The following is a 576,716-nucleotide window of genomic DNA, read 5'->3' as shown; positions in this document are numbered from 1 at the left end:
GGGGAGGGCAGGATGGGGTTCTGGATCAGGGGAGAGCAGGATCAGGTCTGGATCAGGGGAGGGCAGGATGGGGTCTGGATCAGGGGAGAGCAGGATCAGGTCTGGATCTGGGGAGGGCAGGATCAGGTCTGGATCTGGGGAGCGTAGGATCAGGTCTGGATCCGGGGAGGGCAGGATCAGGTCTGGGTCAGCGGGGTCCACTGAATTTTTCTTGCTGTCCCGCCAGCCCAGTCCAACCCTGGTAAAGCGTAGGCAAGCTATATTGCATGCATAGTGCTTGTAATAATGCTGGGGTTCTGAGAAAATCTCTGTAATTTTCGGTGATCACACTTGTGTTTGCAAATAAGCCCTTAAATCCCATATTGTTTCCCGTCTGCTAAGATGTAATGCACATATGTCTCACAGTAAGTAATAAATGTCAACTCTATCTGTTTTTAAGATGAAAATTGAATAATAGTGGATTATGACTGACATTAATGCTTAAATAATGTATCATTTTGATAATATTTTTTCTTGATTTCCTCTTCAGCAGGAGGACCCAACATTCCTTTCCAAAGAAGTAAAGAAAAATAAGAAAGAGACAGAAGTGAAAGTCATCATAACTATTATGTATCATATCTACTCCCACTACAATAAAGTCCCTATAGCAGCACCGGATTCAGGACTTCCAAGTTCAAATCTTTGCACTGAGCATGATAAAGACAACCCTGACTATAGCTAAAATACAAGTTATTGTTTGTGGACATTTGTAACATTCACAGAGCTTTATATTGAAGTTTCCTACCCCAGCCAGACCTGCAGATATATGCGCTGCACTGTAATCCATAGGGAAGTCACTTTTGCTCTGCGTTCCAGACTTGAGGCTTTGACAGTACAAGGAGTGATATTACAAGGTTATTGTGCAGACAGTAGGAATCCGCAGAGAGATAATATACAGGAGGAAACTCATTGCAGTCATCTTGCCAACAAACATTTTACTCTATTTATCATTTATTCTTTATGTATGGAGGACAACAGTATTAGATGTAACACAAAGTATGACTAAGCGTGGTTAGAAACTCCATAATCTTACCATGCAAATCTTTGCCATTTCAGAAGTGGGGTATATTTCTCCAAAAGATATTATTGGGAAGGAGAAAGCATCTGATGTCCTGTAACTCTTTCCACACTCAAGGTTTTATTGTACAAAACCACCATGAGCTTACTGAAAAAGCACCAGAATAGGTGCTACATATTTTTTTTAATTTCCTAATATTTGCAATGAATTTTAAGATCCTTTCCAAAGACTATGGGGCTAATTCACTAAGCGCCGAAGCGCCTAACGCTAGCTTCAATTCACTAGCGTTGGGCATTTTCGTTACTTCGCAAATTCACTAACAAAAACTGGCGTAAATTCGCTAGTGATACTTCGCACCCTTACGCCTGGCGAATTTGCGCAGCGGACGTAACTACGCAAATTCACTAACGCGCGCATTGTACTGAATGCTACCTTTTACGTTAGACTTCCTTCGCCACCTCAGACCAGGCGAAGCGCAATAGAGTAGATAGGGATTGCTTCAAAAAAAAGTTCAAATTTTTTCTAAGTCCCAAAAAACACTGGCGTTTTTTCTATATTATGGGTGATAGGCTGAAAAAGATCGAAATTTTTTTTGGGGCTCCCCTCCTTCCCCCCTACATTTCCTAACTTATGGCAACTTAACTATACAGTGGGCACATGTGTAGGGCAAAATAAAAATTTTATCTGATGTTTTGAAGGTTTCCCAGGCATTTGTAGTGCTGCTACATATTCCTCCATTGAAATTTGAATTTGGCGCCGTATGCAAATTAACCATCGCTAGCATAACTTTGCTTCGCTTAGCGAATCAACGCTAGCGCAACTTCGCAACCTTACGCTACCCCTGAGCGCAACTTTGGATTTTAGTGAATTTGCAGAGCGCTGGCGAAACTACGCCTGGCGAAGCGCGGCGAAGTGCAGTGAACTTGCGCCTGGCGCAACTACGAATCTTAGTGAATTTGCCCCAATAAGTCAACCTTGTTGCTAACTTCTTTTAAACCAAAAAAAAGTGTGGAAAAATACCTCCTTCTATTTTACCTGCTGACTTTGGCCTTCCTGACATTTTACTGGATCTTTTGAGGGTTCGAACCCAGGGAAAACAATGCATGTTTATATAATATAATAAATAAATATAATATAAATGCAATATTTTCATTACACAGGAGACAAGAATAAAGAAGGTGAAGTGGTCCTTTTAAAATCAAATCATTGAATTAGTTCTCCTAAAGAAAGTATTTACCAGCAGAGAAACGAGAGGAGATATCAGGGAGCCTTCAGGGAATCACAAGCAATCAATATCTACAGGTTAAATCCCAGGGCGTCGAGTTAGCAGGATGTTCATTCTGACCTAATTATCTGTTAGTCTTCAGTAACGTGTCCACTTATGCTTCAATTCATTTATGTATGTACACTTCCCACTAATGGCCTTCCTGCTGCTGTGTAAATGTGAGTGCAATGGGGTTATTCAAGGCATGAACATTTTTTTTGGAAATTTATGAAATATATACACTTTCCTGCCTGTAAAATGAATGAACAGTGCATCAGTTATACACATATAAGCCATAAAGCAGGTGAGGACTGTTGCTTTCAATGTAGAATGTCCCATTGTGCCTGTAGCGACCTTGTTGTCAGGAAACTTGTGATTGTACCTTGCGGACACCCGACACCCTTTTGGGGCCCTGGGCTTTCTGCTGCGGAATCCAACAAGGAAAAATTGTAAGCTAGGTAACGGCAGGGTTGAAGAGAAGACAAAAAGGTTCAAGGCAGGCGGCAAAATCGTAGTCGAGAGTCAGGCAAAAGAGTCAAAAACATGTAATTTAAAATTAGTAACAAAGCTTAGGCAGGATCAGTAAACTGGAACAAGCATCACTGCGCGAACGTCATGACACTCGGCGTCACACAGGAAGCGAAACCCGGAAGTGCGCACCTGAGCACCAAAAGGCGAGGAGAGAATCGCCAGGAGGTAAGAGACTTCGCCAATTTCCCGGCGCGTCTCACAGTGCCACTTGGACAGAATACTCTGTTTAACCGGGAGCCAATAACATTGCTTTTATGTTTTCCGAGGGTGGGAAAAAACGATGGGGCAGATTTACCAAAGGGCGAAGTGGCTAACGCTAGCGACTTTTCGTCAGAAATCACATCCGCAGTAACATTGCCAATTCACTAACAGGCGCAGGTGACAATTTGCTAGCGAAAGAGACCGTTGCCAGCATTCGCACTAGCACTAGCGTTCGCACTATCGCCAGGCAACTTTTCGTTTAGGCGAATGGTCGTTGCTCTGCAAATTCACTTAAGTGCGGATTTTACTGAACGTTACCTTTTTCGCCACAGTTGACCTCAGACCAGACGAACTGCTGAAGTGAAGATTTTCCTCAATATTATGTCACTTACATCATATCCTGTCTGCCGAAAAGTTGGAAAAAACGCTGGCAACTTTTCCTTTTTTTTTTTTTTTTATAACTCTTTATTTGTGACATTTATATTATACACTATATATACAATATTAAAAAGAAAAAAGAATGGCATCTGTGCAAAGCCTGAACACATTGATATCAAGGACACAAGTCTGAACACAGTCATATCAAGGACATTAGTATAATTATGTCTGTTCAGAAAGAAACTTCTCCCAAAGTGACCACATGGATGTATGAAGATCAAGTTTATCTTCCATGAGAGCTGATAAATAATGAATAGATTGGATGAATTTAAGTCTATTAACAACAAGTGATATAGAGAGGGAAGGAGCCAACCAGTAGAGGGCTATAACCCAACGTTTATCGGCTAGTATCTGAGAAGCCAATTTACGCAAATGTGGAGCTAACTTAGGATGGGGCAGTGATAAAAGTGCTGTTTCCATAGATGGTTCAATGGTTACCCCTATTATCTTGGAAGCCATATGATATACCTCAGTCCATAACTTTGACACAATGGGGCAATGCCACCATGCATGGAGATAATCTCCTTCAGTCGTACATCCCCTAAAACATGTAGGAGGAAAGGTTGGATTAATAGCGTGCTTACGTTTAGGTGTAAAATACCAAGGAAATAACACTTTGTAAGCAGTTTCTTTAACTCCCACGTTAGGGGAATGTCTTCTAATAGAGTTCCATATTTTAGACCAAGTCTCCAATGAAATTGAGGATCCCAAATCAGTTTCCCAGGCTGTCATGTACTTATGTGAAACTGGAGAAGGAGCCTCTATAAACTGGGAATAGAGTATTGAAATTACAGTCTTTGTTCCGAGTGGATTGCTACAGCAATATTCATACATTTGAGCTAAATTGGAAGATTCAAAGGGAGCCTGGGAATCATGAAAGTGGGAGAGTTGATTGTATCGAAACTGTTCCGTATCAGGAAGAGCATATAGATCACGTAACTGGGGGAAGGAATTAAGGCCTCCGTTTTTTTGGCGAAAATGCGGTGGCGTCCATTTTTTTGACGCCGGTGAATTTTTGCGGCCGTTTCGCGAATCGCGGGAATTTGCCACGAATTCGCGCCAGGGGAATAAATTCGCCCATCACTATCCACTAGCAGTCAATCAGTGGAAGGATGTATGAGAACGTCCAGGAGGAAAGTCTGGGTTCCCCACTAATGATTGCATATAACTACGACGGTTATGAGGGATAAATGTTGGCTTCAGAGTTTTCCATAACTGTAAGTGAAATTTAATTATGGGGTTTGCAATTTTAACTTTTCCTTTTTTTAAGCAGGATTGCCTGCAAAGGTCCTAATTTAAACTTTTTTGGGTTAACATTTTTCCCCAGACATCTGAGGGCCATAGAACATTCATTTTACAGTGGGCTCATGTCTAGGGCATTATATTATCTCTTTTGTCTTTATTAAGGTTCCCTGGACATGTGTAATAAGAAGTGGCCACTTCAAGCATTTGTACAAACATCTCTAATAAAGACGTCCATACAACTTTAATGTATCCGCCCTATTTAAATTGACCTAAGCGTAATATCACTAGCGACTTTTCGCTAGGCATAAACAAACGCTAGCGAATCTTCGCTATGAAATGCTCGCACTGAAGAAGTATTGCTAGCGAAAAGTCGCCAGCATTCGGCGTCCAGGATGCAACTTCGCATTTTAGTGAATTAGTGTAGTGGTAACAAATTTGCACCTGACGAAGTGGTGCGAAACGGTCACTGGTGAAAATTCGCCCTTTAGTAAATCTGCCCCTAAGACTAGCACAGGAGAACATACTACTTGCAGATAGTACCCTGGCTTTAATCAAACCCAGAAATCCAGCATTGCAGTAATTCTAACCACTGTCCTGCCCATAAAAAACTCCTTTTCTCATTTGGCATCTACTAGACATATCCAACTCTCAGGCTCCATATCACTCCCACTTTGCCTTCACTTATGGACATTTCTCACTTCTATCATCTTCTATACCCACTAGCCCTGGCCAACGTTTTATTCAAAGACAACTCTATTCTCTCTAAAGGCAGAATGCACAGAGGTGCCACCGTTCATAGAGATGATATCTAAGCTTTGGCGAGAGCTATTTGTAGCCCCTCCACAACAGGATAAACCTTAAGGTGGCAAAAAGTTTGAAAAATGTAAAACCTTCTATTTTTGTATTTTTTTTTTACTTTTTTTGTGACGAAATGTCAGAGACCGTAAATATTTCACAGCTCTCTCAAACGAGAGCAGGTTATATCTTATTAAAGTGTATTAGATTTATCACAGCGTTAGTAAAGGAAACAAGCTGGCAGATTGATAGGAAAAATACCTACCTACAACACCTAACTATAGAAATACAGCACTCTTATAGAGGCTTATAGATTATAGAAGTGGCTTGACTGCAACTTGGTCTGATATTGGCATGTCTAATAAGCATTTACATGGTGGGCCAGGGGGTTTGTTTTTACCTCTTAAAATCATCTGATCGAACTGACTACTGTAAAATGAGATTGTAAACTCTGTAAGGGATGGGACTGATGTGAATAGTTAGAAAATCTCAGCAAAGTGCTGTAGGACATGGTTATATAACAAAAATCTAAATCAATATTGCCCATATGTACAAGTGGTGAGGGCTGAGGGATCTCATGTATATACTAGATGGCCAGAAGGATCTACTGTATTTTAGCCATAGCCATCATTGATGTGGTTAATACATCATATTATGATATTCTTTATGGTTCTGCATTTCCTACTTTGTTGCAATAGTTTGGGGAACGTCTTTACTGGTTTCGGCAGCATAACCACCCAGTGTCCAAAGTTGAGTCCATACAGAAGAGTTTACCTGCACATAGTCCTGACCTCAATCAAACTAAAAGCATATGGAATGAATTTAAACCCAACTTTGAGCCAGGCTTGATCCCAAGCATCAGTGTCCAGTGTCACTAATTCAATTGTTTCTGAAAAGAGGCAAATATCCCCCCCCCCCAGTGTTCCAACATCTAATGCCAAACTTCCAATAAAAGAATAACTTCATACCATACTTCAATCCTTAGGAATGATGAGATTTTGGAGTGGCAGGTGTCAAGATACTTTTGGCTCTATAATGTAGTTTCATATATACAGTATAAAGGGACACTACATCATATCATGATATTCTTGATGTCTCTGCAATTCCTAGAGTTTTGGGAAGGTCCTTTCTGATTTCAGAAGCATAAAAACCAAGGGGCAAAAGTAAAGTCTATACAGAAGAGGTTTGCTAGAATGAAAGGAGAAGTAGTTGACCGGGGGTGCACAAATCCCTCATCTCAACCGAACTGAACCCAACTTGTGGGATGAGTGGAAACGATGATTTGAGCCATTCCTGATGCCCAACATCAGTGCCTTACCACTTACATATAAATGAAAGCAAATCCCACCAACAATGATCCAACATGTACTTAGAATCCTTCCCAGAAAGCTGTAAGTTAAAGGTATCTTACCAGTAAAGAGAGGATATAATGCCATTCATTCTGGAATGAGATGTTGGACAGACAGGTATCCACATACATTTGGCCATATGATATGTTTTTCATTGCCTCTTCATCTTTTAAAGGTCCAGATTAAAAAGTAAAGATTATTTTAATCTTCTCCATGAAATGTTTTTTTTTTTCAATTTAAAAAAAAAAGTTATTTTTTTTTTACAATTATTTATGTTTATATGTATGTGTAGTTTGTAGATGCCTAAGAGTGTAGTCTTATTTTTGGGACTGTTTTTCAGATCAGTGATTATGGTAAGCAGGTTGGAGAAACCTAGGGGCTGATTCACTAAGCGTCGAATATCGAGGGTTAATTAACCCTCGATATTCGACTGGGAATTGGATTTAGCGCAAATAGTGCGATCGTACGATCGAAGGATTGTTCCTTTGATCGAACAATAAAATCCTTCGAATCGAACGATTCGAAGGATTTAAATCCAACGATCGAAGGAACATCCTTCGATCAAAAAAAGTTAGCCAAGCCTATGGGGACCTTCCCCTAGGCTAACATTGACTTCGGTAGCTTTTAGATGGCGAACTAGGGGGTCGAAGTTTTTTTTAAAGAGACAGTACTTCGACTATCGAATGGTCGAATAGTCGAACGATTTGAAGTCGTAGTCGAAGGTCGAAGTAGCCCATTCGATGGTCGAAGTAGCCCAAAAAAAACTTCGAAATTCGAAGTTTTTTACCTTCGAATCCTTCACTCGAAGTTAGTGAATCGGCCCCTTAATGTATTTTCTAATGCCTGTAACTTTATTGTACATTTTGGCACAGTATCAATTGAGTGTTGACCCTTGGATAAGGTAAGAAATGTCATCATTTGTATCCAAACAGATCAGATTCTGTCTTCTTATTGGCACTTATGTACCAAAAAGGCGACTATGGTAAACAAGTGACTATGGTAAGCAGGTGAGACATTGGAGAAAAACGTTAAGTTTGCAAACGTCTGTAACTATTGGCTTCTTTTCAGCACTGATGTATGAATGGGTTGATCCTGGTAGGTGACAAAACAATGAATGTCCAATAATGCTACAGTGGAGTTCTTCATAGGTTCAGGCAACAACTGGGTAGTATATAGAATATATTTTATATATGCCACCATTGTATCAGATTCTGTTTATTTTCAGCATTGCTGAAGCAGAAGGTTTGGACCTAGGAGGTGAGACACTAAAGAAAAACATCTAGAAAGTCTTCAGAAGTCCAGGCAACAGGATATAGGGAAACATTTTCTAGAATATTTAATAATTTCTCTCCAAAAACAGTCCTCATTTGCACAGCTCTAGAATGCTTAAAGTATTAAAGAGAGCTGGGAAAGAAGAGGCATGGGTATTATAAGCACTGAGAGATACCCAGTCTAAAATCCAACTCTCCATGGTGGCTGAGAAAGAAAATCTATAGGATTGGGACCTTACCTGGCTTTGTTCTTCCTCTGCTTTCATGGCATTGATCTTCCACCTTTCTAATATTCATAAGGTGAACTTATTCCAATGACTTTAAAGTATCAGCAAAAAATAAAATCTCAGGACACTCTTCGCCTCCTGCATAAGATTAGATGGAGCCTGCTCTTGCATAACTACTTAACACAATAAATCCAACCCAACGAGATTACAATGCCACTTTGCCTTATGCTTTAAATGTTTTATATCCCCTGCTGGCTTTATGTAACTATTGACCAGGGCAGCACAAGTTCATCTATTTTCCAGACCTACATTAATCTTACTAAACCAGAGCAACACAGGAATATTTTAACTGCTGTGAACAAAACACCAGTCAGCAATCATGGAGAGGAATTGGCCCATCTCAGCACATCACCCTGTGTCTTCTCACTTTCTTATCAGCATTTTTTTGTATGATGGGACAGGCGAGTGGTTATGGAAGTTGTCTTGTCAGCTTTACCTTTAATCCAAGTGTTTAAATCCCTAAAAAAATCAATGAAGCCAAGCAATCTTTATCAATGCAATGTAATAAATACACTGACGGGTACCTTTTCTCTGTGATCATCTTTTTTTCTTGTTATCACTTGTGGATATTTGTGTCTAACAAAAATCATCCTTCTCCAGGCAACCTGTAGCTCAGTTTTCTTCTATAAAGTTATTGTACCCCTTGCCATTTGTGCTTTAATTTTCTTAAAATAGACAGAGGAATACGAAAGCAAAGGTTTTTATTTGTCTTTATTCATTTGAATGTTTCCATTGGATGGTAAAGTAAAGAGAGTGTAGCCTATTGTGTGCCCAGAACATTCCTTCTCTGTATATTTGTATTTATTCATATGGGAGGAGTTGCCATATTGATTCCCTTAGACAGTACAGTATGAGGGTATAGCTTATTGTATGCCCAGAACATTCCTTCTCTGTAAATTTGTATTTATACATATGGGAGGAGGGAGGTGCCGTATTGATTCCCTTAGACAGTACAGTATGAGGGTATAGCTTATTGTGTGCCCAGAACATTCCTTCTCTGTATATTTGTATTTATACATATGGGAGGAGGAGGTGCCATATTGATTCCCTTAGACAGTACAGTATGAGGGTATAGCTTATTGTGTGCCCAGAACATTCCTTCTCTGTATATTTGTATTTATACATATGGGAGGAGGGAGGCGTCATATTGATTCCCTTAGACAGTACAGTATGAGGGTATAGCTTATTGTGTGCCCAGAGCATTCCTTCTCTGTATATTTGTATTTATACATATGGGAGGAGGGAGGTGCCATATTGATTCCCTTAAACAGTACAGTATGAGGGTATAGCTTATTGTGTGCCCAGAGCATTCCTTCTCTGTATATTTGTATTTATACATATGGGAGGAGGAGGTGCCATATTGATTCCCTTAGAAAGTACAGTATGAGGGTATAGCTTATTGTGTGCCCAGAACATTCCTTCTCTGTATATTTGTATTTATACATATGGGAGGAGGGAGGTGTCATATTGATTCCCTTAGACAGTACAGTATGAGGGTATAGCTTATAGTGTGCCCAGAACATTCCTTCTCTGTATATTTGTATTTATACATATGGGAGGAGGGAGGTGTCATATTGATTCCCTTAGACAGTACAGTATGAGGGTATAGCTTATTGTGTGCCCAGAGCATTCCTTCTCTGTATATTTGTATTTATACATATGGGAGGAGGAGGTGCCATATTGATTCCCTTAGACAGTACAGTATGAGGGTATAGCTTATTGTGTGCCCAGAGAATTCCTTCTCTGTATATTTGTATTTATACATATGGGAGGAGGGAGGTGTCATATTGATTCCCTTAGACAGTACAGTATGAGGGTATAGCTTATTGTGTGCCCAGAACATTCCTTCTCTGTATATTTGTATTTATACATATGGGAGGAGGGAGGTGCCATATTGATTCCCTTAGACAGTACAGTATGAGGGTATAGCTTATTGTATGCCCAGAACATTACTTCTCTGCATATTTATATTTATACATATGGGTAGGAGCTACTCATATACAGTAGAAAACAAGCTTATAGTGCAAGTTTAAAGAAGCACAAAACCATTAGTAATAACCGGGCCCCCTCCAGATCCCTTGTTCCTCCTCTCCCAAACCACAACAATTCTGGATCCCTAAACAGGACGGATTCTTATTCCTTGTTCTGTAAAGCACTAGTGCACTGGGATCAGCAAGAACCATCTTTTGCTGCTTCAGTTCCTCTTCATAGAAGACCTGAAGAGTTGCAAGGTGTTGCCCACCAAGCCTACAGCACTACTCAACTTTACAGAAAAACGGCATGTTGAGGGTGTCTTAAGTAAAGCAGCATGGGAGGGCAGCCCAAACATTACTAAGAGGATTGTTCTCTTTAATTTCAAATTATTTTCCAAACCCTGCGGCTGCCCCTTTTTACTTGAAACAAAAGTTGGTAGGGCTCAGCCTAAAAGCAAGTAGTTTAGGATTTGGATGGAATAAACTTTTTTCATGTATTTTCTCTATAGCTGAAAGATCCACTTCTGTACAGTGTGTAAACTATAAATATCACTGTACAGAGAATTCCTGCCTTATCCAGCTATTATTGTATGTTTATGAGCTGACAGTTGGCCTAGACCAAAGTTTGGACATCCAAATGGGCCTGCAACTAATAACATCCTGCAAATGCAACCACTGCTTTAGAATGGTACAATATATGTTTACAACTTATGAGTGAATGAGGAGCACCGTGTTCTCTACAGATTTGCATTTACACTTAACGGATGAGCCTTCTTTATTGTGAGATGACCTCCACCACCAGCTTATAGGTGAAAAGGGACAACAATATCTTGAGGGAAGTTGCACAACCTCAGTATTTAATTATTTGGCATAGATTCACTCTGCACATTCATTTCCATTTCCCCACTCCGCCAGATATTATGAGATATATTTTATTTGATGAAGATGTCATGACAGCTGCCATGCGTGCGCCGTCGTACCAAAGCACAACCACGTGAGCTGCATTGTGGGTAATTCTCATGTTAACCGTGCCAGAATCACATTATTAATATCAGCTCAACGCCACCTTTATAAATTTTCTTGGATTCCTTCTGTGGGAATTGGATTTTTGGAAGCTGCTGTTTAAAGGAAGAATTGATCTCCAAGCGAGATGTACAAGGCAGAGAGGCTGAAGGAAATATGATTGAATGTGCTGTAGTCAGTGTGCACAGCTCAGCAGAAAAACAGAGAGTTATGAACATATTAGCATGTCTCAAGTGAATCCTGCAGCATAATATAATCCCACTACCATCACAGATTCCTTTTTAGCCATTGCTTTCAACTTGACTCGGGCAAACACAACTATTAATGTGCTGTGACTTAAAGGAACAGTAATACTTAATACTCACATGCCTTCAGGGGCATAACTACAGAGGAAGCAGACCCTGTGGCTGCAGGAGGTATAAGGGCCCCTAAATAATGAGCAATTTCAACATATACTGGTAAAAAAGGTCAAACTCTTTGGTTGTGTTAGGGGCCCTAAAATGAATTTTCTGTGGGACCCATTACCACTGCGTGGCCTTTATCTGAAATGCCCTGATGTGACCTTGACAATTGCGCCGTGCAGTTAAAAAACACAGGGGAACAGAAGATATGTGACCATCTTACTAGGTTCATCCATGCTATTGTGTCACTAATATTCTTAAATATAAATTTGGAATGGACTTGAGAATGCAGCATTTATTATGGATACAACGGCTGCAGAGGGTGCAGCACAAGACACAAGATTGGAGCTTGGGGTAAAGCACAGTACTAGTCAGAGCCCAAAGAAGCTTGAAGGAACTGCTTATCAAGACCTTCAACTATTTGCCGATACCAAGATGTAAAAGTTATAAAGGACGCTGGAGATACTGTAGACCAGTGATCCTCCAGCAATGGCTTGCAAGAAACATGTTGCCCACCAAGCCCTTGGATGTTGTTCCCAGTGGTCTCAAAGCAGGTGCGTATTTTTGAATTTCAGGCTTGGAGACAAGTTTTGGTTGCATAAAAACCAGGTGAACTGCCAAACAGAGTCTCCTGTAGGCTAACAGTCAACATAAGGGGTATCAAATAGCCACTCACAGCCTTTCTTTGGCACCTCTGGAACTTTTTTCATGCTTGTGTTGCTCCCCAACTCTTTTTACATTTGAATGTGGCTCATGAGTTAAAAGGTTGGGGACCCCTGCTGTAGACACTGTAGTGCCATAGATATCTCAGACACCTTAAATTTTGTGGGAAGTGAATCTAAATAACAATGTTATGGCTTTGTAGATGCCCTCCCAAGTGAACCTTCTAGATAGAGATGTTTCCTAAGGATGATAACTAAGCACTCTGGTGTCCCAATAGACTTAAAAGTCTGGGTATAAGTATTAGCAGACTTGGAGCCTGGGAGTGTCAATCATTGAGTGGACACTCAGCTAGACTAACTGCAGAACTGTAGTGTGACTAAGTATTGTAATGTAGACCTGGAGATTTGTGAAAATTATGCTGCAGTGTTTGAGCTGTATGAGGATGTGTTGCTATGGCTTAGTAGACCTTGTCTTAGACTTTTGGTTTCATTAGACCAACCATGCAGTTCTCTACAGCATTCATGTTGCTCATCTGTTTGTGCTGCAGATCAACATAACTCACAGACACAATGAGCAAGGAGTTTGCACATTTGCCACAGTCAGTAATGAACTGGGGTGTCTGGGGCTTCCACCTGGAGACCCTCCACTCCAGTCGTTAGCATCAACCGCTCCAAGCTGTGCACTGCAAACCTTGCTTACCTCTTACAGGCGCAATCGCAGGGGGAGCACCAGTGCCAGCACCAGCAGTGGAAGTTGACCTAGGTCTTCACTCCTGTTTTTTTCCTGGTGTCCCACCAGCTCAGGCTGACCCTGATCATAATTGCCCCCAACTGTATTCCAGCATCTCCATAGCCAAACATGCCAATGAATCAAAAGCAAATTGGAAAGGCTTAAATATTATAGCTCCTGCCCCACAACCCTACAGGTCTCTTTCTCTAGTTATGTTAAAGGGCAAGTCAACCCCAAAATATCATTCTAAGCAACTTTAAAATTCGTCATTACAAATTATCTATGGTTTTTAATGGAGAAGAAAATCTACTGAAGCAGTTTATTGCCAATAGATTAGCCACAATACTGCAAACAATAACACTATATTTATTCTGCAGAATGTTTACTATACCTGAGTAAACAACTCTAGAAACTATCTCTGTTTGTTTAGGATAGCAGCTGCCATATTAGCTTTGTGTAACATCACTTCCTGCTTGAGTCTCTCCCTGCTCACTCATGGCTCTGGGCTCAGATTACAGCAGGGAGGGAAGGAGGGAGAGAGAGAGGAGCAAACTGGGCATGCTCAAGCCCAAGCCCTGGAGGTTTAAGCTGAAAACAGGAAGTCTGATACAGAAGCCCATGAGTACACAATAGAAGGAAAGAAATGTGGTGTTTCTTTTGACAGCATTACTTTGAGGGTTTACTGGTGTATTTATATAGACCTTTCTGATAAAGCTTACTTAGTTTTGGCCTTTCCTTGTCCTTTAAGTTATTTGTATATGTATTTATATTAAAAGCAGCATTTGCCTGAACCCTTTCTAGTCTCTGCACTGGTGGCTCTGACTGTTGACACAATGTAAGACAAGACAGCTGATTAACAGGTCAGTCTTTGCTGGGGATCCCAGATTTTTGCAACATTGTTAAAACAGCAAAAAACAGGTTTTAAGCAAATGCTGCTTTCAATTGCAACTGTTTTTACAAACAACGTCAAAATCGTTGACAATTTTTAATGCATGTCTATTAGAAAGTTGCTTAGAATTATGTTTTCTTTTATTAGGAAATCTTTATTTGGTTGTTGATTTGCCCTTTAAGCACACATGAGGCGGTTGAGTCCATTCAGTATTTTTTATTTATCATTCTCAAAATTATAATTTCTTGACTGGTTCATTTACTCTGGTGCCACACTTGTCTAAAAAGATTTGATTTCACTTTAATACCCACGTCTCCTTTCATTTGTTAGTTACCTCTGTGGTTTGAGCTCAGACTTCAGGGGCTAATTAGCCTGTATGTTTTTTGTTTTTTTGGAGTGTGGGAGGAAACCAGAAAACCCGGAGAAAACCCACGCAGACATGAGAAGAACATGCACACCCCCAGGTTTGAATAGAACAATGTTAACCACTGTGCTACCCTACTGCCCAACGCTCATTATCTTGAGCTTATTATAAACCACATTTATCTATTTAATGTCTTATTGGAAACCCAGAGAGTGTTTTTTGCTGCATTCATTAGGTCAAATAAAAGGAAGACAGAATTTTAAAATATCTTAAAATAAATATTTTCTGTAAAATAAATATAAATGTTTTGTTTTTTTTCACGTTCAGCCGTTTCGTTTTTTAATGACTGCTCCTTTTAAAACCGTAGCCTCGGGGCCAGACTGCGAGCTAATCTATTCCATCCCGTTTATGAATCTTGACATGTATAAATGAGATGTTAGCTCACAATTATTAAACCATTAGCTACAGCACCTTAACTATGTGGTATAATGATTCAGCAATTTGCAGGCACAGCAGGGGCTATTGCTGAGTTTGTTTTATTTGATTCGCGCTGCTTTCTCAGCGGAGTACTCCAGCCTTTTAGCAATGGTTGAGAATTCTGCTCTGGGCTTTCGTGGGCTGAAAGGCTTTTTTGAAGATCTTGATTAAAGTTTATAAAGCATTTCATGTTTTACAAAGTAAACATGTAATTGTAGCATTAGCACTATCTGCTGTCTATCTGAGGCTTGGTGGCTGCACAGCGAAAACAAATAAGCAGACAAACACCAATAGGGGGTACCACCATGGCCTAAGCTAACAGGAACGATTCAGTTGCTCCCATTCTTTATTTTAATTGTGATTGATTAGTAAATGTTAAGCATCAGTTCATCAGATAATACTTCAGCGAAAGCCTCAAGGCTACCAACAAACCCAACACCAGCCTAAACTACTGGAAAATTGTAGGGCCTTGCCCAAAATACTGTATCTGGCACTGCTCGGAAGGACATTTTTTCAGAAAAGATCAATGACTTAAATGAAAAGATACAGTTAGAATATTAAGGCAAAATATTCAGGTCCTATAACAACTCACCGTGGTGGTCTAGTGGGGGGACGGCAGGGACCTCTCTTTATAAGACCTGGTGGCATCCAATTAGCCGAGGGCTCCTCTCGAGGTGAAAGGCGGCTGTTAAAGCAAGAGCTGAGAACAGGGTGCTTAGCATTGGTTCTGAATTTAGGTTGCCAACCATGACAGGTCCTTTGTGAATCTCAAGATTCGAACTCAAACTCAAACTAGAGCTTCCACCAAGTCTCAGCCAATTTCATTGGTTATTATGAAGTCCAATAAACAAACCCAGTTGAGTAGCATATTCCCTTTGAATTCACTTCTCTTCAAATGGCTGTATTTTCTTTGTTTTCCAAGGAAGAAAGGGTGAGGTCTTCAAATTTTAACTGTACGCCTCAAATGTCATGAGTGTAGCATTGTTCTTCCTAAAAATATTTTATAACACTTGTTTAAGTGGAATCTGAAGGGGGTGTAAGTTTTGGGAAGAAGCCCCAATCATGGCAAATGGTTTAGAAACATGGGGTTGGTATGTACAGCCCAGTTTGTACCCCTATTGCACTGTAGCAGCATCGCTGAAGGAGGTGGTTCACAAATTATTATTCTGTATCATTTAATCTACAATCCCCTTAGTTTAGTTCCAATAAATGATTATACATTTGGTAAGGTTGATGGAAGACTTGTGTAAATAAAGGTCAACTTCAAGGAATGTGTTGAGTATCCCTCAAAACTTAAGGACCTGGTCCAATTCATACCGTGGGTAGTTATTCTAGACTTGTTCTAGTCTTACTACAGTCTAACCTCTTCATCGCACTATAGAATAGACATCTTCTGGCAGCAGGAAAATTCTGTAGAGTAGTTGTTTTTCAGTGCATTTTAGTGGACTCCTAACCCTATCTAAAAAAAACAGAAGCACTCAAGGAAAATACAGTGGCATTGGGAACCACCCTACTGGAAATCTACCTATGCACTCATTGTAATATGCACTGGTCACACTGTACGCAGTGCCTGTTTATAGTGATAACCGGATTTGCGCCATTCTGCTTAACCAAAGAATTTGCGAAATTTGTGAAACTGTGAAAAATTCATGAAACGGTACTGGCATCTCGTTTTATATGCCGGCGTCCATTTTTTTTTGGCGAAAATGCGCCAGCGTCCAAAAAAACGGGCGCTGGCGTGCATTTTTTTTTTTTACACCGGAGAAATTTTGTCACCGAATTTTCGCAACCGTTTCGCAAATTTATTCGCTGGCAGCGAATCGTACAAATTTGCGCCTGGCAAATAAATTCGCCCATCACTACTTGTTTATTCACAAACAGGTTTTGGGTGGATTTCCCCTTTAAATCCATTCATTTAATGTACAAGTATTACCTCACCGTTCAGCTGCCAAGAATCTACAAATCATGTAATACATTTTTAATTAAGAAAATAAAAAATACTGACTGACGACAGTTTATACTCACACAACTAAACCTTGCCATATTTTATGAAGCACAAAGAATATGCTATTTATAAAGCGTGCTGGCTTTTCCATCTGTTTTCTCAGTTTAAAGTCTTTTTTTTTCTCTTTTCTTTTTTTAATAAACTGTGCAAATGTTCAGGAAAGTTAGTAACGGAATGAAAAATGCTTCTTTTGCAACCTGGCGCTGACTTATTTGAAGAGTCAAAGTAAATACTGTCACTCTCTATTTGAGGACTTGGACAAGATGGAGCAGCGATGATGATGATGGTGCTGTTTTTCCACCATAGATAGTTGAAGTTTTCAGACACAACAGAATTTAGAAGTACAGTATATGCGCAGTAAAATAATTTTCTTTAGTGATACTAAAAAATGGCATACATTATACAATGACCTCCATATGCTGAGCCAAGAGATATGACTTCAACATTCTAAAGAGCCTGCAGCTTAAAAATAGAGTAAAGTTGGCTGCTTTCCTCTCTTAACTCACCGGCGCTGCCTCCTAACCAGAAGTGTACATAATAATTCAAGGAAGAGAAATTTAAATCTGAATTTGAATAGACAAGGCATCCTAGCCTGACCTAGAATTTAAGGTAGAACCAAGTTGACACATTTGTAGCTAAGAGGCAAAATCAGTTCCGTTGTTATATAATAGAAATATTTTTCATGTAATGCCTCAAATCACACAAAAAATGTCTTACGGCATTAAAAGGGATATTTCTACCTTTTTTGGCTACTGTTTGGAATGTTGAATCGGGTCCTAAACTTTATATTGGCGGTTTGTTTTTTGCTGTATGAAGGTTTGCTGTAGTCAAACTGCAATTTAATTGTTTCATTTTATTAAAGAGAGGGTTAAATTGCATAAAACTTTACATTTTAAGAACTAGATTTCCCATATTGTGGTATGTCTCTCCCGAAATTGTGTTCACTAAGGATGAAAAGTTAGTACATGTATAAGAACTAATTAACAAAATAGAATAAATCTCCCATAAAAAAAAGTCCATCCACTCAATGTGATGGAGGAAAGTCAGAACCGTTCATCAAAAACGTTGCAAAATCCTAGGTAGCTGATCAAGCGAGATGGAGGAGAACAAAGAGCAAAGGTTGCGAGTAAGCGGAGAAGTCAGAGAAGAGTTGCAACAAAATTCAACAAAAAGTTAATTTCCCTGAAGAGCAGTCAATTAAAGCATTATGTTGGCGAAGCCATGGAATTCCTAGAATAACTGGGAACTATAAGATGTGCAGGCGCGCACTTCCGGGTTCTGGGCTTTGTGACGCTGGCGTTTGACCCAGAGCGTCGTGACGTCACCAATGGGCGCCAGATTCTAATTCTTGGCACCAAATCATCCTTAAAAGCCCAGTCCACCATTTTGAGAGTGCCCAAGCTGGCTTCAGTTTTCTGATCCTGCCGAAGCGTTATATTCGTGTTTGTATTCCTGGTTTGTCTCCTGCCTGACTTCTTGACTACGATTCCTGCCACCTGACTTGATCCCTTTGCCTGAACTTCAACTACGCTTTTGCCTAATCCTTGCCGGTACCCTGCTCTGGACTTGTTTCTATTTTGCACAACCTCTTGTTCAGTTCCGCAGCAGAAAGCACGGGGCCCCAAAAGGGCATCGGTGAACACCGGAACCTCAGGGCTGCTCTGTGCATCGGTGTGTAGGGATGTCGCGGACTGTTCGCCCGCGAACTAATTCGCGCGAACATCGACTGTTCGCGTCCGCCGCATGTTCGCAAACGTCGCGCGACGTTCGCCAATTTGGGTTCGCCATAGCTGGCGCTTATTTTTGACCTCTCACCCCAGACCAGCAGATACATGCCAGCCAATCAGGAAGCTCTCCCTCCTGGACCACCCCCACACCCCCTGGACCACTCCCCTTCCATATATAAACTGAAGCCCTGCAGCGTTTTTTCATTCTGCCTGTGTGTGCTTGGAAGAGCTAGTGTAGGGAGAGAGCTGCTAGTGATTTCACTGATTTGAGGGACAGTTGATAGTAAGTTTGCTGGCTAGTAATCTACTTGATACTGCTCTGTATTGTAGGGACAGAACTCTGCAGGGATTTGAGGGACAGTGAGTTTAGGTTAGGTAGCTTTGCTGACTAGTAATCTACCTTCTACTGCAGTGCTCTGTGTGTAGCTGCTGTGGGCACTGCTTCTGATCTCATCTGCTGACTGCTGTAATAACCCAATAGTCCTTGTAAGGACTGCTTTTATTTTCTTTTTTCTTTTTTTACTTTGCTACTATAAGAGCCCAGTGCTATTAGTCTAGCTGTGTTGGGGAGTGGGACTGGTGTGCTGCTCCTAGTAGTTCAGCACCAACCAGAGTATTTTTTTTTTAATATATATATATATATATATTTTATTTTACTTATCTTACTGTTCTTTAACAAGTCCAGTGCTGTTTGCTGTTCTTCATAGTAGTGCACCAATAGTAGTGCACTTGCAGGCATTGTTTGCCCAGTGTGTTCAAACAACTGCCACCTAGCTGTGTGAGCTTGTTCACATTCTGTCTAAATATCAATAATAATACCGTCTCCAGAAAAACCACCTGAGTGACGTTTTCCAAGCAGCAATAATATATTTCGTATCCACTGCTGTAGTGTATACGTTGACCTTGCAGACATTGTTTGCCCAGTGTGTTCTTCAAACAACTGCCGCCTAGCTGTGTGAGCTTTTTCACATTCTGTCTAAATATCAATAATAATACCGTCTCCAGAAACACCACCTGAGTGACGTTTTCCAAGCAGCAATAATATATTCCGTATCCACTGCTGTAGTGTATACGTTGACCTTGCAGGCATTGTTTGCCCAGTGTGTTCTTCAAACAACTGCCACCTAGCTGTGTGAGCTTTTTCACATTCTGTCTAAATATCAATAATAATACCGTCTCCAGAAACATCACCTGAGTTGTTGTTGTTGTTTTAAAAAAAATGCCAGGCAAAGGCAGGCCGCCACGCAGAGGCACTAGGGGCCGTGCTGCTATGCTATCCTGTGGCCCTAGGAAATTGCCCAGTTTTACAAAGGCAATTACCCTGAACTCCCAAAATGCTGAAGAGGTAGTTGACTGGCTTACACAGCACACCCCATCCTCTACCGTTTCTAACTTTGCCACAACATCCTCATCCTCCTCTGCTATGGGCACCCGACGTAACACTTCCTCCACCACCGGCGCCCCTTCTTCACTGGAGTCAGAGGAGTTATTTACACATGAGTTTCTTGAGTGATGCGCAACCATTATTGGCAGAAGAAGATGAAGGAGATGAGGACGTTACACCAGATATAATTCTGGCAGACAACACAACAGAGATGGACATAATGAGTGATGAGGAGGTCCCCGCTGCTGCTTCCTTCTGTGAGCTGTTAGAAGAAATTGATGCATCTGAGGAGAATGATGATGAGGAGATTGATGTTTTGTGGGTGCCCAGTAGAAGAGAGCAAGAGGAGGATAGTTCAGATGGAGAGACGGAGAGTCAGAGAGGCAGGAGGAGAATAAGACTTAGAAGAAGCAGGGAGGACAGCTCGCAGGGAACAGTAGGGCAACAACATGTATCGGCACCTGTGGTCAGCCGGCCAACGCACCCGCCATTGCCGCCAACTTATACTGTTACCGCCAGATTGCCAGCTTCAAAAAGCTCAGCAGTGTGGGATTTTTTTCATGTGTGTGCCTCTGACAAAAGCGTTGTAATTTGCAATGAGTGCAGTCAGAAACTGAGTCTTGGGAAGCCCAACACCCACATAGGTACAACTTCTATGCGAAGGCACATGAACGGCAAGCACAAAGCACTAAGGGAGCAACACCTCAAAGGCAGCAGACAAACTAAAAGCCACCCTCCTTCTGGTCCAGCATCTTACTGCTCTACTTCTGCTGTCCTTGACCCGTCTGAACCACCCTCCACTCCGCCTTCCACCTTGACCACCAGTTCCCAGTCATCTGCCCCCAGCCAAGTTTCTGTGAGGGCCATGTTTGAGCGTAAGAAGCTAATGTCTGCGAGTCACCCCCTTGCCCGGCGTCTGACAGCTGGCTTGTCTGCACTCTTAGCCCGCCAGCTTTTACCATACCAGCTGGTGGACTCTGAGGCCTTCCGCAAATTTGTAGCAATTGGGACACCGCAGTGGAAGGTACCCAGCCGCAATTTTTTCTCCAAGAAGGGAATACCACACCTGTACCACCATGTGCAGAGCCAAGTCACCGCATCTCTGTCACTCAGTGTTGGGGCAAAGGTCCATATCCATATGTCACCTACACTGCCCACTGGGTGAACTTGCTTATGGCTGGGAAGCAGGGAATGCGTGGCTCAACAACAACAGTGGAGTTGGTGTCACCGCCACGGATTGCACGCGGTTCTGCCACCACCTCTACTCCTCCTTCGCTCTCTACCTCGTCTTCTTCCTCTGCTTCCTCCTCCTCTGCTGCTGGGTCCTCCTCCTCCACACCTGTGCACCCCCAGCTCCCCCTAGGCTATGCGACGTGCCAGGTACGCGTTGTCATGCTGTCTTGGGGATGAAGTGCCTGGAAAGCAGAAACCATACCGGATCTGTACTCCTGTCATCTCTGCAGTCACAGGCCGATCGGTGGCTGACCCCACACCAACTGAAGATCGGAAAAGTGGTGTGTGACAACGGAAGCAATCTGTTGGCAGCACTGAGACTGGGCAATTTAACACATCTGCCCTGCATGGCACATGTTCTGAATTTAATAGTCCAACGTTTTATCTCGAAGTACCCAGGATTCCAGGACGTTCTCAGGCAGTCCAGGAAGGTGTCGGCCCATTTCAGACGTTCCTACACAGCCATGGCACGCCTTGCTGACTTTCAGCAGCGGTACAACATGCCAGTCAGGCGTTTGATTTGCGACAGCCAGACTCGCTGGAATTCAACGCTTCTCATGTTTCAACGTCTGCTGCAACAACAAAGAGCCGTCAATGAATACCTGTTTGAACTGGGTGGTAGGACTGGATCTGCAGAGCTGGGGATTTTTTTCCCCCGTTACTGGGTGCTTATGCGCGATGCCTGCAGGCTCATGCGACCTTTTGAAGAGGTGACAAATATGGTCAGTCGCACCGAAGGCACCATCAGCGACCTAATACCCTTTGCTTTCTTCCTGGAGCGTGCCGTGCGACGAGTGACAGATGAGGCTGTAGACCAGCGTGACGAGGAGCAGGAAGCGCACGATTTCTGGTCGGAATCACCAGAACGAGCCCAGGCACCTGCTGCAACGCAGGGAGAGGTGTCAGAAGTGGAGTCAGAGGAGGAAGGTGGCTTTGTGGAGGAGGAGGACCATAAGGAGCAGGCTTCCCAGGGGGCTTGTGGTGACCGTTTGGGGACCCCTGGTCTTGTACGTGGCTGGGGGGAGGAGACCGTGGATGATATAGTCCTTGATAACAAGGAAGCGGAGATGGATACCTCTGCATCCAACCTTGTGAGAATGGGGTCTTTCATGCTGTCATGCCTGTTGAAGGACCCCCGTATCAAGAGGCTTAAGGAGAAGGACCTGTACTGGGTCGCAACGCTACTAGACCCTCGGTACAAGCATAAAGTGGCAGAAATGTTACCAACGTACCACAAGTCCGAAAGGATGGTGCATTTACAAACCAGCCTGCAAAACATGTTGTACAATGCTTTTAAGGGTGATGTCACTTCAGGAACTCATCAACATTCCAGGGGCAGAGGTGCCAGTAATCCTGCCACGAGCACACCTGCAAGGACAAAGCACTTTGGCCACTCTGTAACGTCAGACATGCAAAGGTTTTTCAGTTCAAGGCAGCGGCAGAACCCTTCGGGATCCACCCTCAAAGAACGCCTCGACCGGCAGGTAGCGGACTACCTGGCATTAACTGCAGATATCGACACTCTGAGGAGCGATGAACCCCTGGACTACTGGGTGCGCAGGCTTGATCTGTGGCCAGAGCTGTCACAATTTGCCATGAACCTCTTGTCTTGCCCCGCCTCAAGTGTCCTCTCAGAAAGGACCTTCAGTGCAGCAGGAGGGATTGTAACTGACAAGAGAACTCGCCTAGGTCACAAAAGTGTGGATTACCTGACCTTTATTAAAATGAACGAGGCATGGATCTCGGAGGGTTACTGCACGCCGGAAGACTTGTTCTGAGTTTCTGATTCTGACTCCCCATGCAGCTGTCCTTCTCTGCACGCCTCATGACTCCACATACAGCTGTCCTTTAGCGTCCTCCTCCCTCCGCCACCGTTACAAACTAGGGTGCAAACCCTACTGGTTTGGTTTCATTTTAATCAAAACTTTTTGGACAGGTAAATCCTGAGTTTTTCTGGCCTCTGTGCTTCAGTGGCTGCAACCAAAAAAAATCATATTTTCAGCATTTATATGGCATATTTTTTCTGGCCTCTGTGCTTCAGTGGCTGCGACAATTTTTTTTTATATTTTTAGCATTTATATGGCATATTTTTTCTGGCCTCTGTGCTTCAGTGGCTGCAACAAAAAAAAATTAATATTTTCAGCATTCATATGGCATATTTTTTTCTGGCCTCTGTGCTTCAGTGGCTGCGACAAAAAAAACATAATTTTTCAGGAAAGTACACATGCCTAATTTTTCAGGGTTCTGCAACAGTGGCAAAATCGCATCTTTTATGGTCACCGCAGGTGATCAATAAAGTAGACCAAAACTGGGCCCACGCTGCAGAATCAGTGTTTTTTGGTTCACTTCACTGTACATTGAATTACCTCTGCCTGACCGTGCACCTGCGCACAAGCACGGTGACTGCTAAACACACCACTACAGAAATATTGCCACCAACAGGACGAACATCCTGGAGGTGACAAGCAACTAGTAATTAACAACTATTATTTGCTCACTTGACGGTATCATTCATTAAAGCTCTTTGCGTTTTTTTGTGTTGCAGTAAGCGCCGCGTTTTTTCTTTGCGTGTGAACAGGCTGTATCCTTTACACGACTTGATTGGCATGTAGACGCCGGACGTTTTAAAGCAGTTTATTACACAAGTTTAGAAATGTAGTGTGATTTCTGCCCTTTACAGAACTCTGCAAGGATTTGAGGGACATTTTAGGTTAGGTAGCTTTGCTGGCTAGTAATCTACCTTCTACTGCAGTGCTCTGTATGTAGCTGCTGTGGGCTGCTGACTGCTGCCTGTAACCCAATAGTCCTTGTAAGGACTGCTTTTATTTTCTTTTTTGTTTTTTTACTTTTCTACTGTAAGAGCCTAGTGCTATTAGTCTAGCTGTGTTGGGGAGTGGGACTGGTGTGCTGCTCCTCCTAGTAGTTCACCACTACCAGCACCAACCAGAGTCAAAATTGTTACAAAGTATCTTATTTGCACCTTTTAGCTGTTCTGAGCTCTCTGCCAAAAGCTAATTAAGTTAGAAACTGTTTTTTTTCTGGCTGTTCAGTTCAGAGAAAAGAGGGACTGGTGTGCTGCTCCTCCTAGTAGTTCACCACTACCAGCACCAACCAGAGTCAAAATTATTACAAAGTATCTTATTTGCACCTGTTAGCTGTTCTGAGCTCTCTGCCAAAAGCTAATTAAGTTAGAAACTGTTTTTTTTCTGGCTGTTCAGTTCAGAGAAAAGAGGGACTGGTGTGCTGCTCCTCCTAGTAGTTCACCACTACCAGCACCAACCAGAGTCAAAATTGTTACAAAGTATCTTATTTGCACCTGTTAGCTGTTCTGAGCTCTCTGCCAAAAGCCAATTAAGTTAGAAACTGTTTTTTTTCTGGCTGTTCAGTGCAGATAAAAGAGGGACTTTCCAGTACAAAAGAGGGACAGGTGGTTGAGTGGTCAAAAGAGGGACAGTTGGGAGGTATGCAAGTGCCACCTAGCTGTGTGAGCTTTTTCACATTCTGTCTAAATAACAATAATAATTCCGTGTCCGTAAACATCACCTGAGTGATGTTTTTACAGCAGCAATAATATATTCCGTATCCACTACTGTATACGTTGCCCTTGCAGGCATTGTTTGACCAGTCTTTAACCAAGTGCCACCTAGCTGTGTGAGCTTTTTCACATTTCGTGTCCAGAAACATCACCTGAGTGACGTAGTGTGATTTCTGCCCTTTACAGCACAAAACGCAGCGATGTGTCAACAATGTATTTTTCAGAAACATTTTTGCCTTTGATCCCCCTCTGGCATGCCACTGTCCAGGTCGTTGCACCCTTTAAACAACTTTAAAATCATTTTTCTGGCCAGAAATGTCTTTTCTAGCTTTTAAAATTCGCCTTCCCATTGAAGTCTATGGGGTTTGCGACGTTCGCGAACCGTTCGCATTTTTGGACGCAAGTTCGCGAATATGTTCGCGAACATTTTTTCCGCCGTTCGCTACATCCCTATCGGTGTGTACCCGCAATCACCTAAGGTTCCAACTAACTAGTACATTACAGGAACATAGGAGAAGCAACCAGATCAAATTTCAATTGTTCTTGGTGGACTTTATTAAGGCAGGAACAAAGAGGTATAATTTCTGTGGTTACTAGCCCAGAACAGATTGAGGAACCATCGACCACTCTAATAAAGATAGGTACTTCCTTCTGCAGGAGAGGAATCTGATTCAGCGATGCGACATGGACATTGATGAAGCAGCCACTGGCCCTGGAGTCAAGGAGAGCTGGCAGGAACACTTGCTTGTCTTTCCACTGTAAGGAAAGGGAGATAGTCAATAGAGTGGAACACACTCTTCCACTATCGTAAGTAGGATAAGGAGTAACTTTACTTGATGGCTGAACCGGACAACATGGAGGACATGGCCCGCAGTATAAACACAAATTCAGTTGGCGACACTGCAATCTCTCCTCAACAGAAAGGGCAGGTCTGATAGTCCCGATTTGCATCCGCTCTGGAACAGATGTCTCTGGAATGTTGCAAACAAGTGGTGGAGCTAGAGGGCTGACCCAGAAGGAAGATGGCTCAGTAACTCTCTCAAAGTGCCTTTCATGGAGTTTCCTTTAAAACTGAACTGAAAGCAGAATTAAATCCTCAAGGGAGTCAGGGACTCGGGCAAGTTCATCTTTCAACCCCACCTATAAGCATAAATGTAATTGGTGTTTAATGGCCGCTTGATTACATTCAGTGTCAGCAGCATATTGCCAAAATGTTATGACATAGTCTTCCAACAGACCTTGAGTTAGAGAACGTAAGGCAGCTTCCACAACAGAGATACAATGAGGGTCATCATATATAGTAGGATGTCCATAGCTCCAAAAAAGAATTCCTGGATTTTCCTTTCCAGATAGATGGAACACCCAGGACTGAGGTTCTTCTTGAAGAAGTGAAATTATTACCCCCACGTTTACTTGTTCAAAGCATGTGTGAGGTTTTTGATCCCTGCAAAACTTATCAGGCAGTGGAACGTTGGGTTCACAGGTGGATGGAGACATGGAGGGCCCAGGAAGCTGAATTGCAGGAGCTTGAGGAGGTAAAAGTGCTGCAGGTTGATAATAATAAAGTTGGATTTGATTATAGTCTCCCTACAATTCTTGTACTGCTTGTGTAAGAGCTGCTAGTTGTTGTTTCAGCTGTAGCATGGGGGAGAAACCCACAACTTTATCCAAGACTAGGTTATACTGTGAGGTTTTACCTGAATCAAGGGGAGAGAGAGCTCACAAGCAGCTCACACATGCTCGGAAAAGTACCTGGGTATGCAACAGGACTTGTCATGCTGTGAAAAGAGGCAGGAGAGTCTGAATGAAGTACCAGGAATCAGGTAGGTCATGGCCAAACAATTCTGGGTCAGGGCTGGCAGCACAGGTTCAGATGTGAAGTTCAGGCTGAAGTCAGGACAGGCGGAGTTCACTCAGAGTCAGGGACAAACTATTTCAGAACAGGTAATAGGAAGCAGGAACAAACAACGCTGGGTAACTTGGATGGTGCCACGATAACCTAGCAATGTCTTTCAGACTTCAGTGTCCATTTAAAGGCCAAGTGTCAAGATTGACACGCATTCACGCTTGGTCCATCATTTGTACTGATACACACACCTATATCGACACACGCGCATCAAAGTGTGACCAAGGCAGTACCATCCCAGATGTCCACACATGAGAATGTGGGAGCGCAGGCAGACGTCTCCTAGGACGGACACCCCAGTAAGTGGCCTTACAAGTTGTATACATACAGACCCCATGGTATTCCGCCTTATGCATTTCATACTTTCTGGTATTTTAGGCAGTAACAACCCTATACTGCCACATTGGATTTAGACCCTAGTAAGTGTCTCCAAGCTCAACCTATTTTCTAATTGAAGAACAAAGTTAATACAGTACATATACATTTCTGGAGTTCCATCATGTATAACTTTGTTCTTCAGTACTTCAGGAAATAGATTGATCTAGAACCATTCGAGATACAGTAATTGGTTATATACCTGTACTGTATACAGTGATCTTCATATCATCAGGATCTATTTCTAATTTGGGAACCATATTAAAGACAAGGTTTGCATTAGAAAGCAAACCCTGAGAGATCCGCCCTTTTTTAATTCTTCAAGAAGAATTGCATTTTGCATTTTAATTGAAGAAGTCTAATATCATATAACTATGCCACAAGTATCTCACTGTTCAGTTCCCAACTTTCTCCAGATCAATATCACCACTATCCATATGGAGCAAGGGGTTTTAAGAGTGTCTAGAAGCAAAAAAATCTAATATCACCATGTGCATTTCCAAGCATTGGTGTAAAAGTCACTGTCATTGTTCTCTAGACCAGTGAAAATGTTCTCTGGAGTGATATAGGGCAGTCTGATGGAAAAGTCTGGGTCTGGCAGATGCTAGGAGAACCATACCTGCCTAATTGCATAATTTAACTGATAAAGTTTGGTGGAGGAGGAATAATAGCCTGCCACTGTTTCCATGATTTGTGCTAGGGCTCCTGGTTTCAGCTTGGGGAAGGCCCGTTCTAGTTTCAGCACAATAATGCCCCATGACAAAGCTTCATCCATGCTGAGATGAGTGGAAGAACTTGACTGGCCTGCTTTGACTTCAACAAAACTGAACACCTGAACAATTTACTGTGATCCAGGCCTGATCCCTAATGTCAGTCTCCAACCTAACTAATGCTTTTGTAGCTGAATAGAGCAACTTCAACCAACAATGTTCCAACATCCAGTGGAAACCTAACCGGATAAAGGCTGTTATATCAGCAAAGGCGAGGAGTATCTCAATAATAGATCTTGCCCTAATATTTAGATTGCAGGAACCTCAATCCTGATGTCAGCAGTTGCCATGGGGACTGTGTGGTCTGTGAATGATGTTCCAGAGTTGCACAAATGATCAAGCTCAATGGTCCATGGAAATTGATTGACCATTTTCACTAAAAAATATGCCATAATCTCTTATGAGTAAAATATTCTTTGAACTGTACATTCCAACTGTAAGTTGGGGATGGTCTAATCCATGAATCTTTTCTGGATATTATACTGAGATTTATGCAAATGAAAATGTGTTGAATTAAAAATGATAACTCTTTGGAGCAGGCACTCAAATAAAGGCAATCTTCCACCAGGCAGTTGAATCAAAGTGAAACAGTTTATTGTGTCCTCAGCCTTACGCATTTCATGTTACAATCACTTAGTCATAGACTATGACTAAGGGTGGTGCACCTGAACCTCTTCCCTTATGTGGTGAGTATTCATCTTACTACTTGGAGACCCTTCTTCAATATGAATTAAAAATGACAATACCCCAGCTGAGACCTGCTGAGATGCCATCGAAGTCAATGAAAAGCCATCGCCATTCAAGCAAAATGATAATCGTGTGTTTTTCCGAGACTTTGCATCATTTGCAATTTGTCAACTTGATTGAAAATAAATTTAAAAAAAAGTAGATTCACTGCCTAGGCTGAGTCTCAATGTGGTTTTTAATAAATCTATACAAAATTGTGGGAACGTTTTGATGATAATTTATTCACAGTTAATGCCCCATAGCACTTGTTCCACTGCCTAGTATCCAATAGGCCTTGGCATTTCAAGTTCAAAGAGGCCCAAGCAACCCCTCACAATACACAGAGAAGGAATAGTGATGGGCGAATTTATTCGCCAGGCGCGAATTCGCGGCGAATTTGCGCGATTCGCGTCCAGCGAATATATTCGCGAAACGCCCGCGAAAATTCGCCGAAAAAATTCGCCGGCGTCAAAAAAATTTTTTTCCGAAAAACGGACGCCGGCGTCAAAAACGGGCGCCGGCGTCGGAAAAACGGGCGCCGGCGTCAAAAAAACTGGCGCCGGCGTCAAAAACGAGACGCCGGCGTCGTTTCGCGAATTTTTCGCCGTTTCGCGAATTTCGCGCGAAATTCGCAAATTTTTCGGCGAAGCGAAACGGCGCAAATTCGCCCATCACTAAGAAAGAATGTTCTGGGCACACAATAAGCTATACCCTCATACTGAACTGTCTAAGGGAATCAATAAGGCACCTCCCTCCTCCCATATGTATAAATACAAATATACAGAGAAGGAATGTTCTGGGCACACAATAAGCTATACCCTCATACTGTACTGTCTAAGGGAATCAATATGGCACCTCCTCCTCCCATATGTATAAATACAAATATACAGAGAAGGAATGTTCTGGGTACACAATAAGCTATACCCTCATACTGTACTGTCTAAGGGAATCAATATGGCACCTCCCTCCTCTCATATGTATAAATAGAAATATACAGAGAAGCAATGTTCTGGGCACACAATAAGCTATACCCTCATACTGTACTGTCTAAGGGAATCAATATGGCACCTCCTCCCATATGTATAAATACAAATATACAGAGAAGGAATGTTCTGGGTACACAATAAGCTATACCCTTATACTGCACTGTCTAAGGGAATCAATATGGCACCTCCTCCCATATGTATAAATACAAATATACAGAGAAGGAATGTTCTGGGCACACAATAAGCTATACCCTCATATTGTACTGTCTAAGGGAATCAATATGGCACCTCCTCCTCCCATATGTATAAATACAAATATACAGAGAAGGAAAGTTCTGGGCACACAATAAGCTATACCCTCATACTGTACTGTCTAAGGGAATCAATATGGCACCTCCTCCTCCCATATGTATAAATACAAATATACAGAGAAGGAATGTTCTGGGCACACAATAAGCTATACCCTCATACTGTACTGTCTAATGGAATAAATATGGCACCTCCTCCTCCCATATGTATAAATACAAATATACAGAGAAGGAATGTCCTGGGCACACAATAAGCTATACCCTCATACTGTACTGTCTAAGGGAATCAATATGGCACCTCCTCCTCCCATATGTATAAATACAAATATACAGAGAAGGAATGTTCTGGGTACACAATAAGCTATACTCTCATACTGTACTGTCTAAGGGAATCAATATGGCACCTCCCTCATCTCAATGTATAAATAGAAATATACAGAGAAGGAATGTTCTGGGCACACAATAAGCTATACCCTCATACTGTACTGTCTAAGGGAATCAATATGGCACCTCCTCCTCCCATATGTATAAATAGAAATATACAGAGAAGGAATGTTCTGGGCACACAATAAGCTATACCCTCATACTGTACTGTCTAAGGGAATCAATATGGCACCTCATCCTCCCATATGTATAAATACAAATATACAGAGAAGGAATGTTCTGGGTACACAATAAGCTATACCCTCATACTGTACTGTCTAAGGGAATCAATATGGCACCTCCCTCTTCCCATATGTGTAAATACAAATATACAGAGAAAGAATATTCTGATCCCATAAACAACAAAAAATCGGGAACGATCCATTGCGGTGCGCCCAGGGCTGTTCATTGATGGCATCACACAGACGCAGGTTCAATGCCCAATAGGTTGCACTTTTTGTCATTCCCGGGTGCTATTTAATTCTTTATTAACTGTTTCCTGGACTTTTAACTCTCTGCATTGTTCTTCACCACAACTGATTGTCGCTTGCCTATGAAACCTTTGCCTGGATCACAGCTACTATCCTTCTTTACCCCTTTGTAACCACGTAATGGACTTTATACCTAGTGCTTCCTCCTTGGTTCGTACTTCTCCACTAATCGGGCCTTGAAGCCCTGACAAAACCTCATACTGTTGTGTCTTTTTTGTTGCAGACAAATAAATGCATATTGACACAGCTAATCCTGTCAATACAGTGTGGGGTTTATTTACTCTTTAAGCAAGGAAACCAATTAGAATGGACAGATGAAAATGTTCTGTATTTGACATTCAGAAAACAATGGAGCTGTCTGCCAGTACAACATAAACAATTCCATTTCCCAGCAAAATGTCTGACCAGCTAATCGCTTCCCAAAATACATTCTCCAAAAAAAAAAAAACTAGCTATTTTACAGCCTCTTCTCTGTTACTTGAAGTTTCAATTAAATTGATTGCCATCGATATATATATATCCACTATCTGGCTTCCATTCACGGCAGGATCGGGACGCAGTTTTACAGTGACAGATGAATGCAGGGGCTAAGAAAACTCGTTGCGCTTGTCAGCGCTCACCACTCCACAGGCCGAGATAGTATTGTGATGACTCTGCTCGAGATTAAGTGGGTCAAGCAAACGCTCGCTTTAAAAAGTGGATGTTGACACTTCTTCCTGGTTCAGTAATTTGATTCAATACCATGGGGTGCAAAAGCTATCTGCTATTTCTGGGCCACCAACATGCAGAACCGGATTATCTGAATAATCGCCAAAAGGAAAATTGCCAACTGTACTCACCTTTTAAGTCCCTGTTGATTCTATCTTTTCAGGGGGGGATAAATTGTCTTCTTTGCTTCTTGCTGTCATGGTTGGCACCCTAATTAGTGATGGGCGAATTTATTTGCCAGGTGCGAATTTGCGGGGAATTTGCTTGATTCACCACCGGCGAATAAATTTGCGAAACGGCCGCGAAAATTCGCTGGTAAAAATTCACTGGCGTCAAAAAAAAAGTCGCCGCGTCCAAAAAACGGATGCTGGCATAAAAAAAATGTCCGCTGGCATAAAAAACGGACGCCGGCGTCAAATACGAGACATTCGCTGTTTCGCGAAAACGGCGCAAATTCACCCATCACTAACCCTAATTCAGAACCGATGCTAAGCACCCTGTTCTCAGCTCTTCCTTTTGCCTTTAACAGCCGCCTTTCACCTCGGGAGGAGCCCTCGGCTAATCGGATGCTGCCAGGTCTTATTAAGAGAGGTGCCAAGCGAGGGGTTCTGAACAAGCACAGGGGCACAACTGTAAATGCAAAGTCTTTGGGCAGAAGGTCGCAGTACAAGGCGTTAGGCAAAAGAGTAGTCAGATCAGGCCGGGTCGGGGCAGGCAGAGTACAAACAAAGTCAGGCAGGCAAGGGTCAACCAGGAGATCAATCAGAAGGATATAGAAGAATAGAAGTCGGATATCAGGCAAGGGTCAGGATACAGAAGTCAGAATCGTCAAAAGACAGGCAGGGGTCACAACAGGAATCAGAATCAGGATCAGGAATACAGATAGCTCAATGCTCAGAAGCACCAAGAACGAATCCTATAACGGGCAAAGACTTGTAGCCCTAATGAGCTTTATATACATTTCAAATTTCGTGCCATTGCATGCTGGCGTCATCACACCAGCGCTCCTGCGCCTTTAAATTACGCAGAGGTGTGCCGGGCGTGCCCTAAGGAACCGGCGCCTGAAGAGGAACAACAGATCAGTGTGGCGGGCGTCCCCGCCGATGGTGCGTTGGGCGTCCCTGCTGCACCGCTAGACCACCAGGGAGGTAAGTCGCTACACTTGCATTCTTCTTTATTTTTTCACATTTTTCAAAAATGAATGAAAACAAATGCAATTCAAAGTCATGACTTCAGTTCCCCCAATGCCACACGGGATTTTACTTAACTATTGTGAAAACCAGTATCCTGGCAAAACTGACAGCAAGAACTGTCAACGTCAACATCATTTCAATGGTAGAGGTAGTCAAGACAAGCAGGTACTAAAGTTTTCATCAATATTTAATAAATCAGGTAAATAAAAAGTGGTTGTTATCCTACTCATTAAGCTCTAACAATAAATACAGGTATGGGACCTGTTTTCCAGAATGTTGGGGACCTGAGGTTTTCCAGATAAGGGATATTTTCGTAACTTGGATCTCCATACCTTAAGTCTGCTAGAAAATCATGTATACATTAAATAAACCCAACAGGCTGGTTTTGCTTCCAATAAGGATTAATTATATCTTAGTTGGGATCAAGTACAAGTTACTGTTTTATTATTACACAGAAAAAGGAATTCTTTTTTAACAATTTGAATTATTTGATTATATGGGAGATGGCCTTTCGGTAATTCAGAGCTTTCTGGATAATGGGTTTCCGGATAACGGATCGCACACCTGTACTAATAACAATGAATTCATTAAAAACAAAAAACATAGCCCATTGTCATCAATAAAAATTTAAAAGATTAACAAAATTCGCAAAAACTTTGAAAAAACGCACGAAACGGCAAAAAATTCTCAAAGCTCATTGAAATCAATAGGCTTTTTTTTTTACATGCGGCTATTTCTTCTCACTCCAAATGCATTAAAGTCAACAGGCATTTTTCCTGTGGAGACTTTTTGTCTCTGCAACAATTTTGCGTTGGCAATTTTTTTGTAAAACAAAAAACTTTTTGCAGAAATTTGCTTAAGATTCAACAAATTAGTTGGTGGTGAAGTGTGGAATTTTGCGGCAAATCCATGCCTGGTGAAAAAATTCACTCATCACAAATATTCACCAATCAAACATTCAATTTCCTAAAAAGTTCATAAAGTAGTTCCTTTAAGCGGCATACGATGCAGAATTATTTCTAGAAACAGTTCAGTTCAAGCAGAGAATATACTGAGACACTATATTATAAATATGTAGTGAGGAGGGAAATTGTTTGGCAGTCAAGGATTCACAACAAAATTACACATTTCGCCATGGGCAAATATTCTTGCGAAATCGATGCAAGATTTCACCAAAAAATAAGCAAAGCAAAAATGCCCATAGATGTCCGTTAGGGAAACAAAGTGCTGGAAAAAACACCCTTTGAACCCAATGTATTTCATGCAAAAAAAGTTGTCTCGTAAAAAACTTCAATGAATTTTGTAAATTTTCCAGCAAGGACAGACTAGAAATATGTGCGGTGTTTTCTCTAAATCTCAATAAACCCTTTGCTTGAAATAGACTTTTTTATGAAAATAATTCTTCCCCAAACTGTCACAAAGGAAACATAGAAAAGTCAAGCCTGTTATTGCATACTGTAACCTTACATTTTGCTTATACCAGGGGCCCCACACAATAAATCCTCTACCTCTCTCCCCCCTGAATCCATGCCTAGAGGAACACAATTTACCCATCACTATTATCCACCATATGAAGCACTTAGAGAACCCCTTTGCACCTCTCCAGATACCATGTCATAGACTTAGACTGACCTTGTTTGATTAACAAGGGTAACTTGCCCACATGATTGTGTCTTTACTGGATTACACCGGCCGTATTCAGGTTAAAATCTAATTCAAATAGCAAATACCAGGTTGTGGTCCCAAAGAACTTGCAATCAACACTGAGCCCTTTACAAGCTATTCAATCATATGTATATATAAATGCTTCCATACTCCTTTACTTTACACCTTGAACAAATCTACACCTTGATGTACTAGATTTCATTTCCAGAACTGGCTTGAAAATATGACCAATAACACGTCACTATAAAAATGCATTGATAGTTGCTAGGGACAGAAAAAGGGGCAAGCAAAATAGGCATGTACCTAGTACTCGACCTAATCTGTTGTCTACTGCAAGTCCAGGTCCTTGCTTTTACTGTTCTTTTACTGTTGTCCCCAATTTTTAGTGCGGCGTCATGTACATGCCCATTTGCGTGTGCACATCTGTTCTCGAGGATAGGGGGTAGCAAAGTATCTGTTCCTAGGGCAACCGGTCAGCTTGGCCCACCCCTAAAAGTTTCCATTAAAAAAGTCATCGATTTAAACTGTCCCTTTAAAACTGGGGTCAGAGGGATTCTGTCATCGAAAAACGTGTTGTTTTTTTTTTGTTTGTTTTTAAATGCATCAGTTAATAGCACTGTTCAAGCTGAATTCTGAAGTGAAATCAGTTTTTCAAAAGAGCAAAGAGGTTTTTTCATATTTAATTTTGAAATCTGACATGGGGCTAGACATATTATCAGTTTCCCAGCTGCCCCCAGTCATGTGTCTTGTGCTCTGATAATCTTCAGTCACTCTTTACTGCTGTACTGCAAGTTGGAGTGATATCAACCCCCTCCCTTTCCCTTCAGCAACCTAACAACAGAACAATGGGAAGGTAACCAGATGAAAGCTCCCTGACACAAGACCTTGTAGAAAATCCATGTCCACAATAGCCTGCTTAAAAAAGCAGTTCCATAGTGCAGCAATGGTTCTTTCTGAAAGAACTTGACCTGGCAAAATGACATGAGGTGACGCCTACACAATATTACAAGAAAAAATATATACTTGTTGATTCAGGAATAGCATTTTACATGGTAGAGTGAATTATTTGCAGTGTAAACAGTGTAATTTATAAATTAAACCCCTTTAAAATAACATTTCACACCACATAGTCAATCATAGTCTTAAAATGTTCACAGTTTAAATATTAATCTTCTGATTCCAGTAGGAAATGCAACATGAGGTTTGGGAGAACTTCGCACATCCGAATTGCTACGTCTGCCTTCCTCCAACCCTGAGCATTTCTTCTACCTAAAGTAACACACCACATAGCTATGTAATTATATTGACAGCATTCTATTGCGCTCAACAATGAACTCACTTAAAATGAGCCCCGCTGATTCTAAACCTGAAAAGTGGGAAAGAAAAAATAGAATTGCGCGTGAGATGGATTTTGTAGACGCCCACGTATGTGCATATCAGAAACAATAATTTTTGAGATGCAGGAAAAACCCTTCGAATGTTAGAGAAAGTCTATGCAAAATGTTTGTTCTCTACACAATGTCTATTTATGGAACTTTACAATTACTCCAATATACAGCTGATTGCAGATGTGTAATCATTCTAAAAGCAGATTAAATACTATTACTATGACTGTGAAATGAATGGGGTTTGTGTTCTCCGTGCCTTTTAATGTATGAAGATGAAAGCCATTGTTTGATCTGGGTAAAAATAGTTTTTTTTGCCTATTTTTGATTTTCTGCTCTGTATTATACATTTTGTCATATTAGTTCTCCGCACACTTGAAACTTAGAGCAAAACACATTAGTTCAGCGCACATACATTAAATTGCTATTTGTTCCTGGCCCATACAAAAAATAGAATAGAATAAAAAGAACCTTTGTGCTTGAAGTAGCAAAACTTTCATTTATTTCTACCCACCACTGGTTTCTCTGCAAGGCCCCACTGTATGCAGAGAGTAGGGCAGCCACTATAGGCAAATCTTCAGCTGTATCTGCTCCAGTTTAGGTGACATCAAGTGGATACAATTTGGCTGCCCCAATTCCCCTCCTTCAAGGATGGGCTTAAAATTTTCAGTTTTTTTGTAACTTAAATTTTTATTTTCAAAAAGTAAAATAAAAGATGCATGTACAGGCAAGATGAAGTACAAAGGTTACATCAAAAGCAGCATTAAAGGTCCACAGTCAAACATCTCACCGACATATCTCACATAATGCCTTAACATAACGTATTTCGCAATTACATACATCAATAAATGCATAGACACGAATGGAGACAGTTGCGGAAATCCCAAAGAAACAATAATAAAAACAAAAATCAGAGAAACTGAGGTTAGACTCTGTAAGGTGACATGTATCGCTGGATAGCAAAATAGAATATAAAGTGTAAGTAGTAAAACTGTTACCGATAGCCCACGCTACACCCGCAGCGCCAGCCATAGCCCCATTGTCTGAAGTTAAAGCAGACGAAGATCCCAAGGCGCCCATATCTTTAGAAACTGAGGAATTTTATTTTGCACTAGTGCAATATTGTATTCAAACTTTCTGTTACTAGCAATCCTTTTGTCTATTTCTAACCAGTTTGGAAGAATAGGAGATTTCCACTTAGAAGCTATTGCGGTTGTGAGTACATGATTGAGTAACTTTTGAGTTGGCCTACACAGCGTCTCGAAGGGTTTCCCCAATAAGAAAGTTGTAACATCCAAAGGTATATCTTTACGTGTCAAACAGTCCAACAGTTTCTTAACCTCCCTCCAGAACAGTTGAATAGAAGGGCAATCCCAAAAAATGTGATAAAGTGTGCCGGTGTGCTGACAACCTCTCCAGCATAATGGTGAAACCACTGGGAAAATTTTGTGTAATCTAGAGGGAGTAAGGTACCAGCACATCAATATTTTATAAATACTTTCCTTTTGCTTGACACAAGTAACACAACCCTTAGCATTACTCCAAATTGCAGACCAATCGTCCGGAGAGATGTCATACCCCAGCATAGCCTCCCATTGTCTCATATAGTTATGTTTAAAGTCCTGTACAATCGCGGGGTCATTTATCAATCTGTAAATCTTAGATATCAAGCCTTTACGAGGCAGGCCTCGCAAAGCCACCAATTCGAACTGAGTGGGGGCCCGTTCCCGAAATGATCTAAGAAACGGATCTAAGTAGTGCCTAGCCTGGAAATACAGGTAAAATTTTCAGTTTTAAGTTTTAAAACTTTCAAAATTGTCAGCACCATCTGTTCAACATGGTTAGGAAAATGCAAAAGTTCCAGGTTCTGAAAGACTGTTCACCCCTTACTTATTTTTTTCCCCCCTCTTTCCTTCTTTTTCTTTTTCTTTTCTTCACCTCTTGCTATTTGAGCTTGTGTTACATATATATAGTGAATAAAGTAGCCCCTTTTGTAAAATATAAGGATATTATAATTACCGAGGAGTTTCATGACCATATAAAAGTACGAGGCCAAAGGCCGAGTGTTTTTATACAGGTCATGGAACTCCGAGGTAACTTCTAATATCCTCATATTTTACAACTGGAGGTACTTTATTTATTATAATACACAAGTTTCAGTGAGTCATGTGACAGAAATGACATCAGAACTCACTGTTTATAACTGATGACATCAGAACTCACCGTTTATAAGGATATAATTTACAAGATATTCATGGCTTTTGTGTATTATATAAGCTTATGTTTCTTCTTATAAACTTGTTCATTGAAACAGATTAACGACTACCTTGATTTACGTGTGTAACAGGTACAAAGTGTTAATAAGAATTTATTCTGTTGGAATGGTCGGAATAAAAAGAAGTTTAAAAAAAGACTGTTCACCAACGCATATGATAGGGGGGAGAGGAGCATTTTATATTCCCTATGCAGATGAACCAGACAGACTAAAGTAAAGGGAACCCTAGTGAGGACTTTGGTCTCCAGTAATCAAGTCTAAAGAATGTTAAAGGCTATGAAAAGTCTCAGCTGAGACTGAGGAAACATTGAAGAAAGACTGGCCAAGTTGGGGTTGTTTATGCTGTAAAAGAGGAGCTTAAAAGAGAACTAAACCCCCAAGGTGATAAGTCCCTACTGGGCCCCCTCACTGCCTCCCCTTGCACAGTCTTAACCCCCAAATTCTTCTCCCTCTAGAAATAGTGACAGCACATGCAGAGTGAGCTCAGCTTTTTCTCTTCGGTAATCTTTGTGTCTTCTTCCTCCCCTTTGGTAATTTCCATCTCTTTCGGCGTATGCACAGTTGTTATAAACTGGAAGATTGATCCAACTGTGCATGCGCCAAAAGGCTGCTCACTTAACGAAGATAACCGAAGAGAAGAATATGGCGTCCGTGAGCTCCGCTGCTCTCACTCAGCATGTGCGGTCGCTATTTCTGGAGGGGACAGAATTTAGGGGGGAGACAGGGAGGGGGTCCAGCGGATGGGGGCCAGTGGGGACTTATCACCATGGGGGGTGTAGTTCTCCTTTAAGGGGTGATATGATAACTATGTATAAATATCTAAGGGGATCATATAAAAATCTCTCTCATACTTTCTTTCCCAGTAGGTCCTTCCAGCAGACACAAGAGCATCCATTTGGATTAAAAGAAAATAGGGGCTGGACTAAAACTGAACTAAGCTCTCTTAGAACCCGGGGGTGTATGCCATCAGGCCCTGGAGCCTTGTTTACATTAATTTTTATTAAAGCTTAATGAATCATATCCTGAGTCAGCCATTGACTGAATTGAGCTGAGCCATTAGTGCAGCTATAAAGTGAGCCTGGGAACTCAGACTCCTCTATTGTATACACTGAAGAAAAGAACTGATTTAACACATTTGCCTTTTCTGTATCTGTTACAACCATACTGGTACCATTATTTAATGGAGCAACACTCTCAACCAGCAACTTAATTGTTTAACTATGTGTAGGGAAGTAGTGCAGAATTCTTGCACTTACCCCACTTCTGCAGTAGTTCCCTGCAATGGAGCAGGCACAGAGCCTGTGTGTGTGCTGTAAGCCATTGCCTAGCAACCAGCTGCACAGTGATCTCAGGGCAGCAGGAAGTTGCACAGCAGCCTGGGAGTTTCCGGCAGGAAGAGGAAGCAGAAGAGCCTGTCAGAGAGAGCCACATGGTGGACAGAGAGAGAGAAAGTGGGCCAAGAAATCTGGAAGGCCCCACCAAAAACAGTCATTTGGATCTGGCTGGGAAAGTGAAGCCAGATACTGTGCCTGGAGAGACAGAGAGAGAGAGAGGAGTCTGGATTGGAGGAATCAGCATCTGCAGGGGATTCTCATCTTAGTATCCAAAGGGGCTCGAATTCCTGAAATACAAGTACCACATGGTGGGAAACCGCCTGCCTGTCCAGCTACAGGTTGAACCTAGAGTGAAGGGAGGGGCAGGAGCCCTTGTCCCTGTGCAGTGTGTCTGGCAGATACCGGAAGGTGTCGCTGCTGCGCAACTAGTTTGATATAGGCAGAGCCATGTGCTCACAGCCATTGCTGCTTTCTATCTCACTGAGGAAAGTATGATTAGAATTACTGCTGGATGTACTCCAAAGCCTGGTAAGCTCAACCATGCAGGTTTAGAGATTGGATGGACTTTTTATGTGCTTGCACTATGGAGAGTGCTGGGAGCTGTAGTTCAGCAGAGGTGTACATTGTGTGCTCGCATTATGGAGAGTAATTTGTAGTGCCCTTTCACTTAGCAAAGGGGACTCAGGACCTGGTACATGGTAAGGATATATAACCTTGGCACAAGGGGGGTGGCCAAGAGAGTGTTACATTTCTGTTTTCCTAGTAGGGTCAACCGTAGGTGCATTCCAGGATCCCACTAAGTGGAGGCACTGTGCTAGTAAGTACCAGGTAACCAGTTCTCCCAATACCACTGCCGAGTGGTTCTGGTTTGTCCCGTGCCATTGTCCCATGAGCAGGCAGTATCATCCCCTCAAGAACTTTATAGATTCTATGAGCGGGTTGAAAAGTATCCAGACAATTTAAATTGGAGTTGTTCTCATATAATTCCAGTAATTCTATTGTGAACTCCTGCACCTGCTAATAAAACCAGTTATCAGCCAACATATACAACCGGGATTTAAGCCTGTTCCTATGTGTTTTTCACAGTTGTGAGAGATTATAGCTGAATAGAAATGCTCATTTCAATGCTTGTTTGACAAAGAACTGTGCACAGACAATGTAGTGAGTGGCCTCTGGAAAACCGCAGGTTTTGTTTTGTACCATTATATCATAATTCTTTTGCCAGATAATTATATATCTTTCCCTTTGCTGGCTGTTTTATTAGTATCTTGGCCAGTGATTGTTTGAATGATGTGTACTGTATAATATTAAAACTTTGATTTTAAGGTATCAATAAACATTATTGACTATATGGACACTCAGAACATATTTATTAATAATATGGAATTAAGAGAAAAATTGTCTCTAGGTATGGAATCCAGAAAGCTCCAAATTATGGGAAGGCCCATAGACTCCATTTTATCCAAATAATCCAAACTTTAAAATGTTTTTCCCTTTTCTGGGAAAAAACAGTAGCTTGTACTTCATCCAAACTAAGATATAACTAATCCTTATTGGAAGCAGAACCAGTCCATTGGGTTAATTTAAGGTTTAAATGATTTTTTAGCAGGCTTAAATCTGTCGTGATTTTTATGGTGCAGTTTTTATTTCTAAATTACACTGTTTACACTGCAAATCATTCACTGCACCATGGAAAATTTCATTCCGACCCAACAAAGGTATTTGTTTTAGTTTTAATATTGTTGTGTAGGTTGATCTCAGGTCATTTTGCCTGGTCATGTGCTTTCAGAAAGAGCCAGTGCTGCACTGTGGAACTGCTTTCTGACAGCCTATTGTTTTTCCTAATCAATGTAACTGAAGGAGTTGCAGTGGGACCTGGATTTTTACTATTGGGTTCTGTTCCTAGATCTACCAGGGAGCTGTTATCTGGTTACCTCCCCATTGTTCTGCTGATGGCCTTCTTGGGGGATAGGGGGGGTTACATTGATCCAACTTGCAGTACAGCAGTAAAGAGTGACTGAAGTTTATCAGTGTACAAGTCACATGACTGGGGGCACCTGGGAAACCGACAATATGTCCATGTCAGATTTCAAAATTATCTATAAAAAAATCTTTTGAAAAACCGATTTCAGTGCAGAAGTCTCCTGGAGCAGCACTATTAACTGATGCATTTTGAAATAAACATGTTTTCTCATGACAGTATGAAGATGCAGATCTGTTATTCAAAAAACCCTGGATAAAAAGTCCCACACCTGTACCACAAATTGAAGGGAAATTAATTAGACGAGTTTGCCAATAGTATCCTAATTGTATGTGAAGCACTTCCATGTATTGATACTATTTAATGTCTGGTGTTCCTTATGTTGGAAGTTTTCTCTAATTTTTGCTTTGTGTTAAGCTTTTGTTTCTTTCTTCTGTATATAAACCAGATAAAGAACACGTACACTGCTTTACTTTTATCTCTTTATTTTTGTATCTGTTTCACTCATTTGTTGTACTTTTTAGGATAAAACCAGGGTTTTATACTTACAATCCTTTAAGGTTTATTACATACATGTTCGGTAATTTCACAGCATTTTAGTGTCAACACTTTGGGGCAGATTTATCAAAGGTCGAGGTGAATTTTTGAATAAAAACAAAATCAAATTTCGAGTTATTTTTTGTGTACTTCAACTAGGGAAAAATTCAATATCGAAATTTATCATGTACTGTCACTTTAAAAATTCGTTTGCCATCTAAAACCTGCCGAATTGCTGTTTTAGCCTATGGGGGACCTCCTAGAACCAATTTGGAGTCAATTGGTGGACTTTAATCAAAGGTTTCTTTGGAGAAAACTTTGAATTCAAATTCAATGTAATGCGCTATTCCTTAGATCGAAAACGGACCTATTTGATGAAAAAAACCTTCGACTTAATTTCGGTTGGTCTTTTTGAATTCGAATTTAAAAGTATTTTCAAATTGAAATTTGACCCTTGATTAATATGCCCCTTTGTGACATCCCTGTGGACATAGTGTACCACACTGATAGATGCACCCTCAGGATCTCTGGACCTGGATCTCCATGACCTAGATCCCCACACATTGAATCAGATAATCTAAATCCATTTTAGGCTGCAATTCTACACTACAAGCCAATATTGTTACACTCTTGCTGCCCCTCCTAGTTGGCGCACAGGCTGCTCCTGCTCACTAGTTCTATCTGCCTCACTTTCCTAGAGAGTGCTCTACAGAGAAGTACCCTGTCCTTACTACTCCTCATTCACAGGGTCCCTGTAACCCTGACTTCACCAAGGGCCTCACCACCCTTGCGACCTTCCCTTTATTGGGGCAAAGTCCCAGGTTCCCAGCAGCATCTACTCCTGAAATGGAAGGCAAAAGAGAAAGATCCACCCTCTGCCCAACACTATACTGAAGTGTGACAGGAAGTAGTCATTTGGGCCAATGATACACTGTACACATTATGCTAACACCAAAAATAGATACATGGCCTTTTGCAAACCAACCAGAGAACAAGGAAGTGTTGGCATTTACAGTCATAGGGGAGCGTTAAAACGTAGGGGTACCTACAAGAGATTGCATAAAAAAGTTAAACTGATGCTTTGGTGCTGCAGCCTAGCAAGGACACCCCGTTATATACATTGGAGGAAAGACGCTCAAAGATAATAGGGCTCATTTATGAACATAAGCGCAACATTTGACGTTCTAAAACAGACATGATCACCTTGTTGTTTACCCAAAATTCAGCATAAATGCAGACTGAGCCAACACTTTAACACTCACACCATGATGTTAAGGAAAATGCACAGGCACTAGTATGCTTGTTAATAATGATTAATAGTGATGGGCGAATTTGGGGCGTTTCACTTTGCCGAAAAATTCTTGAATTTCCTGCAAAATGGTGAAAAAATCACGAAACGGCGCCAGCGTCTCGTTTTTGACACCGCGTCTGTTTTTTGGACACTGGTGCACATTCACCGGTGAAAATGCATCCAAAAAACCGGACGCCGGCATCCATTTTTCGCTGGCAAATTTCCATGGCGGTTTCGTGAATTTATTCACCTGTGGCAAATCGTGGGAATTCACCGCAAATTCGCGCCAGGCGAATAAATTCGCCAATCACTAGTGATTAAAGGTGCGCATATTTAGCAGCCATTTTCAAGGTGAGATCTACCACCCAACAGATCAGAATCTTCCTGTGTCACGGTCGGCACCCAACACCAGAACAAACACCAGGCACCCTGGTCTCGGCTCGTGCTTCACCAGTAGTGTGACCGCCTTTGGGCCTCGGGAGGAGCCCTCGGCTTACTTGGATGCCACCTGGACTTAAACGAGAGGTGCAAGATGAGGGTTCTGGATAGGCAGAGGGGCACGACAGTAAAGCAAAGTCTTTTGGACAGAAGATCGTAGTACAAGGCGTTTAGGCAAAAGAGTAGTCAGAACAGGCCGGGTCGAGGCAGGCAGAGAATAAACGTTAATAGGCAGGCAAGGGTCAAACCAGGAAGTCAATCAGAGGGTTAATCAGAAGAGGTAGTCGGTAATCAGGCAGGGGTCAGAATCCAGAAGTCAGAATAGTCAAAACAGCCAGGCAGGGGTCAAAAACAGGGATCAAACAGGTTCAGAATATAGCACAAGGCTAAAAAGCACCAGGAAACAAAATCCTATCACGGGCAATGTGAAAAATCTAAACTGTGCTTTTAATACTTTTAAATTTCGCGCCACTGCGCGCTGACATCACACGCCAGCGCGCATGCGCACATAAATCAGGAAGAAACGCACCGCGCGCGCCCTAACCATTCCCCATTGGCTGACTTATCAAACATTGAACTGAGGAATCCTAAATGATCTTCAGAAGTACAGTATTTGGCTTCGTAAAAGTATCCCAATGGTGTAAATAACTATTTTTCTTTATCACTATAAAGGGTAACACCATACATTCCAATTACAATACAGATTCCCTTTAATTGACTGCTTGTCTGCTCTGTAACTCCACACTCTCAAGTCTAGACCGCATTGCAGAATTGTAATCACGGTGAGCAATCAAAGACAAATTCATCGGCATCCAGCTCTAAACTGTACTAGAATGTTGAAGATTGAAACATCGGAACTGCTTTCAAATCAAGAGTTTTCTTTGATCTGCACTTTTAATAAAAATTCTCTTTTGAATTTCATCTAAGTGCTTGTGATGAGGCGCCATTTATCCCAAAGATGAAAGAATATGTAAAGCTGGGTATGAAGTAACCCTTCAAATGCTTACCTTTATAACACGTTCAGAAAACACGTGAATCATTACCTACAGAAAGTGCCATTATTCCAAAAAATTAATGAGAGCAAAACTGTCATCAAAATGAAAAGATTTGAGTGACGGTGAAACCAGTGCAACATCAACGATCATACTCAGAAGAATGAAACACTTCACTTTCAGGAGCTTGTTATTATGTGTATTAGAGATTTATAAATACAGTGATGTCACAGAGGGACACATTTCATTGATGATTTTATCTGCCTCCAGATCTCCAAATTTAAATCCTGCTGAAAAAGGGAGAATTATGATTGTAGTGTTGTATTATGATGGTGATGATGATCGTTATTATTATTCTTCATTTATTATAGTCTTATTTGATTATTTAGGTTTACTATTATTATTCATATTATTCGTAGATATTAAGGGGGTTATTTATCAAAGGGCATGTTTTGAAGTTATGTGAATTTTTTTAACTCTAATGAATTTGAATGTACACACAACTCAAATGGGAGGTTATTTATGAAAAAGCTCAAACGTATAATATTCAATTGAACAATAACGACGCAAAAATTCAAAACGAATTTGAATCGAGTTTTCCTCTGAAAAAAAAAAAAAAAGACTTGAATGCCGGGAAGGCAATTAATATCTTCAAAAGGTTCAACAGACCTCTGCCATTGATTTCTACATGAACTCAGCAGGTTTTGGGTGCGAATAGTCAAATTAGAAAGGTTTCCAGGACCAAGGTGTGATAAATCTCACATTCTAATTCGAGTTGGTGGTTTTAAATTAGAATTTGTGAGTTTTGATAAAAAAAAAGTTTGAAAATTTGAATTTGAATTCACCATTCTAACCTTAGTAAATCTGCCCCTTGGTGTTAGTATTAGTGTTATTAACAGGGGTATTAATACTGTATAAATCTATTTTAAGTGCATCCCTTCCATGTTAGTACAGATGGGCAGTATTGCCCCTCCCAGACAAGGAGGTAGATCTATAACGTAGCCAATCAAAATGAATCCTGACTTATAAAACCTTCTGTCACATTTGGTATCCCAAACCCAGAACAAAAGTTCTGGCCAAGGCTCATGTTCATGCCCATAACAGTCGCCTTTCACATCGGGAGGAGTCCTTCGCTACTCATATGCTGCCGGGAAGAAGTGGGAGAACCAAGACTAAAACAAGGGCAGGCAAGGGAATCCGAATGTGTGACTGGAGTAAAGAGCTAAGTGTATTCGAAGAAAGAGGCCGGGGTCAAAACCAATCAGTTTGCGAAGAACAGAGTCAAGATCTGGAAGAACATTCAGTAACAGGCGAAATTCGGTTCAGGCAGCGATACAGCAGTGGTCAAGGACAGGCAAAGGTCAAGGAAGAGAGAATCAGACCAGAAACTCACCCAGCAAACTATCTACAAAATAGACCTATGTTGGGCAGTGAGCAAAAGGACAGGGCACCTCTAAATATTTGAATTTCAATCCAAATGCAATGACGTCAGAGCACTGAATAAAAAGATGTGTGTGCCAGACCTAAAAGAACACACAAGAGTGCGCAACTCAGGAAGAAGTCTGGGGGCTTTCCTGAAAGAGCCCCTCCTCCCCACTAGACCACCAGGTATTGTTACAACTTCCTCCTTGTCACTGTTTTTGTTCTACTGGACAGGGAAGTACAAACGTCTTCATTGCTCTTTTTGTGAATTTTGATAGAATTGAAACACAGTCTTTTGTTTTTCTTTTTTTTTTTTTATTTCTGGATGGACATCGAGGGATGATTTCCAATTAATGAAGAAGAACGTATCTGATGCCGCAATATGCATTATATTCAAATATTCAAATTGCTGTTTTGATATCTAAACACAATGGGTATGAGTGCTCATTGTTACCCCAGTTGCTTCCAGAACTAGTTTGTGATGTTGTGGCAGTATTGTGCCACCTTTCTCTTTTATTATGATTCTGCACTTAACGGGCAAGTTTCCTATTTCTTTACATTTTATATATTTTTTTAATTTAAGATATATAGATATTCTCTTTCAATAAAATGAGTATTTCAGAGCAAAAAGTAATTTTCTGATTAAAGATGGGGCCAAAACATGCATCCAAATGTTCCCACAATGGCACACTATGGAATCTCTTATTTAGAATTGTTTGGGTTTGGGATTCATTTTCTGTAACGTGGAGCACCGTGCCTTAAAGCTGCCAAAATCCTTTGAACTTAAAAAAAATTAGATTGTTTTGCTGTCAAATTTGCTAAAATAACATTAAGGGGCTGATTCACTAAGGGTCGAATATCGAGGGTTAATTAACCCTCGATATTCGACTGGGAATTGAAATCCTTCAACTTCGAATATCGAAGTCGAAGGATTTAGCGCAAATAGTGCGATCATACGATCAAAGGATTATTCCTTCGATCGAAGGATTAAATCCTTCAAATCGAACGATTCGAAGGATTTAAATCCAACGATCGAAGGAATATCTTTCGATCAAAAAAAGTTAGCCAAGCCTATGGGGACCTTCCCCATAGACTAACATTGACTTCGGTAGCTTTTAGATGGCGAACTAGGGGGTCGAAGTTTTTGTTAAAGAAACAGTACTTCGACTATCGAAAGGTCAAATAGTCGAACGATTTTTAGTTCGAATCCTTCGATTCGTAGTCGAAGGTCGAAGTAGCCCATTCGATGGTCGAAGTAGCCCAAAAAAACCTTCGAAATTCGAAGTTTTTTTACTTCGAATCCTTTACTCGAAGTTAGTGAATCGACCCCTTAATACAAGTCAATGTCTTATGACTACAGACAAACTGCAGTCATTTAATAAAAACAATTGTTTGGCTAAAAAGACCCAGGTATCAACATTAATAAATGTGCAAATTAGTCATCGGCGAATCTGTCCCGTTTCGCTAAGAAATTTGCGAATTTCCAGAGAATGGGCAGAAAAACGCAGGCGTCATTTGATGCCCATTAAAGTCAATGGGTGTCTGTTAATTGTCGCCTGTGTCTAAACTGCCACGCAAATTTATTCGCCCGTGGCGAAACATGGAAGTTCACCACGAATTCACCCATCACTAGAGTAAATGTATTACAAATTCTCCTATAACAAACAAGGGAAAGTTGTGCTCACCACTATTTTTTAAAACCATTAGGCGGGGGTGCAATGAGGCTGTGACCACAAAATACATATAGTCAACTACAAGAGTCCTCTGCACTCAACCCATTATCAATATATTTAAGACAGAGACATTTTGTGCTACTGCTACTGAAAAATGCCTTACCCTTTAAACAACACAGGGATTGTTTGTCCATATATTGCAATATATTTAAGCTGAACAACTACGTCAAAGTCATCCCATATCTGGCCAGTCCTATGTTCAATTTTATCTGATTCATTAAGAATTCTGTTGCTTCATTATACATTTTACAAAGGGACTAAGTTTTACCTGCAACTTAACTTGCTGCTTTCAAAGTAAACCTCCATACTTGGCTGCCCTTTTATTGGCCACCAGTGGGATCACCTGACTATAGCTGGGAAGGGTGGGAGCTACAACATGGAGCTGGTCACTGCTCCTGTACAAATTCTCCTGACAGTCATGAGTAGGGATGTAGCGAACTGCCGTTTATGTGTTCGCGAACGCCGTTCGCGAACACCGGCAAAAATTCGAACAGTTCGCGAACAGTTCGCGAACTTCGAACATCCGCAAAATCGTTCGATTCGAACGATCGAAGGATTTTAATCGTTCGATCGAAGGATTTTCGTTCTAATCGAACGATCGAAACCATTCGATCGAATGATTTCATTCAATCGAATGGCTTTGATCGTTCGATTCGAACGAAAATCCTTCGATTTTAGCGGTCGAAGGAATCGAATGGTCGAATGGTCAAACGATTTTTGTTCGAATCGAACGCGAACACATATTGGCGAACGTCGCGCGACGTTCGCGAACATTCGGCGGACGCGAACAGTCGAAGTTCGCGCGAACTAGTTCGCCGGCGAACAGTTCGCTACATCCCTAGTCATGAGTGCTTTGATGAATTGTATAAAAAAAAGTTAAAAACTTCTGGGAATCCTTCTAGATTCCTCAGTTTGATCTTTAAAAGATGTGCCCCAGTGTAATCTCTCTAGAATATAGTCATGGGATTTCACTAGCATTGTACTATCTGTAATTTTCCCTTTTGATATTGCCAACATTTTGGGGCAGGTTTGTGAAAGATTTAACTAGGGAGTCGGAAGGATTCCCAGTTGTTGAATCTGTTTGAATTTATCAAAACTTTCCTAAATGTCAGGAAAGATTGGAACAAAATGGCACATTTTCATTTTGTCAGAATGTATATGACTGCTTGGAGTGTTTGTGCTCGGGCACAGCTCGGATTTCATGTGTGGAACCGGGATGTAGACAAGTATTGGAATAAACAGTTGAATCTAAAAACACCAGTAGTGTATAGTTACTGCTTGGTAAAAATTGCCAAGTAAAGATAAATCAGCCCCTCAGTTCTGATGTAACGGAAACACTTTTTGTGGCATTATCATTTTTTACTGACAAACCTAAGGGGCTTATTTATGAATCCTCGAGTTTTTTTGGTGGAGTCTCAAAGTGGGAAAAATCTGAATTTTTAGAGGAAAAACTAAAATTTTTCAAGATTCGGGGGCACATTTACTTAGGGTCGAATATTGAGGGTTAATTAACCCTCGATATTCGACCGTTGAAGTAAAATCCTTCTACTTCAAATATGGAAGTCGAAGGATTTACTGCATTTCCTACGATCGAAGGAAAAATCGAACGATTCGAAGGATTTTAATCCATCGATCGAACGATTTTCCTTCGATCAGAAAATTGTTAGGAAGCCTATGGGGACCTTCATAGGCTAACATTGCACCTCAGTAGGTTTTAGATGGCGAAGTAGGGGGTTGAAGTTTTTTTTAAAGAGACAGTACTTTGACTATCGAATGGTCGAATAGTCGAAAGGATTTTTAGTTTGAATCGTTCAATTCGAAGTAGAAATCGCAGTCAAAGGTCGAAGTAGCCAAAAAAAATCATTCGAAATTCGAAGTTTTTTTTATTCTATTCCTTCACTCGAGCTAAGTTTATGTGCTAACTTTGAAGCTCGGTAGGATTAAAGTGGCGAAGTATGCAGTTGAAGTTTTTTTTAAAGAGACAGTACTTCGACTATCGAATGGTTGAATAGACGGACAATTTTTAGTTTGAATCGTTCGTTTCGAAGTCGAAGTAGCCTATTCGAAAAACCTTCGAAATTCAAGGTTTTTTTACTTCGAATCCTTCACTCGAGTTTAGTAAATGTGCCCCCTAGTGATAACATTTACAAAAATTCCTTCTATTTTTTCAGATACTGTTGGCTCTTTAAAATCTTTCTGGTTTGTAGTGAAGCACAGAAACACCATAATTTTATACAGATTTATACTTTATTTTTGCCTTTAAAACCATATGGCTTGCAGCAAACTATAAATTTATGACTATCTTTGACTTTTTTTTAATGGTTGTGCGGTTTCACTGTAATTGAAATAAAATGTGAGTTTTTAATATAGTACTAATATGCCCATTATAAACTCATTACTCTCCTATCTATGTTTTTTTGCAGGAAACATCACTTTCCTTAACTTGTTTTAAAATCAAATGTTGCACCATAACATCTTCATTAAAGCCCGTGGGCAATACTAATAATCATCTCTTTATTATTTTTTAGCTTAGGTGAATGTAGAGAGGAAATATTGAAATACTATTCAGTGAGATATTACTTAACTGTTCATTAAGTTTTTCTATTCCTTTGTCTTATTCAATCTCTTGTCAATATCCTTCTACCTACAGGTATGGGATCTGCTATTTGAAGGACAGGAACTAGGGGTAAGTAGCAGTGATGGGCGAATAAATTCGCCAGACATGAATTCACGTGATTGAATATACGTGTTTCATGGCCTGGAAATGTTTTCCAAAATTCACTGGTGTAAAATCTATTCCATCAAAAAAAATTGTTGCGCGTCAAAATTGTCGCACGCATAAAAATTGGCATGTGTCAAAATTATTCGGACACCCCTTGACTTTAATGCATTTGGGCAAAAAAATCTTCGCTCTTCACTCGCATCAAAAATTGGCGTGAACCAAAATTATTTTGACGCCCATTGAATTCAATGTGTTTTGCGAATTTCCTCTGTTTCATAATTTTTTTTTGCCGTTTCGCAAATTATTGCGGCTTTGAGGTAATATTCCGCACTGCCGGGTTGTCTATGTATGTTTTGCATTCAGAGCCGGCCAGATCGGTTGCCTAGGGCCCCCCGGCCGGCCTGGTCTGCCTTCGATTATTTGTAAACCCATTATCCATAAAGCTTTGAAAAAGCCATTTCCATCAACCCATTGCATTCTGGGTAAACCCATGGCAAATTGCATCCAAAATTGTACTTGTGGTCAAAAATGACCTTTAGTACCTTGTACTGGGTAAGAAATAAACTTGAGAAATGTATGATGGTGGCAAAACAGCCCAGTTGGGTTTTTTATGGTACGGTGCTCCAAACTATGGAGAGGCCTCTTATCCTGAAAACCACAGGTCCCAAACATTTTAGATTATGAATCCCATCAATGTATATTAATGATTGCTGCACCCTGAATAGAATACTAAAAAAATTAGTTAAAGTGGTACCGTCATGGTAAAACATGTTTTTTGTTCAAAACACACCAGTTAATAGAGCTGCTCCAGCAGACTTCTGCACTGAAATCAGTTTTTCAAAAGAGCAAACAGATATTCTAATATTTCATTTTGAAATCTGACATGGGGCTAGACATATTATCAGTTTCCCAGGTGTCCCCAGTCATGTGACTTGTGCTCTGATAAACTTCAGTCACTTTTTACTGCTGTACTGCAAGTTGGAGTGATATCACCCCCCATCCTTCCCCCCCCAGCAGCCTAACAACAGAAAAATGGGAAGGTAACCAGATAACAGCTCCCTGGTAGATATAAGAACAGCACTCAATAGTAAAAATCCATGTCCCATTGCGACTCCTTCAGTTAAATTGAGTAGGAGAAACAACAGCCTGTCAGAAAGCAGTTCCATAGTACAGCACTGGCTTTTTTTTTTGAAAGCTCATGACCAGGCAAAATGACCTGAGATGGAGCCTACACACACAAAACAAAAATACGCTTGGGCTTGGAATGAAATTTTATATTGTAGAGTGAATTATCTCCTATATTTATATAGTCAGATTAATGAGAAATCAACTTTTATGGAATCACAGCTCCCCTCCCCCACTGAACTGTTGGGGGTGCTAGGAATCCCATCATAAGAACTAAGGGCTAACAGTCTGATGGTGCTAATTCATAGAAATACTGGGGATTATTATCTCAGTTCTTAAAATTATGGCAATCGTAGTAATGAAAAAACATTTTCGCCATGTTTGGTTACACGGAACTATGCCAAAAAATGTCACCCATGTGTTTCGCACATTTTTAAGCGAAATGAGACAGATTCACGCATGACTAAGCAACATTGATACAGGTATGAAACCTGTTATCCAAAATGCTTAGGACCTGGGGCTTTCCGGATAATGGATCTTACTGTAATTTTGATCTTCATACCTTAAGTCTACTAGAAAATCATGTAAACATTAAATAAACCCAATAGGCTGGTTTTGCCTCCAATAAGGATTAATTATATCTTAGTTGGGATCAAGTACAAGCGACTGTTTTATTATTACACAGAAAAAAGAAATCATTTAAAAAAATTGGATTTGGATAAAATGGAGTCTATGGGAGACGCCCATTACTTAATTCTGAGCTTTCTGGATAATGGGTTTCCGAATAACAGATCCTGTACCTGTACTACAGTATGTTAGGCTATGTTAGACATAGCATTACTTCTGCTGTCCTTCCTTACTGTACTTGCTGTTCTCCATTCTTCCTACTGACAAATGCTTCTCTGGGGGGCCCAGGGGAAGAACTTAAATGACAGCTCCACATCGCATTTCCATTCATATTTATAGTGAGATTTCCCCTAGAGAAGACAAGGGAATTCTGATCACTATATATAAAGGAAAGGAACAAAAAGAATGAATGAAGCCCAGGCACATAGAGAGTCAGCAGAAAGGAAATCTCCTTGCTTAGATCATGTTATCAGAACCCACTTTGCTTTCCCCAAGAAATTCATAGAAGGTGATTTAATTACCTTGAATAAATATATAAAGGGTGACTACAAGAAAGGAGGCAGATCCTTTCATTAACAGAGCTTCCCAAAGGACATAAGGACATCTTCTGTGGTTGAAAAAAAACGTCTTTCATCTTCCGCTTGGGAAAAGGGATTTATGATGGAAAGGCATATTTAAAGATGCTGATGGCCATATAAGCAAATGTAGGCTATTGAGTAGTAAAGGGGCGAATTTCTTCGGCAGGCGCAAATTCACGGCGAATAAATTTGCAAAACCGGTTTCACCAAAAACAGACGCCGGCGTCCAAAATAACAGATGTCGGAGTCAAAAATGGACGCTGGCATCAAAAACGCGACAACAGCGGGAAATTCGCAAGTTTTTCGCCGAAGCGAAACGCCCCAAATTCGCCCATAACTACTATAGAGGCTCAGTATAAATAAATTCAAAGGACTTTTTGCATTCTTTAGATTCTACAGTGTAACGCATATAATATGGGATTGGCATGTCTTTCATTAGTATTTCAGTAACACTAATTGTGATACTAAACTCTATAGTTAGTATAGATATGGGTATATAGAATTTATGTGACAGTAGGGAGGGGTGTGTGTATGGGGCTGGGTTTTCATTTGGAGGGGTTGAACTTGATGGACTTTGCCTTTTTTTAACCTGATTTTACTATGATTTAATGAAAGACATTACAATCCCAAGTTGATCCCCAACCAGTAGCCCATGAGTAACATGTTGCTCTCCAACCCCTTGGATGTTGCTCCCAGTGGCCTCAAACCAAGAGCTTATTTTTGAATTACTGACTTAGGGGCAAGTTTTTGCTGCATAAAAACCACATATTTTGCCTCAAGTAGGTTGACAGTCCACATAGGGGATACCAAATGGCCAATCACAGCCTTTATCTGCCTTTTACTGCTGTCACTTACTGAGCTTAGGGACCCACTCACAATATACTGTATATAGAGAATTTAACTGTCACAAGAGAAGGCTGATTAGTAATACATTCAGATTATCATTACATGGCAGTACAGAAACCAACGTATTCTGCATCAGTAGTATCAGCTTCTATAACAGATGAACCTTTTTGCTTGACGATTTTCCACGACCCCTAAACTTAACTTCTCAGCAGCAGCCCAGAGCCCACTGAGCATGTGCAGTGCCACTGACACATAGAGCATGGCCTAAATATATCCAAGATGGGGAGATGCTGAGGGTAAAAGTGAAAGCCTGGATCATTACTGTAATAGGGCTCATGTACCTCTGGGATGGTAAGTATATTCAGCATCAGCATATAAAATACAGAATGTCTAGCCAGATTCATGTTTATGTTTTCTCCTTTAAGGATCAATTAACAGACTTCCCTGCAAATGCTGTTGTTGGTATTAATAAAAAAATTGTCTGAGTGTAGCAAGACTATTTTTAAACTAAAGTTAATTCGGAAGTGCCATTCCATTTTTATGTATTATGACAGCGATCTTTTCTTCTTCTTTTTTGCGTTTCTGTATTTAAGTATTATTACCATTCGTTTACGGATGGCAGATTATTTTAGTATTATTGCTACTGTTATATGCAAGTTGGGAGCTGTGCTTGAGATTTATTTGGAGGAATCGAATATTCGTTTCTGTGCTCAGTAGCAGATACTCAGCCATTCTGTTTGTGATTCAAAGGGCAACTGCACCAACATATTTTTCCTTTTGTATTTTTTAATGGAGATGTTAGAAGGTGTGTGTGTCTTTAACTCTTGCTTTTCTTTGCCTGTTTCCTCTGAAGTTGTTCCTTTCTCTGCTTGAAGTTTTATTTTAGCCTCAGCTGTTTCAGAGCCTACTCTTGTATTATACTTTGCTTATATGAAGGCTCAATGGGGCATGGCAGTGTAGATAACTGGGAAAAAGTAAAAACATCATACCAGAAAACATAGTAACATAGTAAGACACATGTCCATCAAGTTCATTTTAACCTGCCTAACTGCCAGTTGATCCAGAGGAAGGCAAAAAACCCATCTGAAGCCTCTCCAATTTGCCTCAGAGGGGGAAAAATTCCTTCCTGACTCCAAAATGGCAATGGTTAGTTTGAATATATTTTATTTGTTATTACATAAACAAGAAAAATGAATTTGACAGCATAAATTAAGCAGACTTAGAGAATGTGCGGCAAAAAAGAAAGTACAATGGCATAACATTTTCAAAGATTAATAGCAATAATAGTAAAATATAGAAAAATAAAAATATTTAACTAAACCAGTGGATGTAAAGACAAATAAAAAGAAAAGATTAATTAGATTTGGAGAAACCTTAAGGGTAAGGAAAGACGAGGAGATTCGGGGAGATTTTGTCGCCTGGCGACTTATCGCCACGTCTTTTGCGCGACAATCTCCCCGAACTGCCTCAGCGTCTCTTCCCCATAGGCTACAGCACAAAATCGCCTGCGCTAATGCACACACGGCGATGCGTTTTCAATATTCGCCCAAAGTTGCTTCAAAATAAGGAGACCATATATATTTAAAGGATTCTTTAGAGCTTTTGCCATTTGATTTTGCTTTTAAAGCTTCTTGCCAGCTAAGTTGGTTCATGTAAGAGGTGGGATCTGACAAAGAGGGACACTCTTTATGTAACCAGAAATTTAATAAAGCTTTTTTGGCAGATTACAAAAATAAACTTGTCAGAGTCTTTTTTTTCATGGAATATAAGTTTTGGTTTGGAAGATAAGGAAAGACCATCACTCTCCAAATTTAATAGAGTAAAACACGGAGATAGTTGTATCTTAATTTTCAATCTATTGTTCATAAAATGAGTGATCTCCCTCCAGAATAATCGAACTTTAGGGCAGGACCACAAATTGTGGAAGAGAGAAACATTAGTCTCATTACATTTTGGACAATCCGGGACAGGATTGGTAAAAGTTAGCGATGGGCGAATTTATTCGCCAGGCGCGAATTCGTGGCGAATTTGCGCGATTCACCGCCAGCGAATAAATTCGTGAAACGCCTGTGAAAATTTGCGGCAAAAATTCGCCGGCGTCAAATTTTTTCGAAAAAAACGGACGTAAAAAATGAGACACCGGCGCCATTTTGCGAATTTTTCGCCGTTTCGTGAAATTCACAAATTTTTCGGCGAAGCGAAACGCCGCAAATTCGCCCATCACTAGTAAAAGTCTCTTTAGAAAAAATCTTCCCATAACCTAAGTGTACTAGTTTGAAATGTTGTAACCTCCAATGTTCTGCTAAAACTTAGTTTATTATAATTACTGAGAGACTTCACCAATCAGAAGGGCATATTCGGCATTGTAAATACTCAGACCATTTTAAAGAAACTTCTAGTAATGGATGTGGGCCTGACCCATAGTTATTCCAAAATTTTTGAGATACAGAATCGATTGAAATCAATGAACGAAGTTCAATAAATTCAGACAAATCCTCAGCAAGTTTGTGATCCAATAATACTAGATTATTCTTATTCTGTATCAAAGAGAGGCCACATTGACAGGCACGATAATAATATCTGTCAGACTCAAGGAGACTATATTCAAGGAGAAAAATTTAAATCTCAGGATTAGTAAATGTATTACCCTGGGAGATCCATTCAATGAGATATCTGGTGAGGGCTGATAAATTAAAAGCTCTAAAATTTGGTAGTTTTAAACCACCAAATTTAACTGGAGCTCTCAGCTTATGAAGGGCAATCTTTGCTTTTTTACCATTCCATAGAAAATTAATTAAAGCAGAATCGAGTTTTTTTAATATCAGAATGTTTAATAAGCAAAGGAAGGTTAATTAATGGATAAACCATCTTAGGGAATATCAAAGACTTAAAGAAAAGCACTCGTCCCTTAAGATTAAGAGGAGAATTAGCCCATTTTGTACAAATGGAAAAAACTTTCTGACATGCTGCAGTAATATTCAGTGCATATAAGTTATTAGGATCCAAAGGAATTATTAAACCTAAATACTAAAATGGCAATGGGACCAGTCCCTGGATCAACTTGTACTATGAGCTATCTCCCATATCCCTGTATTCCCTCACTTGCTAAACACCATCCAACCCCTTCTTATACCTATCTAATGTATCAGCCTGTACCACTGATTCACTCTCCCTGTAACACCCCTTTCCCTCCTCTAATCTCATTGGCTCCCTCCTGTCTGCTGGGAGGAGCTACTGGTGAATCAAGCATCCGACCCTTCCTTGTACCTATCTAATGTATCAGCCTGTACCACTGATTCACTTCCCACCTCTCCCTGTAACACCCCTTTCCCTCCTCTAATCTCATTGGCTCCCTCCTGTCTGCTGGGAGGAGCTACTGGTGAATAAAGCATCCGACCCTTCCTTGTACCTATCTAATGTATCAGCCTGTACCACTGATTCAGGGAGACAATTCCACATCTTCACAGCTCTCATTGTAACAAACCGCTTCCCAATATTTAGCTGGAACCTCTTTTCTTCTAATGGGAATGGGTGACCTTGTGTCTGCTGGAAAGACCTACTGGTAAATAAAGCATCAGAGAGATTATTATATGATCCCCTTATATATTTATACATTATTATTATTTATACAGTTATCATATCTCCCCTTAAGCGCCTCTTCTCCAGCGTGAACATCCCCAATTTGGCCAGTCTTTCCTCATAGCTAAGATTTTCCCTTTACCAGCTTAGTTGCCCTTCTCTGTACCCTCTCTAATACAATAATGTCCTGTTTGAGTGATGGAGACCAAAACTGTACGGCATATTCTAGATGGGGCCTTACCAGTGCTCTATACAGTGGAAGAATGACCCCTCCTGGCGTGACTCTATGTCCCTTTTAATACAGCTCAAGACCTTATTTGCCCTTGATGCTGCTGACTGGCATTGCTTGCTACAGACAAGTTTATCATCTACAAGGACTCCAAGCTCCGTCTCCATTATGGATTTGCCTAGTGCAGTCCCATTAAGGGTATAAGTGGATATTGTTACATCCCAGGTGCAGGACTTTACATTTATCAACATTGAATCTCATTTGCCACTTAGCTGCCCAGATTGCCAGTTAGTCAAGATCCTGTTGCAAGTGCCACATCCTGGATGGAATTAATTGGGCTGATAGTTTTGTGTCATCTGCAAACACTGATACATTACTCACAACACCCTCCCCTAAGTCATTAATGAACAAGTTAAATAAAAGTGGACCCAATACCGAGCCCTGAGGGACTCCACTAAGAACCTTCTCCAAGTAGAGAATGTCCCATTAACAACCACCCTCTGTACCTGATCCTGTAGCCAGTTTCCTATCCACTTGCAAATGACTTCATTAAGCCCAACAGACCTTAGTTTAGAAATCAGTCATTTGTGGGGCACAGTATCAAAATCCAAATAGATCACATCTACTGCCCCCACTGTCCAGTATCTTACTTACCACATCATAAAATGCAATCAAATTTGTCTGAAATGACCAATCTGTCATAAAGCCATTCTGATTGCTGCTCATAATGACATTCACTAGGACAAAATTTTGAATGTGATCCCTTTACAAGCCTTCAAATAATTTGCCCACCACAGATGTCAAGCTTACTGGCCTATAATTGCCAGGCTGAGATCGTAATCACTTTTTATACATTGGAATCACATAAGCTTTTCTCCAATCCATAGGCACCATACCAGATGAAAGTGAATCTGAAAAATTCAAAAATAGGGGCTGGTCTAAAACTGAACTAAGCTCTCTTAGAACCCGGGGGTGTATGCCATCAGGCCCTGGAGCCTTGTTTACATTAATTTTTATTAAAGCTTTATGAATCATATCCTGAGTCAGCCACTGACTAGATTGAGCTGAACCATTAGTGCAGCTATAAAGTGAGCCTGGGAACTCAGACTCCTCTATTGTATACACTGAAGAAAAGAACTGATTTAACACATTTGCCTTTTCTGTATCTGTTACAACCATACTGGTACCATTATTTAATGGAGCAACACTCTCAATCTGCGTCTTTTTACTATTAATATATTTAAAAAAACTTGCAGGGGTTAGTTTTCACCTCCACCACAATTAACTCTTCATTTCCTTTCTATGCCTTCCAGATTGCTGATTTACAACATTTATTATAGTGTTTATATTCATTAAATGCAGCTTCTGCCCCAACAGACTTGTAGTTTTTTAAATGCCTTTATCCTCTTTCCTATTAACTTTTTTAGTTCTATATTAAGCCACACCGGATGATTCTTAGAGCTTCTACATTTACTCCTTAAGGGAATAAATAGAGAACAGTAATGATTTAAGATCATTTTAAATGACAACCATTTCTGTTCTGTGTTTTTAGCTGAAAACTTAATGCCCCAATGCCCTTAATGCCCCTGTTCTGAAGGGCAGCCCTCAAGGCACTAAAATTTGCTTTTCTGAAATTCATGTTTTTTGTGGCCCTAGTATATATTTGTTTTTTGCATAACATTATGGTCACTATTACCCAGGGGTTCAATGACTTGCACATTTGCTATAAGTTCTGGCTCATTAGAGATCACTAGATCCAGTAGAGCATTTTTCCTGGTAGGCTCATCAACAACTTGTGCCATAAAATTGTCATGAAACAAGTTTATAAACTTGTTCCCATTAACTGATCTGGCAGTACTGTTGCTCCAGTCAATATCTGGGTAATTAAAACCCCCATTATCATTACTTTACCTAAACTAGCAGCCTTTTCTATTTGCATCAGGAGCTTCGCCTCCTCCTCGTCACTTACATTAGAGGGTCTATAGCGACTCCTACAATTAATTTGCTGGACTCTTTACAATTGGTGAAGAACTCCACCCATACGACTTCTGCCCCCTCATTTTCTAACATCATCTCCTCCTTTATATTAGATTTAAATTCTGCCTAACAAACAGACATACCCCTCCTCCTTTTCTATTGCCTCTATCCCTCCGAAACAAAGTATGGCCACTGATATTTACTGCCCAGTCATGCGACTCATTCAGCCATGTTTCGGCCACACCAATCACATCATATTTTCCCTCCAGTACCAGCACCTCCAGTTCTCCCATTTTACCAGTCAGACTTCTTGCATTTGTAAACATACATTTAATACTGGCACCATATTGAACATATGATATGTGGTCAGTGGCGTAACTAGTTGTTACTGGGCCCCATAGCAAATTCAATTTAGGGCCCCAAAATATTTATAAGTTGGCCTATTTTACCAAGATATATTAAAATTGCTAATTAATTAAGGTCTCACTGGGCCCCCTACACTCCTGGGCCCCCCTGCAACCGCAGGGTCTGCTTCCTCTATAGTTACGCCCCTGCATGTGGTCCTCCCTATCCTTAACTGTACCCCCACCCAAATCTCCTCCCCCATTTTCCCTTTCTTTGCCCACTCTCTCATCTAACCTGTCTTCCACTGAATCCTTTACTGAACCCTCCCCCCATGCCTTGTTTAAAATCTCCTCCAACCCTCTAGCCAACCTCTTCGGCATGAAGGGTCCTTACGACAGATTACCCTATCCACCTTTCTAATAATTGAATCCCCTATAACTAAAACCTGCCTTCCCTTCCTTGCACTCCCCCCACCACCTGTATTAGAGCCACTGCCTCCCAATGAGAGTCAGCCTGCTCCATACATGCCAGTTCAGAGCTTTCCTCCCCAGCATCTTCAGCCAAAATGCTGAAAAAGCTTCAGTAATTCCTGTATAGGTAATGTCAAAATAGCCAGAGATCCCATAAAACTATATCTGCATAGGTATTTCCTGAGCTAAGCACAATTCAACAGGAACAGCACCAAACAGAGAGATATCATAAAACTATGACAGCATAGGTATTCCCTGTACTAAGCACAATTCAGCAGGAACAGTCCCTAAATTTGCTCATAGTCTGTACAGAGAGATCCCATAAAACTATGGCAGCATAGGTATTCCCCTATACTAAGCACAATTAAGCAGGAACAGTCCCTAAGTTTGCTCATAGTCTGTACAGAGAGATCCCATAAAACTATGGCACTGTAGGTATTCCCCTGTACTAAGCACAATTCAGCAGAAAACTGTCAGTGTTTTGAAAAAATATTGGGTGCCCTTATTGCCTATATACAGTATGTGTGTGTGTATATATGTGTATATATATATATATTTCCTTGACTTAGACTGGGTTCCCATTATCATAACAATCACAGAGTTTTCAGCAAAGCCACATTATATTAGTTCTAATTATTATGGTAAATTTCCCTCCAGCAGATATACTTGGGGGGAGAGTTTGACTAATTGCTTATAATAATAGTAATAATCATTATTTTTTTGTACAGGCCAGGACAATAAATTAATGCAAATACAGTTCATGTTGTTTCATGAAATAAAGGCAGTACTATAAATGCATTAGCGCAGTCACCCAGCTGTTCCTGAAACACAATTGGGGAATATTGGCAGTCGTTCTTCATCATCAGCCGTCCGGCCGCACTTCTCATGTGTGAGATACAACTGATTGGAAAGATCTTCTTTTATATTGTATTTAAGCAGGTTTCCAAATACTTATCCAGAGGGCAGCTGGTGAATGGCTTGAGTGTATTTACCCCAAACAGCTCATAAAAGAAACATAACGATCTCGAGTTCCTCGTTATGAAGAACAAGCAGAGAACGCGGGAACTCTCCTACTTAATTAGCCCGTTCCATTATCATCCTCTCTTACCGTATAGTTGGCAAGTGTTTCCTCTTTCTCTGAAATACTAAAGCCTTTAAATCCATGGCTACAGGTAACTAATTAATTGTTGTATTATAGACACTCAGCTGAATGCTTCGCTAAATCAATCTGCATAATAATGTGTCTACCACATAAAGTACTCGTAGTTTCCTAATGAAATGTCGCCAGTGTATTGAATTCATATTATCACTCAACAATGAGTTTTGTTTAACTTTGCAATGCAAAAATCGCCCTTGATTTAGGCATTCATAATAGAGAAACGTATACTTGGTTGTTGCTGTAAAACCAAAAAAGCCCGTTGTGTGTGTCACATATTAAGAAATATGCACTTGGTTTAGCCTTTTATACCTCTCAAAAACTGCCTTGATTAGGTCTATTAGTCCAAATATTTACATAGACTACTTCACTATTAAGACTGCAAATCCATATATATACCCCTTATATAATACATGAATGGGATCCATAATATTGATGTATTCCTAATTTGTCTTAAAAAGTCAAATACCAACTAGTGAAGTAGAGCCTGAGCTACACTGGACCCTCTTCAATCAGGATGGACTTTCGCTATTTGGAACGAGCACGTAAGGGCCAGGGTCAGAACTAGGGGTAGGCAGAAGAGGCACGTGTCTAGGGCACAAAGGCAGAGGGGTGCCAGGCATGTACCATCTTCTGACACCTTCTTCTAGTTTGGACCCTTGTGCCCTTAAAGGACCAGTAACATCAAAAAAAAATTAAAAAAAATTTGTTAGTATACAACGAAAAATAAACACCAAGACAAATCAAACTTTTAGAATGCAAAGCCTTTATTAAGAAATAACTTACCGAAACTTCACTTCCTGTCCTCTTCAAAACAGGCGATACGGCGACCATCCATCCTGCAGTGCTCGATTTCTCCCCCTGGCTATTCTAGTGACAGCTGTGAAGGAGGCTGAGGCTCCGCTCTCGAGTGTTGGCTGGTGGAGCAGGGTTTGTAGTGGGGTCCATGGGCAAAGTTTTCCCGATGTGCCCCAAGCCTGCCAGTGCCTGAGTGCACCTCACCTTCATCGCTGCCTCCCACTCTGCTCTGCTGCTGCTGACGCTAATGTTGCGCGGCTGCAGGCCCTACATCTGCTCCCCACTCAGTGAGCTCAACCAAAGTATATTAGTGCCTTGGATAGGGAAAACTAAATGTTTACTTGCAGCATTGAGTTAATGATTGGACTCGGGGAATGTTGGGGGCAATGGGTTGTTAGAGCAATTACAGTGAATCGCTGTTGGGTTCTGTTGTTTTGCCCTGATGTACTGCGCTGGCTGTTACGTGTTACTGAAATCTCTGCAAGGAGGAGACAGAATACGGTTCCCTCACTCATACCCCCTAGCAGCTAGGCTGAACAATATAAAAAAAGAACTAGGGGAGGTCTTGATGTTATCCACGCTGAAGCCCTGTCTGTGGTGCTGCTGCTGGTGGTGAGACTGCAGTCTCCAGACTCATGGACCTGGTGACGGGTGATGTTACCTACCTCCTTGCAGATATTTCAGGTAAGAGAAGCAGACCGGGAGGTGTAGGTGCTTACTCTGCCTTGGGTAAATCATTTGTGGTTTTCCATCGACCTGCCAATAGAGATGCTCTGCATACATTGTACCATGCATAACAGCCAGCGCAGTACAGAAACAACAGAACCCAACAGCGACCCATTTTTTTCATTATATTTAATGAAGAATGCTCACTAAGGGGCAGATTTATAAAAGGTCGAATTTCTAGTTCATGGGAGTTTGTAAAATCAAAATTATTTAAAAAAAATTTTCAAATTCGGGTTGATGGGATCGACCTGCAAACTTGAATCAAAGTTTTAAGGTTTGAGGTGGCGAATAGTCGAATTTGAATTCTTTAAGGGCCAGTACATGATAAATTTCAAAATTCTAATTTTTTTAAAAACTCGAATCGAATTTTAACTATTCCCTAGTCGAATTACCCTACAATAAACTTGAAAATTCAATTTTTTAAATTCAAAATTTGAATTCGAAATTTGAATTTTCACTTCAACCCCTGATAAATCTGCCCTTTAATGTAAATTGTTGATGTATTATACTAATGTCAAAGAGAATTTGATTTTTGAAGTTTTCCATCTTCCATCCTGTCACCCAACTGCATTTTTATATTATCAGTTATATTCTATTTTTCTGGCATGAAGGAACAGGCATGTATGAATGGGCTATATATGAATCTGGCCTTGATTCTCTTTTCTTTTTTTTTTCCCCTTTATTCACTGGAATTGAAGTGCAATTCTGGGCAATTGAAGACTGAAGATCATTTGTAATGGAATCTGATGCTGATCCACGACGCGATGATGGAGGACACATTTTTAGAAATGATTATTTAATACTTCATGCATCCATTTTTAAATACATTATTCTAAATGATATAGTTAACGGTAGCCCAGAATGCTATTAGTCCTTCGGCAATTATGGTAACAAATGCTCGATGCCTTATACGGAGATCATTTGCAGGGAGTTTTTCTTTAGTTTTGTCTCAATGTTAATGAGCCGTTCCACAACAAATTCCTTTTGTTATCTTGTTAACTCAGACTGGATGACACAGGGCGGCTGGATCACTGAATGAAGCGACATTAGGGTAATTTGAATAGGACAGAGAATGGAGCTACTTATCAATATGAAAGAAAGATACACAATTTTAAAGGAACAGTTCAGTATAAAAATAAAACTGGGTAAATAGATAGGCTGTGCAAAATCAAATATGTTTCTAATATAAGTCATTAGAAAAAAATGTAATGTATAAAGGCTGGAGTGACTGGATGTGTAACATAATAGCCGGAACACTACTTCCTGCTTTTCAGTTCTCTAACTCTGAGTTAGTCAGGGACTATAAGGGGGGCCACATGGGACATAACTGTTCAGTGAGTTTGTAATTGATCCTCAGCATTCAGCTCAGATTCAAAAGCAACAGTTATGTCCCATGTGACCTCCCCTCAAGTCTCTGATTTTTTACTGCCTGGTAACCAATCAGTGGAAACCAAGAGAGCTGAAAAAAAAACTGTTTAAAAAAAATTGTAGTCAATAGAAGATGTATTTTTAAAATAGTATTTTAAGATAATTTGAAGACCTACTAAAACCAAAGGGTAGAATGTGAGTATAGTGTGATACAGTTTTTGGTGTGATTTTAAGCAATCGATACTTCAAGTTTTTACAGATTTCAATAAATCTGAACACTAGTGATGGGCGAATTTGTGCCATTTCACCGAAAAATTAGCAAATTTCACGCATAATTCATGAAACGGCAAAAAATTCGCGAAACATCGGTCCGTTTTTTGGCGAAAATGCGCCGGCGTCTGAAAAACGGCAAAAATTCACTGGTGAAAATTCGCTGGCGTCCAAAAAAATGTACGCCGGCGAATTTTCACCAGCGAATTTTTGCGGGCGTTTTGCGAATTTATTTGCCGGCAGCGAATCACGCAAATTTGCGCCTGGCGAATAAATTCGCCCATCACTACTGCACACAATAAACTTACATCTCGCTTTATAACCTTAGGAAAAAAGGTCTAGGGGTTTGCTGTGGATGTGGACTTTATTCTTTTCCAAATTAGCATGTTTGCACAATACACCTTCTCCATTCAAACACATTAGCCCCATTCACATCACATGGTATGTTTCCTACAGGCACAAAGAAAGCAAACAAGCCCAGACAAACAGCCTTAGACCTGTGAAAATCAACTGGAACACATAAAGGAAGGATAACAGGACAATGGAAACAAAAAATTAGAGAGCAGGACAGAAGCAGCTGAAACAGAAGAGAGACTTGAAGAAGAGAAGAAATTATGGGGAAAAAACAGTTGCTGATGCAAAGGGAAAGGAAAAGAAACAAATGATGAAAAACAAAGCAGGAGAACAAAAGGTGTGTTAGTCCAAAAGTCCAAGACACAAGTAGTGATGGGCAAATTTATTCGGCAGGCGAGAATTCGCGGCGAATTTGCGCGATTCGCTGTGCAAAAATTTTTTATGCAAGTCAGAATATTGTTAAACTGATAAATTGACCAGTGTTGTTAGTGGAGTACCGCAGGGCTCTGTACTTGGTCCCTTGCTTTTCAACTTGTTTATTAATGACCTGGAGGTGGCCATTGAAAGTACTGTTTCTATTTGTGCAGATGATACTAAATTGTGCAGAACTATAGGTTCCATGCAGGATGCTGCCACTTTGCACAGTGATTTGTCTAAACTGGAAAACTGGGCAGCAAACTGGAAAATGAGGTTCAATGTTGATAAATGCAGGTTATGCACTTTGGCAAAAATAATATAAATGCAAGTTATACACTAAATGGCAGTGTGTTGGGAGTTTCCTTAAATGAGAAGGATCTAGGGGTCTTTGTAGATAACAAGTTGTCTAATTCTGGGCAGTGTCATTCTGTGGCTACTAAAGCAAATAAAGTTCTGTCTTGTATAAAAAAGGGCATTAACTCAAGGGATGAAAACATAATTCTGCCTCTTTATAGGTCCCTGGTGAGGCCTCATCTGGAGTATGGGGGCAGTTTTGGACTCCAGTCCTTAAAGGACAAGGAAAGTGTAAAATAGAATAAGGCTAGAAATGCTGTATTTTGTATACTAAACATAAACATGAACTTACTGCACCACAAGCCTAATCAAACAAATGATTTATGCTTTCAAAGTTGGCCACAGGGGGCTCTCATCTTGTAACTTTGTTATACATCTTTGCCTGACCCTGACCCTGCACATGCTCAGTGTTGTCTGGGCTGCTTAGGGATCGTCCTAAACAAAGCTGCTTGAGTTCTGCATGGCTGATAAGTAAGGCGGGGGCTCTCCCTGCTGTTCATAAGTATGATTGTTTCCCTGCAGAGCAGTTAGGGACCGTCTGACAATTCCTATCAACAGCAGTAAATGAAGGGAGAATTTCACTGCATACAGTCAGGTTTCTTATAAAAACGGTACACATTTTTTTTATTGAAGTATATTAGAGATAGGTTTCTTTTTCATTAAAGAAAGTAAAAATGGGATTTTATTTTTTTGCCTTTCCTTGTCCTTTAAGAGGGATATAAATGAGCTGGAGAGAGTGCAGAGACTAAGTGCAACTAAACTGGTTAGAGGGAGGGAAGAGTTAAATTATGAGGGGAGACTGACAAGGTTGGGGTTGTTTTCTCTGGAAAAAAGGCGCTTGTGAGGGGACATGATTAGACTTTACAAGTACATTAGAGGACATTATAGACAAATAGCAGGGGACCTTTTTACCCATAAAGAGAATCACGTACCAGAGGCCTCCCCTTCAGACTAGAGGAAAAGAAGTTTCATTTAAAGGAACAGAGTAGGGGGTTCATCACAGTCAGGACAGTGAGGTTGGGGAATGCACTGCCGGGTGATGATTCAGTTAATGACTATAAGAGGGACTTGGATGATTTCTTGGACAGACATAATATCAAAGGCTATTGTGATACTAAACTCTATAGTTAGTGCATGAGTATATATAGTTCATGTGAGTGTTTGGAGGGGTCAGTGTTAGTGATGGGCGAATTTGTCCATTTCGCCGGAAATTTTGCGAATTTCCAGCAAAATTCAAGAAATGGCAAACAATTCACGAAACATGAATTTTGACCCCATGTCAATTTTGACACCCGTATTAAAGTCAATGGGCGTCGAAATCATTTTGACGCGCAACAGTTTTTATGCACGTGACTATTCTGACGCGCGTCCAAATTTTTTTTGATGCAGCAAGTTTTTACTGGCGAATTTATTCGCCAATCACTAGTCAGTGTGCTTGTATGGATGCTGGGTTTCATTTGGAGGGGGTTGAACTTGATGGACTGTGGGATTTTTTCAACCCAATCTAACTATGAAACAATGTAACTATGTAGTATATTTTTTTTACAAGCGTTAAGAGAAATAAGAAAAATCTGCCCTAATAAAAAATATAAATAAGGTTTAAAATTAAGAAAACAAAAAGTGAAAAATAGTAATGATGAATTGGCATTCTGGGGGGAAAAAACTTGTGTACTATAAAGCTATGCATCTTCCATCGTTTTCCGTATTTACTTTATGTTTATGTGAGCAGCACCCAAAATAATCAATTTGGCCAATCAGTAGTGATGGGCGAATTTGCAAAAACGGCAAAAAATTCACGAAACGGCGCTGTCGTCTCGTTTTTGGCGCCGGCGCCTGTTTTTGATGCCGACGTTCGTTTTTTTGACGCCGGTGCCCGTTTTTTCAGGTGAATTTCCGCGGGCGTTTCGCAAATTTATATATATATTATATATATATATATATATATATAATGCAGGAATAGCGACACTCCTGGGACTCTTCTGAAGCTTAACAAATGTGATACTTTAATTGGAGATTCCAATAAAGTATCACATTTGTTAAGCTTCAGAAGAGTCCCAGGAGTGTCGCTATTCCTGCATATACTGTATATCATTACACGTTTGCTGGCACCCGGGCATTTACACAGGAAACGGAGTGCAACTTAGGGACTTGTGTGTGTGTATATATATATATACTGTATATATATATATATATATATATATATATATATATATATATATATATATATATATATATATATATATACTGTATATATATATATATATATATATATATATATATATATATATATATATATATATATATATATATATATATATATAAAATCAAAGTTTGGAATAAAGCATTCCTGGGCCAGCACTTCCCTTAGTGAAACAAGTGTATTTTTATTTTACACACATCACAGTGCTGGAATTCGCCGCAAATTCACACCTGCCGAATAAATTCGCCCATCACTAGTTGACACCATAGTTTGTCTTTCATCACTGACTGATCTTGCTCACACGCCATGTATCCCATGTACTAGTGTTATAGTTGCAGTATTTACAGAACTTCACTTTTACGAAATGCATAAATTGCACAAACATTACTCTATAAGGTCCTACTGACACAATGGGGCAAATTCATCAAGGGTCAAATTTCGAGGGGTTAAATCCCTCGAAATTCGACTGGGGAATAGAATCGAATAGAATCAAATAGGCAATTCGGGCGAATTTACGCGCTGGCGAATAGTCGAATTGGCGAATATCGAATTTTTCGATCAAAAACTTGGAAAACAAGCCTATGGGACTTTCCCATCGGCCTTTAAAGCAATTTGGTAGGTTTTAGGTGGCGAAGTAGGCAGTCGAAGTATTTTTAAAAGAGACAGTACTTCCACTATCGAATAGTCGCAGCGTTTTTGCGCTCGATCTATTCAAATCATTCTACTCAGGTGAATTTACGCCAATTCGATAGTCGAGGAGCACAAAAAAACACTCGAAATTCGAAGTTTTTTTACTTCGAATCCTTCACTCGAGCTTGGTGAATTGGCCCCAATGTCTTCTGCTAATAGGATACACATATGTTTGAGAGCAGCTTTGGGACATAAAGCCATGGATTTGTTCATTTTGAAATTTAAGCATAATTTAATCCAGCAATGGGCAAAACTCGTCTGTGATGTTACAACTTTTTTACATCTTCCCACTGTCAAACCCTGAAGAAACCTTCCAAAACAACCCCTGTATCTAGAGCCATTGTCTTTAGAAGTAAATGTTTGTTTTGCACTTTATTAGAAAACTGTGTAGAAATACTCAACTGCATTCTGCTCCTCTCTAACACAACTCAACAAAAAAGAAGTTTCTCATAAAGGGGCAAATTCACTAAGCGCCGAAGAATTCGCCAGCGTTGGGTATTTTCGTTACTTCACCGATTCACGCTGGCGTAACTTCGCTAGTGTTACTTCGCACCCTTATGCCTTTTGCGCAACGGACGTAACTACGCAAATTCACTAACTCGCGCAGTGTACTGAACGCTACCTTTTACGCCAGACTTCCTTCGCCACCTCAGACCAGGCGAAGCGCAATAGAGTAGATAGGGATTGCTTCAAAAAAAGTTTACATTTTTTCTAAGTCCCAAAAAACGCTGGCGTTTTTTCTTTATTATGGGTGATAGGCTGAAAAAGATCGAAAAAATTTTTGGGGCTCCCCTCCTTCCCCCCTACATTTGGCAACTTAACTATACAGTGGGCACATGTGTAGGGCAAAATAAAAATTTTATTTGCTGTTTTGAAGGTTTCCCAGGCTTGTGTAGTGATGCTACATATTCCTCCATTGTAACTTGAATTTGGCGCCGTATGCCAATTAACCATCGCTAGCGTAACTTCGCTTTGCTTGGCGAATTAATGCTAGCGCAACTTTGCAACCTTACTCTACCCCTGAGCGCAACTTCGGATTTTAGTGAATTTGTGGAGCACTGGCGAAAATACGCCTGGCGAAGTGCAGCGAAGCGGACACCAGCGCAACTACGAATCTTGGTGAATGTCCCATAAAGTGTCTATAAAATCACATGCAGGGTTACACCTTTCATAAAGTCTTCTTCAGTGACAGAATAATAAAGATTTAACAATAGGTTGACTGCAAAGACTTCATTCTACGAATAAGATAATTGTGCCGCCCCATCCAACTCTTTTTAATATCTAGTTTTGAAATCTGATATGGGGCTAGACATATTTTCAGTTTCTAAGGTGCCTCCAGTCATGTGACTTGTGCTCTAATAAACTTCAGTCACTTTTTACTGCTGCACTGCAAGTTGGAGAGATATCCCTCCCTTCCCCCCAGCAGCCCATCAGTAGAATTATGGGAAGGTAACCAGATAACAGCTCCATGGTAGATTTAAGGAACAGCACTCAATAGTAAAAATCCATGTCCCACTTCGACTCCATGTCCCACTTCATTTACATTGAGTAGGGAAAACAATAGCCTATCATAAAGCAGTTCCATAGTGTAGTTACATAGTGTAACAAATAACAATATTCAGGTAATCTATTCTAAGTGTTGCATTATTTCTCAAAACACAATGGGTTTTAAAAACATGTATCTGAATCTATTCACTCTAGCTGTAGAACTCCTCTCCGCCTGCACTGCCCTAGGTCACTGCTATATATTATCCATGGACATTTAGCAGTTAAATAGATGTAGTGAGGCTGGATGAAACTATGATATTTTACAGTTTAAATCAGTTAATGAACCGTAACTGCCCTTGAGGATTGAGAGACAGGTTACTGTACTTATGTACTGGAGTGACCCTCGGCAAGTCATTTTATGAGACGACGCTTCAGATCCCATAAAATATGGAGTTTTTCCAGTGCCAGGTTCTATGTACCTATTTAAACCCATGTATTGTACCTTAGTTCAGCTCTTTTGCTCAGCAATGGCAAAAGATCAACACACTAAAATGGACAGTTAAAACCAAAACCGTATGATCCCCCTTTATCTGCCTTGCATAATCCAGTTTAACCAATGTCCCTTTTGCTTTTGTTGTAATATCAGTACTGCATCATATGTCAAATACTACTGGATGTTATGGTTATATCCTATATCATAGCAGCTTACCTTACTAACCCTAGCCAGTCTCTGTCAGTAGGTGTTTATATTTCTATAGAACAGATATCATTTTTATATATTATACCTGTTATCAACATTTCCAGTGCATTTCCAGAGACCATTATCCCACTGCTACTACATACACCATCTCTCGCTACTATACCTGCTATCCCACAGTCACACTCCCTTCCCAGAGACTATTATCCACTGTTACTATAGGCACCATCTCTCGCTACTATACCTGCTATCCCACAGTCACACTCCCTTCCCAGAGACTATTATCCACTGTTACTATAGGCACCATCTCTCGCTACTATACCTGCTATCCCACAGTCACACTCCCTTCCCAGAGACTATTATCCACTGTTACTATAGGCACCATCTCTCGCTACTATACCTGCTATCCCACAGTCACACTCCCTTCCCAGAGACTATTATCCACTGTTACTATAGGCACATCTCTCGCTACTATACCTGCTATCCCACAGTCACACTCCCTTCCCAGAGACTATTATCCCATGTTACTATAGCACCATCTCTCCTACTATACCTGCTATCCACAGTCACACTCCTTCCCAGAGACTATTATCCCACTGTTACTATAGCACCATCTCTCCCTACTATACCTGCTATCCCACAGTCACACTCCCTTCCCAGAGACTATTATCCACTGTTACTATAGCACCATCTCTCCCTACTATACCTGCTATCCCACAGTCACACTCCCTTCCCAGAGACTATTATCCACTGTTACTATAGGCACCATCTCTCGCTACTATACCTGCTATCCCACAGTCACACTCCCTTCCCAGAGACTATTATCCCACTGTTACTATAGACACCATCTCTCCCTACTATACCTGCTATCCCACAGTCACACTCCCTTCCCAGAGACTATTATCCACTGTTACTATAGGCACCATCTCTCGCTACTATACCTGCTATCCCACAGTCACACTCCCTTCCCAGAGACTATTATCCACTGTTACTATAGGCACCATCTCTCGCTACTATACCTGCTATCCCACAGTCACACTCCTTCCCAGAGACTATTATCCACTGTTACTATAGGCACCATCTCTCCCTACTATACCTGCTATCCCACAGTCACACTCCCTTCCCAGAGACTATTATCCACTGTTACTATAGGCACCATCTCTCGCTACTATACCTGCTATCCCACAGTCACACTCCCTTCCCAGAGACTATTATCCACTGTTACTATAGGCACCATCTCTCCCTACTATACCTGCTATCCCACAGTCATATTCCCTTTTTCAAGCCAAACAAGTGAATGAACAACCTCAAACTGTAATTATGTTCTTAAAATTAAACTTCAGCCTTTGACTTGGACTTGATTACACCTGTTTTTCACATCAATGAAATAGTTTGGGGAAAAAAAACTGTGTACAATTTGTTTTTGTCAGGAAGGAATTTTGGCAGCAAGTGCAGGACAATCTTGGCTTTTTTTTATTATTTGCACAAGTGATTTTTGCCTCATTCATTAATCATGTATCTTTAAACACATGTAAATAATTGTTTAGCCTGTTACAGTCCCTATAGGTATTTACAGCACACGCTGTAGGAGTAATGGGGGATGGTAACTGCTGAAAATATAAATCAGCTTTCTCAAATTATATTTCTGTTGTAATAGGTCTTCAGACAGTCAATGGCAGGTCTTAGCTGTTGTAAATAGTGATGGGCGAATTCACGCTCCCACTGCCTTTAAGGACCTCATCTATGTCATTTACATAATTAAGTTGGGTTGAAAAAAGACCAGTGTCTATCAAGTTCAATCCCTCCAACTGAACATAAGTGTAAACATATTTTTAGTATCACAATAGCCTTGGAAATCATCCAAGAAGAATGAAAGGTATTTTTAAATTAACATTGCAAACGGTTGGTTGCATGCCCCCCTCCTGAAACGCCATACTTTAATTACTCAATTCGCTATAGTTTACTTGCACCAGCACATTGAATTAAATCACCACAGTGGACTTTGCCGCCGCCATCTTGATGAAGTACACGTCATATTCTCTGTCTCCCCGTCCAAAAGCATCCATGCGCAGTTCTCCATCATGACCCCTTCCCATCACATGGAACAACAACATGTAACAGCAACCAGACACGGTCATTGCTGTTGGCACTTCACAATGAAGGGGAGGAGAAGGAGGTCAGTGATGACGTTCGCTTTTAACATGTGATCAGAACATCATCGCTGTCCTGCGGGAAGTAGAGGGATCATTTGCTCATGCGCAGGGCTTGGATGATTTATTCTGCGCATGTACAAGCTCTGATTGAGCAGTATTCTATAAGCAGAGGGATGTCATCAATATTTTATGCATTTTTAACACCAATCTCTACATACAGCTGAAAGGCAACTTATATAGAGGCAGCATTATTGTAAGTAGTTCTTCACTTAAGGGGCAATACTAGAACTTTATTTGTTTTTTAACTTTCCTTCTCCTTTAAAGGCATTAACAGAATCAGCATCACAACTTCACTGTGAAGAACCACCTACTCTACTTCAGATGAAAGTTCTTTTCCTCTAGTCTATAGAGGGGCCTCTGGTGCTGGCTGGGATATGATGGAATCAATATATCTTTATAGTTTGTACCTTCAGTATTAGTTACCTGTTAAGGATAAGAAATGTTAAACCTGTATCTTTAACCTGAGCTGTGTTCCCCTTCATTTATAATGAGTCTCTAGGCCCAGAAAGCCCCAGATGAGCCAAGTTCTAACAGCCAATACAAAGAATTATTGGTAGGCTTAGAACCTCATTGATACCCACCATCCTAGCAACTATGTAGATCTCCTGTAGAGCTAATTTGTTCGTGCACGTTACTCCAAACTATTTACAAAAAGGTTTATCAAACTTTTCAGCCATGAAAAATTTAATAAGTTGAGTGTTTTTTTTTTCCAATTTCGGAGCTTAAAGGGTTATGTTTTTTTTCTCAAAATGCATCAGTTAATAGGGCTGCTCCGACAAACCTCTGCACGGAAATCTGTTTTTCAAAAGACCAAACTGATTTTTTCAGATTTCATTTTGAAATCTGACATGGAGCTAGACATATTGTCAGTTTCCTAGGTGCCCTCAGTCCTGTGACTTACTTTACAGCTGCACTGCAAAATTGAGTGAAATCACCCCTCCCTCCCCCCAGCAGTCCATCAGCAGAACAATGGGAAGGTAACCAGATAACAGCTCCTTAACAAAAGATAACAGCTCCCTGGTAAATATAAGAACAGCACTCAATAGTAAAAATCCAAGTCCTGCTCCGACTCCTTCAGTAACAGAAACAGCAGCCTGTCAGAAAGCAGCTCCATAGTGCAGTGCTGGCTCTTTCTGAAAGGAAAAATGACATGAGATGCACCTACACACCAAAATTACAACTAAAAAATACACTGGTTGGCTTAGGAATTACATTTTACAAGGTAGAGTGAATTATTTGCAGTGTGAACATTGTAATTTAGAAATAAAAGCTACATCAGAATCCCTTGAATGCTTTTTAAATAGAAACAAAAAATAACTGGTAAAGACATATTTTAATAGCATTATATTATTCTGATGCATTTTCCATTGTTGTATCCTAAAATATTTTCCTTCCCAGCTGTATACAATAGAACATTTTCTGAGGCTTTATAAACAGGAAGTTCTGATTCCCCAAATATCATTTGTTGTGGTCAGTTGCTGGTGTTGCTCTTCATGTTTCTACCACCTGTATATATAAATATGATTATGTAGCTAATCAAAACACAAGAACAAAAAGGAATATGGTCCCCACCCTGAAGCTTTTTCCATCTGATTAGGGTAGGAACGATAAAAGCTTGGCCTCTGATAATCAGTTCCATGGCCAATAACATAGGTGCAACTGTGAAGGTCTAGCTGAAGAGCCTCATTTAGTACCGTATATACTCGAGTATAAGCCGAGTTTTTCAGCCCCCAAAATATGCTGAAAAACTCTACCTCGGCTTATACTCGGGTCGAGCACAAAAATGGTCGCCGGAGTCCAAGAATAGTCGTCGGCGTCCAAGAATAGTCGCCGGCATCCAAGAATAGTCTCCAAGAATATTCACCGGTGTCCAAGAATGTTCGTCGGCGTCCAAGAATAGTCGCCGGTGTCCAAAAACGAGACTCCGGCACCTCCAATGGGATCAGAAACCCTAAATTTTTTGATTGAAACTTACAAGAAGCTGCTGCATTTCTCACCCTAGGCTTATACTCGAGTCAATAAGCTTTCACAGTTTTTAGAGGTAAAATTAAGTACCTCGGCTTATACTCGGGACGGCTTATACTCGAGTATATACGGTACATGAGTTTTTTTAAAGAGGTTTGACCATGGATGTAGAAGTAAACTGGCTAGCGTTGAGTGTGTCGATGCATTCCAGAGAGGCAAGGCTTACAATCAGAAATGACATACTTTATTATTTGCTTTGACAAGTCAACATTTTCCAGGTTTACCCATAAGATTTTAGTATTTCAGTATTTCAGTATTTTCTCTCTTCTAAAGACTCACAGAATACATTACTGTATGTCATTGAGTTTGTTCCTGCTTTGTGACCCAAGAGCATTCTGCAGCTATTTTGTCTGTTGAAAAGAAGGAAACTGACCTAGAGTCTCTAAAGAGGAAAAAAATAGATTTTATTTTCACAGCCCGCCTTCAAAACCTATTGCTCGAATAAACTTGCCTGTGAATAAATATTTCCTCTTGTTCATTAGCTTGTGGACCCAAAGAAGCAATGTGTGTGATTAGTGGGTATTATTAAAACGTAGGCAAAATTCTCCATTATGAATAGCCCATGTATATCAGAATACACCTCATTTCTTGGTGCTGCAGGAAAAATGTGTACATATTCAAAGGAGAACTAAACCCTAAAAATGAATGTGGCTAAAAATGGCATATTTTATATAGTGAACTTATTGCACGAGGCTAAAGTTTGAGCTTGTCAATAGCAGCAATGATCCAGGACTTCAAACTTGTCACAGGGGGTCACCATCTTGGAAAGTGTCTGTGACACTCACATGCTCAGTGGGCTCTGATTGGCTGTTGAGAAGCTAAGCTTAGGGCTCGTCACTAATTATCCAGCAGAAAATGAGCTTCCCTGGCTGTAATATAAGCTGATGCTACAGGTTTGCTGATTATTCAATTCTGATGCTAATTGCACTGGTTTCTGTGCTGCCATGTAGTAATTATCTGTATTAATTACTAATCAGCCTTATATAGTGACATTTCTATTCTATGTGTACTGTATATTGTGAGTGGGTCCCTAAGCTCAGTAAGTGACAGCAGCACAGAGCATGTGCAGTGAATCAGCAGAAAAGAAGATGGGGAGCTACTGGGGCATCTTTGGAGACACAGATCTTTACTGCTAAAGGGCTTTGGTTGCCTTGGGCTGGTACAGAAGCACAAAACATCATGTAAAACATTTCTACCTACTTCTTTAGTTACGCTTTAATTATCCTTTAAATGTCAGACTTCTCTATAGTACACAGTACCTTATGAGTTTCAAATATTTTTGCCTTATATATGTTTGTGTTCATGAGGGGCAACCACATAGGTGGCCCACTTAAACCTTCTACGCATACCCTTACTTGACTGTCAGACTCATAATTTAGGGAGCAGTACAAAGGAGCCTTATGACAGATGGAAATAACCGAGACCTTATGCCCCATCAGTGTTGGACTCTGCACCTCACAAATGATATTTGCAATGTGAAGAGGACAGCAAAGACCAATACAGAAGAAGCATGAGCACCACTTTTATATTTGCCTCCAAGCATTCCAGAAATTTTTAAAATAGTGAATAAGCTTTCAATGTCTTATAGCATCCTAACTGGTCTGCAAGATTGGAAATCTTGGCCCCAGATCCACTGATTTGGTTCATCCCAGTAGGGCCTGCCAACTGCTATACCCCTGGATCATGTAACAAGCCTTTCATTTTTAGACTTGATTAATACTAAAGGGATGATTAGACCTACCTGTCTATCAAAATCTGACCTAGACCTCAGCATGAAGAGATCAGGAATAGTGATGAGAGAATCTGTCCCATTTCATTTCACCAACAATTTTGCAAAATGGCAAAAAATTTGTGAAAAGCATTGAAGTCAATGGGCATCAAAAAAAAAATTCCTCACTCCAAGGGGCAGATTTATCAAGGGTCGTAGTAGATCGTAGTAAATTTGAATTTCGAGTTTTAAAATTCACACGTTCAAATTTTAATCCGTCTATTGGAATGTAAATTCGAATGTGAGATTTATCACACCTCGACCATGAAAACCTGCTGTGTTCATGTACAATCTGTCCTGTTTTGCTTCATCAAAAAATTTGCCAAACGGCAAAAATTTTGTCAATAGGCATAAAAATTCTCACTCCAAGGGGCAGATTTATCAAGGGTCATAATAGAGTTTTACATTTTTTTTTGAGTTTTAAAATTTACGCATTCAAATTTTAATCCCCTATTCGAATGTAAATTTGAATGTGAGATTTATCACACATTGACCCTGGAAACAGTCCTAATTCTAATATTCGCCACCTAAAACAAGCGGTTTTCATGTACAAGTCAATGGCAGAGCCATTTTTGAGATGTTTATAACCTTCCTGACATTCAAGTTTTTTTTTTGGGAGAAAAACTCGATTTGTACAAATTGAATACAATTTAAATACTATACAAATACTATTCAAATTTCTGGGTCGGAACCATTCGATCAAATATTAGACATTCAAATTTTTTCTTAAATAACCTTCCAGTCGAGTGACTGTGAGTATTTTTGAATTAAAGAAAATTTACATGAATTCGAAATTCGACCTTTGATAAATGTGCCTCCAAATGCATTAACAATCCAAAGCACTCTGAAAAATATTGGGAACAGGTAGAGGACTCTAAAATTGTGTCCAAATGCATTAAAGTCAATGGACGTTTTTCTTATGGCAACTTTTTTGTCTTGGCAATAATTTTTGCAGAAAAAAACTTTGAGGATGACAAAGTACGAACTTTAACCCCAATTTCATGCCTGGCGGAAAAATCACTAATCATGAAGAGAGATAGGTTGTTGAGAGTGAGATGCTCAAAATTAACTTGATTATTTCTAAAACGGTACAGAATGTTTAATAAAATCGTCTGGCACGAATCTGCGTTTCGCTGCCGGCAAATAAATCTGTGAATCTCCCGCGAAAATTAGACGGCATCAATTTACGATTTTGCAGATTTTGTGGTGAAAAATCCTTTAGGAAGGATTCAATGGCTTTGGCATCCCTGTGCACTTTTCAGAACGTGGATGTGCACCTCGGGCTTAGGTTAAAACAATTCCGGCATTTGGTTTAGTGATTTATTTTTTTGTAAAGTGACTTGTGGTAAAGTTGCTTTCCAATCACCATGAGTAGTGCGCCCCAGCTGATGTATGTATGGACAATACGGGGCCGATTCACTAACTTCGAGTGAAGGATTCGAAGGTAAAAAAAGTTTTTTTTGGGCTACTTCGACCATCGAATGGGCTACTTCGACCTTCGACTACGACTTCGAATCGAAGGATTCGAAGTAAAAATCGTTCGACTATTCGACCATTCGATAGTCAAAGTACTCTCTTTAAAAAAAACTTCGACCCCCTAGTTCGCCATCTAAAACCTACCGAAGTCAATGTTAGCCTATGGGGAAGGTCCCCATAGGCTCGGCTAACTTTTTTTGATCAAAGGATATTCCTTCGATCGTTGGATTAAAATCCTTCGAATCATTAGATTTGAAGGATTTTATCGTTCGATCGAAGGAATTATCCTTCGATTGTTCGATCGAACTATCTGCGCTAAATCCTTCGACTTCGATATTCAAAGTCGAAGGATTTTAATTCCTAGTCGAATATCGACAGTTTAACCAGGAAATTTATTAAATTCTTTCTCAAAATCCGATTTTTTTCAGATTAAAAAGTCCGACCAAACTAGAACCCACAATGTGACCTTATTTATTAATAAAAAAGCATGATTTAATCGGATCGGGGACAAACTCAAGAAAATCTAGAAAAAAATTGAAATTGTATGATTTTTTTCAAAGTTTTTTCCTGAATCATACGATTTTTTTCAGGCTTTTTTCCTGAAAATGGCCAAATTTTTTGGATTATTGGCCAAAAAGACCAAAATCGGGCAAATTACAGCGCGGACCATAGGAACTTCCAAATAGGATAGGGACCTCTCCCATTGACTCATATCAACCTTGGCAGGTCTGAGATGCCAGATTTTCAGATTTTCCATCCTCGAGGTATAATAAATCTTGAAAAATGCAAGGTTTTTTTTCCACTAAGAAAAAAGTTTTTAGCATTTGGACTCCATTAATGCTTACATGATTTTCTAGTAGACTTTACATGTGAAGATCCAAATTAAGGAAAGGCCCAGGTCCAGAGCATTCTGTGTAACAGGTCCCATACCTGTATGAGGAAACAAGGAATAAAAAATATAATAAAAAAACAAAACTTCCCACTTTCCTTCACCACTTTTGGTCACTTTAGGCACCTCTTTGTTACAGATTTGCACATTTTCATATGGGCTCTGCTATAGACTGACAAACAGATTAGATTCACTTTGTCCATCCATCAAGCCCCTCTACCATTTGCATGCATATTGAGGTGCTTATTAACATGTGATTAGTTGTGATGTTTGATTCAGGAGAGGATACCTAGAATCTTATTCTTACTGGAAAACAGTCCATTTGTCAGGAGAGTGAGATTGTCGGCTATGGAATCTGACAGTTAAATTGTCTGCATGTCACAGGGAGCTCAGACTCAGCAGAGATTGTGTTGGAATAAAATTTATTCTAAAGCATCCATCTTAGATAATTGCATTCAAAAATGATTTCCCTGGCAGATCACACAGTGGTCTGATGCAGTGACTTTTTTGTGCTCCAGAATAAATGTGTCAATGACCCCTATAAGCATAAGTAACGATTAGAGCAAATATGGTAGAAAATAACCACAGGCATGGGGTTTGTAGAGGCATGGTCCTGAGAACTTGCACTAAGATGTACAGGCATGGGACCTGTTATTCAGAATGCTCGGGACCTGGGGTTTTCTGGATAACAGATCTTTCCATAATTTGGATTTTCATACTTTAACTCTACCAATAAAGGCCACGATCTTCTCAGAACGATCGTACGAATTGACCATCAACTAAAAAGGCCAATTTGCCAGGAAAACAAAGGGGAGCTGCCTGATTGGCCCTGCAAACATAGATAGATTGCACTGGGACCGACAAAGATTTTTTGACCTGGCCGATCAATTTCCTGACAGATGTCGGCTGAAAAATCGTAAGATGTACGATTGTTCGAATCCCACTAACCGCACTATAATTTCAAAGGATTGGTTGGACTTCGCTAAAATCGGTCGTTCGGCAAGAAGAATCGTCACGTCTATTGGGAGCTTTAATTATGTCTTATTATATCAAGTAAAAGCTACTGTTTCATTATTATTTGTTTGGATTAAATGGAGTCTATGGGAGATGGCCTTTCCATAATTCGGAGCTTTCAGTATAATTGGTTTCCGGATAATGGATTCTATACTTGAACTACAGATAAAGTCATCGGGATTTCCTATTTTGTCGCACCATGTCCAGACACCATTTTTTAGTGTTAATTCCTGCCTCTAGATGGTGCTAGAGTGCAAAGGCCTTAGTCCAGTGGAAACAATGTACTGAAAAACATTGCACTCTAGCACCATCTAGAGGCAGGAATTAGCACAAAAAATGGTGCCTGGACAAGGTGCAACAAAAGGTGAAAATAACTTCATCTGTATTTTATCACTTGTGCCCCTGCTCATTTTACATGCAATCTGCACTCAGTAGAGGAGTCCCTTGCTCCTGGCATCCTTCCTTGGCTTCTAAAAATGCCACCTGGAAATATCTTAGGGTTTAGGTGTAAAAGTCAAATAACGAGAATGCTTAGTGACAGTATTTTGCATGTTTCAGCATCAATAAGGCCAACAAAGTTTAGGTTTGTGACCCTGTTATATAGAAAAAGGTTTGAGTTTCATCTGGGTCAGTTAAATAGAACCCTGTGCAAAATACAGTGGCCACCCAGAAACAATTTGGAGAGCTGTGTACAAAGAACAGTAGCCTCTTTAGCGACCACCTGCTCAATAAAATAGCTCATCATTCTGGCTGACGTAATAGTTGATGTTAAAAATATACATATTAATGTAAATTCTAATGTTTCAAGGTTTTATACAGAAGGATAATGGTCAGCCTGTTTCCCCGTTCCTTTCACTATGCCCTGTGCCGTCTTGCAAGTGGTACATGCCAAAGGCTGGCAATAGTACTGTTTTATTAATAGAGAGAAAAATGAAATCCTTTAAAACAATGGAATTATCTGTTGACAATGGACTCCATTCAAGATAGCCTCTCCCTAATTTGGAGCTTGCTGGATTTTGGTATTGTGGAAATTCAGTTACCAGAGACCATTAAAGGTTTAAGACAAAGTTTATTTGACACGAGCTCCATGGATTTTGAGCCAGAACACAGAACAAAGAGATCAATGAATTTTTATAGACTTAAAAAGGGAGTTAACAGAGGGTGAGCATAGAGATATGGCTCTACAATACAGAAAAACAAGGAACTGCTCTTTCAGCCAAGCAGATGGCTCTGTCCTCAAGGCCAGTGTACTAATGACCAAGGCTAGCTTGAGAACAGAATCATACACAGAACTTTATTCACTCTCCTTGATTTTCTGGATAAAATATTCTGACATGTATTATGCCAACCACTGTAGCACGTACCACCCTGTTTAACAAGGTCAAGGGTCCCTTTTATCTTGTATCTTTGACTACTTACAACTGAACCTTGAATCTCATTATATGTATGTCCTTTTGTTGTATTGTTCTCCATCTGTTCTATTCGTTGCTTTAATGTACAGCTCTGCACATTCCAGTTGTTCTATATCAATAAAACTATACATATATACATAGATACATACATACATACATGCATACATACATACATACATACATCACATAAAAAGAGGCTGATCGGGCGCAAGGCTAAAGGAGCCCATGACTACCTGAAATGAAGACTTCATGGAATTGTGGGGGAAAAGGCATCTCTCTAAAATGAATGCCCGGTAAAGTGATTGATAGTTCTGCTTGGCACCAATAAGCCCATCTTGGCTCCTGCTCTGAACTGGACGCAATTGTCTCTATTGACACACGGGACCCCCCCCCATTCTGGGCTGTATTGTTTTAAATGAATTTATTTTCAGCTGATAAGTGTCTTTAAACATTGGGGTAACCAGTGTGATCACTATGTAACTAGTTTTCTTGATAAATGAATTTTGTTCTACTTTTAACTTTTTCAAATTAACTTAATGAATTTAATGAATTTGTTACTTGTATGGTGATACATATTTTTGCACCTTTATTAATTATTTAATTGTTTTTATGATATGTTAATTGGGGAGTGGTGATGTCACATACTGTGTGTCCTTATTTGCTATTTAATGGCGTCATGCATTTAAGCCTATGATTTAGGGGGCTATGTATTAAAGTCCGAATGCTAAAAACTTGAAATATTTGAGTTTTTTTTACTATAAAATCCAAATTTTTAGTGGAAATAAACCCTCAAATGTTTCAAGATTTATTATTCCCACGAGGATGCAAAAAGTCTGAATCCAAAAATTCACCATATTAGACCTGCCGAGGTTGTATCTAAGAGGGAGAGTTCTCTTTCCTATTTGGAAGTTTCTGTGGTCTGAGCTGGAATTAGTCCTAAAATCAGACAAAAAATCCAAAAAGTTCTGAACTTTTCAGGAAAAAGTCCCAAAAAATTGTATGAATCAGGAAAAAACTGTGAAAAAACCAAAAGATTCAGGGTTCGCTTGATTTTATTGAGTTTTATTGAGCAGCAATATAAGAAACAATCTTGAGTATTTTAACCCATGGGATTATGGGATTATAACCCATGCCATTATGGGAAAAAATGATGAATTACGGATAAAAAACATGGCGACTTTGCACACTGTATAAACGAGCCCTCATAGTCATCAACATTGTTGCTGAAACACTGCAGCAACTCTTTGTAGGAGAATAATCAGAAATTCCTATTCCCACCAAACCTATTGCTGGCGTGACACCAAAGGTTATTCAATTTGCTGTAAGGTTTCCCCGGAGTTAGCCTGTAACAAATAAACACGGTTGGATAAAACCAAATGGAGATTCAATCAAGACACATGTAAACTTTTGTCCAGAGAACAGCATTCTGCCACTCGCCATCTTCATTTACATGATGAAATGCTTTTCAAACACAAATGTATTTGCAGTACTTTATAGAAAATTGCATTTATGAGCAGAAGCAATACATGCTGTTCTCTGCCGTTCTGTCTACACGGTGAGCTCACTTTAAAATGCATTACACTCCAGTTCCAGTACCACATAACTCACTCACTATTGTGCTTCTCATTTTCATCAGTCTTTTTGGAATTGCTGCCGTGCTTTATTCTCCTGCAAGAAAAGAGAAATTAAAAAAAAAAAAAAAGATGAGTTTGCACCTTCACCTTTATCAAACACACTCCATGGTGATCGAAAGTGGTTATTTATGAAAGAGCCGTGACACTGAAATTTGAAAAAATACCATGAAAACATGAAAAAAAGAGCCATTTTTATTCATCAAATTCTAATGTATTGATTGTTATACAAAGTATTAATTTCCCTGGAGCTCTCAGTTCAACAAATTCTACCACCAGCTGATCACAGGGGCCTCGGCTGCCCAGTTACTCTTAAGACATTCCCTGGGAGCTCCATATGGGCCAGGGATGTCAGATGTTCTTAGTCTTTAAAAAGGGGCGGCACCATGAATTTTGTCTCTTTGGACCACTCTTGCTGGAGGAAAGGAATAGTCCTAAAGAGTCTGATGCAGGAGGAAAGGAAGGTAGGAGTAAGAGATGGGAGGTTGGAGCTATAGAATATAGGAGTGAGAGAAAGGCTGAGAAAAGTTAGAAGAGCAGCCAGAGGCACCACCGAGATGACTGGATTAGTTAGTACTCTTGGTATCACCTGTCAATGTAGAATTCAAGCAGATAGGCTCATGGATAGAGAGATCCCAAGAGGAGCCATGCATTTTTGGGACTGGACCACTGATAAAGAGTACCACTGCTGGCTGTAACTACCTTCCCTGTGCCAAGTAAAAAGGATGTAACTACTGAACATCTATTGTGTGCTGTCTATCATCTTGAAGTAACCCCTTAAAGGCTTTTGTGAGTTCCAGCAAATAATGAGTTAACTGTGTTTTTTTGTTAGTGCATGGGGTTGTCTCCCTCTACATTTTGCATAAAACAGCTCATATGTAAAACCCTGCTTCATGTAAATAAACCATTAGTGCCGTAGTATGTGGGTAATCATAAATATGAAACTTACATTTAAAAAAAAATAAGCCCCCCCCCCCCGGGAATCGTATAATTCAAGGTGCACACAAACATCCCAAAAAAAAAACATACGTTAGGTCACATGAGCCAATTAACAGACATAGTTCTGTCTTTTGCTTGCTTCAACACTTCTTCCTGTTACAGTTAGAGTTGCAGTATTTCTGGTCAGGTGATCTCTTCCTGTTACAGTTAGAGCTGCAGTATTTCTGGTCAGGTGATCTCTTCCTGTTACAGTTAGAGCTGCAGTATTTCTGGTCAGGTGATCTCTTCCTGTTACAGTTAGAGCTGCAGTATTTCTGGTCAGGTGATCTCTGAGGCAGCACACAGACCATCACAAAATGGTGACTCAAGGCAAGAGATGTAAAACTTAAATATATATTCCAGTTTGACAAGATTTTTTAATATGCCTCTTAATATGATATAACTTATCTGTTGTTTTGGGGGGTATAGTTTTACTTTAAGGAACACACCTATCTAGTAGGTCTTTTCAGTAGGTTACACTGAAGATGCTTTTCCCATGTTTCATGAGTTCTTCTTATTCTAGGGAGTTGTGATCAGTCTTGGCCTAGACTTGTAACCAATCAGATCTTGGATTTCATCAGTTTGTTTTAGGGCTTAACTCCTCGGTGCGGCTTGGTCCGATACGACGCGCTAATAGGAAGCGCATGTGGCGAGACGTATGCGTCGAATATAATGTAATTAATAGAAATGTTGGACCTTATAGCTGCGTGCATCCGACACAACATGACTGTCAGATGAAGACGAAACATGCAGCATTTGCATCTGACAGTTGTATCATGTCGAATGCACGCGGTTACAAGGTCCGACATTTATATTACTTACATTATATTCGACGCATACGTCTCGCCGCTTACTCTTCCTATCAGTGCGTCGGATCGGACCAAGTCGCACCGTGGAGTTCAGCCCCTAGACCATGATTTGCTGACTGGACACACCAGGGCCAGTTTCCATTGGACAAACAAGAGTTCTTTTCAGTCGATCATTTTTAGAAATAAAGAAGTTGGCCTTGATTCCATTTGCAGTTGCTTCATACCAATTCAATCCCAGTAGCTCAGTATAAATATCATGGATTGTCAACAAAATTACAAATCCAATATACAGTATTACATTTTCTTTCTATGGTCCAAGCCATATCAGTACATATGTTGTGTCTCGTATAACCACAGTTCTATAATCATCATTCTTGACCACACAGTAAAGAGCCACTGTCATTTTATTTTCTGTTACAGTCTGGAAACCCATTATCCAGAAAGCTCTGAATTACGTAAAGGCCATCTCCCATAGACTCCATTTTAAGCAAATAATCCAAATTTTTTAAAATGATTTCCATTTTCTCTGTAGTAATAAAACAGAACCTTGTACTTGATCCCAACTAAGATATAATTAATCCTTATTGGAAGCAAAACCAGCCTATTGGGTTTATTTTGATCAAGATCCGTTTTTTCAGATTTTTGGCCGAAACTCAGCGCAGACCATGGTATCTTCAAACTTGAAATGGGACCTTTAGCATTGACTTCTACAGGCCCCTGAAAGCTTGGAGATGGAGTATTTTCTGATTTGGACTTTTAGCAGCTTCGGGGTGTAAAAATCACAAAGAATTTTATGGTTTTTTTCCACTAAAAATTCAGATTTTACAGTAAAAAAAACTCACATTTTTAGAATTTTTGGCATTTGGACATTAAGGAGGTTATTTCTCAAGGTCCGAATTTATCTCAGTATTTCTAACATAAAAATCTGACCAACTCCGAATTCCTGAATGGACCTTATTTATCATTCCAAAAAATACGTTCAGGCAAACTTCGGACCAATGCCCGAAAAGTACGACTTTTTAGTACTTTTCTGCAAATACTACTAATTTATCATAGTTTTCTGACTTTTTGGGCCAAAATCCCTGAAATCATCGGATATCGGTACTGACAGCAGCGCAGACACAGGGACCTTCCCAATTGACTGATACAGGACCCCGAGAGCTTTGAGTTGCTGGGTTTTCGGATTTGGAGTTTTCAAATCATCGGACTTTAATAAATCTCAAATAATTCGTAGTATTTTTTTTTTCTGCTTCGAAAACCAAGTTCAGATATTCGGACCTTGATAAATAACCCCCTAATAAATTACCCCCTTAATGGTTACATAATTTTCTAGTAGACATAAAATCCAAATTACGGAAAGATCAGTTATACAGAAAACCCCAGGTCCCGAGCATTCTGGATAACAGGTTCCATACCTGTATAAGTTTTCATACCATACACATTATCCAAAACATCCATACAGCCTGCTGAAATGATTTGAAATATTTCTCCAAATGAGACCGTTTACACATAGACACATTGTTTTTAGCGCTTATCTTAAATTATGTTAATGTTAAAAAAAAAGCAATAGGAATCAAGTTCCCATAGTTATTTCTGTGGTTTAAAGAGACCTTTCTAAGCCTGGCCGTAATTAAATTACAATTTCCAATTATTTTACTCCGTTAACTTATTTAAATGTACCAGCGTGAAGGGGAAGTAATCTCTCCTTCTAAATTCCCATTCCCTTCCCGCGGTGCGTCTGTTTGTGTGATACATTCCTTGGCAAGGATTCCGCATTTATGCATTGTAATTTAGTAATCCACAAGCCCCAGGTATATTTTATAGGGAAGGGGGGAGGGGTTATATGTTCATCTCAACCCAAATGGCGATTTAAATAGATATTATAGGTTTCAGCCAGCCGCTGAATCGCTTGACAAGAGTTAAAAAGAATTCACCATGGGATGAATAATAAAGCAATATTAGCAGTTAACGCAGCTGCTGACAATTTGCCAGTTATTGCCTGATTCAGATGGTTTGCAAAGGAGAAAGGTTTATTAAAAAGAAAACACCCTTTGTCATCGGAGGGCTGCGCATACAATGGGCCCGCACAAAGGAAGACAAAAACGAATGTTCTGCTGCCATGTCAGCGCTGTATTGCCGCATTATTATTTTTTTATGAGTCTCTATTTGTGGAGTGCCATTATTGCCGCATTATGTATTTGAATGGAAAGCATTTTTGGCAGCTGTGAAATAAATATAGGGAGGAGATAAAATACTAAATAATAATAATAGTTAAGTGGAAGTTCAAACAAATAAAAAAATAACAGCCCATGAGAGGGTACAGTATAGAAAAGGGACGTCTAATGACGGTGATGCTGAGAGGTGAGATTTAACAGCAGCCCAGATATACAGCACTATATGGCCAAAAGTATTGGAGACACTTTATATGGCCAAACAAACCCGGACAACTCTTCTTCTCCCTTTTAATGTTCACTGCTGAGATCCAAACATCAGCAGAAGAAGTTTTTATGGGAAGGATGAATTTTTATATGGTTGAGCCCCAGCAAGCATGAACGGTGCCATATGTTGGTGGTAGTGGTATAAAGATATATAGCATTGGACACTGAAGAGCTAGAAATTGGTTTGATGAACTGATGCTTCATATTTGACAGTCTAACAAAACTCATGGTCTTTCCACCCAAACTTGGCCCATCTCCTTCATTTACTATTTACTGCTACTTCTACTACTACTACTACTACTACTACTACTACTACTACTACTACTACTACTAATGGAATGATCATTATTTGGTTATTAAACTGTCTGGGGTTATTTTTTACTAAAACCTATGCTTCCATAATCATGATAATGCCATTGCAAAGGCACAGCCCTTTCTTCTTTTACAAGTAACTGCTAAACACTAATTCATGCCCTTAGCCTATCCTAATGCAATCATTTAGTAACCAGTCTCCAGACTCCCACCTCTGTCCCTTGCAATCACTTTAAATTTTGCTGCTAAAATCCTCTCTGTTCTCTCCTAGGAGAAACCCTGCTCACCCTATTCTTACCATGGCTGTCTGTTAAGCAAAGGACAGAAAGCAAAACATTCAAAGTCCTTCACTCTTCTTCTCTTCGCTACATCTCTTCACTTGTCTCCTTCCATGTTCCTGGTTGTCCCCTTCACTTCTCTCAAAGCCAAAGTCTTTTGACACCATCCACACCCTCTGCCATCTCTTGTCTTGAACCTTTCCCTCTTGCTGCTTTTTACCTTTGGAATCCTATCCCTGATTTCCTTCATAGGAAACACTCTATGACCTCTATGATCTCTTCTAAAAGAAAGTCGGATCCTATATTTTGGAGAACTTGCTCATAGCGATGAGCAAATTTTTTCACCAGACATGGATTCGCATAGAAATTCTGCAAGTTACCATCTGCAAATGATTTTGTGAAACTGAAACAAAAATCCACCATGAAAAATTTCACTGCAATATAAAAGTCGCCAAGACAAAAGAACTTGCCATAAGAAGAAACACCCTTTGACTTTAATGCATTTGGCCAAAAACATTGCAGACCAAAAAGTGCCAAGATAAAAAAAGGTTCACAGACAAAAAAGATGACTATTCACCCTGGTGGTCTAGGGGTTCTTATGGGTCGGCCAGGACGCATGCCGCACCCTCAGCGGAGACGCCTGCCATGCTGACCTGTTCTGCTGCTAGTGCCAGTTTCCCATGGGCACGCGTGGCGCACATACTCTTCTTAAAGGTGCAGTGAAGCTGGCGCGTGTCGTCAGCGTGTATGGCGCCAAATTCAACCTGGATTTAAAGGGACTTCTGTATTGTGTTCATTGCCGTTATTTGGTTCGTCTTTGTGAGTTCCTGGGTGCGTTCCTGTTATTGTCTTGTATCTGATTTCTGTTTTGACCCCTGCCTGCCTGACTAATCTGACTTCTGTGATCCTGACCCTGCCTGGTAACCGACTATTCTGAAATCTGTATTCCGACCTGTGCCTGTCTGACTCTTCTTGATTGATCTCCTGGTTTTGACCCTTGCCTGTTTGACTCCGCTTGTATCCTGCCTGCCCCAACCCGGCCTGGTTTTGACTACGCTTTCTGTCTGCTCCCTGTACTGTGATCTTCTGCCCAAAAGACTTTGCTAATGATTGTGCCCCTCTGCTCGTCCAGAACCCTTAGCTTGGCTGCCTAGTCAGATTAGCGTTACACATACAATTATTTATTGCGTTTCTATTGGTTCCCCTCCCCCTCAATCGTGGCTGATTGGTTCATTGTCCTTTAACTAGCTCTCTTACCCACTCCTCCTTGCCCAAGCTGGCTTCTGTGTTATCAGTTTCTGCTTAAGCCTGTGGTCCGTTTGCTGTTCTGGTCTTTGACTTCTGAGTGTTTATTGACATTGATTCTTGCTGCCTGTCCTGACTTTTCACCTGGCCCTGAAGTGTTCACTTTCCCTGCTGACCCTGCCACAGAAAGTTTTAGGGCTCCAGTAGGGCATCGGTGAAGCCCTGGGTTGTCTGAGGTGGCCTAGGTCACAGAAGAGTAGGTTATACCAGGGCCCCCCCCTGTTACACAGACAAAGTGACTGTTATATTTCCAAAATTAAATCAGTACTGATCTTGGTCACTAATTATAAAGTAAATGTTTATTTTTCTCCTAACTTTAATTCAGGAGACCAAAACAGATGCTTCTTCGGGCAGAGACACACGGTCAGATTCGGGAAAATTATTTGCAAATCTCCTCTTCTTTGGGGCGACTAATATCCCCGAACTGCCTCCCCTGCCTTTCTGACGGCTAGAATGTAACACGCCAACGGGTTGGCACTCAGAAAGCTTTGTTTTTCCGAAAGTTGCCTCACGAAGATACCTAGGGCGACTTTGGAAAGCGAAGTGTTCCAAATGCCATCCCACCGGTGATTTACATTCTAGACGGTGGGAAGGCAGGTAAAGGCAGTTCGGGGAGATTAGTCGCCCCTAAGAAGAGGAGATTTGTTGCTGGGTGACTAATCTCCCCGAATCACAGCGAGTGTCTCTGCCCTTAAGGTGGAAATCGTTGCTGATCGAATGTTTATCCAATACTTTCAGGGCACATCTCATTTTGTAAGGGAGGGTGTCCCGAGCCATCACTTTCATTTTTTTTGGAAAGATTTCCAGTTTTAACATACAGACCTATCCATAAGTGATTTCCATTTTTCATTCTGCTTCTTTAATTTGTACCTATCAAAGCTCTGCAATTAGACTCTGTTAATGATATAACAATACCCCATAACTCATTCCATGAATACATTAGAGATATGGAAGCACAAAGCCATTCTATGCTCTGACACATGTTGTCAGAAGGTCATAGCGGAATCCAAGCACCTAATTACATTTTCTTTACTCTATCAATGCATAAAATATAGAGTAGCACATTGTATAGAGAGAAGAATGCTAATGGCATCTCCATTTCTCACAAACAAAGAAAGCTGCTAAAATAAACCGTGACATTTTTACAGGAAAACATAAACATCGTGTGTTCCATTGATTTTTTTTTTTACAAACACAGCAATAGCAGCTGAGACTGTGCACCAAACATTCCATCCTATGCACCTAGGGAACAATAACCAACAAACAAGTGCAACGAGAATAATACTTAGAGATATTAGAGATATTGGACAAATTCAAGAAAGGGCTGGATGCCTTTTAAGCAAGTGAGGAAATAACTTGTTGTATCAATGATGTTGATCCAACCAGCAATTATGCAACAGGTAACAAGTATGTCATCATCTAACATATTATGCAAAATCTAAGGTGCTTTTTTTAATAAAAGGCTTGTTCTGGTATCACCAATAATCTTGAGGTCAGTACTAGCTCTATCATTGCAAAGTCACAAAAACTGACTTGACTGGGCCAGCCATCTATAGTCATTAAAGGGAACTATTGCAGAAATGAAAATTTAATAGGAGCTTCATTATACTGAAATAAGAAACTTCTAAATATAATCAATTAAAAATTCTGTATTGTTTCTGAAATAATGAAGTTTATGTTCACTATTCCTTTCTCAGCATCTGTTTCTCTTCATTCTGACTTGAAGCAGTTGGGTGTCAGATGAATGGTCCAATATATCTTATAGGGGGGCAGATGTATTAGAGTTCACTCAAATAATTGATTCCAGTACAAACCAAAATAACTGTTTTCTGCACAAATTCAGCATGTACAGAGACATGATGTCTGGTGAGCTTGAATACATCTGCTAGGCAAAAGGAGCCCCCCTATAAGATATATTGGATCATTCATCTGACACCCAACTCCTGAATAAAGACAGAATGAGGAGAAACAGATGCTGAGAGAGGAATAGTGAAGAGAAACTTGATTTTTTTCAGAAACGGTACAGAATTTTTAATTGATTGTATTCAGAAAACTTCTTATTTCAGTATGCTGAGGTTTGTATTAAATTCTCATTTGTACAATAGTTCCCCCTTAGTTACTGATCACCCCTTAATTTAATGCTGTTCCAATCATTCATTCTGTATTCCCTTTTCACTTCACACATATGACAACATCTCACACCTACTCTAAAAACATCCTCACTTGATGCCTTGTCCCTTTCCTGCTGACTTCCTATCTTCCCCTATTCTTCACTATTCTTTTAAACTTTTAGAATGTGCTGTACATAACCACTTCATCTACTAATTGACTTACACTTGACCAAATTCAATCTGGATACTACCAGCTACATTCAACTTAATTGCACTAACCAAGATATCCAATGACCTTCTGTCTGCTAAAGCTAAAGGACAATTCTCTAAATGAATACACTTTGAACACTCTGCAGATTTTGACATGGTGGATCATCAGCTCCGATGTGACACCCTACTTTCCCATAGCATACAGTACTGGATCTAAATACTCCTTCTCTATATCTTTCCTGGATGAAATCCCCTAACTGCTTGAACTCTCTTTTGGGTCCATCAAACCTCTATGCTTGGACCACTACTCTTCTCATTATATACCACATTTCATCTGGTTGAGTCATCACTTCCTTTGGTTTCAAGGATCATCTTTATGCTGACGACTCTAAAACTTATGTCTCTTCTCCTGATCTTTCCTCCTCATATTTCAAGTATTGAATGGCTTCTCTGCTATATCTTCCTCAATGTCCTCACTTTCCAGAACTGATTATTTGACAAACACCTACCCTACCTATCTGTCACTGTAAAAAACACTATTATTTATTACAGTACATCCATTTGTCTTGGAGGTACAAACTTTGCTTGTTACTGATTCATATACAGGTATGGGGTCTGTTATCCAGACACCCATTATCCAGAAAGCTCTGAATTACGGAAGGGCCATCTCCAACAGACTTCATTTTATCCAAATAATCCATATTTTTAAAAATTATTTCCTTTTTCTCCGTACTTGATCCAAACTAGATATAATTAATCCTTATTGGAAGCAAAACCAACCTATTGGGTTTATTTAATGTTTACATGATTTTCTAATAGACTTAAGGTATGGAGATTTAGGACAACATGTCCCATACTTAGGTAGAAAGTCTTACATCGGGCCGGGAATTCCCGCAAAGTGGTCATGTTTTGGGCAAAAAGTCCCTGATTCCTTGGCTGTGCGGGCAGTCCGCGGGTAACCCAGCTGGGTACCCAACAAATGTGCGGGCTTGATACCTCCAAGTTGATACCTTTCAGTTTTTAATTTTTTTGGGGAAGATTTGGCACTGGAGTGGCGTCACTTCCAGGCAAATGTGACGTCACTCATGTGTCTCCCGGACCAGAAGGTTAGCTGGTCTATAGCGGGTCAGGTCCAGTAGCGGAAACATGCGGGTCAAATTGTGGGTGGAGTTTTCGTGTTTCGGGTACACTGGTTTCAAAAAATGGACCGGTGCAGGGTTCTACCAGGAACCAGTCTACCCTTACACCACATAGCCCTGTGTTGCAAGTAACATCAGATTTAAATACCCCCAGTTGAGTGTACTAACCATTGCCACAGATGTAAGTGTGCAAGTCTGTGCTTTGGCCCTAATAGGTGCAATTTTTTACCCATAAGTGTTCCATCATTATCACTTGTGGCAATGTTAAATGAGTCCTTTAATCTAGCTGCCCATTCCTACGGTTTATCTAAATCCTCTTGTGGAGCAGAGACATAATTGCATTGTTCTTAGTTTCATGTATGAATGTCTGTTATTTGCAGAGAAAATACATTTAATGGCAAATTCAAAGTCCAGAATAGTGATGGGCGAATTTATTCGCCAGGCAAATTTGCGCGATCTGCTGCCAGCGAATAAATTCGCGAAACGCCAGCGAAAATTTGCCCAATAAAATTTTCGCCAGCGTCTAAAAATACTGACGCCGGTGTCAAAAAAACGGGTGCCGGCGCCATTTCACGGATTTTCCGCCGTTTCGCGAATTTCACGCGAAATTCGCAAATTTTTCGATAAAACGTCGCAAATTCGCCCATCACTAGTCCTAAATAAACACATTGGAAAGAGAAATAAGAACAGAATTTTAAGGTGCTCCGGTTACAAAATGGATCCAGGTAGACTAGTAAATATAACCTTCTAAATTCCTCCCTGAAGTCTACTCTCCAGTCAGTGATCCTTGTATGTTGTGTTGCTGGACAAAGATGCAGTGTGAGCGAAAGTGTGATTACATGAATTATAAATACTTCACAAATGTTTCAAACTTAAGACTCATTGTTAGTTTACCATTAAAATATCTATGTTCCTTGTGTGTACCCAATGGCCATTTCCACAATCCTGAAGAGCCATCATATTCCCGTATGTCCACTAGAGAACACAAAGCTCAGTATAATTTCATAGCTGCAAGCAATACATGAATTAAAAATTTCTACTACTCATACTAAAATGCTTCACCCCGTCAAGGAACCTTCAGAAGAGGTCGCTGGGAAGAAAGCTTGAAGTTTCATTAATTAAGAAATATTATTGAATAGCGCATTTCTGCTGAGGTTCTCAGGTTCATTTTGGGTGTCCCTTGGCCTATTTCTCATCCCTCAAGTCTGTGTTTAACCAGAAAGATTCTTTATTGATGAAATATTTAAATTATGCTTCAGTTCTTGAACCTAAGGCATGAACTCTGCTGAGCATGACCCGTCTTCCGATGTAAGCAATAATTAGTTGCACACACTTGTGAGAATGCATGTCCAATAACAAGGGATTGAGGTCCAAAGGGCTTTTCTTAAATTTTGTGTTTCTTACAAGAAACTTGTAGGAAAGGTAATTATAAATTAATTGAGCTAAATTAGTTTTCTGGAAAGTAAAAGTACCATTTTACTATATAAGTAGTGAAAGTTTAAGCCTGCATTTAAAGGACAAGGAAAGCAAAAAACAATTTGTTAGCCACGCTCTATGATCATAGGGCTCATTCGCTTATTCTGATGCAGTGAGCAAAGTGTAGTTTCGGACAAAATGTTTTTTTCTCACAATGCAACTTTTTTCATCATCATCATCATCATCATTTATTTATATAGCGCTGTCAAGATACGCAGTGCTTTACTGCAATTATAGCAAACAGGGAATAAATGGTGGATAACAAACAAGGATTACAGAGTACAATAGGGTTAGAAGGACCTAGAGATTAGAGTTTACAAACTAAAAGGTTAGGGTACAATTGAGACATTAGGATTATATAAACATTTTGTCATTTTGATACAGCAATGATTAATTAAGGTACATCGAATAGGCCTCTTTAAACAGATGGGTCTTTAAGGAGAGCTTGAAAGTTTGGAAAGAAGGAGAAAGTCTGACAGCTTGTGGCAGAGAGTTCCAGAGAAAAGCAGAAGCCCGAGAGAAGTCTTGTAGATGAGAATGGGCAGAAGTGACCAGAGGAGAAGTGAGGCGAAGATCAGAAGCAGAGCGAAGGTTGCATGAAGGAGAGTATTTGGAGATTAGAGATGAAATATAGGGACGGGTTTCATTATTAAGGGCCTTGAATGTGAGTGTTAGTAATTTGAATTTGATTCTAGAAGAGATTGGGAGCCAGTGAATGGGACATACATATGGGAGCAGCTGATGTTGAGCGGTGAGTTAGATGAATGAGTCTAGCGGCCGCGTTTAGAACAGATTGGAGTTGTGAAAGGTTGATTTGTTGGAATACCTGTGAGGAGTAAGTTGCAGTAATCAAGGCGGGAGATGATGAGAGACTGAATCAGTGTTTTAGTTGATTCTGAACTGAGATAGGGTCGTATTCGAGCAATGTTGCGCAGTTGAATACGGCAAGATTTTGCAAGTGTTATGAATGTGTTGTGAAAAAGACAGATGTGAGTCTAAGATGACTCCTAGGCAGCCTGTGTGGTGGAATGAAAGGTGGTGTTGTTTACAGTGAGTGATATCTGAGGGACAGGGGAAGATCTTGGAGGAAATATAATGAGTTCTGTTTTAGAAAGGTTCAGTTTCAGGTGGCACTGAGACATCCAGGAGGAGACAGCAGAAAGACAGTCTGTAACTTGGGAAAGGACAGAATTAGAAAGATCAGGAGTAGACAAGTAGAGTTGGGTGTCATCAGCATAAAGGTGATACTGAAGTCCAAACGACTGAATATGTTTTCCTAGTGAAGTTGTATAGAGCGAGAACAGCAGGGGGCAAAGAACAGAGCCTTGAGGAACTCCAACAGAGAGTGGGAAAGTAGTAGAAGTAGAGTTAGAGAAGGAAACTTTAAAGGAACGGTCAGACAGATAAGAACCATGAAAGAGCAGTGTCCCGAATGCCAGCTGCACCCAACGCAGGCATTGAATCAGACACAATTGCTCACTGCTGTAAGGTATCATTCCTCTACTGGGTTTGAACCAGGTACCTCATATATTGCAGCCTGCTGCGGCTGAACTACATGATACGCCTTTTTCAGATCCAACCCACTGAGAGAAAGAGCATTCAACGTGACGAGTTAGCCGAATATATTGTAAGTAATAGAAATGTTGTGCCTACTGTACAAACTGCATGCATCCGACACAACATGACTGTCCGATGCGAATTTGGCATGTTGCGTCTTTATCTGACAGTTATGTCGGAAGCACGCAGTTTGTAGGTATAACATTTTTATTACTTAAATTATATTCTGCACACCCGACTCGTCGCATGCACTTCCTCTCAGAGCATTGGATCTGAAGAAGGAGCACCGTGTAGTTCAGCCCTTACTTCTCCTCAATTCAGGAAGGCTGGAGGTATAAGCTGACCCTGTTCTGTGGTTCCTATAGCTATCCCTATTGCTGTTAATTATACTCAGCTGCTCTGCATTAACTGTCAGGCACAGCCAATCCCTAGTGAGCTCCCAGCTCTAACCCTAACCCTGACCTGACTTTGCTCCTTGCCAGTTCATGGGTCTCCGTACCTGTAACACTGTATCCAAAAGGATGTGAGGATCTCCGAAAATAAAGAAACAAATGTAAAAAGTAGAAAAATTTATTAGGACATGAAGACCTAACGCGTTTCGTGCCTGTTGGGGCACTTACTCTCCGTACCTGTAGGTTACCTTACTGGGCTGGCGATCCAATCCATATTCCTGATATCAGAGCACCCTTTCCTTGTTCCTATTTGCCGGGTAGGCATCCTGACCCTGTACCTGGTTCTGATCCTGATTCCAGACCTGGTATCTTGTACTCTAGTAGTATTTGTGCCTGCCCCACGACATTTGCTATCATTGAACTATTCTCCTGAGCCAGCAAGTTGTTTGTTTTATTATCCTGCCTGTTCCTGTACAACAGTAGTTGTTCACTTTATGTTGGCTTAATAAACTATTTTGTATGCATGCGTCCTTCCAGTCTCCTTGCCAGTCTACTCCCTCCTAGTCTACTCTTTAAACTTTTGCGCTGTGGCCCTGGTGGTAATTCCTATGTGAGGTTTGGGCCACAGGTGGGACATTTGCATCTGGTCCAACTGTGTCTTATTCATCAAGATGCAACTGTGTGTGGGCTTTGCCATAAATGCTGTGCTGCCGAATATTTGTCATTTCCAGTGTTTGGTATGCACTTGATTATTTAAGTGCAACTGAGAGACAGCAATTGACCCTAGGCCGGTACATCTCTTGTTGAAATAATGTACTGGTCTGTGATACCATCATTCAGTGTCGGACTGGTCCACCGGGATACCAAGAAAACTCCTGGTGGGCCCAGGTGTCAGCGGGCTCTCCTGCTTCTAACCATTTGGCCTATTTCATAGTCATTCCTTTAATAATGGAAGAATAGAGTTAGAAGATATAAAAGACTAGGAGAATAAAGAGGTTGAGTGAGGGGAGGAGGAATAATTGTTTGGAAAATGGGCCCATGGTCTAAGGTTTTCAGTTGGGCCCCTGGCATCCCAGTCCGATGCTGCCATCATTCCTGTTTTTGCTGGTGTTATATGCAACATCTTTGGTTCTGTGACTGTGCAGAAATAATTAGTACAAAAAAGTGATAGGGTCCTATAAGGCTTTATGCGGATCAATTAGTAGAAGAGGGCTCACAAGCAGCTTCCACCAGCGACAGACTAACCTGAGGATGAAACAGGAAGAATGCGCTGTGAAAAGAGGCCGGAGAGTCCGGACCAAGTAACAGAAGTATGAAGGCTGAGGTCAAAACAGGTCCGGGTCAGAGGCAGGCAGCTCAGGTTCATAAACGGAGTCAGGCTGAGGTCAGATGCAGGCAGATGAGGTTCATAGTCAATATCAGGCCGAGGTCGGGTGCAGGCAGAGTTCAAGCGAGTCAGGAATAGCCGGGTCAACAACAGGAGATCAAATATATAACGCTGGGGTCTCTTGGAAATGAACTAAGATAACCTAGCAATTTGTTTGTATGTCAACTGAGTTGATATAGGCCTGGCGTGAACTCGCATGCGCAAAAACGCCGGGCAACGCAACGCACGCACGAACATACGCAGCGCACGCAAAGACGCGCACGCGACAATGCGCACGCGCATCAAAGTGCACGCTTGCGCACAGACGCACAGGGGCACTTCCGCCGGCGACTGCGACAAACTACTTGCCTGCAAGGGCAGCCCCAGACATCCCTTCCACACAACGGTGAGTAGACTTACAGGGTCCCTCAAAGGTTCACCAAAAAAGTGGAGCTGGCTCCATAGCAAATTGTCATCCAAGATATATTGTTAGAGTAAATGCACCTGCTGATAAAGACTCAACAAGTAGAAGGGCAAAAAATCTTAAAGATAGATTAACAAGAGCAGATGTAGGAAGTGACAAAACACATAAAACCCGTTTTTTCAATAAACCTAAATGTGGGACATTTCCATGCCTACATTGCACACAATGCAATTCGGTGATCAAAGGGGAATCTTTCCATCATCCACATTCTGGCAGGAGATACAATATAAGATAGTATTACACCTGTGACTCCACATTTGTTATTTACCTGCTCAAATGCCCATGTTGGCTGCTGTATATAGGGGAGACAACATAGAAAATAAAGGATAGGATCTCTAAAAATAAATCAACTATATGTAAGGATTGACATCTTTACCAGTACCAGTACATTTTCAGCAAGCAAAACATTCCGTCAGCCAGCTTAAAGGGATACTGTCATGGGGAAAAAAAAAATCCAAAATGAATCAGTTAATAGTGCTGCTCCAGCAGAATTCTGCACTGAAATCCATTTCTCAAAAGAGCAAACAGATTTTTTTATATTCAATTTTGAAATCTGACATGGGGCTAGACATATTGTCAATTTCCCAGCTGCCCCAAGTCATGTGACTTGTGCTCTGATAAACTTCAATCACTCTTTACTGCTGTACTGCAAGTTGGAGTGATATCACCCCCCTCCCTTTTTCCCCCCAGCAGCCAAACAAAAGAACAATGGGAAGGTAACCAGATAGCAGCTCCCTAACACAAGATAACAGCTGCCTGGTAGATCAAAGAACAACACTCAATAGTAAAAACCCATGTCTCACTGAGACACATTCAGTTACATTGAGAAGGAAAAACAGCAGCCTGCCAGAAAGCATTTCTCTCCTAAAGTGCAGGCACAAGTCACATGACCAGGGGCAGCTGGGAAATTGACAAAATGTCTAGCCCCATGTCAGATTTCAAAATTGAATATAAAAAAATCTGTTTGCTCTTTTGAGAAATGGATTTCATTTCGATGACAGGATCCCTTTAAATTCCAGGTAATTGACTCTGTTGAGCCACTTAGAAGAGGGGGAAACAGATTGATGCAACTACACAAATTAGAGATGCAGTGGATTCATAGATTGCACGCAATCTGGCCTAGGGGCTTGAACAAGGACTATACCCCGGCGATGTTTATTTACCAGTAGACGAGTAGAATTTTAGGAGATACATCTAATTGCGTATTCACTAGCTTTTACTTCATGTTTTTCTTTTAGGATATTGAAAACTGAATATGATAAGGGGATTTGGTTATTCAGAGGGCCGACAGTGTCATCTACACACAACTGAAAGCACAGAGCGAAAACATCGTCTGCAGGAAAGGTAACAATTAAGCATACAAATTCCTTTATGGTTGGTAGTCGCCTCACGAATATTTTTTATTATCTTTTTTTAGGATATTAATATTTATCACTCTGACACTTTATGGACAAATAGGCAATTTATTATGTCGCTTGGTCACATTATAGATACATAGGTGTTTTATAATGCAACAATTTAAAGTTGATATTTATCACACGATTGGTATTTAAATGGTTTTAAGTGTTTGTATAATACAATAACCCAAAGAGATCCAAAGATATCACTTTTTCTACATACGTTGTAAGAAAATCATGTTTTAAAGATACTTTTGTAGACACTAGTAAATGGATAACTTTTAATTTATTGACCAGCACAGTATTCTATTTCTGGACATTTTTGATTAACATAAAGGAAACTAAAATGGATGGATTAAAGTTTTATGTGAGACACAGTTACACCTTACCCCTAACACTATTTAAAGCAGTGTGGAGTGTGTCAGTACAGGCTTGAGAAAGGACCCTGTGAGGTCCGAAACGTTGCCCAGTCTACTTGCATGAGCTAATAAAGAGCACAATCAAAGATTTGATTCACCTTAACAATGTGCAGCAGTTTCTTGGACTATATGTGATTTACAAAGCCATGGCAGGGTGGGTAAAATACTGTCTGTCACCTGATCCTGAAAAGGAATTGTCACTGCCGGCACCCAATACCAGAACAAGTGCCAAGTACCCTGGTCTCGGCTCGGCTTCACCAGTAGTGTGACCACCCTTGGTCTTCGGGAGGAGCTCTCAGCTTACTTGGGTGCCACCTGGACTTAACGAGGGGTGCAAGGCGAGATGTTCTGGCTGGCGAAGGGGCACGGCAGGTAGCAGAGTCTTTTGGGCTGAAGGTCACGGTACAAGAGGATTAGGCAGAAGGATGGTCAGACAGGCTGGGTCGAGGCAGGCGGATATCAGAATCGTCAGGCAGGCAAAGGTCAAAACAGGGTAGTCAATCAAGGGGTTAAGCAGGAGAGTTGTCGTAGGCAGGCAAGGGTCAGGATACAGAATGCAGAATAGTCAGGAACAGGCAGATTCAAACACGGATAATCAGATCAGAATTTCAAAGACAGACGCACAAGGCTCAGGAAAACCACTAGAACAAGTTCTATCACGGGCACTGGCTGGGAGTCAGAATGGGCCTTATATACACACAAAGTTCGCACCAAAACGTGCCCAATGCGCGCTGGCGCAATCACGCCAGCGTGCCTGTACCTTTAAGAGGTGCGCAGGCGGGCCGCACATGCCCTAATAATCCAAAATGGCGCCAGCTCCGGCCTGAGAACCGCGCGGCGGGCGTCCCCGCCGCACAAGGAATTTTATTACAGGAATACAGGGGTAGAGCACTTCAACACTCACCAGGTAGAAGGATGACCCAGGTAATCCAGTCTCTCAGCTCAAGGGAGCGGATATAAATCTTGTAGCAACAAAAATAAAAGATGTAGGGCACACTGGAAACAACACCAGGTCAGACAAAAAGTTTAAAAAAAGGGAAAATACTTTATTGAACAATCATCTCAAGTCTTACGAGTTTCTTGTCCATCTGACACTTAATCATAGGCTCAGACAGCAAATTGCCACCCCTGGTTCCTATGACTTCAGTTGCCCTTTAAGCAAAGTTAAAACTTCTATAACTTATATGTTAAAATGGCAGCATCAAAATTGGAAGGTTTCTCCAGTATCTACTATTGTATGTATTCATTTTTCAAGAGCTTCATTCATCCAGGTCATGATATATAGTATCTAGTATCTAGTTAGAGGTCTATAAGAATGTTTTTGCTGATTCTTAACTTCTTATTGCCACATTCATCAACCTCTGATTATTCTTTGACTTTCATAGCAAGCAACCTTTCCCTACACCATGGGGATATTTTGTATGTATCCTGAAACAACCCAACCTTTAATTTTTAACACTGGGTTTCAGCTTGACTACCACCTACCTCACGTCAGACAAGTCCATTTATTTGATTACATACAGTATAGTTTCTGTTTCCTAAAGTGTTTTGGGGATGTGCCAGTCTGTAACAGAAGACTATTCTGCATTCAGTCAAGGGCTTAATTCTTAATGATGGGGTTACAGTCTGAGGTTGTTGAAATATGATTGACAAATCTGAGGAAATTATAAGGCTCTACAAGAAATGGGAATATCAAGAATTCTAAGAAAGGTTATTAGGTAGCACTGGGTTGGATGAAGATTAGCTTCTCATACAGGTCAAACTAGCTCTATGGGTGGGAAAAGAGTAGCAGCAGAAAGGTTGGCGTACAAGAAATTAATGACAGTGATGCTAAGTCAAGAAGAAAAATCCAATAAAGGTATCTGCAAGTCAAGCTGAGGTCAGAGAAGGCTGCAGAAAGTGAAGAACAAAAACAGACCTGGCATTTAGGAAAACTTAGTATTTTACAAAAGGTTGAAGATCACTCACATAGATTGAGAGTCCTTCAAGACAAAAAGAACATACATGGTCTGATTATCATACAGTCTGATCAGATAATAACCAGCCTGTGTCCATCACTGGGGAGTAAGGTTAATTGAGGCAGACAGTTCTAGAGATGGGGTGCGACTTTAGACTAGTTCAGAAACCTTTTTTTCCTAACCAAACCCCTTTGACTCTATCTGGCAGAGTATGTCTGATATTCTCCTACATTGCTTTGCTTCATTGCCATTAATCCACATGCCATGTATGACTTGAGCCCACAGTGGTCCTAATTGCAAGCTCCCGTGAACAGAGCCCTCTCAAATGTAATCTTGGTTTGTTTCTGTTAATAATGTCAACCATAGTATCAAACCCAAAAATTAGGTTTATAAATAAAGTGAGCAAATTGTTGGGCAACGTGTTAAAACATACAGTTTTTGCTGCAAGAAGGAAAGAAAGCAAAGAGCATTGTTTCTTGCCGAAAGCTAAATAAGCAACACGTCAAGGCCTCTCAAGGCAAAGACACATTAAACCCAGAGGAAGATGCAATTTAGCATCAGTGTCACTTTAAATGTTTTAGAAAGATCGCTGATTTTAAGGAGACAAGCCCTAAGGATAAAAATCTTTACTTGTGGCACTTCAGATTTGTATTGGCTGCTTTATGAGTTGAGGATCACAATGGCTGCTGCTTTCAATGAATTTAAACCATGGCAGCCTCATCTCTAACAGCTGCGGGAAGTTCTATTCACCTCATTGTCATTCTCAAAGCCTCGTCAGGTCTCCTTACCTGTTATTCTGTGCTCTTGCAGGATTCAGAATCTTTTCTCTTACAAGGTAAACCTTGCTTTCTTCATGTTCTGCTGCCTGTCAGAGAGTTTATAGACTCTAAACCCACTCCCTGCCATTATTTAGCCCCTTGCCATTAGTCCTGCCACAAAAGAATGATCTGCTTCAGTTTCCTTTCTTTGTGATTTTGTTGTTCACAAACACTGCCTGGCTCCTTGGGGAGGATTCAATTCCATACGAACTCTATATGAACTAAATAGGGTACCGGGATTCCAAGCTACATATTAAGGGGTACAAAAGCATAGATTGATATATTGCTTGGGGGGTACAACTAACTTGGTTCTAATATTCACATTGCTTCCAATATTATCAGTTCAAAAACCTGAAATTTGCTCTGAACATGAGTCTATAAGGCTGGAAATATAATATGGGAGACCTATCTCCTTAGAACTGTGATCCCCAACTTGTGACTCATGAGCAACATGTTGTTCACAAACCTCTTGGATGTTGTTCTAAGTGGCCTCAATGGAGGTGTTTTTTTTTTAAATTCCAGGCTTGTTTGAGGCAAGTTTTGGTTGCATAAAAACAAGCTGCACTGCCAAAATGAGCAAAATAGGCTGCCAGTCAACATAGGCCCTACTAAATTGTCAATCACAGCCCTTATTTGGCACCACATTGTTGTGCTCACAAGCAACACGTTGCTCACCAGCCCCTTGGATGTCACCCTCAGTGACCTAAAAGCAGGTACTTAGTTTTTTAAATCTAAGCTTGTGGACAACTTTTATTTTCAATAAAAAACAGGTATACTGCCAAATAGAGCCTTCTGTTGGCTGCCAATCTACATAGGGGCTGTAAATACCCAATCACAGTCCTTTTTGGCCCTTATTAAGTTTATGTTGCTCCCCAACTCTTTTTACATTTTCATGTGGCTCATGGGTAAAAAAAGGCTGAGGATCCCTACCTTTGAACATACTATACACAGAATGATCATTTTTGGCCAAAACAAGAGAGCAGAACTTGCCTACCAGAGTAACCAAAAGGCTCCCCGTGGGCATAGCTACCAACGAATACCTCCCCTTGGCCATACCTACCAGCCAATCAAGGACATTGCTGTCATGAGGCTAGTTGAGAAACTCACATCAGGCGCAGAAGCTCCTGCGTTACCAGGGTCGGAAAAAAACGCTCCTGGTAACTTCAAGAGCTGAATTTCTGGTCATTAAACCAGAAATTTAGCTTTTCTTGTATAGCACCAAAGTGGTTAATGAAGGGTGCGGGAACTTTGAGTAGGTGCCGGGGGGCAGAGGTAACTCTGGGTATAAATACGTGGAGGTGAGGGATTGACTATGGACACTAATGGACTTGATAGCATGTCTGGTCTTCCATAATGGCATGTGATCATCCCACCCCAGCCTATTGCACTGTTATATTTTGCAATATATGTTAATTTAAAGGTTTTTATTTTTGAATTTAGAAAAAAATTGCCTACCTTTGTCAATATGCTGATACTTGTACCAATGTTTTCGATGTCACAGCTGCTGGCGTGTAATTGATTTGGGTCCTTGCCATTTGGGTCTGGTTAATAAAGGTTTTTCTCTTCACATGCCCACTGCAGCTGCGGTGACTGGAATCTGGGGTGACCTATGTTTTGGCACAATATGGCAAGGATGGGTGATATCGTTTAATAAAGCTGTGGCCGAAATCCACCCATTAGTGATGGGTGAAAAATCCACTGCCTCAAAAAAATGTGGGCGTCAGAATAGTCATGGGTGGCGAAATTGATGCGCGTCAGAATTATTTTGACACTCATTGACTTCAATGCGTTTCTCGAATATTTCGCCAAAGCGAAAGGGACAAATTTGCCCATCACTACCACTCACTAAGAAAAGGAAAACTGAGTCTAGTGTTTTTATTTTATTGGTCGCAAGAAGAAGGTTGTATGTTTCACACAAGTGACTGCTTCCCCACAGCACAATTGCACTCTCTGCACTAACGATGCGTCCCCCTCCCCCCTGGACCTGCTCTGTGCAAAAATGGGGAGCGAGGAGTGGGCAACATCGCAGGAACCACAAGGCAGCAAGAGGCAAAGAATCGTCCCTGCATAAAATAATTTTTAACTCTATTATGTCCACTTGATACCATGGAGCAGATAATAAATCTAACAGTTCGTAGCATGGCTTGTGTGTGTCATGTATCCAGTTGCATCTGTTTTGGTGCATTTGTTGCATAGACTGCAGACACAACAATATAGCTGTAATTAAGTGGACATATGGGAATAAAATGCTGCATTATGGGTAATAAACAATTTCCACGAGAAACTGCACTTTGCACGTTCTACTTCACGTTCGAGGGTCGGATTTCGAGTTCATGAACTCCCATAAACTCGAAATTCATAAAAAAAATTACCAATTTAAATTTTTCAAATTGGAGTGAATGGGATCGACCCACAAACTCGAATCGAATTAGATGGAGTTTTTTCATCAAAAAAAAAAAAAATAGATTTTCAGGATGTCTCCAAACAATTCCAAATTGATTCCAGAAGTCCCCACCCCCCCCCCCGTAGGCTAAAACAGCAGGCAGGTTTAAGGTGGCGAATAGTCGAATTTAAATTCTTAAAGGGCCAGTTCATGATACATTTTGAAATTAGAATTGTTTTTAAAAACTCAAATCGAATTTTTACTATTCCCTAGTCTAATTACAAAAAACAAAAATTGACTAATTAAAAATTAAATTTTTTAAATTTAAAATTCCAATTCGCAATTCGAATTTTCATTTCAACCCTTGATCAATCTGCCCCTAAGTATTTTGCCGAATCAGCCATTTACAAAAAGAATCAAAAATGTAGCCAAAAATGTTCAGCCATTACTAGCAAATAGAAAGCAGTATCAACAAAATTAGTTTTGGAAATTGCTCAAATATCGGCATCATTTAAAGGAAAACTAAATCTTAACTAAAGAAGTAGCTAGAAATGTTGTACATGATGTTTTGTGCTTCTGTACCAGCCCAAGGCAACCACAGCCCTTTAGCAGTAAAGATCTGTGTCTCCAAAGATGCCCCAGTAGCTCCCCATCTTCTTTTCTGCTGATTCACTGCACATGCTCTGTGCTGCTGTCACTTACTGAGCTTAGGGAGCCACTCACAATATACAGTACACATAGAATAGAAATGTCACAATATAAGGCTGATTAGTAATTAATACAGATAATTACTACATGGCAGCACAGAAACCAGTGCAATTAGCATCAGAATTGAATAATCAGCAAACCTGTAGCATCAGCTCATATTACAGCCAGGGAAGCTCATTTTCTGCTGGATAATTAGTGACGAGCCCTAAGCTTAGCTTCTCAACAGCCAATCAGAGCCCACTGAGCATGTGAGTGTCACAGACACTTTCCAAGATGGTGACCCCCTGTGACAAGTTTGAAGTCCTGGATCATTGCTGCTATTGACAAGCTCAAACTTTAGCCTCGTGCAACAAGTTCACTACAGTATGTAAAATATGGCATTTTAGCCACATTCATTTTTAGGGTTTAGTTTTCCTTTAATGCACTTTCAGACACTCTAATTATTGAGGATAAAGTACATTGTATAATGTTTGCCTCCACTTACACATAATTTTAGGACCAAATCACCAAAATCCTCTAAATTCCCATTTAGTCTCCTTTGTTCATTTTTTTTTTCTATGCCCTGAGCTTGGAGATTGGCGATGATGAATTTTTATTTTTTTTTGCAAATATCAGAAGGATTGTGCTATTATTTGTGTTCACGGCAGTTCTGCGAAACAATCAACCCTTCAGGGTTTAAGGATATCTTTGCCGCGCTCAGTTGGGACAATCAGGAATGATTGAGAAGCTGATTGATCCACACGAATATAAGCAGAGGTACCTACAAGCTGACCTGTTGGGGGCTGATTAGGGCTCACATGAGAACCATTGGGTAATTCCATTTGAATTTACACAAAGGACAATCATTTCTCTTTGTGCATTGAGATGCAGTAATCTTGTAGCATCTTGAAATAAGACTGATTTCTTACCGTAGAAACGGTACAATTGTTCAGCAAAATAAGCTCAGGGTGCCGTTTCCAGCTCCGTTTAAAAAGAAAATGAAGAAGGTGAAAGTTAGACTTTATTTTTAAATTTGCCTCCTTCTGTCTCTTTTCTTATATTCAGGCATGTTTTTAAAGGGCAATGTATTAGTAAGAAGTAAGAAGGTCCCTGTCCAACATATCATTAAACTCACGAACTAAAGTTCGAATGGTACATTCTAAATTTGACTTTATTTTTTTTGGTCAAAACTCACAATTTCGAATTTTAAAACCAACTCAAATTTGAATTCGAATGTGAGCTTTATCACTCCGCGACCACGGACAGAGTTCTAATTCGATACTTGCCACCTAAAACCTAAGAAATTCATGTAGAAGTCAATGGCAGAGGTCCATTAAACCATTTGAAGATGTTAATTGCCTTTTTTGACATTCAAGTTTTTTTTAGAGGAAAACTCAATTGGAATTTGATTCGGATTTTCGGGTCATTCTTATTCGACGTTGGAGTTTTTTCTTTAATAACTTCCCATTCGAGTTGTGAGTACATTTGAATTTAAGAACATTTACTTTTCAGCAATGCGCAATATGTTGGCGCGCTATAAATACATGTTAATGATAATAATTTGTGTTAAATTTTTTTATATAACTTCAAAATTCGACCTTTGATAAATAACCCCCAGAGAGAACAACAAAATGTTAAATAAGATATTCCTTGTGCTAACAATTCAATAATGGTGCAGTTGGTCATTTGAAATCATTGATGGAATATTTTGTTATTCCGAAAAAATCACGTGTTTCATGATCCCTCGACCTAAAGCTTTTCCACCAATGTGAGAGTCTACAGGCCTCATGATGACAGATATAGAAAAAAATGACCAACCAATAACCCAGTTCATCATATGGGCCATTGCAGAAGTCAACAAATCATCCTTCCTACCCATGGCCCTAAAAAAATGTTATATGTGTTATTGGCAGTTTTTTTTTCCAATGAAAAATACAGAATCTAGTAAGTCTAAAGCCATGGGTGGATTTTTATTAAGGTATCCCCTCTCCCCAAACCTGCCTGACCAAAAGTAAAAACAAAAACATGTTTTTTTCAGTAAATATATTTCTAATGGGGCTATTGACATGAAATTGACACTAAGGGGCAGATTCACTAAGGTTCAAATAGTAAATTCGATTTCAAATATTTGAATTTTTTGGGCGTCAAAAACTCACAAATTTGAATTTAAAACCACCGACTCAAATTTGAATTTGAATGTGAGATTTATTATATCTCAACCCCTGGAAACAGTTCTAATTCCACTATTCTTGTACAGGAAGGACAGGGAATAAGGAGCATAGTCAAGGGACAGGCCAGGGTCAGTGCCAAACAGGCAGGAGACAGAGGCAAAGTTTAGGTCACAGGCAGTACAAAGTCAGGATCTGAAGATTGTCAGTAACAGGCAACAGTCGGTACAGTCAACAAATTATCAGGGACAGGCAAGGGTCAAAGAACAGAGATCAGAACTAAAAGTGCACCCAGGAACTATCAGGAAATAGACCTACGCTGGGTGATGTGAATAGGGACGTGATGCCTTTAAATATTTAAAATTTGCTCCAAGCGCAATGACGTCAGACACTGCGAGTGTCAAAAACCCGTAAGCAGTCAGAGCATGCCTCACTTAGAAACAACGTATAACAGAAGAGGAGGTTGTGGGGCGTCAACGCAGTGAGCGCTAGACCCACTAAACCACCAGGTATTCTCACAGCAGCCATGTAACAGGACAAGGACCAGGAACAGGGTGAGGAAACAGGAAAAGGAAGCAGGAACATGATGGGATTCAGGCACAATTGAAGGAGTAGCAGGCAAGGTCCAGCTGGGGAGATCAATAACCAAGCAACTGGGATATGATGTGGGCAGAAAAGGTGAGGATGCACACTGGGGAAAATCAAGCAACATTACAATAAACAGCCCCTGTGGCTCAATAAGAAATCACATGGATAAAGAAACACACAAGCCAGTGTTCAAAGCCCGGCAATACCGGACTGGTACCTTTGATTGCCATTATAGTATTGACCTGCTTATTTGGACAGTGGCATAAATGAATAGATTTGAATGTAAATGAGAGGGTTCTTTCTTTCCCAACAGCCTACATGTTATCCCACTATTGCTTTAACAACAAACATTTTGTCACTGCCTTAAATGCTCCAAGAGAAATTGAATCATTTTCTAAGCAGTGGCCTAATGTGGAGCAAATTTATACAATGTGCGGCATTTTATTCATCTAATCCACTAGAACCCGTTAAACAAATGCTTTCATTAAAGCTGTTTATTTTATAGGCCAGAGAACCTCTTTTTTTTTTTTTACTTTAGTTAAATTATGAAGCATAATGGGGACTTTATAAAAGTCTCTGCCCCCTCTGTTTCCCCTGTGTTTTGTCCTTCACAGCGAGTCAGCTATTTCTCCTTGCCTGGCACTGCCAGCGATGATGACTAACTTGAAAAGCTTCAGTGCGTGAGCCATTAACTTCACCAATTACATTTTCTGACACACAATCAGACTGCAAGAAATCGGCGTCCATGAATGGTGCAATGATTTATATGTGAAGGATTCTTTTATTTATTATAGAAGGGGAAAAAGGACTTTTTCACTAATTCAGGGGACAGAAATCGATTCTGACCATTATTAGCTTCCAGAAGTCTGAGTTTGATGATGTTCTTATATTAGTGCCCAGGGGTTCGAAAACTAGACATCAGATGGAGTGCTAGTATAAATGCTTGTGGAGCCACACAGTGTATACTATAGAGGAGTCTGAGTTGCACTGATGGCTCAGCTCAATCTAGTCAGTGACTGATTCAGGATATGATCCATAAAGCTTTAAGAAAAATTTATGTAAACAAGGATCCAGGGCCTGATGGCATACACCCCCGTGTTCTGAGAGAGCTTAGTTCAGTTTTAGACCAGCCCCTATTTCTGATTTTCTCAGATTCACTTTCATCTGGTATGGTGCCTATGGATTGGAGAAAAGCTGATGTTATTCCAATATTTAAAAAGGGATTACGATCTCAGCCTGGCAATTATAGGCCAGTAAGCTTGACATCTGTGGTGAGCAAATTATTTGAAGGCTTGTTAAGGGATCACATTCAAAATTTTGTCCTAGTGAATGGCATTATGAGCAGCAATCAGTGTAGCTTTATGAAGACAAATTTGATTGCTTTCTATGATGAGGTAAGTAAGATGCTGGACAGTGGGGGGGGGCAGTAGATGTGATCTATTTGGATTTTGCCATAGAGTTTGATACTGAGCCCCACAAATGACTGATTTCTAAACTAAGTTCTGTTGGGCTTAATGAAGTCGTTTGCACGTGGATAGGAATCTGGCTACAGGATCAGGTACAGAGGGTGGTTGTTAATGGGACATTCTCTACTTGGAGTAAGGTTCTTAGTGGGGTCCCTCAGGGCTCGGTATTGGGTCCACTTTTATTTAACTTGTTCAATAATGACTTAGGGGAGGCTATTGTAAGTAATGTATCAGTGTTTGCAGATGACACAAAACTATCCAGCCCAATTAATTCCATCCAGAATGTGACACTTGCAACACGATCCCAACCAAGATATAATTAATCCTTATTGGAAGCAAAACCAGCCCTTTAGTGTTTATTTAATGTTTACATGATTTTCTAGTAGACTTAAGGTATGAAGATCCAAATAACAGAAAGAGATCTTATCCGGAAAACCTCAGGTCCTGAGCATTCTGGATAGCAGGTCCCATACCTGTACAGGGATAGGGTCTGTTATCCAGAAAGCTCCAAATTACAGAAAGTCCCACAGACTCCATTTCATCCAAATAATTCACGTTTTAAAACATGATTTAAGTTTTCTCTGTAATAATAAAACAGTCGCTTGTACTTGATCCCAACTAAGATATAATTAATCCTTATTGGAAGCAAAACCAGCCTATTGGGTTTATTTAATGTTTATATGATTTTCTAGTAGACTTAAGGTATGAAGATCCACATTATGTAAAGGTACTTTATCCGGAAAACTCCTGAATAACATGTCCCATACCTGTACCAATAAGCAGTGACTACATGACCTGAGGTTTATTTATGTTTTTACAGTACAAATAATGAAAGAAATGGGCATGCCTTCCCCAAGGGCATAACTGAATGGACACACAATGGATTCTCCCCAATTTTAGCCATATTTAACAGAACGCTTCTGCTTGTGTACTTTTTCACCCAATATGGAGCCAAGCACTAAACAGCAGTGTCATTATGAGCTTATTTTCTCGTTGCTAGCAGAAGATAATGTTGCAATTGTTATTTCCGACTCTGCAAGCTATTTAGGTCCCAGAATACTAACTATTTATTCAAATAATAACCAGATTTCCTGCAATTCTTTATTGTGTTGACTTTCATGGTTGATCAAGCATTTGTTATTTGATTTAGGCAACACAACATAAAATAATCCTCTGAGCTTCTACATTAGAAGAAAATAAGCAGCTGGGATAGATCTTAAAACTGTCCACTGTGCAGAGTAATAGCAGAATGGAATGCAACGTTCACTTAGCGGAAATGTATCACTGGAAAAATAGCTTGAGCCTCACTTCTTACATGGTTTTCTATGGATAATGAAGGATATATACAGTATATACCACATAGAAAGAACCCCCTTATTTCACCCTTTTGTGTGTGATTCAATAGGGATGCACAATACTTTTATTCTTTGTGCCAAAAATAGCACAAGGAGATCTGAGATACCTTATGCCCTGGCTCAGTTGGCATTATGAAGACATGGAGGCCCATGTTCTCATTTTAGTGGCTTTTTCAATAAAATGCCTTGTAATTTATTAATAAAATTAAATAAAGCACAAATTTAAAAAAATAACTCTTAGGGGGTTATTTATTAAAGTCCAAATGATAAAAACTCAAAAAATTATTTTTTAACTAGAAAATCGAAAATCTTTACCCCTAGGATTCAAAAAATCTAAATCTAAAAATCCAGCATCTCAGACCTGCTGAGGTTGTATTAAAGTCAATGGGAGAGGTCCCTATCCTATTTGGAAGTTTCTGTGGTGTGATCTAGAATTAGCTTTAAAATCTGACTCTTTCGCATTCTTTGGCCAAAAATCCCAAAAATGTGGGCTTTTCAGGGAAAAAAAAGCCTTAAAATTTTTTGAAATTTGGGCAAAAACTCTGAAAAAATCAGGTTTTCGCTAGGTTTTATCAAGTTTTTTTCCCAAATCCAATTAAATTGTGCTTTTTTTAATAATAAATAAGGTCAAATCATAGATTCTAGTTTGGTTGGACTTTTTTATTTTAAAAAATCAGATACATTTGGATTTTGATACATAACCCCCTTTCAGATGCACAAAAAAATACAAAAACCTAAATATCTCCAATGTTATTAACCTTGCCTCCAAGAAGGTAAAAAGAGAAAAACAATGAGCTGACTCCATCATCATCATCAAGATCAATGCAATTTTTTAAAAAATATATCAGTAGTGAAAAGATGAGGATTTAGAGTAGGGCTGGAACTAGGGGTAGGCAGAAGAGGCACCTGCCTAGGAGGCGCTAGGTGGGTGCTTCTTAAATTGTCTTCTGCCTACCCCTATTCTGTTTTTGCAGCCCTCTTTGGTTTTTGCCTCCGCCCCTCTCTCCCCCCTCCATTCTCTCACCCTCCCCCCAATACTCCCACCTCCCCTCAGTCACTCTACCACCTCTGTCCCCTGTCCTGCCAGCTGCGCACAAAATATCGCACAAAGTATTGCGGGCGTGGGATCAGGGTGGCCGGGTTGCCTTGGGCACCTGGCTGGCTTGGCCCAGCCCTAGTTGAGAGAGTTGATCCATTAAAAAGTGGAAATATGCTGGTTACAGAGGACTATATAAATGTCACTCATTTTCCACTATATATAACATAAAGGAGCCAGCGTTACAGGAATTACTCTGTAGTGGAACAGATGGCTCAGCCCAAACAAGTTGTTATTTGCTGACAAAGGACAAGTTATTGAAACATTCAAATGTTCAAGCAAAGTGAAAAGACTCTACAACCTAAAGAAAGATGCTCTCTAGTTACACAATTTTATTTCATTATAGTACATTATTATACATTAGAAACTTGCATAACATTAAGATCTATGGTAAAGCAGGATAACCTGTGGGTGCACAGCACAGTGCAGGGTGCGCAGGGCAAAAAAATAGAGCCTTTTTATCTTTATTTCTAATTCTATTTAGCTTCATGTCATATCGACAATTTTTTTACTGTTAGTCACCAAGCACTTCCTTAATAAAAAAACAAAAAGTCTACAATTTATATTGTCTTTTTTTTTGTACTTTTTGCTCTGTATCGTGCACAGTTGGTCGCTTAATTCTCCAACCCAAAAAGAGAGATATGCAATGAAAAATGATAGCTTCACAATATATCTTAGTGATACTGATTACAAAGTTACATTTATTATTTCACGCTACATTTATCCAAAACTTAATCTAAAAGCAAATTTCATTAAAGCAAATTATATATATATATTTTTTTTTTGCTTTTTTATTATTATTATTATTTTTTTTTTTTTAAACAATGTAAAAAAGTTGACCAAAGCATGAAAAGAAATCTTAATTCTTCTCTTTGCACATCCTAAAAATGGTGAAAATAATGTGTCAATAGCTATGGCGTTCACATTCTCTCTGTCACAGAGCCTGAGGGAGTCTTGCAAAAAAAAAAAAAGATAACAATTAAAACTTTGCGTTTCTCTTGTCTTGAGCTCTCACGTCAAAAAAATTAACAAAAAAAATTCTTCATTTCTAATAACTTCACAGCATTAATTGGAATAGTAACCGGCTCCATTATCAGGATAATCTAACAGGTGCTAAGACCATTTGCATCACAGAACCTTCATTAAACTGGTGACTTTGTTGTGACAGGGATTTAAAGGAACAAAACGATTTCTGCTTCTCTAAGCTTGAACCTCGGCTAAAGTATTTATTCCTGTATTTTAATTTGATAATTCCTAGAATTTAACACAATTAAAGTTCAGTAGCCGTAATATGACTTGCTTCTAATCAGCTGTCTTTATCTCAACTCATTCTTGGCTGCCTCAGACTCTCCCTTCCAAATCTATAAATGATTTAAAAGAAGGCCATTTTGCATAGCATGGTACAGTGCTATAATAACAATGCCTGCATTTTGTATTTGGGGTGCTTTGACAAAGCCCCTACAGAATTTAAAAACTTAATAAATTTGGCATATTTGGAGGGTACAGGACATTTGCATACAAGTATATAAAATTTCTTGGAACCACTACTTTTAAAATATCAATACACAAACTATTATACTTCCTTTTCAAATTGCAATATTCAAATGGAAATGACTATATGTACTACTGGTTTTGTACCCCCTTGGATTGGATTTTTCCCATAATAAGTATGGTACCTATCGCTTGGAGGAAAGCTGATGTTATTCCTATATTTAAAAAGGGATTACAATCACAGCCTGGCAATAATAGGCCAGTAAGTCTGACATCTGTGGTGGGCAAATTATTTGAAGGCTTGCTAAGGGATCACTTTCAAAATGTTTTCCTAGTGAATGACATTATGAGCAGCAATCAGCATGGCTTTATGAAGGATAGGTCATGTCAGACGAATTTGATTGCTTTTTATGATGAGGTAAGTAAGATGCTGGACAGTGGGGGGGCAGTAGATGTGATCTATTTGGATTTTGCCAAAGCGTTTGATACTGTGCCCCACAAACGACTGCTTTCTAAACTAAGGTCTGTTGGGCTTAATGAAGTCGTTTGCACATGGATAGGAAACTGGCTACAGGATCGGGTACAGAGGGTGGTTGTTAATGGGACATTCTCTACTTGGAGTAAGGTTCTTAGTGGGGTCCCTCAGGGCTCAGTATTGGGGCCACTTTTATTTAACTTGTTCATTAATGACTTAGGGGAGGGTGTTGTAAGTAATGTATCAGTGTTTGCAGATGACACAAAACTATCAGCCCAATTAATTCCATCCAGGATGTGGCACTTGCAACAGGATCTTGACAAACTGGCAATCTGGGCAGCTAAGTGGCAAATGAGATTCAATGTTGATAAATGTAAAGTCCTGCACCTGGGATGTAACAATATCCACTTATACCCTTAATGGGACTGCACTAGACAAATCCATAATGGAGATGGAGCTTGGAGTCCTTGTAGATAATAAACTTGTCTGTAGCAAGAAATGCCAGTCAGCAGCATCAAGGGCAAATAAGGTCTTGAGTTGTATTAAATGGGGCAGAGAGTCACGGGAGGAGGGGGTCATTCTTCCACTTGTACAGAGGGCTGGTACAGAATATGAAGATGAAGATGTGGAATTGTCTCCCTGAATCAGTGGTACAGGCTGATACATTAGATAGGTATAAGGAAGGGTCGGATGCTTTATTCACCAGTAGCTCCTCCCAGCAGACAGGAGGGAGCCAATGAGATTAGAGGAGGGAAAGGGGTGTTACAGGGAGAGCTGGGAAGTGAATCAGTGGTACAGGCTGATACATTAGATAGGTATAAGAAGGGGTTGGATGGTGTTTAGCAAGTGAGGGAATACAGGGATATGGGAGATAGCTCATAGTACAAGTTGATCCAGGGTCCGATTGCATTTTGGAGTCAGGAAGGATTTTTTCCCCCTCTGAGGCAAATTGGAGAGGCTTCAAATGGGTTTTTGCCTTCCTCTGGATCAACTGGCAGTTAGGCAGGTTATATATATAGACTTAAAAGGTTGAACTTGATGGATATATGTCCACCTAACTTACTTACTATGTTCATTCCAGAGAAATGAAGAAGCATTTAAATAGCAGCTTGAATGGAGATGCTCCAGTTGCACATTAGAACTTATTTTTACAGCTTTCTGAACTTCTTTATTAATGGTGTCACTTCAAGAGCACGGCATCAATAATGGCTGTAGCATTCAACTCACTGGTTGCAAGTTGGTTCCGTGTAATGCCTTCATAAGCCATGTGTGTACATAGATTTATCAAAGAACAGGGGCAGAGTACGCTCAAAAGCATTTATTTAAACATTTTGCTGTTGTTCTTGTCTTTGGTTGTTTAAAATGAACAATACGCTCTTGTGCCGGACACCTGAAATGACGGCAACTGGATTTTCATCTGATTCCCATCAATGCACAAGCAGCATTATTTTCATTTTGATGCCTCGCCTGCAATTGCATCAGGCACAATTCCCACCACCAATGACCCTGGAATTCTGTGTTAACAAAATACTGCATTGTGGGTAGTAAATATGGTGGTGGTGGTGGCATGACTTCCAGAACAATGTATGGATCCAGTTCCCTGTGTGCGAGACTGCTGGTAACTCCAGTGATATGCTTGTTTTTGATGACATTTTCCTTTTGAATTTTCTATGTTTTTATGCGTATAAAATAATTTGTTCACAGTATTTTTCTTTAAAAAAAAAATAAAAAAATGTTTTCTTTCTTGCTCCTAAACTGAAAGTTGCCTGCGGTAAACTCTTCTGGCAGCGAACGTTTTGAGAGATCTTTAACTGGATCTGTTGATGCATGACATAAAATGCCCCAGTGTGCTCAAAATAACACAAAGCATGTTTATACCCTAATACGTAGACTGAAGTGCATGCTCCTAGACCAAAGTTCTGTCACATGCTCACGAGCTGGTTAGTGGTGTGTGACAGAACCTGAGCCTGCCAGAAATAGATGCAAATAGCAACTTGCAAACCAACACATTAATAAAAGTATTCTTTAGGAAATAACACTGGCAGCCTATTGCTAAATAATTCAAACAGGACAAAATAAGGTCTCATCTGCTGAATTTGTTTTTCCATTCATTTGTGTCCTTTTTGAGTTGTTTTGAGGGGAAATTATTCATAAAACATTACCGTATATACTCGAGTATAAGCCGTCCCGAGTATAAGCCGAGGTACCTAATTTTACCTCCAAAAACTGGGAAAGCTTATTGACTCGAGTATAAGCCGAGGGTGAGAAATGCAGCAGCTTCTGGTAAGTTTCAATCAAAAAATTGCGGGTTTCTGCTCCCATTGGAGGTGCCGATGTCTCGTTTTTGGATGCCGGCGACCATTCTTGGACGCCGGCGAATATTCTTGGAGACTATTCTTGGATGCCGGCGACTATTCTTGGGCGCCGGCGACTATCCTTAGCCGTTTTTGCGCTTGACCCGAGTATAAGCCGAGGTAGAGTTTTTCAGCATATTTTGGGGGCTGAAAAACTCGGCTTATACTCGAGTATATACGGTATTTAAAGCGAAAGGGATGTTTGTGTTTTGGGGAACAACCTCCATTAGAAAACTTAGTGGCTAAATGGATTCAAAGCAATAGGTTCAAACACCCCCCAAAAAGCTAAGATTTTTATCTTATTAAAATTAAAAATTGAAAAATAGAATTATAAATAGTGATGGGTGAATCCGACCCATTTCGCTTCGCCAAAAATTCACACAAAAATAAATTCGGATTAAAATTAAAAATTAAAATTTTATTTCATGGGCATCTCACAGTTCATGGGCGCCGTTTTTTGGTGAAAAATTTTGCTCATTATTAATTACGAACTGGTGAGAATTGAATAGATCTTTAGCAACAATTTGAGGTCCATTGGTCAAACTTCGATTTTGTGTAGTCATGGAGGCTTATTAATTAGAGGCTCGAAAGAGGATTATGAAATTTTGTTTCTATAAAACCATGAATGCAGTGAAAGTTATTAAAAGATCAAAATACTAAAAGTGTAAACGCAATTAGCCACTGGAAAAAATCCAAAAGCCACAAGTTTTTAGTGAACAAACAAAAAATGCATACAATGAACATTTTCATGTCTGAAAGTCTCTACAACCATGAATGAAAGGCTGATCAATTCAAAAAAAGAAAGGGAACTTCCATTGACTTCTACATGACCTTGACAGCTTTTACTTTTCATGAAACCCTTTAAAAATTGGATTAAAAATGGTACATTTGGATCAGTGTAGCTCTGATTGACTTCTATAGGACCTCAACTGCTTTTACTTCCTGAACTTTTGCATTAGAGTTCATGGTTTTTTACTTTTTAAAATTAAATTTTCTAGAGTTAGGCAACTGGAGTGGTGTAAACGTCACTGCCGTTGATCTAGGGTGAATAATGGAGTATTATCATATGAAAGTCTGACAGATGAGTCTGGGTTGAGCAGATACCAGGAGAAGGCTACCTGCCTGAATGCCCAAGGCCAACTGTAAAGGAGGAATAATGATTAGGGTATGTTTCTCAATAATGCAAGATAGGGACCCGTCTTCCAGTAAAATCAAACCATAAAATTGGACCATGAGATGACAATCATGATGATTCTAAGCCTCCGCATTTATCGAATTTGCATGGAGAAGGCCCTTTCCTGTTTCAGAACAATAATTCCATCATGTAAAGTGTGGACCATAAAGAATGCTTTTTGTTGAGATTGAAGTGGAAAAACTGTGGCCTGCACAGAGCCTGGACTTTAACCCAAGGGAACCCCTATAGGATGAGATGGAATCCTGACTGTGAATGAATGGAAGCAATTCCCACCAGCAACATTTAAACATCAACTGGAAAGCAAGAGGCTTTTATAACAGGCATGGCCCTAATGATTTTACTTTTTACCACTATTTACTTTAGTAAAGGAGTCACTTATGTGAAAGCATGTTATTCATATCAATAAACTCAGAAATACAGGAATGCAACATAGAGACTTATTTTAATTAAGAGAGTAACATTTAACTGATGATGACTAAAATGGCAGCTCTATCACTCTGGTTCTGGCTGGATGCTGCAACAAGGACTCCTTTATAGCCTCTGCTGTCCCACCCCATGAATCTGGCTCCAAACCCTGGCTCTCTCTGGGCCCTTCTCTTTTCCTCTGAGGCTCCCAGCCAATCGGATCTCTCCCTTGCCTGTAACCCGGCCTAAATTTCCAGAATAACTGGAAAATTGATCCTCTATACTACCTATACATTTTAAACTTCCAGACAAATTTTACAGATTTCTCACCCGGGTGAAATTTTAGTTTTCATAGGAAAGCTGCAGTATATATATATATATATATATATATATATATATATATATATATATATATATATATATATATATATATATATTTATAACTGAAAGCCTATTTTTTCAGAGGATGTCCATGCCACATATGTATAGTGATTCCTTACTGTTACTTACTTATAGTAAAACCCTTAGCAGTACAAAACTTCTCAAGAAGTGAGTATAACAAAAATGCTCCTAACAGGAAGTTGACCTCACAAAACACTATATGTTTAGAAAGCACACATTAATTAAAAATGGGTGAATATGCTTTTCTACTTCAAACAACCAAACAGCTTTTCTGAAAAAAAAAAAAAAAGCTGGGAAATGACTCCTCTTGCGCTCCTCTTCAGAAAAGGTGACAGGGCCATTGTGTGGCGCTCAATTTCTCCTCCCTGCCTTGTTTAGGAGATAGCCAGGGAGGAGAAATCGATGGATTGTTGCCCTGTCGCCTTTTCTGAAGAGGAGCGCAAGCAAAGTATTGGTAAGTTATTTCTTAATAATGGTTTTGCGAATTTAAAGTTAAATGTGTCTTGGTGTTTTTTTTTCGTTATGCACAAACAAATTTTTTAAAAAAAATGTATGTTCCTGGTCCTTTAACAGTAAGCTGGCCCAGAAAAATTTCACACTGTGATGTATCTTTCTGCTTTAAACTACCAAACTACAAAACACTGCAAAATTACGCTTTTTTACAATTAAATTTCTCTAAGCAATTTATTACTTTATTAATTTATTAATTTATTATCTTATTTGCCACATATTCTACAATGCAAAGATAAAACATTATACATATAATGGCAGGGGTCCTCTGAATACCCAATATGCAAAAGAATCACCAGCCTAAAAAGGCCCAAGGTGCAGGCACGGAAGAAGTAGACATTGGAGGTAGCGGGTCAGGAGAAACTCCAGCCACACCTGACCCACAAAACCTTAACCTGCACCCAACCCTAACCTGCAGAATGTTGCCATTGTAGTACCTGCACTCAGCCCAGATATATGTCTTCTCTCTTTGTACTCTACTTCTGTGTGCAACTCTGGTTCCAACACAAGAAATCTTTGGGAGCAGTGGAGGAGTGTTCTTCCTCAGTCTGACCAGCACCCAACCCTATTGGCCAAAGTTCACAACCCAAGGCCATCCATCTGGTGGGCAACATATGGATCACCATGGGTTTCGGGTCAACCCGCACATAATAATTGTAGGGCTTCTGAATCCGACTGACGGGCCCCTTTAAAGTTAATGGGAATCCGAATAGTGTTGACGTGCAACAGTTTTGACACGATTGACTTTTCCGACGCGCGTCCAAAATTCTTTTCACAAGCGTTTTGCAAATTTATTTGCCGGCAGCGAAATGCGGAAATTTGCCGCAAATATGCACCTGGCGAATCTATTCGCCCATCAATAGTAGCTGGCGACAATTCGCCCTTTAGTAAGTCTGCCCCAAAATGAGGACAATAGCAAGCATATGGTTTCCATGTGTCTCCACTATTACACCCTCAACACTCTGTAGCAGACAAAGCTTTTACTGGGATTTAAAGGGTTAATAAAATACTCAACCGAAGGTACAGTAAGTGGCACAGAGTCAGAGCTGACTGTCTGTTTAGCATTTGAACTTCTCATATTTCTCAAGGCTCTTACACAATGCTGGAAGCACCTGAGCAGAACCTGAGTCTGTCATGGAGGCGTCCATATTTAATAAACATGCATCCAATAAACACAAACAGATGCTGCATAAAGCAATATATTATTATTTATATCACTGTACATGAATGTAGACATAAACACTGTAAATAAAAATACTCTCACAGAATCAACACATGATAGATCTCCTGTAAGACTAATTCCATCTCCTGAATGACCCCTCTCTCTCTCACCTGAGATGTGTCTTGTTTCATGTTACAAGGAATCCAGGGAAATGAGAGGCGGCCATACGGTTGCTGTTTAACCTCTGCACCTCTTCCATTAGATATTCTAAATGCCACGGGGAATCTTTGCAGCTGCTATATGTTTTATCTGCATAATTAAAGCTTTAGTTCCTCTGTGTAGCTTGTGCTTTCATTAATTATGACAATTGCCTATATTGCCTGACACAAAGTGCAGAAAAGATTGGAAAGCTGCTGGGGTTACTTGGACTACTATAATGCACTATAAATAGGCAGCCCCTATTCTGCCTGTATGAGAACATTCCTTCTCTGTATATTTGTATTTATACATATGGGAGGAGGAGGTGCCATATTGATTCCCGTAGACAGTACAGTATGAGGGTATAGCTTATTGTGTGCCCAGAACATTCCTTCTCTGTATATTTGTATTTATACATATGGGAGGAGGAGGTGCCATATTGATTCCCTTAGACAGTACAGTATGAGGGTATAGCTTATTGTGTGCCCAGAACATTCCTTCTCTGTATATTTGTATTTATACATATGGGAGGAGGAGGTGCCATATTGATTCCCTTAGACAGTACAGTATGAGGGTATAGCTTATTGTGTGCCCAGAACATTCCTTCTCTGTATATTTGTATTTATACATATGGAAGGAGGAAGTGCCATATTGATTCCCTTAGACAGTACAGTATGAGGGTATAGCTTATTGTGTGCCCAGAACATTCCTTCTCTGTATATTTGTATTTATACATATGGGACTAGGTGCCATATTGATTCCCTTAGACAGTACAGTATGAGGGTATAACTTGGTGTGTGCCCAGAACATTCCTTCTCTGTATATTTGTATTTATACACATGGGTATCTGTAAGGGTCAACACTGGATATAAGGCTGTGGTCCACAAATGGTGGAGCTTCCCTCTTGGGGAGCCTGAAGCAGTGGCGGGGCTCATCCTGAAGACCATTTTGGTTAAGATTTCTGAAGAATATCTATTTGTTCTTTTAGATACAATTGAAACTTGCTAGAAAGCCAATGATAGTGAGATTTAGGGTGAAACAATATTAGAGAGATTTTCTCGGGGGACTAATTAAAGTTTATTTCTGTATCTACAACTTGGTCATAAGTGGGGCTCTGACTCAAACATGAATCTTTATTGGAACTTGAACTTGCAAAATCCAACAAAATAAGTGTCTCTTATAACCCATGTTCTACAATGGAGTCTCCATGTAGGGGTATGTACAGTCTGAAACCTCTTGTCCAATGGGACATCAAAGACTCTCGAAATGGGAAACAAACTAACTTTGAATGGAAAGCGGTTCATTTAGAAACAGGGGACATTGTAAGGGATGTTCATAAAAGGTGAACGTTTTAATAATTTCTTTAAACTGTATTTACATTTTGTTTTGTGTAGAAAAATATATATATATATATATATATATATATATATATATATATATATCTTTAAGCATGTACATATAATACATTTTGAAAAGAGTGTTTGCCTCTCTTTGCACTAAAATAGTGGCCACTAGCCAATAAGAACAGATTCACAGAAGCTCCATATGGATTCGACATCTTTCTAGGCTAAGTTCCAGTCATTTTCTGAACAGGAATACAATTGTGGAAGAGGAAATGAGCTCTTAACACATTTCCAAACTGAACAAGCTGTCAAGGAACCTTGAAGGAGCCCAACAGAGACAGAAGGGAAGAAGATTCGAGTGGAACAATGAGTGGGCACATGCAAAGATCATCCGAACTTCAGAACGTTGTGTATTGTGGGAATGGCACAAAGTGTAGAACAGGAAGAGGGGAAATGTTTTACTAAGATTTTATATTCCTTTGTATACTGTACATGGAGCTGATATGTTACTCATCACTCTGTTAAAGTTCTACTTCTCAGCTTTGTGATCTAGAGATATCTGCACCTTTAGTCACTTTTCCCAAAAGTATGGGAGAAATACAAGATATAATAATGTCCATTTCCGAACTCCACTCCAAACAGCATGCTCCTGATCGGAGCCTGGGTCTGATCAGGACGGGTGAATGATGCCTTGACTTGTCTTGCTGCCTAATCTTCACCCAGCAGGTAACTTGCACCCATCCTGACCTGACCCAGGCCTAGCAGTGCAGATAGAAATACATTTTTTAAAGAACAAGAATAATTGACAAAGCTAGATGGATCACTGAGCTATTTTTTAAAAACCAAATGTTAAGGATCCCTATCTCAAACCCTTTAATTTGACCTGCTGAGAAGGGTTTCCAAAACTCAGAGCAGAATGCAAAAAAAAAAGACTGGGCACAATCTGCCATGTTTTATTTGCACTTTGAGTCCTGCCCTGCAAGTAGAAGAATTGCAATGGGTCTCTATACCTCAATTCAAAGTGCCAAGACCTGCCTTGAATACAGCACTGCTCATGTTCAGCAACTCTGGGTGGAAGGGTTGGGAGTATGGGGGTACTTACAGGAGAACACCTGAGCTCAGTTCACAAGAAAGCCCTGTTCTTACCACCTATCTTATGGCAGATGCTAGAGACAGGGTTGCCTTGTGCCTGCCAGAACTGCACTATGCAACTTGTATCAACTTTTTATCCAATACAAAGTTCAGAGCACAACTGCACACTGGACATAAGTTCTTTTAAAATGAGCACTAATGGCACAATTTTGCACCCCTTAGTGGTGTCCGTAAATGACCCCAGAGGTGTAATTACAAAGGAAGCAAGCCAAGGTGTGTAAGGGGTCCAATAAGGCCCTAATTAATTAGCAATGTCAGTATATCTTGGTTGACAATGTCAACTTTTTTTTTTTTATAAATTCAGAAAAAAAATACAGAAAAAAGATAGGGAACAGAAAGAAGGGGATAAATAAGTATGCAATACTGAACAAATAAAAGAATAAAGAAAATACAATTGGCTTCTTAACAATAGGGTATGACCAACAATCTCCTCTTGAAGGTATTAAATGTCCCCTTTCACTTATGTTTCCGATTACCCTCAATTTTTCAAAACAATGTGCCTGCCCAGTTGTGCTTAAAATATTATGAGTTTAATAATTCCATAAAATGTATCCAAGGGGACCAAATTTTCCAGAACTGAGTACTTTTATTATGCTTAATATAAGTATGGTCAACTTACCAATGTCGGGGACCTAAATTGAATTAACCAAACAACATCTAGTTACGCCACTGAATAACCCCTAATAATTATGCCCCACCCCAGGTTAGTTCCTCAAAAAGACAATGTGAAGGAATCGAATTGTAAAGAGTTTCCCTGGGGAAGAAGAATGAGAGCCCTAGGATGGACCACTAGTTTCAAGTTACCTATTTCCATTCTTGTGACCTTTAAATAAGGACTCCAGACGTCCATGTTTTTGTTGGTTTTATTACATACATCAGCACCATCTTTGTCTTGGAATCCCTCAGTAAAGGCTACAATATTGAATTCTGGGGATGATGTCCCATTTTCAGTGAAAAAATATAGCAAAGCTGGGTCTGCTCTTTTTTCTTCGTCATTATTTTTATCATCATTTTTCTGTTATACTGTATCTCACTCCCTCCTACAACTGCGACTCTTCTTGGGCAGTCGACCCTCTTTGTACCCCCATAAACACAGCATTGGGCTTCTGTACAAGGACTATTATTTATTCTTCTAAATACAAAGCGATCCAGTAAGATGAAAAGGATAAACACCAGCTTTACTGAAGTTGCTGAGGCAAAATAAGACAGTTCCCACTTAATTAAATAAAAACAGCACATGCATTTCAAACATCCCCGGTCACAAAGTATTAAATCACAAGGATGATATTCTAAATGCAGAAGTAAAAACAATTTAATATCTTAATAGGAACATTTGAGTTTAGTTTGAACACGGCAGGGGTGAGATATAAAAGCAGAGCTCAAGAGAATTCGATGCAAATAGCCTCATTTTCATCTATCATCTCGTAACGTCAACAGAAACCGTTAAGATGAAGTTGAACGGCTCTATTAACACAATGGTAAGTGACAGAAATTAACCTGCCTGCGGTGAGTTCATTGCTACTAATGACATAACAGACGCCGGTAATTTAAAGGTACGTGTTGAATTATTTCTAGAGTATAAATGCAAAAAAAAAGCAATGAAAATCAGTTTATAAAGAACCCTCACCAGTTAATGGCTCTGCCCATGACAACAACCAACTGTGGAACCTGCACTTCATCAGAGTTTGTCTAAAGGCTCTCTGTATTGCACATTAGGACTGGTGACATTTTCCAGAGTCAGCAGAACAAAGGGATGAAGTCACAGGACAAGAATGTCACAGCACTAGACCTTCATCCAGTCCTGCACAAGCCACTCAATAAAGACCATTGGAAAAAAAATGTATTCAACTGTACAGGTGACATGTATAGTCAAGCAGTAAGTATATCAAAACCATAGGCTGCTACCAGGAGAAGGCATCCTCTCCATTATTAGCCTTTCCCAAGTACTTGTCATGGACCACATGTTCCTACCATTCCTAGAGAAGTCTTCTACCTAGAATCACACTCATACTATCTCTTCAAAAGTCTACTGCCCAAGACCACATTCCCTACCATCTCTACTTCTACCTGACACAACACTCCTTCTATCCTCTAAATAGTCTCCTTCTTACAGCCACAATCATACCATCTCTAGAGGAGTCTTATGACCAGAATCCTACAATCTCCTAAAAAGTATTTGACCAAGACCACATTCCCACCATCTCTAGAAGAGTTTTCTACCTGGAACCACACCCCTTCTATGTCTTAAAAAGTGTCCTGACCAGGACCAAACTCCCTACACATCTCTTGGTGAGTCTTCTACTTAGAACCTCTTGTCTACTAAGACCTATAACGTTTTCTGACCACAACAAAACTCTCTATCATCTCTCGAGGAGTCCTCATCAACTTAGAACAATACTCTTACAATCTCCTAAAATATCTCCAGCCCAGGGCCACAAGCTGTTATTTTCTCTAGAGGAGTCATTACCTAGAACCACATTCCTACTATTTCTTAAAAATGTTCCTGCCCAAGACCATGTGCTTTTAATATCTTTTGGTGGGTCTGGCCAAAGCTCAACAAATTATCATATGTGTTGCATTTAATTCTAAGCAGATCACCTAATATTTGCTTAATCTAATAACCATTTCCATGAGGTGGAGAACTATAATTGGAAAGCGAGAAAGGAGACACATTATGGGGAGGATTCCAGTGGGAGACTCTAGACAAAAGAACAGTACATTATAGCTAAGGCTACTACACAGAGTTTAACTGTGTATAAATGTAATCTGCAGAGGAAAGATGTTTTGTGCACACAAGATTATATGCTGACTCTTTAAAGAAATTATAATGTATAATACATATACATACAAGAGGGTAAAGATTCCCTTTAAAGGGCCAGTACACTTTTATGTCAACTCTGCAGGCTCAGCCCATAAGCATAGCCTGTAATTTTAACTGTCAGCATTGGTATTCTCTGTACTAAGAGGACTCAGCAAATAATACCTTTTATATATGTATTTACAGGCATTATCTGGAAACCCATTATCCAAAAAGCTCTGAATTATGGAAAGGCCTTCTCCCATAGACTCAATTTTATCCAAATAATTAAAATGTTTTTAAAACAATTTCCTTTTTCTGTGTAATAATAAAACAGTAGCTTGTACTTGATCCAAACTAAGATATAATTTAAGCAAAAACAGCCTATTGGGGTTTATTTAATGTTTACATGATTTTCTAGTAGACTTAAGGTATTAAGATCCAAATTACAGAAAGATCTGTTATCTGGAAAACCCCAGGTCCCGAGCATTTTGGATAACAAGTCAGTATTAAAGTATTAATATAGGCGACCCCCTGTAATACATATGTAACATTTTGGGGGCATATTTCATATTAATGTAACATTTTTATATAGGGGTTTATATTTCATTTAAACCATGACGTAACCTTAAACCCAGCAGATAAGCATTGCTGAATCCATTCCTTTTGCTGTGATGATGCCTACAATCCCATTGGGTGGCTGGAGAAAATGATCTGATTGCTCTCTGTACAAGACATAGATTCCCCAGATCCATTAAACGCTTGTCAGATTGCAACGAATCATACAAGTAATTGGTTCAGCTCAGCAAACGGTTTCTTTTCACGGACCGGATACCTTTTTCAATCGTTATGACTGATTTATTATGTCTCTGAAACGTATCAGAGGGATGATAAATAATCTATAGGCAATAAGCCTCTGATATGCATTGAATAATTCTTTCTAGATATCGGCACTGTAGGGATGCATATTATTCCATTTTCTTTCAAGTGCGGAAGCACAGAACTCAAGTCCAGTTTGGGGAGGGGGTTCCTAAAGGTTCTGAAATATTAAAACAAAAATTGAAATGACCTCACAGTTTAAAATGCAGCGTAAATGTGTCTCTTTATTATTTTGTACACTGTCTGCACCTTGAATAACATGGAATGGTCACCCACTGATATTTCATGAAGGTCCACTGATTTGTAAAGGGAAAGTTCATCTTAGAATTAAGTTGTAGCGTGAAGTAGACAATTAAGAGACAGTTTGCATATGATTTTTGTGATTTTTAATTATTAGTACTTCAGGGTAGAACAGAACAGAAAGGTAAATAAGGGTTAAAAGAGAAATGTTGCAAGTTAATTCTAAGATAAGCCCCCACTTTAAAGCTTAACATGAGCAATGCTAAATAGTCTTTCTCACACTACACTAGGATTGGCCAACACTCTGCCTTTCTTCTGTGCCTTTTCCTAACCTGAAATGTAAAACGTATAACCTGGCACAAGTTTTTTGCCTACTCCCATCTAGAACAGAGCACTGGTAAGGTCCCATCTAGAATATGCCGTACAGTTTTGGTCTCCATCACTCAAACAGGACATTATTGTATTAGAGAGGGGACAGAGAAGGGCAACTAAGCTGGTAAAGGGAAAATCTTAACTATGAGGAAAGACTGGCCAAATTGGGGATGTTTCTGCTGGAGAAGAGGCGCTTAAGGGGAGATATGATAACTATGTATAAATATATAAGGGGATCATATAATAATCTCTCTAATGATTTATTTACCAGTAGGTCTTTCCAGCTGACACAAGGTTACCCATTCCGATTAGAAGAAAAGAGGTTCCGCCTAAATATTGGGAAGGGGTTTGTTACAGTGAGAGCTGTGAAGATGTGGAATTGTCTCCCTGAATCAGTGGTACAGGCTGATACATTAGATAGGTATAAGAAGGGGTTGGATGCTTTATTCACCAGTAGCTCCTCCCAGCAGACAGGAGGGAGCCAATGAGATTAGAGGAGGGAAAGGGGTGTTACAGGGAGAGCTGGGAAGTGAATCAGTGGTACAGGCTGATACATCAGATAGGTACAAGGAAGGGTCGGATGCTTTATTCACCAGCAGCTCCTCCCAGCAGACAGGAGGGAGCCAATGAGATTAGAGGAGGGAAAGGGGTGTTACAGGGAGAGCTGGGAAGTGAATCAGTGGTACAGGCTGATACATTAGATAGGTATAAGAAGGGGTTGGATGGTGTTTAGCAAGTGAGGGAATACAGGGATATGGGAGATAGCTCATAGTACAAGTTGATCCAGGGACTGGTCCCATTGCCATTTTGGAGTCAGAAAGGAATTTTTCCCCCTCAAAGGCAAATTAGAGATCCTCTGGATCAACTAGCATTTAGCATTCGTTATACTATGTATGTGGACCTTGTTCCTTGGTTATTACTTACTATGAGACAAGGGTTTCTTCTGACTCTTTTTTATTGAGGCCTCCTGGCCCAGGGTCTTGGCACCACCAAACACCTCAATTCCACTGAGTAGAACCAGTAACGTAACTTGAGGGGGGCAGGCCCTGGCCCAATCGCACCCCCTGCTCCCCCGGTAGTTACGCCACTGAGTAGAACCAAAGATGCCTTAAGCTGGCCATACAATGGGCCCAACAATTGAATCACAATGCAGTCCATACGGGTGGATTTTTTTACCTGCTCAATCGAGATGTGTCTGATTTTTGGACAGATATCGATCGGGGAAGCCCATCGGAGGGTCCAACACATGGGCCAATAAACTGCCGACTCAGTCTGTCCCTCGTGTCCCTTATGAATCCACCCTCACTTTTCTTTTATACTCTAAAGGAAAAAAAAGCCCCACCTGTCCTGGGTCTGTGTCTACAGAAGCCTCATGTCTTTCTTAGACAGATATATCTGCATAGAAATATATCTCCTTCCAACCATACCAGCCCTCTAGGGCCTCCCGTTATGGGATGTCAACCCTTATAGGTTCCATAAACCCAAGAACAGGCAATGTACATTTCTTTGGACCTCCTGCATTCACATGAAGGAGATAAGCGTCTGAAATTTTTAAGAAAACATGCTAATAGAACCTAAAAAAAACTCAGTTGTCAACTTCCCCATAGTAAATAAAACGAATGCCACTGTTCTCTGAGGAATCCGTCAGGAAGAAGACAGAACGAAATCCATGTAACAAAAGTCTTTATAAGAAATCTATTTATTGTGCAAATGTTTCATGATCTGAATGTTCACAAACTACTGAAAATAAAAAATGCCGTTTAATTAACAGACTATACCAGTAATTTCTAGTAGGATCATCTCTCTCCGTTAGGATGCCACAGAGTCGGTAAAGCATGAATTAATTCACTCAGTGTTTTATTTTTTTCCGCTTAGCTTCCTGTCTGTTGATTATATTTTAACATGATGCGCCTGCAATATAAATTAATAACGGTGCTGTCCTGCTTAATGACGTATTCCCGGCAATACGGCAACTGGAATGGATACTGTTAAAGAAATAATTGTCTGCTTCAGGCAGAAGGCTGTGTTTTAAGCATGAAGATTGGGTGTAGGTTGGTGGTAAATACTGAACCTTGCAAATGATTTGCACCCTTGGGTGAACATGTGCAGAAGTTATCAGTGCTCAGGAGCCTAGGCATGGAATAAAAAGGACTGAGGGAGGCTCTCTTAAGCTACTACTATGTCTTCATATACAATCATCATCATCACCATCATCATAATGATTTATTTATTTATTTATTTATTTATATAGTGCTGACGATACGCAGTGCTTTACCTTGGTTATAACAGACAGGGAATTTTGTGATTTATGATACAGCAATGATTGATTAATTAAGGTACATTGAATAAACTTCTTTAAACAGATGGGTCTTTAAGGAGAGCTTGAAAGTTTGGAAAGAAGGAGAAAGTCTGACAGCTTGTGGCAGAGAGTTTCAGAGAAAAGCAGAAGCCCGAGAGAAGTCTTGTAGGTGAGAATGGGCAGAAGTGAGGAGAGGAGAAGTGAGGGAAGGTCAGAAGCAGAGAAGATTGTGTGATAGAGAGAATTTGGAGATCAGAGATTAAATATAGGGAGGGGCTTCATTGTTAGGGCCTTGAATGTGAGTGTAAGTAGTTTGAATTTGATTCTAGAAGAGATTGGGAGCCAGTGAAGGGACATACTGTATGGGAGCAGCTGATGTTGAGCGGTGAGATAGATGAATGAGTCTAGCGGCCGCGTTTAGATCAGATTGGAGTTGTGAAAGGCGACTTGTTGGAATACCTGTGAGGAGTAAGTTGCAGTAATCAAGGCGGGAGATGATAAGAGTTTTGTTTGATTCAAGATTTTGCAAGTGTTTAAATGTGTGGTGAAAAAGACAAATGTGAGTCGAAAGCTGGCCATAGATGCAAAGATCCGATCGTACGAATCATCGTACGATCGGACTTTCCCATCTCCCGACCCGCCACTAACCATTCAGATCAAAGTCTTACCAGTCAGATTAGTTAAAGAACAGATCAGCAATGTTCTGCCCCTGACAGCAATCGTACGATAGTTATGTCCAACCAAAGCTGGTGACAGTCTCCCACTGAAAATCGTACGATCGGCAATACACGCAGAGATATTATCGGCAGCCGACAGAAATTTTCTAACCCGACCGATCTCCGCCAGACGAAAAATGTCGGGACTCTCCACACACGGTCCGAATATCGTACGAATCCTCGATTCGTACGATCAGATCTTTACGTCTATGGCCAGCTTTAGATAACTCCTAGGCAGCGTGTGTGGTGGAATGAAAGGTGGTATTGTTTACCGTTAGGGATGTAGCGAACGTCGGAAAAAAAGTTCGCGAACATATTCGCGAACTTGCGTCAAAAATGCGAACGGTTCGCGAACGTCGCGAACCCCATAGACTTCAATGGGAAGGCGAATTTTAAAAGCTAGAAAAGACATTTCTGGCCAGAAAAATGATTTTAAAGTTGTTTAAAGGGTGCAACGACCTGGACAGTGGCATGCCAGAGGGGGATCAAGGGCAAAAATGTTTCTAAAAAATCCATTGTTGACACAGCGCTGCGTTTTGTGCTGTAAAGGGCAGAAATCACACTACATTTCTAAACCTGTGTAATAAAATGCTTTAAAACGTCCGGCGTCTACATGCCAATCAAGTCGTGTAAAGGTTACAGCCTGTTCACACGCAAAGACGAAACGCGGTGCTTACTGCAACGCAAAAAGACGCAAAGAGCTTTAATGAATGATACCGTCAAGTGAGCAAATAATAGTTTTTAATTACTAGTTGCTTGTCACCTCCAGGATGTTCGTCCTGTTGGTGGCAATATTTCTGTAGTGGTGTGTTTAGCAGTCACCGTGCTTGTGCGCACGGTCAGGCAGAGGTAATTCAATGTACAGTGAAGTGAACCAAAAAACACTGATTCTGCAGTGTGGGCCCAGTTTTGGTCTACTTTATTGATCACCTGCGGTGACCATAAAAGATGCGATTTTGCCACTGTTGCAGAACCCTGAAAAATTAGGCATGTGTACTTTCCTGAAAAATTATGTTTTTTTGTCGCAGCCACTGAACCAGAAGTCCAGAAACAATATGCCATATAAATGCTGAAAATATTAATTTTTTTTTGTCGCAGCCACTGCAGCACAGAGGCCAGAAAAAATATGCCATATAAATGCAAACAATATTAATTTTTTTTTGTTGCAGCCACTGCAGCACAGAGGCCAGAAAAAATATGCCATATAAATGCTAACAATATAAATTTTTTTTGTCGCAGACACTGAAGCACAGAGGCCAGAAAAAATATGCCATATAAATGCTGAAAATATTCTGTTTTTTTTGGTCGCAGCCACTGAAGCACAGAGGCCATAAAAATATGCCATATAAATGCTGAAAATATTCTGTTTTTTTTGTCGCAGCCACTGAAGCACAGAGGCCAGAAAAAATATGCCATATAAATGCTGAAAATATTCATTTTTTTGTCACAGCCACTGAAGCACAGAGGCCAGAAAAAATATGCCATATAAATGCTGAAAATATTCATTTTTTTGTCACAGCCACTGAAGCACAGAGGCCAGAAAAAATATGCCATATAAATGCAGAAAATATTCTGTTTTTTTTGGTCGCAGCCACTGAAGCACAGAGGCCAGAAAAAATATGCCATATAAATGCTGAAAATATTCATTTTTTTGTCACAGCCACTGAAGCACAGAGGCCAGAAAAAATATGCCATATAAATGCTGAAAATATTCATTTTTTTGGTCGCAGCCACTGAAGCACAGAGGCCAGAAAAAATATGCCATATAAATGCTGAAAATATTCATTTTTTTGTCACAGCCACTGAAGCACAGAGGCCATAAAAAATATGCCATATAAATGCTGAAAATATTCTGTTTTTTTTGGTCGCAGCCACTGAAGCACAGAGGCCAGAAAAATATGCCATATAAATGCTGAAAATATTCATTTTTTTGTCACAGCCACTGAAGCACAGAGGCCAGAAAAAATATGCCATATAAATGCTGAAAATATTCATTTTTTTGTCACAGCCACTGAAGCACAGAGGCCATAAAAAATATGCCATATAAATGCTGAAAATATTCAATTTTTTTGTCACAGCCACTGAAGCACAGAGGCCAGAAAAAATATGCCATATAAATGCTGAAAATATTCTGTTTTTTTTGGTCGCAGCCACTGAAGCACAGAGGCCAGAAAAACTCAGGATTTACCTGGATTCAAATTAAACCAGTAGGGTTTGCACCCTAGTTTGTAACGGTGGTGGAGGGAGGAGGACGCTAAAGGACAGCTGTATGTGGAGTCATGAGGCGTGCAGAGAAGGACAGCTGCATGGGGAGTCAGAATCAGAAACTCAGCACAAGTCTTCCGGCGTGCAGTAACCCTCCGAGATCCATGCCTCATTCATTTTAATAAAGGTCAGGTAATCCACACTTTTGTGACCTAGGCGAGTTCTCTTCTCAGTTATAATCCCTCCTGCTGCACTGAAGGTCCTTTCTGAGAGGACACTTGAGGCGGGGCAAGACAAGAGGTTCATGGCAAATTGTGACAGCTCTGGCCACAGATCAAGCCTGCGCACCCAGTAGTCCAGGGGTTCATCGCTCCTCAGAGTGTCGATATCTGCAGTTAATGCCAGGTAGTCCGCTACCTGCCGGTCGAGGCGTTCTTTGAGGGTGGATCCCGAACGGTTCTGCCGCTGCCTTGGACTGAAAAACATTTGCATGTCTGACGTTACAGAGTGGCCAAAGTGCTTTGTCCTTGCAGGTGCGCTCGTGGCAGGATTACTGGCACCTCTGCCCCTGGAATGTTGATGAGTTCCTGAAGTGACATCACCCTTAAAAGCATTGTACAACATGTTTTGCAGGCTGGTTTGTAAATGCAGCATCCTTTCAGACTTGTGGTATGTTGGTAACATTTCTGCCACTTTATGCTTGTACCGAGGGTCTAGTAGAGTCGCGACCCAGTACAGGTCCTTCTCCTTAAGCCTCTTGATACGGGGGTCCTTCAACAGGCATGACAGCATGAAAGACCCCATTCTCACGGTCTCCTCCCCCCAGCCACGTACAAGACCAGGGGTCCCCAAAAGGTCACCACTAGCCCCCTGGGAAGCCTGCTCCTGTTGGTCCTCCTCCTCCACAAAGCCACCTTCCTCCTCTGACTCCACTTCTGACACCTCTCCCTGCGTTGCAGCAGGTGCCTGGGTTCGTTCTGGTGATTCCGACCAGAAATCGTGCGCTTCCTGCTCCTCGTCACGCTGGTCTACAGCCTCATCTGTCACTCGTCGCACGGCACGCTCCAGGAAGAAAGCAAAGGGTATTAGGTCGCTGATGGTGCCTTCGGTGCGACTGACCATATTTGTAACCTCTTCAAAAGGGCGCATGAGCCTGCAGGCATCGCGCATAAGCACCCAGTAACGGGGTAAAAAAATCCCCAGCTCTGCAGATCCAGTCCTACCACCCAGTTCAAACAGGTATTCGTTGACGGCTCTTTGTTGTTGCAGCAGACGTTCCAACATGAGGAGCGTTGAATTCCAGCGAGTCTGGCTGTCGCAAATCAAACGCCTGACTGGCATTTTGTACCGTTGCTGAATGTCAGCAAGGCGTGCCATGGCTGTATAGGAACGTCTGAAATGGGCCGACACCTTCCTGGACTGCCTGAGAACGTCCTGGAATCCTGGGTACTTTGAGACAAAACGTTGTACTATTAAATTCAGAACATGTGCCATGCAGGGCACATGTGTTAAATTGCCCAGTCTCAGTGCTGCCAACAGATTGCTTCCATTGTCACACACCACTTTTCCGATCTTCAGTTGGTGTGGGGTCAGCCACCGATCGGCCTGTGACTGCAGAGATGACAGGAGTACAGATCCGGTATGGTTTTTGCTTTCCAGGCACGTCATCCCCAAGACAGCATGACAACGGCGTACCTGGCACGTCGAATAGCCTAGGGGGAGCTGGGGGTGCACAGGTGTGGAGGAGGAGGACCCAGCAGCAGAGGACGAAGAAGAGGAAGAAGACGAGGTAGAGAGCGAAGGAGGAGTAGAGGTGGTGGCAGAACCGCGTGCAATCCGTGGCGGTGACACCAACTCCACTGTCGTTGTTGAGCTACACATTCCCTGCTTCCCAGCCATTACCAAGTTCACCCAGTGGGCAGTGTAGGTGACATACCTGCCCTGACCATGCTTGGAGGACCATGCGTCAGTAGTCATATGGACCTTTGGCCCAACACTAAGTGACAGAGATGCGGTGACTTGGCTCTGCACATGGTGGTACAGGTGTGGTATTCCCTTTTTTGAAAAAAAATTGCGGCTGGGTACCTTCCACTGCGGTGTCCCAATTGCTACAAATTTGCGGAAGGCCTCAGAGTCCACCAGCTGGTATGGTAAAAGCTGGCGGGCTAAGAGTGCGGACAAGCCAGCTGTCAGACGCCGGGCAAGGGGGTGACTAGCAGACATTGGCTTCTTACGCTCAAACATGGCCCTCACAGAAACTTGGCTGGGGGCAGATGACTGGGAATGGGAACTGGTGGTCAAGGTGGAAGGCGGAGTGGAGGGTGGTTCAGACGGGTGAAGGACAGCAGAGGTAGAGCAGTAAGATGCTGGACCAGAAGGAGGGTGGCTTTTAGTTTGCCTGTTGCCTTTGAGGTGTTGCTCCCAAAGTGCTTTGTGCTTGCCGTTCATGTGCCTTCGCATAGAAGTTGTACCTATGTGGCTGTTGGGCTTCCCAAGACTCAGTTTCTGACTGCACTCATTGCAAATTACAACGCTTTTGTCAGAGGCACACACATTAAAAAAATCCCACACTGCTGACTTTTTTGAGGCTGGCAATCTGGCGGTAACAGTAGAAGTCGGCGGCGTTGGCGGCAATGGCGGGTGCGTTGGCCGGCTGACCACAGGTGCCGATACATGTTGTTGCCCTACTGTTCCCTGCGAGCTGTCCTCCCTGCTTCTTCTAAGTCTTATTCTCCTCCTGCCTCTCTGACTCTCCGTCTCTCCATCTGAACTATCCTCCTCTTCCTCTCTTCTACTGGGCACCCATAAAACATCAATCTCCTCATCCTCATTCTCCTCAGATGCATCAATTTCTTCTAACAGCTCACAGAAGGAAGCAGCAGCGGGGACCTCCTCGTCATCACTCATTATGTCCATCTCTGTTGTGTTCTCTGCCAGAATTAAATCTGGTGTAACGTCCTCATCTCCTTCATCTTCTTCTGCCAATAATGGTTGCGCATCACTCAGTTCAAGAAACTCATGTGAAAATAACTCCTCTGACTCCAGTGAAGAAGGGGCGCCGGTGGTGGAGGAAGTGTTACGTGGGGTGGCCATAGCAGTGGAGGATGAGGATGTTGTGGTAAAGTTAGAAACGGTAGAGGATGGGGTGTGCTGTGTAAGCCAGTCAACTACCTCTTCAGCATTTTGGGAGTTCAGGGTCATTGCCTTTTTAAAACTGGGCAATTTCCTAGGGCCACAGGATAGCATAGCAGCACGGCCCCTTGTGCCTCTGCGTGGCGGCCTGCCTTTGCCTGGCATTATTTTTAAAACAACAACAACAACAACTCAGGTGGTGTTTCTAGAGACGGTATTATTATTGATATTTAGACAGAATGTGAACAAGCTCACACAGCTAGATGGTTGTTGTTTGAATATGAAGAACACACTGAGCAAATAATGCCTACAAGGTTAACGTATACACTACTACAGCAGTGGATACGGAATATATTATTGCTGCCTGAAAAACGTCACTCGGGTGGTGTTTCTAGAGACGGTATTATTATTGATATTTAGACAGAATGTGAACAAGCTCACACAGCTAGATGGTTGTTGTTTGAAAATGAAGAACACACTGAGCAAATAATGCCTGCAAGTGCACTACTATTGGTGCACTACTATGAAGAACAGCAACAGCACTGTACACGTTAAAGAACAGTAAGATAAGTAAAAGAAAAAAAAAATATATGTATATTAAAAAAAATATTTTTCTCGGGTTGGTGCTGCTGAACTACTAGGAGCAGCACAGTAGCACACCAGTCCCACTCCCCAACACTGCTAGACTAATAGCACTGGGCTTATAGTAGCAACTAGCAAAGTAAAAACAACAAAAAAGAAAATAAAAGCAGTCCTTACAAGGACTATTGGGTTATTACAGCAGTCAGCAGATGAGATCAGAAGAGATCAGTGCCCACAGCAGCTACATACAGAGCACTGCAGTAGAAGGTAGATTACTAGCCAGCAAAGCTACCCTAAAATGTCCCTCAAATCCCTGCAGACTTCTATCCCTCCAATACAGAGCAGTATCAAGTAGATTACTAGCCAGCAAAGTTACTATCAACTGTCCCTCAAATCACTAACAGCTCTCTCCCTACACTAGCTCTTGCAAGCACACACAGGCAGAATGAAAAAACGCTGCAGGGCTTCAGTTTATATATGGAAGGGGAGTGGTCCAGGGGGTGTGGGGGTGGTCCAGGAGGGAGAGCTTCCTGATTGGCTGCCATGTATCTGCTGGTCTGGGGTGAGAGGTCAAAAAAAAGCGCCAGGTAAGGCGAACCCAAAATGGCGAACGTCGCGCGACGTTCGCGAACATTCGGCGAGCGCGAACAGCCGATGTTCGCGCGAACAAGTTCGCCGGCGAACAGTCCGCGACATCCCTATTTACCGTGCGTGATATCTGAGGGACAGGGGAAGATCTTGTAGGAAATATAATGAGTTCTGGTTTTGAAAGGTTCAGTTTCAGGTGGCGCTGTGACATCCAGGAGGAGACAGCAGAGAGACAGTCTGTGACTTGGGAAAGGACAGAATTAGAAAGATCAGGAGAAGACAAGTAGAGTTGGGTGTCATCAGCATAAAGTATTGCTGGGTTTTCCACTGTGACAAAGGGCAGTTAAGATTATAACATTCAGGAATGTTTTAATTGAATTTGATCATTTGGAAAGTCAGGATCGTTCTAATATTAGCACAATTTTTAATTGACCGTACAAATGTTAATAAACATGCCCCTAAAGTTCTTGCAAGCCTGGATATTAATACCCTTGCTCATTAAAATTGCAAAAAAAAATGATTTTTCTTTTTTTTTATGATCGTGCCCCTTCGAGCCATTTGTACTGATTCCCATGAACGATCAAGAAATCAGGGCAAGAAGAGAACCAAGAGTAGACTAATGGGCGAGACCACAAGTGTTGTTGTGAATGGAGGACTTTCAGATTGGGATGAAGTAACAAATGGTACAGAACACAAATAAAAGCAGGTCCTCATTCCCTTCAATGTATTCATCAGTGATCTACAAGCAGACGCGTGAAGCGATGTATAAATCTTTGCAGATGACAGGGGCCTTAGTAGAATAATGAAGGCAGACACATTGTTTTCTTTACACAGAGATTGGGATAAGTTGGAAAAATGGGCAAGTAAATGACAGACAACGTTCCCCTGAGATAAACGGAAGGTGTCGAGATTTCTTGAAACATCTGAAATCTATTTGTAAAACAAATAGCGAAACTTGGGGGGGGGGGTTACCTACAAATCCAGGCAAGATCTTCCATGCATGCAAAATTATTCCATTTCTCTTTACACTTTGGATTGAACTCACCTTTGAGTTTTGGAACCAATAAAAAAGAAAGAGGAGTGTAATAAAAGGTTAAAACCAGGTAGAGAAAACAATACTTGGAGTTTCTGCAGGGTCTGGAACAGGGGTCCCCAACCTTTTTTTACCCCTGAGCCACATTCAAATGTAAAAAGATTTGGGGAGCAACACACGCATGCAGCATCTTATGTGGTGCAAAACAAGGGCTGTGATTGGCTATTTGGTAGCCCCTATGTGGACTGACAGCCCACAGGAGACTCTGTTTGGCAGTACATCTTGTTCTTATGCAACTAAAACTTGCCTCCAAGCCTGGAATTCAAAAATAAGCTCCTGCTTTGAGGCCACTGGGAGCATGCGTTGTTCATGAGCCACTAGTTGGGGACCACTGGTCTAGAAGGATATGAGGTTTAGTAGGGGCCCCATGCAGTTTTTTTAAAGGAGAAGGATTCAGTAAGGTATTTAGCTCTGCACAGGGCACCATGGAACATTATTTCTTACAGTGTAGTATGTCTCTGTAATTAGCATTGTTGAAATAACCAAAATGCACCATTTGTATTCAGAAAGGCCTACAAACATTTATTTCAAGTGGAACACTTGACACACTCCCTTCCCAGAGACTATTATCCCACTGTTACTATAGGCACCATCTCTCCCTACTATACCTGCTATCCCACAGTCACACTCCCTTCCCAGAGACTATTATCCCACTGTTACTATAGACACCATCTCTCCCTACTATACCTGCTATCCCACAGTCACACTCCCTTCCCAGAGACTATTATCCACTGTTACTATAGGCACCATCTCTCCCTACTATACCTGCTATCCCACAGTCACACTCCCTTCCCAGAGACTATTATCCACTGTTACTATAGGCACCATCTCTCCCTACTATACCTGCTATCCCACAGTCACACTCTCTTCCCAGAGACTATTATCCGCTGTTACTATAGGCACCATCTCTCCCTACTATACCTTCTATCCCACAGTCACACTCCCTTCCCAGAGAGTATTACCCCACTGTTACTATAGGCACCATCTCTCCCTACTATACCTGCTATCCCACAGTCACACTCCCTTCCCAGAGACTATTATCCCGCTGTTACTATAGACACCATCTCTCCCTACTATACCTGCTATCCCACAGTCACACTCCCTTCCCAGAGACTATTATCCACTGTTACTATAGGCACCATCTCTCCCTACTATACCTGCTATCCCACAGTCACACTCCCTTCCCAGAGACTATTATCCACTGTTACTATAGGCACCATCTCTTCTTACTATACCTGCTATCCCACAGTCACACTCCCTTCCCAGAGACTATTATCCACTGTTACTATAGGCACCATCTCTCCCTACTATACCTGCTATCCCACAGTCACACTCCCTTCCCAGAGACTATTATCCACTGTTACTATAGGCACCATCTCTCCCTACTATACCTGCTATCCCACAGTCACACTCCCTTCCCAGAGACTATTATCCACTGTTACTATAGGCACCATCTCTCCCTACTATACCTGCTATCCCACAGTCACACTCCCTTCCCAGAGACTATTATCCACTGTTACTATAGACACCATCTCTCCTTACTATACCTGCTATCCCACAGTCACAGTCCCTTCCCAGAGACTATAATCCGCTGTTACTATAGGCACCATCTCTCCCTACTATACCTTCTATCCCACAGTCACACTCCCTTCCCAGAGACTATTACCCCACTGTTACTATAGGCACCATCTCTCCCTACTATACCTGCTATCCCACAGTCACACTCCCTTCCCAGAGACTATTATCCCACTGTTACTATAGACACCATCTCTCCCTACTATACCTGCTATCCCACAGTCACACTCCCTTCCCAGAAACTATTATCCACTGTTACTATAGACACCATCTCTCCCTACTATACCTGCTATCCCACAGTCACACTCCCTTCCCAGAGACTATTACCCCACTGTTACTATAGGCACCATCTCTCCCTACTATACCTGCTATCCCACAGTCACACTCCCTTCCCAGAGACTATTATCCCACTGTTACTATAGACACCATCTCTCCCTACTATACCTGCTATCCCACAGTCACACTCCCTTCCCAGAGACTATTATCCACTGTTACTATAGGCACCATCTCTCCCTACTATACCTGCTATCCCACAGTCACACTCCCTTCCCAGAGACTATTATCCACTGTTACTATAGGCACCATCTCTCCCTACTATACCTGCTATCCCACAGTCACACTCCCTTCCCAGAGACTATTATCCACTGTTACTATAGACACCATCTCTCCTTACTATACCTGCTATCCCACAGTCACAGTCCCTTCCCAGAGACTATTATCCGCTGTTACTATAGGCACCATCTCTCCCTACTATACCTTCTATCCCACAGTCACACTCCCTTCCCAGAGACTATTACCCCACTGTTACTATAGGCACCATCTCTCCCTTCTATACCTGCTATCCCACAGTCACACTCCCTTCCCAGAGACTATTATCCACTGTTACTATAGACACCATCTCTCCTTACTATACCTGCTATCCCACAGTCACAGTCCCTTCCCAGAGACTATTATCCGCTGTTACTATAGGCACCATCTCTCCCTACTATACCTGCTATCCCACAGTCACACTCCCTTCCCAGAGACTGTTATCCACTGTTACTATAGGCACCATCTCTCCCTACTATACCTGCTATCCCACAGTCACACTCCCTTCCCAGAGACTATTATCCACTGTTACTATAGACACCATCTCTCCTTACTATACCTGCTATCCCACAGTCACAGTCCCTTCCCAGAGACTATTATCCGCTGTTACTATAGGCACCATCTCTCCCTACTATACCTTCTATCCCACAGTCACACTCCCTTCCCAGAGACTATTACCCCACTGTTACTATAGGCACCATCTCTCCCTACTATACCTTCTATCCCACAGTCACACTCCCTTCCCAGAGACTATTACCCCACTGTTACTATAGACACCATCTCTCCCTACTATACCTGCTATCCCACAGTCACACTCCCTTCCCAGAGACTATTATCCACTGTTACTATAGGCATTATCTCTCCCTACTATACCTGCTATCCCACAGTCACACTCCCTTCCCAGAGACTATTATCCCACTGTTACTATAGACACCATCTCTCCCTACTATACCTGCTATCCCACAGTCACACTCCCTTCCCAGAGACTATTATCCCTACTCTCTATCATTTAACACAATGTTAAAACAAGAATTCCAATCTATGTAGAAATAATCAATGGGAGTCAGTATAGTTGTCTCTTCTTCATTCCTTCTTATTCCAGCTCTGCAGTCCAGAATTTGTTTTTTTGTTTGCAATGTTAAATCTTTTTCTTTTGTTATCAGATGGTTTTGCAAAATATTATTTCCACCATCCTTAATCAGAGATTATAGCCATGCACACAAATCTAAGATTACTTTAAGAACTTGAATCTCAGATTAATTTCCAAGTAATGTTTCAGTTTGTTATTTGCATCGGGCTCGTGACTGGACTAATCCATTCCTTTCTTATTTTTGTTAAAATCAACTTACATTTCATATGATATTACGACATTTTCATATGAGATTTTTCCCAGCAGAAACAAAAGCCAAAGCCACTCTGCAGTCAGCTCTCGAGAACACTTTCATTTGCAGTAAAAACCTTGTGCATTTTCAGGCCCTGTTTAATTATTCTTGTTTCCGCATATTTACATTCTAATAAAATGCATTTACATAACAAATGAATTGCTCCATGTCGTTAATTTTCTTTCTCCAGTTTTGCTGCTAATAAAGGATCTGCCTGGTGCATAAACATTTGCCGAATGGCACAAAATTAATTTCCCAACAAATGTAAACAATTTCCAATAATTAGCTCAAAATTGAATCTACCTGCATGGATTCGCAGTTTGACTTACGTTATGACTGCTCAGCCTGCCTCTAGATAAGGACCACAACGCTCACGAGGTGACAATCATCTTTTTCATGATCTATAAATAATTCAGGAGTTTGGAATTTGCACAAATAATGAGAAGTTTCATGTTCTTTTGATGAAGGAGAAAAATGATTAGGAAATGCAACAGTTGCCTAAATGACTGATTCTGTTTTTTTAGGTTTGCATGTGCTACCCCCTCTCTTTCTAACTCTTAGGGGCCGATTCACTAACTTCGAGTGAAGGATTCGAAGTAAAAAAACTTTGAATTTCAAAGTGTTTTTTGGGCTACTTCGACCATCGAATGGGCTACCACGACCTTCGACTATGACTACGACTTTGAATCGAACGATTCGAACTACAAATCGTCCGACTATTCGACCATTCGATAGTCGAAGTACTGTCTCTTTAAGAAAAAACTTCAACCCCCTAGTTCGCCATCTAAAAGCTACCGAACTCAATGTTAGCCTATGGGGAAGGTCCCCATAGGCTTCCTAAGTTTTTTTGATCGAAGGATATTCCTTCGATCGTTGGATTTAAATCCTTCGAATCGTTCGATTTTATCGTTTGATCGAAGGAATAATCGATCGCACTATTTGCGCTAAAATCCTTCGGCTTCGATATTCAAAGTCGAAGGATTTTAATTCCCAGTCGAATATCGAGGGTTAATTAACCCTCGATATTCGACCCTTTGTGAATCTGCCCCATAGTGTGGGGACACATAACCATAAGTTGAATATAGGTTGCAGTACAAGAATTGACCATTTCATGTTACTGAGATGGTGGCATCATTGAGTTGTATCTTGATAGGAGAAGAAAGTAGGAAAGTAGGGATTCACTAAATCCTCCACAAAAGATAACTTTAAGAAATCAGTGGATTCAGTCAAATCCAAAGTCAAATCTGGGATTCGGGAAATACCCTTAGCTGGAACTACACAAAACAAGGTTCTATTAGGTGTGGTCTGTACTACTAAGGACAAGGCTACAAATAAATAGTGATGGGCGAATTTATTCGCCAGGCGCGAATTCGCGGCGAATTTGCGCGATTCGCCGCCAGCGAATAAATTCGCGAAACTCCTGCGAAAATTCGCGGCAAAAATTCGCCGGCGTCAAAAAAATTTTTTTTCCGAAAAAACGGACGCCGGCGTCAAAAACGAGACGCCGGCGCCGTTTTGCGAATTTTTCGCCGTTTCGCGAATTTCGTGCGAAATTCGCGAATTTTTCGGCGAAGCGAAACGGCGCAAATTCGCCCATCACTACAAATAAAGAGTTGCTTTAAAGGTGCTGGGGCAGTGTGGACATGTCCATATCAGATGTCACAGCTAGACTTGAGAGGCTGAAGTCAACTATGTGGTTCGGAACACTATTTGAACTAGATGATGGGAACTGGTCTTTGGAGTAACCAGTTGAAAACATCACAGAGACAAGACAAGAACTGTATGTTTTAACATACATCATGATTAATGATTAAAACTGAAAAATAGGGACTACAGTGTATAGTGAACTAACAGGCTGTTGGTCTAGGCAGGTGGCAAATAAAACCAAGACAGCTTATTGCCAATAGATTAGCCACAATAGTGCAAGCTAGAACACCATTTTTATTCTTTAGAACGCTTTTCCATACCTGAGTAAACAGCTCTAGACATTGTTCTGTTTGTTTAGGATAGCAGCTGCCATATTAGCTTGCTGTGACATCACTTCCTGCCTGAGTCTCTCACTGCTCGCTCATAGCTCTGAGCTAGGATTACAGCAGGAAGTGGAGGAGGGACAGGGAGAGAAGTAAACTGAGCATGCTCAAGCCCTAGCCCTGGAGGTTTAAGCTGAAAACAGGAAGTCTGATACAGAAGCCCATGAGTACACAATAGAAGGAAAGAAATGTGCTGTTTCTTTTGACAAAGAACCCTGAGCAGAATTACTTTGAGGGTTTACTAGTGTATTCATGTAGACCTTTCTGGTAAAGCTTACTTAGTTTTAACCTTTCCTTCTCTTTAAAATAGCCACCCTATGTGGCTTAATATAGAAGTAAAGAAGGTAATAGGAAAGAAGACTAAGGCATTTAAAAACTAAAAGTCTGTTGGGAACAGAAGCTGCATTTAATGAATATAAACACTATAATAAATGTTGTAAAACCGCAATCCGAAAGGCAAAGATAGGAAATAAGGAGCTAATTGTGGCAGAGGCTAACCCCAAAGTATATTAATAATAAAAATATGCTGGTTGAGAGTGTTGCCCAATTAAATAATGGTACCAGTATGGTTGTAACAGATACAGAAAAGGCAAATCAGTGCTAAATCAGTTATTTTCTTCAGTGAATACAATAGAGGAGTCTGAGTTCTCAGGCTCTCCCCATAGCTGCACTGTTGGCTCAGCTCAATCTAGTCTGTGGCTGACTAGAGATATGGTTTATAAAGCTTTCATATAGATTTATGTTAACAAGGCACCAGGGGTTCTGAGACAGCTTAGTTCAGTTTTAGACCGGCCTCTATTGTTGATTTTCTCAGATTCACTTTCATCTGGTATGGTGCCTATGGATTGGAGAAAAGCTGATGTTATTCCAATATTTAAAAAGGGATTAAGATCTCAGCCTGGCAATTATAGGCTTGTAAGTTTGACATCTGTTGTGGGCAACATTTTGTATTAGTGAATGGCATTATGAGCAGCAATCAGCATGGCTTTATGAAGGATAGGTCATGTCAGACTAATTTGATTGCTTTTTATGATGAGGTAAGTAAGATGCTGGACAGTGGGGGGGCAGTAGATGTGATCTATTTGGATTTTGATACTGAGCCCCACAAACGACTGCTTTCTAAACTAAGGTCTGTTGGGCTTAATGAAGTCGTTTGCACATGGATAGGAAACTGGCTACAGGATCGGGTACAGAGGGTGGTTGTTAATGGGACATTCTCTACTTGGAGTAAGGTTCTTAGTGGGATCCCTCAGGGCTCAGTATTGGGTCCACTTTTATTTAACTTGTTCATTAATGACTTAGGGGAGGGTGTTGTAAGTAATGTATCAGTGTTTGCAGATGACACAAAACTATCAGCCCAATTCATTCCATCCAGGATGTGGCACTTGCAACAGGATCTTGACAAACTGGCAATCTGAGCAGCTAAGTGGCAAATGAGATTCAATGTTGATAAATGTAAAGTCCTGCACCTGGGATGTAACAATATCCACTTATACCCTTAATGGGACTGCACTAGGCAAATCCATTATGGAAAAGGTCCTTGGACTCCTTGTAGATAATAAACTTGTCTGTAGCAAGCAATGCCAGTCAGCAGCATCAAGGGCAAATAAGGTCTTGAGCAGGGCCGCTTCTGCCATGAGGCAAGGTGAAACCCTTGCCTCAGGTGGCAGCGAGCAGCCAGTTACAAGGGGCAGCAAAAAGCCGCCTCTTGTAACTTTAAGAGCCGAACTTCCGGGTTTTAACCCGGAAATTCGGCTCCGCTAGTGCAAAGAGCGCTAATTTTTAAGTGCGGAGCGGGAGAGGAGGGGGCGGCATCTGGGCTGCTGCCTCAGGTGGCAGCAGCCCCAGAATCGGCGCTGGTCTTGAGCTGTATTAAAAGGGGCAGAGATTCACGGGAGGAGGGAGTCATTCTTCCACTGTATAGAGCACTGGTAAGGCCCCATCTAGAATATGCCGTACAGTTTTGGTCTCCATCACTCAAACAGGACATTATTGTATTAGAGAGGGTACAGAGAAGGGCAACTAAGCTGGTAAAATGTGTGGAACATATTAGCTATGAGGAAAGACTGGTGGTGTTGGGGTTGTTCACACTGTAGAAGAGGCGCTTAAGGGGTGATATGATAACTATGTATAAATATATAAGGGGATCAGATAATAATCTCCCTAATGCTTTATTTACCAGTAGGTCTTTCCAGCTGACATGTGGGCACTATTAGAATAAAGGAGGTTCCAGCTAAATATTGGGAAGGGGTTTGTTACAGTGAGAGCTGTGAAGATGTGGAATTGTCTCCCTGAATCAGTGGTACAGGCTGATACATTAGATAGGTACAAGGAAGGGTCGGATGCTTTATTCACCAGTAGCTCCTCCCAGCAGACAGGAGGGAGCCAATGAGATTAGAGGAGGGAAAGGGGTGTTACAGGGAGAGTGAATCAGTGGTACAGGCTGATACATTAGATAGGTATAAGAAGGGGTTGGATGGTGTTTAGCAAGTGAGGGAATACAGGGATATGGGAGATAGCTCATAGTACAAGTTGATCCAGGGACTGGTCCCATTGTCATTTTGGAGTCAGGAAGGATTAACTAGCAGGCAGTTATATATAGATTTAAAAGGTTGAACTTGATGGACGTTACTATGTTACTATGTATAGGCTGTTGCCTGCAGCTGGATCACAGGTGGTGTGAGTGAAGGAAATACAAAGGTAGAGGGAAAAACATCTTTGATGTAAATTGCCAGCCGTAAGCTCAACCCTGAGGAGCAGTAGCCAGTACACCTCAGGTCCCTAGGTCTAAAGTATGGAGTTCCTGATACTATGCCAGCACCATCCGTTGTTATTAAAAAAAACTCTGTCTGGCACATTACAGATTTGGAAGCATGTGGTTTGCATCAGGTCTTTTAACATTGTCAACTGGAACAATGTGGGCATCCAAACCTGTCCCACCTAGACTTCTTGTGATTGTCTACATTTTAGAACCCAAACTCCATCTGTTGTTGTAACCATGGTCATTGTGGGCCTGTTGTAAGCAAAAAAGCTTTGAAGTAATGTAATATGATTTGTATCAGGTCTAGTAACCTATAGCAACCAATTGGGGACCATAAAATTCTAACTGCTGGTGTCTGCTATGGGATCATTGTTCCTATAATTTCCAAGAGACTAGTTTTGATTAACCAGTCTCTCGAAAATCACTGTCTCATGTGGCTGTAGACTGGTGGTCATAGGACAATCCTACCTGGGATTCTTAGTGAATCTTCTATGGGCACAAGTCTTGTGCTAGAAGATTAGAGACAAAATAGTAAAATAATCTTTCAGGAAACAGAACAACAGTTATAAGTTAATGTACTGTGCATGTCTCGAGACCTTCACGCAGAGCCGACTTACAACATTTCCTACAGCAGCTGCTGGTGATTCTATCATTTGCACATATGGGTCTGCCAGAATGACTAATATTTTCGTTTCTCGTGATCATATGGCTGTTCCTCTAAAGCTTTTTAGTTTCAGATTACTTTTATTTGATGCAAAAAGGAAAAGTTGTGAGAGCACTCCATGGCTTAATAAAAATGTACTAAAATACAATGGAAGTGCTACTGATCTGGCCAAATTAACTACAGACATAGAAAAAAAGAAGAAAAATTGATCAATGCACATTCCCTGGTCCCCTGTCATATCAGTAATCTATACAGATACATGTATTTACAAAGACAGGGGTTTTTTAGTTACAAAATTATGATCATAAGATTGATAAGCCACCATACCACGTCAAGGTAAACCCATATGGCGGTCCCTAACTATTTACCTCTGGTTATAATTTCAAATGCTAAAGCCTCCCGGCATAAGAGCATTACCTGAAATAAAAGGTCTCCCGACCTGGGCATTGGTTTTCATCATAGGGCTTAGTCCTCCCCCGCCATTAGCTTTCAAAGGGGAGAGATAACCTAGACCCCAGCATTGGTTCCATGAGATTAATCCTCCCCCACTTGCGGCTTTTAAGAGAGAGAAACTGCCCAGACCAACACCAGAAGGCTGGTTCTTTCCAATATGCCTATTAGCCTCAACCATACAGGTATGGGAACCCCGTTATCCAGAAAGTTCGGAATTATGGAAAGGCTGTCTCCCATATACACCATAATAATCAAATAATTCACTTTGTTAAAACTGATTTCCTTTTCCTGTGTAATAATAAAACAGTAGTTTGTACTTGATCCCAACTAAGATATAATTAATCCTTATTGGAGGCAAAACCAGCCGATTGGGTTTATTTAAAGGGATATTGTCATGGGAAAAACATTTTTTTTCAAAACAAATCAGTTAATAGTGCTGTCCAGCAGAATTCTGCACTGAAATCCATTTCTCAAAAGAGCAAACAGATTTTTTTATATTCAATTTTGAAATATGATATGGGGCTAGACATATTGTCAGTTTCCCAGCTGCCCCAAGTCATGTGACTTGTGCTCTGATAAACTTCAATCACTCTTTACTGCTGTACTGCAAGTTGGAGTGATATCACCCCCTCCCTTTCCCCCCCAGCAGCCAAACAAAAGAACAATGGGAAGGTAACCAGATAACAGCTCCCTAACACAAGATAACAGCTGCCTGGTAGATCTAAGAACAACACTCAATAGTAAAATCCCATGTCCCACTGAGACACATTCAGTTACATTGAGAAGGAAAAACAGCAGCCTGCCAGAAAGCATTTCTCTCCTAAAGTGCAGGCACAAGTCACATGACCAGGGGCAGCTGGGAAATTGACAAAATGTCTAGCCCCATGTCAGATTTCAAAATTGAATATAAAAAAATCTGTTTGCTCTTTTGAGAAATGGATTTCAGTGCAGAATTCTGCTGGAGAAGCATTTTAAATGATGCGTTTCGAAAAAAACATGTTTTCCATTGACAGGATCCCTTTAATGTTTACATGATTTTCTGGTAGGTTTAAGGTATGAAGATCCATGTTACATAAATCCATTATCTGGAAAACCCCAGGTCCAGAGCATTTTGAATGACAGGTCCCATACCTGTATTTGTATAAAGGCTGTAGGTGATTTGGAAAAAGGTCCCAACAGAACATGCCAAGTTTCTCTACTATCAGCAAAACGGCAAACAGACAAGCCCTTGGATGACATTGGGTGATACCTATTAATCCCATTCAATTTGTACATTCTAATATGATATGAAAGCATCAGACCCTTACATGAAACTATCTATAGAATATGTTAGGAAAACCAAAGGAATGCCCCAATTGTATGGCCCCATGCTGTCTTTATACATTAGGGTACATATAGCCATTATCAGGTCATTTATGACACAACAGATTTAAAGAAGAAGCCATCAATGTACTGCATGGTTTGACCAAATAATAGAGTAACTACTGGAGGATTGTAAAGATAGTATCCCTTTACCTGGGTTTGTTATATAACACAACCAGCTTTCTTCTCTGGACATGGACAAGACTGACATCTCTTTACCTCAGCTAGTTCCTTCAGTATTTGAGGAACACCAAAAGCAGGATTTTTGCATTAATATAATTGTTATGATTGGAATCCCAAACCCAGAACAAACCCCAAGGTCCCAGTCGCGGCTCAGTCTTCAGCCTTTAACAACCACCTTTGGCTTCAGGACGAGCTCTCCGCTACTCGGGTGCCGCAAGGTCTTAAGGTGGCCATAGACGCACAGATAATATCGTATAAAAGGAATTTTTGTACAATATTCGGTGAGTGTATGGTGGGAAAAGAACCAACTGATACCGGCAGAAGACTTGGATATCATTTGGCTCGTCGATCAGGTTGGACCGAAAATTTTGATCTGGTGCCTTTGAAGGAACCCAAACATCGGCCATTGTTAGTGCTGAATCATCAGATACAGGTAGAATTCTTTTTTTTATATATGTATATCTGATGATTCAGTTACTACACACACTATACACACTATACACTTTACACACACCACACTATACACACTATACACACTATATGCACACTACACACACTATACACACTACACACACTATACACACTATAAACACTACACACACAATACACACTATGCACACTACACACACTATACACACTACACACTATACACACTATACACATTATACACACAATACACACTACACACACTATACACACTACACACACTACACACACTATAAACACTACACACACAATACACACTATGCACACTACACACACTATACACACTACACACACTATACACACTATACACATTATACACACAATACACACTACACACACTATACACACTACACACACTACACACACAATACACACTACACACACTATACACACTATACACACTATACACACTATACACATTATACACACAATACACACTACACACACTATACACACTACACACACTATACACACTATACACATTATACACACAATACACACTACACACACTACACACACTATACACACTACACACACTATACACACTACACAAACTATACACACTATACACACTATACACATTATACACACAATACACACTACACACACTATACACACTACACACACTACACACACTATAAACACTACACACACAATACACACTATGCACACTACACACACTATACACACTACACACACTATACACACTATACACATTATACACACAATACACACTACACACACTATACACACTACACACACTACACACACAATACACACTACACACACTACACACACTACACACACTATACACACTACACACACTATACATACTATACACACTACACACGCTACACACAATATACACACTATACACACTATACACACTATACACACTATACACACTATACACACTATACACACTATACACACTATACACACTATACACACTATACACATTATACACACAATACACACTACACACACTATACACACTACACACACTATACACACTATACACATTATACACACAATACACACTACACACACTATACACACTACACACACTACACACACAATACACACTACACACACTATACACACTATACACACTATACACACAATACACACTACACACACTACACACACTATACACACTACACACACTATACACACTACACACACTATACACACTATACACACTATACACATTATACACACAATACACACTACACACACTATACACACTACACACACTACACACACTATAAACACTACACACACAATACACACTATGCACACTACACACACTATACACACTACACACACTATACACACTATACACATTATACACACAATACACACTACACACACTATACACACTACACACACTACACACACAATACACACTACACACACTACACACACTACACACACTATACACACTACACACACTATACATACTATACACACTACACACGCTACACACAATATACACACTATACACACTATACACACTATACACACTATATGCACACTACACACACTATACACACTACACACACTACACACAGAATACACACTTTGCACACTATGCACACTATACACACTACCCACAATATACACACTATACACACTATACACACAATACACACTACACACACTACACACACTATACACACTACACACACTATACACACTATACACATTATACACACTATACACACAATACACACTACGCACACTATACACACTATACACACTATACACACTATACACACTATACACACTATACACACTACGCACACTATACACACTATACACACTATACACACAATACACACTACACACACTATACACACTACACACACTATACACACTATACACACTACCCACACTATACACAATATACACACTATACACACTATACACACTATACACACTATACACACTATACACACTATGCACACTACCCACACTATACACAATATACACACTATACACACTATACACATTATACACACTATACACACTATACACACTATACACAATATACACACTATACACACTATACACACAATACACACTACACACACTATACACACAATACACACTATACACACTATACACACTATACACATTATACACACTATACACACTATACACACTATACACACTACGCACACTATACACACTATACACACTATACACACAATACACACTACACACACTATACACACTACACACACTATACACACTATACACACTACCCACACTATACACAATATACACACTATACACACTATACACACTATACACACTATACACACTATACACACTATGCACACTACCCACACTATACACAATATACACACTATACACACTATACACACTATACACACTATACACACTATACACACTATACACACTATACACACTATACACACATTATACACCTAGTGACCAAGAGAAAAGAGAAGCTCAGTTGAGTTTCTTTATATTCTCAGTGAATCCATTTCCAGGTCTGATCACCTCTTGCACCTCACTAATGTATGTATATATGTAAGTCAGGGATCCGCTCGCTATGGTTCAATTCCCATGAGTAAACCTGCTTTGTCAGTACGACATAAATCTATAGGTGATGTTAAACAAGTGTTAACCCTTGCAGGGCAGAGTCAATAGGGCTAACGTATAGTCTCCTGTGGGTTACTGGGGACTAACAGGTCTTTGGCTCGACTAATTAACACTATCTCCTGTGCGCCCGGCTCCACAAATGTGACGGTTTAATAATGCTCTTTAAACACAGTTCAATTTATTTCCAATTAAGTCCTTATCATCATGGGAGAATATCTCTCACACAAACACGTGACAGGGAAAAATGATGCTTTATGGGTCCCTGCCTTCCAACGGGTAAAATTGATTTGTGCCGAGAAATAATTCCCTGGATTCTATTGACTTTCTTCTTCATTAAGAGGGGAGAGAAGCTGAATATAACATTTTTGCATATTGAAAGAAAATGTCATTCTAAGCATCACAGATTTTCAATAATTTCAAAGTTTAAAAGAGAACTAAACCCTAAAAATGAATGTGGCTAAAAATGCCATGTTTTATATAGTGAACTTATTGCAGAAGGCTAAAGTTTGAGCTTGTCAATAGCAGCAATGATCCAGGACTTCAAACTTGTCACAGGGGGTCACCATCTTGGAAAGTGTCTGTGACACTCACATGCTCAGTGGGCTCTGATTGGCTGTTGAGAAGCTAAGCTTAGGGCTCGTCACTAATTATCCAGCAGAAAATGAGCTTCCCTGGCTGTAATATAAGCTGATGCTACAGGTTTGCTGATTATTCAATTCTGATGCTAATTGCACTGGTTTCTGTGCTGCCATGTAGTAATTATCTGTATTAATTACTAATCAGCCTTATATTGTGACATTCCTATTCTATGTGTACTGTATATTGTGAGTGGCTCCCTAAGCTCAGTAAGTGACAGCAGCACAGAGCATGTGCAGTGAATCAGCAGAAAAGAAGATGGGGAGCTACTGGGGCATCTTTGGAGACACAGATCTTTACTGCTAAAGGGCTGTGGTTGCCTTGGGCTGGTACAGAAGCACAAAACATCATGTACAACATTTCTAGTTACTTCTTTAGTTAAGCTTTAGTTCTCCTTTAAACAATACTAAAATCAGTATCTGACTGTTGCATGCTCTCCTCTTCACTGCTGCTTCTGACTACTCTTACCAAACTATAGCTCCTACAATGCCTTGCCAGCATCTCTGATTCTTCTTCTTCACACTTTATTAATCCCAAAAGGTGTAAGGAACTGTGAGAATTGAAATTGTTTAAACATTTGGCAGCTGATCCATTAAGGGGCCATTTTTGAAGACCCCAGACAGAAGTGCAAGGGGGGAGCCTTATCAATACAGTGCTTGCCGAATGCCGGCGGATGCATTGGGGCACATAGACCAGCAGTCATTTAACTAGTGTCAAAGGCAGGTGCAAAGTTCAAAAATGCAGGTCCTTATTTAAAAAAGAATTGTCCCTCTAATCCCCACCCCACATCCAGAAGGAGCAAGGGTCTTCAGGTCACGACTAGGCCATGATGGACCTCTTTATCCTCAATCTTCTGGACAGAAGAAATGCAAAGGTCTTTGAACCTTCCCTCTGGCTAAAAGGCCTACAAGGATAAGGCTCTTCAGATGTTCTTTTGAGAGGCAAAAGATGTGCTAAAATCCTCTCTAAACAATTGATGAGTCTCTCCATCCTTGTAATCCAGTGGAATGGTGCCCTTCAAGCTCCATAGCCAATGCCACCCAATGTCGGACTGGGATGCCAGGGGCCCACCAGAAAACCATAGGACATGGGCCCACTTTCCAAACTATTATTCCCTCTCTTCACTCTATCTCTTAATTCTCCTTCTCTTTAATATATGTTTAATATACTTTATTCTACTTTTTTACTATAAAGAATGGAATGACCATGAAATAGGCCAAATTGTTAGAAAGAAGAGGTCCACTGACTCTGGGCCGACCGGGAGTTTTCCTTGTATCCCATTGGACCAGTCTGTCACTGCCGCCACCCCTTTGGCCAGAAGGTAAAGGGACTTCATGGGGTGACACATAACTCCCCCTAACAACATTAACCGTTACTATACCAGGGAAGTGGATCAACGTGACAATCATTACCTTTGTTACCATAATCTCAATCTTCATGAAATACCCTATAGTTTGAAGATCACCGTAGGGTTTTAAAGCCCAGGTTGCGGATGATCAGATCCCAAATACAGACTGGTTTCATCCACATTTGGGCTCATCCGTGTCATGAAGGATCTTCTGATCAGTAGAGTCTGGTCAGTGGATTTCTAATGAGGAAAATGCAAATAGCAAGTTGACCAACTGCAAAAATGATCTATGTGTGGGATGTGTGGGCATTTATTCAAACAACTCAAGCAAAATTGTAAATCTTAACATGGCCACACATTATTAGATTAGATTTTTGTCCTAGATTGGGAGGACCTGTCTGGAACCCCTACACATGGCAGCAGCTTTAATCTTCCCATGTATGGCCACCTTTACCTAGTCTTTTGTGTAGAAATGAGGCGGAACCTTGGTTACAAGTTGGCCATTGGTTCTTGAATATCATGTCTGGCTTATAGTGTTAGTTCCACACAGCTTTCTTGTCTTTTCCTCCTTATATATTATAGGTACAGTTATAGGACCCATTATCCAGAATGCTCGGGTCCTGTAATTTTCCAAGTAAGTGATCTTTCTGTAATTTGGATCATCATACCTTAAAGGGCATGTAAAGTCTAAAATAGAATAAGGCTAGAAATGCTGTATTTTGTATACTAAACATAAACACGAACTTACTGCACCACAAGCCTAATCAAACAAATGATTTATGCTTTCAAAGTTGGCCACAGGGGGTCACCATCTTGTAACTTTGTTAAACATTTTTGCAAGACCAAGACTGTGCACATGCTCAGTGTGGTCTGGGCTGCTTAGGGATCGTCATAAACAAAGCTATTTGAGCTCTGCATGGCTGGGAAGTAAGGCTGGGGCTCCCCCTGCTGTTCATAAGTATGATTGTTTCCCTGCTCAGCAGTTAGGGACCGTCTGACAATTCCTATCCACGGCAGTAAATGAAGAGAGAATTTCACTGCATAGTCAGGTTTCTTATAAAAACGGTACACATTTTTTCATTAAAGTATATTGGAGATAGGTTTCTTTTTCATTAAAGAAAGTAAAAATGGGATTTTATTTTTTTGCCTTTACATGCCCTTTAAGTTTATTAGAAAATCATTTAAACATGAAATAAACCCAATAGACTGGTTTTGCTTCCAACTTCAATAGTCTATGGAAAAACGGAGTCTATGGGAGACAACCTTGGAATAATTCAGAGCCTCCTGGATAACGGGTTTCGATAATGAATCCCATACCTGTTTTCAATCGATCTTCTGTCCCAGAATGCACAAAAAAGGTTGGTCACAGTTTGAGTTCTCACTCTAAACCTGAGCAGTAAAGTCACCAATTCACTGATGTAAAAAAAAAAAAACACTTCTCTGAGAAATCCCTTGCCGTAAAAAAGGCTGAGTTTTTCTCAAAGAAACTTTATTGATCCTCTGTTGAAATACTGGAAGGAATCTGGCCCTTTATTTGCAATCCTTGCCCTTTATAATCTTCTCCCGATCAATAGAAAGTCACACTGGTCCAGGTCCTGATCCCATTGTTCACCCCTTAATCCTTAATCCAATAGAGAACTCCACCAAGGCTTCATTAAGTGGAGCCTAGAACTGGAGAGAGAGATTTTGTAACTGCAGAAATGACCTTGTTACACACAGAGGACATATTAATAATGAAGCTTTTGGCTGTTGTTGCCTTGAAACGACCAAGAATAGGACGTCCATTGTGTATTCCATATTTATCATCCCTATCATTCAGAGACAGGGGCCTTAAAGGGGTTCTGCACCTTTCAGTTAACTTTTAGTATGTGCTAAAATGGCTCATTCTAAACAATTTTTCAATTGGTCTTCATTATTTATTTTTTTATAGTTTTTGAAATATTTGCCTTCTTTTTCTGACTCTTTCCAGCTTTCATATGGGGGCTCACTGACCCCATCTAAAAACAAATGCTCTGTAAGGCTACACATTTAGGGGAAGATTTATCAAGGGTCGAATTTCGACCCTCGAAGTAAAATCCTTCTAATTCGAATATCGAATTCGAAGGATTTTAGCGCAAAAGGTTAGATCGAGCGATCGAATAAAAATCATTCGATCGACGATAAAATCGTTCGAATAGAATGTTAAAAACCTATCTACAATGTCCCCATAGGTTAACATTCAATTTGGTAGCTTTTATTTGGCGAAGTATTGAGTCAAAAGATTTTTTACAGAGACAGTACTTCGATTATCGAATGGTCGAACGATTTTTACTTCAAATCGTTCGAATCATTTGATTTGATCGAATTCGATCGAATTTGACCAATTCGATGGTCGAAGTACCCAAAAAATTACTTCGAAATTCGACCCTAGAAAAAAAACAAAAAAAAACCTTGAATTCGACCTTAGAAGTAAAATCCTTCGAATATCGAATTCGAAGAATTTTAGCACAAAAGGTTCGATCGAACGATCGAATACAAATCATTCGATCATCCGATAAAATCGTTCAAATCGAGCGATTCAAACGATTTTAAGCGTTCGATCGAATGATTTTTATTCGATCATAAAAAGTGCCCAAAACCTATCTACAATGTCCCCATAGGCTAACATTCAATTCGGTAGCTTTTATTTGGCGAAGTATTGAGTCAAAAGATTTTTTGTACTTCGATTCTCGAATGGTCGAACGATTTTTACTTTGAAACGTTCGAATCATTCGATTTGATCGAATTCGATCGAATTTGACCAATTCGATGGTCGAAGTACCCAAAAAATTACTTCGAAATTCGACCCTCGAAAAAAACAAAAAAAAAAACCTTGAATTCGACCTTAGAAGTAAAATCCTTCGAATATCGAATTCGAAGAATTTTAGCACAAAAGGTTCGATCGAACGATCGAATACAAATCATTCGATCATCCGATAAAATCGTTCGAATCGAGCGATTCAAACGATTTTAAGCGTTCGATCGAATGATTTTTATTCGATCATAAAAAGTGCCCAAAACCTATCTACAATGTCCCCATAGGCTAACATTCAATTCGGTAGCTTTTATTTGGCGAAGTATTGAGTCAAAAGATTTTTTGTACTTCGATTCTCGAATGGTCGAACGATTTTTACTTTGAAACGTTCGAATCATTCGATTTGATCGAATTCGATTGAATTTGACCAATTCGATGGTCGAAGTACCCAAAAAATTACTTCGAAATTCAAATATGTTTGATTCAAACTATTCACCTGAGCTTAGTAAATCTGCCCCTTATTGTTATTGCTACTTTTTATTACTCATCTTTCTATTCAGGCCTCTCCTATTCATATTCCAGTCTCCAGAAATTGCAAACTGGAGAGCTGCTGAATAAAAAGCTAAATAACTCAGAAACCACAAATAATAAAAAATTAAAACCAACTGCAAATTTATCAGAATATCTCTCTCTACATCATACTAACAGTTAATTTAAAGGTGACCAACCCCTTTAAGCATTATACTATTTATGTACAGGGTTGGACTGGGCTGGCGGGGCACCAGGAAAAAACATGTGTGAGCCCAGACCTGCTCCCTACGGCTTCTGACCTCCCTCCCTGGTCCTCCGTGTGTGCCTGCAAGAAGAACAAGGTAGGCGTGGGATTGCCTGAGGGGGTTGTCTTTGTGGCTGGGGCACCCCCAGTCCAACACTGGTTATATAATATAAAGAGGTTTTCGGTATTTTGTCTATTTAATGGCACAGAGAAAGGGGTAATATTACCAATCCGATGTTTGATCTCAAACAGATGACTTGAATGGGAATGGTTGCTATGGGTTACTAGACCCATTTACGGCGATGTTGTTACCCTAATGTTGCAATAAACCCCCTCAAATCTATCTGAAGTGCCACCTGATTCGCTTATTTGGACCTATATTACAGCTCGGACGCTGGTGGCTGAGTACACAGAGTTTGCAGAGCTGATTGGAGGTGGTATGAGTCTTGAGCGGTCACATTCTTATTGACATTAATTATATTACCCAAATAGATTTGTTCTTTTGTTGCTGCAATTTATGCCAAAACAAGGCATTTCTGAATCATGGAGAATCCAAAAGACTCCATATTAAGGGGTTTTTACCTTTGAGTTTATTTTTTAATATTCTGAGACAATTTGCAGTTAGTTTTAATTTTTTTTATTATTTGTGGTTTTTGAGTTATTTAGCTTTTTATCCAGCAGCTCCCCAGTTTGCAATATCATCTGGTTACTAGGGTCCAAATTTCCCCTAGCAACCATACACTGATTTGAATAAGAGACTGGAATATGAATAGGAGAGGCCTGAATAGAAAGTAGCAATAACAATATATTTTAAGCCTTACAGAGCATTTGTTTCTTAGATGGGGTCACTGACCCCCATTTGAAAGCTGGAAAGAGCCAGAAGAAAAAGGCAAATCGTTAAAAAAAAACTATTAAAAATAAATAATGATGGCCAATTAAAAAGTTGCTTAGAATTGTCCATCCTATAACATAGTAAAAGTTAATGTAAAGGTGAGACATCCCTTTTAATGAGAGGCAAGTTGAGGATTCTGGCGTGGGGGATTTCTTTGTTTTGCAGATACATTTTATTCAAACATAGTCAGATATTTGGAATTTTTGTTTGTAGGTTTTCTGCAGAATCAAATAAAATGGCAACTATTGAACATTCCAAAAGGATGTGTGGGATAGAATAGAGTTGAGTGAGTACCATGCTGTATAAATGAGCCATCCTCCTCCTCCTCCTCCTCGATAATATTAATAATGGATACTAACCCCAAGTATTTGGAAATACAAATTTGACACCTGATATTTCCGGAGTGAAGCAAGAGTCCGGTTTATATAATTTTTTAGTGAAAAGTACAAACGCTGTCACTGAGCCAGAGTCATCGAGGGATCGGCAGTCATATCTGTCATTTAAATTATAGGTGAGTGACAGCCATTGCCCCTGGGGGGGAGATCTTAGTGTCTTCTAATTATGTCCTGCCAGTAGATACATCAGCTACAGGGATCCTCTTAGCCTGACTTAAAGCAAAACTACAGACAAACTAGACTTTCCTCCAAGATGAGAGCAGAACCTTGTGACTTTCAGAATTATCTATTTTTTTTTATCCCTTTTGCTTAGTTATACAGGGAACTCTGAGTATCACTCATGTATTATAAGGGATAATGTAACCCCTACTGTAAATGATAAGGATATTAGAAGTCATTGAGGGGTTGTTCTGTGACCATATAAAGACACAAGGCTGCAGGCTGAGTTATACAGGGAACTCTGAGTATCACTCATGTATTATAAGGGATAATGTACCCCCTACTGTAAATGATAAGGATATTAGAAGTCACTGAGGGGTTGTTCTGTGACCATATAAAGGCACAAGGCTGCAGGCTGAGTTATACAGGGAACTCTGAGTATCACTCATGTATTATAAGGGATAATGTACCCCCTACTGTAAATGATAAGGATATTAGAATTCACTGAGGGGTTGTTCTGTGACTATATAAAGGCACAAGGCTGCAGGCTGAGTTATACAGGGAACTCTGAGTATCACTCATGTATTATAAGGGATAATGTACCCCCTACTGTAAATGATAAGGATATTAGAAGTCACTGAGGGGTTGTTCTGTGACCATATAAAGACACAAGGCTGCAGGCTGAGTTATACAGGGAACTCTGAGTATCACTCATGTATTATAAGGGATAATGTACCCCCTACTGTAAATGATAAGGATATTAGAAGTCACTGAGGGGTTGTTCTGTGACCATATAAAGGCACAAGGCTGCAGGCTGAGTTATACAGGGAACTCTGAGTATCACTCATGTATTATAAGGGATAATGTACCCCCTACTGTAAATGATAAGGATATTAGAAGTCACTGAGGGGTTGTTCTGTGACCATATAAAGACACAAGGCTGCAGGCTGAGTTATACAGGGAACTCTGAGTATCACTCATGTATTATAAGGGATAATGTACCCCCTACTGTAAATGATAAGGATATTAGAATTCACTGAGGGGTTGTTCTGTGACTATATAAAGGCACAAGGCTGCAGGCTGAGTTATACAGGGAACTCTGAGTATCACTCATGTATTATAAGGGATAATGTACTAAAACTTGCCCCGTGTTCAGTTTGAGACAGGATGGTATTTTTTGTGTTTTGTGCAAAACAATGGGGAACATTTCTAGACCATTATTTCACTTGCAAACAAGCCTTACAATATATAAAGTACATTTATGAAATGATGAAAGTCTTCCCATGTAACCAGCATGTCAGAAAAAGTTCCCCTTGAAAAGCAGACATAAAAAAGATAATAGAGACCATGACGAGACTAAAGATCAGGACATTCCACGTCCCATTGCCCCACCAATATTTCCATAATACTGACAACGGTGAGTGACAAATGCTCCTCAGCCGACTGAGGGAACTTCATACAACAGAATATTTGTTATCACTTTCCAGATTTGCAGCCGGGAGTTTGATCAATGATCCTCTATATCAGTAAATGTGCCGAGCTCATGAATGTACAGAGACAATGGCTGGAACGGATGAGACATGACTTCATTCCAAGCACCCACCAATGATCTGCTTGTGTTTGTCCTCTCATTTAACACTTTCATTACTATTAGCCTGAATGTCACCCAAGGGCGGTAATTGCAAATACAGTAATGCCTTCACCTAGTGCTAATATTCTGCCATCGTTAGCTGCCAGAGCTGAAGTCAGGGCGGCAGTTGACCAAGGGATTTAAAGGACAAGGAAAGTCTAACTTAGGTAGAAATGTTGTACATGATGTTTTGTGCTTCTGTACCAGCCCAAGGCAACCACAGCCCTTTAGCAGTAAAGATCTGTGTCTCCAAAGATGCCCCAGTAGCTCCCCATCTTCTTTTCTGCTGATTCACTGCACATGCTCTGTGCTGCTGTCACTTACTGAGCTTAGGGAGCCACTCACAATATACAGTACACATAGAATAGAAATGTCACAATATAAGGCTGATTAGTAATTAATACACATAATTACTACATGGCAGCACAGAAACCAGTGCAATTAGCATCAGAATTGAATAATCAGAAAACCTGTAGCATTAGCTTATATTACAGCCAGGGAAGCTCATTTTCTGCTGGATAATTAGTGACGACTCGGAAACTCGGAAATTCGCCATGAATTTGCGCCAGCTGAATTTATTCGTCCATCACTAGTATCAACGAATGGAGCAAATTGTAACAGAAACTGCACCTGGATCACCGAGCTTCCAGACTCAAACTCCAGAGACAGAAACATTCAACTTTCAACGTAAATTTTGGGGAAAAAAACAATAAAAAAATAAAAATTTTAAATTAATTGAAAAAAGTTTCTACTGAACAATTTGGAAACAATTGAACAGAGACAAATGTTTGGAAGGTGAACAACCCCTTGCCAAGAAGATTCCTCCTGAAACTTCTCCTTATGTGTCCTTATATGCCCCAAATAGTAGTAGAGTTTGACTAAGGAACGTTATTTAGTCTAGTAACCTACAGCAACCAATCAAGTATGTGCTTTCAAACAGGTGACCATCATTTTCTGCTTGCCGATTGGCTGAAATACGTGGCTAGACCTATAACAATATTTACACCTTTAATTACATTTTCTCTTACTCGTCCATATGGGGGTGTTTTTCTCAGTGAAACCTTTGGCTCATCACTCTCCCTTAGCACTCAAGCTTGAATCCAGGGTATGGCAGCCCCCCTCTCGGACAAGGTGCAAAGCAAAGTGTTGGCTAGTGATGGGTGAATTTGCGCTGTTTCGCTTCGCCGGAAAATTCGCGAATTTCGTGTGAAATTCGCGATACAACAAAAAATTTGCAAAACGGCGCCGACGTCTAATTTTTGACGCCAGCGCCTGTTTTTGAAGCCGGCGCCGTTTTTGACGCTAATTTTTTCGGGCGAATTTTCACAGGCGTTTCGCGAATTTATTCGCTGGTGGAGAATTACGCAAATTCGCCACAAATTCGCACCTGGCAAATAGATTCGCCCATCACTAGTGTTGGCAGGTGTAATGCAGCTCTGTTCTTCCTTCCTGAAATAGGATTGGCTATAAGTATAGGGTCCAATTATGGACTTACCTGGGGCAAGTCAACTAAAGTGCAAAAAACAAGGGAAACCTACTTGTCCCCTGCAGGTAGGAAATGACATGGGATGCACCGAATCCACTATTTTGGATTCGGTCAAACCCCCGAACCCTTTGCGAAAGATTCGGCCGAATACCGAACTGAATTCTAATTTTGAGTTTGCAAATTAGGGGTGGGAAGGGGAAAACATTTTTGTGACAAAAAGTCACACAATTCCCCTCCTGCCCCTAATTTGCATATGCAAATTAGGATTTAGATTCGGTTAGGCCAGGCAGAAAGATTCAGCCGAATCCTGCTGAAAAAGCCCAATTCCCGAACCGAATCCTGGATACGGTGCATCCTTACAAATGACCCCTATTGTAGAGTCCTGCGCAGAACCAATTTGTTAAACCCGACCCGCAAACCCAGACCCGCAACCCTCATACTTACCCACTTGGACCACTACCCGACCTGCAGGTACCTTATCTGCAGTTCAAAGAGGATTTGAGGGGCACATACCTGGTTAATTTTCTCAATTGCTTGGGTGCACCTCCCGCAGTGTCCTTCCCCAATGGAAAACAGGAATCAGAGACGAAATGGGCAGCACTCCAGGATAAAGTAAAAAATTGCCTTTATTTACAAACAGCAGGGCAGCATAGCAACGTTTCGAGCCTCGCACGGCTCTTTGTCAAGCTGCCGAATCCTGCTGAAAAAGCCCAATTCCCGAACTGAATCCTGGATACGGTGCATCCTTACAAATGACCCCTATTGTAGAGTCCTGCGCAGAACCAATTTGTTAAACCCGAACCCCGACCCGCAAACCGGGACCCACAACCCTCATACTTACCCGCTTGGACCGCTACCCGACCTGCAGGTACCTTATCTGCAACCCGATCCGCGACCCACTGACTATCAAGAAACAGGAAGTGCTGTCATTGTAAACCGGAAGTGACATCATTAGAAGTTGGCGTGGTCAGGAGGAAAAAGGAGTAAAACAGGAAGCGATGTCATTGTGAACCGGAAGTGACATCACTGGTAGTAGGCGTGATCAGAAAAAAAGGAGTAAAACTCCCTATTGAGAAGACCCGCGACCCAAGCTGCGAGCCGCAAACCCGGAGAACCGACGACACGCGTCTATACCGGCTCCCGAAACTTCTACCTCTAACACGCAGGGTACCACAGGTTTTTGCAGGTAACCCGCTGCAGGACTCTACCCTATTGAGTTAGACCTTAAGAAGGGAATTATTATAAACCTAATTAGACAGTGTGATAAAGTATCTCTGTCGTGTGTAAGTATTCTAGTTGCTCAGAGTTCTTTGGTCATTCCTGAAGGGTCCTGAGGGTCTGAGCCGTTCATCGGGGGCCCAATAGTGAGTAAGGTCAGACTTACCAGCTTGAGGAAACAATAATAAAGCAAATTATCAGTCTTGGGTTATGACCTTTCGGACACAAGGACGACATGTCTCAATTCACACCCTGGTGGCCTCTTTGGCCAGGGACCGACTTTGCTAATGGTTTGTCATTGTCAATCAGTAGGTTTTAATAGGAAGTAGAGGTGATGCTTTTTTCCTATAAAAATAAGAGAATTGGGTAAAGTGACTGCACAATATTTCTTTCCCTCCTTTCTCATGTAATTAGAGAATCCTAAACTGCTCATCTCTCTCCCTCAGTCTCATCTGCTCTTGAAAGGAGAAACATTTTCAGCAAATTGAACTTATATATGTTCCCGTGACTAATGGTCTTTGCCTGACTCTGATACACTTGGAATATGGGAGGAGAATCCGAGCAGAACAAAGTTTTTTTTTTTTTGTTTTTTTTATGGATTCTTAATATATTTTAAGAGGCTGAATCACAAGAAAAAAAAATACAAAGAAATGATAATTATTCCCAGTGTTTTGTTTATATGTTTTGCCCTGATGTAACAGCTTTATAAATGTGTCTCCTCCTGTAACAGAATCAGAAATGTCTAACTGGCAGCCGTGCAACTGTCACTGGCCTCACAACTGGATGATGGAGACATGATGGAGTCTGGCAGCTGCACAAGTGAAAGGAAAGAATACAAAGCTGAGATGTGGTGAAAGTATCTGATACCTGCAGACTTATACATACTGAGGCTTTGACTTTGATCTCAGTGGCCACTCTTTCCTCTTGTATTCATTACACTGTATAGTTTTATGGCAGATTATAAGATAATGTAGGGGACTGTTCCTGCTGAATTGTGCTTAGTACAGGGAATACCTATGCTGTCATAGTTTTATGGGATCTCTCTGTACAGACTATGAGCAAACTTAGGGGACTGTTCCTGCTGAATTGTGCTTAGTACAGGAGAATACCTATGCCGCCATAGTTTTATGGGATCTCTCTGTACAGACTATGAGCAAACTTAAGGGGCTGTTCGTGCTGAATTGTGCTTAGTACAGGGAATACCTATGCTGCCATAGTTGTATGGTCTCTCTCTGTACAGACTATAAGCAGACTTAGGGACTGTTCCTGCTGAAATGTGCTTAGTGACAGGTGCAAGGTGGGGTGTATCCAAAACCATAGCCATGTGCCACCCCCAGCCCATCGCTCATAAATATAACACTGTTGAATGCAAATACCTGCTTCTATAGCCACAAAGTCATGCCCTCATCTCAAGGTATGTACTTATTGTATGTATATGGCTCCCTGGGCACTGATACTGCTCCTCTCTCTTTGTGAAGGCTGGAGGTGCAGCTTTCTGTAGCCTGGATTCAGAATATGAAAGAAAGTGTTTTTGTTGGGTGATGGAAACTGGAGGAGGTTGGTCCAGGAAAGACTTTTCTGGAATGCTCATTTGGGTTGGTGGTGGGGAAAGGAAGGCCATATGGACAATCCAAGACTTTGCAAACTGGCCTTTGATTTGGTGTGTTTGATGGAAAAGTTGCCAATGGACAGAGGGATGGACTCTGTGGGCTGGAGGGTGTATGGGTGGGTTTGTGGGTTTGTGGGATTTTTGGTTATTTTTGTTTTGTTGTATGATTTGTGAACTGTTCATGAAATGATGATTATTTAATGTAAAGTGATCTTTTAAATAAAACATTTCTATAGCCACTAAGTGCAGCGGAGTGAGAAAAGTGGCCCAGTATCCTGAATCTCTTTCAGTTGATTTACAAACCTCGGTGGAGCCAGGGCAATTGTCTACAACCCCGGCCCATGTTACACAAAAAGAGGATTCAGCACAAGAATTGAGCCCATGAAAATCAGAACGCAAATCATTAAAAGCCAAAATAATGGAAATAACTTTCTTTCAGCCTAAACTCATTCTTCCCAATCAGTTTATCTATTTGATTGCTCTCTTTGTCTCTACTAATTAGCAAACGACTGCTTAAGTAATTCAATTTTCCAGACGTATTTATTTTGCCTCACTACATTTATCTGCGCTACCCGTATACACACAAATTACTATTTAATTAAGTTTGCAACAATTTTACACAGCAGGCTTTTTAGTGGTGTCTATAAGAGTTAAGGTGGGGTGCAGTGAGAGACAAGATTAATCTTCCCCCCCTTGTAATCAGTCTGATAATAAAGCATTGATTGGGATATTATACGAGCGCAATAACACTAATTGAATTATTAATACACATGGACCCAGAAGGAAGAACACGATATGATGAACCATAAAACAAAGATTCGCTAATGCATTTATAGATATAAAAATGAGGTTTTTACTGTATTGTACTTGTGAAGAAGAGTTATGGTTAAAGGGGATAGAGAGTCCCCAAGGCTTTTTTAAGACTGTCATAAGTTGCTTGTGAAAGAAGACCTTGCTATTAATCCCAGGCACCCCAAGGCAGCCTTGGGGAGGCTCTTGGAGAGCTTCAAACTCCTGCTCAATCCAAAACTTTCTGTCTGTTCACTCTGATCAGTAGAATTCAGTTGAAGGGGGTTATCTGCTTCTATAGGAAAAGTTTGTCCATTGTATCTTCACTAGCTGCAGCTTCTACATAGATCTCTACAAAGGATGTCTTATATTAAATGGGCGAGTCTTAGAAAGGTCTGTGTAGTACTGTGGTGGTTTGGTAAGGGAAGGGCAAAACAAAAGTTGTTGGGTGCTTCAAGTACACAACACAGATAAGAAGAGTTACTGTTGTAGTCTTGTCCTGTGTTGGCATCTTCTATAACTTCTAGAATTATTAGCCACCACTCTAAGGACACAGCACAACTATAAAGAGTTACTGATGCCATCTTGCCTTGTGGTTGGCATCTTCTATAACTTCTAGAATGAGTAGCCACCACTCTAAGGACACAACACAAGTATAAAGAGTTACTGATGCCATCTTGTCTTGTGGTTGGCATTGTCTATGACTTCTATAATTACTATCCACCACTCTAAGGACACAAGTATAAAGAGTTACTGATGCCATCTTGCCTTGTGGTTGGCATCTTCTATAACTTCTAGAATGAGTAGCCACCACTCTAAGGACACAACACAAGTATAAAGAGTTACTGATGCCATCTTGCCTTGTGGTTGGCATCTTCTATAACTTCTAGAATGAGTAACCACAACTGTAAGGACACAACACAGATATAAAGAGTTACTGTTGCCATCTTGCCCTGTGGTTGGCATTGTCTATGACTTCTAGAATGAGTAGCCACCACTCTAAGGACACAACACAGATATAAAGAGTTACTGATGCCATCTTTCCTTGTGGTTGGCATCTTCTAAAACTTCTAGAATGAGTAGCCACAACTCTAAGGACACAAAACAAGTATAAAGAGTTACTGTTGCCTTCTTGCCCTGTGGTTGGCATCTTCTATAACTTCTATAATTACTATCCACCACTCTAAGGACACAACACAAGTATAAAGAGTTACTGTTGTCATCTTGCCCTGTGGTTGGCATTGTCTATGACTTCTAGAATTAGTATCCACCACTATAAGGACACAACGCAAGTATAAAGAGTTATCATACATATTATCAAGGGTTACAGCATGCTTGAAGCACAGATACTCTTAATGAAACACTTGACAATAATACATTACATTACTCACTGGAAATTCTCTTCCAACTCTAATTCAGTTTGACATGACTTCTTTTAAGAGTTAGGGGGAGCAAAAGAATCAGTTGTACCCTGGTCTGTGTATCTGGAATGACAAGAGTTAGTTTAAAGTGACATAATGACCATTGTATAATCCTTTTATCAAAACATATTGCTACTTGAGTTGGGTGCTTAAAGATATGGAGGAGAACTTTCTGTAGGGGAACATAATTAAATACAACCCCTCATACCCAGCTGATTCAAACAAGAAATTAGGTGGGATATTGGAATGCTCAGTAGAACTGTTAAATGCTGGGGTTCTTATCCCTTATATTACTGAGCTCTCAGGATTGTAACTACGATCCCACATTTCCTCCCAACAGTATTTATTGTTATCCTTCTTTTTTATATCATTCACATCAGTTACTACTCCAGTAAAGCTTAATTCCATTTTAAATAAGTGGATCAGGGACAGACTGGCACCCTGGGATTCCTTAAGAAATCCTTGTGGGCCCTGGTCCTGATGGAGTCAGTTGGTTGCGGGTTGGTGATGGGGGTAATGACCCATGAGTTCAGATTCTCTAATAGACCTAAAGTACCCCATTCTGATGAAAGGGTATAATTCATCATTAAAAGCAAATTTAGGCTTGCCTCCCCTTCGTTGTCTCTTGACTTTTACTATACTATAGATTTCATACAGTAGGCAGCACCAATCTTCAAAAGAACCAATTTTTTTGGGGATCATAAAGAGAACTTCTGCATGTTGCTCCTAGAAATATATACAAGTATGAACCCTCCTAGAAAAGAAGGTGTTAATGGACTGCACATTTTCTGTTCCATCCATGCCAAGTTCTTTGTTCTTTGATTTATTGCCTGCAGCTAGATAAGACTTTTCTCTGCTTGGTGGTGGAACAAGGGGAGATGACCAGGGGCTGATAATAAACAGCAATGATGGCTCACAGACTGGGAGGTGTTCTTGACTTTTCCAAGAAGAAACTCGTTGAAACTCACATTTATTGTACAAGTGCCGGGGCCGCGAGCACCTAAGAGCTTGTAAATGCACAGTATTACTTGCCTTGAGTAAACCAGGTTGATGGATTATGTTTATGTATGAGTGAATTATGCAGATCAATAGATTTTTTACTATTTCTTATAGAATTAGTGAAGGGTCTAAAGACTGGACCAACTGATTCCTGGGAGACCAATGAACTTGACATGTTGGAAAGCAGGTCATGCAATATTAATGTTGTAATGATATCCCCAAGCTCTGTAATTCATCTCCATCTCTTGCAGCCTCCATAATTTAGAAGATGGCCAGCTAACAAGATGGGTGCATCATTGTTAAATAAAAATCTATCGCTCCACTTGTTTGAGAATTGTCAAGAGTGGTCAAGACTTCTTGAGATGCTTACGCATTAAAGTCTATATGAACATTGTGCAATTCAGGAAGGACTGAGATTAAAATGGCCCCTTAATTAACTTAAAGACTTAACAGGTAAACGTGATGTAGAAATGGATCTCCATATGCACTCCCTACATTTCCAACTCAACACTCTATAACATATTTTTGGTGGGACCAGACCATCCATTCACACGCATCTACTCACAAAGCTGAGTAGAACCTAAAATTTAGAAGACTCACTGGAAATGCTGCTCAAGGAAATCCCCTTTGTCAAAATATAATTTAAATCAAGTAAATATCTGGATTATGGAAATCAGATTGATAAAGTCAAAGCATGGAAATGTAAACCTACAGGTGACAGTGTTGTCCAACGTTTGGCTATGACATGGGCAAATTCTTTCACATATTTGGGGGTCAGGTGATCATAAAACAATGATGTCATAGAAAAGGAGTTTATCCTGATCTTGGTAATATTGGGTGTCATAAAAAGCTCTTGGAGGGCATGGGAACCTCTAATTATACACCCTGCTCTAATAGCTCTCCTTGACTCCTGTTTCAATAGATCCCAAAGTATGGGACTTCCTTCTAGATGGAACCAATGCTATGGATATGGGAGCCCTGTCTGAAGTGCAGCTAAGGCAAGATTTGATTTACACGTTTTTTAAGGTATCATTAATATGTCTTGCAGTTTGATGGGCCAGTTGCTGTGCTAGATATGTTTGGAACAAGATATCTAATGCAACAATGTATTCACATAACTGTAACCTCCTTCTTCTACTGGAGTTTGCTGACCACATATTTGAGCAGATTGTTGGGTGGAAACTTGATATCAAATAGTCTAAAAACATTTCCCATGCACCTTATCCTAGGACCTTTTGCAACCAATGTTATGGCACTTGTATAAAGTCAAATCACAAATTGTAGCAGTGAAGGTCCTATAAATACTGAAACTGAAACTCTGCCCAAGGATCCCTGCTCCCAAGTCATAGTAGAAAGTAATATTTATTGCATTCTGGTCCCATCATTCTCTACTGTCAACATAAATAATGGAAGATAAACTAATTAGACAAAAAGCATATTTTCCCTTTAATACATTACTAAGAAGAATTGAATTTTCAAACATGGCATTCATCTCCAACTGCAGCTGCATTTGCACCCGGTATGATTGTACAGGGAGTAACATGCTCATGTAAGTGCATTATGCAGCACATCAGAGGAAATATTAAGCCAACACAACTGGATTATACAGCAATTTTGATGCCATTCATCAGTCTCTATTCTCTCTCTGGGTTACTTCCCAGATTACTGTACGAGAATGATTAATGTATAGATTCCTGATTAAAGTTAAAACAAGCAGGATGCAATATCAGCTTAATGATACCTCCATTTGTGGCCTTAATTCCTTGCTTTCAGGCCCATCTCCTGACAGTATGAAGTTTCCGTTACCTCTGTTTGTTAGAAGAGAGAAGGAAAACCATCACGGATCAATAATAAACATTTTTTTTTCCAAGGGGAACTATCATGAAAATAATATTTTTCGTTTTGTGACAAGGTTCCACCTTCTTGAATAAACAAATATGTAAATAGGGAAAAGATCAGTAGGCCTAAATATATGCAAAATAGAAACCTTCTTACTAATGTTGGGAGCAAAGAAGTTTGGTGATAGCGACAGCATTGGTTTGGGTACGGAGAATGGGTAGTTAAGGCCAACCCCAATGGAGACTGGGGGAAAATGTGGCTCAATGTACAAATGACATTCGTTGCATGCTTTAAATGATTAGAGATGATGAAAATGAAGGCCAACCTCAATGGAGATTGTGGGGACACATGTGGCTTAATGTACAAATGACTTTATTGTACCCTTTAGATGACTATAGATGATGGTAGTGGAGGCCAACCTCAATGAAGACTCTGGGAACAAATGGGGGCTTAATGTACAAATGACATTTGTTGCATGCTTTAGAAGAACATAGATGATAGTAGCAGAGGTCAACCTCAACGAAGACTATGGGGACAAACATGGCTTAATGTACAATTGATATTCATTGCACGCTTTAGATGATAATAGATGATGGTAGTGGAGGCCAACCTCAATGAAAATGACATTATTGTACCCTTTTGATGACTATAGATGACTATTCATTTAGCCTCCTTCAAAGTCCTCATCATTGGTGGCATCTAAGTAATACTCCCAATGACTAGCTGGTGTGCTAATTGCCCTACTTCTGAGCAGATTGCAAGTATCTCTGCTAAGGGTCATTGGTTTCAGGGCCCTTCAAAATATACCCATGAGGTGTCTGGGACCCATCCTAAAAAGTAAGGGACTATAAGACCCAAACACTACATGAAACATTCTCTTCTCTTGAAGGGCCTTGTGGTGTGTTTTCTGTTGAGGCACTTACTTTGGAGATTGAACAGAGCTGCACTTGACCTTTAATGATGTAAATGTATTAATATCAGGCCTGTAGGAGACAGCTCTGTCTCTGTTAATGGTAAGTGTAAGCCAGGCTGGTCTTTAGGTAAATGGCACCCTGTCCAAAACAGTGCATAGGGTAAGAAGTGCATGGTCTATAAAGTACAGCACTCCATCCACCTACTCAATAGCTACAATAGCTTACATTTCAATGCATACTTAAATAAGGATGTTCAAAATGTATAATATTTGCTTGATATTTGTGTGTTTATATGAGTATTTCTTCAGAAAGATCCATGTAAGCTTTTATTATGGCTATTCAGGTCAAGCATCCCAAAGGCTGCCCCTGAGCGAGTGCTTTGCAGCTGTGTGGCTCTCTATGGCCAGCAATTGACTTCTCACTCTTGGACTTAATGGTAAACGAGAGCTGCGGGTGTTTGTGCCGGATAAGAGCTCATTGTATCAGGCAGCCGAATAGAAATGTCATTTGGCTGATGCTAATTGTGAGCTCCCCCTATTCCTTGATGCTGATCGTGACTCGCTGCTTCTGTGGATGGATGGAAATATATAAATATATATATATACACACAGACAGAACACGCAAAGAATATATACATCTGTGATCAACCGAGAGATTAAGTCATTTTTAACCCTTTAAGTGCCAGCAGAATTTCACATTTTGGTTACGCGAAATGCCAGCCGTTTTTGAAACATTTTGTGCTCTCTCACTTTAGGGGCATTTTCTGAGGGGAAACCTATAGTTTACCTAGGAAAACTATACATTGTTTTTTTCGGTAGAAACTGAGCTTTCTAAATCTGCCTGAGTTTTCATGTATTTCCACCTGTGCAAAAAAATTTATAGTGCTAAATACCAAAAAAAAATGAAAAATTACCATTTTTCATCGTATATCAATTTATACCAGAAAAATATTTCATTTTACGGATGAAAATCCAACTGATTTGGAAAGCCTTATGTCTCTCGAACGTGCCAATACCAGATATGTACAGTATAGTTTTAGGGAGATTTAGGACTTCTGTACCTCAAAAACTCCCGGCAGTATATTACTGAATTTTGAAAGCACTAAGGCAGAAAATGGCATGCTTTAGATTCCAAGGCAAAAACTCCTGAAACCATAGGTTTACCCCAGAAAACCATACATTTTTGAAAAGTACACATTCTGCCGATTACAAAATGGGTAACTATGTCTCTCTACTCCCAACTACCAAACAGAAAAGCTTGTCTGAACATAGCAGTTTTTCAAAAAAAAATTGAAAAATTCTGAAAAATCATTTCAAAGGTTTTATTTTGCTGCTCCGCATATCCCAAACTATATTAGGTACCAAGAAAAAGCACCTGAAATATGATTGCCAGGGGTCCACTGAACAGTTTGATACCCATTATGCATAGGTTTACCAAAGTATCTGGCATTTAGAGACACCAATATGAAGTTAGCACATCCAAATTGATCAGGACTTTACTTCAGCTACTGAGAAATCAACACATTGACTGCATTTTTTGTGGGGTAAAAACACAGAAATATATGTTTACCCCCCAAACCCATATATTTTTGGAAAGTACACATTCTACCGAATCTAAAATGGGTACCCATGCCTTTCTGCTCCAAACTACTGATTCGCAAGGCTTTCCCACAATTGTCGGTTTTGGTGAAATATCTGAAAATTGCCTCAAAGCTTCAACTTCTCAGCACCATATCACCCATGTATCGTTACGCACCAAGAAAAAGCACCCTAAATATGATTGCCAGGGTTCCTCCAAACAGTTTGGTGGCCATTGTTCATAGGTTTACCAAAGTATCTGGCATTTAGAGGCCCCAAAATGAAGTTAGTGCATACAAATAGTCCTGTGGGTAACTTCAGCTAATGAAAGATCAACACATTAACTGCATTTTTGTGGGGTAAAAACACAGAAATATATGTTTACCCCCCAAACCCATACATTTTTGGAAAGTACACATTCTACAGAATCTAAAATGGGTACCCATGCCTTTCTGCTCCAAACTACTGAGTCGCAAGGCTTTCCCAAATTTGGCGGTTTTGGTGAAATATCTGAAAATTGCCTCAATGCTTCAACTTTCCAGCATCATATCGCCCATGTATCATTACGTATCACAAAAAAGCACCCAAAATGGGTACCCATGCTTTTCTGCTCCAAACTACTGAGTCGCAAGGCTTTGCCAAATTTGGCGGTTTTGGTGAAATATCTGAAAATTGCCTCAAAGCTTCAACTTTCCAGCATCGTATTGTCCATGTATCATTACCAGCATAAAGCATCCTAAATATAAACATACGGGTCTACTAAACAGTTTGATGCCCAATGTGCATAGATATACCAAACTATGTGGCGCACAGAGACCCCCAAATGACAATATGTATAGACATTTTCACGGCTGACGCGCTGGCTGCTGCAATATAACCACCCGGTGTGTGTATTATGCGACATTAGACCACCTAACAGTACAGAGACCCCAGAAAACCAGATATTTTCAGAAAGTACACATTCTGACGAATCCAATATGGGTAAATAAGTGTTTCTACTGCAAACTGCCAAACTGCAAAGCAATGCTGAACGTAACGGTTTTTATCAAATTTCTGAAAATCGTCACAAAGCTTGAATTTTACCCCATTATATGCCCCACATTTCATAACGTATCAGCATAAAACATCCTAAATATGAACGCCAGGGGTCTACTGAACACTTTGATGCCCAATATGCATAGATATACCAAACTATGTGGCGCACAGAGACCCCCAAATGGATATACTGTATAGTAGATAAAATTTACAAGGCAAAACAAAATAAGGCAGTAAAGAGTGAAATGAAAAAAAATCCAATAAAACCACAAAAATCAATGTTTTTTCCAGAATAGTGTTATCGGCCATCAGAATCACAGTTTGAATATTTTAGCTGGGCCAAACAGGTTATATGGCTAGAAACAAGTGAACACAACATATGCAGAGCTGAAAATGCAATAAAATGGCTAAAAATTCAATAAAATGGCTAAAAATGCACCAAAATACCAAAAATTGCAATATAATCACCGAAATAACATACAAAAGATATTGCACATTACGGTTAGCGAATACGCTATTCGTAATGGCAATAAAACATTTTTTTCAGCAAAAAAAAGAGACGATGCAATAAGAAAAAAAAAAAAAAAGCCACAATGCCATGTATGTGCGTGTGTACAAATGGTAAATTACATGTTATGTGCGCGTGTGTGCGTGTGCACGTGTGTGTAAGTGCAGTGAGTGTAAGTGACCCCCCCAATCCCCAAAAATGTATGTGTAAGTGTGTGTAAGTGTGAATCTAAGTGTGTATTACTGTAATAAGTGTGTGTTGGTGTGTTTGTGTGTGTAATTGTTGCACTAACCTGAAAAAGTCGCTGAAGACTGTTGCACACGATGTGGAGGGGTCCCAGGAAGACATCTGCGACGATCCGCGTGTCTCTGTGCTGTGGGGGCGGAGCTGGATGGAGCGGTGTAGGCTGCAGCAGCAGGACACGTAAGGAACACGTTCCTGCTGCTGTTTTTGGGCCCCTGGGCGATCGCGCCCAAGGGGCCACTCGATCCCCTGCTCTGCTCGTTGCCTAGGGGCAGGGGATCGAAGCGGAACGGAGCGAGCGGCTCTAACAGCCGCTCCTCCGCTCCAGAACCCGGAAGTGCTGCAGAACGTAGAATCTACGTTCTGTGGCATTTCAAGTTACTTTTCCACAGAACGTAGATTCTACGTTCTGTGGCACTTAAAGGGTTAAAGAAAAAATACATTTTGAAGGTACTTTCATAAGAGAAAGAATAATATATAAACGTGCAGAGGAATCTTCTCCTAGAGCTCATTTATTGGATTTCTTTCCCCTGGTGCTTTACATAAAGAAACATTAACACCAAACAAATGAAAGTGGCTTAAAGGAATGAGAATATAATGTAATGTTGCCCTTCACTGGTAAAACTGATGTGTTTGCTTCAGAAACTCTACTATAGTTTATATAAACAAGCTGCTGTGTAGCCATGGGGCAGCCATTCAAGCACAGGATACACAGTAGATAACAGATAAGTACTACTATAGTTTATATAAACAAGCTTCTGTGTAGCCATGGGGACAGCCATTCAAGCACAGGATACACAATAGATAACAGATAAGTACTACTATAGTTTATATAAACAAGCTGCTGTGTAGCCATGGGGGCAGCCATTCAAGCACAGGATACACAGTAGATAACAGATAAGTTCTACTATAGTTTATATAAACAAGCTTCTGTGTAGCCATGGGGCAGCCATTCAAGCACAGGATACACAGTAGATAACAGATAAGTACTACTATAGTTTATATAAACAAGCTTCTGTGTAGCCATGGGGGCAGCCATTCAAGCACAGGATACACAATAGATAACAGATAAGTACTACTATAGTTTATATAAACAAGCTGCTGTGTAGCCATGGGGCAGCCATTCAAGCACAGGATACACAGTAGATAACAGATAAGTACTACTATAGTTTATATAAACAAGCTTCTGTGTAGCCATGGGGGCAGCCATTCAAGCACAGGATACACAATAGATAACAGATAAGTACTACTATAGTTTATATAAACAAGCTGCTGTGTAGCCATGGGGCAGCCATTCAAGCACAGGATACACAGTAGATAACAGATAAGTACTACTATAGTTTATATAAACAAGCTTCTGTGTAGCCATGGGGGCAGCCATTCAAGCACAGGATACACAATAGATAACAGATAAGTACTACTATAGTTTATATAAACAAGCTGCTGTGTAGCCATGGGGCAGCCATTCAAGCACAGGATACACAGTAGATAACAGATAAGTACTACTATAGTTTATATAAACAAGCTTCTGTGTAGCCATGGGGGCAGCCATTCAAGCACAGGATACACAATAGATAACAGATAAGTACTACTATAGTTTATATAAACAAGCTGCTGTGTAACCATGGGGGCAGCCATTCAAGCACAGGATACACAGTAGATAACAGATAAGTACTACTATAGTTTGTATAAACAAGCTGATGTGTAGCCATGGGGGCAGCTATTCAAGCACAGGATACACAGTAGATAACAGATAAGTCTACTATAGTTTATATACACAAGCTGCTGTGTAGCCATGGGGGCAGCCATTCAAGCACAGGATACACAGTAGATAACAGATAAGTACTACTATAGTTTATATAAACAAGCTGCTGTGTAGCCATGGGCGCAGCCATTCAAGCACAGGATACACAGTAGATAACAGATAAGTACTACTATAGTTTATATAAACAAGCTGCTGTGTAGCCATGGGGCAGCCATTCAAGCACAGGATACACAGTAGATAACAGATAAGTACTACTATAGTTTATATAAACAAGCTTCTGTGTAGCCATGGGGGCAGCCATTCAAGCACAGGATACACAATAGATAACAGATAAGTACTACTATAGTTTATATAAACAAGCTGCTGTGTAGCCATGGGGGCAGCCATTCAAGCACAGGATACACAGTAGATAACAGATAAGTACTACTATAGTTTGTATAAACAAGCTGATGTGTAGCCATGGGGGCAGCTATTCAAGCACAGGATACACAGTAGATAACAGATAAGTCTACTATAGTTTATATAAACAAGCTGCTGTGTAGCCATGGGGGCAGCCATTCAAGCACAGGATACACAGTAGATAACAGATAAGTACTACTATAGTTTATATAAACAAGCTTCTGTGTAGCCATGGGGGCAGCCATTCAAGCACAGGATACACAATAGATAACAGATAAGTACTACTATAGTTTATATAAACAAGCTGCTGTGTAGCCATGGGGGCAGCCATTCAAGCACAGGATACACAGTAGATAACAGATAAGTACTACTATAATTTGTATAAACAAGCTGATGTGTAGCCATGGGGGCAGCTATTCAAGCACAGGATACACAGTAGATAACAGATAAGTCTACTATAGTTTATATACACAAGCTGCTGTGTAGCCATGGGGGCAGCCATTCAAGCACAGGATACACAGTAGATAACAGATAAGTTCTACTATAGTTTATATAAACAAGTTGCTGTGTAGCCATGGGCGCAGCCATTCAAGCACAGGATACACAGTAGATAACAGATAAGTACTACTATAGTTTATATAAACAAGCTGCTGTGTAGCCATGGGGCAGCCATTCAAGCACAGGATACACAGTAGATAACAGATAAGTACTACTATAGTTTATATAAACAAGCTTCTGTGTAGCCATGGGGGCAGCCATTCAAGCACAGGATACACAATAGATAACAGATAAGTACTACTATAGTTTATATAAACAAGCTGCTGTGTAGCCATGGGGGCAGCCATTCAAGCACAGGATACACAGTAGATAACAGATAAGTACTACTATCTACTGTGTATCCTATGCTTGAATGGCTGCCCCCATGGCTACACAGCAGTTTGTTTATATAAACTATAGTAGTACCTATCTGTTATCTTCTATGTATCCTGTGCTTGAATGGCTGCCCCCATGGCTACACAGCAGTTTGTTTATATAAACTATAGTAGTACTTATCTGTTATCTACTGTGTATCCTGTGCTTGAATGGCTGACCCCATGGCTACACAGCAGCTTGTTTATATAAACTATAGTAGTACTTATCTGTTATCTACTGTGTATCCTGTGCTTGAATGGCTGCCCCCATGGCTACACAGCAGCTTGTTTATATAAACTATAGTAGTACTTATCTGTTATCTACTGTGTATCCTGTGCTTGAATGGCTGCCCCCATGGCTACACAACAGCTTGTTTATATAAACTATAGTAGTACCTATCTGTTATCTTCTGTGTATCCTGTGCTTGAATGGCTGCCCCCATGGCTACACAGCAGCTTGTTTATATAAACTATAGTAGTACTTATCTGTTATCTACTGTGTATCCTGTGCTTGAATGGCTGACCCCATGGCTACACAGCAGCTTGTTTATATAAACTATAGTAGTACTTATCTGTTATCTACTGTGTATCCTGTGCTTGAATGGCTGCCCCCATGGCTACACAGCAGCTTGTTTATATAAACTATAGTAGTACTTATCTGTTATCTACTGTGTATCCTGTGCTTGAATGGCTGCCCCCATGGCTACACAACAGCTTGTTTATATAAACTATAGTAGTACCTATCTGTTATCTTCTGTGTATCCTGTGCTTGAATGGCTGCCCCCATGGCTACACAGCAGCTTGTTTATATAAACTATAGTAGTACCTATCTGTTATCTACTGTGTATCCTGTGCTTGAATGGCTGCCCCCATGGCTACACAGCAGCTTGTTTATATAAACTATAGTAGTACTTATCTGTTATCTACTGTGTATCCTGTGCTTGAATGGCTGCCCCCATGGCTACACAGCAGCTTGTTTATATAAACTATAGTAGTACTTATCTGTTATCTACTGTGTATCCTGTGCTTGAATGGCTGCCCCCATGGCTACACAGCAGCTTGTTTATATAAACTATAGTAGTACTTATCTGTTATCTACTGTGTATCCTGTGCTTGAATGGCTGCCCCCATGGCTACACAGCAGCTTGTTTATATATAAATGACCGTCAGTGAGTTGTGTGTAAAATCCCATTCATTAAAGTTAATTGTGGCAAATGCACTCCTTGCCGTTCTGTTCATTTGGGTTTGGAGCTGTTACCTTCTCCTGCCTCCTGTTCCATCCTGAGCACAGTTGCACCTCTTGATTCAGGGGAACCCGCTAAACCAGGCGGGAGGTCCTGGGTTTCCACAGCTGCATCAACACTCTCCACGTTGCATAAAAAATAAACCATGGCTGGTTTGGTGTGGTTCGGTTTGCGTCCAAAATTGCATTTTGCACACTGCAGTACACTAAATAAATGACCACTAATGTCAGCTATAAATGTTATACATGGAGGCGAAATGATAGCGGTATGGGAAGCCATCATCGTTAGGTCCAAAAACTCAAGTGTGGTGTCATGAGGACCAGAATGAGATCAAATATCTTCCGTGGCCTCCTCAGTCACCAGATGTAAAGGATCAGTGAACCCTCATGGGAAGTTCTGATACAAAGACCTCGAAGCTGATTTCCATCTTTTTCCATCACTCAAAGAACTAGCTGCTCTATTCCTGGAGAACGGTCCAAGATCCATTATATATAGACCTTCAGAACTTCTATGACAGTGTCCTAAGAAGAAACAAAGCTGATCTAAAGGCAAAGGGCGGCACTGCTCTTCAGGAGATGCTTATTTTCTGTTCCTCAGGAAAGAGTCATATAGGCACCCAAGTGTCCAGTTCAGGCCCATGTTTTGTTGTCTATAATTTTTTCCATTACTATAGTATAATTGCAGCCAAGCTCTGAGTTGCATCCACTACCCAAAAGTCTGGTGTACCTGCTGTTGAAACCCACTGTATGGTCCGTGGTCCTTGGTGATGGTAGCACCAGGGTATCCCAGCATCAGTAGGTGCAGATGCACTACATTCTTCAGAAGAGGGAGGGCGGATATATTAGGGCTCATTCATGAAATAATATCTGCAGTCCTTTCAAATTGACTTGCATCCAAAGCTACTCCTTGCACTTCCAAATAGTGGATCATCCATGCTGCCTCTTGTGCACAGCTGAAGTTCCAATGGTGGTATCTCCAAGGTTCCCACAGTGGGCCGTATCAATAGGCCCAAAGAATCCCATACAGATGCATGCCTCCCAATATTTTGGAATTAGAAAGAGGGACCAAAAGATTTGCTACACAGAGCTCAGTGAACATTCTCGCCCATTTTTGTGGCCACACCCCTAATTACCATGTTCATTTTACAAGATTTGGCAGGTTATGGAAAGTTTCAACATATTTCTGTGGTTTTTATGTGTTATTACAGTTTTGCTAATGAAGGTGAATTGCCCTTTAAGCTGCAAGTCACAGTTTCCCCAAGAGACCTGATTATCTTAAATTGTTACAATTGTTTCTTTGCTTATCTTAAATTCTTACAAAAGTATCTAAGTGCCCCTTGCAGGTAATCTGGGCTCTCTGCCAAAAGCCAATTACGTTTTGGAAACATTTTATCTTTTTCTGGCTGTTCAGAGGAGGAGATCAAAGCGAAAGTCGGGACATTTCAGTAACTATCTGGGACTGCGGGTTGAGCTTTCAAAATCGGGACTGTCCAGCGAAAAACAGGATGACATTTTGATATAGATCAGTGGAAATAAAGCAATTCCGACTATGGGCTTTTTTTTAGCACAATTGTTTCCTATGAGTCAAAATACATTTGCACAATTTTTGTATTTGGAATTTGGTCATTTTTGGCATCAGTCGCAATTGTGTCAGCTGCATCTCCCCCTCGCGGTTCAATAACACTTGGAAAAACCTAGTGATGCACCGAATCAACTATTTTGGATTTGGCCGAACCCCCGAATCCTTCGCAAAAGATACGGCCAAATACCGAACTGAATCTGAATCCTAATTTGCATATGCAAATAAGGGTTGGGAAGGGGAAAGATTTTTTGCTTCCTTGGTTTGTGGCAAAAAGTCACATGATTTCCCTCCCCACACCTAATTTGCATATGCTAATTAGGATTCCGATTCGGTTGAGCCAGGCAGAAAGATTCGGCCAAATCCAAATCCTGCTGAAAAAAGGCCAAATCCTGGATTCGGTGCATCCCTAGAAAAAAAACCCATTTCATTTACAGTATGTCTGAAATTGCCCTTTGTGCCGTACACTTGTGCTCTTGAATGATCCCCCTTGACATCCATAGGGAAGTGCTAATTCCGTCACTGTTTCTCTCTGTTCCACTTTGGAGCAGAGACGTTCGGATGTAACCCCTAGAAAGTATTTCATAAACACTGCAAAAAAAAAAAAAAAAAATGAACATTTCAAACGAATTCTCGGCAGAGCAATTTGAGCGAAGTGCCTCTTATTTCCTTGGAGGGTTTATTTGTCCTTTGAGGATATAATAAAAGGTATATCTGTTTTATAAAGAAGCAAAAGAGAGTCTGAGAGTAACAGCAACTGCCTCTTATCTGAGGCTCATAAATAGCCTTGAGATTAAAGGTTGTTACGACTCCGTACAACATGTCGTTGGGCAGAAGCGCCAGTTCACCATGAACTCAATTAGAGGCCCCTGTGTGAATGCAAGGCAACATTAAAGCTAAATCGCAGATAATAAACTTTCTTCTTCTTCTTGTTGATTAATTACGTATCAACCCCCCCCCTGAAGCCAGCCGCTGCAGAACTACAACTCCCAGCAACCCCCTGCAAAGGTTTTATCTATAAAGTGTTTATGACAGACCCAGATGTGTAAATATTTCCAACCTATTATGAAAGTAAATGCCTTGGGGAAGTAAGAGCAGAGCTGAAAGTATCAGATTAACCCATTGCCCCTCGCATGAGGAGCTTGCACTTCTGATAACTGACCACTAAGGGGCAAATTCACTAACCGGCTTCGCTCACATCGCTACATTTCGCCAGGCGAAATTTCACCAGGAGAGCGCTAATTCACTAAAATGCACAGTTGCGTCCAGGGCTCTGAACGATGGTGAAGTTTCGCTAGCGTTACTGCGGCAAGCAGAGCGAAGTTGCGCTAGCGTTGGCTAATTTGCATATGGTGGGAAGTTAAAGTTGATTGGACGTATATGTTGCAGCAAATACATTACACTACACAAGCCCAGGGAACCTTAATAAAATAAAATAAAGTTGCTATATTGCCCTACACATGAGCCCAGTGTATAGTTTATGTGCCATATGTTAGGAAATGTAGGGGGGAAGCCGGGTATCCTAAAAAAAAAGTTACGATCTTTTGCAGCCTATCACCCTGGAAACTGAAAAGTCGCCAACGTTTTTTGGGACTTTGAGGAAGTCCTATTTACTCTATTGCACTTCACTTGGTCTGAGGTGGCGAAGGAAAGTCTGGCGAAACAGGTAACGTTCAGTAAATTGCGCATCTTTTTTGTTCATTCGCCAGAGCCAAAATTCACCTGCCGATAGCATGCGAATGATCGCTGGGGTCTGTCTCTTTCGGTAGCGATGTGACTCCTGCGACGGTTAGTAAATCAAAGAAGTTCCGAAATGACGTCATGCTGGCGATTTTTCAGTGATCCCAATGTTATTAATAGGGAATAAAGATAAATATATAGGAAGGTCAGTGATATGATCCCAATGTTATTAATAGGGAATAAAGATAAATATATAGGAAGGTCAGTGATCCCAATGTTATTTATAGGGAATAAAGATAAATATATAGGAAGGTCAGTGATCCCAATGTTATTAATAGGGAATAAAGATAAATATATAGGAAGGTCAGGGATCCCAATGTTATTAATAGGGAATAAAGATAAATATATAGGAAGGTCAGGGATCCCAATGTTATTAATAGGGAATAAAGATAAATATATAGGAAGGTCAGGGATCCCAATGTTATTAATAGGGAATAAAGATAAATATATAGGAAGGTCAGGGATCCCAATGTTATTAATAGGGAATAAAGATAAATATATAGGAAGGTCAGGGGATCCCAATGTTATTAATAGGGAATAAAGATAAATATATAGGAAGGTCAGTGATCCCAATGTTATTAATAGGGAATAAAGATAAATATATAGGAAGGTCAGTGATCCCAATGTTATTAATAGGGAATAAAGATAAATATATAGGAAGGTCAGTGATCCCAATGTTATTAATAGGGAATAAAGATAAATATATAGGAAGGTCAGTGATCCCAATGTTATTAATAGGGAATAAAGATAAATATATAGGAAGGTCAGTGATCCCAATGTTATTAATAGGGAATAAAGATAAATATATAGGAAGGTCAGTGATCCCAATGTTATTAATAGGGAATAAGATAAATATATAGGAAGGTCAGTGATCCCAATGTTATTAATAGGGAATAAAGATAAATATATAGGAAGGTCAGTGATCCCAATGTTATTAATAGGGAATAAAGATAAATATATAGGAGGCCAGTGATCCCAATGTTATTAATAGGGAATAAAGATAAATATATAGGAAGGTCAGTGATCCCAATGTTATTAATAGGGAATAAAGATAAATATATAGGAAGGTCAGTGATCCCAATGTTATTAATAGGGAATAAAGATAAATATATAGGAAGGTCAGTGATCCAATGTTTAATAGGAATAAAGATAAATATATAGGAAGGTCAGTGATCCAATGTATTAATAGGATAAGATAATATATAGGAAGGTCAGTGATCCCAATGTTATTAATAGGGAATAAAGATAAATATATAGGAAGGTCAGTGATCCCAATGTTATTAATAGGGAATAAAGATAAATATATAGGAAGGCCAGTGATCCCAATGTTATTAATAGGGAATAAAGATAAATATATAGCATGTTTGTACATTTGTCTTTATCACTGAGACCCACAACTCTGCCCGAGGCAGTAGAACAATGACTGACAGGCTCCTAACAAATCTCTTATGGAAACCAAATCATTTCTGGCATCAAATTTGTTTTTCCTTAAGAAGAAAGGCTCCCCCTTGTGCTAATGATCTGCATTCAGGTGATTGTGATCAGAGCGGCAGAAATCACCTCCAAACAACTCGTTCCTTTGAGTTAAACACAAACAATTCCTTATTTCTGTCCCAACCCCAGGACAAGAAACCCATGGGTTTGTTCTAACGGCAGATTCATCATTTTATTTCTCTTTATTTTTACAGTAGAGAAATAAGTGAGAACATGTCCCAGGCCCCAGAGCCATGCGACTGTAACAGAACAAATAAAGAGAAGCTGTTATCAATATATTATATATATACAGGGAACAGGGAAGAGATCCATAGTATTTGCAATGTTTTTAGTGCAATTGTGGCACAACCAGCCCTTGCAGCTGCATTTATAATTCATTTCTTCTGCTTTTTTCTCATAGAACTCACCCAATAGGATTCCCAACGTATCTAGGTAGGGGAGGTAATCGCATGGCAGCTCCATGTTCCAGGATTGCCAGCTACAGGGCATTGCCTATTTTATAATTGGCTCCACCTAGTGAGTGGTTCTATTTGTGGTGCATTGGTTTATATTCCTGGGCTGGGTGCCTAATGGTTATTAGTGGGGTGACCCTACCAGAGTCGGACTGGGGGTCCCCTGAGGTGGCAGGGAGCCCCACACCCCCTTAAAGGAGAAGGATAGCTACCTTAGCAGTTTATTTCCAACAGATTAGCCACAATAGTGCAAGCTATAACACTATATTTATTCTGCAGAATGCTTTAACATACCTGTGTAATCAACTCTAGAATCTCTCTCTGTTTGTTTAGGATAGCAGCTGCCATATTAGCTTGGTTTGACATCACTTCCTGCCTGAGTCTCTCCCTCCTCACTTATAGCTCTGGGCTCAGATTACAGCAGGGAGGGGAGAGGAGCAAACTGAGCATGCTCAAGCCCAAGCCCTGGAGGTTTAAGCTGAAAACAGGAAGTCTGATACAGAAGCCCATGAGTACACAATAGAAGGAAAGAAATGTGCTGTTTCTTTTGACTCAGAAAAACATTACTTTGAGGGTTTACTGGTGTATTTATATAGATCTTTCTGATAAATCTTACTTAATTTTAGCCTTTCCTTCTCCTTTAAGGTCCCCTGCCCCAGTCTTGAACTTGTCAAACCCCTCCTGCCCACCCTCCTGCCATGTGCTCCTTTTCACTTCTATCCTTTACAAGCGCAATCAAGGGTGATCAGGGGGTGCACAGCAAACGCCCACAGTTTTTAGCTGGGACATCAGGGGGGGGGGTCTGGGTCAGTGGGACCTACTGGGTTCTTGCCTGGTGTCTCACCAGCCCAGTCCAACCCTGGACCCTACTAACCTGATATCCCAGAAATGAAGTTCCACAGTAAGGGGCAGATTTATCAAGGGTCAAGTTTATGGGAGTTTCTTTTATATTTTAAAAAGTCCACAGGTACATGATAGACAGTACATGATACATTTCTAATTTTTTTTAAATTCGAAACCGAATTTGGACTATTCCCATGTCGAATTGCATTAAAATAAACTCGAAATATGAATTTAAAAATTTGTTTTTTAAATCTGACCCTTCATAAATCTGCCCCTTAGTGTGGACAGTTATAGTCTCACAATGGGGCAGATTTACTAAAGGGCGAAGTGGCTGTCGCTAGCGAAAATTTGCCAGAAATATCATCCGCAAGGGACATGGGCAATTTACTAACTGGCATAGAGTACAATTCGCTAGCGAAAGAGGCCGTCACTAATGCTGTTTTGCACCCTCTCGCCAGGCGCATTTTAGCTCAAATGAACGATCGTACTCAGCAAATTCGCTTAAGTGCAAATTTTCTATTACGTTACCCCTTTCGCCAGAGTTTCCTTCGCCACGTTATACCTGGCAAACTGATAAGATGAAGCTTCATCCTCCTCAATCTTATCTCTGTGACATCATATCCTGTATGCTGGAAATTTATTAAAATGACAAAAAAAAAAACCACTGCCGTTCTTTTATATTTTAAACGGGATTGTCTTTAAAAGTTTTAACTATTACACATTTTTGTTTTGAACTTTTTTTTTTACCATTTGAGGGGCACATTTGTTTTAGGGTGGGCTCATGTCTAGGACATTAGAGGATCTTTTGTCTTTATTTTGCTTCCTTGGACATGTGTAATAATAAGTGGCCACTTCCAGCATTTGCACCAACATCTCTAATAAAGACATATATATGGTTTATATCAGGGCTGCCCAACTGGCGGCCCTCGGGCCACACGCCTTTATATGGCCCTCCACATCAAGTCTGCCTGCTGTGTCTGATTACCATATGTAAGATTTAAAAGGTATCACCATAGAGATTAACTGGCCCCTGTTTTGTTTAAACCTCAAATTCACAATGTAATCCCCTGTATTGTTCCCACTTGTGACCCCTCTATTGTTTATATCCTAAAGCCCCTGTACTGTTCTACCTGAGACCCCTCTATTGTTTATATCCTAAAGCCCCTGTACTGTTCTACCTGAGACCCAGACTGAAACTGCCACATTGTTCTCCTGTTCACACTTTATACAAAATGCTAATGGGGCCCCAGCCCTGTGTCACTGTATGTAGTACATATTAGACTGCTCCTGATTCCTGTCTCCTGCTCTGTTCTGCCTTCCCTATGCTCCGTGTTACTTTGCCTGCTCTTTGCTCCCTGTGTTTGCCATACTGTGCCTGACCTATGATCCCTATGGAACATAAGTCTGGTATTTGTTCTGGGGGTTTGTTAGCAATTGAAAATTATTGTTAGGGGCCCCTAAGCTGTTCAGTGACGTAAATAGAGGGGGACGGGCTCTGGTGCGGGACACACTGCCGGGCCCCCCGCCCCCCTCCGTACACCCGGAATGTCTGGGAATCATGGCGCATGAGCTGCCGGGGGGCCCTGAGGGGGTGCGGGCCCTGGCCCAATCGCACCCCCTGCTCCCCCAGTAGTTACACCACTGAAGGTGTTTAATCATATGCTGGGGTACTGTATTATACACAGGGGAGGAGGAGGCATATGGATTTATGGGTATGTCTTATATGACTTAGCTTTTTTCACATATAAGTGACATCCTTGCCAGGGCAGGTACAAGGTAGTTTGGCCCCCAGGCAAGAGCTTCACTCAGTGTCCCCTGTCCTGCATTACCATTTCCCTCCTTACCATGATGGTTTTTAAGTAAAGAGAGCGAGATAATGTACAACACTTTTTCATTTATATTACTGCCCCCTGTACCTGTACCAGCAAGTCCAGCAGCCATTCATCATACAGCCCTCCTGCAGCCATCATATTGCCCCCCATCTATATCTGTGCCCCCCATCTATATCTGTGTCAGCTAAAAATAAATGTGATCACATCAAATTGCCCCCAAGTATTTATGTACCTGTGCCAGTGCCCAGCAGCAACAGCAAACATATGGCCCCCAAATCTGTACGTGGCTGTGCCAGCAGGAAGCTTCACACTTTACAGTCAGGGCCGCCATTAGAAATCACGGGGCCCCGTACAACAAAATTTTTGGGGCCCCCTGGGCCCCGCCCACACTGACGACCAAGCTCCGCCCCATATCCCGCCCACATCGCAGTTAAAAGACCACACAGACATCAGCGCTAAAAAAGTAACCCCACCCCCCCACACAAGTTGTAAAAAGCTATTGATGGTCAGGGCCCCCTTATAAAAAAAATTGGGGCCCCAAAAAAAAAAATTAAAATTTTTTTTTTAAAAAAACATTGGTGGCAGGGGCCCCCTGTTAAAAAAAACTTGGGGCCCCAACAAAAAAAAATGTAAAAAAAACTAAAAAATAAACAAACATTGGTGGCAGGGGCCCCCTTCTAAGTTAAAAACAAATTGGGGCCCCAAAAAAAAGTTTGAAAAAAAATTAATTTTTTTTGAAAAAAAAAAAAAAACATTGGCGGCAGGGGCCCCCTTATAAGTTAAAAACAAATTGGGGCCCCAAAAAAAAATTTGAAAAAAAATTAATTTTTTTTTGAAAAAAAAAAAAACATTGGCGGCAGGGGCCCCCTTATAAGTTAAAAACAAATTGGGGCCCCAAAAAAAAAATTTGGAGAAAAAAAAATTTTTTTGAAAAAAAAAATGGTGGCAGGGGCCCCTTACAAGTTAAAAACAAATTGGGGCCCCAAAAAAAATTTAAAAAAAAAAATAATTTTTTTTTGAAAAAAAAAAAAAAACTGGTGGCAGGGGCCCCCTTACAAGTTAAAAAATTTGGGGCCACCAAAAAGAAAATTAATTTTTTTTTTAAAAAAAAAACCCAAAAAAAAACAATGGTGGCAAGGGGCCCCTTACGAGTTAAAAAAAAAATTGGGGCCCCAAAAACAAAAGTTTTAAAAAAAAGATTGGTGGCAGGGGCCTATAGAATATTAAAATAATACATTGGTGGCCAGGGGATTAAAAAAAAAAAAACCACAAACTGGTGTTCAGTAGAATTGAACTCATGGCTTCAGTACTTCAACTTCGCCTCCTTTCGTGACTTCGGGTCTTTTCACCGCTTCAGGACTTCGGCTTCGGCTGTTTTCGTGACTTCGGGTCTTTGCGCTGCTTCAGGACTTCGGCTGTTTTCGTGACTTCGGGTCTTTTCGGCGCTTCGTGACTTCGGGACTTCGGCTTTTTCCGTGACTTCGGGTCTTTTCGTCGCATCGGCTTCGGCTTTTCGGCACTTCCGCATTCGGCACTGAAGAGGCAAGACGTACGGCTCGGGCGCTCGTAAGGGGGGCCCGGATCTTCAAAAAAATGCAGCGCTGCCGGGCCCCCCTTCATGCCCGGGCCCGGTACGCTTGTCCCCCCTGTCCCCCCCTGATGGCGGCCCTGTTTACAGTAATAGAAAGAAAGTCTTCAGTTCAGTGTAACTGTGCAAGTCTGAGAGCAGCGAGAGTCACACCAAGCAGCCCCCCAGCTCTCTGCCTCTCTCTGTCACTTATTATTAACCATTTGGTTTTTTGGTGTGCTATTAATGTGGACATGGTCTTGCGGTAACATGGGTGTGGTTTAAGCAAGTAATGCCAGTCAGCAGCATCAAGGGCAAATAAGGTCTTGAGTTGTATTAAATGGGGCAGAGATTCACGGGAGGAGGGGGTCCCACTGTATAGAGCACTGGTAAGGCCCCATCTAGAATATGCCGTACAGTTTTGGTCTCCATATCTAGAAACCTGATAATTGAAGGATCCGTTTGGGTCATGAGAATGATGTCTGGCTTTCTCTGAAACATTGTGCTTGTGCAAGTTGCCAGACAACGTCACTCCCAGACATTACACTGCCGGATGCAACACAAGATTCCTGTAAATGTTATTTTTTTTTTTGTCGGTCAGTATTTCGCCCTCTTTGCTTTTCTCCTTCTCGAAAAAAATCTTTATTATGGAAATGGTGGAAAAATCTGAAAGTTGCTTCCCGATGACCTCATGCTCACTCTGCAATCCAGAAATCCTAATGCTCAGACTTATTATTGTGTCCGATCAATATATCCGACTTACGGTTCAAAAATGTTTTTTTTTCTGAGTTATGTCTCAACATTAAAACATTATACTTTTAATAATTGATGAGGATGAATCCATTTGACGGAAGACTTGTGTCTCTTCCAAGTGATTTGCTCTGTGTTGTTTGCTGAGATATTTCCATTGTTTATTTGTTTGTGTAAACTGGGGTGTTCCTACCAGAGACTGCTCCTACTGTACAGGACTTTTGTTCTTGACCTAAATGGAGGCAGAACATATCTGTAAGTTGGGTTTGTTTCTAGTGATGAGTGAATCTGTCCCGTTCCACTTTGTGAAAATCAGAAAAAACTGTGAAAAAATTTGCAAAACGCATTGAAGTCAAAATAATTTTGATGCGCGACAATTTTTATATGTGCGCAGTGTCGGACTGGGACACCAGGGGCCTACCAAGTAACCTTAGACCAGGGGCCCAAATTCACTACTATTATTCTTCCTCCCCTCATTCAACCTCTATTCTCCCAGTCTCTTTTCTTTACATACTATAATCTACCTGTATTATTCCATCTATTTAGCCACTTAGGTCTCATTAAAATAGGGAATGTCCATGAAATAGACCAAATGTCTAACAGCATGAGGGGCCACTGACACCTGGGTCCATCGGGAGTTTTCCTGGTATCCCGGTGGGCCAGTCTGACACTGTGGGGCACATTTATCTAGAGTCGAATATCGAGGGTTAATTAACTCTCGATATTCGACCATCGAAGTAAAATCCTTCGACTTCGAATATCGACGTCAAAGGATTTTGCGCTATTCCTACGATCAAACGATTCGAAGGATTTTAATCCATCGATCGAAGGATATTCCTTCGATCAGGAAATTGTTAGGAAGCCTATGGGGACCTTCCCCATAGGCTAACATTGGCCTCCGTAGGTTTTAGGTGGCGAACTAGGGGGTCGAAGTATTTTTAAAGAGACTATCGAATGGTCGAATAGCTAAACGATTTTTAGTTCGAATCGTTCGATTCGAAGGTCGTAGTCGAAGGTCAAAGTAGCCCATTCGATGGTTGAAGTAGCCATATACGACCATTCGAAATTCAAACTTTTTTCCTCTATTCCTTCACTTGAACTAAGTAAATGGGCCCCTGTATGTGCGACTTTTTTGTCCAAATGCATTCAAGTAAATCGCCATCAAAATAATTTTGACGCGCAACAATTTTTATGCTCTCGACAATTTTTACATGCGTGACACTTTTGTCCAAATGGGCGTCAACAATTTTTTTTTTTCGCCCAACAATTTTTATGAGCAAAACGTTTTTTGTTCCAGCAAATTTTTCCGCTACAAATTTTTGCAGTAGTTTCATGAAAAAATTCACAGGTGGTCAAGTACGGAAATTTGTCGCAAATCCACGCCTGGCGAATAAATTCGCCCATTGCTATTTGTTTCTGAAGCAGAGGGAGTGCTTAGGGAAACCATTAAAGTGTATATAGGGAAATTGAGTGGTCTTGAGAGAGAAAAAGTCTTGGATCCCCTATAGGATTAAGGGCAGATGTGTCTCCTGAGCCTGGAGACTCCAGAAAAATGTAGACAAGAGTCAAAGGGATTCTCTCATGATTGTATGCCTAAAATACACTGAATAAGCAAATAATTCATTCTACTATATTATATTTTATTCTTGAACCAACAAATGGAGCCATCTCAGGTCACTGTGCCTGGTCATGTGCTTTCAGAAAGAGCCACAATGGAATTGCTTTCGGATAAGCTGGAGCAGTCATCATCAGGAGTTGCTAGACTTGGATTTTTAGTAATGAGTGCTGTTTATATATTTACCTGTAGTTGGGAGCATTTGTAGCAATGAAGGTGTCAGAGAACTGTTATTTTGTTACTCTCCTATTGTTCTGTTAATAGGCTGCTGGGGAGGATGATATAAATTTTATCACAAGGCTGAAGGCACCTAGGAGACTAAGAACATGTCTAACCCCAAATTTCAATAACTGCTGATATCAAATATGGCTGACATCCATAGAGAGACTAGCTCTATGGATGTCAGCCATGTTTGATACCAGCAGTTGCCTAGCTATGGACAGAATACCAAATGAAGACTGGAGCTGGAAGCCCCAATAGGGCCAACCTTGGGTGTGTTGTGGATTCAGGAACCAGAGATCAATTGAGGTAAAAGATAAAGTTTATTTGACACTAGCTCCATGGATTCTGAAATCACAAAGAGTCAAAACCCTGAACAAACTTTTTAAATTTGTAAAAAGAGAGTATATATTACGGTGGTAGAGCAGTAAGATATTGCTCTGCAGCACAGAAAAACAAAGAACTGCTCTTACAGTAAAGCAGGTGGCTCTGCCCTCAAGACCAAGGTACTAGTGTCCAAGACTAGCTTGAAACAGAATGCATACAAGTTGGGGAAATCTATATCCACAAAATTTGAATCTCTTTCAGGTGTATTCTCAGATCTCACCAGAAGGAGGGGCCATACTAACAAGTACCAGGTTCCCAGTCTCTCCCAATATTACTGACTCAGGTTTGTCCTGAGCAAAAGGTAACCACCACAGCAAGAGTGTCAGAAAGGATGTTTTCAGACCAAGTGAACCACATTTTTTATGAAACTTCACTTCCCCTTTAAATAAACAAATCTTAATTAAAAAAACAATACCCTCTAATGCTTTAGTGTATTTCACCCACCCGGTATTTTCCTTATCCTGTTACGCAGCCAATGGCCTCCTGTTTTCCAAACAATTTAATTATTTTTCTCTGTCTATTACGTAAAGAATTGTAAAATCTCTAACGATCTTTAATCCAGTTCAAAGTCTTCCCAAACCATTGAGGGAAACAGCTGGCGGCTGAACGTTTGATAAGCCCTGGGAACCCATAAACACTCGGCAGCACCCTCTGAAGCCCTCGGACTCGGTAATGAATTGGTGGAAATCTACATAAAACAGAGACCCAGTCCAACTTAAGACGGTTGCTGCTTTGGAATGTTATCTTCACAAACAATATAGATATAGTTCTGATCTCCCATGGCCCCCTGGGAAAATGTTTATGTAATGTGGGGGTAATAGAAAGGTTTCCATGGAAACATCTCATGAACTTCACAGCCGGCACTTCTCACTATTTGAAAATGGATTTAAGATTGTGGATATAGATCTATAGTTTCATTCCCAATGTGAATCTTATTAAAGATAGAATTATGATACGAGATACAGATATATAAAGTTATTTATCAGGAGAATCTAAAAGGCTTCAGGTTTAATGAAATAAAATGGATTGCGCGGCGCAGCCCCAGTGTAACCAGTTAGTCAACTGCTTCTTATATGATTATCATTATTTGTGTAATTAAAAAGTACAGTAATTTCAGTTTTCAATGATGGTTTTTGTTTCTGTGCTCTTTATGCATTGGGTTTGGTGTTTGGAGCAGAGTTGTCCTGGAGGAAGGCGACTATTGTAGATACCAGTAAATAGGCAGGTGGTTAAACAAGAGAGACCAAAGTGAACAATAGATGAGATAGACAAAGGGACCTAGATAAACAGATAGACAGACAAACAGAGAGATGATAGATAGATAGATAGATAGATAGATAGATAGATAGATAGATAGATAGATAGATAGATAGATAGATAGATAGATAGATAGATAGATAGACAGACAGACAGATAGATATGATAGATAGATAGACTTACTGTATAGATAGATGATAGTGTTAGAGAGAGAGAGAGAGACAGAGAGAGAGAGTGAGAGAGAGAGAGAGAGAGAGAGAGAGAGAGAGAGAGAGAGAGATAATAGATAGATAGATAGATAGATAGATAGATAGATAGATAGATAGATAGATAGATAGATAGATACAAAGATAGTTAGATAGATAGATAGATAGATAGATAGATAGATAGATAGATAGATAGATAGATAGATAGATAGATAGATAGATAGATAGATAGATACAAAGATAGATAGATAGATAGATGGATAGATAGACTTATAGATAGATATATGATAGTGTTAGAGAGAGAGAGAGAGAGAGAGAGAGAGAGAGAGAGAGAGAGAGAGAGAGAGAGAGAGAGAGAGAGAGAGAGAGAGAGAGAGAGAGATACAAAGATAGATAGATAGATAGATAGATAGATAGAGATAGATAGATAGATAGATAGATAGATAGATGATAGATAGATAGATAGATAGATAGATAGATAGATAGATAGATAGATAGATAATGGATAGATAGATAGATAGATAGATAGATGATAGATAGATAGATAGATAGATAGATAGATAGATAGATAGATAATGGATAGATAGATAGATAGATAGATAGATAGATAGATAGATAGCTAGAGATAGATAGATAGATAGATAGATAGATAGATAGATAGATAGATAGATAGATAGATAGATAGATACAAAGATAGATAGATGGATAGATAGACTTATAGATAGATATATGATAGTGTTAGAGAGAGAGAGAGAGAGAGAGAGAGAGAGAGAGAGAGAGAGAGAGAGAGATTAATAAAACAGAGACATCAAGCTATATGTGCCTATTATTAAGATATATAATGTAGCATGATGGAGGGATAACAAGTCAAAACACAAGAGCAACAAGGCTGTCAGGCTACAGACATGAGTTCTTTGTTCAGATCTACAGTTATTGCAAATAAATGGGGAGGATTAAATTAAGGTCCAACCATAGTGATGTCCAAGGTCGCTGTAAATAGAGTATAATCAGATTCTCTATGATAATGACACACTCACTTTAGGCTTTTTATGAGATTCTATGAATTTCATGAATGCCGACCACAATAGACCCTGTAATTGCACTTCATCAAGGAGTCAACAGAATGATGCTCGTGATATATATATATATCTATAAGGCTTTCCTTGTGATGTGCAACTGTGCTGTGTGTTTGTATCAGTGTAAAGACACAATACTTACTGACACCCCTCTGAGTGAGTGAGACCCATGGAGATGTCCTTGGTGAATCTCTGATATGTGGATAATGCAGTCGTGTAATGGTCACAGTTATATCAATATTCATAGTGGCTGTTGCAGGTGATCATGGATCAATGCTTATGGTTTTATGGAGGGGAACCAGGTTATTGTGGGACCATAATGGGCTATATTGGCTGTCCCTGCTGAATTGTGCTTAGTACAGGGAATACCTATACTGCCATAGTTTTATGGGATCTCTCTGCACAGACTATGAGCAAACTTAGGGGACTGTTCCTGCTGAATTGTGCTTAGTACAGGGGAATACCTATGCTGTCATAGTTTTATGAAATCTCTCTGTACAGACTATGAGCAAACTTAGGGTCTGTTCCTGCTGAATTGTGCTTAGTACAGGGAATACCTATGCTGCCATAGTTTTATGGGATCTCTCTGTACAGACTATGAGCAAACTTCGGGGACTGTTCCTGCTGAATTGTGCTTAGTACAGGGGAATACCTATGCTGCCATAGTTTTATGGGATCTCTCTGTACAGACTATGAGCAAACTTAGGGGCTGTTCCTGCTGAATTGTGCTTAGTACAGGGGAATACCTATGCTGCCATAGTTTTATGGGATCTCTCTGTACAGACTATGAGCAAACTTAGGGGGCTGTTCCTGCTGAATTGTGCTTAGTACAGGGAATACCTATGCTGCCATAGTTTTATGGGATCTCTCTGTACAGACTATGAGCAAACTTAGGGGACTGTTCCTGCTGAATTGTGCTTAGTACAGGGAATACCTATACTGCCATAGTTTTATGGGATCTCTCTGTACAGACTATGAGCAAACTTAGGGACTGTTCCTGCTGAATTGTGCTTAGTACAGGGAATACCTATGCTGCCATAGTTTTATGGGATCTCTCTGTACAGACTATGAGCGCACGCAGGGGTCTGTATTATACACTGGCCCCGTGTCACTCCCCATCTTCTTTTCTGCTGATTCCATCACATGCTCTGGACTGTTGTCACTCACCTGAGCTTAGGTACCGACTCACAATATACTGTATATACAATATAACTGTCACAACATAAAGCTGATTTTAGTAATGAATTCAGATTCACATCACATGACAGCACAGAAATCTGTTCAGCCTTCATCAGAATTTAATTAAAAGACCTGTAGCATCAGCTTCTATGACAGATGAACCTCACTTTCTGCTTCATCATTCCCCACAACCCCTAAGCTTAGTATCTCAGCAGCAGCCCAGAGCCTACTGAGCATGTGCAGTGCCACTGACTCACAAAAGACGACTTAACTATATCCAAGACGTGGGTAAGTGTGAAGGGCTGGATCATAGGGCTGCAGTATATATAAAATACAGCACTTCTAGCAGATTCTAATTGAGATTTCCTTTAAGTGTGGGGTTATTTTTCACTTCCCATTCAGTGTACACATGACACATATCTATATGTCCCATACACAAGTGTAATACACAGTTTAGCACATATCACAGGACTTGTCAGATTGACATAAATTGTGTGTTATATAATTTAGCAGCTCCCGGGGGAATCGTCAGCTTGATGTAAAAGTGTTTAGTGCGTATGCTGAGAATTGTCAGACTGATACGAGTGTTTGGCGCAGCTTCTCACATATCAGGGGAATTAGCAGGATGACAGCAAGTGCGTCGTACGCTCTACTCAGGGCTGCTAAATATCTGTGGGGCGCCTACATTTCTAGGGGCAAATTTACTAAAGGGCGAATTTTTTTCCTGCAAAGGCTTTGCCATTAGTGATGGAAGAATTCACAGTGAATTTCCACGTTTCGCTGGGGGTGAATAGATTCAAGACAATTACATAGTAAGTAAGGTTGAAAAAAGACACACGTCCATCAAGTTTAACCTCTTTTTTTTTTTTTAATCCGCCTAACTGCCAGTTGATCCAGAGGAAGGCAAAAAGCCCCATCTGAAGCCTCTCCAATTTGCCTCAGAGGGGAAAATTCCTTCCTGACTCCAAAATGGCAATGGGACCAGTCCCTGGATCAACTTGTACTATGAGCTCTCTCCCATATCCCTGTATTCCCTCACTTGCTAAACACCATCCAACCCCTTCTTATACCTATCTAATGTATCAGCCTGTACCACTGATTCACTTCCCAGCTCTCCCTGTAACACCCCTTTCCCTCCTCTAATCTCATTGGCTCCCTCCTGTCTGCTGGGAGGAGCTACTGGTGAATAAAGCATCCGACCCTTCCTTATACCTATCTAATGTATCAGCCTGTACAACTGATTCACTTCCCAGCTCTCCCTGTAACACCCCTTTCCCTCCTCTAATCTCATTGGCTCCCTCCTGTCTGCTGGGAGGAGCTACTGGTGAATAAAGCATCCGACCCTTCCTTATACCTATCTAATGTATCAGCCTGTACCCCTGATTCACTTCCCAGCTCTCCCTGTAACACCCCTTTCCCTCCTATAATCTCATTGGCTCCCTCCTGTCTGCTGGGAGGAGCTACTGGTGAATAAAGCATCCGACCCTTCCTTGTACCTATCTAATGTATCAGCCTGTACCACTGATTCAGGGAGACAATTCCACATCTTCACAGCTCTCACTGTAACAAACCCCTTCCCAATATTTAGCTGGAACCTCTTTTCTTCTAATGGGAATGGGTGACCTTGTGTCAGCTGGAAAGACCTACTGGTAAATAAATCATTAGAGAGATTATTATATGATCCCCTTATATATTTATACATAGTTATCATATCTCCCCTTAAGCGCCTCTTCTCCAGCGTGAACATCCCCAATTTGGCCAGTCTTTCCTCATAGCTAAGATTTTCCCTTTACCAGCTTAGATTTATCAAGGGAAGTACAAAAAATTCTAATTTTGAGCTATTTTTGTGTACTTTCGACTAGGAAATAGTCCAAATTTGATTCTATATTTAAAAAAATTTGAAAAAATTAGAAAATTTGAATATCGAAATGTATCACTTCAACCATTTGCCATCCAAAACCTGCTGAATTGCTGTTTTAGCCTATGGGGGACCTCCTAGAACCTAATTCGAGTCAATTGGTGGACTTTGAGAAATCTAATTCGGTCTTACTTCGATATGAATGATCGAATACAGTCTATTCACCTGCAAAAAAACTTTGATTTTTTTTATATAATTTTGGTCTTTTTTTATTTTTTTAAAATTAAAAAAAATTATTTTTAAAAAACTTTCGAACACCAAAAAACGATTGGGGCTTCTCCCATTGACTTGTATGCAACCTCGACAGGTCTGAGATGTCGGATTTTCTGGTTCAGACTTATCCATCCTCGGGGTTAAATAAATATTTTAAGTCATATTTTATATATAAAAAAAAATCACAAATTTTTCGTGATTTTTGCATTCGGAGTTTAGTAAATACCCCCCAAGGGGGTTATTCATCAAAGTCCAAATTTATCTCAATATTTTCTGCTACAAACTCGGATCAAATCTGCTCATGTTTTATATGTTATTTGTTATTACATTTTCCTGAAAATTTGCTTTGTGGGAAAAGAATAAGATTTTCACAATTTTTGGGGATTTTTCATCCGATTTTCACGATTTTTTACCTGAAAACTCACATTTTTGCCAGAAAACTATATATATATATATATATATATATATATAAAATTCACAGTCTGTAGCACTCCCAAGTATTAGTAAATGCCTAGGTGCTGGTTAAAACATAAACAGCAAAATGGTCAAAAAACCGCACAACCAGGACTTTCATAAGTGTTGAAAAAACAAAAATTTACTTTATTTTCGACGTTTCGGCTCTTAACTTAAGCCGTCTTCAGGAGGTGAAAACTGCACACACAACACACATATTTAAATGCTAAAATGGCGCCAACCATGAAATGATGACGTCATCACACCACTGTGTTTTCATTGGTGATCGTGAACACAACGTGTATAGCCCCCTAGTGGGTAAGATCTAAAAAATAGTATTCTAGTGTCTATAATTAAGTCTAATTCAGGACTTATTGAAAAACCATGTATTCAAATCTATAAATAGTGGCACTTGTGTTAGCGTGCTGCTATCCGGTGTAACTAAGTGGATTAAAAACATTTCTTCAGCATAGCGCACACATGGTGCGCTATTAATCTCATGTCCCCAGGAATAGATCAACAGCGCATATGTTTTACCTTTTCGCCGCCTCTGTAGGACACATACCTCCGATCCATGCAATAGTAAGCCCCTTATGCCCGCATCGTACAACCAAATCCAGCAGCAGTCTATGGCCTGAGCGAGCCCATCACGACTCCTGAACATCCAAGCGTCTGATTGGAGTACGTTCATCCATCAATCATCCTGTGGCTCGCAGTGTATTCGTCCCCCTGCGTCAATATAAAGTGCCAGCCTCTCACCATAACACCGATCAGCATGTGTCACCGGCTGCCAATAGGAGCCGGTGTTCACGCCTATCAGTGTATCTTGTAGGCATGCGTCGGACTCACGATTCCGTCATCCGCAGCTCGTCTGGTCTTCATACTTATTTGGCGAAATTTAGCGCCGGCCACTAACAATACCACCGATCCGCGTACGGTTTAGGGCAGTGATCCCCAACCAGTAGCTCCTGAGCAACATGTTGCTCTCCAACCACTTGGATGTTGCTCTCAGTGTCCTCAAAGCAGGAGCTTATTTTTGAATTTCAGGCTTGGAGGCAAGTTTTAATTGCATAAAAACCTAAGTATAGTGCAAAGTAGAGCCTCCTGTAGCTGCCAGTCCACATAGGGGCTACCAAACAGCCAATCACAGCCCTTATTTGGCAACACAAGGGGTATTTTCATGCTTCTGTTGCTCCCCAACTTTTTTTTACATTTGAATGTGGCTCACGGGTAAAAAAGGTTGGGGACCCCTGGTTTAGGGTATCCATATGATTCCATATTGCCATCTATCAGCGCACCGTCCAGGCGTACGACCTTATCCATCATCAAGGGCCCCCACGATCCGACCAAAGGGAGCAGCGTGTAGCACAGGTTGTCCAAAGGACCACCGTGCTCACGCCAATCCATCAGTCAACATATCAGACCATAATCGAACATCATATTTTAGTCGTGCTTAGGCTTGAGCGATCGGACGTCCATCGGTTGTAAGCTTTCCACAATCTTACAACATTGTGCTCGTACTACTAGCGGGTAGGGCAATAAGGGTTTACTTACTTATGCGCAGAGGCATGTATCACTACTCACGGCCGGCCTTCAATCGCCACCCTTCATATTCCATAGGGGGTATAGAGAGCACCCGGCTTTTTGCATAAATTTTGTTTTCTTATTGACCAATATTGCAACTTGAGCATGAGGATTACTCCACAACAATACGCCATACATCTTGATTAAATCATTGCTTGGAAATGGATGCAGTTCTTACGCAAACAGAAGTTGATACCACAGGGGAACACACTTTCTCAACAGAGGACGCTGAAAGAATCCTATTCGCTGATTTACCTGTCTCGGCTGATACTGGTAGGACCCCTCGGGACTTATATCATCATGTGTTAAGCTTAAAGAAAAGGGAAGTTGATTTACATTTACATGGGTCATATTTGTCCAGCTATCCCAGACAAAAACTTATCCCTAGGGGTTTTCGTATCAGAAATATTCCCACCCTTGGTCGTTCCAACCCAGATTTCTGTAGCAAGTGGTGTAAGATATTGAATAAATGTTCATCCGATTTACTTTTACTGGTTATTGAATTTGTAGGAAAGGAATTGAAACAGACACAATCAGATATCTCGAAATTTGAAACCGACCACTTGCTACAATTATCTCAAGATAAATCGGTGGACTGGTTAAAGAATATTGAGTCGAATTTACAGAAGTATAGACAGGAACTGCTATCATTTAAAGAAAACAAACTGTTAATTGTTAAGGAGGACTATAGGCAGAAAAAAGTTTATAGATGGTTATTGGGTATTTCTGATCAAACCACTAGGAGATCGAGTCGGCGATTCAAACCAAGAACACTAAATACAATTGATAGTTCAGGGGACTCCACTGATTCGGATCCCAGTACTTCTACACACACTGCCCAACCTTTTTTAGGCACTCACCCTTCCCCTCCCACCCACCCGGACAGAGGAAGAGAAGGGCAACTAGAAGGGGAGGCACAAATCGTCACAAAAAAACCACCCCGGAGGGGGACGAGGAGAACATAGTGGTAAATTTATCAAATCACTCCTTAACCATGGGAGAGAGTAGACTTTTAAACAGGGGTTTGAAATTCGTTCCGACTAACCATTCCGATGCATTTGAGGTCCACAAGGACATACATAGGTTTAAGAGAAATCTTAAATTAAGGGACTACTTCAAGGACAATGATAAAGGGGAGATACTGGCTAAAGGACTCAGACCTAAAAGCAGCTTTGAACCCCCAAACACAGCCCCGTCGATTGCTACCTTTACCCACCTATTAGCTAAGGATTCAGGTACCATGCATCTTAATAAAGGCCGTACGTATTCCAACTTATCAAGTTGTGAAAGGGATGCCCTTAAATCTTTGAAAGCTGACAATAATCTTATTATTAGACAGGCGGATAAAGGTGGAGCGATAGTACTTTTGGACAAAATTTACTATGAAAATGAGATCCTCCAACAGTTAGCTGACATAAATACGTACTCCAGACTGGCATGTGACCCAACAAAAGCTTACAAACGGTCGTTGGATTCTATCATTGAATTAGCCAGGGACTCAGGATGGATAAATGACAGTATACAGAGGTTCTTAGTGACATAATTTCCAAAAATACCATTTATATACACTTTACCAAAGATACACAAATCCATAACTGAACCCCCGGGGCGTCCCATCATTTCGGCCATGGATTCCTTATTCCAACCAGTTGCCAAATATCTGGACCAATACTTGCAGCCTGCGGTACAGTCCATGGAGTCCTACATCAGGGACACTACACATCTACTTACACTCCTAAAAGACTTGAATGTATCAGAGGATAGCCTATTGGTTACGATGGATGTGTCTAGTCTTTATACTGTCATTCCACATATGGGTGGTATTGGTGCATGCAGGGATGCATTGATCAAAAAAACACTCAGGGACACCTCCAACTGAATTTCTGATGTCACTTTTGGATCTCATATTGTCCCACAATTATTTTTCATTCAAAGGGACTTTTTTTCTACAAATCTCAGGGACCGCGATGGGCTCTAATGTCGCTCCCTCATTCGCTAATTTGTATATGGAACAATATGAGACCAAATATTTGTTACCCATGGGTGGGAAAATATCCATTTCTATAAACGCTATATAGACGATTTGCTGTTGATTTGGCAAGGGTCGGAAGAGGAGCTTCAGAGTTTCCATTCCTCTTTAAATAGTTTGGATTTACCCATTAAACTGAGTTTGGAATATGACAAGCAGCAAATACATTTTCTTGACATAACCATTTTCAAACAGGGGGCTAGACTAGGCACTTCTTTGTACAAGAACCCCACTGATCGCAATAGCCTAGTACCTGCACATTCACACCATCCACCACACATGTCCCGAGGGGTCTTGTTTTCCCAGTTCCTGCGTATCATCCGTAACAACTCCGATAGGAAGATGGCGGAACTACAACTCTCTACATTGAGTTCACAATTTGCCTCTAGGGGATATCCAATGAGGTTAATAGATGAACAGCTACAACGGGCCAAGGCATACACACAGGAGGAGCTACTAGCCAAAGGTGACCATCACCCCAGGGAAAATCCCGATCTAATTTTTGTGACTAATTGGACAGACAAGAGTACACTGGTCAAGAAATCCTTGCAGAACAGATGGGAAATCTTAAAATCTGACAGCAGTTTGCCTTTTTTTGAGACAAAAGTTCCATTGGTTGCATACAGGAGGGGTCCCAATTTGAGCGACATGCTTGTGGAAAAGAATCTAACAGAGACCCCTAAGAAGGGGACTACATGGCTTGACAAACCACTAAGGAAGGGATGTTTTAAGTGTGCTGGCTGTCTAACTTGTACTGGGATGCTACAGGGCTCCCAATTTACACACCCTAGAACTGGTCACAAATTCAACATTTCGTATAGGGTTACTTGCACCACAGACCATGTGGTTTATATGGCGTGGTGTCCATGCGGATTACATTATATAGGAAAAGCTTTAACCACCTACCGTGAAAGAATGAACAATCATAGAAGTGCGATCAGATTGGCCCTAAACTCAGGAAAGGCGGATCAACCAATATCTAAACATTGGCTGCATTGTAAACATACATTACCACAATTCAGACATATGATCATAGACCACGTACCGGCCCCCAAAAGGGGTGGGAACAGGGACTTACTATTAGTCCAAAGAGAATCGATGTGGATTTACAAATTAGACACTCTCACTCCCCATGGTCTCAATGAAACCTTACCTATGTCTCCTTTTTATTAACAGCTATTTTCTACCAACAGATCCATACAGACTTGGATGACACGCGAAGTGGGATTATTATACACTTTGTTACAGCGTTACAGGATGTTATGGGACTGTACAATTATAATTAAATAGCTGTAACTATGTATATTTCTTTAGGAGTCTTATTCTAGTGGCGAATAAGAGACATTGTTTCTTTCAGAATGGACACATAGAAGATGGATTGATACTGTTGCTATTTAGCCAATAAGCGTTTAAAACTGACATACCTATGTTCGATTGATGTCATGATTATTTGCTGAAATGTATCTTTTGGTGATTGATTAACTAGGATACTGTTTTTCAGGTGTCTTGCTCTCTATACCCCCTATGGAATATGAAGGGTGGCGATTGAAGGCCGGACGTGAGTAGTGATACATGCCTCTGCGCATAAGTAAGTAAACCCTTATTGCCCTACCCGCTAGTAGTACGAGCACAATGTTGTAAGATTGTGGAAAGCTTACAACCGATGGACGTCCGATCGCTCAAGCCTAAGCACAACTAAAATATGATGTTCGACTATGGTCTGATATGTTGACTGATGGATTGGCGTGAGCACGGTGGTCCTTTGGACAACCTGTGCTACACGCTGCTCCCTTTGGTCGGATCGTGGGGGCCCTTGATGATGGATAAGGTCGTACGCCTGGACGGTGCGCTGATAGATGGCAATATGGAATCATATGGATACCCTAAACCAGTGGTCCCCAACCAGTAGCTCGCGAGCAACATGTTGCTCTCCAACCCCTTGGATGTTGCTCTCAGGGTCCTTAAAGCAGGAGCTTATTTTTTAATTCCAAGCTTGAAAGCAAGTTTTGGTTGCATAAAAACTAAGTATAGTGCCAAGTAGAGCCTCCTGTAGGCTACCAGTCCACATCGGGGCTACCAAATAGCCAATCACAGCCCTTATTTTGCACCCCAAGGGACTTTTTTATGCTTGTGTTGCTCCCCAACTCTTTTTACATTTGAATGTGGCTCACAGGTAAAAAAGGTTGGGGACCCCTGCCCTAAACTGTACGCGGATCGGTGGTATTGTTAGTGGCCGGCGCTAAATTTCGCCAAATAAGTATGAAGACCAGACGAGCTGCGGATGACGGAATCGTGAGTCCGACGCATGCCTACAAGATACACTGATAGGCGTGAACACCGGCTCCTATTGGCAGCCGGTGACACATGCTGATCGGTGTTATGGTGAGAGGCTGGCACTTCATATTGACGCAGGGGGACGAATACACTGCGAGCCACAGGATGATTGATGGATGAACGTACTCCAATCAGACGCTTGGATGTTCAGGAGTCGTGATGGGCTCGCTCAGGCCATAGACTGCTGCTGGATTTGGTTGTACGATGCGGGCATAAGGGGCTTACTATTGCATGGATCGGAGGTATGTGTCCTACAGAGGCGGCGAAAAGGTAAAACATATGCGCTGTTGATCTATTCCTGGGGACATGAGATTAATAGCGCACCATGTGTGCGCTATGCTGAAGAAATGTTTTTAATCCACTTAGTTACACCGGATAGCAGCACGCTAACACAAGTGCCACTATTTATAGATTTGAATACATGGTTTTTCAATAAGTCCTGAATTAGACTTAATTATAGACACTAGAATACTATTTTTTAGATCTTACCCACTAGGGGGCTATACACGTTGTGTTCACGATCACCAATGAAAACACAGTGGTGTGATGACGTCATCATTTCATGGTTGGCGCCATTTTAGCATTTAAATATGTGTGTTGTGTGTGCAGTTTTCACCTCCTGAAGACGGCTTAAGTTAAGAGCCGAAACGTCGAAAATAAAGTAAATTTTTGTTTTTTCAACACTTATGAAAGTCCTGGTTGTGCGTTTTTTTTGACCATTTTGCTATATATATATATATATAAACTATATATTGCACTAAACCCAGAACACATCAAAAACTCATTGGGACTTCTCCCATTGACTTATATACAACCTCGACAGGTCTGAGATGCCAGATTTTTTGATTCAGACTTTTCCATCCTAAGGGTTTAATAAAAACCGAAAAATTCGCAATTTTTTAAAAGTCCGAATTTATAAACAAAAAGAATTTCTTTTGCATTCGGAGTTTAGTAAATAACCCCCCCAAAAGTCGTGGTCCAGGAACAGTATTGCAAGTTTAAAAGAATCTTATACAGGGAATAGAATATAATCATCCTACAAGACCTGTCCAATGAAAAATGCTCTCATGTCTACACTGCCTTAAATCCAGTTTCAATGTTTTATAGGTTTATCTTAATGAAGAAAAAGTTATTTATATTCGCATACCCTTAGATGCTAATGCCCTTTTTAAACTAATATATGGGGGGATATGAAATTAGATCCCATCTCCCACTCACATATATCTTACGTTTGTCCTGAAGAGAGAAAGTGCCGTATCTATGGGGTTCATTTCATAAATTCTACCGAATTCAAACTCTAAAGTCTCCATGGCTGTCAGCTGGCTGTGCCTTGATCATAGTTGGGCTATATATATATATATATATATATATATATATATATATATATATATATATGCTGTCGCTTTTCATATTAAACAGAATACACCAATTAATCATTTTAATTACACTTTAATGTTTTATTTATTTGCAAGAACATCCCAGCAGGAGGCATATTATACCATATAGATTGCACCTATCCATTTATAGCACAGAGATATCTGCATATAATGTATTAATGACAATGTTTAAACAATAATTAGGACAGAATGTTCAGTTGCCTACACAGCTATGGGGGTAGGGTTCTTTCTTTCTTTCTTTCTCTCTCTCTCGTTCTTTCTTCTTTTCTCTCTTTTTCATCTCTCGCCACTCAAAGTATTATAATAAAAAGGTTCTGGGATTTGTTGGTCAGCAAAGAAAAAGAGTCATCAGACCTCCAACTTATAAGACCCAGAGATGCAGAACTAAGAAAATATTATTTTGTTGATTGGGCCAGTGGAAAGCAGATCCCAGACACAGTTTTAAGTCCTTTCCATTTAAAGACCAGTTTTCGTCCTTATCTTTGGCTGCTGTTTACCACTACAAGTTCCTGATCATGCCTTGAATTAGCTTAGATCATACCCTGAATGTTCTCTCATGCCCCAGGATGACAACTAAGAATGACAGGAGGGCTTTGGATAGAGATAAGGAGGGTTATGGATAACTCTATGGATAGGCAAAAGTACAATGTAGAGCAAAGCCCTGGGAAGGGCATTTTGATGGCAGTTGGCAGGGAGAAGGGCGGGGAATCTATAAAGCTTAACATACACGTTGAGACCTGTTTATTTGGGAAGGCTGCCAAACGAGAAAATGTGATTTGGACACCACATTGGTAACCTGAGCCAATAACTGAATCATGATCGGGAGCTATGGCCAGGGCCACTGTCAGTGGGAATACAGGGATTGCCCTATGGAAGAAGTGGCCACCAAGAGATGTAAAAATGCTATTTAAGGGTCATTGATAACCTTGGGATTGAGGGGAGGGCATGGGGTGTCTGCTTAATGCTTGGCTGGCAAATGTGGGTCATGCCGTCCCATTCTGTTGAACTGCAAAGACCTTGCGCTTATTTTGTAGTCTGGGGCCTTTGATTCCTGATGACGGTCCTGCCTACAGGGATCCTTTATGAGAGGACCACGTTTGCATAAAGGCCTATTGCCACCTGTTCATACTCGAAAGGATTTTTAAACCTACCTAACACTTATCCAGCTGATTTCTGGCCAGATACTAGTTGTACAGATCCTTACATGGCCAATTAACTGCCAACTCAAGGGTCACACTGCAAGATCCTGATTTGGCCATCCACCTGCTGAGCCAAATTGGGCAGATCGGGTCATTGATCTGGGACCAACATTTGGAGGCAAATTTACCTAGGGTTAAATATCAAGGGTTAATTAACCCTCGATATTCGACTGCTGAATTGAAATCCTTCAACTTCGACTATCGAAGTCGAAGGATTTAGCGCAATTCGTTCAATCGAACGATCGAAGGAATAATCATTCGATCGAAGGATTTTTATCCATCGATCAAAGGATTATCCTTCAATCCTTCAATAGGAAGCCTATGGGGACCTTCCCCATAGGCTAACATTGGCCTCGGTAGGTTTTAGGTGGCGAACTAGGGGGTTGAAGTATTTTTAAAGAGACAGTACTTCGACTATCCAATGGTCGAATAGTCTAATAATTTTTAGTTCGCATCGAAGTCGAAGGTCAAAGTCGAAGGTCGAAGTAGCCAATTCGATGGTCGAAGAAGCCAAAAAAAAACATTCGAAATTCGAACTATTTTTCCTCTATTCCTTCACTCGAACAAAGTAAATGGGCCCCTTAGTCCATCTGGAGGGGCCTACCGGCCTGTATGAAGATTAAACATGCCCAATATTCAGCTGGACTAGAACACAAATGGCAGATTATGGGGTTGGGACACCAATTTAGATATTGGGCTGGACTAGATCTCTGATGGCAGCACAGAGGAGAACCCCTTGCAGGAAATCAAGCAACATCTTTAACTGTTTATAATCCATCAAGTTTGCCCTTAAGAATGTAAGGTTGCCCAAAATAATAACCGGCGTCAAAAAAAATCTATCATTTAAAAGCCCCTCTGCATCTCAATGCAAATAATGTGCTTTCCTTTATCTGCTGCAACAAACAGATTTATTTTATGTAAATGTGGCATTTTATATAGGACCTACTTTCCCTTTAAATAAGAGTTTTTTTTTTTAATGCTGTACACCATTGCAATTAGCATAATGTCTGTGTGTAATGGACACCATTCAGTGTCTAGCCAGGCGTTGTCAGAGATGGAAAGGTTTTTTTGGGGGAAGCGTTGCTGGATCAGTGCATGGCTGGGAACGACTCATGAAACACCTGCAGGCTGGAGAAGTACTTGTAGCCTGAGAGCAGGCGCTCAGATCAGCAGCAAGAAGAGGCACGAGTGATATTTCCCTGCTCGGTGCCGGCAGGATTCTCAGCTCTCATCATTAACTGAGCTGCTCACAGGCACCATTTTAACATAGAGTTTCTAATGGGAGCTGAACTGGGTAAATCAGAACCATTATCTGGAAACCCTTTATCCAGAAAGCTCCCAAAATACAGGATGGCCCTTTACAATCATCTTATTTGTATTTCCCTTTATAATAATAATTCTGTAACAAAAGCTGCACAAATCCATGTTGGTGACAAGCCAACCCCTTTAAGTTATGGTGCTCCAAATTACAACAACACCCTTTATCTGGAAAACGCTGGCCGGCTAAACATTCCGGATAACAGATCTGATAGCTTCCAGTTATACACTGCAGAAAGCAATAAAGCTCTTCATTCAGTGACACGTTGAACCCAGGGAATGGGCAGCAAGGGGGGGTACGGCTGATATAAAGGGATTAACGTATTGTCTTAGATTGCTTTTTAGTACTGCTATGGGATCGATTTTCTGGAAACCCATTAACCGGAAAGCTCTGATATGAGGAAATGCCATTTTATATTTAGTGATACAATTGGTTTTAGGAAGCCCCCCCTCCCCCATTTTCTTTTATTCTCTGGTCTTGATGTAAAACAGCTGTCCCATTTGGGGCAAGAGAATGGGGTGATTTCTAGAAACCCAGCGGCTCTTTATACCCCAGAATCATGTGAAAACATCAGCAGGGGTACACGTCACCTCATTTTAACAACAAACCACCTCTTCTTGTGATCTGTAGGTAGAAACACGGCGGATAAATCCCCCCCAATGTGCCACTGCCCTTAATGGTTTAACAGCCACATGGGCTGCCCCAGAGCTGAGCCTTTTCTTACTAAAGAAATATTCCATCTCCCGGGCTGGAGAAAAAGGGAAAGTCATTACAGATAAGCCGAGCTCCCAATTCCAGCAGAAGCCTTTTCCCCGATTGTTTTATTATTTAAGGACCTACCCAAGGAGAGATATTGGTGAGCAGCACAAATTAAATCATTTGCTCTGTGTAATCCTGCGTCTTGTTCAGTTTAGTGCGACGGCTCCACCGTGAGAGCAGAAAAACGCCACCGCCGCTGCCTGTAATGATCAGAGACGGGGAGAAGCCTTTCGTCTGGGTCTCACGCTGATCCCAACTGCAAATGTGACCATTTCTTTTTCATTTTTGTCTCTCTCGGCCAATAGAGGGTCAGTTTCACTCCAGTCAGATGGACATTGTGTTAAAGCCGCTGAATGGAATGAAGAATGGATGGAAAAAAAATCTGATGTCTTGAAATTCAAAGAGCGAAGGAGAAAATTAGGAGGGGGGAGAGATGGAGAGACTAACGGGAGGGAGAATAGATGAGGAAGAGGAAGGAGGGATGGGAAAAGTGAAATAAATGGAATAGGGAGAAAGGGGAAAAGGAAATCTGGAGAGAGGGAAATGGTGAAAGAAGGAGGAAAGAGACAGAGAGATAAAGATAGAGAAGTGAGAGATGTGCCAAGGAATGGTGGGGGGAAGAAGAAGGCAAGGAATCATGGGAAGAAGGGAAATTAGAGGAGGTTAGTAGTGATGGGCGGATTTCTCCCAAAAAATTTAGTGGAAAACTCAAGAAATCGGAAAGTTGACGAAAAAATCGTGACATTCGAACGTTTTCACGAAGAAATTGTGAAATTCGAATGTTTTCAAAAAAAATGGTGAAACTCAAACGTTTTCACAAAAAAAATCCTGAAATTCCAACATTTTCACGAAAAAAATCACGAAAATCAGAAATTGACACTGGCGAATTTTCACCGGCGGATTTTCGCGGGAGATTGCCGAATTTATTCGCCGGCGCCGAAATGCGGAAATTCGCCGCAAAATTGTGCCAGGCGAATTTATTCGGCCATCACTAGAGGCTAGAGGTGCTAGTGAGGGGTATATAGTGGAGGGAGGAAGAAATGTAACAGAGATAAGGGAGAAGGGTGATGACAATAAGGGGTGCAAACCCTAAGGAGAAGGGCATGGAAAGTAAGTAGACGGGGGTAGTTACCATAGCGCAGGGATTGATGGGGGCAATGTAAGTAAAGGAGAGGGGTGACAATAAGAGAGAGAAGAGAGAAAGACAGTGACCAAGGGAAGAGTGAGGGGCAGGGTGTGGGGAAGGTACATAACAAGGCAGGAAAAGTTATAGAAAACAGTAGGTTGAGTCCAAGAGAGATGGGACAGGAGAAGACAAGAGACATATTAACAGGGAAGGACAATTTGTGTTTGGGAAGGAATCAGCTCCTAATAGTAGAGATTATAATTATTTATTAGACGGGCCTCTTAAACCTTTATTTTTCATCACCTACTGGTACCAAGAGAAGGGAACACAGAGCAAGATTAGATAATGATATGATGGGACAATGCAGAGGAGCAGAGGAGTGATGGGGATGATAGTGATGATACAAAGAGAAGAGAATGGGAACATATTTATATAATAATATTATTATAATAGAGTGGGAGGTGCAAGAAAAGATGGGTGCAGGGGTGTCAGTAAGGGGGAGGAAGAACAAGAAACTAACACTGAGTAAGAAGGGAGGGAGTGAAAGTGATAGAATGTAAAAAATAGTCTGGGGCCACAGGGGCCACAAGCACAAACAATGTAGGATGTGTGAAACATTTATTGAATCAACAGATGGTTCATCCTCTGCTTTATGACCTTGCAGGAGTCTCTTCTTTACATTTCCAACAGCAACACTATATATATATATATATATATACACTATAAATGGATGAGTTTCTACAAGTGAAAATCCAAGGCTGTGTGTTAATCAATGTGCATGTGTGTGAGACAGTGTGTAAATGTAAGTGACGTGTGTATGTGTGTGAGACAGTGTGTAAATGTAAGTGATGTGTGTATGTGTGTGAGACAGTGTGTGTAAATGTAAGTAACATGTGTAAGTGAGAGCGTGGATGCAGCTGTGTGTTCTATATGTTCGTGTGTGATACAGGGTGTGGCAGAGTGTGTGTTAGTGGGAGAGTAATAGAGGTTAGGGATTTATGTAACAAAGACTCTTGCACAGACAATATAGCAACTACTCACTATATAATAAGTGTTAACTACTGATTTATTTATCCATTTTCATTGCGCTGGATAAGGTTGCACCCCTTGATTTACAATTGGGGCCCAGATAAAACGATGTACATTTACACTGGGAATGTGTGAGCAAATACATATATGACTGATGTGTGAGTAAAGGTGGCCATACATGGATAGATCCGCTCGTTTGGCGATGTCGCCAAACGAGCGGATCTCCCTCCGATATGCCCACCTTGAGGTGGGCAATATCGGGCAGATCCGATCGTGGGCCCTAGGGCCCAACGATCGGATCCTAGCATTCGGCAAACGGGCAGTAGGATCGCGGGACCGCATCAACGAACAGATGCGGCCGCGATCCGACGGGATTTTCTGTCCCATCCGATCGAGATCTGGCCGACTTTCGGCCAGATCTCGATCGGGGAAGCCCGTCGGGGGCCCCCATACACGGGCCAATAAGCTGCCGACACAGTCTGTCGGCAGCTTTTATCGGCCCGTGTATGGCCACCTTAAGAATGTAATAACGATAGTTAATACTGTGTGTGTGTGTAATTATCAGTGTGTGTGTGTGTGTGTGCAAGAGACTGTTACTATAGAAGTGAAGGTGGTGCATTTATGACTGGGGCCACGTGTAATCACACTGAGTGTACATGTTACTGATTGTCATAATGGGTAAGTGTGTAAGTGTGACATTATAGTAGTGAATGTCGGTGTAAGTATGCCAGGCTGTGAGGGTGAATCTGTGAAGAAGAGTGTGTTCAGAGTGAATGTGGTTGTGCAAGAATAAGAGCCTGCTGGAGGGTTATGTAGGTTATGATTGGGTGTGTCAGTGCAAAAGTGGATTTGATGAAATCACTGTACAAGTGTGATATAATGTGTGTGATATAACGTGTGTGCAAGCAGGTGCTTATGTTATAAGAGTGAATGTGTGTGTGCAAATATGTGTGACTGTGGATATATGAGTGTAAGTGTGATTATGAGTGAGCCTGTGTGTGAATATGAAATAATGTGTGTGTGATAATGTACAAATATTAAAGTAGAAGTAAAGCTCCAACTGATTGGCTGTCAAATGTTAGGTCTCCCCCCACAAGGATTGAAATGACTTACCTGATACCCCAGTGCTCCTGTTAGCAGAAAACTGCCCCAGCATGGGGTACATGCAACTGAGTCATCCTCTTCCTCCCGTCAGTATTTGTATATAGGCCCCTGAGGGCGGCACGGTTTTAAGGGGTGGCCCTCGGGAAGGGCCCATTTTTACATCAAATACCATCATTTATCACCCAAGATGCTGCCAAAATTCTTATTCACTATCTCATCATATCACATCTAGACTACTGTAACTCTCTTTTAATTGGCCTCCCCCTCCAGTCACCTCTCCAGTCCATAATGAACACTGCTGCGAGGCTCATACACCTCAGCAACCGCTCCTCCTCTGCCTCACCACTCTGTCAATCCCTGCACTGGCTTCTGTTACCTTTCAGAATCAAATTCAAATTAATGACACTGACATTCAAAGCACTTAATAACTCTGCCCCACCCTACATCTCTGAACTCATCTCTATATACTCACCCAACCGCTTACTACGCTCCTCTACTGACCTGCTACTCAAATCTTCTCTCATTACCTCCTCACATGCTCCATTCAAGACTTTGCAAGGGCTGCACCCCTCCTCTGGAACTCTCTCCCACGGTCTGTGTGACTTTCTTCCAACCTTTCTGCTTTCAAGAAATCTCTGAAAACGCACCTTTTTCGAGAAGCCTACCCTCACTCTGCTTAACTACCAAACGCAACACCACATACAGTACTACAACTCTCACTCACTTAATTCTGATCTTGCCCACTCCCACACCTTGTGTATTACTCCCTTCCCTTTAGAGTGTAAGCTCCTTTGCACAGGGCCTTCCTCACCTTTTGTACCGGTATTGATTGTGATGTATGTAACTCCATATGTTCTATGTATATAATTCATGTGATTTAGTTGTATAATCACATTTACTTTACAGTGCTACGCAATATGTTGGCGCTATATAAATACATGTTAATAATAATAATAATAATAATAATAAGAGGGAATATGAGTGTCCAGTGGAAAATGTGAGTGTGTAAGGATCAGTGTGTATGAGAGAGAGAAAGAGTGTAATGTGAGTGTGTGGCCCTTGCACTCTCACTCACTCACTCACACTCTCACTCACTTACATTTGCACTCACTCACACTCACTCACATTTACTATCTCTCACTCACTCACACTCACTCACTCTCACTCACACTCACTCACACTCACTCACTCTCACTCACTCACTCACACTCACTCACTCACTCACTCTCACTCACTCACACTCACTCACACTCACTCACACTCTCACTCACTCACTCTCACTCACTGACACTCACTCACACTCTCAGTCACTCACACTCACTCTCACTCACTCACACTCACTCGGACTCACTCACACTCAGTCCCATAGAAGGCCGCAGCGACAGATGGTTTAAATGTGACAGTCGACCTCACGATATCGCCGGTGAGAAGACAGAGACGCTTTGGGATTTGAGAGCGGCTCCTTTAAGAGAATGGGGGCGCGCCTGTTGTATCCGCCCAGTCCCATTGCGCGCGGCCGCGCTCCCCCTCCCTCTCCATCTCTCCCTGTGTCTCGGCTTTATAGTGAGTGTGAGGCAGCAGAGCTGACATGTCAGTTCCTGTGTGAGACATGGAGACTTCCCAGAGCCACTGGCACCAGCCCGACACCCCCCGCCGCCTCCTGGATTAGAGACCCCCGACTCTCTCTCTCTCTGGATATTGGATCCCCGGCCCCTGGATGTGGAGATCTCCTGCCCCCCGGCAACTTCCCACCCCGACTCTGCTCAGGACACTGCGGGGGTCGCCGCCCCGGAGCCGCTGATACAGACAAGAAGTTGCCCCGGCTGTGGCCCCATGTGCTTGTTGCCATGCGGAGACTCGTGCAGCCCAGTCACTGGATCTTATTGCTGCCCTGTCTTCTCTGTTACCCGGGTAAGTACCGGGGGTCGGGGAAGGACAGCGGGGTCGCCAGTCTGTATGTTACAATTCCAATCCCTCCCTGTCCCACGATTAATAATGAGACTTAAATCCCCAATGTGCCGATCCCTCTGCCCCCTCTAATTTCCTTTTTTACCCCCTGTCATTCCCTTGCCCCCCAAGCCCTGGCACTAGCCCCGGCACTAGCCCCAATACCAACTCCTTTTGTACATCTAATGCCCGGGGTGCAGTTCAGCAACAACTGGAGGGCTGAATATTGACTGTCCCCCCTCTTCTTCCTTAATTCTGTCTCCCCCACTGTGACCCCCAAATCCCAGGCTCCCTCCATCTATTGCTCCTTGTCTGATACTGACACTTCATTGCCCCAGTCTGGGCCGCTGGTCTCGTAGTCACTGGTCTAATATCCACTTGTCTCACTGGTCTCGTAGCCACTGGTCACATAGCCACTGGTCACATAGTCGCTAGTCTCATAGTCGGTGGTCTCATAGTCACTGGTCTAATAGCCACTGGTCTCACTGGTCTCATAGTCACTGGTCTCATAGTTACTGGTCTTATAGTCACTGGTCTAATAGCCACTGGTCTCATAGTCGCTGGTCTCGTAGTCACTGGTCTAATAGCCACTGGTCTCATAGTCACTTGTCTCATAGTCGCTGTTCTCATAGTCACTGGTCTAATAGCCACTGGTCTCATAGTCACTTGTCTCATAGTCGCTGGTCTCATAGTCACTGGTCTAATAGCCACTGGTCTAGTAGTCACTGGTCTCATAGTCACTGGTCTCATAGTCACTGGTCTCGTAGTCGCTGGTCTCATAGTCGCTGGTCTCGTAGCCACTGGTCTCGTAGCCACTGGTCTCGTAGCCACTGGTCTCGTAGCCACTGGTCTCATAGTCACTGGTCTCGTAGTCACTGGTCTCGTAGTCACTGGTCTCGTAGTCACTGGTCTAATAGCCACTGGTCTCGTAGCCACTGGTCTCGTAGCCACTGGTCTCGTAGCCACTGGTCTCATAGCCACTGGTCTCATAGTCACTGTGCCCTCTGTCAGCTCAGGAGGTGCCACTCAAAATATTCCCCCGTTTTTCCCAAACAGAACAGGCAATTCCGTGCCCTGGAATGAGACTAAATGGGGAATGTGCAACATTGTATCCGTCACTCTGCAACATTCTATCCCTTTTATTTCCCTGGACCCCCGGCAATTGTTACTGAACCCGCCACTGCCATTTCTCCCATCATGGGAATATTAATCCCATCCCCTTGGTTTTTGGCTCCCCCCCGCACCCCTCTCACTTGGGGCAATCTGAATCCTCTCTGTGGCTTTTTGCTGCATTGCTTCCCAGTGAGAATCTATAGAGTTAACTGTGTGAGTTCTCTCTCATTTCATTATGAAGGGCATCTTAAAGGGACAGTAGCATTAAATAAATCAAGTGGTGGTGGGGGATATTCATTCTTCTCCTGTACTAATGTCGCTTGAATATCCTTAATACAAATGACTGCTGTGGAGAGAGAGCTGTGTGAGCCTCGAGGGGTTAATTAGCCTGGCAAGTAACTGACAAGAACACTATTGTTGTACTGAACAGAGGTCAGAAGCTGTTTGGGGGGGTCTATTCTGCAAATATGACAAGTCAGTTTGGTGGTGGGGGAAACAAGGAGAGTATATGGAATCAGACGACCCCCCTCCAACCTTTTAGTACATAAAGTTTCCTTATGTGATGGCCATGGAAATAATGTGGTATCTGGGGCAGAAGCAACTACAGCTGCAGCGAGAGACTGTCCCACAGGGGAGAGTGTTCTCTTGTCTTTCCAGCAGACGAGGGGTTCATGGCGCTTAACACTCGCCAACATCTTGTCCTCACATTATGCCCTTTATTTTATTGAGATGATCAATGATTGTCTTTAATTGCCTCTCGACATTGAGACAACGGTTGGGGGGGGGGAATCATATCTCCGGTGATTGAAAAGCCTTTTAATGGCTTTCTCTCGTCTGTCTGTCTCTTTCTCTCGTCTGTCTGTCTCTCTCTCTTGTCTGTTTCTTGTCTGTCTGTCTCTCTCGTCTGTCTGTCTCTCTCGTCTGTCTCTCTTGTCTCTCTCTCGTCTGTCTCTCTCTCCTCTCTGTCTCTCTCTCCTGTCTATCTCTCTCTCCTGTCTATCTCTCTCTCTCGTCTGTCTCTCTCTCTTGTCTGTCTCTCTCTCTCGTCTGTCTCTCTCTCGTCTGTCTCTCGTCTCTCTCTCTCTCGTCTGTCTCTCGTCTCTCTCTCTCGTCTCTCTCTCTCTCATCTGTCCCTCTCGTCTGTCTCTCTCTTGTCTGTCTCTCTGCAGCCAGTGACTGTTGTGACAGCTGTGCTCAGTCTCTCCAGTGCCTAGAAAATGTGTGTGTGTATATAGAGGTACATACAGAGAATTTACCTTCACCCCCTTCTCCTTCTCCTCCTCCTCCTCTTTATTCTCAAGCAATATGACCCTTCGCTGCCTCTCCCTGCAGCCGCCTGGCGACTTTACATGTCATTTTTTTTTTTTTTTAGCTTTTGTGATTCCTTTCCTATGTTGCACTCACACACTCACATACACACTCACTCACTCACACACACACACACACAGGGATTGGGAGAGAGACACCCAGAAAGAGAGGTCAGATTTGAAGACTTGTATCATGGCTTGCCATTAGCTGCAGTGACTGAGAACTCCTGCAGGGGCGCTGCTGAGCTATGTTTTATAACAAGCGTCAAAATGCTTTTTTTTTTTTTAATTTTATATATTCACCCAGTACCAATATTTTCACTGTATGTAAAATATCCAATGTATGTTATTGTGAAATGCACTAAATACTCTTTTATTCTGTGTATTGAAACTCGTCTTACAGTTCATTTGTAGGATTTTTGTTTTTCACTCATACATCTCATTTCTGCTTCAGCCCATGAGATTTTTATATTCTATATTTTGCAGCCCTTTACTCACCTGTGCCTACAACTCCCAGCATGCTTAGCCAGCCTTATATTTATTGGCAACTGTAGCTGAAGGCAGATTTGTTCGTTTCTAGTCTAGAGGTTTATGGAGGAACATCATTAAATTTCATTAGTTTGTGTCGGCTACGACTGTTAAGACTCCCTGCCCAATATAGATATTTGACAGAGCACACAATTTTTGTTTTTTGACAATTTTTGTTTTTCAACCAGGAAAACGCTATAGTACTGCAGATAAATGTTCTACAACTGTTGTGTCCTTCAAAATAGTGAAGATCTATGGAACTGGCCAACGTGGTGCCTGGAATGCATTTGGCACTGGCTTTAGCTATGAGACGGCTGCCCAGATCATAGGATGTTGTAAATTTGTGTTGTGTTTCCATTAGCGCTCCCTTTCCACATCATCTTATTGATTAACCCTCTTACATATTCGTGGGTGACTCTGGAACACAAATGCAACAAAAGCATGTGCCTCTAAATGTTTGTCTTTGCCATCCTTTGGCCCTTGAGTCATTGCAGTCCCAACATCTTGAGTGTCATGGAGCAAGTCAATTGAAGCCCTCTCTATTATGACTTCTTGCCCAATGTAGATATTTGATGGAGAACACTATTTTTGTTTTTTTGACTGCAAATAAATATGCTACAAATGTTGTGTCCTCCAAAAAAGTGAAGATCTATGGACTTGGCCAACATGGTGCCAAGAATGCATTTGGCGCCGGCTTTAGCTATATGCTAAATTGGACAAGAAGTCTTAATAGAGAGGGCTTCAATTGACTTCCTCCATGAAACTCAAGATGTTGGGACTGTGATGACTCAAGGGCCAAAGGTTGACAAGGAGAAAAATCTTGAGTTTAATGGAGTAAGTCAATTGAAACTCTATCTTTTCACTCTTGAGAACATCATGCTATTGATGGTAGAAGGGAAACCACCACCGTGTATTGGGGAATTGCTCTCGTAATTGACTGTAGACACTGGAACTTCTGCGTTAAGACTCTTTCAAAGTCAAACATTTTCTCCCTTTGACATGCAGTGTGTGTGTTTGTGTGTGTGTGATTCCACATCATTCTTTACATTGAAATAGGGGTGAATCCTCTGGAGAAGAAACATTTATCTTTCTATTGATTTTGTTCTCCGTTCTTGTCCACAGAGTGATGCCCTTCTCTCTGCCTCTGATATTTTACAATAATTACATTTAGGAGGTTCTCTCTGAGAGTTCTTGAGGAAAACCAGCTTTGATGTAGGTTTAATATGACAGAATTACAAGAGGAACCGACGTGGGCTTTGAATGATTTGTCTAGATAGTATTTACACTTGGTATTGACTTCTTTTTGCCCGATATACTCTCCTGGTCAGGATTTATACTACGATACTAATGGAAGGTTTCAACTGTGCAAAATAATTCTCTGAATATGTCTCCCTTTCCCTTTTATTCTCTACAACTTTTTATTGTAAATGTCTAACTGTAGCCCTACTTCTTCAGGTCAAAAATGCATTATACTGTCCATCTAGAATGATTGAGGCTTCTAAGGTTGTGAGGTCCACGCTTGGAATACATTCACTTGCTACCTCCCCCATGTGTTAAATAATGCTCAACCACCAGTGACGTAACTACAACTAGTTACGTTACTGTCGACCACAATAATTAGCTGTTCCCATTTTTTTATTGAAAACTCTTCTTAAAATAGCTGGTGTTCCGTACCGCCTAGTTAAATGCTAATGTTAAACAAAGTTGTCCTCTTGAAGTCAGAGTTGTGATCCCTATGGGACCTTAGGTTCTAAAGCCAACAGAAGATAAAGTCAGAATCTAAAGAACCTGAATCTGAAGAATGGTGATGTTATTACTTTCCATGACCAATTCTGAAGAACCGGTCCTGTTCTCACTTAAGACCACAAGGTGTTAAATTTAAGGAACAACTGAATAAAAACATTGTTTAATGTGAGTGTTGAGAACCTCCAAGACTGCAGAGTTTCCTAAAATGGTGATAACGTCTCCTTCTCCCTTTTATTCTCTACATCTTTTTATTTTAAATGTCTAACTGTAACCCTACTTCTTCAGGTCAAAAAGGCATTCTACTGTCCATCTAGAACAATTGGGGCTTCTAAGTCTGTGAGGTCGACACTTTGAATACACTAACTTGCTATTTGTTAAATAATGGTCAAACACAATAATTAGCTATTTCCATTATTTATTGAAAACTCTGCTTAAAATGGCTGTTGTTCCATACCGCCTAGTTAAATGCTAATGTTAAACAAAGTTGTCTTCTTGAAGTGAGACTGAAGAGTTGTGATATCTATGGAACCTTAGGTGCTAAAGCCAACAGAAGATAACGTCAGAATCTAAAGAACCTGAATCTGAAGAATGGTGGTGTTATTACTTTCCATGACCAATTCTGAAGAACCGGTCTTGCTGTCACTCAAGACCACAAGATTTTCATTTAAGGAACACTTGTATAAAACATTTTTAATGTGAGTGTTGAGAACTTCTGAGCCTGCAGAGTTTCCTAAAACAATGATTAGGAGCAATGTAGAGCCAACCAGTTGCCTATGTGGCCACAGAAAGTTGTGCAGGTTGCTTGGAACCTTCAAGCTCTTTAGAACCTGATTGCACTTACTGTTCAGGTTGTGTTGTGCCGTTTGCATTGATATGATCAAACTGTCGCTTGACTTGCATTCTAGGCAACGCCTGCCTTTTGGCTGAGTAACAATTCCATTGCAAGGTCTACATATCTTCTATTATTCATATAGTTTGTATTTTCTCCCAGCTTCAGTTTTGGACAATGAACATGTCTTATAAATTATATACTGGCATAATAACAGGCTCCTGACTTACTCTATATTTAATGGGATCTTTTCTACAAGACATTATTCTTAGCTGAGATCACTCATTCTTTATTTATTTTTTTTATGTTCAAAATATTCACTGAGCAGCTGACGGCAAATTCTTGGCCCTTGTTACAGGAACCTGTAATGAGGCAGATTATTATGGATTGCGAGGTCTTGCAAGCGGGGAACCTTTAGCATGCAGCGGCTTATGATTAGTGTTTTTTCAGTACAGAGATAGTATTAGAAATGGTATTTTCCCATTAGTCGTTGGGAAGGAGTTCCTGAGGCTGGAAAACTCATTCATGTTTTGAAAGGTCTTGAGTATTTTAAAAAAAAAAAAATGTTTTGCAAAGAAATGTTTGTTCATTGGACTGAATGAGTAATGTGAGGTGCCTTTGCCCAACTGTCATTATATGACCCCAATAGAGGGAGACTCTCCAGTCCCTCGGATACAATGGGGTCTAGCAGAAGAGCAGCTGCAAGTTGGGAGAGTGGGAGGTTAGTTGGTTTATAGTGGGGAGATATGGCAACAGCAACACTTTCATCTGTTGTTGTTAAAGTCCAACTCCTAGAACCTACAGGCAAGATTGCAACCATGTTACCTGTAGTCTTTACAGGACGGGTTCAGTCTCTTATGGGTGATGGGGCTTTGCAAACATGACTTGGTTGACAGCTGGGTGGGTCAAGGTTACCAGACCTGCTATCATGGTCGAGAACATGCGTATGGATGGAAAATCTTTAAAAAAAAAATAAAATTTAAAAAAATAATTGTATCCCTTTTTTGCCAGAAGAGTAAGGATCTAATGTCCCACCTATGGGAGGGTGGTCTTCAATAAAAATGGGTGACCTAAAAATGTCTTTCCTTCCACCTTTATGAATGACCACTGATGGGGATACTGATGGTGACTTAATCTTATATGCAAAAGTCTTGCTACTTGGAGATGGAGTGTGGAGGGGCATAGTAACGTGTAATATCATGACCAATTGCAATGGAGAGGGTCTCGGTGGCTGTCAACACTTGACAGTATTGATAATATTCGCTCCATGGATAGAGTGCCTGTTTATTAAACTCACCCTTCTTTGTTAACACTGTATGGGTGTGATATTCTTTATTATATCCATTCATTGCTCAGTTTACTGTTAGGCGCAAGGTATATTTATCCATTGATCCCATTGCGTTGAATAGGAAAGCCCCTACACTGCAAATGTGGAAATTGTTAGGCAGTGCCGGCAGTTGTATAACTATAGTGGGAGCCAGAGGGCACTTGGGCAAGGGGAGACCTGTAAATACCCATGTGGGCTCTCGACTACCCCTCACAGTATAGTAATGGAGTTTTAAAGGGGCAAAGGTGCAATTCCTGTATACAAGGCTGTCCAATTGAAAGCATTCTAGTTCAGGGGGGCTCATTCTGCCTTGCCATGGATTCCATAGGATCGTTGTATGATATTATCTGGATGAGGTATTTATTTCACATGAGATAACTGGGCCATTGTTTGGAAATGAGTGGCCAGCACTGCTGTATAAGTGTAAGTATTGCTTTAAATAAGAAGAAGAGTTTAAGCTTGAATCCTGGTTGTATATTAAAGCTTTGATTAGGATCTGCCGGGTACGTATGATTTATGTATGCGTTCTACACCACGCCGCCTTCGCTTGCAACCTGCAAGGCTTATTGATGTTTTTTTTTAATCTTTGTTTGTTCCTATATTTCTGTAGGTAAATTACATTAAAATTCTAATTTTCTCGCCCGATTCCTCGGCTGCATCCTCGGGTTTTATAAATCGTTGCTCGTGTTCTAAAGGGATATACAAAAAAAAAAACATTTGTTTTCCATCCGTCGTGAGTATTAATTGTGTCCCTGCGGAGCTCTGGTAAATATTAGACAGAATCGGAGACAAAAACCTTTTAAATATGTCATAAGTGAAATTGATCAGCAAATCAAGGCAGAAATAATGTTTTTTTGTGCGGCGCTGGCCTTGGGGGAGGTTTGTAAATTACAGAGGACTTATTAGCGAGGCGAGCGAGTCTGGATGGTTTTATGACAGCGTATTAGCTGAATGCACAAAAAGCGAACTTGATTATTAATCTGGATTGACTTGTTCGGATATTGTTGTTATTTAAATATTTCTTGGCACCTATGCTTTGTCTCTGTTGTTTATATTCAGGTGTGGGTTCTATGATCTGGGTTGCAAGGGTCCCTTTGTAACGACAAGCACAAGTGATCCCCCCCAACTAGTGACTCACAAGCAACATGTTTACCAACCCCTTGAATGTTGCTCCAAGTGGCCTCAAAGCAGGCACTTATTTTTGGCCAAAACAGCCCTTATTGGCACCTCCATGAACCACAGTCTACAGCCCTTTAGCAGTAAAGATCTGTGTCTCCAAAGATGCCCCAGTAGCTCCCCATCTTCTTTTCTGCTGATTCACTGCACTTGCTCTGTGCTGCTGTCACTTACTGAGCTTAGGGACCCACTCACAATATACAGTACACATAGAATAGAAATGTCACAATATAAGGTTGATTAGTAATTAATACACATAATTACTACATGGCAGCACAGAAACCAGTGCAATTAGCATCAGAATTGAATAATCAGCAAACCTGTAGCATCAGCTTATATTACAGCCAGGGAAGCTCATTTTCTGCTGGATAATTAGTGACGAGCCCTAAGCTTAGCTTCTCAACAGCCAATCAGAGCCCACTGAGCATGTGAGTGTCACAGACACTTTCCAAGATGGTGACCCCCTGTGACAAGTTTGAAGTCCTGGATCATTGCTGCTATTGACAAGCTCAAACTTTAGCCTCGTGCAATAAGTTCATTATATAAAATAGGGCATTTTTAGCCAATTTCATTTTTAGGGTTTAGTTCTTCTTTAAGGCTGCTAAGACAGTCTTCTTGATTTAAGGGGTTCTTCTAACTTGTTTGTACCAATGATCTACTTCATTATCTATTGGTCGGCAGATACTATAAGGGAAATTCCTTCTCTATAGGCTTCTGCAGAGCAAGTGGGGATTGACCCAACTGTAACCCAACAAACACATGAAGTAAAACAGGGAGGAGAAATGACTGTACGTATCATACACACTCTACAGTAGTGGTCCCTAACCAGTTGTTCGCCAACCCATTGGATGTCACCCTTGGTGACCTAAAAGCAGGTGATTATTTTTGAAATTGGGGCTTGGAGACAACTTTTGGTTGCATAGAAAAACAGGTATACTGCCAAATAGAGCATTCTATTGGCTGCCAGTCCATATAGGGGCTATAAATACCCAATTACATCTCGTATATGGTATCACTGGGGACTTTGTTAATATTGTGTTGCTCCCCAAATCTTTTTGCATTTTAATGTGGCTTAAAAAGGTTGGAGACGCCTGCTCTAAAGGCACATTAGCTGTACCCTTGGCCACTCTTGATCCACTCGCACATCCTAAAATAATGTCCTTCCTCGTCAGTATCTATATCTCAAAGCACATCAGGCACGTACCACTTCATGCTATAGACATGGTGAGTGCAAGATGGGTCTCCATTGGCTCACGTGATCTGATCATTGACCTAATTGTAGAGTAGTTGGATTAGCCTGATCTATCTTGGCCAAAAACAAATGTATGTCAGGTCACTAGAAGAGTAAGTGATTGGACTAGAGATGCAAATAGTTTTCACGGGTTTCTGAAACTTGGTCCAACGTAAGGCAAACCTCTCCTTACTGAGAAATACTGAGAAGGGTCCGTGTCACATATTGAGGCAGGTCAGCCATATGGGATCACATACGTTTCCAGTCAGCTGTATAGAATTGTACTTACTTGGGGGTTGATAGATAGATAGTTATTCCCATGGCTGTGCTGTAGAATGAACTGGCACCTTCCAAGCATTACAGTGACCAATTTAAAGGTGGCTCTTCATTCGGGCTTCTTTATACAGTATTTGTGTTTTATTGTAGAATTGGATAGACAAAATGCCCTGATTTCACTATATAGCCAGATTCCAAGTAGGGATGCGCCGAATCCAGGATTTGGTTCGGGATTCGGCCAGGATTCAGCCTTTTTCAGCAGGATTTGGTTGAATCCTTCTGCCTGGCCGAACCAAATCCGAACCCTAATTTGCATATGCAAATTAGGGGCGGGGAGGGAAAACTCATGGCTTTTTGTCACAAAACAAGGAAGTAAATTTTTCACCCCTAATTTGCATATACAAATTCGGATTCGGTATTCGGACTAATCTTTTGCGAAGGATTCAGGGGTTCAGCCGAATCCAAAATATTGGATTCGTTGCGTCCCTAATTCCAAGGGGTCTAATTCTTCTTAGACCAAGGGACAGATTTGCTAAAGGGCGAAGTGGGTAACGCTAGCGGCTTTTCGCCACAAAATCCCATCCGCAGGGACGTTGGCAATTCACTAACAGGCGCAGACGACAATTCCCAAGTGAAAGAGACTGTCGCACTTCATCGCCAGGTGACTTTTCGCCCAGGTGAATGGTCGTTGCTCCGCAAATTCACTAAAGTGCGGATTTTACTGAACGTTACCTCTTTTGGGCAGAGTTGACTTCTCCACCTCAGACCACATGAACTGCTAAAAAGAAGCCAGATCTTCCTCAATCTCACTTACATCATATCCTGTCATGCCGAAAATGCATTAAAGTTGAAAAAACGCTGGCAGGCGCCCAGGACTTAACTTCGCATTTTAGTGAATTAGCATAGTGGTAACGAATTTGAGCCTGGTGAAGTGTGTGAAGCAGTCGCTGGCGTCAATTCGCCCTTTAGTAAATCTGCCCCTAAGTCTTCAATCACTTATTCTGTAAGTTGTTGACCTCGCACTTGCTGCAACGCGAGGGGTGGAACAACCAATTGCTCAAAGCTGTGACTTGGGGAGCCCAATCCCAGATATAGTTGGGTAAATTCAGTCCAAGTAACTTTATCGTTGGACCATAGTCCAACCAAGTATCTGCACCAACTTTTACATATCTGTCAATATATAAAACTTCTAACCCAAAGGAGATTGTTTCCATCCAGTATAAAAAAAACAAAATGGTAACCCAAGATCAGCCCATTGCGGGTTTTTGCCTGGTATCTTGAAGAATGAGTAGTTATAAAGCTATTGCTCTTCACAAGTTAGATAATTACAATACTGCAATAAAACACCCCAAGAAACTTCATTTAGCAGCTCAATAGTGTCCATCGCCAAGAAGTCCAAACCTAAAGAACATTTGCTACTTTGCGAGGACATGAGAATATTGCCGCCTCGGGCTGTAATAAGAGTTCACGAGGCATTAAGATAAGCAATAATTAGGGGCAGACTTATTATGGATCGAATAGTAATTTTCAATTTTCACATTTTTTATGGTGTCAAAATTCACACATTCGAATCTTAATCCCCCCCTATTCAAATGTAAATTCAAATATGAGATTTATCACACCTCGACCATGGAAACAGTCCTAATCCGAATATTCGCCACCTAAAACCTGCCGAGTTCATGTACAAGTCAATGGCAGAGGTTCTTTGAGCCATTTGGAGATGTTTATAGCCTTCCTGACTGTCGAGTTTTCCGGAGAAAACTCTATTTCATAAGATTCGAATACGATTCGAATTTTCAGGTCGGAGCTATGAACGAATATTAGACGTTATTTCTTAAATAACCTCCCAATTGAATTGTGAGTATATTCGAGTTTTAAAAAGTAAAAAAAAATTCACATGAATTCGAAATTCGACCTTTGATAAATGTGCCTCCTCACGTTCAACCTCTAAAATTAGGGCTATAATGATTTAAAGGCATTTCCGAAGGTATTGAGGTTCTTCCTCGTGATGGGAAATCGTGTTTTAATGATAGGCCATTATATAATTGACAAAGCCAGATGTGACCATGTTCTTGAAAACCTCTAAACACCGGGGCAGCCGTGGTCTTTTAGCATTGCCGGGAGTCTGAGTTGCTGACTAATTGGTTCTTGATGAAATTGACCCTAATGTGTTTTTAATATGAATGTGATGGTAAGATCCGTTGGGTCAGGGATGGTGTGATCGATAAACGATCTTGGTAAAGTACTTCTCAAACTGAACTAATTGGAACATCCTCCTTCTCTGTAAGCTACAGGCCATCGGTTTGAATTCACTGTACCTTCAACATACCTTGTCCTCATTGTCTAGACGCCATTGAACCAGACAATAGTGAAGGCTCTCGTGGTGCTTTCTTGCCGGCTGGAAACTCAAGCCATAAAACCTCTCCAATTCTCCAGTGAAATCCCTGGTGTGCCAATTATACAGACACTTTACTGTGCACTTGTCCAAACAAACAATGTTTTATTTTCTCTCTCTCTCTTTTTTCCATCTTTTTTTTTTTGATCCCTTAAATCACCCACATTGTCAGTAGAAAATGCATTTTTTTTTTTCCTGTTTAAACCAATCCAAAGATACAGCGCCAGGGGGAATTCATTGTGCCGGACATCTAAAGAGCCGAAACAGCAACGGTTTCCTTCATTCTTGAAACGGACACGGTTATCCAAGAGATAAAATATGTATCGCCTGCAAACTGGAATTCTAAAATGTGTCGGGTCCCTTTTATCATTTCATTTCTGCTACCGAAACCCAATCTTTTCATGTTTTAAAAAAAAAAAAACAGGCTGGGTTTTTTTTTTCCAAAAATTTTTTTTTTAATTATTTAAAATTTTCTTCAAATATATGTTGATATATTAATGCTGTTCTAAATCATTTTATCACGAAGCGTGCTAAGTTTATGGGGCAGATTTACTAAGATTCGAGTGAATTTTCGAAGTACAAATACTTGGATACTTCGACCATCGAATAGGATACTACGACTTCGAATTTACTTCGACTTTGATTCGAAGTAAAAATCGTTCGAATATTTGACCATTCGATAGTCGAAGTACTGTCTCATTAAAAAACTTAGACTTCAATACTTCGCTAACTTGACGTTTTTGGGTATCAAAGGAAAATCGTACGATCGTACGATTCGAAGTACGTTCGGAATAATATCGATGAATAAAATCGTCCGATTTCGAATGTCGGAGGATTCTATTTGATGGTCGAATTTCGAAGTATTTTCCACCCTTGATAAATCTGCCCCTAAATGCGAATGTCATAAAAAACTGGGCTGGGTTTTTTTTTTTTACATGTGGAATTTGTTTTAAAAATGATATAAATATCTATCTCTCTATTATCTCTCTTATTTATCTCTCTATTATCTCTCGCTCTCTATCTCTCTATATCATCATTAATTATTTTCTTTTACAGAATTATTTTGTGCAACATATATACATTTCTAGATTGTTTATGCACAAACTGTTTTCTTTCTGAAAACTATAAAGATTTATAGAAAGAAAATTATTTTTGCATCATTTTTTCAAGAAAAAAAAATAAAATAATATATTATTATATATATATATAATATATATATATATATATATACATATATATATATATATATAAAATTTACAGGTATGGGATGTTATCCGGAAAGGCCATCTCCCATAGACTCAATTTTATTCAAATAATCCAAATTTCGGAAACTGATTTCCTTTTTCTGTGTAATAATAAAACAGTCGCTTGTACTGGATCCCAACTAAGATATAATTAATCCTTATTGGAGGCAAAACCAGCCAGTTGGGTTTATTTAATATTTATATGATTTTCTAATGCAGGTATGGGATCTGATATCCAGAAACCCATTATCCAGAAAGCTCCGAATTATGGAAAGGCTGTCTCCCATAGACTCCATTTTATCCAAATTTTAAAAAAGTATTTCATTTTTCTATGTAATAATAAAACCGTCGCTTGTACTTGATCCCAACTAAGATATAATTAATCCTTATTGGAAGCAAAACCAGCCTATTGGGTTTATTTAATGTTTATATGATTTTCTAGTAGACTTAAGGTATGAAGATCGAAATTACAGAATAATACGTTATCCAGAAAACCCCAGGTCCCGAGCATTCTGGATAACAGGTCCCATAGCTATATAATATCCTTTATTTATATAGCGCCAACATATCCTGCCAGAAATTAACTGATTCCCACCAGTCTCTGCCCCAGTGGAGCTTACAATCTAAAGTCCCTATCCCAATCGCACACACACACACTAGGGTCAATTTTATCCACAACCAATAAACCTGCCTGGATGTTTCACTCTACGTTTCTCTTTTATTCCATATTCACGTGACATTTTCACGGCGTGAGCAGCAGTTGCATCATATACTAATTGGCGAGCTCCTTGTACTCGGTCCTCTGCTTCTAAATTTAGTTGTTTATTTTGCCTTTCTTTTGGTCCCAAGAGCTTTGCATCAGATGATGGTTTCTCGTTTGCATCCAGCACCTTTAATGGGGACCTTCGCTCTGTAGTTGCTTCGGAGTTAACAGATCCTGAAACTGCGACTTCTTCCATTTTTTTTTTTTTTCCCCCTTTTGTTAATTGTATTTATTTTGTGTTTACTGTGAATGAATTCACCGTTATTTGTCTTCATATAAATGTAGTTAAAAGCTTTGTGCTATACAGGCTGCATAGAATCCTGGCAGGGGCCCAACGCTAGACACTTTCTACTCCGTGTAATGAAGCAACCTGATAATTAACAGGCGCACTTGAAATATTTATTTCATTTCTGACCCCTTTCTGAGTGGTTTGAAATGAAGACGGCAATGTTGTAGATGTAATTAATATATACTTGTTTGTGATCGGGTTTTAAGGAGCCGAAAAGGGTATTTAATTCCTATATATCAAATGCAACACATTGGTCACTGTAGAAATATAGAACCATGTTCCTGTCTCCCTAACATTTATAAAGGTATAATGAACTTTGTTTTCAGGTTCTGTCTGATACAAATATACAGAGAAGGAATGTTCTGGGCACACAATAAGCTATACCCTCATACTGTACTGTCTAAGGGAATCAATATGGCACCTCCTCCTCCCATATGTATAAATACAAATATACAGAGAAGGAATGTTCTGGGCACACAATAAGCTATACCCTCATACTGTACTGTCTAAGGGAATCAATATGGCACCTCCTCCCCCCATATGTATAAATACAAATATACAGAGAAGAAATGTTCTGGGCACACAATAAGCTATACCCTCATACTGTACTGTCTAAGGGAATCAATATGGCACCTCCTCCCCCCATATGTATAAATACAAATATACAGAGAAGGAATGTTCTGGGCACACAATAAGCTATACCCTCATACTGTACTGTCTAAGGGAATCAATATGGCACCTCCTCCTCCCATATGTATAAATACAAATATACAGAGAAGGAATGTTCTGGGCACACAATAAGCTATACCCTCATACTGTACTGTCTAAGGGAATCAATATGGCACCTCCTCCTCCCATATGTATAAATACAAATATACAGAGAAGGAATGTTCTGGGCACATAATAAGCTATACCCTCATACTGTATTGTCTAAGGGAATCAATATGGCACCTCCCTCCTCCCATATGTATAAATACAAATATACAGAGAAGGAATGTTCTGGGCACACAATAAGCTATACCCTTATTCTGTACTGTCTAAGGGAATCAATATGGCACCTCCTCCTCCCATATGTATAAATACAAATATACAGAGAAGGAATGTTCTGGGCACACAATAAGCTATACGCTCATACTGTACTGTCTAAGGGAATCAATATGGCACCTCCTCCCCTATGTATAAATACAAATATACAGAGAAGGAATGTTCTGGGCACACAATAAACTATACCCTCATACTGTACTGTCTAAGGGAATCAATATGGCACCTCCTCCTCCCATATGTATAAATACAAATATACAGAGAAGGAATGTTCTGGGCACACAATAAACTATACCCTCATACTGTACTGTCTAAGGGAATCAATATGGCACCTCCTCCCATATGTATAAATACAAATATACAGAGAAGGAATGTTCTGGGCACACAATAAGCTATACCCTCATACTGTACTGTCTAAGGGAATCAATATGGCACCTCCTCCTCCCATATGTATAAATACAAATATACAGAGAAGGAATGTTCTGGGCACACAATACCCACATACTGCAAGTAAATGATTATTTTATATCATTTTGGTTCCACCACATCCTGATGATTGTGTGTTTCCAAGCCAGATATCATTTCCCAGAGATCTCTTGTTCTGACGTGTTTCCTAATTATCCCCCAGATGAGGGTTCTGACTGTTGATGTTTCATCTTGATTCTGAATCAAAACAAAAACAAACGGAATGTCCCCCCAGTTGGCCATTTCTCACATATTATGTTCTGTTACTTCTATTAAATGTAGAGGCAAATGCTGCTTTTTTTCCTCCCACCTGCCATTTAGACAGTGAGATCTTGGGGCTGATGAATGATCGTTGTAATGTGTGCCGTATTTTGGTAGAGATGATGTTCCTTATTTATGGTCTAAATATTTTTTTATGCACAGTGTTCCTCCTTTGCATATTTGCATTGATACATCCAAGTAGGAGCTGCCATGCTGCATGCCTTGGTGCACACAAGTCTTTATTATATGTTGTTCATAAATATGAGTCTCTTCATGACTGGGGGTACGGCCAAGAGTGTTATGCAGAAAATTTGAATTACTGCAGCAGGAAGAATTCCATACACTTAAGAAGCATTTCCAACTGTAGCAGCATAGGTATCCCCTGTACTAAGCACAATTCAGCAGGAACAGTCCCCTAAGTTTGCTCATAGTCTGTACAGAAACATCCCATAAAACTATGGCAGCATAGGTATTCCCTGTACTAAGCACAATTCAGCAGGAACAGCCCCTAAGTTTGCTCATAGTCTGTACAGAGAGATCCCATAAAACTATGGCAGCATAGGTATTCCCTGTACTAAGCACAATTCAGCAGGAACAGTCCCTAAGTTTACTCATAGTCTGTACAGAGCAATCCCATAAAACTATGACACCATAGGTATTCCTCTGTACTAAGCACAATTCAGCAGGAACAGTCCCCTAAGTTTGCTCATAGTCTGTACAGAGAGATCCCATAAAACTATGGCAGCATAGGTATTCCTCTGCACTAAGCAGAATTCAGCAGGAACAGCCCCTAAATTTGCTCATAGCCTATACAGAAACATCCCATAAAACTATGGCAGCATAGGTATTCCTCTGTACTAAGCACAATTCAGCAGGAACAGTCCCTAAATTTGCTCATAGTCTGTACAGAGAGATCCCATAAAACTATGGCAGCATAGGTATTCCCTGTACTAAGCACAATTCAGCAGGAACAGTCCCTAAGTTTGCTCATAGTCTGTACAGAGAGATACCAAATTCTGTGCCAGTGTAGGTAATCTCCCTAATCTATCAAGGATAATTTTATGCTATTTTGTCCTTTTATAGTGTCGTTTGATAAAAGGTGATTCGGCTGTTAATGGGATACAGGACATTTTGTAGCCAAGGGACTCCTTGGAGAATTGAGACAGTAAACAAATCCCCTCCATTACAACCATCTTATTTAATGTGACCTCGACACCGGTATGCCATACTGCAGAGCCATCCGTCCTCATAACCCACCGTCCCTTCCCATATTCGCTTGTCATCATTACAGCACCGAAAAATAAAGATATTTATATTTTTAGTGTCTTATATATATTCTCTTTCTTTAATATTCTTGTGTATCCACCTGATCCCGCCAGAAGAGTTCTCATAAAGCAGAAAATCAATAGCCATTAAGCAGCTCACTCAGCAGACAGGACACAAGATGAATCAGGCACCACTGCCCCCTGGGTCTTTTTAGACACCCCCTGTCAGAATGGAAAGAAGGGAGGGCGAGAGGGCACCGGGCTGGTGTTACGGATGTGGGGGGATTTGGCACACGTAAAACCGATTCTTAAATGGGTTGTTCACCTTTAAATCTAATTTAATATAATGTAAAGAGTGTCAAATTGCAATAGTTTTTCATTTTCTATTATTTGTGGTTTTTGAGTTATTTAGCTTTTTATTCAGCTGCTCTCCAGTTTGCAGTTTCAGCCACCTGGTTGCTAGGGTGCAAAGTACCCTAGCAACCATGCATTGATTTCAATAGGAGACTGGAATATGAATAGAAAGGCCTGAATAGAAAGATGAGTAATAAAAAGTAGCAATAACAATACATTTGGAGCCTTACAGAGCATTTGTGTTTTTTAGATGGGGTCAGTGACCCCATTTGAAAGCTGGAAAGAGTCAGAAGAAGGTAAATAATTAAACAACTGTATGAAATGAAGGCCAATTGAAAAGTTGTTTAGAATTAGCCATTATATAATCTGCTAAAACTTTTGTAGATCCAAATATTGTATGTTTGCTCTTTACTGAAAAGTCACCGAAAACAGTTCAAGGTATAGTTGGCCATTAAACTCGCACCTTATATTCCCTCCTTCTTGCTGTTTAATATCACCGGTGCCAATGGAATGTTCCAGACTGTTCAGCATTTTATTTCTGCTAATATTCACTGCGTATTTCTGGATTTCCTCCTTATTTTAAATGAATTCTTAGACAGATGCCATCACTGCCTTGGAGTTATCTGAGACTCACATCCAAACACTTGCAAAATCTTGTCGTATTCAACTGCGCAACGTTGCCCGAATACGACCATATCTCAGAAGCAACCAAAACACTGATTCAGTCTCGTATCATCTCCCGCCTTGATTACTGCAACTAACTCTTCGCAGGTATTCCAACAAGTCGCCTTTCACAACTCCAATCTGTTCTACATCAGCTGCTCCAATATACATGTCCCTTCACTGGCTCCCAATCTCCTCTAGAATCAAATTCAAACTACCGTATATACTCGAGTATAAGCCGAGTTTTTCAGCCCCCAAAATATGCTGAAAAACTCTACCTCGGCTTATCTCGGGTCAAGCGCAAAAACGGCGTCCCAGAATAGTCGCCGGTGTCCAAGAATAGTCTCCAAGAATATTCGCCGGCGTCCAAGAATAGTCTCCAAGAATATTCGCCGGCGTCCAAGTAAAGTCTCCAAGAATATTCGCCGGCATCCAAAAATGAGACGCCGGCACCTCCAATGGGAGCAGAAACCCTCAATTTTTTGATTGAATCTTACCAGAAGCTGCTGCATTTCTCACCCTAGGCTTATACTCGAGTCAATAAGCTTTCCCAGTTTTTGGAGGTAAAATTAGGTACCTCGGCTTATACTCGGGACGGCTTATACTCGAGTATATACGGTACTCACACTTTGGGCAGAGACACGGGGAGACTATTCGCCCGGCTACAAATCTCTTCTTCTTCAGAGGGCGGGACGGCACTTGGAGTGCTTCATTTTCCAAAGTCCTCCGAAATTGGCTCACAAGGAAACTTCGGGCAACTTCGGAAAATGAAGCGCTCTGCGTGCCATTCTGCCGGCAATTTATATTCTAGTCGAGGTGAAGGCAGTTGTGTCTAGGGTTGCAAACTGGCCAGTATTTTACCAGTGTATCGAGTACGATACCGGTTAAAGCTGGTGCTATAATTCTGGCACCAATATAACCCTGTTCTTTGTACCAAATCTCTTCCCCAATCTGTCTTAATCCCACCCATTTATATCATGGTTCTGCCCCTTTACACCATGTCTCCACCCCCTCTCTGGGCCCCACCAGTGGGATATTTGTCCTGGGCCCACCAGTTTGTTAAAGTGAAGACCTTTGTTTCAGAAGTTTGGAACTTCAAGTCAATCAAGTCTTTCAATCAAAAGCAAATAATCATAGGATTTGGGAAGAACCACAGGCAGAATTGAAATTATATCTTCGTTTGCTCAAGTACAAGGTATTGTCTTCTTATTACAGAGAAAAGGGAAAGCATTGGAATTAATTCAGTAAAATGGAGCCTATGGAAGATGGCCTTTATGTAATTTGAAACTTTCTGGATAACAGGTTTCCCGGTAAAGTATCCCATACCTTTATTGTTATATTGCTGTTGTGTCTAAGAGTATCCTGAAATACAAATAAAGATTTTGTTGCACTTTATCCTGTTTTCTGTCCAGCCTCCTTCTTAAAGCCTTCAATACCTCTGCATAAAGGCCCCATAGTCTTTGTATGTGATCAGACAATTTACATATGAATGTTTGGTTGGATCTGTGAGGTCCTTTCCATATTTCTCAATGGACATTGATATCAGACTGGGTCTCCTAGGAACCACCAGAGAACCTGATAACCGGGGCCCATTCTCAACAGCAACTGGATACAAATTGTGCCAAATGATAGTGGTCTGGTGGAGATAAAAATAGTAATCCTCCAAGGCTGTAGCCACCAGGGGATCCTCTGGGACTTGGTTAAGCCTATCTGACCCTGGTGAATAGAAACTCATAATTGTCGACCTTTTTTATTTTTTTTTGTCTTGGACAGAGATGTTTCTTTTCATTCCTTTTATTTTTGCTTCCAAAAATACCCATTGAGATGTTTTGCACTGGAGAGAAGGATCCAGCTGCTTGATTCAGAAGACCAGAGAAGGCAATAATGTTTGAGTGGAGCTTGATGGATAACTGCTTCCTTCTTGACAACTGTGAGCATCTTCTCCTGTGTGTTCTGATATGTGATGGGAATGCTGATGGCACGGAGGGATCCACACAGCAGTACGAGCATTGACCTTATTAAAGTGCTGTACCAGACAGCCGCAGCTTGTCAAGGCTCAAGTTAATTTTCCCTTCTCAAACACCCGCCCCATTCTAAAATGTCATCTCCGGAGGTGCAGATATCTGAAATATCCACGTAACCTGGCTGGCAGTGGAGATGTGTGCTGAAGCCAGTCCGGCCACTGCTTTCATTGGATGATAATTTTTGGTTGGTGTGGGGAGGGGGGGGGGTTAAGAACATGATCATACAAAAATGTCTTATGTTTTATGAATGTTCATTGCTTTAAGTTCAAGGAGACACCTGTGTATCCATTTATCTTGCATGCAACGTTCTAGAAGTTCAGCTTAATGTGCAGCCTTTTTTTTAATTGTATTGGTCCTTTAGGCTGATAACTGATCTTTAACGAACATACTGTGCCCTCAACGCATTTGCATGTGATGTTGGATTATTCTCTATTGTTCCTAGAAAGTATTGTCTTTTTAAATGTAAAATACCACTTTTTTAAAAATGTTTCCTGTTTTTGTGCCCTAACAATATAAAGCCCCTGTCACATTAACACAAAACACAATAAAGTTCAATATCATTACATTGCATGTAGAAAACATAGAAACTGCTCGGCCAGGTTGGTATCGAACTCGGGTCCCTTGCTAGCAAGACTAAAATCTCTAAGTTGCTCTGTTTTACTGGGAACTCATTATTCACAAGTGCTTAAAAAAAAGCTGTCTTAAATGAAATTATTCCATCATAAAGTTGCCTAGCCACCATTGGCTTCTCAAGAAACATGGCCATAATTATCATAGAATGCATCAATGTTATTGTTAGCCATCGTCTTCCTTTTTTTTTAGCAGCCTTATAGGAGTCTTAAAGAACCAATTTGAATAACTAGATGTGTCCATATACTTTTGACCATAAAGGGTAGTAAGTTTATGAATAGGGATGTGCTGTGGTTGGATGGAAGCTGGATGGCTGCCCAGTTGGAGACTGGAAGGTCCAACTCCCATTATAAGATGTGACTCTATCGGGTAGAAAAACTGTTGACTATCGGGTAGAAAAACTGTTGACTAAAACGTTCCTATAGTAGTTAAGCTTTCCTATAGTATACTGTAGTAGTTGGAAGGCTAAATGGCTGCCTAACTGAAGTTTGGAATGTCCACCTCCCATAATTAGATTTTTATGTACTTTTGGCCATATGGAGTTGGAAAAGACCAAGTGTATGGAGTCTTAGAACAGGACTGTGCTGTGGTAGGTTGGAAGGCTGGATGGCTGCCCAAATGGAGTCTGGAAGGCCAGATGTGGACTTTTGTATGGTTACCAGTCTGTTCAGAGCCTCTGTGGACTTTGTGACCATTTACTATAATTCTTGACCATGTGATTTGAGAAATATCTTAGAACTGATTGGGTTGGGGCTGTTCTTGCTTGTCCAAGTCTGTGTCCTTTCTATAAAATAATGGCCTTGGTAGTGCTCCATGGTACAGAGAGGGGATTGTGTGATGTTTCTTTGAGAGCGCTGCATTTATCCTGAGCGACGATACAGACGAGGCCCATTTACATAGATAAAGTCACAGCTAATGCTTCTCATAGAACTGTGTAAAAAAAGCTGCCATTTCTAATCAAGAAAGCGGTTGATACTCGAAGCAAGAAAGCTGCCTACAGGAGATAGAAATATAATGAAGCGGAGAAGAGTCGATTTCATGAAAATGCCACATCTAGAATTAGTCGTGATTTCTTTTTTTTTTTTTAATATGTATTTTGCATTTCAATCCAATTATGCCTGTTAAATTTTAATAGGGAAGACATAATGTTTAAGAAATAGTAAAGTGCCATTTCGTACGGCAAATCATATCTTGATTGGCAGAGCAGGGTACCTTTTAACGAGTGTAAATTACCAATAGTGGGAGCGCCTTAGCTCTGGAATAGCGAGCCACATCTGACTAATGAATTTTTGTTAAGTGAGAAGGCATAATTTATTTCCGCATTTTTGAGTTTTTTAATGGATATTTTGTATTCACAAGAGCAACACATTTTTTTTGATGAAATCTCTCTTGTTGTGATCAACGGGTTGACCTGAAACCTATGACCCGTGATTTTACCTGCAGTTGGAGGTTCTAGTGAAACCAGGTGATTCCAGGTGGGTGGTGGGTCAAACTGCAAGCAGGACTCCTTTTGTTTTGATGTGGTATCTGATCTCACCCATACATGAGTTGGGTCAAGTAGAAAAGGACTAGGCTGGGTTGGGTGCAGGCTGGGAAGTAATGGGTTCAGGTTGAAAAATGTCTGACCCACATTACTACCCTTTAGTATAAGGACAGCCAAAGAATGATCATACTTGAACTGTAAGGAACATATTGTGATGTTTCCTTGTTAAGTCTGCTAATGACACATGAAAGTCAAACCCCACCACTGAAATGTTGTTGGGGTCTGTAAAATATTGGGTATTGGAAAATGTGTTATACTCCAGTATTGATTCAGTTAAGATATGTTTCATTTGTGCACTCACGACTTGCCATTCACACATCCGTTCCCATACTCCATTGTTTCTTAAATCTGGAATGGGATTAGGTTTCAGGAAACATGTGGAATGTCTAATGGGTAGGCTGGGGGAGGTGTATCCCAAAGTTGTTTGAATATATCCCTGGACAAAGAGCAGTTTGGTTCTCTTCTCACACACAGGACACACACAGACACACATACACTAACTCTCACACAAAACTTTTATACCACATATTAATATATACATACATTTTTGTATGGCTCAATATCTGATAATTTGTATGTATCTTCTGTAATGCATTTTGACACATTAAATATACTTCAATATCACCTTGGTGAGTGGTGTTTGTTGACCATAGAACTTACACAAATTATTTAAAGAGACTGAATTTTCTACAGGGTCTATGACCATCCTTTGTTTTTTAAAAACATCAAGACAAAATTCTTAATGTGCTGTTCACCTCCTGCTGGTATTACTCTACTCAATACTGCAGAGTCATTCTGGGAGGAGAGACCGTTGGCCTTTCCCAGTTGGGTTTTCTGTAAAATGAATTGACCATTGGCCCAAACTCAATGGAATGGAATTTATAACCTCTTCTTGCTCATATGAGGTGACCAAAACCTGCTTAATTTACTCATAAGGATAATAAGGCACAATGTATCTTTCCATGTAAGGTGCGGCTGTTGTTCCTTCAACATATTTTAAGCTCTTCTCCACGGGAGCCCATCAAGAAATGTTGGTACAAGCTCTTTAATGATGGACACTGATTTCTCTATAAGTGGGCCCCTAACTGGCATTATGTTAAAAATTATCAGACCTGTCTTTGGATGAGAAAGTCTTGTTAAAGGAGAACAAAACCTTTCAGATAACCCAAACCCCCACCAAAGCCTTCCATAACCACATCCCCATGGACATTCCAAAGAGAAGATATTGTTTTTTCTGACTGCAAGAAATTCACATTTGGAAGGATGGAGGGAGGTCTGTAGGTAGAGGTCTAGGTCATCAGGAGGATTTTGTTCTCCTTCTAAAAAGACCCCCAACCAGGATTCACTTCGGTAGAAGAATATGTATGTACCCTGTACCCATATTTTGATTAACTTTTATGATATAATATGGAGTGACACATTTTCAAATGATATTATTTTGCATATATATAAATTTTTATTTTTTTAATCTTGCTGCTGAAAAAAAATAATCTGGCTGCTGTGGTCACTGACCCCGGGAACCAAGAAAACCTTGATTTGTGAGAGTTCCCTTTTGTGTTTCTTATTAGCTATGACTCCTCTTTTCATCTATTATTCTTCCATCCTGATTCTACCTGGTTGCCAGGGTTGGTAAACCTAGCAGCAACGTTGATCTTACTTACAACTTTCCTCTTTAATATGGGAAATAGCTGGTGAATTTTTTTTTCAATTGACAAACGAATGAGAAAGTTTCATGGAGACGCGACTGGAAAACTAATTGTATTCAACTATTCATGTCACCAGGGCAGTCGGCAGCTGTTGTTGCCTTTCTGGAAAAAAAAAAATGAGGTGGAAACATGCGCGGCCGGAGATGTATTTGGGTTATTGATGGGAATTGAATTTGCAAAGGAAAATGGGATTTTGGAGGCAGTCTAAACTGATAATGATGCAGCCCAAATGGATTTATAATGTACATTGTATTGTTTGTGTGTGTGTGTCTGAATGTACATTTGCTGCAGGTAATTCTAGCGCATAATGAAGCCTCCGGCTGCCCGGGTTAATAAAAATGTGGATATTGCGGGGAAGGGCAATGGGATTCTTGCATTTATTGTGGTTGAAAACTGAAGGGGACATTAACCCATTTTGCCTAAGGAAAGAATATGATTTTGTTATGAGCTAAGGGGGCCCAGTCTGAAGGTCAGTTAGAGGGAGATTTGGGGTGAGTGTTTATTTGTACCCCTGGAACTATAGCAGGGTGACTGTTACCCCCAATGTTTCTATATATCTGTAACCTTGTTATGAGCTAAGGGGGCCCAGTCTGAAGGTCAGTTAGGGGGAGATTTGGGGTGAGAGCTTATTTGTGCCCTGGGTACCCCTGGAACTGTAGCAGGGTGACTGTTACCCCAATGTTTCTATATATCTGTAACCTTGTTATGAGCTAAGGGGGCCCAGCCTGAAGGCCAGTTAGGGGGACATTTGGGGTGAGTGCTTATTTGTACCCTGGGTACCCCTGGAACTATAACAGGGTGACACCCCAATGTTTCTATATATCTGTAACCTTGTTATGAGCTAAGGGGGCCCAGTCTGAAGGTCAGTTAGGGGGAGATTTGGGGTGAGAGCTTATTTGTGCCCTGGGTACCCCTGGAACTATAGCAGGGTGACTGTTACCCCAATGTTTCTATATATCTGTAACCTTGTTATGAGCTAAGGGGGCCCAGTCTGAAGGCCAGTTATGGGGAGATTTGGGGTGAGTGATTATTTGTGCCCTAGGTACCCCTTGAACTATAGCAGGGTGGGGCCCAGCTTGAAGGTCAATTAGGGTGAGATTTGGGGGGATGTTATGAGCTAAAGGAAGGTCCTGATTAAATGTTGGACATAACAGAGGGCTTTGACTAAAGAACTTTGAACACCTGCTATAAAGTTAAAACATAATCATACAGTGACTTGATTGAAATAATGGAAGATGGTGTTCAGCCCCCTTGTCCTGTTCTTCATTCCCGTTCTGCTCAGCTGTAGCTACTGCACTAACCACCTTTTATCCTTTTTTTGTTTCTAATCCTGGCCAAGTTGTTCTATAAATACCTGTTTCAAGAGCTTCTGCTTTTCACCACATCACGTGAGTCGTATCGCTGGAGACAACTGGTTTTAGGCTGCAAATACAAACAGACGTTTTCTGCCCATGACCTTCAATCTGGTTCTGTGGAGCTGCAATCTTGCTGTTTTGCTGCGGCACATACGTCTGCTTTTATATCTTATTTTGTATGAACTTGCTGTGATTTGGCAAGAAGAAGGCAAGAAATGGTTGCACAGACCTAATATTTAAAATTCACTTTTAAAACTCTACCCGCTGTGTGCTTTGCTTCCCTCTAAGGGGAAAATAAGATGTTGGACGCCAGTGTTTCTTGCATAGCTGATATAGGTAACTGCCTGGTTCATTAGTATGTCTCAGCCGAATTGTTTATTAAAGGAAAATTTTACCCCCAAAATTAATATTTAAGCAACAGATAGTTTCGATCCGTAGTCCCCCAACTTTTTTTGCCCCAGGGACCAGTGTTAAGGGCGTGAACTGTGTGTGGCGTGTAAATTGTGCTGGTGCCGCCTCAAATTCGGTGACCCAGTTAAAGTATGTCGGTGGCCCGGCGGTTGGGGACCCCTCGTTTAGATCATATTAAATAATTTACCAAACTGGAGCATATATTTAAGGAAATATTACCCTTTTACATCTCTTGCCTTGAATCACCATTTCGTGATGGTTTGTGTGCTGCCTCAGAGATCACCTGACCAGAAATACTGCAGCTCTAACTGTAACAGGAAGAGATCACCTGACCAGAAATACTGCAGCTCTAACTGTAACAGGAAGAGATCACCTGACCAGAAATACTGCAGCTCTAGCTGTAACAGGAAGAGATCACCTGACCAGAAATACTGCAGCTCTAACTGTAACAGGAAGAGATCACCTGACCAGAAATACTGCAGCTCTAGCTTTAACAGGAAGAGATCACCTGACCAGAAATACTGCAGCTCTAGCTGTAACAGGAAGAGATCACCTGACCAGAAATACTGCAGCTCTAGCTGTAACAGGAAGAGATCACCTGACCAGAAATACTGCAGCTCTAACAGTAACAGGAAGAGATCACCTGACCAGAAATACTGCAGCTCTAACTGTAACAGGAAGAGATCACCTGACCAGAAATACTGCAGCTCTAACTGTAACAGGAAGAGATCACCTGACCAGAAATACTGCAGCTCTAACTGTAACAGGAAGAGATCACCTGACCAGAAATACTGCAGCTCTAACTGTAACAGGAAGAGATCACCTGACCAGAAATACTGCAGCTCTAGCTTTAACAGGAAGAGATCACCTGACCAGAAATACTGCAGCTCTAACTGTAACAGGAAGAAGTGTGGAGGCAAATGACAGAACTCTGTCTGTTAATTGGCTCATGTGACCTAACATGTATGGTTTGTTTGTGTGCACCGTGTCGGCCGCTAAACAGTTGATCTTTTAAAGAACAACATTTTATTTCCTTAACTTAATTATCGTTGCACTCATCTATTTCATTGTACTGCGTTGTGTTGCATTATCCTTCATTTAACTTTAATGCCACTATTTAAGATGGAGCCTTTAGAGAACCTCGGTTGTATTGGTGAGTGAAAGGAATTGGATTTAACAAAGAGGAGGTGCCTTAGTTTCCCCCCTAAGATCTGAGTGCAGAAGGGTTCTGCGGCAACCTGATGTATTTTGTGGTCCTATTTACTGTATAAATGGCTCTATAATTAAATAAAGTGGGGTGGGGGAGGTGAGGGACTGCGCTTACTATGGCTGTTTTAAGTTTAAATTGCTTTCTTTAGTGCCCATTTTAACGCTGGAAAGCGAAAGCGGCCGGTGCTTCCCAGAAGAGATCTGCATATTTCACCTGCAGTAATTGCTGAGCACGTCAGTCGCCCTGCGGAGAGGAAAACAGCCCAGCGTGACACCCGCACAGTTCTTTTTCTTTCTTTCTGTTTATCTTTGTGTTTGCATAAAGGTAAAATTGACCCTGTTTATAACAAGCCATTGCTTTTTTTCCTATAGTAGTGTGCTTTATTCTGCACACGGAGAAGCCGTGTTTGCTCTGATGAGAAAATCTTGCAAGCAAGTAGGAAAGAAATTGTAGAGTCTATGCTTGGGCATGAACTCTACAATGAAGGTGCATCGATAGGCACAAAATGGCACCAGTGGGAAGTAATATATGCTCTGCGGAGAAAACCTTGCTCATGAGGATAAAAGGAATTGTAGCATTCATGCATGAGCCCCTTGTAACGGGGTAATTTACAATTGCAAGGCGCATGCATGGGCACAACGTGGTACCATTAAAGTACTTGGCGCTACTTGCTCTTGTATATTTGATAATGAATATGCCAGTTGCCACTAGACTCACGATACAGCACCCTTTGGCAAAAGTACCTACCTACTTTGATTTGGTGGTAATTCTGGTTCAAGTTGTAAATATAGGTTCCAGCTCATGCCCATTTCACTTGCTCAGGGAAACGTGAATTACTATCAGGACCTTGGCTTTATTCCTTAAAACTAGGGCTAATTTAGAAATAATCTGTATTGTTGAATGTGGCATAAGATGCATTGCACTTGAGATCAGTGATGCTGAAATGCTAGGTAAGAGCCCTGCATTGTGGGTAAGAACCCACCCGCAAATTTTTGTGCACAGCCCCCCACTTTAACTTTTGGAACGGGGCACCTTGAAGATGTAGGACCACCCTTATTTTATGGCAAACAAAACATTGCTCATTGGGTTAATTCCCAGTCAAAGCAACGGTTACTGTACACAAAGTATAGAACTAGGAGATTCTGGGAAAAACTTGGACACCTTGGTTAGGGATTCATTGTGAGAAATCCATCTTGTTAAAATTGTCATTCCTAAAATTCCAGATCATAGATATCGAAGCATGACCTTCTGACCAATGCATGAAGGCAGGAACCCTGATTTTTTTTTTAAGTGAGATAATTCAACTGTTCTTGAACTACAACGGCCAAAGTCTTAGACATGGAAAGCCCGCTAGAAAAATGTATGGACCCATTAGGAACCTACCCAGAGATAGAAGGTAGCTAGAAGTTTGGAGTACCCCACTTTATATTGTAAATGGAGTATCTTGTATGTGATGGGAAAATACTGTGTTATTCTATTTTGTTTTGACCTCCTCATGGAAGGAGTTTGTTTCAAAGTCCAGGTGGTTAAGGCCTTGATGAAGTTCATGTTGGAAGGCAGGAGCCCAATGTGGGAAATAGGCCACTTACAGGGACAGTACCAACAACTAATATATCAAACTGGTCGGCGAAAAGCTTTTCTGTCCCCATATAGAAGCCCAAGGAATATAAGCAGCAGAAATATGTGCTGCATATCGGTCATATAAGATAACTTTTTGTTCGATTGTCTACTGCTTATATTCACTGTTACCCATAACATAATCCTCCATCCTTTGGTGTGGTGGGGCTCATCCTGATTGCGCGTGGTCTGAGAATAATCATTTTTAGTTTTCATTGGCTTTTGGTTGTTGGGGAAGGGGGGAAACCCACGGTGTAAAGCGGCAATCCATCTTTTTCTGTCTGAAACTGGAATGTGCCAGAAAGACCAAGAGAACTTTTTTTTGTGCTGTCAGGATCTAAATGAAACACAGATGGAAGAACGGTCTGTAGAGAGAAGCACTGCCAAGAGAATGTGTGCGTGTGAAAAAGGAGATCATTGTAGAACGTGAAATATTGATTGCCCTCCTCCCAACCTCAACAAGAGTCCATGTGTATACATTACGGCTAATAAGTTACAGTAAACGCTGGGTTTTGCATATACAGAGCTCTGCAGGGACAGAAACAGCGAGAGAAAGAGAGAAGGTTTGGTTTTTGTGATCACATGAAGAAAGATGGCTAGCTGTTGTCTGGAGGAGGATGCTTGAACCTTGATAGACCTCTAACCTCTTCACTTATTATTATTGAGACTGCATTCCTTGATCTGATGCCTCCAAAGTCATTGCTATTGAGCCATGCAGCAAAATGTTGTATATGTATCTGGTTATAAAGATGTGAGGTGGGTGAAGCTCACAGTAGGTGCCTTTACTTGTAGGTTAGATGACTTGTAGGTTAGATACATGTGCTGTCATAGGGAAAGAAGACTGTAAGCTCCACTGGAGAGGGTCTGATGTGAACAATTAACCTACTTGTAGAGGTTGATCTGTAAGTGGACCTCATACATGACAGTAGCTTTTTATTCTGACCTATTTAATGGAGTACTGCATCCTAAAAAAGAACGACTAGGTATGCCGTATTTTATGTACTGAACCTACTGTACCAGCCCAGAGGGTCAGAAGTCCTATAACTGTAATGATCCAGGCCTTTAAGGTTGTCCAGCAGATCTTGTTCAGCCCAATGGCACTGCACATGATCCATACACTCTGGGCTGCTGATGAAAACCCTAAGCTTAGGGGTCATTAGAAATCAAGTAAGAAGCATGTAGCATGTGCCGAGGAGCTACTGGGGCATTTTCAGAGGCGCAGACCTTCACTGCTAAAGGGTTGTGGAGGGATAGGGCTGGTACAGAAGCCCAAAAAAGAAAGGGTAGCATTTGACCTCTCTATAGTAGTCTCAAAAGAATGTATTAAAATAGCTTTGGACGCAGCACAAAAATGTAAATATTTGTAGGCAGCCTTAGACCTAGTTTCAGTTTCTCAAGTAACTCAAGTCTAAATGCATGAGGCCTATTTGTTATGATTACAAACTTGGGAAGAATTGCTTGCTCTGCAGGCATCGACCAGACTCCTCACGTTCCTTCTGCCGCTCTCTATTCTCTACAAGACAACCTTAACTCCAGGTAGTAATTGCCTTGTGTACAAGCTGCTGTGACACCTCCATTAGGCTGAGAGTTTTTACTGAAGGGAATATATTTGTTTGACAGAATTCAGACCCCAAAGACTGAAGTGGCCTCTCTCCTTTCATAATTCTGTATCTGTTGTGTCATCTGCATTCTAGAGAAATAGCAATAAACTCTGATACATTCACCAAACCCTGAGAATTACATTAAAGCTGTGCCCGTTGTTCTTATAGTTGTTTTTTTTTAACAATAGAATAAAAATATTATTTGGGAGTGAAATGGTTTTCCATCTGTATAATGGTTCGAGGGCAATATGAGCCATTTCAGTAATGGTTGAGCCGCGGTTGCTCCTTGCGCTGAGGGCGCCGTATATCTTCCTTTTTTTAAAGAAAGAAATTCAGCTTTAGGAATAACCGGCTCTTAATTCTTTTAACAGAAGGACTTGTTTCTGTCAGAATGGTGCCTTCAGCATTCCAGAATAAATACAGATTTCAGTCCCGGGAGCTCTCAGCTTCTGACCTCTCAGTATGGCACAATTTTTTGTACTGAATAGCGTGGGGGGGGGGAGATCTGTACTGTTGTTTTTGTATCTTAATTATACATCTCTATGAAAACCAAGCCTAAAATGAATTTCATATTTTTGTATTAACTTCAAGAACTTGTAACATCTGAAATAAGAATAGATTTGCATTAAAATAACCCAGTACTTGTGACCAGCTACTTTTTAAACCATTTTCTATTGTGGTTTGCAGAAAATCTATACATGATACAAGTCTAGTTGACTTTAAATTGGCCATTCATGCTCCAATTTGGTAGGCGTTTTATATTGTCGATTGTTTGTGAGGTTGGGGGCAGTTTTGACAATTATCCTGTTAGATTAGAATTGGTCTTTCCAAACCATTACCACTATCCTGCTGGTGGCTCGTTCCATTTCACAAGAGGAGGTGAGTCATGGGCAATCAACCCTAACAAATGGAAGAATGTTGATTGCTCATCCTTGTGGGTGGCCATGTCACACTATAATGGCCCTCAATTAGCCTTGTAACAGAAAGGTTAGCTTATGAGTGGTTGCCTTAAGATGTCCACACTTGTAAAAATATGCATGTTTGACCAAATGGGAGAACTTAAAATTAATCACCCACATGGGGCCAGTGTAATGCAGAAGGAGTGGGTCAAGAGCTCTTAGACCAAGGTTCTCCAATCTTTTTTTTTTTTTTATTTACCCGTGAGCCCCATTCAGCTGTGAAAAGGTTTGGGGAGCAACACAAGCATGAGGGGCCAAATAAGGTCTCAGATTAGGTATTTGGTAGCCCCTTTGTGGACTGGCCGCCTACAGGAGGCTCTGTTATATGCAGCTGAAAATTGCCTGGAATTTAATTTAACTAAGCACCTGCTATGAGATCAACATGCAAGTTGCTCACAAGCCACTGGTTGGGGATCACTGTCTTAGACCAAAGAAATGTACTTAGTAACATAATCAGTATCTGAGTCCAACAGACATTTTACATTGGGAAAGTCAGTTGTGGTCCAATAATGAGGTCAATGACCTGTCTGTTTAGTAAACCGCAACCAGCAATTAGTACCTGCCCTTAATTAGTGATGAGCAAAATTTTTCACCATGAAAAAGATGCCCATAGACTCCACTGGGTAAAATAAATGTGTTGGCCGTAGACTTCAACACATTTGGCAAATTTTTTCCCGTGTCTCGAATTTTCCGCAAAGCCTTTACTACCCTAAATGCTCACTGCCTTCAATTTGTTCAAAAGTCCATCTCCTAGTGCGTTGTCGATACTTTCTGCTCTTTTGGGTGGAAAGTGAGAAAGAAGACTCAAGCATCAAAGTGCTAAAAAGCATTTACTTCAACTCAAGGAGAATGGTGGAGAGCCTTCATAAATATTTCCTATTAACTTAACATTGTGCATTGTTTTCAACTATAAAAACTAGGGATGCACCTAATCCAGGATTCGGTTCGGGATTCGGCCAGGACTCGGCCTTTTTCAGCAGGATTCGGATTCGGCTGAATCCTTCTGCCCGGCCGAACCGAATCCGAATCCTAATTTGCATATGCAAATTAGGGGCAGGGAGGGAAATTGCGTGACTTTTTGTCAGAAAACAAGGATGTAAAAAAAGTTTTCCCCTTCCCACCCCTAATTTGCATATGCAAATTAGGGTTCGGATTCGGTTCGGTATTTGGCCGAATCCTTCGTGAAGGATTCGGGGGTTCGGCCGAATCCAAAAAAGTGGATTCGGTGCATCCCTATTAAACCCCCCCCCCAATGATTGTGTCTCTACTAGGACTGTCTCTTTTAATCGCCGAAATCTGCAGATCTTAATCATGTAAATCCACCTCTGTCGTTGCTCTTTCTGTCCCATGGTTACTTAATAGCTTCCCCAACACGGAAAGTGAATTACAAGCCATGAAACAGGTATTTAAGCCCCATCAATAGTTAATTTTTGTGCTCACGACAGGGTGATGCATGTTGACATAAATAATGTATCTGGAGAAACAACAAAAACACAAAGGAGCAGCTGTAAGTTGGAGAATGGAAGTCATAATGCATTGCCAGGTGTGACATCTAAATTAACATCTTCTCGTTTGCTTAGCGATGACAACTGCTTTTTTCCCCCTCCTGCATGGAGGCTCTATTTCCCTATTTAATAGTCAAGAGGTAAAATTCTGTGTGTAATGTTTCCATCCAGGCCCAAAAAATGCTCCAGTTGTGTTAAAGGGATTATGATGTGTTCTGGTAAGGAATAGGATTGTGTAACCAGTGCTTTGATACTGCCACATGGCTTAACTAACAAGGTCCCTTTCAGATTTGTCTGAGCTGCTGGTTGTGTTGGATAATTGGGTCATTTTCTTTTAGGTCAATCCCTTTCTTGAAGGTTCAGCCTTTGACTTAAGCCCCTTGAAGGCCTAATCATTGATCAGAACCCTATTTTCTCAGATATAGAAACACTATATCGAAGACATGAATCATATATTCAACCCAAATCTCACTCGAACGGAGCTTCATAGTCATATTTATTGTCATCTCTTCTGCATACAAAAAATAAATTCATAAATAATGAGACAATGTCCCTACTCCGCCCCAGACCACATACATATTGCACATACTCCCAAACAAACATATACTGTGTTAAAAAATCCAAAACATATTTAAGTATGCATTTTCAAGCCAAACATATATAAATAAATACAAAAAAGAAGAAACCCCATTTTTCTAACTCCCACTCCTTAATGTTTAACATAAGAGTATTTATTTATTTTTTCTGCCATTTTATTTGTGCAATCACACCTTATCTAAAATCTACAACCAACCTTACTATAAAGTGCAATAATTGTGCCTGATTGTTCCTAATATAAGGTACTATTTTTGTGCCTATGACCATAATTCACATCTATTTTTTTATTTCCATCATTATGTTGTGCAGTAAAGTGCATATATGTTACCTCCTCTCTCAACTAATAATAAAGTGTATTTATTGTCCATAACCCATGGTAGAATCTAAGCAAACCCACCCCTAATGACCCACCTTTAACTCCCACGTGCAACCCCTTTATATCTAGTCTATGAGGGACAGGATTAAAAACAGAAGCTTAAAACATTGAATTTATATAAAAAGAGAAGCAATTTCTCTTTTAAAAATCTTACAGTTTGAGGGATAGAACTGTTACAAAACCTGGTTGAATGTGTATGAATGCTACGATATCTCCTTCTTGATGGCAGCAGATCCAAAAACATATTAAAAGGGTGTGAAGGATCATTCGCTATATTGGATACCTTACGTAAACATCTCTTGAATTCTTCATTCTTGAACTCAGGGTAAAAACTCTCCAATAATTACGCTTGTCATCCTCACAATTTTATGTAGCCTTTTGCGGTCACTATCACTATAGTTGCCACACCACACCATAATAGAATTTGTCACTATACTCTCAATAACTCCTCTATAAAAAGACACAAGTACAGACCCAGGGAGATTTACCTTCCTCAACCTTCTTAAAAAGGAAAGCCGTTGTTGTGCTTTACCAACCAAAGCAGAGGAATTTAGGATCCATGTGAGGTCATCTGAAATATGAACCCCAAGAAATTTAGTATTACTAACTTTCTTGATTTTCTCAAGTTGGACATTCAGCTGTATCTAGGCAAGTAAATTCCCATTCTCCCAAATTCTCATCCTTACTGTAGTGATGAGCAAAAATTTTCACCAGGTTTTGCCATGAAAAAGATTCCTATAGACCCCAATGGGTGAAAAAATTGTTGTGTGTCAAAAAAAAGATGTGTTGCCCATAGACTTCAATGCATCTGGCAAATTTGTCGCCTTTTTTGTCAGATTCGCCCATCATAACTGACCTACAGTTTGAGCTGCTCTGAACTTTTGCCAATATTGAACACGTGATTATATTTTTTAGTAAGTCTTAAAACATTTCCAACCCCTCCTTGTTTTTTGGAATAGGTGGGACCTTTGCTGGCCATAAACTGCCATAAGATATCTCTTTGTAGAAGACCCTACTGCTTTTATTGGAAAAGCATAAACTCAGTTTGCCGTTTCACGCACCCAACCAATTATTGCCTATGAGGTAGCAGCAAAGGGGATTATTACAGATATGAGGGGTCCCTCAAGAGCACAACCCCTTAGTGATCATGCTGAAAGCAGTTCTTTCTGCGGTCTTACTCCACTCTGCACCTTGCACTGGATACAAAGTTGAGTTAGGTCTAATGGAATAGAGAAAGAACCTGAATAAGAGACACCCAGTGTGCTCTTTGAGCAACAAAAGACTTTTGTAGTGGAGACCAAGAGAGAGTAGAGATGGTTCAACTGTATCAAAGGCAGCAGAAAGGTAAAGGAGAGCATAGAGGAGCAAATGTCTTCTAATGAAATGGAAGTGTGTATCTGTGTGCATTATAGGCAACTCAAAAGTTCCTCAGGGTCAAGTACCAATGTAAATAACCACCAATATCTCTATAAAGAACAACTGGATGTGTTGGAGCAACAAACAAAGAATTGTAAAGACCAAGAAAAAAAAAGTCACAGTATCTTCAGGCTGAGTTGGAAACCTTTACACAGCAGCCAAACATAATGTATACAATTCTATTCATATTTCTGTTAGAAAGAGGGAAATCTGGGGACAATAGATTTAACGCTTCCCCTGCCAGTGCCATGGTCGTCTGTCAATCGACATTTTTTTTTTTATTACCGTCATGCCGTTAGCTGTCTCTTCTGATCTAAAATGAATTACAGTCGTCTCTGGCAGGGCTGAGAACATTTCAAGCAAACCTGAAGCGCTGTTGTTTCATCCGACATTCTCCGGGTTTGAAAATAAATGAGCTGACATTTTACATCAATAACTGGCTATGTCAGCGGTGCTTCTCCCTTGACCTTCTGGTAGGAAACCGACTCGGGTCCGTTTAAGTCCGCAGGAGTGATCTGGAGTTGTGGGCCTGTTGCACTGAAGATAGACTGCAAATATTTATATTTTCTCTTTTCTGACCCTCAGCAGAGTGCCTTTTCCACCGACCCATGCAAACGTTTGCTCTGCTTTTCCCTGATAGGTTTTATTGCATTTCATTCCGCAGCCCCTCTACTGAAGTTCCTGATGGAATTTGAGTTCTGCGTTGGAGAGATCCAGAACACAGAAAGCATCTGTTTTACAGTAATTGGTTTTAAACTATTTAGGAACACTTAACATAAACATGCCTTATGTTGCCAGGAAATCCTATTTTTATTTTCTCTGTGTTGCTAAAGTGCCAGCTGAAATCTATTGCCTGGTGGAGCAGGTATTAATCTGCACATCTCAATAGTATCCCTCCTGCTGGAAAGGAAGATAAGAGTGCCTTTTGTCTTCTGTTTCAGGAGGGTGATTTAAAATTAAATCTTCATGCAGCCGTTAAAAAAACAGATGTTTATTATAAAGCTATTGTAAACATCTCTCAGCACCCACCTGCTACCAAAAAGGCCATAATTTTGGGGAAAGTGTTTGTCTTCATCTTGCAACCATCTTTGCTTATTGTTATATTTTTGGCCAAACATCATCATCTTGGCCTGGAGGAGTCTTCATTGTGGCCTGGAGTCGTTTTATTTTTTGACCTGGAGGCGTCCTTCATCTTGGCCTGGAAGCGTCTTCATCTTGGCCTGGGAGCGTCTTCATCTTGGCCTGGAAGCATCTTCATCTTAGCCTGGAAGCGTCTTCATCTTGGCCTGGAGTCGTCTTCATCTTGGCCTGGAGTCGTCTTCATCTTGGCCTGGAGTCGTCTTCATCTTGGCCTGGAGTCGTCTTCATCTTGGCCTGGAGGCGTCATCATCTTGGCCTGGAAGCATCTTCATCTTGGCCTGGAAGCGTCTTCATCTTGGCCTGGCGGCATCTTCATCTTGACCAAGCATGGCCTTTTTGTCCTACAGTGACCTTCTTGTACTGTGGTCACCACCTCATCCTATTGTACTAAGCTACAAGTACTGTTCTGTGGGGTTCCACTGTGTGTTACTCCTTTTTTAACCCCCAGAGACAGCCGGAAGCAGTAAGAGTGGATGAGAAAATCATAATTTGAAATAGTATGCCCAAAAAATTCCAAGTACTTCCATACCATACAGACTCCAGGTCCCACAGTTTGCCAACCACTTCTTCACAGATCATAGTTGCTCATTTTATGCAAATGGTTTAAAACATGACCACATGTTTGTTTGCAACATATTTATATATGAAAGCTGGAATCATCCTGGTGAAAAGAGAGGATGATGGAAGGATAATTGGTTTGTGAATGAACATTTGTAGAATGTGGAAAATATTTGTCTTGTATAGTTACTGCTTTTTCCCTATTTGTTTGTATCACAGATTTGAACATCAAATCCCAAAAGGTTCTGGTTGGTTACACTCTACACTATATATATTGTTCTTATGCGCTTATTATTATTTGTATATGGGTTGAAACCAACTCAGATGAGAGATTGTGAAGGGAACTGTAAACAACTACCACCACAATATTGAAAAGTAGCACAATGAGCACTGATCGCACACAACACGGTTTTTATTCAGGTTTACTACGATGTTCTAGATAAATTGTGTCTATGATACGAAATGTGTAATTCTGCAATAAAATCACTGAGGCCCCTTATCTGATACTGGACTATTAAGTGAAAACAGGTTATACATCATGAAAATTAGGGGTTGATTTAACCATATCATTTGAATTTCTAATTCTTCTTTTAATCTCTAAAAATCTGTAGCTTTTTTCTTTTCTTAAAAACTGTAAAAATTCGGGCTTCATTCAGGGGCAGATTTATCAAGGGTCGAAGTGAATTAGAGGGAATTTTCAAAGTAAAAAAAATTGAAATTCAAAGTAATTTTTTGGATACTTCGACCATCAAATACTACCACTTCGAATTTACTTAGACTTTGATTCAAAGTAAAAATCGTTTGACTATTAGACAATTTTTTAAAAAAAACTTTGACTTCAATACTTCGCCAACTTAAACCTGCTGAAGTGCTATGTTAGCCTATGGGGACCTGCCAGAGCATATTTCTAAGTTTTTGGGTTTCGAAAGAAACCCGTACGATAAAATCATTCGAATCGTACGATTCGAAGTACGATCGGAATAAGATTGTACGATGAATAAAATCCTCCTACTTCAAATTCGAAAAATCTATTAGATGGTTGAATTTCGAAGTATTTTCCACTTTGAAATTCAACCCTTGATAAATCTGCCCCCAAGTGTTAAAACCACACAGACCTCAAATACAAAAATTTACCAAGTAAAAGTTGTTGAGGTCCCATGAAAGTCAATGGGTGCTGCATTGATCCTATTGGACCTTGTTTTACTCAATTCAAACTTATAGAGGTTTTTTTCGCTAGGAATAGTCTGAAAAGGGTTTTTGAAGTAATTTTTTTAGAGCATCATTCAGCTTTTTTTTATTATTCATCTTTTTTTAATTCCGATTTTTCAAGAGATTTTATATAGAAAGTAAATTTAGTCGTGGTTTGAAAAAAAACTCTTAAACTACAAAAATGAGACTGCTGTTAAATAGGCCTCTTAGATTTTGGAAAACTCAGATGGAAATAAAATTGCAATCATGTGTTTTATTTATTTATTTTACGATTTCCTTAAATGGGAGTTTCAGAACAAAGACTCCAAATAATTAAAATAAAAAATTTGTAAATGAAGACAAAGTGTGGATTGTCTTAGAACCCTGCTATCTACACCAGTGGTCCCCAACTAGTGGCTCGTGAGTAACATTTTGCTCACCAACCCATTGGATGTTGCTCCCAATGGCCTCAAAACAGGTGCTTATTTTGGAAATTTAAGCTTTTAAGCAGAGCCTTCTGTAGACTTCCAGTCCATATACAGGCTTCCAAATATCCAATCGCAGACCTGGTTTGACATAACCAGAGACTTTTCATGCTTGTGTTGCTACTCTTTTTACATTCGAATGTGGCAAAAAAGGTTGTGGGTAGTGATGGGCGAATTTATTCGCCAGGCGCGAATTCGCGGCGAATTTGCGTGATTCGCGGCAGGCGAATAAATTCGCGAAACGCCCGCGAAAATTCGCCAAAAAAATTCGCCGTCAAAAAGGGGCGCCGCCGTCAAAAACGGGCGCCGTTTCGCGAATTTCGCACGAAATTCGCGAATTTTTCGGCGAAGCGAAACGGCGCAAATTCGCCCATCACTAGTTGTGGGGACCCTGATCTACACTATACGAACATTTGATTTTTAGTTGCATTACCCCATTAATCTAAAAAAAAAAAGTCTTTTTGTACCACCATCATTCTAATTTTTTAATTTCTGTTTTCTTTTTCGCCCGCATATATTGAACAAAAAAAAAAAAAAGGCTAATTACAGGGAATACGTTGAGCACTTGTAGGGATGAGATTAGCTAATTATAAAGAACACATTTTGAACTAAAGACGCACACTATCTGATATCTGTTCCATTCGCCTCCGGTGAGTTGACGTAGTAATGGCTCCTGAAATTAGACACATTTTTTATACATACATATATATATATTTATTTATAAATAATGCATCAGTCAGGATTCCTGGGGCTGTCCGAAAAAAATCATTTTCTGCTGTTTTATGTTTCAGTTTTGATAATGCGCAGTAAATACTTCCACAGCAGCGGATGCTTCACAGTATTTTCTTGGTAGGGCTTCTTCAAAGAGAAAGTCGCAAAAAGAAAGAACAAATCCTAATGTTAACATGCACCCGACAAGCTGAAAAATCCCCCAAGCAGCAATGGGTGTTTAATGCCTTTATTTCATTTTATTTCATGAATAGGCTGTTGTTGTTTTTTTCCTTACAGTCAATTTAGTGTATTTCTATACTCTATTTTTCAGCCTAAATACCTTCCTCTGGTGTCATGGAATGATGGTGTGGGTCAGCTAGTTGTGAGGTCTTTTCAGGATATACCACAAGGCTCAAAATCTCTAAAATCATGGCAGCCAAAAAAGCCTCGGATAGCATTAATTTAAGGCATAAAAACACACTCTATTGTGACGTCACACATTCTTGATGATGCCACAATGTGGATGATACTGTGCAAGCAGTTCTTCCTGGGTGAGAATTGTAGGAGATCTGAAGTAAAACAAAATGGATGGCTGATTTCCTTCTAAAATGGAATTTAATAAGGTTGAGTTGTGCCTTGTTGGTGGCAGTAGAGGGAGAGCAGTGTACAAGGATAATACAGGCAATGAGGCTCTGTCTTTATATTGACCTTTTAAAGTCATACAATTTAAGTAATTTGCTCTACAGATTCATTTTTTTAAAAGAAAAAAATCTCGATTGCCAATGTCTTTATTTGAGTGTATTAACATCTGCTGGAGGCTTCAGAGAGATGTTTTATGCTAATGAAAGGTCAGAAAAGTGAGTCCTCTCCGGTGGATTATAACTCACAATGAAAAACTGAAAGTCATCGGATTCCACTTGTCCGGCTTCCTTTCAGGTGTAATGAATGGAATCCTCTCAGCTCCTGGGTAAAGATGTACAAATGCAATGAGAAAATTGCCTTTTGTTGGTAGATCTTTGAAAATGAAACTTGTACGTAGAACAGATACCGTAAGCAGGCGTCCTTGATGTTTCTTGATGTCCTTGATGTTTCTGCAATTATTTATTGAAATAATATATTTATTGAAAATAATTGTATATATTTTGAATTCTATAGATTTCATTTTGTTTTGGCTCAAGCAGGTTATGTATTCTTTGATACTTAATTGAAAACAATGGCACCAATTGTCCTCTGCGGAATGGAGGAGAAGGGTGGGCCATGCTATTGCCATACATCTTCTGTCACATATGTCAGAGGCTTTATCACTCTCATCTACTCCACCAACCCTTTTAGGAGCATAAATTAATATTGTTAATATTATTTCCCACCTCAGCCCTAAGGTAGGGTATGCAGAAACTTCTCATCAACAAAGGTCCTCTAGTTACCCCAATAAATTCTCAATTTAATGGGTAAGAATTTATTTCTTACCCGGTTTTACCTCCAATCTTAAGGTGGCCATAGACTCAAAGATCCGCTCGTTTGGCGACATCGCCAAACGAGTGGATCTTTCCCCGATATGCCACTAACGGCATGGCTATATCGGGGGTAATTCGAACGTTCGGCCGTATGGCCGAACGATCGAATTACGATGCGCCAAGCGGCTCCGACGGGTCGGTCGGGTAAAAATCAAACCTTCCCGATCTATATCGTGGCCAGATATCGATCGGGAAGACCCGTCGGAAGCCCCCATACACGGGCAGATAAGCTGTCAAATCAGTCCAAACGACCGATATCGGCAGCTTTATCTGCCCGTGTATGGCCACCTTTACACTGATTCCCAGATCACCACTACTTGGGGCATCAAGTTGACCATGTCTACTCAGCGTTACCACTGTTGAGTTCCAGCAAGATCCACAGGTAATTCCTGGATTGCACATCATTCCTCCCATTGTTTCATGCACACTCTGTATAGTTTGTACTTTGAGAAGAGTCCATCTGCAACATTTGGGACCCATTAGATCATAACAAGGTTACATATATGAAAACATCAATTAGAATGTTCACTCTAATATAGTTTTAGGTATATTCAGCAAAGCAAGGACCACTTCAGCCTTGCTGTTTGGCGAAACCCTCGTTTGAGAGTCCAACCTGTAGCAATTGTTGGGACACATCCGAGGACTGATGTATAGGAGGCATAGTAGGTATCAGAAGGGTAAGATGGCTCTTGATACTGGTATTGCCCAGCCTACGGCCTTTTAGTTGTTGAAGTGTAACTTTTAACACCATAATGCACCCAAATTCTAGTTTGAATGGGGTCCTAATGTTTGGGATACATAGTTCCCAGAACCCTGGAGCATCAATAGGAGAAGACTCCGCAGGAGCACATGTGAACGTACACAAGCTCTATTAATTGGTAGGCTAAGCTTAATCTGAAATCACTGGCTGCAGTTTTGACCATTGGTTTTGATGGCACCTACTCAATGGAACATGGGAAAGCCTAATTAGAATACAAATAAATAACAGTCCGACCTTTTTTTTTTCATTTTTTTTCTGTTCTAGAAGCAGAATATTTTGACTTCATGCTCTCTGCTCCACCCTGTTTCCTAGTGAAAACAAACTGAGGATATTAACTTCATCAGGAAATGTAACAAAGCAAAACACAAAAATCATTTTTCCCAACAAATCTGCTCATTATTATTATTATTATTAGGAAGGGCAGGAGACTGGCGATTGAAAAGATTTGTAATTACAGTTGTACTAGCTGTAGGAAAACATGAAAAAATATGTTCTAGACACGGATTGAAACTAGGACTTTAAATGGCTACAGTGGATAGACAATATAATGGAAACTTAATATCTAATAACATATTCTCCTCAGGAGGAGCAAAGCCTTCAGAATAGATTCAGACCCTCTCAGAATGTAGTTCCACACTGTGTCTGTACTGGGATATTGGACCAGCTTTCGAGGAAAAAAAGCCTCCAGATCTTGCAAGAATAAAGGAGGTAAAACATTTTAACTTCCCAGAAAAGATCATTCGCGAATCACTAATATCTGCCCCTTAATGTAACAGTTGCAATATATCCTGCTCCATACTAGGGGATAGACAGTGTTTTTTTTTCTCCTAGGTAGGGATGTAGCGAACCGCCGTTTTGGTGTTCGCGAACGCCGTTCGCGAACACCGGCAAAAAATGCGAACGGTTCGCGAACCGTTCGCGAGCTTCGAACACCCGCAAAATCGTTCGATTCGAACGTTCGAAGGATTTTTCGTTCGATTCGAACGTTTGAAGGATTTTCATCGTTCGATCGAAGGATTTTCATTCGAATCGAACGGTCGAGGGATTTTAATCGTTCGAACGAATGGAAATCGTTCGAACGAATGGAAATCGTTCGATTTTAGCGGTCGAATGGTCGCGAACTCAAATTGCGAACGTTCCCAAACGTTCGCGAACATTAGGCGGATGCGAACGGTCGAAGTTCGCGCGAACAAGTTCGCAGGCGAACTGTTCGCTACATCCCTACTCCTAGGTTTCTCTTTTATTTTATGACCCTATAAAGAGAAGGATTGTTCCTCCTAATGAAGCCTTAAACTCTCGCAATAATTGCTGCACGACTCCATTAAAGTGGAACTTTACTTAATTTGTCGAAATGAAGCCTTCTGTATTTTTTATTTTTAAGATCTCTTTTAAATTCCGCATGAAAGTAAATGTTTACATCCTCCCGAGATAAAAGGGGATTTAATTGTATAAATAATCGCTTACAAATAAAGCTCGCGTCCAATAATTGAAAATAAATTGCAATGAGGAATCTCTGTGGTTTTCAGGCAAAAGCACATTATTTACTTATTTTAAGTAGTTTTGTTATATGTTTTGTCTATTCATTTTTTGCTCTTAAAGAGCCATGCAGTGTAAAATTCCATTTCCCAGGTGGTTACATAATCTTATTGTTATTGGGGTCCCCTCTTGTGAAATTTAAGGTACATTTTGGGGTTAATCACAGAATATGAAGGAGGGAGCGTCGATCACTTTCTCGTTTGTTAGAGAACGTTCTGAAGACGGTAGATCTAGGGGGACAAGAAGATATTAACAGACTGGGCTTTGAATTGAAAGATGATTAAATCTATTTAGATTGCAAGCTCTTGTGAACAGGATCCTATTTGTGTTCTGTAACCCTGTGTTGTTTTGTTCTTGTAACAGCCCCGAGTTACACAGGCGAAACTTGCCGCTGCTGAATAAATATGATGGTTCTTTAAACCAAAATATCAAAGTGGGCGGCGAAGGGAAACGTTCAAAGATCAAAGGGAGAGAAAGAAAACTGACATTTTGTTAAAAGCATTTAAAATTATAGGTTCAAAAAAAGCTCCTTCCTTTAAAGGGGGACGTAAAATAAAAGTATTTTGTATAATAACAGATTCTGCTTTATAAGTGAACTTTTTAACTTTTCCTGAACTTTAAAAGACTCGTTGTGCCCCATTCCCGAATATACTGCTGGGCATTTCTCAGCGCAAATACCTTTTCATATTTATCTGAAATTTGTATCTCCAATCAAATGCTTGTTTATATAAACTATAGTAGTATTTATCTGTTATCTACTGTGTATCCTGTGCTTGAATGGCTGCCCCCATGGCTACACAGCAGCTTGTTTATATAAACTATAGTAGTACTTATCTGTTATCTACTGTGTATCCTGTGCTTGAATGGCTGCCCCCATGGCTACACAGCAGCTTGTTTATATAAACTATAGTAGTACTTATCTGTTATCTACTGTGTATCCTGTTCTTGAATGGCTGCCCCCATGGCTACACAACAGCTTGTTTATATAAACTATAGTAGTACTTATCTGTTATCTACTGTGTATCCTGTGCTTGAATGGCTGCCCCCATGGCTACACAGAAGCTTGTTTATATAAACTATAGTAGTACTTATCTGTTATCTACTGTGTATCCTGTTCTTGAATGGCTGCCCCCATGGCTACACAACAGCTTGTTTATATAAACTATAGTAGTACTTATCTGTTATCTACTGTGTATCCTGTGCTTGAATGGCTGCCCCCATGGCTACACAGAAGCTTGTTTATATAAACTATAGTAGTAATTATCCGTTATCTACTGTGTATCCTGTGCTTGAATGGCTGCCCCCATGGCTACACAGCAGCTTGTTTATATAAACTATAGTAGTACTTATCTGTTATCTACTGTGTATCCTGTGCTTGAATGGCTGCCCCCATGGCTACACAGAAGCTTGTTTATATAAACTATAGTAGTACTTATCTGTTATCTACTGTGTATCCTTTGCTTGAATGGCTGCCCCCATGGCTACACAGCAGCTTGTTTATATAAACTATAGTAGTACTTATCTGTTATCTACTGTGTATCCTGTGCTTGAATGGCTGCCCCCATGGCTACACAGAAGCTTGTTTATATAAACTATAGTAGTAATTATCCGTTATCTACTGTGTATCCTGTGCTTGAATGGCTGCCCCCATGGCTACACAGCAGCTTGTTTATATAAACTATAGTAGTACTTATCTGTTATTTACTGTGTATCCTGTGCTTGAATGGCTGCCCCCATGGCTACACAGCAGCTTGTTTATATAAACTATAGTAGAGTTTCTGAAGCAAACACACCAGTTGTACCAGTGCAGGGCAACACTACATTATACTGCTATTCCTTTGTAACACTTTAATTTTTTGCTGTTACTGTTCCTTTTAACAAGCATTTCAGAGGGTCTTGATCCTGCTCTATATAATGTGTGGCTACAGCTGTACCCCTGAGTATATACTGTGTGTAACATCTCTGCTGTAAAGCAAGACTGCCATGATTGTCCTGTAATTCCTTTCTGCTGCGTCGCATTTCTCCCGTTTGCTGCTGCCTTCGGGTTTCATTAGTCGGATCTTGTGCTGAGTCACTGAATTCCATGGGGAGGGTCTCCCTGCAGGCGACTCATTGGCAGGACAATAAGAAGTGTCACCTCTGTGTCGCATTACATTAGTGCTGCTTTTTGATGCGCATTTTGCTCATTGACACCTGCAGATTAGTGTTGGGTTTGGCCAGGGCTGACGCTTCATGCGCTTGGGGGAGATTAAAGGCGCATGAGGCGCTGCTGGGTCCCTAAATCTACTGCTCGTAATATGTCTTCCCTTCTGTTAGGCTTTAGCTCTCAGCAAGTTACTAAATGGCACACTCCTTGCATGCGTTTCTATATTTCATTCATTTGTCTAATTTATTGTATTTTTATCTGTAATTTTGTCTGACAAAGCAAATAATACCATGTATTTTGTACAATTATCTTCCACCCCCACTTTGTACCAACACTTGCCTCATACCCCCCTCTCCCATAATTTAACAGATGATCTGTAGAATAATGTCATCAGCTCCATTTCTACTGAATTTTATTTGATACAAAATAATATCTCTCTGTACAGACTATGAGCAAACTTAGGAGATGTTCCTGCTGAATTGTGCTTAGTACAGGGAATACCTATGCTGCCATAGTTTTATGGGATCTCTCTGTACAGACTATGAGCAAACTTAGGAGATGTTCCTGCTGAATTGTGCTTAGTACAGGGAATACCTATGCTGCCATAGTTTTATGGGATCTCTCTGTACAGACTATGAGCAAACTTAGGGGCTGTTCCTGCAGAATTGTGCTTAGTACAGGGGATACCTATGCTGCCATAATTTTATGGGATCTCTCTGTACAGACTATGAGCAAAAAATGAGATTTTGGTACTTGTAGTCTATACCAACTGAAATGTAATGCCACGTCTTAGGGCAGAGACAGACGAGAAGATTAGTCGCCCGGCAACAAATCTCCTCTTCTTCTTTGGGCGACTAACAGTGTCGGACTGGGCCGGCGGGACACCGGGAAAAACCCCGGTGGGCCCCGGGCTCTTGTGGGCCCCGCCGGCCCAGATCCGCTACTTAGTGGGGCGGCGCGACCCCACTTTGTTTGGGGTCGCGGTAGAATAGAATGGCTGTGCGCCGCGTGCATGCGCACGAACGCAGCGCCGCGCGCATACGCACTAGCCCCCTGAAGCACTCCGGAGCGGCAGTGGCGGCTGGAGGGGGCCCTGGGGCAGTAGCCCCGGTGGGCCCCATGCCTCCCAGTCCGACCCTGGCGACTAATCTCCCCGAACTGCCTCCCGCCGGCTAGAATCTAAATTGCCGGTGGGATGGCACTCAGAGCGCTTCGTTTTCCGAAGTCGCCCAAAGTCATGAGGAAACTTCGGAAAATGAAGAATCCCGCTGGCGATTTAGATTCTAGCCAGCGGGAGGCAGTTCGGGAGATCTAGTCTCTGAATATAACTATTGGTTGAATCCTGTAAGACTGGGAGACAGTATGTGGCACTGCTGTAAACAGCGATGCATTTGTCCCCTCCCACTTTGCACAGTTTGTTCGCGCTCTCCCCGGTGACCATTTTTTCTAGTCGTTTCTCGGGAGAATTGACTGAGCTCTTGCTCTGAGATGTAAAGCTTCAAAATAAAACGCACTTGGCAAATGAGAGATATCGGGGGGGGGGGGGTATCAGCTGCATTGTGCGCCCCTGTCTAAACTTTCAGTTCTTCCCAGATGCATCACGTTGCCCGTCTGCTCTGTGTTAGTGGCACTTTAATGCTTTTATAATCATCTATAGAGGATCGGCTGGGGGAGGGGGAGCGTCGTTAATAGATGAGACTGGGCTCTACCCTAATTGCTTCTAGTACTAAGAGTGTATTGATTGTCAGCTCTTTTGTGATTTAAGGCTGTTCGATGAGTCAGAACATTACACAAGCGGTGAAAGGAGAAATGTAAATGATGAGCGAGGCTTTATAATTAAATTACACGTCTCTCGTTACTGACTGTGTATTGTGAGCCCCAGGGTTAAGTGTCCCCCTTTATTTTATATTTGTCCTTATGTGACTCAGAGTGGGGGGGGGGGGCATCAGATCTTCCCTATAATATGTAGAGACATCAGACACTCAATCACCCGACTCCGGCGCCTCTGACCTTTACCAGCGACATTAATCAACAGATTCAGCTTGACACATATTGACTTAAAGGATGTCAGTGAGATTCTTCCCTCACTCGCTCTTCTCTTGTGTCTGAATGAGAAGACTTTGATTTCTGGCAGTGTAGTAAAGTTCTGCTAGCCTAATTAGCATCTGTCATGTCTGCAGCGGCTGAAATGTCCCTTTGCTTGGGAGTAGAGCCACAGATACGGTCCCAGAGGAGCATCGTCCTAGCAATCTTGTGGCTATATAAAATAAATGTGCAAATTAAAGGCAGAGCTATTCCCCTGTGCCAAGCAAACATGGGGTTAATGCATTAATATGCCAAGGAGACTGCTCCTGCTGAATTGTGCTTAGTACAGGGGAATACCTATGCTGCCATAGTTTTATGGGATCTCTCTGTACAGACTATGAGCAAACTTAGGGACTGTTCCTGCTGAATTGTGCTTAGTACAGGGAATACCTATGCTGCCATAGTTTTATGGGATCTCTCTGTACAGACTATGAGCAAACTTAGGGGCTGTTCCTGCTGAATTGTGCTTAGTACAGGGAATACCTATGCCACCATATTTTTATGGGATCTCTCTATACAGACTATGAGCAAACTTAGGGGACTGTTCCTGCTGAATTGTGCTTTGTACAGGGGAAAACTTATTTTACCTTAGTTTTATGGAATCTCTCTGTACAGGCTATGGACAAACTTAAAGGTCTGCTCCTGCTGAATTATGCTTAGCATCGATAAAGGATATAACTGCTAGCACAGCTTATGGTACTGTACATAAATGGAAAGGGCTGTTCCTGCTGAATTGTGGATTCCATAAGGATCACCTATGACCTCTCTACAGGTTATGGGCAATTTTAGACTGTTCCTGCTGAATTGTGCCAAGTACTGAAGAACACAGGCATTATTATATGGAATCTCTCATTATAGAATAATATGGACATATTTAGGGGACGGTTCCTAGGGAATTATGATAGTCCAGCAAACTTGCTCTGAAGGTTGCCACTTGCCTTATAAAAGGACTGGGAAACCATAGAGGAATAGGCAGGTCTATTGCAAAAAAAACCAGGACAATTGAGATTTGCAGATTCCAAAGACGACGGGCTCCCAGAAAATATACGTTTTGCGTGAACTAGTTGTAAAGATTAGGGGACGTGACATACTGTATATGTCCCTTCTTTTTAATCACAATGTGGCTTTCCATTTGGGAATCAATTGTTATCTGTGAATTCTGGCAGTTTTAGGCCGCTGTCTTCAATAAACAAGACAAACCGTAAACCCCATCCCACGGGCCGTATTCCATAAGTGGACTTTGGCTTTTCAGTAGCTCATATACACACGTCTCCAGTAGATTGTAAGCTGATAGTCCCTGTGCTGCTGTCTGATTGGTCGTTGCCTAGAGACCACCGCCACCGTTACCTGCTCCACCTGATTCCTGGGGGATGAGATGATGCTGCTCCCCGGGGGAACCGAGTTTTTGCTCCTTCTCTCCTATTAAAATTTCACAGCCTGCTCGTGTTTTCACAATTAGAGTCAGTGTGAAAATATAAATATATATTGGCTAGTAGCCTTGGGACACTCACAATCTCACACTTGACTCACTCTTCTAATTTAAAGGCACAGTTCATTTTTCGCCAAACAAATAACGGAAACGTTTTTTTTTTTTTCTTTTAAATTGATATTTATTTTTGTTACTGGTTTTGTTAAAGGGGTTGTTTACCTTTAAAATTAGGGGGCAGATTTATCAAAAGGTCGAGGTGAATTTTCGAATGAAAAAAAAAAAATCGAATTTGGAGCTATTTATTGTGTAAGAGAGAGAATAGTCCAAATACAATTTGAATTTGAAAAACGTTCGAAAATTTGAATATCGAAAATTATCAGGTACTGTCCCTTAAAAAAAATTCGACTTCGACCATTCGCCATCTAAAACCTGCCAAATTGCTGTTTTAGCCTATGGGAGACCTCCTAGGATCTATTTGGAATTAATTGGTGGACTTTTGGGAAAAACTTTGATTAGAATTTGATTGAATGCGCTATAACTTTGATTCGTACGATTAGAACACGGACCTATTCCGCCAAAAAAAGAAAAAACTTTGACTTAATTTCGGTTGGTCTTTTTGAATTCGAATTTCGAAGTTTTTCAATTTCGAAATTCGTCCCTCGATAAATATGGCCCTAACTGTTAGTATGATGTAGAGAATGATATTCAGAAACAATTTGCAATTGGTTTTCATTTTTTATTATTTGTGGTTTAGCTTTTTAGTCAGCAGCTCTCCAGTTTGCCATTTTCAGCCGTCTGGTTGCTACGGTCCAAATGACCCTAGCAACCATGCACTGACTTGAATAAGAGTCTGGAATATGAATAAGAGAGGCCTGAATAGAAAGATGAGTAATAAAAATTAGCAATAACAATAAATGTTTAGCCTTACAGAGCATTTGTTTTTTTAGATGGGGTCAGTGACCCCTTTTTGAAAGCTTGAAAGAGTCCGAAGAAAAAGGGAAATAATTCAAAAACAACGTGGCTCCGCTTTAATGACAGGTTCATTTGTAGACTCCCCGCCCTCCGAATGGCAAATTATTTTTTAAACCTGCAGAATGAGAGACCCTTCTAGCCAGAGGGGGATCTGGCAAAGCGGAATTCATAATGGGAATGTTGGCTCCGGCCCAGTGCCAGGCTTTGCAGCTGCTGGGGTTAAAGGGGAAGTATTTATTAAAATCAGAATCAAGAGTTTGATAGAGAATCCCGTGGCGGTGATTTCTTGAAAATTAAAATGTGCCCTTTTTAAATAAAAGTTTAATTTACCATATTTTTTTTTTCTTAGAGCGACTTTTTTTATTTATGTAGTGGGCGTGGTCGCCCAGGAAGACTCGAAGGGGCAGGTTTACTAAAGGGCGAACTGACTAATACTGGCGTCGATTCTGGATAACAGATCCCATATCTGTACCACTTACAGCTCTATTTGATTGATTGGCGGTTCCTCAGACATCCTTTCCTGGCTTCTTGTTAGGGTTTTATAACACAACAGAAGGCCTATCGGATGGTGACATAATTAATATTGGTTAGGATAGATTAATAAGATTTATTAAATTCTGAATGGAAAAAATCTGAGTTTTTTTTTTTTACTATAAAATCTGAATTGTGAAAAAAAAACCTTGAATTTTTCAGGTTTTATTAAACCCGAGGCTGCAAAAAAAGTGTAAATCCGAAAATCCGGCATCTCCGACCTGCTGAGGTTATATATATATATATATATATATATATATATATATATCCTATTTGGAAGTTTCTGTGGTCTGTGCTGGAATTAGCCTGAAAATTAGACTATTTCAGACTTTTCGGCAAAAATCCTTTCTTTTGCTGAAAAGCCTGAGAAAATCCGCCAATTCGTGTTTTTGCTCGATTTTATCGAGTTTGTCCCTGATCCGGTTAAATCGCGCTTTTTTTTCAAAATAATACATAAAGTCACTTCATGGATTCTAGTTTGGTTGGACTTTTTTATTTTAAGAAATCTGAAAAAAAAATCAGATTTTGATAAATAACCCCTTGAATCCGCAAAGCTCACCCTGTAGCCCATACTGAGACACTTAAAGGGATACTGTCATGGGAAAAAAAAAAATTCCAAAATGAATCAGTTAATAGTGCTACTCCAGCAGAATTCTGCACTAAAAGGAAAGCATTTATCTTTAAAGGGATCCTGTCATCAGAAAACATGTTTTTTTCAAAACACATCAGTTAATAGAGCTACTCCAGCAGACTTCTGCACTGAAAATCCATTTCTCAAAAGAGCAAACAGATTTTTTTATATTCGATTTTGAAATCTGACATGGGGCTAGACATTTTGTCAATTTCCCAGCTGCCCCCAGTCATGTGACTTGTGCTCTGATAAACTTCAGTCACTCTTTACTGCTGTACTGCAAGTTGGAGTGATATCACCCCCTCCCCCCCCCCCCCCCCCAGCAGCCAAACAAAAGAACAATGGGAAGGTAACCAGATAGCAGCTCCCTAACACAAGATAACAGCTGCCTGGTAGATATAAGAACAACACTCAATAGTAAAATCCAGGTCCCACTGAGACACATTCAGTTACATTGAGAAGGAAAAACAGCAGCCTGCCAGAAAGCATTTCTCTCCTAAAGTGCAGGCACAAGTCACATGACCAGGGGCAGCTGGGAAATTGATAAAATGTCTAGCCCCATGTCAGATTTCAAAATTGAATATAAAAAAATCTGTTTGCTCTTTTGAGAAATGGATTTCAGTGCAGAAGTCTGCTGGAGTAGCTCTATTAACTGATGTGTTTTGAAAAAAACATGTTTTCTGATGACAGGATCCCTTTAAAGATAAATGCTTTCCTTTTAGACTGTAAATTAACCAATTGCCTCCCAGACAGGCAGGGGCTGTAACGTTGCTGCAGGTGCTGCGACTGAGCCGGTGCCAATCGGCTTTTTATTCCTTTCTTGTTAACGATTCTCTTTGGAAATCTCTGAATCCTGTAACATTAATGAGGCAAATGGCTCCTCCCTGTTACAAGGTTAGAAATGGCCTCATTCGCTCGTTTCCCACAATCCCACCAGGGACCCTGAGTCTTCAGAGCCCACGAGAGTGAGAAGGAAAGGTGTGACTTGTTTTATTCGCTCTTTAACCTTTTATTGATAACCTGCAATCATTCAGTGGCGCATTAAGATTTTATCATTAGCAGCAGCTGTGATTTAAGTGTTATGATACAGCGGAGATTGTGTCCTCACTTGTAACCTGGCAACGCAGGCTACTAAAATGCACAAGTAATGCGGCACCCAAACATTTTGTGTATTACAGAAGATTTTTATTTCCATTGTTTTGCATTTTTAAAGATATTGGGGATCACCTTTGAGTTACTGGACCTGTATAACTGCAGCTTTGTGCCTTTATATAGTCACAGAACCCCTCAGTGACTTCTAATATCCTTATCATTTACAGTAGGGGGTACATTATCCCTTTTAATACATGAGTGATAATCAGAGTTCCCTGTATAACTCAGCCTGCAGCCTTGTGCCTTTATATGGTCACAGAACAACCCCTCAGTGACTTCTAATATCCTTATCATTTACAGTAGGGGGTACATTATCCCTTATAATACATGAGTGATACTCAGAGTTCCCTGTATAACTCAGCCTGCAGCCTTGTGCCTTTATATGGTCACAGAACAACCCCTCAGTGACTTCTAATATCCTTATCATTTACAGTAGGGGGTACATTATCCTTATAATACATGAGTGATACTCAAAGTTCCCTGTATAACTCAGCCTGCAGCCTTGTGCCTTTATATGGTCACAGAACAACCCCTCAGTGACTTCTAATATCCTTATCATTTACAGTAGGGGGTACATTATCCCTTATAATACATGAGTGATACTAAGAGTTCCCTGTATAACTCAGCCTGCAGCCTTGTGTCTTTATATGGTCACAGAACCCCTCAGTGACTTCTAATATCCTTATCATTTACAGTAGGGGGTACATTATCCCTTATAATACATGAGTGATACTCAGAGTTCCCTGTATAACTCAGCCTGCAGCCTTGTGCCTTTATATAGTCACAGAACCCCTCAGTGACTTCTAATATCCTTATCATTTACATCAGGGGGTACATTATCCACTATATTTATTTATCTATTGTGTGTGTGTGTGTCAGTAGCTCAGAGGCAGTGTTTTTGGGAGCGGTTGGAATGGATCCCACCCCATCAATCTGACACGGAGCCTTTGCCAAAGTTTCTTTGCTGATGTCACAATGGAGACCAGGATTCAGCTCTGGATGTGGGAGTTTTGTTGAAACGTAGGCGACCTGATATCATCAACATACATTTCTGTTGTGCTAATGATCATTACAAATGGATGTCTCTTCCCAAAACCTGTCCTGTGTTGTCTTGTCTTATTAAAGAACAAGTGACACATATCTTTTTTTTTTTTCCTTTTTATTCCGTAATGAAATAATGATAAAATCTTTATACTAAAATTCCACATTTCCAATGGTTAGAAAATGCCATTGAATTTGCTATTGAAAGCCGTATGGGCAACAATGTAGCGGAATCTACAGACCTCCAGGACAACTGAGATCTATTACATTGTTTCAAGAGACAGAACCAGAAAACCAATACAATGTTGCAACGGCGGAAGGAAATGGGGAGGACTGAATTAAAGGGACAGGCACTGCTTTTAATGGAATTCCATTGAAAAACAATCAATATTTTAATCGATATATTGGCAAGTGCTTAGAATGATATTTGCCTTCATTGTGCAAACAACAGATTTTCGGATACAGATTGCCTTTAAACTGCTGTCAGCTGACCATGTGCAGAGTGTTAAAGCAATTGCCATGGAAGACTTTTTGTTAAAGCTGATGGGTTTTTTTTAACCAAGGAGCAAACAACGTGGGCAAAACAAATCAAATTTCCCTTAGGGAAGGAAGATGTGTTTGGTTTGTGTTTAAATGTCACATCTGGGGCCTCTGCACCCCTGAGACGCTCAGCAGCCGCTGGGTCTGCACTCTCTAATGTTACATCCTTGCATGAGACTGTTCTCGCTACATTCTTTGTTTTTAGAGTGTTCTATATTGCAATTAGATTGTTGCTTTACTAGGAAGGGGCGGGAGATGATGTTCCTGGCTTGTTTACTTATAGATTAAAATAATTGGTTTGGCAACTTTAAGAATTTGTCCTTTATATTAAGCCAATAGGCATTGTTGTGCGTTGAGTTTACAACACTGTGTTTAAGTTAATACAATAAAAAATCATTACTCTGTAGATACAAACCCCCAAATATATATTAAGTTCATGAATTCTCACCCTTAGGTTGGGCATGAAACTTCACAGGTAGGGCAGATCTGCTTTATGTAATTGTAGGGTGCCTGTGATTCTTTAAGTGATACTGTCGTGATTTTTTCTTTGCATTTTTAGCAATGCAGATGTCGGGGAGCTGTTATCTTCCCATTGTTTTGTTGTAAGGCTGCTGGGGGTGGGGAGATATTACTCCAACTTGCAGTGCAGCAATCACATGACTGAGGGCATCTGGGAAAATAGCAACATGTCTAGCCCTTTTTTTTTTTTTTTTAAATGGATTTTAATGCAGGATGCTGCTGGAGGAGAGCATGCATTTTGATAAAAAAAAAAAAATGTTTTCCCATGACAGTATTCCATTGTCTGACTTGGGGGGTCAGGGCCCGCCGGGCCTCCAGCCTCAGGGGCCCCTATACCGTCCCCAGGCCAATCAATAACAAAGCCCACTCTGCACTCCCTGTCCAACCCCCTTCTTTCCATTATGTTAGCCCAACTGGGATCAGGGCGGGAGGTAAGGAGAGGGAGAGCAGAGAGAGGGTCTGGGCTGGTGGGGTCCAAAAGTGCTGGGGCCCACCTGTTTTTTGCCCGGTGTCCCGCCAGCCCAGTCTGACCCCGCAATATCCTTTTAAACACTGGGAAATGATTGACCTTCTCATTCCAATGATCCCATTAGGCCAGTAGTGATGGGCGAATAAATTTGCCTGTCATGAATTTGCGGCAAATTTCTGCATCTCACCGTGAATAAATTCATGAGTGTCACGGAAAAATTTGTCGGCGTCAAAAAAATTTGGATGCACGTCCGAAAAGTCGTTTGCGTCAAAATTGCCGTGCATCAACACTACTCGGGCACCCATTGACTTTAATGCGAATGTCAAAGTTGACGCAATCGACTTTTCGGACACGCGTCCAAAATTGGATGCAGCTGTAGATTTTCACTATTTTTTCGCAAATTTTTCGATGTTTCGAGGATTTTGCAGAAAATTCGCGAACAGGAGAAATTCGCCTATCACTAAAGGCCTGTTGTGGGCTCATTATCACATTAAATCCTAGATGTGCCCTTTGGTCTTACACAGTTGATACCTGAAGGAACCCTAAAAGCTCTAGACCTGGTCAGAAGATGGATGATCAATGGATAAAGTTGTTTTTGAATGTTGCTGAACCCACAACAGGCCCTGGGGTACATTTCTGAACAATCGTAGGGATCATTAAATTCTGCAGGAATGTCGCCCATCTGGACAAAACCAAGTTGGGACCCAATACAATCAAAGGCACATTGACCACAAGACAATTTGGGAAAGGCTGGAACTCAATGCTCTGTCTCCCGCAGACTCGTTTTCCTTAGTTTTCCATCGTTCTTCATTGTTTGTTAAACCACACATGCTGTGCCTGAAACAAAGTGTGGCTTTGTGTGGTGAGAATCCTGCACAATGATGATGGCCTTAATGGGTTCCAGGACTAGAGGGGGGGGTTGCAAGGACACATCTGCAGGGATCCCACCAGGGGACAGATGTGATTCTTGCGGACTGGAGCATCTCAGGAAGTGGAGCATTAACCCTGATGCTATTTCTGTGCTAATTATACTCTACTAAAGTGCACGGTCCCATTGTGAGCAACACCATGACCTTCATCTCATTCTACAAGAGAGGTTTAGCTGTGTAGGAAGGATGGGAAAGCAAAGACGTGACTTTCTGAATGGAAACAATATGCCGTTTGTTATGTGTTTGTATTCATTGATGCGCATTGCATTGACGTTAGAACGTTCCTGCTGGATAGGCTGCTAACTGGTATCTCTCTGTATTGACCGTGAGGCTGTTCCTGCTGAATTGTGCTTGGTCCAGGGGAATTTCTTATGCTGGCATAGATTTATGGTGTCTCTCTGTAACGGCAATGAGCAAATCGAAAGGGTCAGTTGTGTTAGATACAAGGGAATAGTGACAATGGCATTGTTTAATGGCGTCTCTCTGTAATATGAGCACTGAGACATCTTATAGTTCGGTGACTTTCCCTTTAAACATTACTCTGAATGTGACTTCTGGTTCCCGGGACAAGTTTCCATGGTGTTTCTCCCCAGTGATTACAGGGGCTCATCTGTTAGTAGTGATGTGTGTGTGTCCCTACACCTCCCCCCCCCCCGGCCTTCTTTTGCTCATATCCATAATAACGTTTGTCACTGTGCAGTTTCCCTGTTATCCACCCACTCCTCATAGACTGCTGCATACATTATTGTCTTAATCATGATTCTTGGGTGAAATAAACCAAGTTTATTAGGTAGTTTCTCATCACTGTTCCCAGAGACTATTACTATACTATAGGCACCATCTCTCCCTACTATACCTGCTATCCCACAGCCACACTCCCTTCCCAGAGACTATTATCCACTGTTACTATAGACACCATCTCTCCCTACTATACCTGTTATCCCACAGTCACACTCCCTTCCCAGAGACTATTATCCACTGTTACTATAGACACCATCTCTCCCTACTATACCTGCTATCCCACAGCCACACTCCCTTCCCAGAGACTATTATCCACTGTTACTATAGGCACCATCTCTTCCCTACTATACCTGCTATCCCACAGTCACACTCCCTTCCCAGAGACTATTATCCACTGTTACTATAGGCACCATCTCTTCCCTACTATACCTGCTATCCCACAGTCACACTCCCTTCCCAGAGACTATTATCCCACTGTTACTATAGGCACCATCTCTCCCTACTATACCTGCTATCCACAGTCACACTCCCTTCCCAGAGACTATTATCCCACTGTTACTATAGGCACCATCTCTCCCTACTATACCTGCTATCCCACAGTCACACTCCCTTCCCAGAGACTATTATCCCACTGTTACTATAGACACCATCTCTCCCTACTATACCTGCTATCCCAGAGTCACACTCCCTTCCCAGAGACTATTATACACTGTTACTATAGGCAGCCATCTCTCCTACTATACCTGCTATCCCACAGTCACACTCCCTTCCCAGAGACTATTATCCACTGTTACTATAGGCACCATCTCTTCCCTACTATACCTGCTATCCCACAGTCACACTCCCTTCCCAGAGACTATTATCCCACTGTTACTATAGGCACCATCTCTCCCTACTATACCTGCTATCCCACAGTCCACACTCCCTTCCCAGAGACTATTATCCCACTGTTACTATAGACACCATCTCTCCCTACTATACCTGCTATCCCACAGTCACACTCCTTCCCAAAGACTATTATCCACTGTTACTATAGGCACCATCTCTCCCTACTATACCTGCTATCCCACAGTCACACTCCCTTCCCAGAGACTATTATCCCACTGTTACTATAGGCACCATCTCTCCCTACTATACCTGCTATCCACAGTCACACTCCCTTCCCAGAGACTATTATCCACTGTTACTATAGGCACATCTCTCCCTACTATACCTGCTATCCCACAGTCACACTCCCTTCCCAGAGACTATTATCCCACGTTACTATAGGCACCATCTCTCCCTACTATACCTGCTATCCCACAGTCACACTCCTTCCCAGAGACTATTATCCCACTGTTACTATTAGGCACCATCTCTCCCTACTATACCTCTATCCCACAGTCACACTCCCTTCCCAGAGACTATTATCCACTGTTACTATAGGCACCATCTCTCCCTACTATACCTGCTATCCCACAGTCACACTCCCTTCCCAGAGACTATTATCCACTGTTACTATAGACACCATCTCTCCCTACTATACCTGCTATCCCACAGTCACACTCCCTTCCCAGAGACTATTATCCCACTGTTACTATAGGCACCATCTCTCCCTACTATACCTGCTATCCCACAGTCACACTCCCTTCCCAGAGACTATTATCCCACTGTTACTATAGACACCATCTCTCCCTACTATACCTGCTATCCCACAGTCACACTCCCTTCCCAGAGACTATTATCCACTGTTACTATAGGCACCATGTGGTAAGCCAGAGCGTTAGCCATTCTACTTTGTATTTTAGCCCAAACAAGGGTATTTTAATGCTTTGCTGTTCAGTCTTAAAGCAGCAGGACGTGACTGAATCTTTCCGTTTTATGGCTTCACTTGTCTGGCTTTTTAGGAGCTCAGTCAATATATATCTCTGGGATTGAGCCTCGTGGCATTCTCCCTTTGCTATAAAATGTACATCTGTGATAGGCTTCACAATGGAGGCTCTTGTCAGCTTTTAGGGCTTCCATAATATTTGTCAGCCTCATTTAGCGGGGGGGGTTAATTCGGATATCTGAAACATCTACATCCTAACAGCCTAGCCAGTACATAAAGGCTATGCCCTCAATTGTTATTCTATATTTACCAGCATTTCAGGCATTTTTCTTGTTCCATTCAACCCAATTCCCCTTTAATTTGCCCCATTATAGGGTCTATTTAAGGTTTTCATAGAGACTGACCAGGTGTTTATACAGCCAATCAGCATGCAGGGTGGGCAGTTGGATATTGAGTTGTACATCCATACAGAAGACCAAATAGTAGAATTCAGACTGATCTCTTCTTGAGTCTACAGTTGCCCATTGACAGGGTCAAAGATTGATTGCCCCCAAGGTGCCATGCATGCCCATATGGTCAGTATTCCTTACGGCTCTTTAACTTGATAGAAAAAGGTTAAAAGCTGTTTATTGTTTCAGATTCATCTCCAAAATCTTTATTTAGATGAGGAATCCGCAGCCTTAGCTTAAAATGTTTCCCGGTGACTATGCGGCGGCCTAGATTGGATTCAGCCAAGTGAAACTCCGTTGCGAGGACAATTTGCATTTGTGGCTCGTGTTCCCGAGATGTGTGTAAACAAAAAGCAGATGTTAACAGCCGCATTCTTTAGAGCAAATTCTCCAGGGGACAAAACAGTTGACTTCTTTTATTTGTGCTGCATTCCTTGATGGAAATTTTTTTTTAACGTTTTTTTTTTTTGGGAGTTATTCCACTGGGCAAAGCTCAGAGCTTGCAGTTAACTCTGTCGGGTTTTGTGCCAATATCAGGAACGCAAGCCGTGATTACGGTTCCAATACTGTACATCAAAAACACTAGAGTTTTGTTTGGATTGTTTATACAATGAAAATGTTGCAGTTTTCACATCGCTTTTTGCACTAAAGGAAAACGACAGGGTTCATAAGACCTCAAAGTCTAAGAATTGATGTTGAAACGCCTAAAATTACCCACTGTCGCCTTTCATTGTGCTGAATGGGAATTGTGGCTTGAATAAAGCTGTAATTGTGACTTCATCTCGTGTGCACTAAAGAATAACCCCACTCAAATTTATAAAACCTCAGAGCCTAGAACGCAATGTTAAAGTGCCTAAAATTACCCATTGGCGCCTTCCATTGTGCTGAATAGGAATTATCGCCTTAAAAAATGCATTTAAAGGCATTTTTTCTTTTTTTTGGTTCAAGCATTTCATTAAGGTCCAGCATTAAGAGCGCTTAACTCTTTACAAGGTTCTGTACATAGTACAGGTATGGGGTCGTTATCCAGAAGGCTCCAAATTATGGAACGGCCATCTCCCATACACTCCGTTATAATGACATAATCCAAATTTTTAAAAACGTTTTACTTTTTCTCTGTAATAATAAAACAGTAGGTTGTACTTGATCCCAACTAAGATATAATTAATCCTTATTGGAGCAAATCTTCCTTTTGGGTTGATTTAATGTTTACATGATTTTCTAGTAGACTTATGGTATAAAGATCAAAATTACAGAAAGATCCTTTATCCGGAAAACCCCAGGTCCCGAGCATCCTGGATAACAGGTCCCATACCTGTAATATGTAATTACCAGCCCATATGATTTGTGACTTTCTAGTTGGGCTTCAATGAGTATCAAGGAATCCAGATAACCGTTGTCCTCATGTCCAACTCTAGCTTGACTGAAGGCCTCTCTTTCCTCTTGAAAGCTCTAGACTACCTTACTCTTTCCCCAGGGACTCATGATCAAGGTCAATGTTGTTTTTGGGGCAGACATAAACATTTTTTTACATGTTTTGCTTTATCCCAAGGGCAATTCCTTATATAAGAACCAGTAGATGTGGTGCAATGCGACTTCATGTGTAATACCCTCAGAACACATAAATAATACATAAATACAATAAATGCACCTTTGCCAAGAGAGATTGAGTTTCTTTCATTGTTTTCCTTTATTTGTTCCTTTTCCAACCAAGCTGCATTTCAGATGGTAATTCTTGCGGGACAATCAAGGCAGTTGTCTTGCCTGCTCCATAGATTTGATGTCCTCCAACATCTCCCCTGCTTGTCTATAGTCATCTGGGCAGTGATTCCCATGACTTTTACCTAATACGGGCCAAACTCATTGTTTAAAGGTTGGGATAGACACACTTTGGAGGACATATGTTGCCTCCCTACCCCTACAGAAGTGCTACTTCATTCTCACTTGACGGCTGTTCTATGTTCACAATTTCTAAATGTTCCTCTGCATTTGTAATTCCTTCACCATTATCCATTGTAATCAACCCTTATTGTTCTGTTTTTCTTTGGCAGCATTCACTGAGGGTAACTCCGGATCTCTACATGGGAACAGACCTGGCAGCACTGTGCAGATACGAAGGCGGAAGGCAGCTGCGGAGCCTTACTGGTCCTATTCTGGTGAGATTTATACATATGGGCTTTAACATGGCAATGTATCTATTTTCTAGAAAATTCCATCCCGTCGGCATGGAAGTACTATGATTCGCTATATCAAGAAATGAGTGGTTTATTTTTAGCTGTCAAGAGTGTTTTGGCTTGTGGCAAGCTACGGTGTTGCCAAGGGGGTTGCAATTAAATTGTTTCTTGCCCAAGTCTATTCATTTTAGGCTTTTGTAATGAAGTTTGTTTTTATGTCGACCCTTTTTCGCTGCCTTTTTGAAGGAACAATAACTCCATGAAATTATTATATTTCTTGGTTGCTTATGGAAGAGCTTTTATTGTTTATAGCTCTGTAGAGAGCCATGAAGGAATGCAACCACTGTTTATCTCCCTGTGTACCAACTACATCTGTTGTACTGTACACAACTTATGTGTCATCAACTATGTAAACATAAATGCCCTATAGTCTTCAACTTGAATGGCTGCCCCCATAGCTACAGGGCAGCTTGTTTATATCAACTGTTCGTCAACCCTTCCTTTTGCTGGTGGAACTGGTCCTTTAGAACCATTCAGTCTTTAGTAAACTTGTTGGTCTAGCAACCAGGCTGGAAATATGCGAATCTGTTTTTACGTTAGGTTATAGGTTCATGTGATGCTTCTTGTTTTGGCCTTCCTTCACATGTGGCTCAGAAGCTGATAACTGTAGATGAATAACGTGACACTTTTTTTGTGGTGGACAGATGGTCTTTTACGCTCATACTGGCAAAGCTAGATGCATTGCAAGTGTATTATTTAAAGATTGGACGCTCTAAAGAACAGGGTCATCTTTACCTTTTGTGTATTGTCAATGGAAATTCATGCAGGTCATGATATACATTATCTAGTAGCGTTAAGTCTAAAGCTCACCTGAACGGCTTCTTCGAAAAGATGATGGGGTATATTTATCAAAGAGTGAAGTTAATAGTGAAGTTCCGCCACTAGAGTGAAATTCCGCCACTCTCCATTCATTTCTATGGGATTTTTATAGGCGTATTTATCAAAGGGTGATCTTTCACTTTCACCCATTGATAAATACGCCTTTCAAAATCCCATAGAAATGAATTGAGAGCTGTGGAATTTCACTCTAGTGGCGGAACTTCACTCTTTGATAAATTTATCCCTATAAGTGGTGAAAGTCTACAAGAAAACACAAAGTCCAGTTATTTTAGACTTAACTCTACTAGATACTCTTAGGTGTTCGATATATTGTCTGTATGATTGATGTATTTGCTGCTCAATTTTACAGCGCTACAGAATATGTCGGCTCTTTATAAATAATAATAAAGCTACTTTGGGAAACTTAAGCCCTATACATGATTGAAAGCCCTATCACTGTCTGATTTCCCAGTATTTCGATGGAAAGGAGAAGAGCACTTCAGGTTAACTGCTAGTGATTAGTCTTTATTCCAACTGTTAGACTGATTTCTCGTCCCTTATTTGAAATATATATATATACTGTACCTGATGAAGTGAGATCTCTGCAGGTGGAAATGAGATTCACTGTAAATGAGTGAGACACCATCAGTTATTTCCTATTCTTCTATTTGTTAATCCTGTTAATGATAACTGGAGGGAATTTAACACATCGCTTGTGTACGTAGCAACTGGGATGCAAAAGGATTACGAGGTTCTTATCACTGCTTTGTTTGCCAGGAGAGCAGAGGTTGTCTGACCTTATAGGTGAGCTTGAACAGAGAACATTTATTTTGAGGGAACATGTTATTAAAAAAACCCAGCATGAACGTATTTATTATAGAAACCTTTATTTTTAGGGTTTGGGAAATGCATGTTTATATAACCTTGTTTATACAGCCTGTTTAGTTCTAGTCTGCCTGTCTGGGTTTCAGAGATCTGAAACTTGTCTAATATGATTCCTGAATAGGAGCAATTCCCATCCATTGCATACGTACTCCCCCATAGATGGAGTCACTCTTCTCTTTAAAGGTCACCACCCGACCCCCTGACGTCATTCTTCTGCCTCCTCTAATGTCACATTCCCCTGACGCCACTATCCAGACTAGGAGAAGATCAAAGGTGGAGACCCAACCCTTACCTTCACCTGGAGGCATGGAGGCAGCTCTTTCTCATTTTATCAATCCAGCATGTCCAAAAAACTAGGGATTGGGTTTCCTGATTTCTGTGGATAATCCCTGGGGTTTACAACCAGGAGGCATTAATAGAACAAAGCAATGTGACTCCACCTTTCCAACTTGGTCTGCAGCAGAAGAGAATGCTGCAGGGCAAATGCCTAGGGTGGTTTTCTATTAACACATATAATCAGTGGCGAAACTAGCGGGGGAGCAGGTGGTGCAATTGTACCAGAGACCGCAACCCCCTGGGGGCCCGTTGGCAATTTGCGCCCTCGTAGCCACCTAGAAAAATGGATTCCGGAGGGGTTGAGGCCCGGCTGCACAGCCTGCACCCGGGCCCGACTTTGCCTAGTTACGTTACTGCATCTAATAGTGCAGGGGGATTGGAGAGCTGTAGTTATTTTATTTTTTGTAAAAATAGATAATGCTGTTATTATTAATAACTTTATAAATAAAAAAAAACCTCAGGGATGTTGATAGAAAACCAAAAACCACTTGAAAACCAAATCCCAGGGATACTTGTATTATTCTTTTATTTATTTAAGAAACAAATACCAGGGATGCTGGTATTATGCAATTTTTTATTATTTATTTATTTATTTAAATTCCAGGGATGCTATTATTTTATTTTAAAAAATAAGATCATATATATCATGGATGCTAATTAGAAAAAAAAAAAAAAAGATCAGGGATGCTGGTATTCTTTATTTTTATTATTATTTATTTATTTTAAATTCCAGGGATGCTGTTATTTTATTTTAAAAATTAAGCTCTATATCATGGATGCTAATTAAAAAAATATCAGGGATGCTGGTACAGTATCATTATTCTCCTATTCAAAACCTGGACTTCTGTTGTTATTTACAGCTATGGGATCCGTTATCTGGAAACCCGTTATCCAGAAAGCTCTGAATTAGGGGAAGGCCATCTCCCATAGACTCCATTTTATCGGAATGATCTGAATTTTAAAAAATAATTACCTTTTTCTGTGTAATAATAAAACAGTCGCTTGTACTTGATCCCAACTAAGATATAATTAATCCTTATTGGAAGCAAAACCAGCCTATTGGGTTTATTTAATGTTTACATGATTTTCTAGTAGACCTACTTCACATTCCACATTATGGAAAGATTCTTTCTCCAAAACCCCCAGGTCCTAAGTATTCTGGATAACGGGTCCCGTTCCTGTATTTTGTTTATTCTAAAAATAAAAAAAATACCAAAGATACTGTTCTTACTTTATTTGTAAGCATTAAAATAAATGGGAATACCGTTACTCTTGTTGTTGTTTTTTTTTTTTGTTAATTTAAAAATGACCAGAAATTAGTGATGGGCGAATTTATTCGCCAGGCGCGAATTTGTGCCAAATTTCCGTTTTTAGCCGCTGCCGAATAAATTTGCGAAATTGCCGCAAAAAACTCGCTGACGACAACTCAGATGCTTGCGACAATTGTGGGCGACAGAATTGTCGCCAGTGGCAAATCGTTGCCGGTGTCAGAATTGTCGCCAGCGTCAAAAATATTTGGACGCCGGCGTCAAAATTTGCATTTCCTGCTAAATTCGCAAAACTGTGAAAAATTCGCATTATTCTATTAAATAAATTCTATTATTTTAACTTCCATTTATACATATTTCTTACTATTACTGCAGAGAAAGTGTGAGACTCATTGCAGAGAATAAAACAATGACATCTAGTGCCTGGCCTGTAATTAAAGCTTTTCTCTTCTCTCTGGATCGGAGACTGCAAATACATTTTCTTTGTTTCCGGGAAAGTGTCAAAGGTGTTTGGGTTTCACAGAAAATGGAGATAAAAGTATTCGTTGTCAATCACGCAGCGCTGCGGCGAGTCAGTCATCTCGACTTCTAAATCTAGATTAGACATTAAAATAAATAACGGAAACACAATCCATGTTTATCACATCCCGCAGAGAGAGAGGACCGAGAGGATCATTTAGCAAGTTTGTGTTGCAGAATTGTTGATAATAAACAAAATATTTTTTTTTATCATTTCTTCTGAAAGATTATACATGAAAGGGGAAATAAAACTCCAAACCAATATGTCACCACATCCTTTATTTACAGCACTGGTGTGTGGTCCCATATACGGCAGCTCTATTTTTAAAAAAAAGCTTTCTTCCAGATAGAGTGCAAGCCGAGACAATAATGGGATCTGTTATCCGGAAACCCGTTATCCATAATGCTCCGAATTACTAAAAGGCTGTCTCCAATATTTGATTATGTATATTTGTGTAATAATAAAAGAGTAGCTTGTACTTGATCCCAACTAAGATATAATTAATCCTTATTGGAAGCAAAACCAGACTATTGGGTTTATTTTATGTTTATATGATTTTCTAGTAGACTTAAGGTATGAAGATCCAAATTATGGAAAGATCTGTTATCTGAAAAACCCCAGGTCCTGAGCATTCTGGATAATGGGTCCCATAGCTGTAATAAAAAGAGATGTCACACGTCAAAAATTTTGCTAAATGCATTGAAGTCAATGGGCGTCAAAGTAATGTAAATTTTGACGTGAGTGACAATTTTTATATGTGCGACTATTTGGTCCAAATGCATTAAAGTCAATGGGGGTCCGAATAATTTTGACGTGTCAATTTTTTTTTATTGCGGCGGATTTTTCACCGGCGAATTGTCGATTGCGGCAAAACGAGACAATTCACAGCGAATTCGTGTCTGGCGAATGAAATTTGCAGTGGATTCGTGTCTGTCGAATTTCTTCGCCCATCACACTTTTCCGTTGCGTTTATTACCGAGTTTCCTTTTATTTATCCCGGGAATTAAGTGAAGACAGTCTTCAGCTGATACAAATGGAAGAATGTGCTTGAGTTAAACTCACCGACTGATGTTAGGGATGTATTATATGATCTAACGGGTGATATGACTCCCCACCCCCCCTACCCAAAAACCAGGCAGCTCGCAAGTGGGTTACGTTTATAGTTAAGCCTACCTCTAACATTTTTGGACAAATACGGTGTCCTTAAAAGTCAGACCTAGGTAGTTTGTGGTGCCTCTGAAGTACATTCATTGTTTAAGGGAATGCCCACCTTGTCCACTTGCCTGGCTTTTCGAAGATTTATGTCATGGAGCATTAATCTAAAGCTTTTGTAGACCGAAGAGCTCTTTCTTTGGTTTTTAGCACTAGAACCCTTTTTGTGGTTGTAGCACTTAGGTGTTATCTAGAACCCTCTTGTATAACTCTCTAATTTATGTCTTTAAGGTCCCATTAAACACATTTTTAGTGTCTTTGGAGCACCAGATGCACGTGTCACCATTGGCACCTTGTCTCTAGATTAGTGGTTGTAGGCTAAGCCTACGACACCTGGTATTCTCTGGTACTAACCAGGCCTGGCCCCGGATGGCTTCCGAAATCAGAAAAGATTGGGCGCTTTCAGGGTGGTGTGGCCTAGATTAGTGGTTCCCCATCCAGCGACTTGCTCACCAGCCCCATGGATGTTGTGGTCATTGACCTTAAAGTAGGTGCTTATTTTTAAAATCCTGGCTTGAAGGAAAATTTTTTGTTGCAAAAAAAAAAAACATGTGTACTGCCAAACAGAATGCAAAAAGGAAAGGTTGTGGGAGCACTCCATGGCTTAATAAAAACATACTAAAATACAATGGGAGTGCTACTGATCTGGCCAAATTAACTACAGACATAGAAAAAAGAAGAAAAATTGATCAATGCACATTCCCTGATCCCCTGTCATATCAGTAATATCTGCATAGATTACTGATATGACGGGGCCAGGGAATGTGCATTGATCAATTTTTCTTCTTTTTTCTATGTACTGCCAAACAGAGCCTCCTGTAGGCTGTCAGTCCACATAGGGGCTACCAAATAGCCAATCACAGCCCTTATTTGGCAACCCAGGGGTTTTCCATGCTTGTGTTGCTCCCCAACTCTTTAAATTTGAGTGTGACTCACGGGTAAAATAGGTTGGGGACCCTAGGGAAACATCTCGACTAATGTATCTAAGCCCAATTTTTGGTGGACCATTTTAGCATCCCAAGGGCCATAACTTTGTTTCAGTCTCCCCGGTGGCATCTATCAATTTTCTGTATTCACGGCACGGAATCTCTCATGCAAATTTGGGTCAGAAAGTAAATGCAGGAATTAATAAGCAAACACAACTACTTGTCATTTCAGAGTTTTTATTTCTATCGTGAGCAACTTGCTGGGAAGAAGAAAAAAAATCAAACCCTCTCGTGAGATTATTCTAGGTCATCTCCCATATTTTTGCTGAGTAGGAGCCTGAGATCTGTGTGCCGCCTTGAGACAGAGATTAGGCTTCTGATTTCTGAATATTTTGTCTGTGATGAGCGGGTAATGAAAACAGGCAAAATAACATTTCCATGGGAGAATTCTGATTTGCTGTGTCAGCACAAATCTGCTTTATTCTACGGTGATAAACCCCCAGTCCATAATATTTATATAGGGGGCTGTTTTTGTGTGGCCTTGATAGTGTTCAGTTGGTTAAAGTAATTATAATAGACTGTATATTGTTTAATTTTACATTAAGTCCCCATTGAAAGTTAGCAATTATTTTGCCTTCATGTGTTTTCATTCTACAGTAGCATAGTGAGCTCATGCCTGCAGAAATAGAGGAGACCAAATGCTGAACAGTTTACGTGAATGATTTGTGCTGCATCAATGTAATTGGTTACGGCAGTCACCGGTAGAAGCAGCAGGGAGTTTGCTTGTCTGTAATGGTTTGCGGCAGGGGATCTGCATCCAGTTGAAGGTAAAGATTCCTCAAGGCAACTCTTTAGGTCACTTGATTGAGCTGTTGTTATTGTAAGGGAAGGGGAGATTGTGACGTCATCACTTATGTCCTATTGTTCTGTCCCTATCTATAGCTGATGCATTTTACCCCCAAAAGTGAGCCAAACAAATAACACAAATTAGAGATTATCTGACACATCTGCAATATGATTGCCAGTTGTCTATTCTCAGGTGTATATCCTACAGAATTCTTTGACTGGCTATATAATAATGGCTTATATTGTAATGTATAGGATTTCGAAAGAAGTGGGAAAGCTCTAAAACAGGGGTCCACCGTTTTATTTTTTACCCATGAACCACATTCATACATAAAAAAGTAAAAAGTTGGGCAGTACCACAAGTATGAAAAAGGTCCCTGGGATGGCAAATAATGGCTGTGATTGGCTGTCTGATAGCCCCTATGTGGACTGACAGCCTACAGGAAGCTCTCTTTGACATTTCACCCAGTTTTTATGCCAAAATTCCCTCCAAGCCAGGATTTCAAAAATAAGTACCTGCTTTGAGGCCAATAAGAGCAACATCCAATGGGTTGTAACTCAGTGCTCTTAAAGGTTGACTATGCATGACCTTCATCAAATATTTGGTTGCCAACTAGACCTTTACATGGAAAGTGGTTGGATTAGGATGGACTCAGACTGAATGTATGTTTCATAGCACCAGATGTGGGCTGTTTGCTTAAAAGATGTACCATATGTCCCAATGAGGTTCTACTCGCCAAGATGCTATGATTAATGTATAGTGCCATGTTGGGATATGTCCGTAGGATCTGATTTGGTTGATAATCTCTGCGTATAGCCTGCTCCATAAAAATCTCAACACAAGCATTGTAGCATTCTCGGTAGAACATATGAGTAATCTTTATACCTGTAGTTTGTAAGATTAGGGTATGAACCACCCTTGTAGTCTCTGCTAAGATTAGAGCTAAACCCCAGTGCAATTAACATCACTCAGACTCATGTCAACATGGTTTCATGAGTACAGATTCCTTTTTGGATGTCTTCCTGCATGGTTCTATGTCTTAATGAGAAGAAAATAGGTATTTCGGATATGATCAAATGGAATTTCTTAATGGTATCCACTGGATATCAGGGGAAGTGCGATAGTGCTTAGATCTTCTGAAAATGTGTAGCCATTTTATCATTCTTTGATCAGAAAGGAAGGAAGTTCAGGGCAGATTTATGACCATTTGAATTTTATTGGTATCCCAAGGAGAGCTTGTACCCAGCAGAAGACCTAGTAGGCCCTTCCCTGGACAATAACTTTTGTAAGCCTTGCATTTCTTTTGAAGAGTATTCAATGTTCATTCCATTGGCATGCAGAACACAGAACCAGAGCAATATATCCTGCTGCCTGTATCTCCTACTGCAGCAGAGAAGCAATACAGGGATATGTGTCAAGTCACAAGCCTCACTGCCCATGATTATTAATTAGCCGTCTCACTGCAGTGTTCTCACCAGACAACCAGAACTACTGCTATCTTGTCCTGTTTTACATGAGCCAGCTGTTTCACTTCCAGACAGAAATCTTAGCCAGGGTCTTTGCCTTTACAAAGGCTGCACTCTGATGGTTCCTGGGAATGAGAGAAGACAGCCAAGTATCATCTGCATAAGCACTAAAGACTGTCTTTACCGTCTTCCAAATGGATTTCCCTACATAGACATTAGATCCTTATCAGATATTGCAATATCCGCAACTAAGCCTTATCGCGCGACACACAGAGACTGACTACACATTCAGGCTGGGTTGGTTGGATGTGGAAAACTGCATTAGACCTGTCAAAGATCAGCCTAGCGTTTATTGCATAAGTATATCTGACTTTTTCAAGACATACATAGTAAGGTAGTTTGAAAAGACAGAAGTCCATCAAGTTAAATCTCTTAAGTCTATATATAACCTGCCTAACTGTCATTTGATCTAGAGGAAGGCAAAAAAAGACAAAAAACATTTGAAGCCTCTCCAATTTGCCTCAGAGGGGGAAAATATGCCTTCCTGACTCCAAGATGCAATGGGACCAGTCCCTGGATCAACTTGTACTATGAGCTATCTTCCATAACCCTTTATTTCCTCCCTTGCTAAAAAGCCATCCAAACTTCTTAAACTTATCTACTGTATCAGCCTGTACAACAGTTTTTTGGCAGGCCTACAAGCATGTGATTGGTTAGGTGTGAATGCATGCCTTAAATGTGCAGTATAGTTATTTCCTATCCAGCTATACTTGCACCCCAGATCAGTTGAAGGTTTATTATTGCATATTTCATGGATCACCATCCTATTTGTCAGTGCTTTAAATGGAACCTACCTTAAGATCTTACAGAAAGGAGTGAAAGTAGCAGAGACCATTGCCCTGTCTTCACTTGTTAGCCAGCCCAACACAAGTCACTAGAGTGATGAGTTATCTAATTGTAGATGTCACAATGGCGGGGCTTGTCTCCATTGGATAATGGGATTTGAGATTGTTACTCTGATTCTCAGTGGTGTAACTAGATATTACTGGGCCCCACAGCAAATTATTTTTCAGGCCCCCAAATTTTTTAGCAGTTGACTTGTTTTACCAATATTTATTGAAACTGTATATGAATTAGGGCCTTGTGTGGCCCCTATACCTCCTGGGCCCCCCTGAAGGTGCAGGGTCTGCTTCCTCTATAGTTACACCCCTGCTGATTCTTATTGTTTTCCTGCTTTCTTCCTTGAAACTGAAGAGCTGATAAATGAGTCCAACAGGTTCTGTATGCTTTTAATTGAATGTACATACATATAGAAAACGCATTCCAGCTTCCCGTATGGTAACAATTACTTTGAACCGCATGCTCACAATCCCTTGTTCAATTACAGTTTACCAGGTCTTTCTAGAATCCATCGTATTCATTAAACGTTATAATCAAGGAACAGAGCCTTGTTGGGAAATGCTCGAAATGTTTGGCTCTGTGCAATTGTGTGAAACCAGTGTTTAAGCAAACACGTGGAATGTTCTGGGTATACTGTGGCCTCAATGATATTCCAACATACATATGAACCTCTGAGGATTTTTACCAGATAGAAAATGTTCTATTGTAATTCTGATGTTATTGTTATGAACTGTGTTTAGTAGACATTACCTTAGGGTGCTGCATCAGGTTGGCTTTCCAAAACAGTCAGAATTTGGGGCTGAAAAGCCCTGATGTCCTCAGTGTAGGACTGGGATGCCAGCGGCTTGCCAGAAAACCTTAGATGTGGGCCCACCATAAAACTTTAGAACATGGGCCTACTTTCCAAACTATTCTTCCTCCTCTCCTCACTCAAGAATTCTTAATTGTCCTAGACATTTATATCTACTTTCTATATTCTTCCATTATTAAGCATTTTTCCCCATAAAGAAATAGGGAATGACCATGAAGTAGGCCAAATGGTTAGAAGCAAGAGGCCCACTGATACCTGTGCCCACCATGAGTTTTCCTGGTAGGCCAGTCCGACACTTAAATGTCCTAACCGTATGAGTGGTCCATGAGTATCCAGCAGAGTCTGCTATGCTGTAGGCACCTGTTTTGCATTAGGTTGGCTTCCCACAGAATATCCACAAGGCAGTCAGGATTTGGGTGGAAAAGCCCTGATGTCATAACCCTGCAATTGGTCCATGAATACCCTCAGTCTGATAGGCTGAAGGCACCTGTAAGGCATTAAAAAAAAAAATGGAGCTCCCTGGTGATCCTGCCTGTAGTGATGCTTAGTTTTCCAGGCAAGTAGTCAGCAGTGCAACAACACGGTGCAAGGCTCTCCCGTATGGAAAAACTTGGGAGGGGAAGCACTGCCTCCCCACCTGCTTATGCTTGCCTGCCTGCTGCAAGTAGTTTGCAGCACGCATGCGAATTTTGAGGCAGCAGAGTGGCTATAGAGAAAGCAGACCAGAGTCTCTGCTTCCTTCATAGTTACAAGTAAAATACATCACGCCTGGTTCCTCCTATCTGTCTCACGCCTACTACTGATGACTTCTGGTGGGCCACAGGTTGGGTTTGAGATTTTGGGTTAGATACATTTTGGTACAGATACACTTTAGAGAAAATGTGGTTGCATGGGCCCATATCTGATCTTGTTGCATAGGTATGGGTCAGACATTGGTCTACTAAAAGAGACATGTTCTGGACTCTACCCCATACTTCCAGATGTTCTTTACTTAAATGGATAATTCATTGCTAATCAAGATGGCGGGTAAACCAGGGTTGTCCAACTAAATATGGCCCTGCCAGAGATTTCGTTGCCCCCAGACTGGCCAAAAGCTCAACTGCCCTCTTTAGATAACACGGTTGTGTTAAAATATGACCATCAAAAATGTAGTTTAGAGAGTATCTGGCCCACAGTTGGAAAGAACTGGGCTAAACCACCAGTAGTTACAGATCATTTGTCTGGCTGTCCATACGTGCCATAATGGTGTAACTGAATCTGTCACTTATCCATCAATCTATTTCTGCCGGATGATATTTCTAAGTCAATTAAGACTAAAACCTTGAAGATATGTAGGTCTCCTACAATATTTAGTTATAGTACGCCAGTGCTCCTTTTTTTTATAAAGCCCTTGTCACCCGAACTCACTGTTTGTACAAACTGTTTTATTCCTGATTTGAATTACTTCTGGATATTGAGTTACAGGGGTAATTACAGGGGAGCAGCACTGCGTTCGTGATATGTATGTTATTAGGTGAATTCTGTATTTATGTTTTGTAAGTGAGATGCAAATTACCCAAGAGCAGAGCGACTGGTTACTTACAGGGTGATGGAATCACCTAAGCTGCCGAGAATCAAACAAAACCTTAAGATTCAGGTTATAAGGCTTATACATATTGTTTCTTAAATTTGCCTTAAATATGAAATCTCACATTTGGTTTGATTATGCTTCAGGTCACAGCAGCTGCATGTTTGGGTTTCTTGGCTATTTGATAACAATGCATCAAGGTCATGTCTGATAAGACATTCTCCAGCCTTCAGTAGTCTTCCCACCCTCTTCTGCACCAATGCAATGTCATGCATTCAATTAAATGCTGAATGCCTACACACCTGTGTTGGTGGGCTGGCATTGTAAGGAATGTTGAATTCCATGTACCAGAGTGATGCCCAATGCACCATGGTTGTTTTAATAGATTATTACATTCCTGGGTGCTATGACCCTTAATGGAAACCATGTTTGTTTGGGGGACGGGCAGTGGAAACATCTATCCCACCAATGATGGAGTCAGGTATGGTGTTATGAGAAGTTTTATGGGTTGCAATTACCCATGCTGGCACACGTCAAACCTAAACATGAATTCCTTTTCAGTATGAACTCATTTGACCCACGGATAAACACACGGGTCTTATGGGGTTCATGTCATCCGTTGTCTTCCACCCCTTCTACCCCAATGCAAAAAAGGTTTGTTTTTGTTGGCTCTTGTCCACTCATCTCTATACATATCCACCTTCTCATTTAATGTGAAATTCCTACACACCCCTGTTGGTTGGCAGGCATTGCTGTAAATACTAACCAATAGATAAGGATCAGGTGAAGATGTCTTTTTTAAGAGATGATGACATGCCTAGGTGCCATGAGCTTAAGAGGAAGTCATCTATGGCTGGAGTTGGATGTCAGGAAAGATGTCGGAGGTGGATGGGCTATGGGCAACCCTGTCCCACCAATGATGCAGTCAAGGACCAAAGGTAGCCATACAAGAAAGAGATGAGACAACCGATATCCAATACCTGGATATCGTCCATCTCGTCTATCAGCCAAGATGAAAAATTGTGATTGAGGCACCCGAAAATTGGCTAGGGAATAATGCTGAATCATAATTGTAACGTGTATGGCCACCTTGGGAGTCCATCTTTAGTGCGTATTTATGACAGATACTGTGAGCTAGGTTGGCGAATGATGACCCACAACAAACCTGAACCTGGATGTCAGCAGGAACCTCTGTAGCCCACGGATAAACATATGGATCTTGCAGGTTTCAGGCCAGCCTGCACATAACTACTACAACTTAACATTGTGCTCACGTGTGCCACTTTGGGTACACAATTTGAGGTTGTCACATGAAAATCATGTTTGAGTTCAATCTCCAGTGCAAGTTACATGTTTATTAATGAATGGGGGAAAAATATTCCATGGCTTATATAGATTTTTTGTATAATAGTTTAAGGCATAATCCAATTGTTTCTATTTCTGTCTCTCCTCAGCACTCCATGCTCAACGCCCCTTTTAAAGAAGCGAAACCTGCTCCCCTCTCCTTCCCAGCGTTACGCCAACAGCAGACCGCCAAACCCCTTGCACTTTTAAAATACTCTAATAATTTTTAAACACATGTGAGAGCTTAAAAATGAAGTCTTGACAAAATGAGAATTTTACACATGGCCAAACAACTTTACCCAGAGGCCTACTTTTCATTTTCTCATGAATATTCATTTTCATATCGTGCACCAGATAGGGATTGTTTTACACTCCGAACAAGATGCAGCAAAGTTTTTTTTTTTGCCTTTACATCCCCTTTACTGTTTCCAACTCCAGCTGCAGGGACAAAGATCATGGAGCCAGATTTAAACAGATAAACTGGGATTCTATTTGGAGGATTATTTTGCTGCAGCCACTGGTTCTGCAGAGTTGGAGAAAGTTTGTATTAAACAATAGAAAAACTATAAAATCCACATTAGATTACATGACAACACAGGACCCAGTGCAGTCTGTATATTCTGATTATTAATCAGTCTTGTGTATCGGCTTCTGGCAGATATTATTTGACTTGTGCTGTTTTGATAATTCATGACGATCCCTAAGCAGCCCAGACCACACTGAGCATGTGCACAGTCTTGGTCTTGCAAAGATGTATAACAAAGTTACAAGATGGTGACCCCCTGTGGCCAACTTTGAAAGCATAAATCATTTGTTTGATTAGACTTGTGGTGCATTAAGTTCATGTTTATGTTTAGTATACAAAATACAGTATATCTAGCCTTATTCTTTAGACTTTACTTCCCCTTTAACTAAAAAGAACCTTCCTATGCTGCCCGCTAAACCTCCTTTTCTCGTGACTGTAGACCTCAAAAAATTAAATAGAAAACTAAATGTATTGGGGTGCCCTCAATCATAGGTAAGGACGTGCTTGGGTAGGTTTATATTTGTATACAGATTCCTTTATAGCATCCCATAGCCAAATCCATGTGTTATACCCCAGAACACAGGCAGGATAATCCTTTTAAATGACCATTGCACCTTTAATCTCATGTCCTCTATGGATGCGTCTAATGGAAATATAAAGAACCATTGCTCCTGAGGTTCAGTATTAAGGTGACTTGTATGCCAAACGGGCCCTTAAATTGCACATTCTCTGGCAGGGACATCTCCCTATATATATTGAAAGAATATCTAGTAGTCTAGTGGGGCGGTTGGGACACCCACATCTTCCTTGACGTGGCGAGTTCTTCTGGGTTTTAGTGCTTGTGTATTTTCGGTACGCCGCATGACATCATCGCAATTGGCTAGAACCCAACATGGGGCTTGTACTCCCTGCATTAAGTAGAATTTTGCTTGAAATTTTGATGTTCTAGTGTCCCTTTAAGATCCAAAATCTCTGTTTACCCCTAGTTATTAAGTTCTCTCCTAGGCCGTGCTTGCCATTAGCTGTACATAAACGTGCCGGTATTTCCTTCTCTTGTTTGACGTCGTTCCAAGAAGGTTTATATCCCTCTGTGCCAAATAACATATTATACTAATGCTTCTCATTAGAGCAGATGTTGAGCAGTACTGTTCCATGTCAGATCACTCTTCTTCTCCCCCCCCCATGCAATTTTATTATCAAAAATAATTTTATTTTCTCACGCTCTTCCCAAGCCCTCTCTTTAAAACATGGGCTTGATTTAAAAAAAAAAAAATAGACCAAAGGGACTCTGTTATTACAACTAAAAGAGTCCATGTTTGTTTTTAATACATTGAACTGTTTTATGCGCATGCAGCAAACAGTTCAAATGGAAAGGGATGTTGTATGGGGGAAACAGTCCAAGATTTCTGAAATTGTCAAACAGGAAAAATGTGTCGATAACTTCAGAGGCGATGTTTCACAGGTGTTTTGGGGTGAAAGTTAATTGTTAAAGGGATACTGTCATCGGAAAACATGTTTTTTTCAAAACGCATCAGTTAATAGTGCTGCTCCAGCAGAATTCTGCACTGAAATCCATTTCTCAAAAGAGCAAACAGATTTTTTTATATTCAATTTTGAAATCTGACATGGGGCTAGACATTTTGTCAATTTCCCAGCTGCCCCTGGTCATGTGACTTGTGCCTGCCCTTTAGGAGAGAAATGCTTTCTGGCAGGCTGCTGTTTTTCCTTCTCAATGTAACTGAATGTGTCTCAGTGGGACATGGGTTTTTACTATTGAGTGCTGTTCTTAGATCTACCAGGCAGCTGTTATCTTGTGTTAGGGAGCTGCTATCTGGTTAACTTCCCATTGTTCTTTTGTTTGTCTGCTGGGGGGAAAGGGTGGGTGTGATATCACTCCAACTTGCAGTACAGCAGTAAAGAGTGATTGAAGTTTATCAGAGCACAAGTCACATGACTTGGGGCAGCTGGGAAATTGACAATATGTCTAGCCCCATGTCAGATTTCAAAATTGAATATAAAAAAATCTGTTAGCTCTTTTGAGAAATGGATTTCAGTGCAGAATTCCGCTGGAGCAGCACTATTAACTGATTCATTTTGAAAAAAAATTTTTTTCCCATGACAGTATCCCTTTAACAAAATGATTGATGTGTAAATAGATGGGCTGAGATATGGGGGAATGGGTGCAAACTAAAATGACCTTGGGTTGTGCTAAAAAGGTAAATCTGCCGCTTGGGGAGAGGATAGGCAGGGTAGAGTAGAATGCTTCATGAAGACCAAGCTCATATTTAGGTCACATTTGAAGGCAATATAGTAGTGCTGACCAAGGTGCTCCATGACGTGGGCCAATGATCTACTAAAGCATATGTTCGAAAATACCAAATTCTGAACTATGTTCTTAAGGGGTTGACTCCCCAATATGTATGTGAGGTCCATGTCCATTGGCTTGAGGGAAGTGGCCTATGACTAAGTACTGCTTTTGGCACAGAACGCGTAAGGCTTTCTATTGAGATTTTCTTTCTCTAACTAAACTGATCTGCCCCATTTTGATCATTTTGGTCCAATTTGTACCAGCCTACCATTTGTGCAGTTATCTACCATTCTACACCATCTGGAGGGTAAACAAAAGTTTTCTGAGCTTTATGGAAAATGTAAACATCTCCTGGCCTGGCAGTTGGACAGCCCTGTAAAGCAACAATCAGAGATTTAGATCAGTGGTCCTTCTCTTAAATCACTAATTATTGGTTTACAGATATAAAATATATAGGGAAGCTGTATTTTGCTTGTGCGAGACCGACCTTAAATCACATGACTGAAATGACTTAATTAAACCATTCTTTCCAACACTGCCATGTAAATTGTTCTCAGGGAAAAACAGTTTGTTTCTGTGATCATGCTATGATTATGGGCATCCAACCAAACTAGAATCCACGATTTGGCCTTATTTATTATTTATAAAGCTCAAATTAATCGGTTCAGGGTTTTTTTGGCTTTTTCCCTGAATCATGCGAGATTTTGGGTTTTTCCCAAAAAGCTTAAGATGATTGGATTTCAGGCTAAACCCAGAGCAGACCATAATAACGCCCAATTAGGATAGGGGACCTCTCCCATTGATTTATATACAGTACAACCTCGGCAGGTCTGAGGCAGTTTTTCGGATACAGACTTTTTGCAGCATCGAGCTTTAATAAATCATGAAAAAAAAGAGTTTTGCCCCAAAAAGCCTGGCCGTAGTAAAGAACCCCCTTTTGAAAAGGTTTCTCCACTCACCTGAGTGGCTTCTTCAGTTCAACTGAAGTGGTAGAGAATTCCCCAGCATTTAAACCCTCAAAGTAAATTCAACGATAGCCAATCACAATGGTTCCATTGAACTTCGGTAAGGTGTTGGCTGAAACTCACAGATGTGTGATTCAGTCACAATGGTTCCATGATGTTTATGATTGGATATTGGCGTCTTTAGTACCCTTAAGGGTTTAAATGCCGGGGAACTTCCTACCACTTCAGTTGAACTGAAGAAGGCACTCGGATGAAAGTTGAAACGTTTTCAAGAAAAAGAACTCTAAGGGGGTTATTCATCAAAATCTGAATTTATCTCGTTATTTTCTGAAATATATACGCCGACCAAATCCTCATGGGTTATTTCCCGTTATTTATCAATAACTTTCTTGAAAAATTCCAGTGCACGGGAAAAACCTCGACAAAATCGTGAAAATCATCCGAAAATTTGAATTGTACTAATTTTTCAGATTTTCCGACCCCAAAAAAAAAGAATCTGATTTTTATTTTTGCCTGAAACCCACGAAATCTTCGGAATTTTGCATGAAACTCTGCGCAGATCTGGATATCGTCGGGACTTCTCCCACTGACTTATATACAACCTCAGCAGGTCTGAGTTGCCGGATTTTCGGATTCCATCTTCAGGTTATAGTAGATCACAAAAAATTCTATTTTTTTTAATTTTTTTTGGCATTCGGACTTTATTAAATAACCCCCTATATGTCCAGTTACCTTTGAATTAATTCTACTAGATACTACTGTCTTTTATATATATATATATATATATATATATATATATATATATATATATATATATATATATATATATATATATATATATATATATATATATATATATATATATATATGTCCTTGCCCCTGTTTGCTTCCTATTGAACAGTTGGGTATTTGATTGGTTGGTTATCTTCCAGTAAATTCCATCTAGATTTTTAAAAACGATTTGCACTTTTCACTAGTTCTGTAACCCATTGCACCCATTCAGCAGTTTTGGTCCAGTGCAGTTCTAATAATGATGCTAAGGGGTTACAGGACTGGGGCATATGTTGTGTATGTGTGTGTGTATATATATATATATATATTTCATCAGAGCCTAAAGGCAGAGGTTTGTGCAAATATTAACAGCAGGTGAAGGAAATCATTAATTTGCTCTCCTGCATTTAGAGAACGGTAAACCTCACTTCGCCCCCATCAGAGTGTTTTTACTATCCCCCAATCACTCGCACTGAAATTATGCAAAAATCCTCGCACATTTGCAGGAAAACGTGTCGAGAAAGTTAATTTATTTGTTCATGAGAAAATGTACAGCGGCTGAACTGTGAACTGGGATTGCTTTCATACCTATTAAATTGTGAAATGTCATATATTAAAAATGTTCCGTGCCTTATTCAGATTAAATTATGTTCTCAGATACGAGAGCGATGTCTTTATTACTTAAAAGGACGAAGACGGAACTCATAAACCATGAAAAAATATATACTGTACATATAATATGTGTGTAACAATATATACTGTAGATATATTTTTATTTATATAAGAACCCTTATTTGGAATTCCTTAGGTCCAGCATTCTTTATAGCATGTAGTATTTCACTTGTATGTTATGCACAGGTGCTATTTCAGATATGTTTATGTATTTTTATAGCGCCAACATATTTTGCAGAGCCGATATGTATGTGAGGTGCAAGGATAGACCAAACCTTTGAGAAGAACCTTAGATTTAATGTCTATGAAGGTTTTCATTCATCCAGGTCAAGGTATATCTAGTAGAAGTAAATCTAGAGCAACTGGACTTGCTGAATAATCATTGAAGACTTTTCACTACTCATCCGAGGTGCTTCTTCAGATGCAACTCAGTTATCATTCATTATCAAAGGGCTTTGTCCAATGATATCTGTCCTTCTGGGGGCCCTGGAGGCTTGAGTGGCCTTGGCTGCCTATATTCCAACTGTAATTATTTTGAGGGAGACTTCTGATTCACAGATCCAGAAAGATGATGTGCTTATCTGAAGGGCAACAATTTGCTTGGGTTTTGGGGTGCTTTGCCTAATTGCCATGGGTTATTGTTAGCCCCAAATGTTCCATTACTGCAGGGGTCCTCAACTTTTTTTTTTACCTTTGAGCCACATTCAAATGTAAAAAGAATTGGGGAGCAACACAAGCATAAAAAAGTCCTTGGGGTGCTGAATAAAGACTGTGATTGGCTATTTGTAAGCCCCTATGTGGACTGTCCACTTACAGGAGACTCTGTTTGGCAGTACACCTGGTTTTTATCCAAAACTTGCCTCCAAGCCTGGAATTCAAAAATAAGCAACTGCTTTGAGGCCACTGAGAGCAACATGCAAGGGTTTGGTGAGCAACATGTTGCTTTTTAGCCACTGGTTGGGGATAAATGCATTACTGTATAGGAATAACTTTACATGAACGTACCATAAATCTATGGAAGCAAAGACATAGAACAGGGGTCAGTCAACCCAAAAGAGTGGCAGGCTAAATGGGGCGACAACACGAGTCCATATCACCAACTGTTGCAGAAAAACACAATAAAGGGATAATGTCACATAGGGGACATTTTTCCACATCTCTGATCTCTTTGGCCACCATCAGACCAACACCTGCCTATGAATCCCTGCTTTGAACATTAGACTGGTTTCAGAATGAGAAATGGGAAGGAATATAGAAATCCGAGTTTACTATTTGATTCAGGGAATGAAATGAGAAATCCTGCTCTGTTCTTCTCACTCTGCAGGGAAGTAACATAAGGTCACCATCCACTATCTCTGCTCCTGAAATCCTTCATCTCCTGTAGATAAACAATTTATTCCAATGTCCGAATATAAAAAGAATATTTGGCCACTGGTTACCGTTGGGCTTAATGTCTCATAACAACCTCATCTGCTGGACATTGTGCAAGGACTTACTGCTGAGCTGTAGCGTGTTGTGTTTGTCCTTCATATCAACAACTTTAACTGGTTTTATGAGCGCCGGTGAAACTGTCGCCTTGTGAGGATGATATGGGCCATGGTCACTAGGATTTTCTGCTGAGCCCAATCAATTTGAAGAAACCCTAATTATACATTTCTGGGGAAGGTTTTTCTCCAGTGGACAATGCAATCAAGTGGCAAAATCAGGGGTCTCCAATTATTTTATTTTTTGTTACCCATGAGCCACATTCAAATCTAAAAAGAGTTGGGGAGCAACACAAGCATGAACTTGTTCCATGGGTGCCAAATAAGGGTCATGATTGGCTATTTGGTAGCCCCCTATGTGGACTGGCAGCCTACAGGAGGCTCTGTTTGGAAGTGCTTATAGTTTTTATGCAACCAAACCAAGCAAACCAATTTCAGCCATAAAAATGAAGACTTGGAACAGAACAAATGGGCCAACGTGTCACTAGTTGGCTGAGGTGCAGCTGTAAATGTTATTGGTTAATTTGAGGCTGGATCATACCGAAGCCAACGTGTTCTTTTAAGAATCACCTCATCCTCGGGAATGTCATTTTTATTGGACAAAACCAGACGATAATGATATTAGAAGTGCTCTATTTCTGAAGCAGAAGAATATGAATGTGAACAGGGGATACAGTATATTTAGGTGCAAGTCCCTGAAAATATTTCTTTCTCTTTGTTTTCTGCAACCAAAATGAATTTCCACATCTAAGGCTTAGGCTTTTATTGCTTAGCTAACACCCCCCCCCCAACTTCTACAGTCTCCTAGCGTTTCCATGTGTAGTAAGAAACCACCACATTTTTAAAGGAGACCTAATAGAAAAAAAATGTCTGGAAATGCTGTATTTTATGTAGTCTAATTGGACTGGTGGGACATTGGAAAAAAACAATTGGGCCCCCAACTCTTGTGGGCCCTGCCGGCCCAAATCTTCTCCCGCGTGGCTGGCAGACCCCCTTCCTTCCTGGTCTCCCCCCGCCCGGCCACAGCACAAAGGTATGCAAAGAGTGCAAAGAAGGTATGTGCGCGCTTGGGTGGGGGATAAGGGGAGACAGAGGGGGATTTGCCCAGGGGTGGGGCCGTTGGTGTAGCTGGGGTGTGCAGGCCGCTAATGTGGCAGCCCGGTGGTCCCCACACCCCTCCAGTCCAACTGTTAGGGCAAAGACACACGTGGAGATTTGGGGTAATTATGACAAATTGCTTCTTCTTCGGGCGACTAATCTCCCCTCCTTCATCACTGAGGAAGGGCCATGCGGTCCCGAAACGTTTGATCAATTGTAAAGTGTCTGGAAGCACCTTGAATAAATGTGGGAGCACCCCTTTGAAAGCAAGCACAGGTATTGGCAATTTTTTTTCTCGGATTTACTAATGGCGAGTGGCTAGGCCAGGGCCATATATACCTGTATCCCCTGCATCGTTGTTTCATGAATTTCAATAATCTCCCCTCCTTCCCTCCAGCTAGAATCTAAATCGCCGGTGGGATGGCACTCTGGGCTGCTACAGTAAGTTCAGTACATAAGGGCAGAGACATACGTGGAGGTTCGGGAGATTTAGTCGCCCGGCGACAAATCGGCTCTTCTTTGGGCGACTAATCTCCCCTCCTTCCAGAATCTAAATGGACGGTGGGATGGCACTCACAGCGCTTCGTTTTCCGATGTTGCCTCACAAGTAATTTCCGCATGACTTGTGAAATGAATCGCTCTGAAGTGCCATCCCACCGTCCATTTAGATTCTGGAAGGTGGGGAGATTAGTCGCCCGAAGAAGAGGTGATTTGTTGCCGGGCGACAATCTCCTCGAACCTCCACGTGTGTCTCTGCCCTTATGTACTGAACTTACTGTAGCAGCCCAGACATTCAGCAGATCTATCCGTAATGATCCAGGCCTTCAAATTTACCCCCAGCAGCTCCCTCTCTGCTGATCTTATTAGGCCATCTATTAGGTGTCAGTGGCACTGCACATGCTCAGTGTGCTCTGGGACAAGCTCAGGTCCGGACTGAGAATTAAAATAGGCCCTGGCATTTCAGGTACACAGACCCAAACAGCCCACATAGAGGCCCTAACAGCCCCCACCAGCCCACTAAATACTGACTTTCTATTGGACTTTATAGCAGCCCCTCTGGATTTGCCAGAACCCACAGATTGCCAGTCCGGGCCTGGACAAGCTACAAGGCTATTTATTGGGCATTTCTTGGGCACTTTTCAGGGGTAGGGACCTCATCCAGCTGCAAATTAGAGAGGGGTGCAGGGACGTTGAGCAGGACCACTGTTACATGCCACAGTAGAAAGAAAGTTATAAATTCACTCTTTTCCTTTTTGTAGATATTGGAATTCTTTTCTTTAGTGTCTCCTTTTCTCGTGACTCTCTTTACTCCTGTTCATTTTCGCGTTGGGACCTCGGTGGGTGGATTTTTGACACAAATCTGCATTATCTACTTTCTTTTTTTACAGCACTTGATCCTACGGATTTCCCCGGCAAAATAAATCCTTTCCGCCCCTCGGCCTCGGATTGTTCTTTTACGCCACTTGATTTTCTTAAGATCTTCGTTTTGATTGCTTCCCTGCTTATTATTCACAGGTTTAACTGGTGGGATACAAAGACGTGGCACTGTGCTGGGTGGCAGGTAGCTCTTATCTCTCCTCACTCACTAATTGTCTGTTCAGAGATGGATGGAATTTTCTTCTCCCCCCTCCCCCCACACCCATCAGTCTGAACATGATTACTCCGTCCTTTTAGCTTTCACAAAATTACACAGCAGAGAGCCAGGTACCTTACAATTATATTATGTTTGAGTTAAAGAGAGAGAGGGAGGGAGAGGTAAAAACACATCCATAATCTTCTGCAATTTCTTCTTCTCCCATCATCTTAAACGTTGCAACAAATCTGTAGGAATTTGCAACCCTCTCCCCCCCATGTTATTCAAGGGGACGAAATGGTTGAGAAAATAATTTTCATGGTACAAACATGACAATCAACAGGAAAGAAATTGACCAACTGCATTAGGAACAGCCCCTAAGTTTCATCATATCCTAAGCACAATTGAGCAGGAACAGTCCCCTAAGTTTGCTCATAGTCTGTACAGAGAGATCCCATAAAACTATGACAACATAGGTATTCCCTGTACTAAGCACAATTCAGCAGGAACAGTCCCCTAAGTTTGCTCATAGTCTGTACAGAGAGATCCCATAAAACTATGGCAGCATAGGTATCCCCTGTACTAAGCACAATTGAGCAGGAACAGTCCCCTAAGTTTGCTCATAGTCTGTACAGAGAGATCCCATAAAACTATAGTACATAGGTATTCCTCTGTACTAAGCACAATTCAGCAGGAACAGCCCCTAAGTTTGCTCATAGTCTGTATATAGAGATCCCATAAAACTATGGCAGCATAGGTATTCCCTGTACTAAGCACAATTCAGCAGGAACAGCCCCCTAAGTTTGTTCATAGTCTGTACAGAGAGATCCCATAAAAAACTATGGCAGCATGGAAACATAAAAAAGACACTATTTTAGGACAGATATGGAATAGATAGGCATATGTTGGCAATGTATAAATAAAAGATATTATATATATATATATATATATATATATATATATATATATATATATATATATATATATATAAATTTATGTGGGCTGCCATACTGTTTTCTATCTGCAGTGTGTCCTCTATAAAGCATAGATTAAACTGCCCTCCCCTAGTGGTTATAAAGATGTCTGGTTCCACAATAAACGGTTTCCATTATTTCCATTCTTTTCCCTTTCTGCCTATTGTGGAAGAGGGAACAGCTTTGGGAGGTGACATTAAGCCCGGCCGCTGCACTCGCTGCAAATTGCATTAACTGCCCTGTGTAAGCCGCTTAATAACGTTATTTTTAGGTTAATATTTGCAATCCATTGATGTTCGCTTTAATTGCCTAATTGGAATTGTTTTGCACACGTTCCTAGTCATGTGGGTTGAACTATCCGTGTGCTGATTAATTCTATTTGTATCTCCTGCTAATGGTGCGGGGAGCTCATTGCTCACGCGTTTCATGCCCGGTGCTACCTGCCCGCCTGCAACTCACTGGCGTTTAATAGTTTCCTTATTCTGGCAGCAGATTTAACGCTTATAATTCCTTATTATACAATTACTGGTTATCTGTAGTGCTCTTTGTAATATTGTTATTATGCTTTATTATTTATAGTGATTGGTTTCACTTCACCTAAAATGTACTATTTATTTATATAGTGCCAACATATCCTGCAGCGATGTACATCATTCCTGTCTATGGGTTGCCTCCTTTATGCTGAGGGGGTTGGGTGGACCAATGACGTGGAGGAGGGGCTTCAAGGGGTGGTTTAGTGATGTCCAGGGCGGAGCTATGACTCAGCGATTGGACAACGTCAAGTAGTCCTGCCCGGTTTTTATAATTTGGAAAACCGAGCAGGGAGTTTTGACCTGGACAGCCCTTCCGGGTTAAAACCAGAACAGGATCCCATACCTCCCAAACATTTTTCGTGTGACCGTATTGATTCTGACAGTTCAACCCGCAGTCCCGGATTATTACTGAAATGTCCCGACTTTCTCTTTGATTTCCTGCATTGAACAGCCAGAAAAAGATACAATGTTTCTAAAACTGTGGCTTTTAACAGAGAGCCCAGAATACATGGCAGATGCACTTCAATAAATTTGTAGCAATTTAAGATAAGCAAAGACACAATTTTATAATAATTTAAGAGAAACAGGTCTCTTGGGGAAACTGTGACTTAATTCATCTTCATTAGCAAAGCTGTACTAACACATACGATCCTGAACCCTAAAACCCCCAGAAATGTGTTCAAACTTTCCATAACCTGCCAAATTTTGTAAAAATGATCCGGTATTTAGGGGGTGTGACCATAAAATGGGTGTGGTCAAAAAAATTGCTGCACTGTTCATGTCAAATGTTTTTGTCCCTCTTTCTATTTTCCAAATGTTGGGAGGTGTGGGATCCATCAGTCCCTGCCCCAGTGGAGCTTACAATCTAATCTTATCCAATTCACACACATGGCCGGTCAGTTTTGCCAGGAGCGAGTTAACTTACCTGAATGTATTTGGAGTGTGAGAGGGAACCGGAGTCCCAAGAGGAAACTCACGCTTTCACGGAAGAACATACAACTCCTTGCAGATCGTGCCCTGCCTGGAATTGAACCGAGGACTCAAGGTGCTTGTGAATTTTGAGGGTATTTTGAGGATGCCAACTTAGTTATATAATAAACCTGTTGTGTTTTAGCCACACCCATGTCCCACCCACAGACACACCCCCACTCTCATCCACTGCCACGCCCCCAGACATGACCCTCATGTTCTACCTCTCTGTCCTAATTCCGCCAACATCCCTTTCCTTCTGCGTCTGCCGTCAACTTTCGCTGCTCAGTGGCTTTTCGTGGCGCTAATAAATTCAATATTTGCTAATCCATTATTTTAAAGACCCTGTAAAGCATTCGTTTAGCGCTAATGTCCTCCAGGAGCCGTTTTATCTCTGGTACAGAAAACCCCTGCGCCTTGGCAAATAATCCAATCAAACATGCAGATTTCAAATCCCCGGCTTCGCTTTCCCACACAGAGAAAGTGGCGAATGTCGTCTTCCTTAAATTCCCTTTAAAGGAGAAGTCAACCCAAAAGAAATTCTAAGCAATAAAACTTCTTTATAAATTGTCAGTTATTTGTAAATGCAATTGCCACTTAGAGGATACACTGTATCTTCTCCAACCAAGGCCATAATTCCCAGAATGCCTTGCATATGTTCCCTTTTAGAATATTACACCAACATTTACAGAGAAACCCTGATGCTGCATGACAAATAAAAAAGTTAACTTTTAAATTGATTGGTTTTTATTTTATTTTTTTAATAATTGTGGTTTTTGAGTTATTTAGCTTTTTATTCAGCAGCAGCAATTTCAGCAATCTGGTTGCTAGGGTCCAAATTCCCCTAGCAACCATGCATTGCTTTGAATAAGAGACTGGAATATGAATAGGAGAGGCCTGAATAGAAAGAGGAGTAATAAAAAGTAGCAAAAAATAATACATTGGTAGCCTTACAGAGCATGAGTTTGCTAGCGGAAAAGAAAAAGGCAAATAATTAAAAAAACTATTAAAACAAAATGAAGACCAATTGAAAAGTTCTATAATATACTAAAAGTTCAATTAAAGGGGCAGTTCACCTTTAAAGAACCAGTAATAGTGCAAAAATGTCCACAAATACAGAAACTCCGCTTGTGCTCCTCTTCAGAAAAGGCGATCGTGCGTTGCTCGATTTCTCCTCCCTGGCTATCTCCTATAAGAAAGGAAGGGAGGAGAAATCGGGTGCCGCACGATGGATCGCCTTTTCTGAAATGGAGGTAAGTTATTTCTTAATAAAGACTTAGCAACTTTAAAGTTTAATTTTTTTCTTCTGCTAACTCTTTCCAGCTTTCAAATGGGGGTCACTGACCCCATCTAAAAAACAAATGCTCTGTAAGGCTACAAATGTATTGTTGTTGCATCTTTTTATTACTCCTCTTTCTATTCAGGCCTCTCCTATTCATATTCCAGTCTCTTATTCAAATCAGTGCGTGGTTGCTAAGGAAATTTGATCCCGAGCAACCAGATTGCTAAAACTGAAAACCAGAGAACTGAAAAAACCACAAATAATATAAAAAAATAAAACCAATTGCAAAAAGTCTTGACTATCGCTCTCTACATCATACAAAAAGTTAATTTAAAGGGATACTGTCATGGAGAAAAAAAATTCAAAATGAATCAGTTAATAGTGCTGCTCCAGTAGAATTCTGCACTGAAATCCATTTCTCAAAAGAGCAAACAGATTTTTTTATATTCAATTTTGAAATCTGACATGGGGCTAGACATGTTGTCAATTTCCCAGCTGCCCCAAGTCATGTGACTTGTGCTCTGATAAACGTCAATCACTCTTTACTGCTGTACTGCAAATTGGAGTGATATCACCCCCCTCCCTCCCCCCCCCAGCAGCCAAACAACAGAACAATGGGAAGGTAACGAGATAGCAGCTCCCTAACACAAGATAACAGCTGCCTGGTAGATCTAAGAACAACACTCAATAGTAAAAATCCAGGTCCCACTGAGACACATTCAGTTACATTGAGAAGGAAAAACAGCAGCCTGCCAGAAAGCATTTCTCTCCTAAAGTGCAGGCACAAGTCACATGACCAGGGGCAGCTGGGAAATTGACACTATGTCTAGCCCCATGTCAGATTTCAAAATTGAATATAAAAAAATCTGTTTGCTCTTTTGAGAAATGGAGATCAGTGCAGAATTCTACTGGAGCAGCACTATTAACTGATGCGTTTTGAAAAAAACATGTTTTCCCATGAACGTATCCCTTTAAAGGTGGATAACCCGTTTAAAGGCAAACCACCCCTTAAATACTTTAGAAAATAAGTTGCCAACATTCTAGCCAAGAGTAAAGATTAAAATGGAATTTCCAGCTAGAAGTTGCAATTTGGCTGTATTCCAAAATACAAAGTCCTGAAAATATAAAAACTTCCGGAACTCTCATGAAAGCTATTGGAGTGACAGTTGCGGCTGTGACTCATAAGAAATGTTCTGTCTTTGTTCCCTACAGGTAGTTCCGTATCGGCTGTCAGTTTAGCTGGTGTCTTTGGAGGGTTTCATTTAACATTTTAATTCACCTTTACAGAAGGCGCTAGAAGTTCGCAATTCCTGCCTGGAGCCATAATGGAGACATTTTTTTTCTGTGTCAGGGGGAGGGACAGGGATGGATTAACTGGAGATTAACGTCAGTCTGAAACAATCCGGTTGCCAAAGAAATTTTGTGCTTTTGGATTTATTTATTTATTTATTCGTACAGTTGTTGGAATTCTATTTAAATAGTAAATTGCTGCGACTTTTTTTACTATAACACGGAGAGAGAAAGTTGGCCAATTCCATATTGCAGTGTTTTCTACAATAAATATTTAGTAACGCACATTAAAATAAACTATTGTGGCCATTAAGAATTATTAGGCTGCATTTTGTTGCTGAACGTGACAACTTTCTGTTCCGAGGTGATGCATTTTTTTATGCTTCTCAAATTTGAATATATGCAAATTAGGGTGTGGATTTGATGTTGTATTTTGTATAGTCTTTTGTTTTGGATTTGGCATTTGTCTGAATGCTAAAATAATGGGTTTGGTGCATCCCAATAGAAGCAGACTTAACACTCTATAATATATTGGACATGGGAGGGACTAAATATTGATGCTTGGGTTTATTTTATTGCATGAAGTGAGTCTCTCTCAGTGTAAGGTTGAAGCTAACAGGCAATATTAAAGGGATACTGTCATGGGAAAAAAAAAATTTCAAAATGAATCAGTTAATAGTGCTGCTCTGCACTGAAATCCATTTCTCAAAAGAGCAAACAGATTTTTTTATATTCAATTTTGAAATCTGACATGGGGCTAGACATATTGTCAATTTCCCAGCTGCCCCAAGTCATGTGACTTCTGCTCTGATAAACTTCAATCACTCTTTACTGCTGTACTGCAAGTTGGAGTGATATCACCCCCTCCCTTTCTCCCCCCCCCAGCAGCCAAACAAAAGAACAATGGGTGGTAACCAGATAGCAGCTCCCTAACACAAGATAACAGCTACATGGTAGATCTAAGAACAACACTCAATAGTAAAAACCCATGTCTCACTGAGACACATTCAGTTACATTGAGAAAGAAAAACAGCAACCTGCCAGAAAGCATTTCTCTCCTAAAGTGCAGGCACAAGTCACATGACCAGGGGCAGCTGGGAAATTGACAATATGTCTAGCCCCATGTCAGATTTCAAAATTGAATATAAAAAAATCTGTTTGCTCTTTTGAGAAATGGATTCAGTGCAGAATTCTGCTGGAGCAGCACTATTAACTGATGTGTTTTGAAAAAAACATGTTTTCCCATGACAGTATCCCTTTAAGTTAAGATGGACAAATAGTATGGCTAATTTTAGGGCAGAGACAGATGAGAAGATTCAGGGAAATTTAGTTGCCGGTGACAAATCGACTCTTCTTTGGCCGACTGATCTCCCTGAACTTCCTCCCCGCCGGCTAGAATGTAAATCACCGGTGGGATAGCACTCTGAGCGCGTCATTTTCCAAAGTCGACTGAACTGCCTTCCCAGCCGGCTAGAATGTATATTGCCTGGCGAGATGGCACTCTGTTTTCGGAAGTTTCTGGTGACTCTGAGCACTCCAAGTGCCATTCCATTGGCGATTTACATTCTTGCCGCCGTGGAGGCAGTTCGGGGGTATTCGTTGCCTGAAGAAGAGGCGATTTGTCGCCTGGCAACTAAATCTCCCCTAATCTTCTCGTCTGTCTTTGCCCTTAAGCTACTTTTCAATTGGACTTCATGTTTTATTTTTATTTTTTTTAATAGTTTTTAAATTATTTGCCTTCTTATTCTTTCTAGCTTTGAAATGGGGGTCACTGACCCCATCTAAAAATCAAATGCTCTGTAAGGCTACAAATGTATTGTTATTGCTACTTTTTGTTCCTCGTCTTTCTATTTAGGCCTTTATTCCTATTCCAGTCTCTTGTTCAAATCAATGCATGGTTGCCAGGGTAACTTGGACCCTAGCAACCAGACGGCTGAAATTACAAGCTGGAGAGCTGCTGCTGCTGCAAAAAAAAAGCTCAAACTCAAAAACTACAAATAAAAAAATCAAAACCAAATGTAGATTGTCTCAGAATATCACTCTACATCATACTAAAAGTTAATTTAAAGGTCAACAACCCCTTTAAATGTTTTCTTCTTGAGTCCACTGTTGTATAGGCAATTGATAGAGTGATGCTGGGTTCCTGAGCTTGAGTCCTACCTGGGCACTCGATTGCATGTTCCCCCTGTGTCTGCATTGGTTTCCTCCAGCTTTTAATTGGCTCCTGGATTGCTTATTCCAGGATTTACGGTCACTTGGGGCTTCTTGCAAGGGAATTATAACATAATAGGAGAGGTATGGGAAGCTTGCACAGAGAACGGCCGAGACACAATGGCACATTAGGCAAGGCTGAGCAAGAATGTTTTAAAATGACAGCATTGTGGCTCTTTAAGAGGAATAAAACATTTAAAGTTATTCCCAGGTTTCGGGAAAGCACTGGATATGGCGAGAAGCTTCGCGAGCACCAGGGAGGTAATAACTCGGCACAGCGTGGCCTTTTAGTAGTAAAATCAAACTCTTATTGATTCATATACAGGGAAGATTTTATGAGATGCCTCAGGCAGGCGACTGAAGTGAGATTCACGCTCAAAACATCTACCTGCTCCGACCCCAATGATCTTCCTCTGGCGTCTTGTAAAAAAAAAAAAAGATTTTTATGAGAAGCCAACGGAACTGGTTTTAAAATTCTGTCGCCCAGACTTGGGGGCAAATATCTGGCGCCTTGATTATTAGTATGCAGATATTTTATTTGTGCTGTAACTGTGTGATGGACGAGGAAGGGGGTCTGATAGACTGATAGAAAGATTACGTCGTTAGAGAAAGGGGGAAAGTGCGAAATGGGACATTTGTAATGTTTCTGAATGGATTGGCAATCTAGGACCGCGTCTGGGCTCATGAGGGCCGGGGCCCACCGAGTTTTGTACCGGTTTCCCGCCGGCCCAGTCCGACGCTGGATCCATTCTAAGCAACGGTTCAACTATTATTCATGATGTGGCCTCATTTGCTCAGTAACGGAACTACAAGGCGCAGGGCCCAGGTGCAGGCTATGCGGCTGCCCCCCTTCAGAAGCGGAGATTGTGGTGGAGTCACAGGCAAACCACCGGAAGGCCCGGGGGGGGGGGTGCAGTCTCAGTCCCGCATCCCCCGGTAGTTCCGCCACTGCTTTTGCTTATTTCTACTTGAAATGTTACAATAATTAATGAAAGTCACCCAGGGCTAGAGTGGGATCGGCAGGATACCGGAAAAAAACCCCGATGGGCTCCTGCCGGCCCAGACCTGCTCCCCGATCAGCCGGACCTAAAAGAAAAATAGTAGGGATGCACCGAATCCAGGATTCGGTTCGGGATTTCTCCAGGATTCGGCCTTTTTTAGCAGGATTTAGCTGAATCCTTCTGCCAGGCCGAACCGAATCCTAATTTGCGTATGCAAATTAGGGGCGGAGACAGAAATTGCGGGACTTTTTGTCGCAAAACAAGGAAGTAAAAATGTTTTCCCCCTTCCCACCCCGCAAATTAGGATTTGGATTCGGTTCGGTATTCGGAAGAATCTTTCATGAAGGATTCAGGGGTTCAGCGAATCCAAAATAGTGGATTCGGTGCATCCCTAAAAAATAAGTGCAGCACTGCGCGCTGTAATTTTGCGCTTGCACACGAAGGCCCCCGGAGTTTGGAACCCAGTGGGCCCTCAATGCGCCAGTCCGACTCTGAAGACCAGTCACACCCTCCTTTCTCCCAGCTGTGATTAGGGAGGAGCAGATGACATCACACTGCACATTATCAAACATGACATCAAGAATTCCCTATCTGGCAGTTTCATTGAAAGCAATGCTAGAGTGTACCGACCAATCAGCTGGGGGGGCGGTGTTAATCTTAGGAGGAGGGTGTGGCTTGTCTGGAAGGTGACCTTTCATTTACTATTTTATTTCACTGCAACTCTGCTCCTGCGTCGGTTTAGGGTACCAACAGAACACCCAGAAAAAGTTTGCTGAAATACAACTTTATTTGCCCTATTGATTTCATTCGCATGATGGGACAAATCAGCTTGAACCAATTGTTGGATCCTCATTTTGGATGTTCAACCTTTGGCCAGGGTTGGTCTTAGCCTATGAAATTTGTTGGTGAATAAACCATCTGGTCCCCAGTTCTAAGAATATCTGGTGCAGCTGTTACCCCCAAATCTCACCCTAAGTGGGGCAGCACATCAACATTCATCCCAAATCTCAGTCTAATTGATTGTCAAGGTGAGTTTTAGGTTTATCTTGGAAAAAATAGTCATTCTAACCATATTTCTCCCTAACTGGCCTTCAGGCTGAACCATTCTACCACTGCCTCAGCATAGCTCCCAACTGTCCCGTTTTTCACAGGACAGTCCCAGCTTTAACAGCTCAACCCATAGTCCCGGGTTGTTACAGAAATGTCCAGACTTTCTCCTGTACTGAACAGCCAGAGAACAGGCAGAGAGCCCAGAATAAGCAGCAGGTGCACTTAGATACTTTTGTAACAATTTAAGATAAACAAAGAAACAATTGTAACAATTTAAGTTAAGCAGGTCTCTTGAGGAAGCTTTGACTTGCAGCTTAAAGGGCAATTCACCTTCATTAGCAAAACTGTAAAAACATATAAAAACCACAGAAATGTGTTCAATCATCATAACCTGCCAATTATTGTAACATAAACATGGTAATTAGTGGGTGTGCCCACAAAATGGGCATGGTCAAAGAAATGTTGCCAAACTCTACTCGCCAAATCTTTTTGTCCCTCTTTCTATTTCCAAAATGTCGTAGCTCAACTCGCCTCATCCAAGTCTGATGCAGAGCCTATAATATAAAATAACATTTTTGAAGGTGAAATTGCCCCTAGAATGTTTTGTTCGGCACCTACTGTATATACATACATGTATAGGATTCATTATCTGGAAACCTGTTATCCAGAATGCTTCGAATTACTAGACAGCCATCTCCCATAGACTCCATTATAATTAAATAATCCACATTTTAAAAATAATTTCCTTTTTTTGTGTAATAATAAAACAGTAACTTGTTCTTGATCCCAACTAAGATACAATTAATCCTTATTGGAGGGAAAATTGAGCCTATTGGGTTTATTTAATGTTTACATGATTTTCTAAGGTAGGAAGATCCAATTTACGGAAAGATCCGTTATCGGGAAAACCCCAGGTCCCGTTCTGGATAACGGGTCCCATTATTATTAGTGATAGGCGAATTTGTCCCGTTTCGCTGTGCCACAAATTTAGTGAATTTACTGGCGAAAAGTTGGCGAAACAGTGTTTTTGATGCCGCCGACAATTCGCCGGTGTCAAAATGGGCACCGGCGTCAAAGTTGGCACCATTTAAGTCAATGGGCGTCCGTTTAACGTCTAAAACCGTCGCCGGCGTTCAAAAAACTTTGACGCCAGTGTCAAAACTGTTGTCGCCGTCAAAATTTCGCGAATTTATTCGCTGGCGGCAAATTTGCGCCTGCCAGATAAATTTTCCAATCACTAATTATTATTATTCCTTATTTTCATAAGTGTCTGACTGTGAAGCAGCGTCTGTGTGTGTTTTGCGTACGTTGCTTTTGTTTCACTCCCGGCACAACAACAAAGAGGGAAGAATGTTCGTTAGTAACAATGAGTTACTGCTCTTGTTTGCGCCGCTGCTGATTTGCTGCGCTTTTGTCACTTACGATTGTCATAAATTCGCACTTGTCACTGCTGAGCGTTCGTAGAAAAGCCCTGGGTATTCTATAGACTCCGCTGACATTTATAGTGTTTTCTTGGAACGGATGAATATTTTGCATGAGAGAGAGCAATAATGGGCTGAAAAAAAGAATCGCTTCAAGTCACTTTCGTTTTTTTTCCCCGCCATTGCGTTGATTGTAGATTTTTAACGTTCTGCGTCCTTCAGATCCGACGCCAATTACACGGATTTATAACTGCAAAAGGGTTTCATGTTCTGTTGTTAAAGTGACCCGCAACGTATTTATATTATATTTTCATTGCGGGATTCAAAGTTTTACGTTTAGAGGTTGGAGGGTTAAAGGCAGTTATTTCCTAATGTAATCGTTTATTTTTGGTCTATTATGTTTGGGAATTGATTAAAGAAGCACTAAAGCTAAAAATGCTAACCCTTTATGGGATTCTGTACCAGCCCAAGGCAACCACAGACCTTTAGCAGTAAAGATCTGTGTCTCCAAAGATGCCCCAGTAGCTCCCCATCTTCTTTTCTGCTGATTCACTGCACATGCTCTGTGCTGCTGTCACTTACTGAGTTTAGGGATCCATTCACAGTATATTGTATGCATTGATTCATAATCACAATAATAACATCTGCTTTTTCTTATGACCCATAAGCTTAGCTTCTCAACAGCAACCCAGAGCACACTGAGCATGTGCAGTGTCACTGACTTACAAAAGATGCCATCAGGATCCACAATGGGGAGTTCCAGTAATCTGGACTATTAATGTTACCGGGCTACTGACAGTCTGAGCTTGTACAGTTCAGCATTTCTACCCATACCCAATTATAAACTGCAGCTCTCCTTTAAGAATGTATGCCCAGAACATTCCTTCTCTGTATATTTGTATTTATACATATGGGAGGAGGAGGTGCCATATTGATTCCCTTAGACAGTACAGTATGAGGGTATAGCTTATTGTGTGCCCAGAACATTCCTTCTCTGTATATTTGTATTTATACATATGGGAGGAGGTGCCATATTGATTCCCTTAGACAGTACAGTATGAGGGTATAGCTTATTGTGTGCCCAGAACATTCCTTCTCTGTATATTTGTATTTATACATATGGGAGGAGGAGGTGCCATATTGATTCCCTCTTAGACAGTACAGTATGAGGGTATAGCTTATTGTGTGCCCAGAACATTCCTTCTCTGTATATTTGTATTTATACATATGGGAGGAGGGAGGTGCCATATTGATTCCCTTAGACAGTACAGTATGAGGGTATAGCTTATTGTGTGCCCAGAACATTCCTTCTCTGTATATTTGTATTTATACATATGGGAGGAGGAGGTGCCATATTGATTCCTTAAAAACTACAGTATGAGGGTATAGCTTATTGTGTGCCCAGAACATTCCTTCTCTGTATATTTGTATTTATACATATGGGAGGAGGTGCCATATTGATTCCCTTAGACAGTACAGTATGAGGGTATAGCTTATTGTGTGCCCAGAACATTCCTTCTCTATATATTTGTATTTATACATATGGGAGGAGGAGGTGCCATATTGATTCACTTAGACAGTACAGTATGAGGGTATAGCTTATTGTGTGCCCAGAACATTCCTTCTCTGTATATTTGTATTTATACATATGGGAGGAGGAGGTGCCATATTGATTCCCTTAGACCAGTGATCCCCAACCAGTAGCTCATGAGCAACATGTTGCTCTCCAACCTCTTGGATGTTGCTCCCAGTGGCCTCAAGGCAGGAGCTTATTTTCGAATTCCAGGCTTGGAGACAAGTTTTGGTTGTATAAAAAACAGGTACACTGCCAAACAGAGTCTCAATGTAGGTTCACAATCCACATAGAGGCTACTAAATGGCCAATCACAGCACTTATTTGGCACCCCAAGAACATTTTTCATGCTTGTGTTGCTCTCCAACGCCTTTTACTCCTGAATGTTGCTCATGGGCTCCAAAGGTTGGGGATCCCTGCCTTAGACAGTACAGTATGAGGGTATAGCTTATTGTGTGCCCAGAACATTCCTTCTCTGTATATTTGTATTTATACATATGGGACGAGGTGCCATATTGATTCCCTTAGACAGTACAGTATGAGGGTATAGCTTATTGTGTGCCCAGAACATTCCTTCTCTATATATTTGTATTTATACATATGGGAGGAGGAGGTGCCATATTGATTCCCTTAGACAGTACAGTATGAGGGTATAGCTTATTGTGTGCCCAGAACATTCCTTCTCTGTATATTTGTATTTATACATATGGGAGGAGGGAGGTGCCATATTGATTCCCTTAGACAGTACAGTATGAGGGTATTGCGTTTTGTATGCCCAGAACATTCCTTCTCTGTATATTTGTATTTATACATATGGGAGGAGGAGGTGACATATTGTTTCCCTTAGACAGTACAATATGAGGGTATAGCTTATTGTGTGCCCAGAACATTCCTTCTCTGTATATTTGTATTTATACATATGGGAGGAGGAGGTGCCATATTGATTCCCTTAGACAGTACAGTATGAGGGTATAGCTTATTGTGTGCCCAGAACATTCCTTCTCTGTATATTTGTATTTATACATATGGGAGGAGGAGGTGCCATATTGATTCCCTTAGACAGTACAGTATGAGGGTATAGCTTATTGTGTGCCCAGAACATTCCTTCTCTGTAAATGTATAATCATACTTAGCAACTGGAGCTGAAATAGTGTTTCTTATAGACAGGCCTTTGAAGTGATTTGCCTTTACACTGAACCAGTTCCATGTTTACATTTATAAATGTGAGTGGAAGCAGCCATATTGCTTATGCTCAGAAGAGATAAACTTAAAGGGCCACGACACCCTGAATTGATTGTACAATGTATCTCTTTGATCAGTATGAGAAATCACTGCCGGTGTTTTGAGCTGCAGACTACAAGCGTCTGGTTTCCAATGTATTTCTTTAATGACTGAGCAGGAGGGCCCCCTACAGGTGCTGTTCCCTTGACATAGAGGTGGGCCGGCTGCACAATAACCTTCACTTGCCAGTTTTACATTTTATCAACTTCCGGCAATGGAGTCCTTTGATGTAAAGCTTCATTACAGGCAGCCTTTATGCCATAAATCAAACCCCAACCACCTGACTCGGGGATTGTAAATAGATACACAGACAGCCCCGCCCCCTGCGCATACAGTATGTGGGAAAATACTTGCCTGGGTTTGCAGGGCAGTACAGAGACTCAGGAAGGTAAGATCAGTAACATTGTTGTGGATGTAGACGGATTCTGGGGACCAATGTAATGGATGTAAAAAAAAAAAAAATCAGTGGAGGCTTTAGTTTTCCTTTAAAATAAATCTATCTTAGACTCTCCTCATTGGCCGATTAATGTATCAAGGGTCTTTGGCGCTTCTTGGGGAGGAAATACTGAACCTGAACTTTCCCTTGACCAAATGTCAGTGACAATGACAGTGTGGGTGAGAGCCAAAGGAACAGGGCGAATAATTAAATAAATGCAGTTTTTATTATGGACGATTTGGTGCTGCCGTCAGCTCCTTCAGGCTTCACGGAAGGTGCCTTGGAAGATGCTGGGACATCGGCCGGAAACTGTATATATTTATATGGGCAGAATTTATATCATTTATTCAGTCATCAATCCTAGCGATTAAGGGCAGAGACACGCTGTCAGATTCGGGGAGATTAGTCGCCGGGCGACAAATCTCCTCTTCTTCAGGGCGACTAATCTCCCCAAACTGCCTTCCCTAGAATGAAAATCGCCGACGTGATGGCACTCGGAGCGCTTCATTTTCCGAAGTCGCCCGAAGTTTCTTCCGAAGTCGCTCCGTAGTTTCCTCGTGAAGCAATTTCGGGTGACGAAACGATCTGAGTGCCATCCCGCTGGCAATTTTCATTCTAGCAGGCAGGAAGGCATGGGGAAAGCAGTTCTGGAAGATTAGTCGCTCCGAAGAAGATAAGATTTGTCGCAGGGTAATTCCCCCCGAATCTGACCGCGTGTCTCTGCCCTTATAGTTTAAGTCTTCCTAGTACGAAAAAGTTGAGTTCTACTAGACCTATATTGAAGTTGCCTAATAATTAAAGCTTTACTGGGCCTCCACAACTCCTGGGCCTCTCTGCAACTGCTGGGTCTGCTTTCTCTGTAGTTCTGTCTCTGGGCAGGTTTCCCCTCCTTCAGTTTCATCAGTCACCAGCAACATCCACCATATTTAATTTTCAGAATCATCATCTTCCAGAACGGAAGGGCCCTCATGGTTATACAGTGTATTCACACTTTTAGGGCATTGGTTCCCAAACTGTGGGGCTGCAACAGCTGAGGGTCCTGGAGAAATGGTTTGGGGCAGGGGTTGGCTCATCTTGAAAGAGAATTGGGGTGAATAATGTCTATTTGATCTCTTAGATACAGCTGAAAGCCCACCTTGAAAGTCATTTAGGGTGAGTTTTGCTGTCCATGGAGCTATGGCTGAATTACTGATGTCTTGTGTTTTTTATTTCAAGACATTGAACCAAACATTCGACAACTGTAGGCGGTTACTATAAAATTTGGCTTGTACTTATGTCAGAGCCATATCTAATTTCCAGAAGCATCTGGAGTAGTGGTTTGGGGCAGTTCTTGAAAGAGAATTGGGGTGAATAATGCCTTTTTGTTCCCCTAGCTACATCTGAAAGCCCACCTTGAAGATCAGTTGCAATGTCTTGGACCAAAAGGTGGTTACTATGAGAGCCATTAATACGGAAGCTCCATTTACTACACAGAGATGTGCCATACAAACAATGGTCTCAAGTTGACTATATAATAAATTATATGTCAGTATATGGAAGGCCTATTGAGTGAGACACGTTAATCAATTAATCTCAAGGTCTGGATGATATCAGACACCTAGAGGGCTATTGGTGCTCAAGGGAAAGAGTGACCATTGCATGGTCATAACATATGTTTGGCCTCTGGGATTGGCTTGCCTTGTGGATTGTATAAGAAAATTTTCAGCCGAACAAGAGCCACACATTCTATTGGGAATGACCTGAATCAAGCCTTTTTACATAGCCGCTGTATCCATCATCTAATTGACCAACGAGGATGCAATTGACAATGATGGAAGTAGAGCCCCAAATTGGTAACCCCCCACTTCAATTCTTTTCCACTTTGCACTTAACTATCAATTATCAGCCCTCCCCACCCCCGTATCGCTGATCTAAAAGGAACTAGGAACCATAGCAAAGTTAAAATGACAAGTAAACCAAGTCATTATGTCTGTGGGAAGATAACAGATAAAAAATCCAGGCTGGAGGAAAAAAAAACCTATAGATAAGGCGATGGCAAAGATTGAAACCAATCGAAGCAAATTACGCTGGCCGAGATTGATATTCAGAGAATTGCGAAATGCGTCACGCATGTTAATGTTTATAAATTGGGCATCTCTGCATCCTTCTTGCATTTCAATTAAAAAACACTCTTGACATTAAGTACTCGGAGGACTAAATGAACGGCTGGCAGAGGATTCCTGTGTAATGTACGGGCTGAAGAATTACAGTTTAGAAGATAATGATTTAGACAGTTGACTGTCTTGGAATTAGAATGCATCAATAGTTCTGTCAGACTGGGCCTCCTAGGGCCCAATCATCTCAGATCAATCAGATGAGACACTAAATAGTATAGAGGTTATATAGGCGTGGAAATAAGAACAGGCTGATGGGAATTGTTCCAGACTTGGACCCTGTCCCACCGGGGGATCCTTCAGTGCTTTGGAAGGCAAGTCCAACCCTGATCAATAGTCAGCTCACCTGCTGCCCAATGATAGCAAGATTATGTCAATATTGGATTCATTTGTTTCATTATGGATGCTGTGGGCTTATCCTGGAAGATATACAATGGCATCATGTGATCATCACCTTCATTATTTTGATGAGTCTTACAACCCTACATTAGATGCTTAGCTTCAACATTTCAACAGCCAATCACTCAGGTCAGATCTTCTCCTAACTGGCCTTCAGGCTGAGCCCCCTTAGCTTATAACAAGGTTACAGATGTATAGAAACATTGGGGTAACAGTCACCCTGCTATAGTCCCAGGGGTACCCAGGGTACAAATAATCACTCACCCCAGATCTCCCCTTAACTGACCTTCAGGCTGAGCCCCCTTAGCTTATAACAAGGTTACAGATATATAGAAACATTGGGGTAACAGTCACCCTGCTATAGTTCCAGGGGTACCCAGGGTACAAATAAGCACTCACCCAAAATCTCCCCCTAACTGGCCTTCAGACTGGGCCCCCTTAGCTCATAACAAGGTTACAGATATATAGAAACATTGGGGTAACAGTCACCCTGCTATAGTTCCAGGGGTACCCAGGGCACAAATAAGCACTCACCCCAAATCTCCCCTAACTGACCTTCAGACTGGGTCCCCTTAGCTCATAACAAGGATACAGATATATAGAAACATTGGGGTAACAGTCACCCTGCTATAGTTCTAGGGGTACCCAGGGTACAAATAAGCACTCACCCCAAATCTCCCCCTAACTGGCCTTCAGACTGGGCCCCCTTAGCTCATAACAAGGTTACAGATATATAGAAACATTGGGGTGTCACCCTGCTATAGTTCCAGGGGTACCCAGGGTACAAATAAGCACTCACCCCAAATCTCCCCCTAACTGACCTTCAGACTGGGCTCCCTTAGCTCATAACAAGGTTACAGATATATAGAAACATTGGGGTAACAGTCACCCTGCTATAGTTCCAGGGGTACCCAGGGTACAAATAAACACTCACCCCAAATCTCCCCCTAACTGGCCTTCAGACTGGGCCCCCTTAGCTCATAACAAGGTTACAGATATATAGAAACATTGGGGTGTCACCCTGCTATAGTTCCAGGGGTACCCAGGGTACAAATAAGCACTCACCCCAAATCTCCCCCTAACTGACCTTCAGACTGGGCCCCCTTAGCTCATAACAAGGTTACAGATATATAGAAACATTGGGGTAACAGTCAACCTGCTATAGTTCCAGGGGTACCCAGGGCACAAATAAGCACTCACCCCAAATCTCCCCCTAACTGGCCTTCAATGGAGTTACACCCAGAAACGTTTCTCTATAGGGTTAAAGAGAGAAGGTGAGGAAATTATTAAAGCAAGTAAAGCTGAAACACTTAATCGGTTTGTTGGAATCAGCAGGTACAACGCAGAATTGGGCCACAGATGTTCCATGGTAATTCTTATACCATAAGGAAAGCAGAACTGGATTTGGAATATAAGATATGAGCTTATTCCCTATTAGACAGAGCAAATTATAGCGCAGCATAAAGAAGCCTCGGAACACTCTCTTACCATTTGGGTGTTACGTTTCCCCTGATCGGAATCTTATTGCTGCCATATTTTTCGCTTACATCGTATAAACCAGATGTTTCCCTGTTAATCTGTTTTACGTGTCCTCGTCTAAAAGGTTCAGAACCCGATAAAACTAGTTCTACAGCACCTATGTGCAACATCTGGACTCTGCTCCTTGTGTGACTTCCCCGGCCCTTAGATGTGTCTTTGGCTCCACAATCCTCAGGGCACTCGTCTCTTAACCACAGGCACCTTGTGCGATGCCTCTAATTATCCCCCAGCTCTTCTCCTACGAGAGGGATAATTTATTTAGACAGCAGCAATTTATTAGCAAGGAAACCATGCTTTGTAGCAAAACGGGCTTTTTCAGCGTACAGCCGGGCGGCACTTATTCAGCTGAAGAACATGGAGCGTTATCCTGGGTACGAGATGAAACAAGCGCACCTGTTTGCTAAACATCCGCCTGGGACTAAACAAGACACTGGCAGTTTATACTGTAATACAAATACAAGCAATACTGTATTGCACCGTATCTCTGAGCTTGGCTTTGTCTGGTCTGAAGAGAAGGGGGGACACATTTGTCAGAAAATGTGGCTGAAATCTGGAGGAATGACCCTCAGCGTTGATGGCCTGGAAATATTGTAACTGGACTATTGCGGAAGAAACACTCTTCTATAGTCCCATGGTATAAACACTCACCCCAAATCTCCCCCTAACTGGTCTTCAAACTGGGCCCCTTTAGCTCATAACAAGGTTACAGATATATAGAAACATTGGGGTAACAGTCACCCTGCTATAGTTCCAGGGGTACCCAGGGTACAAATAAACACTCACCCCAAATCTCCCCCTAACTGGTCTTCAAACTGGGCCCCTTTAGCTCATAACAAGGTTACAGATATATAGAAACATTGGGGTAACAGTCACCCTGCTATAGTCCCAGGGGTACCCAGGGTACAAATAAGCACTCACCCCAAATCTCCCCCTAACTGACCTTCAGACTGGGTCCCCTTAGCTCATAACAAGGTTACAGATATATAGAAACATTGGGGTGACAGTCACCCTGCTATAGTTCCAGGGGTACCCAGGGTACAAATAAGCACTCACCCCAAATCTCCCCTAACTGACCTTCAGACTGGGCCCCCTTAGCTCATAACAAGGTTACAGATATATAGAAACATTGGGGTGTCACCCTGCTATAGTTCCAGGGGTACCCAGGGCACAAATAAACACTCACCCCAAATCTCCCCCTAACTGACCTTCAGACTGGGCCCCCTTAGCTCATAACATGGTTACAGATATATAGAAACATTGGGGTGTCACCCTGTTATAGTTCCTGGGGTACCCAGGGTAGAAATAAGCACTCACCCCAAATCTCCCCCTAACTGACCTTCAGACTGGGCCCCCTTAGCACATAACAAGGTTACATATATATAGAAACATTGGGGTAACAGTCACCCAGCTATATTTCCAGGGGTACCCAGGGCACAAATAAGCACTCACCCCAAATCTCCCCCTAACTGACCTTCAGGCTGGGCCCCTTTAGCTCATAAGGTTACAGATATATAGAAACATTGGGGTAACAGTCACACTGTTATAGTTCCAGGGGTACCCAGGGCACAAATAAGCACTCACCCCAAATCTCCCCCTAACTGACCTTCAAGTGGGCCCCCTTAGCGCATAACAAGGTTACAGATATATAGAAACATTGGGGTAACAGTAACCTTGCTATAGTTCCAGGGGTACCCAGGACACATATATCCACTGAACCCAAATCTCAGCCTAACTGGTCTTTAGGTTGGATTTCCAGGACTATCTATAAGGACCAATAGGCATCCTCCTTTAATGTCAGCCTTCCTTATCTTCAGGCTGGACTCCCTATGAGGACCAGCTCAACAGTTTGGGAAGAACAACAGCACAGCAGTCACATGGTTTTGCCTCTGAACCCCCTAATTGGATGTAAAACTTGGTCAAGAGCGGTCAAGTTGGTGGACAATTTCTCAGCATGCATGGTATTCTGTCTTTATGTTTGTTTCCTCCATATGCATTTCATCGTGAGATTAGGAGTTAATTTAGGACAACTTTAAGATCAATTTAATCTTTTTGAACCTATCTCAGATTTTATACCTCCCAACCAAGCCCCATGTTCAGACCTCCTCCTGCCCCTCTCTAGAGAGTTGAGACTGTTCCTCTAGAATAGACATATTGGGGTTGTTTGCTCGCTGGGGGCTCGGTATGAAGAAGGGACATCGGATACAGGAGGCTCCCGGCCGGAAAAGTTCTTCAATTTCCTAAATCATTTGGGATGCTCATTTTATTTGTGACGCAAAATCTCCCATTAGCTGGAAATAATGAAATTCCACGATATTTTAAGCCTCCTAATTGAGTGGCTTTTAGGTGATTAACTGGAATATAATGTTTTGAAATGTCTTCAATTACAGGTAGAGGATTGTATTTAAGGAACACGGTTTCCATGGCAACAACTCTGTAAATTAAACTATTCAGAACCCTCAACTTAATTATAATCTTCACTTTTATTAGGTGCCACATTATTTTTTAACAGAATTTTTTTTGGCTTTGTTTTTTTTTTTTAATGTGTGGTAATTGCACAAAATGACGGGGAGAGAGAAATTCACCCACCCCCCAACTATTAACGACCAAAGGAATTCAACTGCTGTAAGTATTTATAAGCAGCAGAAACTTTGGTCAGTGGCTCAGACGTTTGTGTTGTTGCCCTGCGGTGTTGGGTCCTCGGTTCAATTCCAGCCGGAGCGATATCCGCAAGGAGTATGAATGATCTTCCCATGCCTTTGTGGGGGGTCGGGTGTAACATTTCTGCCTGGGGAACAGATTGTTTTTTTTTTTTTTATTTATTTTGCATTTCAAAACAAGTAAAAATGTTTTCTTTCTCATTTTACGCATTTTCTTTTTTATTTTCTAAATTTTTAATAATTTTCTTATTTTTTTTTGAGATTTTTTTGTACAGAAAAAAAAGCCATCGCGTTCTGCCCGTGTTTGTCAAACTGTAATAACTCTGTGGGCTGATATTTTAGCGGCTTTGCAAAAACATTATGCAGCCGAAAGGGGGGGGGGGAGCCACTTCCTCTGTGAACGGGAACCGTTCCAAAAAATCTTTCCTTTAGACAGAACTGGAGAGACTATTTTTGCAGACTTTCAGGCCGGACTCCACCCTGGAACAGGAAACCACAGTTTCTCCCAAATTTGCTCAGGATGGAGAGAGATAACATTCTTCCAGGGAGCTCTACTAGGAGTGAATAAAGCTCAGGCTGTCACTGGAGTCTGCGGTAAAATTAAGCCGCAGCCCCTGTTTCCTACACTTTTAAATAAAAATAAAGTATGACTTGTTGGCCCCAAACTCCCTGCTTGTAAAAAAACAAACAAACAAACCCTCAACTGCTTTTATTTCACTTTACTAATCCAACAGGGAGCAACAAGCAGGAGCTGCTGAGGTTTTTTACTTGCCTGATTTAAAGGGGTTAGTTCCCCTTTAAAGGAGAAGGAAAGCTACTGAGACATTTTATTGCCAATAGATTAGCTGCAATAGTGCAAGCTAGAATGCTATATTTATTCTGTAGAATGTTTTGCCATACATTAGAGTAAAAAGCTCTAGAAGCTCTCTCTGTTTGTTTAGGATAGTAGCTGCCATATTAGCTTGGAGTGACATCGCTTCCTGCCGGAGCCTCTTCCTGCTCGCTTATAGCTCTGGGCTCAGATTACAGCAGAGAGGGGAGGAGAGAGGAGCAAACTGAGCATGCTCAAGCCCTAGCCCTGGAGGTTTATGCTGAAAACAGTTAGTCTGATACAGAAGCCCATGAGTACACAATAGAAGGAAAGAAATGTTGTGTTTCTTTTGACAGAGGACTCAGAGCAACATTACTTTGAGGGTTTACTGGTGTATTTATATAGACCTTTCTGATAAAGCTTACTTAATTTTAGCCTTTCCTTCTCCTTTAAATCTGAAATATAACCATCCAAGCCTCTTTGGGTTTATATTCCCTTTAAATATTAGCCTAAATAAAATATAATTCTTAGCAATTGCAACTGCCACTGGTTTTGAAGTAAATTAGGATTTAGGAATTGCTAATCTCTGTTTGTTGTTATTCCAGCACTGCTGGTTCTGACTGTTGAAACATAGTAGCAGACGCCAGTTGAATGGAATCTTGCCCGAGGTAGAGCTGACTTGCATTCTGCTGTTTCAAGAGTCCGCACCAGCAGTGCAGGAAGGCATAAACACCAACTAAATTTGCAGTCTAACAACTAGGACCCCCATAGCATTTTCAAAGTACAAATATTACTAAAAGAGACCAACCGCAAAGCCTTTTCAGGGTCCTCCATCTGCAACGCGCTGAGGGTTTACACCAAGGCTCACGTTCCCTTTTAACTGACAGTTAAGCACAAATGTCTATTAACAGGCAGTCGGCTTCCTGACTCTGCCCTCGCTCGTTTGGTGAGGAAATCTAAAGAACGGTTGATTTTTAAGAGATTAGTTCCCAAAAATGCTATGTTTGACATTTCTGAGCTTTAATGGCCAACTGCTGAAATTCTGAGTCTGTTCCCCGGGAATCACATACAGCGACCCCTAGTGACCCCCCAGTCAATGAACTGTCTAGGGGTGCGGGCGACACAGTTCCCTGCTCTCTCATATGAAATATAGGTTATTTATTTTTTATATTTATGTTTTTCCATTTATTTTTTGAATGTGTGACGGTGATACACTGCCTGTGCACCGAGTGTAGTTTTCCCTGTGCTGCACATAAACGTGACGCCCCTGCTGGACAATACAGGGAAGTGCAGGCTGATCCACATCTGTATAGTTAGTTATTCTCTTGTGTAAGTGGGCTCCAGAGTTGGGCAGAGTTGTGTTGTGCTCCTTAAATAACAACGTCCACCCTTGTACCTGTATCAAGATTGTCAAGTTTGTGCTTGTTCTACAGCACGTATCCCATTTAGTCTACCTTGTCTCCTGTCTTAGTACGTTTCCCATCTCCTGCACCTTCGCCCCTTATTAGGATAATGGATCTCACCTTATGTATCCTGTGTTCCTTCTCAGTGTATGTATCCCTCCTCCTACACCCCATCACAGTTTATATAAACAAGCTGCTGTGTAGCCATGGAGGCAGCCATTCAAGCACAGGATACACAGTAGATAACAGATAAGTACTACTATAGTTTATATAAACAAGCTGCTGTGTAGCCATGGGGGCAGCCATTCAAGCACAGGATACACAGTAGATAACAGATAAGTACTACTATAGTTTATATAAACAAGCTGCTGTGTAGCCATGGGGGCAGCCATTCAAGCACAGGATACACAGTAGATAACAGATAAGTACTACTATAGTTTATATAAACAAGCTGCTGTGTAGCCATGGGGGCAGCCATTCAAGCACAGGATACACAGCAGATAACAGATAAGTACTACTATAGTTTATATAAACAAGCTGCTGTGTAGCCATGGGGGCAGCCATTCAAGCACAGGATACACAGTAGATAACAGATAAGTACTACTATAGTTTATATAAACAAGCTGCTGTGTAGCCATGGGGGCAGCCACTCAAGCACAGGATACACAGTAGATAACAGATAAGTACTACTATAGTTTATATAAACAAGCTGCTGTGTAGCCATGGGGGCAGCCACTCAAGCACAGGATACACAGTAGATAACAGATAAGTACAACTATAGTTTATATAAACAAGCTGCTGTTTAGACACGGGGGCAGCCATTCAAGCACAGGATACACAGTAGATAACAGATAAGTACTACTATAGTTTATATAAACAAGCTGCTGTGTAGCCATTGGGGCAGCCACTCAAGCACAGGATACACAGTAGATAACAGATAAGTACTACTATAGTTTATATAAACAAGCTGCTGTTTAGACACGGGGGCAGCCATTCAAGCACAGGATACACAGTAGATAACAGATAAGTACTACTATAGTTTATATAAACAAGCTGCTGTTTAGACACGGGGGCAGCCATTCAAGCACAGGATACACAGTAGATAACAGATAAGTACTACTATAGTTTATATAAACAAGCTGCTGTGTAGCCATGGGGGCAGCCATTCAAGCACAGGATACACAGTAGATAACAGATAAGTACTACTATAGTTTATATAAACAAGCTGTTGTGTAGCCATGGGGGCAGCCATTCAAGCACAGGATACACAGGGTAATGTGGTCCCTCCGCTTTAGTTCCTGTGTCTGTGGCCGTCCAGCCATTATCCAACCACAAAACTTCCTTAATTTCTTAAGTCAGTGAGACACTGGGAGTTCAACTAACATCTTGTTATGGAAATTACAGCTTTTTTAAGCGCATGAGTAGGAAAATGCTTATTACGGGAGTCTAGACTTCCCAGGATGGAGTGTTTGGTAACTACTTAAAGGAAAAAAAACCCCACAAAGGACTCAACGTCATGAATCGAATGCGAAGCTCAAGCTGGAAGTTGCTTATGAAGCTAATGCTATAAATGGAGCCCATTGTGTGCCGAGAGGCAGGATCACTGCGCGGCTGCTTTGTCAGACTGCAACTCAAACACATGAAATAGGAGAACTAGTAGCAAGTCCTCAGATCTCTTCTTTAAATGCACCATGCTTTGGATTGTAAGCTCTTTGGGCTTCACTGCTTATAAATATGTAAAGCTTCTGAGCGCCATGACATGCATTACTTTGAGTCAGGTTAGTGTGGCTTGTGCCATTGATAATCCTGAATTATATTTACAAAAGTTGGTGTTTTTAATTGACAATGATGAAGAGTCTCCAGGGGTGACCAAACCTGTTTGGTGTTTGTTTCATCTCAAAAAGTAGATATATAGTAGGTATTAATCCTGCCTTGTTGTGATACCCCCTTCCTGTAACCCAGGAGTCCCCAAATTTTTTTTTACCCGTAAGCCACATTCAAATGTAAAAAGAGTTGGGAATAATCACTCCCCGTGCCTACGTAGAAATTCTCCCATAGACGCCCACGCAACAGTGTCACCCTCGGCGGCCAAGTAAAATGATAAGACTGCTCTGCTCCGTGGGCTTTTTTTTTCATGATTACTTTCATATGTTTCTTTATTCAAGAGAAATCTGAATACAAATGTATTGCTTTCTCAATAAGTTAAAAATAAGTTGGTATAGTTCCCCTTTAAGTGGTTATCACATATATGTGTATGTTTAGTTGTAGTCGTCCAGCCCAGAGAGGCTCTAGTCTGTCAGTCTCTTATACAGATTCATGTTGGGTTGTTTTTTTTAGTTCATTAAGCCAATTTGATTGTCATCCCTTCTGCCAAGTGGAACACAATGGTGCAGAGATGAAAGTGATGTCAACCTATAAAGTCATTCTGAGAATAAAACCTGACAAGTGTCCGAAGGACAGTTTTTTAAAAGATTCCCTTCCAGACGCAGTGGAAACAGCACCCCTTGTTCTCCCTTTACACTTCTGGGGCTGGTCTTTTGTTCTTATCTTAATTGTTAAAGGGAAACTACACCAAAGACTCTTTTAATGAAGGAAAATAGAATTCTGAACAATTTCCCTATATCCATTCATTTCTCATTCTCACTGGGTTTAGAGTTATCAGAACCGATTCTAGTATTTCTATATATCTGTAACATTGTTATGAGCTAAGGGGGCCCAATCTGAAGGTCAGTTAGGGGGAGATTTGGGGTGAGTGTTTATTTGTACCCTGGGTACCCCTGGAACTATAGCAGGGAGACACCCCAATGTTTCTATATATCTGTAACCTTGTTATGAGCTAAGGGGGCCCAGTCTGAAGGTCAGTTAGGGGGAGATTTGGGGTGAGTGATTATTTGTGCCCTGGGTACCCCTGGAACTAAAGCAGGGTGACACCCCAATGTTTCTATATATCTGTAACCTTGTTATGAGCTAAGGGGGCCCAGTCTGAAGGTCAGTTAGGGGGAGATTTGGGGTGAGTGTTTATTTGTACCCTGGGTACCCCTGGAACTATAGCAGGGTGACACCCCAATGTTTCTATATATCTGTAACCTTGTTATGAGCTAAGGGGGCCCAGTCTGAAGGTCAGTTAGGGGGAGATTTGGGGTGAGTGCTTATTTGTGCCCTGGGTACCCCTGGAACTATAGCAGGGTGACACCCCAATGTTTCTGTACTACTGTATAACAGGGTGACTGTTGCACTATTGGTTCTGAATATGGTTTATCTTGGGTCGGTTGGGCCTATCAAAATAGACCCCCCTGTTGACATAAAGAGCTCACTGCAATTAAAGGGAAACTGTACCGTATTTACTGTGAGTTTGCACTTGGATGAAGTCTGTACCACGCAGAGCTCGATGCTAATTGGTTCTGATTTCTAAGAGGGAATAGTGTTTCCTAATAAAGATTTTACAAGACTCCGTTAAATTGCTCACTGAGCTCATTAGAATGATATTAATGTGGCGCATCCCAATAAAAGTCCCAGGGTTCTGCCACATATTTCTATAAAGAATATTATGGGCTGCCAGGAGACATGGAGGGGGGGGGAGGCATATTAGCCAACAAGACAGGCAGATCCCCGATTTACTAATCCATTTCGGAGTTTTACTGGCAGATTGTGAGACTTAACCTGATATATTAATATACATATATATATATATATACACACACATATTGGCAGAGTTTTTATCTGTATATTTTTTTAAAGGACAACTAAGCCCTTGCCTCATTTAATGACCTAATTTTAGTGCAGACAAAGGCTTCAGATCAGAAATGATAGTGCAGCGAGCAGGGGGGGCCGTCATTTACCCTATAGGTATTGTAAGGTTTTTTTCTTTTCATTTTTGATAATAAATTGGCAGAATCATTTTCAGTTCCACGCAAGACAAACGCCTCTCGCAAGATTGATGCGACAGCCTAGATTTGTGCTAATTAATCAGAGTTGGGGAGGACGCGGTGTGTGTGTAATTAATTAGCTCTGGTTCTTGTGCCGACTGCTTCTGATATTGTCACAGTGAGGGGGGGGGGTGCAGGGACTGATCTGATCTGATTGTCATGAAGAAGAATCTGACAGAAAAGGATAAATGTGTCATTTATAAGTAGGGTTTCTTCTTCATCTGTTTATTTCTCTCAGTTAAATATATAAAGGTACAGCTTATTGTGTGCCCAGAACATTCCTTCTCTGTATATTTGTATTAATACATATGGGAGGAGGTGCCATATTGATTCCCTTAGACAGTACAGTATGAGGGTATAGCTTATTGTGTGCCCAGAACATTCCTTCTCTGTATATTTGTATTTATACATATGGGAGGAGGGAGGTGCCATGTTGTTTCAGTAAATCAGTATGTCAGCTCACACGTAGTTTCTCAGATACAAGGAAACCTCTCTTTTTACTATAAATCTGGTAAAAACAGGGATTTTAATTGGCCAAAATCACTCGCAGTTTAAGACATTAACATACCTCCCAACTGTCCCTTTTTCGGAGGGACTGTCCCTCTTTTGACAGCTCAACCCGCAGTCCCTCATTTGTACTGGAAAGTCCCTCTTTTCTCTGCACTGAACAGCCAGAAAAAGAAACAAAGTTTCTCACTTAATTGGCTTTTAGCAGAGAGCCCAGAACAGCTAACAGGTGCAAATAAGATACTTTGTAACAATTTTGAGACACAAAAACACAGTTTAGATAAGGAGAAATATTTTCAAACTTTCATAACCTGCCAAATTTTGTAAAACAAACATGGTAATTAGGGGGTGTGGCCACAGAAAGGGGTGTGGTCAAAAAATTGCTGCGCTACATGCGGAAAAAAAAATTTTGTCCCTCTTTTTACTTCCAAAATGTTGGGAGGTATGCATTAATAACTCTTAATGTTGCGTGTTTGAGTTGCAAGCGAGTGTTAGTTTCCTGCTCTCCTGCGTTACAGGTACATTATATCAGCAGGCCCTTCCATTACACCAGCCGCGTTTATGCGTAATTCTATTCTAGCGATCCCATCAGCGCCGCTTCCCACATGAGAAATCCCACAAATCCTAATTTGCGTATGCAAATTAGCAGCTGGAAAGGAAAAAAATTGGGAAAACATTTTTTACTTGCTTGTTTTGTGACGAAAAGTCATGTGATTTCCCTTCCTGACCCTTATTTGCATATGCAAATTAGAATTCAGATTGGTATTCGTCTGAATCTTTCACAAAGATACAGGCGAATCCGAATCCTACTGAAAAAGGCCGAATCCCAAACTGAATCCTGGATTCAGTACATCCCTAATAAAAATAGTATTTATGCTCAGAAGTAGTGATGGGCGAATAAATTTGCCAGACACCGCAAGCTAATTAATTTGCGAAACTGCAGCGACAATTTGCAAGTGAAAAATCCGCTGCGTAAAAATTGTTGCGAAATTATTAGGACGCCCATTGACTTTAATGCATTTGGACTAGGGATGCACCCAATCCACTATTTTGGATTCGTCCGAACCCCCAAATCCTTTGCTAAAGATTAGTCCGAATACCGAATCTGAATCCTGATTTGCATATACAAATTAGTGGTGGAAGGGTAAAACATTTTGTACTTCCTTGTTTTGTTACAAAAAGTTGCGAGATTTCCCTCCCCGCTTCTAAATTGCATATGCAAATTAGGATTCGGTTCGGCAGCTGAACAAGGCCGTATCCCGAACCAAATCCTGGATTCAGTACATGCCTAATTTGGACCAAATAGTCGCGTGTTAAGAGTGCTGCGCGGGTCCATTTTTTGGAACCCGTACTTGCAACCTGCAATCCGCAACCCGCGTTCTTACCCGCTTGGACCAGCTACACGACCTGCAAGTACCTTCAACTCGGACCCGAGACCCGCTGACCATCAAGAATCAGGAATGGAGTAAAAATCGCTTTTAAGAAGACCCGCAGAACCGCCGACCCGCGGCTATACCCGCACCCGGAACTTTACCCGCAGGGTACCGCAGGTTTTTGCGGGTAAGCCGCGGGACCCCCGACCCGCTGCAGGACTCTATCGCGTATATAAAAATTTACCCTCGCGTCAAAATTGTTTGGACGCCGTTTACAATGTGTTTTGTGAATTTTTCACCGTTTTGAGAATTATGCTTTAAATTCGTAAATTGTTACAGCGAAGCAAAACTTCACAGATTCGCCACTCAGTACGGTCATTTTTCATTCTCCCGCAAAAGTATGTTTTCCCCATAAACATTCTGTCCTTCTAATGAACATTTAATAGCTGCATTATAGGGGAGAAGCAAAATAACCTTAGAGTGGAGAACAAGACACAAGGTGAAAACAATTTCAGACTTTCATCCCAAAATTGCAGTTTGTATCACCGCTCCAGCTTAGCGGCAGCCACATCTACAGCCTTATTGTGTCCTTGAAAATTTGAACAAAGTCGCTGTGTTTTCTTTAAAACATTAAAAAAAAAAAAAACACGTAGAAGTTTCTTTGCGACTCTTGAAGTTCAGTATAAAATTTCATATAAATGGCTTTTTCTTCACAGCTGACTAATTTTTATCAGCGATGCTGTTCTGGATGTTCTCAGCCCGTGCCGAGCGTGTTTATCTCTAATTTATCCATATTTAATGCTCTGTCAAGAAAATTTCCAGAATCCTGCAACTCCAATGATAACGAATTGCAATAATGTGACTCCTGCTTAAAACAAATATGTTTAATTATACCCCCGTGACAGGGATACCAGGCAGGCAATTTGAAGTACAGTTTCCTGCAAACTTGGCACAGGCTGTTCCTGCTGAATTGTGCTTTGTAAAGGGGAAAAGCAATGCTGGCTCAGTGTTATGGGATCGCTCTGTTCTGTGATCATATAAAGACACAAGGCTGCAGGCTGAGTTATACAGGGAACTCTGAGTATCACTCATGTATTATAAGGGATAATGTACCCCCTACTGTAAATGATAAGGATATTAGAAGTCACTGAGGGGTTGTTCTGTGACCATATAAAGGCACAAGGCTGCAGGCTGAGTTATACAGGGAACTCTGAGTATCACTCATGTATTATAAGGGATAATGTACCCCCTACTGTAAATGATAAGGATATTAGAAGTCACTGAGGGGTTGTTCTGTGACCATATAAAGACACAAGGCTGCACAATAGGATCCTTATTATAGTATATATATTATAAATAATGCATGATGTTGGTGTGCATCATCTGAGTTCTAGTTATAACTAACCTGAAAGAGGTTTTTCCTCACTCTCTATGAACACAAATCCTTTATGTAACACGTTGAGCATCGGCAGGTATCGGGCAGAATATCAATTTGTGCGGTTTTCCTGCGCAACTTCATAAGAAATAATTAATTACCAGGCTAACTAAGCAAGGAGCAAAATCTCTGTTGCTGGAACGTTCTCGGGAGATGTAAATTGCTCACAGTTTTAATTGCTTTTCTTAAAACCTGGTGCGAAACCTGCGTCACGTGCTGCGGCAATGGAGGGGGTGAAAACGTGAGATTATTGGAATAAAGAGCCGGAGTCAATTGTTACGGTGACATCAGACGGATATTAAAAACCGATGTATTCGCAGCTGGATTTCTGGGATTAACGGTGACAAATTTGTGGGGTAAAATAATATCCAGGTTTACTGTTCAGTAGTGAGAGCGTTTCTAATTGCTGGGAGTGCGGTGATCTCGGCCATCGTTCTGTAAGACTAATCTCAACGTAATTAGGCGCTTGCACAATAGAGTGTTTAATTTGAGCAGCTGCCAGGCCTCATTAGCTGACGAAAACGACTTCCTGAGATCTCTGTTGTTCCCATTGTCACTATTGTATAGGAAGAGTTTTACTGAGGCAAAATAACGCACTGTCGGCAATTCCTCTGGCTGCTCGCGGCCGTCGATGAAGTGACGTGAAGGTGTTTAAAATGAGCTAATGATTCACATTAAGGGGCATCTTTATTAAAGGTCGAGTGATCAGAGTTTTTTTTTACCTCGAAACCTCGAATAGTATCTTATTTAAGAAAAAACTCGAATTTATTGTGTGCCCAGAGCATTCCTTCTCTGTATATTTGTATTTATACATATGGGAGGAGGAGGTGCCATATTGATTCCCTTAGACAGTACAGTATGAGGGTATAGCTTATTGTGTGCCCAGAACATTCCTTCTCTGTATATTTGTATTTATACATATGGGAGTGGGGAGGTGCCATATTGATTCCCTTAGACAGTACAGTATGAGGGTATAGCTTATTGTGTGCCCAGAACATTCCTTCTCTGTATATTTGTATTTATACATATGGGAGTGGGGAGGTGCCATATTGATTCCCTTAGACAGTACAGTATGAGGGTATAGCTTATTGTGTGCCCAGAACATTCCTTCTCTGTATATTTGTATTTATACATATGGGAGGAGGAGGTGCCATATTGATTCCCTTAGACAGTACAGTATGAGGGTATAGCTTATTGTGTGCCCAGAACATTCCTTCTCTGTATATTTGTATTTATACATATGGGAGGAGGTGCCATATTGATTCCCTTAGACAGAACAGTATGAGGGTATAACTTATTGTGTGCCCAGAACATTCCTTCTCTGTATATTTGTATTTATACATATGGGAGGAGGGAGGTGCCATATTGATTCCCTTAGACAGTACAGTATGAGGGTATAGCTTATTGTGTGCCCAGACCATTCCTTCTCTGTATATTTGTATTTATACACATCAGTGGGAGTTTATAAATTGAGATTATGTGTTATTGGCTGTATATAATTTGTACAGATATTGGTGGGGGCTGATTTTCAGTTGAGTAGGATCTGTCCTGTTTATTTCTCTGGTGGAGATATTCTCTCTTCAGCACAGGAGCATCATCCACAAATAATGTCACTGTCTTTATATTGGGATATTTTGGTTCCAGGCAGAACTGGTCCATTGTTAGAATGTATGGGCTTCACCCTGTATAAACATACAGTTTATTTCACACTTCCACAGTGAAACCGATAATGAAGCTGAAGGCTGGGGTCATTGTGTTGCGACTCCTGTAATGGATCTGGATATAAGATATGGCTACAGAGTCGGGCTAATTAGTGAAACAATGTGTTGACTACACGTCCTACTCTGCTCATTATCCTCCCAATGGGGAAAAATACATTATGGAAAAGAGCAAACAACAGTTTCTTTACTTCTAATCAGGAAATGATTATTTGCCAAACGTTGCTTGATATTAATATGATATGGGGTTTTTTTTCTACTTCTATAATGTGTTTCATTACAAACCCTCCTAGTTATTGTGTGTAACAGTAAATAATGTATAATTAGTGTGTCAATTACTAGTTATTGCTGAACAGCCGCCTTGTTATCCATCTCCTCCATCTAACTGGATAGAGATACGGAGCTCTCTGTTAGTCATGGGGTCAGTTTTTCAGAATTTAGGGAGGGGGGGTTGGGTAGGTGTAGTATCTAGTCTAAAACCAATAATCATTTACGTGGTTGATCAGGGTTGTTACAACAGTATACTGGGCCCCCACTGCAAATAATCTTTGGAAGGCACCTTCCTACCCACTGCACTCCTCCCCTTCCGTCCCCTCTCCTCCCTTATCCTCCCCCTTCCATACCCTTTCCCCCATCTCCTCCCCTCCCCTCTCCTACCCATTCCTCCCCTTCCATCCCCTCTCCTCACCTTACATCCCCTTTCCTCCTATCTCCTCCCCTTCTATCCCCTTTCCTCTCATCTCCTCCCCATTCCTCCCATCTCCACCCCTTCTATCCCCTTTCCTCCCCTTCCATCCCCTTTCCTCCCCTTCCATCTCCTTTCCTCCCATCTCCTCCCCTTTCACCCCATTTCCTCCCCTTCCATCTCCTTTCCTCCCCTTTCCTCCCCTTTCATACAATTTCCTCCCTTTCCTCCAATTTGCTCCCCTTTCCTCCCATTTGCTCCCCTTTCCTCCCATCTCCTCCCCTCTCCTCCCCTTCCATCCCCTTTCCTCCCATCTCCTCCCCTTTCAACCCCTCTCCTCCCCTTCCATCCCCTCTCCTCCCCTTCCATCCCTTCTCCTCCCATTTCCTCCCCTCTCCTCCCCTTCCATCCCCTTTCCTCCCATTTGCTCCCTTCTCATCCCCTTTCATCCCATCTCCTCCCCTCTCCTCCCCTTCCATCCCATTTCCTCCCCTCTCCTCCCTTTTCCTCCCATTTCCTCCCAATTCCTCCCATCTCCTCCCCTTACATTCCATCTACCCCCCTTCCCTCCATCCTGTTCACATGTGCACATTTTTCAAGAACAAGGACACCCATGAGAGCTCAGATAAACTTCTGTCGCTCTTTACTGCTGTACTGCAAGTTGGAGTGATATCACCCCCCTCCCTTCCCCTGCAACCTAACAACAGAACAATGGGAAGGTAACCAGATACTGTAACAGCTCCCTGGTAGATCTAAGAACTGCACTTAATAGTAAAAATCCTGGTCCCACTGCGACTCCTTCAGTTACATTGAGTAGGAGAAACAACAGCCTGCCAGAAAGCAGTTCCATCCTAAAGTGCTGGCTCTTTCTGAAATCACATGACCAGGCAAAATGTCCTGAGATGCACCTACACACCAATATTACAACTAAACAAATATACCTGTTGATTCAGAAATTACATTTTATATGGTAGAGTGAATTATTTTCAGGGAAAACAGTGTAAAATTATGACAGAATCCCTTTAAGGGTAGAGCACTGCTCCAAGTGACTACTCACTTTAAAAAAATAGGCCTCGGGTTGGAGAGGACTATGGGCTAATCTATAACTCAATGCATTCTCTCTCACAGGGAGACTTGGGTGCCAGTGGTTCTTAACCAGGAACAGTAAATTTACTGAAGAAATAACACAGAGGGGTTACAGTTTACGCTAACTTTTACCTTAGGAACTACCCCACACTGTCTTTTGTAAAACATCTAGAATATGCTATAATACCTGCCATATGGGATCCCTTAACCTTCACTTCACCAAGGCCTTGGTCTACCTTAGGGTTTTCTTTCTACTGAGGTCTCCTGCCTCAGGTCCTCCAGCCGCATCTACTTACAGTGCCAAGTGGAGTCCAAAAAAATATGTAACCTTGTGCTCTCTCCCCTTATATAGACTAGAAACATGAACATAAATCACTATACCCTACACCTCTTCATAATGTTTTGAAGATAATCTGGAGAGTACACCTTTTTTGATGGTGTTTTTCTCAGGGCTCCAGCTCCTTGGTGTGACCTTGAGCTGTTCTCTCCAACATGGTGGAATTAGTAAGGAGCTTGAAAGTGAGGTTCTGTCTGTGTACCCCTCACTCCATAGAGGGGGACCAATGTCAAATTTCTAGCAACATACCTTAAAGGTTAATGTTGCACCTCAAATTTTGTAAAATTAGCCTTGCGAAAAGCTCATCAACAACGAAAGCCATTGTGTGCCTAATTGAAGACACCGTTTTAATGGTTTGAAAGGCTGTACCCTTTGTTTATTAACATGGGGAATAATATTATATTGATACATTGATAGGTGACTTGAATCAATCAAGTGTGGAGCGGGTGCCTATGGGAGCCAATGCCGTAAAGTTGAAAAATAAAAGGATTAATGCTACTTCTCTACCTTGAAGCTGTTTCCAGAATTAGCTCTCTTTAAGCCCCGGCTGTACCAGGAGTGGGTAATTAAGATGCATTTGTACATGATCATTTCTCAATTACACAGACGTGGAAATTCCACGCGTGCTTTAATTGCGCCTTTGTCCAAAAGGTAATCTTCTCCCTGTGATAATGTATATATATACATAAATAAATATAAATATAACGCAGATAGAATGACGGAGCACTCAAGGGATGGGTCTTTGTTAGACTTTAGCGTTGGTACCGCAAGCAGCGCCGTCGTGCTGCTCAGTCTCCGAGTGGTTAATTATGTTCCTTCAATTCAATTACATTTGTCACACTGTAAAATAATACACTTTTGACTAATGGGCTTGATTATGTTGTTCCAAGATGCTGAAATTTGGCTCTTCTTGGCAGTTTTGCTTAATTATATACTCAAAGCGTCATATATTTAAGTGCAGTGCTTTGTAATGTCTAAGAGAAGGAGGGTTCTTTGGATTAGACCACATCAGAGAAGGTCTCTTCCATTTTATCATGGTCTCTTCTGTCAAGCCATAATTGTTATTTTTAAAAGCACACCCCAAAAACCCCCCTTAGTGACCTATTTCACCCCCATTCTTTTCTCTCCCCTCTTCTACATCTGCCATTCCCTTCTTGTTTTTGTTTCTTGTTCACCCACCTCCACTCAATTTCCATCATCTTTTATCCTCTCTACTATTCTGTCTCCATCCCTTTCTGATCTCTGTTTAATCTCTCTTCCTTGTTTTTAAGGTTCTCCACCTCTTTGGCCTGTGTTGGTCTTTTTTTCCTTTACCATTCTGCTCTTCTGCTTTTACTTTTCTCTTCAATCTTTCTCTTCTGTTTCTCATTTTCCAACATCTTTTCCCCTTCTGTCTGTTCTTTTCCCTCCCCATCCTCTTTCGGAATTTCCATTTTAACTTCTTCCATGTCTTTAAAGTCTGTTTGCACTTGGAGGTGCCAAATGTTAGGCACCCCCAAGGGATTGTATTGACTTACCTAAAACCCTGGGCCGGTGCTCCTATCGGCAGAAAACTGTACCGACCCGGGGTTATACCAGTGAACACCACGGAGAGATCTTCTTCTTTCTTCAAATCTCCCTGGGCAATGAAATAAGCAGCTTTTTAGTTAAAGTTCGGCTTTTCATTCTACTGCACATGCACAACCGTGCAAAGAAAGAGGAAGCCGGAAGAAGATCTCTCAGTGGTGCTCAATGGAATAACCCCGGGCCAGTGTAGTTTTCTGCTGATAGGAGCACCAGCCCGGGGTTTCAGGTAAGTGAATTGAATCGCTTGGGGGTGCCTAACATTTGGCACTCCCAAGTGCATGAAGACTTTCTTCTCCTTTAAGGTTCTTTATCTCTTGTCTTCTTTTTTCTGCTATTCTCTTTTTTTCCTCTTGCCATTCTCCTCTTCTCTTTGCCCATTTCTACTCTATTTCCAACATCTTTTCCCTCGCCCATCCGTTTCTGATCCAATTTTTTAACTTCCATGTTTTTAAGGTTCTTCATCTTGCCTGTTTCCTTTCTTTTGCTGTTATCCTTAAAGGGACACTGTCATGGGAAAAAAAATTTTTTGAAAATGAATCAGTTAATAGTGCTGCTCCAGCAGGATTCTGCACTGAAATCCATTTCTCAAAAGAGCAAACAGATTTTTTTATATTCAATTTTGAAATCTGACATGGGGCTAGACATATTGTCAATTTCCCAGCTGCCCCTGATCATGTGACTTGTGCCTGCACTTTAGGAGAGAAATGCTTTCTGGCAGGCTGCTGTTTTTCCTTCTCAGTGAGACATGGGTTTTTACTATTGAGTGCTGTTCTTAGATCTACCAGGCAGCTGTTATCTTGTGTTAGGGAGCTGCTATCTGGTTACCTTCCCATTGTTCTTTTGTTTGGCTGCTGGGGGGGGGGAGGGGGTTGATATCACTCCAACTTGCAGTACAGCAGTAAAGAGTGATTGAAGTTTATCAGAGCACAAGTCACATGACTTGGGGCAGCTGGGAAATTGACAATATGTCTAGCCCCATGTCAGATTTCAAAATTGAATATAAAAAAATCTGCTCTTTTGAGAAATGGATTTCAGTGCAGAATTCTGCTGGAGCAGCACTATTAACTGATTCATTTTGAAAAAATTTTTTTTCCCCATGACAGTATCCCTTTAATTCCCCTTGCCATTCTGCTCTTTGATCTTTTCCAACCACTCAGGGTCGGGATACAAGGCTAAAACCCATTAGGCCCCACCGACCCGTCTACGGCCCATGCCGCCCCCTGACTTCACACCCCTTCCGGATTGCGATTGAGGTGGGGGGGTGCGCTGTTAGGGGGGTTGTAGCAGAGACAGGGGGGCCTCCAACCTGCCAGTCCTATGCTGCCCCCACTTCTCTATAATACAGTTCTTTCTCCTTCCTTTTCTGATCTTCTCTTCCAGCTGCCTTTCATTGTAGAAATATCTTAATTTCTTCTGTCTCCTTCACCCATTATTCTTTTGCTCACTTTTTGTTCCCTTTATGTTCTCTTGTGCCCTCCACCTTCTCCATTTCCCTTCTATTTGGTCATATTCGTTGCCTTACTATTGTTGGCAATGACGTTTAGGGGAGTATTTTGAGTGTTGTACAAACCAGCCAGAGGACAGTAGCATATAAAACAGTACTTGTTACAGTTACAATGTGTTTTCACAAACACCCATCATCTGAGGTCAGGTAATTAGCTATTAGTACTGTAGGTACAAGTTCAAGACTTCAACGAGCCATATATTTTGTCATTGCTCTGTGGGGATATCATCGGTATCATAGCAGCGATATTGGAACACTTTCTTTTGTATAAAGTGCCGTTATTGTTTCCGCAGAAGAAACCTACCCCGAAATGATTGCTAAAAGGTTTTTTTTTTCGAGGCTTGAATAAAAATCATTTTCAATCAACCTCCTACTGACATTTCTCGTTTTATGTTCTGAAAGCTTCTGATTAGTGGAGGAGTTGTGTTTATGAAAAAAATGAAAACACTTATATCCCATATAATAAAGGAGTGCACAATTATTTACTGTTAAATACTGTTCTTTCAGAGAACTTTCTTAGGTATGTCAATAAGTTTTTGTATTTTTTTTTTCTTCTTGTTGGAAGAATTTTTGGTAATACTGTAAGCCAGACACAGGCTGGTTCCGCATGTAATACAACTGAAATCTAAATCCCACCAACAGCTATAGATTTGCCCATCTATTCAAAGAAAAATCTATGATGGATATGTAGATTGTATGGCCTAAAGTCTTCAGACATCTGATCATTAAACCAATGGGATTCATATGAAGTTACCATGCTATAACAGCCTCTACTAGTCTGGGAAGGTTCCCACTAGATAATAGAACATTGTTGATGATATGTTCTTCCATTTAGCCACAAGAGCATTAGTGAGGTTAGGAATTGATATTGGGGATCGGGTCTGGGCCACAGTCAGGCTTCCAATTCGTTCCATAGCTGTTTAGTTGAGTTGAGGTTGGGGTTCTGTTCAGTCAACTTTTACCACTCTCTTCTCAGCAAATCCATTTCATACAGACTTTTCTTTGGGTGTGTAGCCATTATTGTGCTGTAGGGCCTTCTCAAAAATGTTTTCAAAAATATAGGAAGCACGGAATGTTCCACAATGTCAATGAACACTGTAGCTAGCCAAGAGCAATATTTTTCGCCAAACATTTGTTACCCATAAACTTCAATGCATTTCTGTGAACTTTCACCTTTTTGCGGATTTTCAACTAAACGAAACAGGTCTAATTTGCCCATTAATAACCGTAGGGTTTCAAAGGAACTAGAAAGGAACCAGAACAACCTTATGCCATGACAAACACCCCAAACACTCCAAACAGGTCTAATTTGCCCATTAATAACCGTAGGTTTTCAAAGGAACTAGAAAGGAACTAGAACAACCTTATGCCATGACAAACACCCCAAACACCCCAAACAGGTCTAATTTGCCCATTAATAACCGTAGAGTTTCAAAGGAACTAGAACAACCTTATGCCATGACAAACACCCCAAACCACTATTTCTCTTCCACCAAATCTACCGTTAACTTTATGCATTTGGGCAGGTATCTTTCTCCTGGCACCTGCCAATCCTGGTCTTGTTCATCATACCAGCAGATGGGTGAAACAACATTTATAACTTTAAAGAATGAATTTCCAATGATCAAATGAAGTCCAATGGCTGTGCCCTTTGCATCATTATTGCCAAAACTTTCCACTAGGCATGGCAGTATTCATCATCATAAAGGTATAGTTAATTATAATTCTTTTTCTGACATTATATCCCAAGATATTTTGGAACTGCCATCAGTTACAGCTTGACCTGGTAAATGGTTTGGATATATGGTTAGAGACTAACAGAATAGGCAACTTGCTGGCAATAGTTCAGCGTTCTGTTCCAAACAGAAAAAGGCATTTCTTACACTGTCCCTGCTTTATGAATCGCTTTAGAAATAGCATTTTGGGAAATAAAGGGAAATAAAGAAAATTAAGTGATTAACAGAGAGCGGCAAATTAAAATGACAGAAACGCGCAGTTCTCGTCACAGTCAAAAGGGGGGAAAAATCATTAAAGGTATGAATAACTGATTATTAACACACAGGGTTTAATTAAATCAGCTTTTTCTTTACGCAAGTCTTTCTGATTCTTTGTTAGTGCTGTGAATGGGTTGGAAGGATCTATTTTAAAAGAGAAGGAAATCAGTATTTTATTGGGGGGGTGCAAAAGTTATGCACCCCCAAGTGATTGTATTTACTTACCTGAAACCCGGGGCCAGTGCTCCTATCAGCAGAAAACTGTACCGGGGTTATTCCAGCGAGCACCACGGAGCGATCGGCTTTCTTCCTGGGGCATCTTTCTATAATTTGGATCTTCATGCCTTACGTCTATTACAAAATAATTTAAACATAAAGGTTTTTTTTTATTATGTTCCGAATATCCGAAATTCAAATAATTGGTAGTTTTCGGACTAAAAAAAAAAAACGAAGAATTTTTTCGGAATTTATTAAAAGTCTATGCGAAACCTTGGCATCTAAAAGCTCTCGAGGTCCTGTATAAGTCAATGGGGAAGGTCCCAGTGTCTGCGCTGATGTCAGTACTGATATCCGATGAGTTTGTGGTTTCTGAGTTTTAAGAATTTTTTTGCGCAGAAACCACGAACAATTCATCGTTTTTCAGGGAAAGCTCCGAAGTTTGCCCGATCCTATTTTTCTGGCTTTTTTCTTCATAAATAAGGTCCACTCGGGCAATCGGAGTTGCTCGGATTTCTAACTTAGAAATACTCATATAAATTCAGACCTTGATAAATAACCCCCTAAATAAACCCAACAGGCTGGTTTTGCTTCCAATAAGGATTAATTATATCTTAGTTGGGATCAAGTACAAGCGACTGTTTTATTATTATAGAGAAAAAGGAAATCATTTTTGAAACTCCAAATTATTTGTATATAATGGAGTCTATGAAAGGTGGCCTTTCCATAATTTGGAACTTTCTGAATAACGGATCTTTCTGTAATTTGGATCTTCATACCTTAATCTACTAGAAAATCATATTAACATAAAATAAACCCAATAGGTTGGTTTTGCTTCCAATAAGGATTAATTATATCTTAGTTCAGATCAAGTACAAACTACTGTTATATTTTTACAGAGAAAAGGGAAATCACTTCTAAAAATTTGGATAAAATGGAGTTTATGGGAGGCGGCCTTTCTGTAATTCAAGCTTTCTGAATAACCCCCTAAATAAACCCAATAGGCTGGTTTTACTTCCAATAAGGATTAATTATATCTTAGTTGGGATCAAGTACAAGCTACTGTTTTATTATTACACAGAAAAGGGAAATCAGTTTTCCAAATTTGGATTATTTGGATAAAATGGGGTCTATGGGAGAGGGCCTTTCCGTAATTCTGAGCCTTCCGATAATGGGTTTATGGATAATGGATCCCATACCTGTATTATCATGTTTATATAATCCACAAGTTCCTTTAATTTTAATTTTTTTTCTTTCAATTGTTTTGAAAAATCAGGCAGAATTTGGGCAGCGTAATTTGTGACAATTAGACTTGGATCTCTGATCTTTTCCAAACACATTTCTCCTGAAATAACATTTTCTACAATACACTGCCATCAACATTTCCCGTCTTTTTTTTTTCATTTCTGTTTATTATTTTCAACTTTACCCTTTACCCAAAACACTAATAGTTACTGGTTTGTACATGGGCAGGCATTTAACATTTCCCCGCTGCCCTTTAGCGCTTTGTAATAACTTTTCCGTTTCGGTTTAATAACAGCCGCTTGATATTTATATTTCAGACCTTAATGCGCGGCTAGGCTGGTTGTTTGTGTTTCTTTTTTGAAGTTGGTGGTTTTATTCCATTTTAAATATCACAAAGGAGCTGGATCCAAAACGATGGAGTTTGTGACGAGGTTCTGAAAGGTTTCCCAGATGTTTGCCCATAAATCTTGGCCTGGTTTTTATATTTGGAAACCAATCAATCTGCAAATATTAATTAATAACCAACTTCAATTTGGTTTTTGACTTGTTTGAGAAGAACCAAAATGACTTCCACCCAAAGCAGAATTATATTGAATAGTCACATTCACAATGGCTAGAAGGCCTGTGTCTTCTAATCTGGAGCCATTAGAGCTTCCCCAAATGAATCATGGATTAACCATGATTAACCATCAAATTAATCAAATTAACCATGATTTATTTGGGGAAGCTCTAATGACTCCAGATTAGAAGACACAGGCCTTCTAGCCATTGTGAACTTGACTATTCAATATAATTCTGCTTTGGGTGGAAGTCATTTTGGTTCTTCTCAAACAAGTTGAAAACCAAATTGAAGTTGGCAATTAATTCATATTTCTCTTGCCAAGAGTTTAATGATATCCAGGAGGTGAATCCTCGTTCGACAAATGCCACTTGGATGGTTTCCGTAGCAATATTACATATTGTAATGCAAATGCCGTTTGGGCGATCGCCTTGTTATAGGTTAATTGGTTACTAATTTGGCTGTGAAGATATGAAATTTGGCCGTGGAATGCAGATACTTTTTTTGTTCCGTGTTTTCACTTTCTAGCTTTTATGATATTGGGTTGAAGGCATGATGGGGGTCAAACCTCAAAAAGTAAGAGAAACGCATACACTGAACCTTCCTTATATTTATAAAACTATATATCCCATGCCCAACTTATTTCACCCACCTTGTGGGACCCCAACCACGTGGAAGCCTAGGCAATTTTATTGAGTCTCCTAAAGAAAGCTGTATAACCCAAGAGGAACTTTTTTTTTTTGTGGTTATTGTGTTGGTAAGGTTTGTAACTAGGGATCCCATGGCGACTCTTTTTTAAGATATATTACCCATACAGGGATCTGCAGTTTTCCGGATAATGGATCTTTCCTTAATTTGGATCTTCATACCTTAAGTCTACTAGAAAATCATATAAACATTAAATAAACCCAATAGGCTGGTTTTGCTTCCAATAAGGATTAATTATATCTTAGTTGGGATCAAGTACAAGCTGCTGTTTTATTATTTCACAGAAAAAGGAAATCAGTTTTAAACATTTGGATCATTTAGATAAAATGGAGTCTATGGGAGACAGCCTTTCTATAATTCAGAGCTTTTTGGATAACTGGTTTCTGGATAACCGATCCCATACCATACTGAATCAGGGATGCACAATTCCATTTGGAATTGGTGGAATTGGTGGAATCCTAGACCTTTTTGAAAGATTGAGATTCAGTTTGGGCATGCGATTTTAAAATACTGGACAGTTAATGGCGACAATTTATTTTCCATATGATTCAACGTTTGAATGTTTCAGTAAGGGCTTGGATATAGTTCAGTATGATTTGAATGGAGCATTTTCTATTTTCTTGGAGAATGTTGTATTACCGTACATTGAATCCAAACATGAGGTATTGCTGTCTTTAAAACCACAGTGTTAGAAACATTTATGGGATCTGTCATCCAGAAATCTTTGAATTACGGAAAGGCCAGCTCCCATAAACTCCCCAAATTTTTTGAAGTGATTTTCCTTTTCTCTGTAATAATAAAACAGTCGCTTGTACTTGATCCCAACTAAGATATAATTAATCCTTATTGGAAGAAAAACAAGCCTATTGGGTTTATTTAATGTTAATTTGATTTTCTAGTAGATTAAGGTATGAAGATCCAAATTATGGAAAGATCCGTTATTCAGAAAGTTCCAAATTATGGAAAGGCCACCTTTCATAGACTCCATTATATACAAATAATTTGGATTTTCAAAAATGATTTCCTTTTTCTGTGTAATAATAAAAAAGTATCTTGTACTTGATCCCAACTAAGATATAATTAATCCTTATTGGAAGCAAAACCAGCCTATTGGGTTTATTTCATGTTTATATGATTTTCTAGTAGACTTAGGGGCACATTTACTAATGGTCGAATATCGAGCGTTAATTAACCCTCAATATTCGACCGTCAAAGTAAAATCCTTCAACTTTGAATATCGAAGTCGAAGGATTTACCGCATTTCCTGCGATTGATCGATAGGAAAAAGAACTATTAAATCCTTCGAATAAAACTATTCGAAGGATTTTAATCCATCGATCGAACGATTTTCCTTCGATCAGAAAATTGTTAGAAAGCCTATGGGGACCTTGATGTTCGGTAGGTTTTAGGTGGCGAAGTAGTTGGTCAAAGTTTTTTTTAAAGAGACAGTACTTCGACTATTGAATGGTCGAATAGTCGAACGATTTTTAGTTTGCATCGTTCGATTTGAAGTCGTAGTCGAACCAATTCGATGGTCGAAGTAGCCAAAAAGTTTTTCGAAATTCAAAGTATTTTTTCTACTATTCCTTCACTCGAGCAAAATAAATGTGCCCCTATATGTATGAAGATCCAAATTAAGGAAAGATCCATTATCTGGAAAAACCCTGTGATAGAAAAAATAATGGTTAGTGAGGCTTGAAATATATATACAAAAAAAAAATCAAAAATGTTGACTTTGTTGCCAGCCCTTCTAGCCCTTAAATAATTCATATCCAGCCAGGAATAGAGTAATGAGGGAAACATGGTACTTTTTTAATGCAGACAAAAAAAGGTCTCATGTTCACAACCCCGAGACAGGGAGCAAGTTATCCTGATGTAATTAGAATAAGTGAAATTAATTAGGTTAGCCTCCAACAGAAGTGTTTACTGTAATTGGCATTTGATGAGCCGCCATGTGGGTCGGCTCCAGCCTGAAACTGTACATCAAAAAATGCTTGGATTTCTTCTACTAATAAATGTCTCTCTATATTACAGTCTGCTGGTAAAGTTCACTTTCTTTACAATATGGTCATTCCCATCCATGGGGGAAATTCAGTATAGGGCACTATAGGGAATTTTTGCCTGGCGATGTGAGCGAAGCCGTAGCTGGCGAATTTCCGCAGGTTAGTGAATTTGCCCCTATATGTGTCGGGGGTGTATATGAAATACACAGTCACGCTGGTACATTTTGGGAATTGTTGGGAAGCTGAAACACCGCCTGGAGCCGACACTTGTTTCAAACCTTGTTTGACCTTTCTGGCAGCCAGAAGGGAATATCCTATTGAGATCACTCGGCCGATCCGCTTGGAAAGAAAACCGTAAAAGCAGTCGTCACTCTTGTCACCGTTTCATCCAATTATCACGATGCCAAACATCTGGCCGAGGAGATTAAAGGCAGGAATTTTACACCGCGCCCGTGAACTTTGGCCAAATCAGTTTGCATTCCCAACCTGTGCCATTTGTGTAGCAACATGAATAGGGATGTCGCGGACTGTTCGCCGGCGAACTTGTTCGCGCGAACATCGGGTGTTCGCGCTCGCCGAATGTTCGCGAACGTCGCGCGACGTTCGCCATTTTGGGTTCGCCTTACCTGGCGCTTTTTTTTGCCCTCTCACCCCAGACCAGCAGATACATGGCAGCCAATCAGGAAGCTCTCCCTCCTGGACCACCCCCACACCCCCTGGACCACTCCCCTTCCATATATAAACTGAAGCCCTGCAGCGTTTTTTCATTCTGCCTGTGTGTGCTTGGAAGAGCTAGTGTAGGGAGAGAGCTGTTAGTGATTTGAGGGACAGTTGATAGTAACTTTGCTGGCTAGTAATCTACTTGATACTGCTCTGTATTGTAGGGACAGAACTCTGCAGTAATTTGAGGGACATTTTAGGTTAGGTAGCTTTGCTGGCTAGTAATCTACCTTCTACTGCAGTGCTCTGTATGTAGCTGCTGTGGGCACTGCTTCTGATCTCATCTGCTGACTGCTGCCTGTAACCCAATAGTCCTTGTAAGGACTGCTTTTATTTTCTTTTTTGTTTTTTTACTTTGCTAGTTGCTACTATAAGAGCCCAGTGCTATTAGTCTAGCAGTGTTGGGGAGTGGGACTGGTGTGCTACTGTGCTGCTCCTAGTAGTTCAGCAGCACCAACCCGAGAATTTTTTTTTTTTTTAATATACATATAATTTTTTTTTATTTTACTTATCTTACTGTTCTTTAACGTGTCCAGTGCTGTTTGCTGTTCTTCATAGTAGTGCACCAATAGTAGTGCACTTGCAGGCATTATTTGCCCAGTGTGTTCTTCAAACAACGGCCATCTAGCTGTGTGAGCTTTTTCACATTCTGTCTAAATATCAATAATAATACCGTCTCCAGAAACACCACCTGAGTGACGTAGTGTGATTTCTGCCCTTTACAGCACAAAACCCAGCGCTGTGTCAACAATGGATTTTTCAGAAACATATTTGCCCTTGATCCCCCTCTGGCATGCCACTGTCCAGGTCGTTGCACCCTTTAAACAACTTTAAAATCATTTTTCTGGCCAGAAATGTCTTTTCTAGCTTTTAAAATTCGCCTTCCCATTGAAGTCTATGGGGTTCGCGACGTTCGCGAACCGTTCGCATTTTTGACGCAAGTTCGCGAATATGTTCACGAACTTTTTTTCCGACGTTCGCTACATCCCTAAACATGAATTACAGTTCTTGTCTGTGGGACATTTATAGATTGAGAAGTAGATCCCCCCCACCCACCGTCGGACGCAGATTTCAGTGTGCCTTCGCATCGACGCAAGCGTCCGACTCCGGAGGGCCCGAAATGGGGATCACACCTCTGGTAGTTCAGCTCCTGTCATCAAGGGTTGCCATTTGTCCAGTTTTCAGCAGGACAGCACGGTTTTTGGAAGGGGTGTTTGGGTAAAAATCCGGAGAGAACATTGAAGTAAATGGCAGCCAATTGCTGTTCACCACTTCACCACTTCTCAATAGTGATGGCGAATTTATTCACCAGGCGAAAATTTGCAGCAAATTTGAAGAAAAAAAAAACGGATGCCAGCGTTAAAAACAGGCGTTTCATGAATATTTTGACGTTTTGCTAATTTCGCGGGAAATTCGTGAATTCTTCTGCGAAGCAAACAGCGCAAATTCGCCCATCACTACTTCTCAAGACCCGCCTCTGGAGTCATCAGACCCGCCCCTGACATCATTAGCCCTGCCCCTACAGCGCCGGTCCCACCTCCTACGTCATCCACCCTGCCCCTTACTTCGCAAGCCCCGTCCCCTGGTCAGAGTTAGGCAAACAGAAAGGTGCCAACCCTACTGTCATCATTAATTTCAGTTTGAGTATGGGTAGCATGGTATGGGCAAGTATACCTTCTTTTTACTCTCTAATTAGATATAAAGGAAATATTCTATAATCTCAGTGTCGGACTGGGATGCCAGGGGCCCACCAGAAAATCTTAGAGCATAGGCCCACTTTCCAAACTATTCTTCCTCCTCTCCTCACTTAACCTCTTTATTCTCCTAGTCTTTATTTACTAAATTCTTTCATTATTAAGCATTTTTTTCCCATAAAGAAATAGGGAATGGCCATAAAATAGACCAAATGTTTAGAAGCAAGAGTCCACTGACACCTGGGCCCACCGGGAGTTTTCCTGGTCCAACACTGTATAATCTTAGCCATAAAGCAGGACAGGACTGCTGCTGACAATGGGGATCAGATAGGATCTGTGCAGCCACTGGGACAGAATGTTCTGTTATACAGATAGCTAGAATCTCAGCTGCCATAAAGCAGGACAGGACTGCTGCTGACAATGGGGATCAGATAGGATCTGTGCAGCCACTGGGACAGAATGTTCTGTTATACAGATAGCTAGAATCTCAGCTGCCATAAAGCAGGACAGGACTGCTGCTGACAATGGGGATCAGATAGGATCTGTGCAGCCACCGGGACAGAATGCTCTGTTATACAGATAGCTAGAATCTCAGCTGCCATAAAGCAGGACAGGACTGCTGCTTACAATGGGGATCAGATAGGATCTGTGCAGCCACTGGGACAGAATGTTCTGTTATACAGATAGCTAGAATCTCAGCTGCCATAAAGCAGGACAGGACTGCTGCTTACAATGGGGATCAGATAGGATCTGTGCCAATGGAACACTGTTTATTTTAAAATTAGACATTAAAAAGGCATTACGGATAACACTGCATTTACAATGGTTTAATCCTAAAAGTACCCTCTTCCATGCAGCACCTGATAAAAGATCACCATGAAGGTCATTCCTGTATAACTAAATTGCAGGGCTTTGTACAGAAATTGCAACATGTTGGCTTAAATCTCAAGGTTGCCGACTGTGATCATCCCTGACCTTGTCCAGTCTATAATTGTAAATTGTTGAAACTCTGGGGAAAAAAAAATCACCTTTTAATCAGCCGCACCACCTTTGAGATTCTCAGGTCAATGCATTAGCTGTTACTTTATGGGCACAGTGCAGCTGTTAAGACAATATGAATTTATCTGATGGAAAAGTGCCAGCCCTGACTGCCATAATCTGCTTGGGGAAGTCTTGCTTGTGACCCTCCTTCTGTCCCGTAGTGCCGGCGCTCATTGTCTGTCTGTGTCATGCTGAATAATTTGCTGCTTTTAGCACTTAAATTGGCTCATTGCAGACAATCCAATTAGATTAAAGTCTATTATCATTTTGGTAACTTGGAATAGAATGGATTGTTTAAGCCGTGAGGGAGTCAGGCACTTGCTGTAATAATCAGTTAAAGGGGCAGTCGCTGCGGTAAATGAAGACAATGGGGGCAGGGGGATATATGAAAAAGGTGGGGTATCACCAGAAATGTCCAAACCAATAAGCTGAATTTGCTGAGGTTGGGGTAGGAAGCAGAATATTAATCTCTTAGTTTTGTGCATAGAAGGCTCCATGTAGAGAGCCAGGGACAACATACTACTAGGTGGCCATACACTGGCAGATTAAAGCTGCTGATATTCGGCCAGTGTTTCAGGGCTTCCGACAGGTCTTCCCGATGGATACCTGGCCAAGATATTAATCGGGGAGGATTGATTTTTTTGGTGATTGAGAACACTTTACTTCAACCTTCCACTTTTGGACACACACTCCAGGAACTCCTCGGACGCGGCGTACGATCAAAAAAGAACCTTTATTTCACATCAGGTAACACCTTATACGCTTGTGTGTTTCCACACTTAATCATAGGTCTTACGTTTGGAAACACACAAAAAGCGTAATGTGTTACCTAATGTGAAATAAATGTTCTTTTTTTTTATCTTACACCGCGTCCGAGGAGTTCATGGAGTGCGTGTCCAAAAGAAGTAAAGGGTTCTCCCCAAGATAAGGGTTCAAGGCACAACACCCGGACCTCCAACAGAGAGCGGTGAGTGACCCTGATCTTCAAGACTATATTTAAGTTACAGTAAGCGACAGGTTCAGGGCTATTGCACCCGAACGATCCTAAACTTGGTGAGCGTTCAAACTGCAAATGCATAAATGTAAAGTTAAAATGATGAAAAGAAAAGATGCAGAACACAACAATTAATTAAGTTGGTAACACCAACATTTAGCCAGGATTGAGGACCACATAGGATTGAGGACCACCTCCTAGTTGATTCAGTCCTCATCCCTTTGCCACCCATTCTCTTTGTTGTAATCTGATCGTTTGGCCCTAGGGCTGAACATTCGGCCCAGATGTTGTTGGGCATATCGGGGAAAGATCCACTTGTTTGGCAACCGCACCAAAATGAGCAGATCTTATCATGTATGGCCACCTGTACACACAACCCTTGGTGCTCCTCAATGGAATGCAAAGTACTTAGCCTTACCATGAATACAGTGCTACCTGTGTTTGACAACACTGTATTCATAGGAGTAAGGTGTTGGGAGGCACATTGGTGTTTCCCCGGAATGCCCCCTAATGTGTCCGTCTGGGCTGTGCCATGCACTAGTTATATGCGGCTTGACTCAAAACCCACGGTGACTGGTTGACTACTGTTTGGGTTGAAATTTGACCAAGGTTTGGTGCGGATCAGAATAAAGCCTTCCTGAAGATTACCTTCCTTGGAACCATTTTTCTAAAAAAAAATTTTGGTTTGTTTCAAGGGGTCAGGTGGTGACACCAAGGGCCAGGACTGTGATGTCACCGGGTGGGAATTGGGCGGATAAAAGATGAGACTTGGCAGAGATTGATGGGGCAGGAATTGAGGCTGATTAAAGGAGAAGGAAAGCTACGGAGGCATTTTATTGCCAATAGATTAGCTGCAATAGTGCAAGCTAGAATGCTATATTTATTCTGTAGAATATTTTACCATACCTGAGTAAACAGCTCTAGAAACTCTGTTTGTTTAGAATAGGAGCTGCAGTATTAATGTGGTGTGACATCACTTCCTGCCTGATTCTCTCCCTGCTCTGGGCTCAGATTACAGTAGAGAAGGGAGGGGAGAGGGAGAGGAGCAAACTGAGCATGCTCACGGCTGGGGCAATGAGGTTTAAACTGAAGGCAGGAAGTCTGATACAGAAGCCCATGAGTACACAATAGAAGGAAAGAAAGGTGGTGTTTCTTTTGACAGAGGACTCAGAGCAGCATTACTTATGGGGTTTACTGGTATATTTAGATGGACCTTTCTGATAAGGCTTACTTAGTTTTAACCTTTCCTTCTCCTTTAATGACGGCAATGGTATTGATGGGAAGGACAAGGAAAATCTCCTGCCAAGATGTTTCACTACCTGTCTTTAATATGATCAGGGAATTCCTCTTCAACTTATAATATGCTTCTGTTTTACAACTGGGTGTTAATTTTTCCTTCTATAGTAGGATCTTTTATCCAGAAATCTCCAAATTACTCAATTTTATCTAAATATTCCACATTTTTAAAAACTGATTTGCTTTTTCTGTGTAATAATAAAACAGTAGATTGTACTTGATCCCAACTAAGATATAATTAATCCTTATTGGAGGCAAAACCAGCCTATTGGGTTTATTTCATGTTTATATGATTTTCTAGTAGACTTAAGGTATGAAGATCCAAATTACGGAATGATCCGTTATCTGGAAAAAGCCAAGTCCCGAGCATTCTGGATAACAGGATCCATACCTGTATTTTATATATCATCATCCCCAACAATAAATATTTAACTCCCCCCCGCCAGAGTGCGAATTCATTACAATGTGAAAGATTCTGCGAATGTACAAGTGCCGATGTTATTCCATTACTCAATGTCTAATTACAGATTTGCATCGCTGAACCCTGATCTGTAAAGGCAAAGTAATTGCACTGAATATTTTTCATGGAACCTGAGTAACACACGAGAGCAGTACATTTAGGTTTTGATGATTTAATGAATCATTTAAAAAATAAAAAATAAAAATGTCAGCAGAGAATTGTACCTTAATAGAAATACTTATGGACGGGGTGAGCGTCGTTTATCTAATGATGTTACTAAACTGCTAATTTAATTGGTTTCATGAGGAGGAATCTCATTTGCCCTTGTGTAACCATATCCCAACTGTCCCATTTCTCATGGGACAGTCACAATTTTGACAGCGCAACCCGCAGTCCCGGATTGTCACTGAAATGTCCCGACTTTCTCTTTGATCTTAAGTGGCCAGTATATGTGGCAGGTGCACTTAGATACATTTGTAATAATTTAAGATAAGCAAAGAAAGAATTGTAACAATTTAAGATAAGCAAAGAAACAATTGTAACAATTTAAGCTAAGCAAATAAACAATTGTGACAATTTAAGATAAGCCAAGAAACAATTGTAAAAATGTAAGATAAGCCAAGAAACAATTGTAACATTTTAAGATAAGCCAAGAAACAATTGTAACAATTTAAGATAAGACAAGAAACAATTGTAACATTTTAAGATAAGCAAATAAACAATTGTAACAATTTAAGATAAGCCAAGAAATAATTGTAGCAATTTAAGATAATCAAAGAAACAATTGTAACAATTTAAGATAAGCCAAGAAATAATTTTAACAATTTAAGATAAGCAAAGAAACAATTGTAACAATTTAAGATAAGCAAAGAAACAATTGTAACAATTTAAGATAAGACAAAAAACAATTGTAACAATTTAAGATAAGCAAAAAAAACAAAAAAACAATTGTAACAATTTAAGATTAGCCAAGAAACAATTGTAACAATTTAAGATAAGCAGGTCTCTTGCGGAAACTGTGACTTGCAGCTTAAAGGGCAATTCACCTTCATTAGCAAAACTGCAATAACACATGAAAACCACAGAAATGTGTTCAAACTTTCATCACCTGCCAAATTGTGTAAAATGAAGATGGTAATTAGGGGTGTGGCCACAAAATGTGCATGGTCAAAAAAAAATGTAGCCGTGCTACACGCACCAAATCTTTTTGGCCCTGGTATGGTGTAACCCTTTTGTTTCTTGTGACAGTGAGTGAGTTTTGAGAGTTTGAAGGTTATAAACATAAAAACTTTTTGCATTTAAAATAAAGCTATGCAGTGAATCAGCAGAAAAGAAGATGGGGAGCTACTGGGGCATCTTTGGAGACACAGATCTTTACTGCTAAAGGGCTGTGGTTGCCTTGGGCTGGTACAGAAGCACAAAACATCATGTCCAACATTTCTAGCTTTAGTTCTCCTTTAAATATTTGCCTTTTTTCATTGTTCAACACAATTAAATTGGGCTAAGCCATTTGTACTACTACAGTTCTGCTGCTGTAACATTGGTTCCTCTACAGTCCATCCTTTGGAAAATAAACCATGAAATGCATCTGAGGGTTTAATTATTAAAATCCGAAAATTGCTGATAATTTTCTGAAAAATACTCCGACCAAATCTGCACGGACTGTTCCCCTTATTTAACATTTTCACGAAAATCTCATGCGCTGGAAAAATTAGATAAAATTGTGAAAAAATTTGAATCTTATGAATTTTTCCGATTTGATGGTCGAAAACTCCAAGGCTTTTTTGTGGTTTTTTTTGGATAATTGCTTGAAAACCACGGAAATTTAAGAGATTAGGATATCTTCGGGGCATCTCCCATTGACTTTGACATGAACTCGGCAGGTATGAGTTGGAGCACTTTTTTATTCAAACTTTTAACATCATCGGGGTTTAATAAATTACGAAAAATTCTAGTTTTTTTTCCCCACTAAAAATCCCCTTAACCAAAATATACATATTTCATATTTTATTACATTTCTTTGAATATTTCCCTGTGGCAAAGAAACTATTTGATGCACAAGTTTGATTTTATCCCCCCCCCCCTTATTTGAGTTCCATGTTTCTAAAGATTGTCGAAAATGTATACAGGTATGGGACCTGTTATCCTGAATGCTCAGGACCTGGGGTTTTCTGGATAACAGATCTTTCTGTAATTTGGATCTTCATACTTAAGTCTACTAGAAAATCATGTAAACATTAAGGGGCATATTTATCAAATTTCGAATTTGAAAAACTTTGAAATTTGAATTCAAAAAGACCAACCGAATTTAAGTTGAAGTTTTTTTGGCTGAATAGGTCCGTTTTCGATCAAATAGTTCTGTATTCGGCTGAATTTGAACAGTTCAAATCGAAGTAATAACGCATTCGATCGAGTGTGAATCAAAATTCTCCCCCGAAATTGTCCATCAATTGACTGCAAATAGGTTCTATGACGTCCCCCATAGGCTAAAACAGCAATTCGGCAGGTTTTAGATAGCGAACGTTCGAAGCCGAATTTTTAAGAGAACGTACATGATAAATTTCGATATTCAAATTTTTATTATTATTTTCAAATTCGAATCGAATTTGGACTATTCCCTAGTTGAAGTACACAAAAAATGGCTCGAAATTTGAATTTTTTAAATTTGAAAATTCACCTTGACCTTTGATAAATCTGCCCCTAAATAAACCCAATAGGCTGGTTTTGCTTCCAATAAGGATTAATTATATCTTAGTTGGGATCAAGTACAGGTATAGGACCTGTTATCCATAATGTTCGGGACCTGGGATTTTCCAGATAACTGATCTTTCAGTAATTAAGATCTTCATACATTAAGGGGCCAATTCATTAACTTCGAGTCAAGGGTTCGAAGTAAAAAAACTTCGAATTTCGAAGTGTTTTTTGGGCTACTTCGACCATCGACTTCAAATCGAAGGATTCGAACTAAAAATCGTTTGACTATTCGACCATTCGATAGTCGAAGTACTGTCTCTTTAAGAAAAAAATTCGACCCCCTAGTTCGCCACCTAAAAGCTACCGAACCCAATGTTAGCCTATGGGGAAGTTTTTTTGGTCGAAGGATAATCCTTCGATCGTTGGATTAAAATCCTTCGAATCATTCGATTCAAAGGATTTAATCGTTCGATCGAAGGATTGTTCCTTTGATCGTTCGATCGCAGTTTTTGCGCAAAATCCTTCGACTTCGATATTCGAAGTCGAAGGATTTTCATTCCCAGTCGATTATCGAGGGTTAATTAACCCTCGATATTCGACCCTTGATGCATCTGCCCCTAAGTCTACTAGAAAATCATATAAACATGAAATAAACCCAATAGGCTGGTTTTGCCTCCAATAAGGATTAATTATATCTTAGTTGGGATCAAGTACAAGTTACTGTTTTATTATTACACAGAAAAAGGAAATAATTTTTAAAAATGTGTATTATTTGAATAAAATTGAGTCTATGGGAGACGGCCGTTCTGTAATCCGGAGCTTTCTGGATAATGGGATAATGGATCCCATACCATATTTATTGCAAAACGCCCTTGACCCAGGAGACCCATAGTAATGTTGATGGTATGATGATTCTTATTATTCTCCCTCGTGCCGTGGTATTTGGGATAACACTTGCGCTGCAACATTTTTTGGACGTGTGTAATGAATTGACCCGACTGGGCCGGCAGTTAGAGGTCACCGCAATATGGAAACGTTCATTATGAAAACAAAAGCCCATCTGAAACCAAGGGAGCTTTTATTTCGAATAAAACAAACTGCCGGCCCAACGTATTTCATTATTGGGTGAACGATGATCTGCTGTGAAATCTGGCGGCTCCTCTGAGCAAGTTGCGTGATGATAACTCTCGCTTGGGATGAGGGTCGGCAAGATAAAATGCTCTTCAAAACTCGCATCTAAAGCAACGTTGGGTCTGTATCAGTAATAAAGTGCGGGGAAGGCTTGGAAATAGAATTTTATTTGTCTGGCTCATACCAGTGTGTTGTAAAGGTTCCCTCGTGATTTTATGTTTATGTAGACAAACATAGATATGGGTGCCGCACAATTGTAACATTTGTCTTAGAAACATCTTCACATTTTACCCTTGAACTTTTTTTAAATTGTTTTATCTATCTGAAAGGAGAACTAAACTCTAAAAATGAATGCGACTAAAAATGGCATATTTTATAGAGTGAACTTATTGCACGAGGCTAAAGTTTGAGCTTGTCAATAGCAGCAATGATCCAGGACTTCAAACTTGTCACAGGGGGTCACCATCTTGGAAAGTGTCTGTGACACTCACATGCTCAGTGGGCTCTGATTGGCTGTTGAGAAGCTAAGCTTAGGGCTCGTCACTAATTATCCAGCAGAAAATGAGCTTCCCCTGTAATATAAGCTGATGTTACAGGTTTGCTGATTATTAAATTCTGATTCTAATTGCACTGGTTTCTGTGCTGCCATGTAGTAATTATGTGTATTAATTACTAATCAGCCTTATATTGTGACATTTCTATTCTATGTGTACTGTATATTGTGAGTGGGTCCCTAAACTCAGTAAGTGACAGCAGCACAGAGCATGTGCAGTGAATCAGCAGAAAAGAAGATGGGGAGCTACTGGGGCATCTTTGGAGACACAGATCTTTACTGCTAAAGGGCTGTGGTTGCCTTGGACAGAAGCACAAAACACAACTTCTTTAGTTCTCCTTTAACTTTAGAGTGGGGTAAAATATTCCCATTATTTCCCGCATTATCCTGGTTCAATTTTTGCTGCAGTTCTTTTAAAAAAAATTCTGGGTTTTTCCTATTCCTAAAAAAAAAAAAATGACGCAACAAAAACTTTGCCAAGATGCAGAGTTTTAAATTTTAAAAAATCCAAATAAAAAATGTATGATTTGTCATTTTTGTAAAATGTTTGTTTTGCTGCAATTCGTGAATCGAGGCAAACTACAAACCTGAAAGTTAATCCATCAACCCCTTATAAACATGATCTAATTGGTGAAAATGAAATAAATCAGCCCCTTTGCAAATTTTGATTTAATTTCAACTGTAATTAATAAAGTTCGTAAATCTGCTTTTAGATAGATTTTGATATTCTAAGACAATTTGCAATTGATTTTTTTTTTTGTTTTATGTATTTCTTGATATTTGATTTTACAATTATTTGGTTGCTAAGGGCAATTATACTGAAGGAATGTGGTGGCCCCTTCTATTTATTGGGGTCAGTAACCTCATTAATTATTTTTCAGTTGTAGATGCTCTTGAGTTGGTCTTCTGGAGACTGAAGGCTGCCACTCTGCCTGTAAATGGCTTCCTAATACATTCTAGCCTCACTCAACTTCTCTTTAGTTCCTCAGACCTGAATCTGGTCATACATCCAAATTGTATGACCAGACCATGCCTCAACCAGCGTCTGTTATCTCCCAACCTCACCATTCTCTCTTCCATCTCTGAGGCCACCGTTGGTCATTTGCTTGTGAAGACTACCTCTTCTTGCACCTCTTCTTTTAGAAGGAAAATAATTGATCATGTATTACTGTGGCTCAAACAGATATAAATTCTGGAAGACTTTCCTTTAGGAGGAGGTGGCAGATAGGAGAGGCCTCTTCTCAGTGGGACCCCCCAGAGCAGCAGCAGGTATCAAGAGTGGGGTAACACAGGTATAGTTCTCCTCTCTAATTATATTGATAATACTGCCATAACCTCTCGTTTCATCCTCTGCAATATAGCCAAGATACGCCCATTTTCTTCACAAACAACAGCCAACTATCCATGCCCTTATCTTATCCCATTTAGACTACTGCAATCTTCTCCTAACTGGTCTTCCTGACTCCCATCTCTCTCACCTCCAATCAATCTTAAACTCTGCTACCAGGATCCTTCTGCTCTCTCCTAAAAGGGAACCTTCTCAACCCCAACTAAAATCCTTAGCATGGCTGCCTGTTAAGCAAAGGATAACATATAAACTCCTTCTACTAACATTCAAAGCCCTTCACTCCTCTGCTCCTCACAACATTTCTTCTCTTGTCTCACTATACGTTCCTGGTCATCTTCTCCGCTCTTCTCAGAGCCACCTTCTCTTCACACCATCCACATCTTCTATCTTGCTGCTCCTTACCTCTGGAATTTCATCCCTGAATTCCTCCATAAGGAATCCTCTCTCAACATCTTCAATAAAAAACTAAGAGTCTACCTTTTGGAGCACTAGAACATTAGCCTAGTCCTCTGCCTACTGACTATGCCTTACCTTGAGCACGTTTTCATCTCCAATATGTACCTGTATGTTAGCCTCCACTTAGACTGTAAGCTCTCCTTCCCACTATGTCTCTTACCACATAGCACTTAAGCTCTTTGTCCTGATATGATTTTATTGATCTGATTTTATACTATAATATATATATATATATACATATAGTAGGGTGGGATGGCAGCAGTAGGTCAAGTTGTGGGAAGTAGGACAAGATGACAATAATGGGAAAAACAACATCAGTTTTGTAGAAGGTTTTCTAGAAGTGCTGAGAGTTCTAGATAACAACAGCTGAAGGACCTTCTAAGGCTCCACACAAAATATGGGAAGTTTCTTCTATGTTACTCAAACCAGAAAACTTCCAGACTTAGGAGAAACTTAACAATACAATTAAAATGAAAAATTGTCTACCTGAGAATGTTTGTTGTTTTTTTTTTCAGTTGAAAACTATATGTTTTGTTGGCATTGGTTTCCCTTTTACACATTTTTGACCAGCTTTCCCTTTAAAGATAAACCATGTTTAGAATCTTGGGTATCGTACTCTAGAAGAACGGAATTTTTCCTTTTCTTTTTCTTGATCTGGGGATTTAGTTTATTTCATTTTGTATAAAGATTTTCCAGTTCCAATTTATGAAATGTTTATCTTATTAATGCTGTAAGGGTTGTATAAAAAAGGCTGATTAGATATGGTGAAGTTTTTAGTCCTTGGTGACGCCTTTCATTCCCTTGCCAGGATTGTGGGAGCCGGTGATAAGAGCCGTGTGCTTGGTGGGGATAAGTCCGTCGCTTGTGTGAATGGCTTCCATGCGCTGTATGTTGGACGCAATTCTATCAGGTGTTTTCAGATATTCCATTTTTTTTCAATCCTTATTTACATCCCGCTGAGACAGAAAAGGAGAATCAATGTGAATAAAGCCAAGAATTACTAAGCGTATAAATACGTGGGAATTCAATGAGCGCCACCGGACTGAAAGCTGTACTGGTGTTTATTCTCTTTTAGCCAATACCTATAAACTAAAAGCTCCACCATTCTGCAGATAATAGGCATGTATTACTTGGCCTTTGACCTTGTGCCTTTATATGGTCAGATCTTTTCAGTGACTTCTACTATCCTTATAATTTACAGTAGAAGGTACATTATCCCTTATAATACATGAGTGATACTCAGAGTTCCCTGTATAACTCAGCCTGTAGCCTTGTGCCTTTATATGGTCACAGAACAACCCCTCAGTGACTTCTAATATCCTTATCATTTACAGTAGGGGGTACATTATCCCTTATAATACATGAGTGATACTCAGAGTTCCCTGTATAACTCAGCCTGCAGCCTTGTGTCTTTATATGGTCAGAGACCCCCTCAGTGACTTCTAATATCCTTATCATTTACAGTAGGGGTACATTATCCCTTATAATACATGAGTGATACTCAGAGTTCCCTGTATAACTCAGCCTGCAGCCTTGTGCCTTTATATGGTCACAGAACAACCCCTCAGTGACTTTCTAATATCCTTATCATTTACAGTAGGGGGTACATTATCCCTTATAATACATGAGTGATACTCAGAGTTCCCTGTATAACTCAGCCTGCAGCCTTGTGCCTTTATATGGTCACAGAACAACCCCTCAGTGACTTCTAATATCCTTATCATTTACAGTAGGGGGTACATTATCCCTTATAATACATGAGTGATACTCAGAGTTCCCTGTATAACTCAGACTGCAGCCTTGTGCCTTTATATGGTCACAGAACAACCCCTCAGTGACTTCTAATATCCTTATCATTTACAGTAGGGGGTACATTATCATAATGTAGTATTTGATAAATGATGCCCTGTATAATTTGCAGTGCCGGGGACATAACACCATTTATTTATAAAGGTCCGATTTGGATTAAAGCAATAGGAGGGGACCGGCGCCTCGGATCATGATTTCAGCTTTATTTATCTTGACAGTATGATAATGTAATATAATAAAAACCCAAATCAGCCATTTGTGTTGCCTTCAGTTGCCTCTAAATATTGTTCTAATTTATGTTCCAGGCTATAAATATTCATAAACAAATACAAAACTGTGATTCACTGCTGTAAATGCATAAGGGGAGAGAATGAAAGCTGCATTATGATGGCCTGCAGCCCAATACACTTTTGTTATGAGAACATTTTATTTAAATTTTTGGGAAATAATATTTTTGTATTATTTTTGTAGCAGGTATAGTAGGGAGAAATGGTGCCTATAGTAACAGTGGATAATAGTCTCTGGGAAGGGAGTGTGACTGTGGGATAGCAGGTATAGTAGGGAGAGATGGTGTCTATAGTAACAGTGGATAATAGTCTCTGAGAAGGGAGTGTGACTGTGGGATAGCAGGTATAGTAGGGAGAGATGGTGTCTATAGTAACAGTGGATAATAGTCTCTGGGAAGGGAGTGTGACTGTGGGATAGCAGGTATAGTAGGGAAAGATGGTGCCTATAGTAACAGTGGATAATAGTCTCTGGGAAGGGAGTGTGACTGTGGGATAGCAGGTATAGTAGGGAGAGATGGTGTCTATAGTAACAGTGGATAATAGTCTCTGAGAAGGGAGTGTGACTGTGGGATAGCAGGTATAGTAGGGAGAGATGGTGTCTATAGTAACAGTGGATAATAGTCTCTGGGAAGGGAGTGTGGCTGTGGGATAGCAGGTATAGTAGGGAGAGATGGTGTCTATAGTAACAGTGGATAATAGTCTCTGGGAAGGGAGTGTGACTGTGGGATAGCAGGTATAGTAGGGAGAGATGGTGTCTATAGTAACAGTGGATAATAGTCTCTGGGAAGGGAGTGTGACTGTGGGATAGCAGGTATAGTAGGGAGAGATGGTGTCTATAGTAACAGTGGATAATAGTCTCTGGGAAGGGAGTGTGACTGTGGGATAGCAGGTATAGTAGGGAGAGATGGTGCCTATAGTAACAGTGGATAATAGTCTCTGGGAAGGGAGTGTGACTGTGGGATAGCAGGTATAGAAGGGAGAGATGGTGCCTATAGTAACAGTGGATAATAGTCTCTGGGAAGGGAGTGTGAGTGTGGGATAGCAGGTATAGTAGGGAGAGATGGTGTCTATAGTAACAGTGGATAATAGTCTCTGGGAAGGGAGTGTGACTGTGGGATAGCAGGTATAGTTTTTGGTAGGTTTTGGATATCAAAGATGATCAGAATATAAGGTCACTCCAGGGAGAATCAAATTCCTGCTTGGTCTATATCATTTCTGGATGTTAATATCCATCATTCACGTATCAATAATCAGGAGATGCAACTGTGAAACCATTAAAAAAAAATCTCAGCAGTCCAAACAATTCCTTTTCCCCCCACTCCCCTTGGATACACAGAAGATTGCCTAAAGCTCCTAAATGTGAGATTTGTTCCTCCATTGTTACCTCCTTAGGAAGTCAGTTCAGCGTGAAATGAGTGTGTGCACAAATGGGTCATCCTTTATCCCTTTGTTTAATGTTTTAAAGGATATTATTTAAAAGTCTTTTGAAGGAATTGATCCATGTGATTAGTCTATTTGCAGCTGTGGCTGAGGATTCTCGCTTAGACACACACGTGGGCAAGATCTTGAATACGTCGCTCTTCTCAAAGCTTTTCATGAGATGAGGTTTTTTTTCCCTCAAATTTGTCAGAAATAGAATCCACATTTGTTTGCTAATGAGATTTATTGATGAGCGATGCAGTGACGAAGAAGAGCAACTGTTTCTTCATTCAGCACCAAGGACAGCAGCCAACATTTTACTATGTATTCCCCCTTTTTAGGGATGGGCAAATTTTTGACGAAATTCGCCCATCCCTACCCTTTATATATGAGATCTGTTATCCAGGATGCTTTTGTTTTTCCCATATGTTAAAGATTTATGGATAAAGGGTTTTGGGTGGGTTTGGTTTGGGTCACACATTCAGCCTCTTTAAAGGGAAGCTGTTACTGATAATTACTCCCTTTTAATAATTATTCCTTTTTTATGTTTTTAGACATTCAAATTTAAACTTTTTATAACTTGTACCTCTTTGTTCCACCTGTCATTGGAAACTGCCTGTCACCGCTTTTATGTAATTGGCTATTGGCACAGAAGAATGTCGGGCAGTTCTCCACCAGTGGAGAAACACTTAGGGGGTTATTTATTAAAGTCCAGTCTTTTTCTCATCGGCCTTTTAAATAGGAAAACACAATTTTTTTGTCGGGGAAAAAAAACCTCAAATTTTTCATGATTTATTAAAACCTGAAGGTTACTCCACTTGAGACCTATTGAGTTCATGTAGAAGTCAAAGGCAGATGTCCCCCGAAGATGTACTGATTTGCGCTGGGTTTCCAAAAAAGTCGCGGTATTCGGGCATCAAATCCAAAAAAGTTGAGGTATTCGGCATCAAATTGAAAAAGTCGCGGTATTCGGATTTTTTCACAATTTTTACGGTTTTCCCCTAAACAAGAAATTTTTGGAAAAATGTATTGATAAATAAGGGGAAAATTCAGTGCGGATTTGGGCTGAGTAGTAGTAGTTATTGGTAAATAACCCCCTTAGTGTGCCGTTGCCCTAAGAGTTTAATGGTGTCTTTGTTCTGAATCAAGTTGAGATCTTCTGTTCTTCACTCTCCAGTCTAAAGGTGGCCATACACGGAGAGATCCGCTCGTTTGGTGACCTCTCTCCGATATGCCCACTTTGAGGTGGTCAATATTGGGCTGATCCGATCTTGGGCCCAACGATCGGATCCTAACGAATGGGAACGGCAGTCGGATCGCGGGACCGCATTAACGAACAGATGCGGCCGTGATCCGACGGGATTTTTTGTCCCATCCGATCGAGATCTGGCCGACTTTCGGCCAGATCTTGATCGGGGAAGCCCGTCGGGGGGCCCCATACACGGGCCAATAGGCTGCCGACTCGGTCTGTCTGCAGCTTTTATTGGCCCGTGTATGGCCACCTTAAGACGGCCTCCTCCTCTGAAAGCCTCTATATGTTTCATGACATCACAGATGGATGGATCAGGTGTCTATAGATCTATAGTTACATAGTTAAATTGGGTTGAAAAAAGACAAAGTCCATCAAGTTCAACCCCTCCAAATGAAAACCCAGCATCCATACACACACCCCTCCCTACTTTTAATTAAAATTCTATATACCCATATCTATACTAACTATAGAGCTTAGTATCACAATAGCCTTTGATATTATGTCTGTCCAAAAAATCATCCAAGCCATTCTTAAAGGCATTAACTGAATCAGCATCACAACATCACCCGGCAGTGCATTCCCCAACCTCACTGTCCTGACTGTGAAGAACCCCCTACGTTGCTTCAAATGAAAGTTCTTTTCTTCTAGTCTAAAGGGGAGGCCTCTGGTACGTGATCCACTTTATGGGTAAAAAGGTCCCCTGTTATTTGTCTATAATGTCCTCTAATGTACTTGTAAAGTCTAATCATGTCCCCTCGCAAGCGCCTTTTTTCCAGAGAAAACAACCCCAACCTTGTCAGTCTCCCCTCATAATTTAAGTCTTCCCTCCCTCTAACCAGTTTAGTTGCACTTAGTCTCTGCACTCTCTCCAGCTCATTTATATCCCTCTTAAGGACTGGAGTCCAAAACTGCCCCCATACTCCAGATGAGGCCTCACCAGGGACCTATAAAGAGACATAATTATGTTTTCATCCCTTGAGTTAATGCCCTTTTTTATACAAGACAGAACTTTATTTGCTTTAGTAGCCACAGAATGACACTGCCCAGAATCAGACAACGTGTTATCTACAAAGACCCCTAGATCCTTCTCATTTAAGGAAACTCCCAACACACTGCCATTTAGTGTATAATTTGCATTTATATTATTTTTGCCAAAGTGCATAACCTGCATTTATCAGCATTGAACCTCATTTTCCAGTTTGCTGCCCAGTTTTCCAGTTTAGACAAATCACTGTGCAAAGTGGCAGCATCCTGCATGGAACCTATAGTTCTGCACAATTTAGTATCATCTGCACAAATAGAAACAGTACTTTCAATGGCCACCTCCAGGTCATTAATAAACAAGTTGAAAAGCAAGGGACCTAGTACAGAGCCCTGCGGTACTCCACTAACAACACTGGTCCAATTAGAAAATGTTCCATTTACCACCACTCTTTGTAGTCTATCTTTTAGCTATAGATGGAAGGGGACTGGACGGGTCCGGTTGGGTTCGGGTTTGGCGCAGGTCGACCCGCACATCAGTAACTCAGATGCCACCCATAGAGGCTCTGCAGGTTTTAGCTGGCAAATGTTATCATTTGAATTTTTACAACTCTTTCCACTGATAAATTAAAAAAAAATCAGGTTCAGTAAAATGTTGAAAACCTTAAAAAAATAAACCACCACAATATTCATGAATAGTGTAAAATCCTTCTATTTAGCGATGAGCGAATATTTTTGGCAGGCATGGATTTGCAGCGAATTTCTGTATTTTGACAAAAAAGTCGCCCAGACAAAATTGTTGTCGAGACAAAAAAAAGTCACCTGAAGGAAAAATGCTCATTGGCTTTAAAAGCAAAATGGGACAAATTCGCTCATCACTGTATTCTTATTAACATTTAATTGTTTGCATTGAGTCCTACAGTTTTCTAGGATTTAAAAATAAAACATGAATTTTTTATCTCGGTAAAGATTCCATATTAAAAGGGCACTGCTGTCACTTGTTCTTGTAAAATGACTAAGTGCTTAATTAAATCCGCTAATTCATGTACAAATCTTTGTGCTCTAAGGTAATGCTAATATTAGAAAGTTGCCCTTTATCATTGCATTGAGATAATTGGTGTAAAAAAAACGATATTTATATACATTATTCAAAAAAGCTTCGGCAGGCAAATGTTGGATAACTTGAATTATTACCCCGACGTATTGTTGTTGGAGGAACCAGTTCTTTCTCTCCAAACTCTGATATTTTAATGTCTGCAAATAATCACATTGAGTATTGGGAATGAATTGTAAAACAATTAACCCTAATATGCTGCGGCTTCCAGTTTTATTAGAAACACTTCATTCTCTTTTCTGGAAGTTAATTTAGCCGCATTAAATGTTGAGATTAAATGAAACAAGATGTTATTTAATTAACTTTTCCGTGTTGTCCATAGAATGTCTTATGATATAGATATTTAGAAGTATATAATTTTCTTGGAACACCAAAAAAAAAAAACCCAAACCAATTTTTCATTTACCCAGTTGGCCCACAGTGGTCGCCACACTCTACGTATAAATAGTTTCCACCAAGATCTTTAATGCCAAGTCCTGGTGTTTTTCAGATAACAGATTTTTTTGTAATTTGGATCTTCCTACCTTTAGATAGAGTCCGACATCTGGTCGGTTACCCGCAAAAAACACGTGAACCCTGCGGAATGATGTTAGGATTTTCAGGTGCAAGTATAGATGCGGGTTGCGGGTCTCATCTAAATTTCTTATCTTATGTTATATATTTTAGTCCTTTTAAAATTTTGCAAAACGTGTTTCTGTCCCGCCCACTTTTTATGATGTCACTTCCTGTTTGCAGCAACATCACTTCCTGTTTGATGGTGGTCAGCGGGTTGCAGATAAGACAGTTGCAGGGCCGGGTTGGGTAGCGGATCAAAGTGGGTACATATGCGGGTTGTGATTCGGGTCGCGGGCTGCAGGTTTGGGTCGGGTCTGGGTCTTAGAAATTGTTTCCAGTACCTTAAGTCTACTAGAAAATCATATAAACATTAAATAAACCCACTAGGCTGGTTCTGCTTCCAATAAGGATTAATTATATCTTAGTTGGGATCAGGTACAAGGTTCTGTCTTATTATAACAGTGAAAAAAGTATGTGATCCGTTTTCCGGAAACCAGAAAGCTCCAAATTACCGAAAGGTCGTTTTTAAAAACTGATTTCCTTTTTCTGTGTAATAATAAAACAGTCGCTTGTACTTGATCCCAACTAAGATATAATTAATCCTTATTGGAAGCAAAACCAGCCTATTGGGTTTATTTAATGTTTATATGATTTTCTAGTAGACAAAGTATAAAGATCTAAATTAAGGAAGGATTCTTTATCTGGAAAAACCTCAGGCCCTGAGCATTCTGGTCCAATACCAGTATATGTATGGAATCCTTTATTCAGAAATCCATCATCCAGAAAGCTCTGAATTATGGAAAGGACTAAGGGGGATGGCTATTCCATAATTCAACGGCTTTCCAGGTAAAGGATCCTATAAGGAACTTTAATGGGAAAGGTCTGCTAAAACCCACTACGCCACACTATTGATTCTGCTGAAATGTGTCCAATATCCTTTCATTGGGGAAGTTTCTGCCAGTGCCAGTTTTACACCTAGAAATTGGATTTATTTATGATTCATTATTAAGGTTGGTTTATATTTTTCTTCCACACCTCTTCAGTGTAATCAGTAGGCTTATTGATATTCTTCTACGTCTTCCAACTCTCTTCGTAAACTCTCTCTGAATGCACAACATGTAAACCAGAAGGAATTCAAAAAAGGTGACAGTTTACTCTTTTCTACTGCTACCAACTGCCAGCTCAGCATCTTCTAAGTCATATGGGTCACTTAAATGACACTGCAGCCCGTCCCCAAAGTTATGATTCAAAGGGTTCTCTTCTTGACGGTCATCAGGTTCTTTGCCCTTGTTGCTTGAAGGTTCTTCTCAGAGACGTCTATACTCAATTCATAATGAGCCAATCTCAAGACTCTCTGCTGTAGATGAATGATGAACCTGGGTAGGAAGAACTGTAGGGTTATTCATTAAAATCTTTTCTATTGCTACATATCGCTGGTTCAGCTGTTTCGCTATCATTGACCACGATCGTTATCCCTACGTTTCTAGAGAGCATTAGCTTTGTTTTCCATTGGAATTTGGTAGCTGGTGAAACTTATTATAGTTATCCGAGGGATGTACAAATAATGAATGTCACCCGTGTAACAAATGGATTGCTCTTGGAGGAGAATTCCCTCTAATGGATGAACAATATGATGAGTTTGGCATAGCATGAGATCATTTATACTCAATAAGGTGATTAATCCCAAGACATTTGGGCACATTTGTCTTGGGATTCATTCGCAGAACTTGGATAGTGTGTTACGAGAAGGAAAAATGAAGATATATAATGTTTGAAAAACTACTTATAATGCCAAGGTTCTTGAAAAATACTTTTGTCTACTCCTAAGCATGTGTTGGACTACTCTACCACCCTAAGGCCACCAGCTCCCTCATCTTTAGTGATAGACCAATCTGTCCCGTTTAGCTTCACCTAAAAATTTGCGGAACTACTAAAATTTGCATTGAAGTCAATGGGCGTCAACATTTTTTTGACACAATTATTATGCGCCATAATGTTTACACAAGCGACTCTTTTGTTGCAGAATTTTTTTTTCTCCGGAGAAATTCACCACCAATCCATGCCTGGCAAATCAATTTGCCCATCACTACTCATCTTCTTTTCTGTTGGTTTCCAACACATGATCTGGACTGCTGTCACTTACCTGAGATGAGGGACCCACTTACAATATAGATCATAAATACTTTAGGGCATATTTATCAAGGGTCGAATTTCGAATTAGAAAAACTTTTCGAATTCACAAAGACCAACCGAAATTAAGTCAAAGTTTTTTTTTGGGGCGAATATCTCTGTTTTCGATCGATTAGGTCAGTTTTCAGTCGAATTCGAATCGTATGAATCAAATTAATAGCTCATTCGATCGAATTTGAAAGTTTTGCCCAAAAAAACCTTTGATTTTTCAAAGTCCACCAATTGACTCCAAATAGATTCTAGGAGGTCCCACATAGGCTAAAACAGCAATTCGGCAAGTTTTAGATGGTGAATGGTCTAATTGATTTTTTTAAAGAGACAGTACATGATAAATGTCGAAATTCGAATTTACAAATTTTTACAAATTTGAATCGACTTTGGACTATTCCCGAAACGCGTTAGGCATTGTACAGCCAACCTGTCAATAAAAACCTTGCCCAGAAGTGCCGTCCATATATTTTTAGTTAACTATATGTGACACTGAGGATTTGAGCACCTGGCTCAGGGAATATCGAGGAGCTGAAACGGTCTCCCTTTTAAGTTTTGTTGTTCATATTCCCTAGTCGAAGTACACAAAATTTACTCTAAATTAGATTTTTTTTTTTCATTCAAAAATTCACCTCGACCTTTGATAAATCTGCCCCTTTATGTCACAGATTAAAGGGTAGCATAGAAACTATTTCATTCTGAATCAGAATTAATTGTCTATATGGCAAATGTAACCTCAGTTTTTATTGACCCCGTAAGCTTCCAGCAATGTTCTTTTTATAGGCTCTAGGTAACCTTTAAAGTAGAGAATCCCTTCCTGAGCTGCGGATGATACCCATGTTCCTGCCCAACTTATGTCTAGCACCAAGGCAGCCCTTCTCTAGGTTTCTAATGTTATTCCTAAGCAGAAGAACATGCTCTTTCTTTCTCCTGACAAATTCATTGACTACTTGCTGGTCAGACAGGACTAGACCGAATCTGACCAGCAGGTGGCGCAGTTGGAACACAATTCATTCATATTAACAGTACATGTATCCCTTAATATCTTGAAATAAAAAGAAAATTAATAATGAATGTAAATTGCAAAATTTCTAAGAATAGCACCATAGTCAATTGTACATTCATTTATTTCAAAGGTTTACTTATCCTTTAATTTGTCTTGTTCAGTTGCCTGTTGCTTGTTTGACTCCATTTTTAGCAAATCCAACACTATCACAGGAGGAAAACTTAGTTGTAATGTGAAGGCAAGTGCAGAGGAACAATTACTCTTGCTACAAAATCAAGGTTAAGACATGACTTTATTTGTTCTAAACCTGCTGTTACCCCATTCATGTGCGGATGCAGCCGGAATATTAAATGTAATGTGAGGTCAGAGAATTTCCTTTCTTCTCTCTAATAATAGATGTTTTTTTTCTCAAATATTGCGTCGGCTACAGGAAGAGAAGGACTTTATTGTTTTGTATTTAACTGTATTGGTGCTGGTTAATGACAAAGTTAATTTCAGTTGCAAAAATAGACATCCATCAAGTTTAACTCTGCTGTATTCATCTCTGTCAGTCCATTACTTGTAAGGGGCAGTTGCACATAGCACTGGGGGCCTATTCAGCACTAGTTGCAGGGAGGAAGAAAGTACAGTGGGGCGGCGAGATGGAGGCAGTAGGGTGGGACAGATGGAGACAGTAGGACGGCGAGATGGAGGCAGCAGGGCGGCGAAATGGAAGCAGTAGGGTGGGAGAGATGGAGGCAGTAGGGCGGCGAGATGGAGGCAGTAGGGTGGGACAGTTGGAGACAGTAGGACGGTGAGATGAAGGCAGCAGGGCAGCGAGATGGAGGCAGTAGGGCGGCGAAATGGAAGCAGTAGGGTGGGAGAGATGGAGGCAGTAGGGCTGGAGAGATGGAGGCAGTGGGAAGGGAGAGATTGAGGCAGTAGGGCAGCAAGATGGAGGCAGTAGGGAGGGAGAGATGGAGGCAGCAGGGCAGCGAGATGGAGGCAGCAGGGTGGCGAGATGGAGGCATTAGGGTGGGAGAGATGGAGGCATTAGGGTGGGAGAGATGGAGGCAGTAGGGTGGGAGAGATGGAGGCAGTAGGGTGAGAGAGATGGAGGCAGTAGGGCTGGAGAGATGGAGGCAGCATGATGGAGGCAGTAGGGAGGGAGAGGTGGGGGCAGTAGGGTGGCAAGATGGAGGCAGTAGGGAGGGAGAGATGGAGGCAGTAGGGTGGGAGAGATGGAGATAGTAGGGCGGTGAGATGGAGGCAGTAGGGTATAAAGATGGAGGCAGTAGGGAGGGAGAGATGGAGTCAGTAGAGCTGCGAGATGGAGGCAGTAGGGTGGGAGAGATGCAGTTGGGCGCTGTAGTGGCAGTAGGGCAAGATCAGTGGGTAAAGATGGAAAAATGAAAAGAAGATGGGGATTGGAGACAGTAGGACTAGATGGAGGGCGAGAGAAATAGTAGGGCAATAAAGATTCTAAATTAAGAAAAGATGGTAAGACTAGATGTATTGATACAGTCCTTGCCACACTATATCTCCCAAATTGTTGTTGTACCAGCTCCCAACACTTGTAGTTTAGCAAGAGCTGAAGTAACATTGGGACTTAATAATTCTGATTGCCAAACATACACCTACCTGTTCACATTGTGCCCCCGATCCTGCTTAGATACTCCTGTAACCCCACCATCTTTCCATTAAACCCCACCAGGTTAGCAGTCTGCAATCATTATAGGCCCCCCTATTCTGCTCTACACGATTTTGCTTCCAATCTCCCTAAACTGTGAACTGCCGCTGACTTCTGATTTGTACTTTGTCAATTCTTTCCATATCCAGAGGGAAACGTACGTTCCTCCCATGCTTCAGAATTCATTGTGCTCGCCTAATGTGCTGGCAATCTATTTCTGATGGTCATGTTTTATTCATCTCCTTTCCGCTCTGTTTTGGGGGTGTTTCCTGGATGGTGATAAATATTCTCCCAACAATAAATAGCCACATCGGTAAACAAATAAGCCTCGTTGTATAAATGAGTTTTGGGGGGAGGCCGCGGTATCTCTTCATCGGTGTGACTGTTCCTTTAGGGATTGTGGGCATAGATATGTGTATTTCCCCTTTAAAAACCCTTTGGCCAATTAAGCACCCATAACGGCTGCTGATGTTGAATGGCCATTAAATGTAACTGTGGGTTAAATAAGATCCATTTCTCCTAATACCTAATATAGGACCTGTTATCCAGAATGCTCGGGACCTGGGGTTTTTACAAATAACAACTCTTTCCGTAATTTTGATCTTCATACTTTGTCTACTAGAAAATCATATAAACATTAAATAACCCCAATAGTCTGGTTTTGCTTCCAATAAGGATTAATTATATCTTAGTTGGGATCAAGTACAAGCTCCTGTTTTATTATTACACAGAAAACGGAAATCATTTTAAAAAATTTGGATTATTTGGGTAAAATGGAGTCTATGGGAGATAGCCATTCCCATAATTTTGAGCTTTCTGGATAGCAGGTTTCCGGAAAACGGATCCTATACCTGTATAACCTCTTTCCAAATGGGAAATACATTAAAGAAGGGTCTTCCTCCTTCTTGGGTATATTCTGCCCTTGTGCACTCCATTGTTCCCTCTGCAGCTCAAGGTTCTTTGACTTTCATTTAAATGGTGCATTTATTTTAAAAGGTAAACTCCACGTAAAAACAGTTTTTTGAATAATGAAAGAAAATGTCGTTCTAAGCAACTCGTCAATGTGCATTTATTCCACATTGTCACTCCCCTTTAGAGGGATACTGTCATGGGAAGTTTTTTTTTTTTTTGGTTTTTTTTTTGCAAAATGCATCAGTTAATAGTGCTGCTCCAGCAGAATTCTGCACTGAAATCTGTTTCTCAAAAGAGCAAACAGATTTTTTTATATTTAATTTTGAAATCTGACATGGGGCTAGACATATTGTCAGTTTCCCAGCTGCCCCCAGTCGTGTGACTTGTGCTCTGATAAACTTCAGTCACTCTTTACTGCTGTACTGCAAGTTGGAGTGATATGACCCCCTCCCTTCAGGGCCGGATTTATTCAAGCGGCGCCCTGAGGCCAGTGTGAAAGCTTTGCGCACACCCCCTCCATCGGACGTGCGGTTCTAGCTGTGGCTGCACAGACCGAGCGCCGACCCCTGTACACACTGTATTGCACTTTTAAATATCGGCGCACCCAGTGCTCCTTAGGAAGCAGCAGGGCGGCATGCCACCCCTAAATTTTTGCTGACCTAGGCACGGGCCAAATCTGGGCCTGCTTCCCTTTCCCCCCCCCCCCAGCAGCCTAGCAACAGAACAATGGGACGATAACCAGACAGCAGCTCCCTAACACAACATAACAGCTGCCTGTTAGTTCTAAGAACAGCACTCAATAGTAAAATCCAGGTCCCACTGAAACACATTCAGTTACATTGAGTAGGAGAAACAACAGCCTGCCAGAAAGCAGTTCCATCCTAAAGTGCTGGCTCTTTCTGAAAGCACATGACCAGGCAAAATGACTTGAGATGCACCTACACACCAATATTACAACTAAAAATATTTATTGTTTCAGTGATGAAATTTGATATTGTGGAGCAAATTATTTATTTAGAAATAAAAACGACATCATAAAAATCACGTCAGAATCCCTTTAAATAGAAACTCCTTAGAATAAGGAGGTTCAATTTGACCTTTTATCCTCGGCATTCTAAGGAAACGTGGTTCGGTTGTCCGGTGCTGTATTTGTGCATTATCTGCATTGGCATTACAAGAACCTTTCATTAGAAACGAATCTCTGCTGGAAACAATCCCCAGTTATAATGTCCTGCAGCCCCGAGAAGTCATTCCTGGTTCTCTCGGGAGTGAATTTGCCGGCAGTTGACAATCTAATCTTAACAGAGAACATTCAGAAATGGTTATTCGATTGCTGGAGGCGCAGTGAGACGCTGTTCAGCCCAAATGACTTTCGATTTCCCTTTATTATACGCGCCTTGTAGACATTTGAATATTGCAGAGGTACAAGATGTGCCTTAGCCTTGGGATATGTTTGGTCTGCAGGTGCCATTTAGCTGAACGTTTATCAAGCTGAACATAGTTGGTTCTCACTCACTTCGTATGTTTCTTTCCATAGGTGTCTATGGTCCCGACAACTGGGTGACGTCTAACACGGATTGTGGGGGAATGCACCAGTCTCCCATAGACATTTCTGATTACAGCACACACATCAGAGATGAGTTCCAGGAGCTGCAACTTGAGGGATTTGACAATGAGTCTTCTAACAAAACCTGGATGAAAAACACAGGGAAGACAGGTAATATTTTTTTCTTTATAAAGGTTTCTGCATTTGTGTACTGGGGAGAATCAGAAGTCCAGTCCAATCTTCCACGTGTGCATCATAATATGCTATGTGCTTAGTACAGGGTTATACTGATACTGATGGGATCTCTCAGATTATGAGCAAATTTAGGGACTGTTCCTGCTGAATTGTGCTTAGTACAGGGGAATACCTATGCTGCGTTTTATGGGATCTCTCTGTACAGACTAGGAGCAAACTTAGGGACTGTTCCTGCTGAATTGTGCTTAGTACAGGGAATACCTATGCTGCCATAGTTTTATGGGATCTCTCTGTACAGACTAGGAGCAAACTTAGGGGACTGTTCCTGCTGAATTGTGCTTAGTACTGGGGATACCTATGCTGCCATAGTTTTATGGGATCTCTCTGTACAGACTATGAGCAAACTTAGGGGGCTGTTCCTGCTGAATTGTGCTTAGTACAAGGGAATACCTATGTTGCCATAGTTTTATGGGATCTCTCTGTACAGACTATGAGCAAACTTAGGGGCTGTTCCTGCTGAATTGTGCTTAGTACAGGGAATACCTATGCTGCCATAGTTTTATGGGATCTCTCTGTACAGACTATCAGCAAACTTAGGGGACTGTTCCTGCTGAATTATGCTTAGTACAGGGGAATACCTATGCTGCCTTAGTTTTGGGATCTCTTTGTACAGGCTAGGAGCAAATTGATGGTCTCTCCACAGAAACCAACCCCAAACATCAAATTATTTCCTTACAGCTTTATTCTTCCATTCCTTTCGTCAGTTTAGTTGCACTTAGTCTCTGCACTCTCTCCAACTCTTCAATATCCTTCCTAAGGACTGGAGCTCAAAACTCATACTCAAGGTGAGGCCTTACCAGGGTCATATAAAGAGGCAAAGTTAAGTTATCTTGAGTTGATGCCATTTTATACACAAGGAATTCATTTATTTGCTTTTGTAGCCAAGGATTTACACTGCCTAAAGCTACATAGTCTGTCATCCACAATAAATCCCAAACCCATCCAGTTATTCAGAACATGGGGAGGCCCACAAAATCATATTACATTTTCAAATAACATTATGCATTATGTAAAATAATGCTAGTTTCAGTGGGTGCACACAAAGCCTTCATTATGTGGGTTTATCTCCAAATGAGGAAAGAAGACGCTATTTGCGAATTGTGTTCAATGGAGAATTAATAAAAGTATGAAAAGATGACATTGTGCATGTTGGAGGCATAAAAACAAAATAATAAAATGAGAGTAGAGTGATTACTAGAGGGAGCGATTACTAGAGGGAGTGATTACTAGAGGGAGTGATTACTAGAGGGAGCGATTACTAGAGGGAGTAGCTGGTCACTTTTAGTGGTGCCTTAAAAACTGAAAGTAGGGAGTTTAGTTGTCCTTTAAACTGGCAAACCCTGTGCTGCTCTGTCATTACCTACTGAGAAAATGGACATCCTACAACTCTACTAACAGATTCTTTTGTACACAGAGGCCAATCCTTCAACATTACTATACAAACCTTTCCCCTTCACACTTAAAGCTGCCTGTTAAATGTTCGATTGATTCCATCAGTGAGTAATGCAAAGCTACATATCTTATAAAATATACAGCTGAAATAAAATAACTTGGAATTATGCCACGCTGTGAATGAATCACTTTGCAACCTCACCATTCTGTTTAAAACCTTTGCTTAATCCCTCGGCTCCTTGACATGAAATCAGTCACGCTAACGCTTAAGGAATCCGCACGATTTTCTTCTGTTGGCTTTTATGGTCTTTATAATGTCATTTTATGAGATAAAAAGTAGACTTTCTTGCAGAAAATAATTGTTTGGTATAATTTGCAAATCTGTGTTCAAAATTTTAATTTCTATACTATCTTATAAAAATAGTCCCCTTTCCATCTCTCCCTACTATACCTGTTATCCCACAGTCACACTCCCTTCCCAGAGACTATTATCCTACTGTTACTATAGACACCATCTCTCCCTACTATACCTGCTATCCACAGTCACACTCCCTTCTCAGAGACTATTATCCACTGTTACTATAGACACCATCTCTCCCTACTATACCTGCTATCTCACAGTCACACTCCCTTCCCAGAGACTATTATCCACTGTTACTATAGACACCATCTCTCCCTACTATACCTGCTATCCCAGAGTCCCACTCCCTTCCCAGAGACTATTATCCACTGTTACTATAGGCACCATCTCTCCCTACTATACCTGCTATCCCAGTCACACTCCCTTCCCAGAGACTATTATCCACTGTTACTATAGGCACCATCTCTCCCTACTCTACCTGCTATCCCACAGTCACACTCCCTTCCCAGAGACTATTATCCACTGTTACTATAGGCACCATCTCTCCCTACTATACCTACTATCCCACAGTCACACTCCCTTCCCAGAGACTATTATCCCACTGTTACTATAGGCACCATCTCTCCCTACTATACCTGCTATCCCACAGTCACACTCCCTTCCCAGAGACTATTATCCACTGTTACTATAGGCACCATCTCTCCCTACTATACCTGCTATCCCACAGTCATATTCCTTTGGTATAACAATCTTATAAGTAAAGTGTGTTGTATATCTGTTCATAGTTTGAACACCAATGGTATAGAATGAGGGTTGTGTTTTTGCATTTATATGTAGGGTAAGCAGCTGTCCTACTGTTAACCTTAGACTAGTGATTCCAAAGCTTGAAGGTCTATTTGGTGAGAATGGGGGAAATGCAGGTCAACATTTGCAAGTTTTCCCCTAAGAGAAAATTTGTTTGTTGTCCTAAATATTCTTTGAACTATGGCTCAAAGACTGATACACCAATGTTCTCTGTTATGTGCAACCTTGTTATGAACAAGGGGAGCCTAATCAATGGTTGGACCTCCGAAGGGTTTAGAATGGAATAAAACCAACAACCAATTTACTGTATATCATAAGCTCACATGGAAATGTAGGTCTCATATGGAGAATAATGATGTTTTAGAAATTCGAAAGTTTTACAGAGTCTTTTAATAATTATGAATTATTTGTTTTATTTTACTGCTCGTTTACATTTTTACATTGTTGCTTAATTGGTGTCTTTTTCTGATGGAAATTACTCTCTCAGCACTTTTCTACTCTCTCTGGTTTCAGCCACAAAGAAACTGTATTTCATTTGTACTCTAGTTTGTCTTCAATGGGAACATTTTAATTCTTAGCCTTTTCTTCACTTTAAAAAAAAAATTAAGTACAAATAAACGGAAATCAAGCGTTCACTTGCTCTTCATGTTAAGAGCATCAGGCCATGGAAAGATCGTCCTGTACTCATTTCAGAGAGGTCTAAAACTTGTAGAAGAAGCAATTACTTTTCTCAGTATGAGTTTGTTACTGTGCAAATGGGATTTATACAACCATTAAACCAGGTAATTTGTTCTCCATTATTTATTAAATACACGTCAGACCGGAATGCGTAACGTAATCGAAAATAAAGTGGTAGTATTCAAATCCTAATGCAGATGTACCGCTCGGAGCATTAACCTTGATCAGGCCTCTGTGTTTAGTGGCGGCTTATGGTACAATAGTATAATACTATAGTATAGTACAATTTTCTGTCCCATATTACATTTAAGGTCTAAGAGTTGGAGGAAAAAGCATCTATATGTAGTAACACTTTTCCTTGGGATTTATTCCTGAGTTTGCTGAGTAATAGTTTCTTTGTTTGTATCAGCCATTCAACGATGCTTAAAGAAACAAAAGACGTTGTATTTATATTGCATATGAAAGTAATCTAAGAACTGTAGAAGTTGGTCTTCACTTACTGACCATTTTTGGTCCATTTAGTCTTCCTTTTGCCTAAGCACACCTAAAATATCTTGTTTAGTTGGTAGGCTCCGTTTTTCCCAATCATTCGACCCCAGAATATACCTGAGAGGTATAAAGATTCATGCTCAGCCCAACTGGAACCATGACCTGGGTGAAAAATGCATCTCTTTGGTTGAAGCCTTCTAGAATTAGATAGATCATCCTTTGGTTTGGCTTGTTTAAGTCTGGAAATCATGTTTAGCTTTTTAGGTGTCAAAGGAGTCTCCTTTCAATCAAGTCATTTTTGCTTTGAAGGTTAGGGCACACTGGCAACTTTGTGTCAGGAACTCCCTGGACTCAAACCAGGAACCTGTTAAATTCCAGGGACTGTTCCTCCTGCTTGAGCCACAAGAGGCAGTGTGGCAGCAGTCTGTCTGTCTGACGGGATGCCTTTTGTTGTTTCAGTTTTCTGTATTCCATGCCCTCTATCCAGCTGTGCGCAATTGCTCTTTTGAGGGCTATTTAAGCTTGATTTCCAGATACCCCCTTGCTGGATTATTGGCCTTCCGCTGACTTCAAGCCTCATGAAAATCTTGATCTTGATCCTGTTTTGGTTCCTGTTCCTGCTCCTGTTCTGTTCCTGTTCCTTTCTGATCCTTGAATCTGGAAACCTTGCCTTGTTCCTGCCCCCATTCCTGTCCTGTTCCTTTCTGATCCTTGTTCCCTTTGATATTGATCTCCCGGTTTTGACCTTGGCTTGTTTTTTGACTCTGTACTTGCCCGTCCTGACCTTTGGCCTGATCTTTAAGTCTGCTGCCTGTCCTTGACTGTTGGCCTGAACCTGGAATTGTGTTTTTGCTGCCGTTGTATCTTTCTGCAGTGGTATGTGTGTGTGCACATTTTTTCCCTTATTAAAAACTTAAATTATACAGAACATTGGCTTCTACCCAGTCAATCCTTACAATTTGGTGCCTTGTCTAGCAACTAATCTGACTTGACCTTCTTAAAATCAAGCCATATGTGGTGTAGTGGTTGGCATTGGGTAAGAAGCAAGGATCTGTAATGTCACTGTTTAGTATCTAATTGTCCCAATTCCTTGGACAGTTTGGATTCAATTTATGGTCTTGAAAAAGGTTCAGGGCTTAACTAAAAGTGGGCGAGGTGATCTTTATACCTTCTGGAGGTATCTTTAAACATGGCCCTGGTGCACCCCTACTTTCCAAGATCTCTCCCTCCACCTGGTGTATAAATTCTTAAATAATCTGGGTGGTTTGGCAGCTCTGCATTGTATATGTATAAAAAGGCTTGTGAACCCTCAGACTTGTTTATTGAGAAACCAACACACTCATGGGCTTTCAAAATGCATTATGGTGTTGACATCTCTTTGTGTCACCACAATTTCTTATTTGTAGAGTTAGAGAGCGTGAATAACAAACAGCCAAGTTCTATCTGATCATCCCTCCTGTCAGCGGAGTCTACAGAAGAAAAGAAACTACCAAAGAACATATCGAGAGCGATGGACTCCCTGATGGGAGATGGATAAAACGGCAGGAAAAAAAAGAGAGCGCGATTCTATCAGGGAGGAAAAGAGAACAGAGAAAATGCTGGACCCAAATGGATTATTTTTGTATGAGATACCAGCACAATGCAGCCAAAGTGACAAAAGCTATTACATGTTTTATTCAAAAGCAGGAGGTTTCATTTCTTATCATTTTGACACTTAATGGACTGAATTGTCCATTTTTCTGATGTTTTGACATATTTTCCCAGGCGCCTTTCAGTGCCATTGTGTATCTATACGTGTATATAGAAATATATATATGTACTTATTTTTTTTCCCCCTTTGTTACTCGACAAGTTTTATGTTTCCATTTTATTCTGTGGACATATAAAGTGCCCATATTTCCTGCAGACGGACAATATAACTAGAGATATTGGTCTTATAAACGGTGTCTGGGGTTATCAAATAGATTTCATTATTTTTATTGCCGCTCCACGCCAGAGTGTTTGGCCAAAATATGCTGAGATTAATAAATCCCTAAAATTGATGTCAAATATATGGAAAAATATATATATATAAGACAATTGAAATAAAATGAAAGTAAAATACAAGCTGCAATATACATTTAGGGGCAGATTTATTAAGGGTCAAATTGAAAATTTGAATTTGAGTTTTTAAAAAAAAAAAATCCTAATTAGATTTAAGAGATTTATCATATTCTGACTATGAATTCGAATTTGACTATTTGCCACCTAAAACCTGCCAAATTGTTGTTTGAGTCAATGGGAGAGGTCCTGGGATCAATTTGCAGTTGTTCCTGACATTTGAGTTTTTTTAAATTTGAATCCAATTCGATTCAAGCTTTTGGGTCGATTTAATTCATTTGAGTTTCCTCTCAATGTATCCACTGTATGAATAAATATACCATATTATGTATAATATAAATATAATACAGGTATGGGACCTGTTATCCAGAATGCCTGGAACCTGGGGTTTTCCGGATAATGGATCTTTTCGTTATTTGGATCTGTGTACTAGAAAATCATGTAAACATTAAATAAACCCAATAGGCTGGTTTTGCTTCCAATAAGGATTAATTATATCTTAGTTGGGATCAAGTACAAGCGACTGTTTTATTATTACACAGAAAAAGGAAATAATTTTTAAAAATGTGGATTATTTGAATAAAATGGAGTCTATGGGAGATGGTCTTCCTGTAATTCTGAGCTTTCAGGTTAACATCCAAAACATCAACATTTTTTTTAAAGAAAATGTATTTTTCTGTGTAATAATAAAACAGTAGCTTGTACTTGATCCCAACTAAGATATAATTAATCCTTATTGGAAGCAGAACCAGCCTATTGGGTTTATTTAATGTTTACATGATTTTCTAGTAGACTTAAGGTATGGAGATCCAAACTATAGAAACATGTATTATCCGAAAAACTTCAGGTTCCGAGCATTCTGGATAACAGATCCCATACCTCTATAACAACTAGAAATTCACTTTGCTATGCAGATTCACTTTTTAATTTTTTTAATTCTTTTTCAAATTCTATCATTTATAATTTTCCCCATCCAGCTTCAGTTGATACATCGCTTTCCTCCAGCCCTTGAGTTGTCTTTGACAATCCCTAAAACCTCAGCTTTACCCTCCTGGGACTAAATATCCCAGGCACTAGTAAAGAAAAAAAACTATTCTGCTTTTTGATTCAGAGAGAAACTAATAAATACCCAACTTTCTTCTGCCAATCACCTGCTCTCCCGTATTCTTGGAATTGGAACCTTGACTCGAGAAATAATTCCCAGCAATTCTACCGGCTGAAAATGAAATCCGCCACCTCGTAATTGTTACTTTATTAAACTCTTGACAGGGTTGTTTGTTTGTGTAATGGAAACGTGATTATTTCTACTGAACTCATTTTTATTTTTGTTTTAATTAAGCAAATGCAAATGTTTTTGTATATTGGATCTTCACAGGCTTATCATTAACTGGAATATTGTTTCCTAATTGGAAAGAATGGTATTTGCTTGTGAAAAATGTAGCACAACTTTAAGAATAACATATAGTCCATTTATCAGGATGTTCTGTTCCTAGTTTCTCTCTCTCTGTGCTGGAATAAAGGCCCTAAGTATCGTTTACTAACACCGTGCAAAATATAAGCAATGTGCTCATTTGTCAAGAGTTGTGAGTAAGAGAACACAAGTTCATGGTTTTTCCTTTGCATTTGTGTTCATTTGCAGGGGCGTTTCTATGGAAGAAGCAGACCCTATGGTTGTAGGGGTACCCAGGGGTGTAGTAAGGCCCTAATTAATGGGCAACTTCAATATATCTTGGTAGAAGTGGTCAAATATTTTGGGGCCCAAAAATGAACTTGCTGTGGGGCCAAATAACATCTAGTTACGCCACTGAGCAGTCACTTCCAGCTGGTGGTGTTAATAACAAAATGAGCATCTGATGTAATTGGTTCAAGTCATGTGAGGCAACTGATGCATCCTGCAAAGAGGACCTTCAAGTTTTTGGCAGGTCTAAGTTAGAAGTTGTAAGTAACTAGGGATGCACCAAAAGGATTCGGTTCGGGATTCAGCCTTTTTCAGCAGGAAAATCCTTCTGTCCAGCTGAACCGAATCGGACTCCTAATTTGCATATGCAAATTAGGGGCGGGAAGGGAAATTCTGTGACTTTTTTGTCACAAAACAAGGAAGTAAAAAAGTTTTCCCTTTCCTACCCTTAAATTGAATATGCAAATTAGGATTCGGATTCTGTTCTGTATTTGGCTGAATCTTTCGCAAAGGATTCGGGGGTTCCAAAATAGTGGATTCTGTACATCCCTACAAGTAACAAAGGGGCAAATTCACGAAACACGAAGCGCCTAATGCTAGCGTTAATTCGCTTGCGTAGCGCATTTTCGTTAATTTGCCGATTCACTAACGGACACTGGCGTAAATTCGCTAGTGTTACTTCGCAACCTTATGCCTGGCGAATTTGCGCAATGGACGTAACTACGCAAATTCACTGACGTGCGAATGATTCTGAACGCTACCTTTTACGCCAGACTTCCTTCGCCACCTCAGACCAGGCGAAGCGCAATAGAGTAGATAGGGATTGCTTCAAAAAAAGTTAAAAAATTTTCTATGTCCCAAAAAACGCTGGCGGTTTTTCTTTTTTTATGGGTGATAGGCTGAAAAAGATCGAAAACATTTTTGGGGCTCCCCTCCTTCCCCCCTACATTTCCTAACTCATGGCACCTTAACTATACAGTGGGCTCATGTGTAGGGCAAAATAAAAATTTCATTTGCTGTTTTGAAGGTTTCCCAGGCTTGTGTAGTGATGCTACATATTCCTCCATTGTAACTTTTATTTGGCGCCGTATGCAAATTAACCATCGCTAGCGTAACTTTACTTTGCTTGGCGAATTAATGCTGGCGCAACTTCGCAACCTTACGCTTCCCCTGAGCACAACTTTGGATTTTAGGGAATTTGCGTATCGCTGGCGAAAGCGGACGCTGGCGCAACTACGAATCTTCGTGAATTTGCCCCAAAGAAACATGTATGGACACGGATATTGTGTGTCCATGCAAGACTTAATAAACCAAAAGCAGAGGTTAAAAAGTTCCTCTGTCTTCAAAACCGGTCCTCATGAGAGATTATTGACAGTGATAAGTGAATTTGTCCCGTTTCGCCGAAAAATCATTTAGCGAAACGGAAAATTTGAGAAATGCCGCCGGCGTCCAAAAAAATGGGTGCCGGTAGACGTTTTTTTGGACGCCAGTGAATTTTTGAGGCTGTTTCAGAAATGTATTTGCCGGCAGCAAACGCGGGAATTCGCAGTGAAATTGTTCCCTGCGAATAAATTAGCCCATCACTAATTATTGATCCTTCAAGTAGCAGAAACCATATTTATCTTCACTGCCCCATGCCAGATCGCCTTCTCATTTATATGGACTCATTTTATAAGTTATTATTACTAGTGATGGGCGAATAAATTCACAAGGCGTGAATATGGGGCACATTTTCAAGTATCGCCGCCGGTGAATAAATTTGCGAAACTGCAGAAAAAATTTGCTGGTGTCGAAAAAGATTTGTACATGCACCGGAAAAGTCGTTCACGTCAAAACCGTTGCGCGTCAATATTATTCGGACGCCCATTGACTTTAATGCCGGCATTAAAATTAACGTTGTCGTCAGATTTGACGCAGGCGTCAGAATTTACATTTTGCTAATTCTTCGCAGTTTCACTAATTGTCAGAGAATATTTCGGCAAAGTGAAATGGGACAATTCTAATTATTACCCCTTGACTTTTCAATGGTCCATACCAACAATGCATTAGGTATTAGATTTGGTAACATTTGTCTCTGTTTAATAATGGACGCCAATATTTGTTGACTCTGTATCTTCCCTTCCTTTATTCTTCCGCAGTTGCCATTCTCCTGAAGGATGATTATTTTATCAGCGGAGCTGGGCTGCCCGGCAGGTTTAAAGCGGAGAAAGTGGAATTTCATTGGGGACAGAGCAATGCGTCAGCCGGCTCAGAACACAGCATTAATGGCAGAAGATTCCCCGTTGAGGTAAGCGGCAATATGAGAATGGTTATTACTTCTGGAAAATCGTTCTCTGGGAAATAACTCTGCATTATTGAATGGCTCTTAAGGTGTATGTGATTCATAACTAAAGAAGACTCTATTAAAACAGTGTTTCCTCAACTTTATTCTGTAGTGTAGACTAAGGAGCCTTTATTTAATGCATGCGGGGCCATGAAGGTGTCATGAAGGTTCTGCCATTTGGAATTGGTTGGTTATTGCTTTGGTAAGAATATATGTGCAACCTAGCTTGAGGGTGTGTGCAATCTAGCCCGATGGCATGTATAATCTAATAACCTGGTGATGTATGGGGGCAACCTAGCCTTGTGGCACCTCATTTAAGTCTTTGTTTCATCAAAGACAAAGAATGTCACAAGGCACCCACCATTCTAAAGGCTCGAATGACTGACTGCTGCAAGGTTCTTCTGAGTTGGTTGGCACCCATTTGGAACCTTAGGCATGGGGGGCAGATTTACCACTAGTTGCTAAGCTGCACCTGAGCAGTTAGCTACACACAACTGGTAATCTATATCCGTGCAGTGTGTGGAAAGAATATATGACAGTATTGCAAATTGTCAGACAGTTTTTAGTGTATTGATAGATCGGGGAATGCAGAGGAACTGCTTACTGCCCTTGCAAGCCATTCTTGGCTCCATGTACATCGCTTCCCCAAGTATGAGGAAGCAAAGAAGAACCGTCTATGGCCCCTTGTATGAGTAAGAAGGAAGGAGCCATTCATGGTCTTGTGTATGAGGGACCTAAGAGGATCCATGTATGGCCCATGTATGAGTAAGTAAGAAGGAGTCATTCATGGTCCTGTGCAATGAGGGACCTAAGAAGAGCCATGTATGGCCCATGTATGAGTAAGTAAGAAGGAGCCATTCATGGTCTTGTGTATGAGGGACATAAGAGGATCCATGTATGGCCCATGTATGAGTAAGTAAGAAGGAGTCATTCATGGTCCTGTGTATGAGGGACCTAAGAAGAGCCATGTATGGCCTGTGTATGAGTAAGTAAGGAGTAATTTATGGTCCTGTGTATGAGGAAGTGGAGGGTTGTTGTGTATGGCCTCTAGTATACAATTCATCTTCACATTTTACTATTTTCACAGAATATTCCGCATAAAATTTACAAAGATCCTCATCCTTATTAGCCTCTTCTTCTGCTCTGACAAGAGAAGCTTGTAATGAGGCATCACATACCCTTCAGTGTTAGATATAGGACATTGCAGTTGCTTGTATTGCCAGTTATGGGCTATTACTGCTACATTTCATCTAGAACTGTGAGTCTGACACTTTACATCAACCCCTTTCCAACAGAACTTCTGCCTTCGAAGAATTCCATAGTTATGTGCAGTTAATTGGCTTTTTCTCCTTTTGGCCGGCTTTTTTCTTTTTTTCCCCTCTGGTTTCTTTCTTGGATTTGCTCTTGTACCAATGCACTTAAAAGGAGATTTGCCAAGAATGGAATGAGACGACCAGATGTGGGCTTAATCTGCAAATGGCTATTAGTTCCAGAGCGCTCGGCCCCAGGGAAGCGTAGAACAATCACTGACTTTTCACTATTCTGTCCCTTGATGTATAGGAAAGAAATTGGGCCTCGTTAAACACACAGAGCAGTACTTGATGCTGGTATTTCATTCTGCTTCATATTCTATGGCTGTTCTCAGTTGCTGGACATCTGCTCCAAATCTGCACAGTTACGCACATATGGTACTTGGTATTAAGCTACAGAATTCTGGCCCTGACATCCAATCTTGGGACTCAAGTGACTATTTTATCAGTTGGTTGCTGAACTTCTTTACCCAAGTTTGTTATAATAGATGCAAATTGCACCCATTTTAAACTTGGTTAAACAACCAATTAGTATTTTATTTGGGCAGCTATCTGCTGGCTGCTTATCAACTGCTGGTCACATACTGGATATCCTTGCTAAACTAGCTGGGGTTTTCAAGTAGTATTCTAAAGCTGGCCATAGACATGCCGATTTTAGCCTTGTATCCGGCGAACGATCGGACATTGCAGTCTTCTGACTTAACAACAGATTGCCATGGTTTGAAAAATGTTAAGATGATCCACACGGTCCAAACCTTCGATTCCTACGACTTTATCTTTGTGTCTATGGCCAGCGTAAGTTCATTGTTTAAAAAAAAAAGTTCCTTTCTCAACATAGATAAAGGTGCCATGTTTCCTCTTTATGTTTCTAGAAGAAGGGTCCTTTCCCTTTTAGTCCTGTTGAATGTCTTCCATGGCTTCCATATGCAACATAAAGTTCAAAAAAAGTTTCAATTCAAATTGTGCAATTTTTTCGAATTGGCGCTTCGAAAAATGTGACTTTTTTGAGTTGTCGTTGAATAACTCCTGAAACTGAAAAACACGTTCCAGTTGTTAAAGGGACCATCTGCCCTTGACTTCTACATGATTTCGATTTTAACGGGGAGTATTTTCGGATTCAGATTTTAAGCAGATTTGGAGCATAATAAATCTCTAAAAATTAGATTTGTTTTCCCTCTAAAAATGTTTTTCCCCATTCAAATACTCGACCATAAAAAAATTGAGGTTCATTAAATAAGCTCCTAAATGTCACTACAAAGTAGAGTGCAGGACCAACCAGGGATGCCGCCACAGGGTCCCCTGTACCCCTGAAGGGGCCTGAGGCGCACCCCAGAACCCTCCTACAGGGACCACCTCCACCCACCCTAGCACCTCCCCAAAGCGCTTGTAAATCAACCCTACTTTCAGCGCGTTGGGTGGAGGGAGATCAGCAGCCCGGGGGAGCACCGATGTGGCCCACCGGGTTTTTTCCTGGTGTCCCACCAACCTAGTCCAACCCTGTTTCCAACTGGTATTGTAATTTTTACCAGTGTTGTCCTTAGTTTTTCATCACATCACATGAGTTCCTTTCTCAACATAGATAAAGGTGTCATGTTTCCTCTTTATGTTTCTAGAAGAAGGGTCCTTTCCCTTTTAGTCCTGTTGAATGTCTTCCGTGGCTTCTTAAAAGTCTTTATAATGCTTCTTGTAAATGTTCCCTGTCCTAGAAAAGGCTTTGGCTTCTCTGCTCATCTTTTAGAGCCCTCCTGTCTGACTGATGTTGTTATCCCTAAAATGAAGATGGATCTGGGAGGGCAACACTAAGGTTGTGGCATGACCTGAATGAACTTGTAATTCTAGGAATGAATGATTGGAAAGACAGACAACTTCTTCTAAGATCACTCACAAATTGTAGAATCTAAGAGGATCTTTGGGAGTTTATATTGTCTTAATCATAAAACATATCCCATCCAAGATGGTTTGCTTCTCTCTCTATGTGCTTTGTTTATAGTACAACTATTGCTTTTTCACTTTCCTGTTTCAGAATTATTTCCGAAGCCCCTTTGAGATGTTATTATACGTACATTGTGCTTTGCATACTTGGATAGATATAAACAGAATTCTACACACAGGACATTCTTTGGAGATTAAAGACATTCCTTTGGCTTTGCATCTGCCAGATGTCCTGTTTTCCATCTCTATACATTATCTGTGTCTCTGTATGTTCTGCCAGTGCTTTCTTCATGATATCTCTGCAGCTCTTGTAAATTGAGTTATAGATACTGCTGGCAGTAAAATTGTTAGTGTTAAATTGAGACATGTAGAAGTCTACTGTTTCTACCTGTATATCTGATCGGACAAGTCCGCTCTAACAGTTAAGGTCCCCATAGACACAAAGATTTTTTTTTTGGTGAACGACTGATTTTAGTGCAGCCCAACCAATCCTTCAAATTATCATGATGTTAGTGGGAATCAAACGATTGTGCATCTAACGATTTTTCGTCCAAGATCGGTCAGAAACTTGATCAGCCAAGTTAGAAAATTTGTATCGGTCACAGTGAAATGTATCCATTGACCAATCATTTGCAGGGCCAAGCAGGCAGATACCCTCAGCTTTCCTGGCTTCAACTAGATATCATCGCTTTAAATAGCCTTTTTAGTTGATGGACAAATTGTACATTGAAACGAGATTAGCTCGGTCTAACAGTAACAAAAAGATCTTTTAAAAATCACTATGGCCAGCTTTAGTGTTGAAAAGAAACGATCTTTAGATTGTAATTGTAATGTCTATGACCACCTTAACTCCCATATTTTCTGTAGGTGACCCTATGTCCTTGGTGATTCTCTCTCCAAGCATGGTGTTTCCAATGCTCCTCTGAAAACTGTTCCCTTGAGCTGACACCTTTAAACCCATTACTCTTTTCTTGACTTTGTCTCCACCTATTCAGAAAATCCACTCTTGACTTTTTAATCAATATTTTGCTCACTCTATTGACTTAATGGTGATGATGACGACTATTAACACTTATTTTATAGAGCCAACATATTCCTCAGTGCTGTTCAATAGACACGCCTCTACTATATATAGGACCGCTATCAGGGGGTACCATGGAGGGGGGTTGGGCGTCGAGATGGGAAAACACAATTTTGTGGGTCCAAAAGGTGTCTGGGCTTTTAGGGATATGGGGACTTTAAATCTTTTGGATTGTCAAAAAAATTATAAAACCATCATCAACAAACCATCAAATACAAAGTACTTATTATTACAGTGGACATAATTTAAAGAAAAAGATTTGTGGAAAAAATAAATAAATACAACTTCATATTTATATTTTGCTATTTTGTTTATATCGGCCTAATGTATTGGAGAGCATGGGTCCACTTTACCTTGAGGATTATAAGGGTCTTATCAGGAGCCCAATGAATTGCCAACTAATTAAAATAAAGTGTTCAATATCCATTTTAAGCTAATACATTCACTTTAAGGATCAGAGAAGAGCACCTGAGACCAGACGTTGGCAATCTTTACTCTGTGTATGGCACAGCCTTGAACAACATGATTAATTCACAGTGGGATCTAAATGCTCAGGCCGCTTATCAGAACATTCTGAGGACTCTCTTTGAGGTTGTAGGTTTGAGACCTTGAGCAATTAGGAAAGTTTAGCTAGACAAGAAAATACTCCATGCAACTATAAAGTTTCAAAAATAAATACTTTTTGCAATACTATACCTAAATTTGGTCAGAAATTGTATCAAAAACCTACAGATGGAGCCAGCTTACTGGAGGCATCTCCTAAAGATGACCGGAAAATATTTGCATGTTTTTTCCATGTCAGTTTTTTTTTTTACTGCATTTTTCTCAAATGGAGAAAAACAAGCCAACTCAATTTTTAATGAATCAGCACTCAAACTCGACTTTTTCAAACTTTATTACACAAAAATTCAACCAAACTTCCAAACCCGAATCCCGTTAATTTAAACTTTCCAGAAAAATCTGTGCTACATAAAGTTCAAAAAATGTTTCAATTCAAATCGGGCAATTTTTTCGAATTGGCGCTTCGAAAATGTCACTTTTTTGAGTTGTTGTTGAATAACTCCTGAAACTGAAAAACATGTTCCAGTTGTTAAAGGACCCTTTTTGCCCTTGACTTCTACATGATTTCGATTTTAACTGGGAGTATTTTCGGATTCAGATTTAAGCAGATTTGGAGCATAATAAATCTCTAAAAATTTGAGGGTTTTTTTTATCCTCGAAAAATGTTTTTCCCACTTTAAATACTCGACTAGAAAAAAATTGAGGTTCATTAAATAAGCTCCTAAATGTCACACCTAAATGACCAACCAGGGATGCCGCCACAGGGGCCCCTGTACCCCTGAAGGGGCCTGAGGCGCACCCCAGAACCCTCATACAGGGACCACCTCCACCCACCCTAGCACCTCCCCAAAGCGCTTGTAAATCAACCCTACTTTCAGCGCGTTGGGGGGAGGGAGATCAGCAGCCCGGGGGAGCACCGATGTGGCCCACCGGGTTTTTTCCTGGTGTCCCACCAACCTAGTCCAACCCTGTTTCCAACTGGTATTGTAATTTTTACCAGTGTTGTCCTTAGTTTTTCAACACATGCTGACAATCCTGTGACAAGATAAAGATGGAGAAAGCTAAAGTCACGCATCTGGTACACACAGCCATAACCTTTTACTTATTGTCACCAATGGGTGGAGTTAGTGGTAGATGCATCATGAAAGTCTTTTCTTCTGTAGACCAGCTCAGGTTAGATGAGCACAAAATTCTTCTGTCCTTCTCCCTCGGGGTGGAAACTATTTAGGATTTTCAGAACTGATCTGCACAGGAAATTTCTTGCGTCAATAATGCTTTGTGTAGCAACAAAGCCGGGTTCCCTTGGTATTAAAACTCCTAGCTAGAGATCATTGTAATAATTTAGAACTACCGAGCTTGTTAACTCATCATCAGGATCCTTGAGCTTCTGAATGAACAGGTTGAATTTGAAGGTATAAATTACATTAATAGCGAATTTCACAATGTTTTTTATCTGTGATGTCATATATTGGTATTTTAAGGGAGCCAACATCACAATGGCCCGTTGCACATCAACAGGTTTAGCTGTGACCCAGCTGACCCAAACTTATACTTTTTTTTAGGTGCCGTTTAAACACAGGGTCATCGGATGACTTTTAAATGGAGCCTTTTAAAGCCATAAGGTGAATTAGAAAATGAAGTAGCAGTTAATTGTCACGTTTGTTGCTTGAGACTCAAGGGGCAGGACATTACATTAGAGTCAGACAGACACCCCCATTTTATTAATTGCTGATAAATGATTTCCCTTCCCAGGAGAAACATCTCAACATCATTTAATCAGTACCTCATTCTTCAGGACATGCTCTTCATACATATGACCATCGTGATACTACGTTATACGCTATAGTTTAGGTTAATGTAGGTATAGGTCAGCAAGGTGTTGGAGGAACAATCTCTTTCTCTTCTAAATTGCTTATTCCACCGTCTTTATTTCTTTCAATCCTTTCTTCTTTAAATTCAGTTCAATTCCGAGTCTTTGAAGGCTTTCTTGTTAACATGATGAGTTGTGATTTGCCTTTGTGTATATCACAAGTCTGTTAGTGTGTGTGTTTTTTTTACTCGAGTAATCTAGGCCATTGTTGAATAAAATGCTTAATCACAGATATTGTCTGAAAGGGCAAAGAAATCTGTACTTAACATTTACCCATATTCATAAAAAATGAAGACTGTCAAGTTCAGTTAAGCAAAGGTTACCATATCGTCGTACACATAAACCAGCTTCTAAATATAATAAATATTCCGTAGAACTTATTTGTGTAGAATTTATTTTATTGTTTGAGGCATATATTTTTTCTTTTACTGCTTATGAGGGGAGATTCATCAGTGAGGAACATGGATTTCATTGGTCCCATTCAAGGGTTCTGTTTACAAGGACTGTTATGAAGAGTTTCCCCTTCTCTTGTTAAAATGGTAAAATTTTCTGTTTTGCTAGGCAGGAGGAGTTATGTCACATTGGGTTAATGCCTGGTCAGTTTAAGGGTACTCCACCCGTATCAGATGAGGAGTTTTCTGCTTCCTCAATATCAGAAGGAATGTTCTGGGCACATAATAAGCTATACCCTCATACTGTACTGTCTAAGGGAATCAATATGGTACCTCCTCCCATATGTATAAATACAAATATACAGAGAAGGAATGTTCTGGGCACACAATAAGCTATACCCTCATACTGTACTGTCTAAGGGAATCAATATGGCACCTCCTCCTCCCATATGTATAAATACAAATATACAGAGAAGCAATGTTCTGGGCACACAATAAGCTATACCTTCATACTGTCCTGTCTAAGGGAATCAATATGGCACCTCCTCCCATATGTATAAATACAAATATACAGAGAAGGAATGTTCTGGGTACACAATAAGTTATGCCCTCATACTGTACTGTCTAAGGGAAACAATTTAGCAGTTTAAATGTATTCTTCCCATGACATTTAATAATGTGGAATAATTGCAATGAAAACCCTACTTAGAAATATGTTTCTTATCCATTATATGATTAATATACAGTAAATTTTTGGTGTCATTTTGTCTTTGTTATTGTTGAATTATTACAAGGGAAAAAAAAAAATTTCTGTGATTTATATCAAAATTTGTAAATGGGACAATGAAGAAATTGAGTTGAATGATAAAAATCCCCAGTAGAATGACTTATTGGAGAATACATTGAGAGACATTGTCACGTTCATTGTGATTGGGTGGTAAATGGCTGGATAAACCTTCTGTGTAAAATGAAAATGGTCTAAAATGCCGAAAGCGGCAGATATCAACCGCAACAATGTGTTATGCCCAATGGAGAAACACGGAACAAAAAAAATATAAATCATTTAATAACCTTAAAACGCAAAGACCATCCATTGGGTTTCTAGAAGTACAAATGTCTTTATCATGCTTGAATGTAATATAAGAAGGATTTCTCTTTAAAGGCTAGGTACACCTTAGGTGTTATTCATTTTTTTTAATCCCTACTGACCCTCTTGGTTTCTCCAGTGTAGCACTGTGGTGGGACAGTGGAGAAACCTTAAAGATTAGCTTCCCCTTTACTCACCCTGAAGTATTGATACAACAACCCACACGGCAGCCTATTGAAAGGATTAATATTAAAGTTCCCATTTAACTTTCCTTTTGAGATGCTAAAGGAGCTGGTGTTTGCAGTTAAATTCATAGTGAGCCGCGCGTTAGACGTGTTGCCGTTGGATATCTTCTCAGTTCTATTAAATGATGGATCCCAAGCCTCCTGTTGTAGGAGATTGTTATGCAGAATGGTGGAGCGAGTATTCACTGAAGTCTTAAACTAACGTACAGCGAGCAGCTTCTGAAACACCAACACATTCCACTAGAATATTTATTTTGAAGCTTTGCCTTTACACTTACCAAATATTTGATGACACTTAAGGAGCACCTGGACCCATTCGTTCTGTTTATTTCTTGATCTTTATGCGATACATCCTTCGTAATAGAAAGGGTTTTTATCCAAGTATAGCTTTATGTTTTCGAAATGGATTTTTTTTGGAATTTCCTTTTTAAAGGGTAACTTTCGCCTACCTTCTGTCATATGTCCCCTTTCAGTAGCTTAATCAGTGTGTTCCTTCCGTACAAATATTACTCCTTGCTTGACTTCCATTTTATCAGGGTTTCTAACCCCTCTTTGGACAGTCCCTAATTAAATCAGGGACTACTTTTTGCAAAGTGAAATTCTGTTTCAAATTAATTAGCTGTTGACTGAGGAAATGTCATTGTTGATCATGGAAAAGCTAGATTGCAAGAAAACCCTATCATGGGGCTCAACCGTTGGTCAAGAATTGCTGCATTAGACGTGTTCTGTAGTTGGTTGTTGGTGGAAGAAGTTGACATTCAAGTTGGTGGAAGAAGTGGTCAGTGACATCACTGTGTCAACAACTTGTATCCAGGTATGGGAATTTGTGGATATTTGAGTGAGATGAAGGCATCACCTACTGCTTGTATGCTGCATCCAGAAGAGCACTGGAATGATATCTCCAAATAAGATCTGTTATTTAAAAAAGAGACAGACATCCTTGTCTATCCACTTGTAGTCCAGTGTAGTAGCCATAGGACAGGGGGTTCAAACAATGGATGTATACAGAGATATCGGTCATAGATAGGGTCATAGATAGTGATAGATTCCTGTCCTAAATATGGTACATTTAGCAGATGAATGTGTGCAGGTCAGGTCACCTCTCAGTTAAACACTTGAACACCTCCTGTTTGTACAACCCTGAATATTACCCCTGAAGTTTCCACCATCAAGAATCACAACTTATGGCTATGCATACCAGGCTACAGTAGTGAACAGGGCAATAAGGTTACTGCTCTACCTATAGATATGCCATCATATTTGTTGATGTAGCCCAAGGAACCTTAAAGTAATATTTCTGGCTAAACCTTGACAGACATCTGTTAGTGCTCATGCTGTCTCTCCTAGGTAGATACCTATCCCAAAGATATATCACAGACTATTCCTAGATAGATACCTATCCCACTTTAAAATTACTGTTGTATCCATTTATCCGTTTTACTTACCCTTCGGTGCAGATTCAGGCATCGGAGTTCATCTTCTTCTCTTCGGTAATCTTTGGAATGAGACAGAGGATGCGGCGCATGCGCAGTTGAAGCAGTTTTCTGAAACTCACAAAAATTGCTGAAGCGCTGGTCTTATTCCAAAGATTACCGAAGCGGCTGAAGATGGCGCCCGTGAACTCTGACTGAATCTGCACCGAGGGGTAAGTTAAACGTTAGGGGCATATGCCGGGTTAACACTTAGTCTGGGGAGAAGAGGGAGGGGGGTCTATGTAGGGTATTGGGGTAGGGTTTTTTAAGTTTAGGGTTGAATTCTACTTTAAGACTACCATGACCCCTCAGGTAGAAGATCAGGTATGACTGGTCAGGTTAGGAGTAAACAGTCAGGTATTACCCTGCATATGGAATCCATCTTTACATCTTGCAGGCCAATTGCTTAGAAACCATAAAGCTTTACTTTCTGGGCTGGAGAAAAATTCGGTAGTTGCTACCAAAAGTCCTTGAAACGTTTAGTTTGTTATCAAATACTGCATTTATTTATGTAGGCATTCCTTTAAATACCAGTATTTGTCGACTTTTAAGCCTGTAAGTGATATATTCCTTCCTCCTCTGAACTGACAAGCTCATACCTAGTTCCATGTCATTGGTCCTGTTCTTAAATTTAAATTTTTTATTTTTTATTGAGGTTCAACAGAAAATAGAAATCCAGCATAGCATGCAATCACAATAACAAAGAATATATTGTACATTATCCTTCGTATTGAAACATTTTAAACGTTCAGATAGTTTCAAAAACATAACATTTGCATTTTAGTTTGCTGTCATTCATGATAAAGTTGCATGGAAATTAAAAAAGAAGTGTTACTGTAAAATTCTAGCAAGATTGACTTCAAATTTCCATTCTTAATTTCGTGTTTTACAGGGTATGCATCAGCTGGATTGAAAAAAGAGAAGGGGAATAGGAAGAGAGAAGGGAAGAGGGGGAAGGGGTTCCAGGCCCAGAGCCAGAGAGTTCAGATAATCTAAGAAAAGGAAGGAAAATGAATATATAAAAGCTCTTATTAGCTCAGATAAATTATGCCAAATATATGCATATTCTAACTAAGAACAGCATTAAAAGCAATAAAATTGAGGAGGATTATCCAGTGCAGTCAGACATGGTTTGGCAGGGTCAGACCGCTCACTAACAGTGTTTAAGTTCATCCATATAATTGCACCATGGAAGCCAAGTTGCCCAGTGTTTCTGTATGGAGGTTTGAGATTCTGCATGAAGTTCTTCAAATTTACGGATTTCTTCCATCTCTACAATCCATTCATGTATAGTCGGAACAATTGCAGATTTCCACTTTTGGGGAATCAACATTTTGGCAGTGTTTAGGGCATATTGCGTCAGGGAATTTTTGTAATTGTGTACCGAGACCATATTATGATGAAGCAAGACAGTTGCAGGTGAATCGTCAATGTCCATCTGAAGTTTATCTTTGCAGATCACAAGGACTTCAGACCAAAATTTCCGTATATTGGGGCAATCCCAGAGAATGTGTAATAAGGTGCCACGATTATTGCCACACCGCCAGCATGTATCCGACGTACCTTGGAACATCTTGCTGAGTTTGGTGGGTGTATTATACCATCTTGTCAATATTTTGTAATTGTTTTCCAAAATTCGACAGCTTCCAAGTCCGGTACAGGATTTAAGGATGATATCTTCCTGTTCACGGTCTGAGAAGACAATGTGAAGAGCCTCGCCCCACTTATTGAGGTGTGGTTGAGGGGGCAACTGTGTGTCTGGATATGTTATGAGTAGACGGTAGATAATAGAGATACCGCTTTTAGGTGCCAGGTGTTCCGCGCCCTAATGTGATAAATACAGTAATTAGTGCACCAAGACGTGTGCAGTGAACTGCTGTGAACTTCCATGGTTTCAGTTCTGTGGCTCCCTGCATTTTGCTTTGTACGTACAGGGCCCAGTCGTGGATAAGGAACGGAGGGAAGAACAAACAGATTGTTTCCAGGCAGATATATTTGGTATTCAGAGCGTAAATGTGGATGTGGAACAGATTGACTTTTTCACCCTGGTAAAATGTTGGTTCAATAAAATGGTTCTCCCTTCTTCCCTTAGTATTGGTTTTTATTCTAAATGGGCCATAAAGGCAATTGGAGCAGAACATACGTACTGAGAGAGTCCCGGGTGTTTCAATACCTTTTGGATAGAGTATTACCTGGGAATAGATGCTTCTTAATTCTATAACATCCTACGGCCCATCTGTATTATATGGCTTTTCCTCTCCCTCCACCTGTCAAGGAGTTAAAGGCAAAATAATATATTTTTTAAATCAATTTTAGTTATTTCTATGACTGGAAGATAGCTCATAGTACAAGTTGATCCGGGGACTAGTCCCATTGCCATTTTGGAGTCAGGAAGGAATTTTTTCCCCCTCTGAGGCAAATTGGAGAGGCTTCAGATGGGGTTTTTTGCCTTGCTCAGGATCAACTGACAGTTAGGCAGGTTATATATAGACTTAAAAGGTTAAACTTGATGGACATGTGTCTGTTTTGCAACCTAACTTATTATGTTACTATTAGTGATGGACTAATAAATTCACCAGGCATGGATTTGCGTTGAAATTCTGCGTTTCATCACCGGCTAATGTTTTCGCGAAACTGCAGCAAAAATTCACTGGCCAAAAATCCGCCACATCTACAAAAAAAATTGTTGCGTATCAAAAATTGCTGTGCGTATAAAAATTTAAAAAAAGTCAAAATTATTTGGACGCCCATTGACTTAAATGCATTTGCATCAAAATTGTCGCACGTCAAAATAATTTTGACGCCCATTGACTTCAATGCTTTTTGTAAACTTTTTGTCATTTCACAGATTTGCCGATCACTAGTTACTATGTTACTATGACTTTGCAGTTAAAGTGATTTTGACGTGACGTGTTGAGCGCTAAAGATCCACATGTTGTGCCAGACATGGAAGTGCTTTGGCTTGTGAGTTTTTGACAAAAAATAAAGTAGCCGCCACTGATACACCAAAGCCCAAAATGTACCCACCCTCCCAGTTCTTCTACCTCTAGTTTTATCACTCAGAGGCCAAGTAGAATAAAATCTTTGTCCAAATCTTTAGTTCTTACAAAACCCAATGGGTTTGCTATAATCTCCAACATCAGTATTGCATTCCCCTTTTCCATACTTTCTGTAGATGGAGAATAATGAAGAACATAAATTCTTAAATAATTATAAGTTGTCTAATGAAAAGCCTTCAACAGGTAGCCTCCCCAAACAAATATTTCAACCTCCTCCTTTGTTCAAAGGGGAGTGTTTATAGTCCTTTTCATTCCCAAATGTCTAGGAAAACCCTTTTATGATGACTTCAATGAACGCACTTTGGGTTTACTAAGAGAGCGCCAAGCACAGAGGCACATGGTAACGTATCACTATTGGCTTCTATGCTTACGGAAAATACTTCATCGCCTAGTAAACGTTAAATAAAAGAACTACTCTGCTTCATTGTGAGGTCTCTACATTAGTCCAACATCAAAGCAAGAAAATCTGCATCCACTGATTGTAAATATTTGAGGGAGTAGACGGGCAGTGATCTGTAGGACAATCTATGGAAGTTCTACAGTTGAGTAGGGATGGGCGAATTTTTTCGCCTTGTTTCGCCTCAAAAATGACGCATTGTTTTTTAAAAATTTTTAATTCAAAAAGGTAGCTGATGTGTTACTTTTCTCCTTGCTGAAAGGGCACCTGTTGGGCAAATATATTATCCCCAACCAAAGGTGTGGGCTAATAGAGCCCGCAATCCAGTTGGGGGTAACAGTAGTTTTTTTTTAAATTGCCCCCCGCCGCGCTAGGACACTGACGTTACCAGCATTTACTTAAGAGGCAGGTTGCGGCACTCACTCATTATGCGTGTGCCCCAACATGCCACTCATACCGGGAGTACCCTCCCAAAACTACCGTTAACTCCAACCAGAGTGTGGCCTCTATTAGACCTCGGAGGATAATATTTATACCAACAAGGTGCCCTTTAATCCACTGCAGTAGTTTAGTGGCAGTCATGATCGGACTGGCTCATTCGGGGCTGAGCGAACGCTAGCGAGCCGTGCCACACATCATATTTTTCTTTTAGGGCCGACCGATCTGGAGAGAGGGTCTGTGCCGGGGCCCACCAGGTTTTTTTCCCAGTAACTCTCACCGACCCAGTCCGACCCTGGTGGCAGCAGCCCTTTCTCTAAGTGGGACATGGGCCACATTTTCTTTGCCCTTTAATTTAAGAACTGTTGAGACCGTAGCTGTATTTTTTGCCTGGCAATGCCTGATATTCTTACTCCGAGAGAATTCTGAAGTGTTGCATTTTGTCCATAATTAAAAGGCCATAAAATAATATATAATTGATTTCCATTGACTGTAAAGACTGCGGCGAATAACTTGCTGTTCCACCGTCACCATATGACTTACAAACCGCATTACTGATTCATTTATTTCCTACCTATCGACTTTGCTGAAAGGAGCAAGTCACTTTGAAAAACTCCTTCATTTTTCCTATTATACCCGGTAACTCGCCTTCGGTTTTTCGAGTGTGGCGAGAGATTGCTGCAATTTGATTTATATAAATGAAGTGACTTGGAGACGGTGTCCAGGTATTCTGTCCGAGTCTAAGGGAAGCCGGGTTGGATCAGACATCTACAAGCAGTAAGTATATAGCTGCAGGTTATACAATAGATTGTTCTGTCTGCTTTGAACACAGTCTATTGATTTTGGGAGTAAATTGCAGCCTATCAGCTTGAGTAGAACCAGTCATGGGCTTTGGGCTGTCATGTGTGTTTAACTGCTTACACGCCTCATCAAGTTCAAAACACCTTTTAATAGACTGGCTGTGAATGCCATTGAAGGGAACACAGACTCTTTATTGAAGTTGAGTTTACTAGTACAGGTATGGGAGCCTTTGTCCAGAAAGCTCCAAATTACAGAAAGGCCGTCTCCCATAGACTCCATTATAATCAAATAATCCACATTTTTCTGTGTAATAATAAAACAGTACCTTGTATTTGATCCCAACTAAGATATAATTAATCCTTATTGGAAGCAAAACCAGCCTATTGGGTTTATTTAATGTTTATGCAATTTTTTAGTAGACTTAAGGTACGAAGATCCAAATTATGGAAAGATCCATTATCCGGAAAACTCCAGGTCCCAAACATTCTGGATAACCGGTCCCATACCTGTACACTATCAAAGTTCGAATTAAAACTCTTATCGCAATTTGAGGGTTTTTTTTTACACTTGGGAGCACATTTACTTAGTTCGAGTGAAGGAATAGAGTAAAAAAAAATTTGAATGATTTTTTTGACTACTTCGAACTTCGAATCGAACGATTCAAACTAAAAATCGTTCGACTATTCAACCATTCGATAGTCAAAGTACTTTCTCTTTAAAAAAAACGTCGACCCCCTACTTCGCCACCTAAAACCTACCGAACCTCAATGTTAGCCTATGGGGAAGGTCCCCATAGGTTTTCTACGCTTTTTTTGGTCGTAGAAAAATCGTTCGATCGATGGTTTAAAATCCTTCGATCGATGGTTTAAAATCCTTCAAATCGTTCGTTTCAAAGGATTTAATCGTTTGATCGAACTAATTGTGGTAAATCCTTCGACTTCAATATTCGAAGTCGAAGGATTTACCTTCGGCAGTAGAATAAGGGTAAATTAACCCTCGATATTCGGCCCTATGTAAACCTGCCCCTAAAACTCACAAAGTCGAATTAGTAGAATTTCAAAAACTCAAACAGAAGAGATTTATTTCCAAGTTCATGTTAAAGTGAAGAGGGGTTATCCTTGGCAAAATGTAAGCTAGTTTGAGATCTCTGCATTCAATTTTTTTCCACACATTTCTGTTTGATCAAGTTTTTTTTTTTTTAATATTCATGCATTTTGAGCTTAAATTAGCACATTGACTTCTAAAAATTCAAGTTGTTAAAAAATAAGCCTCTATGAATGACACCCTTATTATGGGACAGATTTCTCAAAATCCTACAGAATTCACTTAGATCAATTCCGTAAAACTTTGAATGTAATTGGTCAATCAATCTGACAAAAAAAAAAACTATACTACTATCGTCCAAATTTCTTTTAAAAGGATTCCATTGGTATTGACCAAATCCTGGAAACATGGCTGCTCTTTTGGTAAATCCAGTATAAATAATCTTTTCACTGTGTTCTGAAAAGAGATTTGTTTTACTGATCACTATAGCTCGATCAGAATAGATTATTAATCAATTTGCTGCAGGGATGCACAGAATCCAGAATTTGGTTCGAGTTCCAGCCGGGATTCGGCCCTTTTCAGCAGGATTCGGATTTGGCCGAACCAAATCTTAATTTGCATATGCAGATTAGGGGCAAGAAGAGAAATCACGTGACCTTTCACTACAAAACAAGGAAGTAAAATCCACCCCCACACTTTTTCATTCCCTGCCCCTAATTTGCATATGTAAATTAGGATTATGTATTTGGACGAATCTTTCACGCAGGATTCGGCTGCAGGAGTCGGTGCATCCCTAACGAAAATATTTCTTCTCTGTATATTCAATATGGATGGCAGTTGCCATATTGCATGTCTCTGCTCATTATTCCAGAGAAAATATTGGAAAGTCCATGTTTGTCCCTAAAGTTGTAACTGAAATGGGCTACAATAAATAACGTTGATTTTGGGGGTTTTTTCTGGCAACTTTGTCCTTTCAATTGGCTTCAATTAACAAGTCTGTTTCCCAAAAACCTTTCATCGGCTTTGAATTGGTGGTATGACACTCATCGTTTACATTTCTTTTTCGTAAACTCTTAATTGCCTCTTAACCGATTTATTAGCATGGGGAAATGGAAGACCTAATGGCATGATAGAATCCATTAGTGTTGGATTCAGCTAATGTCACTTAATGTCCCTACTAGAGGAATGAGCACTTTGGTTCCTTGTCCCTCACAAAGGCTATTGTCCACTCAAAGAGCACCGCACTGCAATCAGATACATGATTTGGACACGTCATACTGTAGGTGAATGTTCCACATGTCTTGTAAAAATGTGCTTGCAGCCTAACACATCTGCAATATAAATAAGGTGGGTGCGTGTTTGTTTCTCTTACTGTTCCTTTTGGAGTTGGCAGTTGGTTCTGCAAATATTTAGACGGTGAATATTGAGATGCTCTTATTCGTCTCTGGAGAATGTTAAGACCTCTCTTGCTGCATAGATATCCAGATATTTCTTATGATATTTTAATATATTCACTCCCTTGACAGATAATTGACCCACGGAATGTAATAAGTTGGGTGCCATTGAGCCTAAAAGTTTTAATGTAATCAACTAAGTCAATGCAGTGTCGGACTTGGAGGCCATGGGCCTAGTATAAATAATGGATATATCCATGAAAACATATGATTTACATTTTTGGTGTTGCTTTGCTTGGAAGGTATTCCTCCTTCCTGCTTTATATGATGATATATATGTCTCCAAAAAGGAACTAACGATGCTTTTCATCTAAATAAGACAGATTTGTTGATTGTTGGATAAGACTGTGGTTAGGGGCCACCGGGTAAAAAACCCAGTGGGCCCGACCTAGTGTATCCACCTGTCCGGATTTCACCTGCATAGCCCGCTATTTGGGCTGTCCGGGTGAAACCTTCCTGTCCGGATTTCCAAATTAGGAAATCGGGACAGGAAGTTGAAAATAATGACATGTCGATCCACCAATCGCTGATCACCACATCACCAATCCTGCCCCAAATTTCACTGGTCCTGCCCTCATCCTGCCTCTTTTTCCGGCCCCAGGAAAGGTGGCAGCCGTAGCCCCACCAACCCAGATTTTCTCCTCTCCTGAAATCTTGTGTAATGCCCCTCCCCCCCAACTTTGGCCACAATAAGCAGAAATAAGGTAAGCGTCGGTGGGGATGGAGGAGGGATGTGACTGGAGTGGTGAGTTGGGGGAGGCGCTTGCAGCTTGGGTGGGAGGCCTGGTACCCAAGGGGTGTGGAAACCCCTTTATTGGCAGCCCCAGTGGGCTTCAGACCCCCCCCCCCCCAGTCCAACACTGTGTTGACTTCTCCAATACATTAAAACTTTTAGGCTCAATGAAACAAATAGTTCTCTTCCCCTAATCAAGTCGTGAATTATTCTAAATGTCATAGCCTGTAGCCATCTGGGGTCTCTCATCTTCCATAAAAGCCTTCATTTGCTCATCTATCACATTATTAAATGACTCTTAGACGCACTTTTCCATAAATGCCATATGATAAGGGCATGTCGAAGAATAGGAGTTAATTTGAAAATGATAAACTGAGATTATCCACGTTGCAACCGAGCCGGCACGACCATTCCTGACGCTGCTGTAAATATCTTATTTTACAATGTTCCAAAGCAACCATAAGGGATTTTAAATACATAAAGTTTACAAGAACACACCATATCTCTAAATGGCTTTTACATATATAAAATTGAGATTGATGGCTCATTTATTTTAGATTGTTCATAAAAGTGTTCCTTGCCAAACTGGAAGATCTATTATCTCACGAAACCGCAGTCTGTAAGTTAAAAAGTGAATTAGTGTCTTCTGGAATCAGCAAATCAAAATTATGTCATTTCCAAATTCCGATGTCAGAAATTGGAAGATTTATGGCTCTGCCACTGTTATTGTTTCTGTTGATAGAAAGGAATTTATATCCCTCCTGTGTTCCCTTGTGGTGTTCATGTGAAAGTGGGGGCACTGTGACTGCTTACAACTTATAGTATTGAAAAGAGTAGAACTTGATCAGCAATGGAGTAGAACAAGGGGGGTGGCAAGTCCTGGAAACTTATCTAGGCTCCTCGCAAAAAAATTATTGTGCATGATCAATGGTGGGTATAGTTATAGAGTTAATTATGGCCCTTATTTAAGGAAGGAAGGAGCAAATGTTGTGCTGCTGGTTATAGTGCATTTCTCTCTAAAAATCTGATCAAATGGCTCGTTCTACACATTGTTCAGAAGAAGAAGAACAGCCAACTTTGATTCAAACGTTGATTGGAGAAGGGAAACATATAAATAAGTGCAGAAAATGATAGGCTGCTCAGCTTAAATGATCTCAACTCAAATGCTTTAAAATGGCACCAAAACCTGAAAGACTTGGAGAAAAATTAAAATCCACCATTGGAATTTATAGAAAAATGGCCAAATTGGCAAAGACTCAGACAATGATCAGCTTCAGGAAGATGAAAGAAGGAGTAAAGTTACCTGTGATACTGTTACAATTAGAAGTGAAGCCAAGAAGCCCCCGGCAAAGCCCCATTGTTGAAAAAAAGACGTGCTGAAGAGCTTACAGTTTGCCAAAGAACACATTGACTGGCTTAAAGAGAAATGGCACAACATTTTGTGGACTGATGAAAGCAAGATTTTTTTTTGGTTCTTGGCGTAGACAGTTTGTTAGGCGCCCCCCATATGTGCGGGTGTATTGCATAGCTGCAGGACCCTTGGGTCTGGGGGTTGCTGTTCCAGATTCAGGAGCCCTCCCCTTTGTGACATCAGTGACATGCCCCTCCCCCTCAGAAGTTCGGTTCAGGTCATAAATTTTGTATACACACACACACACACATCACTACAGCTAAGCATCCTTACTTATAAGTGATTCGTGGGTTGACCTGAGACCTGCAGTAACTCACACGTTTGGGTTGAAATTTGCCCAACCATTGCAGGTTAGGGTTGGGTGTGAGGCAACCATTGCAGTTAAGGGTTCCTCATAATATGAGTAAGTGGTTTGGTCCACAAAATGCGTCAAGCGTGTCAAGTTTGTGCACTCCATGATTTTAAACTATGTTTGAATAATAAATGAGTGTTTTAAGCCCTGCAAGTGCTCCGTGTCTTTGAAGATTTTCACTTGGATTCTACGCTACGAGAAGCGGCTTCACGTTGCAGCACAGCGTAACAGCATTTGGAACAGTGAGTGCTCCCTTTCTTTTGGTTCTGTCTAGGGTTGGGTGTGAGTCAAGCATTGCAGGTTAGGGTTGGGTGTGAGTCAACCATTGTGGTTAAGGTTGAGTGTGAGTCATCCACTGTGGGTTAGGGTTGAGTGTGAGTCAAACATTGCCGGTTAGGATAGGGTGTAAATCAACCATTGCAGTTAAGGGTTGGGTGTGAGTCAACCATTGCGGGTTAGGTTGTGTGTGAGTCAACCTGAAGAGGTACAGTCCTCTACTGCTCCCCAAGATTCCCTGTCTTGGAACCAGGGGGGGCACATAGTAGAGAAAAGAGTGAGATACTGCAGGCACAGGTCGTACAGTGGCAACATTTTGCGGGTTGTTTTTCGGTTTAGGTTGGGGTGCAGGTTGAGTTTTTCCTGATCCGCACATCACTATTACTCATGCAATTGGATGCAACTCTGCTAAGCTTCAGATCTTAGCACCTGGGTACAATTAGGCAGAATAAATTGGGTGCTAAGTGCATTCTGTACTCTGCATTTCAAATGCACATCAAATACACTTTGGGAAAACATCTTCGTGTGTTTGCTCTTTTATATTGTTAGAGTATGAGCTCTTGAGCCCAAGAAAGAGAAGCGTGCTGTCCAACAACTGCCACAATTTACTTTTGTACAAATCTTCATGTGGCTCATAATGAACTCTACATTCGCATATTTTATATCCCTCAGCCCCCCCATATGGGTTTATGGAGTGTCCCCTAATTGGTTTGTCATTCAGCGGAACCTCTCGTTCCATAGAGGGAAAACAACTATGAAAGAGGCCTGACACAAGGTTCGTGCTGAACCTGAGCGCAAAGCCAAACATCTGTTTATTTATAAAACCTTTTCGCCCCCGACCTTGGCGAGCCCTCACATTTCCATTTGCAGTTGGCAGCTCCCTTACGTGAAATCCTCATTTTACGCCAATTTTTCAGCCACGCGCCCACATGCTCTGTGTGTTACAAATGAGTCAATCAGGATCGTCCTGGGAAGGGTGGGGGATAGCCGGGAAAGATAAAACCTCTTGGACGGATTTGGAAGCTCATGTTTTAGTCTTATAAGTGATATAGAAATCTCTGTTCAGTCCGTGTAAATTTATTTTTATTTATGTTTGAGGAAGAATCCATTCCAATACCAGACTAACGTTTATTTGATATAATAAATCCTCCACTAAAGCGTTTCCAGTGTCCTTTATCGAAGCGCATAAACCCTGGTATCGTAAGTGGCTTCCCGTAATAGTTGTCTGTCTCTTTAATTGTTACAAGTTGAGTAAAATATTGCCTGTACACTTAGAGGTAAAAATCCATTAATGAGGCTGATCTATGGCCCCTGTTCCCTGTGTTTATTTTCAATACTGTTTATTAGAAGTCACTTCTTGCCCTTCAAGTGCATCAATATTTAAAAGGGGAAAAAATGCCTAATTTATCACTCAGCTTTATCTTTTATTGAGTTTCTTCTAAATAGACTGGGAAAGATGTGGCTCTAGCTGTTCCTTTGTACTGTGTGTTCTGTATTCTTGCCTTTACTGAGGTAAACAATATGGCACCTCCTCCTCCCATATGTATAAATACAAATATACAGAGAAGGAATGTTCTGGGCACACAATAAGCTATACCCTCACACTGTACTGTCTAAGGGAATCAATATGGCACCTCCCTCCTCCCATATGTATAAATACAAATATACAGAGAAGGAATGTTCTGGACACACAATAATCTATATCCTCATACTGTACTGTCTAAGGGAATTAATATGGCACCTTCCTCCTCCCATATGTATAAATACAAATATACAGAGAAGGAATGTTCTGGGCACACAATAAGCTATACCCTCATACTGTACTGTCTAAGGGAATCAATATGACACCTCCCTCCTCCCATATGTATAAATACAAATATACAGAGAAGGAATGTTCTGGGCACACAATAAGCTATACCCTCATACTGTACTGTCTAAGGGAATCAATATGGCACCTCCCTCCTCCCATATGTATAAATACAAATATACAGAGAAGGAATGTTCTGGGCAGACAATAAGCTATACCCTCATACTGTACTGTCTTAGGGAATCAATATGGCACCTCCTCCCAAATGTATAAATACAAATATACAGAGAAGGAATGCTCTGGGCACACAATGAGCTATACCCTCATACTGTGTTCTGTGCACACAATAAGCTATACCCTCATACTGTACTGTCTAGGGGAATCAATATGGCACCTCCTCCCATATGTATAAATACAAATATACAGAGAAGGAATGTTCTGGGCAGACAATAAGCTATACCCTCATACTTTACTGTCTTAGGGAATCAATATGGCACCTCCTCCCATATGTATAAATACAAATATACAGAGAAGGAATGCTCTGGGCACACAATAAGCTATACCCTCATACTGTACTGTCGCTTTTTTTAAATACATTTATTTTTAAAGAACTACACTGCATTTATCCTTTGAAACCTTCAGCAATCTTTAGGACTTTTACTGACATAGTGTGGGTGCTGTCCTTGACCCACGTGTTAGCCTCTCATTTTTATAATAGATTGCTTTATACTTTCTGTTGTTTATTCATTGGTAAGTGAAGGCTGTAGGGTTTTTACATGTTAAAAGCAGTTTGAAGGGTGAATTTATTTTCTCAGTAAACATGTCCCTTTCATGTTTTAATCTAATTTGTTTCTTTTGAATATTAGCGGCTAATTAAAATATCCCCTTGTGCCAAACCTGTTTGTTTCTTGGTGTTTCTCAGTTCTCTCTGCTTCTGGCTCTGTGTTCTCCTCTCCGGAGAAGGACATCGGACTTGTACCTATGTGCCTAGGATTGGAGCAGATCTCCTCATGTTTTATTCAGCACATGAAACTTTCTTTTTACTTGTTGTATCATTTTTATTTTTTTTCAACAAAAATCTATTTTTAAATGCATAATCTGGAAAAAAATGCTTAAATTGTTGTTTTTATAGCAACTGTCCACTGTTCTTTTGGAACAGCACGGGGTTCCTAAAGTCAAAGCACATTAGTTGACATTGGAGGGGATCAAAGTACAGTGCATTCCTTGCACCCCTTTATCTGTTAATCCACATGCTAATAATCACCCCATGGAACACGTCTTTCTTGAGCTGGGGTGACTCATTTAATGACTGTTGGCTGTAGAACACTACGCATTTAACATTTTGACTCAGATACCCTAAGGCCGCAGTGGGGATTTGAACCCAACAAGGTCTTCTAACTTTATCAACTAAGGTCTTCTAAGACCTTCTAACTTTACCAACTAAGGTCTTCTAAGATCTTCTAAAATTACCAACTAAAAGTCTTCTAAGATCTTCTAACTTTAACAACTAAGGTCTTCTAAGATCTTCTAACTCTACCAATTAAGGTCTTCTAAGATCTTCTAACTTTACCAACTAAGGTCTTCTATGATCTTCTAACTATACCAACTAAGGTCTTCTAAGATCTTCTATCTTTACCAACTAAGGTCTTCTAAGATCTTCTAACATTACCAACTAAAGTCTTCTAAGATCTTCTAACTTTACCAACTAAGGTCTTCTAAGATCTTCTAACTTTACCAACTAAGGGCTTCTCAGATCTTCTAACTTTACCAACTAAGGTCTTCTAATATCTTCTAACTTTATCAGCAGATTTTAAGCTTCAGGTTGATACATCCACTATGGTTGGCCTCCAGGGCATACTTTATCCTTTAGGCTGGTGCCTCCAATGCAAGTACAGCTGCAGAAAACTAGGAAGGAACCAGGCTTCATATATGTGGGATGAGAACCTGGACATGGCCTCTCTAGAGTAGTGGTAAGAAAGTCAACAAGCAGCAGGGTCAGAGTCCAGATCCCACCAGAGAAACATGCTTAGAAACCTGAGTATGTCTTACTTTAAAGGAGAAGGAAAGCTACCAAGGCACTTATTACCAATAGATTAGACACAATAGTGCAAGCTATAACACTATATTTATTCTGCAGAATGCTTTACCGTACCTGAGTAAACAGCTCTAGACATTGTCTCTGTTTGTTTAGGATAACGGCTGCCATATTAGTTTGATGTGACATCAGATTACAGCAGGGAGGGGGGAGGGAGGAGCAAACTGAGCATGCTCTAGTGTTTAGACTGTCTGTAAATGCTACCTGCTGTTTATGGTTTCAAAAACTATAACTGCCAGCAATGTGCATGGCTCACACTTAAGTTACAGGGCACCGGATAATCTATGGGGTTAATATAATTGAAGGGGCAAAGTTAGTTACAGGTCTAGAAACCAATAGCAACCAATCAGATCTTTATCTTTAATGTTAGCTGCTAATTTATATCTGTAGGTTAGTAGACCTGTGGCAAACGTTGCACCTGTAATTACAAGGACCCTTTAGAATCTACACGTAACTTGTATTGTTAAAGGGCCAGTAACGCAAAAAAAGTGAGCTATTCATTTGATGTGAACCAAATTGCCCTCAAGCCTTGCTAAATGAAAAGAAATATATGTTTTATGTTTAAATTGAAAAAAAATCATGGTTCCTAAAAATTTTTGAAAAATTGGTGCTGATTTTGAATAATAAGGGGCATATTTATCAAAGGTAGAGTAATAAGAGTTTTTTTTTTACCTTGAATAAACTCAAATGACCTCAAAACTCAAATGGTATGTTATTTAAGAAAAAACATCTAAAATTCGATAGAATGTTACTGACCCGGAAATTTGAATTGAACCCAAATGTCAGGAAGGCTATTAACTTCTTCAAATAGGTCAGCGGACCTCTGCCATTGACTTCTACATAAACTCGACTGGTTTTAGGTGGCAACCTATCGAATTCGAATTACTTCTGGGGTAGAGGAATGATAAATCTTGGATTCGAATTGGAGTTGGTGGTTTTAAACTGGAAAATTGAGAGTTTTGGCCGAAAAAACATCTTGAAAATTCTAATTTACCATTCAAACCTTAGTAAATTTGTTTGTATAGAACGGAAAAAAAAACACCAATTGATATGTAACTGCGATCGACAGGGCGATGATCCATCATGCAGCGCTTGATTTCTCCTCCCTGCCTTCTATAAGAGATAGCCAGGGAGGAGAAATCGATCACCGCATGATGGATTGTCGCCCTGTCGCCTTTTCTGAAGAGGAGCGCAATCGGAGTTTCGGTAAGTTATTTTTTTAATAAAGACTTTGCGATTTTAAAGTTCCATGGTGTCTTTTTTTCATTCTATACAAAATTGAATCTACTGGTCCTTTAAACACGTGCAGTGTATTTTGCTTTACCGATGTTACTGCCCCTTTAAAAATGAGGCAAGAAACAACATTGTGAGATGTTTTTTTTTGTTGCCTTTTATTAGCGTGCGTCAGATAAAATGACTTTCGATCTTTAAATAGAAATCTGATCAATTTGAAGCGATTTAAGGAGCCTATTACTCGCATTAAGCAAAATAATAATCGCCCCGCGAGGGCGACTGCGGATGAATTGGACGTCCTGCTCTTCTGCCGCTGGTGTGAAATGATTTCTAACGCTTGTGTTTTGCGTCGGACTGTTACAGGGCGTGTTGTCTGGGGAAATTCTATTACATTTATATTACCCTCTATCGCAAAATGATTTTCCAGACTTCATTTCATGGCAAATAACACGGCTGTTTCCCTTTGCACAAATCAATTTGCGACGTTCTATATCTTTCCACTTCTCTCCTCTCCCCTGTAATTGTGTCCATGACAAATACACTTAATATTCCCATGTTTCAACCAAAAGACTTCTCTAGAATTGGCTTTTCTTCCCCCATATCAGGAGAAGGCCCCATGGAGGAAACAGTAGCCATAAGGGTGCATGGATAATAAAGGGGAAGTATAGGGGTTGCCAGCTGTCTGGATTTCTCCTGGACAGACCGGGTTTTTGGAAGGACTGCCTGGGTGAAAAGTTGCTGTCTGGATTTCCAAATTCAGAAATCCGGACAGGACATTGAGGTGAATGACATGGCGATCAGCCAATAGCTGATCGTCGCATCATCAGTCCCACCCCTGATGTCCCCAGACCACCCGCCCACCATATCACTGGCCCACCCCCTGTGTCACTGACCCAACATCACCAGCCCGCCCCCCTGCCCGTTTTCTCAAAAAAAGGTGACAACCCTAAGTATAGACTAAGGACAAGGCCAGATGTGGCGTTTTTAAAAAAGCTCCGTTGGGCTTAAATACCCACTGAAACCACACCCGACTGCCAACATGTGTTTTTCAGCACGTAGGTTTCATTTCCCAACATGCACTTCTCATTGTTTTCGTTCCCCATAATTCCGTTGGCTTTGGAGGAAGACATTCGGAAGAATTTAAGGTAGAAAAACTATTTACATGCAAAATGGAGCCGGAATGATCGTCAATAATCAACATTAAATACGTCACCGGCCTAATACGCAGTAAAAACGTATATGTGAGAATTTGGACGCCATGTTTAAAATATGCTGAATATTTACGTAAAGTTCGGTTTCAAAAGTGCAGATCCCATAGAGTCTATTGATTTGGTTGTTTCTTGACGTATTGGCGTTTCTGCTGAAAAACGCCAATACTGGCGTCCCGTGCCGGATTTCGGCAAGCGCCCTGTGAGAATTTCCATAGAGTGTTTTCCATTCGTTTCAGGAATTAAGGGATGGAATCCAGGGATGGAATTCTAGAGATAAGGAGCAGCAAGATAGAAGGGTTTGAGAGGAGATATGGATGGTGTGAAGAGAAGGTGACTCTGAGAAGAGCGGAGAAGACCACCAGGAACGTATAGTGAGACAAGAGAATAAATGTAGTGAGGAGCAGAGGAGTGAAGGGCTTAACAGGCAGCCATGCTAAGTATTTTAGTTGGGGTTGAGCAGGTTCCCTTTTAGGAGAGAGCAAGAGGATCCTGGTAGCAGAGTTTAAGATTGATTGGAGGGGAGAGAGATGGGAGTCAGGAAGACCAGTTAGGAGGAGATTGCAGTAGTCTAAATGGGATAAGATAAGGGCATGGATTAGTGTTTTGGCTGTTGTTTGTGAAAGAAATGGGCATATTTTGACTATATTACGGAGGAAGAAACAACAGGTTTTGGCATTATTATTAATATGATTAGACTAGTGATATGCACAGCGAGAAAAACTTGACCCACACCCGACCCAGACCTGCACACCCCCGATCTACTTCCGCCTGCACCCAACTTCCACCTTCCGCTTAGAGACCCGTGTTGACCCGCTCCACTGATGACATATAAAAATAAATGCTGGCAGGTGCGCGGCTATAAAACCAGAAGTCAGAACCGGCAGTGTAAAGTCGCGGGCAGGGAGAGCAGGTAAAAGAGCTCAGCCCGCAACACAAATGGGGTAGTGAGGTCGGCCTGAACCCGCCCAACCCACGGGTAAACAAATACATCACCGCTAGTGATGAGTGATCTTTTTCCACCCATTGACATCAATTCCTTTTGCAAATTTTCTCTGTATCATGAATTTCTTTCTACAAAGAGAAAATAAACAAATTCACCCATCGCTAATTTCTTAGCCTTTTATGGGTCCCGTACAGTCTCTTAAAAAAATTCCTGGTCTGTTTGCAGAGAGTGAGAGTTGGTGCCTCTATGGGCACAACATTAACCCCAACGTGTAGCATCTGCTATAAATGTTCATGAAAGAGCCGGCGAGTGAGGATGTAGATGCGATTACACCTGTTATGTACATTTTCATATCCAGGGACTGTCGGTGGTTATTATTATTTGTATGCCGGTGTTGTTGAGACAGGTCCACCAAGCGTAAAAGGAATTTGTCGTGGAGATGTCGGCTGAAATGTTGGCTTTGCTGTAAAGAGCTGTCTGGGCTGCCGCTTGCTCATTGATTTTATAGTAAAGGGAACAGGGACAAATCCTAGAGGCCCTGGATGGAAAAGGAAAAAAAATTGGCACAAGCAGGGGGTTGAGTGCTATTACAATTAAACTAAAAGCAGTGGTGGCCAGGACCAAGCTACACTCCTTATCTATGTTTCCTTTCAGTGACACATAGGGACATTTTGAACCTCTCTGTTTTCACAACGGAGCTCATAGTGAACTGTGTTCCATAAAGACTTCCTGCCACTCCACAAATGCCTTTAATTATTTCCCCTTTTTATTTACTACCGTTTGCAGTTTTTCCTTGGTTCTATAAAGGTTTGGGATTTATTTTTTTGAGTTCACGATGAGTGTCCAGGGTCGGACTGGGCCGACGGGACACCGGGAAAAAACCCGGTGGGCTCTGGACCTCGTGTGCCCCTGCTGGCACAGACTCACTCCCGGTTGGCTGGCCACTAAAGCGTGATGAACGCAGAGTTCGGGTCTGTAATTTGGAAGTGACTGCCAGGGGGCCCCAATGCTGCAGTCCAACCCTGGAAATGACAAATGTAAAGTTTCTGAGAAGGGTATTGGGCCATGGAGCAGCCATATTATTTCTCTTTTTTTTTGGTCTTTCACGTATTGCATTTCTAACATTGCTCACATTGCTTGTGCTTACAGCTCTCTGTTTCCAGCGCTCTGTGATGCTGACAGCCCAACTGCAATGCTGACAGTTGTTTCAAATGTGACTTGTAATTTATTGTCAATTACTTTCTATTGTAAGATGAAGAAATTCAAAATGCCGCTTTGGGCTCTTTCCACCAGGCTTTCAGTTTGGCTCAAATAACCAAATAAACACAGGACCTTTTTATTTAGGAAAACGCTTACATTTTTATTCTATTATCTAAAAAGACATTTTATATACAGGGATGGGACCTGGTATACAGAATATTTGGAACGAGGGGCGTAACTATAGAGGAAGCAGACCCTGCGGCTGCAGGGGGGCCCAGGAGGTATAGGGGCCCCATGAGGCCCTAATTCATATACAATTTCAATAAATATTGGAGAAACAAGTCAACCTCTTGAAAAATAATTTGCTGTGGGGCCCAGTAATATCTAGTTACGCCACTGTATTGGAACCTGGGGTTTTTTGGATAACGGAGCTTTTCATAATTTGGATCTTTATATGTTAAGTCTACTAGAAAATCATATAAACATTAAATAAACTATAAATAGGCTGGTTTTGCCTCCAATAAGGATTAATTATATCTTAGTTGGGATCAAGTACAAGTGACTGTTTTATTATTACAAAGAAAAAGGAAATCATTTTTAAATATTTAGATTACTTGGATAAATCGGAGTCTATAGGAGACAGCCTCTCCGTAATTTAGAGTTTTCTGGAAAACGGGTTTCCAGTATCTAAGGCTGTAAGGGAAGCAAAATGGTATATGGTATGTAGTACAGGTATGGGATCTGTTATCTGGAAATCTATAACCAGGTTCGGACTGGGCCAGCGGGGCACTGGGAAAAAATGTGGTGGGCCCAGAACTGCTCCCACCTCCCTGATCTCTCTCCAACCGCAGAGAGTTGCGAGTGGCTGTTCAGGGGGCCCTGATGTTGGCTGAGATGAGTCTGATGTGCTGAAGTTGTTGGGGTGGGATAGAGAGGGACCACCTTCTGTAGGTGCTGTGTTTAAAGCAACCGCGTTTGGATCTCATCGCTGCCACAGAATAAAAGCAAATACAGGTATAGAATTCTTTATTCAGAAAGCTCAGAATTATGGCTATGTCCCATAAAGCACTGAGCTCAGCAAAACAACTGAAATCCTGTTCTGATTGGTTCCTCCACAGATGCAGCTTTACTTCTACAACCCTGATGACTTCGACAGTTTCGGAACAGCGATTGCGGAGAAAAGGATGATCGCCACAATGTCGGTTTTCTTTCAGGTAAGTTTCACGTATTTATTTTATATAAAATAATCAGGCAGCCACTCTGTAAGGGTTCTCGTCCTGGTGTCACCGCATAAGTGAAGGGGAAACCCTTAAATCCAAGGAGACTGTCATGCAAAGGGTTTGTTATAGGTCCCACATGTACATGTATGTAACCCTAATTTGGTTACTGTCTCTTTTAATCGCAATTAACTCTTTCAACCCAGGGGCCCTGAGTCTCTTTTGCGTATGAAAAGTACTGGGAACTGGGATTTACAGCGCTGTGCCTCCACCTAGGGAACACTGAGGAGCACACCTCATGGGGGTTCGAGTAGGCAAAAAAAAACCACACAGTTTGCAAATGAAATATATATATATATCTAATACACAATACACTCCTGCACTGGGGACATGTGGGACCTACCTAACTCACTATTAGTACCTGACTGTTTCTCCAACAAAGTCCTTTTTATTATCAAAGTCCCAATCCTCTGGAAGGGGTTAATAACCACACAGTTCAGATCAAATAGAATGTCCATTCCACAGAGCTCTTATACCCCAGGTAGCGCTACTTTTTCCAAAAGCACCTCTACCTTTGGAACTTAGCAGCTGCTCCCACGCAGCAGGTAAATGCACAAGACCTGTCCTCAAATTAGGGCCCCACGATTGTATCCGTGCCAGTATGCTCCCTTGGGTGGCTCACTCACCGGGGTGCTCTCAGAGGCAGTCACACTGGAGATTACAGGCAGCTCTGTTCTTTCCTTCTATTGTGTACTCATGGGCTTCTGTATCAGACTTCCTGTTTTCATCTTAAACCTCCAGGGCTAGGGCTTGAGCATGCTCAGTTTGCTTCCCGATTCCCTTCCTTGCTGTAATCTGAGCCCGGAGCTGTAAGTGAGCAGGGAGAAACTCAGGCAGGAAATTATGTCAGAACAAGCTAATATGGCAGCTGCTATCCTAAACAAACACAGAGAGCTTCTAGAGCTGATTACTCAGGTATGGTAAAGCATTCTGCAGAATAAATATAGTGTTATAGCTTGCACTGTTGTGGCTAATCTGTTGGCAATAAACTGCTTTGGTAGCTTTCCTTCTTTAATTGTCACAAAAAAACCCAAATATGCTATTTTAGCCAAAAAAAAGCTGTTAACCTGGTAAATATAATTCTTGTTAAGGGAAGCCCCCCTTTGCTAAGCAGCTCAGACAGCTTTGCCCCCCCTCCTATCGTGAAAATTTAAATTTAATATAAGCTTCCTCATACCGAAGTAAGAAACTTTCTAAATACAATCAATTAAATATTCTGCATTATTTCTGAAATAATTAAGTTTGTTTACTCAGCATCTGTTTCTCTTCATTCTGTCTTCATGCAGCAGTTGGGTGTCAGATATTCATTGACAGTTAGATCCAATATATCTTATAGGGGGGCTCCTTTCCTAGCAGATCAATTAGAGCTCACTCAAATAACTGATTCCAGTACAAACAAAATCTAACAAAATAACTGCCTTTTGCACAAATCCTGCATGTAGAGAGACATGATGTCTGGTGAGTTTAATAGAATGAGCTCTAATACATCTTCTAGGCAAAAGGAGCCCCCCTATAAGATATATTGGATCTAATTGTCAGTGAATATCTGACACCCAACTGCTGAATGAAGACAGAATGAAGAGAAACAGATGATGAGAGAGAGTTTCTTATTTCAGTAAGCTGAAGCTGAAGCTAATATTACATTTTCATTTTTGCGTTAGTTCCCCTTTAATGAAGACAGTCAGATGAGAATACAGTGAGTAAGTAAGCACTCTGTTTGGCAGCCTGTAATTAAATATTGGGGCTCCTGCCGGACCCTCTGCTCCCCCAAGTCCCCTGCACTCTGCTCTCTTGTTTGTTGGGCTTCGCCAGACGTTCTGGTACAATACTGTCTGGAGCTGGTGGATTTAAGGCGGGCGAGGGGGACCGTGCGAGAACAAGGAATATATTAGTGCAGTTAAAGATTCATTGAAAGAAAGTTTTGCATGAAATATTCACAAGACATTAAATTACATTCCCCTTGTACTTCGTTTGCTTTAACACTCGCTTTTAAGAAGCAGAAGGTAGAAAATTTGATTTTTTTTTTTTTTAAAGGGAAAAGTTCAACCTATTAAGTATTATATAGATAGTTATCCATACAGGTCTGACATAGTGCTTGTTTATTATATGCCCAGAACATTCCTTCTCTGTATATTTGTATTTATACATATGGGAGGAGGTGCCATATTGATTCCCTTAGACAGTACAGTATGAGGGTATAGCTTATTGTGTGCCCAGAACATTCCTTCTCTGTATATTTGTATTTATACATATGGGAGGAGGAGGTGCCATATTGATTCCCTTAGACAGTACACTATGAGGGTATAGCTTATTGTGTGCCCAGAACATTCCTTCTCTGTATATTTGTATTTATACATATGGGAGGAGGTACCATATTGATTCCCTTAGACAGTACAGTATGAGGGTATAGCTTATTGTGTGCCCAGAGCATTCCTTCTCTGTATATTTGTATTTATACATATGGGAGGAGGAGGTGCCATATTGATTCCCTTAGACAGTACATTATGAGGGTATAGCTTATTGTTTGCCCAGAACATTCCTTCTCTGTATATTTGTATTTATATATATATGGGAGGAGGGAGGTGCCATATTGATTCCCTTAGACAGTACAGTATGAGGGTATAGCTTATTGTTTGCCCAGAACATTCCTTCTCTGTATATTTGTATTTATATATATATATATATGGGAGGAGGGAGGTGCCATATTGATTCCCTTAGACAGTACAGTATGAGGGTACAGCTTATTGTGTGCCCAGAACATTCCTTCTCTGTATATTTGTATTTATACATATGGGAGGGAGGTGCCATATTGATTCCCTTAGACAGTACAATATGAGGGTATAGCTTATTGTGTGCCCAGAACATTCCTTCCCTGTATATTTGTATTTATACATATGGGAGGGAGGTGCCATATTGATTCCCTTAGACAGTACAGTATGAGGGTATAGCTTATTGTGTGCCCAGAACATTCCTTCTCTGTATATTTGTATTTATACATATGGGAGGAGGAGGTGCCATATTGATTCCCTTAGACAGTACAGTATGAGGGTATAGCTTATTGTGTGCCCAGAACATTCCTTCTCTGTATATTTGTATTTATATATATATATATATGGGAGGAGGGAGGTGCCATATTGATTCCCTTAGACAGTACAGTATGAGGGTACAGCTTATTGTGTGCCCAGAACATTCCTTCTCTGTATATTTGTATTTATACATATGGGAGGGAGGTGCCATATTGATTCCCTTAGACAGTACAATATGAGGGTATAGCTTATTGTGTGCCCAGAACATTCCTTCTCTGTATATTTGTATTTATACATATGGGAGGGAGGTGCAAGCCAGTAATCTTAAACGCTTACATTATTCATTATTAAACTGAAGCAGAAGTCTGTATTTATAAATAATGTTAGTTTTCGATAAACTATAATTTACTTTTATTGGTTTTAAATTCTGTGCAATATTTTGCTAAAAACAACAGCGTTCCGTCCTGTTTGTCATATAAATATCACCACTCTGGAAAGGCTAATCAGAAATATTTATGACTGCAAATTAAAACACGACATTAACGACCCGAGTAAAATTATTTTCTGCCAGTCTCTTCCATCTGAAGCCTCTCAGCCAATGACAGATGTTTGCTGGGAGTTTTGTATGAATAGAAGAATGTGCTGGGCGAGCTCATGCCCCTCCCCCCAATCCATTAACATTGCAGCAGTAAGTCTGTGTTGCTTTACTGCAATTCTGTGACTGGCGGGGAAGACTGATCGCCACGGTAACTGTTGCTTATAATTATGTTAAGAAAATAATAATATTAATAGCCCCATCAGTATTTCTACATTTCTTATGTGTGTGTCACACGTGGGGTTAAACTGCCTTTGTCAAGCAAATTGATTAACCTCTCGAGTGACAGAATAGAAAATCACAAAAATGAAGGGGCCTTTCCCCCGAGGCTGAAATTCATGGCAAACGCACATTCCTACCAAATGTAGAATTAATAGGATCAATCACAAACGGATCTGTCAAATGTTTTGTGTGAAAGTTCAGGAAAAGGGCAGCATGTCGGCTCCCACATTGAGACTTGTGACCTTAGAATCTCAGCTGCCATAAAGCAGGACAGGACTGCTGCTTACAATGGGGATCAGATAGGATCTGTGCAGCCACTGGGACAGAATGTTCTGTTATACAGATAGCTAGAATCTCAGCTGTCATAAAGCAGGACAGGACTGCTGCTTACAATGGGGATCAGATAAGATCTCTGCAGCCATTGGGACAGAATGTTCTGTTATACAGATAGCTAGAATCTCAGCTGCCATAAAGCAGGACAGGACTGCTGCTTACAATGGGGATCAGATAGGATCTGTGCAGCCACTGGGACAGAATGTTCTGTTATACAGATAGCTAGAATCTCAGCTGCCATAAAGCAGGACAGGACTGCTGCTTACAATGGGGATCAGATAGGATCTGTGCAGCCACTGGGACAGAATGTTCTGTTATACAGATAGCTAGAATCTCAGCTGCCATAAAGCAGGACAGGACTGCTGCTTACAATGGGGATCAGATAGGATCTGTGCAGCCACTGGGACAGAATGTTCTGTTATACAGATAGCTAGAATCTCAGCTGCCATAAAGCAGGACAGGACTGTTGCTTACAATGGGGATCAGATAGGATCTGTGCAGCCACTGGGACAGAATGCTCTGTTATACAGATAGCTAGAATCTCAGCTGCCATAAAGCAGGACAGGACTGCTGCTTACAATGGGGATCAGATAGGATCTGTGCAGCCACTGGGACAGAATGTTCTGTTATACAGATAGCTAGAATCTCAGCTGCCATAAAGCAGGACAGGACTGTTGCTTACAATGGGGATCAGATAGGATCTGTGCAGCCACTGGGACAGAATGTTCTGTTATACAGATAGCTAGAATCTCAGCTGCCATAAAGCAGGACAGGACTGCTGCTTACAATGGGGATCAGATAGGATCTGTGCAGCCACTGGGACAGAATGTTCTGTTATACAGATAGCTAGAATCTCAGCTGCCATAAAGCAGGACAGGACTGCTGCTTACAATGGGGATCAGATAAAGGACATAGCTGTACAATTACTTTACCATAAATGCTGTTTTAACCCCCAGCTGACCAGCGGTGAGTCCTAATTATTTAATCTTAGCAATTTTAGAAAGAGAAACAGATGCAAAGTACATGCACAGGGACCAGACAAAAAAGGCATCGGGGAGTGTTTAAAAAGCGCATTTAGCCTTAGAATCCCCAGATGGACTCACAATGAACCTTTGCCCGAGCTCCGGCGGCTTTCATGGTAACGACATTTGGGAAGCTGTAATTCTCCGAAAGAGGCTAATTAGGAAACATAAGATGTTTTTACAGAATTCAGACCTTCTGAATTAAAATAATTGCTGGGAATCTGTAACCCATTAAGTGCTTTCATGAACATTCAAGTGTTCTTGAACAGAATAATACCAAAAACATGCATCTTTGTTGCCAGGTACATTTTATCTGTAGTGTCAGCGTGGTGTTGCCAGCAGCTAAAGGGTTAATCAGTTGGCAGTACAGACAGCTGGTTCTTAGGGTCCCCAAGCTGTGAGACAGACATATAAGTAATAAAATACAAATCTGATAGCAATCGGGGGGTTATTTACCAAACTCCTGATGCAAAAACTACCAAAAATTTGTGATTTTTCTTTATAAAATCGGACTTTTATAAAATCAAGAATTTTTCTAAATTTATTAAACCCCTGAGGATGGAAAAGTCTGAATCAGAAAATCCAGCATCTCTGACCTGACGAAGTTGTATATAAGTCAATGGGAGAAGTTTTCTGAGTTTTCTTGGAAAAAACATAAGAAATCTGAGTTTCCGGTTGAAAAATTCGAAAAAATCTTTAAAATCTCATTTTTCCCGTAACTAAAATTTTCGGGAAAAGGTAATAAAAAATAAGCGTAAAAAACCTGAGCTGATTTGATCGGAGTTTGCAGCAGAAAATGTTGAGATAAAATTGGACTTGGATAATTAACCCCCTAGAGGTGTAGAGAGGTGTTTTAACCCTTTATGTTCTGGAGCAGTTTGCCAGTAAACACGTGGCATAGCTCAAAGTGCATGTAAAGGGAATTTAGTGGTGATGGCACAATGATATATTTCGGAACCCTGGCACTTGAAGGGTTAATCTTGCAGGTGGTTACATAGTTGCAATATCTTTCACTGCCTTTTTATTCTCAAGCTCTTTCTATGATGAATAAACAGCTTTAAAGGGATGCTGGCCCGATATTAAAGGGATACTTTTTTTTTTTTTTTTTTTCAAAATGCATCAGTTAATAGTGCTGCTCCAGCAGACTTCTGCGCTGAAATCGTTTTTTCAAAAGAGCAAACGGATTTTGTTGTATTTCATTTTAAAATCTGGGCTAGACATATTGTTAGTTTCCCAGTTGCCCCCAGTCATGTGACTTGTGCTGTGATAAACTTCAGTCACTCTTTACTGCTGTACTGCAAGTTGGAGTGATATCACCCCGTCCCTTTCCCCCAGCAGCCTAATAACAGAACAATGGGAAGGTAACCAGATAGCAGCTCCCTAACACAAGATAACAGCTGCCTGGTAGATCTAAGAACAGCACTCAATAGTAAAATCCAGGTCCCACTGAGACACATTCAGTTACATTGAGTAGGAGAAACAACAGGCTGCCAGAAAGCAGTTCCATCCTAAAGTGCTGGCTCTTTCTGAAATCACATGACCAGGCAAAATGACCTGAGATGCCCCTACACACCAATATTACAACTAAATACACTTGCTGGTTCAGGAATGAAATTTTATATTGTAGAGTGAATTATTTGCAGTGTAAACAGTGTCATTTACAAATAAAAACGACATCATAAAAATCATGACAGTATTCCTTAAAAAAATCACTCCTGTCATTCACCTAGTTCCCTAGGGACAACACTTTATTTCATTAAAAGTGAAGGATCCTGTCATCGGAAAACATATTTTTTTCAAAACACATCAGTTAATAGTGCTACTCCAGCAGAATTCTGCACTGAATCCATTTCTCAAAAGAGCAAACAGATTTTTTTATATTCAATTTTGAAATCTGACATGGGGCTAGACATTTTGTCAATTTCCCAGCTGCCCCTGGTCATGTGACTTGTGCCTGCACTTTAGGAGAGAAATGCTTTCTGGCAGGCTGCTGTTTTTCCTTCTCAGTGTAACTGAATGTGTCTCAGTGAGACATGGGTTTTTACTATTGAGTGTTGTTCTTAGATCTACCAGGCAGCTGTTATCTTGTGTTAGGGAGCTGTTATCTGATTACCTTCCCATTGTTCTTTTGTTTGGCTGCTGGGGGGAAAGGGACAGGGTGATATGACTCCAACTTGCAGTACAGCAGTAAAGAGTGACTGAAGTTTATCAGAGCACAAGTCACATGACTTGGGGCAGCTGGGAAATTGACAATATGTCTAGCCCCATGTCAGATTTCAAAATTGAATATAAAAAAATCTGTTTGCTCTTTTGAGAAATTAATTTCAGTGTAGAATTCTGCTGGAGCAGCACTATTAACTGATTCATTTTGAAAAAAAAAAATAATAATTTTTCCCATGACAGTATCCCTTTAAACCTTCAGACCTGATTTACCTGTGCAATAGACTTCCTTGTTCTGCAGGGTCTAATGAGTGAACCTTCTTAGTATTCTCCTTAGGAAATATCTGTTTTCTGCATGAAACAAGGCAAATTGGTAAAATGGAAAGTGCTTTCCTTTTTTTTTCTGGTTCTTAAGAGCAGTTGTGGGAGGAGGAAAAGGAAGTGAACTCGGCCTTATCTGTAAATTGAGACACAGGCTGCTGCAGCATACCTAACCAACATTTTGGAAATAGAAAGCGGGACAAAAAGATTTGCCGCGTGGATCACGGCAAACATTTTTGGCCACAATAGTTTTTGTGGCCACACCCCCTAATTACCATGTTCACTTTACAAAATTTGCCAGGTTATTAAAGTTTAAACACATTTCTGTGTTTTTTTTGTGTTATCACATAAAATAGCTGCTGCAGGGTAAAGGGAGGGGTTTGTTTATACTGAGCACATTATCTTTAATCCTAATAACAGAGGGCGGTTGATCTCCCATTCTCTCGCTCTGTCTGTGCTGGGATATCAGTAGGAATGAATATAGAAAACACCAGAGCAGCTCCCCTAGTGGTTGAGAGTCAGTGGTACCATTGCAGCAGATGTGGATCTTTCAGATTTCCATGTAACTAGAAAAAGCTGAAGTTGTACTTGTTGGTTGGCAAAGTGCTTGTGTGAGCGAATGAACAGGCCGCGGGGATTATTTAATGGCGGGCGCACGAGTGGGATATACAATATATATTCGCTGGGGCCAACACTGATTTAAGGAAGTGACCAAAAAGTTCTTATTAAAGGCCAAGTAAAATGTCCGGCTGTATGTAGACTCCGGCTAGGACAAGCAGTGTTAATTGGGGAATGTCCGGAGGATTGTGACGTCGACACCTGTAGTCCTTTAAATGCACAACATGTTCAAAGAGCACTTAGCCGCAGTTTATTGTAATGCCCCACTAAAATACCAACCGCCCCTTTTAAGAGGTGCTTCACCTTAACGTTAACTTTTAGTATGTTATAGATGGGTCCATTCTAAGCAACTTTTCAATTGGTCTTTATTATTTATAGTTTTTTTTTTATTTGCCTTCTGATTCTTTCCAGCTTTGAAATGGAGGGTCACCGACCCCATCTTATTGCTAAGATGGGGTCAGCTACTTTGTATGACTCATCTTTCTATTCAGGCCTCAATAAAAAAAAATAAAAAATAAAAATTTTATCCCTTAACTACTCTTTTTACCTCCCCAAGTCTTTTGATGATGTCACGCCCGGTCAGTGATGATGTCATTCCCACTTTGGTGATGTCGATGTCAGTGTGTGGCAATGTCACTTCTGATTTCATTTTGGCCGGTGGGTCAAACTGGGTTGTGGGTCCAGGTTTCTGAAATTGGAATCTTGCAGAACTGTAGTAGTCTGTATAGTTGACCCACCACAGCCTCCATCCATCTTGGCTCCTCTTCCTAGCTGCACCCCAAAACCCCCGCGGAGAGGACAGGGGGGCAGAGCGGGGTCTCGGGAGGGTCTCTAGGTCGGCGGGGTCCCAATAAATGTAGACATGTGATTTGCTGTTTTGGGTTACTGCAGCTGAGCACCTCTCCCACCTTTAATAACAGAACCCCTAAAGTGCACACACACCTTTATATAAGCAACAAGGGGTACCGTAAATGATATTTAAGGCAACGGCTGAAAGTAATCTTCCATTTCTCACAACTTCAGTCACTGCCGAGAATTGTAAATTGAGAACTGCAGAACGAAATGTCCAGTAATTCAAAGAGCTTACAATCTAAGTGGGTGGCTAGCTAGAGCCCAGCGCCAAATCAGATACAGCGCAAGCTAACAGGCTTTCAACGGTGATTTCAATGAGGCTGAGGCAGAATTTTCTTTTTTTTTTTTTATGAGGAATTGGGGGATTTGGAGGATAAATCTAGATTTGTATCTGTATCTCGCAGCTTTGCACAACACCAGATCGGCAGCTCCTGCTTTGGAACAATATCAGCTGCACCAAAGCGATTCATATATTTATATATAATCATCGTCTATTCACCGGCCGACAATGGATTTGATTTGTGCAAAGAGAATAACAATGGGGGCACAGGAGGGGGATTTATACTCCGTTTTGTCTCCGATACCAATGGACTTGGCTAAAGGAAAGCAATCCAGTAGGAATGCAATATACACGTTTTTCCTAATTATTGGACTAACGTTTCATTTAAAGGAATATGCGCGTGTTTGTCTGCTCTAAATTGCACTAGTGCATTTTTGGGGTATTACCCCCTGATTTATGGCATGGACTTATAAATGTAGGATCAAAGCAAATGTCTCATGTAGTTATGCCTTATGGGGCACTTATATGGGGGGCAGGGCTGGAACTAAGAGGCAATTTGGGTGGACAAAATGGCAAGGTTCCTACAACTTTATTTGCACCCTCTTTGTACGGAGCACGTGGCATAGGAGAGTGAGGCTGAAGCCCACAATGGGCATGGGGATGTAGGGTCGGGACTAGCGGCTTGTTGGGGGAAAGGGGAATCGGGTCTCGAGGCAGTTGTGCGAGACAAGGGATCGGGGGCAGCGGGTCACTTCGAACAGGTGGTTGTGCAGAGATGGAGTTGACAAAATCTATTGGAGGACATATGGGGGAAGGCAGTGTAAAAAATAAAAACAAAATAGGCACCTTTTTTTGCACTTTGCACACTGCCTCTCTGCAAAAATCGATTGTTACAGGTCTCAGTGCAGAGACCAGAGGCTGCCCCCATGAATACAGCATGGCCAACTTCAGCAGCACTATAATCATGAGTGCCCACATAGTTGTCTCGCCTTCTGCACCCTATTCCTCTCCCTACTCCTCCTACTCCTCCTCTACTGCTCCACCCTACTCCTCCCCCTACTCCTCCTCTACTCCTCCCTCCTACTCCTCCTCTACTACTCCCCCTACTCCTCCTCTACTCCTCCTCTACTGCTCCACCTTCTCCTCCCCGACTCCTCATCTACTCCTGCCTCTACTCCTCCTCTACTCCTCCTCTACTCCTCCCCCTACTCCTCCTCTTCTACTCCCCCTACTTCTCCCCCTCCTCCTTCTCCTCCTCCTTCTCTACTCCTCCTCTACTGCTACACCTACTCCTCCCCCGACTCCTCATTTACTCCTCCCCCTACTCCTCCTCTTCTGCTCCTCCTACTCCTCATCTACTCCCCCTCTACTACTCCCCCTACTCCTCTACTGCTCCCCCTACTCCTCCCCCTACTCCTCCTCTACTCCTCCTCTTCTGCTCCCCCTACTCCTCTACCCCTCACCCTACTCCTTCCCTAACTTACACACCATTCAGATGTACAGGTGAGGAAGAAATTTAAAGCTGCAGTTTATCCTATGGCAGGAGATAAGGACAGGCGTGTGCCGCCCAACTGTGCCCCATGCATCTTATGCTGGTGTAAATGTGGTGTAAAGTACAGAAACAGAAATTATTAGCCTAGAAGTTTGGGGGGACAGTTTCCTATTGTGGGGTTGGCAACATTCCAGTATAGTTTACTCAGCCCTGGGAGTGTCATACTTGCATCTTTCCAATTGGTTTCTACGCATTTCCATATACTTATTAGGATAGGAAAGGTTTGGGGGTGCTTTGATTATTTGGGGGGTAGATACCTATAATTCAAATGTAGTAATAATAGGAATAGAGAACAATGGCCTTTAAACATCTCTATGGGGCTAAGACATGTCGCTCCCTGTCCCCAGGACTGACAGTTCCGCCCAGCTGTCATTTTCCATAATTATTAATCAACAATTAATGAACTCCCCCGTATCAGATGGGTAATGGATCGGTCATTAGGCGACTTCCAGCGGAACAAGTAAACTTTACGTCTCCGATGATTGAACGCACTCTTAGGAGAATGGATCCTCTCGCCCATTAACTGTAATTTCATCTTGGCTCTCGCTGAGCCTGCGGATATTTCCACTTTAGATTTTATTTGTTTATTATTTTCCCTCCCAAAATTCCCCTGCAAAAGGGAAAACTGCATTCGACGTATTCCTTCCATTTCTGGGAGAATGTTTGAAAGCCGATGGCCGTTCACTGGGATAAAATGTGACTTTCCGATGGGCAGTTTCTCTTTCTCCCGAGATTAAACGATCCAGTTCTCTGCTGTTTAAATAAGCAGGCGGCAAGTTCTGTGGGGAAAAAATCATATTATTATCTCAAAGGAGAATCGAGTGGACCGGCAGATGTAAATTGTTTTAAATAAAATGTAAGCCGCTCGGCAAATGGCACATTCTATCCGTCGTTGATTACTGAGCTTTTTATGCAGTTTGAGTTTCAGTAAATTTGTTAGTTGTCGTTTAATTTACCAATCGTAAATGTTTACACAGTAAAGTATCAAGGCTTGGCCAGCACAGGTTCTATATGTTCCCAAAATGTAGTTTGTAGGGTAACCATGACAAGTAATATGGCAGCTCCTACATGAATGTATATATACAGAGAAGGAGCATTCGATCCATATATTCAATCATCTGTAGTCCTTGTTTATATACACTGTATAATAGGGGAAGATAAACCCTTAGTAATGGGAGAAAAAGCATATATCTGTATAACTATAACAGTTATATAGAAACATTCACCCTGCTATAGTTCCAGGGGTACCCAGGGTACAAATAAACACTCACCCCAAATCTCCCCCTAACTGACCTTCAGACTGGGCCCCCTTAGCTCATAACAAGGTTACAGATATATAGAAACATTGGGGTGTCACCCTGCTATAGTTCCAGGGGTACCCAGGGTACAAATAATCACTCACCCCAAATCTCCCCCTAACTGACCTTCAGGCTGGGCCCCCTTAGCTCATAACAAGGTTACAGATATATAGAAACATTGGGGTAACAGTCACCCTGCTATAGTTCCAGGGGTACCCAGGGTAGAAATAAACACTCACCCCAAATCTCCCCCTAACTGACCTTCAGACTGGGCCCCCTTAGCTCATAACAAGGTTACAGATATATAGAAACATTGGGGTGTCACCCTGCTATAGTTCCAGGGGTACCCAGGGTAGAAATAAACACTCACCCCAAATCTTCCCCTAACTGACCTTCAGACTGGGCCCCCTTAGCTCATAACAAGGTTACAGATATATAGAAACATTGGGGTGTCCCCCTGCTATAGTTCCAGGGGTACCCAGGGTACAAATAAACACTCACCCCAAATCTCCCCCTAACTGGCCTTCAGACTGGGCCCCCTTAGCTCATAACAAGGTTACAGATATATAGAAACATTGGGGTGTCACCCTGCTATAGTTCCAGGGGTACCCAGGGTACAAATAAGCACTCACCCCAAATCTCCCCCTAACTGACCTTCAGACTGGGCCCCCTTAGCTCATAACAAGGTTACAGATATATAGAAACATTGGGGTGTCACCCTGCTATAGTTCCAGGGGTACCCAGGGTACAAATAAGCACTCACCCCAAATCTTCCCCTAACTGACCTTCAGACTGGGCCCCCTTAGCTCATAACAAGGTTACAGATATATATAGAAACAATAAATGCTAAATATTTGTGCTTTTATAAGTGTCTGGTCTGTAGAAGGGATGAGACGGGAACCCTACAGTCTGGTCCTTCAACAGGTAAATTTAGATTTATTTTCTAGTATCTTTCTACTAATTTTCTGTTCTGTATTATAATAATCTGTGTTTCTTTCCCTTCCAGGCCACACAAAGAAATAATCCTGCCCTGGACCCAATTATTCATGGACTGAAGGGTGTCGTCCATCATGGTGAGTATCATCTCCTAAAATCTTGAAGCGGGTCCTTGTAGGTATCTCAGGGTTGGTTCCTCAGGAAAGGCCCCCTTGGTGAGAAACACTGTTTGTATATATGTAATATTTACTGATAGGGGACACCTATCTCATGGGTTGGACTATGCACAATGTGGTCCTTGCAGTAGTTCTGGTGCCTAAAAACATTTGAAAACTTTCCCTGGGTTTTCTGATCAGCTAGAAAGGAACCGAGTACAGTCTTGACCAATGTCCTCCTTAGATCTGGATCAAACATGGCACCATACTTTATCATTCCTATTTAAATAAATAATCATCTAAATGTGCCAGATGCATCAATGCAGATGCACCGTCCAGTCTATTTAAGGTACAGACCTTCGGTTGTCTTCCAGGTTGGACACCAAAGAGTTTGTAAATGTGCTCTTTGCAGACCCTGGACCTGTTATCCAGAAGGCTCGGGACCTGGGATTTTCTGGATAAAGGAGCTTGATGTAATTTGGATCTCCATACCTTAAGTCTACTAGAAAATCATGTAAACATTAAATAAACCCAATAGGCTGGTTTTGCTTCCAATAAGGATTAATTATATCTTAGTTGGGATCAAGTACAAGTTACTGTTTTATTATTACACAGAAAAAGGAAATCGTTTTTATATGGATTTAATTTAAGTTGATTATAATGGAGCCTATGGGCAGGGCCGCCATCAGGGGGGGACAGGGGGGACAAGCGTACCGGGCCCGGGCATGAAGGGGGGCCCGGCAGCGCTGCATTTTTTTGAAGATCCGGGCCCCCCTTACGAGCGCCCGAGCCGTACGTCTTGCCTCTTCAGTGCCGAATGCGGAAGTGCCGAAAAGCCGAAGCCGATGCGACGAAAAGACCCGAAGTCACGGAAAAAGCCGAAGTCGCGAAGCGCCGAAAAGACCCGAAGTCACGAAAACAGCCGAAGCCGAAGTCCTGAAGCAGCGCAAAGACCCGAAGTCACGAAAACAGCCGAAGCCGAAGTCCTGAAGCAGCGCAAAGACCCGAAGTCACGAAAACAGCCGAAGCCGAAGTCCTGAAGCGGTGAAAAGACCCGAAGTCACGAAAGGAGGCGAAGTTGAAGTACTGAAGCCATGAGTTCAATTCTACTGAACACCAGTTTGTGTTTTTTTTTTTTAATCCCCTGGCCACCAATGTATTATTTTAATATTCTATAGGCCCCTGCCACCAATCTTTTTTTTAAAACTTTTGTTTTTGGGGCCCCAATTTTTTTTTTAACTCGTAAGGGGCCCCTTGCCACCATTGTTTTTTTTTGGTTTTTTTTTTAAAAAAAAAATTAATTTTCTTTTTGGTGGCCCCAAATTTTTTTAACTTGTAAGGGGGCCCCTGCCACCAGTTTTTTTTTTTTTTTCAAAAAAAATTATTTTTTTTTTAAATTTTTTTTGGGGCCCCAATTTGTTTTTAACTTGTAAGGGGGCCCCTGCCACCATTTTTTTTTTTCTCCAAATTTTTTTTTTGGGGCCCCAATTTGTTTTTAACTTATAAGGGGGCCCCTGCCGCCAATGTTTTTTTTTTTTTTCAAAAAAAAATTAATTTTTTTTCAAATTTTTTTTTGGGGCCCCAATTTGTTTTTAACTTATAAGGGGGCCCCTGCCGCCAATGTTTTTTTTTTTTCAAAAAAAAATTAATTTTTTTTCAAATTTTTTTTTGGGGCCCCAATTTGTTTTTAACTTATAAGGGGGCCCCTGCCGCCAATGTTTTTTTTTTTTTTCAAAAAAAAATTAATTTTTTTTCAAATTTTTTTTTGGGGCCCCAATTTGTTTTTAACTTAGAAGGGGGCCCCTGCCACCAATGTTTGTTTATTTTTTAGTTTTTTTTACATTTTTTTTTGTTGGGGCCCCAAGTTTTTTTTAACAGGGGGCCCCTGCCACCAATGTTTTTTAAAAAAAAATAAATTTAATTTTTTTTTTTTGGGGGCCCCAATTTTTTTTATAAGGGGGCCCTGACCATCAATAGCTTTTTACAACTTGTGGGGGGGGGGGGGGGTTACTTTTTTAGCGCTGATGTCTGTGTGGTCTTTTAACTGCGATGTGGGCGGGATATGGGGCGGAGCTTGGTCGTCAGTGTGGGCGGGGCCCAGGGGGCCCCAAAAATTTTGTTGTACGGGGCCCCGTGATTTCTAATGGCGGCCCTGCCTATGGGAGTCGGCCTTTCTGTAATTCTGAGCTTTCTGGATACAGATATGGGACCTGTTATCCAGAATGCTCATGACCTGGGGTATTCTGGATAATGGATCTTTCCGTAATTTGGATCTTCATACCTTAAGTCTACTAGACAATCATGTAAACATTAAATAAACCCAATAGGTTGCTTCCAATAAGGATTAATTATATCTTAGTTGGGATATTTGATTATAATAGAGTCTATGGGAGGCAGCCTTTCCGTAATTCTGAACTTTCTGGATAATCGGTTTCCGGATAACGGATCCCATACCTGTAATGGGTTTCTGGATAACAGATCCCATACCTGTAATGGGTTTCCAGATAACAGATCCCATACCTGTACCAGCTAAAAGGCCATTCCTGACGAATTCCAGTAATGGTCCTACACCCTCCCCAACATATAAATATGTGAAATAAATAATAAATAAGATATAAATCATTACACATTCTAATACATCATCTATATTAACACAACGGCACCTGTCTCTGCACCCCCACCCGCTATTTATCTTCTGGAAGTTCTGAAACATTTTCCTCTTAGAATATTTTGTTCCTTCATAAATTATTTGTGTCCACGTTGTGATGATAACAATAAATCACGCCGGTGGCGACTCTTCTCTCAAGTTTGCCGCGTCGGATGAGCCGGGAAAACTCTTGGGTCTTTATTAATAAAGGGAAAGTTTTACTTCATTTCAAACTCTTGTGAAGCCAAGTCATGGATGCACGTTGGCAGTTGGCCATTCTTTTTTGCTCTGTGTGAATTATTCACATTTATATTCAGTAAAAAAAAAAAAAAAAAAAAAAAAAAGTGCCGTGGTTGTTATGGTCATTTACCCTGGCATCCAGAACGCAGATATATTACAATGATTTTCGATTCCCATTAAATCCTGTAATTACATAAAATGAGGGTCCTAATAAAAATCCTGGTGGGGCCAGACATCAATGGTCCCTTCTGCTCATACAAACAGTGGAAAAGTAAAGAAAGAAAATTAGAAAAGTAGAGTGTGGGTCTATGAGTTATTGTCCCCTTGGCTCCCTAGTTTTCCATTTAAAGGGGTAGTTCACCTTTATTTTATCTTTTAGTATTTTATAGAATGGCCGATTCTAAGCAACTTTTCAGTTAGGCTTCATTATTTATTGCTTACCGTTTTTTAAGTATTTGCCTTCTTATTTTGACTCTTTTCAGCTTCCAGTTGGGGTTCACTGACCCCATCTAAAAAGCAAAAGCTCTGTAAGGCTATAAATGTATTGTTATTGCTACTTTTTATTACTCCAGGCCTCTCCTATGGATATTCCAGTCTATTATTCAAATCAATGCATGGAAGGGTGTGACCTACACATTGAAGGATGGGGTGCGACTAACACTCAGTAGCAGAACCTCACAATGAAACTGAGGGAGGTTTAAGGGCAGAGACACACACTCAGATTCGGGGAGATTAGTCGCCCGGCGACAAATCGCCTCTTCTTTGGGGAGACTAATTTCCCCAAACTGCCTCCCGTAGGCTAGAATCTAAATCGCCAGCGGGATGGCACTTGGAGTGCTTCGTTTTTCGAAGTCGTCTGAAGTTTCCTCGCTTTGCGACTTCGGAAAACGAAGTGCTCCGGAGTGCCATCCCGCCGGCGATTTACATTCTAGCCGGCAGGAAGGCTGTTTATCTACACAGAACTTATCATTTTCAAAGAGTACTCTAAAGTTTTTTTGTTTTGTTTTTTAATTGCTTTCTTTTTTCTATTTTTCACAGTTTTAAAAACCAATACGTTTAATTTGGCCCCTCATGTTTCCTCGAGAGCTCCATTTTTATCAGATCTCTGACTTTCTAAACTGTTGCAATTTCAAGCATTCGTTGATACATTTCTGTGCAGTTTCAGCCCCTACTGAGCATAATAATGCTCTTATTGGCGTCTGTCGCCACAGTGCAACTGTCACAAATGATACATTAGTTGCTGGTTTCGAATGTGCCGCTGAGCAAGGTATCAACCAATGTATCAAACTGTAACTGTTTGGGAAGCTGCAAGATTTTTTTCTGAGTATATATATATATAGTGATGGGTGAATCTGTCCCATTTCACTTCGCCAAAAATGCGAAACAGCGGAATAATTTGTGAAACGCATTGAAGTCAATGGTCGTCAAAATTATTTTGATGGGCGAGAATTTTTACATGAGAGATTTTTTGTGTCCAAAAGCATTAAAATGCATTAAAAATGCATGAAAATTGTTTTGACGGGCGTCAATTTTTATGCGCTCGACAATTTTTGGATGTGCAACTTTTTTGTCCAAATGCATTAAAGTCAATGTGCTTCAAAATTATTATAACAATTTTTACACAAGCTACTTTTTTTTTTGCTGCAGCAAAAAAAAAAAATTGCCGGTGAATTTTCGCAGCAGATTCTTAAAACTATTCGCAGGTGGCGAAATGTGGAAATTTGAATCCATGCCCTGTGAATAAATTCACCCATCACTATATACAGTATATATATTTACACAGAAGAGGGAGGAAAATTAAAGAAATATGTTATAGAAGACAGAAAGCTTCATTATTTGTGATGTAATCTATGCAAATAATAATTTGTGAAAGATGAACTGCCCTGAACTTTTGATTAAAATAACTATTTTTCTAGATTAGTAATGTTTATATATACCTTCATACTGTACTGTCTAAGAGAATCAATTTGGCACCTCCTCCCATATGTATAAATACAAATATACAGAGAAGGAATGTTCTGGGCACACAATAAGCTATACCCTCATACTGTACTGTCTAAGGGAATCAATATGGCACTTCCTCCTCCCATATGTATAAATACAAATATACAGAGAAGGAATGTTCTGGGCACACAATATGCTATACCCTCATACTGTACTGTCTAAGGGAATCAATATGGCACCTCCCTCCTCCCATATGTATAAATACAAATATACAGAGAAGGAATGTTCTGGGCACACAATAAGCTATACCCTCATACTGTACTGTCTAAGGGAATCAATATGGCACCTCCTCCCATATGTATAAATACAAATATACAGAGAAGGAATGTTCTGGGCACACAATAAGCTATACTCTCATACTGTACTGTCTAAGAGAATCAATTTGGCACCTCCTCCCATATGTATAAATACAAATATAGAAAGAGAGAGTGAAAGTGGGAGTATTAGAGGTACCAGTCAGCATTTGATTGATTTGTATGGCACATTAGCTCTGCAGCCGGTTTGTAAAGATTTTTTCGGGGAGACGGCAGGGTCTGTGTCACCTTGGGGGAACCTGTGATACACACTCAGATCAAAAAGAATTGTCAGGAACTTTGTATTTGATGATTGAAAGACAAAGAAGGTGGAAGAAGCTGTAACGCTGGAGGGCCTAAGTGTTGGGATCTCTCCTCTATACTAATGTCTATGGGGAAGTCATTGTCGCGTGTCTTTCTGCCTTTGTTGCCAGACTCCCGGGGGGACGACATGTCACGCTAATAACAATGAGCTTTAAACAAAACAAATATTGGATTGTAAGATACATCCCACAGCAGAATTTGTTACCTGCAGAGCTTGGCTTGAAATGTCTGGCCAAACTGTCAGTTCTATAGGGTCGGATGGGCTGCGATGCTGCCACCGTGAGAAAGACCCACATTCCATTTATTGTGAATCAGTGAAGAGAAACCTTTGAATTAACAGCTTATCTCGAGTTTTTATCATATAAAGAGATGGGCGAGGAATATATGACATGCTAAGGAGATATTAGTAGAGGTGAGGAAGATATGAGATAGTAAGGAGATTATTATTATACAGGGTGGAGCTGTTTCCACCAGTCTTTGCCGTATGAGGCTATAACATAGAGCAGTGATCCCCAACCAGTAGCTCGTGAGTAACATGTTGCTCTCCAACCCCTTGGATGTTGCTCCCAGTGGCCTCAAAGCAGCTGATTATTTTTGAATTCCAGGCTTGGAGGCAAGTTTTAGTTGTATAAAAACCAGGTGTACTGCCAAACAGAGTCTCAATGTAGGCTGACAACATAGGGGCTACCAAATGGCCAATCACAGCACCCCCAAGAACATTTTTCATGCAAGTGTTGCTCCCCAACTCCTTTTACTTCTGAATGTTGCTCATGCGTTCAAAAGGTTTGGGTTCCCTGACATAGAACATTCCTTCTCTGTATTTGTATTTATACATATGGGAGGAGGGAGGTGCCATATTGATTCCCTTAGACAGTACAGTATGAGGGTATAGCTTATTGTGTGCCCAGAACATTCCTTCTCTGTATATTTGTATTTATACGTATGGGAGGAGGAGGTGCCATATTGATTCCCTTAGACAGTACAGTATGAGGCTATAGCTTATTGTGTGCCCAGAACATTCCTTCGCTGTATATTTGTATTTATACATATGGGAGGAGGAGGTGCCATATTGATTCCCTTAGACAGTACAGTATGAGGGTATTGTGTGCCCAGAACATTCCTTCTCTGTATATTTGTATTTATACATATGGGAGGAGGTGCCATATTAATTCCCTTAGACAGTACATTATGAGGGTATAGCTTATTGTGTGCCCAGAACATTCCTTCTCTATATATTTATATTTATACATATGGGAGGAGGTGCCATATTGATTCCCGTAGACCGTACAGTAGGAGGGTATAGCTTATTGTGTGCCCAGAACATTCCTTCTCTGTATATTTGTATTTATACATATGGGAGGAGGAGGTGCCATATTGATTCCCTTAGACAGTACAGTATGAGGGTATAGCTTATTGTGTGCCCAGAACATTCCTTCTCTGTATATTTGTATTTATACATATGGGAGGAGGGAGGTGCCATATTGATTCCCTTAGACAGTACATTATGAGGGTATAGCTTATTATGTGCCCAGAACATTCCTTCTCTGTATATTTGTATTTATACATATGGGAGGAGGAGGTGCCATATTGATTCCCTCAGACAGTACAGTATGAGGGTATAGCTTATTGTGTGCCCAGAACATTCCTTCTCTGTATATGGGTATAGCTTATTGTGTGCCTTCTGTTTTTGGTTTTCTTGGCACACAGATCCAGTTGTCATAAAGAACTGGACAGGGGAGACCACATTCCTTGGCATTCTTCCCACGAGTTCCAGAATTCATTATGTACTTCCAAGTAGTTAAAGAGAAGGACAGAAGGAAATGCGGCTCTTTAATACACGGTGTATTTAATATAAAATTCATCCATTATTCATTGGGCCAATTTGAATAACTTTGACTCCACCGTTCCTCTTCCTCATCTTTCACTTTGATGAACAATTCATTGTGGATGGAAGAGTCCGCTTATGACTCAAAGAAGTTATGGAAAAACTTGGTCTTTTATTCCCTAGTAAATGGGGTTTTCCTTTTTTTTTTTTCCTTATGGAAAAGTGCCGTGTTCTATTGACAGAGGGTTACTCCTCTACCACAAACTGTGGGGCTCAGCCCACAAGCAGGAAGTCAATAGTCAATGGTTATATCACATTTTTTTTTTCAATCTTTCTATAATGTTACATTATTTCAGTGTAAACTTACAAGACATAGTTACATTATAACCGTATCATTTTTCCATTACAGAAAAGGAAACATTCCTGGATCCCTTCATCCTGAGAGAACTGCTGCCCTCCTCCCTGGGAAGCTTCTACCGGTACGCGGGTTCCCTGACGACCCCTCCTTGCAGCCAAATTGTGGAATGGGTGATTTTAAGCCGGCCTGTTCCAATTTCCTACCATCAGGTACGTAGAGATTGAAGTGCAACCTAATCTTTGTTCATTTGATGATCTCCTTCAGTTCCACAAAAGATTCTCGTGACCTGTTATTACCGAGCCTTTTACTGCACTAACAAAGCAAAATAATGGGACCAGAAACCATTACATTTCCTTCCGAGGCTCTGAAATCACTCACAATCAGTCTTTATAAGGGGTCAGTAATGCTCTATACAGAAAGGAGAATGCCTCAAGACTAATAGATTTCTCTGGGTTTTTCTTTATCCCCAGTACTGCTCCTTAGTCTTACAGGTGGGTCTCATAATATCATGGACCCTCTTTTCAGGATCAGATAGGATCTGTGCAGCCACTGGGACAGAATGCTCTGTTATACAGATAGCTAGAATCTCAGCTGCCATAAAGCAGGACAGGACTGCTGCTTACAATGGGGATCAGATAGGATCTGTGCAGCCACTGGGACAGAATGTTCTGTTATACAGATAGCTAGAATCTCAGCTGCCATAAAGCACGACAGGACTGCTGCTTACAATGGGGATCAGATAGGATCTGTGCAGTCACTGGGACAGAATGCTCTGTTATACAGATAGCTAGAATCTCAGCTGCCATAAAGCAGGGCAGGACTGCTGCTTACAATGGGGATCAGATAGGATCTGTGCAGCCACTGGGACAGAATGTTCTGTTATACAGATAGCTAGAATCTCAGCTGCCATAAAGCAGGACAGGACTGCTGCTTACAATGGGGATCAGATAGGGATTTTTATTAAATAATTTAAATAAAAACATTAGCAAAAACAAAATACACTAACGTTCAAATTTTCAAATCATAGACATAGACAGATTATGAATGAACAATTTTTACATAAAGCAAATTAAATATCATCAAAAGAAATTTCCCATGTAAAGTTAATTCCCCTCCACCAATTTATATTTTCTTTACTTTTACCAATTTCTTTAAATCTGATAAAATACAAATCCTTGAGAATTTTCTTAACAGTCAAATCCATGGTTCCTTCCTCCCTCCCAAAGGTTTTGCCACACCTACTCATCCATAAGTGATACCGAATTACAGAAAAAATAATAAAAAGTGTTTCTTTCTCCAATGAATGTTTTCTGCTAATGATACCATAGGCCCTTTCCTCATAAGTTCCCCTACAAAGGCCCTTAATACCCAGTATTGTCAGGACATGGTCATAAAGATTACGGGAAACGGAGCAGTTTATCAAAAAATGGTCTGTAGTTTCTTCTTCTCCACATCCCCAAGGACAGAATCTTTCAACAATATTGAGATAGCTCACGTTTCCTCTCAAGAAAAGTTTTCCCTGTAACGCCAGCCATGCATTGTCGAAAAGCTTCCCAGGTAGCCTGTGGCCATTCAAAAATTTAATGCAATCCCCCATACTTATCGTAGGGCAATCTTTCAAAATCGGTGCAGAAGTAAAAAAGGAATTAAGCACCAATCTATATAATTCCTTTCTAGGGAGATTTTCCATGTCCCTAAAACTCAAGTTCCATTTCATAAGAAGTTTTAACCCCAGAAGAATGTGCTGCTTCACTCTACCGCCCTCCATCCAGTCTCTGATAAAAGGCGAAACCCAGGACCTGACACAGTTTTCCCACAGAGAACACGTCCTTTGACCCAGGTTACCAAAGTTGAATTTCAGGAAAATGGTGCCAAAGAAAGCGATTGGACAAACCATCCCTAAACCTCCCTCTTTCCTCTGCAGGAATGTTACCCCTCTTTTTACTGGGTTCAGTCTGTTCCCCCAAAGCATCTGGAAGAACAGACTGTAGACCCGAGCATAGAGAGATTCTGGCAAGGGAAACACATAAGCAATAAAAAGAAACAACGGGATCAAAAAGGTCTTGATCAGATTAACCCTTTCTCTATAGGTCAGCTTCCAAGATCTCCAACGCTGAACTTTCGCTAAACCAGCATCCACTTTCTCTTCCCAATTTAGTCTGCTATTATCATCCCTTCCAAATTTCACTCCCAAGATTTTAACCTGCTCTGGGGCCACTGGGAAATTTCCGGCCTGAAAATCCGGTTCCCCTCCTCGAGTCCAAAAAGCTTCCGACTTTTCATGATTAACTGAGGATCCAGAGGCCCTTGAGTAGCTTCTGATGCAATCAGTGATCACCTCAACCTCCGCCTGCTTAGAAATGACCACTGACACATCATCCGCGTAGGCTACAAACCTGAGTGGCTGCCCGCCGGGCACACAGACCCCCTCCAAGCCCTTCTCCTCCAGCATCCTCAGGAAGGGATCCAGAGCAAATACATAGAGAAGAGGACTCAGAGGGCAGCCCTGCCGCACCCCGGCCCCAACATCAAAGGTTTCACCTTGCCAGCCATTAATCAGTGGGAAGCTTTTTGCCCCTTCATACAAATTCCTTAACCATCTAATAAATTTACCCGGGATGCCGTATTTAGACAAAACAGCCCATAGATAGTCATGGTTAACCTTATCAAAAGCTTTCGTTTGATCCAAAGACAACAGGTATTTGCCCCAACCATGAGCTTTGCATGACTCCAAGGCTTCCCTTAAAGTAAGGAGGGCCCCAAAGATGCTCCGCCCCTTCACCGTGCAGAACTGACAGGACGATAATAAAGTGCCAGAAAACAAAATCAAACGTGAAAAAAGAATCCGCGCCAGAATCTTTCTGTCAGAATTGAGAAGGGCAATCGGCCTCCAGTTCTCAACCTTCTCATCATCCTTCCCCTTTGACAGCAAAATTAAAGAAGAACACCTCATTGACTCAGGCATACCCCTCTCCAAACATTCATTAAAGATCTTAACTAACACCGGGACTAACAGCGATTTAAAGGTCTTATAAAACTCTGCTGTTAGCCCATCAGACCCTGGAGCTTTCTTGTTGTGCATTTTATCAATCGCACCCGCCACCTCTTCCTCCTCAATATTTGCTGTCAATGGGGAAAAGTCCAAATTTACTGTATCAGGTCCTGGGGTCGCTTTTAAGAAATTCTCAGTCCTTTCCCTCTCCAAAGTTTTACTTCTGAACAGATCAGCATAGTACGACCTTACAACCCGAGGATACCCTCCCTGGATTTCTGTATAACTCCCTCGGAGTCAATAAGGCCAGTCACCTGCTTTTTCTTAAAGGTCTCTCTACAATTCTGAAAAGGATCAGGGGAGTTTTTTGCCCCAAAATCTCTCTCCAGAATCATAGAGTCCTTGCGACTGTACTGATGCTGTCTAATCAGATATTTCAACCGGGCAATTTTCTCCCCCACCACCCCGGCCGAAATTAAGGTTTCCAACTTCTTCCTCAGAGACTGGTATGTTTTAGATCTTAAACCCTCCCGTTTAACAGATAGTTTTGTGAAGAAGGTTCGGATTTCTTTTTTTGCTTCCTCCCACCAGTGTACAACAGAATCAAAAAAATCCAACTTAGACCATTGGGCTTCAAAAAATCTTTTGAAGGAACCATTCTCAGCTGCATCTTTTAAGGAATTAATTCCTAGTCTCCACAAACCCCTCCCCCTCCTAGGAAGGTTTGACAGTCCCAATTTACAAGAAACCATGAGATGATCTGAAAATTCTACTACAGATTCTTTAACTTCAGAAAAAGTCTCTTTTTCTTTAACAAAAATTAAATCTATACGGCTGCTCCTATTTGCACAGAAATATGTATGTATGCCCTTCCTTCCTCCCCACACTGCTACATCGATTAATCCAGCCTGTTTAATCATGTTTGATAAAAAGACTCCTTCATATTTATTAAATTTCCCAGTCCTATCACCTGGATTTAATGTCTGGTTGAAGTCTCCAGCTAACACCACTGGGTAAGAAACATAAAGGTATTGCTTTATCTCTTCTAACAAATCTTTTCTTTCTGCAATTGTGTGAGGGGCATAAACATTTATGAATCTGAAAATTTCCCCTTTAATATCCACATCAAGTAGAATACACCTCCCAAAACTAATGTCCAAACGTCTCTTTATCTTAAGATTAGAAAAGCCTTTAAAAAGGATTCCTATTCCCCCTGCTGATTCCTCTGCAATTGACCAAAAAGATGGTCCTAATTGCCAGTCCCTTTTTGCATTAAATACATCCACATTGTTTGATAATCTGGTTTCTTGTAAAAAATAAATGTCTGATTCTGTTTTACTTAAGAAATCATAAACCTCCCTTCTCTTATTTACATTCTTTATGCTGCACACATTAATGGTGCTAATTGAAATTATTTGTTCAGGCATCTTGGGGATTTAGCCAGCCTTCCCATTTTAACTTCTCCGTGCCTTTTGGATTGAGGCTTCTCTGAAGCACCCAAAAAATTGTCCTCAACAAACAAATCCTCTTCATCCACTGACTCCCACTCCTCCTCACTATCATTCCTTCCTTTCCTCTTTTCCCTTGTTCTTCCATTATCTCTGTCTCCATAGGGGAAGGATTTAAAATTTCTGAGACCTTTCCTTTTTCTCTTCCTTCTTTTGATTTTTTTAATGGTAATGGTTCATTCTTTTTTAAAATACTTTTCCCTTTTTTTTTAACCTCCTTTTTATTTTTATCATTCTTACCATCTTCCTTTCTTATCCTTCTCACTTCCTCTTCTTCCTCTGCCAAATCTCCCCAAGACTTCCCAGAAGGTAATTCAAACCTATTTGAAATTGTTATGTTACTTCCCACAACCATTTTCCCCACAGCCTTACCGGACCTTTTTCCCACCACCTTCCAATCCTCCTTCCTTCCTTTTGAAGTCCCTTCATCATTTCCCCCATTCCCATGTGCAGCCTGAGAAGCACAGTCCTCTCCACCTCCTTCTCCCACCTGCTTTTTTCCTATATCCTGGCCCACCTCTATAGTCATGTCTTCTTGCAAAAACTCCTGCTCCACCCTAGGACAACTTCTGACAATATTATGCCAGGCCTCAGGACAGTCACGATGTGTATGGCCCAGTTCTGCACAAAGGTTACATCTTACTTTATCACATTCTTTGCTAAGATGCCCCTGGGCCCCACACAACGCACACAGTTTCACTGTACAGTCTCCTGCCAAATGTCTTCTTGAGCCGCACTTGTAACACTGACGGGGCTGCCCTGGATAAAAACAAACACCCCTCTCTTTCCCAATGAAAAAGGAATTTGGGAGATGCTGAGTCACATTGTTATCAACATTCAATTTAACTTGAACCTTCCATCCCACTACCCAAAATCCCTCCTCATTATAAATTGGTTTTAAAGGTGTTTGGACAGTGCATTGTCTTCTTAACCAAACCAGAACATCCTCAGGAGGTATAGATTCATTTTTAAAAAATATAGTCACCGTCTTAACATCAGGTTTTGAAACTGGGATTGCTATGAAACCTTCCCACACTGAGGATGTTCTCTTTTCCTGATATAGATTCCAAAATCTGTCCAAACCTTGCGACAACTTGAAACTGAACTCAAATTCCACATCTGAAACCCCAATAAAGGCATTCACATCAACAGGAGTAAACCCCATAGATTCCTTTATCAGATTTCTACAGACAAATCTACTGCCTGGGCACTTTTCCTTTTCTCCTTCCCATTTAATTTTAACAACATTCCTTCGTTTAAACACAGTGCCATCATACATGGGTTCCTCCTGCCTCACAAAAAATCTTCTCTTCTCCCAAAAACTTTTGCTTCCCTGTTGCACATCACCTGCATCATTTACCTGTGGCAGCCCTTTGATTTGGCTCAGCAGAATTAACTCCCGCACCTCCCCCACTCACTGCATTAACCATTCCATTGCCAGAAGGTATAAGCTGAGCAATCCCACCAGTAGCAGAAACATTAGAATTTAAGTTGGAAAAGTTGGTGTTTTTAGCAATAGAATTAGAAGCACCTTGATTTGAAGCAACAAGGTTAGAGTCAGAGCAATTAGGGTTGGAAACAGAAGGGACAGGTGTAGAAACAACAACAACAGTTTGTGTTTTCTCTGCTCCCTCCCCCTCCCCCATATGCACAGAGTCCAAATGCGCAGCTGCAACAGATTTCACTTTTTCTGCAGTTCTTTTCATTTCATCAAAACGATCTTTATTTTGAAAAGTCTCTTCCCAGGGTTTAATAATTGGCATAATTTTTCCTATTTCTTCATTAATCTCCTCCAACTCTTTATTTTTCTCTGCCAGCTTTCTTATTCGTAATGTCCTTAACAATCCTTTAGTAAATGCAAGGTTTGCAATTTCCAGCTCAATGTCTTTTTCTAGTTTACTTTTTCTCTTTCTAAGCGAGTCCATAGCTTTTAAAGCTGCAACAATCCGTGTGGAATCAACACAAGAATCAATGTCTTTACTCTCTGTAGTAACACAGTCTCCATGTATTTGCACAGCACCCTTTGCCCCTACCTTAACTCTGGGCTCCTCTGCACAGTCCAAGGCCCCCTCAGCCATTTGCACAGCAAGGCTTCCACAGGCACAATCCGCAGCATTCTCTGCAGCCACTTCCGCATCACGTGTTCCCTTCTCCGGGTCTCTCTCCCAGCATGCACTGCTAGCCTTGCAATGCTTTAGGGACTCACTGGTAAGCGCCGCACTCACATCACAGGTCTGCTCTGTCTCACCTGCCGCCATTACTGCCGCCTTCTCCACACCAACACTGAAAGTCCCGCTCCTCTCATGGCTCTCACATTCTCCACTGTCGCCCACCAACGCTGTCTCAGAGGAAACTTCCGCAGGGACATCAGTAACAGGCATCAAACTGTTAGGGGCATTCTGAGAGGTTCCGCAGCCAGATAAAAGTAAAGGGGGCATGCTTAAAGGGATACTTGTGCTTGTTTGTGAAACATCCATATCAGACAATAAAACTGGAGTTCTTTCCAAATCATCTGACATGGCTTGAGAGTTTGTTTCCATCAGTTCCTCTTCCACACTACTTTCACTGTCTCTCTTATATTCCACCTTATTCCTGCTGCTTTTAGCTTTGCTTGTACTTTTCTCCACCTCCATTTTCTGTCTCAATCCTTTCCTTCTTTCTGCAACTACTTTTTCTTTCTTCACACGGGATGAAACTCTTCTTTCCATTTTATAAAAAAGTAGGAAAGGGCTGGAAATAAGTTCCCAAAAACAGGGAAAAAGCTGCCCCCCAGACCCTTAGAGGGCCAGGGGAAATTGCACCACACAGGAGCTCCACAAAACACGTCTGCTCACTTTGTGGATCAGATAGGATCTGTGCAGCCACTGGGATAGAATGCTCTGTTATACAGATAGCTAGAATCTCAGCTGCCATAAAGCAGGACAGGACTGCTGCTTACAATGGGGATCAGATAAGATCTCTGCAGCCACTGGGACAGAATGTTCTGTTATACAGATAGCTAGAATCTCAGCTGCCATAAAGTAGGGCAGGACTGCTGCTTACAATGGGGATCAGATAGGATCTGTGCAGCCACTGGGACAGAATGCTCTGTTATACAGATAGCTAGAATCTCAGCTGCCATAAAGCAGGACAGGACTGCTGCTTACAATGGGGATCAGATGGGATCTGTGCAGCCACTGGGACAGAATGTTCTGTTATACAGATAGTTAGAATCTCAGTTGCCATAAAGCAGGACAGGACTGCTGCTTACAATGGGGATCAGATAGGATCTGTGCAGCCACTGGGACAGAATGTTCTGTTATACAGATAGCTAGAATCTCAGCTGCCATAAAGCAGGGCAGGACTGCTGCTTACAATGGGGATCAGATAGGATCTGTGCAGTCACTGGGACAGAATGTTCTGTTATACAGATAGCTAGAATCTCAGCTGCCATAAAGCAGGGCAGGACTGCTGCTTACAATGGGGATCAGATAGGATCCGTGCAGCCACTGGGACAGAATGTTCTGTTATACAGATAGCTAGAATCTCAGCTGCCATAAAGCAGGACAGGACTGCTGCTTTGTGGGAGAAATAAAGTAGGTTTAACCTTTTCATCACCCTATGAAATAATAAACATAATTTAATGTCCTCCCTAAAGGAATGTACAGTACATATATATAACTAAATATTACACAGTTTCCAGGTGCGAATGAAAGTTCAGTATGAAGGAAAGTGATGTGAGTAGGAAGCTGCACCGGTAACATCAGACTAATGAAGATATTCTGTCTCAGTGGTGGTTAATTTAGCCTCAGGCTGGTTTCCCATCTCAACATTCTCTCTATTAAAAAGGCAACGCTTCTCCCATAAGTGACACAATTGCTCTGCAATCAGAGAGAGACGAGACGCGCAAGGAGCAGAGTTAAAAGTCTCGGGCTGCAGAGAATAACGTCAAGAAATGAAATGGAACATACAGAGAAAAGGGCAAAACAGCTATTGTTCCAGAGAAAGCTCTTTAAACCCTTCCATGCTGGCTGCCTTTCATCTAACGGGACACATTGCCATAGATCAAAAAGACAACCTGGAGAAGAAGAATCTGTAGCCCTGGTGTGTAGGCACGTTTATGCTCGCACCATAGATGCTTAGTCAGGTGGCACTTAAAGGGTTAAAGAGGGAGAATAAATCCCACATGTAAAACATTAGGTAACCCAGAATATCTATACTTAATACAGTTTGTCATGTTTTTTTTCACAGTGAGCAAAGAAATGAGGCTTTTCCCCCTTGTCACTGCACAGATGGTCTTTGCCATTACAGTTTGCTTTTTTATAACCACTCCCACAATGAACTAATACTCCGCCCCTTTCTTGTTTAGCTGAAGGAGCCAAAGGCAGCACATGTGATAAATCATGCGATAATACACCCTATTGGCTTGAGCTCTAATAGGATGTATGAGAAGGGCCGTCTTCCAACACACCCCATGCACCCCCGAAACTGCTTAAAGGGGTTGTTCACCTATAAAGTAACTGTTAGTATGATGTAGGGAGTGATACTCTGAGACAATTTGCAGTTGGTTTTCATTTTTTATTATTTGTTTTTTTTTGGGTTATTTCGCTTTTTATTCAACAGCTCTCCATTTTGCAATTTCAGCCATCTGGTTGCTAGGGTCCGAATTACCCTAGCAACCATGCATTGATTTGAATAAGAGGCTGGAAAATGAATAAGAGAGGACTAAATAGAAAGATGAGTAATATAAAGTAGCAATAAAAATGCATGTGTAGCCTTACAGAGCATTTGTCTGTAAGATGGGGTCAGTGACCCTCATTTGAAAGATGGAAAGAATCAGAAGGCGAATAGAAAAAAAACTATAAATAATGAGGACCAATTGAAAAGTTGCTTAGAATGGACCAATCTATCACATACTCAAAGTCAGAAGAAGAAAAAGACAAATATTTCAAAAACTATAAAAAAAGGCCATTTTATAACTGAAAGTTGCAGGATACTCCCTAGGGGGCGCTACATGTCTTTCTTCCCCTTTGGAAGGTTAGACTGTTGTTCATGGAAAAGCATTTTGTATTTAAGTGCCACTTGTATTTGTTATAGGGGTGCAGAACCCTTTCCTCCCCAGTCGGCACATACCAGATAGAAGTAGAGGGAATGCCTAGTGATGTTTCCTATAATATTTCATCTTCCACTGAAAGGCTGCAGGACTATATTCTATCAATAAAGACTTATATTGTTATTATACTGCCCACGTTCTTCTGAGCTTCCTTTCCTGTTTACCTGAAGTTCATTGAGGACATTCATTCCGGGATCTATAAACATCTTTCCAGATGAGGAACTTTAAGCCCAGAGACCAGCAGCTCCAGTTTAATCATCTCCAACCCAGTAAATTGCTTCCAGTTGATTATGTGCCAGAGAGACGGTGCCGGTGGAATAGAGAATGTGTGTTCTATGGTTCTGGGAATAGGAAGCTGTGGTTAAATGCAAAAGGCTCAGGATAGTTTCAGTGGGAAGATAATTTCCCCATGTCACCTCTTTTCTTGGCAGCAGAAAGATCGTTGGACCTTCAGGTTGGCCAAAAACCTAAAGCAATGTTCCTTAATGGCTGCACTCTAACTCTCCGTGTCCTTTCTCTTTCCAGCTGGAAGCCTTCTACTCAATATTCACCACCGAACAACAGGACCACGTCAAGTCCGTGGATTATTTGCGCAACAACTTCAGACCGAGGCAGAGCCTGAATGATAGGATGGTCTTCAAATCGGCCGTGAAAGACGCTTGGAGTCAGGACATGCTGGATTACTTGGACAGTCCCTTTGGCACCGAAGCTTCTAAAGGTACCAGTGATACTTTATTTTCATCTTCATACAAAGGGATCTCTTTGTGCTCTGGATCCCCAAGGATCTGCTTGTGAGATAAAACGTGGAATGATAAAAGCTAAGTGAGAAGGACGGTTGTGCATTTTAACCATGATTAGTGTGAGTTGGATACATAAGTGTAGGGCTTTAATGGCACGTTCAGCAATAACCTGATGCCGTGTCTGGAATGGAAAGCATTGGCCCAGCTCTAAAAGTGCTGTATGTAATATTTAATAGGACAACCCTACTATTGCCTCAGGTCACAGGCTGAGTTATACAGGGAACTCTGAGTATTACTCATGTATTATAAGGGATAATGTACCCCCTACTGTAAATGATAAGGATATTAGAAGTCACTGAGGGGTTGTTCTGTGACCATATAAAGGCACAAGTCTACAGGCTGAGTTATACAGGGAACTCTGAGTATCACTCATGTATTATAAGGGATAGTGTACCCCCTACTGTAAATCATAAGGATATTAGAAGTCACTGAGGGGTTGTTCTGTGACCATATAAAGGCACAAGGCTGCAGGCTGAGTTATACAGGGAACTCTGAGTATCACTCATGTATTATAAGGGATAATGTACCCCCTACTGTAAATGATAAGGATATTAGAAGTCACTGAGGGGTTGTTCTGTGACCATATAAAGGCACAAGTCTACAGGCTGAGTTATACAGGGAACTCTGAGTATCACTCATGTATTATAAGGGATAGTGTACCCCCTACTGTAAATCATAAGGATATTAGAAGTCACTGAGGGGTTGTTCTGTGACCATATAAAGACACAAGGCTGCAGGCTGAGTTATACAGGGAACTCTGAGTATCACTCATGTATTATAAGGGAAAATGTAACCCCTGATGTAAATGATAAGGATATTAGAAGTCACTGAGGGGTTGTTCTGTGACCATATAAAGGCACAAGGCATCAGGGTGAGTTATACAGGGAACTCTGAGTATCACTCATGTATTATAAGGGATAATGTACCCCCTACTGTAAATGATAAGGATATTAGAAGTCACTGAGGGGTTGTTCTGTGACCATATAAAGGCACAAGGCTGCAGGCTGAGTTATACAGGGAAATCTGAGTATCGCTCATGTATTATAAGGGATAATGTACCCCCTACTGTAAATGATAAGGATATTAGAAGTCACTGAGGGGTTGTTCTGTGACCATATAAAGGCACAAGGCTGCAGGCTGAGTTATACAGGGAACTCTGAGTATCGCTCATGTATTATAAGGGATAATGTACCCCCTACTGTAAATGATAAGGATATTAGAAGTCACTGAGGGGTTGTTCTGTGACCATATAAAGGCACAAGGCTGCAGGCTGAGTTATACAGGGAACTCTGAGTATCACTCATGTATTATAAGGGACAATGTACCCCCTACTGTAAATGATAAGGATATTAGAAGATAGTGAGGGGTTATCCTGTGCATTGCAGGTTTTTGAAAGCTTACTCCCATTTGCTGTCTAATTACAGAGGTATCAGTTTAGCACTAGAAGAATATAGTCCCTGTTACTGGCTTTCCTAGACAGCTCCAACTGGCCAGTCATTCAGTAATTGGATAGAATGTCCCCTTGCCTATTAGAGCCTGTAACTCCATCATGGGAAGAAGGAAAATAATAATGATGCATTCACACCCTAATAGTCCCCTTTGACAAACACCAAAAAAAATATCAAGGTGCAGTTGCCCTTTACTCCATTGTGCTGCAACACTGCTGTGTCTCTCATCTCTGACTCCAAAGGCAAAATGTATCTTTTTCTCTCCTTCGATGGTTTATTTTAATCAAATTCCTGGTGAGTGACATATTTCCACATGCCCCGCCCACATAACTGTGGCGTTCGCCGCTCCGCCGCCTTCTGTCCCCGCACCCTGTTATAAACGGAGATTGAAACATTATGATTTCTGCGCCCATCTGACAGTTTTATTCCCACCTTTCAGCAGCTGACGAGCGACAGGCAAATGTTTTATTCACCACCCTTGGTATAAAAGAAAAAAAATGACAAGATTTGGTCGTAGTTAAGGGTACAGCAGTCGGGACACGCGGCAACGGCGATTATTTCAAGAAGGAACAAATGTTGTGTCAGTCTCCATCTCGTTGTGTGCGAGGGAAAAGAACAAGCTCATTTTCTAACCTATTTCTATCCTATCCAGTGGCCTGTGCTATAGAATCCTTATATTTAAAGGGGCAGTCTCCACCTGCATTTAACTGGAGCCCAATAAACCTCGTCTGTTGCTTTAATGAAATGTTAGGGATTTCATGAAATATTCTAAGTTTTTTTGCATTTAAAGAGTAACACTGAAAGCATCTTCATTTCCACCATCCTCATTTCTTAATTGTTGATGGAAATAATAAACTCCTCCTTATCTGTAAACTTAAGACACGCAACTGCAGCAGACTGGGCTCGTTTATACAGAGCTTTATTTAATCATCTGCCCTGGTTTTAGTGGTGGGGGGGTGTCGCAAGGGAAATTATCTATAAATTACCCAAATACTGTATAATGCTTAACATAAGCGACGGGACAAAGAATTTTTAAGAGATAATGGGACACTAATGGTGGTTTCACTTACTGACCCCCAATAGAAAAAGTCTGACCTATAACAGTAAATGGAGCCTTAAAGGGCACCTGTTGGTAAAAAAAATATTAAACCCAACAAAGGTGCGGGCTAATAGAGTCCACACTATGGTTGGCGGTAACAGTAGTTTTTTGTTTTTTTTTTTCCTTTTTAATCAGCGGAATACCAAACCTAATCTGAATCCTAATTTGCATATGCAAATTAGGGGTGGGAAGGGGAAAGCATTTCTACTTCCTTGTTTTATGACAAAAAGTCACGTGATTTCCCTCCCCGCCCCTAATTTGCATGTGGGTTTGGGTTGGCTGAGCAGAAGGATTCGGCTGAATCCGAATCCTGCTGAAAAAGGCCAGATCCCAAACCGAATTTGGTGCATCCCTAGAGATTAGATTTTTGCCCATCAGACACCCTTTATTATACAGTAAATGTAACCTTCCCGTCTGTGCTCTCAATAATAAAGGAAATGCTCGTTTTTTAATTAAGGAAGCCAAAGCACTGTTAGAATGGTTAGAATGGTAAAAACAAATTCTTTCTCCAGGAAGTAACTACCCCACCCAGCATGCACTCTTTTTCAGTTGAAAGTTCAGAAGGGTTATTGGTAGGGATGCATCCAATCCACTACTTTGGATTCAGCCAAACCCCCAAATCCTTCGTGAAAGATATACCAAATACCAAACCAAATCCAAATCCTAATTTGCATATGCAAATTAGGAGTGGGGAAAAATTTATTTCCTTGTCATGCGAGTTCCCTCCCCGACTCTAATTTGCATATGCAAATTCGGATTCAGTTCGGCCGGGCAGAAGGATTGGGCCGAATCCGAATCCTGCTAAAAAAAGGCCGAATCCTGAACCGAATCCTGGATTTGGTGCATCCCTATTTATTGGTTCAACAACAGTCATGGGTTAACCCTCCTTTATCCATAATCTGCATCTACCAAAGCCTTTTTATTTTAGGAACCGGAGCAATGAACCAAGTCAGTGCAGTAGATCGACTTTCTCTGCTGAAAATGACACATGCACCCGTTGGGACGTGTCAGTCAGTGCTGCATCAATACATGCGACCGACTCTATGTATTCTTTCTCCGTTACTCCCAACCAAAGTGTGGGCCCGTATCTTTTGGTTGGAGATAATATTTTTGCCCAACAGACGTCCTTTAATATAGAGTAAATGTAACCTTCCCGTCTGTGCTGCCTGTGCTCTCAATAATAAAGGAAGCCTAATTAAGGAAGCCAAAAGTAATTCTTTCTCCAAGAAGGAAATACACCACCCAGCATGCCCTTGCTCTCTTTTGCAGTTGGAAGATCCGAGGGGTTATTGGTAGGGATGCACCGAATCCACTATTTTTGATTCGGCCGAACCCCCGAATCCTTCGCGAAAGATATTCAGAACTGAATCCAAACCCTAAATTGCATATGCAAATTAGGGGTGGGAAAACCTTTTTAATTTCCTTGTTTTGTGTCAAAAAGTCACACGATTCCCCCCGCCCCTAATTTGCATATTTAAATTCAGATTTGGTTTGGCCAGGCAGAAGGATTCCGCCGAATCCTGCTGAAAAAGGGCGAAACCCGAACCGAATCCTGGATTTGGTGCATCCCTAGTTATTGGTTCAACAACAGCCACGGGTTGAACCTCCATGATCCATAATCTGTATGTACCAAAGCCAACCAAGTCAGTGCAGTAGATTGACATTCTCTGCTGTAAATGACACATGCACCCGTTGGGACGTGTCAGTCAGTGCTGCATCAATACATGCGACCAACTCATTATTTCTCCGTTACTCCCAACCAAAGTGTGGGCCCATATCTTTGGTTGGAGATAATATTTTTGCCCAACGGACACCCTTTAATATACAGTAAATTCAACGTTCCCGTCTGTGCTGCCTGTGCTCTCAATAATAAAGTAAATGCTCCTTTTTTAATTACCGTAAGGAAGCAAAAGCTCTGTTAAAATGGTAAAAACGACTTTTTTCTCCAGGAAGTAACTACACCACCCAGCACTCCCCTTTGCAATATTTGACAGTTGGAAGATCCGAGGAGTTATTGGTTCAACAACAGCCACGGGTTGAACCTCCTTCATTCATATTTACCAGAGCCCTTTATATTTTAGGAACAGCAGCAATGAACCAAGTCAGTGCAGTAGATTGACTTTCTCTGCTGAAAATGACACATGCACCCGTTGGGACACGTCAGGAGGAGCTGCATCAATACATGCGACCAACTCTATATATTCTTTCTCCATTCCCTAAGCATGTGATTGATGTAGGAGCTGCAATGGCTTCACTATGAGATATGGGTCTCATTTATGGTGTCAGGTCGGGTGAAATAGTGAATGTGAACTAAATTGCTCAGCGGGAGCTGCTCTCTACCTTTGACTTGTGATCAATATTTGGAACGTTGCCTTTGCGGAGAGACCTGCCGGGGGGCATAGAACAATCCCTATGTACGATGTCGATGACTTAAAAGGAGCTGCAACTGTATTATTTAGGATTAACCTGATCCACTAAACAGGGGAAGCATCGAGATCCTTCGGACTGGATGAAATATCTGATGTATTGATTACAAATCAGAATCTCTTAGGCTCAAATGGAAGGCAGAGGTATTGCAGCCGCGGTTCCCAACCCAGGGAGCCTTCAACGATGAAATCTACCATATTAGCAAATACCTGCTGAAGGGACAAAGCTCAATATCAACACCCTACGAGGCCATGAATACCCAAAGGGGGAGTGGCTATTCATTATTACCTTCTGGGGCCCCCTATACCTCCTGGGCCCCCTGCAGCTGCAGGGTCTGCTTCCTCTGTAGTTACACCACTGGAAGGTGTTTTAAAGGGTTGAATCGTGAGAGAGAGAGAGAGAGAGAGAGAGAGAGAGAGAGAGAGAGATGGGTTAAACTTTTCTTATCAAGATTCAGTCTGGATATTCATAGAAAAGTGAGTAAACCTAGGGAATCTTTGGCCCACTTGGGTCAGATTGGGCTTATCTGAATGCCTGGCCCTTGGCCTAATGGGGCAATGCAAGGCTGCCATCCAGGGCATCGCTTCTGGCAAGTGCCATTAAAACATCATCCTGCGTATTATATATTCTTCTGGCGCAAGTGTTCAGTGACTATTGACGCCACCTGCTGTGGGAACCCCCGAAATTACAATGTACTAACTCCAGACCAAACGTGATGCAATGGAAGAGGCCGGAGTTGGACGGTAGTGATGTGCGGGTCGCATCTGTACTTTGACCCTAACCTGAGCCCTTCCAACCTGAACCCTACCTGACCCAGCGTGAAAGCTCTATTTATGGACCCACACCTGACCCTCCCATTGCTGATGTCATGAAAGGGGCGGGACAGGTGCAAACCTTTCAAATAGAGGCCGCTGGAGTAGCGTCATGTCTCCGCAGGGTTGCCCTGTTGGCGGGTTTCTAACTAAATTGGGCTAGTTTTAAAAATTAGTGGCCGGTTTTAAAAGTCCAAACACACCAATATACGGATTTGGGCAATTTTTTAAAGTTGCTGCGGGTTTGGACTTTCAAAACCCCGCCCAATTCTTTAATGCAAATTAAGCGTGCAAGCCTGCTGCTGGGGAGCAGTGATCAGATCAGTACCTGTGTGGTTGTCTTCTTCTGTGTTTGGTATGTAAATTCAGCCCAGCCCTCCTGTGCAGCTCCTTCTCTCACCTCTGCACACCTTCTGCTCACTCCCTTACACACCCCTTGGCTGTCCAGCCCACCTTCTGGCTGCTTAACCCTCTGGTGTTTCTTAAAGGGAACATTCTTAAATGGATGGCCCAGAACCTAAAAACCGGGGATAATTATCTGCCATCCACTATAAATCCCGTCCAGCTTGTACAATATATATATATAATACACAAAAGCCATGAATATCTTGTAAATTATATCCTTATAAACGGTGAGTAGTGATGTCATCAGTTATAAACGGTGAGTAGTGATGTAATTTCTGTCACATGACTCACTAAAATTTGTGTATTATAATTAATAAAGTACCCCCAGTTGTAAAATATGAGGATATTATAAGTTACCTCGGAGTTCCATGACCTGTATAAAAACACTCGGCCTTCGGCCTCGTGTTTTTATATGGTCATGAAACTCCTCGGTAACTTATAATATCCTTATATTTTACAAGAGGGGGTACTTTATTCACTATATATATATATATATATATAGAAATATGTCCCAACATACTGGGAAAAATGTAAAATTGTCCTCTTTAATGTAGAAAAATGAATTGAATATTCCAGACACTGGATTTGAAAACCTTTTTGTTTTACTTTATACACTTTTTTTAGTGTACAAATTGGGCTATTTTTGGGCTACTTTTAAAATGTATTTTAGCTACTTTTTGGGTCGTTTTTTTGGTTTTGAAATATAAACCTGGCAACCCTGGGTCTCAGGCAGGGATAGTGGAAGGAAGAGTTCAACCCAAACCCATCCAGGACCCGCCAGTCTTCTGGAACCCGCACGTCACTACTGGACAAATACACTGGTGCATGGCCAACTCTCAAGAGTCTTGTTTGGCTCATGTACCTATAATGAATCCTATAATGAATCCTATCCTATGATGAATGAGTGATTTGTCCAGACAAACAGACCTGTGAATGTTGATTAATGTTGTTAACGAGCCAATCACGTTGCACTTTCTCTGTAGTTACATTTCATAAAGCCCTTAAATGTCAATATGTTTTTAATAATGTATTGGCTCATGGTGCTTGTTGCATCTGGTGTCTCTTGGTACCTGAGATATGATTAGTTGGCCTCAAGAAAATCTATTTTACATAGTCTCCCCCTGTTCCCCTCGTTCCTGTGACTGAACCTTCAGCAAATTCGTTTGTGCCTTTAATATATCCAGACCTTCTTTCTGAGTGACTGCACCGCTGCCTCCCCAGTTCTCTATTCATAAGGAATACATTTCAGCGGGAGCACAGAGGAGTCCCATGTTGACCGACACCATTAATACGATGCTACGTCGGGTGGAAAATGTGCGAGTGCAGAACTATTTCTCTATTCTGATGTGAGATGACTCTAATAGCCGGCAATTTAACTCTGCAAGTAATAAGAATACGTAGATGGAGACGGGAACAATAAAGAGAGAAATAGCCGAGGTCTGAGTTAATGACGGTCACTGCTGAGCCTGACCCGCTACGTGCCGGCTGGAGCTGATCACTTGAGAAAATAGGAGTTTTACTGCATGAGTCGGTATCTCATCTTGGCTGGCAGGGACCACCGGAGCATTAACAAAATATGAGTTTTGTTTAAAGGCTACAGATGAATTTCCAATCATTCAGTCTTGTGCTCAGGATCCGATCGGAACCTGTTTCTTTAGCCTGTGTTATTGGGTCCTACTCCTGACTGATTTTTAGAGGTGGAAAAATAACAACCAGCTGCTGATCAACTGCTACGTCCCACCAACAGCTTATCTATATAATTCCTACTTGTTTTCCTGCTTTGCCAGGGGCCCCTGTAGAACTCCATCCCTGAGCTTAATATGGCAGCAGTGCCTATTAATATAATGTGAAGAAGCCTTTGGTGCATCTGGTCAGACTGGGAGCACAAACATTGAAGCTGAGGGTCCTCAGATCATTAAGGCTGAGGTCCCTGTTGCAGAGAGGATCAGCTCTTTCTAGTGAGCATTGAGGCTGAGGGCTCTTGTTCAAAGAGGGTCACCTGTTTCTGGTGAATGTTGAGGCTGGGTATCTTGTTGCAGAGGAGATCAGCTCTTTCTAGTGAGCATTGAAGCTGACTGAGGGCTCTTGTTCACTCTTTCTGGTGAATGTTGAGGCTGAGGTCCCTGTTGCAGAGAGGATCAGCTCATTCTAGTGAGCATTGAAGCTGAGGGCTCTTGTTCAAAGAGGGTCAGCTCTTTCTGGTGAATGTTGAGGCTGAAGGCTCTCGTTCAAAGAGGATCAGCTCTTACTGGTGAATGTTGAGGCTGAGGTCCCTGTTGCAAAGAGGATCAGCTCTTTCTAGTGAGCATTGAAGCTGAGGGCTCTTGTTCAAAGAGGGTCAGCTCTTTCTGGTGAATGTTGAGATTAGGGATCTTGTTGCAGAGGAGATTAGCTCTTTCTGGTGAACATTATAAGGCTGAGGGCTCTCATTCAAAGAGGGTCAGCTTTTTCTGGTGAACATTGAGGCTGGGGGCCAAGGTGAAGGCCATGCCCCCTTTCCAGAGTTGACTACATGTGATTGGATCATACTGAGTAACCTAGTTAATGGTATGAGTCTGATACAAACAAGAACAAGGTGTTGACAATCTACTTTGACTCTGGCTCTAGAGATCTAGATTTGCATTCAGTTGGCATCTCCTTGTATTAATTGCCTGGGACCATGGTCAGCCAATGGCCTGTGGAATGGATCAGTATGGAAGTGCTACATCTTGGTATCCCATGAATGTGCCAAAAGGGGGTCTCTGGTTTCCAGTTATGGGGCAATTACACCAGGGTGCCACAGATATAGAGGCTTGTTTGGGGGGGTGGGGGGGCTCCACATATGAACCGAAAGTCGTACAGCTCCATTGCAGCATTTGGCTGGTTTCAGCCTTTACTCTTCGATCTACGTTGGCCTGAGATGCAGATAAATCATAAAATAACGGCATGTTGGCAAAAAGAAAAGTTCTTGAAGAAAGTATTAAAGTCTGTTATAATTCAACCCTTTTTTTTTTTTCCTTCCTACCCGGTTATCAAAACACATTTAAAAAAGATCTTCAGTTAAATTAATTCTACTCTGCGAGGTTCCTGCCGTATTGTGTTTAATGACTTTTACTGTACTCGGAGCGTTTGACCGCGGTGACTTTGATCAATCTCTGTGAATTGGATCCTACTAAACCCTCGGCTCTCTATTGTCTTGCAAATGGGCTGGAATAAAGAGGGGGGAAATGTGCATGAAAAATTAGACAGAATCAAGGGCAAGTAGCACTTAACCATTCAGTACTGTGTTCCACGACTCAGAGAGGGTCATTTACTTTCTCTTCCTTATAATACTCAAAAAAAAAAATTTAACTAAAGGGCTAAAGTTTTACTGAACAAGGCTGAGTTATACAGGGAACTCTGAGTATCACTCATGTATTATAAGGGACAATCTACCCCCTACTGTAAATGATAAGGATATTAGAAGTCACTGAGGGGTTGTTCTGTGACCATATAAAGGCACAAGGCTGCAGGCTGAGTTATACAGGGAACTCTGAGTATCACTCATGTATTATAAGGGATAATGTACCCCCTACTGTAAATGATAAGGATATTAGAAGTCACCGAGGGGTTGTTCTGTGACCATATAAAGGCACAAGGCTGCAGGCTGAGTTATACAGGGAACTCTGAGTATCACTCATGTATTATAAGGGATAATGTACCCCCTACTGTAAATGATAAGGATATTAGAAGTCACCGAGGGGTTGTTCTGTGACCATATAAAGGCACAAGGCTGCAGGCTGAGTTATACAGGGAACTCTGAGTATCACTCATGTATTATAAGGGATAATGTACCCCCTACTGTAAATGATAAGGATATTAGAAGTCACTGAGGGGTTGTTCTGTGACCATATAAAGGCACAAGGCTCCAGGCTGAGTTATACAGGGAACTCTGAGTATCACTCATGTATTATAAGGGATAATGTACCCCCTACTGTAAATGATAAGGATATTAGACGTCACTGAAGAGTTTCATGTCGATATAAAAGCTAAAGACTAAAGGGCATATTAACAACTGGTACAGTCACAACATTCAAAGTGCTGAATGACATGGATTTTAGGATAGAGAGATGCTCAGGCATTTCAGAGAGAGAATACTATACGGCAGATGTTTCTGGGATCTTGGAGGTTTTTTATAGCTGTATAAAAGGGAGGAATGCTTTGCTGAATGATAATACGGTATAAAACTGACAAATAACCATTGTCGTCTATTGAAGGAACTGAACAGTGTTGTTTGTAAATTGTACAATCCACTGTAAACTGTAAATTGCTTTCAGGAATTCATACAGAGCCTGAGAGCACTATTTCTAGGTTTAGTTGAACTGCAACACCCGGCAGACAGTCAGTGGGATTCTGGGAGTTGTAGTTCAGCAATATCTAGAGAAGCTTTGGGTGTCTTTACTGCGGCCATTCAGAGGTGTATTTCCTCGTTACCAGGGGACGCTGGGAAGAAGTCGCACTTTTATGGTTTCTGAGACATCAGAAAAGTAAATGATCAGCGCGTGTGTCTGTGGCCCTGGGGTTAATCATCTGATGCAGGAGAAATAAATAAATACAGGCAGTGAATGGCGTCTGTACAGTTGGCAGTTGCATCTTATCTGACACATAGTTCAGTGCCAGGATCCAGTCGTTATCTGCCGGGAACCACATATTACAGATAGTTAGAGACCCCTAATCACATACAGTTCATGGCTATACTCTATAAGCAAAGTGTCTAAAGGAGATAATGAGACGTTGAAGGGGCATTAATTACATTAATCTGAAATTAACTTTTAGTATGTTTTAGAATGGCCAATTCTAAGCAACTTTTCAGTTGGTCTTCATTATTTTTTTATAATTTTATAGTTTTTTTTATTATTTTGATTTTTGTCTTTTCAGCTTTCATATAGGGGTCACTGACCCCCATCTTAAAAAAAAAGAGATAAGGAGACGTTAAAGGGGTATTCAACTTAGATTAACTTTGAGTATGTTATAGAATGACCAATTCTAAGCAACTTTTCAATTGGTCTTCGTTTTTTTTATTATTTAGATTTTTGTCTTTTTAGCTTTCATATAGTGGTCACTGACCCCCATCTAAAAAAAAAAGAGATAAGGAGACATTAAAGGGATACTGTCATGGGAAAAAACATTTTTTTCAAAATGAATCAGTTAATAGTGTTGCTCCAGCAGAATTCTGCACTGAAATCCATTTCTCAAAAGAGCAAACAGATTTTTTTATATTCAGTTTTGAAATCTGATATGGGGCTACACATATTTTCAATTTCCCAGCTGCCCCTGGTCATGTGACTTGTGCTCTGATAAACTTCAATCACTCTTTACTGCTGTTCTGCAAGTTGGAGTGATATCACCCCCTCCCTTTTCCCCCCCAGCAGCCAAACAAAAGAACAATGGGAAGGTAACCAGATAACAGCTCCCTAACACAAGATAACAGCTGCCTGGTAGATCTAAGAACAACACTCAATAGTAAAAACCCATGTCCCACCGAGACACATTCAGTTACATTGAGAAGGAAAAACAGCAGCCTGCCAGAAAGCATTTCTCTCCTAAAGTGCAGGCACAAGTCACATGACCAGGGGCAGCTGGGAAATTGACAAAATGTCTAGCCCCATTTCAAAATTGAATATAAAAAAAATCTGTTTGCTCTTTTGAGAAATGGATTCAGTGCAGAATTCTACTGAAGCAGCACTATTAACTGATTCATTTAAAAAAAAAAAAATTCCCCATGACAGTAGTAAAGGGTTGGTTCACCTTAGATTAACTTTGAGTCTGTTATAGAATGACAAATTCTAAGCATCTTTTCAATTGGTCTTCATTATTTTTTTATAGTTTTTTTTTATCTTTCTCTTTTCAGCTTTCATATAGGGTCACTGACCCCCATTTATAAACAAATACGTTATAAAACTACAAATTCTGTCCTTGAGCACAAAGCCAAATATATTCTTGAGCAGGTTGGGTGTGGGTTCAGGGAGTGGAGATTTGGGTGCACGAGGGACCCTTATGGGTGGGACAGGAGCATATTTGTGCAGGGAGTGGGGAAGGACATACAATTACAAATTGTCACGTACAGTTATGGGATCCATTATCTGGAAACCCTTTATCCAGAAAGGCCGTCTCCCATAGTTTCTATTATAATCAAATATTCCAATTTTCTTTTTTAATGTCCTTTTTCTCTGTAATAATCAAACAGTAGCTTAAACTTGATTACAAGTAACTAATAACTCCTAAGTATATAAGATAGGAAAGTACAGGTATGGGATCTGTTATCTGTCCAAAAAGTTTCAAAAAACGGAAGGGCCTTCTTTCATAGACTCCATTTTATCCAAATAAATCCCAATTTTTTAAAAGTATTTCCTTTTTCTGTGTAATAATAAAACAGTAGCTTGTACTTGATCCCAACTAAGATATAATTAATCCTTATTGGAAGCAAAACCAGCCTATTGGGTTTATTTAATGTTTACTAGTGATGGGCGAATTTATTCGGCAGGCGCGAATTTACGTATAAATAAATTTGCAAAATTGGCGCCAAAATTTGCCGGCTAGAATTAAACGGCGACAAGTAAACGGACGCCCATTCACTTTAATGGGCGTCAAAATTTGCACTTTGTGTATTTTTATGAGCGTTTCGCAAATTTCGCGGGGGAAGCGAAACTGGACAAATTCGCCCATGACTAATGTTTACATGATTTTCTCGTAGACTTAAAGTATGCAGATCCAAATTATGGAAAGATCCATTATCTGGAAAATCCCAGATCCCAAGCATTCTGGATAACAGGTCTCATACCTGTACAATAATAGGTGGAGGTTTCCCAGCGTTTCTATTGCGGAGGGAAAGGAAAGCTGAAGTATAAAACTGATATTATTATTATTATTAGGGCAGGTCTAACCACCATCCCATTGCATTGTAGTGCATCATCAGCTGGAACAGAAAGAGTTAATTTAAAGGGCAACTCTTCCTTTTTAAGGTGCCTGACAATCAATTGCCTTAACGAAATCCTATCGCTAACGATGCAGGGGATATATTTTACACGGGCGCGTCACGTAGCGAGTTCAGAATTAATTACCATGCGACTGATCATGCGGCGCCTTTGTTTTTGTTTTCATTCCGTTGGAAACAAAATAAACGGTAATTTAAAAAGTCAGAGAACAGGATTTCGAGATCTCTCTGCGTCTCTCTCTGATTTAATATTTCACGGCTGAACGAGTGACTGAATTAGTTAATTAAAACTAATAATGAAATATGCAACACGGGGATGGAAACGTTTGATAAAGCCGGAGCAGCAAAGGACACTTGTCCTGAACATTCCGCATTCGAATGATTTATTAGCCGGCGACTCTTTATTTGCTCCGGTTCTGCTGAAGGTTTGGGGCTGCGGGGGTTGAAAGAACTGAGATATCATTATCCTATGGCTTTGTGGGGAAAGGCTAATTGCAACAATCAAATATATTAGGGGAATGAACTGAAGGAATTTTTAGAAGATGAGGAAATATGAATTTAAGGTGAAAGGGAAAAAAGATAAAAGGGGGTACACAGCAAACATATATCTATTGATCAGTACAGGAGGTCGAGAGGGACTTGCGCAACAAGGCTTACAATCTAAAGGCAGAAAAAAGTGGGGATATAAGAAGGAACTTGCTACAATAATGGGCAACATAAATCAACGTTCATCACAAGCCCAATACAACTGTCCCGTTTTTTTGTCCCGATTTTGACAGCTCAGCCCGCAGTCCCGGATTGTTACTGAAATGTCCCGACTTTCTCTTTGATCTCCTACAATGAACAGCCAGAAAAAGTAGGGATGCACCAAATCCAGGATTCGCTTTGGGATTGGGCCTTTTTCAGCATGATTCGGATTTGGCCGAATACTTCTGCACGGCCAAACCAATCCGCAAATGTGGGAGGGACATTGCATGACTTTTTGTCACAAAACAAGGAAGTAAAAAAAGTTTTCCCCTTCTCACCCCTAATTTGCATATGCAAATTAGGATTCGGTTCGGCCAAATCTTCCGCAAAGGATCCGGGGGTTCGGCCGAATCCAAAATAGTGGATTCGGTGCATCCCTAAGAAAAAGATACAAAGTTTCTAAAACTTTGGCTTTTGGCAGAAAGCCCAGAATACGTGTCTTGATACTTCTGTAACAATTTATGATAAGCAAAGGAAACAATTGTAACAATTTAAGATAAGCAAAGGAAACAATTGTAATAATTTAAGGAAACAATTGTAACAATTTAAGATCATCAGTTCTCTTGGGGAAACTAACTTGCAGCTTAAAGGTCAATTCACCATCATTAGCAAAATTGTAATAACACATAAAAACCATAGAAATGTGTTTAAACTTTCAAAACCTGCCAAATTGTGTAAGATAAACATGGTAAAACGGGTGGTGGCCACAAGTGGGCGTGGTCAACCATTGCAGTGTGCACCGAGATGTTGGGAGGTATGCCAATAAATAAGGCTTGTCTTGAAAATGCTTTCTTTAAAGATGCTCTAAACCCTAATAATTAACCTTCTTTGTTTATTGTTTCTTGAATATTTGCAGTTTTAGACTGCTAATACCAGGCTTTTGGCTAAATGGAGAAGCAGCAACCAGAGTGTTCACTGAAATTTATAGACTATTGGTGTTGCTGGCACTCTATGGGGGTTATTTATTAAATTCCGAATGCAAAAATCATTATATAAAATCTGACTTTTAAAATTTTTCAGGAATTTATTAAACCCCGTGGATGAAAAAATCCAAATCTGAAAATCCAGCATCTCAGACCTGTTGAGGTTGCATATAAGCTAATGGGAGAAGTCCCAATGATTTTTTGATGTGCGCAGGGTTTTGTGCAATACCCTGAAGTATTTTCGATTTTCATGATTTTCAAGATTTTTTCTGAATTTTCACCCGAAAAATCCGGAAAAATCTTCAAAATCTGATTTTTTTTTTCATGCAAAGCAAATTTTCGGGAAAATTTAATAATAAATAAGCATAAAAAACCCTAACGGATTTGATCGGAGCAGAAAATATCTAGATAAATTTGGACTTTGATAAATAACCCCCTATGTTTTCAAAAAGCTGAAAGCACTAAAACTGCTAATATTTCAGTAACTACTAAAAATAGAAAATGAATGTAAACTGCAAAGCTGTTCAGAGAACTACATCGGTTTAGATCCCATTTAATTTGGTCTGTTTTTACTTTATCTAATAAACCGTGCAGAACAGTGAAATTGAAAGCACTTTCATTGTGCAACCGATCCCACCTCCTCAATAGAAGGAGTTGACATATAAGCAAATTTCCCTTCCTCTTTAAGAATGAAAGAGGAAAAAAAAAAAAGCTTTGGAATTAACAATCTTAGAATCAGGGAGCATCAACTAGATGGAGGGGTTTGTTTATTAAGAGCTCATTATTGCTCTTCAAACTCAGTCTCCTGATTTCTTGGGTTCATAAGAAAATAATGTGTAATTACAAAAAGCAGGTGGGACAACGATGGTGAAAACATGATGGTGAGACCACGGATGGTGTGGGGATCTGAGATAAACCAACTATATTCATTTGTCATGTCTTTTTGTTTCTCTCTCTTCCTTGACGGGGGGACTTTCGTGTTCAGTTTGCAGCACCCCACCAGTGAACATGAAGGTGCATCCTGTGAACAAGACGGCGTTGCTGGTAACGTGGGACCCCCCAGAGACCATCTACCAACCTCCTGTCATTAGCTTCATGGTTTCCTACAGTTGGACCAAGAATGATGAGGCCAAGGAGAAGACCTTCACCAAGGAAAACAACAAGGATCTGGTAAAGCCTCCATATTTCACTTTAGCTGCGACTAAATCGTAGAGGGTAACTAGAACTCACTGTTTGTGTCTCGAGGTGCTTTGGGTTAGAGTTTCCAGTAGCGTTAGACTGAAAATCTGGACCTTAGTTAACAATGTTCAGTTAATAGATTAGATTGAGAGTCCCTCAAAAAGTCACATAAGATCCTGAAAAGGAGGTTGTGAATAGGAGTGACTATTTTGCCTAGCCCAGTGCCCACAATCTATGGCCCACAGTAAAGCTAGAAATCGAAACCCTAAAAATGTGAACAGGCTGTAACATAGAGTCCTTCAGCCCCTGGAGATGTTCAGTCTGCTGTGGTTGAAAGTGAAAACTGGGACCCGTGTCTATTAGAAATGGAGAGTGTTATGGTTGCTAGTAGGCAGCTAAACTGACTGCTAAACTGTTATTATTTAATCAGATTTTGTGTCTCAGGGACTCTTAGGAAGTTAAAGGAATGGAGAGTTAAAGTATTGTGTAATGATTAATCACGTCTGCTTTGCTACTACCTGACTCTTCACTCTCCTGCAATTAATCAGTTGTGTTACCCCTCCTGCCAGTCTTAACATACAGCCAGTGCCAGAAGTAGAAAAGTTGACCTACTATAAAGCAGATGGAAAAGTAAATCGAACATAAAGCAAAAGTAAAGCAAACTTAGGGACTGTTCCTGCTGAATTGTGCTTAGTACAGGGAATACCTATGCTGCCATAGTTTTATGGGATCTCTCTGTACAGACTATGAGCAAACTTAGGGACTGTTCCTGCTGAATTGTGCTTAGTACATGGAATACCTATGCTGCCATCGTTTTATGGGACCTCTCTGTACAGACTATGAGCAAACTTAGGGACTGTTCCTGCTGAATTGTGCTTAGTACAGGGAATACCTATGCTGCCATAGTTTTATGGGATCTCTCTGTACAGACTATGAGCAAACTTAGGGGCTGTTCCTGCTGAATTGTGCTTAGTACAGGGGAATACCTATGCTGCCATAGTTTTATGGGATCTCTCTGTACAGACTATGAGCAAACTTAGGGGGCTGTTCCTGCTGAATTGTGCTTAGTACAGGGAATACCTATGCTGCCATAGTTTTATGGGATCTCTCTGTACAGGTTATGAGCAAACTTAGGGGACTGTTCCTGCTGAATTGTGCTTAGTACAGGGAATACCTATGCCGCCATAGTTTTATGGGATCTCTCTGTACAGACTATGAGCAAACTTAGGGGACTGTTCCTGCTGAATTGTGCTTAGTACAGGGGAATACCTATGCTGCCATAGTTTTATAGTATCTCTCTGTATAGATTTTAAATAAACATTGAAGGCTATTCCTGCTGAATTGTACTTAGTACAGGGAAATACTGGTCACCGCTACATTTATGTAGCCCTACACCCACCCTTAGATAAGAACTTTGTAGCATTACTAACCCTAGCCAGTTGCAAAAGGCCAAGGATTTACCCTGTCAGTGCCCATTGCCGTGCCTCAATAAACTTTATAGTTAGATACAGTCAGAAAACTGCTCCAGTCCCTTTTAAATACAAACATCATTCTCTCTGTGATACTGTATTTAAAATGCCTCCTCATTCAGCATCCCCCCCCCTCAATAGGAACGAGCACAGGCATTTGCCCCTTTAAAACTTCACACGTCAAAATCAAAGTGAGAGAAAGGTGAGAAAAAGTCTCATATAATGTTAATCAAAAGTTGGTCTATTGATATCAGTGATTGTGTAGGAACGGGGAGAATGAAATTCCTGATGACTCTTACAATAAACGAGATTTATATTTCATGAGCCGCTTATCCCGGGGGGGATGTTCAATACACTTTACAATAAGACTTTGAGATGAAGATTATCTCATTCATTTTCATTTGTATTCCGATCCCCCCACTAGACGTTGTTATCTGGGTCACGGCGGAGAATAGTTTTCGGATCACTGAATCTAGAAGGAATCGGCTGAAAGACACCCAAGGTTATGATGTTCCGGAACCTTCTCTTTGTCACAATGACAGGCTCATAGGGGACTTCTAGTTTAGCAGAAAACTGATTAAGATAATTAACAAACAGCGAGGCCAGAGACAAAGCCACCTCCCCCCCTACCAGTGATGTCTGCTGCTAAAGGAATGGAAAGGACAATAATGTTTATTCACCTGCTCCTTCTATGCCCATAATATGTACTTACCTGCCCATCGTATGTACTTGCCTGCCCATTGTATGAACTTGCCTGCCCATTGTATGTACTTACCTGCCCATCGTATGTACTTGCCTGCCCATTGTATGTACTTGCCTGCCCATTGTATGTACTTACCTGCCCATCGTATGTACTTGCCTGCCCATTGTATGTACTTGCCTGCCCATTGTATGTACTTACCTGCTCATTGTATGTACTCGCCTGCCCATCGTATGTACGTGCCTGCCCATTGTATGTACTTACCTGCCCATTGTATGTACTTACCTGCCCATTGTATGTACTTGCCTGCCCATCGCATGTACTTACCTGCCCATCGTATGTACTTACCTTCCCATTGTATGTACTTACCTGCCCATTGTATGTACTCACCTGCCCATTGTATGTACTCACCTGCCCATTGTATGTACTTGCCTGCCCATCGCATGTACTTACCTACCCATTGTATGTGCTTGCCTGCCCATTGTATGTGCTTGCCTGCCCATTGTATGTGCTTGCCTGCCCATCATATGTACTTGCCTGCCCATCGTATGTACTTACCTGACCATTGCATGTACTTGCCTGCCCATCCCTGCCCATTGCATGTACTTGCCTGCCCATTGCATGTACTTGCCTGCCCATTGTATGTACTTACCTTCCCATTGTATGTGCTTGCCTGCCCATCATATGTACTTGCCTGCCCATTGTATGTACTTGCCTGCCCATTGTATGTACTTGCCTGCCCATTGTATGTACTTACATTCCCATTGTATGTACTTGCCTGCCCATCGTATGTACAGTACTTATCTGCTAGTGATGTGTGGACTGGCCAGAAACCCATGTGACCCATGGGTCGTGCGGGTCCCGGCCAACTTCAACACAACATTCATGGGCCGTGCACCGCTTCAGGCTGAACTTCACCATATGCCCACCTCACCTGCAGTCTTACAATGCCCGACTTCAGCCTCCAGTTGGCACTTTTTATAGACTTGCCCCAGGGTGCCCACCCCTGCCATGACATCAGAGTGGGGCGGGTCCATAAATACCGAATCACACTTGGTGTGGTGTGATTAGTAAATGGGTCGGGTCTTAGTTGACATGTACTTACCTGCATATCACAAGTACTTACCTGCCCTCCTAGGTACTTACCTTTCCATTGTGTGCACTTACCTGCTTGTCCCAAGTACTTACCTTTCCATTGTATGTATTTACCTGCTTATCCTGTGTACCTACCTGCTTGTCCTGGGTACTTACCTGCCCATCCTAGGTACTTACCTTTCCATTGTGTCTCCTTATCTGCTCGTCCAATTTACTTACCTGCCTATTCAATTTATTCAAATTCCCATGATATATACTTAAAACAAAGTCAGTTTTGATGTTCCAGAGTCTCATTTGGCTGTAGTTAGCCCTCTTCTCCAAATGCAGATGTTTATATTGTACAAGAGCTACTCATAAACATAATGGCAACACAGAACTCATTAACCCACCCACACTTACAGGACAAAGAGAGCGTTGGCCTTAGACCTATCAAGACCCCACTGGCTGAAGAAGCAGGAGATGGTGTATGTGATGACAAATGAGAAAGGGAATGAGAGAATTGGACACAAATCTATAGTAAAACAGAGGGAAAATGAGCAACTAAACAAATAGATAAAGAGCAGGGTAGAAATCAGCCAAAAGGGTGGCAAATAAAAGGGGAGGAGAAAGGGAAGGCATAAGAAAATGGAGAGATAATAATGGAGAGACAATAATATTGCAAGGAAGAATGGGGAGAAGCAAAACCAGATGGTTTGTGTTGTGCAATTTGATGGCAAGGTCATGTGGGTTATTTTGTTGACTACATAGTAGATGGTTGCTGTTTCTTTCATGTGGTTTCCCCAGTTATTTTTGGGCCAGGTTATCCCTCTTATCAGAATTTAGGATAGAAGGTCTTCAAATTCCTTGGCCTTCAGGCTGGTCTTGAGCACCTGTGACCTCTGTGGACGTCTTTGTCATTTTATTTTCATGCGACTCTCAACTCATTTAGGTTGGTGAAGAGTTGGCCCACTAGAGGGAAACGGTTGGGCTGAACTGAATAATATATAAGGGGTTTCTAAAGTGGAAGAGGTGATGGTCTAACTGAGAACAGGAGAAGATCTAGAGAGGCAGACTGGAGTGGGATGGAGCTAGCATAGTACAAGAGTGACTGGAGTGGGATAAAGGATTAAGTCTGAAGCAGCAACAATTAGGGACAAACCACTGTCATAGAACCAGGGACTAAATCATCTGGTCAGTAACTGAGGGAAGGGGTTATATTGGAACCCCTTCCCTCAAATTACTTGATTGGCTGCCACTTAGTAGCCTATGGATCTGCTGGGATTTGATATCCTCATGTAGGAAGGCAGATAAACCCAAGTTCACCAAGAACCTCTCAGCTCTCAGTAGTTAAGAAAAGGCAGGAGGAATTCAGGAGGCCCCTAGTTCAAATCCCAACAGATCTCCCAGTAACGACATGAAGGATCCCATTCCTCAAGTGACAGGACTTGTTTGTGTAGCACGTATGAATGGAGCTCTGAATGCGTGTGATTGGCATGTGCCTTCTTCTCCCATTGATATAGGTTGTGTGTGTATGTCACATGTTTCTAGAAGATCAGAGAAAGCCTCGATTATGGATGACATGTGACCGGGCGGGAAGATCCTCACACATGGAACAGAGACAGATGCACCTGTGATTTTATTGCTCCATAAACACACAAAATAAATAAATAAACCATTAAATAAGTCTGACAAGTAAAATACAGGGATTGCGGCCGATCTGTCTGTTTTACTGGCCGCATAAATATCCTCAAGACGTTCCTGTGTGAAGGGAAAGCATTATTGAGCTCTTAACGGCGCCTTTTTTTTAATGACAGCCATGACAGTTGTAAATTAATGACAGTTGTAAATTAATACCGTCGTGGAGTATTTAGGGACCTGGAGATCTTGGGACGAGTGTCGCGGCAAATGTGACTGGAATGGAAATGTTCCTTGTTAGGGAGTTAGAGGGAAGGTGCGTTGTTTTCTATTCAGAAGCCGTATCTGCGGGGGATATTGTCCATCTGTCTGTCTTCCAGTAACGTAACTAGTGCTCCAGGGGTACAGGTGCAGGCCTGGCAGTCTAGCAACCCCCCAGTAGGTTTGCCACCTGTCCGGTGTTGACCTGGACAGTCCGGTTTTTTTGAAGGGCTGCCCTGGTCAAAACTGCCTGCCCTGGTTTCCAAATTAGGATTAGGGCAGGATTTCCTATAATTGACGCGGCAATCGCTATGTCATAGCCCCACCCTCTGACAATCAACCCGCCCAGTGACATCACAGTCCCGCACCACTATGTCACAGTCCCGCCCCCAGTCAGGAGTTTAAACGGAAGAAATGTGGCAACCCTACCCCCCGGACACAATTTTCTCACCAGATTCCTGTGTCGGGAAGCTCCGAGCGGAATGCTGGCCTGGGTGTGATCCCACTTCTGTCTTCCTAGTGTCTCTGCTCTTTACTTATATGCTCCGCACTGCGCCCTGCACTGGATTCGCCAGATTAAAAGTCCATTATAAGTAGAGTTGGCACCTGTCTGGTTTTCTAAAGGGTCAAAACTGCCTCCCTGGTTTCCAAAGTAGGAAAACCGATCAGGATTCTCCTACAATGACGCGTTGATCGGCCAACTGATACCTGACTCCGCTAGGACCATGTAGCCTCAACAGGTGGAGACCCTAGCCAGGAGCATAACTAAAGAGGAAGCAGACCCTGCGGCTGCCGGGTTGGGGGGCAGGAGGTATAGGGGCCCCATGAGGCCCTAATTCATATACAATTGTAATAGATATTGGTAAAACAGGTCAATCTCTAGACCTATTGGGGGCCTAAAAAATTATTTGCTGTGGGGCCCAATAATTTCTAGTTACGCTATTGACCCTAGGCATAAAGTGCAAAGAACCAAGGCCTGACGTGTTTCATGTCTACCAAGGACACCGAGGGGCACATTTACTAACCTCGAGTGAAGGATTCGAAGTAAAAAAAACTTTGAATTTCGAAGTATTTTTTTGAGTACTTCGACCATTGAATGGGCTACTAAGACCTTCGACTACGACTTCGACTTTGATTCGAACGATTCGAAGTAAAAATCGTTTGACTATTCGACCATTCGAAGTACTGTCTCTTTAAAAAAAACTTTGACTACATACTTCGCTAGTTTAAACCTACCGAAGTACAATGTTAGCCTATGGGGACCTTTCCCATTACTTTTCTAAGGTTTTTTTTGATCAAAGGAAAATCCTTTGATCGATGGATTAAAGTCCTTCGAATCGTTTGATTTGAATCGAACGATTTTTCCATCGATCGTTCGAACGTAGGATTTGCGGTAAATTCTTCGAATTCGATATTCCAAGACGAAGGATTTTACTTTGAGGGTCGAATTAGAGGGTTTATTAACCCTCGATATTCGACCCTTAGTAAATGTGCCCCTGAGTCATAGGCTGAACATTGAATACTACATACGAGATATTCCATATCTGATTGGCACACCTGGTAGCTCCACCTACTTGTCTCCCATTGGCTTCTTCTCTTTTACATATCTCAAGTACGTAGTAGTCAGTGTTTCAGTGGCGGGACATTTGGATAAAACCCGGTAAAGGCCCCACCTCTCATGGCCCAGACCCTCTCTAAACAGCCCCTTTTTTTGCACTTTGCCCACTGCTTTGCGTGTCATATTGGACCCTCGGATCTCTGCAAACCTTTCCTAGTGGTCACTGGCTCTGCACATGCTCATTGTGTTCTGTGCTGTTTGGGTGTTGATAATCGCACTCTGTGGATATAGGTACCCAAATATTACTGGCACAGACCATCACATTTTAGCACTTGTTTTCAGCAGTGGTTGTCTGACTTTTTAGGGTTCTGTTACCCTTTAGAGGAAAACCAGCGTTTGTTATGGGCCCCTCCATTAAAAGTTTAGATATAGGAATTCAATGGTGTATTAGTTCTATCTGGGGCAGCATATTTATTCACCCCAAATAACATCTTACCTGACCTTCAAGGTATCTGGGAGAGCAAAATACATTCTCCCCAAATCTGACATGAACTAGTCTCCGTGCTGATCCATTACTCCCGGCCAGTCTGACCAGAGCCGCAGTTTTACAGCTGTGTCTGTATTTAAAGGGGAACTATCGTGAAAATGAAAATGTAATATAAGCTTCAGCATACAGAAATAAGTTCTCTAAATATAATCAGTTAAAAAGTCTGTACCATTTTTGAAATAATCAAGTTTATATTCACTATTCCTCTCTCAGCATCTGTTTCTCTTCATTCTGGAGTTGGGTGTCAGATAATCATTGACAGTTAGATCCAATATATCTTATAGGGGGCTCCTTTTGCCTAGAAGATGTATTAGAGCTCACTCTATTAAACTCACCAGACATAATGGGGGTCATGTATAAAGTTCACACAGCCCATATTTATTTGCGAATGGTTGTATTGCCCATGTTTTTTCCTGAAAGCTGAAATATTGCACTGCTGTGCCCATCTTTCCGTTTTTTGCGAATTCGCATTGAGAATACATTTTCGCAAATGAGACGGGGGGGGGGTTTGTCTGAGTGCGCCCACTGTGCAAGGTTGTTGTGCACGAAAAAAGCGTTGACCGTAATTTAAATTTTCAATTTGCGAAATTGTTTTGCAAATATTTACTCCGCCACCAAAGTTGTGGCGTAATTCAAACGCATAATATTTAAAAAGCTCTTATAGACACGAGCGGTGTGAAAAAAAAATTCTGTTTGCACCCTCTTATTCAGCTTTATAAATGTGAGCATGTGCAGGGCAAATATATTCACTGTGCGAACCAATCTGCCCTGCGCAAAGTTAATAAACGTGCCTCAATGTCTCTCTACATGCAGAATTTTTGCAGTTATTTTGTTAGATTGTGTTTGTACTGGAATGAGTTATTTGAGTGAGCTCTAATTCATCTGCTAGGAAAGGAGCCCCCCCTATAAGATATATTGGATCTAACTGTCAGTGAATATCTGACACCCAACTGCCGGATGAAGACAGAATGAAGAGAAACAGATGCTGAGAGGGAGATATTAATCATAAACTTGATTATTTCAGAAACAATGCAGAATATTTAATTGATTGTATTTAGAAAGTTTCTTATTCCAGTATATTAGATTTTCGCGATACTTCCCCTTTAAGCATGCTGCCTTTCTACAACATACAGTTGCGCGTTTCGCCAGGGTTATTGGGGGTGGGTTTCTAACTTTTTCTGCAGAATTCTAACAGAACCATTTCTCTCCATAAACAGAAAGCCGTCATTAACCACGTCTCACCGGATATCCTCTACCTGTTCCGGGTTCAGGCCGTGTGCCAAAACGACATGCGCAGTGACTTCAGCCAGACCATGCTCTTCCAAGGTAATGACCCCGCGTCTCTCACCCAGTCTGTACCCTGTGCTTCTCTTAATAGGGTCTAGTAACCCATAGCAACCCATAGCAAGTAAATAATGGTCACGTGACCAGGCACAAGCAGAAAATAAGAAGCTTCAACTTTGCCAACTCTGCCCAAAACTTTTTAGGCATTTGCTTTAAAATGTCAATTTAAAATAAACAGAAGAATGGAGCACATTGTAATTTATTTAGTACAGGTATGGGATCCTTTATCCGGAAACTCGTTATCCAGAAAGCTCTGAATTACAGAATGTCCGTCTCCCATAGACTCCATTTTATCCAAATAATTCAATTCATTTTAGGTGTTTTCTTTAAAATGTCAATTTAAAATAGGGATGCACCGAATCCACTATTTTGGATTCGACCGAACCCTCGAATCCTTTGCGAAAGATTCGGCCGAATATTGAACCGAATCCGAATCCTAATTTGCATATGCAAATTAGCGGTGGGAAGGGGAAAAAATTCTTTCCTTGTTTTGTGCCAAAAAGTCAGGTGATTTCCCTCCCTGCCCTTAATTTGCATATGCAAATTCAGATTCAGTTCGGCTAGGCCGAAGGATTCGGCCAAATCTGAATCCCGCTGAAAAAGGCCGGATCCTGGATTTGGTGCATCCCTAATTTAAAATAAACAGAAGAAATGAGCACATTGTAATTTATTTAGTACAGGTGTTGGATCCTTTATCCGGAAACTCGTTATCCAGAAAGCTCTAAATTACAGAATGTCCGTCTCCCATAGACTCCCATAGACTCCATTTTATCCAAATAATTCAATTCATTTTAGGTGTTTTCTTTAAAATGTCAATTTAAAATAGGGATGCACCAAATCCACTATTTTGGATTCGGCCGAATATCGAACCGAATCCGAATCCTAATTTGCATATGCAAATTAGCGGTGGGAAGGGGAAAAAATTATTTCCTTGTTTTGTGACAAAAAGTCAGGTGATTTCCCTCCCTGCCCCTAATTTGCATATGCAAATTCAGATTCAGTTCGGCTAGGCCGAAGGATTAGGCCAAATCCGAATCCCGCTGAAAAAGGCCGGATCCTGGATTCGGTGCATCCCTAATTTAAAATAAACAGAAGAATTGAGCACATTGTAATTTATTTAGTACAGGTGTTGGATCCTTTATCCGGAAACTCGTTATCCAGAAAGCTCTGAATTACAGAATGTCCGTCTCCCTAAGACTCTCATTTTATCCAAATAATTCAATTCATTTTAGGCGTTTGCTTTAAAATGTCAATTTGAAACAAACAGAAGAATTGAGCACATTGTAGTTTATTTAGTACGGGTATGGGATCCTTTATCTGAAAACTCGTTACATGACAGAATATCCGTCTCCCATATGCTCCATTTTATCCAAATAATCCAATTTTTTAAAAATGATTTTCTTTTTCTGTGTAATAATAAAACAGTCGCTTGTACTTGATCCCAGCTAAGATATAATTAATCCTTATTGGAAGCAAAACCAGCCTATTGGCTTTATTTAATGTTTACATGATTTTCAGATTATTCTGGATAACAGGACCCATACCTGTATTCCTATTTGTATCTATTTTTAAAATATTCCACCCCTCCCTTTTTTATTTTTATTTTTTTTGTTTACACTTTCCCGTTTCCAGCGATTTGGAGCTGATGGGACCTCACGGGATACATTTAAAATAAAAGGCACCAACCTGAGCAAATATTTAGCAGATATTTCCTAGCGCAGCAACAAATAAAGGGGAAAAAAAAAAAAGTGGCCGGTTTTCATGGATGGTAAACTTGAATATTAATCTGGATAGACGGTGCCTGCTGTCAGCCCCTACTGAGGAGTAATGGGGCATGTGTTGCTGAAGAAGCAAGTCCTCACACAGGCTCCTAAATCAATCTGTTAAGCTTAATTAGTGCATCTGCTGCTGGCTCTGGAGAGGCCCCGGCTCTAGGACTTGTTTACCCCCAGCACCAAAATGTTCTTTACCGATGACCCGTTCAATATGGAGAAGGCGATCGGAGACGCCCCCCGCGAGGGAGGCCATTAATATCTGGATTCCTGACGTTGATTTAAGGATAACAACCGGGATTCCACACGGAATATTTCCTGCGCTTTATTAGGAATATTCAGTCATTTGCACTATAATATTTTATACTTTATCTTTATGACCCAACTTTAATCTAATGGAAATATTACATTTGAGTGGATATTTATAGTCCATTTTATTTGTTTTAAACCCCTCCAGAACCTTTTCGGAAAGTGTTAATGATTTATTTTGCAATTTCATCTTTCTCAATTAATCTCAGGCTGTCTGGCTCCAACAACATTTATATGCTCTCCCATAGCTCCTGCTGGACTCAAACATGGCCCTACCCTTATTAACCAACTCTGTCCCCAACATTAATAAATAACCAGGCAGTACACCCATGAGGAGGAAAAAATTCACTGCCAATTCCTTCCTTCCCTAAGTGCAAACTATGGCAGCATAGGTATTCCCTGTACTAAGCACAATTCAGCAGGAACAGTCCCTAAGTTTGCTCATAGTCTGTACAGAGAGATCCCATAAAACTATGGCAGCATAGGTATTCCCTGTACTAAGCACAATTCAGCAGGAACAGTCCCTAAGTTTGCTCATAGTCTGTACAGAGAGATCCCATAAAACTATGGCAGCATAGGTATTCCTCTGTACTAAGCACAATTCAGCAGGAACAGTCCCCTAAGTTTGCTCATAGTCTTTATAGAGAGATCCCATAAAACTATGGCAGCATAGGTATTCCCCTGTACTAAGCACAATTCAGCAGGAACAGCCCCTAAGTTTGCTCATAGTCTGTACAGAGAGATCCCATAAAACTATGGCAGCATAGGTATTCCCCTGTACTAAGCACAATTCAGCAGGAACAGTCCCCTAAGTTTGCTCATAGTCTGTACAGAGAGATCCCATAAAACTATGGCAGCATAGGTATTCCCCTGTACTAAGCACAATTCAGCAGGAACAGTCCCTAAGTTTGCTCATAGTCTGCACAGAGAGATCCCATAAAACTATGGCAGCATAGGTATTCCCCTGTACTAAGCACAATTCAGCAGGAACAACTCCCTTAAATACGGAACACATGGAGGTATACTGCATTTAAAGTAACCCCATTTTTCTTATTTTTCTTCGTTTCAGCCAATACAACCCGAATATTTGAAGGAACCCGGATAGTGAAAACAGGCGTGGTAAGTTTCATTGGCTCAACATGTTTATTCCCAAGGGCTGGAATAGTCTTCCCCAGGGCTCTTGTATAATTTGCAGTTGGAAGATCACGGGCAGACAGCATGGGGGGAATCACTGCTTTATATCTCTTAAATCAAAGGCGGCATTAGGAAGGGGCTGATTTCAAGTCAACGTTAAACTGCTAAATAATGGCGATCGCTGCAAAACTGCTGATTTCAATTTGCTGCTTGGGAATGGCAGAGTATGATTAATGCCATTGTACTGGCAAGGCTGAGACGCGCTGCCCACGGAATGTTTAATTAGAGGCTCATTTCAGCGAGTGCCCATGAAACAACTGCCCGGGAGGGGGGTGGAGGCCCAAGGAAGCATCACCTGGTTGCAGCGCATTGTTCCATTGTATCGCAGGAATAGTCGCATTGTCTTACACTTGGGGTTGGATATGGGACGCACGGGAAGGAGCAGGAATTTTTAGCAGGTGGAGATTGAGGTGGAAAGGGGGGGGGATTTAATATGCAAAGTTAAAGGGGATATAAACCCAAAAATAAAGTTTTGCATATAATAATGGGACTTCAAGAATTCTACCTGTATCTGACGATTCAGCACTAAAATGGCCGATCTTTGGATGCCATCAAAATTTTCCAGCTAGCCCGACTGACGAGCCTACCTCTTGCTCTGGCTGTGATTAGTCAGACTACCCCTAGTTCATGTTTGCACCCCTCAGTCTTACTCCCCTTCCTTCCCTCTGCCACCCACCCCTCCGTTGTTCTCCCCTTCCTTCTGTCACCCTCCATCCCTCTCCGTCGCTCTCCCCTCCCTCCAACCCACCCCCTCCCTCTTGTCACATTCCCCTCCATCGCTTCTGATGAAGTGACACAATAGTCACGAAACGCGTTGAGCGCACATTCCCCTGCCCGCTATTCGTTTGATTTTAATGCAATATTTAATTAAGCCTTTGAACTTTTAACACATTTGGTTCCCATGTGGATTAATATCTCTCTGGTGGAGTCCACATCCATTTATTTCAGACTGTTTGTTTGCCGCGGCCAGAGCGGTTTTTCAGGACACACCAGCATGGACTCGCGCTAACGGTTCATCTCTTCCCTCCATCGCTCCCCCCTCCTTCCCCTCCATCGCTCTCCCCTCCCTCCCTTCTCCTCCCTCCCCTCCATCGCTCCCCCCTCCTTCCCCTCCATCGCTCTCCCTTCCCTTGCTGTCCCCTCCTTCCCCCTCTGTCGTGATCAAGCCGCGCTGCCTAGGGCACCCGACCGGCCTGGCCCTGCGACCGATATCCAAGTCTTCTGCTGATATTAGCTGGCTCATCTCACACCGAATATTGTACGAAAATTAATTTCGCATGATATTATCGGTGCGTCTATGTCCTGCATTGCTTTACTCAATACAAGATTAGGAAATGGAGGGCCATACTGTTGAGCGGCAGTTTGAATAGGGGGTATCCTGGCTGTGGGAAGAGCATTTTAAAACAGAGATTTAGTTGCCCTTTAATGGAAGAAATGTATAACTATAGGTACTGCTGACTAACCCGACATTCCTAAGTGGTGCCGAGAAGGTTACTATGTATCCATTCTAATGAAATAATCTGTATTCCATGTGTTAACCAGTAACCGTGTGACACATTGTTGTTCTATTACAACACCCCTCCCCCCCCCAGAAATTGACATAGGGTTCAGAAATCCAAGCAGTGATGTCACAATAGAGATGGTAGTTTTGTGGAAATGTCCAGGACCTTTTTGGGCCAGACAGAGAGAGAGAGTCTCCATCAGCCACCGAACAGCCAAAGGTTGGGATGAGACTAAATGAAATAAGACGTGTGAGTGAAATACACGGGATGTTAATGACAATTCTGTACAATTGCTCCTCAGCCTCCAGTGCACAGTAATAATAATAATAACTTCTGGATCCAAGTCTGAAGCAGCGCTTCCCCTTCGCGTCCGCAGGAAATGTATTGAATGTATTAAGGAAATCCGGATTTCTCTGTCGGTGCCAATTTTTTCCCCCCCTATATCAGTAAACGGTACAACTGCAGGCACTGGGTGATGACACAATGGTGACCTCCGGTGGCCGAAACTGTAAATAAAATCCTGGTGATGAAAGATTTTTAAGTAAAGGTTGGCATAGTTAGTGAAATACACACACTGTGTGAGTCGTAACTTGCAGTCTGTTTTCTGTGGGTTAAACTGCAACTCCCAGAATTCTCTGCTAGCCAAAGGCCTTGCTGTTTTCAATAGGTCTTGCAGTCTATTCCATTATCAATTACTGCCCAGGTACTCGGTGTCCCCCACTAAGAGGCAGTTTTGTCAGTCATCCTGGGCATAGTGCCACCCTTCTGTAACCTGGAGCACAATAATGAACGATACTCCAACCAATAGGAGGGGGTTGGTTAAAAATTACTACAGTCCTTCATTGAAGGTGAGATTTGTGAGTACTACAATCATGTCAAAGTAGGTTGAAGATCTCAGGGGGTAACGGGTGGGGTTGTTCCTCTTGCTAATTGTTTTTCTGTAGACGAATACACTTTCCTCGCTTATTGCAGTTATGGATGATCACAAAGTGAGTCTGGAGCTGTACAGTCTGGATGGGCTGTACACCACTGCCATTATACAAAGTGTGGGTTTCATTCTTCTTTATCCTCAATCATTGCCTCAAGAGCAAGCTGCAGTTTTATTTGTAACCCCCCTGGTTAGACTTGATGGTCTTTTCTTTCCCAACGTAACACAGAGAGGGAAACTTGGTCAGACTCACAAGAGAGAAGTTGTCAAAGGTCCAATATCAGGTATTATACTGACACTTTCTTCTCTCTTTTCTTTCCTCTCTTCCCCTTGGTGATCTCTTCAAGCCTACTGTATCTCCTGCCTCCTCCGCTGACATGGCACCAATCAGTTCTGGATCCTCTACGTGGACTTCTTCAGGCATTCCCTTTTCTTTTGTTTCCATGGCAACTGGGATGGGCCCTTCTTCTAGCGGGAGTCAAGCGACGGTGGCTTCTGTGGTGACTAGTACTTTGCTTGCGGGCCTTGGCTTTAGTGGTGGTGGTTTGCCTTCCTTTCCTAGCACTGTGTGGCCCACGCGCCTTCCTACTACTGTTTCTACTAGTAAGCAGGCGGCCAAACCGGTTGTCTCCACCAATGAACCTTTGCCATCCACAGGCTCCGATAGTGATGCTTCTCCCACCCAAAACAAGGAAGGCACAGAAGAAGGAGAAAAAGATGAAAAGGGTGAGGGAGAAGAGGGTGAGCGGGATCAGGATGAGGAGGGTGAGAAAGAGTCTGAGAAGAAGGAGAAAAGTTCTTCAACACGTTCTTCAGAGGTTCAGAACCACACTGAGTCCACCCCAACTGCCAACTCCACTGATAAAGTAAGAGAGGCCGGTGCCAATGAAACTATGATTGATCCGCAGCAAAACGGAAACACTTCTTTAATAGATCCCCCGGAAACTGAGCCGAGTACACCTGTGACAACGGCAACAGGCCCGTCACACACCATTGTGACGTCCACAGAAGACTATTACGTAGATCTAACCACCACAATACACAGGTCAAAGTCAAAAGAGGACCATGAAAGTGGCAAAGAAGTGGACAACAGATTCTACACCGTCAACCCAGGTTGGTGACTTGCTCTATGATCTGCAGGCCTCCTGCATTCTCTCTCTCTCTTCTCTGAGATGTCTGCCATAAATCTATTGACTTTAGGACTTTCTTTTTGGGGAAGAAACAATGTAAAAACAAAAAACTGACTTTGATACTTTTACTGTCTACTTTTCCTTTGCAATTTTCCTTTTTTAACATTTTCCTTGTCCGCTCATTAACCTGTTGAGATGTGAGTTTCTCTCCTCCACCTCCTCCTCCTGTATCACAGGGTTTCTATTGTTTCCGCAAAACCATGTGATGAGTGGGAGGGGGGGATTTTTTCTTTCGTAATTTCATAAAATGTAAAGGTTTGAACTTGGGTCGGGGGAAGAATTTTGGCAAAAGTGTATCTATCCATGACATAGATGTAAAGGTGACTAGAGTGACCCCTGTAATTCTTTTTGGTGTTGAATTTACTGTTTAACCCCCTAACTTCCCCCTCCCCCGGTTAATCCCAATGGGGGGGTTTCTGACAATCCACAAGATCGACTCTCTTTAGATATATATATATATATATATATATATATATATATATATACAATGATCAGGGGGAAAGTGTTATGGAATATAAATGTATATTTGAATTTTTAGGTTGAAAGAGAGTGATAATACCACGTATGTAGGTCCAAGGCCACAGCCCCATCTTTTTGCTGGAAATATATGTTTTGCTTCTTTTAATGAAATCCTTGTAAAAAAAAAAAAATGTATTAATAAAATATCGCTAATCGTCACACACGTAGGAAACGAACTCTTATTTACACTAAATCCTTCCTGATGGGGAATGGTTTAGGCACAAATGCCCTTTTTTCTAATGTTTTTTATTGTGCCTGAGACCCTGAGAGCACAGGCAGCACAAGAGAAGAGTTGAGGATCAATCAGACCAAAACCTTCCCATGTCCTTCATAGCCTTCTGCTCCAAGATTAGTCCTAAAAAGAGTTTATTCCCTTTGAAGGAACTGAGGTAACCCATAGCAACTGGTCGGCAGTTACACTTCTGGTCCCATTCTAATAACGCAAACCTCTGATTAGTCGTTATTATAGGCTACGTATTTTCAGATCTTAGAAATGTCATTGCCTTAAATGTGTTGTTTTAAATGTCTCTCCATCATCTTAATGGACAATAAACCTTCGTTATGGGGTTTGCTTTATGGCGTTTTTGGCCACGCCCATTTTTGTGGCCACACCCCCAATTGCCATGTTCATTTTACAAAATTTGGCATGTTATGAAAGTTTGAAAATATTTCTAGTGATGGGCGAATTTATTCGGCAATTCGCCGCCACCAAATAAATTCGCGAAACGGCCAGAAAAATTCGCTGGCGTCGAAAAAAATGGACCCCGCCGTCCTTTTTTTGGACCCCGGTATCAAAAAACGAGAAGCCGGCGCCGTTTAGCGAACTTTTCACCATTTCACGAATTTCGCGCAAAATTCGCACATCACTACTTATTTCTGTGCTTTTTTTTTTCGTTATTACAGTTTTGCTAATCAAGGTGAATTGCCGTTTAATCTGTGAGTCTAAATTTTCCCAAGGGACCTCCTTATCTAAATTGTTACAATTACTTATTTGCTTATCTCAAAATTGTTACAAAAGTATCTTATCTGCAGCTGTGGCTGTTCTGGGCTCTCTGCCAAAATTCAATTAAATTAGAAACATTGTTTCTTTTTCTGGCTGTTCAGTGCAGAGAAAATCGGGACTTTCTAGTATAAACGAGGGACTGCAGGTTGAGCTGTCAAAAGAGGGACTGTCCCTCTGAAAACGGGACAGTTGGGAGATATGCTATGCCATGTATAGAATACAATAATGTACCCCCCCCCAGTGGCCACATTATCACGTCTTAGTCTTCATTTGATCAATCTAGAATTTAAAGGGTAAGTGTTAACTCGGAATTAACTTGGAATTTGTCCCGGTATTGCTGTGCAAGTCTGTAGCTTTTCTTACCCACTGAGAATGGCTGTAGGCCCTGGAGAATCATTGAGAATCATAGACTAGAGTTCTCTGGGCCAAACTTCTCCCCCGAAAACTATAAATCTCTGGACCCTGAGAGTATGATTCCATAGTTTAACATTTTCTTGAACTTCAAATGGAAAATAATAATTATATGCGAATAAGCTTGCAGAGCATGCTGGGAGTTGTAGTTCAAATCTTTAGCTGGGCATTATATACGGTGACAGATCCACTTCTGCAATAAAGCTTCAGGGTTAGGATAAGAAATGACATTACTGCCCATAATAATTTGAATATTGAATGTTGTTTGAAGCAAGAGAACAAATGGGACGTGGCACGTTTGCAACTGGTTAAGAATATGAGTATAAAGGACACTGTATAACTGTCACGTTCCTTGTTGCTTCCATTGCATTCGGAAATGAGTTTGCTTTGTGGCCTGTAGAGGGCAGGGTGGAGCAACGCTTACCTTGAAACAGAGATAAATCTGATTTACCCAAACCTCCTGTTATTAAAAGATCATTTGACTTGGGATTAAGGATTGACTGGCACTTATTGCCCAGGATATACAGTTTGCATTCTTTACAGCTGTTGTTCTACTATAACTCCCAGCATCCCCGAGAGTTGCAACACCTGGCAACGTTAAATGATGTGGTTCACCTTTAAGTCAACTTTTAGTATATTATAAAATGGCCATTTCTAAGTAGCTCTTTGGTTGGTCTTCATTATTTATTGTTTTATAGTTTTTGAGTTATTTACCTTCTTCTGACACTTTCCATCTTTCAAATGGGGGGGGGGTCACTGACCCCATCTAAAAGACAAATGCTCTGTTAGGCTACACATTTAATGATATTGATTTTTATTAATTATCTTTCTACTCAGTCCCTCTCCTGTTCATATTCCAGTCTCGTACTCAAATCTATGCACAGTTGCTAGGATAATTTGGGCCCTAGCAACCAGATTGCTGAAATTACAAACTAAAAGCTCAATAACTCAACCACCGCAAATGATAAAAAATGAAACCCAATTGCAAATTGTCTCAGAATATCGCACTCTCTACATCATACTAAAAGTTAATTAAAGGTGAACAGTCCCCTTAAGGTTAGAAAACCCTAAGATAATTGCCTCCTATTATAATAAAGGGGAACTTGTCCCTCTGTCGGCTGGTGTGCCACTAGCTTTAGAGTGCTGGTGGTTTAGTTCCCCTTTAATTTGTGTTTGCTTTATCTGCAATTCAAATCCAAACACCTAGGGGGTCTGAAAGCTAAATTTTTACTATAAATTTTACTAAAATTTTTTACTATAATATCCAAGTTTTTCGAGATTTATTGAACCCCAGAATCCGAAAATCTCCATCTCAGACCTGCCGAGGTTGTATATAAGTCAATGGGAGAGATCCCTGTCCTATTTGGAAGTTCCTGTGGTCTGTACTGGAATTAGCCCAAAAATCTGACTATTTCAGGCTTTTCGGGCAAAAATCTAAAACATTTCGTCTTTTCTTGGAAAAATCCTGAAAAAAACGCACGATTTGGGTTTTCGTGCGATTTTGAGTTTTTCCCCCGATCCGATTAAATTGAGCTTTTTTTTAATAATAAACAAGGTCAAAGTTTGGTCGGACTTTTTTTTATTTAAATAATCAGATTTTGATAAATAACCCGGTTAATGTTCTAAAGTATTTCAAGTATTGGCATTCATTGATATTGTGCTTTATATGTCACAATGTGTTTCACCTGTGATTTCTTTACTTTCATTGTTCTTATCACTGATGTGTTGCTATGGGTTACTGCCCAGGTGCAAATTTGCCCAGTGTTTAGAAATGGGCCCCACTAAGTGCACTAGACCCACGAAAATGTTGTTTGTTGAGTTTAGTCCACAAAGAGGTTGCACCGGGGCTGTTTTGGCTGTGGCTAGTGTTGCCGCCTTCTCTGGAATAAATTTCCACTAGATATTGGGTCAGTAAAATTCCTGCAGCTCCATCCACAACTGCTGTGGCCCTACAGGGGCCCATATTACACAGTGGTTGCCCTATAGCTTTATTCTGCTCTCCCACAGTCGCACTCCCTGTAGAGTCAAGAGGTGAAGCTGCTGTGAATTATTAAACTTTTCCACACTCCTCATGCCCAGAACCAGTGCTTTGTGGCCCCCTATTGTGGTCAGGGGCTGGGGCCACCCCACAGTTAGGTGCCACCTAAACACAGTTCTGGGTTTTACAACAATATTGTGTCTGGTTTAATATTCATTTTATAGAACTACAGCAAAAGGTGTGAACATATTCCATATATTGTACTAAATAGTTGTAAATATTCACTTTAATTAGTTGTGCTGTTTCTTAATAAAAAATACTATTTTTCATGCAAAATGTGAACTTTCCATTTATTTGGTTGTGCATTATTAGTATGGGAAACACAGCATAGATGATACATTATCAGATCACACAATGACTCCCATCATTAAACAGCGCAGTGACTTCCAGCATTAAACGGTGCAGTGACTACCAGCAAGTGTTAAACGGTGCAGTGACTCCCAGCATTAAATGGTGCAGTGACTCCCAGCATTAAACGGTGCAGTGACTCCCAGCATTAAACGGTGCAGTGACTCCCAGCATTAAACGGCGCAGTGACTCCCAGCAAGCATTTAACAGTACAGTGACTCCCAGCATTAAATGGCGAGGTGACTTCCAACAAGCATTTATACAGCACAGTGACTCCCAGCATTTAACGGTGCAGTGACTTCCAGCAGGCATTCAAACTGCACAGTGAATCCCAGCATTAAATGGTTCAGTGACTCCCAGCATTAAACAGTGTGATGATGACTCCCAGCATTAAACAGCTCAGTGACTCCCAGCAAGCATTAAGTGGTGCAGTGACTCCCAGCATTAAACAGCACGGTGACTCCCAGCAAGCATTAAACACTGCAGTGACTCCTAGCAAGCATTTAACAGTACATTGATTTCCAGCAAGCTTTAAACGGTGCAGTGACTTTCAACATTAAACAGTGCCATGATGACTCCAAGCATTAAATGGTGCTGTGGCTCCCAGCATTAAGCAGTACAGTGACTCCCAGCATTAAACCGTGCAGTGACTCCCAGCATTAAGCGGTGCAGTGACTCCCAGCATTAAGCGGTGCAGTGACTCCCAACATTAAGCGGTGCAGTGACTCGCAGCATTAAACGGTGCAGTGACTCGCAGCATTAAACGGTGCAGTGACTCCCAGCATTAAGCGGTGCAGTGACTCCCAGCATTAAACGGTGCAGTGACTCCCAGCATTAAACGGTGCAGTGACTCCCAGCATTAAACGGTGCAGTGACTCCCAGCATTAAACGGTGCAGTGACTCCCAGCATTAAACGGTGCCGTGACTCCCAGCATTAAACGGTGCCGTGACTCCCAGCATTAAACAGTGCAGTGACTCGCAGCATTAAACGGTGCAGTCACTCCCAGCATTAAGCGGTGCAGTGACTCCCAGCATTAAACGGTGCAGTGACTCCCAGCATTAAGCGGTGCAGTGACTCCCAGCATTAAACGGTGCAGTGACTCCCAGCATTAAACGGTGCAGTGACTCCCAGCATTAAACGGTGCAGTGACTCCCAGCATTAAACGGTGCAGTGACTCCCAGCATTAAACGGTGCCGTGACTCCCAGCATTAAACGGTGCAGTGACTCCCAGCATTAAACGGTGCAGTGACTCCCAGCATTAAACGGTGCCGTGACTCCCAGCATTAAATGGTTCAGTGACTCCCAGCATTAAACGGTTCAGTGACTCCCAGCATTAAACGGTGCAGTGACTCCCAGCATTAAACGGTGCAGTGACTCCCAGCATTAAACGGTGCTGTGACTCCCAGCATTAAACGGTGCTGTGACTCCCAGCATTAAATGGTGCCGTGACTCCCAGCATTAAATGGTGCCGTGACTCCCAGGTAGGGTTGCCACCTGGCCAGTATTTTACTGGCCTGGCCGGTAAAAATCATGACTGATCCCAATGTTATTAATAGAGAAAAAAGATAAATATATGGGAAGGCCGGTATTTTTTTCCAGAAAAGGTGGCAACCCTACTCCCAGCATTAAACTGTGCCGTGACTGCCAGCATTAAGCGGTGCAGTGACTCCCAGCATTAAAAGGTGCAGTGACTTCCAGTATTAAACGGTACAGTGACTCCCAGCATTAAACAGTGCCGTGACCCCCAGCATTAAACGGTGCAGTGACTCCCAGCAATAAATGGTGCCGTGACTCCAGGCATTAAGCGGTACAGTGACTCCCAACATTAAACGGTGCAGTGACTCCCAGCATTAAACGTGCCGTGACTCCCAGCATTAAGCGGTACAGTGACTCCCAGCATTAAGCAGTACAGTGACTTCCAGCATTAAATGGTGCCGTGACTCCCAGCATTAAACGTGCCGTGACTCCCAGCATTAAGCGGTACAGTGACTCCCAGCATTAAACGGTGCAGTGACTCCCAGCATTAAACGGTGCAGTGACTCCCAGCATTAAACGGTGCCGTGACTCCCAGCATTAAACGGTGCAGTGACTCCCAGCATTAAACGGTGCAGTGACTCCCAGCATTAAACGGTGCAGTGACTCCCAGCATTAAATGGTGCCGTGACTCCCAGCATTAAACGGTTCAGTGACTCCCAGCATTAAACGGTTCAGTGACTCCCAGCATTAAACGGTGCAGTGACTCCCAGCATTAAACGGTGCAGTGACTCCCAGCATTAAACGGTGCAGTGACTCCCAGCATTAAACGGTGCTGTGACTCCCAGCATTAAACGGTGCTGTGACTCCCAGCATTAAATGGTGCCGTGACTCCCAGCATTAAATGGTGCCGTGACTCCCAGGTAGGGTTGCCACCTGGCCAGTATTTTACTGGCCTGGCCGGTAAAAATCATGGCTGATCCCAATGTTATTAATAGAGAAAAAAGATAAATATATGGGAAGGCCGGTATTTTTTTCCAGAAAAGGTGGCAACCCTACTCCCAGCATTAAACTGTGCCGTGACTGCCAGCATTAAGCGGTGCAGTGACTCCCAGCATTAAAAGGTGCCGTGACTTCCAGTATTAAACGGTACAGTGACTCCCAGCATTAAACAGTGCCGTGACCCCCAGCATTAAACGGTGCAGTGACTCCCAGCAATAAATGGTGCCGTGACTCCAGGCATTAAGCGGTACAGTGACTCCCAACATTAAACGGTGCAGTGACTCCCAGCATTAAACGTGCCGTGACTCCCAGCATTAAGCGGTACAGTGACTCCCAGCATTAAGCAGTACAGTGACTTCCAGCATTAAATGGTGCCGTGACTCCCAGCATTAAACGTGCCGTGACTCCCAGCATTAAACGGTGCAGTGACTCCCAGCATTAAGCTGTGCAGTGACTCCCAGCATTAGAAGGTGCCGTGACTCCCAGCATTAAGCGGTGCAGTGACTCCCAGCATTAGGCGGTGCAGTGACTCCCAGCATTAAACGGTGCAGTGACTCCCAGCATTAAACGGTGCAGTGACTCCCAGCATTAAACGGTGCAGTGACTCCCATCATTAAACAGCGCAGTGACTTCCAGCATTAAACGGTGCAGTGACTACCAGCAAGTGTTAAACGGTGCAGTGACTCCCAGCATTAAACGGTGCAGTGACTCCCAGCATTAAATGGTGCAGTGACTACCAGCATTAAACGGTGCAGTGACTCCCAGCATTAAACGGTGCAGTGACTCCCAGCATTAAATGGTGCAGTGACTCCCAGCATTAAACGGCGCAGTGACTCCCAGCAAGCATTTAACAGTACAGTGACTCCCAGCATTAAATGGCGAGGTGACTTCCAACAAGCATTTATACAGCACAGTGACTCCCAGCATTTAACGGTGCAGTGACTTCCAGCAGGCATTCAAACTGCACAGTGAATCCCAGCAATAAATGGTTCAGTGACTCCCAGCATTAAACAGTGTGATGATGACTCCCAGCATTAAACAGCTCAGTGACTCCCAGCAAGCATTAAGTGGTGCAGTGACTCCCAGCATTAAACAGCACGGTGACTCCCAGCAAGCATTAAACACTGCAGTGACTCCTAGCAAGCATTTAACAGTACATTGATTTCCAGCAAGCTTTAAACGGTGCAGTGACTTTCAACATTAAACAGTGCCATGATGACTCCAAGCATTAAATGGTGCTGTGGCTCCCAGCATTAAGCAGTACAGTGACTCCCAGCATTAAACCGTGCAGTGACTCCCAGCATTAAGCGGTGCAGTGACTCCCAGCATTAAGCGGTGCAGTGACTCCCAGCATTAAGCGGTGCAGTGACTCGCAGCATTAAACGGTGCAGTGACTCGCAGCATTAAACGGTGCAGTGACTCCCAGCATTAAGCGGTGCAGTGAGTGCAGTGACTCCCAGCATTAAAACGGTGCAGTGACTCCCAGCATTAAACGGTGCAGTGACTCCCAGCATTAAACGGTGCAGTGACTCCCAGCATTAAACGGTGCCGTGACTCCCAGCATTAAACGGTGCAGTGACTCGCAGCATTAAACGGTGCAGTGACTCCCAGCATTAAGCGGTGCAGTGACTCCCAGCATTAAACGGTGCAGTGACTCCCAGCATTAAGCGGTGCAGTGACTCCCAGCATTAAACGGTGCAGTGACTCCCAGCATTAAACGGTGCAGTGACTCCCAGCATTAAACGGTGCAGTGACTCCCAGCATTAAACGGTGCCGTGACTCCCAGCATTAAACGGTGCAGTGACTCCCAGCATTAAAAGGTGCAGTGACTCCCAGCATTAAACGGTGCCGTGACTCCCAGCATTAAACGGTGCCGTGACTCCCAGCATTAAACGGTTCAGTGACTCCCAGCATTAAACGGTTCAGTGACTCCCAGCATTAAACGGTGCAGTGACTCCCAGCATTAAACGGTGCTGTGACTCCCAGCATTAAACGGTGCTGTGACTCCCAGCATTAAACGGTGCTGTGACTCCCAGCATTAAATGGTGCCGTGACTCCCAGCATTAAATGGTGCCGTGACTCCCAGGTAGGGTTGCCACCTGGCCAGTATTTTACTGGCCTGGCCGGTAAAAATCATGGCTGATCCCAATGTTATTAATAGAGAAAAAAGATAAATATATGGGAAGGCCGGTATTTTTTTCCAGAAAAGGTGGCAACCCTACTCCCAGCATTAAACTGTGCCGTGACTGCCAGCATTAAGCGGTGCAGTGACTCCCAGCATTAAAAGGTGCCGTGACTTCCAGTATTAAACGGTACAGTGACTCCCAGCATTAAACAGTGCCGTGACCCCCAGCATTAAACGGTGCAGTGACTCCCAGCAATAAATGGTGCCGTGACTCCAGGCATTAAGCGGTACAGTGACTCCCAACATTAAACGGTGCAGTGACTCCCAGCATTAAACGTGCCGTGACTCCCAGCATTAAGCGGTACAGTGACTCCCAGCATTAAACGGTGCAGTGACTCCCTGCATTAAACTGTGCCATGACTGCCAGCATTAAGCTGTGCAGTGACTCCCAGCATTAGAAGGTGCCGTGACTCCCAGCATTAAGCGGTGCAGTGACTCCCAGCATTAAGCGGTGCAGTGACTCCCAGCATTAAACGGTGCAGTGGACTCCCAGCATTAAACGGTGCAGTGACTCCCAGCATTAAACGGTGCAGTGACTCCCAGCATTAAACGGTGCCGTGACTCCCAGCATTAAACAGTGCAGTGACTCGCAGCATTAAACGGTGCAGTGACTCCCAGCATTAAGCGGTGCAGTGACTCCCAGCATTAAACGGGTGGCAGTGACTCCCAGCATTAAGCGGTGCAGTGACTCCCAGCATTAAACGGTGCAGTGACTCCCAGCATTAAACGGTGCAGTGACTCCCAGCATTAAACGGTGCAGTGACTCCCAGCATTAAATGGTGCCGTGACTCCCAGCATTAAACGGTTCAGTGACTCCCAGCATTAAACGGTGCAGTGACTCCCAGCATTAAATGGTGCCGTGACTCCCAGCATTAAACGGTGCAGTGACTCCCAGCATTAAACGGTGCCGTGACTCCCAGCATTAAACGGTGCAGTGACTCCCAGCATTAAAAGGTGCAGTGACTCCCAGCATTAAACGGTGCAGTGACTCCCAGCATTAAATGGTGCCGTGACTCCCAGCATTAAACGGTTCAGTGACTCCCAGCATTAAACGGTTCAGTGACTCCCAGCATTAAACGGTTCAGTGACTCCCAGCATTAAACGGTGCAGTGACTCCCAGCATTAAACGGTGCTGTGACTCCCAGCATTAAACGGTGCTGTGACTCCCAGCATTAAATGGTGCCGTGACTCCCAGCATTAAATGGTGCCGTGACTCCCAGGTAGGGTTGCCACCTGGCCAGTATTTTACTGGCCTGGCCGGTAAAAATCATGGCTGATCCCAATGTTATTAATAGAGAAAAAAGATAAATATATGGGAAGGCCGGTATTTTTTTCCAGAAAAGGTGGCAACCCTACTCCCAGCATTAAACTGTGCCGTGACTGCCAGCATTAAGCGGTGCAGTGACTCCCAGCATTAAAAGGTGCCGTGACTTCCAGTATTAAACGGTACAGTGACTCCCAGCATTAAACAGTGCCGTGACCCCCAGCATTAAACGGTGCAGTGACTCCCAGCAATAAATGGTGCCGTGACTCCAGGCATTAAGCGGTACAGTGACTCCCAACATTAAACGGTGCAGTGACTCCCAGCATTAAACGTGCCGTGACTCCCAGCATTAAGCGGTACAGTGACTCCCAGCATTAAGCAGTACAGTGACTTCCAGCATTAAATGGTGCCGTGACTCCCAGCATTAAACGTGCCGTGACTCCCAGCATTAAGCGGTACAGTGACTCCCAGCATTAAACGGTGCAGTGACTCCCTGCATTAAACTGTGCCATGACTGCCAGCATTAAGCTGTGCAGTGACTCCCAGCATTAGAAGGTGCCGTGACTCCCAGCATTAAGCGGTGCAGTGACTCCCAGCATTAAGCGGTGCAGTGACTCCCAGCATTAAACGGTGCAGTGACTCCCAGCATTAAACGGTGCAGTGACTCCCAGCATTAAACGGTGCAGTGACTCCCAGCATTAAACGGTGCAGTGACTCCGAGCATTAAACGGTGCAGTGACTCCCAGCATTAAACGGTGCAGTGACTCCCAGCATTAAACGGTGCAGTGACTCCCAGCATTAAACGGTGCAGTGACTCCCAGCATTAAACGGTGCCGTGACTCCCAGCATTAAAGATGAGAGTGCCACATGCAGGTTTCATGGAATTAGTATCCTGAGCTGCAGGAATCACATTACATACACCAAGCATTGTTTTTGACTGTGCTGCAAATTGAACTTTTCCTCTAATCCTTTTACAAACACTTTACTGGTTCATCAGTTCTGTATGCTGATGTGGGGAGCACAGATCAGGAATATAAAATGCATCATCTAAGTTTCATGTTTTTGTTTGTTATAAACAAGTGGCTTAATTATTAGCCCATTCAACCTGCGGCTTCTCTCATAAAATGTGTTTTATTCACTTTTAATACCATTTTTCCTCCTCTCCTCTCCCTGCTGCAAGTCTGTAAATTGCTTTTTAGAATTATTTCCTTTGCTGGGATTGTAACACCTGACTATGTTTATTCAATTTCCTCAGAGTATCCAGATGAATTAGTTATTTAGAGAACCAGGCTCATTTACATACTAATTATTATGAGACTGGGATTGTTGCACGGAGACGGATGAATTCAGCAAAGGGAGAGTTCATAAAGGGGGAATTAAAGTGGACCTGTCACCCAGAAATAAAAATCTGTATAATAAAAGTCCTTCAAATTAAACATGAAATCCAAATTATTTTTATTAAAGCATTCATAACTGTTGTAAACTTATTCAAACATCTCAACCATCAATCAAATATTGACTGCTCCTCCCCTATGCCTTAGAGGCGGGGCATACTATTACTTTCACTTTCCATTCAGCACTTCCTACATGTCACTGCTCTCCCCACATTCCCCCCAATCTCTTCACCATTTAATTGTGTAGCCAGGACATGGGGATGGACATCAGGTCCCCCATTCTGGTGATGATACAAGACTTGTCTTAATAACAGTGTCCACAAAATGGCTCCTGCCTGCTTGTTATAATTATGAATTCCCAGACTGATGGAAACAAGATTCAAATAATTTATACAGTGTAATTAAAGTTCATTTTGCTTGATTAACATGATAAAACGGGATTTGGAATAATTTTTTTGGGTGACGGGTCCCCTTTAAGATGTTTTTCCAAATGGACAACCCCAAATATTTACTCTTTCAAAAATCAGATACCTGCAGCCTTCAGTTGACTGTTGGGGATTTGTAGACCAATGGCTCCAAGTGCCATATCATAACTTTACCTTCTATCTTTCTCACAACCATTGATACCTTCCTTTATTATCCTGATTGCCTCTTCTCTTCCTTGCGCTTGTTGTATTTCCCCTTACTATTGCTGGTCTTCCTCACCACTGCTAGCCTCTCCTTACTATCCCATATCATCTTCACCATCTCCTTACTATCCCATATAGTCCTCAACTATCGCCTTACTATCCCATATCTTCCTCACCACTACTAACTTCTCTTTACTATCCCATATCATCTTCACACATCTCCTTACTGTCTCATATCGTCCTCACCCAGCTCCTTACTATCCCATAATGTTCTCACCCATCTCCTTACTATCCCATATCTTCCTCACCACTGTTAACCTCTCCTTACTATCCCTTTTCATCTTCACCCAACTCTTTACTATCCCATATCGTCCTCACCTATCTCCATACTATCCCATATCTTCCTCACCACTACTAACTTCACCTTACTATCCCATATCTTCCTTACCCATCTCCTTGCTATCTCATTTCGTCTTCACCCATCTCCTTACTATACCATATCTTCCTTGCCCGTCTCTTTACTATCCCACATTGTCCACACCCATCTCCTTAATATCCCATATCGTTCTCACCCATCTCCTTACTATCCCATTTATCTTCACCCATCTCCTTACTATCCCATATCTACCTCGCCACTACTAACCTCTCCTTACTATCCCTTTTCATCTTCACCCATCTCTTTACTATCCCATATTGTCCTCACTCCTTACTATCCCATATCTTCCTCACCCATCTCCTTGCTATCTCATTTCGTCTTCACCCATCTCCTTACTACCCCACATTGTCTTAACCCATCTTCTTTCTATCCCATTTAATCCTTGCCCATTACCTTACTATCCATATATTCATCACCACTGCTAGCATCTCCTGTTAGCAGTGGTGAGAAAGATACGGGACTGTAATTTCTTCACTAGGAGTCAGAGCAGAATGTTGGTATAGGATGAGAGTATTGATTATTCTGCATTATTATTCACATCACACAAACATCCCCACCTTTATCTTTGCTCCTGCTCCCGACACCAAGTGCAATTTTAGTGCCTTACTACACAGTGCAAGGATCTGTGTGATTTAATAGTCGGTGGCATATGAAAGCCGCAAGCCACAGTAACATGTTATTTAGCTAATTGCCTTTCACGGGGGAACTTCTCTGCTAGAAAGATTTTTATTTATTTTATTATTGCCTTGTAAACGCTTCCCATTTAAAGGGGAACTAAGTCCAAAGTAGAAGTTTATCCAGCATGAAAAGCATCTCTAAGTGTGTTCTGCCATTGTAGATTGTGACTAGCCCCTCTTGTATCCTTACAAATATTGTTGAACTACATCTCCCATCACCCTCTGCCCTGAGATCCTCCAGCCAACCCATTTCCAGGACAAGCAGGGTGATGTATGTTACAGTTTCTGCTCCTGATGTCTGCGGTTTTGAGGGAAGAATGTGTATTTTGCCATTAATGATAAAAGTACATTACATTTCATTTGGGAGGGGTCGTGCTCTTGTACAGAGGTGACTCCTGTCCAGAGCAAATAGATAAATTGGCAGATTCTGATGTAAGTCATGGCTGAACATTTCCATTAGTCGGCAGCAAGAGCAGATTATTTGTTATATACACACATTTATACACATACAGGGCTTGCAGCTTGACTCTCCTGTCTGTCTGAGCTTTTATATACAAGCCCTGTGCTCCCTTCAACCCAAACGCACAGAATTAGTGTAATGAATAGAACAGCCAACTTTGGGCATTTCATCATAATTTCCTCATTTCTATTCTCTGTATTTCCAGTTCATCTTTACTCCTATTTTCTGCCTGTGGACCTGGACCCTGTTCTAATTTGTTACCAATATGTGTCCGTATTAAGAAAAACATCCTTTAAAGGAGAACTAAACCCCAAAAATGAACATGGCTAAAATGCCATATTTTCTACACTGAACTTATTGCACGAGGCTAAAGTTTGAGCTTGTCAATAGCAGCAATGATCCAGGACTTCAAACTTGTCACAGGGGGTCACCATCTTGGAAAGTGTCTGTGACACTCACATGCTCAGTGGGCTCTGATTGGCTGTTGAGAAGCTAAGCTTAGGGCTCGTCACTAATTATCCAGCAGAAAACGAGCTTCCCTGGCTGTAATATAAGCTGATGCTACAGGTTTGCTGATTATTAAATTCTGATGCTAATTGCACTGGTTTCTGTGCTGCCATGTAGTAATTATGTGTATTAATTACTAATCAGCCTTATATTGTGACATTTCTATTCTATGTGTACTGTATATTGTGAGTGGCTCCCTAAACTCAGTAAGTGACAGCAGCACAGAGCATGTGCAGTGAATCAGCAGAAAAGAAGATGGGGAGCTACTGGGGCATCTTTGGAGACACAGATCTTTACTGCTAAAGGGCTGTGGTTGCCTTGGGCTGGTACAGAAGCACAAAACATCATGTACAACATTTCTACCTACTTCTTTACTTAAGCTTTAGTTCTCCTTTAAGGCAGGGGCTTTAAGGTGTGTATTTGAGTTTATGTGCCCTTTAAGCTGAAAGGATATTTTATGGAGTTGTCCAATAGTCACAACTAAGGGCTAAACTTCACGGGAGCTTTTTATCAGATTTTGGGAGTCAAGTGGTGCCATGCAACAGCACAAGATTTTGTAGGTTGCTACGAAATGTGATTCCCCCCCTCTATCGTGTCGGATGGAAAATGTTTCATGTAGTTTACACCTCAGATCGGTCCCATTGTATTCTGACTTGTCGGATGCGTTTTGTCAATCCAACATCATCCGACAAAAGTGCTCATGGAGTTTAGCCATAAAAGCGCAGGGAGTCCAGAATCAAGATGGTGACTACAATGGGGCACAATACCAATTGCTTTGGGTGAGATCCGCTGACAGTTGGCACCTGCTTTATATATTGATGGCGTATTCTCCTTCCCATCATTCATTATATTGTCTCTAACTGACATCTTTTCTATGGAGAAGAACTCTGATCTCTCAATACTGTTCATTCAGCCTGTTCCGTAATTAACCTTTTCCTGTAATGATACCGGGTGCCCTGGTTGTACATAACGTAATATTATTAGCGACCGATGAATCCTCAGGATGTTCTGCAATAAGTGCCCGGCACACGCTGAATAAAGACATAAATGTGTATTTGTTTGGAGCGTTGCCATTTAGGTCAAATTCATGAAAAAAAACTGCACTGGAAATACTGTGCTGGCATTTATGCAATAAAGAATATATGATACTTATCACTGATATATAGTGTATATATGCTGCCCAACTCAATAATTAATAAAATTGATTCCATCACTAGTTTATTTTTAAGTTTAAGATATTTAGGATTCATATACAATATGTTATGCTGTGTTGACTCTGAGTATTACTTATTACTGTACATCCCTTCTATGTGTTTTCTTTTGTTTCAGCCTGACCACTAGCCCAAAACTAACTAGCCCTATGCCTTTGACAGCATTCGGCACCTTTCATATGGCCACTTGTCTTGAGTTCCAAACTGGCCCAGATCTGCAGATGTGTTGCATCTTATAACAGAGCCTTTAGTTGCTTCCCTCCAGCACTGACTGTTATGGGCCTGCACATCTTGGGGCAGCACCTATGAAGTAGTGTCAATAGTTTGTGGAAGGGAGTGTGACTGTGGGATAGCAGGTATAGTAGGGAGAGATGGTGTCTATAGTAACAGTGGATAATAGTCTCTGGGAAGGGAGTGTGACTGTGGGATAGCAGGTATAGTAGGGAGAGATGGTGTCTATAGTAACAGTGGGATAATAGTCTCTGGGAAGGGAGTGTGACTGTGGGATAGCAGGTATAGTAGGGAGAGATGGTGTCTATAGTAACAGTGGATAATAGTCTCTGGGAAGGGAGTGTGACTGTGGGATAGCAGGTATAGTAGGGAGAAATGGTGCCTATAGTAACAGTGGATAATAGTCTCTGGGAAGGGAGTGTGACTGTGGGATAGCAGGTATAGTAGGGAGAGATGGTGCCTATAGTAACAGTGGATAATAGTCTCTGGGAAGGGAGTGTGACTGTGGGATAGCAGGTATAGTAGGGAGAGATGGTGCCTATAGTAACAGTGGATAATAGTCTCTGGGAAGGGAGTGGTAACTGTGGGATAGCAGGTATAGTAGGGAGAGATGGTGTCTATAGTAACAGTGGATAATAGTCTCTGGGAAGGGAGTGTGACTGTGGGATAGCAGGTATAGTAGGGAGAGATGGTGTCTATAGTAACAGTGGATAATAGTCTCTGGGAAGGGAGTGTGACTGTGGGATAACAGTATAGTAGGGAGAGATGGTGTCTATAGTAACAGTGGGATAATAGTCTCTGGGAAGGGAGTGTGACTGTGGGATAGCAGGTATAGTAGGGAGAGATGGGGTCTATAGTAACAGTGGATAATAGTCTCTGGGAAGGGAGTGTGACTGTGGGATAGCAGGTATAGTAGGGAGAGATGGTGCCTATAGTAACAGTGGATAATAGTCTCTGGGAAGGGAGTGTGACTGTGGGATAGCAGGTATAGTAGGGAGAGATGGTGTCTATAGTAACAGTGGGATAATAGTCTCTGGGGAAGGGAGTGTGACTGTGGATAGCAGGTATAGTAGGGAGAGATGGTGCCTATAGTAACAGTGGGATAATAGTCTCTGGGAAGGGAGTGTGACTGTGGATAGCAGGTATAGTTGGGAGAGATAGTGCCTATAGTAACAGTGGATAATAGTCTCTGGGAAGGGACTGTGACTGTGGGATAGCAGGTATAGTAGGGAGAGATGGTGCCTATAGTAACAGTGGATAATAGTCTCTGGTAAGGGAGTGTGACTGTGGGATAGCAGGTATAGTAGGGAGAGATGGTGTCTATAGTAACAGTGGATAATAGTCTCTGGTAAGGGAGTGTGACTGTGGGATAGCAGGTATAGTAGGGAGAGATGGTGTCTATAGTAACAGTGGATAATAGTCTCTGGGAAGGGAGTGTGACTGTGGGATAGCAGGTATAGTAGGGAGAGATGGTGTCTATAGTAACAGTGGATAATAGTCTCTGGGAAGGGAGTGTGACTGTGGGATAGCAGGTATAGTAGGGAGAGATGGTGCCTATAGTAACAGTGGATAATAGTCTCTTGGAAGGGAGTGTGACTGTGGGATAGCAGGTATAGTAGGGAGAGATGGTGCCTATAGTAACAGTGGATAATAGTCTCTGGGAAGGGAGTGTGACTGTGGAATAGCAGGTATAGTAGGGAGAGATGGTGTCTATAGTAACAGTGGGATAATAGTCTCTGGGAAGGGAGTGTGACTGTGGGATAACAGGTATAGTAGGGAGAGATAGTGCCTATAGTAACAGTGGATAATAGTCTCTGGGAAGGGAGTGTGACTGTGGGATAGCAGGTATAGTAGGGAGAGATGGTGTCTATAGTAACAGTGGATAATAGTCTCTGGGAAGGGAGTGTGACTGTGGGATAGCAGGTATAGTAGGGAGAGATGGTGTCTATAGTAACAGTGGATAATAGTCCTCTGGGAAGGGAGTGTGACTGTGGGATAGCAGGTATAGTAGGGAGAGATGGTGCCTATAGTAACAGTGGGATAATAGTCTCTGGGAAGGGAGTGTGACTGTGGGATAGCAGGTATAGTAGGGAGAGATGGTGCCTATAGTAACAGTGGGATAATAGTCTCTGGGAAGGGAGTGTGACTGTGGGATAGCAGGTATAGTTGGGAGAGATAGTGCCTATAGTAACAGTGGATAATAGTCTCTGGGAAGGGACTGTGACTGTGGGATAGCAGGTATAGTAGGGAGAGATGGTGCCCTATAGTAACAGTGGATAATAGTCTCTGGGAAGGGAGTGTGACTGTGGGATAGCAGGTATAGTAGGGAGAGATGGTGTCTATAGTAACAGTGATAATAGTCTCTGGGAAGGGAGTGTGATGTGGGATAGCAGGTATAGTTAGGAGAGAGTGCCGGTATATGGTAACAGTGGGACTATAGTGCTCTGAAGGGGGAGTGTGACTGTGGGATAGCATGTAATATGTAGGGACAGAGTTTTATGAGAGTAAAATATGGCATTAGTCGCCATTAACTCGAAAGATGATTCTCTCTGGTAACTGCCTTTAATTGGTAAACAAAGCTGTGTATAATGGATCGCAATTGTGTGAGAGGTAATTTTATATAACTCGATTTAGACAGTGGGATCAAGTATGATGCGATCGGTCTATATGTACCCTGTCCAGGGTACTTGCTCTGTAGAACTCAAGCGCATAGGTGGCAGGTATTTGCACATGGTTCTGCAGAGTGGTCGCACTTTCGGATCTCATACGGAAGAATTTGTTAAAACAGGTAAGAGGGTTGTAATATTCCAAACTCAATATGGATGCTCAGTTTGTGAGGTGTGAGATAGTAGCACATGTATCAGAGTGGGGCTTACTGAATGAGGTATTAGGATGTTATATCATCCGAGGTCTAGGCGTTGGAGGTGGATAAGGATCTTTGTGGATGTTTGAGTCGTCGTAGACATTAGGTAAGTGAGTGTGAAGGCTTAAACTCAATGGTAATCAGGAGGTTGTGGCTACTGTGTGGATGGCTAGGTTGCAGGGTTGTAGTATAATTGGACTAGAAGGTAATGGGATCGGAGCTATGTTCGCATCAAACCTAGGTTCTTGCAATGGGGGATCAAAAAGGGCGGAGCGTACGTGAAGGTGCTGTTCACCATGAGTGGTGAGGGTTGGTCCAAGGGAGCGCAGGGACTTAGTCGCTACGACATTGTTGGGCGATTAGCGCCTTATGTTATGGCATGGTGCCTCAGTGGCGGCCGGATTATTGCCATCTCGTTAGTATATGGTGACTCGTGAGGCAATAGGGTATGCTGGCCGAGGTATAGATACTCTTGACGCTCTTGCTAAGAATACTGTTTATGGACTTATGGTACAATGTAACAGAGTGTAATTCCTGGAGGAAACCCTTTATTCCCACAATTTTGGAGCTTCTGCTGGACCATCCATTATGAGTGGTAAAAAGAAGATTTAAACAGCAGCAAAGGAAGGGCTTCCTCAGCCCAATATCATTTAAATGTATGGTGTGTGATCCTTGCCTAGATGAATACTCTTGGATTCTGCTGATAAATGTAGAAATTTATTGGATGGGTTTTCTTTGTGTTATTGTGTCTTTAAAACAAAGGCGTTTTTACCCTTCTAATTTTATGGATAATGGTTTCTCCAAGTTATGGTTAATGGTGTTCCTTGGTATTTTGCTTTACAGATCCCCAGATTAACTCCAGTATAGCAATGTGGCCCTCTCCTGGGAAGATGGAATGGATCATACCACTGGTTGTGGTTTCAGCTTTAACATTTGTGTGCCTAATCCTCCTTGTAGCTGTGCTGGTCTATTGGAGGTGAGGAAACGCTTTTATTACTTCTTACTCATTATTGTTACCCATAAACATGAGCTGGAGGCCTCCTGGGAGGTTAACATAGGACAATATTTCCACCATGTGAAGTTGAGATCTAGAAAAACAGGGAAACGTGTAAACCCATTGAAGTAAAGTGATACAATGACGATGATGGGGCAACATCTCCAATATGTGGAACTGAGTGATACTGATGGGGCAACTTTCCAATAAGTGAAGTTGAGTGATACAATGATGGGGCAACATTTCCAATATGTGGAGTTGAATGATACAATGATGGGGCAACATTTCCAATATGTGGAGTTGAATGATACAATGATGGGGCAACGTGTCCAATATGTGGAGTTGAGTGATACAATGATGGGGCAAATTTCCAATATGTGGAGTTGAGTGATACAATGATGGGGCAACTTTCCAATATGTGGAGTTTTGTGATACAATGATGGGGCAACGATTCTAATATGTGGAGTTGAGTGATACAATGATGGGGCAACGTTCCAATATGTGGAGTTGTGTGATACAATGATGGGGCAACATTTCCAATATGTGTAGTTGAGTGATACAATGATGGGACAAATTTCCAATATGTTGCGTTGAGTGATACAAAGACAACTTTCCAATATGTGGAGTTGAGTGATACAATGATGGGGCAACATTTCCAATATGTGGAGTTAAGTGATACAATGATTGGGCAACGTCTCCAATATGTGGAGTTGAGTGATACAATGATAGGGCAATGTTTCCAATATGTTGCATTGAGTGATACAATGATGGGTCAATGTTTCCAATATGTGGAGTTAAGTGATACAATGATGGGGCAACATTCCAATATGTGGAGTTGAGTGATACAATGATGGGGCAACTTTCCAATATGTGGAGTTGAGTGATACAATGATGGGGCAACTTTCCAATATGTGGAGTTGAGTGATACAATGATGGGGCAACATTTCCAATATGTGGAGTTAAGTGATACAATGATTGGGCAACGTCTCCAATATGTGGAGTTGAGTGATACAATGATAGGGCAATGTTTCCAATATGTTGCATTGAGTGATACAATGATGGGTCAATGTTTCCAATATGTGGAGTTAAGTGATACAATGATGGGGCAACTTTCCAATATGTGGATTTGAGTGATACAATGATTTGGCAACGCCTCCAATATGTGGAGTTGAGTGATACAATGATGGGGCAAGTTTCCAATATGTAGAGTTGAGTGATACGATGATAGGGCAATGTTTCAAATATGTTGCGTTGAGTGATACAATGATGGGGCAAACTTTCCAATATGTGGAGTTGAGTGATACAATGATGGGGCAACTTTCCAATATGTGGAGTTAAGTGATACAATGATTGGGCAACGTCTCCAATATGTGGAGTTGAGTGATACAATGATGGGTCAACGTTTCCAATATGTGGAGTTGAGTGATACAATGATGGGTCAACGTTTCCAATATGTGGAGTTAAGTGATACAATGATGGGGCAACTTTCCATTATGTGGATTTGAGTGATACAATGATTTGGCAAAGCCTCCAATATGTGGAGTTGAGTGATACAATGATGGGGCAACGTCTTCCATATGTAGAGTTGAGTGATACAATGATAGGGCAATGTTTCCAATATGTGGAGTTGAGTGGGGCAACATATCCAATATGTGGAGTTGATTGGTACAGTGATGGGGCAACGTTTTCGAACATGTAAAGTTGAGATGTAGAAGGACAAGTACATCTTTTATCCCATTGAAGTTGAGCGATACAATGACAGGGTAACATTTTGAATTTGTGAAGCTCAGCGATACACCAATGGGGCAATGTTTTGACCCTGTAATGTAAATTGATACAATTATTTGACCAGGTAAATTGAGGGATTAAGGGTTGAAACTTCTGAACATTATTAATATAATGAGAAAAAAGGAAAAGTACCCCGCAAAAGCTAATTACTAGAAAGTTGGTCACTCCAAAATCTTTTATTTCTCACCGTCTACTATGTATTCAGGTTTTGTGCGATTGGTAACTGATAAGTGGTACCCCACATGGATAACAGGTCTGCTCTTTGCTGCTAGTAAGCCTTAAATTAATGCAGCACATATACTTAATTAGTGAAATGAATACTTAACTACAAATCAATTAATTATGAGAAAGAACCGAAAATTATAATCCAAACATTAGCTCCAGAAAAGTGCATTAATTATGAAATGAATAGCTCAATAATAGCTCAATAATAATAATAATAAATAGCTTAATAATAAATTAATTTCACTAATTAAGTATATCTGCTGCATTAATTTAAGGCTTACTAGCGGCAAAGAGCAGACCTGTTATCCAAGTTATCAGTTACCAATCGCACAAACCTGAAAACATAGTAGTCGGTGAGAAATAAAAGATTTTGGAGCGACCAACTGTCTAGTCATCCGTTTTTGCGGGGTACTTGTCCTTTTTTTTCTCTATGGAAAAACATACTTTCATTAATTAATTCATACCGGCCGTGGTCAGACCTCTGCTGTAACTAATTGGGAATAATTGAAAACAATTAAGGGCACTTTTTTTTTCTATACACTGTTTGGGTACTGTCTGCCAAAAAAAAATCAATATAATCACCAATACAATTAGAACCACATTGCTCCTCAAAAAACCCCAGTTTGATCCGATTGTTACTTCACACACTGAGAACACCAGCTTTGTATTAACCACGATTAGCCGGCCACACACATAGGGGCCACGGCTCTTCTTTATTTCCATTACTGTCAGGCTGAACAAAGAGAACAATAGGAAGGGACCATTACCAGTTAGGGGTGTCCCTATGTCTGTTTGGCCAGTGTCGGGCCATGTTAGAGAGTCACGGCACTACTTTCTGTTTCCCTCTCAATGCAAGGGATTGCAGGCATCTAAAGATGTTCCCCTCATTTTATTGCTGTGTTTATTTGCATTTCAAGTTTGATTGAAGCCCCCGATAATGTGGTGTAACGTTTCATTCCACTCAGTCGGGCAGGATCACTGGCCTTGTGTGAGATCCTCTCCCGTATCTGCCATTTAGACTAATGTCTCCGCCAGCAATTTGCCCCTTTGCTTTGTGATGCTCGTGTGGTTACTCGTCACTCGCATCAGGCTTCTCCGTGCATCACATTAGCCTGAGATTTTAAAGCGGATAAACAAGGAATGATAAATACGTTGGGTAAATAGCACAGAATAGGGATCCTGGATCTGCTCAGTCGGATTCTTCAAATCAAACGATTGCAGTCGGAGGCAGACATTACCCTTAATGGGTCTCACGTCTCGGAGCTGAGTGCTGAATAACTTCACTTTCCTGTATTATTCCTGTATAAATGTATTTATTAATCACCGCAAGGACCAGGAATGTTCTTGGCACACAATAAGCTATATCCTCATACTGTAGTGTATAAGGGAATCAATATGGCACCTCCTCCCTTATGTATAAATACAAATATACAGAGAAGGAATGTTCTGGGCACACAATAAGCTATACCCTCATTCTGTACTGTCTAAGGGAATCAATATGGCACCTCCCTCCTCCCATATGTATAAATACAAATATACAGAGAAGGAATGTTCTGGGCACACAATAAGCTATACCCTCATACTGTACTGTCTAATGGAATCAATATGGCACCTCCCTCCTCCCATATGTATAAATACAAATATACAGAGAAGGAATGTTCTGGGCACACAATAAGCTATACCCTCATACTGTACTGTCTAAGGGAATCAATATGGCACCTCCCTCCTCCCATATATATAAATACAAATATCAGAGAAGGAATGCTCTGGGCACACAATAAGCTATACCCTCATAATGTACTGTCTAAGGGAATCAATATGGCACCTCCTCCCATATGTATAAATACAAATATACAGAGAAGGAATGTTCTGGGCACACAATAAGCTATACCCTCATACTGTACCGTCTAAGGGAATCAATATGGCACCTCCTCCCATATGTATAAATACAAATATACAGAGAAGGAATGTTCTGGGCACACAATAAGCTATACCCTCATACTGTACTGTCTAAGGGAATCAATATGGCACCTCCTCCCATATGTATAAATACAAATATACAGAGAAGGAATGTTCTGGGCACACAATAAGCTATACCCTCATACTGTACTGTCTAAGGGAATCAATATGGCACCTCCTCCCATATGTATAAATACAAATATACAGAGAAGGAATGCTCTGGGCACACAATAATCTATACCCTCATACTGTACTGTCTAAGGGAATCAATATGGCACCTCCTCCCATATGTATAAATACAAATATACAGAGAAGGAATGTTCTGGGCACACAATAAGCTATACCCTCATACTGTACTGTCTAAGGGAATCAATATGGCACCTCCTCCCATATGTATAAATACAAATATACAGAGAAGGAATGTTCTGGGCACACAATAAGCTATACCCTCATACTGTACTGTCTAAGGGAATCAATATGACACCTCCTCCTCCCATATGTATAAATACAAATATACAGAGAAGGAATGCTCTGGGCACACAATAATCTATACCCTGTACTTGCTTTAGTGTCTTTTCGGTAATTCAGAGGTTCCCAAACTGTATCAGCTGATTGCAACTAAAACTCACTCATATAACTCTACATAGAAACCACATAATGTTTTTATACTGTAACTTGCAGTTAAAAGCAGATAAAATAATTTCACCTTTCGGTGAGTTCTGTGTTGTGAGAAACAGAATATTTTTGTGAGTAGTAAATGTCATCAACACTTGAGTCGACGCAGACAGGTTGTGTTTCTCTATTAAATCAGGGTGTTTATGCGGCGATAATGTGTTTACATACGGGAGGCTGTTTAGAGCAACACAGCTGCAGCTGTTAAAGGGATACTGTCATGGGAAAAAAAACAATTTTCAAAACGCATCAGTTAATAGTGCTGCTCCAGCAGACTTCTGCACTGAAATCCATTTCTCAAAAGAGCAAACAGATTTTTTTATATTCAATTTTGAAATCTGACATGGGGCTAGACATATTGTCAATTTCCCAACTGCCCCAAGTCATGTGACTTGTGCTCTGATAAGCTTCAATCACTCTTTACTGCTGTACTGCAAGTTGGAGTGATATCACCCTCCTCCCTCCCCCCCCCCAGCAGCCAAACAAAAGAACAATGGGAAGGTAACCAGATAACAGCTCCCTAACACAAGATAACAGCTGCCTGGTAGATCTAAGTACAACACTCAATAGTAAAATCCAGGTCCCACTGAGACACATTCAGTTACATTGAGAAGGAAAAACAGCAGCCTGCCAGAAAGCATTTCTCTCCTAACGTGCAGGCACAAGTCACATGACATGGGGCAGCTGGGAAATTGACAAAATGTCTAGCCCCATGTCAGATTTAAAAATTGAATATAAAAAAATCTGTTTGCTCTTTTGAGAAATGGATTTCAATGCAGAATTTTGCTGGAGCAGCACTATTAACTGATTCGTTTTGAAAAAAAATTTTTTTCCCATGACAGTATCCCTTTAAGGTCTTGTGCACGTTTCCCTCATCTGCCTTTCATATTTATCCTCACTCTTTCCCCAGCTCAGTGTGTATAATGGGTCATAGGTGTATAAGAGGTATCAGCCGTATGTGTAGGAGACGTCCTAGAAATGAGCCCAGCCAATGACGGCTCACAAGCGATACAGGTGCAAATTAGCACTCATGTTGGTAAATTGTGTGCAAGTTGACTTTTATACAGATGTTCCCATTTAGTCCTGCCCCCATTCACCCATTCACATGATAGTGGGATAATAATCATCTATATACCTGAACATTTCACTTATTTCTCATGCGCACACAGAGATGGAACAGGAATAAAGTGATTGTATGAGTACAAATATCTGCTCGGATGTTCCTTTGTCACAAAGCAAGTATTTTAATATCAGTGCTATTACCACTACCCCCACAATAAACTATACCCTCATACTGTACTGTCTAAGGGAATCAATATGGCACCTCCTCCCATATATATAAATACAAATATACTGAGAAGGAATGTTCTGGGCACACAATAAGCTATACCCTCTATATCTGTTACTTGTCCAAGTGGAATCATATGGCAACCTCCTCCCATATATATATATAAATACAAATATACAGAGAAGGAATGTCTGGGCACACAATAAGCTATACCTCATACTGTACTGTCTAGGGGAATCAATATGGCACCTCCTCCCATATGTATAAATACAAATATACAGAGAAGGAATGTTCTGGGCACACAATAAGCTTATAACCCTCATACTAGTACTGTCTAAGGAAATCAATATGGCACCCCTCCTCCATAATGTATAAAATACAAATATACAGAGAAGGAATGTTCTGGGCACACAATAAGCTATACCCTCATACTGTACTGTCTAAGGGAATCAATATAGCACCTCCTCCTCCCATATGTATAAATACAAATATACAGAGAAGGAATGTTCTGGGCACACAATAAGCTATACCCTCATACTGTACTGTCTAAGGGAATCAATATGGCACCTCCCACTCCCATATGTATAAATACAAATATACAGAGAAGGAATGTTCTGGCACACAATAAGCTATACCCTCATACTGTACTGTCTAAGGGAATCAATATGGCACCTCCTCCTCCCATATGTATAAATACAAATATACAGAGAAGGAATGTTCTGGGCACACAATAAGCTATACCCTCATACTGTACTGTCTAAGGGAATCAATATGGCACCTCCTCCCATATGTATAAATACAAATATACAGAGAAGGAATGTTCTGGGCACACAATAAGCTATACCCTCATACTGTACTGTCTAAGGGAATCAATATGGCACCTCCTCCCATATGTATAAATACAAATATACAGAGAAGGAATGTTCTGGGCACACAATAAGCTATACCCTCATACTGTACTGTCTAAGGGAATCAATATGACACCTCCCTCCTCCCATATGTATAAATACAAATATACAGAGAAGGAATGTTCTGGGCACACAATAAGCTATACCCTCATACTGTACTGTCTAAGGGAATCAATATGGCACCTCCCTCCTCCCATATGTATAAATACAAATATACAGGGAAGGAATGTTCTGGGCACACAATAAGCTATACCCTCATACTGTACTGTCTAAGGGAATCAATATGGCACCTCCTCCTCCCATATGTATAAATACAAATATACAGAGAAGGAATGTTCTGGGCACACAATAAGTTATACCCTCATACTGTACTGTCTAAGGGAATCAATATGGCACCTCCTCCTCCCATATGTATAAATACAAATATACAGAGAAGGAATGTTCTGGGCACACAATAAGCTATACCCTCATACTGTACTGTCTAAGGGAATCAATATGGCACCTCCTCCCATATGTATAAATACAAATATACAGAGAAGGAATGTTCTGGGCACACAATAAGCTATACCCTCATACTGTACTGTCTAAGGGAATCAATATGGCACCTCCTCCTCCCATATGTATAAATACAAATATACAGAGAAGGAATGTTCTGGGCACACAATAAGCTATACCCTCATACTGTACTGTCTAAGGGAATCAATATGGCACCTCCTCCTCCCATATGTATAAATACAAATATACAGAGAAGGAATGTTCTGGGCACACAATAAGCTATACCCTCATACTGTACTGTCTAAGGTAATCAATATGACACCTCCCTCCTCCCATATGTATAAATACAAATATACAGAGAAGGAATGTTCTGGGCACACAATAAGCTATACCCTCATACTGTACTGTCTAAGGGAATCAATATGGCACCTCCCTCCTCCCATATGTATAAATACAAATATACAGGGAAGGAATGTTCTGGGCACACAATAAGCTATACCCTCATACTGTACTGTCTAAGGGAATCAATATGGCACCTCCTCCTCCCATATGTATAAATACAAATATACAGAGAAGGAATGTTCTGGGCACACAATAAGTTATACCCTCATACTGTACTGTCTAAGGGAATCAATATGGCACCTCCTCCTCCCATATGTATAAATACAAATATACAGAGAAGGAATTTTCTGGGCACACAATAAGCTATACCCTCATACTGTACTATCTAAGGGAATCAATATGGCACCTCCTCCCATATGTATAAATACAAATATACAGAGAAGGAATGTTCTGGGTACACAATAAGCTATACCCTCATACTGTACTGTCTAAGGGAATCAATATGGCACCTCCTCCTCCCATATGTATAAATACAAATATACAGAGAAGGAATGTTCTGGGCACACAATAAGTTATACCCTCATACTGTACTGTCTAAGGGAATCAATATGGCACCTCCCTTCTCCCATATGTATAAATACAAATATACAGGGAAGGAATGTTCTGGGCACACAATAAGCTATACCCTCATACTGTACTGTCTAAGGGAATCAATATGGCACCTCCTCCTCCCATATGTATAAATACAAATATACAGAGAAGGAATGTTCTGGGCACACAATAAGCTATACCCTCATACTGTACTGTCTAAGGGAATCAATATGGCACCTCCTCCCATATGTATAAATACAAATATACAGAGAAGGAATGTTCTGGGCACACAATAAGCTATACCCTCATACTGTACTGTCTAAGGGAATCAATATGGCACCTCCTCCTCCCATATGTATAAATACAAATATACAGAGAAGGAATGTTCTGGGCACACAATAAGCTATACCCTCATACTGTACTGTCTAAGGGAATCAATATGGCACCTCCTCCCATATGTATAAATACAAATATACAGAGAAGGAATGTTCTGGGCACACAATAAGCTATACCCTCATACTGTACTGTCTAAGGGAATCAATATGGCACCTCCTCCTCCCATATGTATAAATACAAATATACAGAGAAGGAATGTTCTGGGCACACAATAAGCTATACCCTCATACTGTACTGTCTAAGGGAATCAATATGACACCTCCCTCCTCCCATATGTATAAATACAAATATACAGAGAAGGAATGTTCTGGGCACACAATAAGCTATACCCTCATACTGAGAGGGTGTGTGGAGATTGTGCTGCTGGAGTGTGAGTTTCCCAGGCCCATTTTGGGTCTGGGGGGATCTGATTCACACACAGTTACAGGGCCCTGAGCCTTGTGAATTTGTTTATTTACCAAAATGAGGAAGAAAACAACCAGGGGCGATTCTTGCTATAATGCCGCCTGAGGCGGCCTTCTTTCGCCGCCCCCTTCCCTCCTCCCGGCACTAACCTTTATAGCGCCGGAGAGGGCAGGGGCGGTCCGCGACGATTCGTGCAGAGAGCGCAATAGCGCTCTCTGCGCTAGAAGAGCCGAATTTCCGGTTTGAAAACCGGAAATTCGGCTCTTAGTTACCAGGAGCGGCATTTTTGCCGCCCCTGGCAACCAGGGGGGCGCTGCCGCCTGAGGCGAGTGTCTCAACTCGCCTCATTGGTGGAGCGCCCCTGAAAACAACTATTTCAAGTAAAGGCAATGAGTCTGGAGGAAAAAATCCCAGGACACGTCTGGGAACTGGAAGAAAAGTAACAAAGTCTGGAGTTCTGGCTAAAACTCTGGAGGGAAAGAAGCCCAGTGAGAGGCAGAATGTGAGTGAGGAGCTGAGGGCTCTGTCTGCTGCAGGGAAACAGGAAAGTCCCAGTAAAGCAAATGGAGAGGTCCCAGTACCTGGAATGGAGTCTGCAGCGAGTGCTGCTAATGCTCAGGATTCTACTGCTGCCTCCCTTGATCCAGTGGGGCAGATGGAAGCTGTCAGTGCCATGGAGGCCGGAGATGACCCTGGGGAGGGCTGTAGTGAGGCCCAGAAGCCTTCTGATTCCAACATGGAGGCCAGTGTTTGTATGGACAGCATGGGGGCAGGAGATTGTACAGCAAAGCAATCCAGCTGTGAGTGGGGCAGTCGGCCAGCAGAGGGAGCCCCTAACAGCACATCTCACCTCCCTGTGCACAACAAGCAAGGCCGTGAGGCAGAGCAAGCAGCCCAGCAATGGAGGCCCAGGAGCAGCAGAGCCCAGGAAAGTGCTGGGGGAAGGGCAGCAGTGGAGAGAGACTGTGCAGTCCTGGCCAGGAGAGTAGCAGAACAAGCACTGGCAGCAGCAGATCATCCAGGTAACCCACAACTTACTGGGGACACTTTCACTTGTCAGGGGGCCCAGAGTGATAAACACACACAGAGTATTGCAGCCCCTGCTAATGAGGGGTCTGGGGACACTGTTCTGATTTCTGATCAAATCATAAAGGCAATTAAAGTCATGGAGAGTCTGCAGGCCAGGAATGTTGAACTAAACACTGACATTATGCGAGAGATAAAGAACATTTCACTTGCACAAGGGGAGCTGAGGGCCCAGGGTATCAGGAGACTGGTGACTCTGAATAAAGAGCTGGAGCAACTGGAGCAGCAGATACAGGGGACTATGATAATAATAAAGCCCTGGGAGGAATTCTACAGCAATAAGGCTCGCTTTAAGCAAATGGAAGGAGTCAAGAGCATTGCAAGTGGGACTCTCAGCCAAATTATTTTGGACTTGAATTCTGGTCACCAGCAGCCTTTTATAGAGATACAAACAATGGTTAATGCTGCACCAACTGTTTGTGCCAATACAAGTGTGAGTGGGCAGCGACTGGGGGGTAATTGTGGTGGAGGGGCAAGTGTGGCGCATGCAAGTGGTGCAGATGCTGCTGTGAATGGGGAAGGTGGGGGACCCTCACAGGCTGAATGTGGGGTGGTGGGTGAGCACGTGGTGCCCGGGGTGGGTGAGAAAAATGCAGAACAGGGTGACAATGCCAATCAGTCCAGCCAGAGTTTCTGGGAGAAACGCAGGTTTTTTGTTAGGGAGGAGCAGGAGAGAATTGTTCATGATGGGCCAGTGTTCAAGCGCAAGAACGTGGTCCGGATTAAGTGGGAGGGAGAAAGAGCAAAAGCCCCTGGGAGTAGGTTTGTGTGTCTCAACCTGATAAAGCAGTCCATGGGTTTTACTATAGCTGATGTCAATGCTTTTATATCTGTGTCCGACACTGAATATGAAGTGAGTTTCATGACATCAGTGGGGCTGGAGAAGTTCTGGGCACTTTATGAGCAGAAGAAAGGGCTGTTGGACTGGGAAGAGTTTACGGCAATCCCAGTCTCTAGGCCGGAGGTAAAAACAGTCACTATCATCTTCAAGCACGAATCTATCCCCCCAGAAGATGTGCTCATTTGGCTGAAGAGACAGTGCACAGTTCTGTCCCCCCTTAAGAAGGTGTATAATGAGGAGGGTTTTTGGGTGGCTGGATGGCGGGTCCAGGTCAGGCTGGGGATGGAGAACAACATCACCAAACATCTCCCTAATTCTTTCTTTATAGGCAGAGAGAGAGGCACCTGCTTCTACCCTGGGCAGCCTCGCCAATGCTTCAAATGTGGGTCTAGACGGCATCTAGCGAGCAATTGTGACAATAAAGTTTGTGTAATGTGTGGGGCCCAGGGCCACGTGAGCAAAGAGTGTAATAAGATTCGCTGCAACTTGTGCTCGGCCTTGGGTCACTCACACCGAGACTGCCCAGAAGCTTGGCACAACATCAAAAAGGCTTGTCCCACGGTGGAAAGGGAACTGTTTGAGCCAGAGGAGAGTCAGATGGAAGTGGTCAGTGAGCAGGAGAAGGTACAGGAACCCCCAGAAGCAGAAAGGGAACCAGTGAGGAATGAGAGGGAGGAAGGGAGGCAGGAGGAGGACGCAGCTCTTGTAGAACAGGCAGAAAGAGCTGAGGCAGCAGAGGCAGAAAACAGGGGCAAGGCAGAAAGAGCTGAGGCAGCAGAGGCAAAAAACAGAGGTGAGGAATGGAAAGTGGTTGGAAAGGCAAAGAAAAAAACAGGCAAAATAGTTTCCAGCAGCAACCTGAAAATATCAAACAGGTTTATTCTGCCCGAGGGCAAAAGCTGGGGTGAGTTGGCAGAGGAAGAGGAGGATGAGTTCAGGAGGATTGAGAAGGAGGCAGAGGAGGCAAATGGGGAAGTAATATCAAGGAAAGGAGCAGGAAAAGAAGAGGAAAGAATTGTGACTCCTAGTAAATCCCCCAGTCCTATCAGGGTGCAGAGTGAGCCTGAGAGTGGGGAGATAGTGGAGGACATGGGCAAGAAGAGGAAAAGCAGATCACCTAAGGGCAGTGGGCAAGGAGCCTCAGGGGAGGAGGATAATCTCAAATTTCTTGAGGGGGATGGAGCTTTTCAGGACATAGGGGGTGTACAGGTTAAAAGATTCAGTGAGGAAGGGGAAGAAATGCCACTTAAAGTCCCAAAAACCTAAACTAGAAATGGCAGGTCTAAACATTAAATTTTGTACTGCCAATGTCTGCAGTATAAAAAATTTTAGGACAAGATCAGATGCTTTTAAGACTTTAGAAAAGTGTGAAGCAGATGTGATATTTATACAGGAGACCAGGCTCGTTAATAAATCTGAAATATACAGTGCAAAAAGGGACTGGCAAAAGGGCCCATCTTTCTGGTCCATTGCTGAGGAACCAGCAGGAGGGGTAGGCTTCCTTTTTGGTGGTAGAGTTAAGATAGTGGTCAAGCGCCTTGTAGAGATTAAGGTCGGAAGATGTTTGATGCTTGATGCCATAATAGATGGGGTTTCCTTCCGGCTAATCAATGTATATGGGCCACAAATGGCTGCAGAGAGAAAAGATCTTCTTTTTGACATCAAGCAATATCTCTGCACATCAATGCATGTAATCCTTGCTGGTGACTTTAATTTGGCACTGGGTCAGGGGGACAGAACCGGCAGATACAACAAATATGAGGGGGCGTGTCTCAGTGACATAATATCCCAGGCTGGTTTGGTAGATGTTGCCTCATTTGGGGGGCGCAAGGCTAGACACACCTATTATTGTAGTAATAGAAGCAGTAGATTGGACATGGCTTTTGTCAAAAAGAAAGAGAATTTCTCAAATGTGAAAGAGACAGTAGTTGACTTTTCAGACCACTTGGCCTTGTCTTTTACGTATGGCACCTCCGATTCTCCTAATATGGGGAGAGGCCTCTGGAGACTGGGGATTGGTATATTGACAGAAGAATCCACTAAGGTTTCCTTTCAGAGGCTCTTCTCAGATCTGCTCTCCAAGATAGAGTTCTATGACTCAGTGGCAGAGTGGTGGGAAGTGGCAAAAAAATGTTTCCGGTCGTTCTTTAGATCCCTGTCTGTAAAAAGGGAGGGTTCCAAGCAATGGAAGTACCAGTCTTTGAGGAAGAGGCTGGAGTCTTGTATTTCGGCTGGGGTGGTAGGGGAAGAAATTGCTCGACTCAAGTCCCAGATGAAGCAGTGTCAGTATAGTCGCCAAAAATCTATGGTTCTGGAGAGAGATTTTGGGGCAAAAAACTCCCCAGATCCTTTCCAGAATTGCAGGAAAACGTTGAAAAAGAAACTGGTGACAGGCCTCATAGACCCCCAGGGTGAGTTACAGAAGTCAAGGGAGGGAATCCTGGGGGTGGTGAGGTCATACTACACTGATTTGTTTGGGGGGAGAGATTTGGACGAGGATAGAATGAAGGCTTTCTTAGAGGCAACCCCATCTCCTGATGTAAGTAATTTGGACTTTTCCCCTTTGGTAGCAGACATTACTGAGGAGGAGGTGCAACAGGCAGTTGTTAACCTGGGATGTAAGAAAGCTCCAGGTCCTGATGGGCTAACTGGGGAGTTTTATAAGACCTTTAAAGAAAATCTGGTCCCAGTATTAACAAAGGTGTTTAATGACTGTCTACAGAATGGCCTGACTAAATCTATGCAGTACTCCTCTTTAATCCTGCTATCAAAGGGGAAAGATACAACACGTATTGAGAACTGGAGGCCAATTGCCCTTCTGAATACAGATAGAAAGATTCTCGCACGGATCCTTTTTGTTCGGTTATTATTATTTTCAGACACTTTATTGTCCATGTGTCAGTTTTGCACGGTGCAAGGGCGGAGCATTCTTGGGGCAGTCCTCACAGTGAGAGAGGCACTAGAGACATGCAAAGCTCAAAAACTGGGGAAATTTCTTTTATGTCTGGATCAGGCAAAAGCCTTTGATCAGGTGAACCACAAGTACCTATGGGCTGTTTTGTCAAAGTACAGTATCCCGGGTAAGTTTATTAGTTGGGTAAAAGTGTTGTATGACGGGGCAAAGAGCTTCCCACTAATTAATGGCTGGTGTGGCGATGATTTTGAGGTGAGGGCAGGGGTAAGGCAGGGCTGCCCTTTAAGCCCCCTTCTGTATGTTTTTGCCTTGGATCCTTTTCTAAAGGCGCTGCAGGGGTGTGGTTTGGAGGGGGTCGGCTTGCCTTGCAGTCAGTCCCTTGAATTAGTCGCCTATGCGGATGATGTGACGATAGTAGTCTCAAAGCCTGAGGAGGTGAGAGAAGTGTCTCGGTGCATCAGAAGTTACTCAGAGGCCTCAGGTTCTCTGGTCAACTATGAAAAGTCGGAAGCTCTTTGGAGTTTAGAAGGTGAGCCCAGTTTTAGGATGAGTGGGTTCCCCACAGCCCCTATGCAGGTCAAGATATTGGGCATCAAATTTGGGAGGGGTGACAATGCTAGGCAAAACTGGGAAGAGAAGATAGATACTGGAATGGCAAAAGTTCAGCAATGGAAATCTTGGCGGCTGACCTATAGGGAAAGGGTGAATCTGATCAAGACTTTTCTGCTCCCTTTGTTTTTGTTTGTCTCTTATGTGTTTCCCGTGCCAGAATCTCTCTACGCTCGGATCCATAGTCTGTTCTTCCAAATGCTTTGGGGGAGCAGACTAAATCCGGTCAAAAGGGGCGTCACATTCCTACAGCGGAGAAAGGGAGGGTTAGGGATGATAAGTCCGGTGGCTTTCTTTGGTGCCATATTCTTCAAGTTTAACTTTGGGAATCTGGCCCAAAGCACAGACTGTCTGTGGGAGTGCTGCATCAGGAGCTGGGCATTGCCTCTAATCAAAGACTGGGTACAGGGCGGCAGGGCTAAAGAGGTCCGGGTCAGATGTGCCTATTTCCCACCACACATCTCCCAAGCATTAAAGCAGATGAGGAGATGGGAGATCAGGGCGCCAGAAATCTCTTCTTTGTCTAGGAAACAGTTGTATGAGAAAATCTTGGAGACCTTTTTTGTTGTCCCTTTAGCTCTGAGGGACTGTACCAGCAGTTTAATGGAGGAGTGCATCAAGTACTTAAACTGCCCCAGACTGCCCCCCAAATTGTTTGATAATGCTTGGCTCTCCTTGCAGGGTAAACTCTTTGTTAGGGGTAACATGAAGCACCTGAATATTGACAGCAGGGAGTGCCCCTGGGGGTGCGCAGTAGAGGAAACCTCAGAGCACTTTCTGGTTGATTGCCCCATTTCTGGAGAGTTATATAGGCAGGTGCTGGGAGTCCTGGGAATCTATAGGAGATGTGCCAATAATTATAGTGAAAGAGCCTATGGGATAGTGAGTAAGAGACACTCGTACAATAGTGAGACTCTGTTTATTGTGTTTTCTGCTGTGCGATATCATTTATGGCTGATGCGCTGTAGGAAGTCTCTGGGGAATGAGAGTGACACCATAGATACAACTGTCAGGAAAATTCTCAGTGAAATTTTGTTTATTAAACTTAAGGAGGTGAACCGCATGAAAGAGAATGTGAATCTATGGGTTCATTTGGATTTTTCTTGGGCCAATTCTTTTTGTTATGATATTTCTTAAAGTGTCACTGTAATGCATGTAATATTCTTGTGACTTGTTCCGTATGAAGTCTGAATTTTAATGTAAATATGTATATTTTCTCAATAAAAAATTCCCTCCTCCCATATGTATAAATACAAATATACAGGGAAGGAATGTTCTGGGCACACAATAAGCTATACCCTCATACTGTACTGTCTAAGGGAATCAATATGGCACCTCCTCCTCCCATATGTATAAATACAAATATACAGAGAAGGAATGTTCTGGGCACACAATAAGCTATACCCTCATACTGTACTGTCTAAGGGAATCAATATGGCACCTCCTCCTCCCATATGTATAAATACAAATATACAGAGAAGGAATGTTCTGGGCACACAATAAGCTATACCCTCATACTGTACTGTCTAAGGGAATCAATATGGCACCTCCTCCCATATGTATAAATACAAATATACAGAGAAGGAATGTTCTGGGCACACAATAAGCTATACCCTCATACTGTACTGTCTAAGGGAATCAATATGGCACCTCCTCCTCCCATATGTATAAATACAAATATACAGAGAAGGAATGTTCTGGGCACACAATAAGCTATACCCTCATACTGTACTGTCTAAGGGAATCAATATGGCACCTCCTCCCATATGTATAAATACAAATATACAGAGAAGGAATGTTCTGGGCACACAATAAGCTATACCCTCATACTGTACTGTCTAAGGCAGTGATCCCCAACCAGTAGCTCGTGAGCAACATGTTGCTCTCCAACCCCTTGGATGTTGCTCTCAGGGTCCTCAAAGCAGATGCCTTTTTTTCAATTCCAAGCTTGAAAGCAAGTTTTAATGGCATAAAAACGAAGTAAAATGCCAAGCAGAGCCTCTTGTAGGCTGCCAGTCCACACAGGGGCTAACAAATAGCCAATAATTGCCCTTATTTGGCACTCCAAGGGACTTTTTTAATGCTTGTGTTGCTCCCCAACTCTTTTTACATTTGAATGTGGCTCACGGGTTAAAAAGGTTGGGGACCCCTGGTCTAAGGGAATCAATATGGCACCTCCTCCTCCCATATGTATAAATACAAATATACAGAGAAGGAATGTTCTGGGCACACAATAAGCTATACCCTCATACTGTACTGTCTAAGGGAATCAATATGGCACCTCCCTCCTCCCATATGTATAAATACAAATATACAGGGAAGGAATGTTCTGGGCACACAATAAGCTATACCCTCATACTGTACTGTCTAAGGGAATCAATATGGCACCTCCTCCTCCCATATGTATAAATACAAATATACAGAGAAGGAATGTTCTGGGCACACAATAAGCTATACCCTCATACTGTACTGTCTAAGGGAATCAATATGGCACCTCCCTCCTCCCATATGTATAAATACAAATATACAGGGAAGGAATGTTCTGGGCACACAATAAGCTATACCCTCATACTGTACTGTCTAAGGGAATCAATATGGCACCTCCTCCTCCCATATGTATAAATACAAATATACAGAGAAGGAAACTGTGACTCACAGCTTAAAGGGCAATTCACCTTCATTAGCAAAACTTTAATAACACAAAAACCACAGAAATGTGTTCAAACTTTCACACCCCCTAATTACATGGTAGTTAGGGGGTGTGGTCATAAAAATTGGCGTGGTCGCAAAAATTGCCGCCAATGCTCCGTGCAGCGAATCTTTTAGTCTCTCTATTTCTAAAATGTTGGAAGGCATGCCATTGGATGAGTGTATTGGGATACATTGTATTATAGGTACAATTAAACTTAACTGCCCCCCTCTAGTGACCCCTATCACACCCGTCTGACCTCCCCAGGATTCACAAGATAAATACTTTATACAGTCCGACATACGGCAGCCACTTTCCCTCTCCTCGTTGCTGTTAAATCTTAGGAGGCCGCTGCCAATATACTTAATTTTTATAGCAAGTCTTATCTAATTCCAATCAGAAAGGGAGCGGGGCCCTTGAGTTTAATGTGTCTGCACCATAAACTAAAATAGCACCAATTGCAATTTCTCTTCTTCACATGTACACAATGGCCGTCATAAAATAACAATTTAATCCTCCGAGCAGACGCGCTGACCCGCCATAAAGAACAGCGATTGGGTTGTTCTACGGCTCCTGGATTTATAGTCTTGAGTATCTTGTGACGGCAGGAGAGTGACATGTGCTTAATGAGAGACGTTTCTCTAGACTGTTTATTAGAGCGCTCAGGGGGAAATTCACTAAAGGGCAAAGTGACTATCGTTAGAGCATATTCGCCAATGTGACGTCATTTCGGCCGATTTACTAACGGGCACAGGCGTAATTCGCTAGCGAAGGAGATAGATTGTAATGGTACTTTGCACTCTAACGCCAGGCGAATTTTCGTTCTGGCGAATGGACGTCACTACGCAAATTCACTAAGATGCGGATTTTACTGAACGTTACCTCTTGCGCCAGACTTGCCTTCGCCACCTCAGACCAGGCGAAGTGCAATAGAGTAAATAGGACTTCCTCAAAGTCCCAAAAAAACGCTGGTGACTTTTCAGTTTTTCAGGGTGATAGGCTGCAAAAGATCGTAAAGGGTAACCGGGTTCCCCCCTACATTTCCTAACATATGGCACATAAACCATACAGTGGGCTCATGTTAGGGCAATATAACAACTTTATTTTATTTTATTTTATTAAGGTTCCCTGGACTTGTGTAGTGTAATGTATTTGCTGCAACATATACGTCCATTCAACTTTAACTTCTCGTATGCAAATTAGACAACGCTAGCGCAACTTCGCCATCGTTCGGCGGCCTGGACGCAAATTTGCATTTTAGTGAATTAGCATTGTCCTGGCAAATTTTCGCGTGCTGAAGTGTGGCGATGTGAGCGAAGCCGTTGCTGCGAATGAAAAAATGTCTTTTGGGGGCCCATTTACTTAGTTCGAGTGAAGGATTAGAATAAAAAAAACTTTGAATGATTTTTTTGGCTACTTCGGCCATCGACTACGACTTCTACTTCGAATCGAACGATTCGAACTAAAAATCGTTCGACTATTCGACCATTCGATAGTGGAAGTACTGTCTCTTTAAAAAAAACTTTGACCCTCTAGGTCGCCACCTAAAACCTACCGAAGTCAATGTTAGCCTATGGGGAAGGTCCCCATAGGCTTTGGAACAATTTTCTGGTCGAAGAAAAATCGTTCGATCGATGGATTACAATCCTTTGAATCGAACGATTCGAAGGATTTAATCGTTCGATCGAACGAACTGTGGTAAATCCTTCGACTTCGATATTCGAAGTCGAGGGGTTTAACTTGACAGTCGAATATCGAGGGTTAATTAGGGTTAATTAACCCTCGATATTCGACCATAAGTAAATTTGCCCCTAAATGTCGTAGAAAGTGTCGTAGTAACAGCCGACAAATTCACAGAGCATCTACCCGCTATTTTTCCGACGTTTACGACACTTTTGAAATAGTGGCGTTAAAAGTGGGAGTGGTTTATTCGGCGCCACTTTTCCCAACGTTTTTATGAATTGCTCGTAAACTCGTTTGTTTTGCCAAAAATTTTTCCGACATATTAGGCTCTCCAAAATGAAAAGGTCGGTCAAATTTTAAAAATACTCGGTAAAATGTCGTCTGTCCGACGAAAAGATATATGTCATTTTAGAAAATTGTCAGACTTACGAAACATTCCGAGACGGTAACATCTGCCTTTGTGAATTTACTGTTCTTACAACATTTTACAAATTTGTCTATTGCCTTTTTCTTCTGATTCTCTCCGATTTTCAAATAGGGGTCACTGACCCCTGTCTAAAAAACAAATACTCTATAAGGCTATAACAGTATTGTGACTTTTTATTACTCATCTTTCTATTCAGGCCTCTCCTATTCATATTCCAGTCTCTTATTCAAATCAATGCATGGTTGCTATGGTAAATGGGATCCTAGCAACCCGATGGCTGAAATTACAAACTGGAGAGCTGCTGAATAAAAAGCTAAATAACTCAAAAAACACAAATAATAAATAATAGCCCCCTAAGTTTGCTCATAGTCTGTACAGAGAGATCCCATAAAACTATGGCAGTATAGGTATTCCCTGTACTAAGCACAATTCAGCAGGAACAGTCCCTAAGTTTGCTCATAGTCTGTACAGAGAGATCCCATAAAACTATGGCAGCATAGGTATTCCCCTGTACTAAGCACAATTCAGCAGGAACAGCCCCTAAGTTTGCTCATAGTCTGTATAGAGAGATCCCATAAAACATGGCAGCATAGGTATTCCCTGTACTAAGCACAATTCAGCAGGAACAGCCCCTACGTTTGCTCATAGTCTGTACAGAGAGATCCCATAAAACTATGGCAGCATAGGTATTCCCTGTACTATTGCACAATTCAGCAGGAACAGTCCCTAAGTTTGCTCATAGTCTGTACAGAGAGATCCCATAAAACTATGGCAGCATAGGTATTCCCCTGTACTAAGCACAATTCAGCAGGAACAACCACTCCAGGTTTTTTAACTCCAGGTTAAATCTGAATATGGGATTGATATTTGGCTGTACCCATAGAATCCAATAAGCACAGCTGGCTCCTGCCTGACAGGGGAAGGAATATTTGGAACCACCAGAATTCTTTGAGTGGCTCTTGAGATGCCAAAAAGCATTTGCACAAGTGTTTTACAATCACCGTCCTCTCTGCTTTGGTCCCATGATGCCCAGTGTATAAATACTGGAGTCCTTATCTGTGCGTATATATATTTAATGAAACTGCGATTAGGCGTCCGTTATCTTTATGTTATCAGCTGCGCTGCTTGTGTGACTTGTGTGGGTCCCAGGTCTCATGGTACCTTCATCCAACTGATGTACTAAAATAAAAAAGTCCTTAAAATCTGGGGCCGTGACCCGTTAGCTCTAAAAGGTGAGGGAATAAAATCAGTCGTTGCTGCCAGATTGGGAAAACCAGACTGAACCTCCCAGAAAGTTGAATTAGTTGAAAGTATTTGATCCAAATCCAAGTTTATAAAGTTCCCGGCTCTTATTTATCACCTGGGGCAGCAAGTTCTACCCTACCAGTTATTTAGTGTTTGGAATTCACTCTTGTACATCAAATGCGCGTTATTATACGGCGCAGGAACAAAATGCAGTCAATTAAGGGATTTTTTTTATAAAGGTCAGATAATAATGACAAAGACGGTGAGCCATAAATTGTCTGTGATTTTAATATCAGTCTGCTGTTTTGTTGCATTATGCATTTTAAGGCTTTATCTTGCCGGCCCTGGAAGCATTTTTACATCACATTAAACGTCTGCATAAGATTTATTGTCACAAACATTACTGTAAACGGGCTCTGCTGTTCATCCATTATTGAGCGATCATTGAAGGGGTTTAGTGCTCTCCTGTGCACTGCTTGTTCCTACTGCTGCAACTTTTAGCAGCCTGTGATTATTCAGTTGAGTTTGGGCTCTTTCTTCCCTACTGCACGGACTTTGGACAAAGTATAATACATGAGTGATACTTAGAGTTCAATGTATAACTCAGTCTGCAGCCTTGTGCCTTTATATGGCCACAGAACAACTCCTCAGTGACTTCTAATATCCTTATCATTTACAGTAGGGGGTACATTATCCCTTATAATACATGAGTGATACTCAGAGTTCCCTGTATAACTCAGCCTGTAGCCTCGTGTCTTTATATGGTCACAGAACAACCCCTCAGTGACTTCTAATATCCTTATCATTTACAGTAGGGGGTACATTATCCCTTATAATACATGAGTGATACTCAGAATTCCCTGTATAACTCAGCCTGTAGCCTCGTGTCTTTATATGGTCACAGAACAACCCCTCAGTGACTTCTAATATCCTTATCATTTACAGTAGGGGGTACATTATCCCTTATAATACATGAGTGATACTCAGAGTTCCCTGTATAACTCAGCCTGCAGCATTGTGCCTTTATATGGTCACAGAACAACCCCTCAGTGACTTCTAATATCCTTATTATTTACAGTAGGGGGTACATTATCCCTTATAATACATGAGTGATACTCAGAGTTCCCTGTATAACTCAGCCTGCAGCCTTGTGCCTTTATATGGTCACAGAACAACCCCTCAGTAACTTCTAATATCCTTATCATTTACAGTAGGGGGTACATTATCCCTTATAATACATGAGTGATACTCAGAGTTCCCTGTATAACTCAGCCTGCAGCATTGTGCCTTTATATGGTCACAGAACAACCCCTCAGTGACTTCTAATATCCTTATTATTTACAGTAGGGGGTACATTATCCCTTATAATACATGAGTGATACTCAGAGTTCCCTGTATAACTCAGCCTGCAGCCTTGTGTCTTTATATGGTCACAGAACAACCCCTCAGTGACTTCTAATATCCTTATCATTTACAGTAGGGGGTACATTATCCCTTATAATACATGAGTGATACTCAGAATTCCCTGTATAACTCAGCCTGTAGCCTCGTGTCTTTATATGGTCACAGAACAACCCCTCAGTGACTTCTAATATCCTTATCATTTACAGTAGGGGGTACATTATCCCTTATAATACATGAGTGATACTCAGAGTTCCCTGTATAACTCAGCCTGCAGCCTTGTGCCTTTATATGGTCACAGAACAACCCCTCAGTGACTTCTAATATCCTTATCATTTACAGTAGGGGGTACATTATCCCTTATAATACATGAGTGATACTCAAGATTCCCTGTATAATTTCCTTGAATCATTTCATGACATCTATTAAGGTTATAATGATATTTTGGGTTGAATAAGTCTTTGTTGCTTTGCTAGACGAGTATCTGTGACAGTTATAACAATATATTCCCATACAGACGGGATCTTCTCATTGTGTTCCACCAAACAGGATTTTGTTGCTGCCGGTGTTCTTTGTGCAGCTGGAAACGAGGGCCCGGTGTCCCCCGGGGGTGCCTAACAGATGGCTTCACTGTGGCACGCAATAGCCCAAATCCTCCCCTCTTTCTGCCTTTCCCTCGGCTCAATCGCCGGCCTGAAAAGAAATATTTATTTCATCTGGTCGTTTTTTAGAAAATGATTCCCTGAGAAGAGAAATGGTGTCTGTGTTTTTCATTTCCCTCTGCACATCATTTTATTGATTTTTTATTTAACTTTGGGTGGAATTTTAATTTACTTGCGGAGAGGGGGGGGGAAGGGCATTTGCTCTGTTAAAGCAAAGGGGCCACATCTGTAGGTTACATAGGGGGCTCTTCTTCATAGGGGAATGTCTGTGGCCCTATCAGTTATGCCCAGAGCCATTGCTTCTTTTGTTTCCCCAAGATTTTCTAGGATTATTGATTAAAACACAAGCAATCCTTTCAAATAAGTGAATGTAAAATTGATGAGGGGGCTATTCTAAGAAATTTTACATTCATTATTTATTTATTTTTAATTCCAAGATGTTAAGGGATACCTGTACTGGTAATATGAATGAATTTTGTTACAACAGCGCCACCTGCTGGTCAGTTTCCCACCAGTCTGACCAGCAAGTAGTCAAGGAAGTTGTCAGGAGAGAGAAAGAGGCTGATGTTCTTCTGCTTAGGAAAGATGTGAGAAAGGTTTCTAATTGTTTTCCTAAGCAGAAGAACATCAGAGCAGCCTCTTTCTTTCTCCTGACAACTTCCTTGACTACTTGGTGGTCAGACTGGTGGGAAAATGACCAGCAGGTGGCACTGTTGTAACATAATTCATTCATATTAACAGTACATGTATCCCTTAATATCTTGGAATAAAAAGAAAATAAATAATGAATGTAAATTGCAAAAGTAAATAGAATAGAACCCTTATAATTTTAAATTCACTTATTTTAAAGGTTTACTTGTCCTTTAATGAATTATTTGAGCCAAAAGAAAAAGAGACTACCTAATGACTAAATTCTCCTTATCCCCCTGAGCCCCTGCCAACTCCCAGCAATTAACTCTCCGGCTGCCAGCACTTTCTCTACAGCCTCCGTCTTGGCAGCGGCCGGAAAGTTTAATGAAAATCTTAATCTTGGCTTTTTTTTTTTTTTTTTTTGTATCGAACTGTCATGCTTGGTTTACTTGGAAACCCACATAAACCTCAGTCGTTTATTTTATAGCCTCTATGTATAATGTATAATTGTAGTGTTGCGCCATTCAGCTTCAGCCTTGCATACAAATCCCTAGTTGTGTATCAGGTACAGAGACGGTGCCCTGTGCAGAAGGAAACGCAACATCCTCAGACTGATACAAGTTTCTTCCCACTAGAAGACTTTCTTTTTTCTCAATTCCCCTGACAATTCCCTTCAGTTATTAATGGAAACATTTGCTAGACTGACGCCTACATTATGAGTGATCGTCGTTGCTGTTTACTGGAAACGGATGATCCCCTGCGCCGTCTGAAAGCGTTAACATTGACCCCCGACCACCCCTTTCATTTAGATGTAGATTTGCTTTGTGTCTTACACCACTTCTCTTTGCTCTACATACTGGATTCACGCATTTACAGGTACATACAGTGAAACGCGTTAGTTTATTAGCACATGTATAGCCTAATGCGTTTCATGCTGTACCTACTGGATTCATGCATTTGCAGGTACCATCAATGAAACGTGTTAGTTTATTAGAATATGTATAGCCTAATGCGTTTCAAGCTGTGCCTACTGGTTTCATGCTTTTGCAGGTACATACAGTGAAACGTGTTAGTTTATTAGCACATGTATAGCCTAATGCGTTTTGAGCTGTACCTACTGGATTCATGCATTTGCAGGGACATACAGTGAAACACATTAGTTTATTAGCACATGTATAGCCTAATGCTTTTCGTGCTGTACATACTGGATTCATGCATTTGCAAGTACAATCAATGAAATGCGTTAGTTTATTAGCACATGTATAGCCTAATGCGTTTCGTGCTGTACCTACTGGATTCATGCATTTGCAGGTACAATCAATGAAACGCATTTGTTTATTAGCACATGCATAGCCTAATGCGTTTCGTGCTAAACTACTGGATTCATGCATTTGCAGGTACAGTGAAACGCGTTCGTTTATTAGGACATGTATAGCCTAATGCGTTTAGTGCTGTACATACTGGATTCATGCATTTTTAGGTACATACGGGGGTCGGACTGGCCTGCATAGACCTCTGTCCTCAACCCAACTGAACCCTTTAATTAAAACCCAACTGTGGGTCAGGCCTGATCCCCAACATCAGTGCCCAACCTCCACAACAATGTTCCATCCTCTAGTAGGATCCTTCCCAGAAGAGTCAGGGTTGTTTTAGCAGCAAAAAAAAAAACGGTATCTTGACATTAATCCCCTTAATCTGGGAAAGAGATGTTGCACAGTCTGTGTCCCTGTACTTTCGTTACTATAGTGTGCCCTCAGTATAACTAGAATAAGTGCTGTGTAAATCTGCCATAACTGATTTAAAGTAAATGCTAAAGTAAGGAAAATAATATTATATCTTCTCCCTGCATAAACCCCAGTACAAGGGTTGCCAATAACTGGAAAAATCAAAGTAAAGAGGCCTATTGATAATAAGTATAGTAGCAAGGGTAATTATACAATCTAAAGATAGTTTATTAGGGCACGTATAGCCTAACACATTTCGTGCCAACTGGGCACTTACTCGTAAGCTGCAAGTAAATGCCAGTTTGGGTGCGAAACGCGTTTGTTTATTAGGACATGTACAGCCTAACATGTTTTGTGCCAACTGGGCACTTACTCATAGGCTGTAAGTAAATGCCCGGTTGGCACGAAACACATTAATTAGGACGATAGCCTAAAGCATTTCATGCCAACTGGGCACTTACTCATAGGCTGCATGTAAATGCCAGTTTGAGTGCAAAACGTCTTCGTTTATTAGGACATGTATAGCCTAACATGTTCTGTGCCAACTGGGCACTTACTTTTAGTCTGTGAGTAAATACCCAGTTGACACAAAATGCGTTAGTTTATTAGGACATGTATAGCCTAACGCGTTTCTTGCCAACCGGGCACTTACTCGCAGCCTATGCTATACATGTCCTAATAAACTATCTTTAAATGTTATAATATACATATTGCCAATAGGCCTCCTTACTTTAGTGATTTTTCCACTCAATAGAGCTGCTGTATATTTAGCCGCCTACACCAGCCCCATATTGTGCATTTCTGTTACCACTTGAAAACTTAAGTTGTCCTTTAATGTTGTTCTTTATAAAGAGAAATGCCCCCAGGTGCCTGCAGTTCGCTCCCAATGAAGGGGGTGATTATTGTTGTAGAAATTAGCTGACACCGTTTAAAAGTGATACTGACCACAGTATAATGTATGTACACCTGTCTTACTCACTCACACTGACTTGTAAGTAATTTGGGAAGAACTGAGGTTTGGAACGTATGTTCTTGCCTTATATAGAGACTTGGGGGTTGGTGAATAGCCAGTGAAAGACGTTCAGTAAATACTCTGGAACACGAGGTTATCTCTCTCTTTATCTTCCCTGAACAGAAAAGACAGAAGCATCTCTCACCCTGACAGATGGACACACACACAGTCACACACATATAGATGAACCTCATATACAATTAGGGGCAGATAAACTAAAGGGTGAAGTGACTTACGCTGGTGACGATTCGCCAGCGTTACCGCTTTCAGGCACTTTGCTAACGGGCGCAACTTCGCTAGCGAAAGAGACAGATGCTATCGGTCAATTGCCCTCTATCGCCAGACGAATTTTCGTTCTGGCGAATGGACGTTACTCCACAAATTCACTAAGATGCGGATTTTACTGAACGTTGCCTCTTTGCCAGATGCACCAGGCCAAGTGCATTGGAGTACGTAGATCTTCCTCAATCTTCTGTTACTTACATCATATTTTTTAGTGGAAAAAGTCGTAAAAACTATTTTTTCAGAGGCAAAAGTGGGTAACCGCCTTCCCCCCTACATTTCCTAACATATGGAACATAAACTATACAGTGGGCTCATGTGTAGGGCAATATAATAACTTTATTTTCTTTATTAAGGTTCCCTGGACTTGTGTAATATAATGTATGTGCTGCAACATATACGTCCATTCAACTCTATAATTTCCCGCCGTATGCAAATTAGCTTCTAACGAGGTTGCGCTAGGCATAATTGAACGCTGGCGTAACGCTAGCGAAAATTCGCCAACGTTCGTCGCCCCGGACGCAACTTCGCATTATAGTAAATTAGCGTTGTCTGAGCGAATTTTCGCCTGGCGAAGTGTTGCGATCACTGTGAAGCCGTTGCCGGCGAATTTTCGCCGCTTAGTAAGTTTACCCCTTTAACTTTATACTCGCGCTTATGCCTACAGACTATTTGCTTTAGGCTGTCGGTGGATGATTGACTAGTTAATTGTATTTTGCATATCATTTTATACAATTCCACACAATAAAGATAATTTGTTATAATAAAGGATAGGTGTCGGGGTCGGCTCTTCCCATCATAAGAAATGTATTTATAATGACAGATGATGTGATTCCCCCGGGCAGTTTGTAGAAAAGGGAGCCCAGGAGAATGTTTTTGCTTTGGGAGGGGTGTTGTTAAAGAGTGACAGCGAGACAAGGGAAGACCCCCCTCTTATGTGACAATGGATTGCTCAGAGCCAGGCTCATTACATATTCCACTCCGTCCCCTGGTTTCTCAGCAGTGAGCTGTGACGTTCCCAAGCCCAACCTCATTCAGTATCAGCATGTTAAGTCTGCTCCTCCGAGCTCTCAATGTTGTGCTGCTCAGTGGCTTCTCTATGATGACCAGTCTGTGCTCCCTGCTTTGCTTTAAGTACAGGTACAGCTTTGCTTTAAGTACAGGTACAGCTTTGCTTTAAGTACAGGTACAGCTATGGGCCTCATCTCCGTGTGTTTATGCCGCTCGGGGGTCTCTGTACAGTTGCTAAAGGCCTTAATCAACCATGTCTAATGCTGGGTGGACCTGTCTTTTTGTTTTGCTTCCTAACAGCTGTGGGCTAATGCTGTCAGCCGGGGGCGTGCGGCTCTGCAAAGTGCTTCACATTTACTTCCTCGTTGCCGCTTCTGTTTTACAAAGAACTGCGAACTACTGAAAGTTGGAATCATGTGTTTTGGAGTTGCAACTCCCAGCATGCACAGCGGGGGCACGGAATGAGGATTCTGGGAGGGTGTATAGAAATATATATTTAGGTGTGCAGGTCGCCCCTAGAGCGGCCTAGACAGAAGCACAAATATATTGATATGATATTAATCTGGTTTAATTTCTTTCGCAGGAAGTGTTTCCAAACCGCGCATTTCTACGTGGAAGACAGCAGCTCGCCGCGGGTTATTCCCAATGAAAGCATTCCCATCATTCCCATTCCAGGTACAGTCAAAGGGGACGCTGTGTATGACGTCAGAAAATGTCTGTGATGTCATTGATCACGTTGTCATCAAAAAAAAAAAAATCAAAAAGAGTTATGGTTGCAGTTGGTCGGTTACAGACATTGAGGTAGAGTCCTGCAGCGGGTCGGTTACCCTGCGGGTTGCAGGTAGAAGTTCCGGGTGCGGGTATAGAGGCGGGTCGGCGGTTCTACGGGTTTGCTGGTCGCAGGTTGGGCCACGGGTTTTTTCAATAGCGATTTTTACTCCATTTTTCTGATCACGCCTACTTCCGATGATGTCACTTCCGGCTTACAATGACAGCACTTCCTGATTCTTGATGGTCAGCGGGTCGCGGATAAGGTAGCAGGTCCAAGCGGGTAAGAATTCGGGTTGCAGGTCTGGATTGCGGATTGCATGTTGCGTGTACGGGTCGGGTACGGGTTCCAAAAAATGGACCTGCCCAGGACTCTACATTGAGGCTCATTTATAAACTTCAAGCAGGGCAGATTGGTTCGCACAGAGGGTGGAAACAGAATTGCGAACTTTATTTTTCACACTGCAATGTCTATAAGAGCTTTTTAAATATGGTAAAAATCTTAAATTGCGAATATTCATGCGAACACTCTGCGTTTGAATTACGCCGCAACTTTGGTGGAAAAAATGTTAGTGATGTCATCGGTTAAAATCGGTGCACTCGTCGTGATGTAACTCATCTTGGAGTTCTATGACCTGTATGAAAGCAATTCAGCCTTGTGCCTGTATGGGGTCATAGAACTCCTCGGTGACTTATAATATCCTTATATTTTACAATAAGGGGTACTTTATTCACTATATAAACTTTGATTAGTGATGTCATCAGTTCCTATCAGTGCATTTGTGATGTAACTTCTGTCACATGACTCCCATCGGAGTTCCATGACCTGTATGAAAACATTCTGCCTTGTGCCTGTATATGGTGTGTGTGACTAAGTATATGATTGGAAGGGGATTATAAATCTGGCCATAAAAACTTCTGATTGGCCCTTCCAGACCAATCGTATTGATAAGAAAGGTTTTTACTAAACTATGAAAACTTTGGCTGAATCAGTCCACTTACTTCCTAATTCAGTGACACCTCAGTTTTAAAGCACTTTTGAGTTAACTTTTAGTATACAATAGCATGGCTACTTCTAAGCAACTTTTCAATTGGCCTTCATCTTTTCTCCTTTTTTTTATTATTGTTTTTGAATTATTTCCCTTTTTTTTCTGACTTTTTCCACCTTTCAGATAGGGGGTCACTGACCTCATCTAAAAACAAAACCTACTTTTTATTACTCCTCTTGCTATTCAGGCCTCTCCTATTCATAATCCAGTCTCTTATTCAGAGCAATGCATGGTTGCTAGGGGAATTTGGACCCTAGCAACCAGATTGCTGCGCTTGCAATCTGTGGAGCTGCTGAATAAAAAGCTAAATAAAAAGCTAAATAATCACACAATAATACATTTAAATAACCACAAATAATAAAAAATTAAAACTAATTGCAAATTGTCTCAGAATATCCCTTTGTACATCATACTAAGGGGCAGATTCACTAAATGGCGAAGTGGCTAACAGTAGCGCAAATTCACCAGCGTGACATCATTTCGTAACTTCGCCAATTCACTAACGGGCGCTGGCGTAAATTTGCTAGTGAAGTATACCTACTCTAAAGCTACTTCGCACCCTTACGCCAGGCGAAGTTGCGCTATGGCGAATGGGACATAACTACGCTAATTCACTAACTTGCGCATTTTACTGAACGCTACCTTTTACGCCAGACTTGCCTTCGCCACCTCAGACTAGTCGAAGTGCGATAGAGTAGATAGGGATTGCTTCAAAAATAGTTGAAATTTTTTCGAAGTCCCAAAAAAACGCTGGCGTTTTTTCCTTTTTTAAGGGTGATTGGCTGAAAAAGATTGTAAATTTTTTTTGGGGTAACCTCATTCCCCCCTACATTTCCTAACATATGGCACCTAAACTATACACTGGGCTCATGTGTAGGGCAATATAACAACTTTATTTTATTTTATGAAGGTTTCCCAGGCTTGTGTAGTGTAATGTATTTGCTGCTACATATACGTCCTTGTACTTTAACTTGGCGCCGTATGCAAATTAGGCATCGCTAGCGTAACTTCGCTTTGCTTGATGAATTAACGCTTGCGCAAATTCGCTACCGTTCGCCTCCCTGATCGCAACTTCGGATTTTAGTGAATTAGTGGCACCCTGGCGAAACTACGCCTGGCGAAGTGCGGCAAAGGCGTCGCTAGCGCATTTTCGCTGCTTAGTGAATTTGCCCCTAACTGTTAATTTAAAGGGGAACCAACCCCTTTAAGTTTTCCCTCATTTTTAAGCCGTTTCTCTTTTTTTGGTTTCACCAATATAAAATGCATTTATATATATGATTTTACATTAACCCGGATTTAGTGCCACTTCCCGCTCCCCTAAAAAATATAATATGTGGGCACTGCTGTATTTCTATCAGACAAATGTATTGTAAATATATATATATTAGATGTAGCGGCCATTGAAGTCTAAAACCGTCCAGGGCTGGGGTAACGAGGGCACCAATCAGAAGCTGCTTCCATATGCTGACAGTTTGCTGAATCCCTGCTGTAATTAACATTCCTGCTGCCACTGACTGTCTAATCAGGCCAGACCTCGGCTATTGATTCCCTCTCCTGCTCTGCGTGACTCCCAAGCCTTCAAATTGATGGACACTTGTCTTTTTTTTTCTCTCTACCCCAATTAAATAAACAACAACAGTCAGACCTTACCGCCTTCTGTCTTTAGGGGTCTTTTTTACCCTGACCCCCTCTTGCCTTACGATACACTAGGGATGCACCGAATCCAGGATTTGGTTGGGGATCCGGCCTTTTTCAGCAGGATTCGTATTCGGACGAATCCTTCTGCCTGGCCGAACCGAATCCTAATTTGCATATGCAAAACAAGGAATTAAAAAATGTTTCCCCCTTCCCACCCCTAATTTGCATATGCAAATTAGAATTCGGGTTCGGTATTCGGCCGAATCTTTCGCAAAGGATTGAAGGGTTCGGCCGAATCCAAAATAGTGAATTCTGTGCATCCCTACTATACACCCTGTCCCACGGTCACAGTCCTTTCCTACGAATTAACCTTAAAAATGCACTAACCTCCAACCTTCCCTCGCCTTACTACTCACATTTACACTTTTTAAGGGCAAGTAACCCCCTCATTTGATTTCTGACACGCAGCTGTATTTGTGTTTGTTTAGGGCGCTCAGTAAGACGAGTATCCGGCGTATGTTTGCTCTTATTTTCACTAATGTCGCTGCTGCTGCTACTTCATTAGTCGCCATGAATATTTGATGCGGTGGAAGGGCTCTGCTGCTGCTGCAGAGGAGGAGAGTCTCGGCTGCATGATTTATTTAAAGGGATATTACCATAGTGTGACGCTCAAGCTGACTAAATACACACGCCATGGTCTCCTGACTACAGTCATTCCTCTAGTTATTCTAGGGGGGTGCACCCTTTATGTAGTGCTGCTGCTGCTTGCTGCACAGTCTGCATTTGAATTAATTTTTTTTGGGGTGCAGGGGGTGAAACATTATCAGCTATTGCTCCCCATGGGCTGCTATATCCTGAAAGCCCTCATGCAATTGCTTTGAGTTGAGCGTTGCTTGGAAACGTGGCCTTGTTGACGTTCATGTAAATGCTAGCTTCCCCTTTAACCATTATTATCCCAAAAAAAAAAAAAAAAACGCCCCAACAGAGCCTTGTACTTACCACCTGCTGTTTGACTTGGAGTTGTATTTTCGTAGCGAAATTCCACACGTTGTCATCTGTGATTTTTTTTCCCCGAAACTGCAGCAAAAATCAGCCGTGAAAACGTGAAAAAGTCGCCAAGACAGAATTCTTGCCAAGACAACAAAAAAAATTTGCCATAAAAAAAAAATTCTGATTGACTTTAATGCATTTGGACAAAGAATGCTGAGACAAAAAACATCTCTGCAAGAAAAACACCTTTTGACTTAAATGCATTTTGAGTGAGAAAAAAATTATTGCGTGTGAAAAAAAAAACTGGACAGATTCGCTATCACTACTCAGCTCCAATGACTTCAAATCCTTAAATTCATCCCATGGCACTTGTGTGTGACACTCACTCTCTACCTGAGTGTGCCTTTAAAAGCCATAAAGCATTACAGCACTGCTGCTATTTGACAAACAGGAAGCAGAACTGTCTCTTTGGTCTCCTGCACTGAACAGCCAGAAAAAGATACAAAGTTTCTAAATCTTAATTGACTTTTGGCAGAGAACCCAGAATAGATACTTTTGTAACAATTTAAGATAAGCAAAGAAACAATTGTAACAATTTAAGATAAGCAGTTCTCTTGGGGAAACTGTGACTTGCATCTTAAAGGGTAATTCATTTTCATTAGCAAAACTGTAATAACACATCAAAACCACCGAAATGTGTTTAAACTTTCTTAATCTGCCACATTTTGTAAAATGGACATGCTAATTAGGGGGTGTGGCCAAAAAATGGGCATGGTCAAAAAATTCACCGCACTGTGCAATGGCAAAATTTTCTCCCTCTTTCTATTTTCCAAATATTAAGAGGTATGATATCAAAATAAAAATGTGTGGGTGGAGGGGTTGGGTAGATTTTCACCTATTGAACACCGCCGCCTTCCCCAAAACTGTTCCCTGTATTGTGTTCATGTTCCTCTTACAGGCTTAGGCTTGTGTCCCATCAGTACTGAGTCCAGAGTATCATTAGTCATTAGTTTAAATGTAACAAGCTGTGGTTCTGATAGAATGTCAGGCCCTGGGACATTAATAACGTAAAGAAAAGAAACCCTGATCCAATTTTCTCCAGGTTCCTCTGGGTTCCCATTACTGACCTTGACCCAATTTAAGCATTTTTCACAGAATTCTCTCTTTCTCCTCCGTCTCTGATTGTTCCACACGTTGGTGCAAAGACTTTTAGCTTCCCGGGCGAGTCTTTCTCTGCAAAGTTTTAATAGAAGACGTGGCGGCTGCAATTACTGGCGGAGATGCGAGAGCTGATTCTGATGTTCCCCAATGTATCACCCTCATTCATTCTTATATACAGAAACCTCCAGGCTTGTTATACATATGTGTGTGTCATATCATTTAATTACAGCAATCATCACACACTAGAATCCTAAATGTTCCTGCATAGTGTTAATGTGTGTAATATAATAGCATAGCTTACTGGTGTCACATGTGTTCTACAATCCCCTGCAGCCTTGTGCCTTTATATGGTCACAGAACAACCCCTCAGTGACTTCTAATATCCTTATCATTTACAGTAGGGGGTACATTATCCCTTATAATACATGAGTGATACTCAGAGTTCCCTGTATAACTCAGCCTGCAGCCTTGTGCCTTTATATGGTCACAGAACAACCCCTCAGTGACTTCTAATATCCTTATCATTTACAGTAGGGGCTACATTATCCCTTATAATACATGAGTGATACTCAGAGTTCCCTGTATAACTCAGCCTGCAGCCTTGTGTCTTTATATGGTCACAGAACAACCCCTCAGTGACTTCTAATATCCTTATCATTTACAGTAGGGGGTACATTATCCCTTCTAATACATGAGTGATACTCAGAGTTCCCTGTATAACTCAGCCTGCAGCCTTGTGCCTTTATATGGTCACAGAACCCCTCAGTAACTTCTAATATCCTTATCATTTACAGTAGGGGGTACATTATCCCTTATAATACATGAGTGATACTCAGAGTTCCCTGTATAACTCAGCCTGCAGCCTTGTGTCTTTATATGGTCACAGAAAAACCCCTCAGTGAGTGGGAATAGAGTATAAGGATTACAGCACATACCCCTGCATGTTATATAATGTACAGATTAATGTAATTTAATTCTTGAATTTAGATTGAGGCCGGGAATGTGACAATCTTGTGAGTCACTCCATTAAATAACAATGTTTCAAGTTATTTCTGTTCAATATCTGTTAAAAAGGTAACTGCTCAAAAACACAATTTTCTTGTCTTTTTTTTATTTTTATTTACACCCACCGCTTGTTCAATTACTGCAGAAAATCCTTTATAGCAAGTTGATTGAGGGGGAAGGACACAAACTGTTTTTCACCATTTTTTCAACACAGCCCTTAACTGAACAAAATGAGATGCAGTTAAAGAGAGACCATAATTTCAAGCAGGAGCTTTTCCAGCAACATATAAACACTAACTTGTCTATTTCAGTCCTGTCCTGCTTTATGGCAGCTGAGATTCTAGCTATCTGTATAACAGAACATTCTGTCCCAGTGGCTGCACAGATCCTATCTGATCCCCATTGTAAGCAACAGTTCTGCCCTGCTTTATGGCAGCTGAGATTCTAGCTATCTGTATAACAGAACATTCTGTCCCAGTGGCTGCACAGATCCTATCTGATCCCCATTGTAAGCAGCAGTCCTGCCCTGCTTTATGGCAGCTGAGATTCTAGCTATCTGTATAACAGAACATTCTGTCCCAGTGGCTGCACAGATCCTATCTGATCCTTATTGGAAGCAGCAGTCCTGTCCTGCTTTATGGCAGCTGAGATTCTAGCTATCTGTATAACAGAACATTCTGTCCCAGTGGCTGCACAGATCCTATCTGATCCCCATTGTAAGCAGCAGTCCTGTCCTGCTTTATGGCAGCTGAGATTCTAGCTATCTGTATAACAGAACATTCTGTCCCAGTGGCTGCACAGATCCTATCTGATCCCCATTGTAAGCAGCAGTCCTGTCCTGCTTTATGGCAGCTGAGATTCTAGCTATCTGTATAACAGAGCATTCTTTTTTCCATCTATTTTTTGCCATGTGAATATCCTAAGAATAAATGGCTAAGTGCGCTACAAATAGCAAATTAGGGATGTTGCAGCATGACCATGTTCTTTTAAAGATACCAGTAAAGCTTCAATTGTGTTGCGAAAAACCCTTCATTTGATGTGCATTTAATGAATAGACCTCAGATATATTCCTTCCACTGGGATGGAATAGCAGCTGGTTTATTGGTTTTCTGAGGTCTGAATAATACAAACTTCTATGTGGCTGGAAATACAGTCTCTCTGGATTTAACGTTAAATGCACTTTTTACAAGGCCTGAGAAATAAGCCGTTTCCTTCTGCATTGCCAATCACCCATAACTACACATTGTATCTCAGCCACACAAGGAACGAGTGACACACAGGGACCTCACCATTTAGTAATCAGACCCCCCTCCACGCTCCTCCTGCACCAGGCTGAGCAGCCATTGAATAAAAAATGAGTGGACGGGTTTTGGGCAGAAAAGTCCTGATTTCCTGACCTGCAGGGTTTGTGCTGAGAGTCATGGTACAAGCCTATATTTTTAGTAAAATGAGTAAAAAAAAGCCATAGTTCTGTAATTTGGATCAATCCACCTCCTGGAGTGAAGTTAGCCCAGCTAAGGCAATGTTGCTTCTATGTTACATGGTGACCACAGTGACATCACTCTTGGTAATAGTGACATCACTATTGGGTTCGATGGCACATAGGGTCCGGTCACATAGAGAGGATGGTTTGGGGTTAAAATTGGGCCAATGGAAGTGTGACTCTCCTTCCTAATCACCATCATACTGCACTAATTCTAATTAAAGGAGAACTGCAGCCAAATAATGTAAAAATTAAAATGAACATGCTTTGCCCAATGAAAGCAAGACTGGTTTTAATAAAAATTTAAATGTTTTGATGAAAAGAACATTTTGATCCTGTTTTTTTAACTAAAAGGGAACCCTGTCTTAAACATTAAAGGGGAACTCAAAAAAAAATGTCATTCAATATGAATTCATTGTGTGTGTTATATTTGTAAATGTTATTGAAAGTAGTCATCAATTGATCATCTATATATATCTATTAATCATCTACCAATCAGATTGATATCTCTATCATCTACTATATATTTCTATCTATCTATCTATCTATCTATCTATCTATCTATCTATCTATCTATCTATCCATCCATCTATTATCTATCTATCTATCTATCTATCTATCTACCGACCCTCCATATATCACCTATATCTGTCTATCAATCATCGAGCTCTCGAGCCCAGCAGTGTGGCAAATGGAGTCTTTGCTGGAGGAGAGCTTAGTACAGTGCTTGAACAGTCAGGACAAGCAGTGCAGGCAGACACTGTTTTCAATAGCAATGGCATTCACAAATAATTTGAAAACCATTGACAACATTTAATCCCCAGGCAGCCCTTATGACGAGCTAGGCATTTAAGGGTTACTGTCACGGGAAAACATGTTTTTTTCATTTACAGCAGAATTCTGCACTGAAATCCATTTTATTTTAAGGAGCAAAATTTTTTTTATATTAAGTTTTAAAATTTGCCATGAGGCTAGATATAGTCAGTTTCCCAGGTGTCCCGACCTATGTGACTTGCGCTTTAAATAAACTTCAGTCACTCTTTACTGCTGAGCTGCAAAATCGAGAGATATAGACCCCTCCGTTCTCTCCCTTGCCCCCCCTCCCAGCAGCCCATCAGCAGAACAATGGGCAGCTATCGATGGCCATGCACAGACAAATTAAGGGCTCTTACACACAGGCGGCTTTACCTGCGCTCCTCTGCGTTGCCCTTTCTTCCGTTCAGCCGGAGGGGAGAGCAGGAGTAGACGCACTGAATTATTGTCAATGGGGCTGTACTCACACAGACGTATGTATGCGCCGAACGCAGTAAAAATGCAACATGCTGCGTCCCAATCTGCGTTTGTCGCAGCCCCATTGACAATAATTCAGTGCGTCTACTCCTGCGCTGCTGAACTCAAGAAAGTGAAACGCAGGGAAGCGCACAAACAAACGCCCGTGTGTAAGAGCCCTAAAGCTTCCTATATTGCCAAATTATCTTCCAGTGTATTTTTCTGGCGATTGAGGACTGTATCGGGCAGTTGATACAGTCCTACGATCCGATGGTGCCCATTCTCTTTGTAATCCGACCGTTTGCCCCCGATTATCCCGATATCGCCCTGCCGTGGACAGCAAATCGTTGGATGCACGGTGAATATACAATAAAAATTTCTTGATTGATGAAAATGGTGTGCTGGTCCCCATCCTGTATATATATATATATATATACACACACACATATTTATAAAAAAAAAAAAAATATATATATATATATATATATATATATATATATATATACAGAATAAACATTAAAAGAAGTAGCACTCACAGGACTACTATATATATATATATTCACATATACACTTTATTTCTTTACAGATGACATGGAAGCCATTCCTGTTAAACAATTCGTTAAGCACATCAGCGAGCTTTACTCTAATAACCAGCACGGGTTCTCCGAGGAATTTGAGGTGAGTTCTTTGTTCTGTTCTTTACAATTTCCTTTCCAGCCAATAAAACCCAACCCCAATCATCCCTGTCATTGTGCTGAGCTGCGTTATCAGCTGTGAGTGCGATTAAACGAGCCCCAATAAATTAACATTCCGCCTCCCCGTGTCACATTGATGAAGCTCTAGATGATCCTGCTGGTAAGAAGGTGGGGCGACTGCAGATGGGACCCACACACTGGAGCCAGGCCTTGGCGTATAATGAGATTCTTCTGAGAGAACAATGGTGTTACGCTGCCCGGGGGATGAATGCTCCTTTCATTGGAACCTCTGTGAGCCGTGCCAGAGGCCATGTCTTCTAAACAGGGCGAGACAAGAGACATTTAGTGCACACGGCCCGTAATGTAAAAATAAATTCCCTATATCTGCAGGATTTACTGTGCAGCATTTGTATGAACATATAGTTGTATCCATTTAATGGATTTCGAATACAACAGGGAATTCAAAGAACCCTAAAGAGGTTGTTCACCTTTCAGTTAAAGGGATACTGTCATGGGAAAAAAAATTTTTTTCAAAATGAATCAGTTAATAGTGCTGCTCCAGCAGAATTCTGCATTGAAATCCATTTCTCAAAAGAGCAAACAGATTTTTTTATATTCAGTTTTGAATTCTGACATGGGGCTAGACATTTTGTCAATTTCCCAGCTGCCCCAAGTCTTGTGACTTGTGCTCTGATAAACTTCAGTCACTCTTTACTGCTGTACTGCAAGTTGGAGTGATATCACCCCCTCCCTTTCCCCCCAGCAGCCAAACAAAAGAACAATGGGAAGGTAACCAGATAGCAGCTCCCTAACACAAGATAACAGCTGCCTGGTAGATCTAAGAACAACACTCAATAGTAAAAACCCATGTCCCACTGAGACACATTCAGTTACATTGAGAAGGAAAAACAGCAGCCTGCCAGAAAGCATTTCTCTCCTAAAGTGCAGGCACAAGTCACATGACCAGGGGCAGCTGGGAAATTGACAAAATGTCTAGCCCCATGTCAGATTTCAAAATTGAATATAAAAAAATCTGTATGCTCTTTATAGAAATGGATTTCAGTGCAGAAATCTGCTGGAACAGCACTATTAACTGATTAATTTTGAAAAAAATGTTTTTTCCCCATGACAGTATCCCTTTAACTTTTAGTATGATGCAGAGAGTGATATTCTGAGACGATTTGTAATTGGTTTTCATTTTTTTAGTTATTCAGCAGCTCTCCAGTTTGCAAGTTCAGCAACTGGGTTGCTAGGGTCCAAATTGCCCTAGCAACCATGAATTTGTTTCACTAAGAGACTGGAATATGAATAGGAGGGATCTAAATAGAAAGATGACCAATAAAAAGTAGCTTTAAAGGGGTGGTTCACCTTTAAGTTAACTTTAGTATGTTATAGAATGGCTAATTCTAAGCAACTTTAATGGGCCTTCATTGTTTATTTTTTATAGTTTTTGAATTATTTGCATTTTTCTGCTGCTCCTTTTGTTAATTGTTAATGTTACTTTTTATTACTCATCTTTGAAATAGAAAGATGAGTAATAAAAAGTAGCAATAACGATACGTTTGTAGCCGTACAGAGCTTTTGTTTTTAGATGGGGTCAGTGACCCCCGTTTGAAAGCTAGAAAGAGTTCAAAGAAGATGGCAAATAATACAAAAACGACAACAAATAAATAATGAAGATAATGCCCCCCCTCATGTCAACCAATATTTGGACCCACTCTCTTTAGCTTATACAAGTGGATATAGATGGATATAGATGGATATAGATGAATATAGATGGATATAGATGGATATAGGAGACCATGGCTGTAGCAGAGTCGCTCAATAACAATAATAAGCTTTGCAGAATGGACCTGCCCCACAGTAAAGTGTCACATTAATCTTGGCCACCTGGGGATTGTGCCCATGGCACATAGATGAATCCTGTATTCCCAGCAGGACTCCCAGAAGCCTCGGTGCTCATCCCTGTAGATATTTAAGGTGGAAAGATGAAAGCACGGCGGCTCCATTCATTACGTCTCTAGAACATCGGTCCCTCGGGGGCCCCATCAGGCTCCTTAGTAAACAACTGACTTGTTCTTGGTGAAGTCTCAGAGGGACGGTGCAGGTGCCTTAACTGTGTTATATTAGGAACTGTGTCCCATTCTGTATTATAAATATACAGTAAATATCCAAAACTGCGACTGATAAGACAGACTCCGTGTTCTCATTCGCTTCTCTATAATCATATCCAGATCATCGGAAATTGTGCGATACACACGGAGGGTGCAAGCCCCTCCCATAAGCCGCATTGGGTGTTTCTGAACAGTTGGTGCAAATAACACAAACACAGAGTAGCAGTTGTGTTGGCTTCACAAATCTCTATAGCCAGTGATGTGGTTGATACCCCCCTAAATCAGGATTCAGTCTTTAAGGGCAGAGACACACGTAAAGATTCGGGGAGATTAGTCACCTGGCGACAAATGTTCTCTTCCTTGGGCGACAAATCTCCCCGAACTGCCTTCCCACCGGCTAGAATTTAAGTCGCCAGTGGGATTGCACTCGGATCGCTTCGTTTTCCGAAGTTGCCTCACGAGAAAATTTCGGGCAGCTTTGGAAAACGAAGCGCTCCAAGTGCAATCCCACCAGCGATTTCGATTCTAGCCGACAGGAAGGCAGTTTGGGGAGATTAAATCTCCCCGAATCTCCATATGTCTCTGCCCTAAGGGTCAGGGCACACAGGCAGATTCGGAGAGATTTAGTTGCCTGGCAAATCGTCTCTTCCTTGGTCGAGAAACCCCCCCGTATTTCCGGTGGGATGGTCCTCGGATCGCTTTGTTTGCCTCACGAGAAAACTTCGGGCGGCTTCGGAAAACGAATGCCATCCCGCAGGCGATTTCGATTTTAGCCGGCGGGAAAGAAAGTTCGGGGTGGTTTGTCACCCGAAGAAGTCGCCGGGTGACTAAATCTCCCTGAATCTCCACATATGCCTGCCCTTAGGGTCAGGGCACACAGGCAGATTCGGGGAGATAAGTCGCCCAGCGACAAATCGTCTCTTCTTCGGGGCGACTAATCTCCCCGAACTGCCTTCACGCCGGCTAAAATGTAAATAGCCGGCGGGATAGCACTCGGAGCCCTTCATTTTCCAAAATCACCCGAAGTTTCCTTGTGAGCAATTTCAGGGCGACTTTGGAAAAACGAATCGCTCCAAGTGCCTTCCCGCAGGCGATTTACTCAAATTTAATTTGAATAACTCCCTAGTCGAATTTGACAGTTTTGACCATAAAAAAAAAAGAACTCGAAATTTCAAATTTGAATTTTCAATTCGACCCTTGATAAATCTGCCGCTTACTGTGATATTCTGCAAACAATTTGCAATTGGATTTCATTTTTTATTACTTGCGTTTTTTTGAGTTATTTAGCTTTTTATTCGGCAGCTCTCCAGTTCGCAGTTTCAGCCATCTGGTTGTTGGGGTCCAAATTTCCCTAGAAACCATGCACTGATTTGAATAAGAGACTGGAATATGAATAGGAGAGGCCTGAATAGAAAGATGAGTAATAAAAAGTAACAATAACAATACATTTGTAGCTTTACAGAGTATTTGTGTTTTTTTAGATGAGGTCAGTAACGCCCATTTGAAAGCTGGTAAGAGTAAGAAATAAATAATGAAGACCAATTGAAAAGTTGCAATTAGCCATTAGTGATGGACGAATAAATTTGTCAGACGCATATTTGTGGCAAATTTCTGCGTTTCGCTGCAAACTAATTAATTTACGAAACTATGACGTAAATTCGTGGCCGAAAAATCCTCTTTGTCCAAAAAAATTGTTGCGCATAAGAATTGTTGTGCGTCAAAATTATTTAGACGCCCATTGACTTTAATGCATTTGAAACAAATAGTTGCGCGTATGAAAATTGTCGATTGCTTCAAAATTTACGTGATTTGAAATTATTTTGACTTCAAAGCGTTTTTCGCTAATTTTTCTCCCATCACTATTTGCCATTCTATAACATACTAAAAGTTATCTTAAAGGTGAACCACCCCTTTAAAACTAGCAGTTTAAGCTGATGTGCTGGGGCCAGAGTCTTGCAGTTAAAGGAAAACTATACCCCCAAAATGAACACTTAAGCATCAGTTTATATCATATTAAGTGGCATATTAACGAGACTTACCAAAATGGTCTATATATTTAAGTAAATATTGCCCTTTTACATCTCTTGCCTTGAACCACAATTTTGTGATGGTCTGTGTGCTGCCTCAGAGATCACCTGACCAGAAATACTGCAGCTCTAACTGTAACAGGAAGAGATCACCTGACCAGAAATACTGCAGCGCTGACTGTAACAGGAAGAGATCACCTGACCAGAAATACTGCAGCTCTAACTGTAACTGGAAGAGATCACCTGACCAGAAATACTGCAGCTCTAACTGTAACAGGAAGTGATCACCTGACCAGAAATACTGCAGCTCTAACTGTAACAGGAAGAGATCATCTGACCAGAAATACTGCAGCTCTAACTGTAACAGGAAGAAGAGTGGAAGCAAAAGAGACAACTCTGTCAGTTAATTGGCTCATGTGACCTAACATGTATAGTTTGTGCGCACAGGGGGCGGCCCTTTTTTTTAAAATGGCAATTTTCTATTTATGATTACCCAATGGCACATACTACTAGAAAAGTATATTATTATGAAAATGTACATGAAGCAGGGTTTTACTTATGATCTGTTTTATGCAATATTTTTTATAGAGAACTACATTGTTTGGGGGGTATAGTTTTCCTTTAATATGTAAGTGATCACACAGCCCCCCAGACGAGGGTGTTGCCATGAGGTTCAGGTGGTGCTCGTGCCTCTTCTCATTTGGCCGACTGAGCTGACTTGTGTCGGCCCCTAATAATGAAGTCTCATTTATTGTCCCGGGAGCAGCGTTGTTATCAGAAGAGATCACTGCCGTCACCATCCCCCCAATTATTTATGAACTGCAGTCCCTGGCGCTGCACATCACAGCCGGTTCTGACAACATTTAATTATTCAGAATAATCACCAGCGAAACGAGGAAACTTGATTGGACTCTAATTAGGCTGCTTTGTGTAATGTCGGATCACTGGCAGGAGCCCATTGCGTTTCTGAGCCCAGCAGTTTTAATCTTCCCCCTTACAATTTAGCTGCCCATGTGATGTATTATAGATATTCCTCTGCTGTATTCTGTATTAATCCTCCAGCCTGTCTGTATCACTCCCTCAGCCAGAGAATCTCTATCTTCTACCATAAAGGGCTCACCATTGGTACTGGTGCTGCAACTGCTGGAGCTCCTTTGTAAGCAGCAGTCCTGCCCTGCTTTATGGCAGCTGAGATTCTAGCTATCTGTATAACAGAACATTCTGTCCCAGTGACTGCACAGATCCTATCTGATCCCCATTGTAAGCAGCAGTCCTGTCCTGCTTTATGGCAGCTGAGATTCTAGCTATCTGTATAACAGAACATTCTGTCCCAGTGGCTGCACAGATCCTATCTGATCCCCATTGTAAGCAGCAGCCCTGTCCTGCTTTATGGCAGCTGAGATTCTAGCTATCTGTATAACAGAACATTCTGTCCCAGTGGCTGCACAGATCCTATCTGATCCCCATTGTAAGCAGCAGTCCTGTCCTGCTTTATGGCAGCTGAGATTATATATGTATAACAGAGCATTCAGACTCCAGATGACAGAATAGAAGAGAGTTGCAGTTTAACACGTCTGTCCTGGCTGTTATGGGTAAAACACTTTGCAGGTTCCAGTCAGTAGATGTAGATCAGTTAGTGACGGCTATAGCAGAACTTGTCGACACCTTCCTAATGCATCTGCGCTTCTCCTGTCAACAAATAACGTAGCGTGAAACATATTTTGGGAAATAGGTGACGTCCCGTTGAAGCCGCTGCCAACATCTCTCATCTGAGTCTCACATCCGACATTCCTGCTAACGCGCCTTTCAGGTTTTTATCTCATCTCTCCGGAAATTAGGAATCAGTCCCTTTGCCGGGAACTCGGCAGAACGAGTGTTTTTTGTTTCAGATGCAAAAGCGGAGATTCGGCTACACTGCAGCCAATCAGCACAGACAGGAAATGGTCAGCGCCTGAGGCTAATTGATATGTGATTAGTGATGAGCAAATCCTTCCCATTTCGCTTAGCTGTAAAAAGCCGCAAAAAATTTGCGAAACAAATTGAAGTCAATGGACGTTTTTACGTGCGTCACAATTTTTCCCACTCCAATCCATTAAAGTCAATGGCTGTTTTTTCTTATGGCTGGTTTTTCTCTGCAAATTTTTGCTGCAGTTTCGCAAAGAAATTCGCACAGTAATGTCTGGCGAATAAATTCACTGTGATTAGACAGGAGATTATAATGATAGGGATGTACACCGTTATATATATATATATATTCGTACGATTCTAATTCGGCCAAATACGACCTATTCGATCGAAAACTAACCTATTCGACCAAAAAAAAAAACTTTGACTTAATTTCGGTTGGTCTTTTTGAATTCCAAAGTTTTTTTAATTTGAAATTTGATCCTTGATAAATATGCCACTAAATAAACCCAATAGGCTGGTTTTGCTTCCAATAAGGATTAATTATACAGTATCTTAGTTGGGATCAAGTACAAGTATAGGACCTGTTATCCAGAATGGGATTCTCCAGATAACCGATCTTTCCGTAATTAAGATCTTATGTCCGTCCGTTTATTGATCTGTTATTGTTAAGCTACAGATTGTTTGCCCAATAGAACTTCATGAGCAAATGTCTCGTCCACTTATACAGAGAACATATGGCTGGTTTAGATATTTATATAATGTGTTTGTATAGGGATTACGGATGTTTAAGAAAGTAACTGGGCTTAAAAGTCTTCATTTAATGGCCTATTTATTAGTACAGGTGTGGGATCCGTTATCCGGAAACCCGTTATCCCGAAAGCTCCGAATTACAGAAAGGCCGTCTCCCATAGACTTTATTTTATCCAGATAATCCAAATATTTAAAACTGATTTCCTTTTCTGTGTAATAATAAAACAGTCGCTTGTACTTGATCCCAACTAAGATATAATTAATCCTTATTGGAGGCAAAACCAGCCTATTGGGTTTATTTAATGTTTATATGATTTTCTAGTACAGGTATGGGATCCGATATCCGGAAACCCATTATCCAGAAAGCTCTGAAATACAAAAAGTCTGTCTCCCATATATTCTGTTATAATCAAATAATCCAGATTTTTAAAATGATTTCCTTTTTCTGTGTAATAATAAAACAGTATCTTGTACTTTATCCCAACTAAGATATAATTATTCCTTATTGGAAGCAAAACCAGCCTATTGGGTTTATTTAATGTTTACATGATTTTCTAGTAGACTTAAGGTATCAAGATCCCAATTCCAGAAAGATCCAATATCCGGAAAGCCCCAGGTCCCAAGCATTCTGGATAATAGGTCACATACATGTAGATGTAAGAGATAAGGATCCAAATCACAGAAAGACCCGTTATCTGGAAAGCCCTAGGTCCTAAGCATTCTGAATTACAGGTCCCATACCTGTAGATTTAAGGGATAAGGATCCAAATCACAGAAAGATCTGTTATCTGGAAAGCCCCAGGTCACGAGCATTCTGGATTACAGGTCCCATACCTGTATGTGTAGGAGTTGCCATGCTGAATACAGAGGGTCTTGTGGCAAAAAGGTGCGCTAGTTTTGGGCCATGAAGGGGACGGGGGAGTGGGTGGGGTCGGACAGATTTTAGGTGAGGGTTTGGATTAATTGGGGTTTATCAGGGGCATGGCCATACTGTACATGTGAGGAGCATTTTTCATTGGAGCTCAGGGTGCCAAGGTAACGGGACATGTAATAATTTGGGCTCCCGCAGGTCATACCTCCCAATTGTCCCATTTTGAGCGGGACAGTCCCGCTTTTGACAGCTCATCCCGCAGTCGCGTTTCTACTGGAAAGTTCTGATTTCTCTGCACTGAACAGCCAAAAAAGATACAATGTTTCTAACTTAATTGGCTCTTGGCAGAGAGCCCAGAATAGATACTTAAGATACATTTGTTTTTGTCCCTTGGGAGAACTTAGACTCACAGCTTAAAGGACAGTTCACCTTCCTTAGTAAAACTGTAATAAAACATAAAAACGACAGAAATGTGTTCAAACTTTCATAACCTGCCAAATTTTGTAAAATGGGCAGGGCAATTAGAGGGTGTGGTCCACACAAAGGGGCGTGACAACACAAAAGGGGCGTGGCCACACTACGCACACCAAACATTTTTGTCCCTCTTTCCGTTTCCAGAATGTTGGGAGGCCGGCCAAAGCGGGATTTTTCCATTGGACTCCAAACACTGCTAATTAGCTGATTTGGAAATACAACTCCCATGATCCTCATATAACATCACCTCATGGAGACACTTCCCAGAATGCACATGTTTCAATAAAACTTCAATAAAACTTTATGATCACACAACAACACGAACGCTGACACTGACTGGCAGAAGTTAACAACAGTATTACAATTTATATGAGTAGAGTTGCCGCCTGTTTGGTTTCGACCCCAACAGTTTATTTTTTCTAAGGCCTGTTCAGGTCTCCACTTTCTATTCGGTTTTCAGCCTTGTGAAACCCCGAACAAATAATCTGGCCAATATATGAAAACCAATTAAATACCGATATACTGACCCTGACGTGGGTTATTATCAAGTGCAATTCATTTCTTGTTATTATAGAAATAAGCAAATCAATCAAAAATAAGAACTAGTTTTTCAAAATGAGCATTGCTGTAATTCAGAGCTTTCTGGACAAATCTTTCTGTATAATAGATCCTATACCTGTAGTTAAAGGATTGGTCTTACTCGTCGATGAGAATAGATAGAGGTAGGGTGTGGGTTTCAAAACGTTCTGTCCCATTTAAAACACTGAGAAAACTGGACAGAAATCCAGCCAGTTATGCAATAACCCTGATCTGGCATCATAACTCCATGACATCATTCTGCCTGCCTCTGATGTCATCATGCCTATCCCAACATCACTGCTCCAACCCCAATGCTATCTGCCCTGCGCCCTTTGTTTGAGTTTAGCCCCCAGCAGAGGTGTTAACCCTATAAATGAGTGAGAAGGTTTTTGTTGCTAATTGATAGTGAACGCACACTCAGGGTCGGACTGGGCCGGTGGGACACTGAGAAAAAACCCGGTGGGCCCAGGCCCTCTCCCCTAATCTGCTGAGCAAAAATAAAAAAATGTGCTGTGCGATGCGCGCCGGCGTTTGGACTAGTTTTTGTAAATGCGCGGTGTGCGCCATTGTTTGTGCATGGGGGGCCCAGAAGTTTGGAACCGTTGAGCCCCCCGTGTGCCAGTCCGACACTGCACACACTCGTCTAACAGGATCCGTCACTGCCCATCAGGCAACCAAAACAACCCATGTGCCTAGACCTAACCTTTACCATTTTAACCCTTTCCCATTCTGCCTCTGTAGAGAAACCCGGCGCAATCTGACCTCAATCTGATGTTTTGCTTCCCCTTTAGGAAGTGCAGCGTTGTACGGCCGACATGAGCATCACGGCGGAACACTCCAACCACCCAGATAACAAGCACAAGAACAGATACATCAACATCGTGGCGTGTAAGTCAGTCCTCCTGCATATCTCCCAACTGTCCCTTTTTCGGAGGGACAGTCCCTCTTTTGACAGCTCAACCCGCAGTCCCTCATTTGTACTGGAAAGTCCCTCTTTTCTCTGCATTGAACAGCCAGAAAAAGAAACAAAGTTTCTCACTTAATTGGCTTTTAGCAGAGAGCCCAGAACAGCTAACAGGTGCAAATAAGATACTTTGTAACAATTTTGAGACACAAAAACACAGTTTAGATAAGGAGAAATATTTTCAAACTTTCATAACCTGCCAAATTTTGTAAAACAAACATGGTAATTAGGGGGTGTGGTTACATAAAGGGGTGTGGTCAAAAATTGCTGCGCTACGTGCGAAAAAAAAAATTTTGTCCCTCTTTTTACTTCCAAAATGTTGGGAGGTATGCCTCCTGTGCGGAGGAACGGCAACGCTTTTTCTCTTGCACCGATTGGACGGATTCAAATCTCTGCGTCTTCATTATTCGTATCTCAGAATGTCTTTGCTTTTCTGTTCAAATTCTCATCCCCAAACTTTGTATCTCATACCCCTGTCTCCTTTAAGATTGCCTGCTAGGCTGCCCTCTTCTGCTTCTTGTGATGGTATTGTAACACAACAGGAGGCTTATAGGATGGGACTCACATGGAGCTCGGGTTGCCACCTTTTAATAAAATTTCTACCGGCCGGTGGTGGGGGCGGGAACAAAAGGGCGGGCCGTGATGTAAAAGGGGGCGGAATATGATGTAAAAATGGGTGGGACATGGTGTAAAAAGGGGCAGAGCCACAGCTCACGATGACCAGAAGGAGGCAAAAAGGTAAGTTTTGAGCGGATTGGAGGCTGGGCCAATGGCTTTTGTTAGGGGTGTTACAAATTTACCGGCAGCTGCATTGCTGGTAAATTTTTAAAACCGGCCCTGGCCTTGGCAGGTGTTTTACCGGCTAGGCTGGTAAAATACTGGCCGGGTGGCAACCCTACATAGAAAAACAATGGCAGCTTAGTCAAGGCTGAAATTAGAACCTGAGCCAGTGATACTTTCATAGAGTAACAAACTCAAATTAATCTAAATATACATTTGGCTCTTCATATCTGCATAGAACAAGCCAATAGGAAAAATGTTAACCAAAAATGGTATAGTTGCCCTTTAATCTTCTTTCTTACTCTCAGGTTGTGTTTCCCTTACAGATGACCACAGTCGGGTAAAGCTGCGGCCCCTGCCAGGCAAAGACTCCAAGCACAGCGAATACATTAATGCCAATTACGTGGACGTAAGTCGTCTTCACTTAACGAGCCCCCCTATTTCTATAAGGCGACGCACAGTGTCCAGCTGAGATCGTTACATGAAATCTCATTTTCTGATGTTTTTTTTTCTCCTCCAGTTTTTAAATCTGTATCAAAGGGTCGATGCACATCATGTATTCAATCCATAAAAGATTCCTCTGCCTCCATCTCTCCCTCTTACATTATTAACTTGTTTGCCATGACGCCCCTTTCATCTCGTGTTTGGTTGTCTTTGAAGGGTTACAATAAAGCCAAAGCTTACGTCGCTACCCAGGGCCCTTTAAAGTCAACTTTTGAAGATTTCTGGAGAATGATTTGGGAGCAAAATACCGGCATCATTGTTATGATAACAAACCTGGTGGAGAAAGGAAGGGTAAGTCTTCAGCTGAGCCTCTTAGCTATATATATATATATATATATATAATGTAACCATCACCCTGCTATAGTTCCAGGGGTACCCAGGGCTCACTCCAAATCTCCCCCTAAATGACCTTCAGGCTGGGCCCCCTTAGCTCATACAAAGGTTACAGATATATAGAAACATTGGGGTGTCACCCTGCTATAGTTCCAGGGGTACCCAGGGTACAAATAAACACTCACCCCAAATCTCCCCCTAACTGACCTTCAGACTGGGCCCCCTTAGCTCATACAAAGGTTACAGATATATAGAAACATTGGGGTGTCACCCTGCTATAGTTCCAGGGGTACCCAGGGTACAAATAATCACTCACCCCAAATCTCCCCCTAACTGTCCTTTAGACTGGGCCCCCTTAGCTCATAACAAGGTTACAGATATATAGAAACATTGGGGTGTCACCCTGCTATAGTTCCAGGGGTACCCAGGGTACAAATAAACACTCACCCCAAATCTCCCCCTAACTGGCCTTTAGGCTGGGCTCCCTTAGCTCATAACAAGGTTAATAGAAACCCCAAATCACAGAGATATATATATATATTTATACGTTAGTTTGTGTGTGTTTAAGGAAGACCTACTTTCATCCTAAAAAATGATCTTTACTCGAATGTTATATTTGATGATCTCTATCTTTTTAGAGAAAATGTGACCAATATTGGCCAACCGAGAACAGTGAAGAATACGGAAACATCATGGTGACCCTGAAGTCCACAAGAGTCTACGCTTGTTACACCGTCCGGAGATTCACCATCAGGAACGTGAAAATGAAAAAGGTCAGCAGCAGTGTTTGTCCTGTGTGGGGAATGAGGGGAGGCTCAGTATGGAGAGAAATGCTATACGGATATGGGATTCGTTATCTGGAAACCTGTTATCCAAAAAGCTTCAAATTTCAGGAAGACCGCCCCCCCCCCCATAAACTCCATTATAATCAAATAATACAATTTTTTTTTAAAACTGATTTCCTTTTTCTCTGTACAGGTATGGGATCCGTTATCCGGAAACCTGTTATCCAGAAAGCTCCAAATTATAGAAATGCTGTCTCCTATAGATTCCATTTTATCAGAATAATCCAAATATTTAAAAATAATTTACTTTTTCTGTGCAATAATAAAACAGTAGCTTGATCCCAACTAAGATATCATTTATCCTTATTGGAAGCAAAACCAGCCTATTGGGTTTATTTAATTTACATGATTTTCTCGTAGACTTAAAGAATGGTGATCCAAATAACCGAAAGACCCCTTATCTGGGAAAACCCCAGGTCCCGAGCATTCTGGATAACAGGTCCCATACCTGTATGTGTTGTGTTTAGAATTTACGAAGCCGCCATTTTTAAGTAGAAATGACGCTGCATAAAATGTAAAAGAATGAAGAATTCAGCTCTCAGGAAATAGAGGAACATTCTTCTTTATTCTAATCTCGCCAATTCCTGATTCTTATTCTCATCAGGAACGTGTCAAGATGCAAAATAAATAGTAAATGTTAGTAAATAGGGGTGTTTGCTTTAGATCGCCCATTTTGTGCCTATTCACGGTGTAAAGCGAATTTCCTAACTTGGCAGGGGCAGAAAGGAAACACAAAGGGGCGACACAACGAGAGGACAGTGATGCAGTATCACTACACGCAGTGGCCGGACATGGGGGTCCCGGAATACGCGCTGCCCGTCCTGACGTTTGTTAGACGCTCATCTGCCGCACAATTACCGGAGATGGGGCCAGTCCTGGTGCACTGCAGGTGGGTGTGTCATTATATTTTACCCTCATTCATTCTCTCCTGTGAAAACATTGAAGATGTTGGACTGATCCAGTTTATAAAACCTGAACCAGCAAGTGTATTGAGTTGTAATATTGGTGTGTAGGTGCATCTCAGGTCATTTTGCCTGGTCATGTGCTTTCAGAAAGAACCAGCACTTTAGGATGGAACTGCTTTCTGGCAGGCTGTTGTTTCTCCTACTCAATGTAACTGAATGTGTCTCAGTGGGACCTGGATTTTACTATTGGGACCTGGATTTTACTATTGAGTGCTGTTCTATTGAGCTGCTATCTGGTTACCTTCCCAAAATTTGTGAAACATGACATTTGACGCAAATTAAAGTCAATGGGCGTCCATTTAATTGTCTCGGAGCTGTCAACAGCCTAAAAACAATTTTTTTTTGCTGATAAATTCACGGATTTATTTGCTGGCGGCGAAACACGGAAATTTACTGCAAATTCGCGCCTGGCGAATAAATTCAACCATCACTAGTTGTGAGCACTAAAAATAGTCCACTGAATGAGATCTGCATTGACCCATGGAAGTGGTCTTCTCAATGTGACTGTGCATGGGCCTCCACATGAGCCAATTGTTTGCCACCTGGGCCAAAATTAAGATCTGTTGGATTTGGTCCAGTCCTTGGCTAAAGTTATTCTTGCTGGGCATCCACAAAGATCAAATAGGTCTGTTTTAAATGGAGGAAGGGAACCACAGAACAGATTATGTTGGATTTGACCAGCACTTGGATGGTCAAATCAGGCAAAAATCTGCTCAGTTGGTGACTTTGTAGGACAATCAGAACTTGTCTGTAAATGGTCAGATTTGAACCATGGAACAGTTAACTGGAGAGCGACCTGTGTTTAAACTATAAATCAGGTTGTAATATTTATACATAGATTCTGCTGTCGATGAAAAGGGGTGGACTTTAGGACAAAGAGAAGCGAAGAGAAGGAGAAATGGGACACAAGTTGGGAGATAACGGGGAACAGATTGGGAAAGATTGGGATGAGTATGAGAGTGTGTGTCTTGGATACACTGGAGGTTGGAAGAATTTAGATGTTTTCTGCGTATGATATAGTGAATAAAGTACCCCCTCTTGTAAAATATAAGGATATTATAAGTTACCGAGGAGTTTCATGACCATATAAAAGTACGAAGCCGAAGGCCGAGTGTTTTTATACAGGTCATGGAACTCCGAGGTAACTTCTAATATCCTCATATTTTACAACCGGGGGTACTTTATTTATTATAATACACAAATTTCAGTGAGTCATGTGACAGAAATGACATCACTACTCACCGTTTATAACTGATGACGTCACTACTCACCGTTTATAAGGATATAATTTACAAGATATTCATGGCTTTTGTGTATTATAAATGAATAAAAGAAGTTCCAGACTAAGCTCTTGGCTTTGTTTCCCCTGCAGCGCCGGAGTCGGAAGGACCGGCACATATATTGTGATAGACAGCATGTTACAGCAAATTAAGGATAAAAGCACCGTCAATGCTTTGGGTTTTCTGAAGCACATCAGAACGCAGCGCAACTACCTCGTCCAGACAGAGGTAAGAATTCCCGCTCCCAATATACAATAAGGCAGGCGATGAGCGAGTAGACTATGTCGCCCCCTTCTTTGTGCCATGGGGATCCGTTGAACTAGAAAGGATTGCAGTACAAGGCGTGGGAAGATTGCTAGAGATAAAGAAGCAGCGTGAGGTGTGGCAGGAACACAGGGGTTTATTATTTGGGTTTAAGCACAGTGTAGATAAATTGTTTTAATGAACTACTAATCCCAGAAGCCTCAGTGGCTGAGACTGGAACCCCGTGTAGAAGCATTGAAGCAGAGTTACAGTACACAAAAGAGCAAAAAAAGGACCGCAAACAGCTCACCGCTCTCCCCTCAGGCCAGGTGCTCAGTCAAACAGTGTCCCCACTGTACACACAACAAAAAATCGAAAAGCAGACGGCACTTCTGAAATTGGGGTTTATTGGAGTTCCTGCTGGAAAGACCTGACGCGTTTCGGGAGTTATCCCTTAGTCATATCCTATGACTAAGGGATAACTCCCGAAACGCGTCAGGTCTTTCCAGCAGGAACTCCAATAAACCCCAATTTCAGAAGTGCCGTCTGCTTTTCGATTTTTTGCAGAGTTACAGTACCACCTGCTGGATTTTGTTGGAACTGTGACTAAGAGGCTGGGATAATAACACAGACAGCATTAAGAAAGGCCAACTAAATAGTTTTCTTTATGGTTGGCCAAGGGTGCTGGGAGTTGTAATGATGAGATTTTTTTTAACAGGTGAAGAATGCAGCCATGATAGTCCCCTGATTGGTTAAAGGGTGTGTAAACCCCAAAATAAAAATGTGCCTAATGAAAGGAAATGTAATTCCAAGCAACTTTTCAATATACATTCATTACAACATGTGAGTGCTTTAAAAGTTATTTGCAAATGTAATTGTAGACGAAAGCTTCATCTGTCTGTCCATTTTGTATTCTACAAAACAATCTTTCGCTACATTGTATCATAGAATAGAAAATGAAAATGGACATACGGTTTTCATCTACAATTACATTTGCAAATAACTTTAAAACCACTGAAAATTTTTAATCAATGTATATTGGAAAGTTGCTTAGAATTAGAAGATATTTCATCAAGCACCACTTTATTTGGGGGACTGCACCCCACTTTAATTTGTGTTTTATCCATGGTGCATATATGAAACCCATTGCCCATGTATTTTTCCTCTCCAGGAACAGTACATCTTTATCCACGTTGCCTTGTTAGATGCAATACTGGGGAAGGAGCTGCTGGCTTTTGCTACATTGTATCATAGAATAGAAAATGGACAGACAGATACAGCTTTGATCTATAATTACATTTAAATATAACTTTAAAACCACTGAAAATTTTTAATGAAAGTATATTGGAAAGTTGCTTAGAATTAGAAGATATTTAATCAGGCACCACTTAATTTGGGGGATTGCACCCCACTTTAATTTGTGTTTTATCCAAGGTGCATACATGAAACCCATTGCCAATTTATTTTTCTTCTCCGGGAACAGTACATCTTTATCCACAATGCCTTGTTAGAGGCGATACTGGGGCAGGAGCCGCTGGCTTTTGCTACATTTTATCATAGAATAGAAAATGGACAGACAAATACAGCTTTCCTCTACAATTCCATTTGCAAATAATGTTAAAACCTTTAAAAATTTTCAATGAATTTATATTGGAAAGTTGCTTAGAATTAGAAGATCTTTCACCAGGCACCACTTAATTAGGGGGATTGCACCCCACTTTAATTTGTGTTTTATCCATGGTGCATACATGAAACCCATTGCCCATGTATTTTTCTTTTCTGGAAACAGTACATCTTTATCCACGATGCCTTGTTAGAGGCGATACTAGGGAAGGAGCCACTGGCTTTTGCTACATTGTATCATAGAATAGAAAATGGACAGACAGATACAGCTTTCATCTACAAATACATTTGCAAATAACTTTAAAACCACTGAAATTTTTTAATGAATGTATATTGGAAAGTTGCTTAGAATTAGAAGATATTTCATTGGGTACCACTTAATTTGGGGGATTGCACCCCACTTTAATTTGCGTTTTATCCATGATGCATACATGAAACCCATTGCGGATTTATTTTTCTTCTCCAGGAACAGTACATCTTTATCCACGATGCCTTGTTAGAGGCGATACTGGGGAAGGAGACGGAGGTGTGTGCCAATCAGCTGCACAGTTATGTGAATAGCATCCTGACACCGGGCCCTGGAGGGAGGACCAGACTGGAGAAGCAATTCAAGGTATGAAAATCAAAAGATCACAGCTAGAACCCATTTTTCCCTTATTACTGAGCAGACAGGCTAATATTCAGCAGGTTAAACGAGCGGTGCTGTAATACAAGGCCCTGTCAGCGTTCACTCCAGGACGGCATCGCTTTCTGATTGACTCCGAAACAAGATGTGCTTAGGAGCGCGGTTGAGGCGGAGAGAGAGATGTGTTCTTCTCATAAAAATTTTGCATTAAGCTGCAGCCTCGGAAAAATGCTGTGATTCACTTAGGGAAGAACTCTCATCTCCTTTCCATCAGGTTGAAGAGTCTCTTGCGGTGTTGGAGGTGCCTATAAAATAACGTCTTCGTGGCGAGTTTATTTAGAACGGCAGTAAAATTTCATTTTGCTAAAGTCTTATAGCAATCGGAGGGAGGCGGAATTTTGCTGTTATTGTGAAAATAAATGTTGTCCCTTTTAAGGGCTAGTACAATTGAAAATGATAATACATTTAAAAAATAGAGCAGATGTCCTGTTTTTGTTGCATTTATCAGCTGCCCAGTGTTCAGCCATCTTTTATCCAGCTCAGTGCAGGCATACGATCTGTGATCCGGAAACCTGTTATCCAGAAATCTCTGAATTATGGAAAGGATCTCCTAAAAACTCCGTTATAATGAAATTATTCAAATTTTTAAAAAAAAAAATCTAAAAAAATATTTCCTTTTTCTCTATGATATGATGAAACAGAAGCTTGTAATTAATCCCAACTAAGATATAATTAATCCTTATTGGAAGCAAACCAGCAGTTTTTGTTTATTTAATGTTTAAATAATTTTCTAGTAGACTTAAGGTATGGAGATCCAAATTACAGAAAGGACATCTCCTATAGACTCCATTATAATGAAGTTTTTAAAAATGATTTCCTCTTTCTCTATGATAATAAAACAGTAACTTGTACTTGATCCCAACTAAGATATAATTAATCCTTATTGGAGGCAAAACCAGTAGACTTAAGTCATAGAAATCCAAATTACAGAAAGATCCCTTAAACGGAAAGCCCCAGGTCTCAAGCATTCTGGATAACAGTCCCCATACTTGTATAGAAGGTCAGTTATTTTAGTCACAGGGGGTGCCTATTAAATTGGCCCTCCTATTGTTGTACTTGTTGGTTCTCCTTTAGAGCTATGACTAGCAATACCATTAATTGATGCTGAATACATTTGCATTTATAATTGTACTCAACGGCAAAAGTCTAAATAAAATCCAGCTTTTCTCATAGGCAGATTATTTGTTCCCTTCTGGGCCTAACCCGCCAGCCATACAATAACTCACAGTGGATCTCGTTGTTACGTTTCAGTTGGTGACCCAGTGCAATACAAAGTACGTGGAATGTTTCAGCGCCCAGAAAGACTCCAACAAAGAGAAGAACAGGAATTCCTCCGTTGTACCATGTAAGAGCTCTCCCTTTCTCTTTTGTCTTGTGTTCTGCTTTCTACAGATTCCTAAAACTCAAGAAATAGCCATTTAGTATACATGGTAATTGGTGAGCAATGGATCATGGTCCTATTTAGTGTCCATACACCTCTGAACCCTAGCATGCCACCCAACTCTAACCTTATATTATCAGAATGAAAATACAGTGTGACAGTGGAATGGGGGGGGAATACGTTGAAAGGTAAAATGTGGACAAATCTGACTGTACCCCAAAGGAGCAAGTCCTATTTAATGGAAAGTACTATTCTTAAAAGATAAATCATTAAGGATCATTCATGGAAACTGTACATAGAAAATAATAAATTCTTTGGACACAAAGTTCTAAACTCGAGTTGTGCCGGGCCCGATATTCGAGAAAAACTGGGGATGGAGTTCCCCTTTGAAACAAAGTCTACTTATGGCCCAATATCCTTATTAAAGGGCATGTAAAGGCAAACAAATAAAATCCCATTTTTACTTTCTTCAATGAAAAAGAAACATATCTCCAATATACTTTGATTAAAAAATGTGTACCGTTTTTATAAGAAAGCTGACTGTATACAGTGAAATTCTCCCTTCATTTACTGCTGTGGATAGGAATTGTCAGACGGTCCCTAACTGCTCTGCAGGGAAAGAATCATACTTATGAACAGCAGGGGGAGCCCCCGCCTTACTTCCCAGCCATGCAGAACTCAAGCAGCTTTGTTTGTTTCCCTGTAGAGCAGTCGGCGACTGTGTAAGATTTGTATTGTATTTTATTTTTGCCTTTACATCCCTTTTACTGTTTCCAACTCCAGCTGCAGGGACAAAGATCATGGAGCCAGATTTAAACAGATAAACTGGGATATTATTTGGAGGATGTTTTTATGCAGCCACTGGTTCTGCAGAGTTGGAGAAAGTTTGTATTAAACAATACAAAAACTATAAAATCCACATTAGATTACATGACAACACAGGACCCAGTACAGTCTGTATATTCTGATTATTAATCAGTCTTGCTGTATCGGCTTCTGGCAGATATTATTTGAATTGGGTTGTTTTGATAATTTATGAAGATCCCTAAGCAGCCCAGACCACACTAAGCATGTGCACAGTCTTGGTCTTGCAAAGATGTTTAACAAAGTTTCAAGATGGTGACTCCTGCAGCCAACTTTGAAAGCATAAATCATTTGTTTGATTAGGTTTGTGGTGCTGTAACTTCATGTTTATGTTTAGTATACAAAATACAGCATTTCTAGCATTTTAGACTTTACTTCCCCTTTAAAGATCAACCCTAACAAGCAGAGCCTATTGCAGGATATAATAACTCTAAGTCAAGAGCATAAGATTTTTTTGGTTTCCTTTCTATGTTCAGCTTCATGCGTCTCCATGGCCTTGGGGCTAATGGTTCTGTATGATAAAGGTTAAAGATAAAAGAAAGATAAGGAAGATCGGGCCGCATACAAAGGAAGTGATTAGGTCTCCAAGAGAGAGTGGGTAGAGGTAGACTGGCCCGAGACCCAGCAGAAACCTCCTCACTAGGGCAGAACATAGATCAGCAGTGGCAGCTGGAACCGAAACACTTAAATAGCAGAAAGATTAAAAAAAGGGCAAAGGCGTTGTCTGGAATATCAGCAACTGAAGTTTCTGAAGCAGAAGCAGGTGGTCTGCAAAGTCAAAGGATGGAAAGAATGATCAAGAGGAGCTCAGGGTAAAGGAAAGGTCTCGAGAGTGAGCAGAAAAAATGAGAGTAGACTGAATTGAGCTGTTAATAAGGTGCTTACATGTCACTGGGTCAGGGTAGGGGCATCAGAGTTGAAGGAACTCAACTGGTCTATCATACGTCTTGTTCTAAGGCTTTAATAGTAAAGGCTATGGTGGGGGGGGGGCACATGGCAGCAGTTAGAGAGTAGAGAAGAGCGGATACACTGAAGAAGTGTTAATGACAGTTGGATTACTGTATAGAAGTGTAGCCCAATGATCTGAGAAATGCCAGTGCAGGTGATCAGGCCACTCGGCTTTCTATTATGGCTATGACGTGACTATGGTGTACTTGTATCATCCAAAACCTCATTAGGGTGCTCCATAAATAAACTGGTGGGTGATCTAGTTCTTGACATCAGTAGGGTAATGACACCGAAGGTATGATGACCGCTGTTACATGGTCGGTGATAGCTGCAGATCACTAATTGTCATTGGGCAAGGATGACCTGCTAAGGGTTCTCTCCAGTACCACCAATGAAAAGAGCCCTGCTTCTTAGATTCCTTGCATTTATTGGAGCAATTCACACCAAAACACCCAACGTGTAGAAAGGTCCCAGCTCATTGGAGGATAAATATGCTTTGTTGTTGTATCACTTAGCACCTTCCCTTTTTCCATGCAGCTGAGCGCGCCAGGGTGGGACTTGCACCATTACCGGGAATGAAGGGAACCGATTACATTAATGCCTCTTACATCATGGTAAGGAAAAACTGGATTCCAATCTGGAATGGTATCAATTGCTCTCCATGAAATATTCAACTTGTGTCAATCTGAACGTTCTCTCCCCAGGGCTATTTAAGGAGCAATGAATTCATCATAACCCAGCACCCCATGCCGCACACAACGAAAGACTTTTGGCGAATGATTTGGGATCACAACGCGCAGATCATCGTTATGCTTCCCGATAACCAGAGCTTGGTGAGTGGACGTGCCACGGAAATCTCTTCCTTCACTTTTTAAAGCTCCTTTATCAACACAAGTGCTAAATGCTATGTGCCACCCACATTTTCTTGCAACTCAGGTATGGGACCTGTTATCCAGAATGCTTGCGTCCTGGGGTTTTCCAGATAAGAGTTATTTATGTAATTTGGATCTCTGTACCTTTAACATTAGTTAAACCCAATATGCTGGTTTTACTTCCAATAAGGATTAATTATGTCTTACTGTTTTATTATTACACAGAAAAAGGAAATCATTTTTAAACATTTGGATTATTTGGATAAAATGGAGTCTATGGGAGACAGCTTTTCCATAATTTGGAGCATTCTGGATAATAGGACTCGGGATAAGGGATTTCATGCCCGTATGTAGCAGATAGAGCCATCTCTGTGTCTTTCTGTATGAGGGTATAGCTTATTGTGTGCCCAGAACATTCCTTCTCTGTATATTTGTATTTATACATATGGGAGGAGGAGGTGCCATATTGATTCCCTTAGACAGTACAGTATGAGGGTATAGCTTATTGTGTGCCCACAACATTCCTTCTCTGTATATTTGTATTTATACATATGGGAGGAGTGCCATATTGATTCCCTTAGACAGTACAGTATGAGGGTATAGCTTATGTGTGCCCAGAACATTCCTTCTCTGTATATTGTATTTATACATATGGGAAGGGAGGTGCCATATTGATCCCATAGACAGTACAGTATGAGGGTGTAGCTTATTGTGTGCCAGAACATTCCTTCTCTGTAATTTGTATTTATACATATGGGAGGAGGGAGGTGCCATATTGATTCCCTTAGACAGTACAGTATGAGGTGTTAGCTTATTGTGTGCCCAGAACATTCCTTCTCTGTATATTTGTATTTATACATATGGGAGGAGGGAAGTGCCATATTGATTCCCTTAGACAGTACAGTTTGAGGGTATAGCTTATTGTGTGCCCAGAACATTCCTTCTCTGTATATTTGTATTTATACATATGGGAGGAGGAGGTGCCATATTGATTCCCTTAGACAGTACAGTTTGAGGGTATAGCTTATTGTGTGCCCAGAACATTCCTTCTCTGTATATTTGTATTTATACATATGGGAGGAGGGAGGTGCCATATTGATTCCCTTAGACAGTACAGTATGAGGGTATAGCTTATTGTGTGCCCAGAACATTCCTTCTCTGTATATTTGTATTTATACATATGGGAGGAGGGGAGTGCCATATTGATTCCCTTAGACAGTACAGTATGAGGGTATAGCTTATTGTGTGCCCAGAACATTCCTTCTCTGTATATTTGTATTTATACATATGGGAGGAGGGAAGTGCCATATTGATTCCCTTAGGCAGTACAGTTTGAGGGTATAGCTTATTGTGTGCCCAGAACATTCCTTCTCTGTATATTTGTATTTATACATATGGGAGGAGGAGGTGCCATATTGATTCCCTTTGACAGTACAGTATGAGGGTATAGCTTTTTGTGTGCCCAGAACATTCCTTCTCTGTATATTTGTATTTATACATATGGGAGGAGGGAAGTGCCATATTGATTCCCTTAGACAGTACAGTTTGAGGGTATAGCTTTTTGTGTGCCCAGAACATTCCTTCTCTGTATATTTGTATTTATACATATGGGAGGAGGGAAGTGCCATATTGATTCCCTTAGACAGTACAGTTTGAGGGTATAGCTTTTTGTGTGCCCAGAACATTCCTTCTCTGTATATTTGTATTTATACATATGGGAGGAGGAGGTGCCATAGTGATTCCCTTAGACAGTACAGTATGAGGGTATAGCTTATTGTGTGCCCAGAACATTCCTTCTCTGTATATTTGTATTTATACATATGGGAGGAGGAGGTGCCATAGTGATTCCCTTAGACAGTACAGTATGAGGGTATAGCTTATTGTGTGCCCAGATCATTCCTTCTTTGTAGATTTGTATTTATATATAAGAGATGAATTGACATATTCATTGATTGCCTTGGCCAAATATTCTTCAAACAGAGAAAAGCACAAGATATATATATAATTCCTTATTCCATATCCTGGCACATATGGTTTGACACACATAATGTACGGCAGCTCTAGGAGACGCTCTATAGTTAGGAAATTTTGCTCATTGCATGTTGATACCATTTGATACCAAAAAAAAAGAACATTATTTATTTCCAATGAGCTGTGGATTATGGCGCTGCTACTAAAAGCCATTGCAGGGGCGACCATTTATTGAGACGCACACACTTAGCCGCTCTTAAAATATTTGTCATGAATTCCATTCCGAGTCAATAACACAAAGAGCAGCCTAATAGACCCTGGGAAATATTTCAACCCAAAATGCATTTTGCTGCCGAGACCTCTCAAGACAAAATGCCTGTTATTGCCATTACCAGGATGGATGGCGCCAATAATAATGTAATGGAAATGAAAATGAAAAATTTAAGAAAAAATAACCACTTGTTCAGATGTCAAAAATGTAGAATTCATTCCAGAAACCCAAATGTATTTTGGGATCTTTTAAAAGGGGGAAGTAAGACAATATGTTGTAGTTTATGGGACCAGATGCAACTGGATGGCTTTCATGTGGTTGCCCGTGGCTGCTTGTGATTTGGTTTCCCAGATGCCAATCAGTAAGCTTGTCTTTGCTACAGTATATTCTAGAACAGTCCAACTATTCCAGTTCAAGCCCCCCTTGTATGTCCAACCTTTGGCCAGACTAACCCTTGTGAGTTCAACCATTGGTCACTGCCCCCTTCGCTCATGAAATACCTACAGAAATAGGTTATTCAACCATGGTTCATGGTTCAACCAAGGATATCTAGGGCAGCAAATACATATCCACCCCAAGTCTCACCCTTATTGACCTTCGAGTTGATATTTCAGGTTTATCTAGGAGAGGAAAACAGTCATTCTCCCCAATTCTCAGAATACAATATCCAACTGATAAAAATGAACATGAAGAAACATGCAAACCAAGCCTTGGCTCTTGCTCTTCACAGTTCCTAGTTTCCATACTAAATAAACGACAGAATTGATCTGAAATGCCCATTGTGGCAGAGCCGAGCCCCATAGACTCAGTACAGCTGGCAGGGAGTTGTGCAAGTGCCGCCTGCAGAGTAAGGTGAATATAGGTTGGATCTCCTGAAAAAACACAAAGGTCCTGCAGAAACTATTTGCTTGGTTTAACAGGAGTTGGTTCTTGCCTGTAAGGTTCTGCTCACCTACAAAGCATATTTCCAGGCATCTCCAAGAGTCGGAATGCAATTAAGCAGTGTGTCCAATGAGGCCCAGTTATGAGGATAGTCATCAGCCAATCATGTACTTGATATATTGGGAAGACCATTATTTCATGCAGAAAAGGCTAACGCTTGACTGTTTCTAATTTAGAAATGTATGTTTGTCTTATGCAGTGATCCCCAACCAGTAGCTCGTGAGCAACATGTTGCTCACCAACCCCTTGGATGTTGCTCTCAGTGGCCTCAAAGCAGGTGCTTATTTTTGAGATTCAATCTTGTGGACAAGTTTTGGTTGCATAAAAACTAAGTGCACTGCCACATAGAGTCTCCTGTAGGCTGCCAGTCCACAATGTGGCTACCAAATAGCCAATCACAGCCCTTATTTGGCATCCCAGGAACTTTTGGCATGCCTGTGTTGCTCCCCAACTCTTTTTATTTTTGAATGTGGCTCATGGGAAAAAAGGATGGGGACCCCTGGTCTAATGTATAATTATTTGTGTCTTGTTTTGTTTCCCCCTAGCTTCTGTGAAGGTGGTAGAGGCTCATAGTGCTCTTGAGGAAAAGACTTAGCTGCCATTGTCTCAGGCTGGCTGGTTACAGCTTCCCTTAGCCTTTGCATTGTGTTCAGAGTCGGACTGGCCCGGTGGGCCCCCTGCCGGGCCAGACCCCCTCTACCAATTTAAAAATGTTGAAGAAAAAAAAGTTTTCGGCGATGCGCATCGCCGCACGCGCATGCGCACCGAGAAGCGCCGTTCGCGCATGGCGGCGTTCGAGCGTCGCATACGCACAGTCACGTTCGGCGCGTCGCAGTAGGGGGGCGGGGGGCCCTGGACCAGCAGTCCCGGTGGGCCCGGGCCCCCCAGTCCGAACCTGATTGTGTTATAATAGCTTACATGAAGCAGAGACAAATGAAGCGTAGGTTAGGGAGCATTATATAATTTGCATAGTCTTAATTACAGTAGGGGGAGAGCCCTGCTCCTAAGAGCTTACAGTCTAAAAGGGAAGGGGAATATGAAATAAGGTGGGGGTTATAGGGAATCTGCAACTATTACTCAATGTGGGTCAACCATGGGTTCCAAGTTGCTCATAGGCCTCTCTGTTTTCCCCACTAGGGGGCATTCTGTCTTGCCATATAAAAACAGTGGTAATAACAGATCTAGAGCAAGATTAAATGAGCCGTTTGACCCCTGTAAGGGTTAAAATAAGAGTGCAGGGAAAACGGGGTGTTTTGGCTCTTATTAAATGTTGCCACTCCTGGAGGCATGCAGTGTTATTGGCTACAGACCCACTTAAATAAATGAGCATGTCCCTCATCAAACAGTCTGATTCTCCCTTACATAATGTATTTAATGAAAGCTAAATTACCCAGAGAGGAAACATCTGTCAAATGTACTTTTTAATGATATCGGTCAAGGAGTGTGATTTTGTTTTCTGGAGTCCAAACTCATTAATAACGGCTCATGTTGTGACGATACGGAGCTAAACTTAAGGGAAGGGGAGAGACTAATGTTAAACATGATGTTTTCTAATTAAATTAAGTCATATTTCTAGAATGGAAAAGGGCAAAAATCCTAATTAACGAGAGTTTGGTGCTGGAAATGTCGTTTTCTCAACTTATTTACATGAAAGCAAAATGAGCAGTGATTTAATAAAATGACTTCAAACTAAATCAAAACAGCAGTGTTTAAATATAGGGGTCTTAAAGGGGAAATCTCATTCCATAATATCTATTTATCATAGAAATCTCAGCTGCCATAAAGCAGGACAGGACTGCTGCTTACAATGGGGATCAGATAGGATCTGTGCAGCCACTGGGACAGAATGCTCTGTTATACAGATAGCTAGAATCTCAGCTGCCATAAAGCAGGACAGGACTGCTGCTTACAATGGGGATCAGATAGGATCTGTGCAGCCACTGGGACAGAATGTTCTGTTATACAGATAGATAGAATCTCAGCTGCCATAAAGCAGGACAGGACTGCTGCTTACAATGGGGATCAGATAGGATCTGTGCAGCCACTGGGACGGAATGCTCTGTTATTCAGATAGTGAGCACAGTAGGTTGCTAATTTTATTAACTTATACATTTTTTCTCTGTGGTATATGTTGGCCAGGCTGAAGATGAATTTGTTTACTGGCCAAGTCGAGAAGAATCCATGAACTGTGAGGCCTTCACCGTTACCCTTATCGGCAAAGACAGGCTGTGTCTGTCCAACGAAGAGCAAATTATCATTCACGACTTTATCCTTGAAGCAACGCAGGTGAGGAAACAAATAAAAAGTGGAAATTCACATATATCTTTATTTATATTACTGTGAATTTATCTACCGTATATACTCGAGTATAAGCCGTCCCGAGTATAAGCCGAGGTACCTAATTTTACCTCCAAAAACTGGGAAAGCTTATTGACTCGTGTATAAGCCTAGGGTGAGAAATGCAGCATCTTCTGGTAAGTTTCAATCAAAAAATTGAGGGTTTCTGCTCCCATTGGAGGTGCCCGTGTCTCGTTTTTGGATGCCGGTGACCATTCTTGGAGACTATTCTTGGACGCCTGCGACTATTCTTGGATGCCGGCGACTATTCTTAGACACCGGCGACTGTTTTTGCGCTTGACCTGAGTATAAGCCGAGGTAGAGTTTTTTCAGCATATTTTGGGGGCTGAAAAACTCGGCTTATACTCGAGTATATATGGTAAATACTTTGAAACACAAAGGTTCTGTGACCTTTATATGGTCACTGAACCCCTCAGTGACTTCTAATGTCCTTATCATTTACAGTAGGGGGTACATTATCCCTTATAATACATGAGTGATACTCAGAATTCCCTGTATAACTCAGCCTGCAGCCTTGTGCCTTTATATGGTCACAGAACAACCCCTCAGTGACTTCTAATATCCTTATCATTTACATTAGGGGGTACATTATCCCTTATAATACATGAGTGATACTCAGAGTTCCCTGTATATCTCAGCCTGCAGCCTTGTGCCTTTATATGGTCACAGAACAACCCCTCAGTGACTTCTAATATCCTTATCATTTACAGTAGGGGGTACATTATCCCTTATAATACATGAGTGATACTCAGAGTTCCCTGTATAACTCAGCCTTGTGCCTTGTGCCTTTATATGGTCACAGAACAACCCCTCTGTGACTTCCAATATCCTTATCATTTACATTAGGGGGTACATTATCCCTTATAATACATGAGTGATACTCAGAGTTCCCTGTATATCTCAGCCTGCAGCCTTGTGCCTTTATATGGTCACAGAACAACCCCTAGTGACTTCTAATATCCTTATCATTTACAGTAGGGGGTACATTATCCCTTATAATACATGAGTGATACTCAGGGTTCCCTGTATAACTCAGCCTGCAGCCTTGTGTCTTTATATGGTCACAGAACAACCCCTCAGTGACTTCTAATATCCTTATCATTTACAGTAGGGGGTACATTATCCCTTATAATACATGAGTGATACTCAGGGTTCCCTGTATAACTCAGCCTGCAGCCTTGTGGTCACAGAACAACCCCTCAGTGACTTCTAATATCCTTATCATTTACAGTAGGGGGTACATTATCCCTTATAATACACAGAGTTAATACACATAATACTCAGAGTTCCCTGTATAACTCAGCCTGCAGCCTTGTGCCTTTATATGTTCTTTTCTTTTCTAACAGAACTTTACTAATTTGCATAATTCTACTTATTGTCTTCAAGCACGTTAGACATCAGTTTTCGTTTAGGCCCAGATTAATCAAGTAGAGAAAAGAGCTAGCTTCCTTCCTTAGTTATTCTGTAGAGCACAGCTGTCGCTACGTTTGGGACTTTTTGCTTTAGGAAATACGAATGGGAAAGATTAATGATCTTTTGATCGCCAGCCAGATGTCCAGCCCCCATGCTCCCCTATATTATCCAGCAGATTTATAGGCAATGTGATTGGTTGCCTCGACAGAACAAGGTATGATTTAGGGAAAAGCCTTTTCACTTGGAGATGTTTTCACTTCATGATAAATCAAGGCCTAAACGCTACTGGCTCATAGACCGCACCATCCTTGCTCCACAATCTTCTTTAAGGTGAATGTCAAAGTAACCGTGTTATTTTTATTTCATAAGGGGGTTAAATATCCCGGGGTGTGTAAAAGGGGTATTGACAAAAGGAAACAGAAGCAGCAACCCTCCTGTTTACCCTTTGGACTCATTTGTGTTCTACCAGGGTATAAAATAACAATGGTGTATCAGCCATTCAGCTGTAGCTCCAAGATGGGCTTCAGGTTGGGCTTCCATTCCATGAGAATCAAGTAGATTTAAGAATCAAGTGCCTGTTCAGTTTGCTAGTTCTTATGGGCATTTTATATATTAAGCTGGTCTCATCTGCTTCTGACACAAGGCTGTCTATGGCCTCCTGTTGCAAGACTGCCTTAAAAAGTAGGAGGAGATTACCAGTGCAAAGGACAAGTCTTGCTGCTCAATGCGTGAGTGTTTTTATAACACCGATTTCTTCTGCCCTTTTATTAGGATGATTATGTGTTAGAAGTTCGTCACTTTCAGTGCCCCAAGTGGCCCAATCCGGATGCTCCAATCAGCAGTGCGTTTGAACTGATCAATGTGATTAAGGAAGAGGCACTGACAAGAGATGGACCCACTATTGTGCACGATGAGTAAGTAACCATAAAGGATATTTTCTGTCTCAGATAGAGTCTCTGAAACGCGCGGAGTTGGAACAGGCCAGATGACCTCCATGCTTTCCAAAAAAAGTTGTTCTTCTCAGTATAGCGTTTTTGAAAGGATGAGGCAAGGGGGTTGTTGTTTCAGAGGGAGACATTTTATTTAGACGTTTGTCAATCAGCTTGGTCATGAGCTTGTGCAGTGCTACCTAATGCAAAGGTCTCAATTTCACCTTGACATCCATAAAGTGTCACTGTCAAAGATTGGAAAGAATGTAAGAAGTCTTAAGGTGGCCATAGATGTAGAGATCGCCAAACGAGCAGATCTCTTCCCAATATGCCCACATTGAAGTGGGTGATTTCGGGCTGATCCGATCGTGGGCCCTAGGGCCCAACGATCTGATCATAATGCATCTAATACAGGTGGAGTGCATAAATGCACAGATGCGGCCGCGATGCAACAGGATTTTTTAACCTGCCTGATCGAGATCTGGCCGAATATTGGCCAGATATCGATCGGGGAAGCCCGTTGGATGGCCCCACACGTGGGCCAATAAACTGCGACTCGGTCTGTTGGCAGCTTTTATCGGCCTGTGTATGGGGCTTTTACTAGACTTTTTGAGCAATAAAACGAACTTTGGAAATTGAGAATATCATCATTGATGTCACCAATTACAACTTGGTGCGTAAAAGATTATTGGTCTAAGGAGAATCTCATGAACAGAGAATGTGATTTTAGAGAAACTCACTGGGCCGGTGCCTCAGGTTCTCTTATACCATATAGTGTAAGTGCTGCCCTATGACTTTTTTTTCAGGGACCCCTGATGCCATTATATCCATATCTTCACTGATAATACTGGACTCATCCTCACTATTTTGACAATTGACAACTATTCAATAAGAGTAAATAGTAGGGGTTACTTACACTGTGGGAAGCAGGGTGCAATGTGCAATAAACAGAAGTGACCCAACATTTTTGCTCTTTGCACTCGTCTCTTCTGAGGCTCCCCCCCAAGGATAAAGTGCTGCCTATGTTCAGAAGCTCTGTATTCATGAGTGGTGAACAGAGGGAGGCACAAATTAACTCAGACACCAAAGTTGAACTGATATTTGTGTGTATGGTGTGTGTCATTGGCAGACGGGGTAGGGATGGTCTAAGGGGTGATCATCAGTAATGTTGGGAAGGCCTAGGTGGTGGTGGGCCCTTGGTTCTCCAATCTGACATTGAGGATCAGTGTGAGGTGCAGAGTGTAGCCAGAATCCGGGCAGGAGTTCATGAGCATTAATGGGGGCAGCTTTTGCATTTCTGTCAGGGGTCTTTGTATATGACCCCCAGTGTTTAAGTTAAAGGCTTTAAGTATATGAAGCTTGTATCTCATTGGCTGAAATCTTTGTTGCCTCCTAATGCACAAACAAGACTTTTCACATGCATCAGTCATTCAGGAGAAGGGGCTTGGAAGCAAAATGGCCACTTTCAATTTGTTGTACCAAACAAGCTCCGTCTGAAAGTATTGGATATTTTCCTATGGGCAATCAACATTTGTGGCCAATAAGTTGGTTATAAAAACTTGTTTTTCTGCAATTCATTTTAAACAAAATTGCCTCTTATTTTGAATGTTTTTTTTTCCAGTAGTGGGAATTAATCTTTTTGTGTTTTAAGTGATCATTAAAAACCTCTTCTGCTTTATTTACCAAAGACATTGGAATTTATTTCATATTCTTAATGCACATTAAATGCATTCTCCCTTTTAATTGTTATTTAATTCAATGCGGCCGAAAAATTGAGCTTTTAGCTTGGTCTCCGCAGCAAAGCCTGCCAGTTTGAAATTTACAGCCTACGAATAATTACGTCGACAAATTAGTTTAAGAAATATGAATTTGAAAATGCAGAGCTGCTACAGTATACGTTACATGATTTGTGCTCTTCATTTGTTTGTAGTTGGAGGTGATCAAATTCTCCTCTAAAGAAGCGCGTTAGTGAGTAGCCCTTCAGCCGTATGTCGCCAAATTGTGAGAATCTTATATTTACATGCAAACTCCATGTTCTTCAGTTGGAGAAATATGAACCTTATGTTTTCTGCCCAAGTCTGAACAGGGCCCATTAGTTTTATAAAGTGTAGAAAAGCTTGGAAATGTATCTGTACTATTAAAAAAAATAATGCTTATTAAATTCAAGAACAGTTTTGAAAGATTTGAAATTTTTCTAATATGTGGGGTTATTTAATAATGTCAAGTATATATCATCAAGGTAATACTACATGGGATTTTTTGTGCACACTAAAATTAGATTTTTGAGCAAGATTTTGTCCCTAAATTTCCAAAAATTGCTTAAAGAAATCTGACCATATTTTGGGCGTGAACAGAAATTGATGTTTAAAGGTGACGTAAAGGGATTTTTTAATAGGTTCCCTGGACTGGCTCCCCTAGCTAACAATGAAGACTGGAAACCCAATAATGTTCCTGCTCCTTTGTCACATCTGACCAGGAATCTGGTCTTCTCCTGCTCAGAGATCAGCTCCAGAGATCCTAAGTGACTTGACCAGACATGGAGTCCACCATTTATGCTGTTCTATTTATGTCAGATATGGGGGTGCAGGAACATTCTCAGGAGTTTGGTCCATGCGGTTGGGGAGTTGGGCCCATGCAGGGAACCTATGTCTATACTTTTTCTTTAAACTAGTTAAGGTATGGGACCTGTTATACAGAATGCTTGGAACCTGGGGTTTTTATCAGATAGGGGATCTTTCCATAATTTGGATCTTCATACCTTAAGTAAACCCAATAGGATTATGTTGTCTCTAATCAGGGGCAAGTACAAAGTACTTGTTAGTGATTACAGGGAAAATGTAAAATATGGGAGATGGCCTTCCTGTAAATCGGGGATTTCTGGAGAACAGGTATCTGGATAACAGATCCTATACCTGTCAATAATTCCAATAAGGAGGAAGATTGCACACTCAAATGAAAAAATAGTTTTGTTTTATTACATGAAAAATAAACAGAATAAAGACATTGGCACTACGTGTTTTGACCATAAGTGAAGTGGTCTTCATCTGGGGAAAATTTTCAAAAACAATACAAAGAAAAAAGAAAGACCTTTCTTTTCTACCTTTCTTTTTTCATTGTATAGTTTTTGAATTTTTTTTCTCTGATAAAGACCACTTACGGCCAAAACGCGTAGGGCAGTAGCTGTAGTCCTTTCTTTCCAAGGCTCGCCAAGTTAAGGATAAAAGGCAAGAAAAGGAAAAATGGCTGATAAATATGCTTCTCACAAGCCAGTCTAGACACTTCCCTTGCTTTTCGCTTCCTTTGAAAGCATTGTTCATTAAAATTGGTACCGAATGTTTATTTGATTATTTCATATTCTCACTGATACTCTCCTTTGTAGTCTCTTCTGAGTTGTGTCTGTGAAGCCTCTCTAAAGGCGGTTACTTTAACAGCCCGGACAAAGCGCCGCTAATGATGCCCTCAACCTCATTAGCCGCGTGTTACCATTCACTGGCAATTTCCTCCGTATCAAACGCGACAAAAAGATCTAAGTGAATCTGTTAAAAAAAAAAAAAGAGATATGTGAGCAAAGTCAGGGTCAATGATTAGACATGGCCAGTCCTGTATGAGTTTAGGAAGTGGGCTAATTGCTTAATCAAACTCTTAGAAGAAGATCTAGTATAGGTAAATCTAAAAACTTCATAGTCTTAGAAAATCTTCATAGTCTTAGAAGAAGATAATTCTTGATGAGATGGAGATTGGAAAACTTGTTGCTGATGGAAGTTGTTCCATCTATTCATACAGAGATTGTCATTAGTGATGGGCGAATTTATTTGCCAGGCGCGAATTTGCGGCGAATTCCCGCGATTCACCACCGGCGAATAAATTTGCGGAACTGCTGTGAAAATTCTCCAGCGAAAATTTGCCGGCGTCAAAAAAAATGGGTGCCGGCTCATTTTTGCGAATTTTTCCCCATTCCGTAAATTTTTCGGCGAAGCGAAACGCCCCAAATTCGCCTATCACTAATCGTCATCATTTCTACTTTTACTTCAGTTTAATATTATGGATGTTTGTGGACCAGAAGACACTAAGTGGTGCCCTTAAAAAAACTTAAAGCTTTGTATCTGTCCCACAGCCTCCTGTTCTGATGTATTTGGACACAAACATTGAGAAGTTTTTGCATTCGACGAACCCCCGAATCCTTTGCGAAATATTCGGCCGAATACCAAGCCAAAACCAAATCCTAATTTACATATGCAAATTAGGGGTGGGAAGGGAAAAACATTTTTTAATTCCTTGTTTTTCCCTCCCCGTCCCTAATTTGCAAATCCAAATTAGGATTCAGATTTGTTTCGGCCGGGCAGAACGATTTGGCCGAATCTGAATCCTGCTGAAAAAGGCCAAATCCCGAACCGAATCCTGGAGTCAGTGCATCCCTACTTTATAGAGATTTTACATCATTGAATACAGCCCCTTTTATAGTGGAGCTAAGGTCGCTATCATATTCATGCAACGACCCCACTGAGATCAATGTCATCAGAAGCTAGTTAACTTGACTGTATACACTATGTAGCCAAAAGTTTCTGGACACTGTCCAACATGTCATTCCGAAACAAAGGGGATTAATATGGAGTTGCTGCTTTACTCTTCTCGAAAGGTTCCCTCTAAATGTTGGAAGGTTGGGATTTGCTTCCATTCAGCCACAAGATCATTAGTCATATTGGGGGATCAGGTCTGGCTTGCAGTCAGATTTCCAGTTCATCCCACAGGTATTCATGGTTGAGATCAAAGCTCTGTGAGGACCAGTCAAGCTCTTCTACTCACACAACAACAACCCCATTCTAAATGGACCTCACTTTTGTGCATGGGGGCATTATTGTGCAGTAGAAGGAGGTCATTTTCAAGTCATTGTACTATTTTCAGTGGGATCAGCAGCCCTAAACCAAAACATGACAACCTCAGATCATTATTCCTCCTCCACCACCAAACTTTACCTTTGGCACTTAGCATTTATGGAAATGGTGTTTTCTAGTTATCTACCAAACTCAGGACTGTTTCACCAAACTGCCAGATGGGGAAATGTCATTTAGCACTCCAATGTAGTTGGCATTGCCATTGCACATTTTGATGGTTTACATCAAACTCAAGACCCCACCCCATGGAGTCACCCTAATTGGATTTATACATATGAATAGAAGCTATTATAGAATTCTGTTTAAGGATTTTGGCCATAAAGATTGTGCTTTTGCTGTTGCCTATCCAAAATTCCTCAGCTAAGGCAAGCAAAGAGGGAGTAATATGCAGAGAATTCATGTCCAGTGCTCAAAATTACATTGTGCATAATAATTAAAGGGTGTATGAGTTTTCCTCAAAAATTCTGTTTGAAATGTTCTGCATTTGATGTTCCTCTAAGCGTGTTGTTCTTAGGCACAGTATGTTTTTGCTCCGAGTATATTTACACTCCCGTTTTGCTTGAATTTCAGGTTTGGAGCCGTTTCAGCTGGAACGCTCTGTGCTCTAGCCACTCTGTCCCAGCAGATGGAGAATGAAAATGCTGTTGATGTTTACCAAGTGGCCAAGATGATAAATCTTATGAGACCGGGTGTATTCACAGATATTGTAAGTTGCCGAGAGAAAGACAATAGCCAGTGACTTAATGCCGTGATATATCATTCATTGTTGGATTAATGACCACCGGCAAGAGCAGATCCAATAGCATACAAACAAACTGCGAGGACGAGATAGAAAATCTGGATTTGGTATACCCACTGCCATCACTGCTTCTATTCTTTCAGACACTTGTCCGCTTTTAATCAAATCTTCTATTTGATTAAAATGTTGAGTCTGTTGACTTTTGCTATGCCTTTCCATCCACCCCAATTTTTCCTTTGTTGCAGTGTAGATAAGCAGTGTAATGCTGGGGAATATAACAGGTCTGCTCAGGCCATTTCCCATAGAGCAGTGGTCTCATGACTAGTGGTTCTCTTTATGGTCCAGCAGTTGGTCGTCAGCCCCTTACAGAATGTGGTTACAGTTTTTTTTGAAAAATCTTGTTCTTTAGCCTTCTGTATATAAGAAAGTATATATCTAAATGGACTTCCCATTTGGCTTCCAGGAATTTCAAGGGCAGCAACCCTTTAGTTTGGGTACAACCATCCACTTCTGGGGTGGGGGGGGCAGGACTGGTCTCTTTTTATTAGGTCCATGGGGTGGGGTCTTTTGGGGCCAGTATTTGAAATGCCAGTGGCACATTTTGAATCTGAATATGCTGTTGACTTAAACAGATACAGTTAGTGTTGCCCAAGTTATCCTCATGATCCGATTTTCTGTTGTTTGTACTTTTTTGGTTTCAGATTGGGAGATTTTCAGCAATACAGCTTAAATTCCATGCCATTCAAACTTGACTTCCTAAATTTCTCGGTTCCGACGTTCATGCAGCTGTACTGCCAAAAAACTTTGTTATGAAGGTCCAGTCTTCTCTCTTCTTCTCTCTTCCTCTTTCTTCTTCCTTCTTGTTCTTCATCCATTTTCTTCTTCCTTCTACTACTTCTTGTCCTAATAATGCTACATTCATAACAACAGCAGCAACAATGATAATCATTGTTTTATTCTTATTTTTAATTGCTAACATTTTTCATCTATTGAGCTTTCATTCTGACTTCCAAACTGCTGCCTGGTGGCCTAGGTGAAATAAGTCCTAGTTACGAGATAACTGTTATTCCAAGCTTTAATAAAAAAAATAAAGTACATTTGCAAATTCTTAGAAATGCTCCTTTGGGATTCTTCATTGACAAGCCATTTGGGTTGCTCCAAGATATTGACATTTTTCTTCTCTCCACAGGAACACTATCAGTTTCTCTATAAGGCGATGCTCAGCCTGATCAGCACGAAAGAAAACGGAACCACCAACATGGCTTTGGACAGAAACGGCGCTGTATTAATCAGCGACGAATCGGACCCCTCCCAAAGCATGGAATCACTTGTTTAAATGGACCTTTTAAGAGGAAGAAAAAGGCACTGCGTCGTAAATCGTCGTAAGATCGAGTGGACTTTTTGAGGCCTTTTTTTTTGTTTTTGCCAGACTATAGGTTATACAATAACCCAATTACTTTTCTACAATGATGAGAAAAAAAACAAAAAAATTTTTTGATATTTATTTTTTGCCATTTTATGTCTTAATGGTATCCTACTGAACATTTGCTCCTCTGTTTAACTCACACAGCGAAAGGCAAAGTTACCTAGTTTTGCACTATTTGATCAGTGTTAACTGCCTAGAAATTTTTTCTAACACCCAAATCGAGCCCTACGGATGGCGTTTCCCGGAAATCAGGATACGGTCAGCGCTTGTCTCTCTTAGGTAACTCGGTGTTTTCTTTGTGGTAACTAAGCTTAAAGGGCAAACAAAAACTTTTTTAAAAAATGAACCATTTTAATCCGATTTTATATATTTTCTTTTATTTGCTCTTTTTTTCGCCACTTAATATACCGTCTGCAATTTTTTGGAAACTACGAGTAAATATATATTCCATCCCATCCCCCCCTCCCTCATATTCTTACTCTCTGTATATAAATGCCATCGATTTGCATCAGAACTGTCCAGTGTATTATGGCATTCCATTTACAGACTATGAACTCATGTTGTAACATATCCTGTCCTGATCGTCGTTGCAAATTATTTCCGCGTTATTGTTAATTATGCACAATTTTGTTATGCTTTTACCCTGCCTCATTATGAGTTGCTTCTAATGTCTTTTCACAACTGAAAATATATTTTTTCTCAAATTTTAAATCTTGATTTTTTTTATTTTTATTGTTGCTTCAAGTACCCGCATGTCAATCTGATTGAAACCAGTTTATCCCTTATAATAACTTACAGGTTTGTATGATACTGTTATATCAGTGCTTCAGTCGGGTCTATTTTTCAAGACAATAGATTTCTGAGGTCTATGGTTTAGGCCGTGGGTCAGAACTGCCCAAATATGTTCCTGCTTGTTTGACTGCCTAGTTTGTACCACTGAAAAATTTGGAAATATCTTAAAAAAACTGGACAATTTATGGAAGAAAGAAGAGACAAAGCAGTAGCATAGGAACAGTAAAGTAGAGGTATGGGACCTATTATCCAGAATGCTCGGGACATAGGGTTTTCTGGATTACGGTTCTTTCAGTAATTTCTATTTTTATTCCTTAAATCTACTAGAAAATCATATAAACATTAAATAAACCCAATCGGCTGGTTTAGCTTCCAATAAGGATTAATTATATCTTAGTTGGGATCAAGTACAAGCGACTGTTTTATTATTATGATTATAGAGAAAAAGGAAAATTATTTTTGAAAATTTGGATAAAATGGAGTCTATGGGAGAAGGCCTTTCTGTAATTTGGAGCTAATGGATCCTTTACCTGTGTACTGTTATACTTTATTATATATTTCCTTTGTATATATATATATCTATTTGTACATATGGCAAGAGAACAGCCATTTTGTTTCTCTTAAATCAGGTCTGCTCACCTGCCCATAACAGGTATGGGACCTATTATCCATAATGCTCTGAACCTGGGGTTTTCCAGATAACGGATCTGGACCTTAACCATCTCCTTCAAAGTAGGTTACAGAAGGACACATAGCCAAAAAGAAAAAAATGAAACAATAGTTCCTTAATTAACCAACGTTTTATAAAGATGGGTTATGTACAGTATCACAAATGTTATGACCTTTAGACATTTTTTGAGTTATGCACATTATTTTATTGCCATCAAAATGACCTATATTGTCTGTTTATTGTCTGTTTAACTACAGTTCCCAGTATCCACAATTTTAACTCTTCTGATGGATTAGAATTACATAAACGCCAGTGACTCAACAAGAACATTCTTGATTTAAGGCAACCCATGGATGATCAGATATGGTTTATACTAATATGGTTTATACTGCCTTTATTGTAGTTAGCCTTACAGGCTGAGTAAAGGTGGCCATAGACACACAGATCGGATCGTACGAATCGAGGATTCGTACGATTTTCGGATCGTGTGTGGCGTGTGCCGACATCTTTCACCTGGCGGAGATCGGTCGTTTGGTCGATCAGTCAGGTTTGATTTTGACCCGACCGATCCCCCGGAGCTCATGGCACATCGTAATCTGATCGTTCGGCCATACGGCCGAACAATCAGATTACCCCCGATATAGCCATGCCTGTTTAATGGCATATCGGGGAAAGATCCGCTCGTTTGGCAACATTGCCAAACGAGCGGATCTTTGCATCTATGGCCACCTTAAAGGTGGCCATACAGTGGCAGATTTAAAGGAAAACTATACCCCCAAAATGAATACTTAAGCAACAGATAGTTTATATCAAATTAAATGACATATTAAAGAATCTTACCAAACTGGAATATATATTTACATAAATATTGCCCTTTTACATCTCTTGCCTTGAACCACCATGTCGTGACTGTATCTGTGCTGCCTCAGAGATCACCTGACCAGAAATACTACAACACTAACTGTAACAGGAAGAAGTGAGGAAGCAGAAGGCAGAACTCTGTCTGTTAATTGGCTCGTGACCTTACATGTGGTTTGTATGTGTGCACAGTGAATTTTACGATCTCAGGGGCGGCCCTTATTTTTTAAAATGGCAATTTTCTATTTATGATTACCCAATGGCACATACTACTAAAAAAGTATATTATTATGATAATGGTTCATTTACATGAAGCAAGGTTTTACACATGAGCTGTTTTACTCAGTATCTTTTAATAGAGACCTACATTGTTTGGGGGGTATAGTTTTCCTTTAAGCTGACCGATATCTGGTCAAGAATCCTCTAGGTGTCAACTGGGCAGCTTTGATTTTTCCATTGGATTAAGGTGGCATCTGCTCAATGATGCAGTCCTAATGTATGGCCAGTGTAAGATGGGACAATGTTCAGTTTGTGAAGATATAAAGGCATTTTTTAGCGGAGACCTTACAGGAGAAATAGAACCCATGACTGTTTTAACTGATGCAGCTTTGTAGATTGTTTTCTTTCACAAACATAGCTATGCTTCTTGTGTGCACCCTGCGGACCTTTGCCAGTGTTTCACTTATCCTCCATGGAACTCTAGAGAACATCATGTCTACTGATCAAAAGAGGATGTTTTGCTTGATGGGTGAATAAATTTGCCAGGCGTTTCTCCACCGGCGAATAAATTTGTGAAACTGCAGTGAAAACTGTCGCGCGCCAACATTATTTGGATGCCCATTGACTTTAAGGCCAGCGTCAAGAATGATGCGGGCATCAAAATTCACTTTTTGCTAATTTTTCTAGAAATTTGTGAATTTTTCGGCAAAGTGAAACTGGACAAATTCGCCCATCATTAGCCATAACTTTCCACTCTTGTTTCCTTATTACAGAGGAAAAAAAAAAAAAATATATATATATATACATACACATATATATATCTATATCTATATATATATATATATCTATATCTATATCTATATCTATATCTATATATATATATATATATATATATATATATATATATATATATATATACTTATACCACATATCAATATACTTGATTGGTTGCATAACGAAGGTCTATCGCTTGGTTGCTGTGGTCAGCAAAATAAAAAATGTAAAAATTATCCAGAGAACTATAAATAATATAAATATTTGTCAATTCACTGATAAGCTCGCCCTCTGGTGTGTTGGATGTATAACCGTGGCATTTGGGTAGGGTTTAGCATTCACAGGCTTGGATCTCCTCTATGACATAATTGGGCTCCATCCAAGGCGGTGCACAAGACCAAGCACTTCCCTGACAGAAGACACCTGCATATGGAACATTTTTAATAGGCCTGTAAACTCAAAAAGAAAATACTGGGCTGGGTGGTCTGAGGGCTCATTAAACATGCAGGTGGAGTCTCCAATAAGATGTTCCACTGAATATTGATCACTCAGATAGCAGGTGGGAAGAGGCTACCTCCCTTGAGCCAAGTTGAGGCTTCTCATTTGCTTTTGTGTCCTGTCAGTAATCTGATCTGGGCTCCTTGTTCTCAACTACTTAAGGACTTGGGGCATTCTCACCCAGTTCATCTGGTTTATGGGTGAGCATTTAATTTATCTTTAGGGAAAGATTTTACTATAGCACCTGGACCATTTAATCCCTACATGAATGGTTCAAGTTGAACCTATATATTTTACTTTGTATTTATCAATCTCTGATGAACATTTACAAAATGGATTAAAGGGGTGTTGTCTAATATGGTAACCTAGCTATGGAAACAGAACGTATCGCTAGTGGAATGAGCACAACAGCACTCTCTGCACTAGCGGAGCCGAGTTTCTGGGTTAAAACCCAAAAATTTGGCTCTTGAAGTTACAAGAGGTGGCTTTTTGCTGCCCCCTGTAACTGGCTGCTTGCTGCCACTTGAGGCAAGGTTCTACCCTTGCCTCATGGCAGGAGCAGCCCTGGGGGCAATATACATGTTCATGAGCCAGATAAGCAAAAAATGAGGCAATCCTGGGGCCATAATAATCCCTTCAAGGACATCAGGCATTCTGAACTTCTCTTGGTGGCTAGAAGGGCCTTATTGCACCAGATTGATTGAATTCCTTTTTCTGACAGCCAATAACATCTCAGATTAAAACACAAACCAACAGGCAAGACAGTCCTTCCCACAGTTTAGATTTTAGATCTCCAGTCAGGATCAATTAAAGGGAAACATTTCTAAAGAATTTTTCTATCCATTTTTTTTTCTAAAGTGCAGCTCTTCATGGTTTATGAATGTCTCTCTGATTCACACAGGTGGAAACAATGGTGAATCTGTATCTACACGAAAAAAAACTTTCTTTTGTTGAAGGATATCATAATAAAACCTGCAATAGCTGTTGAGGCTTATTCACTGACATAGGTAATAAATCTCATCCTGTTATCCAGAATGCTCTGGACCTGGGGCTTTTCAGATAACAAATCTTTCTGTAATTTGGATCTTCATAACTCTAAGTTAAGTCTACTAGAAAATAATGTAAACATTAAATAAAACCAATAGGCTGGTTTTGCTTAAAAAAAAGGATTAATTATATCTTAGTTGGGATCAAGTACAAGCTACTGTTTTATTATTACAAAGAAAAAGGAAATAATTTTAATAATTTGGATTATTTGTATAAAATGGAGATGGGAGATGGTCTTTCTGTAATTCATTGCTTTCTGGATAACAGATCCCATACTCTAGGAGCCAGTTGAGTCTTTGCTTTCATAATTTAACAGTAATGTGTTAATTGGTCACTTTTGAGAATTATCTTGTGCAGTTTAGCACATCCATAAATCTGCCTTATAATCTTCTTTTTATCTCATTTTTAAGATGAAAAAAAGAAAGAAGTACAATACCAAGCAATGCATTTTCTGTGTATAAAATAATGGCAAAACAATCCATTTTTAAAAAGATCTTTAAAATGTTTTTCTTTATGTTTAGAATTGAATGCTGTCAGGTGCTTTGGCACAGTGAAACGGCTTAGATGCCAAATTGCCAACATTTGTGTACAGTAAATCGAAATCATAAAGAAAACACCAGGCACCTATTTTATCCTCGGAGTGCAATTATTTTGCCTTCTGTCGATACAGATTGAGGAATGTATAATTGTTTTCAAAATAAGATACAGAACTTTTCCATGTACCGTTCTTGGCATTTGTGCCGGTGAGTCCAGAATTACTCTGCAAAAGTTGGTGTCACTTATTAAAATCTATAATTAAAAGAAATAAAAAATTGGATTATGCTGAAAAATATAAATTTTCTCTTAAAAAAAAAAATATAAAATAGCCCTAAACATTAAAAAAAAGAGCTGACCCCTTTGTCTTTTACATTTTTATTTTGATCACTGCCGTTATGTGTTCAGAATTCGAATTTGAGAAATGAAAAAACAAATGGTGAAGTAACTATATATGAAGCACATTGACAATTCTACGAGACCTGCATCTTCTTAATTTGATTTTAGATTTTAAAATCATTTCAAAAACAGGGTGTAAATCACTCCTCATATTGTCTTTTACGTTTACTGAAATCTGCCAAAGACAAAAGAATTGTTAATTGAATATTTTTTCTTTTTCCTTGTAAACCATGCCTATGAATGTTTTTCTATTTTAAATCGATGTAAAGGATAATGTATAAAAGGTTTTTTTTTTTCAATTTTGTTATCAGATTGTAATTTAGTATGTATGTGACAATCTTGTGCACTTTCATATATTGATATTTTGCTGTGGAAGAGAACATGCATTGTCCAATTTTCCCAAATATTGCTAAAACTGAAGCAGAACACAATTGCCATTTTTGTCATCGCTATTGAATTATCAAGTGTTTTTATTACCTATTTGGAAAGAGGTGCATTTTATAAAATGTATAATTCAAGAAAAAAATTTTAAAATGTTAAACTGTCTCCAGAATTTTGTAAAATGTCAGATCTCTCCATCATTTGGGGTAGTAACGCCTCTGTTTTGGACATTTAGGGGCAGATTTATCAAGGGTCGAATTTAGAAGAATACTTCGAAATTCGACCATCGAATTGAAATACCTCGAATATCGAAGTCAAAGTATTTTTCACCGAATTTGGCCATCGAACGATCGAAGTAAAATCTAACGATTCGAACGATTTTAGCTTAGATCGAACGATTTTACTTCGATGTGTGAAGACTTAGAAAATGGTTGTAGAAGGTCCCCATAGGCTAACATAGCACTTCAGTAGGTTTCATTTGGCAAAGTATTGAAGTCGAAGTTTCTTTAAAGAGACAGTACTTTGTTTATCGAATGGTCGAATATTTGAACGATTTTTACTTCGAATCGAAGTCAGTTCTAAGTCATAGTATCCTATTCAATGGTCGAAGTATCCAAAAAATTACTTCGAATTTCGACTTTTTTTACTTAGAAAATTCCCTCAAATTCACTTCGACCCTTGATAAATCTGCCCCTTAGTAGAATTACAGCCAGTCGTCGTTCCCTGCGTTCATGTCTTTCCATTTTCCTTCATAAGCAGCAGAATATAAGACAAAAAAAATTCAAATCTGTAAATATGTTCTCCCTTTGATAAGCTTCTTCTGAGAACTTTGTAACTATGGTATATAAATCATAGAATTTTATATTTTCATATAAAGTTTCTTTTTTTTTTTCTAGTTTAATTTCCATATTATCCCGCCAATAACATTTTCGTGTTGGATATGAGAACACAAACATTCTGTGAGCAGAATAGGCAAAAAAATAACAAAAAGTTCCACTCTAGTTGAATTCAGCAGATACATTTAATTCTGGGTCAGTGATTGTGGAAATTGGATATTAAGTTTTGTTTTTATTATTATGTTAATCATTGGTGCAATAGAAATACACAATTGATGGCTGTTTAGGTTTTCCCATTGGCCCATCTCAAAAAGATGTTCTTTTTTATATATATATATATATATATATATAATATATAAATATCAAATTTTTGTAACTTTGAATTATTTGGCTTTTGTCCACTCTAAAACTATATAAATCATTCTACGATAGTGTTATTTAATATGTAAATTGTATTGCGATACCTAAAATAAAGTATGTTTTTTTGATGTAAAGAAATACAGTATGAATGTAAGTGTTATTTTATTTTGTATTAGGAGGAATGCATAGAAATTGAATGCACATCTTGTCAATGTAGGCACCCTAATTCAGAACCAATGCTAAGCTAGTCTCGGCTCTTTCTTCAGCCTTTAGCAGCCGCCTTTCACCTCGGGAGGAGCCCTCGGCTAATCGGATGCCACCAGATCTTAATAAGAGAGGTGTAAAGCGAAGGGTTCTGAACAGGCAAAGGGGCACGACTGTAAAGTAAAGTCTTTTGGGCAGAAGGTCAAGTACAAGGCGTTTGGCAACAGAGTAGTCAGATCAGGCCGGGTCGAGGCAGGCAGAGAATAAACGTAGTCAGGCAGGCAAGGGTCAAAACCAGGAGATCAATCAGAGGGATTAAGCAGAAGCGGAGTCGGGTATCAGGCAAGGGTCAGAATCTTCAAAAAGCCAGGCAGGGGTCAAAACAGGAATCAAGGTCAGAATACAGATTTAGCTCAAAGCTCAAAAGCACCAGGAATAAACCTATAACGGACAAGGATCTGAAGCCCAAATGAGCCTTTTATAGTATTTTCACGCCATTGTGCGTCAATAAATGAAATGAGAGGGGCATGCGCGCGCCCTAAGGAACCGGCGTGGAGGCAGAAGAGGAGCGGCATTGCATCCCCGCCACACCACTAGACCACCAGGGTGAGTACGACATGTTACACATCTGGTGCAAGGTAAATTTGTGTGTGTGTGGAAGGGGCATACATTAAATCCAATTTAATCCAATTTAAATCCATAATTTGAGAATTTTTGAGAATTCTTCACTGGTTTCACTAATCTTTTGGCAAATAAAAACAGGCACTTGTCGCTCCTCATTAGTAGTATAGTATACAGGTATGGGACCTGTTATTCAGAATGCTTGAGACCTGGGCTTTTCCAGATAACGGATCCTCCTGTAATTAGGATCTCCATACCTTAAGGGGCCCATTTACTAATTTGTATTTTTTCCTCGAACCTTGAAAAATTTGTGTTTTTTTCTATATTTCTTAAAAGCTCTAAAATTTTTAAATGTATTAAGTGAACAAACCACGAAAACCTTCAATACAAAAATTCACCATATAAAAGTTGAGATCAGTGAGAATCAGGTCACATGTCACATGTGATCACCATCACAGGCCTCTCCTGCTCCTTCCACACAGGCCTCCTCGCCAAAAGAAGCGAATGCATTGGGTTGCTGTAGTAACACGATTGTTGATCAACTCTTCTGCACTTCCTTGAGTTGAGGAGCATTGCAGGAGAGCATTGGTGATGACTACGGGTCAGAGGGCAGACTTGTTTTCACTCCTGAGCACTGCAAAGGATGAGCAGGGAGGAAGTGATGAGATTGTTCCCAAGATGGTCTCAGTGTGTAAGAAAAAGAACCCAGTGGGGGAATCTTCGTAACTATTTCAAATTTCATTGCGACATTTTAGGAACGGGATTTGTGGATGAGTTGCATTTCATTGTCCTTGAAAAAATAACGGAATATCTTCACAATCACTTTACTAGTACTTAGATGTACAAGATTGTATGTCAGTAAATGCTCCAAGTACTTCAGTTGTTACTCACACAATGTCAGCTATAGTGTTTGCAACACCCCGGAGTTTATACTGACTGCCTTAGTGAAACAATCCCCACCACTAGGCAAATCTCATTGTGGTCCCTGAGTCTGACCGTTTGAATCCTTATACCGGCAGCCTTGTCAATGCAGGATACTCGTTCACGTCATCTGGAACCTTGGACAGTGTTGGGTACACTCACATGCACAGGGAATCCCTGTGGATTCCGGTGTTCACCGACGCCCTTTTGGGGCCCCTGGGTTTTCTGCTGCGGAAACCAACAAGGAGTAAGTGCGTTATCTAGTAACAAGCCGTAAGTGAGGTACCGGCAAAAGGAAAAAATGTATTTGAAGAACAGACAAAAGGGTCGAGCCTTGAATCTGAGTCAAAAAACAGGCAAAGTCAAAAACCAGGAAATTCAAATCAGTAGAAACACTTTGGCAGGATCTGTAAACAGAAGCCAGCATGGGCGTTGTCAAAATGGCAAATTGGCTTTTTAAAGGGAATATTGGTTCCAAATTCGAATCTCGCGCCAAATAGTGATGGGGGGTTTATTCACTTTTCGCTTCACCACGGTATTCGCAAAATTTCGTAAATCGGGCGAAAAAATCACGAAACGCTGTTTTTGACACTGGTAACAATTTGTCAGCATCAAAAGTTAATGGGCGTCACCGGCATCTAAAATGGCAAATTTTCCTGACAAATTTGTGAATTTATTCGGTGGTGGCGAAACGCGAAAATTGACTGCAAATTTGCGTCTGGCAAATAAATTCACCCATCACTAGCACCAAATAATGGCATTATGACGTCTGCGTCATGAAGCAGGCGTCACGAAGATGGTGCAGTGATGCCGGCGTCAATTCGAAGATACGTGATGTCAGCGCCGGATGCTCCGCCTCAACCCAGCAAGAGCGATAGAGGATCTCCCGGCGGGTCTTACAGTACTAACCCTTACTAGCCTCCTCATTGCAGCCCCTGTCTGTTCTCCTAATTACAGATTTATTAAGGGTCGAAGTAAAAATTTGAATTTGAAATTTTTTTTTTTTGGTCAAAACTCTCAAATTCAAATTGTGAATTATCCAAACTCAATTCGAGTTTTAATTCAAATTTGAATTTCGATGATTTATCATACTCTGGCCCTTTAAGAACTAGAGTTCAACTATTCGCCACCTTAAACCTGACAAATTGCTGTATAAGTCAATAAGAGAGGTCCAGTGACCAATTTGGACATGTTTGTAGCCTTCCTGACATTCAAGTTTTTTTCAGAGAAAAAAACTCGTATTGAGTTTTTTTTTTATTCAATTTGAGTTTTTTTTTAATTCGAATCGAATTCGATTTGAGTTTTCGGGTCGATTTAATTTTTATTAATTAGTTTCGATCGGTCAAATTTCCAGTTTATGGGAGTTTTAAAAACCCCAAAATCGACCCTTTCAATTTCAAATTCTAATTTTTAAAATGTGCCTCTTAAAGCAAGCTTTTACACATTTTACATGGGACTTACTTCTTCCTACTGGGACCTACCTTCATCCAAAGCTCCCAGCAACCCTTTCTCCAGCAAATGGAAAGCCAAAGAGGCTGAGCACGTTAGGATTAATAAAAAGGGAAGCTGACACCCCATGACCAAGTACTGAACTGCACCCCCTCCAAACTGTAGTAGAGGCCCAAATCTAACTGACCAGAACCCTTTTGAGGAAATTAAAGGAATTAAAGTTTGGAAAAACATTTACCCTCCCACAAATGGTTCAAAATATTCACTGCAAAAGATGCGGGATGCAGTAAATAATTTAAAAATATCTCTTGTTTTAAGATTGGATCTGTTTTGGGAGATCCATAGTTAATAATTATAGTATCCTGGTCATAAATTCGATTTTGGATTTTAATCCGATTTCACTGATGCTGTGGACACACCAGTTTCTAATGATAACATTTTCATCCCTTGTGTTATGGAAGGATTTGGAAACAGAAGTCCTTGTGTGTAGCCATAACTATGTGGTGCTCCTGTTGCTTATAGAGACAGCGTAAAACTCCGCTAAACCATAGTCCAACTGGTACTCATGTGTACAGCAATGTGGAGTAGTTTTGATGCTTTTAATTCAGATCTCGGCAAATGATTCGGGGCAATATTCCCTTTTTCAAGTGCTCTTGAAGTACTAAGATTTGGTGATGCAATTTGACCAATTTCAGCCATACTCCTCAACCGACAGTAGAACATGGCTAGAACCGTGACACGGCTTGAGGTTGAAGGGAAGAAAACGGAAAGGGAGCATATTTTATATAAACAATTATTTATAGAAAGGTTGATAAACATATGGCACAGCCTTACTGCAGATGCAGTGGGGACTAACTCAGTGAAGAAATTGTAGCAGAGGGAATAAATACACAGCAATTTTTAATAAAACAAACAAGGGTGTCTGTGTAACCAAGAATGGTTCTATATACTGTAATATCCCCCACCAATGACTTTGATTTGTTTGATACAGTTGTTGAAATGAATCGTCTTGTATGAAATTGTTTCTTTAAAAAGAATTTTCCACTTCTAATTGTGTAGACATAGGCCCACAGGAATTTTTACAATCAAGATTTAACACTTTCCAAGAGATGAATCAGCCCTAGAACTAGAAACACCCCATGGGGAAACTATGCCCATTATTGGAAAAGTAAGGGATATGTCACCTCCCCAAAGCAAAAAATATCTTCAATATTTCTTCGTTTTATCCAGTCTATCTACTAGACAATATTATAATTATGTTCCAAAGACAAGTTGAGCTTGAACAAACTAATCTAATCTAACCACTAAATTTGAGATTTGAGTGCACTAAAAACTTTAAAATGAGAAAAAATGTAGTCGTCAGGAAAGCAGTCTTGTGCCTTTATATGGTCAGAGAACCCCTCTGTGGCTTCTAATATCCTTATCATTTACAGAAGGGGGTACATTATCCCTTATAATACATGAGTGATACTCAGAGTTCCCTGTATAACTCAGCCTGCAGCCTTGTGCCTTTATATGGTCACAGAACAACCCCTCAGTGACTTCTAATATCCTTATCATTTACAGTAGGGGGTACATTATCCCTTATAATACATGAGTGATAGAGTTCCCTGTATAACTCAGCCTGCAGCCTTGTGTCTTTATATGGTCACAGAACAACCCCTCATTGACTTCTAATATCCTTATCATTTACAGTAGGGGGTACATTATCCCTTATAATACATGAGTGATACTCAGAGTTCTCTGTATAACTCAGCCTGCAGCCTTGTGCCTTTATATGGTCACAGAACAACCCCTCAGTGACTTCTAATATCCTTATCATTTACAGTAGGGGGTTCATTATACCTTATAATACATGAGTGATACTCAGAGTTCCCTGTATAACTCAGCCTGCAGCCTTGTGCCTTTATATGGTCACAGAACAACCCCTCGGTGACTTCTAATATCCTTATCATTTACAGTAGGGGGTACATTATCCCTTATAATACATGAGTGATACTCAGAGTTCCCTGTATAACTCAGCCTGCAGCCTTGTGCCTTTATATGGTCACAGAACAACCCCTCAGTGACTTCTAATATCCTTATCATTTACAGTAGGGGGTACATTATCCCTTATAATACATGAGTGATACTCAGAGTTCCCTGTATAACTCAGCCTGCAGCCTTGTGCCTTTATATGGCCACAGAACCCCTCAGTGACTTCTAATATCCTTATCATTTACAGTAGGGGGTTCATTATACCTTATAATACATGAGTGATACTCAGAGTTCCCTGTATAACTCAGCCTGCAGCCTTGTGTCTTTATATGGTCACAGAACAACCCCTCGGTGACTTCTAATATCCTTATCATTTACAGTAGGGGGTTCATTATACCTTATAATACATGAGTGATACTCAGAGTTCCCTGTATAACTCAGCCTGCAGCCTTGTGCCTTTATATGGTCACAGAACAACCCCTCAGTGACTTCTAATATCCTTATCATTTACAGTAGGGGGTACATTATCCCTTATAATACATGAGTGATACTCAGAGTTCCCTGTATAACTCAGCCTGCAGCCTTGTGTCTTTATATGGTCACAGAACAACCCCTCAGTGACTTCTAATATCCTTATCATTTACAGTAGGGGGTACATTATCCCTTATAATACATGAGTGATACTCAGGGTTCCCTGTATAACTCAGCCTGCAGCCTTGTGCCTTTGGTCACATATAAAGTATATCTGTTTGTCCCACACTGCACTACTTTGCATGATATTGCACCTTATTTGCAGGTGGACAGTTGTTATTTAGATTAATCTCCCATTTAAGCCTTTATTCATGGCAACTTAACATCCTTGCACTGCTCTAATCAAGCAAAGTGAGGTGAATAACAATAAACAAGAAGCAGACTATTGACTAACCTGCATCATCTCTTTCTTGGAAAGTGTAAAGTGCCCATAAACTCAGCATCAATAGACAGTTGAATGTTGAAGTCAACAAGGTGATCTGTATATTCCATGTGTGAGTTTAACTGCCAGGCCTGATGCACAGCACAGTAAATCAATGGGAATCTTGTAATACTTTAGTTACGAAGAGATTAAATCATTAGGTTCTTTGTTCAGCCTTTAAGTGGAAATGCGGTGTCATTAAGTTCACGTCTAATTGTGTCATGATCCCGGGAAAACAATAGAAACACCTGG

General features: G+C 41.0%; 1 protein-coding gene across 2 annotated transcripts; it reads left to right on the top strand.

The window, feature by feature from the left end:
• The first annotated feature begins 212,840 nt into the window (after positions 1-212,840).
• ptprg.S (protein tyrosine phosphatase, receptor type G S homeolog) lies at positions 212,841-563,683 on the top strand. Of its 2 annotated transcripts, XM_041561823.1 has the most exons (30): positions 212,841-213,256; positions 273,903-274,007; positions 367,335-367,514; positions 377,239-377,387; positions 406,946-407,041; positions 420,390-420,456; positions 428,217-428,374; positions 438,283-438,475; positions 454,356-454,540; positions 463,011-463,119; positions 466,288-466,337; positions 469,072-469,126; positions 469,500-469,955; positions 489,528-489,660; positions 517,547-517,638; positions 526,913-527,004; positions 536,536-536,632; positions 537,815-537,897; positions 538,149-538,283; positions 538,964-539,098; positions 539,887-540,059; positions 541,508-541,643; positions 543,748-543,894; positions 545,218-545,311; positions 547,697-547,773; positions 547,864-547,992; positions 553,355-553,501; positions 555,758-555,900; positions 561,378-561,513; positions 562,736-563,683. In XM_041561823.1, exons 1-30 carry the CDS (start codon positions 213,193-213,195, stop codon positions 562,880-562,882), a joined length of 3,963 nt encoding a protein of 1,320 aa, XP_041417757.1. In that variant the 5' UTR covers positions 212,841-213,192; the 3' UTR covers positions 562,883-563,683. The 2 variants fall into 2 exon arrangements, with proteins under 2 accessions (XP_041417757.1, XP_041417756.1); XM_041561822.1 differs by lacking the exon at positions 469,072-469,126 and having other exon boundaries at positions 469,190-469,955.
• The last annotated feature ends 13,033 nt before the right edge of the window (positions 563,684-576,716 follow it).

Source organism: Xenopus laevis, chromosome 4S (genome assembly GCF_017654675.1).
Source record: "Xenopus laevis strain J_2021 chromosome 4S, Xenopus_laevis_v10.1, whole genome shotgun sequence".
In the NCBI taxonomy this organism is placed as follows: Eukaryota; Metazoa; Chordata; class Amphibia; order Anura; family Pipidae; genus Xenopus; species Xenopus laevis.
The sequence above is the reverse complement of the archived record's forward strand: the minus strand, read 5'-3'. Positions and strand labels throughout refer to the sequence as shown.

Excerpts from the sequence above, each read along its gene's own strand:
- ptprg.S (XM_041561822.1), top strand. The coding sequence starts at position 213,193 with ATGCGGAGACTCGTGCAGCCCAGTCACTGGATCTTATTGCTGCCCTGT. Across the intron at positions 466,338-469,189 it reads GGATAGTGAAAACAGGCGTG|CCTACTGTATCTCCTGCCTC; the intron begins GTAAGTTTCATT and ends GATCTCTTCAAG. Across the intron at positions 547,774-547,863 it reads TTAATGCCTCTTACATCATG|GGCTATTTAAGGAGCAATGA; the intron begins GTAAGGAAAAAC and ends TTCTCTCCCCAG.